Source organism: Natrix helvetica (assembly GCF_964273705.1).
Source record: "Natrix helvetica genome assembly, chromosome: 9".
Classification (NCBI taxonomy): Eukaryota; Metazoa; Chordata; class Lepidosauria; order Squamata; family Natricidae; genus Natrix; species Natrix helvetica.
The window spans coordinates 26,364,624-26,934,206 of NC_138560.1; the positions used below are offsets into that span (position 1 = coordinate 26,364,624).

General features: G+C 48.0%; 9 protein-coding genes across 34 annotated transcripts; 4 read left to right on the forward strand and 5 right to left on the reverse strand.

Annotated features, from left to right (window-relative positions):
• Positions 1-8,464: 8,464 nt before the first annotated feature.
• Positions 8,465-19,874, reverse strand: AK2 (adenylate kinase 2). Of its 2 annotated transcripts, none has more exons than XR_014176137.1 (7): positions 19,683-19,874; positions 17,636-17,761; positions 15,787-15,897; positions 15,440-15,534; positions 14,905-14,977; positions 11,577-12,266; positions 8,465-9,404 (listed from the first exon to the last, which is right to left on the reverse strand). XR_014176137.1 is itself a non-coding variant. In XM_081961844.1 (7 exons), exons 1-7 carry the CDS (start codon positions 19,785-19,787, stop codon positions 9,397-9,399), a joined length of 714 nt encoding a protein of 237 aa, XP_081817970.1. In that variant the 5' UTR covers positions 19,788-19,872; the 3' UTR covers positions 8,465-9,396. The 2 variants fall into 2 exon arrangements, 1 of the variants encoding a protein (XP_081817970.1); XM_081961844.1 differs by having other exon boundaries at positions 12,071-12,266; positions 19,683-19,872.
• Positions 19,875-20,506: 632 nt separating this feature from the next.
• Positions 20,507-37,987, forward strand: AZIN2 (antizyme inhibitor 2). 4 transcript variants are annotated; one of them, XM_081962755.1, is made up of 11 exons: positions 20,507-20,641; positions 23,228-23,344; positions 25,269-25,441; positions 25,878-26,051; positions 28,000-28,172; positions 31,200-31,334; positions 31,836-32,001; positions 33,411-33,573; positions 35,220-35,332; positions 36,377-36,591; positions 37,383-37,985. In XM_081962755.1, the coding sequence occupies exons 3-11, from the start codon at positions 25,343-25,345 to the stop codon at positions 37,525-37,527; spliced, it is 1,383 nt and encodes a 460-aa protein (XP_081818881.1). In that variant the 5' UTR covers positions 20,507-20,641; positions 23,228-23,344; positions 25,269-25,342; the 3' UTR covers positions 37,528-37,985. The 4 variants fall into 4 exon arrangements, with proteins under 4 accessions (XP_081818881.1, XP_081818880.1, XP_081818882.1 ...); XM_081962754.1 differs by lacking the exon at positions 20,507-20,641 and adding an exon at positions 22,966-23,099; XM_081962756.1 differs by lacking the exons at positions 20,507-20,641; positions 25,878-26,051 and adding an exon at positions 22,966-23,099 and having other exon boundaries at positions 37,383-37,984.
• Positions 37,988-42,931: 4,944 nt separating this feature from the next.
• NDUFS5 (NADH:ubiquinone oxidoreductase subunit S5) lies at positions 42,932-46,831 on the forward strand. The gene is made up of 3 exons (XM_081961616.1): positions 42,932-43,086; positions 45,632-45,849; positions 46,578-46,831. The coding sequence occupies exons 2-3, from the start codon at positions 45,634-45,636 to the stop codon at positions 46,665-46,667; spliced, it is 306 nt and encodes a 101-aa protein (XP_081817742.1). The 5' UTR covers positions 42,932-43,086; positions 45,632-45,633; the 3' UTR covers positions 46,668-46,831.
• Positions 46,832-63,587: 16,756 nt separating this feature from the next.
• MACF1 (microtubule actin crosslinking factor 1) lies at positions 63,588-389,073 on the forward strand. 15 transcript variants are annotated; one of them, XM_081962854.1, is made up of 100 exons: positions 63,588-63,822; positions 161,104-161,165; positions 162,713-162,802; positions 168,602-168,679; positions 179,373-179,465; positions 196,674-196,840; positions 197,578-197,690; positions 198,543-198,649; positions 199,299-199,418; positions 201,474-201,569; positions 202,275-202,402; positions 202,551-202,644; positions 203,628-203,782; positions 206,413-206,704; positions 207,833-207,961; positions 209,838-209,915; positions 214,242-214,403; positions 216,864-216,968; positions 217,365-217,460; positions 217,594-217,719; positions 219,580-219,735; positions 220,990-221,144; positions 222,387-222,513; positions 223,352-223,535; positions 224,256-224,425; positions 225,223-225,401; positions 234,737-234,875; positions 236,920-237,113; positions 239,272-239,434; positions 239,996-240,079; positions 240,738-240,845; positions 241,501-241,599; positions 242,257-242,412; positions 242,590-242,678; positions 243,494-243,629; positions 246,948-252,137; positions 252,880-253,029; positions 254,429-254,644; positions 256,257-256,406; positions 259,355-259,549; positions 261,821-261,979; positions 262,644-262,877; positions 263,190-263,411; positions 264,567-265,103; positions 273,469-273,645; positions 274,029-274,152; positions 274,462-274,670; positions 275,884-276,201; positions 277,171-277,340; positions 280,310-280,466; positions 281,144-281,261; positions 287,167-287,229; positions 288,004-288,245; positions 289,114-289,243; positions 291,190-291,389; positions 294,606-295,101; positions 295,756-297,227; positions 340,934-341,095; positions 342,428-342,598; positions 342,920-343,086; positions 350,441-350,600; positions 351,944-352,270; positions 353,401-353,485; positions 353,764-354,005; positions 354,188-354,394; positions 355,443-355,562; positions 356,638-356,745; positions 356,859-357,077; positions 357,841-358,044; positions 360,243-360,474; positions 360,600-360,826; positions 361,318-361,440; positions 361,748-361,849; positions 362,653-362,754; positions 362,848-363,021; positions 363,739-363,894; positions 364,493-364,690; positions 365,187-365,315; positions 366,120-366,293; positions 367,069-367,224; positions 367,455-367,661; positions 368,652-368,771; positions 369,514-369,683; positions 369,911-370,070; positions 370,550-370,744; positions 371,350-371,478; positions 371,569-371,712; positions 371,887-372,069; positions 372,296-372,413; positions 372,708-372,871; positions 373,771-373,933; positions 375,538-375,692; positions 376,708-376,782; positions 377,598-377,615; positions 379,569-379,686; positions 380,037-380,105; positions 384,410-384,621; positions 385,225-385,335; positions 387,208-387,331; positions 387,577-389,073. In XM_081962854.1, exons 1-100 carry the CDS (start codon positions 63,603-63,605, stop codon positions 387,825-387,827), a joined length of 22,410 nt encoding a protein of 7,469 aa, XP_081818980.1. In that variant the 5' UTR covers positions 63,588-63,602; the 3' UTR covers positions 387,828-389,073. The 15 variants fall into 15 exon arrangements, with proteins under 15 accessions (XP_081818980.1, XP_081818987.1, XP_081818991.1 ...); XM_081962861.1 differs by having other exon boundaries at positions 219,583-219,735; XM_081962866.1 differs by lacking the exon at positions 63,588-63,822 and adding an exon at positions 85,485-85,811.
• A 3,656-nt stretch (positions 389,074-392,729) lies between these two features.
• On the forward strand, positions 392,730-425,863 carry BMP8A (bone morphogenetic protein 8a). Of its 2 annotated transcripts, none has more exons than XM_081961588.1 (7): positions 392,730-393,398; positions 414,414-414,606; positions 415,740-415,888; positions 420,676-420,873; positions 421,851-421,930; positions 422,487-422,597; positions 424,215-425,863. In XM_081961588.1, exons 1-7 carry the CDS (start codon positions 393,038-393,040, stop codon positions 424,362-424,364), a joined length of 1,242 nt encoding a protein of 413 aa, XP_081817714.1. In that variant the 5' UTR covers positions 392,730-393,037; the 3' UTR covers positions 424,365-425,863. The 2 variants fall into 2 exon arrangements, with proteins under 2 accessions (XP_081817714.1, XP_081817715.1); XM_081961589.1 differs by having other exon boundaries at positions 424,301-425,863.
• A 39,286-nt stretch (positions 425,864-465,149) lies between these two features.
• On the reverse strand, positions 465,150-471,375 carry PPIE (peptidylprolyl isomerase E). The gene is made up of 10 exons (XM_081962729.1): positions 471,219-471,375; positions 471,025-471,123; positions 468,735-468,778; positions 468,204-468,230; positions 468,005-468,086; positions 467,773-467,873; positions 467,164-467,287; positions 465,835-466,020; positions 465,491-465,633; positions 465,150-465,408 (listed from the first exon to the last, which is right to left on the reverse strand). Exons 1-10 carry the CDS (start codon positions 471,349-471,351, stop codon positions 465,340-465,342), a joined length of 1,008 nt encoding a protein of 335 aa, XP_081818855.1. The 5' UTR covers positions 471,352-471,375; the 3' UTR covers positions 465,150-465,339.
• Positions 471,376-473,212: 1,837 nt separating this feature from the next.
• PABPC4 (poly(A) binding protein cytoplasmic 4) lies at positions 473,213-508,515 on the reverse strand. 4 transcript variants are annotated; one of them, XM_081962869.1, is made up of 15 exons: positions 508,090-508,509; positions 486,750-486,943; positions 486,127-486,242; positions 485,552-485,691; positions 482,187-482,281; positions 480,725-480,862; positions 479,892-479,987; positions 477,927-478,199; positions 476,669-476,756; positions 476,313-476,432; positions 475,624-475,730; positions 474,715-474,808; positions 474,258-474,388; positions 473,895-473,994; positions 473,213-473,476 (listed from the first exon to the last, which is right to left on the reverse strand). In XM_081962869.1, exons 1-14 carry the CDS (start codon positions 508,295-508,297, stop codon positions 473,908-473,910), a joined length of 1,887 nt encoding a protein of 628 aa, XP_081818995.1. In that variant the 5' UTR covers positions 508,298-508,509; the 3' UTR covers positions 473,213-473,476; positions 473,895-473,907. The 4 variants fall into 4 exon arrangements, 3 of the variants coding, with proteins under 3 accessions (XP_081818995.1, XP_081818996.1, XP_081818997.1); XM_081962870.1 differs by lacking the exon at positions 480,725-480,862 and having other exon boundaries at positions 508,090-508,510; XR_014176211.1 differs by lacking the exons at positions 473,213-473,476; positions 474,715-474,808 and having other exon boundaries at positions 508,090-508,512.
• Positions 508,516-520,120: 11,605 nt separating this feature from the next.
• Positions 520,121-530,124, reverse strand: NT5C1A (5'-nucleotidase, cytosolic IA). The gene is made up of 6 exons (XM_081962826.1): positions 529,829-530,124; positions 524,935-525,102; positions 524,481-524,610; positions 523,505-523,627; positions 522,297-522,481; positions 520,121-521,922 (listed from the first exon to the last, which is right to left on the reverse strand). Exons 1-6 carry the CDS (start codon positions 529,940-529,942, stop codon positions 521,557-521,559), a joined length of 1,086 nt encoding a protein of 361 aa, XP_081818952.1. The 5' UTR covers positions 529,943-530,124; the 3' UTR covers positions 520,121-521,556.
• A 4,032-nt stretch (positions 530,125-534,156) lies between these two features.
• HPCAL4 (hippocalcin like 4) lies at positions 534,157-550,851 on the reverse strand. 4 transcript variants are annotated; one of them, XM_081961787.1, is made up of 4 exons: positions 550,635-550,851; positions 538,765-538,934; positions 537,155-537,370; positions 534,157-536,737 (listed from the first exon to the last, which is right to left on the reverse strand). In XM_081961787.1, exons 2-4 carry the CDS (start codon positions 538,924-538,926, stop codon positions 536,540-536,542), a joined length of 576 nt encoding a protein of 191 aa, XP_081817913.1. In that variant the 5' UTR covers positions 538,927-538,934; positions 550,635-550,851; the 3' UTR covers positions 534,157-536,539. The 4 variants fall into 4 exon arrangements, with proteins under 4 accessions (XP_081817913.1, XP_081817910.1, XP_081817912.1 ...); XM_081961784.1 differs by lacking the exon at positions 550,635-550,851 and adding an exon at positions 550,394-550,545; XM_081961786.1 differs by lacking the exon at positions 550,635-550,851 and adding an exon at positions 550,188-550,209.
• Between the last annotated feature and the right edge of the window lie 18,732 nt (positions 550,852-569,583).

The following is a 569,583-nucleotide window of genomic DNA, read 5'->3' on the forward strand; positions in this document are numbered from 1 at the left end:
AGTGCGACTTCTTTAAACTTTACTCACCCACTTGCCAAGCCTGGATGCATTTGGCCTCATCGTTTGCTGGATCAAAAGTGGATAATTACTGTAACTGTCAAAGAGTCAGAAATCCTTCAGCTCTAAACATTTTAGGGAAGAGGTTCTATTTACTTATTTTTCTGATGATGATAGGAAACTGATGGCCTCCTTTGCTTTTTGTCTGATTAAAAGTGTAAGAGCAGCTTTGCAGGGGGAAATTAAATCTATGCAAGTCAGGATTTTGCTGGAGCTGAGAGGAGGCTCTGAGAGGCCTGCAGTGCTCCTGCTTGCTTCTCATAAGGCTGGACAGAGAGAAATGTATAACCAGTTCTAGGCTGGAATAAAGGACATTGCAGTGTATTATTAACCCTGCAGGTCAAAGGAGGATTGGGAATCTTCTTGTACCACTCACAAGGCACCTGCCACCCCTTTTCCTTTCTGGGTGGACTTCACAGGCATTTGCAGTGGGTCTCAACCTCAGAGTTAAATTTTACACAAGACAGCCTACAGTACAATAATGTACAAAACATAAAGGTCAGGAACAATGGTGAAATTCATTTTTTTTCCTACCGGTTCTATGGGTGTGGCTTGGTGGGCATGGCAGGGGAAGGATACTGCAAAATCCCCATTCCCTCCCCACTCTGGGGCCAGCCAGAGTTGGTATTTGCCAGTTCTCCAAACTACTCAAAATTTCTGCTACCGGTTCTCCAGAACTGCCCAGAACCTGCTGAATTTCACCACTGGTCAGGAACATGAAGGGGCTCACAAACCAAGGTTGTGGCTGTATGAACAAAAGTATTGTTTCCCAGCAGCCTTCCACTTTCCTCTCTGTTGATCAGGTAGCCTCAGAAGCATGGACACGAAACTTTAAGAGGAATTCTGACCTCCTAGAACAGGATGATGATCAAGGGCTCAAAACTACTGTAAATCGTACAAAGGGAGTTGAGAAGATATACTTCATTTTGAACAGTGTAAACTGAGGGAGGGCAAAAGCCATTTAATATTAAACAGAAGATCCAGACTTTTGTTGTCACAAAAGATCAGGATGCAGAATCATGGACTGAAGACTACAGGCAGAGAGGTTCTGGCTGAGCATTAAGAATCCCTGATGACTTGAGCATTTTGGCAAGGGGACTCGTGACCCTGAAAGGCAGGAGCTTTTCTTCACTGGGCAATGCACTCAAGAGAGGTTCAAAAAAGCCTTCTTGCATTGAACAGGGCATTGGTCATGAAAGTCTCTCTCTGGGCCCCTCCAGTTCTGAGCGTTTCTGGTTCAAACTAGTTAACACACAACTGCACTGTGTGCCTTTAGGCATCACAGCCAGGCCTGCAGAATTGGGGGAAAGTGAACGCTTAGCAAGATTGCCTGGAAATTCAGCAGGAACCGGCTACTCATTTGGAGCCAACACAAGCCAATGAATCTCTTGCATTCAAGGTCAGATTCTTGGATCTCAGCCCTCAATACAGAGACGAGATGGAGTGTGAGCAGAAAATGTCCCTGCGAGAGCATATGGGTTCACAACCACAGAGCCAGGACTCTTTGGAAAGGGGAAACGAGGCGAGCAGGGGAAGGCTACCACTCAAGTAGCTAGATGCAGCTGCAGGCAGGCACCTGGCATTGCTAAAAGCCTCCCTCCACCCCGGATTGGCTAAAACCAAGATTGGCTCGCCAGACTTAGGCTCTGAATTAAGGAAAATGAAGTGGTTTTGCAGGGTTTGGGGAAAATAATGCATTCTTCCAATGCTGTTTCTGATAGAAAAGAATTCTCTTTTGAAACATGATGATTGGCTTTGTTCAGAGAGGTCTCCAAGAGGCAATCAAAGTGACTTAGTGCTGCTGTTCTCCTCTAGCTGCTGAGCCATGACTCCCCCATCAGCAGAACCATCAAGAAAGAACCAAGCCCACCCCTGGAAAGCCGTCATTCCCACCCCAAGACCAAGGAAGCCCCTGGGAGCCAGACGGCCATTTATTCTGCATCTCATCTGTAGCTGAGCGGGGATTTGGGAAGGGCTAAACAATGCATGTTTTTGCAAAAGTATGGGGCCAGTACCTCTGGATTCTTCCCAAAGAGCCTGTCTATTCCACCCCATTTAAAAATGAATTAAAACAATATTAAAAAGAAAATGCTGCTTCAGACCTATTCACAAGAGCTTCTAGATTTAATTTGCCTTCTGAGCATCAAGTGTTTATGGCCTGCGGTGGCTGCCACTTTGTAAGTGAATCCTACCTGTGCTTTCTAAAGTCCAGATGTGTCCTTCTCAAAAAAAATACTGCCTATTCAATTTTCAACAAAGAGAAACAAACAAACAAAATCTCCCACGCTTTCTTGGCATGAGGGAGAAAGAAAAGTAGGAGATTTTGTAGCAAAGGGATCGAGAGGAACCTTTTCTTGACTATGTCATGATGGAATCTCTTTGTAGCCCTGATATTTCCCAAGTTCTTTGCTGAGAAAAGCATGAAGATTAATTTACCATGTCTGGTAGAGATTTTGTAAGTGTGTGTGTGTGTGTGTGTGTGTGTGTGTGTGTGTGTGTGTGTGTGTGTAAATAGTCAGTTCCCAGGGAAGTAAGGATTCAGGAAATGGTGATATGAGCAACACTGCTTTGTTATCAGCAAAAGAACCCACCGGTTTGCCCAATCACTGAAAGGTAGCTTAAAAGGCAAACGAAGAAGACTCTGCCATAATGTACTTTTGGAATATGTGGGTTGCAGATGGGAAATAGTTCAAGGTTGGAATTCTTGTGCTTCATCCCTTTTGTTTTAACAAGTCTTGCTAAACAGGCGGTCAGAGAATCATGCTTGGAAAACGAAATACTTTCTGATTGAGGCAAATACTGAGCGGACTGGCAGCACCTGTGGTAGGTGCCACCTACCTACTGCTGCCAAAACACCAACGCCTGAAGGTAGAGATGGAGCTCTTTTAGCCATGCTAATGGCACAGAATCCTAATCCGTGTTCATTGTAGAAACCCAAATTAAAATATTTCTGACGATCAGTGGACCAGTCTAGGTTTATTATCTATTCCACTGGCCCTCCTGTAGGACGCTCTTCAGCCATTCAAAAGCTTCTGCCTCCCTATGAATTATGACCATTACAGGTAATCCTCCTTTAACAACTGCCTTGTTTGGCAACCATTTGCAGGTATGACAGTGCTGAAAAAGTAACTTTACAACCAATCCTCACATTTCTGCAAAGCAAAGGAAAGCTGGTCAGATGATAAAGACTATTGTGATTTCATTTACCAACTACTTTGATTAACAATCAAGTTTCCAGTCCCAAGTGATAAACAGATAAACAAGGACTACCTGTATTTGGTGTCACACTCTACAGCAGATCTTGCCCTTCTGTCAGATTCTTTCAGGAGAGTTGGCTCTCGCATTCTCCCTCCGCCTTCTTATTTCTTTGAAAGGACTCAGATTCTGGAGCCTGATTTGTCCTGATGGATAAAAGTGATGTCTCACAATTTCAAAATTATACCGTACTTCTGTTGATGCAGCCTAAAAATGTGCTTGCAGCCACTTGATATAGTTGACTCATATTCTCTGGAAAGATTACACAGAAACTTTTTACAAACAAGACTACAGCAAGGTTTGTAGACAGAAAATATAATCAGAAACCAATTTGGCTTGGAAGCAAAGTATAATAAGCAATAAGCTACAAATAGGAAAGCAGCAGGCACAGGTGATTTCCTCCCCCCAAAATACCCACCAATGGTGAAAGTTGCACAAAAGCATCCGTTAGTGTGCAAACAATTTAGGGTCAACAAATATGGGACCCTGCTATACCGCCTAGAGACTGGAAGAAAAGGTTCTGCTTAATGCTGTAAAAAGCAGTTATAAAAGAATGTGTGACTTACAGAAATATTGAAGTAATTGGTTTGCACAAATAATTTTTGGTCAAGATCCTACAAAGAAGGGTTGAACACTATGTAGAGAGCAATGTGACAAATGAACAGATAGACTTCAGAAAAGACAGAAGGCTAGGACAGGCACAATGGATAATGGAGAGAGGAAAATGGAGAAAGTGTGGCAGGTTAGTTTGCATCATTAACTAGAGCAAGGCCATTGGATAAACAGTGCCAGAATGCAGAACACAGTGGATTGATAGGCGGGCAACACTTTGTTAGCCAAGAATTAGGACAACTTAGAAGAGTTTATTATAAAAGTAAAAATGGAAAATGAAAATCTAAATGTTAACCATTAAGAAATCAACCATTATGATTTATGAAGTATAACAGCAAGTTAATGAACGTGGTAGGTTGTTTTGTGCCTTGGGCTTAAGAATACATAAGAGGGACAGCTAGCTGAAGAAGAGGAAGAAGGCAATGGTAGACAAGAACACAAATAAGGACATTTCAATATCAAAGATCAGAAGAGATGAAGCAATGTTTTTCCAAAGGTAAAGTATAGTTGGAAAAACTAAGCAAGCAAAATATGTTTTTATGTATATGATCATTAATAATTACTAATAGCAACTGCAGATAGGCAGAATTGATCTGAAATAAAGACTGACCAAGTTCTTGAGGTAAAGATCAGAAAGCAGAAACTCACAAACTCTGGGCATGTGACGTGAAATGAATATGCTTGGCAAGATTGAGAAGTATAACTGCCAACGCAACAAGAACACAACTGATGTTGATGAATGGGATCAAAGACATTATTAGAATCACCTTGGAAGAGCTATCAATTACAACTGAGGTCAGGACTGTAAGCATTCCTTCATGCTCAACTCTGTGGCACTGGGTTTCTTTTTTCAGAAGTATTGCCGAGCTATGTATCTCCAATCTTGTATTTTGCATTTGTTTTTTGAATAAAGCACTTTAGTTTGCTTCCACTAAATTTCAATGTTATTTCAGTTACGTATTTTTTGGAGTATGAGACGCACCTTTTTCCCTCAAAAAAGAGGCTGAAAATCTGGGTGTGTCTTATACACCGAATACAGCATTTTTTGCCTCCCAAAGCCCCGCCCCCTTCACCAAAATGGCCTTGCAGCGCCTTATGGAGGCTTTCAGGGGGCTTGGGAAGGCAGAAATGAGCAAAAAATGGCCCGGGTTTTTTTTGCTCAATTTTACCCCACCCAGCCCCCACGAGCACTCTATAAGCTTCCTAAAGGCTATTTATGCCCTTTTTATAACGAAAAAATGGGCTGTTTTTTGCTTGTTGTCGCCCCCCACCCCCCAGAGCTCTCTGCAAGCTCCCTAAAGGCTATTTATGCCTTTTTGGGGGAGGGAAACGGGGCTGTTTTCGTGAAAAACGGGCCATTTTGGGGAGGTTTGCAGAGTGCAAAAACATCTTTTTTTATTTTCCTCTTCAAAACCTTGGTGCGTCTTATACTCCTGTGCGTCTTATACTTCAAAAAAGTATGGTATTTCTGTAACTTATCAAGATGATTTTGAATTTTGTTTCCTAGTGTATTACCTTGAACATTGGGCACTATTTAACAAAATGAAATTCAATGGTGAAAAAAGTTCTACATTTAGGCAAGGAAAATGAAATGCACAGCTACAGTATATGTGGTACCTTGCTCAACAGTAGTAACCGTGAAAGGGATCTTGGAGTCCTAGTGGACAACCATTTAAATAGGAGCCAGCCGTGTGCAGCAGCTGCCAAAAAGCCAACACAGTTCTAGGCTACATAAACAGAGGCAGAGAATCAAGATCACGTGAAGGGTTAATGTCACTTTATAAGGCCTTGGTAAGGCCACACTTGGAATAAGGGATCCAGTTTTGGCCTCCACGATGTAGAAAAGATGTGGAGACTCTAGAAAGAGTGCAGAGAAGAGCAACAAAAATGATTAGGGGACTGGAGACTAAAACATATGAAGAAAGATTGCAGGAACTGTAGTTTAGTTTGTTGCAGGAACTCTAGTTTAATGAAAAGAAGGACTAGGGAAAAACATGATAGCAGTCTTCCAATATCTCAGGGGATGCCCCAAAGAAGAGGGAGTCAAACTATTCTCCAAGGCACCTGAAGGCAGAACAAGAAGCAATGGGTGGAAACTAATCAAGGAGAGAAGCAACTTAGAATTGAGGAGGAATTTCCTGACAGTTAGAACAGTGGAACAGCTTGCCTCCAGAAGTTGTGAAAGCTCCAACACTGGAGGTCTTTAAGAAGAGGTTGGATAGCCATTTGTCTGAAACGGTATAGGGTTTCCTGCCTAGGCAGGGAAGGGAGTCCACCCTGCTACCAAGTTGGACAGTAGAGGATTTTCCTCACTGCTTAGTTACCTCCTTCTTGACAGCTCTTGCTTTCCACAAGAGCAATCCCTTCTCCCAGCCCCTCCTGCTGCCTCCTCAGCCAAGAAGTGCCCTCTCCTCCATCCATCACAATGCCTTCCAGCCCTACCACATTTGCCATTTCCCATGGAAACAGTTGCTATGGCAGCGCAAGTGGGGAATTCCATCTTTTAGTCCTTCTTACCTCAGCATCACCACCGCCTCTGGCAACTGCAGCTTGTGAGCTTCTGAAAGCCTTCATGAAAGGACTCACAATGGGTGGCCACGTTCTGCTCCTCTATTCTGCCAGACTGGAGTCCCGGCTACTGGAAGTAAGACTGGGGATCTATTAGCCAGAGGCATGTTAACAAATTCCCCCTCTGGGCTTGTAATTGTAGATGCCAGCAGGGAATATGCATGTGCTTACAGCTGCACGAATGCAGGTAATCCTTCACTTACCGCCAATTGTGGCCAGCCACTAAGTGATACAGTTGTTAAGCAAGCTGTGGCCAATTTCATTAACTTTTTTGTCATGACCATTAAGTGAATCTGGCTTCCCCCATTGAATGTATTTGTTGGAAGCCCCCAGGAAGGTGGCAAATAGCAATCATGACCCCTGGATGCTGCAATCATTATAAATATGTGCAGGTTGCAAACTGCCCAAATTTTGATCATGCCTCCACATAAGTGTGAGGTTGTTATAAGTTTCAATTCTTCACTGAGGTCATAATGTCAAATGGTTGTAAGTCAAGGAGTACTTGTAAAGGGAATACAGTGAGAAAAGTCGGGTGTCCCAGGAGGAAACAGGCTAGGAACGGCTTTCTTTGCCATCCAAACACCCAGTAAATGCGGCACATGTATGTTGAAGGGGATGGAGAAAGCCGGGAAGCTAAAGGCTGCTCCAAGCACTGAGCCCTTATCCCCCCTTGACCACAGCTGCACTGGAGGGAGGGGTGTTTGGGGGCAATGGGACCAAAAGGAGGCAGAAAAGCTCAAATAGGATTCTCCCAGTTTCTTGACTTTGTCACTCGCTTCCTGTGAGGACATGACGACTTTAGGATGGGCAAGACTGCCACGACCAAGTGCAAGCCAGGTATTCCAAGTGTTGTAATCCCACACCCCCACAGGGCAGTCGGCTGGGGAAGGCTGCTAGAGCCACAAGGAGAGACTGCACAGAATGTTCTCCTTCCCTTTCTTTCTAGCAGGCCCTCTGGGATGCGGTGTTTCTCTCGGTCAGCAAATGTATCACCAAGGCAAAGTTTGAAGCGGGTCTTTTGTTTCACCGCTTGGCTATGATGCCTCTACAGAATAATACGGACGGGGTGTGTGTGGATTTTTGATCAGCTTTCCCAGCATTTAGGAGCAGAAATTTCCAACTGTCAGATGATGCAACGTAGAAAGTATTCTGCTTTTGCTTAGAGGTGCTTCCAATGCATGTCATATGGCTGAACCCCAACCCTCAAAACCACTTCTGGAATTTAAGCAAAGCAAAAATTGTCATAAATTAAGGACAGCATGCTACTTAAGCAGCATGGTGGCCTGGAGGTGGAGCTCTCGCCTCACAATGAGGAGGCTGTGAGTTCAAACCTAGGTGGCAGCAGATGTTTCTCTCTCTGGGTGCAAAAAGAAAATATCTGCTGCAAACACCAGGAAGGAGTCAGGAAGGGCATCCAGCCAGTAAACGCTCAGCCCCATTCAGTTGCCCTGAGTCCACCCTGAGGAGGGTTACGGGGTTGTTAAAGAAAAGAACAGCAAACTCTACCAAAAGGGACAAACTTTTTCCAAAGCACCAAAAGGGAATAAATGAAACAATGGTTGGGAACTAACCAAGGAGATAAACAACCTGGAACTGAGAAATGTCCTTACAGAACAATTGAATCAGTGGAACGACTTGACCCCAGAGGTTGTGGATGCTTCATCGCTGGAGGCTTTTAAGAAGCCATTTATCTGGAATAGTATCGAGTCTTCTGCCTAAGCAGGGGGTTGGACTAGAAGATCTCCAAGGACCCTTCCAACTCCAAATATAGTCTGTTTTATGAATCACGAGCCAAGCAACTGAGAACTTTTCTGTTGGTCAGAATCATAATCAAAAAGCTTGGAATTAGTTTTTCATCCATAATTAAACTTCCTGCTTAAAAGATTATCCCTTTCCATCTGAGCTTATGAAGGTCTCTCTGCCAGCCCCCACCCTGGCACCACTCCTTTCTGCCCAAAATCAAGTCATCAAATTGCTTAGGTCCAATATTGACAGCTACTTTGTTGAGGCTGCAGAGCAGTCCAGGAGGGAGGAAAAGGAACAAGTGGAAATTGGCAGCCACTCTGGTTGAGAGGTGGGACAAGATATGTTGTTCTTGGCTTTGTGCCTTCAACTTTTGAGGGAGGAAGCGTCCATGAAATTCAAAAAATAAAATGTTAGCCACAGAAAGGCAAAGACTTCAAATGCCTGTGATTAAAAACTTGGGAGAAAGATTGCTCTCTTTGATCCCTGCCTACGAATAGCTTAAAACACGCCTTTTCTCACGGACTGCTGGAAAGCCATTTTAGCTCACCAAGCTGCCAGGATGAGATTCACTTGAGAGTCCAAGAAGAGTCCAAAGCCAGCTTCCTAGAAGAGCCACTACTGGAAGCCTCTGCAGAGGGCTGGCTGAGAGAGATCTTTCCACCAGGGTTCTTCACTCAAGAGAGAAGCCAGCGGGACAGGAGGCAAAGGGCGAAGCCAGAGTTAGAGGCCCCATTGCATGGCAGCCTCAAACGCATCTTGGGAACAGAACCCGAGAGGCCACCGATCCAAAATCCTGGAAATCATCAGGAGAAAAGGCACCACCAGCAGTCAAGCTTGGCAGATCCTGCTTTCCCAAAGGCTAAACATTCCCCTTTAAAAGACTGCAAATAATTGCTTTCATAATTAAAGCACTCTGCCCCTCAAGCCTGCAGCAACACTTTATTCTCGTCTTCCTGATTTTGTTTTTATTAAAAAACAGGATTTCCCCCCTAGTACAATTTTGGAGAGAACCCCAACTTCTGGCAATTTCCTTCCCTCTTTTGATGAGGCCTTCCACCCCACCCCCACCCCATCCGGTCCAAGAGCAAAGCTGGGGGTGGGGAGGCAGTTGTTGAACATGATGTGCTTGATGTAGTCGTGGCCGTCTGCCGCCTGAAATCACGCCACTGAAACAAAGACAAATATAAAGAAGAGAAACAATCCTTAAAAACTCAAACCATAGTTTATAACAGACAGGCAGCAGAGATGTGCAGCTTAGAAGCAAAGCAGGCGCTTGAACATCTCTGTTCTTTGTAAGCAAGTAGGCCCTGCCTTTTGTTGCATTTATCCCAGGGTGTCTTGTAATGCACCCAAAAGCAATTTGCAGCAAGGATGTCAGGGAATCACTAACCGGCCATCTGCTTGAACAGCCCCAGCTCCCTCTTTGCCATTATAACACAGCTTCTACTTGGCAAAAATGGCATTTATGTTCAACTGACATCTCAGAATTCTGGCCACCAGGGCAATAAGAGTCTTTTTCTCTAATCTCACATGGCCTGCCAGCATGCTGGGACTGCAATTCCCAGAATTCTCAGTGTTGCCAAGGTCACCAGGACCTGGAGTCTCAAAACTTCCAGAGGGACCCAAGTTGGGGCGAGTTCATTGCATCAGCCTCCTTGCAAGATGCATTGCCTGCACTCCCAGAGGAAGGCAAGGGTCATACTGGCCAATAGAAGACAGCACTTGCTCATTGCAGCACATGGGCTCCGTCCTCCCTGGGGCAGGAGAACCTCTCCCAAGACAGACATCCTGGTTTAAAGAGAACCCATCTTGCCAATAAATCTGCGGAAATGGGGACCAGATTGCTTTAAAAAGTTGAAGACTCTCTTCTTCAAAGGCCACTTACTCACCTGAAATGGAAATGTTCTTTTAAAACACTGAGACAAGGAAAAGTACAATTGGAGCAGAAATTCTGGGAAGTATTTGGATTATCTTAATCAGATGCTTTTGGTCCCCAAATCCTTGTCTTCAACCTTTGTGGGGAAGGGAATTGCTGCCAATTAACTATTCTGGGAGCTGGAGCCCTTAAGATCCACAAGATAGCTTTATATATTTATTATATTAATTTAGGTGGCCATACAAGTTACATTTGCATCTTTAAAGTTGGGAATGATCACCAATGTGCAAATATGTCACTCCACCAAGTAATTTCTAGTAAAAATTTTAATTCACTGCCTTCCTTTTTTTTAAGGGCGGCAAAACTCTCTGTGACCTATTATGTTTGTAGCGCTGCACTTCCTTGCCCAGCAAGCGATGGCTTTCGCTGCTGAGAATTCCTTAAAGGGAGAACTTTGCTCTTTGAGAAGAACAGAAACACAAATCACAGGAGGAAAAAAGAAAACAAGGAAAACAAAGGTCAGCCGAGAGAGAAATGCTTCTTCCACTTCTCAATCCTACTAAAGCCTGGCTGCCCTTCGGAGGCCCAAGGCAGCTACGTGGCCAACTGGCTCCTGACAATCCTCTCAGGCGTTCTGGGGCGCAGGGAAGTCAAGGGGCTTTGCACCAAAGCAGCCCAACAGCCTCCAGGAGGCAGGCAGAGGAGTTCAGGAGCTCCCTCCCTGCTAGTTGGCAAAGGCTGCCGGGTTGGCCATGAGGAACTACAGCATACTTCGAGGCCACTGAGAATAGAGCCCAGGCTAGCTCAAGGGCAGCCGGAGGCTCTTAGCCAAAAGTCCCAAAAGGCAAAAACAGAAAGGGAAAAGGGCCCGTTTGGCTCACCCAACAAAAGGGCCTTAGGCAGACGACCAGCAACCACTCCGCTCCAAACTGTAACACAGCAGGATGTTCAAGGCTGTCCAAAGGCCCAAGTAAGGAGAATGGGCAGTTCTGTGCCTTTGACCACAGCCACTCGGCCTCCATGCAGCTCAGAAATCATGAGCCAGCTCTCTTGCATTGCTTACGTGATGACATCATCACATAACCAATGTGGAATTCCCAGATTGATTATTGATCTCAGAAATTATTCTTCCTCACTGGAATTCCACATGAAGAAAATCTGAACTCTCCACCCTAAAGAACTAGTCCAGACCAGGCGGTTTTGTACCAACTTCCCCATTTTGCTTAAAATATCCACTCTTCAATCCCTTGGAAATGTTACCACCCACTTCCCATCTCCAAGTCACTTCTAAAGAACCAGAATCACATGAATTTTTATTTTTTTTAAATGGAGTAGATAAAGCAGCCTCTGAATTCTGTGCTTAGCTTATGATTGCATGGGACGAGTGCCGCCCTGGGGCATCTTATGCTGTGCCACTTAGTTCCACTTGACCCAGGCAGAAAAGGAGAAGAATAATTCAAACCTCTGTGAATCACACATCTGCTTCTGTAGCCTCCCTCTTAAGCTGAGGCGGCCTTCCATGCTGGTAGTTAGAGCCAGGACTTGTGGCCAGCCATTTTCCTTCCCGCTGCTATTCAGGTGGGATTTTCAGGACTGCTGTAAAGGTTGATCCGTAGGCGGAAAAGCAGAAACTGCAGCCATTTCCTGATTTAACCAATTCTGCAGATATGTCAAGTGCCTTTGCCTGTATAGTTTCCAGGGTCCAGGAGGTCTGGAGTGCAGTGCGCCCCCTGCTGACCAGATGCACAAACAGCCCCAGAGAGTTCCCATATATTAAAAAAAAGAAAAATACGTTACAAATGAAGAGCCACGCATCTGTTTAATGGACTGCTTGTACAGCCTTCTCCACAACCGCTTTGCTCCTATTCCCGCGGCATTCTTTCTTGCTGACCCCAGAGGACAGGAAAGGAGAGAAAGGAAGAGAAGAGCCTTATATGAACATAACCAGGTCTTTACTTGTTGCTTTTGAGAAAGCTGCCAGGATGCTGGCAAAAACCACATCTGGAGACTGGGAAGCATCAACAGCTGTATGGATCCCACGCCGGGAGTAGTAGTCCACCAGCGGTGTGGTCTGGGTGTGATAAGCCTTTAGGCGTGTTTTCAGCGCTGCTTCGTTGTCATCTGACCGGCGGATCAGAGATTCCCCGGTGACCTGGAAAGGGAGCAATTTGTCAGCGAGGGCACCAGCCAAGGACCCACCTGAACTGGAACTGCCTGGCACCCGACCCTTCGCGGCACGGATGTCAAGCCGCCCCAAGCAGCTGAAGGCATGAAGCTCCACGGAGCTGTTGCTGAGACGATTCCCAAGTGCTCCGTCCCTCTTTCCTGCTGGGGTCAGTGAACTCGGAAACCCTTGCAGGTACTCCTTGACACATTACCAGTCATTAGTGACCATCTGAAGTTATGACAGACCTCCAAAAAGCTACTTATGACCCAGTTTCAAAGTTCTGGTGTCGCCCAACACCCGTGGTCACATGGCTGCGTTCTGGGCAACTGACCCTCATTTACAGCCGTAGCGCCCACGTTCACATAAGTGCAGTTCCTGATGCTTTTGCCAGAAACCAGAACTTACTTCCCGGTTCCAATAAAACCAGCCCTTAACAACCATGGGCTCGCTTAACGACTGAGTCATTTTTCTGAATGACTGCACCCCCCCGCCAAAAGAAAACATGGTAAGATTGGGTCCAGTCATCTGACGACCCTCTTCATGACTATCATGACTTACAACTGTAATTGCCAGGCTCAAAGCTATAAAAAATAAAACAAAAACACACCTCCTTCACATTCTACACAATTCAATTGAAAACCCCTGATACTGCCTTAATCATACAGTAGAATTCAACATAGTTCCTACTCTGGGACAGAAGGTGCTTTTCAGCCTATTTGCCCTTGTTTTTATTGTCCTGTACCGTCTGCCAGATGGCAATAGTTCAATAGGTCACAACTTGTGGACTACCTGCATCCTGTTTGACCAATCAACTGGAACCATTCACCTCCAGCTGGCCACTCTCTACACTGAGGGTCCTCACAGCAGCACCCAGTGAGGTGGGTGTGCCAAGGCCTGCCTCTACAACCCCTGGGCCCTGCCTCCCAACCCCTGGCTTGGCAATAGCCATCTAGAAGCTGACCGGTGATGACAGCTCCTGGGCTGATCTTCCTCCTCTCTCTGGAATATTCATCTGCTTATAAATGAATTTTCTATAACCACTCATTTCAGTCAATGACTCTGGAGAGTTTGCAATTCAAAGATATGTTGAAATTAAAAACCTAAGAACCTCATAATACAATAAGAACATCCAAAATAAATATACACCAAAGCCGGGTTCCTTAGCCACTGAACAGCACAGCAAGGCAGCTGGGCCCATTCAGCCATCCTGGCTCAGGAACAATGCCAGGTTTTAGGGCCTTACAAAAGACTAACAGGGTTGGAGCCATTCGGGTCTCCAAGGGGAGGATGTACTGCGGAAAAAGACCCATCTTCTGGTTCCTGCCAGCCAACACTTTTCGGCTGAGGGGATCTGCAGCATTCCCAATCTGCTAGATCAGGTTGGACAGGTAGAGACTCTCAGGTGACCTTTGACACTGATCACTATCCCAGTTTGAAAAAGACAATTTGTGCCAATCAGTGCTACTGCGTAAGTCACACAATTTGTAGAATCTATTCAAAAGCTATCAGTGTGTGAGAATTGCCTCCTGGTTTCAAATGATTCATACACAGCAACCAAGATGGAAATCTTAAGCAAAGTAGCTAGAAACAAATACAGAATCCAATTCTAGAAGCCCACCAGCTCCCAAAGATACCCTAAGGCAGGGGTGTCAAACTCGATTTCATTGAGGGCCACATTACGGTTTTGTTTGACCTCAGGGAGGGACGGTCTGGGGGGAGCGTGGTCACTCACTGTCTCCAGCGGAGGAAAGTGAGACCAGGAGAGGGCCAAACGCTTATCCTCCAGGGGAGCTTTGCCATCCCTCTCAGGTCATGTGGACCCCCGGAGGGTGGCGCAGACTGTCCAGAGCCCGAGGAAGCAGAGGGCAAGCGCCCAGCCCAGCCCTTGAACTCCCAGGGCACCGGGACCTCACAGCCCAGCCCTGCTTTCCTGAGGGGGTACCTGGTTGTGCTTACCTCCTCCTCGAGGCGGCTGCTGCTGCTGTGCTGGCTCTCCTTGGCCAGGTAGCTCATGGTGTGTGCAGAAGGGCAAAGTGTGTGGGTCAGAGGGAGGCCCACTCCCTCTCCACGCAAGGAGGCCTGACTTTGTAACCAAAGCATCCTCAGTGATAGGGAGACCACCAGGAGAGGTCAGGAGGAGGAGACAAGGGGATGGCAAAAGGGCAGCAAAGCAAAGGCAGGGCTTCCCTCAGACCCTCCCTCTCATTATAATCTTCCTTCTCTTCTTTTTCCTTCCATTCTCCTTTCTTCCCTTCTTTTTCCTTCCTTGCTCTTCCCATCTTTCCTTTCTTCTTTCTCTTCCTCCTTTCCTGTCCCTTCTTGGATGCTCAAATGCAAAAGGGGAAACATTTCTGCTTTTCTTTTGTTTTTAGCAGCACACAGCCTCCCAGGGACCCATTTTTGGCCTCCTGCTGCCCTCTGCCAGCGGAAACGAAGCCCCGTTTTCTCTGGCAGAGGCAGCGCAGGCCAGTCCTTTGCTGTTTCCAGGCGGCCCTGTGGGCCAGATCTAAGCACCCTGTGGGCCGGCTCCTTCGCACGGGCCTTGAGTTTGACACCCCTGCCCTAAGGCTTTAAATCAACTAGAAGCATTTCAATACAAACCCCCAAAGGGAGAGACACGTACATCATCCTTCATATGGACCTTGGGTGGGTTGAATTCCTCATGGTAGGAACGGCCACTTCCTGGGTGGATTAGCCTGGAAGGAGAACACAGAAAAGCCTCACCTACCTTTCATCTGCAGCAACGATATGGGGCAAAGCTACTCTACAGACATTTAAAAACCTTGTGGGATTGCAAGGGTTAGGAAATATTTTTTTCATAAAGAAAAGGAAGCAGAAGGGCTTGAAGGGGGAAGAATATGTTGGGAACATCACTGCAGCACTGGTAACATCCAGGATGGGGAATTTTCTTTTAGCACACACTCAAGACAAAGACACACACAACTTGCATTTGCAGCATAACGAAAGGCTTCCCTGTGAAGGATTTGAGGCATTTCCGATTTAGTCACTGACCACATCGGGCTGATTTACTCCCCTTGTGCTAGAAAACATACTTCTAAGTTGTCAAATTTTCCTTGACAAGAAATCTCCGCGCCCTCTGCCCCCAGCTTTGTCAAAGCCGCCTAAGATAAACATCCCTCAAGGAAAATGACAGTTACCGTCCGGTGATTCTTCGGATGAGCAAGGAGTCAGCAATGCTGAATTCAATGACCGAATCTAGTTTCTCTCTCCTCTTCCCCATCAGCTCGTCCAGCTGTAAAATCGTGAAAAGGAGGGAAGCCTAGTGAGCTAATTCACACCGAAGCTCACAGACTCTCTTCTGGACCAAGACAGACACGTGCAGCCATCAAACGGATGTGTGTGGGGGTGTCTGTGTCAAAGGCAGAACAAGCTCCCTTCTTGGCACTTCTGGCAGGACTAAGGGCCCCTCCCAGAATGTGCCTCCTTGAAGTACTGGCAAGGCAGAGGATGTCCGCTTTGCTCAGGGCACAAGGAGAGCACTTACCATCTCTGCTTGTCGCACAGTGCGAGGGAACCCATCCAAGAGGAAGCCATTTTTGCAGAGGGGGGTCTCCAGGTTCTTCTCAATCAGCTCCACCACCATCTCATCACTCACCTGAAGAGGAAAGAGGAAAGGGGAACCCACTGGATGCAGCAGCTGCACCCACGCAAATCCACTAGAAAACTGTGCTTGTGAGGTGATCCCAGCCACCGCTGGTCTTTGTAGCCAGATTCTGTTCTCCACCCTTGGCCTTTGGCAAAGGCATCAAGTTTCAAGGTTCAAATCACTCAGATTTGATTAACCTCTACATGTGAGGACTACACAGGATGTTTCTGTCTGGGACTTCAACTCTGAATAATTCTTCCCCATGGCCTGAGCCAATGTAGATACAGGGAGCTTGTAATGGCTCTTTCTTATTGGAAGTGTCATTATATCATCATTAGAAAGTGTTGCTGGTGTGGGTGGGACTAGATCAAGTTTGGGAGGTGAAGCTCCATCCTCCTGGAGAACTTCTGAGGTGGGGCTGAACTGGGAGACATCTAAGAATTAGAGGGCCCGGAGCCCCTCCTCTAGTACGGGGGGCCTGTCTGCATTGGCTCAGTCCGTGGGGAAGAATTATTCAGTGCTGATGTCCAGGACAGAAACATCCTGCATAGTCCTCACATGCAGAGGTTAATCAGAAATCTGTGGGATTACAGGCTCCCTGCAAAACTGTGTAAGAAAGGTTGCATGGATACCTTCAATGAAAAAAAGCAAAATGCCAACTTTAAAAGCAAAAAATATTTATGACGGAGGTTATGTATGGAAGCAGATCTCTCTTCTACTGATTATTCCTTATAGCTCAATACCATCCTTCTTTACAGCTAGTCTTCATTTAGCGACCAATCACTCAGCGACCATTTGAAATCAAGAAGTACTAAACGGGAGACTGAGGATTGGTCCCCGTAAGTTGCAGGTGTTGCAGTGTCCTCATAATCACAGATTGTGACAGGGACGCTTGGCAACAGCTTGCAACTATGACGGCTGTAGCGTCCTCCCATTGGCAGCTTCCACGACTGGCTTCCCTCAGAGTCAATTCAGGTGGTAAATGGCATCCCATGATGACAGGCCTAAGGATGCCAACCACAACTGCCGCAGCTGCTGCCCTAAGTTGGCACAGCCACGTAACACTGGGCTTAGCCATGGGGTTGCCCGTCCCAAATGCTGTCATTAAACAAAAATAACCTGCACTGCAGACCTTTATAAATCTGAGCTCTAAATGTAGAAGGAAATGAAGAAAATATTATTACATTTTCAGCGCTAGGACGGCTAAAAATAAAATAAACCACCCTTCCCTAAAAATAGGAAAGCAGTATAATTAGGATTTTCAAGTTCTACTCCATTTTCTTAATTGAATTTTATGATTAGTGAACTGGATCCTCTCCAAGGAAAAGCCACGGCTGATTTACAATAACCTCCTTCAACCTGCCTGTTTTGGGGCTGATTTCCAATGTTTAAGCCTTCAATTCAAAGAGCAAAGGATACTAATGGAACAGAGCAAGCCAGCATCACACCCTCCTGCAGCCCTGGCTCTTTCCGGAGTCAGACCTGATGGGACTCTGGTCTATTCAGAGGCATCTGTAGAAGCTATAGTTCCCACGCATCATGTCACCATGCAACCAGATCATGATGCTCCTCCCTGCCCTGCCAGTCCCCATCAGCCTGTCATTTGGGGAACAATGTGACAGGACAGGAGGGGCTGGTTTAAGTCAACTGCTGGGAATCTTAACATTTAGCAAAGGATTCTTCTTCATGAACTTTTGGAAAGAGCAGCCCAAAAACTACTTCAGAGGGAGCCATTCTTCTCACTCACCAGCTTCCCAGCATCCATTGTTTCCTTCAACCTCTTCCCCAGCTCTGAGCCTGAAGCCACCATTGCCCTCAACATGTCTCCCGTGGCCAGGTGGCACACACAGTACCTTTCAGCAAGCCGAGGAGCCTGGACAAGAAAGTAGAGTCAGCAGTCCCCAGGACGGTTATATGCAGGTAATACAACTATAATTGAGCTTGCAATTTTAAGTCATGACAGTCATAAAACAGGTTACCACACAACTGTGCCCAATTTTAAAATCTTTATTATTAAACAAACACCATGGTTATTAAGCAAACTCATTGTTCACTGTGGGGCCGTTTTTACTGAAAACAAGAAGTGATGCCAATCTCAGAATAAAACAGAGCTGGAAGGGACCTTGAAGTCTAGTCCAACTCCCTGCTCAAGTAGGAGATCCCACACCATTTCCGACAAGTGACTGCCAAGTCTCTTCTTAAAAACCTCCAGTGCTGGAGTGTCCATGATTTCTGGAGGGAAGCTGTTCCACTGGTTAATTGTCCTCACTGTTAAGAATTTTCTCCTTAATTCCAGGTTGCTTCTCTCTTTGATTAGTTTCCATCGTTTCTTTTCCTGCCCTCTGGTGCTTTGGAAAATAAGTTGACCCCCCCCCCCTCTTCTTTGTGGCAGCCCCTTAGATATTGGAATACTCTTATCATGTCACCCGTAGTCCTTTTCTCTAGACTAGACAGACATACCTGATTCTTGAAAACATTCTTCATGTGTTTTAGCCTCCAGTCCTCTAATCATTTTTATTGTTCTACTCTGGACTTTTTCTATAGTCTCAACATCTTTTTTACAGCCTAGCAACTAAAACTGAATGCAATATTATAAGTATGGTCTTACCAAGACTGGTACTAATGCTTCATGGGATTGTGATTCTATCCTTCTGTTAATGCAGCCTAGGACTGTTGTCTTTTTTTGCCGGTGTCACACACTGTTGGCTCATATTTAAATGACAGAACTCCAATATCTCTCTGTTACTGCTATTGAGTCAGGTATCACCTATTCTATACCTGTACATTTGGTTTTTCCTGCCCAGGTGTAAAACTTTGCTTTTCTCCACACTAAATTTCATTTTGTTGGATGGTTTGTCAAGATCCATCTGGATCTTGAGCTTGTCTTCTGGGGTGCTGGCTATTCCTGCCAGCTTCGTGTCATCTGCAAAGTTGATGAGTTCTCCTTCTATTCCCTCATCTAAGTCATTTATGAAGATATTGAAGAGTCCTGGGCCTAAGATGGAGCCTTGGAGTACCCCACTGCTTTCTTTCCTCCGTGTCAATGTAGTTCCATAAAGGACTGCACATTGAGCGCGGTTTGTCAGCCAATTACACAATTTTTTTGTAAATCAGAGTTCTGTGACTACAGTTTCGCAAGACACCCTGCCTGCCCCACAGAGCAAAGGCCTCACTTGGGAGAGGCCTAAAAGGGCCCGGCTTCGTCAAGAGCAACTCTGCCCCAAAGACGGTTTGGCATGGCAGACTTGAGCTCAGGGCAAACGCTTATATAAGCCACTGAACTGGAAGAAGGAAATATTTTTATTCCGCTTCTTAAAATTAGGTGCCACTCTAGGCCAGGCCTTCTCAGCCTCGGGCACTTCAACTCCCAGAATTCCCCAGACAGCACCAGGAGGGCGCAAGTGCAGAACCCACCTGACCCCCCCACCCCGGAAGGACTTTCTCCAGCAACCGCCTGGTGCGAGGCGGCATTTCTCACCACACAGCTCCCCCCCTATTCCCGCAGAAACCAGCTGGGCGTCGCGCCGATCCCAAGGTCGGGCCCGGGACCCGCCGGCTGGGCCTGGAATAGAGAGAGCGCTGCGGGAGCTCCCGGCCAGCCCGAGCAGACGATCGGCTCCCCCGCAGGGCCCAGCGGACCCTCCTCCAAGCCGGCTGTGGGAGTCCGCCGAAGCGGCGGCTGCCGGCAAGTTTCTGCCAACGCGGGTCGAGGAAGGCCAGGGGCCGCCCGCCCGCTCCCTCTGGGGCTCAGCAGAGGCGCCGCGAGGCTTCCCCGACCGGCCTGGCCCGCTCACCTGAGTGCCCTTCCCTGCACCGGGCGGCCCCAGGAGCAGCGCCCGGACGCCCTTGCGGGCGCCGCGTCCCAGCGTGTCGCTCTCGCCTTCCGTGCTCGGAGCCATCGCGCCGCTCGCCCGGCAACTCCTGCGCCGCCGCTAGACCCAGCAGCCGCGCGCCTGGCCATTGGGCCGAAGGCCGTCCCTCACGTGGAGTAGGCGGCTCTCGCCCAATCACCTTACCACGACGGCGGGATCTTGTCTCTGATTGGGTGTCGTGTCCTCAAAAGCAGGCGCCTTTTGAACTGCGCCTGCGCATTTTACTCGCGATAGGGAGGGGCACTTTTATTCTTGGGCTGCGTGGCTGTTGATTGGAGCACGAAAATATATGCAAATATATCCCGGAAATGGTAGTAAAAGATCTTACACCCCCTCCCCCCGCCTCGTAACCGGAAGGTGGCGCTCCGGGTGGGATTAGCTGGCTCGGAAACGGATTCCGGCCGCGTTTGGGGAGAATTCTGGGAGTTGAAGTCCTCTCAAAGTCGCTAAGGTTGAGAAACGCGGTTGAATCCTTTGATCTGCACCCGTCGATCTCAACAGTCCAAATTGCATTTTAAAAGAAATACTAACCCGGAGGAATTGCTCTTTGGAATGGGAGGCGCCCCCCTCCACCCTCTTTTCTCCCCCCCCCCGAGTTTGCTCCTGGACAGCAGTTGGGATAAAGGAAGCCCCCTCCCTCCCTCCCTCCCTCAGGTAAAGAGGCGGTCGAGGTTCCAAGAAATACATAACCCCAACCACGAGAACTCTGAGGGGCAACGTGCAGAGAAACCTCCTTAGAGGAAAGCTACGGAAAAGAAAATGGCCACAGTTAGGCCAGCTTCGGGCTTCACAGCGGTTCTGGGTGAAATGCAGTAGAAGGGAAGAGGTGCATAAAATGCATGAGAGGAACCAAGGCTTTTATGACGACTGGCCTATTCAAGGTGCAGGTCTCTCAATTATTGTGCACAAACCTTTTGCTAGCCTAAGGGTTAAAGAGGGGACTAGTGTGATGGCTTCCTCTCCCTTTAAATTAATATTAAATGTTAACCGTAACATGCAAAGCAGTACAGTATAATTTAAACATTTACATCTACTTTTGTACTTGTGAATAGACTTTCCATGTGGTTTAACATTGGCTAGTTTCTGTTGGAAACTTCCTCCCCAACCCCACCCTCAAACTATTATTAGTCTTTCCTAGTCACCCACTTGCTGGATCCCACAGAGGATGAAATCTGCATAGGACTGAGTGAGGCCAAGTCTTGGATCCCGTCTCTTTAATAGCGAGTCCTGGGTTGCACAAAGGAATGAAATAACCCCCTTCTCTGAGCATAGACAGATTGTGGATCACCTGCAGACAAGTCAAACTTTTGCCACGAATAAACTTAACTTGCAACAGTTCAGATTTTGGACTGGAATGTTTTTTCTCCGTTTAGGAGCCTGCTAGGTTTATTTTATTTTTATCTCCCCATAGCAGGTGGCACTTGCCCTCTGTGCCAAAGCCTCCTCCCGATCCCCCAAACGCTCGGCTTCCAGGGGGCTGCTGGACCTTTCTCCCAGGGAGCTCCCTTGCCTAGAGACGCCCCCATTATTCCCTCCAGGGGCTGCTTTACTGGGGAGTGGGAGATGCCAGGAGGAAGCCTGCAATCCTCCAGGTGTTGCTGTCGACAGCATTCCAAGCAGGCCCCCTGGCCAGTGGGGAGAAGGCTGCGGGGTCCCCCAAATGTTGGGCTTCTGTGCACTTTAGGCCCTTTTGCCTCCAGGGCAAAACGGGCTGCCCTTCCCAGGGCCATCTCCTGGGGCTCCTGTTGGGCCCTCCAGCGGTGCAGGCTCTCGGGGTCCTTGGTTCTCCTTGGACAGCTGCAGCTGAGGAACTGCGCTCTGTTCGGGGGCAGTGGAGAAGAGCCGGGTTCCTGGACCATGCAAAGCACCCACTGCGGTGGAAGCGTCTCACTGGGTTAATCTGTGGCCCCATCTTCCCCCGGGGAAAGGGGTGGCACAAAGGGAGTCGTGGGTCCCTGTGTTCTCCATCTCGGCTGAGGGCTGGTTTGGCCTCCTTTCCAATGTACTGAAGGGTATACATTGCAGGGATGAGATCTCTATAGAGTATGTGGATACAGATTATAATTGCAGGTTATTTTTGTGATTAGCAACCAAAAATCGATAATACACACAGAAAACTGTTCCGGAAGCAACATTTTTGTTGTCTAGTGATATCGCACTCACTATGTATAAACTCAAAATGACAGACATGATCGGGGAGAAGCTTGGCGGTTTCCCCAGGTAGCAAAAGAGCCTAATGGGGAAATCTGCTTCTGAAGGGATCCCCAAAGTAGATCTTTGTGATCTGCGTGAGGAAGGCCAACCCCTCTGTCTCATTGCTCTTGCCAAGGTTGCTCCTGAGGATGGCCAGAGTGCCTGGGGAGAGGAAGGCCAGCTGCGGCGGACTCCTTAGTCACAGGGGCCTCTGCCCAGCAGAATCCAGTTGTGGAAATGGGGGAGGGTCTGCGTCTAGGTGAAGGGTTCTTTCATCTTGTGTTGACCACTGGTTTAGGAAGAGCAATTTGTAAAATTCCTCTTTTCTCCTGCACTGCTAGCCTGGGTGCTTCTGAAGCCAAAGCAAAGCCTTTAGGTTTCGTTGCTTTTTTCCTCTTTTAACAATGGCTTTTTCCTTTCGGAAACATGCTTGTGCAGATCCCGACATTACTGTAGGTCAGTGTTTCTCAACCTTGGGGAATTCTGGGAGTTGAAGTCCACAGGACAAAGTCCCCAAGGTTGAGAAACACCGCTGTAGGTGAAGGAGAAAAAGCAGTAAGAACCATATAAAATCCACGTAAAAATTCCATTTTAATATGCTCGTGCAGCGGAATGCAAATATGTATAAAAAGCCCTTAAACTCCTTGCCTGGGCATATCCTGTGCCACTGGAGGGTGTCCAGCTGACTGTAAATAAGTCCTCTTGCTGAGGGATCGATCTTGTTTGGCACCCTTCCTCAGGGAGACCCCTGATCTGCAACTGCTTCTCCTGGCAGAGGGCGACACATTTGGGGACCCACTTCCACCCTCAAGGAAAATTCTCCTCCCCATCAGCCGGAAGCCACTGGAGCCCCTCCTTTTCCAGCCCCCGGGCCATCAGTTCAGCATCTCTCCATCGCTCATGCTTGCTTTCTTCCCCCTCAGCCAATCGGATGGCTGGGCTTGGTCACCATGGCGACTCTTGTGAGCTGAGATGTGGGGGGGGGGGGCTATATAAGGGACCAGCATCTACCCAGAGCTGAAGATTAGCTGGTGCTGCTTTGCATGGTGTAGGCTTTGGAGGAGGAGGAGGAGGAGGAGCCACTGCCGAAGCCTATATTTACTCTTGGGAGACCCATGGGCAAAATCCGTTTAAATGCTTTTTAAGGTGGGTGGGAGGGAGGGAGGGAGGGAGGGGAGGGCTGGAGGAGGATGCCTGGGGAAGGACCTGGGCTGTGGATTAGGGAAGAGGGAGCTTGCAGGGCTCTGATCCTCCTGCCCATCTCCCGTCTGCAGAGACCTCGGATCCCCAGCAGCAACTGCGCCTCGGGGTGTTGCAGAAGCTCAGAGTTCACCGGAGGACCCCCCTGGCATCACACCTAGCCACCTGGGAAGGAGGAAGGCTTCGGGACGGTGAGGCGGCCCCCCCCCCCCCCCCCGGCAAGGACTGGTGGGGATTGAAGGGAGGGGAAGGGGAAGCATCCGACCCTCCCCCAGCACAGAAGGAGGGCAGGAGCAGGGGAGGTCTGCTCTTCCCTCTTCCCTGACCCATGAAGTGCTTCAATAGGGGTTAACGCCCCTCCCCTTCTCTGCCTGGCATGTGGGGATCGGAGGGAGGCAGAGTGAGAATCTCACAAAAGCTCACTTCTCCAAAAGAAAGGCCATCCGTATTGAAAGGAGAGTAGAGATGCACACAGACAAATATAAACACGCACTTTCTCAGATAACTTTTATCCAATTTGTTACCCCACTTAAATTGCTACTAATTTTTCTCCGTCCAGGCTTGGAAGGGGTGGGAGCCGGAGGCTGGAGGGCCTGGGCATTTCCAGGACTGGTCTGGGAGCAGGATGAACTGAGGCTGGATGAGACTCGGAGGGTCCTTCTTTCTCCTTGCGAATCCCTTCCTGGCCCTGCAATCCCAAATTCTCCCCTCAACTGCGTAGCTCCCCCGATGCTTCCCAAGGCAGGAAACAAGCAGGACGGGGATCTTTCTTTCCCCCTTTTTGCATCTGCTGGAGCAAAAACCAGGAAGTCCTTCTAGAAGATTTTCTAAACCCTCCCTTGGGTGACCATTGGTTTATATTTTTTATTTTATTTTATTTGTATCCCATCTTCTTTATTATTTTTTATGAATAAGTCAAGAGGGCAAACATCCAACACTCTTCCTCCTCCCACTTTCCCCACAACAACAACCCTGTGAGGTAGGTTGGGCTGAGAGTGAGAGACTGGCCAAAAGTCCTGTCCAATAGTTCATCAGTAAAAATAGGTGCACACCTACCACACACACACACACACGGACCACCGGCATCCTTACTCCAGAGTCACATTCTAAGTTACCCTCACACTTTATCACTTCACTGAGAGTTCTGCCTCAATCCAAGTTTCTCCATAACCCTTTATTTTACACACATTAAGCAGAAACAAGAGAAGGCGGCTTCTCAGCAGTTACTGTGCCCCAAAGTGAGTTTTGGTGGCAGTTGGGTGCCATGGGAAGACTTGTGCATTTGCCCAATGGCTACCAGACAGCGCAGGGCTAGAGAGGAAGCCCTTATGTCTGAGGACAAACCTGGGGTGTTGCTTTCTGCACAGACACTCCTTTGGTCTGCAATTGAAACTTTCCCCCAGCCCATGATCTTCTCCTAAGAAGCTTCTGAAGCAAAGCGGCTGACTTTAGTGGGCCAACGGGGCTCGTTGTCGGCCCTGCCATCCAACCTAAGAAAGCTCCGTTAAACAAAAGGGCAAGCAATGTGCAAAGCAATCGGCCACATTTATCCTCTTTATAGGTGTGGGAGAAAGCAGCATGCTGGCATTTTCCATTCAGCAAGCAAGACAAAGTTGTCACCATCTGGATCTGATCAGAGGACAAAAAAGCAGAGCAGAGGTTGCAAACGCACTGACCTAGTTTCAGGTCAGGCTCATCTGCTCCACCCGTAAAGTCAGAGTCTGCACCCAGGCATCACAGTAGTCACTGAAAGGTCCTTACCTGTACATGTAGATATGTTGATTGGGAGCCTGGTAGCACCTTTTCCAACTAAACTAATTTTATTAAAAGATATAAGCTTTCAAAAGGCCTCATCAAAGTAGTTGGCCAACAGATCTTCAGACTTTCTGGACACCTTTTCCAACCTGAAATATTTTGCCATCCTGTGCATCAGGTTGGAGAAAGAAATCCAAGAGCCTTCGGGATCTCCTGCCAGGTTCAGGAAGGAGAACCCTTTCTAATCTTCCTGCTTAAACCACCCGGCACCTGGCAGAGGAGCCACTGGTGTGAAGTAGCTGTTTGTCATCTCAGATGGTTGAGAAGGAGCTTCCTGATGATGTCTCTTTCCCTCCACAGTGTGTTGCATACTTAAAAACTATCCCCCCTACTGACGGAGGCTTTCGAAGAAAGATCCTCCTTTGGTGGTAACAATGACCAGGTACCTGGATGAATCGGATGTCATGATGGTGGAGGAGGGCTTCACCACTCGGGATCTCCTGGAGAGTCTCCTCCTCAAGGTTGCCCAGACGGTGAGGACCAGGGCAGTTGGCTTTCCATGCACCAAGGATGGAGGGAGTGTGGGGGCATGTAGATCATCCCAGGGTGCGGGCTTCCCATTGGCAAATGTGCCTGAGCCATTTGGGATAAAGGATAAGACTCCACAATGGGCACAGAATTCAGCTCTTCCATTGTAGAATTTGTGTAGCCAAAGTTAGTGAAACCCGCCCACTCCCAAAAGTGGAAGGAGAATCTTCTGCTCGGTTTTGCAGCTAGCTTGTGAGACTCCGGAGACCGGCCATGACGACCAAACTAACATCCATCTGGAGAGGGCCGGGGACCTGGGGATACAGTCTCTGAGGGGAAGCACTCTGACTCCAACCTTTACGGAGGTGGGGAGACCCCTGTAGAGCCGGGTACAAAACCGATCCGTTTGCACTTGTGCTGATTGTGCTTCTTCCTCTCCAGGGCAGCCGAGAAGCCTTTTTTGTGGCAAATCTGGAGGACGTGGTGAAGAAACACGTGCGCCTCCTCAAGGCCCTGCCGCGGGTCAAGCCCCTCTACCCCTTGAAGTGCAACAGCAGCAGGGGCGTGGTGCAGATGCTGGCAGGGCTGGGGGCTGGATTCAGCTGCACCAACAAGGTGGGGTGGGATGGTCCCTGGAGACACGGGGGGGGGGAGCTCCGGAGGGGGCAGGCAAAAAGGTCACACTGAACCACTCGAACCCAGGACTGAAGAAGCTCCCTGGTTGAGAAGCAAAATGTCTTCAAGGAAAAACAAAAGAAGCCCAGTTGCCTTTCCAAAAGAAGCCCCTGTGGGACGCCCTCCGGGTGCCCCACAGAAGGGGGGGGGGAGAGGGTGCCGGTTCCCTTTCCAGCCAGGTGGGGCGGGGAGTCCGGAGTTGTGGAGCTCTCCTGCAGCGGATCAACGCTTACGTCCAGGGAAAGGAAAGCCACCTTCGTCTCACCCTTCCAGGAATCTCAATGAGACAATCCGGCTGCTGCCAGTCCTCGGTTTATAACCTTTCATTTAGCAACTGTTCAAGATTACAACAGCACTGAAGAATGTGACGTATAGCCCAGTCCTCACACTTACAGTTCTCACAGCCTCCTCACGGTCACAAGATCAGGATTTGGGTGCTTGGCAGCCAGAGTGTATTTATGACGGTCGCAGTGCCCGGGATCACCCGATTACCATTTGCCACAAAGTAAACGGTGTGATTCACTTCAGGGCAGTGATTTGCTTATCTGCCTCAAAAAATCCGGCACGGCCTCCTTAAAACCACCGCCTCACTCAGCAACGGAAAGCCTGATCCCAGTTGCGGCCGTAAGTCGAGGCCTTCCAGTCAGGGTCACCTTGCAGGTAGAAACTGGTCCCTCTCTGCTTAGGATGAGCCTCTTCCCCAATCAGTCTTCCAAGCAGATCTGATAGTACTACAGCTGGAGAACCTCTGGCACTTGGAAACACCTGGATTTAGGCACTTCAGTAACCTGGGATAGGAGCGGTGTGGGGGAGGGGGGGCTTTAAGATGAATGCCTAGAAGGCACCTTGTGTGTTTTGAGGATGAATCAGTTCTGCCTCCTGGGATGTAATGACAGCAACTCCTAGCCACAAGAGTTCTCTCTAACCTTGCAAGGTGGCTGTGGACTGCAAATCCATCACCTCCCCAAAGGCTTTGCAAACTGTTCCTGAAATGTTTCCTGTAAGAAAAGGCTCCCTGTGCATCAGTGAGATTTATGTGGGTTTTTTTTTTTTAAGGGTTGAAAGATCAGTGTGCCAAGAAAGGCCACGGAAGGCAAACAAAACCAAAACAAACCCCTGATGGTAATTAAGATGGAAGTTGAATTGAATTGGCCAAGTGTGATTAGACACACGAGCAGTTTGTCTCTGGTGCAGAAGCTCTTAGTGTGCATGCAAAGCAGCAGAATCATCATCATCATCATGCCAGTAAGAGGAAGAATAGAGAAGCTAACAAGGATAAACAATAATATTTCAGCCGCATCAGTAAATGTGCCTAGATATTAGACAGGCTGCATTCCATCCATTCCATTAGTATCATCCCATCTGCTGATTGGGGAAGAGGCTCATCAGAAGCAGGGAGGGACCAGTTTCTACTGCAAAGTGACCCTGACTGGAAGGCATTATGGGTATTCCTCAACTTATGACTGCAACTGGGATCAGACTTTCCACTTCTGAGCAAGCTGGTGGTTTTAAGTGGGCCGTGCCGGATTTTTTGACCTTTTTGTCACGGCAGTTAAGTGAGTCACAGCTGCCCCATTTGGGTGGATAATAGAGCCGGGCAAGCCGAGGGACTTCCCACAGGGAAACACGTTCAGTGAGAACACCAGGAAAGGAAAGGAAAGCTCCATGGGCGTTTGGCTCTCAAGCCCACCATTGGCTTCCTGGATCCCGTTTGGCCCCTTGAGGTTAGCATTTCGGGGTGACTTGAACCCTTGACAATTGCCTCTCTCCAGTGGGGTTTCACAGGATGCAGGAGTTTGGGGGTCAGTGCCTGGTCTTGGCCCCATCACCCCCAGCCCCAAGTTCAGATGACCAAGTCCCTTTCCCTTCTCTGGTTGTCACTCCCCAGACAGAGATGGCCCTGGTGAAGAGCACTGGAGTTCCACCGGACAGGCTCATCTGCACCAGCGCCTGCAAGCAGGTCTCCCTGATCCGATATGCGGCCAGCCAAGGGGTGCAGCTGATGACCTTTGACAATGAAGTGGAGCTCGGGAAAGTCGCACGGAGGTTCCCGTCCGCCAGGTAGGCCAGCGGCACCTGGGCACATTATGCCGGAAGAGGTGGCTGCAAAGACGGGGGGAGAAATCTTGTCAGTCATAACTGGGTACCAAACATGAAGAGCTCAAGAGCTCCTGGCCTCCTAGAAAGAGTTTCTGGTAGGAGAGAAGAGGCTTTATTCCTCCTGGTTAGCTTAATAACCCAAGAAGCCTTCTACAAATAGTCTCTTCCAATAAGCCCCTTTTCTATTCAGTTCAAGGAAAAGATACCGTGAATTAGAGCATTGAAGCTCCCAGTGGAAAGATTTAGGGCATTCGGCCACCTTTGCCACTAAATGGTTCAGCATGTAGGTAACTGGATTAATTAATTAAACCAGGGTTTAGTTAGCCACGGGGAATGATGATGTATCAACACAACCAGGTATTTGATTAGATTAGAATAGAGCTGGAAGGGACCTTGGAGGTCTTCTAGTCCAGCCCCCTGCTCAAGCAAGAGAACCCATACCATATTTTGAAATTCTCACAGTACAAACTCATTTTCCTTCCTCTGCCTTTTGACATAGTGCGAACAATTACAAATAGGTAGCAATTCATTCTTCCCCTTACTTCTTTCTTCTCTGGAATCCCACTGTCTCCTGCTCAAGCTGGGACTGATGAGGATGTGCTGGGAAGATTCTGCATTGGCAAACGGGCTTTCCAGGGTAGCTCAGCCTGCATTCTGGGGGCAGCACCGTGCACCAAACCACCATAATCTGGGCTGAGTTCATACAACATTAAATGTGGTTGACCAATTGATGGATCAGCAGGTCACCTAAGCACAACTTGGAAAGGTGCACATTAATCACCAAATTAAATCAGTGAATACAATTCAGAATTAAATCAGAAGAGAGATTTTCTGGGTAGATTTGCACATGTGTAACTTCATTACTGAATTACCTATTTTCAAAGTTCACACATGCTTTCCATCAACAGTAAACTAAAACTGGATTTGCAAAACACGCTAAACCCGAAAAACACTAAGCAACATTAAAACTAATCAGATTTAGCATTATGATGTGAATGTGGCTTCAAGGCTTTAACCAGCTACGTATGTTAAGTGTGTCATGAGGATAACATGTCTGTGCCCATCTGGAGCTTCAGTTGACTGGATTCGTTTTTAGGTTAAGCAAGCGAGGTGATAAAGGATCTAGCAGGAGCGATTGGAGAAAAGAGGCGGGCTTAGACTAGAGAAAAAAAGGGGAAGCAGGCATCCCTTTGGAGATTCTCAGCCATCCGGTCGTGGTTGTCCCAAAGGGGCTTTTGAAAAAGGCAGCTGCACTTTCTGGGTTTTTTTTTTTTTTGAAGATGTTTCACTTGTCACCCAAGAAGCTTCTTCAGCTCTGACTGGATGGGGCGGAATGGAAGGATTTATAGTACTGTAGAAGCATAATGGAAGTGTAAATCCTTCCACTCCCCACCTTCCAGTCAGGGCTGAAGAATCTTCTGGGATGAGAAGCGAAACGTCCTCAAAGAAAAACCTAAAGTCCAGTTGCCTCTTGAAAAAAGCATCTTTGGAAATAGAGATGATATCTGCCTTCAAATTTTTGACGAGTTGTCACATGGAAAAATTTTATTTATTGTTTAAATTGATATGGCTGCCCATTGGGCCATGATAAAACAGAATTAAAACAATAAATAACATAATAAATAACATACATAGCAGCTGAAAAGGCAACCCACAACAGCAGTAATAATCTTCCCAATTAAGGTAACTGATAAACGGGCTTATCCACACCATTAGGGCCCCAGGCTTGATGGCAAAAGGTCTTTAAGATCTTGTCTTGGGGCAAATCTGATGGGTGTGTGTGTGTGTGTGTGTGTGTGTGTGTGTGTGTGTGTAATGAGATTCCGGGGGGGGGGGGTCCAGGAGAAAAAGCCCCCTTCCAGGTTCCTGTCAGATCTGCAGCAACTTCTCCTGCCTGATCTCTGAATTTTCAGAGTTGTTGGAGAAGAAACAATGTGTTAAATTACAAAGAAAGACATTTCAGTTGGACAATGGGGAAAATCCTCCCAAGTGGAACTGGCTGTCTTAGGAGTCTGTTCCTTCCTGACTACTTTATGTGGACGAAGCAACCTCACCACTTTTACTGCTCTTCAATAAACAAAAGACATCTTGATTGGTTCCACAGAAACTGTTTTCTTGCTCTTAAAATATTAATATTACCACCAGGACCTCCCTGGTTTTAGTGCGTTCTGCAAATCTATCCAAAATTCAGATTCTTTTGCAATAAGCAGCAGTTGGACAAAAGTGGGGTGTGTGTGATGGGCAGGGCAGGGGGAATGACCTTGTGGGGCAGGAGGAAGAGCCACAACTGAGACAAGAGTCAGATGAAAGACATCTGAGTCCAGGCCAGAATTGTGGCCTGAGAGGGCATCTCACAGAAGACCCTCCCTAGTTCTCACAAAGATAAGGGGGAGGGGGGGAATGGAAGACCGCATTTAGACTTGTAAGTTTCTGTGACTATAACCTGATAGTAAAGATAATATCAGCTTGCATGACTTTGGTTTCCCAAAGTGTTTGTTTGTTTCTTTGTTTGTATGGGGGGGGGGGGGGGAGAGAGAAATTTTCTCCCAGACCACCAGCTGAAGACTGAAAAGCCAGGTTTAGGCTTTTTTTTACAGTGCTGTATATACTTTTAAATAGATTTTATCTGCTTGATCTATAAAACATATTTTATAATATAAAAAGCACAACTTCCTGGGTACTTTTAAAAGTAAAATCTCCCTTGAACTTCAGGGTGATCCCCATGTAATTTTTTATGTCAACAGCATGCAAGAGGCTTGTTCTCTTCCTCCAATATTGTTTTTTAAAATTCGTAGCCAATTTTACAGTGCTGGGATCTCCCAGTAGTGTCTTGTCCAGAAGCAACTGATTTATTTTGAGCCAAAAGCCATGGGCAGATCTTTCCCCTGAAAGGAATATGGGAGAAGAAATTTAATTATCTCATGAAAATAGAAGGTAAAGCACAGTTGTTAGCTGTCACCAAACAGGCCTGATCTTCCCATTCCCCAGAATGATTCTGCAGCTGGCCACGGATGACTCCAGGAGCGCCAATCATCTGAGTGTGAAATTTGGTGCCACCCTTAAAACCTGCCGACATCTCCTCGAGATTGCCAAGCAGATGAACATCGAGGTGGTGGGCATCAGGTAGGGGCAGAGATCCTTTTCTCATGACAGCTGCCAACTCTCCCTGGTCCCTCCTCTCTGCACTCAGTTCTTTCTCCCAATGGCTCCTCTTCCTTCACCTTTTGCTGGAGGTCTCGGTGCCTTTGGTCGTTGGGCTAGCAATACCTGGTTAAAAGACTGAGCACAGGGCAGAACCCAGAAACACCTGATGGCACCTTCCGTGAAGCCTTCGTGTTGAAGGGGGCACATAGAGTGGAATGCTCAGGAGGAGACATGGGAGAACCGTGTTCCATGGGGCTTTTTTCTGACTGAAGAAAGAAAACCATGGACGTGTCTGAGGTGGGGACCCCTAATTGGGGTCAAGCAATACCTGGGAGCAAGCAATACCTGGGTGGTGACCCATAGAAGTGGCCACCCACAGGCAGAGGTCAATGTTAGCCGTGAGCCCCACAATTTCCCTGAGTAAAGTCTTCTAGATAGACTGTAAGTGTTCACAGGTAATTTATCTGCTTTCTTTTCTAGCTTTCACATTGGAAGCAGCTGCACTGACCCTCAGATCTTCACCCAATCCATAGCAGATGCTCGCCTGGTCGTGGAAATGGCTGCAGAGCTGGGCTACAAGATTCGTCTCCTGGACATTGGAGGAGGACTTCCCTGCCCGGAAGAGTCGAGGAGGCACTTCGAAGAGGTAGGAGGCCTCGTGCTGGAATCCTGCCTTGGGAGCACATTGAGGGAGTCCAAGGACCTCTCGGCCTGCCAGGAGTACCCGCGCCCTTGATGTGGGAGGCCACACTCTAAGTTCTGTTGAGTCAAGAATTGAATGGTGTGTGGAAAAAAATCAAAATATTTGCTGAAGAATCAAAAGGATGTGGCTCAAGTAGGTGGCACACTCAAGTATCCGTGTTTTGTGTCCTGCTTGTTGTTTCTCACTTCCTCTTTGCAGTCCAGAGGTTCGAGAACCTTCCAGCAATTCTAAAACCAGCATTCATAGCCAGCACTGACACAATTCTTCCCAAGAGGCCCAGATATGCTCTGCGTCAGTTTTCTGCCTTGGAGGTTGTTTCAGCCACTGAATGCAACCCATAAGTGGCGCGTATGTTGCTGCACAAGCATCTCCAATGACCCTCTGAGGCTAAACTTTCACGGGGTTTTCTGCTGTGCTGCTCAGCCACCAGCCTTGGGTCAAGTTATAAATAAATACAGATACCGATATAAATACAGATTAACAGAGTTGGAAGGGACCTTGTAGGTCATCTAGTCCAACCCCCTGCCCAAGCAGGAGACCCTACTCCATTTCTGACAGATGGCAGTCCAGTCTCTTCTTGAAAGCCTCCAGGGATGAAGCTCCCACAACTTCCGAAGGCAACTCCTGTCCCATGGGTTGATTGTTCTCACTGGAGAAAATTCCTCTTTAATTCCAGGTTGAATCTCTCTCCTTGGTCAGTTTCCTTGTCTGGACTCCAGGTGCTTTGGAGAATAGCTTAATCCCCTCCTCTCTGTGGCGGCCTCTCAAATATTGGAAGATGGCTATCTTGTCTCCCCTGGTCCTTCTCTTCCCTAGACTAGTCATGCCCAGTTCCTGCCATGCTAAGACTCTCAGCCATGACCAGGACCTTTCGAAATGGGATGAGACCCTTTGCAGAGTTACTGGGTGACTGTTTCTCTTTAAGAATCAATGGTGGCTGGGAGAGGGCAAGATTACATCAGAGATGGATGGATGGATGGATAATAGAATGGGTGGGTGGGTAAAAGAAGGAAGGAAGGAAGGAGGGAAGGGAATGGAAGGAAGGAAGGAAGGAAGGAAGGAAGGAAGGAAGGAAGGAAGGAAGGAAGGAAGGAAGGAAGGAGCCGTCACTAGGTCCTGGCAGTGCATGGAAGGGCTTCCATGCTTTGTGCCAGATGACATCCTGCTTAGGAGCTCCTCCCAGCTTACTTGCCAAACGCTGCTATGAAGACAAAGCAACCGAAAGGTGTTTGACTGCAGCCCAAGCTGCCTCTTTTCCCAACCGCTGCAAAGTCCAGGCAGGCCTTTGGGTGCCTGTGCGTGTAATGGCGAGGTTTCCTCTCTTCTCCCTCCCACCCACCGGACTCTTTCAGACAGCAGCTGTGATCAACTCTGCCTTGGACCTCTACTTCCCTGAAGGCTGTGGGGTTGAGATCCTTGCTGAGCTGGGGCGCTACTATGTCCAGTCGGCCTTTACCTTGGTGGTTAATGTCATTGCCAAGAAGGAAGTTCCCCTGGACCAGCTGGGCTCAGACGGTAGGTCCAGAGCGGACTGTCTCCCTCCCAGGGACCCTCCATCCTGCTTTGCAGCCAGCAGCTGGAGGCATAGAACACCCAAGGCTAGGATAAACAAGCCACACCCTGCATGGACATGGCGTGTGTGAATCCCTCCAAACATGCTGCCCAGACTGGGAGGCATTCGGCCAGTTCTGAGCGGTTCTGGAGAACTGGTAGCAGAAGGTTTGAGAGTGGGGAGGGGACGGGGATTTGGCAGGATCCTTCCCCTGCCACGCCCACAAAGCCACGCCCACAGAACCCGTAGTAGCAAATGCTGAATCCCACCACTGATGCTGCCCCCCCCACTTGACCCGAGGCCACGCCTTTCCTCGCTGCCCGCCTTTGCCCCTCTTGGAGCCTGGCTGGAAATGAGCAGCTGGGAATCAAGGAGCCAAACTTCCTCTCCGTCCATCCCATTCTGGACCCAAGGAAAACTCAGCCCTACCAGGAGCTTCTTTGCAAAGCTAGAGTTTATTTTATTTATTTACTCAATTTATAAAGTGGCCCAATTCAAAACAAGTCAAGTTTAAATATTATGAAACCATCAACCTCAGAACCGAAAGTAGCGTTTGAGTTCATGACCCCAAAACGCCTCTTCACTGTCGCTCAACGTCGGATTCACTGAGCACCCTGGCCCAGCGCCCACGGCCTTAGGGACAACAGGACGGTCCACACGTGGGGCGTAAGTTGCTTCACTGACCAGGCACCGTGGCAGAGCTGTCTCTCTCCGTGGCTCCTCTCGGACGGCCCTCCTGGACAGGAGGGAGTGGGAGTGGGTGGTGGGCTCAGGCCAAATCCATAGGAGCCGAAGGGGCTGCAGATAACCTGTGCATTTCACCTGCTTTAAGCATTTTTCTTGTGGACTTTGTTTTGGGGAAGGAGGGGCCAAATTGCCACCACCTATGCTTTGGCTCCCTAGCCCAGTGCCCACTTGACCTTAGGCTAAAGCCAGGGCCTGCGCCAGAGGTGGGATTTGGACTGGTTTGCCTGAACCAGTAGTGGAAATCGTGGGTGACCCCCCACCCCCGGCTCTATGGCATCCTATTTAGGGTCCTTTTTAGTGAAAAGCACATATGCGGAAGGCTTAGCGCATGTGTGGAGGTGGCATGTGCGAGCAAAGGGAGTGCACATATTCAAACCGGCAGGGAAGGGAAGTCAATACCAGTCCTGCCCTACGTGGGCACTTTTGCATGTCCTGTAACTACCAGCTCAGCTCCATTCTGGACCAGCTTCAGCTTCCAAGTCAGCTCCGGGTGGAGGCAGAAATGACCCTGGGTGCAATTGCATTGGCGCAAGGTCTTCCCCACCACGGCTGCGTTTGCCCAGCTCCTTAACCCCCAGATTGCCTTGCAAGGAGGGGCTGCTGCTTCTCTCCCCACGTCCAGCCAAAGGGAGGCCCAATTCTGGCTGGGGAGGGAAGTGCAATTCTGAATTTGCACTTTGCCAGTCCATCCTCCTCCCCACAGGGTGGGAGGCCGGGTGCCCAGGTTCCCACAAGTGGGAGGGCCTGAGACTCAAGAATGAAGCCCCCACCCACCCACCCACCCACCCACCTGTCTGGGATGGCTTCCCCTCCTCCGTCTCCCAAGGCCTCCCTGACTGTGGCTGCCCTTTGGTTTCCTCAGAGGAAGACGCCGAGGGCAAGAAGAGCTTCGTCTACCACATTAACGATGGCGTCTACGGCTCTCTTGGCTCGGTCATCTTCAGCAACATCTGCCCCGTCCCCATCCTGCCTAAGGTAAGGAGAGGCCGTGACTCAGCCAGGGACAGAAGTCTCTCCTTTCCTGCTCACGAAGGACCTGAAGTCTGGTTCCCTCCTGCTTGGGTGCTCCAGGGCCCCCTCCCTGCCTTCTGCCTCTGCCAGAGGTGGTGATGGTGGCGGCTTCCCCCTTCTGGGCCTTGAGTGACACCCTGTTTCCTTCTGACTGTGCGCCAGCAGGTCAGCGGCCTGGGCTTTCGGTCCAGTGCGGGTCACACATGGTGTTCTGGGGAGGATGTGGGGCTAGGATCCAAGAGGCGTCGGTTCAGTTCCCCTCCCCCCAACTTCAGTGGGTGACTTTGGGCCCTCTCTCTTTCTTCAGGTTGGGCTTGTGGGGATGAAAGGAGTGGGGTCCCCCCGGAATCTGAACTGTTTCTTGGAAGGCTCTGCCTTGATTGGCAGCTGTTTTCCGGCAGAGACACCGAAGCATCCATAGGGACAGTGGCTAACATTACAATGCTGGAAATTGCCTGCCACAGACATTCTGAATACCTAAGAATATATAAAATTTCTGCAAATAGGATTTAGGATTCTGAGAATTTATAAAACGTCTCGGAATACAATAGTCCTTGACTTACAGCCATTCATTTAGTAACCACTCAAAGTTACATTGGCACTGAAAAAAGTCACATGGCTCTTTTTCACACTTACAACCATTGCAGCACATGGTCAAAATTCAGACCTTTGGCAACTGACTCCTACCTATGACAGTCGCAGTGTCGCGTGATCCCCTTTTGCGACCTTCTGACAAGTCAACGGGAGAAGCCGGATTCGCTTAAGAAGAGGGCTACTAACTTAACGGCAGTGATTTGCTTCGTAACTGTGGCAAGAAAAATTGTGCAAAGTTTAATTAACAGCTATCTTCCTCAGCAGTGGAAGTTTTGGACTCCGTTGTGGTCGTAAATCGAGGACTATCCCTAGATGATGGCTGTCCCCTCTTGAGAAAGTCGGCTGAAAGTTCCGCTTGAACTGTGAGGATCCCAGGAGGTCCGGCCGCTTACCGTTCTTTTCTCCTCTTTGCAGAAACCCCCACCAGATGCCCCTTTGCACAACAGCAGCTTCTGGGGACCAACGGACGATGGGTTGGACCGAATTGCAGATGGCCTGGAACTGCCTGAGCTGCAGGTCGGGGACTGGCTGATCTTTGAGAACATGGGGGCCCACTCTGTGCTGGCCCCCTCCTCTTTCCAGGGATCTCCCCCAACCTCGATTCACTACGCTATGTCCAGAGTGGCCTGGTAAGATGGTTTTTGGAGTGGGAGGAAAGGGGGGGAGGAGGAGCACCTCCATTTCCACCCCACAAAGCCTCCAATGATGCAATAGAAGCCACCAGGGACTAGAAAACCCCTGCCTGGATCTTGCTCTGGCCCTGACATTGCCAGAACCACTTTTGCCCCAGGGGATCCCACAGAAGGCTGAAATGACGAGAGCATTCTAGCAATACTAGGATCCCTCCCCCCTTCTTTAAAAATGCAGGAGAATTGCAGGCTATTTGCAGGGAGCCCAAGAGGCGACTGGGAGACGCCAGATAGAGAAGCCGTGGACACAACAGGCGCAGACGCCTGCATGGAGTCCAGCAGCAGAAGAGGCTCAGGCGGGCTCCCCTCCACGCCAGCCCCATGAAGAGGGAGGAGAGGGAAGCAAAGGAGCAAAAGCCACCAAGGAAGGTTCTCCTCCCGTCCCAGTAAAATGGAGTTCTAGCTGTTTCTGATCTGGTCCACCTCTCAGGCTGCGGCAACCTTACATTTGAAACTCCTGTTGAGTCCCAGAGTGGGGAGGATCCCCTGGCCCCATTCCAGGTGTTGAACTGATGTCAGGTGCAAGCAACTAGAAAGGCTTTTGTGGACATTCTGGAGCAAAAGCTTTATTGTTAGCCACCTCTTTTACAAGAATCCCACCCGCCTGACTGCACCCCCTTGGGGAGGGCCATCCAAGGCTCCAAGGAGCGGTCAGTCTCTGCCGCTTTCCGCAGGGCAGGGTCTCCCTCCCAGCTAGAGATCTCACCCCAGCTGGCTCCTTTCTCCTTCAGGGAAGCCGTCCAGCTCCTCCAGGGGAAATCGCTGTACCCGGAAGAAGAGGATCGGGAGAGCACATGTGCCCCTCTCTCCTGTGGCTGGGAGATCACGGACACCCTATGTGTTGTCCCCGTCTTCACTCCAGCAAGCATCATGTAAGCTGTGCCAGTCCTTCGTCACGGGGTGGGGGGGAGACCCCTCCCAGCAGAGCCCTGCCTTGTCCTCTCCTGCCTCGCCTCTTCCTCTTTTGTGCCAATGGCCGGACTGCCTCTTGCAGATTCTGTCCTGAAGTCTGGTTTCTCCTCCTTCTTCTTCTTCCTTTCCAAGCAGTCTGGTTTTTAAGTATGCAACATAAATCCTGTTCCTCCTAGCCTGGTCTTGGTGTTCTTGGGGGCAAAGCCGGCAGAGGGATTTGAGGCCCCCTGCAGCCGTGCAAAGTGGGAAGGGTGGCCACAGCAGCCCATCCTTCTACTTGCTTCAGAGCCAGATATTTCAGTGGCTGCTCCGTCTGCATGTTGGCACTTCGTTCCACTGGATGGAGTCTGATCTTTGGGAAGAGTTACTTTTGATGTGCCAAGACAACCTCGGCATCTAAAAGAGCAAGGGGGGATCTAGGCAGGTTCAAGGAATTCTGAGCACTTTGGCCCAGCTCTCACCCAACAAAAGATAAGATCAAAGTGACACGTTTAATGTGTGGGAAGTCATGTGACTAGAGACCCGTCTTATCCACTATATTTAGCTAATATCATTTAAGTGAAATTGAATCTCAGCTCTTCAGAGTTCACAAGCTGTAGCAAAGAGGCGGGCTTGCTGCTCCCAAAAGATGTGCCATTTGTATGGCTTTCTCCCATTGTATACGCTGGGGACAAAGCGGCGCATCCTGTCTCAGAAGTAAGCCTTCCAAACTCTTCAGGTTTACTTTACTGCAGCAAAACCCCCTTTGGTTCAACGGATGCACTGCGCTTTCAGAGAATATGAAGGGGCAAAAAGATTGGAATGCAACCAAGAACACAGCTGTAGGTAGGTTTTGGGAAGAATCTAGGAAGTTAGGCAAAGGCAAAAGGTGCGCTGTCTCTTTTCCAGAGATGGGCTGCAGCTGGCTTTCTTCCAAGTTACAAAAACCATCAGTTGCTTCTTTGGGGCTCAGCATGTTGCTTTAGCCCCCCCCCCCCGGTTCTCCCCAGGTAAAGACTCAAGCAGACATCTCCTGCACTGCGCATCAGGGTGCGTCCTTCTGAGATGGTGCACAGGGATCCCATTTATATTTCTGCACATGTAACATTCTGGCTACGGAGCGCTCAAGCAGCAAAGCACAGAACAGGCAGACGGATCAGCCAATCAACACACAGAACGCGCACCTACACACAACACACAGTTGGGATGAGATGTGCATGTCAGCCGGTCTGCAACCTGCACTTACCCATCCTTATGCAACAACACCGATGTATAATCATGGTCAACACTATATTGGCCTTTATGCAGCAGGTGAAGGTCAAAACAGCTGAGCTGTGAAAGCGTTTCTATCCATGGCCACCAGAGGGCGCTGACAATGAGGCAGTTGGATCTTCCATCTTTATAGAGACAAGCCTTATAGAACATAACAAAGATTCCGAGGTCAGTATTTCTTCTGCAGACCAGCACTGTCCCCTCCCAAATGGGCAAAAAGAAATGAGTTTATTTGGGCTCGAACATTGCTGTTGAGGCTTCAGCAGTTTTCCTCGATGAATGTCTTTGAAGGATATGAAACCATATCTACCGGAGAATTAGAAAATTGCTGATGTGGTTGTAATCTTCAAAACATGGGGGGGGGGGGGAGATCCAGGAAACTACAGCCCAATTAGCTTGACATCAGTACCAGGGAAGATCCTGGAGAAATAAACAATGGATTTGCAAACTCCTAGGAACAAGCAAAGCTATTACTACCAGTAGAAACAACATGAGTTTGTCAAAAACACTCATGCTAAACAAATCTTACCGCGTTTTTTGACAAAGAGACTAAATTAGTGAACCAGTGAAATGCCGTGGACATAGTATACCTGGACATCAGTAAAGCATTTGACCAAATACATGACAAACTACTACTTGCTAAGATAGAAAAGCGTGGGATAGACTGCATAACCACCAAATGGATTTGTAAATTGGTTGACCAACCACACTCGATGTGTTATCCTCAATGGAACTACCGGTACATCTACATGAAGCTGTGGGGTTCTGTCTTAGACCCAGTACCCTTCAACATTTTCATAAACCATTTGGGTGAAGGGATAGAAGGGGAACTCTTTAAATTTGCAAATGACACCAAGCTAAATGGAAAACGTACACTTTAGAAGATAGGCTCAAGATCCAGAAGGATCTGGACAAACTTGAGCAGACTTGAACACTGGACCCTATCCAACAAAATGCAATTCAGTGATGTGAAAAGTTTTACACTTAGGCAAGAAAAATCAAATGTACAAGTACAGAATAGGTTCTACCTGGCAATTGTCAGGTGGGTCTTAGAGTCCTAGCAACCATTTAAATATAAGTTAACAGTGCGCTGCAGCTGCCAAAAAAGCCAACACAGTCCTAGGCTGCATTAACAGAGGGATAGAATCAAGATCACATGAAGTGTTAGTACTGCTTTTGGTAAGGCCACACTTGGAATACTGCATCTGGTTTTGGTCACCACCAGATGTAAAAAAGATGTTGAGACTCTAAAAAGAGTGCAGAGAAGAGCAACAAAGAGGATTAGGGGTCTGGAGGCTAAAACATACAAAGAACAGTTCCAGGAATTGGGTATGTCTAGTCTAATGAAAGGGATTACAGGTGGCCTTAATAACTTGCTAAAAATATGCAAATAACCATCTGTTTGCAAGGAGTATAAATCCTTCCATTCTCCATTCTCCAGTCAGAGCTGAAGAAGCTTATTGGATGAGAAGCGAAACGTCTTCAAAGAAAAAACAGAAAGTCCACTTGCCTCTGGCACCTTTGGGATTACGGATAACCTGATCAAATTAGAATAGAGGTGGAAGTGACCTTTGAGGTCTTCTAGTCCAACTCCCTGCTCAAGCAGGAGACCCTAGAGCAGCGATGGCAAACCTTTTTTGGCTCGCGTGCCACAAGTGGGGGGAGCGCAGGGGGGTCGTGTGCGGGCGTGCCGCACCCATAATGCAACGTGTGACCCCCCCAGTGCGCATGTGCGCACAATGCGTGACCCCCCATTTTTATATGCTTTTTTCGCCCTCCAGAGGCTTTATAGGAGCCTTGGGAGGGCGAAAAGAGTCCCCCCACCCCCCTGGGGGCCCTCCGGAGGCTTCAGGGACCATCCGGAGGCTTCCCTGATGCCTTCGGAGTGCTTAAAACCACCCTCCGAGCAAACCGGCTAGACCATTTCAGAGAAGTGACTGTCCAGTTTCTTCTTAAAAGTCTCCGGTGATGGACCACCCACAACTTCTGGAGGCAAAACTGTTCCATTGGTTAATTGTCCTCGCTGTTAGGAAGTTTCTCCTTAATTCTAGGTTGCTTCTCTGCTCGATTAGTTTCCATCCATTGTTGCTTGTTTTGAGCCAGGTGTCACCTAATCTGTACCTTTGATTTTTCCTGCCTAAATGTAAAACTTTGCTTTTTCCACATTAAAATTCATTTTGTTGGATAGGGCCCATTGTTCAAGTTTGTCAATATCTTTTTGGATCCTGAACTTGCCTTGGGTATTGGCTATTCCTGCCAGCTTAGTATTGTAGAAAGTCAGCACCTACCCCCAGAAGAATGAAATATTTTGGGAAATATTAAAGAGACAAAACATTATATTTCTCCAAAAGAGAAATGGAGAAACATGCTCTCAAAGACAGAAAGCAGACTCAGTCTTTCTTAATAGCCCATTTGCCTTTCTCCTGGCTTGGAACTGAACCAGATGGATTTTTCTTCCAGCAGTGTCATCTGTAAATTTGATGAGTTCCCCTTTTATTCCCCAATATAAATCATTTATGAAGCTATTGAACATATTGAAGAGTACGGCCCTCTTTTTAGAGACGCAGAAAGCTTTTGATAATGTAAATTGGCAATGTATGATATTGCAATTAAAATAAATGAAATTTGGTGAAAAAATTATTAATATGATCAAGGCAATATTTACTACAGACTGCAAAAGTGAGTGTAAATGGGGACATAACAGAAAATGTTAACATCCAAAAAGGCACTAGATAGGGATGTCCATTGTCTCCTTTGCTATTTATTTTGACATTTGAAGTGCTAAATAGAAATATTAGGCACAACACAGAAATAAAAGGGATGGAGATAAAAAAAGAAAAACACAAACTACAAGCATTTGCAGATGACCTGGTATTCATCATAGAGGAACCACAAGACGACTATGGGGATTAAAAGTAAATAAAGAGAAAAATAAAATTTTAGTCAAAAACTTCACAGATAAACAGAAAAAAGATTTAATGGAGAAGACAGATATTCAGATAGTGAAGAAAGTAAAATATTTGCGTATTGATTTAGCAGTGAGATGTGCAACTATAAAAGAAGATAATTACGTTAAATTGATACAGTAAATTAAATTTAACTTGGAAAAGTGGAAAAACTTGCAGCTATTACTATAGGAAGAATAGTAACATTAAAACTTTACAGAGATTAATATACCTGTTCCAAACAGTTCCAATAAAGCTGGAAAAGAAATAATTCGAGGAATTAAAAAGATAAGTATCAAATATTATCTGGCAAGGTAAAAAAGCAAGAATATGTATGAAACTGTTACAAGATTAATACAGAAAAGGCTTTGGGTTGCCAGATTGGGAGTTATACTATCAGGCATCTGCATTTATGTGGCTAAAAGAACGAATAACTTTATTAACTTTGGAGGGACAAAATTTGCAACTGGTGTAGCATAGCTTTCTACGGAAAAATAAAATACACACATATTTTCAAGGACACTATATTAGAAATGTTCTGTTTTCCATATGGGCAAAAATTAAGGAAACCACTATTTGAAAATACCAGTCTGGCTCTCAACAATGAAAACATTGATACATCCAAATGTGATTGATACAGAAAAAATCATACGATATAAAGATATTTTGAATGAGAAAGGGGAATTGAAAAACAAACAGGAACTGAACATTCAAGGGATAGATTTGGCATGATGGCGGCAGGTACAAATACAATCAAGATATGAAAAAATGCTAAAACATATGGTTTTTATTTTAAAAAAACCAACAATTGGATCAGCTTCTAACAAGAACTGACGAGAAACTAATTAAAAGAATTTATATCCATCCACTGAATATTAGAATGGAAGAAGCGCAAGTAAAGAAAACAAGGAAACAACGATAACTTTGGTTATTCTATAGAGTTGGATAAATGGCAAAAGCTGTGGGATAGAAATTATAAATTAACAATGTCTACTGCATATAAAGGAAACAAATATAAAATGTTTTACAGATGGAACTTCCCACCAGCAAGATTAGCTAAAAGGCGTCTGAAATGTCCGCAGGAGCCCTGACGGCACGTGGCGCAAGGCCCTGCAGTGGGAAAAGGGACGGTCCAATTTCCTCCCCGGAAGCTGCCTGTCAAAACGAAGGGTTGGGCGCCTCTACACTTTAGCCCCTCTACGATGCACACGCACTTCACGGCCCCGCCCTCTCCCGGCGCGAGGTTTGCGCGTCGGCCGCGGTGACGTAAAAGCCCCGCAAGGACGGCGGCCAGGGAGGAAGCGCCGGCGCCGCTGCCCGAGGACAGGTGCGGCGGAGGAGGGAGGGAGGGAGGGAGGGACGGGGGGGGGGCGGCTGCTTCGGTCTTGCACTGGAACTCCCATCGCTCCCAGGCGGGAGGGGCCGGGGGGGGGCCTGCGGAGCCTTTCACAGCACCCCCCCCCGGGCGTGTGTCCGTCCTCGCGCAGCCCCTGGGAAGGCGGGAGGCGGCCTGGAAAGGGGAGGAGGAGGAGGAGGGGAAGTGGAGGCAGAGAGAGGGTCATCCACTTTAGCAGTCCAACTGACTGGCACCTGTCACTCAACGCTTGGGTGGATAGTCCGTGCATGGGGCGATGCCTGCAGAGAGCAGAAGAGAAGAGAAAGAGCTGGGGGAAAATGGAAAATATGAAAGCGTGGAAGAAGATAGAAGCCCTACCGTCAGGTGCGCTGGGTGCAGCCCCCAAAACATCTGGAGCACCACTGGAACACCACCCGCATTGACAACATTGCATCAGCTGCAGAGCACAGTTTACATGGGGGCAGCCTTCAAGTATTCTCCTGAGAGAACATCACCAAAGGCCCAGATTCTTGGGAATACCAAATCCTGTCTAAACATCTGGCTGACTGTGCAACCCACAACAACAACAAAAACAATAACAATGATATAAAAATGGGGGGGGGGGGTTAGCTTATTCAGCTGGATCCTGGTGTGGCTCTTCTGCCCTTAGATCACTGGTGTCGTCTGTGTGTGCAAGTAAGGAAAGTGGAGGTGGTGGTTTCCCCCCATCTCCCATCTCCCCCACCCCCGATTTCACTATAAAAATGCACCTTCCAGAAAAAAACAAGGACTCTGTCCGTTATTGAAGCAGACTAAATTGCTTGAATAAACACAAGTTTTTCAAGGATTAATCCTCTCCCTTATTCAGTTTTTATGCCAAATATATATTGATCAGTGTTCACTTTATGGCAGCTATTCCATAATTGTGGAAGAGGATGAGCATGTTTTTAAAATCTGAGGAAGACACAAATCCTGTGCCCTATGCTGATACCATTACCCTGATAGTTGAAAATGCAAAGGTTTGGCAAGTTCTGGTAACAAACCTTAAGAAACAAAAAAATGGGGCTAAATTAAATATAAAGAGGACCAATCCCAGTAGAACCATCAGTAGAACAAGCTGCCTTAGAACTGGCAGGGAATATATGAAAGTGAGGAGCTGCTGCCTCGTAGGATCAGCCATCATAGTCAAGAAATACGCCATAGTCTAGGTTGGAGTAAAAATAGTGAAGAGACGCTCTGCTGTACCTAGCCCTATGAGGGTCAGAATTGTGCCCAGGGAGGCTCTCCCCGTAATCATCTATGAAAGCAGAAGTTGGGATAGAAAGAGTATGGGTAACTTTGAACTTTGGGTGTTGGACAATGTCATGAACAGCGAAGAAAACCAACCAGTCCACCATGGAACAAATGAACCCAGAGTTCTCACTCAAGGCTCGAATGGCCCCATTTCAGGCTCCGTTCTCTGGAGAAGCTCCAATGTTAGGAAAGGTGGAAGGAAAAAAGGAGAACAATCAGTAGCAATCCAGGGGGACTCCGTTGCAGTGGAGATGGAGGTACCATTGGAAGACCCGGAGGACCTACTTAGGGGCAGATCTATCTGATTACTAAGAGCTGATGGTGCATAATCAGTGTGGCATTTGATAAATTGGAGCAGTATAGACATGTACTTTTTTCAAGTGGTTAAACATCTCCCATGGTTTTACAAACTCTCATGAGCAGCTGTTAGAACTCATGAGTGGGGTTTTCAATGTTTGGAGTAGAGTAAATAAAATTGTGAGAAAGTAGATTTGTATTCCTCCAGTGCCTAAGAGGATTCATTGACCTAGCTACTTGCGGGATCGTATCCTGCCCATACATCCCTGCGACCCATTCGCTCGCACAGAGAGGGACTTCTCCAGGTGCCGTCCACCAGACAGTGTCGAGGGGCGGCGCCTAGGAGCAGAGCCTTCTCTGTGGCAGGCCCAGCCCTGTGGAATGACCTCCCTCCGGATATTAGGACTACCTCTGACCTCCGCTCCTTCCGTGTAAAGCTCAAGACCCACCTATTCCAAGTAGCTGGCCTGGCTCAACCATAATTTGATCATATCGCTCCTGACGGGTTTTTAATTTTATAATTTTATTTAGGGGATTTTAAATTGCAATTTTAACTGTTTCCATTCATCTGTCTACCTCCTCCACGTGCACGTATACGTCTATATTTTTGTGTATGTATTGTCCATATTTGTATTTTATGTGTTTTTTATTGTACGCCGCCCCGAGTCCTTCGGGAGAGGGTGTGGCTAACAAATAAAATATTATTATTATTATTATTATTATTATTATTATTATTATTATTATTATTATTATTATTATTATTATTATTATTATTATTATTATTATTATTACTGCATGCGAAAATGAGGTGTTTTGCCCTTGAGAACCTCCCGGCCTTGGACAGAGCCTTCCATGCCAGAAGCTCCTCCCAACTCCAGCCCATCCCCCATCCCTAGCCAGGGACTTAATTCCTTCTTGCCCCTGACCTGTCCCTTCTGCCTTTCAGCCATGCCATTTCTGGATCTCCAAAACCAGCTGGGCATTAACCTAGACCGATGGATGCTCCGCCTGAGTAGCAAGCAGCCCTTTCAGCAGCCCAGCGTCTGCCACACGTTTGAGAAGGAGTGGCTGGAGTGTTCGGAAGGCATTGGGCTGTCCCGGGCCAAGGAGGAGTGCCGGCTGGAGGCAGAGGATCTGCAGGAGTGCATGACCAAGAGCAAGATGGTGAGAGGAGCATTGCTGGGATGTGCAGCGCCTCTTGGGAGTTCTTGGGTCCTTCTCAGGGAACGCAGCATGCCAGTGGAAAATGGGGCAGTTCTTTCCCCAGACATGCATGTCACCGGGGTCTGCTTTTCACTTCGGTACCATCTGGTTCACCCATTGCACTAAGCCAAAAAGGGGGATCGATTGGAGTGCTTAGCAACAACAGTTACAAACATAATTTTTAAATATTTTGGCAGCAAATAAATTGCAGTTTATGTAAGACACAGTCTTCTAAAAAGTTTACCTCACCCAGGCGCTGTGTGTGACCCTGAACACCCAGCAGGGGGTGATGAGCAAGGCCAGAGATGGGAGATCCAAGAGCTGCCCCTGCCCCCACCCCCTCTTTTGCCACAACTGGAATGTGATGGGCAAATAGCTGGTTTCCAGTGTTGTTATTTTTTTCTCCTCTTTACTAGACATGTTAGAATTAGATTCTTTCTGATGACATCACTGGGCACTTCCCTTGCCAATAATTATTATTACCAATAATAGCAAAAAGTGTGTGTTTGGGGGGTGATATTAAATTGTAGTGCCAGCTGAGTTCTCTTGTGGAAACTGAAGACAAACCAGGTGTGTGTGTGTGTGTAATAAGTGATTTTTGTACATGTTACCCTTTCCGTTGTGGGATGGGCAGGCGAGGCCTATAATTTCATTCTGAGACTGTCTTTTCTGCTCCTTTCCTTTTGCAGATGCAGCGTGTCCGAGCCATCTTGAAGCAAAGGGACTTAATGATTAAGGAGGGGAAGTACACGCCACCCACTGACCAGAATAAAGACTGAGAGTTTGGCTGTGATCCCCAGGGAGGAAACCTCCTTTGCTCCCCAGGAGCCAAAGAGCTCCGCTCTTAAGAGGTTGTTAAAGAATGGTTTAGTTGGAACCTTTCATTTCTCTCTCTTGGTTTCTAGTCCTGCCCATGAATAAAGTTCTTCTTTGGAGCCTGGAATGTTACTGGTTCAGGTGCCATGCCTGTGTGATGTCAAAAGTATAAATCATCCCTTGCAAGGAGAAGTTAGACTACTTCTAGAAAATCTGGCTGCATAATGTAAATAGCAATAGCACTTAGCCTTGTATATCGCCTCCCAGTGCTCTAAGCGGTTTATAGAGTCAGCCTGTTGCCCCCAACAATCTGGCTCCTCATTTTACCCACCTCGAAGGATGGAAGGCTGAGTCAACCTTGAGCCTGTCAGGATCAAACCCCTGGCAGTCAGCAGAATTAGCCTGCAATACGGCATTCTAACCACGGCTCTATGAGGCCGCTGTGGTGGTGGGGTTTTCTTATGGTTTGGATAAGCGTACTTGTTTATTCATGACTTCAGGATCATGTACATACTCTCCCCCACCCCCACCCCCACATTTCCTGAATGTCTGTGACTCTGAGCCATACAGGACCGGAGGACGCAAAACAGGTTTTCCCCTCTTTCTATCCTGAGGCTTCAGTCGTTGGGCTGCACTTTTTATGCCTTTGCCTCCAGACTGATCTCTGAATCTTCTGCCCCTCCACACAGTGCCCTGCCTCTGTCTTCTTCCTCTTCACATTTGGCACAAGGGCTGGGTGTGACTTTTAGTTGCCAGTCAAACATTTCATGCTTGGGAATTTCTGTACAGCAATTAGGTGTCCTTCCTTCTGTTGGCTGGGGCCTCTTTTCCTAATGTGATCCTGCTTTCATGTTACCGTCTCTTGTACATCTTCCCCTCTTCCTCCCCTCCCCCAGACTTAGGTTGAGCTAATTCATATTTTGTTGGCTGAATATCACTGTCTTGATTCATCGTTCCTTCATTATTTGCAGGGCCCCCTTTTCACATTCTGCTTTCCGTTGTTGGCAGGACCAATACTTTTCAATCTCTCCTGGGATCATTGAGCTTCCAGAGACCAAGACCTGCAATGGGACAGAGGCACATCCTCCTTGGGCTGCATGCAGCCTCCCCAAACTGGGCAGCCTGAGCCTCTCCTCTCCCACAAGTGCTCAGTTTCTAGCATTTTCCCCTCTTGCTGATTCCCAATGTGAGGCCTGTAACTTCTGAAACTCCAATTGTGGATTCTAATCAACTGATCAGCAAGCCTCACACTGGTGATTGCAGATTGGGGCAATTTAAAAGGAGAAATTTTAACATTTTTAAAAAATGTATTTCAAAGTGTACACGCTCCTACTTCTTGCAACTCATTGTGGTTATGAAGAAGGATTTTAGAAATATGAAAGGGGTGGGGTCTCCTTACTTAGAGGCAGTTAGTGTGGGTGGATCTCAGCCCCTTGCTTGTCCTTGGCACTTTTCGTGATCCAGAAAATGATGCTTCCCCTCCTTGCATTGTCATTGCTTGGGAAAGCCGTTGCTGTTTGTAGGAATAGGGTGGTTGGTAAGGCAAAGCAGATTCTGGGAGGACTGTTTCTCCCGCAGAACCTGATGAATGGGGCAAACGGTTGCAGCACCTGGGCCCGAGGCTGCCCAGCTCATTACCGGCCCTTGGATTAACAAGTTCTGGAGTGTCCTCTTGCTGGGAACAAGGGTGTGTATTTGGACAGAAAAAACGGAGACATACTTTTGCCCCCAGATGGAAAGTGGGCTGGATCCAGTGAGGGTCACCCAGGGCAGCTTTGGGACTCTGAAGGGGGACGAGGCTTCTGGCCAGGTTCCTTGGCCAGAGTTCAGCCACTGGGGCTTCCTCTGGGAGAAGAGGGCTGCTCTCTTTAGGACAGGCAGAGCTCCTCCTGCACAGACTTCCAAAGAAAAATGGGGGGGCTGGGCATCTGGCCAACTGTGCCACACCATTTCCTGCCAGGGAACTCTTGGGGCTCTTAGGCACCAAGCCTGGCTCTGCAGCCTCTCCTGTAAATCAGGGTGAGGGCGGCAAACAGAAAGAAGGCAGAGCAAAAAGTCCAGGTGGTTTTTCTCATTAAGAATACGGCATGTGATGCGATCTTTTTTTTTAAAACCCGCATATCCCATTTCCAAGATCCTGGTGGGATATTAAACATCATAGAATAACTGGCATTCCAAATAAAGTGTCGGCATATTTTCATACTTGAGATATGCTCTGATACCCGAATCATTAGATAATTATGTCCCAAGGCTTTTCTGGATCCCGCATCTGCCAAGGTAATTTTCAAAGTGTGTTCTGTTGTCCTGGCACCTGGGCCAAGATGTTGAGCAGGAGGACTCGCCCTCTGAACCTGGCCAGTATACGCCACGCCTCTGGCAAGGGACAAGCAGTCCTCGCATGCGTGGTTCTCCAGCTGCCCAGGAGAGAAGCTTTCTTCCCACAGCTGCCTCCATGATACGGGGCCAGAGGCTGGGATCGCTGCTGGGAGGTAGGTGAAGGCATGCCGTTGGAGTAGCCCAGCCTCTTTGCCTTTGCTCTGTGCGACCTTCCCCCCCCCCCCCACCTCTAATAACTGACTGGACTTGCACAAAGAAAGGAGGATAATCACTTTAGGATGGTGCCACCCCAAAACCCAGTTCAGAAGGATACTGTGATCAATACCCTTAAGAACTATAATCGAGGACTACCAGGACAGACTTACAACCCATCCCAGCTCCATCAAAGGTCAACAACAAATGTACCTTGACAGCTCAGGATCTAATGCACAAGTCACTGAACCCACCATTGAGAGGATCTTGTCCACTGCATTGGAAATAACAGAATCAAACTCAACCCACATCATTAGACTCTGCTACAGGCAACTCCCATGGATATGCCCAACTCCAAGGGAATCTAAACAACGTATCTACCCCATTGCATGAACCCCCCATACCGCATCCAATAGATGCTACCAGGACTTGTTCCTCTCCAACAGGAAGTACCCTGCACAGGACCACTGGGCAGCTTTGGGTGGATGCAATAGAGGCAGAGAGAAAAATGACATTTTGCTGCTCGTCTTGCCATGAGATCATTCCAAAGATGGGCTCTTAGCTGTGTTCGGTCAAACTTGCCTGAAGAGCCGCTTTCAAGACCTCTTCTGGTCTTCTGGAACTCTTTGTAGACCAGGGTGTGCTCAATGATGGGTGCATTGGGAGAAGTCCCATGCCTCAGTCACCCACTTACTTCAGCCGAACTGCCCAGCAGATTCTCAGGGAGAGTCCCAGGTGCCATCTGGAACCACTTCAAGAGGCCCTTTCTATGAGCAGCTGCCATTTTTGTTTTCCAGAGGTGCCTGTGAGATCAAAGCACGCTTGGAAGTGCAGCCAGGACTGGAGAGTGATGCTTGGCTTTAAAGGAAGCTGCCTTCCTTTTCTTTGAATTACTTGGGACCTAAAGAAATGGCCCGCCCAATTTTTGGGCGGGGGTCCTTAGAGGAGTGGACTGTGAATGAAAAGCCAGGCTGAGCTGAGGGGGCGGGGTGTCTGCAGCTGTGGTGTCTGCTCTTTTGCAAAGGCCTGGGATGGAAATTTGGGGGTTGTTTTATTTCATTTACTACATTTATTTGCCACCCATCTAGTATTGAAATAATTTGGGGGCTTACAGCATTAAAACAATTCAAATCCTAAAAGATGAATATTTCCTGGTTATAGCAACCCTGCTTGCCTCAAGGGTACAGAAAGGTGGAAGTGGCCTGTCTGCTGTGCTTGGGCTCCCAGATGGCCGCAGAGGGAACAGCCTCTCCTGAATGGCCTCTTTTGCCTTCATGCTGTGAACTGATCCATGCTTTCTCTGGATCCGACCTGGTGCCTCTCCCTGCTTCTATATACAAATGCCTTGGAAGTGGCGATTTGTGTGCTTGCAATTAAAATGCTGCTGTGTAAGTCCCATCATGCTTGTTTCATTTCCCCATGACATTCCCCCCCAGAGTTCCTCTCTTTGGACAGGGACTTCCTGGGTGGATTCATGAATGTGGTACAGATGAGTCCTTGCTTCAAGATGCTGATCCAGGTGTGCCTCGTTCATTTGAGGGTGACACAAAGATCTCCTTTCCCCTGCTGGGACTGGTGAACTGGAGACCTCCCCCCCTCCAGCAGAAGAGGAAGGTCAGCTCCTGAGAGGCACATTTGCGAGCATCACGCAGGTGCCCAGCAGAGCGGTTATTAAATGTTGAACCACTTCCATCCAGTGATCCCAAGAGAATGTTTCAAACACTCAATGTGTTCAGGATGGCTTCTTTTGATATGGCTGTAGACTAGCACAATTGCTGCTCCTTCCGTTTCTCACCACAGGAAACCTTATTTGGTCACTGCTCAAATTCCAGCTTCCCCTGCTTCAAAGGTCATCTTTGCAAGAGTTACAAAGTTGTCAAACATGATCGAATTCTGAATTGTTTCATCGTTATCTGAGTCCTGCCTATAAATCAGAACTGTCACATTTTCTTCTCCCCACTTTTGGTCAGTGAGTGAGGGTAACTGCTTTGTCAGAAGTGGATTAAAAAGATGCACTGCATTTGGGGAGGGGAAAAGTGGCAATGAAGTCATCGGAGTCCTGCAGGGAAATAGAAGCAGGCAACCTGCTGATGGTTGGTGAAGTTGGTGCACGAAAGAAACAACCATTGGCCCACATCTGCCAGATGCCTCTCAAAAACTGTACAAGCCACGAGTTCCCAGTTCCTGTCACGAAGGAAGGATGGAGCCCCACAAGTAAAGAGGAGACCTGACAGGTAGAAGAGCAGAAGAGAAATGGGGAGGGTGCATTGGGGCACGGTGCATTCCCCTCACCACAGGGCAGCCACCATGAGTCTGAATGCAGCTTTGGTAGATAAATAACATTCAGTTCCAATTTCCAGGGTTAAGTGTTTTTTTGAGCAGAGAGGGCGGTGTCCCACTGGAAAATGGGGGCCTGGGCGTGTAATCTCTCTGCTGTATCATTTGCTAGGAAGATTTAGGAACCAGTGACTAAAATCTAATTGCAGGGAGAGCTTCAGAGGGGCTACTTCCCATGCCTGATTCTGTCGTGCATAATTGCTAGTTTGCAAGAACCGAAAGTGAGGAAACAGCTGCATTTTAAAGAGAAAATGAGAATAAGGCAAAACAAATCTTGAAGAAAGCCAAATCATCTTCTCTTGTGCTGGTATCATTTCTGGCCTGAGTCATCCAATCAAGCAGGATCACGTCGGAGGAAAAGGATTCTAAGTTGTCAGAGGAAACATTTAAATATCCTGAAAAGCTTTTGCTTCCCCAGAGACTCTTTACAAAGCCTGAAGTGGAAATGCTGAGCAGTCTTGATATATCAGTAAGTTCTGGGTCCAGCTGAAATCCTCAGCAAGAGACCTGTCCCATTCTGCGCCAGGTGGTGCCTTTGGGGGTTCTGGTGAGTCTTCACCTGTACCTATCACAGCCAATGCTCCCATTGCTAGTTGGGATGGGATCTGTTGTCCAGCGCACCTGGAGGCATCACAGTGGGGAATGTAGCAGTCAGGGTGGTGTTGCGGGGGGGGGGGATTTTTGGTTGATGAAACAAGAGAAGGGGATGGAATAGACTAGTAGTTCTTAACCTCAGAAACGTAAAGACTTCAACTTGCAGAATTCCCCAGCCAGCCAGGCTCTTGCTGAGGTTGAGAAAGACTGGAATAGCAGAGATATTCTCCTGGAAGGGAGAGCCTGTCAACACACCATTCCACCCCTCAAATTACGGGCTGTAAGAAAAATGCCAAAATCCAGAAGATTTTTATTAGGATAACTCAACATTTCCAAAACAAACAAAACACCTTAGGCATGAAAGCTGGATGACTTTGGGTCAGTCAGTCCAATCCCCCCCATAGGGTTGCTGTTGGGGGAAAATAGGAGGAAATAAGGAATATCAGTATGGTCACTGCCTTGAATTATTTATAAAAATTAGAAAGGTGGGATATAAATAAATTCATTCAGAGGTTGGTGAGTTATGTGTTAGGCTCCAGGTGATAATAATGGATCCAGAAATAGGTTTTGGGGGAAATTGCCTAACCAAAATAAATAACATTTATTCAGTTGAAGACAAATGAAAATTATGCAACATTCTAAATGAATCCATGGGGGGAAATGTTCTGCTAAGTGACTTGAATGGATAACAAAATACAGAAAAAAGTAATTGGGTAATTCAGAGACTGATTCCAGCTCTTTTCGCTTAGAAGCTCGTTTATTTAAAATACATGGTTTAAGCATAAGCACATTTATCTATGCAGAGGGCAAAAGAATGAATATACATGTTAATAATGATGGATTTCTTTATGATGAAAGATTGAGAGTGAAGAATCTCTCAGATGGTGAGACCATTTCTTGGTATGTCAAGAGTAGAGGTTGGGAGAATAGGATATTTTTAAAAAGCAGCATGAAAATAACGATTGCAGCAAGACAAATTATGAACCATTCGTAGGAGATGAACATGCTGAGCCTGAGGGAGGGGTCAAATGCGTCATAAGTCACGAATCTTATATCCTGCAAGAGATAGAAGTCATTTGAACTGCCTGAATCTCCGCATTTCTATGGTGCTTGACACCATATGTGTAAAAGTATTAATCTCCCAAGAGAATTAATAGAAAGTAGAGTAAATCTAGAAAGTACACAAAAGAGTAAAAATCAGGTTTTGCTGCACTTTCTTTTGTAAGCTGAACAAACTCACCTGGGTCAAGTAGAGCAGCCACGTGAATGTTTTAAATTGACAAAAAACAAGCATATATTCTATTGTGCTTTTAAGTTTATATACCCTTTGGAGAATTTGTAAGAAGTAGACTATTTTGTAAGTAAACAAGACATCATTTTATTTGAAGTGATTCAAAATAATGTACTAGGCACCAGAGAATAGCATATTCATTGCATAAACCATAGCAACAGAGGAAATAATGACAGGGCCTTATTAGCTCTTAACAGCACATATTCCCCCCCCCCTTTGAATCAAGGACAACTTGCAGTCTTTTATGAGAGCTGTGAATGAGGTCCTTTATTTTCTCATCTGGTAAGGATGTCCATTCTGGGCAAAAGGCACCAGGCCCTCTATATTCTTTGGTTGTTGAGCATGAGCTGCATCTTTGAGGTCTCCCCAAAGTGGCTCAGTGGCGTTGAGGATGGTGACAGCCACTCCAGAACTCCTGCTATAAGCCACTAAGGCCTTCTGTTTTGGAGAGGCCACTGTCGTGTTGAGAAGTCCAGGGGGCCCCCAAGTGCAGCTTCGGAGCTGATGAACGCAAATTGTCCTCCTGTATTTTCTGATGAGATGCTGTCTTCCTCTTGCCATCGATTTGGACTGCTGCCGAACCTCCCCACCCCAAAGCAGCGGAGACCCATCCCAGGCTTCCTGCGAGGGTTGGGTCTGCTTCTCCACAGGCCTTGTGGATTCCTCTGCAAGCGTTTGTGTCCATTTGCAGCTATAACGTTCAATTTTGGCCTCATCGTCCTAGACGATTTGGTTCCGGAGGTTTCAAGGCTCCTCCAGGTGCCGTCTGGCATATTGAGCTGCTTTGGGCGTTGGTGCAGCGACGGCAACCCTGCCCACGTCCCATGTTTGTTCCAGGAGCTCCTTGCGCCTCCTGAAGCAGCCTGTGTCCCCATGGAAGCCGCTTCTGGGGTTTTCCTTCCAGCCCAGCAGATCTTGCAGCAGTTTTGTCTGGCATCTTTCTTGGTCTACCCGGCTGGCTCAGTATTAGCAGAGCCCTTCATTCCCCACTTCTGGGTCAGAGTCTGAGCAGCACCGATTGGCATTTTCAAATCTTTGGATCTCTCTTTAGATCCTTTTCCTGACTATGAAGCGGAGTTTCCTTTCGCTTTCCCCCGGCTTCTCTAAGCCACAAAGTTGGCACAGTCCTGGATGAAAAACACACAAGACCAGGAGCAAAGAAATTCATTATCTAATTATTCACAGACAATAATTACATTGAAACGAGGTGTGGATACCTACCATTCCCATCCCAATCAGTGTGTTAACTTGAGTGTAAACTGTATGATCAGCCCCAACATTCGATTGTGCAGAAACAAGATTATTTATAAATTTCCCAAGAGGTATTTGAACTTTTGACCACAACAGTATAGATAGTTTTTGACTTACAACCACAATTGAAGCCAAAATTTCTGTTGTTAAGCAAGACACTAGTTAGGTTTTGTCTCATTTTATGACTTTTCTTGCCACAGTTGTTAAGCGAATCACTGTAGTTAAGTTAGTAACACGGTTGTTAAATGAATCTGGCTTCCCCATTGAGGTTGCTTGTCAGGAGGACCCAAACAGGGATCACGAGACCCCAAAGTCTCTGCAACCGTCGTCACTTTGAGTCAGTTGACAAGTGCCTGAATTTTGATCACATGACCATCGGGATGCCGTAACGATTGTAAGTGTGAAAGACGTTCACTTTTACCAGTATCATAACTTCAAACGGTCCCTAAATGAACTGTTGTAAGTCAAGGACTACCTATAAAACAAATATAGAAAATAGGTTGTAAATATAAAAAATGTAAGCCGAGAAAGTGCTCAGAGATGCACGTTGTCCTTAATGTTGCAACCATTTATAGAAGAATGTACTAGGATAAACCAATTCTTGGTTAATTACCATATATTAGATAGAGTCCAGTTCATATGTGAAAACAAACCCGGTTTATGAAAATAAAACAAGCATTCTCTTATTTGCATGACTCAAGAGAGCTCAAACGTCTGTAACCTGCAACAAATTACAGGAGGAATTGTGTCTCAATGTTACAAATTGCTTTGTGCAATAAAGCACAGTTTGCTTGTAAACTGTGTGCTTTCTAAAATAAAAGTTAAAAAGGCTTACTCTTCTAATCTAAAAAGGCACGTGAGGAAGAGAAACGAGAAGGGGAGGCCAACACAACATTCCTGATACCACAAAGTGCCCATGTCTGAACTGGTCTTGACTTGACTTGCAGATCTGCAGCTTCCTTTTTTCAAAGCAGTCTTCCAAAACTTCTTACTTTGGAGGGGGGGGGGGGTCATGGATAGACCGTGACCTTCCTTGACGAAACCCTATATCTGCCCAACCTGTGGAGACAACCTCCACAGTTGTCTGCTGGAAAGAGAAGAGCTGCTGAGACACATCAGGGGGGGGGGGGCAGTGGCTGGTGACTGAGAGTCTGCAGGGGCCAGAAGCAGGGAATTGGGGGGGGGGGGGGCTCACTTTAATTCAACTGGTCTTAGGAAAACAAACAAAACTACCCTGCTGGGTCAGCACCCTCAGGCAGAAAAGCCTTCATTCATTTTTGTGCACATTGTTTCCTCTGGCACGGATGTGGGAAGCAGCCAGATGGGGTTTCTCAGCCTTTTTATGGCTTTCTGAGCAGGAGAATATCATCTAGAGTTGGATGGCCAGTCCACGCTACTCAGCAGTGGTTGCAGAACAGGCCAAGCGATTGCCCACTGTCGGCCCCCTGCCCTCTCTGCATTGATCCAGCACTCGCAAGGGGAGACACAGAAGCAGGGTTGCTGAGCCTTCTTTGGCTTCTCCAAGGCATCCAGTCTCTTCCTAAACCTGTGCAATTCTATCTTGAAGGAAAGGCAGGCTAAAACATGGGATGGGGGCACCCCAGGGAGATTTTCCTCCCACTGAGAGCAGGAGCATCTTCAGCTGTGCTGAGTCAGCCTGTTCGCCCAGGCAGCCCCAGGCACCTGGCTTTTCCCAGCCTCGCCTGCTTCTGAATAGCAGACACAATGCCTCTCTCTTTGCTACAGAAACACACTCCTCTTACAGGCAGAAGCTACTGTAATGCTTCCTCCAGAACATCAGCCTGCCAGTTCCAGCTGACACCAAGGGAGTTTGGATGGCTTCTGCCCTGGGTTTCAGCAGGCAACAGCACTGGGCCGGTCTAATGTTTTGGAAGCTAAGCAAGGTCAGGCCTGGTTAAGTTTGGCTAGGAGGACACTGCAGGTGGCAGGACTTACGGAAATAAATAATAAATGCTGAAAAAGCAAGAAGACAGAAGGGATCTTGAAAAGAAGATGGTTGTTGGAGAAGGAGCAAGCAGCACCCGTGTATACGGTATACCTTCCTCTAGAAAAAGGAAACAAGGACAGCAGTTATTAGTTCCAGATTACAGCTAATGTTAGCTTGCTTTTGCAGTAGAAAAGCATTTTTCCATCTTTATTTCAAATTACGCTCTAGAGCTGTGATAGCGAACCTATGACACACATGCCACAGACGGCACGGGTGCCACAGATGGCACACGGAGCCATTTCTCAGGGCACGTGATGCATTGCCCCGTCAGTTCCAGCACGCTTGCTGGCCAGCTGATTTTCGGGCTTGATTTTCAGCTGTTTTTCGCCCTCCAGTGGCTTCCCTGAAACATCCGGAGGGAGAAAAACTGCACAACGGGCAACCCAGAAGTCCATCCCCAAACTTCTGGTTTGTGTGTTGGGCCGTTTTTTCGCCCTCCCCAGGCTTCAGGAGGCTTCCCTGAAGCCCGGGTGGGACAAAACATGGCCCAATGGGGCCCACTGGAAGTTTGGGAGCAAACTTCTGGGTTGCCCGTTGCGCTGTTTTTCTCCCTCCGGGGGTTTCAGGAAGCTTCCCTGAACCCTGCAGAGGGCAAAAAACACCTCCTAGAAGTCAGGAGGCTTCAGTGAGGCCTGCGAACATGCGCAGGTGTGTGTGTGTTGTGCACGCTTGTGTGGGGGGAGGGCATTGCATAATGGGTGTGGGTGTGCACATATGCACGATCCCCCCATGCTCCCCCTGCTTTTGGCAAGCCTTGACAAAAAGGTTAGGCCATCAGGCCATCACTGATCTACAGTATTGACGAGGACACAAAGCTAAGAGGAGTGATTAATACTTAGGAGAAGAAGGAAAAATGGAAAAAGATTTTGACAGGACAGAACAATGGGCAGAGACATTTAACAGGGAGAAAGATAAAATCATGCATCTGGGTAAGAGAAACAATAGAAATATGCATAGAATGGGAAAAATCTGGCACAGGAGGAGGATGCAGGAGAGGGACTTGAATCCACTAGACTAGATTAGCAGATCACAAGTTACATGTGTGTCTCCACAGGGGGATGTAGTTGTAAAGAAGGACCCCGACTTCTTGGTCAAGCAGAAGTATGAATACCCGAAGGGCAGTTACCCTGTGGAGGGTTTGGACTTAGAGGGCAAGACGAGAACTCACGGATGAAGCTTCAAGAATACAGAAACATACAGAAGAATTTCTGATAGAAAGAGCTCTCAAGCAATGGGCTTTCAAACATTTATCTGAGATGGAGTAGTGAATCTGGCAGTGTGAAGGGGTTGGACTTGGTGACCTCTCCAATCGCTTCCAACTCTATGATTCTATGATCCCAACTTGAAGTCAGGCTCAACTCCTGCAGTTTGCTTGGCAACAAGGAAGAAGTGATCTGATGTCACTTTCTCCTGGGAATCTTTCTTTTCTGGTTTGGCTGACAAACCTGGTATTTCCTGGTGGTCTCCCATCCAGGGACCAATCTGACCTGGCCTCTTTTAATTTAGAGCCCAGAGAAGGTCAACAAAGTTCTGCCTCCTGTGGAAACAATTCCCCAGGTCAATTGCTGAGGGGGGGGGGGGCTATCAGCTTCCAGACAGGTATCCAGGTGTCTCCTGAAGAACAGGAGATGTTGGTGGAGGTGGCCTCCTTTTCCTCCTCCTGGCTCAAGGGATGTGGGGCCCTTTAGACGGATACATTTGGGCTCCGGGGATAATTCCCAAGGTAGATCGTGGCTGGAAGGCCGGGTATTGCTGGGATGGGGGGGGGGGTTCTGGAATGAGAAAGGAGGGGGGCTTGCCAGAGACGGAACTACAGTTCCCAGCATCCCTCAAAGGTCCGAGCAGGCAGCGCAGGACTTGAGGCTCAGCACCATCCGGAGTTGCCTGCCTGTCCGGCTCGGGTGCGCATCGCCGGTCGGCCCCCCTCCCTCTCCCCCCTCTCTCCGGCAGCCGCTCCAGCCCCAGCATCCCGGGCGGGCGGAGGGGCTGCCTGGCGCATGCGCGGGGGAGGGGGCGCTTCTCTCGGCAGCGCTGCCAGGGCGTCCCGGGCGGGGGGGCGGTTCGGGCGGGGGGAGCGCGGGGTCGCGGCTGCCGTGCCTGGTGCGCCGGTTCCCTCGGGGGTCTCGCTGGGCTCGGCGGAGGCGTCGCGGGGCGGGCCCGAGGCAGCGGCGGGGGCGGCGCTTGTGCGGCAGCGGCCGGAGGAGGGAGGCGGCCGGCTGACTGGCTGGCGGGCTGGGCTGCCGGGTCTCGCTCGGCCGTCGGGAGAGCGCGGAGCGGCGTCCAGGGCAGCCTCGGTAAGCTGGGCGGCGGCCCCTCCACCCATCGCGGCAGCCGAGCCGAGCCGGGGCGGCGGGGGCTTGGCGCGCCCTGGGAGCGTGCGGCGCGGGCGAGGGGAGACTCCGCGGGAGTAGCCGGCCGGGTCTCCCTCCCGCGGCGGCGAGGAAGCCCGGCCCTTCGGCACCTGCCGCTCCCGCTGCAGCCCCGGATGGGACGGACTGGCGGGGCGGTCGGAGGTTTCCGGGGAGCCCCTGCGCGCCGCTTCTCCGCCCGGGAAGGCTCGGTGGCCGCGGTGGAGCGCCCGGGGTGCAGCCGCGAGCAGTGCCGCCTTCGGGGGGCTTCTGGAGTGGGTGTGTTCCCGGGGAATCGGGAGCTCTTTGGGAAAGACGGCGGGGGGGGGAGCCCTTGTGCTCCGAGCGCCTCCTCCGCTGCTGGTGGTCTTAGACGGGGCTGCGGGAGAATTAGACGCGAAAAGGGCTTCTCGGGTATCGGCCTCGCCCCCCCCCCTTTATTTGGGGGGGGGGTTGAAAGCTTGGAAATGCGCGAGGCTCTTTGTTCTCCCCCGTTCCCCGCATTAAAGGACTTGTTTCCTCACGCAGCGTCTCCCTCTTGTTCTTCATTCCTGCCTTTGAAAGGTGCCCATCCTCGGGCCGAGCTCCGTCCTCCGAAGGTCCAAGCGCTCCATCCCCTCGAGGCCCCTTCCGGAGGGAGCCGCTTTAGCGTTGTGGCTCTTCTGGTTCCCCCATCACATTTCCATGCTGTTTTGTTCCTGCTGGTCCTGCAGGATGAGATCCTGGGTGGGTTTCAATGTGATTCATCTGATTGCAGGGGATTGAGAACATCCACCATTCGTGATCTTTTGTATGTTTCCGAACAAATGGGTTATAGAAAGGAAGAGCCCCCCAATTTGGCTCCAGCGGTTGGGGGACGGGGCTGGGGGGGGGGGACACCGTTCAACACTTGGTTAATTAAGGGGGGAGGGGGATCAAAGAGGCAGATGTGTTTGCTTGAGGCCAAGCTGAACTGCTCTCCGGGAATAGAATCAAAGTGATTCTCCTGCCCAAAATGAGGGATGCGCCTCCCTCCCCCCTCCCTCCCCCCCTTTCCATCCTTTTCTCACTGAGCATCTTGGATAATAAAAAGCGTTCATAGTCAGGATCCCCCCCCCCCCCCGCCGCTCAGGCTGTGGGCAGAGGTGTAATAAATAAAGCCAAGCTGTCCTCGGCATAATGGTGGCACAGAAAGGAGCTCCATCTTCCTGCAAAGAAAAACCGCCTTGCGAGGGATTTAGGAGAGAATGGAAGGGTTGCATTGGAAGGAGGGGGCACCTGGGAGAAAAAAAAATGCTAAGTATCTTTAGCACCAATCTGGACAGGGCTGGCTTTGTTTTCCAAAACGGCTAAGCTGCCCAGATCTGTAAGAATCATACAGGGCTTAATTTGGGCTTTCTGGGTCTTTGTTCTGGGATTTGCTTCTGGGTCACACGTTTCTACTTGTGGAAGGCTGATGAGAAAACAACAGAGAATGTGCAGAGTACCCCTCTGCCCAGACTCTCTGGCACGAGGGATCCAGTCAAGAAATCCAGCAGCAGCTTCTTTGTGTGTGTATGTGTGCCGGGAGCCCATCGCACCTGATCTGTGAAACTCTGGGAGCTGTGAAACCCTTCCTGCATCTTAGTCTGTGGAGGCAGGTGTGTTGTTGGGGCTGGTGTATCGCCTTTAGTTGCACCCCCCCCCCCCCGAGGCAAGTGGGACAGAGAGGCATGCCTTGCCTTATTCTAAGGATGTGAGAATCCCTCCTCACCCAGCTCTCCTCCCCCGCCCCCTTGCCCCGATTTGCCTTAGAACAAAGCTGTACCCTTGCTGGAGACCGTCCAGAAAGGAGGCAGAGCTGACACTAATTTGGGAAGCCTCTAAAAGCCTATTTCAGAGCAAGAATTCTCCTCCTGATGATGTCATATTCCCTGCTCATTTTTTGTGAAGGGGGGGGGGGAAGTGAGTCCTAATGAATCGGTGCCACTGGGGCCATGCCTGATTTCTGGATCTCCTTCTAGAGGCTGCAGAAAGAAGGTAAAACCAAATCAGCAACTCTCTGTGGCTCATTTGCCCAACATATTCATTTATTTATCCAATTTATATGGCTGGCCATCCCAACAAGTGACTCTGAGCCTGGACTTGGTTCCTGAATTAATTATTTTTTGAATTGGGGGCTGGGTTCCCATACAGGCTAAATCAAAATAAATAGCAATGATTAAATATTCAGTCACATTTAGCACTTGGGGCAAAGCAGCCCCTGGATCTGCAACGACCCTTCAAGAGTGGCTCAGTGGGGGGGGTCCTTTTGGATGAGTGGTCTTCCTGCACACACTGCTACACCCCAATGTGAGTCTGGGATGCGGCTCCTAAAACGAAAGCTGTGGCTTCCTGGCCCACTCGGGGTTCCATGGGCAAAACGAGGTCTTGGATGGTCGGGAAGGAAAGTGAACGAAAGGACCTCATAGGGTGGAGAGATTCCAGTCACTGGCTTTGCAGGGCATCCCATACATCCTTTAGTGAGCTTGCAGGGTGAAAATCAGCCCGCTTTGCAGAAGACTATTTTTAATACAGCCTCTGACTCTTAAGGAAGAATCACTTTTCTGCCTTATTTAATGTATTTTACTACATCGTGAACATCACCTGTCTGGCATCTGTCTCAGACTCCAGAAAGCATTTCCACTCTGTAAGTTGCCCCTCCCTCCCGTAGGCTCACCGAATAACAGGTCATTTATCATCCCTCCCCCTTGTTCTTTGGATTCCATATCACGAGCGCATGGAAGATGCATTAAATCTATTAGTTGTATTGAGATTCTGGGCAAGTGGCAACTCTAAGCCATCCTCCTTGGAAATTAAGCAGGGTTGAAGAATCACCAGAAAACCTAGATAGACAATTGAAAAAAAAATAGGAGACATCTGTGGCAAACCATTTTCAATTGCTGCTGAAGAGAATCGGATGGCTGTGGCCACCAGGACTGGGCTTGATCCAACAGCATGGGTCTTTTCACCAGCACCATCTCTGAACCAGAGAGAGAGAGAGAGAGAGGGAGGGAGGGAGGGAGGGAGGGAGTGAGGGAGAGAATCCTGCATTTTCTGAATTAAACTGAACTCCATCATTCAGCAATCGCGAATTCAAGTTATACAAGAGAGGGGAAAATTTACCCTTGAATTGAGCCCCACTTCCTGCCTAGACAAGATTCCCTTTGAACCTTTTATAGTTGGAGTAACTTTGCTCCATTCCCCACCATCCCCGGATAATGGGTTGAGGCAGCCTGAGTGTGAAAGATGCTAAGTGCACAAGGTCATTAATTAGCTCAATGATTGGAGCTGTGTCTTTAAGAGCCTTAAGGCCTTTTGCTTTTGCACAGAGAGGCTATGTTCAAGCAACACACTTAGCTTGCTAGATTTGTGGGCTTTACACAAACTTGAAACAGCCAAATGGCCTGGGTCCAGAAGGCAGGTTAAACTACACGTATACACACCAAGCAAAATCAACACCAACTAAGAGCAATGAGAATCCTGATAGTAGCAGTTTAATTAACCTAATGAGGGCTGTGAAATGAATCCAGCCAGAATTCTGGAGGTCATCTTCATGGTTCACCTCTGCTGTGAAGGTCGATCCTTGGCATTCCCTCCTTTGCAAGGCGCTGTCTGGAAAAGAGGGCGGCTCTTCTGGAGTTAGAAGGTGACAGGCATTAGAGACAGGCATTTCCTTTGGGTCTTGGACTGCCTTGGGTGGGTCAAGTGAGGAGTGTGCCACAATAGCAAAAGTACATCACAACAATTTGCAGGCCAGTTCAGATGCAGACATCTGCCCCAATGGCCAAGGTGGGTTTGCTCTGGGTCCCTTCTATTCATCTGATGGGACCCAAGATAGGAGAAGAACCGGCAGAATTAAAAGATGGCTCAACCTGGAATCCGTACTGTTCACCAATAACCCAAATCCAGCCCCCCCCCCTTGAACTCTTACCTAGCACCAATTTAGTCCTGGCCGTTAGATGACCACATCCTTGTGTATTTTGCTTGAGCAATAAATTTTCTGAGCTGGAGCATGTGTGATCCTGATTCTCCCATGCCTGACATCCAGGAGTTGTGGTCTTTTCTGCCCAGCTCCTTGTCCAGTGGAAGACCTTTCCCATCCCTTCAGGAGGGCCCTTCATTTGGGCCAGAATACTAAGCAAGCCTTGTTGTCTATTGATTGGTTGGTTGGTTGATTGTTTTATCATAGAGTGTGAAGATGGCATGTTCTTGGACCTTGGCTCTTTGTGAATTTTATTTAGTTATTTATTTTACTAAATTGCATTGTGTTGTCTTGTGGTTCTTAATCTTCTGTCCATTGACTAGAGCCATTTTCGTGAGATTCGCACCTATATAAATCATGTAAACAGATACACAAATGGTTGCTTTAGATAGCCTCCCCCCCCCCCCCCGCAGCATTGCAAAGGATGTAGCAGTTGCTTGGGTGGCAAACAGTATTTGTCTTTCTCCTTTCAGCCTTCTGACTATTCTTTCTCTTCATAGGTTGGTGGTTTCCAAGGTTCAGTAGCATCTCTGGGTCTGCCGGGGTCTTCCTGAGGCCATGTCTTCCTCTGACGAAGAGACCCTCAGCGAGAGGTCCTACCGGAGTGAGCCTTCCTGCAAGAGCGAGCGGTCCTACCGCAGTGAGCGGTCTGGCAGTCTCTCTCCTTGCCCACCAGGGGATACTTTGCCCTGGAACTTGCCTCTTCATGAGCAGAAGAAGCGGAAGAGTCAAGACTCTGTTCTGGATCCAGCAGAGAGAGCTGTGGTCAGAGTAGCAGGTAAGAAAAATTGTTCTCTCCCCAAATGTAAGCAGGTGATTTCAGAAGATGAGAGATCTACAGGCAATAGGGTTCTTCTGGATGGTTCCTCCAGTCCTTCAAATTTGGCTGCATCACCCTTCCTGCAGTGAGTCCCACAAATCCTCAGAACAGAAGTTCAGAAACTGGGTGCCTTTTCTGGAAGGTTGTTTGAATGTCAGTGAAGTCTTAAGGATGTCCAAGAAGGGAAAGCATGAGCGGGGGGAGAAAACAACTTTCAACCAAGGGCCTGAGAGATACACAGATATGCCCTAGATGTCCTCCCCGGGGGTGGTGGATTGGTTTAATTACCTTTGGTGGTACTCACAATAAGATTGCTCTGCCTATCACAAAAAATGTCATTTTGCCACCCAATATGGTGGGCTTTGGATACTTAAAGAATCCTTCAAGTGAGGAACTGCATATGCGTCTCTCTCTCTCTCCATTGGCAATTTCTGGAAGCCGAGATGTCAGTTGGGTCATGACATTGTCCCAAGTGAGATAGAAACAATGTGTTAGACACATCATGTGATGCAAAAGATGTACAGTTTATGATTTGGGTCATTTGTATGATGTACTGATGTTCAATGATGTACTGGTTTTCTTTCTTCTTATAAGATGGATGCAACAACCTGCTTGTCTTATCTAAAAATAAGGGAAGGCATTTCTTGGTGTCAGAACTTTGGATTTTACATATGTGCAGATTTCCTTGATGGATCATTTCCTTCATTCCTTTACTGCTGCTCAGGAATTGTTTTCTTTCCAGTTTTGCAAGGTGGCTGCTGGGGCAGTGTGTGTGTGTGTGTGTGTGTGTGTGTGTGTGTGCGTGTGTGCGTGTGTGCATGCGAAAAAGCTCAGAGGGTGGCCATGACTGCACAAATGGAGCTCTGCCATTTCTTATAGTGCTTTGGAAGGGATGCAGGTACAAAGTGTAATCACAGCCATCGTTTTGGTTGGTTTAATACCCTTGCATATCCAGGCTCTGTAATCTTTTCTAGGACAAATCTATGCTGCCTCTACATCCAATGACCATTGTGAATATAAACTCCCTTGAGGAATTAATTGATTGAGTTTTGATTGATTGATAGACAGCAGCTTAATTCATGAATGAAATGTAGTTGCTATGACCTTGAGAAGGTTTCGTAAACTACCAGTTTTGTTGCATGAAGTTCCAACACCCAATCGTGAAAAGTAAAGTAGAAGTAAATGAAAAAGCCCAGCAAGCCAACTAAAATTAAGATAAGCCAAGATCAGGAGTCTGATTCCCCCCCCCCCCCCCATAAAAGGTAAGTTATGAAATGTTTTCTTTTTGAAGTCCAGCTCCACATTTTGGGCATAGACCAATCTTTGGTCCCCAGAGTTTGATTGATGAAGAGAAGATCTGTGTATTCAGATGCGAAGCATGGTTGGGCTTGGATAGTTTTTGAATGGTGCATCTTAAGAGAATCCCAGGACTGGACTGGAGGCTTGATAGGGAAGCTGAAAAAGTACTTTGAAAGCTTGCAACAAACTCACACATGTAGCTTTATTGATTCCTAACTGCTGTCAATAAAGCTACATGTGTGAGTTCATGAAGTCGATCAACTGTTGAAGCAATACTTTGTACCTTCTGTGCTTTATAGTGTTTGCATGAGGCATGTTTCATAGTAAATATGAAATAAACATGGTTCCTGGAGATGGCAGGTTAGTCCCATCCCACCTGCATCCCATCCTTCTATCTAACTCTAACATATTCTCAAATGCACCCTTGGAAAAATTCCACGAAGGTGCAACCTCAACGCTACGGCCATCCACAGAGAGGGGGGAAGTGATTGCTTTCTGGGGAGGCTGCCCTTGCTCTCGGCTGATTTTAGGGCTGAGTTCCAAAGAGGAGGAGGGTCTTTAGAGCAGGGCATCAGATTTGGAAAGCCCACCCTGTACCATGTGAATCTGACCAGTGTTTGTTGCCCAGAAGCTGCTCTGTGTGTCGGCCCCTCCCAAAAAAACTGGTCTCCAAGACCAGGAATGGAGGCTTCTCAGTGGCTGCTCCCTGAACCTGGACTCCTGTCAAAGGACGTTTCATTTTCTTCCCCATCCCTTCGAATCACCTGCTATAAAAAGAACGTTGGTCTTACCTGAACGTGTCTTTTCTGGGGAAGAGAGGGAGTGGTCACATGTGGGTATTCTCAAAGCCTGATTGGTCCAAAGACTGAGAGTAAACTTCTTAAATACTCCTGCCTTCCTTTCCTGCCCAGTTTCCTCGAAGGCGAACACCAGAACTGGAACAAAACAACAACAACACAAACCCCAGGAACCACCCGGCCTCCCCTTGGTCCCTATAACCCAGGGTGGGTCGTGACCACTCCCCCTCTTCCCCAGAAAAGACACGTTCAGGTAAGACCAACGTTCTTTTTCCAGTGGAAGAGAGGGAGTGGTCACGTGTGGGACATACCAAAGCTCAGTCCCAAGGGGGTGAAACAACACACAACCACAAGCTATGGCCCAAGGGGAGTATCTGCCACCACCCTCTGTAGGACCCTCCGACCAAAGGAAGCATCCGCCAAAGCGAACGAATCCAGACTATAATGTCGGATGAACGGGGTCGGAGACGCCCAAGTGGCGGCCCAGCAAATGTCTTCAAAAGGAGCCCTAGTGGCCCATGCCGCTGTGGTCGCGGCACTCCTAGTAGAGTGGGCTGTTATTCCCGACGGGACGGGACATCCCGCCGCCCCATAGGCCTCCCCGATGGCCTGCCATAGCCAACGGCCAATGGTAGCTGAGGACACCCTAGCCCCCAAGGTCCTAGGTTGGAAGGAGATAAACAAGGCCTCCGACCTACGGACCTCCGCAGTCCGTCGGAGATAGATGCGCAAAGCCCAACGAACATCCAAACGGTGCCAGAGCCTCTCCCTATCATTAGACGGCCCAGGACAAAAAGTGGGCAAGACGACCTCCTGCACCCTATGAAAGGGAGTGTTCACGTTTGGGAGAAAAGTAGGGTCGAGTCGAAGAACCACCCTATCCTGATGAAAATGGCAAAGATCCTCCTTGGATGACAGAGCGCCCAGCTCTGAGATACGCCGGGCTGAGGTAATTGCCACTAGAAAGACCACCTTAAGGGACAAGAATCTCAGATGAACTGACCGGAGAGGTTCGAACAGGGCCCCCGTCAAAGCCCTGAGGACCAGGAGCAGATCCCATGTAGGAAACCTATGGATAGGGGGAGGCCGGAGATTAGCTGCCCCCTTAAGAAAACACTTGATCAGGGAAACTTGAGAAAGGGAGGAAGAGCCTACGCCCCCCAGTACCAAAGACAGAGCCGCCAACTGACGACTCAAGGTGTTGTGTGAAATTCCATCGTCTAGTCCTTTCTGCAAAAAGTCCAAGACGTTGGGAATAGTAGCCCTAGCTGTGGAAACCTGACGGGGGGCACACCACCTCACAAACGCAGCCCAGGTCGAGTTGTAAACCCGGGTCGTCGACAGCCGCCTGGAAGCCTCGGTGGTATGGATGACTCCAGTGGACAGGTTGGCCGCCCTCAGTAGTCTCCGTTCAAGAGCCAGGCAGTGAGATGGAGCCACTGGGGCTCCGGGTGAACCAAGACCCCCTGGCGCAAGACCCTTCCTCCCACAGAATTCTCCATGGGGGGGTACTGACAGCTGAACAAGATCCGTGAACCAAGGCCTCCTGGGCCAAAAAGGGGCCACTATTATGACTAGTGCCTTCTCCACTACCACCTTCCTGAGTGTCCCCGGGATGAGGGGAATGGGAGGAAAGGCGTAGAGCAGGCCCGCCGGCCACTCGCTCCTGAGGGCATCTGTGTCCTCCGCCGTCTGTGACTGAAAGCATGTGAAGAATCGGGGCAGTTGTGCATTTGCCGGAGAAGCGAAAAGGTCTACCAGGGGGGTGCCAAACCTCTGACAGATCCTCCGGAAAATGATTGGATGCAGTTGCCATTCGCCATTGTCCAGGGTCGCCCGACTCAACCAGTCCGCCTGGTGGTTGGAGAGGCTGGAGATGTGTTCCGACACCAAGGACAACAGGTGCCTCTCCACCCAGGCGCCCAGCCTCAGAGCCTCTAGCCAGAGGGCTCAAGAGTGAGTCCCCCCCTGACGATTGATGTGGGCCTTAGTGGCCACATTGTCTGTCAGGAGAAACACATGCTGGTCCTCCACTGAGGTCCGGAAGTGCTGTAGAGTGAGGCAGGCAGCCTTCAGCTCCAGCCAATTTATATTGTGCCAGAGATCCGAAGTCATCCATCTGCCCTGCGCCAAGCGAGAGCCCACCAGGGGCCCCCAACCGAACAAGCTCACATCCGTGGTGACGGTCACCCTGGCCGGCTCCCAGAAGGAGCAGCCCTGCTGAATGGCCGGTGAGGTCCACCACTTGAGGGAAGTCCGGACCCCCGCCAGGAGGCGTAGGGTTCGGAGTGAGTTGCTCATCCGTCCCCTCTGGAACGGAATGAGCTCCCACTGAAGAGGCCGGAGGTAGAGCCTGGCCCACGGGACAATCCCTATGCAAGACACCATCTTCCCCAATAACTGTGACAACGTGAGGACAGAAATGAACCGATCTCTGTGGACTTTTCCTACCAGCTGTTGAAGGCTGGCCCGCTGGTCCCAGGACAGACGGACCACCCCTGCCACGGAGTCTATGACTGTCCCCAGGTGAAGAATGCGTGTGGTGGGAGAAAGCTGGCTCTTGGGTAAGTTTACTGAGAACCCCAGGGCCTGGAGACTCTGAATGGTAAGCTGAAGGTCCGTGACTGCCTGAGGAAGGGATCCTGCCTGAACTAACACATCGTCCAGGTAGCACTGGAGTCTCACTGGGATGGAGCGGAGATGGGCCGCCAGTGCTGCCAGCACTTTCGTGAACGCACGGGGGGCTGAAGCCAGCCTGAAGGGAAGAGCCCTGTACTGATAATGGCGGTCCCCGTACGAGAACCTCAGGTACCTGCGATGAGCCAGGAAAATTGGAATATGAAGATAGGCCTCTGTCAGGTCTACCAAAGCCAAGAAGTCCCCCTTCCGAATGCCTTGAAGGATGGATTTTAGGGATGACATGTTGAATTGCCTGTACACCAGGAAGTGGTTCAAGAGCTTGAGGTCCAGAATCGCTCTCCAGCCCCCTGAACTTTTCGGGACCACAAGCAGGTTGGAGTAGTGGCCCAGGCCCCGTTCCACCCGGGGAACTATCTCCACCGCCTGAATGTCGAGGAGGTGTTTGATCGCCTGATCCATCAGGCGGCAGCGCTCCATGCTCCGAAACAGAGGGAACGACCTGAAAATATTTGGGGGTATGGAGAGAAACTCTAACCTGAGACCCTGACGAACTGTGGACCTGACCCAAGTGTCTGACGTGATGTCGTCCCATTGATCTGCATAGAGGGATAGGCGGCCTCCTATGGGACGACTCGGGTTCGAGTCACTTCCCTCTGCGGTATGGCCGACCGCCACCCCCTCAAAAGGGCCACCGGAACTGATGATGGAACCTATTCCGGTCCTGATAGGCCGGCCGAGAAAACTGCCTGTCGGACCTGAAAGAAGAGAAATGTTGCTGGTTATCAGACTCAGGAGCTTTATAAGATTGCCTACGGTAAGGATGGGCCCGAGACTCGGGTTTCTTGGCGTTAGTAGGAAGCACCTTCTTTTTATCTTTATTCTCGACTAGAATGGGGTCAAGCACCTCCCCCAAAAGGTTGGGGCCCTTGAATGGAGCAGCCGCCAAGTTCCACTTGGCCTTGTTATCCATCTGCCAGTTACGCAGCCATAGGAGGAGGCGGGAAGTAACAGATGTGGCTAAGGCACTGGACGCAAACTTAACCGTGTCCAGAGTCGCATCAGCGGAAAATGGGGATGCAGCGATAATCTTAGTCAGGTCCTGGTGTAACCGGTCATCCTGGATTGGGATACGATCCTGGAGTTGGCGAAGCCACATGACCGTAGCTCGGTTGAAATATGATGCCGCAGCTGCGGACTTTATGGCTCAGGCAGTGGCATTGAATTTTTTCCGTAAAGTAAGCTCTGCGCGCTTATCCTCAGGTTTCAACTTATCTGCCGCGTCCCCAGATACCACCGGGGAAGAGAAGACCAGAGTAGCAACCGGGGTGTCAATAGAGGGCAATTGGATGTCCTGGGCAAAGGTCTGCTTAACATTGTAGAAACGACGGTTGTTACGCCCCAGGTTTGAAAAATTAGAGGGGCGGGCCCACTGGTTGGTCAAGACCTCCATGAATAGGGGAGGGGCTGGAATCTCCTCCTTGTTCGTGGCTGTGTTGGAAAACATGGCCGTGTCTGGGTCCCTAGGTGGAGGTACCGTGGGATCCTCTGTCCCCACCTTGGTGGTCTTCCTCGCCTTGTTCAGGAGAACTTTGAACATGGCCGGAGGAAAAAGGCCTGAGGAATAAGGTGGGTCTGGAGGGGGGGCGCTTCTTTGTCCTCCGAAAATCCCATATCCTGGAGATTCTCCTCCCCCATGGCCGAAGTTTCGCTAACCATGGACGGGGAGGACGTCCTATATTGGTAACGGCCCGTACCCCCTTGATACCTAGATGAATGGAAACTCCTGTCCTGCTGGCAATGCCCCGTGAAATGGCTGCAGAAATAAGCCTCTTGATACCTTCAGGTAGGTGATCCATGTCCTCCATGACCCTACAAGGCGAGCCAGGAACCTGAGGAGCCAACCTACATGAGGCATAGTACCCCCTGGATGTCCCCTCCAAGGGATCCGTCTGACTCCCCCTAGCCAGACCTGGAGAGACTGGGGGAGAGGGGGAGGGAGACCCCCTCCGTCTGGAGCAGCTGCGGGACCTGGACGGGGAAGCTGAAGGAGAAGAAGGGCTGAACCCCTGTGGTGAAGACTGCTCTGAAGGAGGTCTGATAAGGGACCTAGACCTGCTGGTAGAAACAGGCCCTCTAGCCCTGGCCTGCCTTTCGGCCCTGGTGAAGGTCCTTTCCAGGGCCTTATACCTCCTGGCCTCCTCCCTTGTGGAGGTTCTAGAAGGGTGCTGAGCAGCCACTGGTCTTGCTGGAGGGGTCCCTGGGGTGAACCCCCTGCCCCAGGCCCTCTTCTCCCCTCACCGGGCCCTCTGCTTGGCCCTGGGGAATTTCTGAACCCTCCTCCATAGCCCCACTCACGTGTCCTGGAGAACGAGGAGGAAGAGATTAGGCCTCTGTAGACCCCACCGAAGCCTGGGCCTCTGCAGCCTAGATGAGGACTAGGCCGATACTCCCAGCCTGGGCCTTGGGGGGCCGCGCTCACATAATAGGCCTCCCGCACGTGGCCGCCTTCCAAAATGGCCACCGGAGTCCTCAAAGCGGCCCAACACCAAAGGGGAAAGCCACATGGACTGTAAGGCCTCGCCCGACTCTCTGACGACGAGCGGTGACGCACTGGGGGCCCTGTGGCACACCGGCTCGCACTTCCCCCCAGGCTCTTTGTGGCACTGAGCTAGATAGGCTCAGCGTGCGACAGCCGCCCAAACACAACTCCGGAGCTTCTCCCACGCGGTGAGTGCTCTGCGGCGCTAAACTGCGTCCTCTGTTGTCACTGAGGACTTTAAAATCGGCCTTATCGCGGCTGCGATGGAGCCCGGCACCCCTGCAACCCCAGGGATAGGGCTAAGGCTCCGGCCCGCGGAGGAGAGATCTAGCGCCCCACAGCCCACCCCCACAACCACCCAAGGCAGTGAACTGTCCCTTGGGCCGCAGCTGTAATTTGGAATTTAGAGTAATTTTTAAAGTATCCAATTTAACCGAATTCAAACAGATTGAAATCAAGGGAAAAACTTTCCTACCTACTGACAAAACTCAAAGCAGTGCTTGGACCAAGAGACTGAGAGGAAACTGGGCAGGAATGGAATGCAGGAGTATTTAAGAAGTTTACTCTCAGTCTTTGGACCAACCAGGCTTTGAGAATACCAACACGTGACCACTCCCTCTCTTCCACTGGAAAACATGGTCCTTTTTCAGTAGCTCTCAGAGCATAAAATATTCCCTTTTAGAAGAGGTTTCCTTTGTTTTCATTGTCAATCTAAATGATTTTTTATAGTTCTGTATTAAAATCTTATTTCTCTGCTGTTTGGGAATTTTATCAAAACTTTATTGAATATATTGCTGCTATTAAATTGTTTTTATACGTTGAGATATGATTTTGAGGTGCTTTGTTGAGCAAGGACTATTTTGGCCTCCGCCAATCACAAAGGGTGCACAGGTGATGATGTCACTGGAGGGGAGCCCTGGGGTATTTTCATTTCTTTTTTCCTTCTCTTAAATATTTGAGGGTTGTTTTGTTTTACTGCTTGTTTGTTAAAAGGCTGCAAATCCACCATAATTTGGTTGGTTGCATTCAAATTTCAGAAGCTGCAAAAGGCTCTTGCGACTTCCGGAGTTGGGAGGGGGCAGTCCTGGCATAAAGAAGGTTGGAAATTGGATTAAAAAGTGAAATTGACTTAAAATAATTTGGGAAAATGAACAAACTGGGGAAAAGATCTCTTCATCTTATTTCTAGGATGAATCATACAAGGACTGACTTTATTAAGATTAGAGTTGTTGGTGCAACACGTTATTGTGGAAGGGAACTTTGAAGGGGGACAATCTGTGTGGAAGAGGAAGCTGTCTGAGCAAAAATGCTGCCTTCTTAGTCTCCAAATACCTATCACCTTAACCTACCTACCCATCTCATTCTCAGCCCTAACTAAGTTCCCCTGTTCCATATTATATATGACAGAAGAAAAAACACTTAATCTCTCCCCTGGCTTAGCTGATAAAGGGAGGAGAACTTGTGGCTTAGAGGTTAATACAACTGCCTAATATGTAAAAACAGACCAAATTTGAATCCCAGCAAGGGTATGGTGATGTCTAGCCTTTTTTGAATCGCGTGCCAAAAGCAGGGGGGAGTGCAGAGGTGTGTGCGAGGGCGTGCCCACACCCATAATGCTATGCGCGCAAACCCAGTGTGCATACATGCACCCCCCCATGTAACCCCCCCACTTTTGGCACACTTTTTTCACCCTCCCCAGGCACCAGAGGCTTTCTAGTAGCCTGGAGAGGGCCAAAAAAGCCCTCCCGCACCCCCGGAGGTTGAAAAATGGCCCTATGGGCAACCCGGAGGTTCGGAACAGAGACTTCTGGTTTGGCCATAGGGCCATTTTTCGCCCTTTGGAGCCTTCAGGGAAACCAACGGAAGGTTCCTGAAGCCTCCGGAGGGCGAAAAACAGACTCAAAAGTCAGCTGGCCAGTGTGCTGGAGCTGACAAGGCAACGCCTCCCGTGCCCTAAAAAATGGCTCCGCTTACCACCTGTGGCACGCATGCCATAGGTTCGCCATCATGAGTCTAGCTGATGAGGGCTAAATAGCTTGAAATAGATCTATACTAGTCTCCCTTCATTTATTTATCAGCAAAAATGTAACACAAAATGGTTTGTCTTGTAAGCGACTGCCTGGAAGGCTCCTGGAGTGGGGCTGAGAGGCGAAAGGGAGGCAGTATGCTCCCTCCCATATTTGGGAAGACCAGATGCTTTAACAGAAGAAAACACACACACACACACACACACACTCCATGGGAGTCTCAGGCAGCTCTGAAGCCCTGCTTGATTCTGCCATCTGGGAGGAGGAGGAGGAGGAGGAGGAGGAGGAGGAGGAGGGAAAAAAGCCGGACTAGTGTGGGGCCTGTGCCATCGTTGCCCTCTTGCCAAGCCCTTCTGTTTCCTTTCTGATTTGGTGGGTAGATTTGAGCCAGGGCAGGGTCACTGACAGATCAGAAAAGCAGTGACTGTGAAAGTTTTGGTGTCATCTTGCAGTGGTCTGAAAAGCTTAAAATATTGTATACACTTGTGTGTGTGTTTGTGTGTACTTTTTTTCATGTAAAAACCACTGAAATCTAAAAGGCAGGAAAGCCGGCTGGATGCTGAGGGATTGTTATGGGGGAAACCAGAGGGGGGAGGGGGACAGTATCACAGCTGCCTTGAGTTATTTATAACAATAATAAAGGTGGGATAATTTAAAAAAAACAATCTTGTTTATGCAAAGATGTTATATGAGCTATTTGGCTTCCTGTAGCCAATTATGATTCCTTTCACTTTGGAAGCCAGGAGATGCCACCAAGAGCATTGCAGGCCCCCAGTATCGGCAATGACACCCCCACCCATGGGCTCTATGGCTTGTACAGGACTGATCAGCTCCTCCTACTGAAAGGGCCGTGGGCTAAGACTCTCGCCAGCTTTCTGCCTAAAGAGATTTATTTCTCTGTTTGCTGTCCATTGTCTAAGTGGCCAGGAGTTGAATTCCACGGATGAGCCTATCCTGCCAGTGATTGCTTGGTATTCAGAACTCAACTTTCTCTGCTTTGGTCAAACCATTTACTCAACAGTTTATTGGATATATTTGGAGTTTTTAAAAAGTATATGAAACTTTCTTTCAGAGTCTTTTGTTACCAGACAGGCACATTTTTATTTACCTCTAAAGCATTATCTGGGGCAAAAGTTTTTAGCCTGCTGTAGCCTTGGGATGCTCCTACTTGGGACAGATTGTGTGAAGACTCAGCTCTCTAAGGAAGGCTGGGAAAAGTGGAAGGAGAGATAAGAAGTGATGACCAGCAGGAAGGCAGATGGACTCAATGAAAGTGGCAATGGGGACACCATTGGAAGGTCTGAAGGATCTGCTTGGGGACAGGTCATCCTGGAGAAAACCTACCTTCTACATGTATTTGGATGCTACAAGTCAGCAGTGATTTGATGGCACATAATCAATGAACATTTTGAGCATCAAATAACTAGCACAGTCCTCCAGCAAGGGAAGCATTTTTTAACAGATCCATCCGAACCGATGCGATAAGGATCAGGATGCTCTTTTGCCAGGCGCTTGTAACTCCCAGCATCTGGAGCGTCTGGTCTTCTTTGATGGCTTTTCTCTCACTCTCCAGGGTTTAGTCTGAGAAGAAGTTTTAGCTGTTAACATCCTCTTCCAAGAAGCATTTTTGGGTCCTTGGCCAAGTGTTTCTCTTTGGAAATTTGCTACATTTCATCTCACCCGAATTGACTTGTGCTGCGAGGGGAGTCCCCTCTAAACCGAATGGTTTAGTCACAGTCACCACTTTAAGAAAAGGGAACAATGAAGTTTGGGGAAGGCAGTTTAAAGTAAAATAGCACAGAGGCAAGAAAGAATCAAAGAGGATCAAAGGAGGAGAGCTACATTTTTCTAGTTGAGAGGGTGAGAAGAAGAATTTGAGATGAGAACAATCAGAGAGCAAGGAGCCCCTATAATTTTTCTCAATCTAAAAAGAAGAAGCCGTAAAAGAGATTGTACGAATTTGACCATCCTTTAATCAGAAGTGCCCACACCATCCAGATGTCTCCATCCGAGAGCAGCCACTAAGCAGAGCTTGCAGCCCACCTGGGTCCTTGTCGGGTGACCTGGATACAAACGGGCTTCCACACTTGGCTGGGACAGGAGATGCCAGCCCTGAGGTGGAGCAGAATCCATGCCCATTCAGATGCCATCCTATTCATGTCTCCTGGGCCAGCTTAAAAGTGCCTGTTGTAAAACATTCTGAGTCAAGGAAGGAAGCGCGGACCTGGGAGTCTGAAAAGTGGAGCCTCTTCCAAGCCGTAAATTTCCCCTCCAGCCCAGTGCCAGGGCCAGACAGGAGAAGCAAAGAACTGGCATGAACACGCCATTTGTCTCCTTCTTTCTCCTGAATCTTCCATTTTCCTGGTACGACCCTCCCCGCTTTCTTTCTCAGCTGGCTCCATCTCTGTCCCAGATTAGTGCCTCAACTTTTCTTCTTCTGATTTATTCCATGGTCTGAAATGGCTGGCATGCAATTCCCCCTCCCCTTGCAAGCAATCCTTGTGCTGCCTTGTGGCTCTAGCACTCTGCATCACCCAGCAGGGGAGGGCAGAGGGGCTTGGGCACAAAGACTCCATCAGTTGATCCTGGTCCATGGGCCCACGTTGTTGTTGTTGTTGTTGCGTCCTCGGCTGGGCCCTTGTTTGCTGCAGGAGAGCTCTTTTGCCAGGCTTTATCGGTGTCCTTCTTGGTGGGGTTTCAGTAAGGCAGGGACAGCTCTACTCATGGCATTAAGCTGTAATATATGGCCATGTTTAACAAGCAAAGGACCCTCCCTCCCTGAGTCTGGCTGAGCAATTTTCTTGCAGCTTTAAAGTAATAACGTGGCAATTTTGTTTTCCAAATCATCATTTGGAATTTCCAAGTTCAAACAGACTGACATCTGGAATGCAAAATGCAGACAACACAATAGTTGGAGAAAAGTTTAGAGAGTTTAAAGAAAGAGTTTAAATGTGGCAATACCAAATGACACAAGAACTGGAAAATATGGTAAAATGTCATATTGAAATACAGAGATTGTGGGCAAAAGGTTTTCCCATGGTATTTGGACAATAATTAGCCCTTGGGATAAGCATTGCTGAGTATTCCTCAGGAGAGGCTCTCTATAAATAGCCATAATAATTACGGTAGGCTTTTGAGATAATATGGCCAGAGGTGTATTTATGGACATTTCTGAAAGATGTTAAGTATTGGGTTAAGGCAGTGGTTCTCAACCTGTGGGTCGGGAACCCTTTGGGGGTCGAATGACCATTTTACAGGGGTCGCCTAAGACCATCGGAAAACACATATTTTCGATGGTCTTAGGAACCGAGACACCAATTTTATGGTTGGGGGTCACCACAACATGAGGAACTGTATTAAAGGGTCGCGGCATTGGGAAGGTTGAGAACCACTGGGTTAAGGGGTGAAATGGGAGTGTCTTATTTTATTTATTTATTAGGTTTTTATTCTGTTTTATTACTTTATAAGTAACTCAATGGGGCAAACATACCTAACAGACCTTTCTCCTCCTGTTTTCCTTACCACAACAACCCTGTGAGGTGGGTTGGGCTGAGAGAGAGGGACTGACCCAAAGTCACCCATTGGGCTTTCTTCAGGGCTAAGGCAGACTTAGAACTCACTGGTTTCCTGGTTTCCAGATCAGTCCCTTTATCAGTAGATTATGCAGCCTCTCTTGTCTTTTGTCTGTCTCACTCCTTCTTCCCATTATTCCCTCCCCAAGGGGGGAAAGGAGGCCACTCACACACACACACACACACCATCCCCACTGAAGAGGCTGTTGCATTCTGCCCCACAGGCCCCGGGTCAACTGTGCAGAGAGGCAGAGAAAGAGTCTGGGCACCATCAAGCAGCTTTTTAGCCCAATGTCCCAATGAATGAGAGCAACAGATCGGCCTCTTCTGCATTTCCTCGGACCGGATTCCTATGGATTCCCTCTCCACGGCAGCCTGTCAGTCAGTGGAGTGGGAGGCATAGCCATAATATAACAGCTGACTCCCCTCAGAGTCACAATCTTTGCTTTTCAACACTCCCCCGCATCCCTCCCCCAGGAGAGATTTCCATAAAAGAAAGTGTGGGTGGGGGCTGCCTCCAGGATGGATTATTCCTGAAGCATTTCTGCCGAGATCATGGCTCAAACTGCCATGTCTCTGAAAGGGATTGATTGATTGATTGATTATGTGTCATCAAATCACAGTCGATTCTTAATAAGCTGATTGATAGGTTTTTTTCATGCTTTGGAAGGGAAAAAGTATATAGATTTGGACTGCTCCAGTCACCCTTCTCAGGGTGGTGGGACTACAACTCCCATCAGCAGTACTGGAAGCCCATGGAAATGGTAACGGTCCGGGGAAGACTAGAGTAGATCCAGAAGGGTTAAAGGAGAGGACTGATCCTTGTAAAATGAGTGCGATCCCTTGTGCCAGATTGGAGAAAGACATTTTCCCACCAAGTAAAGAGCTTTAGAGCAAAGTGAAGTTGACATCTGTCCCTGGGAATTTAATCTTGTTCTTCTGATCCTTGAAAGGGGCGACGCCTTTTCCAGGCTTTCTATGTTTCCTGCGCCTGGCACAGTCCGTGCATTTCTTCATGGATCCATTAGCAAATCTGACCAGTGGAAGCTCTCAGGTTGTGCAGTTATGTAGGTTTGAAAGGGAGAACCTGATGGAAGGTTTCTCCGGGTGAAGCCCTGACACCAGGGAATGCACTCCCGCCTGGGTCCAAGAAGGAGACATCGCTACTTTAAACACTTTGCAGCCAGGAGCTTGGGCTTCCAGGAAACGCTGTCTCCCCTGCCCCAGAAAGACCCCCTCTCAAGGAGAATCAGGTCCCTGCCCCAGGAACTTTCAGTTGCTGGGCTAGTGGGAAGAGATCTGAAGGAAGGGCCTACCATTGGGGACTAGTCCTCAAATTACAGTCATGACTGAGCCCTGCAATTATGATCAGTCGTAAGTCATGACTGTCATAAAACAATCACCATGTCACTGGACCCAATTTTGTGACTTCTTTTACAGTGGCCATAAAGGGAACATTGCGATCCTTAAGCAAATGCCACTGTTGTTAAGAAACCCATTGTTCCTTATGAGATCTGGTTTGCTGGAATCTGGTTTTGGCAAAACCACCATAAATTACGATCAGCTGACTGAGGGGCATTGCAAGCATCTGCAAATGGGCTGGTTGCTGAGTGTCCAAAATAGATTCTCCCCGGGAACCTGAGCAAATTGCAGCCTGTTTGTGGGCCCAATGAGTGGGGGAAGCCGCAACCCGGCTCAGAGGATGGATGGAGGCTTCCTATAGCTCTCTTCCAGCAAAACCCACCTAATGAGGTGCAGAAATGAACGATTTCTCACACGGCCCAGATGGGCCAATTGTTTATTCAAGCAAAACAGACATAATAAAGGCCACCTCTGTACAAACTGGGTGGGCTTGTATAACATGCTAGTCAAAAATGTGATTGGTGGTTTGCTGTGGGAATGCAGCCAGGCTGTTCCCATGTCTCCAATGACCTCTCTACCTCCTTTCTGGTCACTTAATGCACCCCCATATGCTGTAGTATGTCAGGGATGATGTCACCGCAGCCAAATTCTGGGGTGGGGGAATTATCCATCTCCCACCCATTTCTGTTTGTTTAGAAAATAGCCACAAGGATGGGGTGCATAGAGAAGTCCCACTTTCACAACTGGGTGGAACGGCCATTGTCAGCAGTACCCATCCCACAGCAGAGAAGGGGAGAGCCACTTTATGTAACCCTGGGTCTGCTTAGAGCTAAATATGGCTCCTGTGAAATTAGTTGGCTGAATCAATTAATCTGTTTTTGGAATTCCAATGACAACCGATGAACACTCCCAAGTGAATTAAATAGGCAGTGGAAACTCTGCATCGTGCTGGTTAGTTTATGGTTCAATGTGTTGTTGTGGGAACTTGGCTTAGGTAAAATACAGTTAATTAACCATACAATCACCATCTCACTTCAAACAACGCATTCAACTGTGGTTTGCTTAATCATATTTTACTGAATTAACCACAGTTGGCTAGGCTTGTATGACGTTGAACAAATCATAATTAAGAAACCTCCCTACCTACGGTCAGCTGAATCCAAGCAAGTATCAGCCCTAGCATAGTCCTCAACTTGCATTCATTTAATGACCCAAGTTATAACGACACGGAAAAAAGTGACTTATGACCAGTTTTCACACTTACCACCGTTGCAGCATCTGCGGGGGTCACATGATCAAAATCCAGCTACTTGGCAATTGATTCATGTTTATGACGGTTGCAGTGTCCTGGGGTCATGGGATCCCCTTTTATGACCATCTGACAATCGAAGTCCGTGGGAAAGCCACTGTTCATTGTTCCCTGGACAACTAGGTTATTCAACAACTGCAGAGATTCATAGCACTGTTAAAACTGTGGCAAGAAAAGTTGTGGGCAAAACCCACTTAACAATTGTCTCACTTAGCAAGAGAAACTTTGGGCTCAATTGTGGTCATAGGTCAAGGACTGCCCGCTTAGAGTTTTAAGAATGGGAGAGGTTAATTTTATTCATTTTATCGGGTGTTGCTGGGCATTTCATTGGATTTCTTTTTTCCTGGGTTGAATTGGGGCCCTTGTGTTCTTGTGCCACGTTCCTTCTTTCTGACCCATTTCGCGTGAGCCCCTCGCCCGGCACGGCCACTTCAGCTGCAAGGTCAACATTGCCAACAACTTTCATCATCAACCTCATGGAGTCTTTGGGGTACACAGGATTGAGAGGGAAGTTTGCCTGTCAAAATGTGCCACAATGCTTAATGGTAACAATGGTCATGAATTGGTACTGAGGCCAAGTTAAGATGGAAATACCTGGAAACTGCAGCTCAATCGCTCTCGTTGGCTGTCCGAGGCTTAGCTTGGCTGATGGTGTGAGAGTGAAAGCATGGGGAACGCGGGCCTAGTTTTGAGTCGGCAGCTGGAATGTGTGGAACGGATTGTTCCAAAATAAAGGAAACCCTGTTGAGTTTTCTGGGAAGTGATAATCTGTGGTAAGAACTGCTTTTGAAAATAAAATGTGCTTCTTCAGTTTTGGAAACAGAAGTAATGAAAGCGGTGCTCTTTTGTATTCTGTGGGCCTGTTACTGCATCCACATTGTGTAAATGTAAGGTTTAATTGTGGTTTATTGAATAAACCACAATTGCTAGAGTCTCATAGTATGCTCAGCCATAAACGATAATTTATGAACACAGTGGGTATTCATGCAACATGCTGAATATTAAATCCAGCCAATTATATTTCAATGAACCACAGAAGTAAACCGTGAGTTTGATTGATTCCATGCTTTCAGGTTGATATCAACTCTATGGATGGCCTTCAGGATAAACCAGCCTCTCTCTGGCCTTTCAGTGGCAAAATTTATTTACATAGAATAAATTTATTATGTTATTATATAAGTTAGTATTCCCCCCCCCCCCCGCAACCATCTGGATTCAAAATTCTGGCATCCACCCAGTCATGTGACTGCATTGGGGTGTTCGGCAACTGACCCACATTTAAGGTTATATATAGAATTGTATTTATTTATTTATTATTTATTTGGCGTATGGCAAATGCATGGACTTATAGTAGTTCAAATGTTAATGTCCAGTCCACCCAGCCATTCAAGGACAGGGTGGCCTCTGTTGAAAAAATCAGATTTTGGGCCAGTGTAAGCTCTTGGTGGACATCCAGACAAAATGTGATGGCTATTTTGTCGAGGAGCACCACAGTCACACAAGAGACAAGACCCCAGAAACAATGAGTCCTGGCAGACACCATGCTTGCACATGGATCCTGTTCAGAGTTGACCAATGCTGGCGAGGAAGGACAAAACCTGGGACCTTCTGTGTAGGGTCACCTACGTAGCTACCTGCAGCTGTACAGCAGTGGAGGGTTTCAAAAATTTTCACTGCCAGTTCAGTGGGCGTGGCTAGATGGGCATGGCATGTGACTGAGTGGGTGTGGCCACCTTGACGTCACTCACGCCCAGTCAGTCACACGACCCCTCACCAAGCCATGCCCACAGGAAAAGGTGGGGAAAAAATTTGAAATTTCTACCTATCTACCCCGCTCTCCCTTTGCCAGTCATCTCCTTTTCCCCTTCTCTAGCATCCCCGCCCCATCCCGTCCCACCTGCCACCCCCAAATTGCACCCCACTGCGAGACACGCATCTTACCAGAGTCTGGCAGCTCCCTCGTGTCTCTCAGCTGTTGTGTGCACGGAAAAACCTTGCGCAGTAAAGAAAAACTTCTCATGGGTGTGAGGCAATTAACAACTTTTTGCACTCATGGGAAGTTTTTCTTTACTGTGCAAAGTTTTTCCCTGCACACAACAGCTGAGAGACGCTTGCAGTGGGCACAATTTGTGGGTGGCAGGTGAGGCATGTGTAAAGGTATTTGTAACGTTTTTATGGAACTTTAAAATGTGAACATAAATGTTTTCCAATAATTAGAAGATCTGGCAAAAAGGGGCAGCTATGAGGATGTATAGCTTATTGCTCATTTCAATAGTATTCTTCCCTCCTGCCTACCCCGCATGACTTGGAACATAGGAGGAAACTATGTCCTATTGGAGCTGCCTCTGATAGGCCATGGTGGATTTTTTGTTCTTGAAAAACATGGATCACATGTGATCTCTTCTGTTGCTTCAGTTAGGGCAGCAGAGAAAGTAGAGCTGGGCTTAGGGCACTAGTAGAACAGCGGTTTGTACTCCTTAAAGCAGCCGTGTCTTCACCCAGGATTACGCAACATGCCCTGAAGTGCCTTTTGGAAGCATAGGCAGATCCAGAGAGGCTGCACAGCCTTGTCAGAGAATGGTTTGAAGGGCATATTGACTGCCATGGGGAGGTGACCTTTGGAGGGAATCAGCTCATCCGGGAGCAACTGAATTGGCCAGTTCTGTTGAATATTATGTGACACTTTTGAGAACTGGTAGCGGAAAATTTGAGTTGTTCGGAGAACCGGTAAATACCACTTCTGAGTGGCCCCGCCCCCCTCTCTTCTCTGCCTCCCGAGTCCCAGCTGATCAGAAGGGAATGGGGATTTTGCAGTATCCTTCCCCTGCCACGCCCACCAAGCCACGCCTACAGAACCGTCAGTAAACAAATTTGGATCCCACCACTGCACTGCACTGCACCATACCAATGCAATCTGTGAAGAAGAGAGCCGCTATCTCATCTGTGGTGATATGTTTCTGACCATGAAAATGACAAAATGAGTCTTGGGAGCCTCGCCATATCGTCCTTCCGTTACGACCTCATTACGTAGAGTCATGTAAGGGGCTGAGTTTGGGCTTTGATGCCCCTGGCTGTGCGCCCAAGTAGATGCCTCTGGTTCTGCCACTTTTTAAAAGCCCCTTATTCTCCTAATGTGGGTTAATTATTGGAGAGACCCAGAGGGACAGGAAGACTTTGGTCTTTCCCTCCAGGAGCGCCAGTGGGTCTGGGGCTTCTTTTGGGCCAGGAGAATCAATCCTTACTCCTGCATGTGTGATGGGCTTGTGGAGGGCACCATAAAAAATGGAAGGAGCCAGCTTGACAAGAGAGAAATTGTGAGAAAAGAAGGTGCTTTGCAGGTTGCCAGGGTAACACGGATGGCTGAGTAATCATTCTGCTAGTTGCTGTGGTAACAGGCAGTGTGTGCATATATATGTGTTGGGGTGTGCGTGCGCATGTGCTCTCTCTCCATGCTGGCTGTCCCCCTCCCAAGCAGAATGTAGCAGACACTCAGAAAGGGGCCGATCCTCAAGCATTTCTCAGAATCTCAGCTGGGCAAAAGACTGAAATAACAATCTCATTGCTGAGCTGAGATCTTAATTGCAAGTCATTCTTACAAACCTGAGAAACGCCGACAGTGACTGGGAGGTGCAAACGGATCCTAGGAAACCGTGGAGCTGCCTTGAGGTGCTTTGGTGCTCAAGGCTGATGAGGCCAAGGTGCTCTCAGAATGTGTGGCCATTCTAAGGCCTGGAAAGAAATGCCAGACTTTGAAGGATCTGTGATGAAGGAAGGACCACCAGCAGCAGGAGTGACCTGGCCAGAGGGCCTCCCCTTTGTCTGGGTAGCCCATGGCACCAAAGGGCTGGGCTTCCTGAGAAGGGCTCATTGCTTACCCTTTCATTAGCTGTCCCACCAGAACTGTTGTGAGTAGATTCCCCCGCCCTCTTTTCCTGCCTTAGTTTCTGTGGATCTCTATGCTGTCTCTATGCCAGTCATCTTCACTCCACTGTAGCTTCATCACCTGTGTGTGGGTATTTATGCCTCCTTGGGGAAAGGGTGTGTGTGTGTCTGGTTGAGCTTTCCTCAAGAGCAGCCTATTTGGGGCTAAAGTGCCCCGAGTGTAGCAAATTAGATCGCCTTTATGGATTTAAGGAATTTCCACAATACAATTCCTCCATGAAAGAGTTAAACATAATTTTTTGACAAGGGCCAAAGCTTTGAACAAATTCTTAACTATTACTGTATAAGACCTTTTCAGGAGAGCGCATAAAAATTAAATCAAGCTTTTAAAAAATCTTAATCAGGGTTTCCTTAGTGTTGTGTGACAGTAGTTGCTAGGATTATGACTGGCTAAGCGTGCTTCAGGTCACAGCTGGAGAAAAAGGACAGATCCTTGAGGGTTCTTGATGCTCTCTTGAGTTTGGTTATTTTTTGCAGATGTTTCATTACTCAAACTAGGTAACATCAGTGCTAAATGTTATCTAGATTGGGCAATGAAAAATATGCAAGAAAACAACCAACCAGGACCCCTCATGTCGGCCTTGAGCTACAGATATTTTTCTTTATTGAGACAGATATTTTTCTTTTGTGGATGGAAATGCTGGGCTGAACAAGCTTCACTTCTTAAACTCTGTTTTAATTCCAGGCTGTTTTCATCTGAAACAGACCTCCCCCCCCCCCCCATTTCTTTGACCATAATTCTTTGCCTGTTTTGGCAATACACAACCATTTCTCAAACTTTAAGAGTGCTTTTCTTTTTTAAAAAAATCCTTCCACTGCTCAATTTTCTCCACCAGATGCCGCCCAAACTCCTTTCCATTTTTGCAAGTTGCAACCTCTTATAATTTTTTTTCTGCATCAAACCTATTCTTGCTAAGAAGGTCTGGGAAAACAATCCCGGAAAATGTAGGCACAAATTTCACACGTGGTGAAATGAAATGGCCCCATTTCTTTTAAAAAAAATACATTTTATTTTGTTTGTACAAACTTCACATCTTTCAACACATGACCCCATTTCTATGCATCACTTTTCTTTCCACTTTTACCACTTTCCACTTTTACAGCTATAGCAAAATGTGGATGTTTGGATTCTTGGAGTGCTGATTTTGACCCGAAGAGTCATTGGATGATGAATTCATGCCTATATATTTTACCTGACAATGGTGTGGTTGAATCGTGGTTTGGGAAAGCCGCCTTAGTTCATCAGTTACGTTTCCTAAGCAAAGAATCAAATGAGCCATGCTATTAATACTTGATGCCCGTAATCCTTTTGGTGGCCCAAACAGGCAGGCACTCTTGGCTGGCAACTCTGATCTTGCGCCTCCATTTGGCATATGGGCAGATGAAGTCCAGCCAAGATCCAAGGCATGGCCATGCCTGTTGCCCCCCATTGCCAGTAGGCTGAAAAGACAAGCCAACATCTGGGAGGCTCCCATGGGTGGATGGGTGAGCAGTTTGGCAACTGGAAAGGTGGTGCAGGAGGCGGGACAACAGCTTAGCCAATCGGGTGGTTCTTTGTCTACAGGGGGGGGGCTTCTAACCAGTGCAGGGGGGGGGACTGGCTGTATATGCGCTTTTTGGTCATGAAGCGCTTGATTTGATTCCCAGAGAGTCACGTGTGAACCCCGCCAACTGTACTTGTGAGCCAAAGGTTAGAGCGGAGGCCTCGGTCCCCAACCAGGATAATGCGGAAAGCTGCTTTGTGGCGTCCTAATGCAGAGGCTTCCCTTCCCTTTGCCGCTCGCCCGCCCATCGAGGCCTCGGGGGTCAGAGGGGGACGGGCGAACCAAGGGTCGGGCTTTGGCTTTGCATCCCAAACTGCGGCTGCAATCACGGCGTAGCATCCGCTGCCCCTCCCGCCACGCTCTCCCATCTCTACGCCTCTTCGGGCAGAATGAGGCCTCCCCGGTGCCGCCGCGCCGGCCTTCCTTCGCCTTCCGCCCGGGTTCTGCCTGCCGCGGAGCCGCCTTCCACTCCGCCGCCAGCGTCGCGGGGCTGGGCGCAGTCTGCCCCGCAGTTCCCCAGCCGGCCGCCGGGCGTCCCCGCCGCTTCGCGGGTCGAGGGGGGGGGCGGGCCGGGCGAGGCGAGCAGCCAAGCGGGGGCCGGCCGGGGCCTTCCTGACAGCGGCGGGTGGAGCCACACAGCCGGGAGGCCGAGACGAGCCGGTCGCGGAGCCGGCGGGGAGGCGCAGACGCCGCGTTGGGCTCCAGTGGCTGACCCGAGCGCCGGGCCGCTTCCGCCGCCTCTGCCCGTATTCCTGCCGCCTCTGTCCGCGGGCTCTGCACTGGGCATCGGCCGCCTGCCGGCCCGTCCGCCCGAGAAGCGCCATGGCCGGCTACGTGCCGGGCCAGCTGCCGCTCAACCGCAGCCAGGAGAAGGAGTTCGTGCAGGCCTACGAGGACGTGCTGGAGCGCTACAAAGGTGAGGCGGCGGCGGCGGCGGCGGGATCTCCCGCGTGGCCGGGTGGGCAGCGGCGGCGGCGGCAGCCTGGAAGCCAGCGGGGCGGCCCCGCCTTCTCGGCCCGGGCGGCCGGGCTGTCATGGCTGCGGGACCGGCGGGAGGAGCCCCGCCGCCGTTCCCCCCGGGCCGAAGCCTCGCTCCGACGGCCGGGGCGGTCCGCACTGCGTCCGCCGCCCCTCCGGCCGCTTCCTCCTGATCGCGGCCAGGCGCCTGGCGGGACGGTCCCGGCATCCTTGAGCTCCGTCTCTGGGCTGCCTCCGTCTGCCGGGTCGCCGGCTACTCCCTGCGGGGGCAGGCCGGACAGTCGCTCTGGGCGGAGGCGGCGGAGGCGTCCAGCCGGGGTTCGCGGAGGCGCTCCTTTGTTCCGAGGCCGGCGGGCGGAGGGAACTGCGGCTGCCCGTCTGACCCCGGCGAGGCGCGCTCCGCCGCCCGCCCAGCCGCCCTTTTCCGCGACGGGGCCGGCCGAGGGGAATGCCGCAGTTGCGCCAGGTGCGGCCCGGGGCTGGGAGTCGGCCGGCGATGCGTGTACAGTGTTGAGCGCCCGAGAAGCCCCGCGAGAGCCGGGCGAGGGAAGCCGCCTGGGGGACTCCCGGCTCGTTCTTGCCACGTTGCCCACCATCCCCACAGTCAGCCTGAGATCAGAGGCCCCGGGCCCAAGTGCCTCCTGCTCTGAGCGGCTCTATGGGTGTGTGTGTGGGGGGAGTGCCTTTGAAGCTAGAATCCAGTCCAAGGAGGGTGCTGTGAAATTGGGGGAGTTTTTTTGGGGGGGCTGCAGGGGTCGTAGAGAAGGTTATGGCTGGAATGCATTTCCTTGCCTGAATTACTTTGATCTGCAGAAGGGCTGGGAAGTTGCCAAGATCTCAGATCACACCATCTAGAATCTTAAATCAGAAATTAAAGACATTTCTCTGATAGGGAGAGGCATGTTGGGGAATGAAGCCCAAAGTACAACTGGCTTTCAGTCTTGAGGTTCTGGCTGTTTCGGGTGCTCGGCCGCTTCCTTCAAAGTCACTTTCAAGTGAAAACTCAAGTGCAAACTTCCCCACCCCCAGCTCCATAAACTGCCCAAACTGGAACTGGCTGCTGCTCCTCCATTGGATTAGAAAGAAAACCCGGGGAAACGAATTTCTTGCCTTTTGTTACAAAATGTTACTAACTTGGAACTTCATGTTCAGGGTGGCAAGCAAACTTCCTGGCTGCCTCTCTGTAGCTTCTGGTACTCTTGAGGCACATCTGGGATTGCTGCATCTGGGATGGTGTTTGCTGGGACCCCCTGGCCCCATCCGCACTTCTCAAACTGCAGGCCTGGAATTGAAGCACCTTAGACTGCTAAATCCCGCTGATGAGGATTTTCCTGCACTGTCCTCCCGAGGGGAGGCTTGTTTCTTTCTAAGATTTTGTCCAGGGACATCTATCCTTCCATTTTCCTCCTGACATGGAAAAACGTGTGATGTGGGATGGGCCAAGCCAGGCTGCATTTCTGGCACTGAGGGAGGAGTAGGAGCTGCATCTCCTACTCCACTCACGGGGTTTTCTCCTACAACTCTGCCACCCAATCCTAGTTTGTGTGGTCCTGGGAGCAAAAGTCTGGCTTCCTCTGCCATAAAGCACTGCTGGTTTTAAAGAATACTTACAAACATAGAGAGTTGCACTTTTCTTTTCTAACACCATAGTTTATATTTTTCTTTTCATTATCAACACATCTTTCTGGGTGCTAGGAGTAAAAACTTCTCTAACCTCTGGGGTCCTAGCTATGTTCGGCCACATCTTGCATCAATCTCGACACGGACTCTGGTCTTGGGGTCTGTAGTCTAACACATCTGGAGGATAGGTGCCTCTCCCTTTCCTCCCCCTCCCCATTCTAAGTTTAGTATGGCTATGCTTCTGAATACCAGGATCTGGGAACAGACCTCAAGAAGGCGGTTCATTCTATTTGTGTGTGGGTGCTAGTGGACGACTTGCACAGCTTGTGCCTATGGGACCAAGAAGCTGCATAATGGCTTTTAGAGAGACCACCAGCTCTTACCTTCAGGCCAAGGTGGGCAGAACAATTTTTCACATGCTTGTGTTTGACTGAGAATTGCCTGGGGCTTAGAGGTTAGGGAGGGAAGGGGATGGCAGACGTATTCTAGCCAGAACAAACTTCTACTTATTACTGGTAGTGTAGGAACATTTTATAAGCAAATCTGCTTTTGTGGTAATTTAACAACTTACTTACTCTTCACTTTGCAGGCTATTCTAGAGCCGTGATGGCAAAACCTTTTGGCACTGAGTGCCCAAACCGGAACGTTTTGTGTGCATGTATGTGGGAGAATAAAAACAATTGTAAGCTGCCTGGAGTAGCCCCATGGCAAGATAGGTGTCAAATTAATGTAACAAATAATAATAATAATAATAATAATAATAATAATAATAATAATAATAATAATAATAATAATAATAATAATAATAATAGTTTACAGCTTCAACCTTCACTTTGCTTTGCCTGGCAGGCCTTGTAAACAAGTTTATTCTCTGCTGGGCTGAGTCCCTTGTCAGCTTCGTTGCACCGATTGGTTTTCATTGACTATATAGCAGGTCATGAAAGCCAGACCAGCATCTCTTCAACAGGGCTCCACATCTGGGCCTCTGCTACTCTGTGTGCATTTCTTCCCTTCGCGGCTCTCATGAAAACAGACCAAAGATAAGGAACCTCCAAGTGCATCTGAGCCAGAGGCATTTTTTACAATGCTTAAAAGAGTTTTGTAAATTAGGAGACAAGCTTCAGCAGGTAAAGCAGCAAAGAGACATTTCTGTTTGGTTGGGTGGAGGGTTGGTCCTCTCCTTGGAATGCACCAAATGTTCCCGCAGAGGATTTTTTAATTACATAGGTCCTGTATCCTTGACCTGACCTGACCTCCAACCAATCCTAAGGAGCATTTCTATTGAAGGCTTTCCGGGCAGCCTTTACGAAGGCAGGGAAAGGAAAGGAAAGGAAAGGAAAGCAGGAAAGGAAAGAAGGAAAGGAAAGGCTTTGCTGATCCAAGCTGATGCTCTGATTTACACCTCAAGCACTTTGTGTGCTTTAGGCCTAACTCCCTTGGGGAAAACACTTGGCCCCGTAGGACACCAGAGAAGGTACTGGGAGAACCTTTTTCAAGAGGGCAGATCTTGCTGCTTCTGAGAAAGGTCTTTTGCTAGCTGTGACCTCTTGCAGCTCTTCTGCTGTGCCTCCCTAATGACCACCAGGAGGTCATAGACCACCATTTCCTGCACCCAATAGCAGAGACCCAAAGATCAAGCACCACCGGCGCCTGGACCAGGTGCAGCACCTCTCTGGAGCCTTGCCTATTCCAGGGCGTATGTTTGTTTGCATGCAGATGCTGCTATTGGGGTGGGGGAGGGAGCTAGTTGGGTAGAGTTTCTAGACAACTGTGAAGTTTTCTCCCAGTTTCTGCTGATAGAAGGAAAGTCTGTTGCCGCAGAATTCTCCCTTGCATCCTGCTCCCTAGTTGAGCCTGCCAGAAATCAGATGAAAGCCAATCAGAATGTTTTCATTAGTCCCCGTTTAACAGACAGATGAGCTGCCAAGGGGAAGGTTTTCAAGGTAAAGGACCAGATGTAACCACCCTCCCTGCTGAATCCCTTGACAGCCAGGCAGTGTAGTGTCCTTTTGTAGGGTTAGCCCAAGCCCCCTAAGCTGTTCATGTTAGTTCTTGCACAAAAGCCCCTCTTTTCCCCCCAGAAGGACTGATCCACTGACTCCAGGTGGAGATGGGTTGCAAAGGTCCCCATGCCTCATGTAGGATTCCTTAGAAGCTCTCTTGGCCAATCCAGTTCTGGTGACGGATGCAGTTGTCACAGGGCCTGCGGTAGTTGCCCTTTACAGCAGAAGGAATCTGACACAGCAGTGCAGAAAACAGTCTCCCAGCATTAGTCGAGGAGAGGGGGCCAAGCTCCAGGGGTGCTGGACAGCCGGGCCAGGTCCCAAGAAAAGTCTCCAGAATTTGCTCAGCTTCAGCTGCCAGTTGTTTCCTCCCAGCCTTTGTTCTCTGCATTTACCTGCAAAGGGAAGCACATATCTTGTAATGGCAGAACAAGGCAGGTATGCGCTTTGGCTAAAGATGTCATGTTCTCTTGCTGTTGTGGCAAGGCAGAGCCTCCTTGGCCTGTCCAGGGTGGTGTGGCTGCTGAAGCAGAAGCAGACGCTTCCTCCTTTCGCTGAGTCTCTTTTAGCTGACAAACCAGCTTATGGCTTGCAGGTTTTCAGTCATGCCTTGTCCTGGCCCAGTTTGGCAGGTGGTGTCTTGAGGAAGGGCAAGTAAGCAGCAAGGCAGTAAAAGCTCCGGGGCTGCAGCTGGGCTTCCTCAGCCAAAGAGATTCCGTGGTTCAGCAGGTTACCCTGCCTGGGTCTCCCTCCTGTATCCTGCTCAGTCTCTGAGAATTTCCTTCTGCCTGAGGTGGCATACAAGCTGCAGCCACAGTTGTTATGGGTGGCACAGCAGAAAACTAGACCTGGGTCATTCCTCCTGAACGCTCTCCACTAGTCTGTGGTTTCTTTTTACTTAGCTTGATGTGTGAACCTATTTTGATTTATCATTCCATAGGAACCAGACCAGTGTAATCCTTACAGCAAACCATGTTTTAGTGGAATGTGGGAATTCAGTCACTGGCAATCAGGAAAGAAAAAAGTGGGGAAATGTAAGAATGTTGGAATAAATGATAAAGTGAGAGTTTTTGGACTAATCAGAATAATTGGGCAAAATAGTTTTTATTGCATCCCCCCCCCCTCTCTGCAGGATCATCACACTGAACAGTTTTCCCACTATTTGCAGTGAGGATGTTACTTTAGCTCAACGATTGTGAGGAGGAGGAGGAGGACTGGTTGCCCAGAAACCTGTTGTTGGAAGCAGCCAGGTTCCTGTGACCCACTTTTATCTGAAAGAGGGATTGGGGGACATTGTTGAAAGGCATCTTTGACATCTGGTGGAGGAAACGGCCATTCCAGCCTCTCCTCCTTGCTGGGACCTGCTTTTCCTCGCTAGGTTCTAGTCTTTCCAGTTGAATGACCTTAATTTGGGAGAAAGGAATTCTGGCTTGGCTCTCAGGGAGGGATTATTAAGGATACTTGCACCCCCCCCTTCCCCCATTGGATTTGAGATTGCAAAAACCAAGCGCTGTGAAGCTTCCTGGGTGGCCATGGAGGTGGAGAGAAAATTGCCAGAGGAGTCCCTGCTGAAGAAAGCGAAGGAGAAGGGCTCCAAGGGGCCTCTTTGCTGCCTTTGAGGTCCTGGTAGAGGGCTAAATATTGTGAAGCCCCCTTTTCCACCTTGTGCCCTCAAGAGATGTTGGGATTGGCCTTTGAAGTCCAGGCTTCAAAGGTGCAGCAGCACTACGTAAGAATGGAGAGCAGAATTTGGAATCTTTCCTCCCTTTGTACGGACTGAGAGCTGGATCCTCCCCCTCAACTCTGCTTTCAGAGAGGCCTGTTGTGCCTCCTTAGAATCCTCTTAGAAGGCTCTTCCTTAGACTGGAAGGTATCTTAGAGTTCTTCTAGTCCATCCCATGCGGTAGGCAGGAATTCCAAGATCATCCCAGGTAAATGGCTCTCCAACCTTTGCTTGAACCCCCCCCCCCAAGGTGGAGCCTTCCCAGTGAGCCCAAAAGCCAAAGGAATGTTGCCAGGTGGACAAGACCCTGGGCCTCTTCTTCAAAGACACCCTTGTGCCTGCTGCGCCCCTCCTTGTAGAGTTGGGTCTGTTCCTTTCTATGGGACTGCCTGTATTTCTACTCAGACATTCTTGGAGTGGCTTGCTCTGGGAGGGAGGGAGGGAGGGAGGGAGGGTCTCCAGGGCTGCTGTTTAATGCGGTCTTTGATATCCTCTTCCCATTTAATGGAATATTTCATGGATTTAATGGATAGCCCAAAGCCCAAAGCAGTGAGGCTTAGTTGTCCCGTTAAAGCTAGTTGCTCCTGTAAGGGATTACAATTCTGGCAGTTGCATTGACTTTTAGCATGGCAGTTGGGAGGAAGAGGAGGAGGAGGAGGAGGGGGAGGGTCCCACTGGAAGGAAGAGTTGGGACCACGTAAATAACATTCTTTGGAAGAGAAACTAAACTTCGTTCCAGCTTTGCTTTTGGGGATTCTTTGGGTGCTTTTGCAGTTTTCAACCTTTGGCATAATTTATCTTCTGCTTGATATGGAATAGGGGAAGGGGCTTTAGGTGGCATCCTAAGGCTTTTGGGTCTCCAGCCTATCACTGTAGCCCTACTGGCTTAAAGCCTGTAAACTTAATCTTTTAAATGATACATGAGAAGCCTGGCTGCTTGCACAGACATTGGTTGTGGAGCAATGTGGAGCCATGAAGACACCTGAGCTTCAGTCAAGAAACCTGGGACCTTATTCTCAGGATGAGGGTGAAGAATACTGTCCCTTTCCATTCCTGTCCTTCCTTTCTAGGCAGCCCAAGCCTTCTAAGAGTCACACAGAATTGCTAGCAAATGTAGCTGTGCCAGTTGCTCAAGCTCTGGTCTCTTACTGATCATAGGTCACACACCACATTAAGTCACAATGCGGTTTCTTTGGTTTGAGGTTACTGTATTGTGGCAACCTGGATATTGATGCTGCTATTGCTTGTAAATCAAGGTTGAAGGCTTAACATGTTGCAAAACAGGTTGTAGCTTTGTAATACATTTGTTAATACAAACCACAACTTCACATGCTGTGTATATACAACCCCTGCGTTGTGGTTTCTGCGGGTGGGAGCTGGGTGGGTGGGTGGCCTTGCGGGGTAACCAGATGGTGCTCGACCCCTTTCAATGTATGAGTCTTAATCTCCTGCTTGGTTGCCAGGGGAATCGAAGCATTTTTTGTAAGCATAAAAAGTGCCCACTGAGTTCTCACCACACAGCCGCACCATCAATTCTAGCCCAAAGTCGTGTCTGACAACGAACAAGGGAAGGGACAGGAGATTAGGAGTAAGAGGCCCAGGGGGCAAAAAAGCTCCTTGCAATAAAGAGTTCTTGCTCATTTTTTGTGGGTGGGGGGTTGTATTTGATTGGGGCCGTGCCCAGGAATGCCATCTGTGTGATATTTTGTGCTGGATTTAAAGAGGAGCAAACCCTGGTCCCCTTTTCCTTTCTCAATCAGCTCAGAGCAGGTTTCTCAACCTTGCTGGCTGGGGATCGTGGGCACCAGTGCCGGCTGAGGGAGTCCTGCTTCGGCTGGGCTGCTTTGACGGAAGCCCACTTTCTTTTGAGAAGCTCCCTTTGAAGGTGGCTTCGGCCTCAGCACTTCCCAAGAGCGTTGCCATCCCTCTGCTAGACTTCTGTTTTGGCAAGCGGTGAGTCTGGTTTGTGTGGGTTATTACTTCTGCTTGGGCTGTTTTGTGCCTGTGAGCGGCCGGTGAGGCAATGCTGGGTCTCCCCACACCCAGTCCTTAAGCGCTCTTCTTCCCACAGGTCCCCACAGCCCCAGTCTTCCCAGGTACGAGGCCAAAGGCTTTGCACGGGTGTGGTGGTTTCGTGTCAAATTCCCACTGAAATTCTCTTTCCTGTTCCATGGCTGGCAGATAGAAACAGAACTGAAATCCTTATTATTCCTTAAAAATAATCAGGAAAACAAGATTATCCTGAAAATCCAGACATTTTAAATGCTGGCTGACGATGATAGCAAAGGAAAAGAGACGCATCACACAGCCGCTGATCTGGTTAGATAGTTTCAGACTTGCTTTTCCAGACGACCAACCTGCATCCTTGCCTCGCCTTTAAAAGAAAGGAAGAGAAGAAAAGGAGCTTTAGTGGATCCGGGGCTTTCATGGACTGAGAAGGGAAGTGAGCGATCCGGGTGCTAAATAATTTTACACCTGCAAGATGAATCCCAGCAAATTGATTTCAGGATTGTAGTCTTTCAGCTGAGCTTCTGGAGATATCTCATTTTTTAAAAAATCCACGGTTTTATCAGAGAGCGTTAGCGGCTGCTGTTGTTATTTTCCTGGGGCTCTGTGAAAACGAGGGTACCCGTAACTCCTGAGTAGACTCACAGTGGGGCCTGTAGCTGCCCTCACAGGGGAAGAAATTTTGCCGACAATCCCACAGATGTTATTGGAAATAATTGGGGGAGGGGAATGGGGGGGGCTTGTGAATGTACAGAATCCCTGTAGCAAACAGGTCCTGAGCACAGCTCCTGACTTTCAGGCAAGGAAGAGCGGGTTGCCAGGGGTCACAGCTGACAATCGTTTTGAAGAATCCGGGTGTGGGGCGTGGGGGCTGCAAATAGAATCAAAAAATTCAAAATGGCAGCCACGTCTGTTTGCTTCACAGCCTGCCCCCTTTTGTACGGATTGCAGTGGATGGAAAAAGGGTGGAACTCTGTGTGCTCAGACTCATTTGGGTGTGTCTGTCTGTCTGTCTGTCTGTCTGTCTACAGGTAGTCAATTTAGCAACCATTCATATAGTGACTGAAGTTACCTTACCACAGCACTGAGAAAAGTGTCCTCACACTTAAAACCATTGCAACGTCCACACAGTCATGTGATGAAAATTTGGGTGCCTGGCGACTGCATGTATTTATGACGGTTGCAGCATCCTCGGGTCCTGTGGCCATCGCCTGCCACCTTCCCAGCTGGTTCCCCACAAGCAAAATCAATGGGAGAAGCCAGATTTGCCTAATGAATCACTTGACTGCGATGATTCGCTTAACAACTATGGCAAAAAAGGTCATAAAATTGAGCACGACTCACTTAGCAAAGGAACCAAATTGTGGTTGTAAGTAGAGACTACTTGTATACACAGGCACACATATCCTCCACACTCCATCTGCTCAGGTTTAGCGCATTCCCAAGGGATCTGCTCCTGAAACGCATTGTGTCTCCTGCTGATCCTCCCAGGCCTTGTGGCTGGGTGCTCACACTTCAGGTGGTCGCAGAGCTTCAGGTAAAGAGACCTTTGCGTTTGTTGCTGCAGAAGTGCCCGGGTTTTGCAGTGTGACCATTGATGGAGCTGCTTGGCTTGTTCTTTGTATCCTGCACTCTGCATTAAGCCATGATTTCTTAAACATGATTCGTTGAATGGCTACCATTGATTGGAATGTGGTGTGCCTTAAACCTTGGGTTTTTACTACAACGGGTTGCACAACATGCCAACCCAAACCCAAGTAAGTGACACGGTGGCACAGCCGAGATGATGACGATGACGATGATGGGCACTTTATTGCAGTATGTGAGGTTCAGGACTCCACTTCCCCAAGGAGCTTCCTGGATGTCTTTGAACGGCCACTTTCTCTCTGTTCCACTCAGGGACCATAAACCGTCCCTTTATTTCAGAAAACTGCCCTTTGTTTTTTTTTTTACAAAACTCAATATTGTCCTTTGTTTTGGTCATTTTTACCATACAAATGGTATGCAGTGGCTCAGTGGCTAAGGCGCTGAGCTTGTCAATCAGAAAGTTTGGCAGTTCAGCAATTCGAATCCCTAGCACTGCATAACGGAGTGAGCTCCCGTTACCTGTCCCAGCTTCTGCCAACCTAGCACTTCAAAAGCATGTAAAAATGCAAGTAGAAAAATAGGAACCACCTTTGGTGGGAAGGTAACAGCACTCCGTGCACCTTCGGCATTTAGTCATGCCGGCCACATGACCACTGAGACGTCTTTGGACAGCGCTGGCTCTTCCGTTTTGGAGCGGAGATGAGCACCACCCCCTAGAGTCGGGAACGACTAGCACATACATGCAAGGGGAACCTTTACCTTTACTTTACCATACAAATAGTAACATTTAATGCATAGTCTTTCATATTTGTATGAAAATTATGCAAATTGATTTGTCTTTTAAAAATTAATTTACATATTGTTTTGCTTTAGATATTTTTTATAGAATATGGCTTTATGACAACCAAGTTTTTCTTGGTTTTGCTTTTGAATTTTCCTTGGCAAAACAAAGTTATAAAAAACAAACATTTTGTTTTATTCTTTTGACTCTCTTTCAGATTTGCTTGCTTTTCAGGTTTGTTCTTTATTTTTTCCAAGATAATGTGGTCACCATAAATTTGCCCCACAAATCTGCTGTTCAGATAAAATGAGAGGAGTCCCCCACATATCCTTTCTTGAGCCATTAGGGAAAGTTAGAAATGAAACAAAAAATAATTAGTTCCCATAGAAGAGGCATTTTGTCAATAGGCTGGTATTTCATCCATTTGGCTGCTTCATTTGGGAGTAAGAGAATGTCAGTTGGTTAACCTTAATGTTTTAGTAAGTTTTGTTGTTGTTAGTTGCGAAGTCATGTCCGACCCACTGCGACCCCATGGACAACACTCCCCCAGGTCTTCCTGTCCTCTACCATCCTCTGGAGTCAATTTAAGCTCATGCTGACTGCTTCAGTGACTCCATTCAGCCACCTCATTCTCTGTCATCCCCTTCTTCTTTTGCCCTCCATCTTTCCCAGCATGAGGCTCTTCTCCAGTGAGTCCTTCCTCCTTCTCATTAGGTGGCCAAAGTGTTTGAGTTTCCTCTTCAGGATCTGGCCTTCTAAAAAGCAGTCAGGGTTAATCTCCTCTAGGACTGACCGGTTGGATCGCCTTGCAGTCCAAGGGACTCAATGCAGGAGTCTTCTCCAGCACCAGAGTTCAAAGGCCTCCATTCTTTGGCGCTCAGCCTTTCTTATGGTCCAACCTTCGGAGCCATCCATTGCAACTGGGAAAACCGTAGCCTTGACCATACGCACTTTTGTTGGCAGAGTGATGTCTGTGTTTTTTAATATGCTGCCTAGAGTTGCCATAGCTTTCCTCCCCAGGAGCAAGCGTCTTTTAATTTTTTGGCTGCAGTCCCCATCTGCGGTGATCTTGGAGCCCAGGAAAATAAAATCTGTCGCTACCTCCATTTCTTCCCCATTTATTTGCCAGTAATTGAGAGGGCCATATGCCATGATCTTAATTTTCGTAATGTTGAGTTTGAAGCCAACTTTTGCACTCTCCTTCTTCACTCGCATCCAGAGGCTCTTTAGTTCCTCTTCACTTTCTGCCATTAGAGTGGCAGCATCTGCATACCTGAGGAGGTTGTTGATATTTCTCCCGGCAATCTTAATTCCAATATTTGATTCATCTAGCCCCGCCTTTCTCATGATGTGCTCTGCATATAAGTTAAATAGGCAGGGTGACAGTATACAGCCTTGCTGGACTCCTTTCCCAGTTTTGAACCAATCAGTGGTTCCGTGTCCGGTTCTCACTGTTGCTTCTTGACATATAGGTTTCTCAAGAGATAAATAAGATGGTCTGGTACTCCCATCTCTTTAAGAACTTGCCACAATTTGTTGTGATCCACACAATCAAAGGCTTTAGCACAGTCAATGAAGCAGATCTTTTTCTGGAACTCCCTAACTTTCTCCATGATCCAGTGTATGTTGGCAATTTGATCTTTAGTTCCTCTGCCTCTTCAAAGTCCTGCCTGTGCTTGTGGTAGTTCTCGATCCACATACTGCTGGAGCCTAGCTTGTAGGATTTTGAGCATAACTTTACTAGCATGTGAAATGAGTGCAATGATGCAGTAGTTTGAACATTCTTTGGCATTGCCCTTCTTTGGAATTGGAATGTAAACTGACCTTTTCCAATCCTGTGGCCACTGTTGAGTTTTCCAAAATTGCTGGCAAATTGAGTGTAGCACTTTTACTGCATCGTCTTTTAAGATTTTGAATAGCTCAGCTGGAATACTTTCACGTCCACTAGCTGTGTTGTTGCTCAGATTTTCTAAGGCCCATTTGACTTCACATTCTAGGATGCCTGGCTCGAGGTCAATGACCTCCTCATCGTGGTTATCGGGGACGTTAAGCTCGTTCTTGTATAGTTCTTCTCCCGTGTAATTTTGCCATCTCTTCTTAATCTCTTCTGCCTCTGTTAGGTCCCTGCCATTTTGGTCACCTGATGGTCATCTGAATTAAATTATCCATTCTTGTCCATTTTACTTAGCTGATTCCTAAGACATTGATATTCAGTCTTGTCACCTCTTGTTTGACCACGTCCAGCTTGCCTTGATTCGTGGATCTTACATTCCAGGTTCCTAAGGAATATAGATCTTTATAGCATCGGACTTTCCTTTCACCACCAGATGCATCCACAGCTGAGTGCCCTTTTGGCTTTGGCTTCACTCTTTCTGGAGTTACTAGTACTAGCCCTCTGCTCTTCCCCAGTAGTATATTGGACACCTCCCGACCTGAGGGGCTCATCTTCCAGCGTGGTATCTTTCTGCCTTTTGGTACTGTCCATGGGGTTTTCATGGCACGGATACTGGAGTGGGTTGCCATTTCCTTCTCCAGTGGATCACGTTTCGTCAGATTTTCTCTGTGCTATGGACCTGTTGGTCTTGGGTGGTCCTGCACGGCGTAGCTCATAGCTTCATTGAGCTACGCAAGCCCCTTCGCCATGACAAGGCAGTAATCCATGAAGGGGCTTAGTAAGTTACCTGATAGCTATATCTGTGATTCCATACTTACTTAAAGAACATAGCAAGACTCTTTTCACAATGCTCTAGAACATCTTTCTCTTTCTGCATGTGTTTGTTTGTGCATGTGTGTCTGTGGGAGACAGAGAAGAGGAAGTGGGGGAGAAATCCTGCATTGCCTGTTTGGTGTCTACTGGAGTGTGAAATGGGACCAGGGCTTCCAAAACTAAACACAATGCAAGATTCTTCTCTCCATGACTATTTTCTGGGCAGTTGGATGCAGAAAACTGTTTTCTTAGACTGATCGAAACTGGTTCCCTTTTCATCCCAAGTCATGTGGTTGTGCATACTTCTTAAATGATTTGGAAGAAGTTTTTTGGACTCTGAAAATGAGTACCTCTGCTTTTGATGAAAGTAGCTGCAATTTTTCAGGTTTATGCATAAACCTGAAAGAAGATGCAGTTGTTTTAAAAAGCTGAATTGTTAAAACACCATTTAAAACAGCTGCATGTCTTTTCAAGCTTGAGAGGTTGCCAGAGATAACAATGCAGTTGGTGTGAAAAGACTTCTATCCGCCTCCTGCAAGTGTTCCTTTCAAGACAGTTCGGGCTGAGAGCATCTCCATTTCTCTCTCTCTGACGCAAACATGCACATACACATTCGAGAGCTATGTCCAGTCAGTTGGTCCATTGCTTCTTCTTTGCCTCTGGACCACAGCCCTGAAGGAGGTGTTTATTCGGTCCCTCTGAATTAGGCAGTGAGAAAAAAATTGCTCTCTACTGAAGCATGTTTGGAACAAAACTTTGGTGGACCTGTAACTGGAGTTTTTATTTATGGAAATGGGCCAATTCAGAGGACCCAGGCAGGTGTTTGGGGCACACGAGGAAAGCGCTTTCCTCCTCCTCCTCCTTAGTTTTGAGCTTCTGACAGGTTGGTTTCTGTGAGATGTAGATTTGCTGCACAAAGAATATTGACTTTCTCCAACTCCATTTCCTCTTGTCCTGACTGGAAGTGATTCAAACAGTGCTGGGGCCCCTATGGAGGTGTCACCAGGCTGTGTTTCTTACCAATCAGATGATTCTGTAAATGATGCAAGCCACCCTGAGGACTCCTCCCAGTGATGGGGGCAAGAGTACAGTTGAGGGACTCAGGACATCTGCTGCAGAATTGACTGCTCCATTGTCACCCAAGTCGGGAGCTGTGCTCAGCCCAGCCGAATTTCCCCTCCCTCCCATGCAGCTTCTGCTTATTTGCTGGAGATCTGGACAGTCCTGTTCCAGGCTGCTGAGCTGTGACACTTTAGGGACATTATTTATTTACACTTTCTGCAAATGAAATGTGTTCTTCTAGTTTCTGTTTCCTGTTTTCCCACAGCACAGAGCTTGCATCCTGTTAAGAAACCTTTGGAGTCTGCCACTAAATTGCAAAGAAAGGCAGGGACTGAAGATTGCTCACAAGTAGAGTTTTCTTTCTGTCTTCCACCCACAATTTCTTCTTCTAGCACACAGCAATTCAGTTTGTGGGTCCCTGAGCCAAATGGCCTGGTGGGGGTGCCCAGATCATTCTTCAATGAGCAGATTTTGGAATAAAGGCTAGCAGGGGTCGGTGATGGACGTGGGAAAGGAAACTTTTCTTATCAGAGCAGGGAACTGGGGAGACCTTCGAAGGTAGGAGAGCTAATCTATGGATGCAGCATTTATTGATCATCCTAGCAAAATGGCTGAAAGAAATCAAAGTCCAGCATTACATGATTTAAAATAATATTGGCCACTAATAGAGCAGCATTGGCAAAGAGTCAAGATTATAAAAACACTAAAGCATATTTCATCATTGACAACACCAGAGCAGAATTTAGCCACTGTCATGCTAATAATTGAGGTGATTTGCTAATAATCATGCAATTACAAATGTATAATTTCACTAATTCTTTGTGGCTCCTCCTCTGTTTGGTTTAGAAAGCAAATAAGGGCAGTTGTCCTACAAAAGGGGCAGTGGTCTTCGCGTGGTCAGATCCATTCTGGGCTGGGTTATTTCCTTCCTAGACATAGGGAGGGCAGGGCCTTGGGTCAAGGTGGGAAGAAAGATGTTTGAAGCAGGCACAGACCATTATATAATGGCTAGTCATTTCCCAGGACAGCAGAGGAGGTCCAGTGAGGTCTTCCTGGTGGGCAGGGCCACCTGTTGACTTCATCTCTAGCCTGCCTGATTGCCTCCTTCATCCTTCAATCCAAATTATCCTGAATCCTGCAGCCTCGAAGCTATTTCTCAATCCCCCCCCAACCCCCCCCCAACCCAAATCCCCAAATACTGACTTCATGGAGTGGCACAAATAATCTGGAATTTCCCTCTCTCTTCTTTTCTTTCTAATTCCAGGATAAAAGTTCCACACATGCTTTAAAAACTGTTCATATCTGCAGTCGTCACATTCATTGCTTTTCTTGGATGGTAAATACTGTTTATCTGGGGGGGGGGGGATTTCTTTTGTTCCCTGGTTTTGGAAGATTCCAGACCCAATAGTTGAGGTCCCTCCAAATATAAGCATATTTGCCACCTCTTATTAGCCGTGCCTTTTTTCATTTGCCTGTTGATTCCCCCCTCTCCCCCGTCTATTAATAAGCCCCTTATATTTGTTTGTTTGTTCTGAACCTTTGTTCCAGCAATGCTTGGTTTCTTCATACTGAGCAAGTTTTGCAAAAGCAACTCCCGGTTTTGTTACAGTTCTAGTTAACGGACTGTGTGAATGCGTCCTCTGAGATTTAGGATTAGGTCAAAGATACCCAACATGGGCCTGCCTGGCATAATGAGAGCCTTTGTACCTTACAAAACAACTGTTGAGAAAAGAGTTTCAGCAGAAAACACTCTTTTTAATAGAAGGCAGATTTGGAGGGAGGGTTGATAACATTTCTATGGAACCCCAGTAGGTGCACTCCAAATTTTCTAAGTCATCCATGATAACGATGGACTTGTCCCATCCTGAAATGGTCCATCAAAGTGGTATAGTCCCTTCGCAGAAAGACCTTTGCAAGCCTCCAGGCCCAGCTCTTCCCCAGAGAAGTTTGGGGTATTTTATGTGGAATTATCTTTTCCTTGGTGGTCAAAGAATGTGTGGCCCTTCAAACACTCTGTTCACCGAACCCTCTGAGGTATTAAATGCCCCTTTGATTAAAGTTTTGGAAAGCTTTTTCTTTGAGGCACCATCTTGCTTAGAATGGGACAGTGTAGTAGTCAGACAGGAGCCAAATGACAAAAAAAACCAAAACCACCTTCTGCTTCCCCCCTCCCCTTTGCTGTGGGGGCTCTAGTAGCAGGGTGATGTTTGGGTGGAGTCTAAGCTTCGTGTTGTTGTCTGGGGTTCTCCCCACCCCCCACCCCAATAACTAGTAGCACAAGAAATGGCTCATCCAGGTCTCTGACACAGGGCAGATACCCGAGGTGGGCTGCCAAATTTTCTACCCCTGGTTTGGGTGGGCTTGCGCTTGCACGCAATGCTTGTGCACATGCGCAGAAGCACCCGGGCGGGTGGGCAGAGCCTCCCGCCACTGTTACTACCAATTCACCCGATCCAGGCCAAACCGGGAGCAACCCACCTCTGGCAGACACGCAGGACCAGCCAGCCTGGCACATCTGGCAGTTGAAGGGCTGCATTTTGGCACTTGAGCAATTTTTGGAAACGGAATCGGGCCCTCAACATGAGCTTTGTTATGTCAGAGCACCAGATCTGACTTTGTGTGGCATAGAAGTGAACCCAGGCTGCGTCTGCAGGTGTCCTGGTGGCTCAAGAAACAAGTGAGAGAAGGGAAGAGACAACTAAGCCCAAGTGACTAATTTAGGGTGACATATTCAGAGTTCCCCAGGGAGATTCCAAAATGAAATCAAGACAAGATGTGATATTGGAAGGCCTGTGGTTTCCCTCTGACAATTACTAAGAAGGCTTGAAGTAGATAAAAAGATTTTTGATTCGGATCACTCTGACTGAATTTGAAACCATTTAATGAGCAAATAATGAATGGCACGTTGTTGCTAAAGTTAAAATGCTTATTGAGATTTTCAGCAGAATGGGCTAAAAACTTTGGTTATAACATGCAAATAGGACAAATGGAGAATATATGGATGAAAGGACTGAATTATATTCTGTTACAATCTTAAAGGTAATTTTTATAAAATGATATATTGTTGGTATTTCTCACAGGAAAATTTGCCTAAAACACTTCAAATTTATGCTAGAAATATGAACAAGAGGGAACTTTTGAAATCATGTTTGGTGAACATGTAAAAAAAGCTTAAAAGAATTGGATCCAAATACATACAGTAATTCAGAAGATTTAAAAAACCAATGTGCAACTGAAGTCAGAGGAGCTTCTTTTGGGATTGATAAAAACTTGTCCCCCCCCCTCCTTTCCCCCTTTTCCCCCCCTCCCCCCCTTTCCTTTAAAAGCCTAACAGTAGATTTCAACACAAACCCTGGTTTGCTGATTGGCAAGCAGGTCTCGGGGTTCTAGGCAGGGCGATTCTCTGAACTGCCAAGGGTGAGAGTTCAGCCTTGAGTGCCCGCTCAGGCTAGGCTGCCGGACCTCTTCTGTGGTCCTCCGACTTTGTCAACCTGAAGGGCCTTCAAGAAGGGGGTGGAATTTGTTCGTTGTCATGAAGCTGGCTGCTCTTTGGGGTTCTGTCGTGCGCATGTTTGCTGGACAGCTGCTCTCTTCCGAGAACCCGGAAGAGCATTGTTTGCCGCATGCATGCGTGCGTGCTGGACCACACGTACCGGACCAGCTATCCAGCGCGCATGCAAACTCGGAAGAGCAGCTGGCAACGGTGCGTGTGCCCACAGAGAGGGCTCTACGTGTCACTTCTGGCACGCGTGCCCATCACAGCTATAAGCAGTTTGCTTCAACTTTATCTATTACTGAATTTAGAGAGTCACCCATGTTGTCAGCTGGCTTAGAACATTACAGACTACAGTTTGGTACATGAATTTCTACCACCTCCGACGTTTGGGTTTCTCTCTGCGCATGGTCTGTCTTTTAATTTTATAGGACTTCTGAATGACAGTAGACTTTTAATAGTGCAGACAGAATTTATTGTAATTCATAACTTCATATTATGATTTGTACCATGCTGGCCATGGTCCCTCATATTTATACGTCACTCAGAGCTACATGAGAATATGTCTGCCTGTTTGCCTGCCTGCCTGCCTGCCTGCCTGCCTTCTTTTTGTAATGTTTGAGTCCTCATTGAGTCCTGGGGACTGCCTGGACCAGTTCCTGCAGTTTTCTTGGCAACATTTCTAAAAGGGGTTTGTCCTTGCTTCCTCCTTCCTGGGGCTGAGGGACCGGCCCAAGGTCACCTGGCTGGTTTTTGTGCCTAAGGCAGGACTAGAATTCACAGTCTCCCTGGCTGCTAGCCTGGTGTCTCTAATCACAAGAGCAAATTGCTCTCGTGTGTCCTCTAAAAATCCATATGTGTGTCAGTATATAGAGATATGTGGCAGGAGGTGCTCTCCTCTCCCGGAGGGCTGTGAAGCAGTGGCACCGGCTGGTCACCGGAAGAGTCCCTGCAAGGAGGTTCAAGGCCTGGCCTGACTTTGTGGGCAGGTGGTTGGTGTTCGGCTGTCATTTTGTGTCACCGACTTTAAGAAATCTCTTTCTTTTTTGCTAAATGCTTTTGTTATGGGGATACATTTACCCCGAATGGCGACTCCTAGGGGATGTCTTTAAGGGGCTTCCTGGGTGGCCAGAGGGCCTGCGGTTTTTTCATCATCTACAGGAGGGTCTGCAGCCCTTTTGAGTTCCCAGCCACTGAAGATGCCTTGCGTAACTCTCTTCAAAAGGATTTTGCTTTGCCAAGTGATCAAAATCTTGTTTCTTTTATGCCTACAATTTCAGTTATGTCACTCTTATATCTGCAAAGCGGGCTAAATGTACTCTTGGTCTTAAATTTACTTTTGCTGACTTTGCTTTCCTTGCTCTTTTAAATTATGTTTGCTTTTAACAAGGTAACATATGGTTTGTGTTTTTCATTTTCTTTCTTCGTGTGCTTATCACTTGCAAATCTTCCCTGCCCCATTCACTAGGTAGGCTCTTCCTAATTTAATTGCCACCACACCCCTGTGCAGTTTCTTTAGAGGGAAACCAACAATGCAAAGCAGGCTTGGCAACACCCAATGTCAGCCAGCCCACAGCAATCTCCTCTCATAGAAAGTTCCCCAACAAGGAGTGGTGTTGGGAAATGTTAAACCGCCAGAATTCTGGGAAGTGGCAGCCCCGGCACGCCAGGAGGGCACCACATGGGAAACACTGTTCTCTCTAAACAACCGTGTGTGTGTAGATTTTCAGAGGTGGCCTGGGTTACTCTTACAGTAACTTGTTCAGTTCTTGTTAATTGGAGTAGAAGAGTCTGGAGCAAAGACCGTGATGAAGGAAAGGTTTGGTGTATTTTGGAGATCCTGCTGAGATAGTCTTCTCCAGCCTCCTTCCTTCCAGATGTGCTGGATTGTGGTTTCCATAACGTCCAGCTGGCTCTACCACTAGCCATGTGGAGTTGCCTTGCTTCCTTCCCCAGCATAAGACGTTTGCTGACCGAAAGGTGGCTCCCAATCCTTGGCAATTTCACAAAGGGCCAGTTGTGGTTTTTTTCATAGCCCTCCTGCAAGGTTGGTTCCAAAGCCAGAGCTCAGCCCTGGGCAGATGACTCTCTGAGCCTGCAGAGGGCCACCCCATAAGGGCATTCTGGACAGGTACCTTGTGTTTCCATCTTACGTAGCAAAAGTTGAGATTGTTTCCCCAAATGTGGGTCTGTTGTGCTTCACCTGAATGTGCATTTATCTATCATTTAGCCAGAGAAGCAGGTGGGGGTGGGGGGTGGGGGGGCTTTGAAGCTCAGAGCCTGATAGCAGTAACAATAGTTGCAGTGTTATCACCCCGTTTTTGTTATTTTAATCCAATCGCAATTGCTACTGATGCTGCTGTTGCACAAAAGCATCTCCCAGCCAGAGGAAATTAGACCCCTTTGACCCAAAGGCCCACCTCTTAAGGCAAACCTTGGTTAGATGTCACATGCAGAAAAAGAGGGCTGCTTTATCTGTGTTTACCTGCATTTCCAAACTGCTGTTTTGGGGAGGTCCTGCTATTATAGAGTGGGCAACATGCCTCCCAAGGAGAAAAAGGATGCTGTGGTTCTCATTGATTATACCTCCCACCAAACAGGCTCCGTTGAAGCCCACAAGTGGAACAGCAAAATCCCACGGAAGATGGTGCTTTGGTCGCTTTCATGCTCCTCCAGCTCTGGGAAGGACACGGCTTCTGCTTGCCCATCAGAACATTCTGCCTTTCTTACAACCTGCTGGAAATTCGAGTGCAGCAGGCAACCTCTGGTTTCTCCCAACAGCCCTGACCCCCTTTCTTCCTCCTGCAGACATTGTAAGCGAGGGAAGAGAGACAAAGGGAAAGTTTCAGGTTACTTTTTATCGGCCAGGGAGAGGAGTGCAGAGGCTTCAAATAATTGATGGTCCCCAAGTAAGATGAGCCAAGGGTGCTGCTGGACAGCTATGACGGGGGGGTCACTGAGTAAGCTGTGGTGCTTCAGTCAACCATCTGCTCTCCTCTTTCACAGGGGCTCTGGGCAAGGGGGATTCCTCCCAGCTTTCTTGCTCTGCGAGATCATGACGGTCTCAGCCTTGCTTTGAAGGGAGACAAAAGATTGCTTTGGATCTCTCCCCATGGTCCTCTCCGGAGAGGCATCTGCCCCTCCCTCCCTCCCTCCCTCCCTCCCTCCCTCCCTCCCGCGTACTGTTTCCATTGCACTTTCTAAGTGAGCAGAGTGTGTCTTATCCTTTGGCAGTGCTGCTCCCAGCTTACGGTGGGGAAGGTGAAACTCAGTCATCTGATGGCGAGATAGGCATCATATAAATGCTATAAAATAAGGGCAAAATATAAATTGTGCCTGTAGTTATAATTAAAAGTATTTGATGAAACATGGCTCTGCTGGGAAGAGCAGGTTGCATTAATTCCTCCTCTGCTCCTGAATTCTGGGTTGAGGGCCCTTGTGTCCAAGGCTCAGTTAAAGAAGACATTCTCCCAAGTTAATGAGTCATCTGATATCATCATCGCCAAAACCCAGCATCTCCTCAGCAGATGGCAAAAAGAAAATGGGGAAGGCTCTTTCTCTAATATATTTTGTGATATATTGGTTGCTGGTGAGAACAGGAAAATTATTGCAACCTCTTTCCTTTCTTAATAAAGCTTGCTAAAGAACTATGGCTGGACGCAGAATTACTTTTTATTTTAGGCAAATGAGAAGGAGTTGAAACAAAGGCATCCCTCTTCATCTTGGGCAAAGACCAAGCCTGCCCTTGAGAGCCAAACATCTCGTGAACTTCCTTTTCCCCAGGCTTCCCCATCAAGCATGGATGAAAGAGTCAGCCATTCCTCTGGTTGGGCCACTTGCATAGGAGGTCAGGCCAGTCCCCTTGGGTGCCAAAGAATTCACGCTGCAGAGGGACGCCTTAACCTCCCTAGTGGGTCCATTCCAATGGTTGGCTGTGGCAGGAAGGTCGGAGAAAGCCTTCAGATGTGCCAGACAGGAACACCGTCATTGGTGGGCAGGGTGGCCAGAGGCTACTCCCTGTCTCCACAACCCTGGTCATCTGCCGGACTCTACCCGTGTTCAAGTTCCTTCCATCGAGCTAAGTCCAAGGGGAGAGAATTGGAAGTTCTTGTATGATACCCAGTTGCCTGCCCTTTTCTATTATTCATTTACTCTATTTTTATCCCACTTTTCAGGCAATTCTCCTCTTTCCTACCAAGTATGAGTGTAAAAGGAGAGATGCAGGTCAAGCACACAGGCTTATGTTCAAGCTTTGCAAAGCAAGGGGTGGTGGGGAAAGAAGCCTGCCCCTCAAGCCATGATCATTCCGTCTTGCTGCCCCCTTGTTGATGCTCCTGCCGAAACAGTGGGGATGAAGGAGGCCAGGGGGTCCTGTGGTCTAGTAGCCCAGGGGGTTCTGCTTGGCGTGTCTGCCAACTGTTTCAGGACCTCCTTCTCGAGGCCCACTGCTGGGGCCAGATTGAGCTTTTCCTTCCTGTGCGGCTGCTTGGTGAGCATCCATTGGGCTACAGCGCCTTCACTCTTGCAAGCGCAGTCCTGGTAACAGGAAGCAGGCCCCGCTGTGAGACCGGCTTTTGTTCCCCACCTGCCTTTCAGCCCAGCAATCTTCAGGCACCAGAGAAGGACGGGGATGCTTGGATTCCTGGGCAAACAGCTGCTGTTCAGACACGAAGCAGCAACTGGCACCCAGGGCTGCTCTGGCAGTGAAGGCAGCTGATGGGGCGCTTGGAGGGTGCGCCTGGCTGCCTCTGTGGGGCCCTTGGAAAGACAAGAGCTTGGAAGGTGGTCTTGTTAATCTAGTCTGGTTGCCACTCCCGTCTCTTCCACGGGGAGGATTGTTTTCACGGGTGCACGTGCAACGCCTCCGTGCATTGTGTGTGCCGTTGTCCCATGGGTGCGAGTTGTTTCTCGCTCTTTGGGGAAGGACAGTCATGCTGTTTGCATAGCCTCACAGGCTCTTGTTTGGAATGATGACTAGGGCGTGATTGTATTTGTAATATCTTTTATCCTGCTTTGAAGTTCAAAAGAACACAATCCAAAGTGGCTAATGAAATATCAAAATATCATTCAGAGCTTGGCTTTCTACCAGAGCGTGTTTTCACAAGATGGAGAACTCAGATTTTGCACTTCAGAACTAAGTTGGATGCAAAAGAAGGCAGGTTCCCAACCTTCTCTGTGTTAAAGACAGAGAAGTTAGCATATGGCACGAAGAGGGGGGGGTGAGTGGGTCTCCTTCCCAGCTAGGAACATTCCCAGGTGAACTGGGCTTTGGGTAGGATTCTGGCTCAGGCGGAGAGAGTCTTGGTTGAGGCTTTGGTTTTTGTTTTCTCGAGGTCAGTGTTGGTTTGGACTTGGACCTGGGATTTAATGCCTGTTTTTAGGAGTGGGGGGCTTCTGATTGGAAATGCTGAAGGTAGGGGCTCTACAGCACACTCCTTCTTTGTTAGGGCCCTTCAGGGGAGGCTTGGAGTTGCAGTGCCAACATCTCTTCAGGGCCTTTGGTTAGGAAAGACTGATAGAAGTTGGTATTTCACCTCAGGGGAGGGTGTTGGCCCGTAGCTTTTCTTGCTTGATTCTGCTGTTAGTTGTTCTGGGACATGCATCTTTCTACAGCTGAGGTGTTTAAATTAAATTCAGTGGCTTGTTCACAAATCACAGCCATCCCTTGTTTAATGAAAGAACTGCACTTCATAGACTCCTAGGGCTGGAAGGGACCCTGGTCCAACCCTCTGCAGAAAGCAGAAGTCCTCCTATCATCCCAAGACAACCCTTCTCTTGAAGACCTCCAAGGATGGAGCACCCACAGCTCTGAGGGGGCAAACTCTCCCATGCTTAGCAGTTCTCACAGTCAAGAAATTCCTCCTTGTTTCCAGGCTGGATCCCCCTTTAATGAGATTCCACCCGTTGCTCCTTCTCCTGCGCTCTGGTGCTTGGGGGAACAAATCGACATCCTCTTCCCCAGGACAGCCCTTCAAGTACTGGAAGACGGCTGGCGTGTGAGCCTCAGGCAAACATACCTAGTTCCCTTAGCCTTTCATTGTACGTTTTAGCATCCAGACCCCTGATCGCCCGTGTTGCTCTTCTCCGCCCTCTTTCTGGAGCCTCAGCATCTTTTCTGTATCGGTGACCAGAACCAGATGCAGAATTCCAAGCGAGGCCTTGTTTATACAAGGCCAGCAGAGCAGTATTATTAGCAGGGTTCCCTTGATCTTGATAGTATCCCTCTGTGGATACAGCCCTGGACATAACTGGATTTACACCTGTTAAGTAAATAATAACAGTGGTTTGCAAACACTTGTGTAACAGGTTGAACCTTTATTCTTGAGCATGGAAGCCCATAGGAACCAGTGGGGCCTCAGGGCTTCCTCTCTGGTCTCCCGGCCTCCCTCCCTTCCTTGGTAACCCCTGAGTTTATTAGCTATCCCTGGGGCTAATTTTTGGACACTCCCTTTAACTTGCTTGCAAAATTCCCTGCCTCTTATTTGCCCAAAGTAGTTGAGGACCCTGCCGTAACTGAGAAACTGAACACACTGCATTATTAGCTGAGCACAAAGTGTAGGATAGCTACTTGGTTCATTAGAGTTAATGAAAGCCTTGTGTAATCACAGAGGGAAACAGAGAAGTTCACAAGAGGCTTTTCTACTCACCAATCATTCCCATTTCCATTTTGTAAACCCCCCCCCCCCAGTGTTTCCAGTTAGATTGGCAAGCATCATTTAAAACGGCAAATGCAGTTTTATGTCTGTACAGTAATAAAGCATGTCGCTAATCATATGGGGAACAACTTGCCTAGCACAGCTCAAAGACTTCATCCTGCTGTTTCTGTGCAAGAGCCTTTTCTATGTGCTCTCTAAATGTGCACGGTTGCTTCCCAGGCTTCTTGATGATGGCCACGCGAGCGAAGGGATTCTGGGAGCTGGTGTCCGTGGACCTCTGAAGGCACAGAGGTTGTCCAGAGAGAGACCCCACTCCACCACGTGTGATTCGTAGTACAGAGAGGCCGTGACGCCTCCTGTGAAGGGCAGTGAATGGGAGAAAGGGAGAGTGAGCGGAAGAGGAGGGGAGAAGTGGTGGTGGTGGGCATATTGTTCCCTCAAGGATCCAATGCCAAAGAGATGGCAAAACCTTGACTTTCCTCTAAACTATTTGAGGTTAAACATTGTAACATCAAATTATTTTAAAACAGAATTAACAGAGTTGGGAGGAATCTTGGAGGTCTTCTAGTCTAACCCCCTGCTCAAGGAGGAGACCCATTCTGGACAAATGGCGGTCCAGTCTTTAAGAGCCTCCAGTGGTGGAGCACCCACAACTTCTGGAGGGAAGCTGTTCCACTGGTTAATTTTTCTCACTGCCAGGAAATTTCTCCTTAGTTCTTGGTTGCTTCTCTCCCTAGTTAATTTTCCTCCATTGTTTCTTGCCTTGCCTTCAGGTGCTAGCTAAGGGGGTGGGTGGGTCCACGTAAGGATTCAGTGTTAGTTGGAAACTAGCTTTGGGCCCCCCCAGATCTCAGGTAAAAGCTGATCTATTTATGATTCAGCTGCAGTCTCCTGGAAGCAGTAGTTCCCCAATTGAACTGTGGCTTTCTGCAGCTTGTGGGTGATCTGTTGATGGACACCCCTGCCTCATCTGCTGCCCTTCCTCTGGCAGCTTCTTGGGCTTCTGGGCTTGCAAGTGGAAAGGGCTCTCTTTCAGCTCCCCTTTCTAGGAACTGTTGGGTTGTTAAATGACCAGGTAAGGGAAGGTAATATGAAAGGAGGCTGCAGGTGGGGTGAGGATGTTGGCAAATGGCTCTTCGTTTCCCCCCTTTTTTTTATTGTGGGGGGAGCGGTTTTCATTGCTGCAAGACCTGTGGCAGTTTGGACATTTTGCTCCTTTTGTTGGCATTTTGAAGTTGGCAGGATAAAGATGATCACAGATTGTTTTCCGATTGCTTTTGAGAACTTGAGTTGAGACAGCGCTTGTGCAAAAAGTCCCCAATTGCCAGCCTTTGACCCTGGATGTACATAAACTGCTGATGGAATATGGGGAACCTTCAGCCCAAATCTCCCAGGGCTGATGGGCTTTGCTTCCTTTTGGGAAGCAAATGGGAAGCTGCCATTGTAGTTTGCTCTGTATTGGGTGGACCGGTTGCTGTTTATAATACTGCACCAGATGGGTTGACTTGGGGGGGGAGACACCTTTCCAGACCCTCCCATTGGCCGGGATGCTGTGTCCCACTTCCTCATGGCCCGTGGGGATGAGCTCAGCAAGCAGGAGGGGAAGCTGCAGGCTGGGGTGTGAAAGGTGGCTCAGGCTGCAGAAGGTGGGAGGCCTTTCAGAAGGGACCCTCCCTGGGTTTCTGGAGAGGAAAAGGAAAGTGGGGGGGGGGGATATTTTCAGCCTTTGCAACATTCTATTAATGTAACCTTACAGTGAAGAGATACAATATGCTTCTTGTCTAGACTATCTCAAAGGGATAACCCACTTTGACTTATAATGGTGATATTCACAAATTGGCTAACACGTGATTTATTTTATCATGATTTGCTGAACAAGCCATGGTGGTTTGGATGAACATGTTTACAAGCCACAATATCTAGTTCATGCACCACATTAAGCCAACGTCACACAAACCAACAAGACTTAATACCATTCCTCAAACTGTTGTTTGTGGTGGTTCTGCCCGTTTAATGGCTTTAACCACAATTAATCTGTAGTTATTGATGTAGTTTTCCTGTCCGTGTTTTGCACATCATGGAAAGTGCCTGTTCCACTTCTTGGTTGGCCTCACGTCTCCCTGAGTGTCGAGGACACCTTAAGATTTGGATAAATGAAAACAGGTTTACTTTTAAGCATTACGTGCTTGGTGAATATTTCCTTTCAGGTGTCTGATAACTCTGCCTGATAACAGATGCCTTTCTTGGGAAAGGGATGCAGAAAAAATGCACCCCCTGCTCTGAGAGAGTAAATGTGCAAGGAGGTTTAGTAGAAACACCAAATGAGAGGAAGGATTTGGGGGGGGGGGGAGAAGTGGAAATGAGGAAAAGCCCCCCTCCCTCACATCCAGGGATCTGGGGAAAACATCTTCAGTTACCACTGCAAAGGCTGAGGATAATAAGAATTGTAGCCTCACACACAGAGAGGGCTTCCTGTTATGAATATCACACATGGTTAGTCTGTGACTTAACAGCTTCTCTTTCTCACCAAAGACCAGAGGGAGATGCTCCTTTTTTTCCTGGCCTGTCTGCACCCCGCTCCTTCCTGGTGCTTTTGAGGAATTCCTTGGGTGGAGCCTGGTTTAAAGCTTGGCTCCCCCCCCCCCCCATTGCCTTTCTCTCCAGCGGCATCCATTCCCCTGGACGCCCAAAGAAAGGCTGGGGAGCCTTTGGTGCACCTTTGTGTGTGACTTGGTTTGGGGGTGGGTGGGAGGGGAGGCATGGGGGAACCCGACACCTCCGGCTGGCTCACAGATGGGGCCACCCTAGGCTTCGCTGCTGCTTTACGTGGGGAAGAGGGAGGGGCGTGGGGGCAGGGTTGGCTGGGGACCAATGAGGCCTTTAAGCCCCATTTCATCAAATAAGGAAGCAGAGGGCCGGCCACGCCAGGAGGGAGGCTCTGCAGGGAGAGAGGGAGCAAAGGGCAGTCCGACCGGGTGCCTGGGATTCAGAGCTGGGCAGGCGGTGGCTTTGCCTCAGTCCTTTGGGCCATGGTGGCAGCTCCTTCCAGCTGAAAGAAAGAAATGAATACCGAGAAGTATCGGAAATTCCTGGACGGGCTCAACAACCTGAAAGGTAGGCCAGCCCTGCCTGGTGTGTGGAGAGCGGCAAGGGACGCAGCCAGCCAGCTCAGAATGGAACTGCCCCCCCCCACACACACACAGCAAGGAGGGTGGGTGCTCCTCCGTCCATTGGGAAGCTTGGCTGGTAGGCAGGTGTCCCCACCTTCCACTGAAGAGGCTTCAGACCTTTGGACCAGTGGCGAGAGTGGGAGGGAGGGCTCCCCTGCTGTTTCCTGGAAAGGCAGCTGGGCTGGGAGAGATGAGGGGTCCCAGCAGCCTCCGGTCCTCAGCTTTCCAGGCCAGGAGCAGAGGGCCCCCTGCCCTGTTCTGGCAACCCCAGTTTGGCATGAAAGAACTGGTCCTGCAAAAACCTTTCAGACTGTGTCCATCTTGTTTAGGCAGAGTTTGAACTCAGGGCCTGGGGACCCCTTGCCTCAGAAGAGGAAAAGGCTTCTTGGAAGAATTTCCTGCTTTCTGCCTGGAAAAGGGCTCTCAGAAGGGCTCCTCTTGGGTCAGCCCCGCAGAGAGCTGGGAGAAGCCTGGAGAACAAAAGAGGCCTGGTGCGCACAGCCCTTGTCCATTTTGGGAGGGGCTCGTGAAGCCCCCGGGGAGGGACGAAGCCGTCTAGATGGCAAGGAGCAGGTGCTTCGATTAAACCCGATCCGCCCGCATCCAAGTCATGACAGACTGAGATCCTGCCTTCTGCTCCAGAAACCATTCAGCCCCCGGCCCCATTTTTTCCTTCCCCGGAAGACCAGGAATGGGACGAAATATGCCAAGAGGCCTTGGATCAAGTTCTCCCTGGCCCCTTGCAGCTGGTGGGGAGTTCTGCCCCGCACAAACTGCCAATTTTGGTATGGGCAATGTGGTGCCCACTGGGGAATCGCTTGGCTGGCTCCTGGCCTTCCCCTGTCCCAAAGAGCTGATGAAGCTGGGCTCAAATTAAGCGCAATTGTGATTGGAGCCCCCGATTGAGCAGAGGAGATACTTGGTGAGTAGAAGTGCGGCTACCACCAGCCTCCTTCTTACAATCACTCATTGAGTTAGTAACCATTCAAATTAATCACAACGGCACTGAAAAATGTGATTTACACTTGCAACCGTTGCAACCTTCCCCACAGTCACATGGTCCAAATTCAGGTGGTTGGCAAGCGGCCCGCCTCTTTGCGCTGTGGTCGTTGTGAATACACGTGGCCCTCGTTTGTGACCTTCCCACGGGAGTTCCCTCAAGCAGACTCAGCGGGAAGCTGCACTCGCTTAATGACTTTGAGGTTCACTTCACAACTGCAGGGGCAGGAAAGGTCACAAAATCGAACCCTGCTCACTTAACTACCTTGCTTAGCAATGGGAACTCTGCTCCCAAATGGGGTCTTAAGTGGAGGACCCCCTGCCTTCCCTGAGGCCTCGTGGGCAGCGGGCTTCGTGTTTTCCGAACTGGGTCTGCTTCGCCCTCAGCTGCCACAGGGAAGGTTTTGGCTGGATGGTCTGGGACTCCTGGTCAGAGGCCGAGCGTCCATGTCCATGCAATAGTCCTGCCACCCATGCCAGCTTCATTGGAAGGAGCCTAAACTGGTGCGTGGAAGGTGCCACTTTGCACAGAACCTAAAAGGGTCTCTTTGCAGATTAAGCTCATGGGATGATTTGCCCTCCTCTCCCCCCCCCCCCGGATTTTGGGCTTATTGATAATCATTCTGATTTGTAAGCACCAGAGTTTGAAGCACATGAAGGATATTATTTATACTAAGTGTAATGCTATTTATTATGCTAAATTTTTTCACAAGCTTCAGAGCCCAAGACCTGAATGCCAGGTGTGCCAGGTGTTTTTGGTGTGTCCCGAGTGAACTCTTTCCTTCACATGGTTCTTAACATACTTCAGAACTGATCTGACCTGAATCAAATAGGATCCAGTTTAAATTAAACTCTGAAGGTCAAGATTTTTTTTAGTGTATATAAGCTGATTGCAAGGTCCTGGGTAGCAAAGGTGAACTTAAGTTAATTTAGCACCATGCCAAGAGCTGTCATTGACTTGCCCAACTTCCTCTTTCGTTTCTTCCTATCTGTTGTGCTGGGCTTGACTTAATTCCAGAAAAGAGGTCACGTGTCTTCATTTCTTACGATGGATTTCTATCTGCTGGTTCCTTAGACTCTCTCTCTCTCAAAGCGAAGTGCCCTAGTTAAGTGGAAGAGCTTGGCGAGAGGAAGAGAGGGATTGGGCCTCCGTCTGTCCCAGAGCTCTCTGTCTGCCTGTGCCGTCTGCAGCTGCTGCCCGGAGCCTCCGGTCTCAGCCCGCCTCGCCTGCAGCTGAGGGAGCCAAGCAACTGTGTGGAATTAAGGGCCCGAGGCTTGCGGGCATTCTTAGACCCCCCCCCTTGCAGCCATGGGTCAGGATTAGGACCAGGGACTGCCAGACAGCCGGATATTTTATTTCAGCATAAGAAGTGCCTTTAAGAAATGAAAAAATGCTAACTCTGTTGTCTTCTTCTGTCCTCCCTGAGACTCCTTCCTGAAGAGATCAAAGCTGTTGCTGAGGGTTGTGGTTTTTATTCTTAAGTGAGCCCCACGGGGGTTGCCTTCCATTTCTGTTCCTGCCCTCTGGAAATCCTCCTGGGGGCTTTCCAAGGCTGAAGGCCTGAGAGGCCCTTCTGGATTTCTAGTGGTGATGTCTTCAGAGGCGTTTGGGGTTCTGGAATCATAAACCTCAAATGAATTGTGGGGAGTTAAGGGATGTGAAGGGGCCTTTGTCAGAGTGAGTGCATTTCTAGGAGGAGGAAGCTGGATATTTCTGGGACGCTTGTTGATGTCTGTCTTTGTGGCTGTTTGGTGAGCCTTCCTCTCCCTCCGTTCCTTCTGTTGCCGTTGGGCCGCCTCCATCCTTGGCTGCCCTCTAAGGAAAGGCTCTTCTTGGAAGCTCTTGACCTGAAACGTCCAGCTCAAGGGAAGCAGTGAAGACCGCCTAAATTCAGCATTGGATTGGATGAGGCAGAATAAGATGACATTTAAACAGACAGAAAGGGCTGCACTTCAGTCTGTTTTGAATAACATTGCATTTTTTGCTGGAAAAGCAGGCGTGTCGGAATGACATGCTGTCTCCACTACAGTGTGGTCTACAAGAGGGAAAAGTGTCCCGAAGATCCGCCTCCCAAAGCAAAGGGCAGCATCTGGGTTGGTAGGTAGTGCAAGCTTGTTTGAAAGCAGGGTGGTGCAAGGCCTGGGGTCCCGTTCTGAATAATCCCACCTGGCTGTTGAGAGTTGCCAGAGAAGCCCCTCCTCCTAGGGACCAAGCCTGATTGGAGCAGAGCCCCCCCCCCCTCTGTTGCTTCCAGCCCACGGTGCCCCTTCCTGCCCTTCAGGAGGGGCAGGTCATTCTCAGCTTTCAATAGAATTAATCAATGGAGCTCTTTCACCAGCCGTTTTAATGTCAGATGATTTCCAGGGCCAAAGTTATTCTCAATTTTAAGGTTAGCTTTCCGTGTTCTTATATTGTTGGTTTTTTTTTTTACATTTTGTAATTTGTCGCACGTTCTTGCCAGAGAAAAAGGTGAGATATAAATCATGTAATAATGGACTCTGGAGGCTCATTTGCAAGGCCTTGCTGGGGGGAGCACAGACAGTTTTCCATATGAATTAGCGCGGGGAAGGAGTCAGCTTGGGCAGGACAGAACCTCCTGAGTTCAATCTGGAATCCTGCCTGAACAGCTCCCCCCCCCCCCTTAATCCAAGCTGCTTAAAGACTAGTGGTGGTTATTCAGTAGCAAGGAAATGGACCTTCAGCAAATGGTTCTGTGCTGGCCCTCGTAATGTTAGTCAAAGACCGTGATCTGATGTTTTAGATCCAGTTTTGGTCAAAGCCCATGCTAGTCAGACACCCCAACAACCCAAGTCGTGATTGCCTTGGATGCAGAATAGAATTCAGAATAACAGAGTTGGAAAGGGACCTGGGGGGTCTTCTAGTCCAACCTCCAGCCCAAGCAGGAGTCCAATATCATTCTGAATAAATGGCTGTCCAGTCTCTTCTTAAAAACTTCCAGTGGTGGGGCACCCACAACCTTTGAAGACAAACTGTCCCACCGGTTAATTGTTCTCACTGACAGGAAATTTCTTCTTACTTCTAGGTTGGATCTTTCTTTGATACGTTTTCCTTCCATTACTTTTTGCTGTGCTGCTCATACTTAAATGATTGTCCACTAGGACTCCTAGATTCCTCTCACAGTTACTGCTCTTGACTCACATACCACCTATTCTATGCATTTGGCCCTTTCTTGCCTAAATGTCAAGCCTTACTTTTTTGCTACTGAATTACTTTGCGTTGGATGGGGCCCAGTGTTCAAGGATGTGATTCCCTCAGCTTGCTCTCATCTGCAAATTTGATGAGTTCTCCTTCTGTCCCCTCATCTAAAAATCATTGATGAATATGTTGAAGAGTACTGGGCCGAAGACAGAATCTTGTGGTACTCCACTGCTTCCTTCCTTCCATACAGATGTAGTTCAGTGGTGGGTTTCAATTTATTTTACTACCGGTTTGCTCGTGCGCTTGCACAACACTTCTGTGCATGCGCAGAAGCATCCAGGCGAAGCCTCCCGCCGCCACCACTACAGGTACGCCCAATCCGAGGCGAACTGGCAGAAACGCACTTCTGATGTAGTTCCATTGAGAACTACACACTGGGTGTACGGTAGTTGGTCGGCCACTTTGAATCCATCTGTAGGTGATGCTGTCTATACCACATTCTTCTATCTTACCGAGGAGTATACTATGTCCACACCATTTTGCTAGTCCACTATTTTGGTCCATTAATTCAAAAGAATTAGCTTGGGAACCCCTGGGAGTTTTACATCACCACAAGCATGATCCAGAAGATACTGAAACACCTGAGAGAGACCAACTTGGGTCCCAGACAAGTTTTAGTTCCACTCAGCTGGACAGACACAGAAGTTGGGGAAGATTGTCTCCTGCACTGTTGTTACTTACAAAAACAGAGGGACCCATTTCCGAACGTTTTCTTTTTAGAAAGACAAAGCAACCACCATTCACACTCTCTAAAGTGGGGTGGGGTAAGTTTGGGTGGCTGCTTGGAATGGTTCTTAGTCCTCTGTCAAATTGGCTGACCTGTCTGGTCCAGAGGTACAAGGGCCAGTGAGTTGCTATGGGTAAAGGAATTTGGAGCTGGCCTTGGGGAAGAAGGAGACCATTAAGGCTTGATTACATGGTCCAGAGTTAGGGTACATTTTTGTTTAGCATAAGATGTAATAGAAACCTGGGTAGACTTTTAAGATTTTTTCTATAACAATAAAATATTACTTCTGCAGTGTCTGTTTCTTGACCTGTCCTGCACTGAAGAGTTGACACTGGTGGAATTTCAAAGTAGCCTGAGGAATAGGGAGATGGTGCTTTTGAGAAGGGCATATAGGTGTGTGTGTGTGTGGGGGGGTGATTTAGTCTCTTGCCTTAGGCTCTGGAGATTGATTGGAGAAACTTGTTGCTGGGGTAGGTCACCAAATTTCCATGAAAAATTTCCTGTTTCATCTTTCACAGCAACCATGATGGTGATTGATCTTGCATCTCTCCTAGGAGGAGTTTGATTGCTCCTTCATTGACAAGTGCAAGGGGATGAGCATTTGATTAAGAATTATTAATCCCTAATGTAGATTTTGTTTTCCTTGCTCTGTAGTCTAGATCTAGTAATTCCTTGACCAATAAAATACGTAAAGTTAAAACTTCTTGGAGATGGTTGTCATAAATACTAGACCATTTTCAGGATTCCAATCATTTACGAATGAGTCAAAACAGCATCTTGAATCATAACCCAATCTTCACCCTTTTGAATATTATTGTAACTTCTAGAAAAGGGGCAGAGTATGACATTTTTTGTCATCTCTCTCTCTCTCTCTCTCTCTCTCTCTCTCTCTCTCTCTCTCTCTCTCTCTCTCTCTCTCTCACACACACACACACACACACACACACACACACTCACACACACACTCACACACACACACTGAATGTGAATGTGCACAACAGGCTAAACAAGATGAAGTGGGATGGAATATTTTTTGGTTCAACGTGTGGTGAGATCAGCCTTCGCCTGTGTACTAGATTAGGACATTAAGCCATCATAGGGGATTATTGTTTGGGCTTGTTCTGTGGACATAGCAATTGTGGTTTGTTAATGTGTTTTAGATCTAGTATTTGTGAGCCATGTGTTGTGTGTCCAATACTGTGGAACCCGATGCTCTTGGTGGAGAGTCTGCCCTTCTCTCAGAAAACTTCTGACTGCTTTGTGTTTGCAGGCCTGCAGTTGCTTTGGTGTTCCCTTCACACAGACCTGGGCTTTTAGCAGGGTTGTTGCATTTGGCTTTCTGCTTCTAGGGCCATCCAAGTGGGCTTTTCAAGCTGGCAGGTGCTCTTTCCAATTTCTGGAGTTTGATCTTCTTCCATCCTGTGACGAAGCACAAAGCTCCCAGCTGGAGCCCCGGCTATCTTCTTGAGCTGAAACCTGCAGAGGAGAAAGCCATAAAATAATCTCAGCAGCGGGAAAGGCCTGAGCCCAGGCACCAGAGAGGTCCCTCCAATCTTATTCTTTTGGGGGTCATAATTCCACCCTTTGCCTCCCAGATCAAAAGGAGACCATCTGCCCCAGCTGTTTCCTGAAAGATGCTGGCAGGTGACACTGGAGGGCTGGCGGCAGGCAGGTGGATCACCCAAGCCAGATCCCTCGCTCCTTGGGGAGATCTCCCTGTTCTCCCGTTGGCAGCAGCTGCCGAAGCAGCAGAAACCGTGTCTGAGTGTAGGGATTCCTGACCCAAGATTCGCCTCCCTCTTTGGTCAGATCAATTAGCTCCCAGGATTATGTGCACAATTGCTGTTGCAGATACAGAGGCTCCCCCTCTCTGCATGATTTGAGGCGCTGGGGAATCTGCTTCCCAGGCCAGGCTCAGAAGTCGTCCTTGGTCAGGAATGAACCCAGGGAGTGCTGGAAAACTCAGAGGTCCAAGTGTCTGTGAGAAGAGCAGCAACAGGGCCATCAAGGGGGAGGAGGGGGTGGCTGGGTTGGGATAACAGGAAGCTGGATTCCCTAGATTCCAGGGGTTCCTAAGGCAACGGCAGCAGCTCCCCACTTTCTAGGTGCATTTTTTTCTTGACTGTTTTATGCTAAGCAAATCAGTGGCAGAAGTGCCGCCACCCCCCATTGGTGAAGAAGGTGCAGCAATTGTGCAATAGCACCTCCCCACCCCCACCCCTTTTGAGGTCCCAGATGCTGGAGTCCTGATTCCCAACTTCCAGACAAGTAAATTTCAACTCCCAGAATCCCCCAGCCAGTGTGGCCATGTTGCAGAATTCTGGGAATTGGTCCCCATGCCACAAGGTGCCAAGGTTGGGTGGCCCCCGAAAAGAGGCTCTGGCTGGATAGTTTCATTGAGTTAAGTTATGGCTTGTTGGTTGAACCAACATGGTTTACTTCACATACTGTGCTAACTCGTAAACTGTGGTTGACAAATGGCCGTGGCTGCTTCACGTCCCCCATGAAGCTGAATCCAAACACTCTGTGCTGTGACTCAGGCTAACGGGCGGCTATTCGTTATGCGCTCGCTTTTAAAAATGCCACGCATTCTCTAGCGAAGCAGGTCCTGCCTGTGGTGAAGGCCAGAAGCGTCTGGAAAGCGGCTTGGAGGCAGGTGGCAAAACTCTTCCGCTTTGCTCAAACCGCGTGAAGCCCCCAGTTGTCCCACCCACTTTGGACCTCGCTCTCCCCCATTTCCTCCGGAGGCGGGTCTTGCAGCAGACCCAGGTGGTGCTCGGGATAAAGGGCTGAAAAGGGAGCAGGGAGGCTGGGGGGAGGGGGGAATTGGCCCTTTGAATTTCTGCCCAGGAAAAATTTGGAACGTGCTTTTCCCCCGCCCCTCCCCCTCTCCCAAATGCATTCCAGTGTTTGTTTGGGGCACTTTGGCTTTTGGCTGCCCGTCATGTGATGATTTCCTTCAAGTGGATGCAGCTGAGCTGCCCAAGGTGTCTGCTCGCGATAAGCAGGCCTGGCGGGGAGATTTCTCGGAGCCCGCGAGGGGTGGAGGGATGGCCTCTTTCCTCCGGCCTCAGCTGCTTGGAAGCAGCTTCTGTTCTGCAGAGCTGCAGGAGCCATGTTGGCCCTACCTCGCAGGGTGGTTTTCCAAGGGATACGGAGACCATATAGCCACAAAGTCTGGGGAATTTTATCTGGATATTCCCTGCTCCTGTTTTGGTTCCGCAAACTGAGATCAGGCTCCATTTTGGCCACGGCACACAGCTGTCCCCGAGGCCACTCGGTGGGCCTTCCCACCCCTGTTGACTTGCAAAGTGCTGCTCAGTGGCCGTGGCTGGAGGGAGACGAGCACCAGGACCGCCTCCTGCGTGTTGTGGAAAAGGGCGACTCCTGCTGCAGGCCCTCCCTAAGGCCTTGGCCGGGAAATGCCAGGAGGCAGAGAGGAGAGCAGCTGGTCCAAGCCTCGGCTGTGTCGGTGCTGAGACCGGGAGGACAGGGGCCCCATGGCCTGAGCTCTCGGCCCAGAGCCACACTTTGCCTTCTGGCTGCCTGAGGCAAAAAGGGGACGCGCAGGAGGGGCTGATTGATGCTGCTTCCTCCCCCCCCCCCCAGCAAGCTGCTTCGGTTTTTTGCTTTCCTTCTGCTTGAAGTTTGTAATATGTAGCTGGGGTTTGATGTGATGTGTAGTAAGCATAATTTTAGATTGCTTTATTTTAGATTGCATATAGACTCTTATCGTCAATATTTTTATTGCAAAAGTCATTTTAATTTTGCTAAGTTATTATTTTTTTAAAAAGAAAGTTATTTCTGGAGCATTCCAGGACCCTGATTACACTCTTATGACGAGTCTTGCCTGGTTTAGTCTATGTCTCTCCCTTTTCCTTTTTTTCTCTCTTCTGGAATTTACTCCCTGCCTATTTTGGTTCACAGCTTGCTTGCCAGCTTCTGCCTCCTCAGAGCCTGATCCTTGTTGAGATCCTGTCTAAAGACTCTTGAAATGCAGTTAGAAGACCTGGCTTATTCAGATGGTATTTTCCTGTCCTGAGTGTCACATTCAGATGTAAGGGAGGACTGTCTCCAGCACTTCTTCATCCGAGATGCTTCCAGTTTCCCCAATTAAGGCTTTATACAACTGTCCACGTGAGAATTAGTTTGGTGCCAAAGTTTTAAAGTACAGGAAGCTGGGAGTTCTAGTTTTTCCTTAGGCGTGGAAATGGCTGGGTGACTTTGGGCCAGCCCCCCCAACACACATACACAGTCCAGCCCACTTTATAGGATTCTTGTAGATTGTGGTAAAATAAGAGGAGGAAACATTATGAACGTTGTCTTGTGTTGCACAAAACGAAGGCAAGACATAAGTCTAATAAATAAAAGTCTTATATATCTATTCTTTTCTACTAATTGCTTTTGAAGGAGAGTGAGAAAAGGGGGAAAGGTTTCAGAATAAAAACAGGGTCAAGTTCTGTATAATCTAGCGAGGTGATATTGTATATTAAACTTTGGATGCTCTGGAATCCAGGATCCCTCAAAGAGTTCGCTTATTCAGGTTAGGCATTTACTACAAGGTGTAGGGCAGGATGGGTTTCTACTGAAGACCCTGTTGGTTGTGTGATTGACAAGTGTTCGTTTGATCTGCTGGTCGACCCAAGCAGGTGCCTGGACTGCTCTGATGAGCAGGTGGGCAAAGGGCACTTCAGGGTTTAAAGGAAACCTCTCATTACCCTCCTCCTCCATGGAGCTGATTTTGTTAAAATGCTGCAACTTCATTCATTGCAGGACACCAGCTTTCAGAGAAGGCCAGTCACCTTGCTTTGTGCTGGCTGGTTGAGTTGAGGTAAACCACAGTTAGACGCAGTTTGGTGTAGTGGTTAAAGCACCAGGGTAGAAGCTGTGAGATCTAGTCCTGCCTTGCTCACAGAGACAGCTGGGTGGTCTTGGGCCAGTCACTCTCTCTCAGCCCTATGAAGAAGCAGGGGGCAATGGGAAGCCATTTCCAAAAGCCTTTGCCAAGAAAACTGTAGGGACACGTCCAGGCAATTGTCAAGAGTTAAAAACTGACTCAAAGAGACAAAAGCACCCCAAACAAAAACAGAACCTATCATAGGTTAACCATCATTGATTAAATAACTCAGATAATTTCACACAACATGTTAAAGGTTCAGTCATATTTTATAAGGCGCAGTGGCTGGGTTCAGGGATAGTGATGGGACATAGTGATATTTAGGAGGCTGTGTGTAGCCAGCCTCCAGGTTGCATCAGGCTGAATCTATGTCTCCTTGGGTTCCTCCATATTGTATATTGCAACACAGCTCTTTTTTTTTTGCTTCTTGAGGATTGTTGTTGAGGAAAGAGTTCCTTTACAGTCAAAATGGTATTTATATTTTATTTATTTATTTATTGATTGATTGATTGATTGATTTGATTTGATTTGTTAGCCGCTCCCTCTCCACAAGGGACTCGGGGCGGCATACAATAAATAAAAGCACATATATATATTACATTACACCGAGGAGGTAACAACCATTACAATACATAAAATAATAATAATGAGATTAGGAATTAAAATACCCCAGTTTAAAATTACTGATTTAAAAAGACTGTCAGGAGGAATAAGATGGAATTATGGTTGAGCCAGGCCAGATAATTGAAAAAGGTGGGTCTTGAGTTTTGAACGGAAGGAGCGGAGGTCGGTGGTAATCCTAATGTCGAGGGGGAGGTCATTCCAAAGGGCTGGGCCCATCACAGAGAAGGCCCTACTCCTGGGTGTCGCCCTCTGGCATTGTTTAGTGGACGGCACCCGGAGAAGTCCCTCTCTGTGAGAGCGGATTGGTCGTAGGGATGTATGGGGCAGGATGCGATCCCGCAGGTAGCTAGGTCCTGTGCCATGGAGCGCTTTGAAGATGGTAATCAAAACCTTGAAACGCACCCGATAGGCCACAGGAAGCCAGTGCAGCTCGCGCAGGAGAGGTGTTACATGGGAGTATCTAGTACTCCCCATAATCACCCGCGCGGCCGCATTCTGGACCAACTGTAGTCTTCGAGTGCATCTCAAGGGAAGCCCCATGTAGAGAGCATTGCAGTAGTCTAGGCGGGCCGTCACCAGCGCATGGGTGACTGTGCGTAAGGCATCCCGGTCCAATAGGGGGCGCAATTGGCGCACCAGGCGAACCTGGTGGAACGCCCCCCTTGCCACGGCTGTTACATGGTCATCCATGGACAGCCGGGCATCCAGGAGGACGCCCAAATTGCGCGCCCGCTCCATGGGGGCCAGTTGCTCGCCCCCAATGGCCAGAGATGGAAGCAACTGGTTGAACCGGGGGGCCGGAAGCCACAGCCACTCCGTCTTGGAGGGGTTGAGTTTGAGTCTGTTGTCACCCATCCAGACCCGTACGGCTTCCAAACACCGGGACATCATTTCGACGGCCTCGTTGGGGTGGTTCGGGGTGGAAATGTACAGCTGCGTATCATCAGCGTACAGATGATATCCCACTCCAAAACCACGAATGATCTCGCCCAGCGGCTTCATATATGTGTTGAACAGGAGAGGCGAGAAGACCGACCCCTGTGGCACCCCACAAGTGAGGGGGCTCAGGGTCGACCTCTGCTCCCCTGCCAACACACGTTGCGTCCGGCCGGAGAGGTAGGAGCCGAACCACCGTAGAACGGTGCCCCATTGCACCATTCTTTCCAACCCAACAGAATGTTACATCAAGAGGCTTTGGTTCCTTTCTTATCTGTCCAACTCCAAGAGAATGTCAAAACTGAACAACACGAGGGGACCAAATCCATGCACATCTTGCTTGCTTGGCATATGCCCAGGACATGTACTACTTCATCACCAACTCACTGTTGAGAAGGCTTAAGTTGTGTAGAAGATTTCCCATGCGGATGTTGTAGAGCCTTTGGAGGTTGGCAGGTAGCCTGGCACGCCTGCTATGGGGCTCCCCCTCCCCAAAATCTAGTCATTGGGCTTAGTACCTCTACGCCATTTTGGCTGTGTCTGTAAGGGAAACTGAACATTTGTATAACCCCTTCCCTCTCCCTTTTCCCTTCCCTTCCCCTCCCCTCCCCATCCCAGCTGGGAATAGGCCTACCAGGAGGTTGTTATTTCCATTAGTCAATCAGAATAGAGCTGGGAGGGACCTTGGAGCTCTTCTATTTTAACCCCTTGCACAACAGGGGACCCCGTATCAGGAGTGCCAAATTGGATTTCTTTGAGGGCTGAATCAGCATTGTAGTTCTCTGGAGACCGGAGTGGGGGGGGGTAGCAGGGGTGGTGGTGAAGACAGGACTGATGCCTCCTGCAGCACCTGCTGGCAAAAACGCCCCCCCCCCTGGCCTTGTTTTCGGCTTCCCCGGGCCACCAGCAGCACTGTGCCGGCCCAAAAAACACTGCGTAGAAGCCCCGCGAGGCCCATGCATGGCCCGTTTTCAGCCTCCCAGGCCTCCAGCAGCACTCTGCTGGTCCAAAATGGCCTGCTTGGGGGGGGGGCGCATGCAGCCCCCCCCCGACCCATTTGGCCAGCAGAGGCACTGTGGGCCAGTCCTTTGATATTTCCAGGCCAGCCCCACGGGCCAGATTTAAGCACCCGTGGGCCTTGAATTTGACACCCCTGCCCTATACCATTTCAGACAAGTGACTTTCCGGTCTCTTCTAAACCACCTCCAGTGCTGAAGCCCCCCCGGCTTCTGATAGCAAGCGCTTGCACTGGTTAATTGTCCTCCCTGTCAGGAAGTTTCTCCTGAATTCCTGGTTGCTTGGTTCTCTCCTTGATTCATGTCCCTCCATTGTTTCTCGTCCTGCCTTCTGGTGCTTTCGAAACCTCTTCATATAACTTCTTTCCAGCATTCTGTTGGGTTGGAAAGAATATAAATGCCATTCTGACTGAAACTCAGCACCCAACCGTGTTTTCCCGCTGTTGGGAAAAACCCAAGAGGAAGGGAGCTATCAGACCACAGACCTAAGTGGGTCAAATGTCCTTATTGTCCTCATTGCTACAAAGGTTTTTAATTAAAAAAGCAGCGCATTTGAAATGAAGGTTGAAATGCTGCAGAACAATGTCGCCTCATTCCATTTTTGCCAGGAATGCCTCCGAACTGCCCCATGGGCCCCTAAGCCAGGGGTAGGGAGGAACGGGGGCAGGTTTCCAGTCCTTCAGAGTCCCAGGGAGTGGGGGACTGTGGTACTGCTGGCTGTCCAGGCCAGCTCTCTCTGGGGGTGGGCATGCCTTCATCCCTCTCCGCAGCAGCAGAGCCCCCCCTTTCCACCTGGAGCCTGGCCTGGAGAGGCAGGGAGGGGAAAGGGCCAGGGGGCAGTGGCTCATGCCATGGCAAGGGGCCAAGCACCCCAGCCCATGGCTCCCCCCCCCTCAGCTTTATTGGTCCACCCATGGCCACAGTTGATCTGGCTCCAGAGTTGGGAATCCCTGGGCTGGGCTGAGGGGAACACCCACCTGTGCCCAGGCTGGGCGAGAGGGAGGTCAAGCAGGCATGCAAACCCCTTCCCAGCTTTCCCAGTTATGCTGACATAAGGCTTGCAGGGCAAATAGATGGGGATACTCACACACACACCGTCTCACACACACACACACCCCTACCTGCATATCCAGCTGCCAAAAGAAGAGTTCTTGAAAGAGTTGGAAGGGATTCCAGAAGCTGGGGTCACTCTGCCTTGTTTACGCTTGTTTACTCTCAGGTGGAGGGAGGGAGGGAGCCGGAAGAGCCTGGGAGAGTCTGCAGCCTTTTCTCCAAAGACCTGGGGAGGCGGGTTCAGTGGCAAGGGAGCTGCTAGCCAGGCCTCACCTGGCAGGCACTGGCTGAGCTGGGGCTGGGGTGCACTTCCAGGCCCAGAGCGTTTAGCTAAGACATCTGTGATGGCAACCCTGTGGGCTCTCCAGCCACTCTCCCCACACCTGCAGGCCTTCTCAGGTGCTGCTTTTGCACCATCCGAATGGGCTGTGGGTGCCCAACCAGGTTTGGGGTAGCAGTGGGTGGCCTGCCAGTCTGCATGAGGCCTATTCCCAAAATAGAGGCAGAAGGGACCAGGGTGCCAAAGAAGGCATTCCCACAAGAGGAGCCTCCTCCTCCTGTTGCCAAATAAGCGCTGGACTTGAGGTTAGAATAGCAGTCTAGAAGACAGAGCGGCTTTGGTCTGGCTGGCAAAAAAAAAGCCCTTTTCTCCCCACCATCCAATCTGCCTGCCCCTCCCAACTTTCTTTTCTCCCTCTGCCTCTGCCTCTGATCCACCGCCAGGGAGTGGGAGAAGGGAAGCCGCTCTGCATGCAGCTCCTGGGGGATTCCTTGGGGGCAGATGAAGGTTTGGACCTAGGGATCCCTCAGAAGAAGGGGGAGGGGGAAAGAAGCACCCACAGCAGCTGCCTGGGCAATTCGGACGTGGGAGCCAATCTCCCAGCTTCTTCCTTTCATTTCCTTTTAAAGGATAAATGAGTGACACAAACTAAGAAAAATACAAAAAGTAGAGGAAGGGAGATGCCAGTCTTCCAGACAATTTCAATAACTTAACACTTTCCTTGATATGTCAATAAAATAAAATAACTTTCCCCCCATATTTCACCCCTTATCAATAATCAGATTGTAAAAATCATCATTCAGTCCTAATTGGCAACAGTCTATTAAGAGTTATCAGAAGTAATTATGTATACTAACCTTAATCAAATAAATCCATTTTGTTTTCCAACAAAACACTTTCTCTAAGAAATAAAGCAAGAGAAATGTCTTCCCATGTATAAACATGCCGAATAATGTTCCTCCCAGCTCCTTCCTTGACTTCTCACCTACACCTGGGGAGGAGGAAGTGTCTGGATCCCCCAAGAGGTCATGGACAGACTGGCCGGCATGACAAGAAGTGACCAGCCATGAATGTCCCTTTCATAGAGAAAAGGAGGCTAAAAACAGATCAACGGGATTCTGAACCTGATTTTTTCAGTGCTTTTGTCACTTCGAAGGGTTCCTAAATGGACAGTTGTGGTCTGAAGACGACAATCCCGAGTCCCACCCCTGAGATACTAGTTGAGCCCCACCAAAAAACCCAACGCCCCAGATTCCCTATGTGTGACTGCAACCCCTCCTTGCTGAATCAGCCCTGCGTGCCCACTTTACCCCACCTTTGGCTTTCCAGGGATGCCTCCAGTGTGGGTTGGTGCTGGGGCAGTGCCTGGGGCCTGCTGCGCTCTGGCTGCCTGAGGCCCTCGTGGGCTCCTTCCTCTCCATGGGCCCTTCAAACCTTCTGGCTGTGACATGGGGACCCCTCACTTTCCCTTGGGGTGGATGGGGGTGCATCAGAAGCCCAGCTTGGATTTCACCCCTGGGTGGCTTAATTTTGCCGTAGGAAATGAGGTCTCAGGAAGCACCGGCTGAGTCAAGCGCAGAGGCCTGCCTGGGCAAGCCAAGCCCACCCTGATTTGCCTGGGGCCTTCTCCTGAGCAAACAGCAGCTTCCTTCTTGGTCGGAAACTCTCCAGATTGTTTTTTCTGGAGCCAAATATCTCCTCCCTGTCTGTCGGCTTCCTCCGTTCTCTCCTGCTTTCCAGAAGGGCTCTTTTTCTCAGCCTGGTACTACTTGCCAGACTCCACAGAATGTTTTTAAAACAATGGTTTTTGAAAATTATTTTTAATCCAACTCTTATCTGGGTATTAAGGCAGTAAAAACAATACCTAGGAATGAAACTTAAAGATGGCATTATAATTGACAAAAATCATATGCGTATAAAGAACAAGGCAAACGAATGGAGCAGGGATGGTCTCAGGTGCCAAATGGTTACAACTTTGGTGCCAGGTGAGTTTTAGGGGGGAGGAAATTCTTAGGGAGTTAGGATTGTCTTTCACAGGGTAACACTCACTTATTTCCTTGGAATTTTCCTTTCACAACCTGTCATGCAGATACATTTTGAGGCAGTATGCAGAGCTAAAAATAGCTTTAAAAACTGTTTTTTTCCCCAAATGTTTTTATTGGGTATAGCTAAGGACTTTACCAAAGGGGAAACAAAATTGGCCTTGTATATGGTCACAGCAGCTAGGTTGTTGATTGCGCAACATTGGAAAAAAGATTTTTTACCGACAATTGATCAATGGACTCAGAAGGTGGCGGGGTTCGCCGAAATGGCAAAAATTTCAGCTTTCTTAAAAGCTCAGAAACAGGAGGATTACACACAGGAATGGGCAAAATGGATTGATTATATACAGAATAAATACCAGACTAGGAAGTACTATGTAGCCTTTAGGTAAGAATGTTTCGACTGATAGATGATCAGAGTAAATAATACATGGGATGCTTGGAATTGTTAGAGTGGTGTATAGCGGAAGTCGGGGGGGGGGGGTTGAGTGGGAGGTGGGGGTGGGTTAGGGTGGAGGGGGGGTAACATATATGCATAAATAAACTAGAAGATGGGATTAATGAAATATTGTTATTTTAAGAGAAATTTATATTATGATTTATATATGTTAAATTAACTTAGAAGATGGGATTAATGGGCTATTGTTACTTTAAGAGAAACTTATATTGTGACTGTTGGGAGGAGAGAGGGTACAATATGTGAATGAGTAATTCACTTTAATATGGGGAGGGGAGGGGGTAAAGTATTTAGTATAATATTTGAATGAGAATTTTTTTGGGGGGGTTGGGGGGAGGGGAGGGGGCATAGTATCTGTATGTGATTTATACTGTATGGTGGGGGGGTTAAAAGGGGGAAAAATTGTTTGTATAAAACTTTTTCAATAAAAAAAAAGAAAAAAAACTTTTTTTTGCTATAGAATTCAGTAATAAATACGTAGCATTGTTGCGCCTTTTTAAATGCCAAGGGAATTAAGGATGTTTTAACAGGAGCCTAAATGATAGAAAGACTGGTACATGCTTTCGTTCGAGAGGATGGCACAGTCATATGCTGCAGTGGAAAATGCCTTTATGGTTTTACTGTAAAGATACAAAAGCCTATTTTTAAAAAACAAGGAGTCCTTCTCAACCTGCACAGACCTTGCTGGAGCCGGGAAGAGGGAAGCCCAATCTCATTTAGCATTTGGGTTCTGCGTGTTTTATGTGGGGTGGGCTGAGGGGCAGGTGCTCTAGGGGAGACCCAGTGTTTGGCCTGTGCAAAAGCCCTCTGTGAATCGGTGTCAGCTTGTAACATCTAAACTGTGGCTGTCATCAAACAAAGGAATCTGGAAATCAGTGACACAAATTGTGTAAAAAAACATTTGTTGCTTAGCCTGAAGCTACCGACTGAAGTCTTGGTGCTCTCTCAGCTTGGCTGTTTTCTTGCGGACGGTTCATTACCCAGCAAGGTAGCTTCATCTGTGCCAGACAAGACAACAACCAAGCTCAGAGAGCACCAAGGACCCCAGAATCTGAAGCTGCTGATGTCCTAAATGACCCTCAGGTTTTCCTGTTAAACGTTGGCTCTTGCGATGCGGATCCTATAGGCTTGTTCTGGATCTTGAGAGATCTGAGCCACGAGGAGCTTTGCTGCCAGAGGAGATGCTGAGGGATTCTGCGAAGAGAGTAGGTGTGCATGTGAGCACCCGTGGAGCAGAGATGAGGTTTCATGGCTGGCATGGTCCTGGAATGCAGCCTGAGCTGCCTGCCTTGGGCCTGCCTGGCAGAGGAAACCTAGGCAGCTTCCTGGCCTGGCAAAGGCAGAGCCCAAGGGCCTGCAGGGGTGGGGGAGGCCTGTGTTGTTGTGCCAGCTCTCCTTTCATCCTTGGGTTATGCTGTGTGGCTGGAGGGAGAGTTGCTGTCCCGGCCTGGGAATCTGACTTGGCCTCCCTCGTGGAATTTGGGTGGTGGAAATGCCCAGGGCGCCAAGCAAGATAAAGACTTCACAGACCGGTTGAGGTAAATGGGTGAATCAACAAACGTTGTGCTTCCATTGTGCAGAGTCCAAAGAAAACCAACAGTCCCAGTGAGAAAGGACCCACACCAGCTTCCTTTGCACTTTTTGGGGATGCTGGGCTCCCCCATAGCAATTCAGGATGTGGTGGGGATGGGAGTGATGGGAGGCAGAGAAGGCCAGAGCCTCCTGATGCTCCAGAAAAGCTGTTGTGATGGCCTTTTGGAATAATTTGTTTGGTTTTCAGGAAAGCACACTTGTCCCACCACATCAATCTCAGCCTGAAAACTTAAGGCCCGGTTTGAGTTGGGAGATGATTGCATGTATGCGTCTCCCGGAGCTGCGTTGGCTCTGATACTGCAGGGTGTTATTAAGGCTACGCTTTTTAGTTATTTTTTAAAATGTCACTGTTCAGTAAAAGTCCAGGAGGGTTTATAGAGCTTGTTAAAAGAGCATTTGAATGAAAAATGAGCCCAGGTGGAATCAGGTGCCTTAGGATTCAGACAGGTTGGGCTTTCAGCTACAGATTCCTGGCTCCTTTAAGGGACACACATTAAAACTGGGAAGGAGTCAAAATGCTCTTCTTAAAAAGAGTTGAGGAGCACTTGAGAGGCCTTGGGATCTGGCCTCATTCTACTGCTACCTCTGGCAAACAGGTTTTGCAAGTTGTGGTTTTAAAACCTAGTTGGTCAAAGTCAACAGCAGTGGCCTTGGTTCCCTCCTAGCCCCTTTCAGCGTGGAAGAGGGTGTCACACATTTCATACAGCTGTAAAGACAGTGTCTGTTGGTTTTGGCTTAGGCTATCATGGTTTGTAACTGTGACTTAGTGTTAAATGTAAATCCAGGTGATTAAGGCTTATTCAACCATGGTTTATTTATTTATTTATTTATTTATTATTCGTATTTATAGACCGCCCCCTCTCCCGAAAGGGACTCGGGGCGGTGTACAGTCACTAAAATGCGTTATAAAATACATACATAAAACAGTTAAATAATTAAATACGTAGGTGGAGGAGGTTGCAAGACTGTATATAGAATAATAAATATAGTACATTAAAAACTCTAATAACCCAGGAGTTAAAATATTACCCAAAATTACCCATTAAAATATATCCACCGGGAGGTAAAAACTAAGAATGTGCCAGGCCAGCTAATTGAAACAGGTGAGTCTTTAATTTTTGACGGAAGGAACGGAAGTCAGTGGTAGTTCTAATATCGGGGGGGAGGTCATTCCAGAGGGTTGGGCCCATCACAGAGAAGGTCCTACCCCTAGGCGTCGCCCGCTGGCACTGCCTAGTGGACGGCACCAGTAGTAGTCCCTCCCTGTGAGAGCGGATTGGTCGTAGGGATGTGTGCGGGAGGATACGATCCCGCAGGTAACTGGGTCCTGTGCCATGGAGCGCTTTAAAGATGGTAATCAATACCTTGAAACGCACCCGAAAAACCACAGGTAGCCAGTGCAGCTCGCGCAGGAGAGGTGTCACGTGGGAGTATCTTGAGCTCCCCATAATCACCCGCGCGGCTGCATTCTGGACTAGCTGTAGTCTTCGGATGCGTCCCAAGGGAAGCCCCATGTAGAGGGCATTGCAGTAGTCCAGGCGAGACGTCACCAGCGCATGAGTGACCATGCGTAGGGCATCCCGGTCCAGTAGGGGGCGCAATTGACGCACCAGGCGAACCTGGTGGAACGCCCCCCTTGCCACGGCTGCCACATGGTCATCCATAGACAGCCGGGCATCTAGGAGGATGCCCAAATTGCGCGCCCACTCCACAGGGGGGAGTTGTTCACCCCCTATGGCCAGCGATGGAGTTAGCTGGCTGAACCGGGGTGCCGGTAGCCACAGCCACTCAGTCTTGGAGGGGTTGAGTTTGAGTCTGTTGTCCCCCATCCAGACCCCGACGGCTTCCAAACACCGGGACATCACTTCAACAGCCTCGTTGGGGTGGTTTGGGGTTGAGATGTACAGCTGCGTATCATCAGCGTACAGATGGTATTCAACCCCAAAACCACGGATGATCTCCCCCAGCGGCTTCACATATGCGTTGAACAGAAGGGGCGAGAGGACCGACCCCTGCGGCACCCCACAAGAGAGTGGCCTCAGGGTCGACCTCTGCCCCCCTGTCAACACACATTGCGTCCGGTCAGAGAGGTAGGAGCCGAACCACCGTAGAACGGTGCCTCCGACTCCCATCCCCCCCAGCCGGCGCAATAGTATACCATGGTCGATGGTATCAAAAGCCGCTGAGAGGTCTAATAGGACCAGGATAGAGGAACAACCTCTATCTCTGGCCCTCCAGAGATCATCAACCAACGCGACCAAGGCTGTCTCCGTGCTGTGCCCGGGTCGGAAACCGGACTGGCGTGAGTCTAGATATTCGGATTCATCGAGGTGTCGCGGAAATTGCTGCGCCACCACATTCTCAACAACCTTCGCCAAAAAGGGAAGGTTGGAGATTGGACGGTAATTAGCTAGTTCCGTTGGGTCCAGTGAAGGCTTCTTGAGCAGGGGCCTCACCACCGCCTCTTTCAAGGCGGTTGGCAAGGATCCCTCACCCAACGAAGCGTTCACCAGGCCCAGAAGCCAGCCTCGTGTCGTCTCCCAGGATGCCAGTACCAGCCAGGAGGGACACAGGTCCATTGAACATGTGGTGGGTCGCAGCCGTCCACGTAACCTGTCCAAATCCTCTGGGGCAACAGAGTCAAACTCCTCCCAGAGTGGTCTCACAAGACTCGCTGTTGACGGCTCGTCCGGTCCACTCGTCCGGTTATTATCATAGGCTTGCTTTATAGTGGCCCATGAGGAACTTCAGGACGCACAGATGCTTTTTAATGAGACATTTTTCTTTGCTCTTTTTAAAAAGTGGAATTGGATTCTTTCCAGCATTGAAAGGGGGGAGGGGGGGGGAAAGGCTCAGAACTCAAATTAATGAAATCATACTGCATTCATGTTTGTCAGCTTCTGAATTTGGGTATGGATTCTCCCTCTCGGTGCCTCCTTTTCTACCTCTTCAGAATATTCTTCTAGAAGAATATTTGGGTCAAGGAAGAGATGAAGCAAGGTTGCCCCCGTGTTCCTCCTTGGGAGGGGGCTCAAAGAGCTTGCCAATGTTCATCCAGCTCAGCTAGTCTGGCCAGGTGTTGGCTGCGCCCAGTGTGATCTTGAAACTGGCTCTCCTTAAGACCATTCCAGAAAATGTGGCTCATCCTCTCCCACTTGGAGGGCACAGATACTAGGAGTCCACGGGATCCTGCTGTGGGTCTAATTCGGTGGAATTCATCATTGCACACTAGACTTTAAGATCGAGCTTGGCTGTAAATATCAGCTCTCCAGGCAGTTAACCTTCGTTTGAGCATCGGCTTCCTTGGCAGATATGGTTCCCAGTCATGGCTAGAGAAGATTAGTCTATTACAGGAAGAACGGCTCCATGTATACACCAGAGTTTTCCCCACTACAAGTCAAATTCTGTGCTGCTTTTTCTTTGGCCTTTCCAAATTGGATTTTCATTCTCTTGGGGGCTTTGGCAGCCCCTGGTCTATGCTAACATGGCAGCTCTCCCTAGCCTGGGAACTGCTGGTCCCTGCCTTGCCAGCTTCATTCTTCACAGTAGTATCCTTGAAAGGGACTCTCTTCTATCTTGCTTAAACTCTATTTTATCACTTTGTAATAAATATTTCCTCACGCTTCACTCATCGGATAGATGGGGATTTTCCCACGTAGAAGAAAAAAATGGGCCGCCAAGTGCATCTGGAGTCTTGCTCAAGGCAGGAATCCCTCCTATCCAGCTTCTGCTTGAACCCAGGCCACACGGGGAAGGCCACGTGACTCGTGAACGGCTCTTAGTTTATCTCCCTGCCATTCAGTCAGAATCACCTTCCTGTAACTTATTTGTTTGTTCTGCTTATATAACTGCCCATCTTACACTTGGGACATCCGCCCATGACTCTCTGTTCTTGTGCCCTGGAATTAGAGGCGGTTCTTGACCTCCAACCTTTCCTTTCGTGGCCAAAGTTATAACACCACTGAAAAAAAAATGACTTTCGACTCCAACAAGCTGAGTCACTGGAGGAAGCCAGATTCACTTGGCAATGGCGGGGATTCAGTCGTTGTGGCAAAAAAAGTCTGCAAAATTGGGTGCAACTCACTTAGCAGCCACCTTGCTTGCTAACATAAATCCTGATCCCAATTTTGATCGTATGTTGAGGACTGCCTTTGCAGGGAACCTTCTGTGGTCACCTCCCTTCAGAAACTTAAAAAATGCTGCCAGATTCCACGCTCCTCTCTGGGCTCAACAGGGGAGAAGCAGAACAGATTGCCTGGAGAAGGGAGGAGGCTTTTCTGCAGGGTCCTTCATTAGGAGGCAGGTTGTGTTGCCAAATATTTGGTGTGTGTGAGAGGGGGGGAGAGAGGGGGGAGGGAGGGCAGCCTGTGCTTCCCCATCCCTCCGTAATGAGCACGTCTGGTTCCTAGCAGCCACGGTGTTTTCTTCAGTGCCCTCCAATGATAATAATCCCAACGGTTGGTGCAAGGAGCGACTGCCTAATGAAGCTGGCTGGGTCTCGGGAGATTAAGAGGTTACTGCAGGGGCTTTTCCATTTGATCAGGCTGCCCTGAGCGTGAGAAAAAGGCCCGGGAAGAGATTTCCGACAAGTGCAGCCGCCCATCGTGGGGATGGACATTCCTGCTGCTTTTGGCCGTGCCACCGTTGCCTTGGAGATGGGAGGACTCCTGTGACTGGCCCCCTTTGTCTGCTGGGGAGTAGTGGCCAAGGGGTTAGCCCCCCCCCCCGGCCCTTTCTTTCTCTCCCCCACAGGCAGCGCCTTGTGCTGCTGGGGCTGCTGCCAAGGCCGGCCAGAGGGAAGGGAAAGGGCCCCGGTTGGGTTCTAGAGCCCACCCTCTTGAACAGGACGCCCCTTTATAGTCTCCCCTGCCCCTGACCCAGATTATGGCTGAGCTAGTGGGCATCCCAAGAGCTGAGTTCAGATCCAGCCTAAGCTAGAGGAAAGAAGTGAGCTAGAAGGAAAATGAGGATCCAAAGTGAAATCTACCCCTGCAAGAAAAGGGACGCGGTGGCTCAGTGGCGAAGACACTGAGCTTGTTGATCAGAAAGGTCAGCAGTTCGGCAGTTTGAATCCCTAGCGCCGCATAACAGAGTGAGCTCCCGTGACTTGTCCCAGCTTCTGCAACCTAGCAATTCAAAAGCACATAAAAATGCAAGAAGAAAAATAAGAACCACCTTTGGTGGGAAGGAAACAGCATTCTGTGCGAGGCGTTTAGTCATGCCGGCCACATGACCACGGAGACGTCTTCGGACAGCACTGGCTCTTCAGCTTTGAAACGGAGATGAGCACTGCCCCCTAGAGTCAGGAACAACTAACACATATGTGCTAGGGGAGCCTTTACCTTTACCTTATCCCTGCAAGGTTGGCTTTCACTGAGAGTGAGCCAGAGAGCAAGAATGAATCCATAAGGTAGCTGCCAAGTAGAGCTTGTTGGGTGACTCAGGCAAGTAAGCCAAGCCACATGATCATGAGGTGACTGTGGAAAACTCCTTTCTCTTGAACAGGCTTAGATAATTGCATTGCTTTAAGCTGAGTAATTGCTTGAAAATGTGTTTTAGTAATACAATAAGCTTGTAATAAAATAAAAAGAAATCTCATGTTTGCTTTATATCCTTTAGATTTGGGGAATGGTGATAAAGACAAGTTTAATAATAGAGCGTTTGATCTTGGCAGAAGAAGGCATTTTTGAGCTAACGTGCATACCAGGATGGAAAGAAGATCAGCGTTGCTCAAACATGCAGGACAGCCGCTCAGCTCTGCCCCATGCTCCTCAGCATAACTCAAAGCCACGCCTTGCCTTCCGTTTTATTAATGGATCTGTCTCTGTGTATCTCTTACTTCGCCTGCTCATTTTCTTTCAAGCTGTAGTGAACTGTAATTCATGGCGATGGTTGGCTTTCAGGCAGAATAACCTGGTTTTCAGTAGCACATAACTGTAGCTATTTCCCCCCAATGTACACCTGCTAATTTTGAAATATTGGGTTTTCAAACATATCGTTCTGGAACACTTTTTAAAAATGCAGAAGCTTCTTGCCTTATGCCATCACACAAGCCCCGTTACTCTTGGGAATGTCTTTGCCTCTGTTCTGGGAAGATTCCTCCAGTGAGAATGTCTCCCCCCCTCCCCCTATATAAGATCCACGTCCCTGATGGCTATTTGGCTCTTCTGACTAAACGGGAAGGGAGCGAGCTCCTCTTTTAAGGCTGGTGTTAGATAATTACTCTAACTACAATGGTTTCCACCAAGGTCCTCTGTTCCAGTGGGAACAGAGGTTTAATCTCATTGGTCGAAGAGTCTGACAGCTCCCTATAAAAGGGCTGCTTTCAAGACTCAATCTTCGCTGGATTGTTCTCACTTGTACTTAATAAACAGCTGTTGTTACCATTAAGCCTGTGTGTGCCTATCCATGACCCAATCTAACAGCTGGAGCCAGGATTAAGCTCTTGGTTTGAAGGGGTGGTTGAAAAGAGGCATTGGGATACAGTAGGTAAGTCAATCACCCTCCCCACTTCCTTAGGGTTGATATTTTATGTGTGTGAAAAAGAGCTGGAAGGAGGCAAATCTGTTCCAAGGATCATGGTAGCCCCTCTTTCTCCGTGTGTGTGTGTGTGTGTGTGTGTGTGTGTGTGTGTGTGTGCAAAGACAGAATCCCCCCTCCCAAACACAGACGTGCATCTGAAGACCGTTTTCCTGTTTCTACAGAGTTGGGAAAGGCAGCTTCCTGCCTGCCTGCTTCACCCATGGTTGGTAACCTGGAGGCTACTCACAGGAACCGCAAGGGAGATTCTTTGGGAGTTAAACATTTACCTTTGAGCCCTTCCCAGAGAAGAAAGGGGGCTTTCAGGCCTAATGGGCTAGCAAGGCCCCTGCAGTTCTTCAGCCCCATTCTCATGGAAATCCCTTTGTGTCAGGAGCTGCTGGGCTCTCAGAGGAGGTGCAGGAACAGCCTAGGAAAAAGCATCAGACCCAGGCAAACCCACAGTCTTCACAACTGAAGTTTCCCCCCATGTGCAGAAAGCTGAGGCAGCCTTGTGAGCAGGCGCGGGACTGTTTGCGTGCCCTGGTCAGTGCATTGTCACCATAAGCCAGGTTTTTCTAGGCCGTGGCTGAGGATCATGTCAGCAACTGTGTGAGGGTGTCTCCGCTCTCTCACGAACTCAGATATGAAAGATCAGGAGGCAAATGAAGGTTTTGTTGAATTTTACAGCTGCAAAGTTGGATCTGTCTGAGTTGGTGGAGATGGTCTCTGGGCTCTGGGGGGGGGGGGGAGACAGAGGCCTAATCAGCAAGGGAAGAGGAAGGTAGAAGGAGCCTGGGAACCTGGCCAGCCAAAAGAGGTGAACCAAAAGGAAGGGAAGGGAATCTGTCGAAAGGAACACTTCCAATCCCAACTTAAATTCAAAATGAGATGTTGGCTCCTTTTGTGGCGGCGTCTTCTCCGAGCAAAGTACTTACAACTGGCTCTGTTAATATGAAGTCTATTTGAACCGGTGGTGATTTTGGCACCTATTGCTGGTTTCAAGGTACTTGAGAGGAAATTGATACAGATACCTGCTAAGCCCCCTTCCTTGGCTTCCTTGCAGGGGTCTCTGCAGCCATGCAACTGACCACTGTGATGATTCCTTTCGGCCTTGCGTGGTCTTGGCTCTATTTGTCCTTCTTGGTGGCAATGTGTAGAAAGCATTTTGCCTGGCAAATGGAGATGTGTGCATTTCAGTTGCAATCAAAGGCATCTCACAGGGATAAGATGTGTGAACAGGCCTGGAAGAAAGAACCACTAACACTTGGGGGACACACCCGAGTTTTAGAAATCTAGAAGGGGCAAAGATTTGTATCTGACATTCAATTTCTTATGGTGCCTGTCTGGAAGCTGGAAGCAAGGCGGGCTGGCATGCTTTGCTGCCCTCCCTGGAGCTTGCCTGCGCTTGTTGGAAGGTGTAATGATAGGCTCTGCCAACTGCCCCATGACTGATTGCACACATGTGTAGAGCACCTTAGAAGCATGTCCAAGAAGTGGAAATCAGGGTGTGCCTGAAGACTGGCAGCTCATGAGGATAACCAACACCAGTGTCAGAGTCAGCTGGGGGCCGTTTGTGAAGAGGAGCTTGAGAAAAGCTGCAAAATAGTTTGTGGGTCTGTCCTTCTAATTGGAAGGCAGGGTTTATGGCGTTGGAAGTAAACTGCATCTTGGCAAAGAGAGTGCAACAGGCAGGTCTCTGCCTCCTGTGCACCACAGTCAATGATGAGAGTTTCTCAACTTGACTGGCCTTTGCTGTCTCTGGATCTCCTCATTGGGGCAGCCTTGCAATATTCTTTTGCTTGGCAGCACTGATGGTCCTGATGAGCTTGCACTCTGCTGGACTGGCATCCATCTATTGGATGTCTAACTGTCTTGTCTGTTGTGTAAAGACAATGGTATAGACGCCTTTGGAAGAGATGCAGTGTATGATCTGATGTTGTGAAAGAGAAGATACAACAAGGTGTGTGAATTCAAGGAAGAGGGATGTTGCCAGATACATACTCGTTGCCTCCAAGTTCTGATTGCACGGACTTCCTTTGTTAGAGGTGGAATAATCTTACAGTGGCCTGGTTCACCTTTCATGCCAAGCCAAAGTTTGGTTGATTTTCTGGGCTTATTCAAATAAATATTGTGGCTTAGCAGGTTGTGTGAACTGTGTTGTTCATTCAACAAATCATGGTTAAAGCAAGTAATGATTTGATGTGACATCTGAAGCAAGTGAGTGGTTGTCAAGGGTCACTTGGAAGAGAAGCAGTGTATGATCTGAGGTTGTGGAAGAGAAAATGCAACAAGGTGTGTGAATTCTAGGAAGAGGGATGTCGCCAGAGACAGGGCCATGGCTGGCTGGAGATGGACTTGGCCCGTGTAGGCCTGTTTTCCTCTGAGGTGTGCTGATGCTCCCCATTGTCTTGTTCATAGATACATGTATGTCCCACCTTTCACCCTGACTCTTTTCCTCTGTTCCCCGTGTGCTCTGAATAAAACTATTATTGTGAGGTCCACTCATGGAATAAGTGTTGCCATCTGGCCATGGGGTTACTCAAGTAGGCAGGGTCACCCTCAGAGCCAAGCCGGGCCCTGCGTGGGCAGAGGAGTTCTTCAGGATCAGCCCTACCTCATTGATCAATGGGGGCGATGAAAGCATGACAGACCTATGTTGCGTGTTCTGCTGTAGGCTAATCACTACCTCACTGGTAGTTGGTTGATTTAGCAATCCTGAAGTGGGCCTCTCTTTAAAAGGCTTTGTGAAAGATACGGTGAGGGAGTTCTTATTTTGCAAGATCAAAGCCGTTCAATAGTCAGCAAGAGAAGACACCCAGCCAGATTTCTCTGCTCTTGAAAAGTGCTGGGTGACTCTCTGATCCTTCTGCTGTGGAGGCAGCAGCCCCGGCCAGCCCTCGAGGGCATGGCCAGGGTGAAGACCAAAAGGCTGAGGAGAGGACGAGGGATGACTTCCTGCAGAAACAAAAATGAAGCCATGGTGCGTGGTTCTGAGGACTGGAAAATGTAAACAATGCCGTAACCGTAGAGTAAGAGCTTACCTTATATTTACACATGTAGTCCTCGACATATGACCACAGTTAAGCCCAAAATTTTGGTTGCTAAATGAAACATTTGTTAAGGGAACTTTGCCTCATTTTACAACTATCTGTGCCGCAATTGTTAAGTGAATCACTGCAGTTGTTAAGTTAGCAACATGGTTGTTGGGTGAACATGACTTCCCCATTGTTAGAAGGTCACAAAAGGGGATCGATCACATGACCCCAGGACCGGCAACCATTATCAATCAGAGTCTGAAGTTTTGATTATGTGGCTGTGGGGTTACTGCACCAGTTGTGTGAAAAATAGTCATGTCACTTTTTTCAGGGTTGTTGTAACTTTGAATAATCACTAAATGAACTATCGTACGTTGAGGACTACCTGTACTTATTTGTTTATACTTCCGTAAAATAAAACAGGAAATCACCTCTTTATAATTCCTTTTTCTTTTCCTCGATTTCTTCATTTTGTCTGCACTCTTTTTTGCATTTCCCTCTCTTTTTTCATTTGAAATATGGTTAGTTTTCATTCTGTATTTAATTTTTTATTAACAATTTATTTTAAAAAATGACCAGTAGATTAGTTCAGGGAAATCTGTGCAGAGCTCACACCGTTTCCTAAATCTCTTTCTGGTTGACTGCATTTTTTCTAAAAATAACATTGAATAGGAAGCTGTCTGTCTGTGACACGAAAAACCAGCCTCCAGACTCATCGTTGTTTGCTGGCATGCCTCGGAGTCCTTTGTAAGGCCCACAAATATTCATACGAAATAAAAATGCCCAGGTTTGTTGTGAATGGCTTCTCCTGTTTCTCTGGGGAAAACTTTGGCTCTGAAATGAGATGGATCCTGAAAGGCTTGAGAAACGTAAAAGGGCACACGAATTTCCCTTCTGGGAAAGGGCTGTGCTCTTAGCCATTTTGTGAGAGCGCCCATGATCAATCGTCTACGCTCAAAATAGGAATCCGTGGTCAATTGGGGGGGTGGGGGAGGTCCAGAGCCTGCAGAGGTCTTCCTGGGATTCGCCTCCATACTTAGGAAGCGGAGGGTCCTTTAGCTGGCCCTGGAGAGCATCATGCCCATTTTTCTTTGCCAAAAGCCCAATCCACCCAAGTCATCACCATGCTGTCCACGTAGGTTGGCCCTGCCTTGTCTTCCATGAGGCCTACCCCCACCTCCTCCAGCACATGTACGCCATGCCCAGGCTTAGCTGTGTTCAGATCTCTGGAGTGGGGAGGGGGGTGACAGTTCTTCAAGGGGCCAACACGGGGGACTCCCCAAAGCAAAGGGGCAGGGTAGCAATGGTGGGCAATGTGACTGCCTGGCCAGAGAGGGTGAACCCAGAGAGAGCCCCCTGGAGCGGAAGAGACAGTCTGAGTGAACATGACTATCCCTGCGTGACTCAGGGCCTGGTGTGTGGGATATTTATATATATTTCCTTGTTCTGCAGAATGAAGCCTCACTTCAGTCTTCATGCTCTGCTTCCTGTATTTGATAAAAGCCATTTCCTACTTTCCCACTCCTCGGGCTTCTGTCGGGCTGGGAAACCAACCGGGGGAGCTGGGCTGAGATTTCTTGGCTTTTGAAAAGGATCTTCAGATTTTTGATTGTATGTTGTAAGCCGGACTTGGAGTGGCAGCCATGGTGGCCAAGGGACACTGGGTGGGTGTGAGGGTTTGGGTGGGCATTGATGCCTAGTAAGTAACTGTGAGCAGAGAGTCCATTTCTGTGGTCTGTGCTCACTGTCAGTATTTCCCTGTTTTACATGCAGAAATGAGATGATGATGACAGTGGACACAGAACAGGCTTATGAAACTTCTTACAATTTTAAAGGGAAAAAACATTATTTCTTAACCTTGATCACTTTGAGATGTGTAGACTTCAGCTCCCAGAATTCCCTGGCCAGCCCTTGTGGTTGCTGGCTGGAGAATTCTGGGAGTTGGCCGCCATATCTTAAAAATTGCCAAAATTGAGAAACACTAGAATAAAGAGATGATAAGCATCTTATAAATCCGTACATGAATCTTGCATTTCTATTCTGCCAAGAACTGTATTCCTGCACTTCGTTTGCACCCCAACTAGTGGGGAGGGGCTGAAGCCAGTATTGGGTGGGTGGGCCAAGAGCAGAAATGGATGGGAGACTTCTACCGTGTTGTCCTCTGCCTCTCTTGCCAAGGTGGGGAGAGATCACTTACCAAAGGTCCTCACTGCGTGTATATCCAGCCGGATTTTGGAATTAGGCCAAGAGTGAGTGGCATCCACGGGGGAGAAAGTTTGGAAAATCTGGAAGGGAGTTTCAGTTGCATGGTACTGGCCACCATCTTGTCTTCTTCGCCAAGGGCAGCAATTGCCTAAGTGTCTGGGAGCTGCCTACTCAGGCCTGGCTCCTGCGCTCTGTGGCAGTAGGTGACTCTTTTCCAGGAAGGGAAGCACACCTGATTTCCCACGCCTATCCCACCTTTTGGCTCTCCCAGTACTTGGACTTCCTCCTCTCCAATGGAGGATGGAGCGTGGGGAGAGGCTCTGTTTCTCTGCAGGTGCAAAGCAGGAATCCTTTGACTGCCTAATCCCAGTGGAATCCCGCAAGCCAAAGGAAGTGGATTCTTTGGGAGCTGCTAGAAAGAAACGTGGCTCCATCAGTGGAAAGTTCCTGGAGCAAGCAGCCAAGAGAGCTCTCTTTCTCTCTGACTCCACTCAAACCCTCTCTTGGTTTCTGGTTCATCCTCCCAATGGGCTTGAGTGATGGATGCTTCTTGCCTCACATATCATCAGACACAAATACAGATGTTTTGTCTTTCTGCCCTTTTGTAGCTCTGTGTACCTTGGCACTCGTATCCTGAACCGCAGAAATGGGGCAAAGGGTATATTTTTACAAAGTGAAGGATTGGCTTTATTTTGCCAGCGCTCTGTTCCAGAATCTCTCCTTTGCCCGAGGATGAACACCAGAACCTTCCAAGACTTCCTATCTAGGGGAGATCTGTGGAGAGCTCAGGGCAAAGGCAGCCTGTTCTGCAACACAGAAGAAGAGCATCGAGAAGGAATTCTGCTCATGAGCACCCAGGTAACTTAAGTGTCCAGGTTGTGCCCATGGCCGGAGACCAAGTGCCGTTGGTCTGGTTCAGCAGGCTTTTCTTCTTCTCCTGGGGTGACTCTTCTCCTTTTGAAAAGGAAACCCCTGTCAGACTACATGCTTCCCCCAGTGCAACAAAGAGGAGGTGTTTTGCTTGAATGAAATGCGTCTTGTTGTCCAGAAGAGGTTGGAGGGTTGGTTGACCTCTCCTTTAGGTAGGATTCTCAATAGGTCACAATGACGTGCGACCTGAGCATCCCCAAGATGTGTGGACCAACTCCCAGAATTCTGAAGTCCACACATCTCAAGAGTTGGCAAGGTTGAGAAAGAGTGAGCTAAAGTGGACAGGTTGCCCTTTGTTTTACAGCAGGTGCTGCCTCTGGTTTGGTGCTTTGCATCTTTGGCCCCGTTGGTTGGGCACCTTGGAACTTCCAATGCACCTGGCCAGGGTCACCTTCCCCTCCAAGCTCTATGTGGGTGTTTTGAGCTCTTACAGGGCTTCCCTTCCCAGGTTCTGCGTCTGGGCAAGCCCACTGCCTGCATTGGGCCTCCTTCCCTTGGGCTGCTCTGCTTCCAGTCAGCCTGCAGACTTCTGAACCTGCCTGCACCACTGGCCCACTGGTCTCGCTCTCTTCCCTGTCCTGAAGCCTCGGCGGGAGGGTGGTTCCAACCTCGGGGAGCTTTCTGGTTGCCTTTTGGCGTTTCTCTGGTGCCATCTAGTGATCACTGGGAAGAATCCCCCCAAATACAGGGGAGATAGCAAGAAAAGCAGATCTGGCTTAAATTCAGAAATAAAAGGAAAAAAGCTGCATGAAATCATAGAACCGGAATCAATGTATGCATATTCTTTAATTTGGAATATTCTATCCTATATTTATTGTAGGGTCCTTTGTTATTCTGTTATATTGTCTGATGACTGGAAAAAGCAGAATATAGGCTGCAGAATAGCAGAGTTATAGACTGTGTAGGTCTCCTAGTCCTGCTAAAGCAGGAGATCCTATACCACTTCTGATAAGTGGCTGTCCATCTCTTCTTAAAAGCCTCCAGTGATGAATCACCCACAACCTCTGAAGGCAACTTCTGTTCCACCTGGTTCACTCTTCTCACTGTCAGAAAATAATTACTTAACGTCTAGGTCAAAGCTCTCCTTGATCAGTTTCCATCGATTGTTTCTTGTCTGGTTTTCGGGTGCTTTGGAAAATAGGTTGTGTCCCCTCACTCTCTAAGGCAGCCCTTCAAAGATTGGAAGGCTGCTGTCATGTCTCCCCCTGGTCCTTTTCATCACTGGGCTAGCCCTGCCCAGTTCTTGAAACCGTTCTTCATATGTTTTAGCCTCCAGGCCCCTAATCATCTTGGTTTCTGTTTTCTGCACTCTTTCTAGAGCAGGGATGTCATACAATTCATGCCCACCCCAGCTCCACAAAGGGGAAAAGACGCTGTGAGTTTGACACCCGTGTTCTAGAGTCTCAACATCTTTTTTATACTGTGGTGACGAAAACTGGATGCAGTATTCTAGGTGTGGTCTTACTAAGGTTTTATGGAGTGGTATTAGCACTTCACGTGCTCTTGATTTCATCCCTCTGTTAATGCAATGTAGGATTTCATTGGCCACAGACTGCTAGCTCATATTTAATTGATTGACCACTAGGACTCCATGGTCCCTCTCTTAGTTACTGCTTATTAAGCCAGATTTTGGCTTTGTTCTTTTCTCATGCTTTTCTTTTTTCTTTATTTTTTTCTATTATTTTAAATATTAGTTTCTACTAGATTTTATCTTTTTTGTTTAAAATTCTAATAAAGTTATATAAAAAAGAAAAATACAAGTTTGACAGGGCACTGAGTTCTGATTATCATTATTGGCACTGGATTTTGACTGGATTGCAAATAATAATATTTTAGCATAACTGTGCATTTGCACAATGGCTGGAAAAGTGAATTTGACAGAATTACCACTTTGTGAATGGTGGGGAAAGGTCCCTGCACAGGCCCTCTTCCCTGGTATCTTTCCTTCCATGTAGCATCATTGAGGACTACTGGCTGAGTGTGGTTTCTCAGAGAGTTACAAATCCATCTGGTGGTAACGTTGCCTGTTCCACATTTAACTACCAGGAAGTAGGTTGCATATGAATGTGATATGTATACATTGTTATATACATCTGAATATAACGATTTACATGACTTTATTATTAAATATTAACTTTTGTAAAATGTAATGTGTATACATTGTTGTCTATGAATGTAATATGAATAAGACACATTTGGGTTACAAGAGTATATTAACATTTTACAAGTTGCAGAGCCTAAAAATCCTTCCATGAAACCTTGGAAGAATAATCAGCGTAAGACCTGCTGGTGGAAAAAAAAGTTAGTTACTGAACCTAAGGAAGGGGTGGTGGTTAATGCCCAAAGGGTGTGTGGGTGGGGGCTTGGCAAAGGGCAGAGAAGGTCTCCTCTGCATTGCTGCCAAGGATGGGTAGATGGAGGGAAGGACAAGCCAGCACCCCAAAGGGCTGCATGGCTGGGAAGGGCAGGTATCCTAAGTGTTTGGGGTAAACGGTTCCCCCCGTCCCCCACATTTTGGGACTTTCAGCGAAACTGAGCCTGGCAGACATTCCCCTCCCCTTGCTCTGATCCTGCATAACTCTTATTCTTACTTTGCAATTTAAGCAAGAATGAGCAACACTGCCCTCCAGTGTTTATACCAGTCCTGGAGAGTTGGCAGTGCAGCTGCTGCTCCAGTTGAAACTGCTGCGACTGTGTCTGAGTTTGCCGAAAGCCACATTGTGACTTTGTGGCTGGAGAGAGACGTCAGATGGCATTGTTTGCCTGCTGCGGCTGAGTTGGGAAGGTGGAACAATGCAGACTAAGAGGCGAGAAGAAAGTGATATCCTTGCCTGGGGTGAGCTTCCTTCTTTCCAGCTTCTCTGTGCTTCTCTGATTCAGTCGTAGGAAATTGAGAAGCTGGCACTTTGCTCACTGCCCCAAATACCCAGGAAATAGGCCCACCCTCCTGAAACCCACACCCATTCTCTGGGCTGAGCCAGAGGGTGACTCGGCTTGAGAGGAGCCAAGCATCTGCATGGAGGGTGTGTGTGTGTGTGTGTGTGTGTGTGTGTGTGGTAGATGTGCTTTTAAAGGCAGGTTTACAGGAACCATCCCTTTCAAGAAACGGAAGAGGGTGTGTGTGTGAGAGAGAGAGACAGAGAGAGAGAGAAAATAGATGTGGCCACACCTGTTCATTTTTGTAAGCCAGGAAAATTTGGTTTGTCTCTTTTCCATTTGGGGAAGAGCTGTGTGATGTTCCTGCACTCACAATCTCCTGCTTATTTTGCTGCTTTGAACACAGCCCCTCTGGTTCGCACACCCAAGAAGGGTACATGGAGTGATGGTTTGAGACCCTTGTGTATGAAGGTTGCACCAGAGAATGAAGGAGCAACCCTTTCAGGGCAGAATCGAAGCCCTTGGCACATGGAATGACAAGGTTCATTTTATGCCAGGTACTTGCTGAAGCTCAACATGTGGAGCTTCAGCAAGCATGTTTCTCAACCTCAGCCACTTCAACTCCCAGATTCCCCAACCACGCTGAGAAAAGTTGCAGCAGACAGCGCTGCCCTCCCAGATATGAAGGTGCATAGATTGTTTCTGAGGTGTAGGCAAGGCAAACAGATGGAAACAGCCACTGAAATGAACAAAAGCCCCTAAGGAGATGACTTTTCCTTCGTTAACCAGCCAGCCCTGGCCACAGTGTGGCCAGTCCCCATCCTGGTGCTTCGATCTACAGTTCCCACGGCCCTCTAGCCAGCATGGCCCCACATAGCTCAGAAACTCTGCCCATTCAGAAGGAGCTCTGGGTGCATTGGCGCTGCTGCTGGGATTCAGAGAAGCCCCTTTTCCAGAGTCCCTGCTCGATTCCCAGGGAGCCCCTTCGGCCTTTTATTTTGGGGGAACCTATAACTGGTGGCTGCCGTATCCACCCATCTCCGCCCCCAGAGCCTTGAATGTTTGACTTTCTAGAAATCCACGGTTTTATGAAATTAAGGGGGGACGGACAGATTTCTCCCAATCCTCACTGGACAGCTCACTTCTTCCATGCAACAGCAATATGCCCTGAGGGGGCTCCCATCGGGGTTGGTACTCAGAATCCCCCCAAGCAGGAGTCGCTCATCAGCCTCACAGCAGGAGGATCTGTGGTGGCTACTCATCCCAGATCTGAGAAAGTTATTTTATTTTAGCAGCAGCAGCAGCAGCAGCAGAGACAGTTGCGGGTGAGGAAGCCAGAAGTTTGGTTGGCAACATTTCTGCAAAAGTAAAATATATATGTAGAAAAAAAAACCCACCCTTTTTCTGGCAAACCGTTTTGGAGTTCCCCAGAATTTTACCAAGATTGCTTTCGGACGCAGGCTATTTTTGGCATCCTCCCCCGCCTACGTTCAGCTATATTGATCCATGTTCTGGTGAACTGGGTCTGCAGAGGAAGTTGTGGATGTTGTAGGAAAGACTCTCCCGGGATTAGTGTAGAGAAGTTTACTTTAAGGCCAAGTTCTGCTTCGAGTAAGCTCAGTTTAGGGAAAGAGTGCAGAAATGCATAGAAACATTAAGTACTTCAGATGTCTTTGCACTCACCATGGCCATCTTGCTGCGGGACAATTCAATAATACAATGTAATTATTTTTTTAAAAAAGAAATAATTTAATTTTCGTCATTCACATTTTATTTTGTTCCTCCTTTGGCATCCTTTCTTTAATGATTCTATTCCACCATGTCTTCGATATTAGTGTAACTCTTATTTGCAGCAACTTGTCCCTTGGCAGAGTTGGCCATTGGGAGAGCTGCACTGGAGGAATGTCTTGTCTGAGCCTCATTCCTCTGATCATTGTGAATCTGGCAGATGAGATGTACTGCTGAGTGGGTAAGTCTAATTTGCAAAGCCATCATAACATACAGGACTGAACAAAAGCCACAGTTCAGGACCGTTCTCTGGAGCCCTGAGTGAAACCTCTGAGCAGGAGAACATGGGAATGTTATTTTCAGAGGGGAAAAGAGAGAGGGACTCTACTTCCCCACACCTTGAGTCTACATACATCTTGATTCTGTTCTACAGCCACTGATCTTTCGTGGGATTATGATGAGACATCAGCAATTGCAGATGCTCGAGCTACTCCGTGATCATTTGTGTGGGTTGGCAAACTCTGAGAAGTTTTGCTTCTGGTGCTCCTTTTTAACGGAAGGCAGGTTGGATTGGAGTTTCCATGGATTCTGCCCCGAGCTTGTCCTTCCCACATCCTCAGTCCATTGACATTTGTACTGAAGGAGGCAGGCGTGGTTCTCCAATGGGGGAGTGTGCAGTTGCTCACAGGGGGCAGAACGGGGAGTTGGCAGGTGTGGCCCCTCCAGGAGGGAGCTGTGCTGGAGCTGAGATGATCATGGCGCCATTTGGTAGCCTACGTATATCTCCACATTTAAAGATTGCAGACAGTGGAGATTCTCTATCTCCCCACCCCCCACCCCAACACTTCTGCACCCGAAGACAAAGACATGGCAAGGGCAGTGCTTGAATTAAAAGCAAAAGACCCCAGCAGTCTTTTCTTAAGGGCATTTCATTTTACCCATGAGGAGGAAACTGTGCCTAAGTAGTTCTTTTCCAAAGTATGGGAGACAAGGATTCTTGTTGCTATTTTAGTAATAATACTGTTATTTCAGGGGGATTTTCAGTTCCTCTTTATGGATCAGTGAAAAGGTCCCTTAAAGTATAAAAGTTTATCCCCGTGTCTGGTTGTATCTAAAGGAAGATGGCCAGGAAGAAGGGCTCATTGTCTTCCCTTGGGAAAGCATCTGCCATGATCCCAGGGATGGCCCAGCAAACGTAGCCCTCCGAACAAAAGGGGCTGCCTCCCCATCCTTGAGTGATCATTCATCGGCTGATGATCCCCTTTCTGCACTTAAGAAGCCGGAAAAAGTTAAGATGCTTCCAGGGAAATGAGGTTTCTTTCATTGATTAGGATCCTGCTTTTGATGAGGGTCGGCGAGTGAGTTATGGGAGGCCTCATGCGCCCCTGGAAGTGCCAAGGGAACGCCGTGCATCCTTTCCCTGTGCTTCATGGCAAAGGACACCCTCTGGCGCACCCACTCTCATCACTGCAGGAGCCCCCTTGGCCCAGTGCTGGAGACCCAGGATGGATAAAAATCAATGATTAAAAAAAAATCAAAAATTTGGATTTTTTACATTTAAATCTGATTTTTTAAAATCAAATTGATTTTAATAAAATGATTTTGAAGTAAAAATCTATCTAAAAGTAGTTTTTTATTTAAGATACGTTAATAATTTAGTTTATTCAGCATGAAATGAAGCTTAGTTATGTAGCATGAGGCTGTATATTCTGTGAACTCATTCAATGAATCCAAGCTCTGCAAGCTGAGATAACATGCCCTGCATTGATGCATTCAGACAATTTCGCAATAACCATGAGATAAAACATAAAACAAAGTTCAGGAATATTCCTTTATCCCCTTGTTTGCAAATCTAGGTACACTACAAAGTGTATGATTGTTTGAAGAGAAATGCACCTGTGCCACCAGGCTCACACCAAGTGTGAGGAGGAAGGGCAAGCAGTACAAACGAAAGTGAAACCTTCTAAGCAGCTTATAAATATAATATTAAAGAGCACCTGCCATTTCAGGTCCATCGTGGCAGCGCCTGTTAGTGGGCATCCCCTCACCCATTGCCAGCCACGTCCCTCAGCTTGTTGTGTCCCTGCCGCATCACCAGCCGTCCCATTAAAGTGAATGAGACTGTTGGTGAGTCAACAACAGGTTAGAGGAGCCACTGTGGGACAGAGATGACAGTGGCTCTTCAAAGATTATGATTTAAATCGAGTTGGTTTAAGCCAAGCCTGTGGAGACCCCCTTCAGGTTCCGGTTGGGCTGGCTGTGAACGGCACCTTCTTGATGGTGGCCTCACCAAACATTTATTCAGAAATAAATCTTGGAATCTTCATTCCAAACTGATCTTTTGGCTTTGCCTAAAAGGAGCTTCTCTATTCTCCCCCACTTTTCAAATTTGTTCCATGAATTTACTTCCAATGTCATTAATGAGGCTTATCTAGAGCCATTTTTATTGTTCTTGGTGACAGAACATTTGGTATTCTTTTTCCAATTTTTATTTTTTAATGTCTGAGCCAGGTTTCTCCATTGTGGTTCCACATTTTCTCTTGTGCTGAATGAGGTGATTCAGTTGGGAGTAACGACACAGTAAAACTCCCCAGTTCCTGCTTCTAAAACTCCCGGGGCTGTTGGGGGTGGTGGTGGTCAGTCCCTGCGCCTCTCCCCTTTTAAACATGGAGATTAGATTCCGTGAATTGGAAACCATGTTTTTCTCCCTCTGTGGGGCTGAGACTGCTATCTAGGCCCCCTTTGCTTGGAGTTTCAGTCCTCCCCTCTGCAACTATTCCAGGGAGGATACGTGGACGGTTGCTTCTCTTTCAAAGGAGTACGTGGACAGCAGGAATCCCAAAATCTTTAGGGGTGCAAACTTAGTTGCACAACATCCCTTCCCTTCCCTTGCAGGGTCCCTTGACAAAAGAGCCACTTTCTGGAGCAAGCCCTCTCAGAAGCAGCGCTGGCTCAGCTTCTTCCTGTCTGTAAACTCTGTGCTGCTGTGGCCGCCCGCCCTGTTCTTGTGATGCTGCCTCCAAGGGCTTGTGGCTCAAGAGAAAGGAATTTGAAACTCAGAGTATTAGCGGCAGAGCTGCCGGAGGGGTGGAAATGGGAAGGCAGATGTCCCTTTGGGATGGTGTTTTTCTGTCGCCGACTGTGTTTGTCCTGAGTCACCTCTTTGGGATAGCTGGGATCTTGTACTGGACCAGGAGCAGGAGAAGGAGCCAGAGCCAGGAAGGTACTGTTCTTTGGGCAGTGAAATGGGGGGGGGGGGGCGTGGGGGGGGGAAAGGGCTGGGGAGCGCAGTCCTTCCCCTGACCTTGTTTAAGGCAGTCCAGTTGGTTACTGGATCAGTGATGTAATGGAACAGCCTCTTTTCTTCTGCACAACCTCCCTTGGTGGTCAAGGATGTGCCCAGGGAACCCTGGGAAATGCTGTTTTTTCTGGCCTCTGATGCTGTAGTGGCAGCTGGGGAGCTCCTTCGACAACCCTGTCATCCGAGCTTGGTGTGCATTTCTATCCAGACCCGGCAAGAAAATTGTAGTACTACTAACATTATTGGTACTTAATACAGAAGTAGGGGAGGATCTGGAGTAGTCCGTTCTCTTTCAGTTTGCATAAATGGTAGCACATTTATTCAAAAAAGATACTCATCTTGATTGCAAACAGAATCCCAGGTTAGACAGCTTTAAATGAGGATTAGAAGGAAGGGAGGAGGAAGAGGGACATCTGTCAGTGGATATGAAGCTTAATCTTGTACTGGAGTAGAGTCCCCACATCCATGAGAAGTCTATTGCTAAGTGGTCTACCTGTACTTCCACCTCCTTTCCTGCTGTACTTCTGGTTTCCCCAGAGGCACCTGGATGGTCACTCTGGGATGTAGCAGCTCATGACACTCCATTGCATTGTCAGACAATGGGAATTAAGCTCCAAAACCTAGCAGTTGCTCCAGGAGGAGGAACCAAAGAGAAGCTTTCCTGCAGTAAAGATGGAAGGCAGTAAGATTTGTACACCTGCATGCACAGACCTGGGCCTAAAACCCGTCTTTTGCACAAGGTGAACCAGGCAGGCAGGGGCCATAAGGGGCAAATCTGCTCCACACAGCTAGTTCTGCAGACTGCGTGGCTCAGCTGTGCAAAGCGATTGGCAACTGATGATTTTAATAATTGGGTTTTGGTGGTTGAGTGGTTGCTATGTATTAAAAGTCCCAAATAATGGAAGAACTTCTATGGAAGGTCTCAGGGAATATTCAGGTGAGCGCAACACTTTCAAGTCCTTGCATAGTTAACCCATCTAATTTTCTTTTTCAGCCCCCCCCTCCCCCAAAGTCAGAAGATGTCATGAGAGAACAGGGTGACATCAGAAATGGGAAGCACCATTTGGGTCTTGTAAATTCATGGATGAGATCAAGAAGCTTCCCGTAAAGAAACTTTGCCTGAAAGCAACCTCTTACAGACTAGAAAGCTGTGCAGTTTGAAACTTTAAATCTGGATGGGAAATGATTTACTGCTTTTTTTGTTGCACACAAAATGTCCATTTCTAACAGTAAATCATTTGATAGACATGAATGGCAATTTGGTGATTGCAAAAGTGCAAAAGCTCCATTTCCAGTTTATAGGATCTTCATCTGGATTAACTCACTTTCCTCCTTTGTTGCCTTCTTGTAGATTTTGGAACTTTTTTGCTCAGCCAGCTAACATTTATTTGCTTTTTGCATCATAGTTGGAGGGCTGTTCTCCTTGAGTTTTCTTCATTCAGATGGGCAGGGGAGGCTGGGCTAGACAGGCAGAAATCAGCTTTGGGACCGTGATGTTTGTGCCTCTTCTCTCTCCTTTGTTGGAGGGGCTTATCTTCTCCTTTGGGTGGGAGAGGGGGAAGCAGTTCTTAGAGGCCAAGAGGAGCCTGGCAGTGCCCCGGAAATTCATTCTGATGGAGGCGTTTTCACTTGGGGATTAAGAAGGTGTGTGCACAAGCCACAAGATTTAGCTCCAGCCCTGATTTGGGAAAGAGCCAGCTTCGCCTCAGACAAACTGGAGACGGGCCAATTCTCCTCTAAGCCTGAATCACAATTCAAAAATAGCAACCTTCTTTTTACCAGCTTTTGACATCTCCAAGTGTGATGGAATGAATGAAAGTTTCAGGAATTGGGACCTCGTTGTGAGAGAATGATTTCCATCAGAGCTTAAACAACTGTACTGATAATTTTATGCAGAATACAGAATAATAATAAGGGAGGTCTTCTTGTCCGTCCGTCCCTGTTCAGGCAGGAGTTCCTATCATTCTGGACAAATGGCTGTCCAATCTCTTCTTTAAAACATGCAGTAATGGAGCATCTACAACTTCTGGAGGCAAGGCGTTCCACTGATGAATTGTTCCAACCATTAGGAAATTCTCTTAGTTCTCTTAGTTCCCCTTTGGGAGAACCATGTTGGCTCTTTTTCCAGGCCTTCGGTAGCTCCCTGGTGCTCCAGGGTCTTTGGAAAATGTCATTCAGTGTTTCCCAGATATCATCCTTCAGAACCTTGAGATGGGATCCATCCAGTCCTGATGATTTGGATTTATCTATAGTGAACAGGTGTTCCCTTACCAATTTGTTTGCCTGTTTGGGCTTGCGTTCTTCTGTGGTTCTGCTTTTGGGAGGTTGAACTGTCCCCACCCCCCATTTTGTGCGAAGATGAATGCAGAGAATTAGGCAGTTATACGCCTTCTCCTTGCTGCTCATGATTTCCTTGCTATCTTCTTCCATTGTTTCCTTGATTTTTTTCTTGGTGTTTTACATCTTGAAAGAAACATTGTTCTCTTACTTTTGGCATTTGTTGCAAGTTCATTCTGAGACTTAGCTTTCCTGACTTTATTTTTGCAGATTTAGGCTGTACGGTGGCATTCTGCTTTATTTTTTATACTTGTCTTCTTTGTCTTTCAGTTTATCTGAGTGTTCTTTATTGTTGAGAAATTGACATGTCAAATAGAAAGGATCCAAACAAATTTTTAGAACTATAGGTGTGATTTTCTCTGTGTGGTTCTTTGCCTGCATGTTTGCATGTAAGCAGTCTTAACACAAATTGAGTGGGTAATTTGCCTTCCTCCTATGGCCTTTTGGGGAGGGTTATTGCCATGAAAGTAGCATCCCCCCTTCATAAAAGGTTCTTTAATGAGAAACTTGCACAATTGTAGTAGAATGGATGCCGAATGCCAGAATTATGCTTTTAAGAATGCTATAATTAGGGTTGGTTTTTTTGGCTCAGTCTGTACAAGAAGCATAGAAAGAACGTTAGAGGAGAGAGGGAATATGGGCGTGGGATAGACAACAGGCAGAGTGGCCCAGCGTTTTCTGAGGAGGCCCTCTTCCCTCAGACTTGACCCCTCCAATGTTGTCATCTTCCTTGTCCCTAGGAGGGAGAACCTGCAAAGAACCTGATCTCCAGAACAGACTCTGGCCAATCATGGCTGCTCTGCTCCAGGGAAGGAAGAGCCTTGGTGCAAACTTCCAGTGGGATAACACATTGGAGTTCCAGTGAGAAAACGGGGTTCCTTCTACCTCTCCCCACCCAGGTTTCCTTATTCTGAAGAAGTGACCCATATTCACCTGCACCCTGTTATTACTCCCCCAAGGGTCATTTGCCACCCTTGGGGATAGTTCAGAGTAAGGTTTGTTTGGCTTCCAAGAAACTTTGATTTCTAGACTCGTCAGAATCAATTTGACTGACGCTTTGATCAGGCTGCTGCATGCTTAAAAAGATGAGCGTTTTTAATTGACAGTTCTGTCAGCACAGTTTCAGTGGGAACACGAGCAACTACAGAATTGTCAGGTATTGGGTGGCACCTTTGCCAATTAACAAATGTTATTAAAAGGCTTTCAAAGCCTATACCTGGTCATAAAATGCGTTACAGCAGTCACAAAAGATGCCATCGGATTCCCGAGTTTTGTTGCCATTGATGACCAAGCCTCTCTTCTTCCAATGTTTACAGAATTGCTTTTCACTCTGGGATTAGGCTGTGGCTCAGGGGTAGACTCTCTGCCTTGCCTTGGAACCTGTAGCGAAGGCCGGGAAGGCTTCTGCTTGCCAAAGTGGAAAGGCCTCTTGATCTGAACTGATCTGGAGGGAGGGAGGAGGCCTCCGTAGGCCTTACCTGCTTGCAGGATTCCTTGTTGGAGCTTGCTGGGAGCCTGGAGGGGTTGGAATGGGATGCTCTCCAGGCTTTGTCTCCTCCCCCCTCCCCGAGGTGATGATGTTGCTGAGCACTCTCTGGGCTGGGCTCTTGTTCTGACCTGTGTCCCAGCCATGGTGGCTCTGCTCTTCTGGTGGGGCTGGTCTCAGTCCGGATGGCTGTGCAACAGTTGGTTCCTGTTGGAGGGGCAATGTGGCCAGGGGACACCATGGCAGCTGCAAAGAGTTAAGGAGAGGACGGCCACAGGTTGCTCAGTCAGAAGGGCTGGCTCTGGACAAAGATTAACCGGCCGGAGATAAGCTGGCAGGGAGAAGGAGCCAGGGGCTTATTATTAGCTCATGGTGACACTGGGCGAGGGTGGGAGAAGGGAATCTTATCTGTGGAATCCAAGAACGGGCCAGGAAGAAGAAAAGTGGGGGTGGCCGATGCCTTGGGAGGGGAAGTAGATCCACCTTCCAAGGCTGGTTTTGGGGCCATTTGTGGAAAAATCCAGAGCTCCCCGCCTCCTGTGAACCCCACTGGACCTCTGAGCAAAGCAGCATGGCCTGGCTGAAAGAGGACCAGTGGCTGTTGTAAATAGCGGAAGAAGAAGAGGAAGAAAAGGAAAACAAGAAGGATAAACAGCCTCTCTTATCTCTGCCCTGGACATTCCAAACGGTCATTTTTCAAAACGGTGCTGCTCTCAGAACTCGTGAATCCCAGAGCCAGGCTCCGGGTCCTCAGCCTTCTCAACGGGATGCCTTTGTGACTGGCGACAAGGCTGCCGGACCAGCAGAGATGCATAAGGAAAGAACGGACTCTTGTTTTTCCCTCTGGGTCATATTGTGTCAGCACATTTGATGCTTTGCTATTGACAGCAAAGCTGGCCAGCGAATCTGGAGGGAGAGACAATGCACTGGCCTGTTCTGGGAAGCGGATTGAAGATGCCACCCATCCCAGGGAGTAAGTGGGTTCTTTAGAAGGCTGAGCTGGAACCCTGGAAGATGCCCTCCTGCTCGGGCGCCTGAGTAGCTGTGAGTGTGGCAGGGTGCCCTGTGTCCCATTGCTTACCCTCTGGGAAGCAGCATCTCTTTCCCTGCCACCCCTCGGCCAGAAAGTTCAGCCAGGGTTGAATGTTTTTACCCTAGATTTTTATTCTCACATGCCTCTGCTGGAAGGTGGAAGGGTGCTGGGAAGAGCAGGGGTCTCTCCTCCTAAGGCTCCTCTGGCTGAACGAACTTAACCTAATTGTGGAGGGAAGCAGGATGTTGGCCAATCTCCTGAACACGTCTGAATTGACCGTAGCTGGCATTTAACCTTCTGTTGGTGCCTTAATCTGCCTGGCTCAAAAGAGCTGAGGGCCTTGGTTGCCTCGCATTCTCCAGAAAACCCCAAGCTTTTTAAGGAAGGAGAACTTTTCTCCTGATCTCTAAGGGGGCAGCTCCGGAGGGGGCAGCCTGCTTTCTGGAAAGCCCAGCACAGGCCCTTCCTTCCATGGCCGATGGTGAAGTAGGAAGTAGGGGGAGGAGCTGTGGGGAGGAAGCGGGTGGCAAAGGGCTGGGAGATCACGCTGAAGAAGCCTTACAGCAGAAGCAGGAAGATGGAAGAGTTCAGTTACATCCGGAAGCCTTAATGCAGTTTGCGCTGGAACCACAAAGGAGCATGTGGCACATTCGCAGAACAGAAAGGGAGCTGAATGCCCACCTGGCGTGCCAGATGTGTTGCATTGGTTAGTATGCCTCTGCCCGCCTTGTGCCTTTCTTGGGGGTGGGGGGAGGGTGAGAAATGGAGCAACCTTGAATCCAAACCAAACCTGTTAATTCAAAGCTATGAGCTGTTGAGTTTGGTTCCTTTTGTTTGAATTAGTGTTGGTGCTGGTCTCATTTTATCTTTTGTGTTCTCGATGGCCTCAACCATCATTTTGCCCAATATGACTTCTCATCTTTGAATGATCTTGGGAGGACAGACTGGGTGCTTATGGAAGGTCTCTGAGACTGGAAGGAACCTTTTAAATTTACAATCGGCAGGTAACACCCTGGGAGGACAAACTAGTTGGGTTTTACTATCACAAGGTGAGCTGGCTGCCTTGAGCACTTTATCTTGAGTATCTGCAGAAGAAATTTGATGCAGAAGGTAGGCAGGGAATTCCGATTGGGAATTTGACTGCAATTGGGAAGCTTTTCCATCTCAGCCACGTTGACCAGGATGGAGGTCTCAGAGCTCCAGTTCAGCTCATGGGCCTGGCACAGGTGAGGCTCCATGGCAGTCAGTGGAAGAGCAGAGCTCTGTTGGGATGGCTCTTTCCAACCCCTGAAGTTGGGAGTCTCGGCTGCTGCTTCCTCCTTAAAAGGGCCATTCTTCCTGAGACACAATGGTTCTGCTACTTGTCTGCTTTATTTGCACCACATGGGTTGGGCAAGTACATCCTGAGGCAGCTGACAGCAGTGTCTTCTATTGCTTGTTCGTGATTTTTGCACCCTTAGTAGACATGATGTGGTAGACAGTTTTTTTTAAAGGCATCTTAAGAGGAGTTAGAAATGGGGACCTTCTGCTCCTCCACGCCCTCCAGCAACTCTCATCATTAGCCCTGCTGTTCTACAGCAACTGGCAAATCAGAGGTCCATGCTTCCTATTTCAAATAATACTTCAAATAACGCATTGTTTGTTTCTTCAAATATTTAGCTAAGAATGGAATAGATACACCAGTACTAAAGTAAAATAATTTTTAGCCTGTTTGTGTCTCACTCCCCCCCACCCCCAAGTGTGTTAGATGGCCACAGGCGTTACCCTCAGCTGGTGGGGCAATGATATCTGGTGCACCCGGAGAGCATTTGATTGGAGAGAAGTTGCTGTAGGGATAGACTTTGTTTTGTATATGGCAGGGATGTCAAACTCCTGTCCTCCAGGCATCGCCACATGACGCATTGGGACTTTTCCCCCCTTTGCTAAACTGGGCATGGCCAGCATGTGACACATCCGTCCCAGGGGCTGTGAGTTTGACAGCCCTGCTATATGGGTCACTCAAGAGTTAGAGCTAGTATATGACAAGCCAAGACAAAAGCTTCATGGAACAGGATTTGGGGGAGGAGATTGTTGTCAGAAATGGTAAATGTTTCACAAATTGTCCAATAACGGTGCCTTATGAACCCCCACACCTAGCTTGCCACCTGGCAAAATGTGGTCTTTTGAGCATGGAATCTCTGGCTCTGCTGAGAACATTCAGCTATTTAATCCTCGATGGGTGGGCTACCAAACTTCCTTCTCTGTTTCAGTCCCATGATGAGTGCCATTGGGAGTGGGCTGTCTTTTAACATTAGACAGAGCACCTCAAAATGGCCCCACCTTGAGAATAGTGGAGTGGCAGGGAGGGAGGCATAGTAATTAAGGTGATAGTAGAGGAGGTGCCTTGAGGCTTCTTTACATATGGTAGAAATATTTTCATCATGGGAAATAATTCTGAGAATTCTTTTAACAAGCTATCCATGGGAACATTCCTGGACATCAATTGCAAGTAACGTTTTGGGTGAAAGGTGTGGTGGAAGCTCTGTTGAATCTGTGAATGCTGGGAAATCGGTGCAAACGGGGCCCGAGAAAAGAAGCTTTGCCAAGGTTTCACAGAAGGAAAGTCTTAAAGCACAGAATGTACACAATTTTCACTTGATATTTGTCCCTGGAGGCTGAAGGCCAGGAGCCAGGCTGAGTGATTCCCCACCCCCACCCCCCGAGTCCCTTTCGGGAGAGGGGGCGGTCTATAAATATGAATAATAAATAAAAATAAATAAAAGTGGGGATGAAAAGAGATGTTTAAATTAATAAAGAACTCGAAAGGGACGTGTGTATGGTGGGACTTGGTGGAAAGGTGAATGGAAGCTGTAGATTTGGATTGCGATGGCTCCGCAGAAGACACGTGGGGCTCAGAGCGGGAGCCTTTTATGTAGTGCTGAATCTAAAGGATTCTCCTCAGAAGCAGAGCAGATTCTTCAAGCCAGATGTTTGCCCTTTCCTAGAACAGGGCCTTAGTGACCATGAAGCCTAGGAGAGCCTGCAGTCTAAATGTTGACAGAGGAATAAAAAGTTTGTGTCGGGACGTTCATAATAAGGAATTTATTGGTACTTCATTGCAAACCCTCCACATGGTTCACTTCCAGCAAGCAGGTTGACGTGGACCAATATGATTTTTATGTCTTGCTTCCATGTTGATGTTTTCTTATGCCCACCGTTTTCCTATCACTAGACTATAAGCGACGGGCTTCCACGATACTGTACTGGTCCAGAACTTTCCAAACATTCTCTGGTGTAGAGCGAGTGAGCTGAGCTTTGGATGTGGGCTTTTATCTCTTGTTTCATTAATGCTGGCTCTGTGATTAGCAGAAGTTGGGCAGGGTAAAGACAGACATATATATATATATATATATATATATATATATATATATATATATATATATATATATATATATATATATATATATATATATATATATATATATATATATATATATGCCTAATTGAATCTGAAGGTGTCATGTTTCATGGAATATGATTACTTAGAATAGCTAAAATATTTAGAATATTTAAAAATACTTAGAACTACGCTGCCTTTGCTCTGACCTGAGCATAGTACACAAAAGTATCTGCTACAATGTCCTACCTGTCAATGACCACTTCAGCTTAACCGCAACAATACACAAGCTCACAATTGATACAAACTCAAGGTAAACTGCTCCAAACTCGATTGCAGAAAATACGACTTCACCAACAGAGTGGTCAACGCCTGGAATGCTCTACCTGACTCTGTGGTCACTTCCCCAACCCCCAACCCCCAACTTTAACCTCAGACTGTCTACTGTTGACCTCACCAAGAGATCTGTGAGGGGGTGTGCATAAGCACACCAACATGCCTCCCGTCCCCACTTATTTGTATCCATTTCCTGTATTCATAATCATGTTTATATCTGTTACCTTATACATGCTTGATAAAATAAATAAAATGGGAAGAGGACATTCATGGAAACCTGTTGGAAGCCCTTCATGTGTGATGCTATCGGTTACCTTCTATGTGGTTCTGGGCCTCACGGAATGAGGAAACAGGGAGGCTGACAGGAATCTACCAAGGGAATTCCTCTGGAGGAAGCAGTGAAAATGACAAAGCAGCTGAAGGTTTTGGAAGATTGTTTACTAAACTATGACACCTGACAAAGGAGTAACCTCTTGAGTAGCTGCCAGCTGCAGTGGGCATGACCTAAAAGCTGCCAGGTGACTGCTTCCTCCTTGAGAAACAGACAGTGGGGGGGGGGATAAGGCAGCAAGCTTCCTGCTCACTAAAGGAAGGAAGAGGAAAAGGGAAGAGGAGCCCCTAACACATTTTCTTTACGAGGCAAGAGATTATTCATACATAGCAAACCTGAGAAGAGAAGGAAAAGAAAGAAACGTTATTTTCTACTGGTGGAGGGCTTCCCTTTTTTGATCTTGGGGTTTACATGATAGCTTTTATATAACTCCCACCTTGAAGTACACCGCAGTTTGGGGCATACAGGTTGCCTCCTTGATTTAAAGAAACATTAATGGATCAATTTGTTTATTTGCTACTTTTATATTTATAGAAATTTGTATCCTTGAGACAGGAACTCTTTGGAATATCTCTGATCTGGTTTGAACCCTTTTGAAAGTTGTGCTCGTTTATAATCCCGTAGACCTCAATGCTAGGAAATATTGAATTCCCCCTCTGCACCCAGGGAGCACATTCTATGACACGGGAAGCATCTTCTGGTACATATTACAGGACTCAACAGTCCCCTGACGCTGCAAGCGACTTTTTGAAAAATGAAGAAAGGCCGCAGGCCCTGCTGTCCTTTGATTCCGTCTTTCCCCAGAGGATGAAGCAGAGGAGGCAGACCCATCTAGTCAAAATAAATACATATTTTAACAAAAGATTAAAGTATCCCTGTGGAGAAAACCCTCTATTGGTTGCAAAGAAACCTGCAAACCTGCAGCGCTCTGGGAAGGGGGCTGGCGGCTGGAGGGGGGCCCTAAACTACAGGCCTAAAAGAGGCTTTGCTCGCAAACCTACAATAGGGAAGCTTGTGTCTGTGCTTATTTCCTCAGGTGATCAAAAAGCTAACTTGTTTGCATTTTCTTTCATTTTGCAGATGAACGGGACCGGGTCCAGAAAAAGACCTTCACAAAATGGGTGAATAAGCACCTGATGAAGGTAAGCCCCACATACCTTTGATTCTACTAGATCTGCTCTTCCTTTTCCCCTTCCTCCACCATTTCATTTTTAAACAGCAGAAATAAAATAGTCTCGGAAGCAAAACAGCGTTGGGTGAATGAAGATCGATCAACATGCTGAGTAATGGCCGGTCTTCAGCAATGTTCCCTCTAATTTTTTTTCAATGTGAGCAGAAAAGTATAGTGTTTGAGCGGCACATTTTTATGCCTGAGCAGCACCTGAATTTTTTTCACAGGTGTCACCTAAGACAACAACAAAATCAATATTATTTGAAACTCAAAGTTATGTTTATTCAAGGTACCCGCTTAATTAAAAGTGTTATATAGTATCACTTAACAACGCTCCTGCTTAGCAACCAAAATGTTGGGTCAGAAACTCTGGCATTTGAAGCACACAAGTCTTAAAGCTGTCAAGTTACAAGATCCTTGCATCCTTAACCCTTTAGGGAAAAAAAAAACCAAGGGGTCTTCAAACTTGACAGCTTTAAGACTTGTGGACTTCAACTCCCAGAATTCCTCCTCCAGTCATGTTGCGGCGACGTCATCTGTGTGGATCTGCTCCATCTTCGTTTTTTTTCACAGGGGGCAGGGCTGCTGCTGAAGATGCCGATGAGCCCTTGCCGCCACCAGAATAACAGCTGCCACCTCCTCCTCCTCCTCCTCCTCCAACAGCACCACCACATTTGGAGTGAAGCCGCCAAAGCTCCCGCTGGTGCCCCCGCCCATGGCAGCGGCGGCGGTGCGTCCCCCTCCACTCGGAGCACCTGAGCTGGGCACCGCGTTACCCCTGCTGCCTTCTCTTCCTCCGCCGTGCTTTTGAGAAGCCATGAGGCCTTTTCCCCCCTGCTCCCGCCCCCTCCGCCGCCTTCCTACTGGCTCCCGCGGCCTCATGGCTCCTCAAAAGCACAGCAGAGAAGGAGGGGGCAGGGGTAATGCGGGGCTCAGCTCAGGTAGCAGATATTCTGGTAGCGGCAGGGGCTTTGGGAGTTTATCTTATCTGCAGCGCCAGGCGCAAGCACCTAGGATTGGCTGCCCACAAAGGACCTCCCCGGGCTTGCTTTGCTGAACTCAGTCGCCCCGCGCTCACCAAAACAAGTCCGGGGAGGTCCTTTGCGGGCGGCAAGTTCTAGCCGTCTGCAAAGGACCTCCCCAGCCTCCGGCGCCTGTGACAGTAGAAATCACTGCGCGGCAGTTGGAAACTGCTGCGCGGTGTTTTCATGCCATGTGCGCAGCCGCGCAGCCGCGCACCTTAGAGGGAACAGTGGTCTTCAGTTCTTATAGCAGGTTTTCCTCTTTCCAGTGAGAATTTCTCCGCATGGGGGTTTCTCAACCTTGGCAGCTTTCAAAGGGGTGAACTTTGGCTCCCAGAATTTCTCAGCCAGCTTTGCAGGCTGGAGATTTCTGGGAATTGAAATCCACCCCTTTGAAAAGCTGCCATGGTTGAGAAAGTTTGTTGTACACATTTTCTTTCTCCTTGCAGTCCTCTCAGCATCCGCACAGCGTTGTCTCTCTGCTCTGTCCCCACAGGTGCGCAAGCACATCAATGACCTCTACGAGGATCTGCGAGATGGTCACAACCTCATCTCCCTGCTGGAGGTCCTTTCGGGCGTCAAGTTGGTGAGTTTCCAAGATGCCACAAAGGAAACGACTTTCCCAGGGCCAGGTTAAGGCCGAGATGTGGCCCCAACAGAAACAAATCCCTCACACCAGGAGATTGAAACAAGTGCAATTTCTGACAACTCCTTCCAACCCTCCTTCAAACTTTAGTGCCGAATAAAATGTTTTTAAATAATGTTGATTAAAATTGAAGATGGCAGATGAGAACAATTATTTAAAAAAAAAAAACCTAAAGTTGAGTGTAGTGGTGAAAGAATAATGTTTCCCAACCGTGGCCATTTCTAGGCATAGGGACCGCCAAAATTCTTGTCAATTGTATCTCAGCCTTTGGGCTAACTCAAGTGTAGTATCTTACGAATGGCCACGCTGGCAGTCGGATTCTGGGAGTTGAAGTCCACATACCTAGAAATGGCCAACACAGGGAAACACTGAATTAAAGACATGATAGGGGGAAAAATCTGGAGTGCCCCCCTTCCCTTGGTGTCCTAAGCGTGTCCTTCAGAACCTACCGTATTTTTAGTGACTCCCAATCAAAGTTCTTTCCTTTTTTATTTCTTTCCCTTGGACATGAAGCACGTTCTCTGCCATCCAAAAGGTTTGGTCCTAAACTGTTTCCACAGCAGCAGCAGGAGCAGCAGCTGGCCTGAGCCCTGTAATCTTTGGATCTCACCAAACTTTTTTCCCTATCAGATGGCTCACTTCTGGGAGCTGTGAGTGCTTGGCGAATGTGGGCTGTGGAAGATCTGGAGGAGCTATGCGTTTGAGAATTCATTTTTAGTCAGGCAAAGAACGTGTTTGTGCACTGCTCTTCCTGTGCATTTGTTGTGTGTGGCGTTTTTCTTTTCTTTGGTGTGTGTCCCATGTACTTCCATTTAGTGCTGTATTGTCCATCCTATTTATTAGCCCAAGGAAACCTCAGGACAGAAAACTGTTTGCTTGGTGAAAGTCCCACCCTGGAGTCGCTTGGGCAGCGAAGAGTGTGAGGAGGAGGAGGAGGATACAGTAGGTCAATGACCACCATGGAGGAACAATAGCAACTGGTACTGGACACATTCCGATAATCCAGAAATACCTCAGATTTCAGGCAGGACTTCCAGCATCTCCTAAGAAATGGAAATGACCAAATTACAGATGGCAGATTAGCCTGTGAGCCGGTGTCTTCCCCAGGGCCTTCGGCTTAAATTTGTGGTTTTCTTTCCATAATTCTACTCTGGAGCTGCCTCTGGCGCTCTGGGTGTGAGTAGCTCACCTGCCCACGAAAGAGCCAGATGGAGCTGGAGGTCTCCAAATGCTGCAGGCCAAAGGAAGGGAAGGATCCAGCAGAAGTGGTGGGGGAGGGGGACCACCCTCATTTCATACCCCCAGAACCCCACTCGGTTGCCCACATGTTGTGTTATCCTGGAGGCTCCAGGGGCCCATTGCTCTGAGGCATCCAACAAAGCAAGGGAGGTGGGCTTCTCCTCTTTGCTTCCGTTTTACAAGGTCTCCCATTGCCCTAAAACCTTGGCAGCTGAATCCATGTGGATGCTGCCAAGGGAAGAGTGGGCATGCTGCTTTCCTTTCAAAGGGAGTGCAAACTTCCTTTCCCCCTGCCAGAGGCTGGAATAGGATTTCATTTAGGACTTGAAGGCTGTGAGGAATCCACTGGATTATCTGGATGTGTTTCTGGTGTCAGTAGCTGGGGATGTGTGAAGAATACTAACTCACCGAGTGTGAGCACACAATGGTTTGCCTTTTTTCCAGGTCTTGCACACTTCCGCAACCACCTTTTGTTCCCAGATTTGTAACCTCAGGGCAGCCTTCCTCAGACTTCCAGATGTGTTGGGAATGGGGTTCCCAGATTGCTAGTTGTGTGTTTGGGAAGTGAACGCCACTAGGAAGCCATCTATCACACTGTACAGGGGAAACTGGCAGAAGGTTTTCCTCTGTGAGGAGAAACAGACCAGGGTCCTTCCCAGAAGAGTCTTGTGTGGCAGAAGCAGCATTTGGTTCTGCAGGCTGCCCACTCGCCCGCCTCTGACACCAGAGGACTCCCTCGATGTGCTTGCAAGGAAAGCAGCCTTGCTACAGCAGCTGGATCTCTGCTTGGCCATGGAGGAGCGTTGTGCAGGCCGGGGCCCCTTAAGGAGGAGACTTAGGCCCTTCCTGCGTGGGGATGAGAGAGCGATTGGGGCAAAGGGCTCTCCAGGAGTCATCTCCTCCTTCCCAGATGAGCCTTTTTAATGTTTTTTTTTTTTTTGGAACATTATTTGCACAGGCTCTCATGATGGCATAGATTGTGGTCCCTCCCATTTCCCCCAGGTTGGGCTGAGGGAGGCATCTAACCCTGGCCTTGGGAACAGGAGGGGAGGAATCCTTCAAGGGGACTCTGTGGCTCCTGAGAAAGAGAGAAGCTGGAGAAACTCAGGAGAAGCCTAAGGCTGGGCAGAAAGGAACTTCACGGGATTTCAACGTCCTGCTATTCCACTTAGGACTTTACTGTAAAGGGCACTTCATGGCTGTTTCTTCATTTTGCACCCCCCCAAAAAACCAGGGTGGGGTTATTTTGACAGATTAACAGAGTTGGAAGGGACCTTATAGGTCATCTAGTCCAACCCCCGGCTCAAGCAGGAGACCCTACACCATTTCTGACAAATGGCAGTTTCTTTCTGATGCTTCTCTTTTCTCAGGAAATCGGGGTGCAGGAAGCACCTTTTCTGACATGAAACATTTGCATGGCTTTCCTCCCCTGGAAGGCTCCTCCCTCCTTTCCTCAAGGCCAGTTCCTCATCCCTTCTTAGGTTGAGGCCGGATTGAACACAAGTGTGTCTGCTCCGGTTCCAGCATCTTCACTACCCTCCCCCACTGCCAGGTTTTCACCCTGAGACCCCCAGAGGCCTTGTTAAAGTCAACCATTGATGGTTGCCTGCCTTTGCTGCTGCATCTCACTTGTGCTTGAGAGCCATCAGGTTGCTTCTGTGCTGGGAGCATCTCTTTGGGTGGCTCGACACTCTTTTTCCCGGGGGGGGGGGGAAGTAGGGGTGGCTGCCCCTTCATTGGCTGCTGCAGGACAGTTGCACAGGGCAGCTCGGGTGGTGGGCAGCCCCTCAGGCAGGGCAGACCAAGGGGAGAAGGGGACATGCTCTTGGCTGTAGGGTGTAACAGAATTGTCACTTACTGCAGCATGCTTTTCGTGTTATTGCTGGAGCACTCTGTGACTTTGCAGGGCCTGAGTCTGCGAGGGCAGGGTCTTCACTCTGGTCAAAGGGGCCGTGCAACTGGCCCCTCTCCTCCTCCTCCTCCTCCTCGGTTCGTGCCACCCAGGGGAATATTCCATGCAGCCTCCCTCATTTCTCACCACCCGTTTTGCTTTTTTTGCTCCCCTGGACTTCTTCCGAAAGCCCCCACCCCCACCCCCAATTCTCTGGTCCTCTAGATGTTCTGGCTTTTGGCCCTGCAGTTCAAAGTACATGGTTGCAGTTGGGAAAAGCGCTCTTAAAGCATCCCGGCTGTGCCTTTACCTCTCCCCTTCAATTGTTGCTTGATTACAGCCACAGTAACTCCATATGGGTTTCCTTGTAGCGGGGGCCATATGGCACCCCAAGCCAAAATCCTTGTATGAGGCCACACACACACACACACACACACACACACACACACACGTGATCCAAAATGACATTTTGTGTGAGAGCCCCTAGCATTGCCTGAAGTTGGCAGCTGACTCCCCCAGATTTTCATCAGGCAACCCGTAAACAAGAAAACAGGGTAAGAAACCTGAGCATTCCTCTTGTTCAGCCCCCCCCCCCCGGCCCAATAGAGAGCGGTTGACCTGAGCACAGACCCAAAGGTCAGCAATGCGAGAAGGAATCTCAGCTGCTCATCCATTGAGTGGATGCCTATGGAGACTCTCAGTCCTCCAGGTCAGGGTTGTCCCAAAGGTGCTTTTTGGAGAGGCAACTGGACTTTTTGGTTTTTCTTCAAAGACGTTTCGCTTCTCATCCAAGAAGCTTCTTCAGCTCTTCTTCTTCAGACCTGAAGAAGCTTCTTGAATGAAAAGCGAAAGGTATTCAAAGAAAAACCAGAAAGTCCATTTGCCTCTCAAAAAAGCACTTTTGGGACATTCAGTGGATGGGTGAACTTCCCTGGCCTCCGAGGCGGGGTGTGGGAGGAGTCACTGATGGGTATTAACACGGCCCATTTGCCCGGAGACTGAGGTAAATCTGAGGACACTCCCTCTGCTCCTCCTTCTGACTCTCCAGATTAAACTCAGTCTTCGGTCTAGAAGGAGATAATTTTCCTGGCTCTCCATTGATACGAGACTTTTCTCAGTGTTTGATTTTTCTTGAACTCCTCTCACCTCCCTTAGCGGCGCCCATCTTACCGGCATTAGCACAAGCTTGCTTGCTGCATGGCTGAGGGCTTAAACCGCTGGGGGGGGGGGAAATCTCCAAGCCGCACGCCCCGGGCATTGCTACACACGGTCCACAGATCAGCGGACGTGATCGCGTGATCGGAAAGGAGGCGGCTCAGTCGGAGCCGGAACATCAGGGATCGGCACTCTGATACCAGAGGCCAGTACCCAGGAGGGTAACTTTTGGCCTGTACTCTGCCGGTAATCCGGGGAGGGCCCCAGTCACCTCGGAGACTGTCAGTTGATCTTACCTGAACTGCATGTCTCGAGGGTGGCGTGGGAGCAGTCACTTCCTGCCCATCAGGCACGCCCTGCGCCAGGGTCTGAGGTGGGTTACTTACAGGTCAGTCGGGGACTTTGGAGGGAGTTGGGTGGTCTCTGTCCCTTCCTTCCCAGGTTCTACTTCAACTGGACCATCGGTTAATCTGGAGAGTCAGAAGGAGAAGCAGAGGGCGTGACCTCAGATTTACCTCAGTCTCCGTTCAAATGGGCCGTGTTAATACCCATCAGTGACTGCTCCCACGCCACCCTCGAGACATGCAGTTCAGGTAAGACCAAGTGACATTCCTCATCTTGATAAATGACATGCCCCTCACCCCTTTTTTCATTTTCCCTTGGCTTTGTGCCATCTGAAAGGCAAGGCACAGGGCCTTCTCAGCTCCCTCAGCATTCCTTTATGTCATGTTGCTCTCTCTGCTTAGAGGTGCCACCAACTGCTGGGAGCAAGGCAAGAATTTGGCCTACCAGTTCCTGCAGGTGAATCCCACCAGCCGTTGATCTGTGGATAAACATGCTTAGATTAGTTTCCCTTCCCCCAGGCTTGTCAGATAGGTTGGATTACCCCATAATTTCCCATTGGCCCATTTGGGGAGCTTCAGATTGGAGAAGGCTGTTGGCGCTCCAAGTTGTCCTCTTTGGTTGGTCTGTAACAGTTTGTAAACAGGGTGACAAAAACGGGTGGGCTTATTTAGCAATTTCCTTTCGTCTTCCTCCCTTGGGCTGATGCATTGCTAGCAGATAAGCCGATTCAGGCCCAGACCTTCCGGAAGGGGCCCTCGCATTTACAGAACTGTCAGTCACTGAGCTTTTAAGAAGTGGGGACTTCAGTTCCCAGAATCCCCAGCCAGCATGCTGGCAAATACCGGCTGGGGAAGTCTGAGACTTGAAGTCTACAAATGCTGGCTGGGGAGTTCTGGGAGCTGAAGTCCTCACACCTTCAGGTTGCTGCGATGGAAGAATTTTGATTGACTGGATCAGAACCTTGCTTGGCTTCTGTAGCTGTTGCTCCAAGCCTTCGGGTCACGTGACATGGCCCAGCTGAGCCCTGCAGGGACGGATCCCCCCGGGGGGGGGGGTCCAGGCTTCTCTTGAGAGGGCAGGAGGGCTGAGCTCCCTTGTCTTTCTTCCAGCCTCGAGAAAAGGGGAGGATGCGCTTCCATCGCCTGCAGAATGTGCAGATCGCGCTTGACTTCCTCAAACAGCGACAGGTAAGTGCATCTCCCTGTGGCCCCTCCTGGAGGAGGGGAAATGTGGTGCCTCCACCCGTCCTTCCCTCTTTTCTCTGTTGGGGTTTCCCTTTGCTTATTGCACTTCAGTCGAGGGGGGGGGGAGAAGTTAACCCCGTTTGCCTTTTGTCATGGAGCAACTTACATGTTTAGTTGAGCTTGGAATTTAGAGTCCCACTTTTTGTCCCCCCAAGAGTGCTGTGAGGGGGGCCAGGCTGAGAGAGGGGGGCCATCTGAAGCTCCAGAGCGATAGGAAGGGATTCAGACCAGTTTCACTTCTAATTTGTCCACCACCACACCGGCTGCCCACTGCATCCACACCTCCTTGACCTAGGGGCCCGGAGAAGATAGTGACCCTTCTGGATATTGTCAGTCTTCAAAGCAGAACCAGAGGGGCCTGTTAGGCAGGGAAGGATGTGTCAGTTGAGGAAATGAACATATAAATGCACCCAGAAGCAGAAATGTTGATTGCAGAAATGGAGTAATTTGGAAAACCACACAGGAATGTGGACCATTTCAGAATCCAGTTTCAGTCATTGAAAAAAAAAAGTTATCAGGAAGTGCATGAACAAATCAAGGGAAACGGAGAGGAGGCTTCTGCTAAGATTTCCCTGCCTTTGCCCCAGAGGCATTCGGACCAGAGCTCTTTGCAGAAGCCGTGGCAGTGAGGGAGAAGCCCAGGACCCAGCAGGCGGCCAGCCGGTTCATGTAGAGGGCTGGAGAGCCCTGCTTGCGATGTGTTTGCTGGGGAAAATCCCAATTCGAGTCTGGAGTAGTGACACCTTTTTCCTCCTTGTCCTGTCCTGACAGGCTCACTTGGGAATGGAGGTGTCGACAGGGTGAGCTTCGTTCCCCACGGCCTGTGGGGGCCGCTGGCTCACAAGAGTGCCAACAGCTTAATGGTGTCCCTCGCCCTGTGTTTAAAAATACACCTGATGCTTGCGGGAGGCACAGGGTTCATCCTTCCACTCCTCTGCCACGTGATTGCAAAGAGCAGGAGAAATGCTCGCCTGTCAGGACGGATTGTAGGCAGGGTTGTCATTAATGCCCTTCTTAATTCCAGGGCGGGGGCGAGAGCGCCTGGAGCACCTTTCAGAAATCACACCGTGATTAAGTCTTAGCACACTCAGGATCTGTCTTGTGTTCCCCAAGCTGGAACCCCCAGGCCTGCTGGATCTGGCGCCCCCCAAATTCCCAGTTCTTGCAGCCCCAGATGGGGAATCGGCCTGGGAAATGCTCCAATCAGCCAGCTGGATCTGTGGTTTGGTTCAGGCGAATCTCCTCTGGTTACCTTCCCAACCTCCCCATCTGGAGGGTCGCAAACTAAATAAATAATCCCTGGGGTCTCTGGGGGCTGCAAGGAGGCGTTTCCAGTGACACGACAAGGTTGGCGAGACTGGAGATGTTTGCCCTGCTTTGAGAAGTGGGTGTTTGCAGGGCCTTTGTTTGTCCATCCAGCCGCCCATCTCACACCAGTGACCCTGGGCAGTCAACAATCGTACGAGTTTATACTTTGAAGAGAATGAATGCATGTGTTTTTGTACAAGTCTTAACGCACACATTTCCCTCATTTTTGCCCAAAATAACAAAACAATCAAGTAGCAGCAGTGTTTTGAGACACAAAGGGGGAGTGGGGTTCCAGTATTTGAGAGGCTGCCACAAAGAGGAGTGGGGCAAATTATTCTCCAAAGCACCTGAAGGCAGGACAAGAAACAATGGATGGAAACAAATCAAAGAGAGAAGCAACCTGGAATTAAGAAGAAACTTCCTAACAGTGACGACAATTAACCAATGGAACAGCTCGTCTTCAGAAATCGTGGTTGCTCCGTCACTGGACGTTTTTAAGACGAGACTAGGCCAGGGGTGTCAAACGTAAGGCCCGGGGACCAGATGCGGCCCATGGAGTACTTAGATCCAGCCCATGGGGCTGCCCTGGAGACAGTGGAGGACAGGCCTCTGGTGCCTCTGCCAGCATGCAGCCTCCCAAGCTCCAGTTTTTGGCTGTGATGGCCTCCTGCAGCCTCTGCCAGGGAAAATGGAGCTCAGGGAGGCCATGTGCAAACTAAAAGAAAAGCAAAATAAAAAGAAGAAATGTTTGCCCTTTTGCATTTGAGCATCCAAGAAGGGACCAGAAAGGAGAAAGGGAAAGAGGGAAAGAAAAAGAAGGAAAGTCAGGAAGAGAGCAAGGAAGGAAAAAGAAAAGAAGGGAAGGAAGGAAGGAAGGAAAGAAGGGAAGGAAGGAGACAATGGATCTCCCAGCCCCACCCGGGCCACCATAGTTGTCCCCGACACGAGAGACATTGAGTTGGCCACACCCACCTGGCCCCACAAGGTCAAACACAACCCGGATGCAGCCCTGAATGAAATGGAGTTTGATACCCCTGGACTAGACAGTTACTTCTCTGAAATTGTATACTGGCAGGTTCTCCTGCTTGAGCAGGGGGCTGGACTAAAATTCCTCCCAGATCCCTTCCGGCTCTATTCTATTTATAACGAAATCAAAGTTGAAGTTCTCTTCCCTCTCTCTCCCAGCTGCTTAATTTCAAGGAGCCAGAAAGCGTCTCTTTCACTCAAGCAGGATGGTCTCTTTCTGCCTCTTGGGTGATGAGAGACAAGCCATCGTGTGAGAAATGGCTCTCACAAGGCTCTTCTAAGCCACTAAAGATTGGGATCCTGAGGAGGAGCAGGGAGCCCTCCTTAAGCCAGCCGCCGTTGCCCGAGAAAGCTCTCAGCATAGCGAGTCTACACTAAAGGCAGCCCTGACCAAGAGAGTCTGAGGAGACATCAACTTTGGCAGGCAGAGGGTATCCGGGCCAGGTTCAGAAAGGGCCACGCATGTCCATCTGCTTGCATGTCGTCTTTTGACCTACAGCTGTACTGGAGCCTGCCCATTGTATGTCACGTGTCACAATGGTTGTAAAATGGATTGATCCACAATTTTTGTGGTGGTCTTTTAGTAAATGCAGGGGTTTTACAGTTCATAAAGAGAACGCTGTAGTCATCAAGTGAACCAATGGTTGGCTATGGGCGATTCTGTTTTGCCAAAAAACCAAAGTGCCAGTTTTTGGTGGACACTAAAACAGCCCTAACTATCATCGCCTGAGGCTTGGTCATATTATTACTGAAGGGACCCAACTAACGGAACTTCAATTCCATGTCATAAGTCGGGGTCTCTCTGTACAGTCAAAAGCTCCTCATCCCTCAAGTGAGAGATCTTCAGACCTTCTGGCCACAGCGTTGTCCACTCTCCACAGAGACCCCTCGGCCGAGGGATGTGCTTGGAAGGCCTCTCAATGGGCAGCAGAGGTTGAGCGAGGGATGCTCCAGGCTCCCTTCCAATCCCTTTGCATAAGCCCAAGCCCATCCCCTCCCTGCTTGCCCCTCGGCAGCCTGATCCAGGTGGGAGGTTCTTAGGATCACAAGACAGCCGGGATGCCTCATAAGCTTCTGGTTCAGATTTGCCTTGGCAAATCTTGTTGGCTGTGCGAATCGCTCGGTCTAAAAAGTATTTTACTTATGAGCGGGTGTCCTTCCCCCCAATTCCATTAAAATGAGGTAGGCATTGCGTTCTTTCCAGGGGTTGGTTGAGTGGGGTGTGAATTCAGCACATGCAGGTTATCATTCTGTGAGGTCTGCGGGTTAATTCTTGGAAAGATAATCCTTGGGCTGGAGATGATATAACAAATCTTGGTGACCTCATTCACATGCCGAGAGATACAGTAGAGCAGGGTTTCTCAACCTTGGCAACTTGAAGATGTCCGGACTTCAACTCCCAGAATTCCCCAGCTGCAGTAGAGATTAGCTCTTGGGAAAATTAATATTTAAAAGCTGTAGGGCAGGAATTGTCAGGGCAGAAGCTTTATAGGAATGTGACCATTTGGGGCAAAAGTATTCGCTCACAACTGATTCTGATTATGTGGATGGGTGAGCGAATACCTTTGGCAATATAGTGTATGTTGTGAAACTAAAACTCGGATACATAATAAACACTGAATATTTTTCAGTATTTTGCAGTGTGATTTACAAATCAGGGATGCAAATGTTAACCCACAGATGCATGCATAAAACAGGTTCATTCATTTATTCATTTGATATTATTAACCGCCCAACTCCAGTGGACTCTTGGCGGCATAAAATACTGTTCATAAATTCATAAAAACAAATAAAACATCAAACCAAGTAAGCAGCCCAGATCAAAGCAGTCTTATGAACAGCAATATCAAAGAAAATAGGGTCCTAGGCAAACTTCAATACATCACTCCCAGGCGTGGGGCCATAACCAGGTCTTAAGGGTTTTCCAGACCCAGAAGATCCCCCCCCCCATCCCTGCAGATGTTCTGGTACAGTTTGTGGGCAGTGACAGAGAAGGCGCCCTTCCTGGATCCTGTCAGATGATCATGTTTAGTGGAGGGGACCTGGATGGCACCGGCCAGTACCAGGTAGGCAGAAGCTGTTGGAGAAGGGCTTTCTCTCAGATATCCAGGCTCTTTGCTTTTATAGGTTTTATTACATTCTTAGAATAGAATGAGCTGGAAGGGACCTTGGAGGTCTTCTAGTCCGTCCCCCTGCTCAAGCAGCAGAACCTATACCATTTCAGATAAGTGACTGTCTAGACTTTTCTTTAAAAACTCCAGTAATGGAGTGCTCACGATTTCTGGGTCCAAGTTGTTCCATTGGTTAATTGTCCTCACTGTGAGGAAGTTTCTCCTTAATTCCAGGTTGCTTCCCTCTTTGATTTGATTTCCAACCATTGTTTCTAGTCCTGCCTTTCGGTGCTTTGGAGAATAATTTGACACACACACCTTCTATGTGGCAGCTCCTCAAATACTGGAATATTACTATCATGACACCCCTAATTCTTGTTTCCTTTAGACTAGCCAAACCCAAATCCTGCAGCCGTTCTTCATATGGTTTAGTCTGCAGGCCTTTGATGGTCTTAGTTGCTCTTCTCTGAACTTTTTCCAAAGCCTCAACATCTTTTCTGTAGTGTGGTGACCAAGATTGATTGCAGTATTTCTTAGATACTTGCTCTAACTACAGTGCTTTCCACCAAGGTCCTCTGTTCCGGCGGGAACAGAGGTTTAATCCTATTGGTCGAAGGGTCTGACAGCTCCCTATAAAAGGGCTGCTGTCAGACTCCACCTTCGCTGGATTGTTTTCACTTGTACTTAATAAAGAGCTGTTGTTACCGTTAAGCCTGTGTGTGCCTATCCATTATCCAATCTAACACTGGCGACGTGGGTGGGATTGGAAGGCAACTAGGCGAACCAAGAGAGCGTAGCATCCAGCAAGTACATCCAGCCTGGAGCTCAGTGCGGCTTCGAGCAGCCATTTTTGAGCGGCAAACACAAAACACCATCTGAACACAAAATGGCCATGCACGCCCCACTGACTCCGTATGACCCAGTCACTGAGTACTGGGACTCATACATGCTACCATTTGGCTGCTTCCTCGAGGCAAACAACCTCATGGGCCTTTCTGAAGGATGCAAGAAGAACATGTTCCTCGGATACTGTGGCTGGGAAGTGTTCGAGATGGCGAAAGACCTCTCTGAGCTGACACCACTACAATCAGTTGCCTGGTCCATGCTTCAGCAGACGCTGAGGACCCACTATGCGCTCAAGCCATCCAAGCACGTTCGCCGGCATGAGTTTAACATCAGACACCAGAAAGAGGGCAAGTCAATTAACGAGTACGTTGTGGCGCTCCACAAGGCCGCAGCATACTGTGAATTCTGAGACTTGGACGAACTGATTCCGGACCGCATAATTTGCGGCGTATGGGACATTAACCCACAGAGGAGGTTACTCGCTAAATCTAACCTCACTCTGCAGATCACCTTGGACGAAGCCAGGGCGTCCGAATCAGCCGTCAAATCTACTGAGACTCTGCAGCACCAAAGCACTCCACAAGATGCGCGAAAGAGTACACGCGTACATCATGAGGCTGCAGAGCCCGAGAGTTCAGAAGGTGAAGAAGATGACAGCTGCCGTATGTGCAGTAGCCGTGCCCAGCCGGCACGCAAATTCAAACCGCGTCTCCCGCCTTGCGCTAGCTGCAGAGGAGACCATGCCGGATCGGTTTGCCGTTTCCGCGATGCAACCTGCCAGTGCTGCAAGCGAAAGGGGCACATTGCCAAGGTGTGCTGGAGCGAATTCCCTGTCACTACCTGGCAGCCTAGAAGCGCACCAAACCACCAACAGAGGCCCAACCAAGGGGCCTGGCAGAAGCCACCAAGGCGCTTAGAGGGCCACAATACAGTGACCTACCACATGTCAATCGGCCAAGTCCGCACCAGAAGGCCAAAAATCTGAAGGTCACTGTCCACATCGAGGACTCTCCATGTGAGATGGAGATCAACACCGGGTCATCACTGACCATCATGCCGTGGTCTATCCTAAAGCAGGCTATCCCTAACCTAAAGAAGCAGCATCTTCGCAACCCTGACATCCGCCTATGCGATTACCAGGGAAACTGGGTTCCCATCGTGGGCCAAGGCACCTTCCAGGTGAAGTTCAAGTAGTTCAGCAGGAAACTTCCAGTGACAGTGGTCAGCGGCAACCTGCAGAGGCTCTTAGGGCTAGATTGGTTCCAAACCCTCGGCTTAGAAGTGACGGCACTGAAGCCATCTTTAAGGATTTCAAGGACGTCTTTGGCACTGGTCTGGGTATGTGGGTTTGGACCCCAACATAGCCCCAATAAGGCTAAAACCCAGGAGAGTACCTTTTGCTCTCCACCCCAAAATTGACAGGGAAATTGACAAGCTCGTAGGCCAGGGAATCCTAGAGCCAGTTGATCATGCGCACTGGGAGACCCCTATAGTGACACATGTCAAATCTGACGGGTCTGTCTGCATCTGCGTGGGCTACAAGTGCACAATAAATAAAGTGCTACAACAAAGCACCTACCCTGTACCCATTGTACAGCACCTCCTTCATTCATTAGGCCCTGGAAAATTTTTCGCAAAATTGGACATGGTGCAGGCATACCAACAATTGCTTGCAGATGGCGCTACGGCGGAGGCCCAAACCATTGTGACGCACAGGGTGCATTCAAATGTCACTGCCTGCATTCAAATGTCACCGCCTGCAATTCGGTGTTAGTATCGGCCCTTGACTGCTCCAAAGCATCATGGAATTGCTTTTGCAGGGGATTCCAGGAGTCGTCCCCTATTTCAACAACATCATGGTATCAGCTGCAAATGAAGTGCAACTTTTAAAACATGTACAAACAGTTTTGGTTCGAATTAGAGACAAAGGTCTCCGCCTCAAAAAAGAGAAATGGCAAATTAACGTGCCAAGGGTTGAATTCTTAGGGTACTTAATCGAGGGCTCTGGGATTCACCCGACCACACAAAAAATCAAAGCGATTCATGACGCCCCCACACCTCGCAATCAAATCGAGCTGCAGGCATTCCTCGGATTCCTTAATTTCTACAGTGTCTTTCTTAAACAGAAAGCCACTGTTGCTGAGCCCTTACACCGTCTCCTGGCTAAGAACTTTAAGTAGTCCTGGGGCAGAGCCAAGGCTGCCGCATTTGCCGTGGTAAAACGACTCCTGTCGGCGGACTCCTTCCTGGTACAATACAGCCACACCCTGCCATTGGTGCTGACCTGCAACGATTCCCCGTTCGGCATCGGCACTGTCCTCAGCCACCGCATGCCCAACAGAACCGAAGCCCCTATTGCATTTTACTCCAGGACCTTGTTTGCCGCAGAGCAGAACTACAGCCAGCTGGACTGTGAGGCTTTGGCTTCAGTGGCTGGAGTAAAGAGGTTCCATGTGTATCTATACGGCCGGGACTTCAAACTGGTTACGGACCACAAGCCGTTGTTGGGCTTACTGGCTGGGGACTGACCTACCCCAGTGTCATTATCACCCCGCATGACCAGATGGACCATCTTCCTAGCTGCCTACTCCTACCGTCTCATCCACTGACCAGGCTCCACTTTGGGGCACGCTGACCCTCTCAGCTGCTGCCCGCTGCCTGAACTTCTCGCTGACCCTACCCCAGAGATGCCAGTCCTCCTCATTGACTGCCTTGAGACTGGGCCTGTCTTGTCCAGTGACGTTGCCCGTCACTCTGCAAAGGACTCCACCATCAAACAAATTTTGAACTGGGTGTGGAGGGGATGGCTCAAGAGGCCTGTTGGGGCTGATTTCAAAATGTATTTTGCCAAACGCAATTAGTTATCGGTTGTAAATGGCTGTTTACTGGGGGGGGGGTTGTTGTTCCACCCAAACTGCGCATTGCAGTATTAGAGGCTTTACACGTAGGGCATCCTGGAATTGTCAGGATGAAGTCTTTGGCTAGGAGTTACATGTAGTGGCCCAACATGGACAGGGAGATCGAAGAATGGGTGGCCACCTGCACACCGTGCCAGGAGTCCAGACCAACTCCCCCAGAGGCACCCACTAAGGAGTGGGAGCGACCTCAAGCACCATGGTCTAGGGTGCACATTGATTTTGCTGGCCCAGTTCATGGCCAGACATTCCTTGTAGTTGTGGACGCCTACTCAAAATGATTAGAGGTAGTCCTGATGACCTCCACTATGGCAGAAGCGGTCATCAAGATGCTACAGAGACTTTTCTCCATGCACGGCCTGCCCGACGTCTTGGTCTCTGACAACGGGCCCCAATTCATGGCCATGCAATTTGAGACCTTCCTAGCAGTTCAGGGAATCAGGCATGCCCTGGTCGCACCATTCCATCCAGCCTACAATGGCCAGACAGAGAGAATGGTGAGATCTGCAAAAGAGGCCCTCTCTAGGATGGGCCCGGGAGATTGGCAAACATGGGTTGACCACTATTTGCTAATTCAGCACATCACACCCAGTGCCACTACAGGAGAAGCCCCTCTGAGCTTCTCATGGGTCGCCAGCTAAGATCCCACTTAGACCAGCTACACCCCAATTATTCTGCCTCATCGCCCCCAGACTCCACAAGCAAGATTTGAACAGTTAGCGTAGGGGATTTGGTACGCCAGGGGGACTCTGTGGATTCCTGCCACAGTGATAGGCATCACCGGCCCTTGCTCTTACCTCTTAGAGATCGAAGACGGTAGGAATTGGAGGAGGCATATTGACCAACTCTGTGGCCGCCTCTCCAACTCCACTCTTAGACAACCAGAGGTAACTCCTGCACGAGTTAGCCAAAGCCCTATCCAAATGGAGCAAACACTCACTCCTTCCACAGGCGGCTCAAGCCTGAGGGTACCGGGAAACTTATCTGGTTATGTTGCAGGCCCGCAGCAAGCTCCGAGTGAACCGGCTCTAGGAGCTCCAGCCGTGGCCTGTGAAGGGTTCCAGGAGCTTCCACCAAGCAGAGCTGCGGAGCAAACAGGTCCGTCCGACCTGTCCAAGGAAACACCTCCTACTGAACTGCGCAGGTCAGGCAGAGCTATCCAAAAGCCCGCCTACCTGCGTGATTACGTAACAAGTAGGATTGTTCCATCCAAGAGGGGAGGGGTGTTAGATACTTGTCCTAAATACAGTGGTTTCCACCAAGGTCCTCTGTTCCGGCGGGAACAGAGGTTTAATCCTATTTGTCGAAGGGTCTGACAGCTCCCTATAAAAGGGGCTGCTGTCAGACTCAACCTTCGCTGGATTGTTCTCACTTGTTGTACTTAATAAAGAGCTGTTGTTACCGTTAAGCCTGTGTGTGACTATCCATTACCCAATCTAACAGTATTCCAGGTGTGGTCTTACTAGGGTTTTATAAAACAGCACTAATATTTTATGTGATTTTGATTCTATGCCTCTGTTTATACAACCAAGATTGTATTAGCTTTTTGGGCTGCTGCCGCATACTGCTGGCTCCTGTTTAAGGGATCACCCACTAGGACTCCAAGGTCCCTCTCACAGTGACTGTTTTATCTGTACTTACACCTTTGATTTTTTCCACCTAAACGTAAAGTTTTGCTTTTCTCCACATTAAAATTCATTTTTTTGGATAGGGGGCATTGTTCAAGTTGTCAAGATCTTTTTGGATCCTGAGCTTGTCTTTTGGGGTGTGGACTATTCCTCGCCACTTACTATCATCTGCAAATTTGATGAGTTCCCCTTTTATTCCCACATCTAAGTCATTTATGAGGTGACGTCCAACAGCTTGAATCACATTCCGAAGCCAACTACATAGCAGTGGTGGCCCAGAGGCACGATGAAGGGGTCCCTTCGCTGCTTCCGCTGCTGCATTTGGGGCCATCTGTAGCTTCTGGCTGGTCTTCAAGGGCAGCCCTGTGTGGGGACCTGACAATTATTTTGAGATATTTTGAAGACAAACGATGGAGCAGATTTTAAAACAGTCTGACAACAAGCAGCTGTATTTGCTGACAAGGTGAATATGAGTGAAAAAACAACACACTTCCAAACGCTACCAATGTTGTAAGCAGATTCAGGAAAGATCAATCATTTTTCAGGAGAAAAAAAGCTCAGAATTCAGAAGGACCTACAATAAACATCCTGGCTGATTTGGGTTGATGAAATGGTGTTTATTAATGATGAAACTTAAGCTGGCCTCCTTCTTGATTTCTCACTCTGATTTAAGAGTTCCAGAACAAGCCACGGATCCAGCTTCAATGAGGCTCTTCCGTTTTGTTTAGAATCTTTCTTTAGATGAGTACGATTGAGGCTCCCTTTGGCTCTGCCTCATCTTCCTCTTTGATCCCATTTCCAGGTGAAACTGGTGAACATTCGTAATGATGACATCACCGATGGGAACCCGAAACTCACCCTGGGTCTGATCTGGACGATTATCCTTCATTTTCAGGTAAGGGCCTTACTTTGCTCTGGAGGGGGAGGGGAGGCCACGTGAGGTGGATTGTCTGGCCAATTAATCGCCTTTCAGGTCAGGGAAAATAAGCAGCTTTCCATTGGTGGTTTTTGTGATTCACTCATTGCATCTGCTTCTGTTTGGAGCTCCCGGATCATCCCTGAGGTTGTCAGGAAAGAGCCTTTAGGAGAAGTTGCCTGGCTGTGTCTGGTGGGTGAACAATGGGCATGCTGTGTTTTGGGGAAGGGGTGGCTGCCGTCCCACATTGGAGAGCAATTACCCTCTTAGTACCCTTAAAGTCCTGGGACGTTGTATGGCATCTTATTACTTATGCATGTATATAGTTCATGTGTTAGAATTTCCCAAAACCACTGGATTAAAAAAGCTCACAACAGAATATACCTAAGAGAGATCACATCATCCCAAGCCCTTGTCTAACCATGGGGACTGGGAGAACAGTTTTCCCCCGCAAGGCCTTCAGGGCCACATGGATCTCCACAGGGGACATGGACAGCATTCTAATACTGTGGTTGCCTTTAGGTCCATTCTTAACCTTTTGTGTTTTGGCTTCCTTTGATTTTCTGAGATACGGAGATAGTTTTGTTGTAAGAGGACATAAGGCCTATAATGCTTCCATTGGGCAAAAAAGCCACGGAACTGAGGAAGAGTATTCTTGTTCCCATTTCACAGCTGGTACTTTGGACTTAAGCCATGAGAAGATGTCATTTGTCAAGGCCATTGCCAAATTATTGCAGCAAAGAATGGACTATTGGATTAGTTATTAAATAATTGATGTGCCACCCATCTTGTCCCCAGAACAGAATAGAAAATAGAGAATGGAGTGGAATGCTTTATTTGTCTCCAGTGCAGTAGCTCTGAATGTACATGGAAAGCAACGGGGTAATAATAAACATAATAACGATACCAATAACAGGTGATTCTGTATGCCTTCCTGACTATATGCCTTGCTAGTCATAGAGTCACTTGGTTGAGTTGGGTGGCTGTAGAAATTGAATAAATAAATGAACCACTGCTTTCCTCAGTTCACCCAAATTATATCTTGTACACTGACAGGTGGATATTTTTTCAGTATTTGGTTCCAAGAATGGCTTTATTTTGCAGAGTCATCTTGTATAGGGATAGTGGGGGGTAGGGCAGTTGGGTTGCTGTCTTGAGAGGCATGTCAAAAGTTCTTGAGTAATCTTCCATGTAATAGAGCTGCAGGAGGGAACATTCATTGCTGGAATACAAGGCATCTGACCTGTGTTGAGGGAGGGGGGAGGTCAGCAATCAACAGTCCCCCCCCCCCCAAGAGTAGACTTGGCAGCTCTGTGTTTTTCTGAGGAATGAAGAATGGAAGTCTGCCTTTCCCCGCATCTGCCCTGACAGTTGAAGTTGGAGTGATAGCCTTGATGCAGGAAATTCTGTTCTGGAAACAGCTCCGTTGTGCTGCACCTTCGGGCAACAGTGTCTGCACTGGGTAATGCATCTGTGAGCCTCTCCTTCCACTCTCCTGGCCCATCTCTACCCACCACGGACACTTGAATCAGTCATGTGTGGCAGGAAAGGGGCGGGGGGTAACTGACACAATGGAATAAGCCAAAGGATGTCATTTTCACTGAAATAATATGCACCCTCAAATTCTAGAAGGCTCAGAGGGGGACCTTTGAGTCCATGTTGACTCCTGGCAACTTCCTGGACTAGCAGCTTTCTTGGTAAAGTTTTTCAGAAGTTGGTTTGCCATTGCCTCCTTCCTAGGGCTGAGAGAAAGTGACTGGCCCAAGGTCACCTTTCTGACTTTGTGTCTGCTTAAGACAGGATTAGAATTCTGGGTCTCCCAGTTTCTAGCTTCATGTCTTAATCACGACACCAAACTGGCTTTTTAACAATAAGAAGCATGCTGAATATCAAGGCAGAAATTAGTACTTATGATTGCTATTAAACACAGAAAGATGCCTGAAAATCTGAGATTCCACAAATAATTGGAATAGTAATAATTGTTGCTCAGATTGTATTATTATAGCTTTATTGATTGATTGTAAGTTTGCAGGCACTCCGAACTCCCTTGTTAGCTAGAGCTGCGTAGGAGATTTAACAAAATAACAGAATAGATGACACCAGTCCCCATGGTTTGTGAATTTCTTGGTGAGTTTCAGCCTCATACGCTGGGGATCTCCGTGAAGGGAACTCAACGGAAGAATAAAAGGTCCGGCTCGCTTTTCTCCTCACCAGGTGTTGATTGCAAGATCTTTCTGTCCTGTCAAAGTTTTCCCTGGATCTCCTTCTCTGCTACAGAGGGGACAAGGGATGGGGAGATGGGTAGCTGGCCAGGAGCTTGGCAAGCAGGTGGACATGCTTGGTGCTCTCTGAGCTGAGTTCTTTGCTTGAAAAACTTTTATTACCCAAGTAGGTAACATCATCAGTGCATCTGCAGGAAAACAACCCAGCTCAGACAGCCCCAATACTCCACAGAACAAGCCTGAACTGGAGTGATCTCTTCTCTTGGGACAGTCTTCTCAGGGGCAGGGAAGGGAAGGGAGGCTTCTTAAAGTCACATGGTTGAGATGCCAATTCTTTTCCAGTAAGGGGGGGGGGAAGACTCTGCTGAGGACTAGGAGGGGCTGGTGTGTGTGTGTGTGTGTGTTGAGTGTAATAGAGTTCAAATGTTCCCTTTCATTGGGTAAAGTGAGATTTTTAAAAAAAAACAAGTGTCAGTCTATGAGTCTTAATTGTTATTTTCTTTACAACACCTGCCCCAATTGCACTGCTGAATCCCAACCCTTCTTCTCCAGTCGTCTTGCATGGAGAACCCAGCTTTGGGCTTAAGAGGGCTGAATCCTGAAACACCATCAGGGCCAGCACAGCAGGACCTCTGTGGCCCAAGGAGCCCAGGGCTTTCTCCCAGCTCTGAGCCCTGAAAGGTGGAGTCTAAACATGTCCTGGAACATGGGCATCCCGGGAGTCTTGCTAGGCAGATACCCCATCCTGCACGGCCAGGGGGCCTGGCTTCCACCCCTTGGCTGTAGGTCTTGCCCCCACCTAATGGATGGGGCTGGGGGGGAGGGAGGGGAGGTTGTTTGGGTAGAAATGCAGAAGGCCCTGCATCAATTGAGCTGAAAGGCATCCATTACTTATTGCCTGCCAGATAATAATTCTGTTTTAAAAACCACATTCTTTTATTGCATTCGGAGATTTATTCCTCTGCCGACATTTCTTGAAGCGGCTAAAGAATAGGGTGGGCTCTGCAGAAGCCGAGGCAGACCCAGCCTTCATGGCCTCCTGTCAGGCCGCCTTACATCTGCTGGCCCCCACAGGTGGTCAAGAGGGAGAGCAGGTCTGACTTGAGCCAACACCCACGTGGGCTTCAACCCTCCCAACCCCTCCCCCATTTCTGCCCAGGCAGGCACTAGGTGGCACTGCTGCCTCAAGAACAAGGGGAGGGGAAATGGGGAGGGGTCTCATTGCGGAGGAGCCCCTGGGAAGGGGCTCATGCCCAGAAGCTGCCTGCTGCTGCTGCTGCTGCTTGGGCCGGGAGGAGAAGAATAACTTAGGCTGGAACGCAAGATACCTGGGGTGGGGGGTGGGGGGTGGAGGGGGCTCCTCCCAGCCTCTCCCTCCTTATGGAACATCCCCACCCAAGTGAGATTAGTTCCATCCCTACTGATGTTCAGGGGGTCCCTCTAGACCTGGCTGTGCCACCAGGCCTGGGGCTGCCAGGGCACGGGGGAAAGGTTGCAATGGCCGATATCCCTGTGGCTCTCTCCTCCTGTGCTGCATGCTTTTTTTTTTTTTAAGAATAATGTCTGTGTTCAATTTTAACAACGACTGTTCTTTTTATATTTATTGTTTTTAATCTTGTATTCTTGCCCAAGATATCTGTTTGTGAGATGGACAGTTATATAAATTTGGTAGGAAGGAAAACTAATGGGAGCCAACAGCAAGGATCAAACATGCTTTAGGTGGGGGCCTCTCAGTCGGTGCTGGAGGGGAAGGGAGTCCTGACCTCCATGGGAATGGCAGAAGACAGGAGGAGGAGGATGACACCTGGATCCATGACATCTAGGCGGAAAGGAAAAGCAGCTTTTCTTTCTTAAAAGCTAGATACTTGATTTAATTTTATTTATTTAAAAGATTTGCATGGCTGCTCATCTTAAGCAACTCTGGGCAGCTCCCAACAACAATGGCAGGGTGTAAAGGCCTTCTTTTGTGTGGATCAGCTGATGCCTTGCAGTGTGAAACGTATGTGTTCAAAAGCATGAATTAATGAATTAATTAAGGGTGATGATAGTTGCCTAGGATGAAAAAGAGGGAAGTGACTGTCTTGTGGCTGATTGGTGGCGTGCAGCCTGCTCTGCCCCCAAGTGTGCAGCCCACGCAAATCAAGTGTTGCCAGTTTAGCTAAAGGGGGATAATTTCTGGTTAATTTGGTGGGTAGGGGAAAAAAACTACCCTCCTTTCTTGCTCAAAAAACCTGGAACTGGTTCTCTTCCAGGAAAGCCTCCGGTGAAGGCAGCTTCTTGGGAACTTGGCTTTGGCCTGCTTTCTTTTCCAAGCCACAAGGAAACCCTCCATGTTCCTCCTTATCTGGAATCTGTGGGGAATCTGTGTCTGTGGGTCAGAATTCCCCACGGGTAGCGTTGGATTCTTTGCTCTTTGGCCTTTCACAGTGATGTTTCCTAGTCCAGGGTTTCTCAAACTCAGCAACCATCAGATACGTGGACTTCAACGCCAGAATTCCCCAGCCAGCAGAGGGAACTCTGGAATACGAAGTCCATCTACACATCTTAAAGTTGTTGAGGCTGAAAAACATGGACCTCGTCTGTTTAACCTGCTGGCTGAATGGGAGGAAGAAGGAAGGGGGAGGGGCCCATGTTGCTTCCCTCAACTTCAGCTTCTTGCCATTAAGAGAGTCTCTTTTCTTTGGACCCAGAAGGCAAATTTGAAAAAAGGATGTGCAGCTTCTAGTGACCTTTGTGCCCCCCCCCTCTTTTTTTTTTTTTGAAGTGGCTTATCAGATATGGCGGCTACTAAGCTTTTGGCTCCTCTGTCTAACATTTAGCATACAGCTAGAATGGCAGTTGTCTACAAAACTGGGGAATGGCAACACCCCTGTTTTACTCCACTAGGTTCCTCCCGCGTTGTAGATGTGGCTGTCCTGGGTGAGGAAGGAGAGGTCCTGTTAAAGACGCCAGGGCAGCCCTGCTGCATCAGAGGAAGATCCATCTTGGCCTTGGAGGGTTGTTTTGCAGTGGCTGCCTCATGTCCCTGCTTGCTCACCAGCAGAAGGCGGAGGCCTCGGAGTAACAATGATAAAACCCACCTTCCATTAGGTCATGATCTTTATCACATCTTGTGGCAATGAATCCCACTGGGTCCTTTTGTGCTTTGGGAGAAATCCCTCTGAATGGGCCCCCAAAGTCCTGTCTGGCTTTTCTAGCTATGCATTTTTAAAAACAATATTGAAAGCGTTATACTTCTGCAATAGTACAATGCCATTAGCCACCTTGGTTGGCTTTGGTGGGAATTGAGAACATCTGGTGGGCACCAGAATACCTGTTTCTGATACCTTTTGAAAAACAATTTAAGAAATACCTGGTTGCATGGGGGAGGGGGGAGAGACAATGCAATTCCTTTGCAAGATGATGCCGACTCTTCTGAGCTTGAGGTTCTCCATTGGCACTAGAAGGTGCCCAGTTTTCTCATCAGCACCCAGGCTCCCAAGGAGGGGCGGCCGGGGTTCCACACTGGTCTCCGGCTGCAGGTCAGGGAAGTCTCTTGTTTCCTCAGCCCTGAGGGGACATGGATGCAGCTGATGGAGGCCTGAGGGTCGGATGGTTTGGCTGACTGAGCTTCGCTGAATGGGCGTTGAGGCCCCCAGGGTGCTCTGTGACTGAGGAGCATTGCCAAATATATATTTTTCCCGATGCTCTTCAGAGCCAAGAGTGGCTTTGCGTTCCGGTATGCCTGCCTTGGACCTTAGATGCAGCTGGAAGGAGGGAGGCTTTCTTTGCTGAGGTTAATCTTCTCCAGCGTAAATCCCTGGATGGAGTTTATCTGGTGCATCAGCCGCCGCCTCTGCCTCTCTGGGCTTCTCGGTGGCTTTGCACAATGCCCCGGTTCCTTTCTCTCCCAGCGTCTCCCGTTCGTCCCCACGCCACCTCCCTCTCCTTGTTTTTCTCGGGCTTTTTTTTTTAACTTTGTCTCCCGATTTCCATCTCTCTGCCTTGGTGCCACACCCCTCAGCAGCCTCTCCCTCCCTCCCTCCCACCCTCCCTCCTGCCGCTGCTGCCGCCGCTGCCGCCTCTGTCTGGCTGTGGCTTTCTCTTTGCGAGGGGAGCCCTCCCATTACCTCATATTTGGAGAGAAGCTGCTGCAACCAATCCCGGCTCTGGCTGCTTTTGGGTCAAGTGATTTCTGAACTGCAGTGAGGTGCTTTGAATGTCTCTCCCTCCAGCTCCCAGCCTCGTAAGATGGCTGTCTGAAAACGGCAGCAGCTCGGCAGGAGGAGCATCTTGATGTGCGGCTGTGTGTTCGTATTCAAGTGCGAGCGTGCTTGCGGTGGTGTGCATTTTTCAAATGGGCACCTAATCTGATGAAGCAGCTGCTGGGATTTCTCCAGGAGGCCGGTGGCAGCATCGCTGCATTGCCACTGGAGCCCTGCGCACCACGGAGATGGGAAATATTCTGGGCTGTGTTAAAGAGCTGAAAGAGCCAGCCAGGGAGGTGGGGAATGCTCCCCTCTCTCCCCAGAGGAAATCTCGCTTCAGGCGGAAGAGGAAGGGGAAGAAGCCGATGGCCCCGGAGATGCCTGATCCGAGAGCAGAGAGACCCTCCTCGAGGACTGAGACGGCTGAGGAGGAGGAGGAGGAGAACGAGGCATTGAAGAAGTTCAGGGGGTCTCCTCTGAAGGAGGAGGGAAGAGCTGAGGGCTTCCACCTGCACGCTGCTTCCTACGGGGAGGCTTGGCCACCTTTGAAGAGGGAGAGTCTGGAGCAAGGACACATCGTGCAGGTGAGAGAGAAGTTTCAGGGGACTCTGGAGCGAGCTCACCTGGTGACCGAAAAGACCTTCTCCCTATCTGGAAGCCCAGGAGACTTCCTCGAAGAAGGAGCCACGGTCGTTGCTCACCTGCTAGACAACCCGGCAGAGCAGAACCGTGAGAAGGTGGCAAGGCAACTGGTGGCTTTTCAGAGGCCGGTGGGTTTGGGCAAGAGCCGAGCAGTTCTGGTGCCGTTGCCCAGGGAGGCCATGCCTGGAGTGCCAGGAGAGAATCGTTTGGGAGAACTGGCAGTGGTGGGCTCTTGGGCTCAGCCAAAGTTGGAGGTCCTGCAACAACAAGAAAGAGTGACAACGATGGTGGAAGAGTCCTACAAGAACTGGAGTAGCGAAGAAGGAAATGAGAGTCTATCGAGTACTATTTGGGGAGCTTCTTATGCAGCAGATAAGGGCACTATCTCGGAGCTGTCCACGCCGTCACCTATGATAGATCAGGTGGAGCTCAAAGGGTTGGAGAATCCTCTGCAACCTCCATCTGTGCAAGAAGCAACTGTTGGCAAGAGAGAAAGTGGCGTCCCAACCTCCCAAAGCAGGGTCTCTTTCAGTGGGTCAGCCTCCAGCCCCTTCCAGTCCTCCTCAGGATATGGCAGTGACTCGGTGCATCAGCTGGTAAAGGCAACTGGGGCTTCATTCTGCAGAGAGAGACACCTTGCCTCTGGGGGGACGGATGGACCTAACGGGAGAAGAGCCACCAAGGAGAGCAGCAGGCCAGCCAACGGAGGGGTCAGTGCACTTTCTCTTTTCCAACTCTTGGAGAATAGGGCAAGAGAGAACAAACCTTCTGAGGTGTTGGAAGTCATAGACTGGGATTCGGGCTGGGGGGGGGGGGATTCAGGTTGTTTTCCTGGAGTGAGTTTTAACAACTTGCAATATGGATAAATTGGGAAGGATAATGAGGGGGACCAATTTGCAAAATTCAAGCTGTCTGGAATAATAGTAGGAAGTCAGTGTGGAAGTAAAAGCAATTCACACAGGTTTATTTAAGAGATTGGTCTCTTATTTCGGGGCTCAGACCTGGTTCATGAACTCCGAAGAGACCAAATGTGAAGTAAGCCCCCACCCTCTCTAAAGATAGGTGGGGTCATTTCACTGACCATCTCGCAGGGGTGGCAGTTTCAGACTTCTCTGTCCATTTAGGAGAAAGATGTTTAGTCTCTTCAACTTAGATCTGTTGGGGGGGGGGTATCTTGTGATGGGACATATTTCAACTTGAGGGAAGCATGGATATGCTCGGCTGAGCCCTGGTGCTTAGAACAAGTTCTGAAAGCAATGTGGATGCTGAAAGATGGTGGGGCTGTTTGTGAATATCTCCCTCCAGAATAATCTAATATGGAATTAACTATGCAGGAAAGGAGATTACCTTGCTTGGTCTGACTCTACAACGAAGATATTTAGCCTTGTGTCCTTCAGGTGTTCTGGGATTTGCCTTCCATCTGCCCTCACCTGCACAGCCAGGAGCAAGAGATTGCAAGAGAGGTCTGGAGACTCACAGCCAGCTCTGAGGAGCAGAGCTGAGGCCATTCCAAGCTCTCATTGTGTCTCTGTGGCCAAACTGGCTGCTTCTGTTGACTTTCTGTCATGTGCAAGCATGCTTGAACCTCTCCTTCAGGTCTTAAAGCAGGTGTCTTCATTCCCAAAGGGTGATAGTTGCACATTTCTAGTGGGGGGAAAAGTAGGGGATGATGGGGCAGCGTGGATAAGGACTCCTCAGAGCCAATCTTGGAGCTCAGCAGCCACATAGATCACCCAGCTGATATGTGCTTTTCATGAATAATGCCATTTAAAGAAGAATAACATGACATATTTCTTGTTAGATGGAATTTAAACTTGAAAATGTTCTTAAGGGGCGGAGGTTATAGAAAGGAGACATATGGGGCTGGAAGTTTTCTTGTAGACCAGAATTCAGTTAACGTCCAACAGTTCTTTACCTAAATCAAAAGAAGACCCAGATACCACGCCTGTCTCCTTTGATCCTAGCCCCCCCCCATGACCCTTTGTCCAGTGTGGAGGATTGGAGACGTCACTTGCTCGGCCCAGGAGGACGCAGATTCCTGTCCCACACAATCATGGAAGCTAACTTGGTTTCTTCTCTGTCTCATTTACTAGACATGTTTGTTTGATTTTTAAGCTCCCCTGTTGCTTGTGAGAAAGCGAGGTTGCTTAGAGTCTGGTCTGTTTCACCAGTTTGATGAGATAACCTACTTGGATGGCTGGTAAGAGTCTTTCCTTCCTCACTGATATTTTTCCATTTAAGCATCCAAGACTGACAAGCAGGTAAAGTAGATCAGAGAAAGGAGAAATGCGATCGAATTTTAGGTCTGTTCCTCTTCCCCAGCGACTACTTGGTAGCATCCAAAACAGCTTTCCAGTTTTTCTTCTTCTTCTTCCTCCTCTTAGCCTTCTGCCCCTTGGCCCGCACAGGTTTGCTACTGGGTGTTTCTGAAGAGATCATAAACATCATCCAGCTGTCCCCATGCCAGTATTCTGGGGATGCCAAGGCCTCCTGGGATTTCTTTCGTGAAGGCAGAGGCCTGTCAGAAAAACTTTCTTGGAGACCCACAATTGGTGACTTCAGTTCTCCTACAGCAGAGCACTGGGGCATCCCAGAAGGCAATAGGGAGGCCCCTTAGAGAAAGATAGTGTGCTGGATTTAAAGGTCCTAGTTTGCACGTCCTCTTTATTGGTGAATTTGGCAAGTCCTCAGCCAGATGTTCAATGGTTTGTTTTGCTTGGACCTGAAAATGCCACCATTCTGGCCTTCATCCTTCGTGGAGATGTAGTCACTGCAAATAGAAAAGACGGTGCCAACTCAGTTCAGAAATTCTTACAGGGTTCTTCTTTAGTTAAATGTTCAGATCTGATAAGGGCATCCCACTTCTGAGCAAATTCCATGTTCGCATCTGGATTGGTTGACAACATAGACCAGTTTGGGTATTTCGGAACTTGGGAAGATTTCTTGGAATTTTTATGTATCAAAACAGAATGAATGCATTAAGATAGAAAAAGTTTTTTCTGTTTCTAAGGTGACTTTTTGGAACTTTTAAATGCCAAGTGGATAGAGAACAGTAATTTCTTAGGCTTTGAGAATAGTGGCTACAGGAGAAATTGGGTCCCTGGCTGAACTGGATTTTGTACTTGAAATCAGGTAAACGTTTCTTTTGTTATTAGGTTCACGTGCTGGAATGTGGCATTTTCACAATTCTTCTTTAGCAAGGTGGTATATGTGATGTGACAGTATTTGTTTGTCATTGTGCATTCCTTTGTCTAGCCAACTACAGCTTCCCAGACATCTCACACATCAGTTCAGTCACAAGAGGCATTTACCTTGAGACCGGGAAGGATGTCAGCCAGGGAGGCTGCAGTGGGACAGTGAGATGGGGACAGACGGTCCTTTGCAGCCCCCCTAGCTTCCCACCCTTTCCATCCCAAGGGGAAACCTCAGAAGAGAGAGCTTGTGTGGTTTTCACTAAAACAGGGGTTTCCAAACAGGGGCAACTTTAAGACTTGTGGACTTCAACTCCCAGAGTTCCCTAGCCAGCTGAAGAATCTCAGAAGGCTACTTGGTTCCAGTTTTAGAAATCAGTCCATCCGAATCAGAGTCCCGATTATGAAATGTTACCGCTTGTACTTCCATCTTTCTTTGCAACCATAACAGCAAGAAATTTGAGGGTTCTGCTTTTCACCATCTTTTTTAAAAGTCTCTACCAAGCACCAGCAGATGTGACTAATATTTCTAAGAGGGAAGGAAAGGTTTTTTTTTCATTTTAGAATTCTTATGCTATCCAAACAAGCATGCATTCTGACTGGCTTTCATCATGGAATTAACTTTCCAATTTATAACAAAATATAACTTTATAATGGAACTGAATAATTGCATTCACACAAGCTAAACTTGGCTAAAATATCCTTAGGTAGTTTGTGATTGCACTTGTGGTGGGAAAGCAGCTATTTTCTTTGCATGTAGCCTGAATCAGGCTCCCACATTAAATTATTCTTTTGTCTATTGGGGGGGGGGGGATCATGTGAAATTACTTTTCTCTAACTAGTTTAGGCTTTCCTGTATTGTATGTAAACAACCATTGAATTTTATGAATGGTCATAACAAGGCTATATCATTTTTTGAAGAGCAGCAATTAAACATAAAAATTTCCCACTTTGCTCCTCTGAAAAGCTTTTTTCTCTAGCAGAGAAGGGAGCCATTTATAGATCTGATCTATTTCATTCCCATCCTTAGGGCTTCCTTGCCCTGCTCTGACTGTCTGGAGCAGGAGAATTTTGCTTTTGTTCTTAAGACATTGGGGCCTTTTGGGCCTGAAATGGGCATCTGGGCTAGAAAACAAGGAAGTAGCACCTCTTTCTCACCAAGGGTTCCGTGAGCTTTGTGCGCCAGGTGTTCAAGATAACTCTCACATGATGCTCCCTGCCTGATGTGGAGCCAGGAGCTTCCTTTTCCTTACAGTTCAGTTCATCATATTCCTCCAATAAAAATAATGCCAAGGGCAGACCAGCCCTCTCTGGGGATGTCTTGGAAGCTTCTTGGAGAGGTAGAGAGCAGCCATTTAATTCTCTTCTGCCTCTTGGCTGGAGGTGGGGAAGAGATGTCAGGCTGCCAAGGGCAGAATCCGTGTCCCTCAGTTCAGGCTGGCTGAGCTACAGCTGCCCCTCTTCTACCCAGAGCCACGGGGCAAGCTGGCTGGGGAGGAAGGTTTATGCCTGAAAAGATCCTTCCTTGGGCATCCAAATAGACTGCTGAATAAAGTATGATTTCCTTCTGTGGGTCCCAAATTCTCCTGTACTTTGTTTCAAAATTGGGAGGGGAAGAGGCTTTTCCCCACCTGTGGTTTTGTAAACCTTCCACGGGTCCCTTCCCTCTTGGTCCCTGTGTGTGAGGTGGCCCTTCTGATCAGTCTTGGCTCCTGGTGATGCATGGAGAGACCAGTGCAATTTGCTTGGCAGGATTTGGGGAATTGGTTTGCCCATCTCTTGTTCCTTTGGCTGACTGCCCACCCCTATCTCCAGCTGGCATCCATGCCTAAGAGAGCTCTAGGGCCTGGGTCTCCTTGCTCCCGGTTGAACGTCTTCACTGCATCCCTCTGCCTGGTTGGGGAGAGGGTTCTGGCTCACAACCATCCAGTGGGTTTCCATGGCTAGGCTAGAGCATGGGATTCCCCAGATTTTTCTCTTCGTCCTTTAACTGCTCCCTTGTCCCTTGCTAAAGAGCCCCCTTGCGTGGCCTTCCTTCTGTGGGAGCTGGTAGCAGTTTGGATTACAGTATAATGTTTAAGATGGGGGGAAGCAGAGATTGACACCATCCAGCACATGCCTCTTGCCACTGATTTGTAGAAGGACTTTATTATTCCAGCCTATGGTCTTCCAAGCCCTCCCATGGATGCCAACTCCACTGCCCCTTTCTTGATCAACCATTTCATCCCTTCCAGTCGTGCATGCAGGGAATTTAGATTTTTATGACATGGAAAATCACTCTTGGAAGGCCAGTTTGTAATGTGGGGATGTTTTCCTTTCTCCAGGGCCCATTCTTTGCCTTCGCCTTCCCATCTGGGGCAAGGTGGGACTTGGTCCAAAATGCAGTGGAATAGATTTAGTAGCATAATATTAATACTTGGCTCACTCTCTTGGTTCCCACTAGGCTCCTGAGTCCAGTTGAAAGAGTTGTCAATGACCTATAAAGCCTTGGTGCCTTGGCCCCATTGTATCACAGACCCTCTTGGATGTTCAGAGCATCTGGGGGGATAGGGAGCTGGGGGGGGGGGTGTCTGCATTCTGAGAAGTGGAGGTGTTATTTCTTAGTAGTGGCTTCAAACTGTGGAACCCCCTCAACTTCACCCTCCCTTATTGCCACCACCACCACCACCACTGTCCTTCCTGAAGGGAGTTAAGTTCATCTTTTCCTGCTGATTATTTGGTCCTGATGACAGACAGGGACAGCCTTTGCAACGTGTGCTGAGACTGTTTATCTTTGAGTTATCATTGTTAACAGAACCATTCAAAGTCTATACATTGGGCAGATTGGAGGGTTTTGTATAAATAAATATAATGCAAATTTCCTGTTGGTGTATTCCACTGAAGAGGGCCAAAATCTGTTCCCTCTCATGAAGAATGGAGAATTCATGTGGCAGGAAGGCAGGGTTAGAAGATTCCTGGCAACTCAAGGGTGCAGTCAGTCATCAATGTGTCGGTGGGTTCCCCTTCACCAGTTGCATTAGGCCAGAGGTTGAACCACCTTGGTCAGGGGTGGATTGAAAAACAAGCTGGGCTCGATCAACCTCATGGACCGCTCCTTGCTCCAGGATCCCTCCTTCTCTCTAGTTTCTGGCAAGGTCCCTCAAGGGACCAAGACCCAGGGCCCCTTCCCTGCGGTCTGAGTGGAAGCAAAGGAAGAGATGATGTTGTGATGGCAGGTAGACCCACAACGAATGTTCTGTTAGCCATCTTGTCAACAAATTAGAGCAAGCACATTCACCCTCCAGGAAGTTTCTCCAAAATTATCTGCTCCTTTAAAATACATTTTGAAGTCAAATTCTTGTTCATCCAGTTGACAGTAGAACTGGTAGGAAAGAAAGGAAGAAGTAAGTAAATTATCTGACTTGAGGAGGCTCAGAGAACACTCCCTGACTGAAATATCTCCAGGGATGAGGTTGGGCAAGAGATACCCACTTCTGACTGCCGGCCGAGGCAGAGTTTGAGCCAATTATTGCTTAACAAGGCCAGACAAAACTTGTGATGCCCTGGAGCAGAAGAATTTGCTGCCAAATTGTTATGTGTCCTGAACTGGCAATTTGGCTCCCCAGGTTACATCCTGTCCTGAAGTGAAAGTCACCAGGTGAGGAAAAGCAGAACCCCAGAGAGCCTCTAAGGCAGCCTTTCCCCAAATCTGGCCTCCTGGAGAAGTGAGGGAGAGCTGTCCTGGTCTGTCCCACCGGCATCCACCTTCCTGGGAGAAGCTGCTCTGAACTGGCCAACCTCTGCAGTGGTTTTTCTGAAATGAAAAGACGAATGGGCTTTTCCTTCCAGCGCAATCATGTTGTCGCCTGTTCACGCATAGCCTTTTCTCCACATATTTAATTAGTGAAAATCTAACAAGCGGCTGAGTGTGTCGGCACTCCTCTGCAACTTCTCAAAAGCAGCTGGCAGCCTCCTCCTTCCCTCCCTCCCTCTCTTGTTGGGAATTGGGTCACTGGGGCACCGCTTTTCCTCGGCCTGCTCTGGACGGTTTGTGCAAAAAGGATGCAGGCAGGTAGAGAGCGGATTTGGCGTTGGCGACAGGGGAGCCCGACGGTTGTCTCCCAGCACCTCAAGAACCTCAGCCTTTACCTAGGCCATCCGTTCTGAATCCTGGAGCCATTCCCCTCCCTCGCAGCCTCCCTGGCGCACCAGGCAGCGCCTTCCGTGCTAGAAGTTCAGGCCTGAGGAGGGCTCCATTGCATGGACCAAGGCCGGAGCGAGATGGGGGAGGGGATTCCAGGCCCTGATGTTGTTCTCTGCTTTACCCGGTTCCCGCGTTCTCTTCTTCGGAAGCTTTAGCTGTCTGGAACATGAACAGGTTGACCTTTTGGGCAGCAGAGGATACTGTCAAGGTGGGGTACTATTGGCAGTAAAATTGTCAGGCCCGAAGAACCAAGAAAAAACATAGATAAAGTTACTTCCAAATAGTTTCCTTTAGTATTTCTCCCCGTCTATAGAAATCTACTTGGGCATGTTGTATTATTGGGATATATTGTGAGAATTTCTAGGGAGGAGCCGTCTTCGCCCTCTTCCTCCCAACCCATCTCAACTTTGCTGTCTCTTGGTCCCCCGGAATGCAGCCCCTCCCTGCTGGGAATCCAGACTCCATTCTACCACAAAAGTCCAGGATTTGCTCCCCTAGACATTTAACTCAGGCTTGTTGAACAAATTATGATTAAGGAAAGTTTTGTTCTGCAAAATGTATGCAGTCACTTCTAATGATAGCAGGGTTTGGATTCATCCTTGTGTACTTTGTAGTGAGAGTAATAAATTAGCCCCCTTTTACAGTTGTTTATTCAATGAAGATGAAACACTTAACTGTTATGGGAAAAGATTGCTGTTCATAAACGGTTCAAACCATGATTTCTGAGTCTATAAACAATCATTAATTGTATCTGATTTTTAAATTAGTACTGAACCTGGTTAAAAGCCTAATGAGGAATCTTTATCTTGGAAGTATCTTATGACAGAGGACCATATAGTATTGTCCTAGTTATAATTCTACTGTGTGTGCTAATGCTTAATGTAGTAATTATTTTTGCTTGAATAAGTTTTCCTTTAATATATGCTCATTTGGAAAATCAATTTGTACGGTAGACTATAAATAACTTAATTGATTCAGCAACAGGATCGTGTTGCCAAATGTTTATACACTGTATTGTCTAAGTCTGGATCTCTGACAGACAACACTTGGTCATGTAGTTCTGTTCCTCCTCTGTTGACACCATTCTCCCTCAGTTCTGTGAATGCCGAAGGTTAAGCTCCAGTGGAATCCGAGTTGGAAAAGTAAAGCAGAAAGCATCCTGGGGAGATCCGAGTCCTCATTGGTTTATCTGCATATGCCAGGGGGCAGCTGAGGGGGGGGGGGTCAGAACTATTGGAGGACCACCCCCGGCTGCAACTGGAAGGATTTGGTAGGGCCCTAGTCAGCTGCATTTCTGGTGGGAGAAAGGGACACCCAGGTCGACCCACTCACTCACCAAGGAGAGGGGAAGAGTGACTTTAGCTGTCCCCAGGCTGCTTTGCTTGGTCCACACAACCAGTAGGGGCCAAAGTAGTGTTGCTGGACAGTGTTGCTTAGACCTTAGGTAGCAATTGTGTCAGCAACACAATCTCAAGGCTGGGAAAAGAACAGCCCCAAGGCTGCTGACTCAAAAAAGCAGGAGGAAGAGCCTTAAGATTTAAACCTCTGGATTTAAATGATCTTAAGCTGTAGGGCTTGGTTTCTGCGTTGTGTATTGGGCAGATTGTTTGCACCAAATCAACAGATGTAGCAATATCCACTTCTTGAAGTCTCTGCTGCTTTATAGCTAGGGGTTATGAAATCTGATACAGCTAACCATATAGCTGCTTTTAAAAAGACATTATTTGCTAGGAGGTTCTTTGAAATCCAGGACCACTGGACACCTCCTATCCTGGCCATACATTTTGTAAAGCGTATTCCCCATGAAACATCCATCCTTCCAACTGAAGGGCTCTGTGCGCTTCCTTGCATCCAGAAAGGATGTTTTATGTTCTGTTCATTCCTCTGCCTGCTGATGACGTTCTGGAGGAAGTCAGAAGGGGTTGGTATGGCTTGCCCTGGCCATTTGGACAAGACTAGAAAACAGCTCGGTAACTTTTTAACTTCTGCTCTTTGATTTGTGATTTATGTTCTGGGTGAAGGAGATGCCATCCTCTCTTTAGATTCTGTTGAAATGGGCAGCTCTGGGACATTTGAGTCTCAGCAGAAGAGGGCCTGGGTTTCCTGCAGCCAGACCTCGCTTCTTTCTCACTCGGTGTCTGTGGTTCTTCAGGGGGAGAGGAGGCACCTGCTTTTGAGCTGCAACCTAGCCTTTTATTCAAGAATAAAAGCTAGAATTGTACAGAGGGAGAAAAGGATGGAAGCAGGAAATTAGCAGTCGAGAAACACTTGATGGCTTATCTCATCATTGGCAGCTTAGTTCAGAGAGGAGGAAACCTGGGAAGGACTGTTTCAAAGCATTCGATGAACTCCACCTTAAATAAATGAGGGCAGGGGCAGAAACCTTTTGTGGTTTCCAAGACCTTGCCTTTACCCCAATCTAACACTAAAGAGACCTTTCTAAAATCTGAATAACTCTTGCTTCTTTGAGCTTGATCAGTTGGGTGGGCTTGGTAGGGTTTGTATATTGTAATGCATCACATTTTCTCCTCTTCCAGCTGACAATTCTCTCTTGTTTTGTTGCATTTTGTGAAGAAAATTGCCCCAAAGAGTCACATCACATGGATCCATCTCATTTTCCCCCTTGGAAAAAACCTCACCCAACACAAACCAGCTGCCTCACAACCTCAGGAGTCATCAGTGCATGGTGCACTGCTACTGGAACATGGCTGTTCAGGTAGGTATCCATCTGAAGGCCTCACGGACCTGTTTTTGTCTTTCAGATCTCTGACATCTACATCAGCGGAGAGTCTGGGGACATGTCTGCTAAAGAAAAGCTCCTTTTGTGGTCACAGAAAGTAACGGCTTGTTACGTGGGACTCAAGTGCACCAACTTCTCTTCCTGTTGGAGTGACGGGAAGATGTTCAATGCTGTCATCCATAGATATCGGTAGGTAGAAGCCCTCTCCTCCATCTCAGCCATGTCAGGAAAATTTCTCCAAAATAGACAACTTTTCTAATGCTGGAATGAGTCTTATTTGTATTTTGCACCTGGATATTGAAACTGCCCAGGCTGTCACTGATGTCCCAAACAAAATCCAATGTTCTTCTTTGCCACTTTTTCGGAATAACCAGTTTTATTGAATTCAACCTTTTGTTGAATTTTATTTTTGTCAACCTTTATTGAAATATTTTTTGTGTGTAACCAGAAACAGTCTGGAAGCACATTTTGCAGACTAACACATTAAAAGGCTGCCAGCTCACACAGTTTTTTGTTGTTGTTGCTGCTGCCATAGACTTAACCTGGTTCTGCATAGAGGCCATAAAGAATTTGGGATCAAAATCCTACAGCTAGACCCCAGGGTGCTACTGAAGGGCCGTTGAGGGGCTTTCTTCTGTAGTGACCCCAAAACTTTGGGTGCTTCCCCACCTCTTCACCCCACCAATTCACAAAGCTTTTCTTGTAAAAAGACCTTCCTTGTTAGTGAAGGATGCCATCAGCACACTGGCCTTCTCAGTACGCTCTCCTCAGAAGTTAACCATTGATAGGCATCCCTTCGCAAATCATCTACATTCACAGAGGTGTCCCCAGGTGGGACAAGGCTGTTCATTTTCTGCTTTAGCAGATGTGTACCACTTGCTTGCAAATGCTGAGTCGTCATAGTTTGGCTTCTCTGTTTCCTACAGACCAGATCTTGTGGACATGGAGAGAGTTTATATTCAAAGCAACCGAGACAACCTGGAGCAGGCCTTTGAGATTGCTGAACGGCTTGGTGTCACCAGGTTGCTGGATGCAGAAGGTGATTGAGGGAACATTGGCGGGAGATTGCATTTGGTGGAGATAAGTTGAAAAAGTTGGGCCCTGGAAGACAAGAGAGTTTAGATGTTGAAGTGACCAAACCAACTAGGTTTACAATACTGGCAGCATGTTTCCAAGTCAGGTAGATTCCTCCTTCACTTCTCAGCATTCTGAGGTTGCTTGAGAAGTTTAACCAGAGGGCACAGGGCTTTCCAGGGTCTCCCCCACAGCCTGAGATGCCCCCGTGTGGCTGCTTAACTGCAGTGGGGGAAGAAGCTGGGATTGTAATTGTTGAGTGAGATGATCACACGGGTCCCTTGCATAACAAAACAATGACTTATGACCCAAATTGTTGGCTTAATTGTGATAATATGTTAACGACTGGCTATATTATTATTATCTAGCATTACTGATTTCCAAAGCACTTTTAAGAATTTGCTTCCATTAAAAAAGTCAACATTGCCCCAAGATGCATGTAGGCCTCCAGGGTTTCTGGAGGCACTTAATGTATTAAGATAGATCTGCACTGATTCCTGTAGAATCTGAGCCTTACATTTAGTTCCGGTCTGAACAATGCACCATACAGCTTCTGATGAACTATGCAACTTGAGATTGTAGATGGTAAGACCTCTGTTCTTAATTACTTTGCTGAAGAAGGTTATTCATTGTATGTAAAAAACCACCACTTTAGGGCAGAAGAGTTCAAGAGAAAATAATATCTTTCTGGTTCATAAGAGACTTTATATCCCATGGTGGATCACATCACAATCTTGATTCCCCTACATGAAATGTGAAGTAATGCTGTTGTGAAAAAGCTTTAGACGCAAGTCATTTTTCTTTTCTTTTCTTTCAGATGTTGATGTCCCTTCACCAGATGAAAAATCTGTAATCACTTACGTGTCTTCAATTTATGATGCCTTCCCCAAAGTCCCCGAGGGAGGAGAAGGAATTAGTGCCACCGTAAGTTTAGCTACCTTTGTTCAGCCTGGAGGGTTCACTCAACATTTTGCTTTTCTGCAACTTCTTACCCCTGTTGTTTCCAAGTGAATGATGTCACTGTGTACCTGTAAGGAGAAAGGCAATCTACTGATATGAGAGCCAAGGCATTTGGTCAACTGAAATACAAATAGTGGACTTCTACAGTAAAAGAAAGGATAGTTTGTGTTTCTATTTTTTTTTTAATTAAATGAATTGAAGATTATTGGAAAAGTTGCTGTCCTGCTTCAACTTTTCTCACATTTACATAATGTGTGAGATGTGTTGGCAGGGAATGGGCAGTTGTGACCTGGCTGTTCTGGCCGATGTCAGCCGTGCTTCTACGTGTTCCTCTTCCTTGCTGCCTCTTGGTGGAAACTCAGCTTTTAGGAAAGGAGGGTGGTTCTTTCTTTGGCTTCCTTTGGTGCTGAGGCCACGTCCTACCCAACCATCCCTTGGGGGCCTTGGAGCCTTGGCACTGGCCGTGAGCCCCTTTGCAAAGGCAAAGAGAAAGGTCTCTGCTTTTTTCTTTTGCCCCATTTTGATGGCTCTTCTCTGGCTGGATGATTTTGCCTGGTGTTTCCTCTCCATCCAGGACCACTTGATTGTCCTCGATTTCCCCTTTTTCTTGTAGGAAGTGGACACAAAGTGGTTAGAATATCAAACCTGTGTGGAAACACTCATCAGCTGGATCAAGCAGCATACGATACAGATGTGTGACAAATCTTTTCCCCAAAACCCTGTAAAGCTGAAGGTAAGTTCTGGCCAGTTTCCCTCTTATCAGATCTGAATTGGCTCCTGATTTCAGTTGCTGCACAGTCATTCGTGGAAGCTCCTTCTCTCCAAAATACAAATGTGGTTGATTCTGTGGCCCTGGTTGAGCTTAGCTGTGGCTGCATCCCAACTCAAGAGAGTCAGTTATCCGGTGATGAGGACACCAGATTAGAAACCAGGAGACTGCATAGACTGATAGCAACAATAGTGATATAACAAAATAATTCTAACCATATTTATAATTATATTCGCTCATTTATGTTCCTGTTAAATATATTAGCATACATGTAATTATAAACAATGTTCATATTTTACTTAAACATAACAACACTCTTTCTTCATCTAATGTCTACCTCTTATCTCTAACCATTGATGAAGCCTATTCCACATTAAATAATATCCTGTCTCTCCTGTTACCTTTTTTTCTTTTGTAAAATGGTATGCCCGGACAATACACTGTACTCAAAATGCTTATATATAAATGAAAAAAAACTTGGCTGGAAAGGAAGAAAGAAAAGAGGAGACCAGGAGTTCCAGTCCCTCCTCAGGCATGGAGCCAACTGGGAGATTGGGTCAATCACTCTTTTTCAGCCTAGCCCACCTCACAGGATTGTTGTTGAGGGCAAAGTAGGAAAGTATGTTTGTTAAAAAGCATGTAAAATAATAAAGGCATGACCATTTCTTTTTAAAAAAACCTCAAGGTCCAATTACAGCAGCCCCCGAAGTAACACGATCCTTTTTGTTTTGGAGGGATCTTAGAAATAGTTTCTTTTTATCTCTGTTTTCTGATGCGCAGTCTCTATTCAGGCTACAGCACTACAGGCAGCTGGTCTCTGTAGTAGCGAAAAGTAGTTGGCCGCGAGGGAGAAGACTTCTGGTTGTTTGCTACTATTGGAATTTGGGGGTGTGGGGGTGTGCAGGGCAATTGGTCTTCCTCTAGGAATGACAGCCTCACCAGGAAGGCTGTGGTTGTGGAGGGGAAGAACTCCCCACTTCTCCTTTCCTTTGGGGCCTCCGTCTGGGTCACTAGAGGCAGAGAGATGAAACTGGGGGAGCGGGAGCAGAATTAGTGGTGTATTTGGACGCGAGGAAAGGGGATCTGTGTGTCTTTCTGCTCCTCTTGGCAACTGAAGTGGAATGAAAGATTTTGAAAAGCGTTTGGCTGTATGGCTCTTCCTGCCATAGCTAAGTGCTAGGAAGGGTTGGCTCTGGTGATTTATTTGATAGGCCACTGCAGTCCCCAGACTTTAGGGGGTGCCCAATGTCTCATCTAAAGCCTACCTTAAAACATCAAAATGGATAAAACAGGGAGTTGCCCATAATTCCACATTGCCGTGAAAGGCCCCAGAAGGTTTTCAGCACCTCTGAAATGTGAGAAGGGGAGGCAGCATATGAATCCACCATAGAATCCATTGCAGAAAATGCCTTAGCTATCTAGACTGGGCAGGCAGCCTCAGACATAATAAGGCAGATCCTGATGTCTCCTGGCCATGTGTGGCTGTATAGTCCCTCCTTTGACTGAATGGATTCCAATGGGCATCGCTCTGTGGGAGCAGATTTCCCCAGCTGACAGCCCGGCTGTAGGTTCTGCACCAACAGCAGCTTCTACGTTGTCTGCATTAAGGGCAGCCCCATTTAAAGAGCATTGCAGCTGCCTCTCACATGATGATCTGGATGTGAGTTCTTGTGGGTTTAGAGTCAGGAACAAGAATGGTCCAGAGGAAGGCAACAAGGAATAGCAGGATTGCAGGAAGGAAACTAAAAGTTGGGAAAGGATTGAGCTGAAAATCCTGAGAAGAATGAGGCCCCCGTCTGGCTTTCTGTGAGAGATTGGGAGGAGGCCAGGAAGTCAACACAGGCCCAAATAATCAAAAGGCAGCACCAGCTTTGGTAGCAAGAAGCTCCCCTTTATGATCTCACTTCTTACTTCTAAGAACTTCCGCAGCTCAAAATTCGATGCATTTCCCTCCTTTTTTTAATCTTTCTTGCCTTCTTTAAGAAAGAGGATTTATGGATAAACCCTCTGATTTTGCAGGCACTTTATAACCAGTATATCCACTTTAAAGAAACAGAAATCCCAACAAAACAGTTAGAAAAAAGAAGCATTGAAGAGTTATACAAATTGCTGGAGGTAAGAGACCTGCATAGATGTATTGGGGTGCCTTAAAACAAGGATTGCAAATGACCACCTTGGCTTGACTTTTAATGGATGGCGCAGAATTTCAGTTCTGCATTCCCTTAAATCTGGCACATGAGTGTCAGTTACAAGTAGGCCCTGACTTCAGCTTTCCCCCCAGTGAAGTTTTATAGCATGAACCAAGTCTCTCTTCTAACTCTTTGTGCTGCTAAATGTGGGGGGCCTGCAGTTTTTCCTGGGAAGACCATTGGGGGCAGGGGGGGGGTGGAAGATTATGGAAGGTGGTGGATCAGGCCCCTTTCCTGCCCCAAGTGGGCTTCTGCCAAATCCTGTGGTCACAATCACACCTCTCTCTATAGGCCCGATCTCTGGCGGCTGCTCCTTCGTTGTTTCCCATGGAAATGACTGAAATTTAGTTCAAACTCAGCTCGGTGAATTTACACCGTGTCTACTGTGCCTTAAGTTATTTAAGACTTTCTAAATTTTGTCCAAACAGTATTTGTTGGGCAAGGTACGGTTGTTGCAGAGGAGAATCTCCTGGAAGGCAATTCTCATTTGCTGCACCTCAACCTGGACAAAAGAATGAATCGTTTGGGTCTCAAAGCCCAGGAGAGGACTTCTTTGTACAGGGTGTGTCCTGTGGTCAGGCTCAGGAGAAACGGCTCCTCCTCCTCCTCCTCCTCTGTTGTCTGAATCTAGGTCTGGATTGAATTTGGACGCCTGAAGCTGCCGCAGGGCTACCATCCCAACGACGTAGAGGAAGAGTGGGGAAAGCTGATCATAGAGATGCTGGAGCGTGAGAAGCTTCTACGACCAGCTGTGGAAAGGTGAGCCCCGTGCTGGGCAGTGTGAGGGTTGGGAAAGTTTCTCCTCTGTGTTGCCTCTGTGAGACCCTATAAATATCCCTCCTTTTACTTAGAAAAAGAAATGACTCATCCATTCTCTTTGAAATAGTGACTGAGGCTTATTTTGCAGACTGGAGCTGCTGCTGCAGAGAGCAAACAAGATTCAGAATGGGACCCTCAGCTGTGAGGAAAAACTCACCTTGGCAAGGAACACGCTGCAGGCCGTAAGTCTCTGCTCTTTGGCCTCCCTCCCTCCCTCCCAACCGCTGTGAGTGGTCTCACCTTTGGTCTCCGGGGGCCACAAGCCTTGGTTACCAGCCTTTGAATCAGTCCCCCCATGCTCTCTTGGCCTGTCAGGCATTTCACACTTTGTAGCTTGAAGTTGCTTTGTCTGCCTGCAGTTGTTTCCTGCTGGTAGGACCTTGGTAGAGTTTCTCTTGCTCCATGGTTGGCCTCTGTGCTTTCCCTTAGGCTTCCCTCATGGGTATGTTGCTTCTTGCTCTTTTCCCTTCCGTCTTCTGGTTCTCTCCTCCCACTTCCTCCTTCTGTTTCACTGTCTCCCCTGTTCCGCTTGGACTCTCCTCCCTTGGCCTTTGTCAAGCACAATGGTTAGAATGAAGTACTGCAAGCTAACTCAGGGCTCACTCCAGGAGGTTCTAACTGACTCAAGGTGGACTCAGCCTCCCATCCTTCTGAGGTGGGTAAAATGAGGACCCAGATTGTTGGGGGCCATAGGGCTGACTCTGTAGACCGCTTAGAGAGGGCTGTCAAGCATGGTGAAGCGGTATATAAGTCTAAGTGCTATTGTTACTGCAGCCTTTCTTGCTACGTGTGCCGAAATGCTCTGGTCTTTGACATTGTTACATACTGACAGACAGTATGGTAGTTTCCACCAAGGTCCTCTGATCCGATGGGAAAATGCTCAAAGATGATTGGTCGAGAGAAGGGCTGCTGCCAGGCAGAGACTTTGCTGGATTGAACATAGTGTTCCTTAATAAAGAGCTGTTGTTACTGTTAGCCTGAGTCTGCCTCATCCATTCACCCGATCTAACAGGCATCCTTCAGGAAAGCAATCCTGTGCCACACTGGACTCTCGGCTGACACTTTTTTTAGGATCATTTCCCTCTGCCAGAGGTTTTGGGCATCTTCCTCAAAGTCCATCACAGAAAGAGAATCTCCTTAAGAGCCTTAAATGATTTCTTGCCAGGAGGAAGCCCACTTGGAGTCGGGCCAGCCAGTGCAGTATGAATCCGATGTCATCATGTACCTCCAGGAGTGCGAGGGACTCCTCCGACAGCTGCAGACGGATGTTCAGATACTCCGGGATGAGAACTATTACCAGGTGGAGGAGCTGGTCTTCAAGTGAGTGATGTTTGTGGGCATTTAGAAAGGAGCATTTAAGAGCCCTAAGGCAGTTGGGAAATAAAGTTTCATTTCAAGCCTGGGGAAAGGATGGCTCCTCCGTCTTCCCAAGGACGGCTGGTCTTGGTCCAGTTGGAGGACCGTGAAATGGTTGGATATGCCCCGTGACTTTATACTGCACTGCACTCGCACAAGTACAAATGTTATAATATCTGCACCCCAATAAAACCCCAAAATAATAAGCACACAAACTAAGACATGTCTGGTCACGTGATGCCTCAATTTACAATCGTGACTTATGACCATAATTCTGGGCTTGATTATGGTCACAAGTCAAGGACTTTTTCATGTTTTTAATCTGTTATATTTTAATAATTAATATGTTTATGTATAGTTGTTTTATTGATTGTTGTACGCTACCCAGAGAGAGTGTTTATGAGATGGATGGTCATATAAATGGGATAAATAAGGGTCAGGAAGCTTCCAGCACTGTGTTTGCAGTTATGTATGCGTGTGATTCTCTGCCAACCTTGCCCTTCAATCGGTCAATCAGAATAGAGCTGGATAGAGTCCAACCCTCAAGCAGGAGACCTTAGGCTATTTCAGAGAAGTTGCTGTCTAGTTTAAGGTAACCAGACGTCCCGCTTTTGGTGGGACAGTCCCGAATTTTAATAATTTGTCCCGCGTCCCTCAGCTTTTTTTAAAAGTCCCGATTTTTGGTAAGGTGCGCAGCCGCGCACGTGGCAAGAAAACACTGCGCAGCAACAGTTTGCAACTGCCGCGCAGTGATTACTACTGTCACAGGCTCCGGAAGCTGGGGAGGTCCTTTGCAGGCGGCTAGAACTGGCCGCCCGCAAAGGACCTCCCCGGACTTGTTTTGATGAGCGCGAGGCGACTGACGATAGTTTGCGCCGGCCGCGCCCGCTCAAACTATTGTCAGTCACCCCGTGTTCAGCAAAGCAAGCCTGGGGAGGTCCTTTGTGGGCAGCCAGTCCTAGCCGCTTGTGCCTGGCGCTGCGGCTGAAGTGACCCCTCAAAGCCCCCGCCGCCATTAGAATAACTGCTGCTGCCTCCTCCTCCTCCTCCTCCTCCAACAGCACCACCACATTTGCTGCCTGGCACTGCGGCTGAGGTGAAGCCGCCAAAGCTCCCGCTGCACGGGCAGGGGCGCCTCCCCCTCCGCTCGGAGCACCTGAGCTGGGCCCCACGTTACCTCTGCCCCCTCCTCCTCCGCCGTGCTTTTGAGGAGCTATGAGGCCGCGGGAGCCAGTAGGAAGGTGGTGGAGGGGGCGGGAGCAGGAAAAAAACACCTCATGGCTTCTCAAAAGCACGGCGGCGGAGGAGAAGGAGGCAGGGGTAATGCCGGGGCCCAGCTCAGGTGCTCCGAGCAGAGGAGGTGGCGCCACCGCCGCTGCCACGGGCGAAGGCGCCTGTGGGAGCTTTGGCAGCTTCACCTCAGCCGCAGCAGCGGGCAGCAAATGTGGTGGTGCTGTTGGAGGAGGAGGAGGAGGAGGCGGCAGCAGTTATTCTGGTGGCGGTGGGGGCTCATCAGCATCTTCAGCGGTAGCCCTGCCCCCGGTGAAAAAACCCGAAGATGGAGCAGATCCACCCAGATGATGTCGCCGCAACATGACTGGAGGAGGAATTCTGGGAGTTGAAGTCCACAAGTCTTCAAGCTGTCAGGGTTGAAGACCCCTGGGGTTTTTTTCCCTAAAGGGTTAGGGGTGCAAGGATATAGATCAAATTTGTAATCAAGAGCAACCCCCCCCCCCCCCCCGGTCAATGGTGTCCCGCTTTACCAATGTTAAAATCTGGTCACCTTAGTCTAGTTTCTTCTTAAAAACCTCCAGTGTTGGAGCACACATGATTTCTGGAGGCCAGCTGTTCCACTGGTTAATTTTCCTCACCTTAGGAAGTGTCTCCTTAATTTCAGGTTGCTTCTCTCTTTGATTTGTTCAATATGTTTTTGTCTCCAGTCCTTTAATCATCTTAGTTGCTCTTCTCTCCACTTTTTCCAAAGTCTCAACATCTTTTTTGTAATGTAGTAAATAAAACTGGATTCATTATTCCAAGTGTGGCCTTACTAAGACTTTATAAAGCGGTGCTAATGCTTCACATGATTTGATTCTATGCCTCTGTTTATATAACCAAGGATTGCATTAGCTTGTTTGGTGGCTGCCAGAGGTTGCTGACTCATGTTTAAGTGATTGTCTACTAGGACTCCAAGGTCCTTCTCACAGTGACTTGGTTTTTGAGCCAGGTTTTGCCTAATCTGTTTTTGTACCTTTGGTTTTTCCTGCCGTTGCTTTTCTCCACGGTTAAATTGCATTTTGTTGGATAGGGCCCATTGTTCAAATCTCTGAAGATCTTTTTGGATCCTGAGCTTGTCTTATGGGCTATTCCTGCCAGCTTAGTATCATCCACCAATTTGACGAGTTCTTCTTCTGTTCCCTCATCTAAGTCATTTATGAAGATATTGAAGAGTATTGGGTCTAAGATGGGGGTACCCCACTGCTTACTTCCCTCCCTGTAGATGTAGCACCATTAAGGACTACTAGTTGAGTACAGTTTGTCAGCCATACAAATCCATCTGGTGGTGATGTTGTCTATCTTGCCTGACTCTCTCCCAGGATTGTGCGGCTTCAAGATGAATTGGTAACTTTGAGGCTGGAATGTACCAATCTTTACCGGAAAGGTCACTTCTCCTCCCCTTCCTCTTTGGACTTGGCACAGCCTTCGTCCTTGAGCACTAGACACTTGAAGACGGAACCTTTGCTGAAAGGAACAATTGCCCCTCCTGCCTCTACCTCCTGGATTCGGAAGCCAATGTCTCGTGTGGAGTTGGTAGCCATTTCATCCTCTGAAGACGAGGGCAATCTCCGCTTTGTGTACGAGCTGCTCTCTTGGGTGGAAGAGATACAGGTGCGTTGCATGGTGGGAAGGAAAGAAGGACATCAGGTGATGGGTCTGGTGGTGTTCAGACAAAGTGCTGAAGTAGGTCAGTTACTGCCCTTGTGCAACATGCTGCATAAGTTGGGTAGTGTTGAGCTTGGTTAGATTTTTTTTGTGGCTTAGTTTGTTGTATGAACCCAGTTCATGTCTATATGGTGTCATTACAAACTTTAAAAAATGGGTTACTTCAGTCACCAGAATAGCTATGTTGTATGAACCCAATCTTGTGGGTGTACTTTTTGAGAAAAAAAAGATTCCATGAATAGTTTGTTAAATGGTTTGGTTATTTGTTTTGTTTATACACTCTAGATTATGGAAGTATAATAAAAGCCATGTTGTTTTATTAACAAAAACCCCATACAAAGTAAAGAGAAAATGTTCTGGAGAGCAGAATCTATATATTACTAAAGCTCTCCTGTTTGTCTGTGTGTAATCTTTATCTGGGTGAAATGTTGCATTGTAGGGTAATAATTTCCGAACCCAGGTACCTCAAATGGGCTAACTCTCAGAATGCATCCAAAATCCGGAACCCATGACCCCCCCCCCCCCGAACTGAAATTAGCAAATTTTATAAAACTTGCTATGACATAATACAAGATGTCATATTTCCTGTGGTCAAGTCTTGATATTTGACTGTGCTATGCAGTACTACAACATGGGCTACTTTCAAGGCAGATGCATCTCTGAACCTTTAAGAGCCTTTCCAGGACATTGAAAGCTCCGCTGTTGTTGTAAGCATTGGAGATTCTGGTAAAAACTCTCTCTGAAATGATCACCCAAAGGGTCCCAGGTTGTCCTATTGCTCTTAAAAGTAATCCGACTTGGTACACAACACAGGTAGGCCAGTTTGCCTTGAAAAACATTATTTGGCCTATTTATTGTAAACGTTAGGCAAATTTGGAAAGGATTTCCACTGATTTTCTCTTGCCAAATGTTGTAAATGTAAATAGTTATGACTTATTTTAGTTTTAAAAATCAATTGGAAAAAGACAGTAGAGTAGAAAGAAGTGTTATTGATCAGCAGAACCCTCTGGGGAAGACCTGGGGATCCTCCTTTTTCCCTGCCTTGACTGGTGGCTCCTTTTGGTGGCCTTTCAGATGAAGCTGGAGCGATCCGAATGGGGGAATGACTTGCCCAGTGTGGGAGCCCAGCTGGAGGTTCAGCGCCAGGTCCACAGTAGTGTCGAAGGGATGGGCTCCAGCGTGAAGGAGGCCAGGATGTACGAGGTGAGCAGACCCACCGAGGCTCATTTGACCCACTTCAAGATGGCTTTGAGGACACCGGGAGGCAAAGTGGGATCAGGTTTACCTTGTTTTCAGAGCTGGGTTGATTGTCTCCAGAACATGTTAACTTTTTTCTTGGTCTATTCACCTCCCCTTATTCCTCCGGGTAGCACTGATAGCCAATGCAACAACTTCAAAACGTATTTATCACTAAGCCTTCCACTAGGAGGCTCCCAAAAGGTTTTTCTAGCCCCCCCTCTCCATCTTACAGCAGGTTCTCTGAGTAGGCGAGCCTAGTGGTAGGACCACCATTATATCACTTTTGTGTCCCTCTGTTGTCAGGCAAATGTCCAAAGTATCTTGCCTTTTCCCATGTCTGTTTAATGTTCTTTTTTGATGGCATCCTTCATCGAACTAATTTCTGATCTGATCTCTGAGTTCTCTGTTTTAAGCATTTGGTTTTCTATTGCTTGCTGCATAACTTGGAGTTTTTCTGCTTCTGAATTCTATTCTACACTTTAGTCTGAATTTACCTTATTTTTCAGATTATAAAATGAACTACCCCTCCCCCCCCCAAAAAAAAAGTGGGTGGAAATGTCTGTGTGTCTTATAGAGCAAACATGAGCCTGTTTAGGCCTCCCAAACCTCCCACAGGTCTAGTTTTTGCCTCCCCGGCATCCAGAAGCACTCTGCAGGCTAGAAATGGTCCTGTTTTTGGCCTCCAGAGGCCTCCACAGGTCTTGTTTTTGCCCTCCCCATCATTGGGGAGACTGAAAACAGGACGCAAGGTGAGTTTGAGACGCCAAAAGTGGGTGAGCTTTTGGCCTGCAGAGTGCTTCTGGATGCCGGGGAGGACAAAAATAATTTTTTGTCTTGTTTTCCTTCTCTAAACCAAGGTGCATCTTATAGTCTGGTGTGTTTTTTAATATGGTACTTATATAAATAATGCAGGTCTATTTACAGGAATATATGAGGTTTTTTTGCTTAGCCTTTGACCTCTGTGTGGCCAAAAGCTACCCGCCCCAAAGATTGGGGGCAGTGGGGAGCTAAAGTCATTCATTTGTGTTTAAATGTATTTGAAACTGCTGAGTTACTGACTGGGTTTGTCCAATAATCTAGTCTCAAATGAGGTGGTTTCTGGTTCCACATGTGGTGGGAACTCAGCCACTCTCTCTGCATGTGGAAAGGAAGAATGAGAAGGAGCAGGAAGGCTTTCTAGTCGATTCTGCCGCCTTTGAGCTGGAGAAAGAGGCCATGCATCAACAGGCAAGTCCTCTGGGTCCTTCTCTCAGCGACAGAGAAGACCCAAAGCAGCTGGGACTTTTCCTGGAAGAAAGAAAGAAGCAAGAAAAGGAAATAGTTGGCTTTGGTCTCTGGAGCAGGGAAGGATCATTCTTTTCCTTTTTCTGAACCTCATGAGGGTCACAGAATCATCGTAGGGTGACCTCCAGTTTGAATAGCACCACAACACTGGGCTGATTAAAAGCAATTTATGAGTTTGCTTATTTCTTTGCGAACTCTGAAAGGTGGGTGCCTAATGCTCACCTCAATGCTCAAGTACAGCTTGAGTATTTAAGAAGGCAAAAATAAAAAGCAACCCATATTGCTGAAAATGACTGGTTTTGTTGGCTGATCCTGAAGGGAATTTGGAGTTCTGCAAAAATTGGTCTAGGGGCTGCACATGGGCTGCCGGTCGCCTACCTCTGCCCTAACTGGACTTGGGCTGCACTGCCTATTAAATTGCGTTGAGTCCATAGTGTGTAATTTGAAAAGAAGAGGGAAGGAAGAATTTCAAAGAAGCCATCATGTCTAGCATGAGCATTTCCAACTATTGTAGTATTATTTTTAATCAGCCCTTTTTGTCCTCTTTTCCATTTAGGGTAAAATGTCTTCAAATTTCCGTGCTAGCTACACGGAAACCCTGGGGAAACTGGAGACGCAGTACTGCAAACTGATGGTGAGTATCTTTGGCAGATTTCTTTCCAGGGCCAAAAGGATGTCTGAAGATGTTTTGCAAATTCCTGAACTTTTTGAAGCCCTAACAGAAGTGCCAGTGCCCATAGAGGAGAATCTCTTGTAGCTCGAGGTTGAGCTATGGGGATTCTGGTTGATGTTGCATGGCTGGAAAACAGCGGAGCTCCACTGGGCTCCATAAAATGCAGCCAGCAACTGCTTGCTGGGAGACCCTACGAGGTTAATCCTCCCTGGAGGGGAGGGGAGGAAAGGAGGGGGGCTTCTTCAAGGAAACCACAATTTCCTCATTGATCCAAAGAAAGCTCTCCTGACAGCAGCGGGGACGGCGGCCCTTTTTGGTCAGTCACAAGCTTTGACAACTGGGACATTAAGCTCTTGTACTGGAGCAGTGTGTGGATAGAGCAGTGAAACTGGGTAAGAAAATTTCCAACTGTTACCTTAGAGAGTTAACCTAAGTTAAAAGTCCCAAAAAATGATCTCCAAATGTTAAAAAAACGGCAATTGGATTTATGGAGAAAGATTAAAGACTAAAAATAAAGAGGAAGATTAAAGGTTTAAGGTTTAAGGTTTATTAAATTTATAGACCGCCCCCTCTCCCCATAGAGACTCGGGGCGGTGTACAGACCGTTCGTGTATAAAACAACAAAACATAACATAAAACACCAGACAAAACAACGCAACCATACCATCTGTATATACAACCCAAACTAATTAAATAATTAAAAACAATTCTAAAACCAATTTAAAACCCCAAAATTTAAAATTTAAAAAGCCATCCAGGAAGGTCAGTAGTGGGTGTTACCTGTAGGTACAATTACAATTACAATTAGGCCAGGCCGGCTAGTCGAAACAGGTGGGACTTGAGTTTCTTGCGGAAGGAGCGGAGGTCCAAGGTAGTTCTAATATCGGGGGGGAGGTCGTTCCAGAGGGTTGGGCCCATCACAGAGAAGGCCCTATTCCTAGGCACCGCCCGCCCGCACTGCTTAGCGGAAGGTACCCGGAGGAGTCCCTCTCTGTGAGAGCGGATTGGTCGCAGGGATGTGTGGGGTAGAATGCGATCCTGCAGGTAACTAGGTCCCGAGCCATGGAGCGCTTTAAAGATGACAATCAGCACCTTGAAACGCACCCGAAAAGCCACAGGCAGCCAGTGCAGCTCGCGCAGGAAAGGTGTTACATGGGAGTACCTAGTACTCCCCATAATAACCCGCGCGGCTGCATTCTGGACCAGCTGGAGCCTTCGGGTGCATCTCAAGGGGAGCCCCATGTAGAGAGCGTTGCAGTAATCAAGACGGGAAGTCACCAGGGCATGAGTGACTGTGCGAAGGGCGTCCCGCTCTAGTAGGGGGCGCAATTGACGCACCAGGCGAACCTGGTGGAATGCTCCCCTAGCCACGGCTGTCACATGATCATCTAGCGACAGCCGGGAATCTAGGAGGACGCCCAAATTGCGTGCCCTATCCACCGGGGGCAGTTGTTCCCCCCCGATGGCCAGAGATGGAACACACTGGCTAAAGCGGGGCGCTGGTAGCCACAGCCACTCCGTCTTGGAAGGGTTGAGCTTGAGTCTGTTGTCATCCATCCAGACCCGCACGGCTTCCAGACACCGGGACATCACCTCGACGGCTTCGTTGGGGTGGTTCGGGGTAGAGATATATAGCTGAATGTCATCTGCATACAGATGGCACTCAACCCCGAATCCTCGAATGATCTCGCCCAGCGGTTTCATATATGTGTTGAACAGGAGAGGTGAGAGGACCGACCCCTGTGGCACTCCGCACGTGAGCGGCCTCAGGGTCGACCTCTGCTCCCCCGCCAACACACATTGTGTCCGACCGGAGAGGAAGGAGGAGAACCACCGCAAAACGGTGCCCCTCACCCCCATCCCCTCCAGCCGACACAGTAGGATACCATGGTCGATGGTATCGAAAGCCGCTGAGAGATCTAACAGGACTAGGATGGAAGAACAACCCCCATCCTTCGCCCTCCAGAGATCATCAAAGATTCAGAAGTAAAAGAAAAAACCTAAAGGGTGATTTAAAACATAGAAAGCCTGGAAAAGTGAAAAGTGTCTATTGGGAGAAATTGTTTTTTTTTAAACTCTTATTTCTACCTCCCCTGACTGGGTGACAATCAGCTGTTTCTAATTTTTGCATTCTGTGGAACCCTGGAATTGGGAGCAGGGGAGCCATCTACTGGAAGAAGAAGATTACTGCAATGTGTAAAATTCAAAAGAAAGTGGTGAGAGAATTAAACAACATCTGGAAAGCTACTTGACCCCGACTTTTATTATGATCAACAAGATGTAAAAAAATATATTGGAAAATATAGTTTTCAAGGACTATAAATTCCGGGGATTTAGAGATATAATCTTGGGACTGATTAAATCTTATTAGCAACTGGTTTTATTGGTATTTATAGAAAGTTGAGATATTGAAAATGTGGAACACTGAATGATAGATTGGGAAATTAGCATAATATTGACTGATACATAAAATAGTATATTATAATTATATTGAGCACATTAAGGTTAGAAGTTGGTAGATAAAAATTCTACATATGTAATTGTATTATTACTGTGAACACTGTATGAAAAATATGTCAACCTAGTCATTACACTGTTCACAAAAAATGTCGGTTGTTAAAGAAAAAGTGTAAATAAAACATATACAAATAAAGGTAGAGCTATTTGATGCTCTCCAAGCTTGGTTGTTTTCCTTCAGACATTTCATTACACAAATAGGCAACATTGAACTTGAAACAATTCAAGACGATGAGTTCTAGTCCCACTTTAGGTATGAAAGCTGATCGGGTGACTTTGGACCAATAACTCTCTCTCACTCCAACCTACCTCACAAAGTTGTTGTGGGAATAAGCGTTTGAGGAATGAGTATTAGGAATATTTGCTGCTTTGACTAATTATAAAGTAATAAGGTGGGATAAAAATCAAATAAATATATAAACATATTATAAATAAATAAACAGTAGACCAAGCAACTCCAAAACCGCTGGGGAATTTCTGGAAGCCTGGTGCTCTGCCAAATTGGTCATCAATAGACACAAAGACATAAACAATATCTGCATTCCGTGCAAAAGAAACAATCAACAAGCCAAAAAGAGAACACAAACACCTCCCCATCAGCAATCAACACCCAGATGAGCATAGATTTACCCCAGGATTAACATCAGACCAGCAATCAAGAAGCAAGCAGTATCCCAATCAAGGAACTTCCAAACAAGTGAAGAGGAAACAGCCCAACCAAAGAACCACCAAGATCCCTTCTAGCAATCCTGACAGGGCAAGCCACTAGAATATAAAGGGAGAGCAAACCCCACTCCCTACTAGCACTGATGATGTTACCTAGTTGGGTAATGAAACATCTGCAAGAAAACAAGCAAGCTCAGAGAACAGCAAGGACCCCTCCTCTCTACCCTGAGCCAGTCGCGGCCTCCGTTAGTCAGCACCAGACGCCCGGAGTTCCGTCGGCCATTTTGGGCGCCACATGTGGAAGCCACTAAGGGCCGCGTGGGCAATAGAGGCCGGGAAGGCCGGATTCTTTCACAGCCCGCAAAGCTGCCGAAGGTCCTGGCTCCGGCGGGGCCTACAGAGGCCTCATCAAATAAGTGAGTGGGGTGATGGAGGCGAGACCAGGAGTTCCCCAAGGCTCCGCAGAGGCCCCTCTGGCAACTGGGGAGGACCAAGAATACAAATATTCTCCTTTATCGATAAACATCTTCAAGTGCTATCGCTCCTTCTGGTGCTTCTTATAGCCCTAAAAATGTTATCTAGTCCGTTAATGAGCCACCTGCAGGAAAACGGCCAAGCTCAGAGAGTGCCAAGAATGCCACAGAAATGCCAGTTCCTTCTTCCTTCCAAGGCCATTTGTCTTGCCACAAGACCAGATTCCTTGCTGGGGCTCCTTAGCTGCCCTCCTCTCCTCCTCTCTAGAGGGAATGGACTCAGGGGCTCACTTGCTGCTTTGATCAGGTTCTCATTTCAAGGCATTTCCCCATCAGGTTGGGCAGAGGAATTCCACCCAAACACCAGGTGCCTTTTTTGCATCCATTTGTATTTACTTTCCCCCAAATGTGGCATTTCTGAACATCCTTTTGTTAATGGTCTTTGTGTGCATATATTTTTTCACATCACATCATTTTCAAAAATTTTACAGTGAGGTTGAAGAAGTTGGTGGTGTCTTTTTGTTTTCTTGGTTTAAGGAGGATAGTATGCAAATTGAACACTTTGTTGGATCTTATGTATTTTTTGTGCTGAATATTGTGAAATGTGACAAAATGTGTCATCTTTATGCAGGAGACATCCAGTTTTCGCCTACGCCATCTCCAAAGTTTGTATGAGTTTGTATCACAAGCAACAACTGAGCTAATTTGGCTAAATGAAAAGGAGGAGGAAGAGCTTGCCTACGACTGGAGTGACAACAACCCTCACCTGGCGACAAAGAAGAGTTACTTCTCAGTGAGTAGAAAGATCTTGTAGCGACCAAAGGAGGCGGGGTGACTTACGTCTATTAGGTCTCCTGAGAGAGTCAAGGGAGGAGGCCCACGAGGGAGGTTTTGCAATCACAATTTCCTATTTTTCAGTGTAGATATTGTAAGGAGGGAGAGTGTTGGTCTGTGACAGCCAAACATTGGAAAGAGTCTACTACTCTGGCTTTATTATCAGTCAGAGGCTTTGATGACCGTAACATTTCTTAGTTTTAAAGATGCTACCAGACCCTTCATTTAAATTTTTTTTAAATTTTTTTCCAATATAAACATACATATTTTAGGGACAATGCATTGATTGGGTCAGATCTTTTTTATACAATGTTAACAATAACAGTACAAATAATATGTGAAATTCTAAACATCCAACTTCAAACAATACTAGTCTCATTTCATATTCCTTTTACATTTTCCCTTTGATTCATTGAAGCATAAATAACATTCTTCGCACCTTGTGTTTATTATCCCTTAGTAAATGTTGTCATTCAACATTTTAAATCATTCATTAGTCCACCATAACATCAATATTTCAAATGTATAGGATTACTCATAACACCAATCATTAATAATATTCAGTCCATCACAGAAGTATAACTCAAGGTCCCCACCATTTATAATTCTTAGTATTTTAAATTCACAATATCTTTTAACACCCTGTTAATATTAACACTTCAGTTAAATTGTCTAGTCCTAAATTAGCATCTACTAACCTAAACTTATTGGGGTTATGGTATTTTCCCATTTTATTAATATATTTTTTCATTATCCACCATCTATTTGTCTTTCTAAAATTTCATTGTTTATTAATTTTGGGGGTCTGTCTTTTATTTCTCTCTCTTGTAATCTTGTATCTCTTTAGGTTTTTTGTGTCTACTAAACTTTCCCTTCTAGTACCTTTTGCCTCTTTCTGCTGCATTTTTTGAAACCCATCCACAAAACTTCCTTTTGTTTTTGGTTTTTAAATGGGTTTTTCTCTCTTCTCTCTGTACCATTATAAATTGTGATGTTAGCCTATTAGTCTCTTCTCCTCTTTGTTCCTAGCTTCCTGTTTCTCATTTTTATTCTCCCCTTCCCCTGCTTTTTCTGATTTCTCATCTATTTCTTGAATATCGTGTTTCCCCCCAGCTGTTGAATAACTTCTACATTCATTTCTGTATCTTTAAACAATTCCTTTGTCTCTTTGTCATTTCTTAAGGATTCATTCAGACTTTTTAACATGCACAATATTTCTTCATACATCTCTAGATCCATTTTATAGTAATTTGATACAGCTTATAAAAAGTATATTTCTATTATTCCAATATCTCAATATTTTAAAAGTTTCTATTTAATCAATCCCATAGTTATATCTCCAAAACCCCACATTTTATTTCATAATAATTTACAGCCTTATAGTTCCCCAATTTATATATCTCCCAATTGTCCAAATTATGAAGTCTTATTTCCTTCTTCTCTTTTTTCTTCTGACCTTTTCTTCTTTTGCTTCTTAGAATATTCTATTAATTAACATTAATAGTCCTAGTCCAAATTAGCCCAGGGTACTCCACCAAGTTCTTCCAGTGTTTCCAATCCGTAATCCAATAATCAATTTTAGTAAGATTTAGTTATTTGCAAATTAGTTCCTTTTGTAACTTTTCAAAAGGAAAAAAAAACCCCACTATTGAATATTCTCAAATTTATGAATGACTCTAGTAGTTTTCAGCCTGCATAGTATTTCTTTTTAAAATACTATGCAGTATTTAAGAGAGTGTCCACCATTTTTTTAAAAAAATGTTCAAAATATTGTTTGAGTTTTCTTCAAAAAGGAGATGAAAAAATTATCCTATTATTGAATGTTGATGTAGATCAGTGATGGCAAACCTTTTAGACACCGAGTGCCCAAACTGTGCACGCACACCTGCCCAAAGTGAAAGGTGCACCCGGGCGAACGCAGCCATGCGTGTGGACATGTGCGCATGCGCAGCAGAGACCCAGAGGCCAGCTGGGAGGTGGGACATCCCAACACCGAGAGCGCAGAGAGATCTTTTTCTTTCGTGAGCTTCTGTTCCGTCGTTTGCAAGAAAACAGAAGCTCACGAAAGAAACACCACGGAGATCTGACCTGGGGCAACAGGGCGTGTGCCAGCAGAGAGGGCTCTGCATGCCACCTCTGGCACGCATGGCATCACAGATGTAGGCCATGTTGAAAATTGTCCTTGCCTGCCTCATCCTTTCATCTTATAGCTTCCCCCCTTTTGGAACACAGCCCCAGCACACCCCAGAAAGACAAGTATGATCCTCAGCATTACGGCCCAGACCCTCCCGCTCAGTTCCCCAATGGTGGCTTGCCATCTTTCTAAATCTCTTGCCCGACTTGTCTTTGGCCAAGAGGCTCCCTCCCTCTGCTTCGGCAATAGGATCCCCTCCTAAGCCCTTGATGTGTCCCCACCCAGGAGCTGACAGAGGAGCTGGAGGAGAAGCAGGACGTGTTCCGTGCTCTGCAAGATTCTGCTGAGCTGCTCTCATTGGAGAATCACCCCGCCAAGCAAACGGTGGAGGTAGGACATGGCTGGGAGGGACTCTCATTGGCTCCTGCTTGGGGGTGCCCTGGGGGCGGGGGGGGGGGGCTAGGCCAGGGCTTAGGATGGCTGGGGAGTGTGAGTGTCCTCTTTGGGGGGCCTTTCCCACCTTTCATTCCCACGTGAATACATGTTTGGTCCACGGATGAGTTAGTGCCTATGTGATAAAGCAATATATTGGAGGCCCCGTGCATCATGCAACATATTAACAATTTAAACAGAAATATGAAGCAATTGTCTTGTGTCCTGGAAAAGTTTCCTTTCTGGAACTGGGCATCTAGTTGTGGGAAGTCTTTGCTTGAAGCAACTGTTTTTCCCCAGCTTCTGCTGGGCTTCCTTGTCCTCCAGCAGATGAGCTATGCTTGTCTCTTCTAGGCCTACAGTGCTGCAGTTCAGACGCAGTGGCACTGGATCAAGCAGCTATGCCTGTGTGTGGATCAGCACTTGAGGGAGAACACCGCCTACTTCCAGGTAGGGCAGCTCGGGGGGGGGGGGCTGGGAATCCCCAGTGCCAGGATTCCCTACACTGGCCTGCCTTTGCCATGGATATGTACACATGTTTTGTGGGGTTGGGCAAATGAAAGGCTTCTTTACACCCTTCCAGTTCTTTGGTGATGCCCGGGAATCTGAGATGTTTTTGAAGAGCCTCCAGGACAACATCAAAAGGAAGTATTCTTGTGACCGCAATACCAGCCTGACCCGCCTGGAGGACCTGCTCCAGGATTCCATGGTGGGTGCTTTTTGGACAAGTCGCATGGTATCCTGTAGACCCAGAGATCTTCCGAACGTCTACAATTTCCCCAGCCTTTGCTAACTGTGCTCCTTGCGTCAATTCTGCTGCTGGTGGTCTTCTCCAACAGTTGCCTTCTTTGATGCTCTGGGAATCGATTAATTTGATTAGAGTGGGTCCTAGCACTGCTAATAGCTCTGTGCTTTCAAAGCAAATAAGGAATGTCTCTGCATGCCAAAACTCTCTGTTTTCTCATTGGTCATTTCCAGACCTGCTTTACTGAAGTCCCCTCGTGTTTGATTGGCATCCCCCTCACATGTATCTGTGAAGTGGTCCCGAGCATGCTCTTCATTTTCAGGGCACTGAAGTGGGTGGCTGCTGTGGGGAGCGCAGGCTGCCATGACATTCTGAGTCAGAGATCGATTTCATTGATCCGTTTGGCCAAAGCTTGTCTCCCTTGATGGGGGGAGCAGCCCTTTGGGTTCTTCCTGAAGTGCTTCCAATGGGCTGATGCTGCACAGTGTGGACCCCGTCCCTAAGCCGGCTTCTCCCCCCTCCTGACTGGCTGCCTGGCAGACGCACCTTGTCCCCTGAGGCCTGATCTCTGAGCAGCTGTGGGCCTCCTGGCTTTGAACCAGAAGCAGCATCTAGCAGTTGTCTCCTGCATTGCTTGGACTACAGTACCAGTGATTCCCACCTGTGTTCCATAGAAATTAGGAGAGGGGCAGGAAAGGAAGTTGAACTGCTAACGAGAAATGGGAGGGAGGGTGTGGTGAGGCTTGTATGAAAATGTTTGGCTAAGAAAAGGAGGCTTCCAATCTGGCTGAGGGAGGCTGCAGGGCAGACAAGGGTGGGATGGAGGAGACTTTCTAAGCGTAACCAGGAGAAGGAGGGGGGGCTGGAAGCCTCCTCCGGAGTGGGAGCTTTGTGCTTGCGGCCGGCCAGCCTCCATCTGGGTTGGCCTGCACCGATGCTCTTGGCCTGGCCAGCATTCTGGAAGAGAGAGGATGAAGAGAGGGCGCTTTGAGGCAGTCGGGTGAGGCAGCCTCCAGCCATTTGGAGGGGGAAGCTGAAGGACCCCAAGAGGAGAAACTGTGTAGGGAAGTGGAGGGGACGCTGCAAAACAACCCAACGAAACTTTTGTTGCTGTTTGAGGGCTACAAGGAAGGCACCTGCCTGAGGCCAAAGTAGATGCCTAATGATCATAATGAATGAGTTACAGTTGTATTTCTTCCAACCATGCTCCCCTGGGACAGGCACAGGTAGCTCATTTTTAAGCTCTATCTATCTATCTATCTATCTATCTATCTATCTATCTATCTATCTATCTATCTATCTATCTATCTATCTATCTATCACCTCTTTCAACTCTCTTCCTACCTACCAGCATTGTCTCAGCCAGGTTTGAAACTGCTTTCAGTCCATGCATCGATCTTTCTGAACAACCTTTCTGCACAGTTGTGCCACACCTTCCATTTTTTTATTTTGCAAAACTCCGGCATTTTTCTCTTCCAAAAAGGCAGTGGGTCTGGGTCTTGTTGCTCTGTTCGCTCTTCCTTGGGTAAATTCGTCTTTGGGTTCTGGGCGGGCGGAGGGGCCCTGGAGGATGAGCAGCCAGCATCGCCTCTTGCCGGAAGGGAATGAAAGAGGGGCTGGCTGGGGGCTTCCTGCCCGTCTCTGCTCACGGGAGGAGGCGCCCCCTCTCATTCCTGCCCCTGGCAAAATGCTCACCCCCGATGGGGGGGGGGGCACAGGGCTTATGTAGGAGCTTGGTGTCTTTTTTTGGGGGGGGGGTTCCCTTGCTGTGACTGCCTCTCTCTCCCACCCTTCTCATAGCTCTCGTCTGGCTTTTGTTTTGAGCAGGACGAAAAGGAGCAGCTCATCCAGTCCAAGAGCTCCGTGGGCAGCTTGGTGGGGAGGTCCAAAAGCATCGTCCAGCTGAAGCCCCGAAACCCCGAGTGCCCTTTGAAGAACACCATCTCCGTGAAGGCGGCTTGCGATTACCGCCAAATTGAGGTCAGCCAGAGCAGCTGAAGGAAAACCTGGGAGGGCTTGTGAATTTCCTGAATAAGACAGGTGGGGGGGTTGGGATTCCCTGTTTTCAGACTTTCAAAATCTCAGCCAGTTCAGGTGGTTTGAATCCCTAACCCTCCTTGCGCTTAGTCAGAACCTTTGGCTGCATTCTTAATTGTGACTGAAAAGAAGGATCAGGCTCTGCATAGAGGTAGTCCTTGACTTGTGGCCACAATTGGAACCGGAACTTCTATCGCTCAGAGAGGCAGCAGTTCAGTGAATCACGCCCAATTTTACAATCTTTTTTTGCCAGTGTTCTTAAGTGGGTCACATGGTTATTAAGCAAACCCAGCTTTCCCCATCGACTTTGCTCGTCAGAAGACAGCTGGGAAGGTCACAAATAGTCACATGACCCGGGTTGCTGCAACCGTCTCATAAATAGATGGTAATTGCCACATGCCCCCATTTTAATCATGTGACCGTGGGGACGCTGCGGCAGTTATTAAGGATGAGGATCGGTCGTACGTCCGGTGCCATTATAACTTCGAAAAGCCATCAAATGAACAGTTGTACGTTGAGGGCCACCTGCGTGTCTTCTGTTGCTCTGAAAGGGAGAAAAGGTTGATGTTTCAGGAGCTGCTTCTGATGAGCCTCTTTTGGGCTTCTCCAAATGCTCTAAGCAAACCCTTTGCAAAGCAAAACCTTGGGGAAGGACCAGCATCGGCCTAGAGCTTCCCAGAGCTTTGGCTTCTTCCTAAGCCGCAAGGAGAGCCGTTGTTTGGCCTTCCCTCCATTAATCCACACCGGGGCTTTTGTGCAGCCTTCTAACGGGCCAACTCAGGGCCAGGATATCGTTCTGAGGGGCAAATCAGTACAGAAGGTGTCTGAGGGCAAAATGTTTGGTAAATTTGGGGCCGGCATTATTAGGGGTGGCTGAGAGAGAGGAAAATAACCAAAGCACACATTTCCTGAATGAGAGACATTCCTGAGGTTGGGCTCCAGCACGGAGTTCGAGAGCTCAGAAGAGTAAACCTCTTTTCCCGGTGACAGAGCCAGATTCGATCTTGCAGAAAAACAACCCAGTGTGGCCAAAGCTTTGCTGGTATTCCATCACAGAGATAAGCCGCTAGGAAACGTTGCAGTTGCTTTTCCTAGAGAAGTGCTGGGGAAAGTTTTGGCCCCCCAAATCAGAGGGTCTTTAATGGGGCAAAAAGAAATGTCTGCTGGACTACAGAAACACCTGGTTGACCTCCACAGATCACGATCTGCCGCAACGATGAGTGTGTGCTGAAAGACAACGCTCAGCGAACCAAATGGAGAGTGATCAGCCCCGCTGGGAATGAGGCCACGGTGCCCTCTGTTTGCTTCTTGGTTCCCCCTCCCAACAGAGAGGCCATCGAGATGGCCAGCAGGTAAAGTGACTGGGCTCAGGGCCCTGGATTGAGCCCGATAGCGGCTTTGCAGAGATCTCCACAGCCTGTGGTGGGCGAGAGGCGCCTCAAGGGAACTCCGGGTGCAGCGTTTCGTGCAAGGACATCAGAATTGATTCTCCTTCTTTTGCCAAAGAAGGATTGGCTTCCCAAAACATGAAGTCTGAACTTTCCTGTTTTGTTTCTTTGTTTAGGTTTTGCAGTATTTTGCTCAACTATTTTCTTTTTTGCTTTGCTTTGTTTTAGTTTGAATTTTTAGATGCTTTTACTACTTTGAAGTTGGGTATGAAGAACATTAGAACAAAGTTCTCTTCCCCGACTGTGGTGAGAAGCAACCTCCGAGGAGGGATGGGTAGATCTGTCTCTTTTCAGGCCGTCTTGGTCCCCAGAGATCCTCATTTATAAACTCCCTATCAAACTGCGAATAAACATTTGAAATACCCACAAAAAAGTCACATTTGTTTTTCATAGATTTTCAGAAATTATGCATTTTGTATGCAATTCATCCTTGTACAAACACCTTTTTCAATTTTTTGCATTTTAACTTGAAATGCACATTTTTAAACAGATATGTCCCTTCGGGGAGAGGGGGCGGTCTATAAATTTAATAAAATAAATAAAATAATAAATATGTATATTTGAGCTGAGAAAGATGCTATAAAACAGATGGAAGCTAAGCAAGAGTGGGAGAGTTGGAACAATAGAACAGAATAACAGAGTTGGAAGGGACCTTGGAGGTCTTCTAGTCCAGCCCCTTGCACAAGCAGGAGACCCCAGACCATTCCAGACAAATGGCTGTCTAATCTTAAAAATCTCCAGTTTTGGAGCCCCCACAACTTCTGGAAGCAGCTCATTTCACTGATTAATGGAAATGACAGACAGTTGGCCAGACTGGGAATCTGAGAAATGTCCCAGATAAAAGTAGGAGCAAACTAATTAAGTAACAGTGCCATAACAATGGCAAAGACTTGTTCACGAAGAGCCAGGAGGGAACATGGACAGTCAAAGGAGAAACGGAAAGTGCCTGGAGTTTTGAGTACAGTAATGGCAAGGAGATCAGCTCCTGCAAAGATTCAAAGTGCTTGAAATCCCTGATCATCCTTTGTTGAGCTCCTTGTCAACATGAGCCAGGGCTTCATTGCATGGGGGTGGGGTGTTGCTGCTGCTCGGTCCTGGAGTTCGCTTGAGGAGAAGCTTAGGGAAATCTTTGCCTTCTTCTTATAGAGTGGAGCAGCTCTACCAGAAGGTGATGTCTTTATGGCACCAGCTGCATGTCAACATGAAAAGCCTGGTCTCCTGGAATTATCTGAGGAAGGATATCGCTTTGGTGCAGAGTTGGAACCTGGAGAAGGTAACAGTGCAGATCTCTAGGAAGTTGGTTGCTGGCATTTTTGGTAGGAAAAGAAGCATGAGCAGCTGAAAATAGTGGATGAGATTTAGTGGTGGACCTTGGACAGGACCTTAGGTGGTATCTGTTCCAAAATGAAAAGAAAAGGGTTGGCAAAACGGGGAACTCAAAAGTCATCTTGTAACCACAGATATCTCACAGTAAAATTTAGCTGATTAACTGAGCCTGGAATTATGATCTTAAATTGTGGTGGTTAAATGGTCCACCATGTGATTGTTCCTGATTTTACCATCTTTTTTGCGGTGATCATTAAGGGAACTATGTGCATGTACTGCAGTCATTAAACAAACCCATTGTAGCAAATGGGCATTTTTGGCTGGGAAATGCCGGTTTCCATCAGAGAAGGCAGAAAATCAGGATCGCATTACTATGGGATGCTGCAAATGGCCGAAAATATGGACTGGTTGCCAAGCACCCCAAATGCAATCACGTGACGGAGGGGCAGGCAGTGAAACTGGGTTGTAAGTACCTCTGGGGAGCGGTCATAAATCAAGGGCTCCCTGTATTGATAGGACGTTATCAATATATTGGCTTTTCGTAGGATAAGCAAAGAACGCAATTCCTTGCACCAAAAAAGCTGAAATAAAATTTTTCATTAGCTTAGATATTTATGAAATGCCACTGTCTTCTTTATAAGTTAATGTTCTTTCCACGAGCTGCTTAAACCCCTGTGAAGATTCCAGGTGCCTGGCAGGTAGAGCGGCCCCTTGGGACCCTACTGCCCAGCCTGGTGCCATGAGCCTCCTGTAGCAGTGTCCCTTGTCTTCCTTGTGACTCACAGCTGCGGGCTCTGGCCCCAGGAGAGTGCCACCGCACCATGAAGAACCTGCAGGTGCACCTTGAAGACTTCTTGGAGGACAGCCGAGACTCAGAGATCTTCTCCCTGGCGGATCGGCTGAACCTTGAGGGAGAAGTTGATTCCTGCAAAGAGCAATTTCAGCAGCTTTTGCAGTCCATGGAAAACGGTGAGCCTAGTTCAGAGCAGTCCCCAGAGCTGGGCGTGTAATACATCTGTGTGGCATTTAAGGTTGTCTGGTAGTTTCGTGCTTTAGCTGTTTGTGTGGATTTGTATGGTTTTGAATGCTACCTGAGGTTCATTGGAATTGGAGAGTTTAATTGTGAGATTGTATTTGAGATCGTTTGCATGATCTCCAGTCTCTTCTGAGGAAAAGAGTGTTGTAGAAAGCAAGAAAGAATACATTTGGAAGAAAGTTCAAAGAAATAAGGAACTCACTGTTCAAATATTATGCGAGACTTCCCAGTCACCTGTCCAGGTCCATTCTGCTCTCACCCAGCGACTCTTCGGGACAGCCCAGAGCAGGCAGTACGGTTTGGGGGGCTCCTGTGTCCCCAGCAGAGAATCGTCATTGTGGGCTTGGCTGATGCTTTAAGGGGTTTGCCTCTGCCTCTCTTGGGGAAAAAAGGGATGGTCCCCTGACCATCGGAAGCAATTTGCTTGGCAATCCAGGTTGCCCTCCTGGGGCTCTGGGTTCCGTCCGGCTCAGCTCAACTTCCTGCCATCGACAGTGAGGCTCCCAGCTTGGCTTTCTGTGGCTCTTTTAGCCAGAGATGGTGGGGTGTAAATATAAATCTGGAAGCTGGGGCTTGAAAACAGGCATGCTGCCATAAATCTATAAAATATTTGAGTTCATCATTTAAAGTTCACTTCTTTTATATGTGAGCAGAGGACAAAGATGAGACTGCTTCTCGGACTTACCTCTCTGAGCTCAAGAACATCCGGCTTCACCTCGAGGAATGTGAGCAGCGGCTGGTGGGCACCATTCGGACACCAAGCAGCACCAGAACTGACGGGGATGCTCTGCAGGAAAACACTTTCCGAGTGGCCGAGCAGGAGGTTGGCATCTCCAGATTGGGGGGGGGGGCAGGGGGAGGCGGTGTGCTTTAACAATTTCTCAGGCTGCCTTCTCTTTAGGCAAGAGGACCGAGAAGTCCAGAGGCCATGGATTGTGCTGCAGTAGTGTGGAATTTAAGAGGAAACCTTGTATTTATTCCTCACAAAATGAATCCCTCTTTTGTTTCCTAACTTCCTGCAAATCACAGCAGCAACTTCTGAGGGAGAGCCAGAACCATGATGTCCTTTAGTTCCTTGCTTTGCTTCTTCTTCATCTTGCCGATTGGAAGAAGCAAATTCACTCAGAATTTTTCTCTGAGTTGCAGCTTTCCAGTACAAACTCACCAGAAAGAGTTTGCGTTGCTTTGATGCATAATTTTGCTTACATGGGTTCTGTACAACTCAGGGTAGCTTGAAATGCTCAGCAGCCCTTTCTAAATCTCTGGGTGAGGCTGCTTTTGTTATTATGCTTATTTTCTATCCCAAATGTTAGTAAATAGCATCGCCCTAACATATATTGAACATTATATTCACATGTTTAAAGAAAATGTCAAATTGCCAGCATAACCTAGACTGGGGAAAAAATCTGTTGGCATAGGAGACGGTTCTGTACGGATTGAGACCAGATATGCAGGGTCTCTTCCCAAAAGATCCTTCCTTAAATACTTGCTCACCAGACACCTGGCTGTGGGGGAGCTTGGATGTGGCCATGATGGTCCCAGGCCTCTTGGTCCTGCTTCTGGTCACTGAGGAGCCTTTGGGATCCTGCTTGTGCTCACGGTTTGGGATTCTCTCTGCAGCGCCTGAAGGGGGATTTGCACCACTTGAGAGTCGACCTGGATCAACTGGCTGAGAGATGCCACATTTTTCTGCACAAGTCTCCCACTGGGTCAAGCACTCCACAGCTTCATTCTGAGCTGAACCTGCTGGTGGAAAAGATGGATCAGGTCTACGGGCTCTCTGCAGTCTACCTGGACAAGTGAGTTGCTGGCCTTTCCCCCATTAATCCCAAAAGGGGAACAATGGCTTTGCCATATAAGAGAAACCTGGTAAGTGGCAGAAGGCTAGACTCTAGACACTCCTCTAGCTTAGGGTGTTTTGTACTATTAAAAAGAAAGTTTGGGGAAAGAGAGAATTCCTAGAAGATTTGCGCTGCCTACAAATAAAATGTAAGTTGTAACTCATTTTCAGGATGCCCTAGAGTTATTCCAGGAACCCTGGATGCACTGCAAAAGATAGGCAGCATTTGCACAAACAGCCCAACTTTAAGAGTCATGTTAACTGTTAACAAAAAACATAGAGGAGGTGTATCTTTCTGTCTCTTACACAAAATAATTATCCTGCAATGCACACAAAGGTATATAGGAGAGGTCTGAATGCTAGCTAGATTCCCCTTATGCTCAGCATTCATTGGGCATCAGTCTCAGATTCATTCTGACTAAGATCCATGCAGCTGCAGAGAGCCATAAATTGCACAGGCAATTTGCTGTGGCCAATTTTTCTGTTTCTCCCCTACCCGTATAGTGCCAGCACCCAGACTGCTTTTTACAAAATAAGGAGTGACCTAATTGTTTTCTATAGTGTTTGTGAAATGTCTATTAACCTCATCACTGGACCCGCCTTCTCTGTCTGTAAATGGCAGAGCTTTGCTGTGGTCCGTAGGTTGGTGGGGCAAAGGGATTCAGTTCTGCCTTTGAAGGAGAAAGGTGGGAGGCATACAAAGAGAGGCCTTTGGAAAAGAAGAAAGGGATGAACAACCCAGCCCTGAACTGTGTTGTCCTTTTTGGTTTTTGTTTTAAATTTTATTGGATTTTTATTTTTAAATATACATCAATATCAATACAAGAACAGTGTGGCCTCTGGGTATAATTCATTTTGATACAAACAGCAATAATGATTGTTGTTGTTCTTACATTAATCAAACCTACATACTCAACATCAACATCAGACGAGGAATCTTCCAGGGGGACTCACATTCACCACTATTGTTCAACATCGCATTAATTCCACTGACAATAATCCTATGAAACACAAAATTGGGATGCCAAATCTCAAGCCAACATGGAAGATAAACCATCTAGTATACATGGATGACTTAAAAATGTATGCAAAAAGCCCCACTGAAATCAATGCTCAACACAGTTCAACTGTTCAACAGTGACATCAAAATGAACTTTGGACTTGTAAAATGTGCTATATTAAGGAAAAATGGAAAAAAAACAGAAGGAATAGAACTGGGAAATGGAAACATAGTGAAAGCAATAGCAAAGGATGATGGTTACAAGTACCTAGGCGTATTGAAAGCAGATAACATCTTGAATGGAAAAGTCGAAGAATCAACGCAAAAGGAATACATCAGGAGGGTCCGCAAAATATTAAAATCAAAGCTGAATGCTGGAAACATAATTAAAGCCATTAATACACGGGCAGTTCCAGTGACTCAGCTACTCAGCTGGAATCATCAACTGAACTTTGGCTGAATTAGAAAACTTGGACCGGAAATTAGTGTAAACTTTTGAATATGTACCACACTTTACATCCACGAAGTGACATCAACAGGTTGCACCTGCCAAAACAAATAGGTGGCAGAGCGCTATTGCAAATCCATCAAACTGTAGAAGAAGAAAACATTATAAAAACAACAGAAACAAAGGCAGAATATAAGGAAAAACAGCTGGATGACAGATTAAATAGATGGAAACCCAAAGCTTTGCATGGACAACACTTGAAAAACACTGAAGGAAAATGTGATGACAACTTTTCATGGGAATGGCTTAAGCTGGGAAACATCAAGAAAGAAACGGAAGGTTTAACACTCACTGCTCAAGAACAAGCACTGCTAATTAATGCCATAAATGAAAAGATACAAAAATCCACTCACAATCCAAACTGCCAACTTTGCAATAACAAAGTCGAAACTGTTTCACATTTAATATGTGAATGCAGCAAAATTGCACAGACTGATTATAAAGCTAGACATGACCGAGTTGCTAAATTAATCCACTGTAAAAAATATCTGTATCCAGAAAGCCATGGGGACATAATGTGGAAAAAGTTATCGAAAATAAGGTGAAGATCTTATGTGACTTTCAAATACAGACGGATTGTCATTTGGAACACAACACACCAGGTATCATAGTTGTTGAAACCTGAAATGTACAATTTGTTGACATCGCTGTACCAGAAGATGCCAGAGTCGAAGAAACAACTGGGGAAAAGAAAATCACGAAATACTGTGACCTGGCCATCGAAACTATGAGATTATGGATGAAACATACAACAGTGGTACCCATTGTCATCGGGGCACTTGGTACCATGTTCAAGTATTTTATAAGATACATCAACAAATTGCAGCTTCCTGCAATAACACCAGCAGAACTGCAAAAAACGGCCCTACTCGGAACATCGTATATTTTAAGAAGATACTTGGTTGATACCTAGGACCCTGGCAGCAACCCACATCAACCAGTCAATGATGTTTATGATGCATTTTTGAATGTTCAATTAACTGAGTTTCATATTTAATGAATAAAGTAAATAATAATAACAGCAATAACAACAACAACAAAAACCACCACCACCACCCTACTTGGAACAGCTTATATCCTCCGACACAGTGGTGGGTTTCAAATTTTTTTAGAACCTATTCTGTAGGTGTGGCCTGTTTTGTGGGAGTGGCTTGGCGGTTGTGTGACTGGGTGGGCGTGGCCAACTTGGAAAATGTGGTGAAACTCACTTAACAACGATCTTGCTTAGTAACTAAAATTTTGGGCTCCATTGTGACCACCAATAAGTTTTCTTTCTTTCTTTCCTTCGTTTGTTCCTTCCTTCTTTTTGTCTCTCTCTCTCCCTTTTCCTTTCTTTCTTTCTTTCATCTCTCTCTCTCCCACTTTCTTTTTTTATTTTTTCTTTCTTCCTTCCTTTCTTTCTCTTTCCTTCTTTCTCTTTCTCTTTCTCTCTTTTTCTTTCTGTCTTTGTCGCTCTCTTTTTTCTCTCCCTCTCCCTCCTTTCCTTCCTTCCTTCCTTCCTTCCTTCCTTCCTTCCTTCCTTCCTTTCTTTCTCTCTTTCTCTGTCTCCCCACTCTCTCACACAAATACATCCCTTCCAATTATATTTGTAAATATATTCTATGAACTAAAACCAGTGCCCGATAGATGCTATGATCATGGCATTCTGTGTCCTACAAGCCAATTCACAGAGCTCCCAATTCAGCCTTTTACTGCTCTGGGAGTTAACCGAATATGGTTACTCCGTGGCAGCGGAGAAATAGAGGCTTCTTTTTTGCCAGCTTCCCAGCTGATCCAGTCCCCCTAACACATGTGACACAGAGAGAGAGAGAGAGAGAGAGAGACCTGGTTTCCAATGGGGGGGGAGAAATCCATGCAGGAGGAAAAATGCATGGGTTTCTCCCCCCCCCATTGGAAACCAGGCAGCTGTGAAAGAGAAGGGATCTCCCACCACGTGGGCTATCCCCCAACAGCCGAATCCTCCCCTCCTGTTCCTTCTTCGATTGTTGGGGGATAGCCCACCTGGTGCGCACTGCCCCCTTCTCTTTGACTGCTGCCTGGTTTCCAATGGGGGGGGGGTAGAAAAATCCATGCGTTTTTCCTCTCTCTCTAACGCATGGATTTCTCTCCCCCTCCCCCCCAGTGGAAACAAAGCGGCTGTCAAACCAACGGAGCGCACCCCGCATGGCTTGTTCAAACAGAAGAATTAACTGGAGGGGAGTTTGGCTATTTAAAAAGCCCCACGTGGAACTCCTTTCCTGTTCCTTCTTTTGCTGCTTGAACAGCCAAGTGGGGCGCGCTGCCTTGCCTCATCACAGAAAACCATGTAGGCAGAAACCCATATTTTTATTTTTAATGTTGCCTTTTTATATTTGTGTTGTATTTGTGCTGATAAATAATAAATACACACACACACACACACACACACACACACACACATATTCTAGAGAATATTCTAGAGAATGAAAAAGTCAAGATCTTGTGGGATTTCAGAATTCAGATTGACAGGTGCTTGGCCCACAATACACCTGATCAGTTGTGGGTTCCGGATCCCAGTGCAACCGGTACGGTGCAACAGGGCCGGGCGTCCACCACATGCATGCATGCAGCACGCGCACAGCATGTGCATGTGTACTTACCGCCCACGACGCTCTGCGACGCTCTCTGCATGGCGGAGCATCGCACAGGCACCATACACTCCGTGCGCGTGAGCCCCGATCGGCTCAAATACGGGTGTGGTTGGGTCCTCCAGAGCACTGTACTGGAAAGGTACCTGGTACTCCCAGCAGGCACCAGTATGCCCGTATCAGGGTGTACTGGTCATATCCCACCACTGCACTTGATATAACAATAGTTGAAAAGAAAAAAGTTTGGTTCATTGACATTGCAATACCTGGTGATGCGCGAATTGAAGATAAGCAGCAATAAAAAATCACAAAGTATCAGGACTTGCAAATTGAAGTTGAGCAACTGTGGAAAAAGAAATTGTGTGTTGTCCCGATTGCAGTTGGAGCCCTTGGAGCAACACCTAAAGGGCCACCTCGCTATTTGGAAATTCTAAATTTATCGGACTTGAACATTCTGATTCTACAAAAAACCACCCTACTTGGAACAGCTTATATCCTCTGACGTTACCTTAACAGTTTCTAGGTTCTTGCCCTAAAGACTGTGACTCTCACCAAAGATTAACCATATAATAATAATAATAATATAGTTGTTACGTTGATCAAACTTATATAATCCTAGTATTGATATACATTTGTTTTAGAGTACCGTATTTTTCAGAGTATAAGACGCACCGGAGTATAAGAGTATAAGGTTTTGAAGAGGCAATTTTAAAAAAAAACATTGGTAGGTAGATAGAGGGATAGAGAGGGAGAGAGAGAGAGAAATACAGTAGGGAAGGAGGGAGAGAGAGAGTAGGTAGGCAGATAGGTAGGTAGATAGAGGGATAGAGAGAGAGAAATACAGTAGGTAGGTAGGGAGAGAGAGGGTAGGTAGGTGGATAGGTAGATAGAGGGATAGATAGATAGATAGTTAGATAGATAGTTAGATAGATAGAAATAAGTAAGGTAGGGAGAGAGAGAGAGAGAGAGTAGATAGGTAGGTTGATGTTTCCAGGTGTATTTATCCATGTGCTGGAGAAGGAAATCGCTGCCAACCTGCAGCACCTGATTTGTTTCTGCTGGCACAGCACTTGATCAATGTAATTCTCATCAATCACTCTAACTAAAGAGCTTTCCCAAAGGAAAAAAAAAGTTTTTGCACTCTGCAAACCTCCCCAAAATGGCTTGTTTTTCACAAAAACGGGCCTGTTTTTTATCAAAAAAAATTGCATGCATAGCCTTTTTTTTTTCCAGAAAATTTTATTGGTTTTTTAAAAACATTTATAAGGAAAAGGGTAGGTGGAATGGTATACAAATTTTGGCAGTTGCAAGTGTGGCAGACGCCCCCTCCCTCCAAACTCATAAGATACATCTATGTATAAAACATTAATACAAAATCATATAAAATCAGCATATTAATTCTAAGAAGAAATTTCAATCAGCTTATATATTATGATATATAATCTAGATATAATTTCATTATTACTTTCGGTTTGTTTATAACAGTGTGATTTTCTTATTCATTTTTGTGATCTGAGCTTTCTTGGTGTTGCCCCTTCTCCCCCCGCTGGCAGAGCTCCAGCCCCTCCCGTGTCCTGTGTGACCGTTGAAGAGTCTTCTGTTTTTTCTAGGTTCGCTTTATTTTTTTCCATAAAGGCCTGAGCCTCTATGGGTGTATTGATTCTGATTCTTGTCTCCTCCCAGAATATCAGCATACCTTCAGGCATCAACCATCTAAACCACACCCCTTTCTGGTATAATTTATTCGCCAATTGCGAATAATTTTTTCTTTTCTCCCTAATTTTTTTTGGGATCTGCTTCAAGATGGTTATCTCCCTGTCGTGATATGTCAATGCTTGCCCCCTTTGTACTCCCAGAATTATGTCTCTTGTGCTTTTCCTAAGAAATTTGATATGGACCTCCCTGGGTACATTGTGTGTTCTGGCATATGCTGAATTCACTCTATAGACCAGGTCTATCTCCCATTCCATCTGTTGTTTATCTTTGTGTATATAATCAGCTAAGATATTAGTCATAATGTCCCTTATGTTTTCCCCATCTGCTTCTATAACATTTTGAAATCTAAGATAAAAGGACATTCTCTCAAATTCTGTTTTCATTTGTTGAATATCAAGTTCTTTGTTACCCTTCTGCAGAGCTTCTACCCCCCCCCCTCGCCTCCGCCACCCCACCCTCCACAAGGTCCAGTCTCTGTGAGTTCTTATAAATTTGGGCTTGATTCTCTTTAATTTCTTCCTTCATTTCCTTTAATTGTTTCTTAATTTCTTCCTGGCCCTGTATGAGTTGCTGAAGCATTTGTTGCAAATCCATCTCTATGCTCTTAGGTTGCATCAGTTCTGTAATCTTTGACTGTGTAGCAGGACTGGATGTTGCAGATGTTGGTGCAGAGGTAGCAAAGCCAGGTTTTCCAGGTGGTGGTCTTTTTGGAGACATAGTTTAAAGACAGAGAAATCAGTCAGTGTAGAGACTGGACAGCTGGAGAAGTAGAGCAGGCAGATGAGTCCAGGAGGCAGAAGATCCAAACAGATGGGAGTTTCTTTAGTCAGTCTAACAATAGAGAAAAATTTTCTCTCCAGAAAGTTCAAAAAATAGCAATCCACAAGAGATTCTTCTGGGTGACACGGAGACAAAGACCGGAAGCCTGAATTTTAAAGGAAAAAAAATTGCATGCATAGCCTTATGGAGCTTATAGAGTGCTGCTGGGGGCTGGGGGGGGGGCAAAAAACAGCCTGTTTTTTGCTCATTTCTGCCCTCCCCAGCCCCCAGGACCTCTTTGAAAGCCTCCATAATGCACAGCCATTTTGGTGAAGTGCAGCCTCCATAATGCACAGCCATTTTGGTGAAGGGACAAAGCTTCGGGAGGCAAAAAATGCTGTATTCGATGTATAAGCCGCACCCAGATTTTCAGCCTCTTTTTTGAGGAAAAAAGGTGCGTCTTATACTCCGAAAAATACGGTAGTTATTCAATATTTCAATGTTCCATTTTAATGCCAATTAAAATTATTATTAAGTGTACACAGTAATACCATCTTTCCACCTCTAATCTTTCCATCTAATTATTACTTATATTCTATTATATATAAATTATATCTGGTAATATTCCCCCTATTTCTTATTTCTACCTCTATTCTAGGTTCTAGTCAGGCCACCATTACTAATCATACTGTTAATACACATGTTTATATTAAAACATAGTCCTTCATTATTTGGTTGTTCAAAGTCACAATACGCCATTCAAGTGCCAATCATCTTATTGTTTAAACATACCTAATAATACTATCTTTCAAACTCCAATCTTTCCATCTAACTATTGTTTTATATAAAGGTGTGTATTCTTATTTCTACCTCTTTTAGTTTTTAATCAGGCCATCATTATATTAGAAAAAAAGAAAAAAAATCCTTTCTATCCATCATCTCTTGCCCATTTTAATACTTCAATTCTTATTCGTGTTTTTTTTAGCTTGCCTCCCATACTCCTCACTTGGATCTTTGTCTCTATCAGCATCTGTGTCTTCGCCATTCAGTCTGAATATTTCTCCCTTCTATATCCTCCTAAGCTGCCAGGTCTCCGGCGTGTCCACCCAAACCCCCATCTCCCTTTCAAAAGTATCTTCCAAGTTATCTGATTTCATTTTTAGATCTCTTGAAGTATTTTTCCCTTGGTTTATTTCATCAGTCATTATTATCTTTATCATCTTCTCTTTCTCTATTTTCTTGTTTGTTCTATCTTTTCTTCCATTCTTTCTGCTGGTTCCTTTCTTTCTTGGACTCTTCGATCTTCATTCATTACCAGTTGTGGAATATTTTCTATTTTCCCATTTATGTCTTACAATAGGTTCTTTATCTCTCTATGTCATAGTATCCCTAATGCTTTGAAACATCAACACCATTTCTTTTGAAATCTCACTCATTTCTCCCTGATGGAGCATCTTGTCTTATTTTATTAAGTTCTGCTCTTACTCAATAGTCCAAAAACAATGTATTCAAGTCCAATGTTACTCCTCAGAAGAATCAATAATCATAGTTCTTTACATCTCAGGATTATCAATCAGTTCCATTTAAGTAGTCCAGGCAGCTTCCACAAATCAAAAGTCACTTTACTTTACTTAAGAGTGTTCCTTCTTCTCACAATAAAGTCTCCAGTAATCATAAAGTAGATAGTTATAGAACAGTAAGTATCATCACAGTACTCCAGATGAATGTTGTTTATTTCTCTTATCAGGAATTTTCCTAGGCTTGTAGAGGTATGGTATATTTTCCATCCACCAGTAGATAATGCCTTCAACTTAGATTTCAGCATTGCTTCAAGTCCAATAAATTGATTAATTCCATTTTAGTTCAATTTATGAAAGCAAAGTCAGCTATTCAAGTAAATAGTTACAGCATTTTTTTCTGATTCCCTTTTATTTTTATTTTTTTAGCAGATTTTTTTCCCCTTCTACAACACATTACAGTCATTATATCACCATTGTTATATCATCATATCTGTACATGTATATAACATTTCGCTCCTATATTCACACACCTTTATACACAGTTCTATATATGAGTCTCTTTTCCTGGATTTTCCTCTTTTTTCTTTTTTTTAAAAGTTAGGGTCTAAATAAAAAAGGAATCTTCTCACCCAGCTTCAGTCACTGTTCATCTACACTGCTCCTGCACATTTCTTTGTTGCCTCAGCTATCCCAACTTCATGGCAGACATCCTTATGGATGAGAGAGCCCTGGGTCAAGCAGGAGAATTGCTGCTCTCCACGACCTGCAGGGCACACCGCTTTTCTTCACCACCCCTACAGAGTGGTTTTAACTCCTTTCAGAGCCCTCCAATGGGGGCAACTTGGCGTAGGAGTGCGGAGACCCGTTCCTCACGCCCGATCTTGCCGTAAAGTCAGCCTGAAGTCTCATGACTGTGTTGTCCTTAAAAAGGAGCAGAGAAGCTTTCAAAATTCTGGTAATGGATTCTACAACGATAAAGCCCACCTGAAAGGGCTTTCAGTAGTTCCCATGTGGCAATGGGCGAGAAGGGAATGGAGGGAAGGGAAAGACTCTGAATGTCTACTCTGAATGTACTTTTACTGTTCAACAATGCAATCCTGGCCTGGATGGTCTCTGGTTGACAAAAGGGGAACAGCTGTTCATGTTTCAGGAAGTTATATTTCCCTTTTTCTCTCTTTCTGGTAGGCTAAAGATGGTTGATGTTATCATTCAGAATACGCAAGGAGCTGAATCCTTGGTCAAAGGCTATGAGGTGAAATTGAGTCAAGAGGAAGGTGTGCCTGCAGACGTCATTTCCATTCAGTCCCACCGGACCTCCTTGCAGGTTGGTAGCCCTGAGATGCTCTTACACAAGGCCACAAGTCAATGCCAGTTGCCCCCTTCTGTCTGCTGGAGAGAAGCCGGCTTTTCTATGCTCTTGCAGAATGGTTCTCTAGGCCATCTTTGTCGTACTGAGACTGATGGGACAATCGGGCTGGCCTGCTCTGGGGGACAAGCAGGTCTGGCTAGTTGGTCCCAAGGCTTCCTTCGTCTTGTTCTCCTTCGTCCCCAGTATTGAAGGCAAACCCAATTGCACATAACCATGTGGCTTGCGTGGCCATGTTGGCTTCTGGCTCAAAGGAGGAGCTGTGGCAAGGCTCATATCTTGGGAATATAAGTTTGGGAGAAAGAAGCTGACTTGGATACAGGTAGTCCTTGACTTACAATCGTATTGGAGCTTGCTGATGATTTTCCTAAGTAATGACAATCACAAAACAATCCCATGACCAACCCAATTTTATACTTTCTGGTGGTTGTTAAATAAATCACATGACTCCACGGTGGTTCGCCATGGGGTATTTTTCTCAAAAACTGAAAGTAAATGACAGTTTCAACAAAAATGTCATACATTGTGGTCATGCGACCATGGGAGGCTGCAAATGGCCATACATCCAGGATGGCTGCTGACCACCCGAAAGGTGGTCACATGAGGGGGGGGAGGGAGCAGATTCAGAATTTTGGAACCAGGTTGTAACTATCTTTTGGAGGGGATCTGTCATAACGTCTGAACTGGATGTCAGTCAAGGACTACCTGCATAAGAGTTTTCACTAAATAGAAAAATCTATTCCTTTCATCATGGAGAACAGGAAAAATAGTGAGCTTAAATGAGGTACGTACCTAAGAGAAAGTCCGCTAGAGAAGGAACCTGGCAATCGCCCAAAGAGAGAGGAGCGTGTTGCAGGGGGCATCTCCTGCCTTTGCCCGTGTGCATGACATCATCACCCCAAGATCTTTGGCTTTGCATGCAGCCCTCTTCCAAGAGAAAGACCAAGAGCTGCTAGGAGATGATCTACCCGAATCCCAGGGCTTTGGGCTGGGAAGCTGAAAGGAAACATCCTGCCACAAGGCCTGGGGAAAGCGGAGGGGTCAGGTGAGGCCCAGAAGCTGCTAAGGGTTCCTTTCAGTCAACTGGCTCCACTTGAATCCTCACCCAGACTCAAGCCCTTTTGCTTACCCCTCAGTTCATGCTGCTTTGGAGGATAGTCACACTCAGGCCTCCCTCCAAGCAGGCCTGAAGAGTCCATGCCAATGCCAGAGAGTGAGATTTGGTTTCTGGGAGGGTTGACAAAATTGCTGTGCTGGAACCTCTTTTCCCCCCAAATATCTTTCTCCAAATTCCTTTTGTAAAAACAAGGAAGAGGACAAATCTGTCTTCCTTTCTGCTGGAGCAATTAACTCTGCTCACTAGGCCTTCTTGCTCATTATCATCAGTCGACAAAGGAGGCGCCTCTGATTCTAAAGACCAGACCACTGCTTTTATGGGGTCTCCTATTCAGCCAGCCGATGAATTTAATCCTGAATCTGCCACTGCCAGAACTATCTAGCAGAGAGAGATAATCACCATCCCTTCAGCACTCAAAAAACAACAGAAGAAAAGTTTCTTTGGATGCGCTTGCACAGTGTGTATAGATAATGTTTGTGCCAGGAAACCTGCTCACCTGCAGAAGGTTCGGCAACTGAGCATGTTGTTGCCTTGGTCACTCTGTGAAGGAACAAGCTGCCCTTGGGGGTGGAACATCCCCTTCTGAACATTCAGCTCATGGCAAGTAGGCTGCAAGTGGGCATTCTTATGAAGAAGTCATTGAAGTCAGGTCCTCTGGAGTATTGTAGCAACGCATGAATTGATTGTTGGGGCAGAAAAGCAGAGCAAGATTTGGAACAGGGCTGCAGAAATCCCACCTGTGAAAAATGAGCAGGAATAGGCTGAGAAAGAAACCACCAGAAAATGGCCTGTTTCCCTATCCAGGATTCCCTACCCGGCTTGTCTGTTTTTTGGTCAATGATAACATTTGCTCCTTGTCCTTGTTGTGTATCATTAATATTCCAGTACTGGATCAGCGAAGTGAACACCAAGAAGGCTGTCTTTGCAACCTTGGAGGATGACTTGGCAAGAGCCAAGGGGGTAGCGGACCAGCTGTACCGCTTGAAGCAGGAGCGCAGCCTGGACCTGGAGCACTACCAGGAGAAGGGGGCTCAGCTGTGGGATCGCTGGCAAAGAGTCATCCTGCAGATGGAGACGCGGTAAGGAAGGGGCAGAGTGGAGCTTCTGGAGGTTCTCAGAATCAGCTTATCAGGATCTTTAGTATCTCCGGTTCGGCAACATAGTTCAAAAGGAATGGCAAAAACCAGCCAAAGTGCTTATAGCCTTGACCAAATGTTGTTTCTGATTAACTGTACAGTTGTCCCTGGAGAATTTGACACATGTGACGCTGGGATCTCTCTAAACACAAGGTTTTAATATATTCTCTTTTGATTAGTTGAATAAGGATATTCTTAGGTTAGACAAAAGACTTTGTTAATATTTTTATTCTGTCATGATTCTTATTAAATCAGTTCTGTTTTTAATTATTGAATACCAATTTCAGTTTAACAATGTTCTGAAGTCTTACGTTGATACAAGATACTTTAATATGTTGCACTAATTTAATGTTGCCCCAGTATTTTTGTTTAAGCTTAATTTCTTGTAAATCTCTTTTACTTGTTGGTGTGAAAAGACAAAATACAAGCTGTCTTTTTGTTCCTATTCTCTCTTGGCAGCTCCCATTTCCTTCTGAGCTTTGGCTCGTAAATGTTTCATGCATGATCATGAACTTGCCCAGAAGAACGGCTGACCACTAAATAAATGTTATTGCCATTATTACTTTCTATCTACACTTTGATTTTCTGCAAAATCTATCCATTGTCCATGGAATATGCATAAGAGTATCTTTGCTCTACCATTTCTCACTTCATATCTGCCCTGCACCAAGCGGTGTTATTAGTAAGATTTATGCTCCCCAAACAGCCACTTTTGGGTAAAGATCAGGGGGAAGGAAGAACCACTTTGTGTTCTTTTGAAGGTAGCAGGCAGACAATCTAAGGGAGCAGTCGCACTGTGGACAATCAGCCCATCCCATCCAAGGATCAGGTAGCCTGACTGAAAGGAGCTGTGAGTCCCTAGAATGACTCCAGCGAAGAGCTAAGGATGCTGTGGAGCCTCGGCCTGCAGTCTCTTGTAATCAGAATGAGTGGAAGCATTGGAGACTGTTTGCAAAACTTTGGGGTTTCTTGCAGAAGGACATGGCCATTGCTGTTGCTGCTGACCTGGGCCAGTTGGCTGACCAAAATAGATACATTCTTGATGTCTAGTCTGTAGTAAACCTGTATAGATTGCAAGTCACTTCAGACAAAGGGTGTTTGAAGAATGTGGTAAAAAAAATTAGGATAGACATACTGTAGGTATTATTATGGTCATCATCTAGAAATGAGTAAAGTAATAACCCATGGAACAGAAGTTGCCTTTAGAAGTTGTGGGAGCTTCATCACTTGAGACTTTCAAGAAGAGATCGGACTTCCATTTGTCAGAAATAGTGCAGGGTCTCCTGGTGGACTAGATGACCTATAACAGCGATGGCGAACCTTTTTTGGCTCGCGTGCCACAAGTGGGGGGAGCACAGGGAGGTCGTGTGCGGGCGTGCCGCACCCATAATGCAATGCACGACCCCCAGTGCGCATGCGTGCACAACAGGCGTGACCCCCCATTTTTACATGCTTTTTTCGCCCTCCCCAGGCTCCAGAGGCTTTATAGGAGCCTGGGGAGGGTGAAAGGAGCCTCCCCCGCCCCCCCAGAGGCCCTCCGGAGGGTTCAGGGATCGTCCGGAGGCTTCCCTGAAACCGTCAGAACGCTTAAAACAACCCTCCGAGCAAACCGGAAGTCACTTCCGGTTTGCTCGGAGGGTCGTTTTAAGTGTTTTGAAGGCTTCAGGGACTGTCCGGAGTGACTTCCGGTTTGCTCGGAGGGTCGGGGAGGGCGGGGGGGGGGCTCTTTTCGCCCTCCACAGGCTCCTATAAAGCCTCTGGAGCCTGGGGAGGGCGAAAAATGGCTTTTAAAAACGGTGAACTCAGCTGGCCAGCGTGCACATGCGCGCTGGCCAGCTGACAGGGCAGCGCCTCGCGTGCCCTGACAAATGGCTCTGTGTGCCACCTGTGGCACGCGTGCCATAGGTTCGCCATCACTGACCTATAAAGTTCCTTCCAACTCTGTTAATCTGTTAAATCTGTTAATCTGTTGACTTTTTAAAAATCATACTCTGTGGATGTTCCCTCTACTGTTCTACTATAAGTTTACTACATTTGAAACGTCTTTTATCAGTTGCCGTTTTCTCCTTTCCTCTGCTTCATTTCCTCCATTTCTTGGTAGAAAATCTGAGCTGGAGAATATTGAGGATGTTCTCAGGGATTATCGGAACTTTCACGGGGCACTTGTCCGGTGGATTGAGCAGACCACGGTCCAGCAGGAGCTGATGAAGCCTGGACAAGCAGAGGACAGCCGGGTGCTCTCAGAGCAGCTCAGTCAACAGATGGTAAGGAAGATGGAGAGAGGCGAGAACCTTCTTTCTCTGGAACTACAGTTTCCCTCATTCTCACCCAGGTTAAATCACCATGTGAATGTCTTGGCGCTTGGAAAAATAATGTCTCTAGCATTTCTGAACATAAAGATTCTGCACTTTATCTTGTCTAGATCTGTCATAGTCTAAATATCCTAGCAGCAGATGCCTCATTGTTTCATAATGACAATTGCCGTTGCTGTGAATTTTTTAACCTACTGAGAAGAGAAAATCTGTTTGATTTCAGTATCAACTCCATGCTAGACTTAATGGCCTTTTGATCCAACATAGCTGGCCATCCCTTATATCCTTTGGAATAAGAACTATGAATTGAAAAGGAAAGGTTGCATTTTCCCCAAGAGAGACTGAAAACACAAGGGAAAGACAAGACATGGCTTAATGATAGAGTCAGGTTATTGGAGAGGCCATGTGGATACATCCCTCTGCTCAAAAATGTGGATTGTGTTTAAAAAAAAGGGAGAAAAGCATCCTGCTTGTAATTGTGATTTTGACGTTTGCTTTTGTTTTGAATTTAAGGCACTGTTTGCTGAAATAGAAGCAAATCAAGCCAACCTGGACCAGTGTCAGAAGCTGTCTCAGCAATATTCAACTGCTGTCAAGGTAACATATTTCCTCTAATTGTACAAAGGCAAAGAATGCAGAACTAGCTGGGACAGAGTTTGGCAAAACTGAGGCTGGTTCTGAAATAGTCCCGGACATTTGGGAAGGTGATTTTAGATAATAGGCAGAATGCCTCAGTGCACTGCTGGACTATGGTGCATAGCAGAAAAGAAATTGCTAATATTTCATTGTGATTAAAGCATCACAAAGCAATATTTTGTAATATTTATTAATTATAAATGTATAATTATTATTATTATTAATATTAAATATGTTGTTACGTGCATCCAAAGTACATATGTTTCATGTAATTTTCTGTGCTGCCTTGTACCTTTTGAAAGAAATTGGATCAGGCAGTTCCCCTGGCAGCAATCTGATATGTTACCATAGTTGATAATTAATAAAGTTCTTTGCTTGCTTCAAAGATGGGGATTTTTTTTTGGGGGGGGGGTGTTATGTCCAGTAACTGCTCCAGAGTGGGTACAGAAGTCACGTGACTCAGTAAATTGATTGGGGCCCAGTTTGCTTCGGGATGGTGATGATTGTTTACTCTGAGAAAGGGTGTCAGGGTGTCTTAATTAGTCAGCCGTGGGAATACGGAAGGTAGGAAAGATCGTCCTGCATCACCAGAATCCCTTTGGTCATTTTGCCCTCTCAGGAGTATGAGTTGCAGCTCATGACTTACCGGGCATTTGTGGAATCTCAGCAAAAATCCCCCGTGAAGCGCCGTCGTGTCCTTTCCTCCTCCGATGCCATCACACAAGAGGTAAGGTGTGGCCCCTGCTGGCCTTGGGTTTTTCTCTGCAGGGATTGGTGGGCCAGAGAACGTTTAATTCTTAGCGTTGCTCCTACAAACGACTTTCTTTTCAGATCATATTAACTTTTGCCTTTAGAGAATAAACCCCTGATGAAAATTACCCAAGAAAGCCAGTCGAGTAGTTGGCCTCCCAAGCCATGCACTTGGACACAAGCTCTTGGTTCCTGTGCTTAGTCCAAACGATGGGAGCTTTTGTTAACCGGAGCTCACCACCCTGCTAATAGGGAGAGCGAAAGGATTGCTCTCTGCCACCTCTGGAGGTTCCGATCCAGGGATTTCCCCCTTTCATCTCGAGGGTCAAAAGAGACAGGCAAAAGGAATCTCTTGCCTTTCACATCATACAGGCTACAATTCTTCTGGCCGCTAACTTAAGAAATGCTCGCCTCATCCCCGAAATTGATTGTGAATCATCCCCTCCTCTTCGCCTTCCTTTTTCTTTCTTGTTGTGGGGAGGAGAGGAGGAGGAAGAGTTTCTTCCTTCTGAGGTTTCTCCTTTGTTTTTTGCGGTGAGGGAGAACTTTCTATAAATGAGAACCATTTTACTTTATGCTTCATTGTTGTTGGCTATAACGGTTGTGTTCCTTGTGCTTCTCGTACCTTGTAGTTCATGGATTTACGGACACACTACACAGCCCTGGTCACATTGACTACACAACATGTGAAGTACATCAGTGATGCTCTCCGGCGCCTGGAAGAGGAAGAAGTAAGGACCGAATTTATGTCATCTGGTATTTGCCTTGTGAATCCAGTTTGACCCCTTGGAGTCTTGCACCAGGTTTTATCTCATAAAATCATGAGAGGTTGCGTGCCCTTTTTAGGGGGGCATCAGGATTTCATCAACAGAAGCATATTAGTGCAGAGCAGAGGGTCTTGAAGAAATTCTTGACGCAGCTCATCAAATGGAGGTCTGAGTTCCTCCTCTGGAAGCAGGTCCAACAAGGGGAGGACCCTCCTCTATATTCTCCAGGCTGGTCGGCTTAGCAGCCAAGACAACGGACCTTAGCAGAACTGTGCACCTTGGCATTCAAAGACTTTTAGCTTCACGTCATCTTTGTGCATTGTTTTACCTTTCCCGACACACTGGAGAGGACCTGGGCCTAGTCATTCTCTTCAGTCCCCTGAGTTCATTTCAGTTTCAGCATTGTTCTGTGCCCCTCAGCCCTTCTTCGTACGCCCTGGGAAGCTCCCAGGCAGGTGTATATTCACTCACCTTAGAAGAGGACATCAACTATCTTCCGGTTCTAGCACACTGGTCCCATGTAATTTTACATTGTTATGTAAGAAGCATTGTGGGCATCGGTGGCATTGGTGTATGTCGTATGTATCAACATTCCATGTTGTTTGATTTCATTTTTTGCAGAAAGTTGTAGAGGAAGAGAAACAGGAACACATGGACAAGGTGAAAGGACTCCTGGGCTGGGTTACAAGCTTCAAACAGAGTCCACCATTCAGAAGCATCTCACCCACAAAGAGGAAAATGCTGGGAGATATTGAGAAGTCCATTTTGGAGCAGCAGGTGCCTGCATGGGTTGAGGGCCTACCTTTCCTTTTATGTTTCTTTCTCTTTATAGACCACTGCCCGTGTCACATCAGTCCTAATTGATGTTTCCACCTCAATCTGAGCTTCTTCTTGTGCTCATTTTTTGGGGGGAAATTTATCATTTGAACTTTCCTTTCTCTTTCTTCCTGTCAGGGCTTGAATGAAGAATTGGCTGCAAAGAAGGAGGAAATCTCAGAAGCTATAAAAACTACTCAAATATTTCTTGCAAAGCATAACAACAAGTAAGTTGAGAAAATAACATGAATTTGGGAAGTTGGATTAGTGCAAGCCTGCAAAGCAGACTCCAAAATAATTTTTAATGAAACTTTGGGAGATCACCAAATTGTACAAGTTATTTGCATTTTTACTGGAAATCTCGTGATCTTGACCTTTTTCTGGGAAAGGAATTATGTAAAGAGTACCCTGACTATATATCTCAGCAGAATAACAATAACTCTGCAGAAACATAATGGAATAAGATGACGTTTCTGGTCAGGAAAAGGAAGCTCCTGGTGCAGGAGAGGCACTGGGACCTTTAGGCCACTCCATTCCTAAGGCCTCTCTGGGATATCTGCATGAGTGGCAAAACAAGTCATGACGGCGTTTGCACTGATGCAGTCAACACTCATAAAGAGCCGTGTGGACCTTTGATCTTGAAGGCTTCTTTTTATCATACCGTTTCTAATGGATTTCTATTCCATTTGGAGGTCTCCAGAAGATCTTGAGGATGGTGGTAATGGACCCCTTAAAGGAAAAGGCTGGGCAGCTCTGCCTTAGTCAGTTATTCCATCCTCCTATATCCCAGTCACGTCTTTGTGTGACTATCAATGTTGAAATATCAGATAGGCACATATTGTCAATTATTCCTGCTAATAGAGTACAGTAGTTCTACTAGCCACCCACCATTCACATCTGAGGCCTCAGGAAAGTGTGGTTCACTGATGTTCAAGGGGTTTGGCCAGGATGACCGTTTGCATGGGCAACTTCGTGTGTGGGAATGCAGAATCTCCCTCAGGTGCTGCTTCCATTCCCGGCTGTCTTTCTTCCCCTGCTGCAGGCTTTCTGACCAGGAGAAGGTGCAGATTTCAGTCCAGCTGGATGCGCTCAAAGAAACCTATGACCAGCTCTGCTGTGATTCCACAGAAGAGCTTCAGCAGCTGCAGAGACACATGGCTCAGGAGATGGCACATAAGGTATTTCTTTTCCCATTCCCTTTATTTTCCACATTTGTGGCATTCTTTCCCCAGCGGTAGAAGAGAAGGTCCATGCTTAGAAACATCCTGAAAAACTCTGAAAGTTCATACAGACAACCACCCATTTTTGTTCCACTCCATTATCGCACGAGGAAGAAATTCTTGATTTGAATGGATTACTGGAACCAAGTTGAGAGGGTTTCATATGGCAGCTATGACGGTTAGAAGATGGTAGATGAGGCCTGTCCCCTTCTTTCTTCCTTCCTTCCTTCCTTTCTTTCTTTCTCAGAGAGGATATGTAGTTTTGTGCTTCCTCCAGTAGTATTTCTCTCAAGACAGTTGTGAAAGGCTTATCAAGGTTGGCCTCTCACCTTATCACCATCCATCCTTTGAAAATAAGGACGGCTTATATAAAAAAACATGGGGTAGGAAATATCCCAGTCTCCTTCCATCTTGCTATCAGCCCCTCTCCCGCATTTGGCTGCTTCTGCAAGAAAAGAAGCTCACAGACACCTGAGTGAGGGACCAACTTATGGGAACTACCCAAGGAGCCCGTAGCAGATCCTGTGTAGAAGAGACAGGGAAGGTGGAGGGGAGGCTTGTTCAGGAAATGGAGAACAAAAGGTGAAAGTCACAGAAATAAGCCAGATGACCTACAAAGCAGGGTTAAGAACGTGGCTAAAATAGGATTTATGCTTGTAATCCCAAAAGAGCAAGGGGATAGAATTTTTCTCTTCCCTCTCGGTTGGCCCATGGAAAGATTCTATACATGGCCAATTCACAGCCTACGATGCTCTCCAATCATAAATGTGTCAGTGGCCGAAAATGATCAAAACGTTTCTTCTTTCAGTCCTCTTCTTCTGCAGCCTTCTGCTACTTGGTGCCCTCTTTTCTTATACCCTTGGCCATTTGTCTGAGCATCCTTCCTATCTTTGTTACTGCTTTGTTCATAAGTCCTATCTGGATATATCTGTATATCGTTGTATATAAATGTGATATTCATGTGTCCAATGCAACCTGTATATCTGTGTGGAATTGTGTTTTTAATGCTTGCAGGATCCCTCTACTCTGAAGCATTTCAAACCAAATCAGCCAGACGGATAGATGTCAGTTTTTTATGTGGGCATATCCCCTGCAGAAAAAGGGGTGCTGTTTTAAATCAGCATCACAGCAGATGCCATCAGAAAATCATCAAAGGGCTCTTCTCCCAAGTGCTATAACCACTGAATTTGAGGTTCCTTTGCCAAATTCTCTTTTGCCCCAGCCTAGAAAAACCTACTTATTTCTTCCTGTCCACTGTGATCCCTCTTAGGAACATTTATAATTCTGGATGCCTGGTGTGGAACACGTTGTCATTGGTTCTGGGGAAATGGAGGGAGGGAGAGGAATCCAAAAGGTATTTTTCAATTTCACGTGAGAATAAGAATGAAGTTCTGAAGTTTGGTTTGGGTGCTTCACGGTTGCAAGGAGCCTCTTAAACATCTCTGCTGGGGGACAGAAAGATTGTTCCAGTCTTAAGGCAATGGGTGGAGCAGACAGAGCTGCACATCCAAAACACCAAAACTAGGAGAAGCCTCTGCATTGAGCATGATGATGTGTCCCTGTTGTTTTCTGTTTTGTGTTTATTTACTATTCAGAATAACTATCATCCTTGTTTACAATTTTCTGTTGTTGTTTTTGAAAAACTAACCTTCCTGGAGTTTGCACCAAAACTCTCACTCTAGAAATGTGGGGCAGTTGTGTGGGTTGGGCCCTGTGTGGGTGTTCTTTCTACTTTTGTGCAAAACAAACAGTCGCATGCCGGACGCTAACCCCCAGCTTTCACACTGTGTGTGCCATACGGCTGAGCTGCTACCTAAAGGCTCTGTCTTTAACTGCTCACGGCAAAGCCCCCGACTCTGGTAAGTAAGAAGCCTTTTGACGCCTCTCCTTCTCTTTCCCTCTTGTTTTAATATCTGACTGAGCATGCCTGGAGTCGTGGCTGTGGTGGTAGCAGGCTTGGAAGGCCTTTGCAGTTGAACTGCCATCCTGCCTCGCTTGGCCCAGGGAGCAGGAGAAGGCCTACAGGGTGCAGTTCTGGGTTTAATGGAAGACTCTCTTGGCGGAAGAATGCTCCACAACTTTCTCACCCGTGGACCTGTAGCCTTGATGGCCCAAAACGCCCAAGATGTAAAGATTCACAGATGCTCTTCCTCTCTTCAGTTAAGGCTGACCTGCTAGACTGAGAAAACACAGCATTTCCATGACAGACATCGATTGTGGGAGGGAGGCTTAAACTGCAGCTCTGTCATTTGGATCACTTTGTAAAATTGTATTTGCTGTGGTCTTAGGCCCAATTCCCATGTGATTGAAAAGCATTTGTTCACAGTTGTGATAATGGTAAGCAGGTAATTTGGTCCGTCAAGGGCAAATCACATGTGTTTATTTACTATATTGAATATGCAGCTTCATTGTCCCTTGAAATTGGGTGGCTCATGAATTCAAATAAAATATTTCATACGACTCAAGAGACAGTACCCAATGCTCCCTCTTCCCCATGACTGAAAGCTCCCAGGTGGGTTGGGCTGAGCATGAGGGATAGTGCCAAAAGAAGATCTTACGATCTCTTGGTTTCTAGCCTAGTTCTTTCCACTGCTTCAAAATAACGTCTTCCAAACATCAGGCGATTTAGATTGTTCCATGTTAACTTTAGAAGAACTGCAGTGTCTTGAAATTAAGAAAGTCATGCTTGGATAGTAGAAAGCATTTGGTTGCATCCCTTCCTCTAGGCTGCCATTCCCAGACCAGTCAAAGGGATGCTGTGACACTGCAAAGCAAGAAGGGGACCTGTTGCCTCTTTGGGGAGCTGCATGCTTTCTCCTGCTCCCTTTCCTTGGGTCCACATTGGTGAGCTGTGTTGTGGTCCTTCTGTGCTTCCTGTCTCCTCCTTTGAATAAAGGGGACTATGAGGAGTGCATGGCTGTGGTTCTTAGTATGCTTCTCTCTCCTTTTCTCTGTCTTTTTCCCCTGGGGAAAGTGGCTGCAAGGATGCTCCTGCTGCTTTGCTGCTCTTGCTGGGTACCCAAAATGTCTCAGTAGTGCCTCACCTGCCTGGCTAAATTGAGCTCCAAACTGAAAACGATTTGCAAGATCAAAATTGTTCCCACGTTATGTCATACAATGTATAAATTACCAACCTAATTAATATCTGCTCTCCAGTTCGGTATTCACCATGTTTTAGATGACTGAGACATCTTGGACTGGGATGCATTTATAAGTCCACTGTTACTGTGATTCTGATTTTTTTCTCTCTTTCCTCTCCCTGCTCCTCTGCCCCAGGGAAATGAGGCTATTGCTGGAGTTCTAGATCTTGGCACAATGGAAGTATTCTCTATTTTTGACGCCATGCAAAAAGGTCTCATAGACCAAGAAACAGGCCGCCTCCTCTTGGAAGCCCAGGTGATCACAACTGGTCTGATGATTCCCAATGCCAGGGAAAAGCTCTCGCTGGCAGAAGGCCTAACAACAGACATAATGAATGGCAAGATCTACCAACATTTAGAGGAAATGCAGGATGCTGTCCAGCTGGTCAAGAACATGCAACTCAAAGGTAGCCCATTTCATCCTGTTGTTGCAGCCATTGAAAACGGAATCATCAGTGAAAATACTGGGCTAAAAATAGCACAAATACAGCTTCTCACTGGAAGTTTTACAGATCCTTCTAGCCATGAGCAAATTGGTTTAGAAGATGCTCTTCAAAAAGGCATCATTACCAATCATTTTCATCAGAAGTTGGTATCTAGTCTGAAATATTGTGAGGAGGCTTTGACTGACCCAAATTCAGCTGAGAAAATTAGCTTCAATGACCTGATGCAGCAGTGTGTCCCTCACCAGGAAACAGGACTGAAATTGCTCCCAATAAAGCAGGTGTCAGGTGGGATGGTGAGCGTCCAGTCGGGCCAAGAAGCAAGCAGCTTCTGTGCAGTTCATGAAGGACGAGTAGTAAAGGAAATGACAATGGAATCGCCAGAAGCCCATCTCTTTGCTGGTGACCTTGAGGACCCCAAAAGCGATCGCCAATTAACTGTGGAGGAAGCTGTAAGACGTAACTTAGTAAAACAAAAACTGGCTTGCGATCTTCTGGTCAGACAACTGCATACCGGGGGCATCATAGATACCCTTACTGGAGAGAGATGTTCACTGCAGAAAGCGATAGAGGGAGGCCTGGTGACATCAAGGCTTGCAGTGATGATCCTGGAATCCCTTCATTCATTTATAGGACTTGTGAGGCCTGAGTCAGGAGAGATCGTGCCTGTTATGGATTCTCTGGAGCAAGGTATCCTAACTTCTGAGCTGGCTGATAAAATTTTAAGAGGCAGGCAAAACATCAAAGCACTTTTTAAAGCTGAGACTAATGAAATCTTTCCATGGAAGAAAGCTGTTGATTGTGGAATCCTGAATAAAGATGTTGCCAAAACATTAAAATCAACTTGCCTCCCTGACTTCATTCCAGGGATGCCCCTTTCTGGCCTTTTGAGCAGCTTCCAAAGGAGAAGTTCTTCCTATGCTCAACCAGCAGATCATGGAGAACAAAACAAGGGTCCCTTAAGAAGCTGTGAAGAAAAGATGTTGCTCTATTTGATGACTCACAGCTATGTAAACATCCACAATGGTGAAAAATTGCTTCTGGTAGATGGAGAGTTAAATAACCTGTCCAAAATTCTGGTGCCAGCAAAAGAAAACGGCTCTAGCACTGACCTCTTAGAAGGTAGCAAAATGCAACCCCAAGAATGGCGTGAGGCTGTTGGCAGGAATGCCACAACTGAAGAAACGGGATCCCACAATGAAATAATTTTAGAGAAACTCTGGCTTAATTCATCTGCATCAGAAAACAAGCAGGAACAAAATCTGCAACCCCACATTTCTCTACCTAGCAAAAGAATTGAATTGGAAATTGGAGATATAAATGAATTTGTGAATGTGAAGGAACAAGAAATGGTAGCTGATCTCGCAGGAGACTTCAAAAGTGAGATGGATGACCACAGGAGAGAGCAAGGTTTGATGATGATACAGAACAAAAGTCGTATGGAGCTGCAAGAATGCAAGTCCAATTTTGAAACGGAAACTAGGAATACAGAGGTTAAGTGGGAAGATGCCAAACTTGAAAAACAACTATCAGAAGAGGAAAAGATGACGTTGAAAGAGCAAGAAAGAGAAATGGGAAAAAATGATGCCAGACAAAGAGATCTGAGTGCTGACAGTTTGGAAAAGATGGAAGAATCTCACATTTTAGAAAAGGAAGTAATAGCAGTAGATAGTCCAGAGGCTGCCAACTGGTCAAGCCTGGGAAAAGTGCAACATGGATCAAGAGATTGCCTTTTTATTCAAGCCGAAGGGAAACCTGTAGATGGACATATTAAAGGGGAGCAGTTGGCCACAGACAAAAGAGTTGCTCCTATCTATCAAAGTGCTAGTTCTGTATTGCCAAAACTATCTGCAGAAGACAGCACCCTGAATGTATTGTTAATGCAGCTGCAAGAAGGTGGCATAATTCATGAACAGACAGGGAAGAAAATGCTCCTGAATGAGGCCATTGCCTGCGGAGCTGTGCCCAGCCATACGGCCATTAAAGTGATGGGCGAGATGAAAATGTTTAGCGGCTTCTTTGATGCACAGACCTCTGAGTCATTAACCACGGAAGAAGTAATCAGTGCAGGATTGATGGATGAGAACCTTCTCCAGAAAGTATTAGCTTCAGATCAAGTCATAAGTGGTATTATTGACCCATGGAACAAAAGCATTTACTCCATCAAGGAGGCATCTGAGTTTGGGCTATTGGATAAAGAATCTGCTACCAGAATTCTGGAGGCACAAATAGTTTCTGGAGGAATTGTTGATTTCAAGCGTGGCAAAAAAATGTCTGTCACTTTGGCTTCCAACCTTGGCCTGATACACAAATCCAGCCAAGAAAATCTTAAGAAGCTGGAGAAAGCATATAAGGGCAAATATTCTGAAGTCACAGTGAAAGAAAAACTCATTGCTCTGCAAACTGAAATAGGAGGCATCTTGGATCCTAAAACTAATGAACCACTGACCATTATTCAGGCTGTAAAAAAGGGACATCTGAGTGAGGAAATGGCCTTTAGACTCCTAGCTAAGCAGATCGCCAACGGAGGCATCCTTCATCACAAGACGGGCATGAGACTTTGTGTAGAGGATGCTCTGGAACATGAATTGATTGATGAGAACCTCTACCAAGATCTCAAAAAGGCAGAAGACCTGTGCCTGCACCATTCCATTTATCATGAAATGAACACAATTGTGTCCTTACCTCAAGACATATCCCTTGGATTAATCAGTTCGGATTTTCAAAGAAAAGTTCAAGAAATACAAGCCTCAACTGGAAGCATATTTGATCCTGGTTTTGGCCAGAAGACTACATTGACTGAAGCTGTTAAGAAAGGATTAATATCCAAAACAGTTATGGAACAAGCAGTAACCACCTCTGAAATGAAGGAAGCTATTCTTTATCCAGGTAGCTGTAGATTGGTCCCACATTCAGAATTGGTCAGAAGGAGCAAAATTGACATTGAGTCAGGGCATAGATACTTAGAAGTTATTCCCTTTCAAGACATAAAAGATGAGGTGACTGGGAATGTACTGTTGTGTTCTCAGGCGGTTAAACTTGGCAAAGTAGACCCCATGCTTGCTTTGAGGTTGCTGCAGGCTCAGGCAGACACAAGTGGCATCCTGGAACCTTCTACTGGCCAAAGACTGTCCTTGGCATCTGCTCTGGAAAAAGAAGTTCTGGATGAAGATACAGCTAAAATCATTGCTATTAATCAGATTTTGACTGGAGGGATTGTTAGTGTTGAGAGTGGAAAGCGGGTAACCTTGAAAGAGGCCACTGAAAAAGGCTTAATCACCCCCAAATTAGCCAGTGCAATTCAAGAAGCTGATCCAGTCACCAATAAATGTGGACATGGCTTAGAAGAACATGAAGGCCCTGAGCCCCAAAGGTTGCTGCAAAATAATGCCTCAAAGCCTGAAACGTTGGCCATTCATAAATATCCTAGTAGTGAAGAACAAATTATGCCATCTGAAGCAACGTACTCCCATACTTCTGCCAAAACCGGCATTGCTTCATTGAAAGCAAGTGGGAAGATGGAGGGAGATGAGTCTATTGCCCCTTCCCCTTCTACTGTCTCAACTGTGGACAGCTCATTCAGTCCGTTTTTAGAGGGGAGCAAACTGGCACCTGAGCTTGCCTTCATGTTGCACCCAGTTGAAGACCTGAGAGAAAGGACCCAGAAAAAAAATAGTAAAAAGAAAAATAAGTTGAGGAAGAAAGAACTTTTTAAAGGAAAGCTAGAAAGGCAAACAAGAAGTAATCAAGAGGCTGAAAAGATACTGGAAGGAACTTTCCCTGTGGACAGGAGCACAATTAACGGAGGCCAGGAACAGAAGGAAAAAGTGGTTCAGCCAGAAGAAAGGGCTTGGGCATCCTTTGGCCTTGAAATAGCTAATAGAACCCCGTACATAGAATCTGTAGAGGGGCAGATATCCAAAGAACTCAGCTCTGTAATTCAACAACAGAAAGAAGACAATGAGACACATTTCCAAGGCTCTACCAAGATTGGGTCCAACAAGCAGGCTGATAACAAATTGCTTAAGGATGCCAAAACGGAGCTACCAAATCAAGGTTCAGAATTAAAAACTCACGACCTCAGCACTTTGGAAAGTGTTGACTTAAAAACCATTAAGAAGAAGAAAGCAAAAAAGATTAAGAAACAAACTGCTCCCTCATCAAATTCCAGGGACACCACCATGAGAAGAAGTATCAAGGGGGAGTTAATCCCTAGCACTGCAGAATCCTTGCAGGAAAATCCATCCGGTGGGGTGACAAGCCCACTTAAACAAAGTGGAGTTAAAAGCCAGGACCCTCAGGCAGGCAGGAAAGAGAAGCAACACGTTGGAGTTGAAGAGAGCATTGTCCAAAAGAGGGATGTACCAGAAGAGGTTTGTGTACAAAAGGCAAGACTTTACACAGATTCTTCGACAGATACCATAGAAGGACCAATATTGCTTAAAAAAAAGGAAAAGTCTTTTAGTTCAGAAGAGCAAGTACCCAAGTATACAGAATCCTTGGGGTCTTCTGAGTCAAAATCAGAAGATTTTCATAACAGAAAAAATGTAGAGGGCAAGTTAAGTTCTTACTCCTCTGTGACATCATTCATACAAAAAGAAGCTGGAGTCAAAGAAGCGCTTGGAAAAGATGAAAACATTGATCATAAAGAGGTGTCCATGTCTTCAGAAGCAGAAGTGTTGAGACAAGAAAGTGACATTATTGAACCAGAGGGACAAATGCTACAAGACAAGGAGTTTCCAGAAAGCAAAAAGAATTATTCTGAAAAGCTATGCATGCAGCAGGAATCAGAAGAAATCAGAGAAGTCAGGAATGTTGATGATTCTTCCTGTGTGGTTGAAAATGCAGAAGAGAAATGTCAAGATGCTTCCACATCTACCAAGGTAGGTAGCTTAAATCTTATGGCTGTTCATGCATGTCTCGGGACTTAACTAGACAACTAGTGTATTTATGGAGACAAAATAGATACCTAGTGACAGTTGTCTGAAAACCACCTTATGCAGTGGTGAAGGGACCTGACTCGAAACTGGGGAAGTCCGAGTTCGAGACCAGCCTTAGGCACAAATGGGTGACCTTGGGCCAGTCCCTCCCTCTCAGCCCTAGGAAGCAGGCAATGGAAAACCATTTCTGAAATCTTGCCAAAAAGACTGCAGAAACAAATCCCACCATCTTCTCCTTGAACTGTCAAGCTGAGAACTATGCAGCTTTATCGTTGCTTTATTTTATTGCTTATTTAATTATATTTACTTGCTGCCTCCTTGCAGCTAACAAAGTAAATTATCTAGCATAAATGGTAACATCTGCCTTAAAATATTTAAATTGAACAATATGGCAGCTAAAAGCCTAGCCAGAACTTCATATGGACGAATACAAAACTAGTTTAATACAATGCTGGAATATTCTCAATTTAATTGGAAAACATTTTTGAAAAAGGATCCAAGAAGGTGAGGACATTCCAGAGAAATTTTTGCTAGAGTTTTGAAAAATGATCTTTAACTGAAAAAAAAATGTGATTGGAAGAAAAGAAACGGGGGTATTTTTAGAAAGAGGTACTAGTGTATAAATGTAACAAAGTCCAAAGGGAAAAGAGATGCTTCTCCGTCCGTATATCTCCTGCTCTTCCAGGCTCCATTGAGCAAGTGGCTTTGCCTGAGCTGTGATGAAAGGCTGGTTGCGCTGCTCTCCAGAGTGCGGAGCATTGAGATGCGCATGCAGAGGGTTCCGCTGGCGGAGCTGAACCTCCAAGCGCTGCAGGAGCTTCTTCGCCAGGCTAAGGTAAGAGGAGCAAGCCCTGACCTCAGAGAAAAGGCGTGCCCGTGTCTCTTGCTCGGCTTGAGGACGTGGCTGTGTCAGCCCTATGAGATTGTCCAGATCAGGAAACTGATTCCACAGGGTGGCTAGAACGATAGGCTCCGGTCACAGAATTTGGCAATTCTGCCTGCGTTTTCCCTCCCCTCCCTCTTATACCCCAGGGGATTATGGAGGAGCCAGCCCAAGCCTCTTCCTGCCGCTTTCTTCTTTCCCGAGGCTTAAGGAATGCCCTTGCCCTTTTTGGTTTAGGAATGGCTCTCGAACGTTGGCCCCAAGGCCATCTTCATGGCTCTCTGCAGGCAGGACCTCCAGAGGAGGGCTAGGTAGTCAGCTGAGGCTGGGACTAGGAGCCATGTTGGTTTGGGCCTGTAGCTTCACCTGTGAGCACAAAACCGGGTTAGTTAAAGCAGGATGCCCTGCTTCCCTTTTCATTCTTCCTTTACTTCCTGGGCGACTGGCAACAGGGGACCTAAGGAAAGCCAAGGGCTTTGACCTGAGAATTTATAAGTCAGAGAAGAGACTCTGTTGTTCCAGGGATTGAATGATCCCTTGGCTCCAATTAGCAGCTTCCAAGCCCTGGAAATTTCCCCTCTGGATCCCAGGGCCTTTCCAACTCCTCCTTGCAGCCCACTCCCTTCTGCCAGTTGGGTGGAGTCGCCAGTCTTTGGGATATACCGGTATGTCTAGGACTAGAAAAATATGGCTCTGTCAAAAGCAAGTCAACTGGGCAGGTTAGAGATGTATCCTTGCCTCGGTTTCCAAATGGTTAGCAGCTCTCCATGTCTATCTATCCTCCTCCCCTCTCTTCCTTCCCAAGTTGCCTTCATGCACTTGAGTCCACTGGGCCAAGAATGGGAAATGGGTGGACTCTATAGCCAACCAGAAAGATGATGGATTTGGAGTTGCTGGTGGCTGAGTCCTGCTCTTGATGAATAAGGCTGGGAGAATGGAGCTGCTTCCTGCCTTGTATGTCCATTTGGGCTCTGGACACTCTTGGAGCACATTTATAAAGTGCTGTATTTGTAACTGTCTTTTTTCTCTCCCTTCTCCAAAAATAAAAGTTGTGGAGGGAAAGCTATAAAAGCCACATTGTGCCTTCTGATTCTTACAGACCTCAGTTAAGAAGCACTCTTTTAAGCCCAGTCTCCTCTAATTGCCTCCATTTAATGACACTTTAGCCTTGGAAAGAGGAGCAAAACCTGAGGGGTTGGTCTTCAGTGGTTTGGCTCGGACAGTGGAGCCAGGGCCGTAGCTGTGGCTCCTCTGCTCTGGCAGGCTAGGATGACCTAGAATGGGCAGGCAGAGGTTTATTCCAGACTTGGAAAAGACTTTGCTTAGACTAACAGCATTCTCTTCGTCTTAGGCCTTGGATGGGGAACTGAAAGATCTGTCAGCGCCTATGAATCAGGAGCTGGAAGCTGTGGAAGGGCTCGTGGCCAGCTCTCCTCAGGAGGTCCCTGAGCAATTGCTGAGGGCTTTGGAGAAGGACGCCAAGAATCTTTTGAAGTCTTTTGGCTCCGTCCGTGACGTCCTGACTTCTTGGCTGCTAAACCTTTGCACGGCAGCAGAAGCAGAAAAGGTATTGCCCTCTTCAAGGGCCAAACACATTCCTGGTGGGAACAATTGATCAAATGTAGGACAATGTTGGCACTCAAACTCTCTAGAGAAAGTGAAAGACGATGGTTATTCCGTGTGCTTTTTTTTCTTCCCATGTGACACAGAGCAGTTGATCTGGGAACCTTTTCCCATAAACTGAAAGTGGGCATTTGGAGGCCAACCTCATAAAGTCAGGTGGAATTTGGAGGCCCTGTTGCAATCAAATGTGCTGCAGTTTAGTTCATAAAGTAAGAAATGGCTGTTAAAGTACACTTCCTGCAGTAGAACACGGCTTCCGTTTTTCATACATAGCATGTTGGTAGAAGGAAATGGCACAGATATATATGCTGGATGTGAGGTGGGCAGTATTTATCTGACATTGTTTTATATTATATAAAATGTATATATTACCCGCACGTACATGCATTCTCACACTAACCTGATACTGCAGCATTAAGGAGCTCATTTGGTTAGAAGGGAGGAGCTTTATTTTGAGATGGAAAAAAGATGGCTGACTGGAACCAATTCACTCATGGCTCCTGGGCTTCTCTGTTATTTGTTACTGCTGTGTTAAATGAAAGGTTCCCTTCTTTGCTGCCAAGTGTTTTACCTCCATCCCAAAAGGGAGGCCTCTAGGCCTTTCCCCTCTCAGGGACCACAGCCTTTTCCTCTGTATCCGCATGGTGTGTAGCCCCCACGCCCAGCCCAAATCACCCTTGGCTGCCCAGCATCAAAGTGGCACCTTCCTCCTTGAAGTGCCTTCAAGCCATTCTGCCACCTGTGGTGGGGACGTCAGGAGACCCCAAAGAGAGATGGGGGAGGGATCAGCCATGGGGCCAACGAAAGGCTTGCCCGGATGGTTTTCTGCTGACTGGAGCTGGGTGAGGAACATGGCAGCTGAATGGCGGGAAGGTCTAATTCTGTGAGGCAGTTGGAGCCTCTTCTTCCAACAGAATGTCCTTGTCTGAATTTATGACCAGCTTAAGGAGCTGCCTTTATTTGTGGGGATCCATCCCCCACAAACACTGATTTCTTCTGTCCATTCATTCATTCATTCATTCATTCATTCATTCATATGTATCCCACTTTTATTATTTTCATAAATTACTCAAGGGCCAAGCAAGTTTATAAATCGAATAAATGAATGAATGAATATCCAACACGTCTTCTTCCTCTTATTTTTCCCACAACAACATCCCTGCGAGGTGGATTGGGCTGAGAGGAAGGGACTGGCCCAAAGTCACTCATTTGGCTTTCATGGCCAAGGCGGGATTTGAACTCATGGTCTCCCACTTTCTGGTACCTTTCTGCCCCTGTGGCAAGAAGTCTTTGAAAAAGGGACTCCTTTTTTTCTTCAGTTGTTTTTCTGCACTTTCTTAGAATGTGTAGGTATCTTTGTGGCAGTTCTTTTGTGGGCCTGCTTACAAGAAGACCTCCGATGGAAAGCCTCCCTTTATGGCATTGATTTCGTTTCAGAATTATCCCATCTCTTGAAAGGGTGACTGTTTCTGCTAGATTTGATGTCTTTTGCTAACTTTGTTTTGCTTTTGTGTTTAAATAGTGGTTTTAATTCTCTTTTCTCTTTTTATTCTGAGGCTAAAATCCAAAGTCAGCAGGGCGAACTCCATGGCAAATCGCAAGGGCTGCTGAAGTGGGTGGCAGACTCCACCCAGCAACTCGATGTCCTTGAATCCAATGCCGGGATGAAGGGCGGCAGCTGGACCCCCTACCTTCAGCGATGCAAGGTAGCCATAGCAACAGCCATGTTAAGGGTCTCTGCAAGAGAGCAATGCAGTTTTGGGGACGGGGTGGGTGGGCGGGGAATAGGTGGAGGTGACATTTCATTAACCAGGCTCTCTTCATCTCTTGAGACCTCACCACCATCATTCATTCTCCCGTTAGCTGTTTGAACTTGCAAAATATCACCAGGTGCTGAAGGCAGCTTTTGGAACTAAGCTGCATGGCTCTTCTAGCATTGTGCATGACGGGCATTGACCTTCCGGATGCCCCTGGAGGGTCTGATGGGAGATACTTCCCAGGGGAAGGTCACAGGCCTTTGGCTGCTGGCATCCAGTGGCCAGAATTGCCTTTCTGATACTTGAAGTTACCGTCTGTCTTTCCAGGCAAAACATCATGGGTTTTTGTGCCAGTTTCCTTGTTCTTCTCCACAAAACCTGGACACATCCAGGTCTGTCTTCCCCCTTGGGTGAACCTCTCCCCCCTTCTGGCAACTGGAGCTTTTGGCCTGTCAGTGGGATGGGATGAGGGATGGACGAATGATGGCTAGAAACCTATCATCCATGTGTTTACATTTATACATTTTGCTTTGGGCCAGGACCCGTTCTAACCTGCAGTGACTTGTTTGGGTTGTAACCATCTGTGGTGATGAATTCTGCAGGCTCTTGACATGGAGATTGAGAAAAAGTTTCCTTTCAAGAGTTTGATCACGGATGCTGGATTTCTTCCCCTTCCTCCCGAGACAGAGACATTTGGGGTGCCACTTTCATGAAAAGAGGGAGTCCCCTGTTTCAGTCAAATGCTGTTAGACACGGCTTACTTCCCTGAACTGCAAAAAGGGCTCCAGACCAATGCAGCAAGTTAGGGCTTACTTTCCTTTGGGTAAAAGAGAGCAGCCCTGGATCCCATTTTATTAAGGGCTGCTGGTTCTTTTTCTTTCTCCTGGTGGCAAAGAAAGAACTGAAAGCTGTAAGAAGTTAGCTTTTTTTATTATTATTATTGAAAAAGTTTTATACAGACAAATTTTCCCCCTTTTAACCCCCCCCCATACAGTATAAATCACATACAAATACTATGCCCCCTCCCCTCCCCCAACCCCCCCCCCGCAGAAATTCTCATTCAAATATTATACCAAATACTTTGCCCCCTCCCCTCCCCCCGTCTTAAAGTAAATTACTCGTTCACATATTGTACCCCCTCTCCTCCCAACAATCACAATATAAATTTCTCTTAAAGTAACAATAGCACATTAATCCCATCTTCTAAGCTAATTTAACATATATAACTCATAATATAAATTTCTCCTAGCATAACAATGTTTCGTTAATCCCATCTTCTAATTTATTCATACATATATATTGCCCCGCCCTCCACCCTAACCCTCCCCCACCTCCCACACAAACCCACCCCCCTAACTTCCGCTGTATACCACTCTAACAATTCCAAACATCCCATATACTATTTACTCTGATCATCTGTCAGTCTAAACATTCTTACCTAAAGGCTACATAATAACTCCTAGTCTGGTATTTATTCTGTATATAATCAATCCATTTTGCCCATTCCTGTGTGTAATCCTCCTGTTTCTGATTTTTTAAGAAAGCTGAAATTTTTGCCATTTCGGCGAACCCCGCCACCTTCTGAATCCATTGATCAATTGTCGGTAAAAAATCTTTTTTCCAATGTTGCGCAATCAACAACCTAGCTGCTGTGACCATATACAAGGCCAATTTTGTTTCCCCTTTGGTAAAGTCCTTAGCTATACCCAATAAAAACATTTGTGGAGTGAATTGTATTCTTTTCTTAAATACATTCTGCATAACCCACCATATTTTTATCCAAAAAGCTTTAACCTTGTTACAAGTCCACCATACATGAAAAAAGGTAGCATCTAGACACCCGCATCTCCAACATTTTGGTTGAACATTTGGGTACATGCATGATAATTTTTTAGGATCTAAATACCATCTGTAAAACATTTTATAAAAATTCTCCCTTAAATTCTGTGACTGTGTAAATTTAACATTCTGAACCCATATTTTTCCCCACGTTTCCAACATAACCACTTCACCAAAATTCTGAGCCCATTTAATCATACAATCCTTAACCAATTCACTTTCTGAATCTCTTTCTAACAGTACATTATATATTCTTTTAACTTGTTTTGGGCCAGTCTCTTTTATCTGCTTGATCAGTTCCACTTCTTTATCCATAAAGCCGACCCTACGATCTTCTTCCCATCTCTTCTGTAGCTGTATATAATGTAACCAATTTAAAGTAATTCCTTCTTCCAACAGCTGTTCCAAAGTTTTTAACTTCCATTCGCCCCCATCAGCAATAAGCACATCTTTATATAAACAACCCCCGAGTGACTTAATATTCATAATCCCCATGGTGTCTGCAAGATCCAACCAAAGCGGTATTTTATAATCCCAATTGGGCCGGTGCTTCTTCCATATTCTCATCAAGGCACTTTGGAGAACATGATTGTTAAACACTTTATCCACCCTATCTTCATAAAAAAGATATGCATGCCATCCCAGAACAAGATCATGAAAGAAGTTAGCTTTTAATTACCGTAGCTACAACTGAAAGATGGTTTGAATACAGGACTGTGCCATTAAAATGTTTAATCTTAGGGCAGGAAAAACATCTCCAGGGCACTTGCAGATATGGTGGTGTTCTAAAAGAGGCATGGCTAATTCATGATATGTGTATCCTAATTGGTGTAATTGAGCTCTGGATGATGTCACGGAAAGACCCTGCCCAGTGTATGCACTACCTTGATGATTTCCAAGGAAACAAACTTTTGGAGTTTCAGAGCAAAAAGAAATCCAATGAACCGAACCTCGGATGATGCTGTAATGTGGTTTCTTCCAGTTGAGTAATTTCTGCCCAGCCTGAGAATAATTTGCTCTGCTAACAGTTTCTCTTTCTGTTCTCTTGATATGGCCAGGAACTGGCAAAGCCCATCACAGAGACTAAAACTCAACTTGACGAGATGGCCTTGAATATCCAGTTCTTCATTTCTGAGCACGTGCAAGACTTGAGCACTGAGCAAAGCGGGCAGTTGCTGAGGCTGCTGAATGACTTGCAGAGGTCCTTTCGGGAGTTGTCCGAGAGAGTGACCGCCCACACTGAGGTCCTCCAGGTCTGTCTCCAGCTAAGGGAGGAGATGATGGGGTGGACTGCCCTCTTCGGGGCTGCCTTGTCCTTGATAAGGAACAGTGTGGCTGTGGTTGTGTGTGCATGTGTGGCTTTTACTCTTGATGAAGCAGTGGTGCTCCTGCTGAACTTTGCAAAACCTTTAGGCTAGTCTCATCGAATGAGTTCAGGGCAAAAAGGACTCCTTCTTTTGGCACTGCTGATCAGGAAGATGGATAGAACTGTCTTGGGCCAGAATGTCTAGAGCAGGGGATCAAACTTGTGTTGTCACAGTGACGTCACATGACGTATCAGGACTTTTCCCCCCTTTGCTAAATCAGGAATGGGCATGGCCAGCGCGTGATGCATCCGGCCCATCAGGTGGGAGTTTGACATCCCCGGTCTAGAGGGCTGGGAGGAGAGACAGGCAGAGAAGGGAGGTCACAGCAGATAGAGCGTGACACCGAGATTAGTCTTTGCAAAATGCCAATGCAATCATAGGCAACATCAACAGAGCAATAACATCAAGATCACGAGAAGTTTCGGTACCCCTTTATGCTGTCTTGGTGAGACCTGGCATACTGTCTACAGTTCACCACAATACAAAACCAATGTGGAGACCCTAGAAAGAAGGCAGAGACGAACAGCAAAGGTGATCAAGAGACTGGAGGTTAAAACCTATGAAGAACGGTTGCAGGAATTGGGTACGTGTAGTCTAATGAAAAGAAGGAGATGATAGTAGCAGTGTTCTAATACTTGAGGGGCTGCCACAAAGAAGAGACGGCTGACCTTTTCTCCAAAGCACCAGAAGGCAGGACAAGAAGCAACAGATGGAAACTTATGAAGGAGAGATCCAACCTAGAATTAAGGAGAAATGTCTCAACAGTGAGAACGATTAACCAGTAGAAAAAAATATAGCAGCACAAAATCTTAAGCCAACGTCCCTGTTTTGGGGGGGGGGGGGGCAGAGGTGACTGGGTTCCTCTCCTTGCTAGAGAGAAGCAGGGCAGGGATGGTTAGGTTTTTAAATTAACTGGTGTGTGTGTGTGTGTGTGTGTGTGTGTGTGTGTGTACGCACGTGCCTGTGTATATGCATGCAGGGAGTGGGGGGTGGGGGGTGGGGAGAATTTCATTCCCAATCTGAGCGAGAAGGTAACTTTTGCAAAGGCTGCAGTTGGAGAGGGAAGAGGGATTCTTTCCCTGCTCAGATGATCAAAACCTCTTTTCAGCTCTAATTTTGACCCCAAAGGAGCTTCTGGGTTTCAGCCCAGCCTCCTCGGACCTTAACGCCTTCTCTTTGGGCTGCCCACCTTCCTCCACGCTTCTGGGCACAATCCTGTTTCTGCTGCTCACCCACCCTCTGCCCACCTCCCCCGTTCAGGGAAAGGGGGTTTTGTTCAGCAGTGGCCTCCGTCCCACTGAGCTCTTCTGCCTCTTGTCTCTGTGTGTATTAACCAATGTGCTTTGCCTTTTCAGATTGAATGTGTCTCATCCCTAATGCAGAAGATCTCCTTACACTGCCGAAGAGCACTTTTGAGGAGAGCTTCTCTTACTCCCTTTCTCAAACTGCTTCTGTTGTTTGGCTTAAGACTGCCAGAGAAAGCAGGACAACTCATTTGGCCCAAGGACCAGAAGGGACCAAGCATTGACAGAAGGATGGTCCAGGGTCACACATCATGCTCAATCACCTTAATGTTACTCTGTGCCCAGAGCAGCCTCCCCCAACCCAGCACCCTCCAAGTGTGCTAGACCTCAACTCCCACAATCTCCAGCCTGCCTGGATGGTCTGAGTTGAGGTCCAACACCACTGGAAACAGCTGGCTGGGGAAGGCTGGCCAAAAGGCATCTGTTGGTGTGGAATCTCTCTCTGTCTTGCTCTCCTTCACACACCCAAACACACACGGGCTGTCTCAGGAATGGCCTCTTGTGGGTCACTGCAGTCGTGCAAAGTCATTGTACGTGGCCTTTTCCCCCATCAAGACTGCAAACAAAAATTGACTTAGGTATTTTCTTAGGCTGGGGACAAACATCTGATTCCCTTCATCCGTTTCTTCCCTCCCACGGTATGAGTTGAGTCATACTTGTAAAATTGACATGGAAGAGGAAAGGTGCAGGTGAGCAAGAGGGAGCAAGAGACAGACAATGCATCTTGTCCTCCATGCACTTCTGTTTCTCTGTTTTACATTTTCTCTGACCTTATTTGTTTTTTTATTTGTTTAACTGATAAGCCGTAACAAATCCCTTCCTTCATTTTTAAAAACTCCCTCTTGCCATATAGACACTGCAAGAACAACAAGCCATACGAGACCACAAGCTGCAGGAGATGTGCACCTGGATGGACCAGGCAGAGGCCCAGCTGCAGGGTTCCCAAGCAGCCACAGCAGGGGCATCGGGGGAAGACCTCTCCGTCCTGGAACACAGCCAGAAAGACGTGGCCGTAAGCATGAGGCTTCCAGAAGACCCTGGGGTGAAAGGCAGACCTTTTCTTGGTGCCTGGCAGGTGTGCTGGGAGAGCCTTTGCGCCACACTCTGGCTTCCCTCTCCCATCATGCTCTCCACGTGGGGACCATCGAGACTTTAAGCGGTCTTTGTCAGCCTTGGCAACTTTTAGATGTGTGACCTTCATCTCCCACAACTCCCCAGCCAGCAGTTGAAGTCCACACAGGTTGAAGTTGCCAAAGTTGAGACACCCTGTTAGAGGGCAAGGAAGACGACCTCAGTGGAGACATGCAGGGACCGTTCCTTAGGCAAAGGGGGCTGGAGGATTTCTCAAGCCCAGAACTACAAGATAATATGGGGAAGGGGCTTAGGCAGGGGCCTCCCTGATTCACAGGGGGATAAGAAGAGGAAGCAGATACAGCTCAGTCAGACCTGCAGGGTTTGGTTATTGCAGCCAATCTCAACAAAAGTAGATTTCGCTTTCCTGGGAAGTTGATTTTCTGGTCTAGTCTGCTTGGTGGGGTGGATAAATAAATAAAATCGAAATGTAACGGGTGGCTTGAGGGATCTTTTTGACTGAGTCTGTTGGAAAAGATGATGGGAAGAAAGTTAGGAAGTCAATTCCTAGAAATCTGCAGAAGGCTTCCCTTGTGGTTCTCCAGGACCTGCGTCGGAGCCTGCACAGCCGGACGGCTTCCTTCACAAGTGTCTTGAAGGCAACAGAGGACTTTCTGGAGGAGAACAGAATCAAACTTCCCCTTGGAGAGCTGGAATCCCTGCAAGAAAAGCTCCACCAGGCTCAGGGGCGGTACCTGTCTCTGCAGGAGAGGGTGGAGGCCGCCCAGAAGGAGCTTGAAAGTGCTGTGAACTCTGTGATGCAACAGCAGACAGAAAAGGTAGGACAGAACTACCGGCTGGGTCATTTCCCCTGTTAGAGAAACCATGGTGAGTTCTGGACTGAGTAGGAGGTGGGACTGGATGGCCTCTCCTCCACCTCTACTAACGGTTTAGTCACCAGGTTTTAAGAGGGGATGCAATTATGTAAATGCACGTCAGTTGATTGTTGCAGAGTCTGTCAAAACTACGATGGCAGGTGCTCAAGGAAGTGATGATCCTTGCTGCTGCCCAGCCTGTTCCAAGCAGCAACACTTTATTCATATCCATGGAATTTTTCTACTTTGTTTCTTCTCTCCAAAATTTGTTTCCAGGTTAGAGTGATTAAAGACTTCGAAGAAAATCGGAGTAAGATTGAATCCCTTCTACACTGGGTGGCATCAGTGGAGAAGTCTGGAGGGGTCCCAGAAGATAAATTGTGGCCGATGGGAAAAGATGGTGGAAGACATGGAGATGGAAGAGTCCAAGATGCTACTGATGGCCATTTGTTGGAAATGGTTGAAGAGAATCTTGATTTACACTACACGAGTTTGAAGGTTGGTGCATCTATTCGCTGAGTAACATCCTGGCTTGGCTAGGAATCCATTTCTGTCACTTCATTTTTAGTCAGTGTCTCCCAGTTGCCCACTCTGTGAAGATCAGGGGTGTCAAACTCAATTTCATTGAGGGCCACATCAGGGTTGTGTTTGACCTCGAGGGGGGCTGGGAGGGGGCGTGGCCAGGGTGGGCATGGCCAGCTCAACATCATTCGTGTCAGGGGCATCCGCTGTGGCTCAAGCAAGCACTCTGTCAGCAAAAACAGGCTCCTAAGCTCCATTTTCGGCTGCGATGGCCTCCTGCAACCCTCTGCCAGTGAAAATGAAGCTCGGGAGGCCGCGTGCAGCCGTCCCGAGCTCCGTTTTCACTGGCAGAAGCACCGTGGGCCAGTCCTTTGCTGTTTCCAGGGCCAGATCTAAGTACCCCTGGGCCTTGAACTTGACACCCCTGGTGTAGATGTTTGATGCCTTGGCTCTAATCCTAACCTGGAATGCATCCTAGCCCTTTTCTGGAAACCAAATGCAAATCTTTGGGTTGTGTGGGACTCCCAGAATCGAACATTCTGTCCCAGAGCATTCTCAAAGCCCCCTTCTCCATCCCTGTTAACTGAGCTGGGCGTTTCTCTGAGAATAATGACTCAATTGCGGCATCACCATTACTTACGCTCAAGGCTGGGAGGCAGGGTTCCATCTCGCCCATTTCATAGTGGCCATCCTTGGCTTTCAGTTCATTCTTTAACACAGATCAAAGTGCTGCCGTTGTCTGGATTAGTAGATAGTTTTGGGCCTGCTCCAACTCCAGATCATCTATTTACTGAGGTGATTGTGAAATTTGCCTGAAAGTGGGGCAACTGATCGGGGTCCCCTTTCCGTCAGTGAGATTGATTGGCATCCACTGTTTGTTTGTATCACGCTCCACTAGGATGCATTCCGTGTTGTTTGGAAGCAGCCCTGGACGCATGGGTATATGTATATAACAAGTATAGAACTAGAACCGTCTTGGGCTTCCTCTGTTGGGAAGAAATGAGCCAAACCTGGGAGAACTATAAGAGCCAGAGATTTCTCTTCCTGGCCTGCAGGGTCTGGCTTTGAATTTTCTATTGGAAGCTTGGTTTTGATATACTTTTGATGTAGTTTTTTATGTTTTCTTTCCAGGTCCATCACCAAGAGCTTCTTTCTCACCAGCAAGAGGTCATTCTAGCCACCCAGTCAGCCCAGAGTTTCCTGGACAAACAAAACAGCAATCTTACACTGGAAGAAAAGCAGAATTTGCAAAGAAGGCTGGATGAGCTGAAGGACCAGTATGCTGCTTCCCTGTCTCAGACAGAAAGGCAGCTCAAACAAGCGCAGATGCTCTGTGATGAGCTGCAGAAGTTTTTGCGGGACCACCAAGAGTTTGCAGCCTGGCTGGAACAGGCTGAGCAAGACTTGGAGAAGATGTGTGCAGGGGACGGCAGCCTCGAGTCCCTTCACCCTCTGCTCCTGCAGCAGAGCAGCTTCTCTGAAGATGTGATTTCCCACAAAGGGGACTTACGTTTTGTCACGATGTCAGGGCAGAAAGTGTTGGATGCTGAGGAGGCTGTGGCTGCTGCAAGTGGAGGGGAGCCACACCCTGAGATATTAGCCACCAGCACATTAGTGAAGAGCAAACTGGAAGACGCCAACAGGAGATATGGCACCCTCCACTCTAAGGTAGGAGAAACCTTTGAAAGGAAAGGGTGATTTTCTCTGAGCAACCCATCATATCTGCTCCCCAGTTTCTTTTCATTTCTTCTGTGGCAGGGGTGTCAAACACGCAGAGTGCAGGTCGGATGCATCATGCACTGGCCACGCCTACCCCCAGTTTAGCAAATGGGAGAAAAGTCGTGATATGTCACATGATGACAATGTGATGCTGCGAGTTTGACACCCGTGTTCTGTGACATCCTCAAAGCTGCTAGTGGTTGGAATAATTGGGATTGTGGGAAAGTATTTGCCTCCTGGCAGATTGTCTGAATGTTTGCATATGCCAGTGAGGGAATACAACTGTCCTCCTGTTCAATCTGATTGAAAGGATAACTGGGGCCAGTTGTTCCATTAAATAGTCATGCTACTTTGCGTCAAACTCATAAAACAAACTTCACCAACAGTGAAGTTCTCACTACACAGATCCGAGGGGCCTGGCATGCTTGGTTATATATGTGTGTCAGGAAACCTAAAAAAAATAAATACTGAACAGCATTCAGGGATCCGTGGGCCTCTCTTTGACGAAAACCAGTCTTCATCATTCTGCCATCAGAAATTTACTGGATAAGAATGGGCTTCATGGGATCATATCAAGCTGAAAACCGTTGCACCCTAAGAAGAACACCAGTGCTCCATATTACACCGAAGAAGTCAGGCCATGGCTCCCAACATCAAAAACATCTGGCGGGCTACCCCATCTTCTTTTTACCAGGACAATCGGAAGCTGTATAGAAAAATACCATCTGAAATGGAATCCCTGATCCTCACTTTCCGGATATATACAGTGCAGCCAAGATATTGCAGTGGAGTTTGGGCTGGACAAATCTGCCACCCTTACCATCAACAGGTAAAATAGTAAAAAATAGTAAAAATTGAAGGAATCAAAGTACCCCATGGAAATAGCATCAAAAGCCTGAATGGAGACAGTTTGCTACAAATACCTGTGCATCCTTCAAGCTGATAACACCAAGCCCACTGAATTCAAGAAGAAGGTTAGAAGTGAATATATTAGGAGAGTGAAGAAGGTCTTAAAGCTCAAACTCATTGCAAGAAATACCATCAGGGCAATTAACACCTGGACAACTCTGGTCATTAGATGCACAGCTGGAATAGTGGACAGGACTTAAGCAAAACTAAAAGTCCTGGATAGGAAGATGAGAAAAACCATCCACTCACCAACATTGACTAAGGAAAAAGCCTGATGGGCATGGAAGGTTGCAGGTACCCCAGACAGTTGAAGAAGAAAAAAGAATATCTGAAGGAGGAGAGTGAAGGAAATGCATTGAAGCCAGTACCTCATTGAAGGCTTACTGAGTACTTGGGAGACCAAACGGCCCTACAGGAAAGACCAAATGAAGAATAGAAAGGAAACATGGCAAGGCAATATATTACATGGCCAGTATAGACGTACACAATAACAACAGCAACAATTAGCAGGCAAAGCAGATAAGAACAAAATCTAGTAATGGCTAAAAGCAGAAAGTTGAAGAAAAAGACAGAGGGATTAATTAGCTTCACAAGACCAAGCTGTGAGCGTAAATGTTTCAAATCCAGAATTGAGAAGACAGCAACAGACAGCAAGTGCCATCTCTGCAAAGAAGCTGAAGAAACAGTGATTAGCTGCTGCAAGTAGATCACACAGACTGGTTTCAAACAACAGCAAAGTAGCAACATTGGTGCACAGGAATATTTGCAAGAAATACCATTGAGACTGCAAGAGACTCAACATGGAGCAAATTCAAATGTTTTGGAATGGCCAAGCCAGAATCCAAAGTTCATACAAATATGGTGGTAGATCTGAAAGGAGAGTTGATGTTTAAAAACCCTCATATATTGGCTGTCTGCAGAGGACTGGGCCAAATTCCTATTCAGTGATAGGAGTGACAATTGATTATGGCATGAAATAGCACTAGGAATAGCACTTATGTACCACTTCACAGTGCCTTACAGCCTTCTCTGAGCGATTTTACAGAGTCAGCATATTGTCCCCCAACAATCTGGGTCCTCATTTAACCGGAAGGATGAAAGGCTGCATCTACCTGGATGGAACTCCTGGCAGTGGGCAGAATTAGCCTGCAGTACTGTATTCTAACCACTGCACCACCGAGCAATTATTGCAGCTAAAACAGGTATAACCAATTTGAAACTAAAACATGCCAGATAGCTTTCTTTATGAAATAAATGAAACTAGCACCACACTTTGGTTTGGTATGGTCCCTCAATATTTTACATATTACAACAGGAACCACAGGAAACTCTGATAATATACAGCTGCAAACTTCAGAAAATCAGAAAAGACCAAATACTTTTTCACTCTTAGGGTTAAGGATGACTTTCCTAGAACCAGTTCATCTCTCTGGTTAACTGATGTTTGGGGAATATTCTGTATGCTGGTAACCTCTGCCTTCCTCTGTGAGGAAAGCTTGCTTTATTAATTCTAGTTTTTTTTTAAAGAATTTTATTGGTTTTTGAACATTTATAGGGAAAGGTAAGGAAGGTACATAGAAAATTTTGGCAGCTCCCGTGCCGATGGTATAAATCCCCCCCAATTTCACAATTTTTACAATGTTAAAAATAACGTATAAAAGATAAGCATAGACAGAATCTTGTTTTACATTATATCAACCATATGTTCAATCATCTCTTTCTTTGTCATTTTCTAGTATATCAACAATTACATGTATTTCAAATACCTTTATTTTTGTGACCTGAGCCTTTTCGATATTGCTCCCTCCTCCCTGTCCCCAGATGGAGCCACAGCCCCCCCCCCCTTCATATCTTGCACATTACTACCTTTTTCACCACCTCCCCTATTTTCATCTTCTAGGAAAGAACTATGTTTTTTTAATGATGGCTTCTGCCTCCTCTACTGTGTTAATTCTAATTCTGTTTCCCTCCCAAAAAATCAACATTCCCTCTGGCAATAACCATCTAAACCAAACTCCTTTATTGTATAATTTCTTTGATAAGGAGGAATACTTCCTCCTTTTTTCCCTTATTTTTTTCAGAATTTGCTTAAGAATGGTAATTTATCTTTATATTTTAATGGTCCCGCCCTTTGGGCCCCTAGCACCTCATCCCTCATGGTCCTCCTAAGAAACTTGACATGTACCTCCCTTCGAACATTGTGTGTTCTAGCATATGCTGAATTAATCCTGTAAACCAGATCCATATCCCACCACAACTGTTCTTTATCTCTCTTAATATATTCTGCTAAAGTTGTACTCATAATATCCTTAAGATCTTCATTTTCTGTTTCTGGTAGGTTCTGGAATCTGAGAAAAAAAGACATTCTTTCAAGTTCTATTTTTGCCATAAAGTTTTCCAGTTCTAAATTTCCCTTCCGGATTGCCTTAATCCAGCTTCCCCCATCCAGCTTCCCCCTCCTCCAACATCCTGATCCTTTGTTTGTTTTCTGTTATATGATGTTATACAGCTCTGAGTTCATCTTTGAGATCTGTCACCTCTTTTTGCAACTCATTTTGACCCCTCATAATTTCCTGAAACATTTGGTTAACAGACAGTTCTTTTGAGCTTTCTCTAGTCCCTTCTTGTTGTAACAATGAAGTAATTTTTGTCTGCTGCATACTTGGACTGGAGGTGGCAGAAGCTGGAGCGGAGAATGACTTGCCCGTGGGTGGTTTTTGGGGCCCCATTTATCTGCGTTCAGGGGTGATAAGTCTTTTGCAAAAAAAATGGTGTCAGAGGAGCGTGCAGCTGTGCCGGTCCAAGACGGCAGGCAAATCCAAAAGTAGAAAGTCAGTTCTCCTTCACAGTTCCAAGGGACAAAGGTACGCCAGAAAGAGGAAAAGTTAAATAGTCAAAATTAATCAGGAAGTCCACGTAACAGGAGAGATCCAGAGCTCCTTCAGAGAAGGTATTAAAACAATTGCTAGATGTTTTTTTTTTTTCAAAGGTAGTTTCAAAAGGCAGGCTTCATTTATAAATACAAAGACGAAGACGGAGGGGTGCCATCTTGGCTCCTCCTTTCGCAGGGAGAAGAACAAGGAGTTCCATAAAGCTTTTTCCTTTTAAGAAAACAGCTCAGGAATCACCTCTTGCAGCTGTGATATCAATCTTTCTCACATGGCTAGTACAAGTGGCAAGTCAGCCTTTATTCTCTCTCCATTCCGATATAGAGAGAGATTGTTCAAATGCCGCTTTGTCCGAGGGGGGGGGGTAAAGAGAAAGAAATACCCCCCTCTAATCTTCCGGTTTCAAATGGATTGAACAAAAACTTACAATAGTCTGCTGCTTATCTGTTAATGATGATCAAGGAGGTTAGGGCGGATCTCTCCCCACTGGCACTCCAGCCGCTCTTTTTTCGCTTAACTCTTTCCTCCCGGAGCCCATTTGACGAAAGGGCAGACAGCCGGCAGCTGTTTCATGCCCCCCCTCCGCTCCCCGGTTCCTGGGGCGAGACTGGAAACACCCCCGCCGGCTGCCGCCGAGTCTGGGGGATTCCAGCAAGCCGCCCTACGGCAGAAGACCTCTCCAGGGCCCGCTGTGCTCCTAAAAGGAGCCCACCGAGGAGACGAGCAGCGGACAACACGTCCGTCACCTACAGGAACCGGAAGTGATCTCAATTCTTGTTTTTTATTAATAGAGACCTGCACACTCCTCATTTTATCCCAGTTTTCTGGGATAAATAGCAAACAGATGTTCCTTTTTATATCTTTCTCTCAATAGAAAACAACGTTAGTTTTGAGCTAATGGCTGTCATGTTCTTATTTCATTGGAGTTTATGAATGTTTAAATACCTTTTTAAAAGAGCCAGTTTGGTTTATTGGTGAAGGCTACAATCAGGGAGACTGTGAGTTCCAGTCCTGCCTTGGGTGTGAAGCTAGCTGGCTGACCTTGGGCCAGTCACTCTCTCTCAGCACTAAGAAGAAGGCAGGAAGGATGAGCTGCTTCTGAAAAACCCTGGCAAAGAAAATGCAGGGACTTCTGGCGGTCTCCAAGAATCCAACACAATTGAACAGAAGGAAAAAGAAACCATTTGGTGCTTTTTTTCTGTAACAACTGTTTGAGTTTTTTTTTTATACTTTTATTTTGGAGGTACTTCAGTTTGTTCCTTGTGCAGTTTCAGGTTTATTTAGGACTTGGCTATATTTAGTTTCTCTTGTTTCTTTTATATAATCTAGCAACAGTTTTCTACCTTATTATCTCTGTTGATAAAAGGGCTGCATTCTCCAAGAGGCTATGATTGCACCACACGGTTGTTGTAAAAGAAAAGAGGAGCTCTGGATCTGTGGCAAAGCACCTCATAAATTGGGAAGGGTAACCGGGAAACCTTGGCCTCTCCTGTGCACTTCTCTGCTTTCAGATTTTTCCCACAAGCCATCAGCCATCAGAGCTCCTTCTCTGCAGGGAGAAAAAAGAGGATCTTGCACCAGGAGTTCCCACCCACATGGAGCCCTGTCCCCACCCAGGACGTTGCTCTAGCAGAGCCCTTCTCAGAAGGAAAGCAGTCTTGCCAGGACGCAAGGACGCCTTTTCCAAACCAGGTTGCCATGGAGAGCTTAATTCCCCAAGTTAGTCACGACCGGCTCTCCGTTGGGTTTCAGCCACCGCAACGTAGGAGAGAAACTGCCCTTAGCTTCCCACTTGGGTGCCATCATGATAGTTGCTCCAGATGATCCACGATGCTCACTTTGGGGTCCTCTGGGGAATGAATGTAGAATGGGGAATCTGCTGTCCCACCACTGCTAAAGATTTGCAGCAGCAACACCCTTAGAAGAGTGATTGGAAATCCTGGAAGAGCAGCTGGTCTCCCTCTTTCCCTATTTTCTTACCTAAAACAAGGAACTAAGATAGGGTAGCTGAGGACCAGTAACTTACTTTTGTGCCATCATCTTCTGTCCCCCCCCCCCTTTTCTTTTTACCAGATTACATGTGTATTTTAGAGTTACAAAGAGAAAATGCATGCTAAGACTTCAGAAGCAACTGAGCAAACTTTCTTGTGTAAAAACGTCTGCTGTGCCAGCCCAGGATCTTCATGGATCCTATATTTTGCAAAGCTCCATTGAGAGACTTTCAAAGGAAGAAATGGCAGACCAAAGACAGCTCCATGAAAAGCTGAGCCAATAATGGAGGTGTGGCAGAACAAAGAGCTGGCAATAGAGCAGCTCTTTCTAGGTGTTCTCCGGACAAGGAGAGAATTTGAGATTACCCGTATGTGCTCCAGACCACTATTCCTTGTGAGAGGACTGCAAGTGGGGGGTCTCGGGTCTCGGGGTTAGAACTCTGGGAGATGAGAGAATAATCATCTTACACTGTCGGTGGCTTTGAAAGAACCGGCTTACTTTTCTTTCTTTTCAAAAAATTTGTGTTCGCTGCTTTTCAGCTATTAGACACCTTTATTTATTTGTTTGTTTTTTGGTATAAAGTTATTTATTTTTCATTTTCATAACATATAACCACGTGTATACTATTACATGACCAACATCGTATTATATTATTAAATGTTTACATCAATTCGTCTTACCATCAACTCCCCAAAACAATTATTGGCTCTTTTGCTCTCCATATACCATATTTGTACCTTATCCGTCACTTTCTTCTCCCTCTCTCCTCCTCCTCCTCCCTACCTCCTTTCTTCCCTCTGTCATCCTTCTCTTCTCTACTTCCCCTTCCTCTCTCCTTCTCCTCTCCCCCCCTTTCCACTCTTCATGTCTCTCCTCCTCTTCCCCCCCCCCGCCCTCTCTCCTCCTACCCCTCTCTTCTTCCCTTCCCTCTCTCCTCTCCTCTGCACTCTTCATCTCATTTACTTGGTGTATTTCAGCCTCTGAGCGAGCTCCATTTTATGTTGATGGTATTTATAATTCAATATACATATTTAATTTTAACATATATCCTCCTCCTCCTTTTTTTAAAAGAAAAAAGTATACATATATAGTAATTGTATTTTTGAAACACCCCCCTCCCCCAGCCTATTTTTGGCCGAGATGTGGGCCTGGTTACAATTCCCAGCTATTCTCATCATTATATTTATATAATTATGCATTCTTACACGCCCCAAATTTATGGTTCTGTCTTTATAATCTCAATAATTTCCCATTGTAAGTATATTTCATGTTCCCTCTCCATTTATTCACCTTTATTTGACAGGTTTGACACCACAGGGTGAGTTTCCTTCGGCCCTTAGGAAAAAAAAGCATTTTAATTACAAGTTTAAGGACATTAAAACATTTTTAAATAAACTGCAAAAAGGCAATTAAAACTTATTTTGGAAAATTACAAATGGATTAAGGCTTCAGATAAATTGGATATAAGATTTTGGAATTTATAAAGACTTCTGTGGAAAAATGTTTTTTCCACAAATGATTTTAAAAATTGGATGCTAGAGGGAACTGAAAATTACAATTAAAGGGGAACAACACATAAAATTGGCTTACACTTGCAGAATGAAGCAAAACATTATAATATTGGATACATTGAAGGAGACTTTTGAGAAATGAATTCAAAAGTTAATTTTTAGTGTCAAGAGAGACATCTGCCTTTATGTGGAGACTGCCTAAAAGAGGTTATGGAAAGGGGACCTATTCCACCAGATAATGAGACTGAGGTAAAAGTGGGTGTACAAATGATAGGCTACAAGAATGACACAGAAATGATCATACAAAAATTTGCAGATATATTAATAATTAAAAGGGATATACAAACAATAAACCAAAAGAGTGATAATTCTATAATTTTCCTATATCGGATTTACAAAAGAGGTTTGTTAAAGTTTTGAAAAGTCTCCTGAGAAGGGACAAAGCAAAAATGAAAACAAATTAAAATGAAAACAAGATCAAGATACTTACAATAAAAAGAGAGACTGCAACATTGATTTATTTCAACAAGATTAACATAGATCTGTTGTAATCTCTGGTATCCCTCAATGGACTTTGCTGACACCTGGACCGAACTGACAAAATTTTCTAGGTTTGTTTATAGATAAGAGATGGAATCTGGGAAGAAAAGGTGTTGTCTTTTAAGAGGTGATAAATTACTAAATAGGAAATCATTTCTTTATATATTTCATTTCTTTTTCTTTATTCTACTTTTCTTTCTCTCTGCACCTTTTTATTTTTATTCTTTTTTCAGTTAGAATTAATTTTTACTGTTATAATTGTAATCTTTAATAAAATTGTTTTAAAAAGTTCCCATTGTAAGGCTGCAGCCTAATGATTTTGATGCTGTGGTCTGTCTGAGGCCACTGCAGCTGGGAAGGAAGAGCACCTGAGTTCATGGCAGGGCTTGTCCCTGAAAGCAGAAAAAGGGGTTATTGAGGGGGTGGGTTGGATGTTTTTTAAAAAGTCCACCAAGCCTTTTCTCCTGTTTGCAGTGCTCTGCCCTTGGCCTCCACCTGAACCTCCTGATGGATCACTCTCAGCAGTTCCAGGATGTAGCAGAATCTCTCCGGTCGTGGCTGCAAGACAGCGAAGAGGCTGTGACCCGCCTCCTGCTGGAGCCCATTTCCTCTGACCCAGCCATTTTGCAAAGGCAGCTGGCTAACACCAAAGTAAGTGAGCAAGTACACTTACTCCGTGGCTTTAACCTTTTGCAGACTTTTCACCGGTAGCTTCAGCTGGAAAAGCCTGCACTTGTGTGTGGGGAGGGGACGGGGGGGGGGGGAGTTAGGGGAAACCTTCTTTCAGGGGGAGCCTCAGTGGAACGAGGCCATCGGTTGGGAAGGGGCATCTCCCATTCCTGCCTTGTATAGTGGAGGGCTCCAGCATGCTTCCCGGGCAAAGGAAAAGCGGACATGACCCTGTCAGACCAAACACTTCTGATGGGGGTTCTACCTTGCTCTTGAGCCCCAGAACCTCTTTCTAAAGACATGGACCTAGTCCTAGTATTTCTTCGTGCTTTGATTCCTTTCTTCTTTTCCGTTGCTTCTGACAGCACCTGCAGGAGGACCTTGCAGAGCATCAGGTGCCTGTAGAAAAGCTCAAAAAAGCTGCTTGGTCCCTCCTGGAAATACGGGAAGCCCCAGTTCCCGACCACAGAGGCATCCAGCAGACTACAGGTAAACCTGGGGGGGAGGGGGGGGAGGTCTAAGGAAGACATTCCAACCTGGCGCTGCAATTCAGTCTGCAATTCAGCATGACCGATGGTGGAGGAGGGGGGGCATTAAAGTGAGGAAGGAAGCCTTTGGAGTATTTGTTCTCTAGGCCTTTTTCAAAGACTGCGTTGACATTTATGGCCTTAAGCCCCTTCTGAGCCCTCCTGGGCAGTTTCCTGTCATGTTGGAGAGTCTTGAGTCCTCTGATCCCAGACCATTGGGTTTCTTTGGCCATTTTAATTTCCCCCCGTCATTCATTCGATTCTTGCACAGATTCCATCATGAGCCGATCCCAGAGCCTTTCGTGTCGGATGGCTGAGCGCTCGGATCTTTTGCAGAAGTCCATTGCTCAATCTCAGAGTGTCCAAGAGGCCTTGGAGAGCCTCCTTCGGTCCATGGCTGAGATTGAGGAAACTCTCAAACAGGAGGATGTGTCTGCATTCTCCTCCGTTTCCGTCCAGGAGGCCCTCGCTACAAACACAGTAAGATTTCTGACTGGAGTCTTGCTCCAGAATTTTAAAAAGATGGGGATTTTTTGAACACCAAAAATGTCTCTGAACAATCTGGAGTTTCCTTGTTTTTATAATTATTAATTTTACCCAAATTCAATTTTGAAAATGATTGAACCTTAAATGTTGCTTTCAGTACAAAGGTTTTCTGTATGACACCTGATGCATGATAAAAGCTACACCTTGAGTATGTGCAGAGGGTTATTTCAGTGGGTGAACAGCCATCATTAACAGCCTGAGCATCTGAGATCAAATTGGAGATCCTTTTGAATGTAGAATATTGAACATGTTGCTACTTAGGACTAAATTGGGACACTTCTCACACTAACTCTCCAGAAAGGAGGGATGAATAAAATAATAGCTTCCAAAGTTTATTAGACATTAAGCAGAGTTCTTTCCTGCAGGGAGAGCTGGAATCTGGAATGATTCCAATCTTCTGGGTTGTTTCTATCCAGCCTTCAATCTCAGAGAACCTGAATCTTTTCCAACTGCAAGGAGCAGACAGACAGGTCCTTAGCATCGAGCTGAGCCCTGAAGGAGTTAATGGGGAAAAGCTACAGAAACTTTTCAAAAGGCCTCAGTCCAAGCAAAAGCAGGTTGCCCGATGCTGCTCGGCTGCAACTGCACTGCAGTAACAAAAAGGGGATAAAAAAACATACACATCACACCCTGGATTTCCTTTGATTTGTAAGACAGCCTCAGTTCTAGCATCTGAAAGGAAAGGTTAGCTTAGAATCCAGCTCTGATGTAAGCTTTGCCCAGTGGGGGAGCCCATCCCTCCCAGATCACCAGCAGACCAGACTTCTTGTGACTACCTCTAGTTAGTCGTGCTTCTGTGCTTTGTGGCCCTTGAGTCTCAGTGGAGCTGAATGAAACTCCGTAGTGGAGTGGGCTTTGGCTAATGGGAGGGTCTGCAGTGTTTCCACTGGTGCACAGTGTTTCCCTCTTGATTGAGCTGGGCTGGGCTGGGCTGGGCTGGGCTGGGCTGGGAGGTTGGGTCTGTCTCATGGAGCTCCTGGGCTTTATGGAATCTCTGAACCTGAAGCAGCAGCAACTCTGGCAGAGACTTCCAAACATGGAGAAGGGCTTCTTTCTTGTGAGAAGCTTAGTCCCTGGGCTCATGTGGCAGCAAACAGCTCTTCTGTTTCTGGGTAGATGCACAATATATATATCCTTCCTGTTGCAGAAGCTCAAGCAAGACATTGCCAGGCAAAAGAGCAGCTTGGAAGCCACTCGTGAAATGGTGACCCGGTTTATGGAAACCGCTGACAGCATGGCTGCCACCGCCCTCCAGAGCAAGCTGGCAGAGGTGACCCAGCGCTTCAGCCACCTGTGGCAGCAACAGCAGGAGAAGGAGGACACCTGGAAGAAGGTCCTCCCCCAGGTGGAACAGTACGAGCAGCTCTCGGAGAAGCTGAAGCAATTCATGGAGAGCCGAGGCCGGATGCTGGCCTTGGGAAACCAGCCTGAGCGGGACATTACTCACTTCGCCCAGCAGATCCAGGTGAGAAGCTGCTGAGCAAGGGTTGGGCAAGGCTCAGGATTGGAGAACGCCTGCTTTCTGGTCCCTGGGCTTGGTTCTGGCATCTCCAGAGAGAGGCCTTTGCCCAGGGCAGCCCCACATCAACTCTGCTGATAGGTTAGTGCTGGGGTTCTGATAGAGCTGGCAAACTCAAACCAGGGAGAAAAGGGGAAGAAAATAGCAAAAATCCCTCTAACGAGCTATGCAAACTGAATACATGAATAAATGTATAAATATATAAATAAACCCTCCCTTTGGGAATGGGCTCGGACCGCTTCTCCTCACCCTAGAAGTTCCTGCGAAGGGAGGGGGTCTCCCTTCTGGGGTACCTGCAAGTCCCTGGGAGCACTTTGGCTGCAGGGCTTTGTTTCCTGGCTCTTGTCCATCTTCTGGTCGTTCTGCTTGTGGAGATGAGATTAAGCAAGTGCAGGAGATTTCCAGTGAAGCCGAGGAGATGAGAGGGGCCGAATAGAATTCTTGCAAGTCAGAAGACCAGAGCTCTGGGATTATCCATTTTCATATTCTTCTTCAGGACAGGCTTTGCCCACAGAAATCCGGGGGTCATCTATCCATAATTGTAATGTTAAAGTTCAAATTCATATAAAAGGATGATCAAGAATGACCTTGTCAGTGACCCCATGGAACAGGGCAGCAGCCTAAGGGTGTTTCAGGGAGATGCTCTGCAACCTCTTTGGGGACTGAATCCAAGGTGTTTCGCAGCCCTAACCTACTTGCCTTTGGAGACCTGTCAGGTCTGTTCTAACTACCCTGACATGACTTGTATGCAGAGATTACTATTGCTATCCATCAGGACTTCCAGGGATCAGGGGGATCTCGCAGGCTGCTCCTTACGGCGAAATCATTTATGCTTTGGACCAAGTCATAAATGCTCTTCGCTTCAACCATATCTGTCCTGTGTCTCCCCCCACCCCTCTTTCCTGACGCTTCCAGGAACTGAATTCAGAGATAAAGCAGCGCCATGAGGATCTGGACAAACTGGAACAATTAACCACAGAGTTAAGCTCCGGTGGGTTGGTGTGGACTGGCTTCTCCTCACACCAAGAGAAGGTGCGCAGTTTGCGGAAAGAGTTCATTCAGCTGCAGAAAGCCACAAAGGAAAGGTGAGGAGGTTCTCCCAGCCAGAGGAGACAGGCTGGGAGAAATGGCAGAGGAAATTTGTGGGGGGTTAAATTCTTTGACTGCGTACAGATCGCTTTGGGCTGGGAAGAGGTTGGAGGCAGAGAAATGAAGGCTATGAGGAATCTCTGCTGCTATAGTTTGCAATCTTTTTCAATTTTTCTCACTGGTATAATGTTTTGCAGGGTTTTGAATTGTCAGAAGACTAAAAGAGCTTTTTGACCAAAGGAGACAGTTGAATAAAATGCATGCTTCTACAAAAGTAAAGCATTTCCCAAAGTATTCCACACCTCTTACAGAAAGATTTCCTTTCTCCAGACTGTACTGTACTGTACTGTACTAGAACAGAACAGAACAGAACAGAATAGAATAGAATAGAATAGAATAGAATAGAATAAAAGGGACCTTGGAGGTCTTCTAGTAGTCTAACCGCTGCTCAGGCAGGAAACCCTATACCCGTGATGGTGAACCTATGGCACGCATTCCCTCTCTGCAGGCACATACACATAGTTGCCAACTGCTCTTCTGGTTTCCGGTGCCCTGGTCTTCATGAATGCCAGAGTGCCAAAAAGTGGTGTGAAAAACGCCCCCAAAATGCCCCCCAAACAGGCATGTGCACTCTGGCCAGCTGGTCTTTGGGTTTCCGGTGCTCTGCGAAGTTGAGCTGGCCGGTGCACATGTGCATGCTGGAAACCTAAGGACCAGTTGGCGGCACGCACATGCACATTGTCTTCTTGTTTCTGGTGCTCCGGTGCATGTACATGCATGCACACACCTTCCGGTTTGGGCACTGGGTGCCGAAAAGGTTCGCCATCACTGCCCTATACCATTTCCTCCTCTCCAGAATATTACTTTTGAAGTTAGGGCCAGGAAGATGCCTGCCCATATTGTGGGCAACTACCACAAGGAGAAAAACTGTGGGTTAACTATGGAATAAGCATAGAAGTGGTGCCTGGGAGGCTATTTAAGTTCAGCAAAGAGAACTAAAGCCCTTTCTTTAGCTATCTGAAGGTCCAGGGATCTTCATCTTAGGATAAAGGTCTGAACAAAGCCTTAAAACAAGTCAACGCTATCTTATACCCAGACAATCGGGTTGCTTAATGACTGCAGTGTTCACTTTACAGCTGCTACGTCTGCTTAAGAACTGCCACAAAAAGGTCATAAAATTGTGTCAGTCACATGGATGCCTTGATTCTGGGCTCCCCCACAGTCATAAGTCCTGAATCCAAGAAAAAACAGCCTTATCTTCAGTCTCTCCCCATCCCCTCTTGAATTGTCTTCTGAAGTTTGAAAAAGGCAGAGCAAACAGAACCTGCTACTGGCACAACAGGGAGGAAACACTTTTTCTCCCACATTTCGTTTTATGTTGCATTCACATGTTTCTTGCCTGCACGGGGGAACAGGGGGGAAATCTGCAACTTTCTGCTTCTGGGGCGAGTGAACTGTGGAGTGGGTTCAAAGCTTAACATTTGGCTCCATCCTCACGATCTCCCCCTTCCCCCCTCTAAGGTGCGTGTGCTGTCCTTCTCTAAAAGTCCTCCATTTCCTCTCAGCCATTCAGATGGCCACTTGGTTCCTGCAGACAGAGGATGGTTATCTTTAAAAACCTTGCCCAGCTTGTTCTGCTAGGAGAAGGCAACAAATATTAGCTGCCTACAGTCACTTTGCAGAATGAGAGGAGGGCGTGAAAATTTTAGAAATAAATATTCTCTTCTTTACTGGCCCATTTATTACATGCACGTGTAATAGATCTGCTGGTAGACAGAATGCCATACATCAATTGGCAATTTTCACCCTTCAGCCTGTCAATTTTTTTAAAAAAAGATCCTATAATGCTTAAACCCTCCTCCGAGTTATAGCTTTTATTTTTCTGGAAGGAAATGTATTTTATCATTTATAGTTTTACATGGAATTATAACAATGTACTTTAACTGCTTTTTGTATTTAGCTTGAGTTATTTATTTGTCACAACTACTGCTTTCAATAATAATGTTGATTCAGGTCGGATTATCCAGAATGTGTTGTGTTCACAGTTCTAGTTGCCTAGGAATCTTGAAACAATAGAGCTTTTCTAGGTGCTTTGGATTCAGTTCCAAAAAAGGTGATCTGAAGTGGAACTATACCATCTTTAAAGAAGCCACATATTTTCCTCAGATTATTTGGCACTGTGAAATCCTGGGAAAAGTCACAACTACTTTAAAGAGTTACTTATACTGCATTGCCATTTCCTGGTACACCGAAATACATTTCTGGAATCAGATCTGAAACATTGCACAGCCAGATTAGAATTGGTGTAGGTATCATTTCTTGCAGGACGCTTCTTTCCTCTATTTGCTGCTACAATTTACTAAGAAGACTGAATGAGACAGATGAATCAATCTTTTATTATTGAGGTTGTTGAAAATATTAATGTAATTAATTGTGGCATTTATAGTTGACCCAGGAAAGTAAAACAAATTGTCAAAGGAATAAAACAAAAATGAATTGGAGGTCCATGATCCTTCATTCTGCACCCAGTTTGTCTAAAGGCTTAAACTGCATTGGAGAGAAAAACAAATGTGAAATGGCTCTTACTCTTATGAGGAAGTGATAATTGTGAGATTCTCCAAGCAGTTTCCAGGCATTTTTGGGCCAGGCTATATGAGAGTCTCGTGTTCCTGGTTCATAGCTGCTTCTCAAAATGCTTCTCCACATATAGAACTAATAACCAGCCCAAATAGTTAGAATGCCAGTTTGCCAATTTTGCATGGCTCATAGCAACTGGGTAGACCAATGGGCTGGTCCAGTAGATCCTAGTGGTAGACAGAGAGAACGCTTAGGTGCAGGTTGTCCCCTTTGGTCAACAGCTTATAAGAGGTGGCTTCCTCTTCCTCTTTCTCCACTGGCTGTGATTGTGCTTGCCAGATAGTATGTAAGTACTTCACAGCCCCCCCACCTTTTAATCCATTCCCAGGAAAAAAGGAGCTTCGTCTTGTCAAGAACAGTTAGATGTATTCCGAAAACTGGTTGGATCACTCAGGCAGTGGCTGGAAGAAACAAAGAGGAATATCCCAGCTACTGAGACTTCTTTGGGCACACATGAGTTGGAGAAGCGGAGACAGCAAACAGAGGTGGGCAGAGAAAGTTCAGAAGCCATTATATAAGCAAACTCATGAGAAAACGGGGGGGGGGGGGGGGCATGGCTTCATCACAGTTTGGTCGATATCCTGACAAGGAACTGCTACTTAGTGCAAAAAGCTCTTTGAAAGGTGAAAGCCTAAAGTAATGTGGCGAAGTCCACCTTGTGTGTGGTTCAACTTCTTGGTAGGCAGCCACCTGCCCCTTATCCTACCCTCTTTGCTGATCACCTCCATCCACACAGTTTTGCCGTCATGTTGGAAGTGAGTTGACACTTTCATTGTCGTGGTGGTCACTGCAGCCACAGGCCTCTTGCCCACCGTGCCTCGTGTGACAAAAGGCTATAGAGGGGAGCTGCCGAGATGCCCTGCTTTGAAGAGGTGTCTAGAGCTCATTCAGAGGGAGGGAACCGGCTGGCTGCTGCCAAAAAACTGGCTTGCTAAGAAGCTGGGGAAAAGGGGGGCCTCGATGGGGGGAGCCAGGACCACAAGCAGCTCTCAAAGCTTTCAGGGTAGCCCAGAATTTCCCCAAACATGGTGGTCATTTTTAATGTGACAGAAGACAAAATAATTATGGGAAGGAATGTTGACTATACAAATTGCCATGAAGTCTTGTGACTTTTCATCCGCCAGTGGTCACGTCCTTTATACTTGCTCTGTTCTGTTTTCAGGTCTTTGTGGAAGAATGGCTAGCAAAGGGGGCTCTTGTGGAGGAGATGAACCAACGGGGCACAGCCGTAGAGAATTTAATCATTGAGATTACAGCTCCAGATGCACAATCCAAGACAGGTAGGAGATGCAGAGATGCACTCTTCCTACTCTTACCTGCCTCTCTTTAAACTTCCATTCTGAATTTAGTTGCTGGTTAGATAACAATTATGGTAGGCTTGGAAGAGGAAGAATGTAAAGATGCACAATTGTTCTGTTCCAACTTTTCTCCAGTTCTTCGCAGAAATGGAACATGGGAAGCTGTTTATATTCCTATATTGTGTTCCCGTAGACTGCCAGAGACCTTAGGGAGGAATAGGCTCTCTGATGGAATTGCTTTGCTTTGAGAAAGATTGCTAACTAAATCAATTAATTAAGATGTTAGGTAGCAAAACTAGGATGAAATTGTGGGATGGCCATCCTAGCTTCTCAAAGTAGGCCAGAAGTAGGCCATTGACTAGTGTGGAAAGATGAATCAGGTTGCAGCTTCCACAGTTCCTTGTCATTGGCTATACCCACCGGAGGGGAGAACAGTTGTAATCAAAACGTTTGGAGAAGACCCTCGTGATTAACTGTAGATATGTAGAAATTCCATATCTTTGTCATCACCATGGTTTTTTTAAAAAAAATTAAAGACAAATAATACAAACAGTACGTATACATCTGAATACAAAAAAAGAAAGAAAAAGAAAAAAAAAACACATATTACAGTGCACCCCCCAACCACGCCGAGATCTTTTTTACCTTTATATTTCTTTGTCTATAACAACTAAAAGATATACAACATATTCCAATTATGCCCTTATCCCTTCCAAAACAACATATATTCTTGAGTAAGTTTATTCCCTTTACCTTCCACCAACACTGATTTTATAAAATCCCCCCATATTTCATTATAATTATTTGCTTTGATCACCCCCTTTTTAAATTTAATTTCTGTTGTTAATTTATCATTTGTTGCCATACTCCAAATTTCATTATACCACTCATTTCTTTAAATATCCCAATTTCGTCCCCAATATTTAGCCATCACTAATCTAGCTGCCATTATCAAGTTTACAATCAATTCATTCATCTCACATTCTTTTATAATCATTTCAAATTTTGTTAAGTGTCTTTCTCTTCAAATCTTTCTTCCACTTTTATCCATTTCTCTTATTGCATTAAATTCAACCTATTTAATTTAATATCTGCTAAAATGTTCTTTAGTTGTGTTATATTCTTTATCTTGTTCTTCCAATCTTCCCATTTACACATTTGATTTTCTTTTAGTTTACTAACCCATTCTTTCGATTCAATCTTAGGGAATTTCTCCATTTTCAACACCGGTGTTAAAGGAGAAGTGCCTGGCATTAGCCAATATCTCCCTTTATTCCATAATTCTCTCAAATTTTTTAAAAAGGGATTTTGAATCCTCTCTTTTCATATCCTTTTAAAACCAGTACGTTTCTATACCTATTTCACCTATTTCCCTTAATTCTTTCAACTCTATATCCCTCCATATTAAATCTCTTGGTACTACTAATCCCTAACCCTAACCATGTAGTGCCTTCAACTCTTTATTGGCTAGATCGATTTTTGTTCTTCGCCTAATATGTTTTAAACTTTCAATGTTTGTCTTGTGGAGAAAAAAAGAAAACTGTGGGTCCTAACCACTTTGATCTCCCGTGGTGCAATAGGTTTGACCCTTTGGGTCTCTGTCAGCCACATTCCTGCATTCCTTGGCAGCAGAGCATCCCCTATAAAGTTGCTTCAGATTGTTTGCCTTGCGCTATGCAGAAGTGAAAGATGCAACAGCCCTTCTCCCCAGGCCAGAGGGCTCCTTCCCATTATTATTATTATTATTATTATTATTATTATTATTATTATTATTATTATTATTATTATTTATTAGATTTGTTAGCCACTCCCATCTCCACGAAGGGACTCGGGGCGGCGTACAATAAATAAAAAGCACATATTATACAATTAAACATTACACATTTCACGGAGGAGGTATAAAAATCACACAACAATCATTACAATACATAGAAATAGTAATAATAAGATTAAAAATAAAATACCCCAATATAAAATTACAAGTTTAAAAGATTGCCAGGAGGATTAGAATGGAACTATGGTTGAGCCAGGCCGGCTAGCTGAAAAAGGTGGGTCTTGAGTTTTGAACGGAAGGAGCGGAGGTCGGTAGTAATCCTAATGTCGGGGGGGGGAGGCCATTCCAGAGGGCTGGGCCCATCACAGAGAAGGCCCTGCTCCTGGGCACCGCCCTCTGGCACTGCTTAGTGGACGGCACCCGGAGAAGTCCCTCTCTGTGAGAGCGAATTGGTCGTAGGGATGTATGGGGCAGGATGTGATCCCGCAGGTAACTAGGTCCTGTGCCATGGAGCGCTTTGAAGATGGTGATCAACACCTTGAAACGCACCCAATAGACCACAGGGAACCAGTGCAGCTCGCGCAGGAGAGGTGTTATATGGGAGTATCTCGTACTCCCCATGATCACCCGCGCGGCCGCATTCTGGACCAGCTGTAGTCTTCGGGTGCATCTCAAGGGAAGCCCCATGTAGAGAGCATTGCAGTAGTCTAGGCGGGACGTCACCAGCGCGTGAGTGACTGTGCGAAGGGCATCCCGGTCCAATAGGGGGCGCATTTGGCGCACCAGGCGAACCTGGTGGAATGCCCCCCTCGCCACGGCTGCTACATGGTCATCCATGGACAGCCGGGCATCCAGGAGGACGCCCAAATTGCGCGCCCGTTCCATGGGGGCCAGTTGCTCACCCCCAATGGCCAGCGATGGAATCAGCTGGTTGAACCGGGGGGCCAGAAGCCACAGCCACTCCGTCTTGGAGGGGTTGAGCTTGAGTCTGTTGTCACCCATCCAGACCCGTACGGCTTCCAAACACCGGGACATCATTTCGACGGCCTCGTTGGGGTGGTTCGGGGTGGAGATGTACAGCTGCGTATCATCAGCGTACAGATGATATCCCACCCCCAAACCACGAATGATCTCACCCAGCGGCTTCATATATGTGTTGAACAGGAGAGGCGAGAGGACCGACCCCTGTGGCACCCCACAAGTAAGGGGGCTTAGGGTCGACCTCTGCTCCCCTGCCAACACACGTTGCGTCCGGCCGGAGAGGTAGGAGCCGAACCACCGCAAAACGGTGCCCCTTACCCCCAGCCCCTCCAGCCGGTGCAGTAGGATACCATGGTCGAAGGTATCAAAAGCCGCTGAGAGATCTAATAGGACCAGGATAGAGGAACAACCCCTATCCCTGGCCCTCCAGAGATCATCTACCAACGCGACCAAGGCCGTCTCTGTGCTGTGCCCAGGTCGGAAGCCGGACTGGCGCGGGTCTAGATAATCATTTTCCTCCAGGTGACGTGGGAACTGTTGGGCCACCACACTCTCTACAACCTTCGCTTAAAAGGGAAGGTTGGAGACAGGACGATAATTGGCTAGCTCCGTTGGGTCCAGGGAAGCCTTCTTGAGTAAGGGTCTCACAACCGCCTCTTTCAAGGCGGCTGGTAAGGACCCCTCGCCCAACGAAGCGTTCACTAGTCCCAAGAGCCAGTCTCGTGTAACCTCCCAGGATGCCAGTACAAGCCAGGAGGGACACGGGTCCAATGAACATGTGGTAGCTCGTAGTCGCCCGCGCAACCTGTCCAAATCTTCGATGGCAACCGAGTCAAACTCCTCCCAGAATGGTCTCTCAAGACTCGCCTCGGGCATCCCTCCTAGCCCACTGAGGGGGACCCATTCCCTCCGGATTTGAGCGATTTTATCCTGCAGATATTTCCCAAATTCCTCTGCCCTGCCCTGTAAAGGGGCTTCCCACGGCCTCTGCGACAGAAGGGAGCGGGTCACCCGAAACAGGGCGGCAGGGCGGTTATCTGCGGACGCAATAAGAGCGGCACAATGACGACATTTGGCCGCTCTTAATGCCACAAGGCATGTCCTTAAATAGGATCGTACCTGTGTTCGGTCAAGTTCGGAACGGGAGGATCTCCATCGGCTCTCTAGGTGTCTCTTGTGGCGTTTCATCACCCTTAGCTCCTCGGTAAACCAAGGGGCCAGGGTGGTTCGTTGCCGCAGGAGAGGCCGCAAAGGCGCCACCCGGTCTAAGGCCCCGGCGGCCGCACTATTCCATGCGGCTACCAGGTCCTCCATCAGGGGGCGGGTCAGGTCTACAGGAGGTGGCCCAAGCTCCGTCTGGAACCTATCCGGTTCCATCAGGCGCCTGGGGCGGAACCACCTAGGATAATCCGGTTCCGCCTCCCCGCGGCGGGGGGTAGCACCAGGGAAGTCAAGTCGGAGAAGTGAGTGGTCTGACCATGACAGGGGAGTAATAGCTAAGTCCCCTATTCCCAGATCACTCGTCCACTGGCCAGAGACAAAAACAAGATCCAGTGTGTGGCCTCCTTCGTGTGTGGGACCCTGAATTAATTGAGTCAGGTCCATGGCTGTCATGGAAGCCATGAACTCCCGAACCGCCTCGGATGCTTCTCCCATCGATGGCAGGTTGAAGTCCCACATAACTAAAAGTTTGGGGGTCTCAACCGCCATCGCTGCGATCAGCTCAAGGAGTTCAGGCAGGGCCGCTGATGCATAGCGAGGAGCCAGGTATACTATCAGCAGGCCCAACTGCCTCCCAGGGCCCCATCTCACGACAAGAGACTCACACCCGGATATCTGTGGCACAGTGAACTCTCTCGGCTCCAGGTCTTCCCGGATAATCGCCGCTACCCCACCGCCCCTACCCTGGGCCCGTGGCTGGTGGAATGCACGATAGCCTGGTGGGCACATTTCCACGAGGGGTAAACCTCCCTCGTGGCCCAACCAGGTCTCCGTTATTCCTGCGAGGTCCGGCTCCCCCTCCAAAATCAGATCATTAATGAGGGGGGGGGGGGTGATGATGACACAAAGGCAACAGTGTGCAAGGGCTCTATAGTGTCTGTGCCGTTGCCGGGGAACACAGATCAGGCCTCAAAACAACAGCAATGTTAGTGAAGCCATCATGCGCTGGGCATACTGAAAGGCGAGCCACAGCATCCTTCCAAATGCAGCATTCACTGTGACACCTTACTTGTTCCCTTTAGGAGCTCCCCAGAAGGGGCATTCTTTGGACAGGTCACATTGCAGTGAGAAAAATAAAATGCAAAAGGAAGAAATATCAATAGTGAGAGCAATATAATCATTTGCCTTTATTTTTGCAGGTAGTGCTCTAATGCTTAATCACATGCATACAGTGAAACATGTCAGAATAACCTTAGGCTGCTCACAGCACTGCAGGGACTTCCATGCCAGCCATCTCATCACGGAAAGCAGCAGGCATTTTGAATGGGGTGCTGGATTAATAGGCAGGCCCAAAAATGAACAGCCAAGCAAACAGGTCTCTCCGAGAATTTCATTTTACTAAGAGAAAAGCCTTAAGTGGCAGCACAAAAATCCCAACCACTATCTTTGTCTTCAAATGGGAGCCTTCTCCTGTATATATGTCATTCAAAGGGTTTAATTCTCTTTCTCCTGTGCATTTGGTGAAAGAAAGATGCAACCTCTTGAATCCAGGACCGTGAACCTGCTTATGTATTTGCACACTAATTGAATGTGAATTCACTCTCATGCCTGGACCTTTGTTAATGGCATTTTACGTTGATAGTTTAAAAAGGGCATGCCTTAGCAGTTGTTTTTTTCAGTGTGATTAAAAATAATTCATAAGTGGTTCTCCTACCCTAAAGGGTCTAATGACAATCTAGCTCAATGTTTCTCAACGTTGGCCATTTTAAATATGGCTAGCTGGGGAATTCTGAAGAGTTGAAGTCCATACATCTTAAAGTTGGCAAAGTTGAAGAACACTGATCCAGCTAGATTATAGCAGCATGAATGGGTGTTAGTTGTGCTCCAGCTGCGAAGGGCACAATCTGTGTGTCTTTTCCAAAATATTACACTACCATGCCATTATGTCTGCCTTCTTGTGATTTTGCTCAGGTCCTCTGCTCCCTGCTGGTGGTAATTCAACAGGCAGTGTAAATGGATATCACACCTGCAAAGGTGAGGCAATTCCGTTAATTGTGCATACTTCTGGAAATGTGTGTCTTTACGTTACTGCAGTGAAGCCTATCAATAACAATATTGTTTGCATTCTCATTGTTCAGACAAAGAGAGTAAGTTGCTTTTTTTATGAGTCAGGGTCCATGTGGATGGAGTAAAACTGGAAGGTTCTTTCCCACTCATTCCCACTCATTCCCATTCCTTGTCACTCATCTCAGGTTATTTCAAACTTTTTTTAACTAAGCGCAAATTATAGATGTATCCAGTATTTAAAGCTTTTTATGGCTCTCTAAGCAAAACTGGCAGGGAGGAAGCGCCTGCCGATTCTTAGGAAGAGAATAGTTTAAAAGCTGCACCACCCCTGTCCTAGAGGGTCAGATTCTGGAAATTCCGAAGTCTCTTCTTCCATCATCACTTTTCTTAAGAGTGCAGAAGGTCTTTCACCTGGAGCGTCCTTTGACGTTGTTCGTGCATGTTGTTTATTACACTGAACCAGAGGTGGGTTGCTCCCGGTTTGGCCCGGACTGGGCAAACCGGCAGAGGCGGAAGTGACAGGAGGCTCTGCGCATCCGCCCAAAGCGCTTCTGTGCATATGCCGAAGTGTTGCGTGTGTTGCATGAGCAAACCGGTAGTTTAAAAAAATGGAAACCCACCACTGCACTGAACATATGTAGACTCTTATATCTACATCTATTACATTGAGCCCTTATATCTATAACCTTAAACAAATTAAAGAATTCCTCTAATTCCAGTTGGGTTCTTTTTCTGCCTTAGATCTGACAGAGATCCAGTGTGATATGTCAGATGTGAACCAGCAGTACGAAGGGCTGGGTGCTGCTTTACGGGGGCATCTTGAGCAGCTCTCGGACATGCTGGACAAGATGAGGGAGGCCCAGGAGGAGGTGAACTCTGTGCTGACGTGGTTGGAGGAGAAGGAGCAGGCTTTGAAAGCCCTGGAAGCTTCCTCGTCACCTACAAAATCGGACACAATGAGAGCTCAGGCAGAGCATAACAAGGTCTTGTTTTCATGCATCAATACAATCCTGTTCCTTGCTTTTTTGAAACCATCTGTAATAATATTGTTAAGCAAAGCATGTGGCAAGTGTCTTCTCCTTTTGTAGCCAAGAGAATGATTCTCTGTTTGAGGCTGATCTGAAGCATCAAATTGAGCTTATTAACCCCCTTTTCATGCCTCCCACAAAAATATAATGTTGTTATTCAAATAGGTGAAATTCCATTTTAAATAAATTTTGTTGTTGTACTTGTGGGTGCTCTGTAATATATTCTGGCATTACAATTGCAAGTGCTGCTCTTCCTTCAAAAAGCAGCCTAAATCCTTTTCAAATGCTGACCATTCAGGAGTTCCGGTCAGTATTTAGGTTTAGGTCAATCATTCCCTCCCTCCAGATGCAGAGGCTTCAGGTCACAGGCTTTCAGTCCAGTGAGGGGACAGAGTCAAAATGTGTAGAACATGGATGCCTTCCAAGCCTCTGTGCACTAGCGCCCTTGTTGGGGTTTCATAGGCCTCCTGGACTTTGGGACACCCATTTTTTCAGCCCAGGTGAGGAGCAAAATGAATGCCTTGAGATTTGCATTTTACCCACTGAAACCTCCAATTTCTCATCTAAGTATGGCAGGTGATACTTCTGATTTGGAGAAAGCTTAAGGCTACCTTTTCATAAAGCCTAAAATTGGCTGAAAACATTGGTCCTGGCCTTTGGTGACCTTTGGTCATCACTGATCATAGCCATCACTCTTCTAGCAGCAGCCTCTGCAATCCTCAGAGGGAAGAAGAAATCAAGAGGATGGAAGCTTGTCTGGAAAACATTTCCTGCCTTTCAATCCCCTCCACAGTCTGATGCTTTCCTCCTCCTTTCTGAATAGGCATTTCTGGGTGATTTGGAGCAGAATGCCGTGAAGGTCCAGGCAGCCAAGGAATCGCTCTCTGGACTCTTGGAGAAATACCCGGACTCTCCAGAAGCAGGAAACTGGAAGAGGATGTTGGAAGATTTAAGTACGTAGCCTGGGAATCCCAGAGAAAGTCTGCAGGGACTAATTAAGAACTCAGAGCGTTTCTGCTGGCCACCCCGAGTTTCTTCTTGCTGCCTCTCATTGTGTAAACCGAGGGGAGAGTGACAGCCTCAGGAGCCGTGAAGAAATGACTGACTGTTGTGGAGGATGCATAGCATGTTATTGATATCTGTTTCTTTATATACTGTATTTTTCGGAGTATAAGACGCACCTTTTTTCCTCAAAAAAGAGGCTGAAAATTTGGGTGAGTCTTATACATCAAATACAGCATTTTTTGTTTCTCGAAGCCCCGCCCCCTTCACCAAAATGGCAGTGCAGAGCCTTTAGGAGGCTTTCAGGGAGCTCCTGGGGGCTGGGGAGGGCAGAAATGAGCAGAAAACCGGATGTTCTATGCCCCCAGACCCCAGCAGCACTCTATAAGCCTCCATAAGGCTATGCACGCAATTGTTTTGACAAAAACGGGCCGTTTTTTGCTTGTTTTGGGGGGCCACCCCACCAGGAGCACTCTGCAAACCCCCTAAAGGCTATTCAAGGCCTTTTTTCGGGAGAAAACAGGCCAGTTTTCATGAAAAACAGGCCGTTTTTGGGAGATTTGCAGAATGCAAAAACTTTTTTTCCCCCATTTGGAAAGCTCTTTAACTGATTGATGAGAATTACATTGATCAAGTGCTGTGCCAGCAGAAACACCTATTTATCTACTGTATTCCTCTCTCTCTCTCTATTTCTCTCTCTCTATCCCTCTACCTACACACATTCTCTCTCTCCCTACCTACCTACTGTATTTCTCTATCTATCTCTATTTCTCTATCTATCTATCCCTTTATCTACCTATCTACCTACCTAACTACTTAACTACCTAACTACTCTCTCTCTCTCTCCCTACCTATCTACTGTATTTCTCTCTCTCTATCTTTCTATTTCTCTCTCTATTTCTCTCTATCCCTCTACCTACCAACCTACCTACTCTCTCTCTCTCTCTCCCTACCTATCTACTGTATTTCTCTCTCTTTTGCTCTCTGTCTATCCCTCTATCTACCTACCTACTTTTTAAAAAAAATTGCCTCTTCAAAACCTTGGTGCGTCTTATACTCCGGTGCGTCCTATACTCTGAAAATGCGGTAGCTTCAAAACTTCAGTTTTGAACATGGCATAAGAGCTCCATAACAATTTTGGCAGCAGCATATTCACCTTCATTCGAGGTGTGCAGCATATAAGTTTATTATATAAATAAATAATAAATATCCCAACATTAAACCAAGCATAATAGTAATTACAATAGTAATAATAATGTGGTAGGTTTTTAAAATAAATCTTTCAAATTCCCCCAATCTTCTTGTCCCAGGAGATCTTGGGGATGAGCTGGCTGAAATAACCACAAGATTTGGTGCAGGAGAAAATCCCTTTGCAATGACATGAAGTCCCAGAAAGAAGCTCAGTGACAACCTGGGAAATAATTGCAGGGCCAATGTTCCACTTCTCAGGCACATTGCCTGCATGGTAGCACTTGTTGCTAGTGAGCATGTCCTTCCCCATCCAGACAATTAGAGGAGTCGAATCTTCTGGAAGGCAGCAAAGGACATGATGCTGCAGAGCAGGCTGGGTCTTGCAGAATGGATGTCTTCTCTGTACGCAAGCAGGAAAGAGTCCTCAATATGGAGAGGGAAGGGCTCTTGGGCAGCAAATGCTGGTGTGAGAAAGGGAAACAGTAAACATGGATGGGTATAGAGGTGTGCCCTTTTCATCTGAGAAATGTTGGTGTAAGATGAGTCTATGTAAGGGCAAAAGGCCTTGGTGTAAATATTGGTTTAGGCAGGATCCATCCTCATTTTCAATGGCTTGGCTCCTCTTTAGCCATTGGCTGTTGCAAGATACATTTTACTCTTGCGTTATGTTGCCGATATCCCCAACCAAGGTGGTTTCGATGTTCAGATTCCAGGTGGGCACATGCCAAGCAGATGACAGAGGAGCGCCAGCAGAAGCTAGAAAAATCAGCCAATGAACTGGCAAGTTTCCAGGAAGCAGAAGGCCAGCTGAGGCCTTGGCTGATGGAGAAGGAGCTGATGATGAGTGTGCTGGGACCACTCTCCATTGATCCTAATATGCTGAATGCCCAAAAACAGCAGGTTCAGGTGAGTGGAGCAAAAGTCTTGGTTTCTGCCTTTTTGTGCGTTTGGACTGAGTGCAGAGTGTGGATGGAGTTGGGAGCTGAGGAGGATGCCTGGCCAATCAAAGCACTTCCAATTTCACTGATCGAGGAAAGGCTCATTTACAGATGCTTGCTTTATTTAACATCTTGCTCATATTTAATTTGTCTCCATCCTTTTTGGGAAGAAATCATATTGCTAAAAAGTCCGTAGCCAGTCAACCAAGAGGGGGTGCGGAAAGTCTTCTTGATAATAATAATAATAATTTTATTTGATTAGCCGCAACCCTCTCCCGAAGGACTCGGGGCGGCGTACAATCAAAACGGATAAAAATACACATAAGACAAACATATATACAAAAGAACAGAGACATATACATATGTGCATGGAGGAGAGTTGACTTATAAGTGAAAGACAATTAAAAACACAATTTAAAATCCCCTTAAATAAAATTACTAAATTAAAAAACCCATCAGGAGCGTTACGAAGTTATGGTTGAGCCAGGCCAGCTATTTGGAAAAGGTGGGTCTTGAGCTTGACACGGAAGGAGCGGAGGTCAGTAGTGGTCCTAATATCCGGGGGGAGGTCATTCCACAGGGCTGGGCCCACCACAGAGAAGGCTCTGCTCCTAGGCGCCGCCCCATGGCACTGTCTGGTGGACGGCACCTGGAGAAGTCCCTCTCTGTGCGAGCGGATGGGTCGTAGGGATGTATGGGGCAGAATACGATCCCGCAGGTAACTAGGTCCTGAGCCATGGAGCGCTTTAAAGATCGTAATCAAGACCTTGAAACGCACTCGATAGACCACAGGAAGCCAGTGCAGCTCGCGCAGGAGAGGTGTCACATGGGAGCACTTAGTACTCCCCATAATCACCCGCGCGGCCACATTCTGGACCAACTGCAGTCTCCGAGTGCATTTCAAGGGAAGCCCCATGTAGAGAGCGTTACAGTAGTCCAGGCGAGACGTCACCAGCGCATGGGTGACTGTGCGTAAGGCGTCCCGGTCCAATAGGGGGCGCAATTGGCGCACCAGGCGAACCTGGTGGAACGCCCCCCTGGCCACGGCTGTCACATGTTCATCCATGGACAGCCTGGTATCCAGGAGGACGCCCAAATTGCGCGCCCGCTCCACGGGGGCGAGTTGAATGCCCCCAATGGCCAGAGATGGAATTATCTGGTTGAACCGGGGAGCCGGAACCCACAGCCACTCCGTCTTGGAAGGGTTGAGCCTGAGTCGGTTGTCATCTATCCAGACCCGTACGGCTTCCACACACCGGGACATCACTTCGACGGCCTCGTTGGGGTGGTTCGGGGTGGAGATGTACAGCTGAGTATCATCAGCGTACAGATGATATCCCACCCCGAAACCACGGATGATCTCACCCAGCGGCTTCATGTATGTGTTGAACAGGAGTGGCGAGAGGACCGACCCCTGTGGCACCCCACAAGTAAGGGGGCTTAGGGTCGACCTCTGCTCCCCTGCCAACACACGTTGCGTCCGGCCGGAGAGATAGGAGCCGAACCACCGCAAAACGGTGCCCCGGGCCCCCAACCCCTCCAGTCGGTGCAACAGGATACCATGGTCGATGGTATCAAAAGCCGCCGAGAGGTCTAATAGGACCAGGATAGAGGAACAACCCCTATCTCTGGCCCTCCAGAGATCATCTACCAACGCGACCAAGGCTGTCTCTGTGCTGTGCCCAGGGCGAAAGCCGGACTGGCGCGGGTCTAGATAATCATTCTCCTCCAGATGTCGTGGAAACTGAGAAGCCACCACACTCTCTACAACCTTCGCCAAAAAGGGAAGGTTGGAGACAGGACGATAATTGGCCAGCTCCGTAGGGTCCAGGGAAGGCTTCTTGAGCAAGGGTCTCACCACCGCCTCTTTCAAGGTGGCCGGGAGAGACCCCTCACCCAACGAAGCGTTCACTAGGCCCAGGAGCCAGTCGCGCGTAACCTCCCAGGAAGCCAGTACAAGCCAGGAGGGATACACTTCCTGCCACTTGTTTATATGTTCTGGAGTAGCAGCAGGACAAATGAGGCAGAGTACTGGAATGCCATCGTCCTCCCCAGCATTTTTGAAAATCTGAACTGTATTAAAAGCTCAACTCCTGCAGTTTCTGTGCAAAGCTTCCAGAAACTCTTATGTTCAGCTGCTTTAGAGTTGCCAAATGTGCTTTTAGCTCTGTCGTCGGCCAGTTTAAACTCCTACTTTTTATGACGAACTTGTTCGGCTCTTAATTGATTTGTTAGTTAGTGTTATATTTGTTTTACACCTCATTAAATATTCCTTCTGATTGAAGATGGAGATGCTTTAGTTAATTAAAGATATAAATATTGCCACTTGTTGCTTCAGTCCTGAAGGTTCTTGGAAGGAGATGTTCCTTGGACCTGTTACGTATTTGGCTCTCAACTATGGTCTTCCTCAACGGGTTGTTTCCCATTCCACCAAGTCCTGGTTCATGTGGCTGGAATTGCTTCTTTGGGCATGGTAGTTGGAAAATAGGAGGCTGCAATCCAACACATTGTGGAAGACATATTGAGTGATTCCTAGGGCATCCTCCTAACTGTCCGTACCCTAACAGCAGTACACAATCAAGGAACCAATATTCACACGGAATGTCAATAATGAGGATGAATAATGGGGAAAATGGGATTCATTTATGGAATCCTAGAAGTTAGAGAAATAGACCCAGTCGTCACTTATTACAGATTACACTAAAATGAAATCACTGTGAATTATGGGACTTCTTTTTCACAGATTCCCTAATGGTGGGACTGATGTGACATTAGAGAGATAAGGCAGAAGTCCCTGTTTCCTCCTCATGTGCAGTCTTTTGAACACCTCCCCTGCCCAGGCTCCAAGAATTTCCTTACCCACCTTTCAGAAAGCAAGAGCTCTTCCTAGAATGCTTTTCAGAATCCTTTGCAATGCGTGGGAGTTCATTTTCATGTTAATCCCTATAAAGATGAGCAGAATGCTTGAAAACCACCAATTTATTTTACAGAAAAGGCGTCTTAATTATTTTAGTGGAATTTGGGAAGACAGTGTGTTTGTGGCTGTCTTCGTGGGTTTCTGAGATCTTAAAATGGTGACTCCCACTATAGTGAGGCTAATAGCACCCATCCCTTCCTCCTCCCTTCATCTTTAACTTTTGTCATTGAATCCCCCTAGACTGTCACGTACATATTTGTGTTGCAGTTCATGCTGAAGGAATTTGAAGCTCGGAAGCACCAGTATGACCAGCTGAACGATGCAGCCCAGGGAATCCCCACCAGCCCGGGGGAGAAGTCTCCATCCCACAGCCATGTCCAGGAGGAGCTCCAGGCTATCAACAGAAAGTGGACCAGCCTCATGGAACGTCTCAACTCTCGTTCCAGTCAAATCGACCAGGCTGTGGTCAAGAGCACCCAGTTCCAAGAGCTGCTCCAGGGATTGTCTGAGAAAGTGAAAGCTGCTGGCCAGCGCCTGAGCACCCAGCCTGCCATCAGCACCCAACCAGAGGCTGTGAAGCAGCAGCTGGAGGAAACCAGTGAAATCCGATCTGAGCTGGAGCAGCTGGAAGAGGAGATCACAGAGGCTCAAGCCCTGTGCGAGCAGCTCTCGGGTCTCATTGGAGAGCAATACCTTAAAGATGAACTGAGGAAGCGCCTGGAAACTGTCGCCTTGCCTCTCAAAGGGCTGGAGGATTTAGCAGGTATAACGTTCACACATTTTGAATGTTACCATTTAATTGAGATGTAGACTCAAAGCGTAAGAAGTTGTAGGAAGGTGGTAGTGTGCAGTTGGGCCCAGGAGCTTCTAATGTACACATTTAGGTGGCATTAAAATCAGCAGGGCAATTAGCCCATGTCAAGCCATTGTGAATGTTCTCCTGGGAAGAAACCTGTAGGTCGTGTCAATGCTGTAAATCTAGTGCCCAAACACTCTGATGGTGATCCAGGAGACAATGCTGGTTCTTTTTTTCTTGTAGTCTCACAAAGAAAGAAAACGACACAAGTCAAAACCAAACCCCATTATGGTTCGATATGCTTTATAGAGAGGGAAAGAGAGAAAATTCTCACTTCTCCAGGATTGATCACCCACACAATGTGTAATGTTACACCTCCCCAAAGGTAGCCTAAAGGGCTGGTGCAGCGTGTCCTAGAATTCCCATAGCTGAATCCCATAGCTGACTACCAGGAAAAAATGGAGTGGCAGCCCAGCCCATCCTGTGTCAAATGCTTCTGTTTCCTAGAGTAGCTTGCTTCAAATGTGTACAATATTTTCCCCCTGGGACAAGTTTAAAGACTGGTGTTTGAGTTTGCCTTGTGAAGTATACTTTCAGCCATGCATCCCTTCCCATTTCTAGGTGACCGACTGAATCACTTGCAGGCGGCACTCGCCAACTCCCAGCAATTCCAGCAGATGTTTGATGAGCTCCACACTTGGCTGGAGGAGAGGCTGAAGCAGCAGGCACAGAGTGGGCCAATCTCAGCCAAGCTGGAGAGGCTGCAGTTTCAGATTCAGGAGCAGGAAGAGTCCCAAAAGAGCCTGAACCAACATAGTGGCTCCTATGAAATGATCGTGGCAGAGGAGGAATCTTTGCTCCTCTCTGCTCAACCTGGGGAAGAGAAGGCAACCTTGCAAAGCCAACTGGTTAGCTTGAAAGCAAACTGGGAGGAGCTGAGCAAACAAATTGGCAGCCGGCACTCCAAACTTAAGGACTGCTTACAGAAGGCCCAGAAATACCAGCGCCATGTGGAAGACCTTTTCCCTTGGGTGGAGGATTGTAGGTCAAAGATGTTAGAGTTAGAAGTCACTCTGGATCTCGTGCAACTGGAAGCCGCTCTTCTAAGATCAAAGGCCATGTTGAGTGATGTAGCAAAAAGGCGCTCCCTTCTAGAGTTGCTGAATAGTGCTGCTGACATCCTTATTGATGCATCAGAAATGGATGAAGATGATATTAGAGATGAGAAAGCAGAGATCAACCAGAAGATGGATGCTATAACAGAGGAGCTCCAAACCAAGACCGAGTCCCTTGAAGAGATGTCTCAAAGGCTCAAGGAGTTCCAAGAAAGTTTTAGGAACATTGAAAAGAAACTAGAAGGGACAAAGCATCAGCTGGAGATCTATGAAGCTCTTGGCCCTCAGGCCTGCAGCAATAAAAATTTGGAAAAACTGAGAGCTCAACAGGAGGCTCTTCAGACCCTGGAAGCCCAAGTGGATTACCTCAGGAATTTCACTCAGGGTCTCGTGGAAGATACTCCAGATGGATCAGACTCTTCCCATCTCTTACACCAAGCTGAAATTGTCCAGCAAGATTTCAGGGGGGTGAAGCAAAAAGTCAATGAATGTTGTAAAATCATGGAAAGCAAGCTTGAAGGAATAGGACTATTTAATAATCATGTTCGGGAAATGTTTTCTCAACTGACTGACCTAGATGATGAGTTGGATAGCATGGGCCCTGTTGGAAGGGACATGGACAGCCTCCAGTCCCAAGCAGATGATGCCCATGAATTTCTGGGCAAACTTCAACGTTTAAGATTAGATATCCAAGCTTCTGAAGAGAAATGTAGACAGATGCTGGATGATGAAGGGAGTCCTGATCTCGTAGGGCTGAAACGTGAACTGGAGACCTTAAATAAGCAACGCATCAAATTGACTGAAAGGGGGAAAAGCCGCCTGGAGCAGGTGGACACCACGCTGGCTCGCGTCAAAGACTTTTACAACAAGCTGAAGGAGCTGAACTACATGACCACTGCGGCAGAAGAGGGTGAAGCACTGCAGTGGGTAGTTGGGACTGAGGTGGATGTAATCAACCAGCAGCTGGCAGATTTCAAGGTAAGAGCCTTTCCATCCTAAAGGTCTCTCTTCTTCATACTGTATCCAGTCCCGGTTGTGTCTGTGACTTTTCTTCCTGGAGATTACCAGGATACGTCAGTGACTGGGTGGTGAAATATGGCAGAAGAAAATTGGCTTGTGGCTTGTCATTGAGGTGAATTTGCCTTTCATATCCGTATTTACTTGGGTAGTTTTAGGAACATTGTCCCCTCAGGGTGCATTTCTTTAGAATAGTTGTGTTTGCCTACTTCTAAATATTAAGTTTGATGTTTGACACATTCCTTGTAATGAAAGGAAAATAGTTTAGATGTTTTCGTGAAAGAATAGTTACACCAATGCATGTTTTGAAGGGAGGCAAAGCAGCATCATTTGCAGATGCTGTAATTTGTAATCCTGCTGAGTGGAGGATTGGGCTGGATGGCATCAATCATTCCTTCCGACTCTTGGACTCTGTGATTTGAGTCAGATTCTGGTCCAGATTTTGGAGGCCTTTCTAGCTGCCTATAAGGAGCCTTGGGACACAGGGATGCTAGGGGTTTCCTCGGGTTTTTCTAAGCGTTTGGACCTTTGTGTAGGCAAACCTTTCAGCCTATTTCTTTTTTTTTTAATTCAAGGTTTCTTATTTTTTAATACAAATTATACATATTGTAGGAACAAAGCATTGTCTGGGCCTTTTCTTTTGCATCCTCTCATTTACATAGTCCATTTTACATCATAGTTTTGTTTTCACTTTCAGCCAAATTATTCTCTTCTCTTATTATTTTTTATCTTTATAGTTATTTTTTCTTAATTAACAATATCTTTTTCAATTACCCCTTCAAAATTACACCAAATTTTCATTTCTTATTTTCTCCATTGGTATATTTTGCTATAAACAACATGTATCCTCTAATTCAATTTAAGCATACAGAGTGTTTCAATTTTTTCTACAATTAACAATATATTATAGTTTCTTTATTCTTAATTAGTTACATAACAATACCAATCTTACTATATTCTCTTTGGTGACTTTCCCTTTCTTCCTCTTTTAACCATTTTCTCTTGGGCTCTCAAAATTCCACTTTTAATTCTTTTTCTTCTTCTCCCCTAACTTCTTCTTTTTCTTTTTCCTATTTGTGTGGTCATTGTATCTTTTCTTCAGAATATTTACTTTTATTATTCCAATAACTTTCTCCAGGGTTTTCCCTGTTCTCCTGCTTTCCTTACTATTTTGTGATTTTTTTTGGGGGGGGGGGTCTCCCCCTTTGTCTGTTTTTTCTTTGTGACTGTAAATCCCAGGGGAATCTTCTATCTGCATTTTATTTTCAATTCTTCTTTCTTCCAAATTATCTTCCTGTACCTCATTTGTGCCCTCTTTTACCCCCCTCTTCTCCCATTTCTTGTTCTGTATGTTCCCTTTGATTTTTTAGCTTTTTTTTTACCAATTAACGTTTCACACAGGCCTTTCAGCATCCCAAATAATTCATCATACATTCAAATCTCCATTATACAAGTTTAACTATTTTAATAGATTTTTAAATGTTTGGGTTATATCACATTTAATTGCAAATTTAGGATCTTCCAAGTTCTATTGCTCAATTTTAGAATTAATCCACTCTAGTCCAAGTTGAAGTTTTCTTTCTTTTCCACAGCTATAGATATTTGCAGTCAAACAATCTTACAAAAACAGATCCTCCTTAAGGTTCTCACTGTTTCAAGGTATCTCTTTGTGTGTAGCCAAGGTTCACAGCTGCACTCTCGCTTCTTTGCCTTTTTTCTCTCTGTTAGCTGCTGTAGTACTTTCTGCTCACCACTAGGTGGCTCTTTCCAAACCGCAATACAGTCCAACAGCTGACTGTCAATAGCTGTCAAAAGCACTTCAAGCCTACAAAAAATAAAATAAAATAAGGAGAAAAAGGACTTTCCCCCAGGGCTCTTTCTTTGGTTAGTTAATTTCTTCACTTCCAAACTGCTGAAGACAAAATCCTTTGAGGCTTTGGTGCTTTCACCTCCGCTGCCTCTTTTTTCTTCGATAAAATTCCCTGAGAGCCAGTTAGCCGCTAATTCTGCTCCGAGACCCTTTTAAAGATCAAAATCAGATTTTCTTCTTCTCTGTAAGTTGGTCAATCACTCACCTGATTTTCACACTCTCTTCCGACACCCCTCCTGCACCAACAGCTTGGTCCGGTTGCCCCAACATCAAAGCGGTCATTTAAATATGGCCACTGCCCCCACGGTCAGTTTTGGAGAGCTACTGCCGGTTCCCCTTGGTCACCTGAGGTGCCTCCTCCTCCTTCTTCCCGGTCCCTCCAAGACGGTTCCAATCCGAAGATCCCCTGACAGCGGTTTGCCTGGCTGGCTTTTCGCAGAGCTCCGCTATTTCCCAAAAGGTCTTGTTGCGATGCTCCTGCCTTTTTCCCCCCTCAGCCGATTTCATTCTGAGGAAAGACAAGGTGTTTTTTTAACTGGGCCTCTTTTGATAACAGCAACCTTGGATTCTCCGTGCTCCATACAAGTACGGAAGTCTCCTCAAATGCTGAGCATGATTACATACCCACCCCAAATAAATGCATTTTAAAAAATACACCTTAACTAATGCAACAGCGTCATTTCAGGAAATCTACTCCCCAAAATTTGGTGTGAAAATGATAGAATGTTGAATGAAAACCCAGGACTCTGGGTGGATTTTGAAGTTCCTCCCTGTATCCAAATAACTAAGTGGGAACACTGAGTTCATGAAATTTGGGGCACTGGGAAGAATTTTGAATGTGGAAGTTCTTCATTTGTCATTGGGGAATATTCTGAGCCCTGTCTCAGAACGGCAGAGTCTAAGGAAATGTTGTCTTCCACCGAAATAAAGCAGAACCACATTTGAAAAAATGAAATTTCACTTTCAGGATGCACGTTTTCAAAGAATAAAGTTTGTGGGATTTTGATGGATAACAAGTAAAAGTCAGTGCTCAGGTAAGAAAGAAGACAGAAAGAAGCAGCCCAGTGGGGAAGGAAGCAGTGAGGCAGGAGCTTCCATCGGCCCCTGGGTGGAGGGACTTCAGCGGAAGCTTGTAGGTTGAGACAACAGGAGCAACAAATAAGGGTGGATGATTTTGCACCTGAGAGGGTCTCGTGATTGGACATCCTGAGCAGGACGGAGCATTTTCATGATTTGGGTTGGGAGGAGGAACTCAGTGGGGCAATGGGGGCATGGCTTGTGAAACTTAGGCTGTTGTGCTGGTGTTCAATCCAAATTCCTCTGTTGCTCTTTTAAAGGGAAGCTTGTGTAGATTCGAACAAGCCTGGATGAAGGCACATTGGCTGCTGCTTTCACTGACCCTGTTTTGCAGGAGCTGCAGGGAAAAGTGCATATCGTAGAAGGGGGTGTTAAGAGGTGGGGGGAGGGGGGGAGGCCGTCTTGGAGGCAAGTTGCAGTTTTTTTCAGAGCTCTCAAAATAGTGACATTCCCTCTGCCCTTGGCAATGGAGCAGGTGCTTGGTGGGCGGGCTGAGTAATGCCCAGGCTCCCAGGATCTTCCCCCAGGCCCTCGGCTGCTCCTTTTCTCCAGCCCTGCAGAGGATCCCTGTGCTTATTCCACTTGTGGCCAACCCAGGGCAGGCAACTGGGTTTCTATCCCTTGGAGGAGGGAGGCAAACCCCACTTTTCTCAGGGGATGCGGCTTTGAATGGGCTCCAGCTTTAAACTTCCAGGCGGAGCTTTTCAGAAATGTTCTCCACATGCAGTTTTTGGGACACGTGGCTCCCCTCTCTTCCAGCCAGCGGAGTGCTCTGGTCTGGGGAAAGGGGAGAGGCAGAGCTTGGGTGGAGGAGCAAAGAGAGCGGGGGGGGGGGAGTGTATGGGAAGCAGCAGCTGGAACAACTTGCACTTGGGGAGGAAGAGGGGAAATGGCTTCAAAAGTTGGCTGGAGAAAAGCTCCTGCTTTGTCATCTACGGGCTACTGCAGCTGACATGAGTGCATTGCCTTCTGCTGAGGGTGTGATCAGGGTTTTGCCTTGTGTAGTGTGTGAACTCAGCTGTTGTGGTCAGTAGCCCTTAGTTGATAGCTCAGTCTTATGGTTAGGACAAAATGACAGAAACATACAAAGATATGAAGCTTTTCCTTCAATGTTTCCCTGTTTGGGAAGGATTCGTTGGTCTTAATAACTATTTGGGGGATAATATGACATTTTCATTGTGCTTCTAGACTCAACATGCCAGGGAATAGTAGGGTGTTAGTGTGCTTGGGCTGCACAGGAAGCTCCAGGCTACCATGCGGCATTAGCGATGGAGGCCATGGACACCCATCTCTCCTCTTCCTGTGCTAGCAGCCCCCTTGGGGAGGGAAGCAGCCCCACCTCTTGCACTCGCCCCCCCTACTTGAAGAGTCAGAGCCCCGTTCTCCTCTCTGATGGTGTGGGGCTTCCACACCATCCCCACAGATTGCAACCCCACCAGGGAGGACCAATGCCAGCTAGAAATGCTCAGTGGAGGAAGCGGCAATTGTTTCCTGTTTGAGAGCTTGTCTTTGTTGCAAAAGAAAGAAGGAAGGTCCTGTTTGAAAGCCATTGGCAACTACGCCGGCCCCAGCCCCAGCCCCAGCCCCCTCCTCCTCCTCCTCCTCCTCAGGGCTCTTCAGCTGCCATCTTTTGCCATCTTTGTCTAAAAGTCGAAGAAACAAAGGCCAGGGGCTCGAAGGGGGATGAAAGGGAAGGCAGATTTTCCAGGTGGCTTCATTTAGCCAGAAAGCTGACAAACACCTGCCTGCTCTTGGCAGAACGGGAGCTGGGCAAACAATGGAGTCACTGAGTGGAGGCGGACATGAGGCAGGAGGAAGAAAGGGTTGATTCAGAGCTTCCTCCACTCACCCGCCCATCACCTAGGCAGGCTCTGTGGTGGGCAGGGCAGATTTTATGAATAAATTACAATACGATAGCAGAGTTGGAGGTCTTCTAGTCCAACCCCTTGCCTAGGCAGGAAACCCTATACCGTTTCAGACAAATGGCTATCCAACATCTTCTTAAAGATTACCAGTGTTGGTGCATTCACAACTTCTGGAGGCATTTTCTGTTCCACTGATTAATTGTTCTAACTGTCAGGAAATTTCTCCTCAGTTCTAAGTTGCTTCTCTCCTTGATTAGTTTCCACCCATCGCTTCTTGTTCTACCCTCAGGTCCCTTGGAGAATAGTTTGACTCCCTCTTCTTTGTGGCAACCCCTGAGATATTGTAACACTGCTATCATGTCTCCCGTAGTCCTTCTTTTCCTTAAACTAGACATACCCAGTTCCTGCAACCATTCTTCCTATGTTTTAGTCTCCAGTCCCCTAATCATCTTTGTTGCTCTTCTCTGCATTCTTTCTAGAGTCTCCACATCTTTTCTACATCGTGGCGACCAAAACTGCATGCAGCATTCCAAGTGTGGCCTTACCAAGGCCTTATAAAGTGGTATTAACACTTCACGTGATCTTGATTCTATCCCTCTGTTTATGTAGCCTAGAACTGTGTTGGCTTTTTTGGCAGCTGCTGCACACGGCTGGCTCATATTTAAATGGTTGTCCACTAGGACTCCAAGATCCCTCCCACAGTTACTACTATTGAGCAAGGTACCACTTATACTGTACCTGTGCATTCCGTTTTTGTTGCCTAAATGTAGAACCTTACTCTTTTCACCATTGAATTTCATTTTATTAGATAGTGCCCAATGTTCAAGTTTGTCAAGATCCTTCTGTATCTTAAGCCTATCTTCTGGAGTGTTGGCTATTCCTGCCAGCTTGGTATCATCTGCAAATTTGATGAGTTCCCCATTTATTCCCTCATCCAAATCATTGATGAAGATGTTGAAGAGTACTGGGCCTAAAACAGAGCCTTGGGGTACTCCACTGCATACTTCCCTCCATGTAGATGCAGCTCCATTGAGGACTACACGTTGAGTGCGGTTGGTCAGCCAGTTACGAATCCATCTGGTGGTGATGCTGTCCAACCCACATTCTTCTACTTTATCTAGTAGTAGGTTATGGTCTACCTTATCCAATGCCTTACTGAAGTCCAAGTAAACTATATCGACGGCATTCTTCTGGTCCACTAATTTTGTCACTTTGTCAAAGAATGCAATAAGATTAGTCTGTCATGATCTGTTTTTGGCAAACCTATGTTGGCTTTTGGCTATTATTTTGTTTGCTAATTCGTTGCTTGATTATCCTTTCCAGAATCTTTCCTGGTATTGAGGTCAGGCTGATAGATCTATAGTTTCCTGGATCTACTTTTTTCCTTTTTTGAAGATGGGAACCACATCAGCTATTTTCCAGTCCTCTGGTAGTTCCCCGGTGCTCCAGGATCTCTGAAAGATTATAGTTCAGTGGTTCTGAGATCTCGTCTGCCAGTTCCTTCAGAACCCTGGGGTGTAATCCATCCGGTCCTGGTGATTTGAACTCGTCTAGGGTAGACAGGTGCTCACTTACCATTTTCTTCCCTATTTCAATTTGTGTTCCTAATCTGATTTTTGTGGTGCTGTTTTTGATAGGTTGGACTGTTTTATCCCTTTGTGTAAAGACATGAATGAATTTCTGAATGGTTCCTGCACTCTTCCCATTTCTGTATCAAATAAGGCTGCCTAGGCATTATGCAAAGGCTGTTGAAAGAGTGGACCAAGTGGGACCTTTGCTAATGCTGGCTCATTTACACACAACTTCTCCTTCTGCTTCTCCTTCTCCTTTTCCCTTCCCCCCTCCCATTTTGGTTAAATATCCCCAGTACTGTTTTTTTTTAAAAAAAAAAAAAGGATAAATTTCCACAAGACCCCTAAGAGACAACCCGAGATATCAGCTAGAAATTAAAGCAATGAGGAGTCATGACTGTAACCCACAGAAGCTTCTGCAATAATTTTTAGATGCCACCAGGTTCTGCCATTTTCCCTATCAAAGGTTCCCTTGACAACTCCCTCTGGAAATGAGCAGAAGCCCACATTGTATCTCCCACCGTCCCTTTCCATATGTTTCCCCAGAGGTGGAATTGCACAGTTGTGTTTGCCATCTGCATTCTTGGATCTGCCATACGACTCCTGAGCAACCTATGGAACTCTTCTGTGCCTGGCTTTCAGATAATGGTGTTCCCTATAAGGATCTCCCTGTTTTTTTTTCATTCATCTGCTTTGATTTCATTATTTGTAAAGCTTTTGTAAAGTGTTTGAATACTTAAATGGCCAGGTTTAAATCCTTCCACCTGCCGTTTTAGCCTCCTCTCAGCCTGTTTCAGAATCTTGGAAATAATTGCTAGAACCTAGATATGCTTTGTCCAGCTGGACGTAATCTTGTGAATATGGGCATGGTGGACTTTCTCACATTCCTTTCCCCCATCTTAGCCCTTTCCTATGCTAACTTCCATATTGCTACTATTACCTCTGGGAAAAGTATTCCACTGGTTTCTGGGCTCGGCCCTTCCAGTCTCTAAAAGGAAATCCTGAAGCCTTTTGGCAGTTGCAGCCTTTCTGTCTGCTCCAAGAAAGTGACTCAACAAGTTTGTCTCAAACAGGCCTTTTGAATAACAATTCCTTCTGTTGATGCAGTGCCTTTTGAGAAAGGATTGATTCCACCCCTCCAGTGAGCATGATGCGGTGGAAGTCACCTTCAGGAATGAGGAGTTGACTTTATGCACTGAGGCCGTGAAATGCAGTCCTGCCTTATCTGCTGCGATCCTTGTCTTGGTGGGAGGGCACAGATTGGATTCATTCCAGATGTTGGATCCCTTTCCAGTCCATGCACAGGAGAGTTCTTGGGACCCTCCTGGCTCTCAGCCCCCGGTTCACTCTGTGATCTCTCTTTGGAAGCCTATTAATGTGCTACCCAAAGAGACTAAACTCTTGGGAAATAGAGGAGGAATGGGCTTCTTGGGGAGGCTCTGATTGGCTGCTTCAGCAGTTGGACCCTTCCTGGGTGGTACCCATAATTTTAGGCCATTCCTCTTCATTATTGCCAGGGATCCAGGCCATTTTTTTCCTTTCGCTTTTCCTAAATCCTTGAGAGAAGGGAGTGACAAACTCACTTTTGAAGTGGGGATTTCAGAAAAGATCCCGTGCTTTTTTCTATCTGTTACAATAATAGAATAGCAAAATTGCCTAGTAAATCTCAGACAGGAGAAATATTATTCTCTGGATAATATTTAATGAATGTGGGATTTGCCCCAAGAAATGGTGGGGAGAGCTTTGTAAGAAAGGAAAACAAGCCATGTTTGGCCACGGGGCACCCAGGATAGGCAGGGCCATTGCTTTTGTGAGCAGTTACAGACTTCTCAAAGAGGGGTCTCCTCTTTCTACCATGGAACACAGGCCGGCCGGCCAGATTGCTCTGTTGTTGGTTTCTTTTCTCTTTCCCGGGAAACATTAATTGGGGGTGGAATGTGGGGGTGTTTCATTAGGCAGGATATCCAGCAGGTTTCACTGCAGGACAAAGATTTAAATCTAAGCTCCCCAAAGCTTGTTGATTTGCAACCCTCCCCTCTTCTTCTGAGGTAGCGCTCAGGACAGTTGGAGGAGGGAAGGGCCCCTGCCAGTCTTCTGGCTCCTCTGTTGTTCGGTCATTCCGGAGAGCAGGAGGCTCCAAGAGAAAGCTTCTTCTTTGCATCTTTCGTGATCTGCCTCCTTGCCTGATCAGGGGACCCATCTGAACATATTTTTAACTCTTCCGTAATGTCCCCTGGCTCCTTCCAGTCCAGTGTGGAACAGCTGGGGGTGGCTAACTATTTTGTTTTCCTCGTTGGATGTTTTCCAAGCCCACTTGAAAAGTTGCTGCTTCTGCTGCCAGCTTGGTATTTTGAGTATCAGCATCCCCCAACAAAATGCTTATCATTGCACAGCTGTTTACTCATCCTTCTGGCATGGCATCCAAGAGTTACAGGGTGCAAGAGAGATCTGGAGCCGAAGGCAGCCCTGACCAGTAGCAAGGCTGGGACTGGGAGACGGGCATCCAGCCCAGGTTGGCCAAGGGCTCCTGGGGCTTATTTCAACTCCTGTCCGTTTCTTCACATTGGAGAGCCAGTTGGGTCTAGTAATAAAGACACCAGGCTGGATACCAGGAGACTAAAAGTTCCAGTCACACCGAAGCGTGAAGGCCAGCTGAGTGATTTTGGGCCAGTCACCAGGGGACTCGGAGTTCTAGTTCCATTTTAGGCACAAAAGCCGACTGACTGTGTCCCCGTGCTTGGGATGCTGAATGTGTTAAGGGCCCCTTTTGCTGGCTCTGTTGCTAACTGACCAAGTATATTTCTCCTATATCTGTTTGACTTGGACGTTTTTAATGCTTTTGCTTGTTTGCTGCTGCTGCTGATCTCTCTTTCTTGTGAAATAATACAGAATGTGTATATTTTCGCTTATTCCTCCGTTCTGAATTGCTGGTCAGTTGTTCTTTTAACACTGCATAGTACAGTCCTGGATGTTTCTAAATCCTGCAGAGATCACAATTCTCATCCCACCCCCTCTTTTTTCTCTGATGACGGGAGTGAAAAGACTGACAAACATGTGCACATATATATATATGCATATGTACATCTGGATTAAACTTGATATTTTATATCCAGTGAACCTGAGAAGAGGCAGCATATTATAGTTCCTTAGATGCTGGGCAGAAACGGGGCACTGGTGCACTTGGAAATTAGCTCTCCATCTGCCAAATGGGAAGGAGAGGACAAGGAGGATGTGCTATGCATATAAATTGCTCTTCATAATAATAGGAGACCAAGATGAATTAGACCTTCATGGTGTACTTCACTCCTGAGTTTAGGCTGCAAGGAAACTGGTCTCTCCTCTCGAGATGGGCATTAAGGGAGGGAGGAGCAGTTTGAAATGTGGGCCCCAGGGGGGCTGCCACATTTCACTTTGGAAGGAGCAGTGGGGGGGGGCACCACTGGTCCTCTACCCAGGTCCTCAGAAAGCTTCTGCCAACCTGTTCCCCCCCCCCCCCGTTCTTTCCCAGCAGAAGGGCACAGAGACAACGTTTTCTTAAAAACTTGTAAGAAAATAAACCTGACAAAATTACCTTGGTGTCACACACATACACAGGAGCCCTATTTTGCTCATTTCTCCTTCTTTGGTCCCTTCCTTAATCTGTGTACACAAAGCGCAATGTGTGTCTAACCCACAAAAAGAGAAGCATTGAGGTGGCAGAGTGTTTCTTCATGTCATGTTTCCTCTGAATGTGTGAATGTGTGAAGCCTCTAAATAGATTGCTGTCCTCAGATGTTTGCCAGCTTCAGCAAGAAGCCCTTGTGCGTTGTGTCAGGCAACACCATTCTTCTTCCAGAGGAATACAGGAGGAGGAGAAGCTGACAAGAGCCGAGGGCCAACTGGCAGCACAGAAGCTGCATCAGCAGGACAATGTCGCCCCTGTTTGTCTTGTGACACAACTTGGCCCTTGGGCAGGCTGCCGGGGGGAGGGGGGGGGGCTCCACTGAGGCCACAAGGGAGATGCAGGAGAGCAGGCGGGAGGAGGGCCCTTGCAGGTCGCTGCCTCTTGGCCGACTTTTACGGGGCGCTCAGGGGAAGGCCAGGCAGTGCGGCTGCCCCTGTGACAGCATTCCTGTGTGAGATTTGGCTCCATCTCCCCTCCTGGGTCCAAACAAATGCAAACCTATCCAGAGTTGGACTACCCACCTCTTAGTTAATCAGAATAGAGCTGGAAGGAACCTTGGAGGAACCTTATAGTTCAACCCCCAGCTCAAATATGAGATCCTACCTACACCATTTCAGATAGCTGGCTGTCCAGTCTTTTCTTTAAAACCTCCAAGGATGGAGCACCCAGACCTTCTGGAGGCAACTTCTGTTCCCCTGGTTAATTGTCCTCACTTAGGAAGTTTCTCCTTAATTCCAGGTTGCTTCTCTCCTTGATTAGCCTCCATGACCCTGACTTCTAGGGTGTTGGCTATTCCTGCCAGCTTAGTATCATCTGCAAATTTGATGAATCCTCCTTTTATTCCCTCATCCCTAAATCATTTATGAAGTTATTGAAGAGTACTGGGCCTAAGACGGAACCTTGTGGTACCCCTCTGCTTGCTTCCCTCCATGTAGATGTAAGTAAGGACTGTATTAAGGACATTAAGGACTACTCATTGAGTACAGATTGTCATCCAGTTACAAATTCATCTGATGGTTATCTATCCTACTTTTTCTAGGGTATGAATAGCCTTTAGGAGGCTTGTAGAGTTCTCCTGGGGGCTGCCCCCCAAAAAACGAGCAAAATGTTTTGCTCATTTCTGCCCTCTCCAGCCCCCAGGAAAGCACTATAAGCCTCCTAAAAGCTCTGCACGGCCATTTTTGTGAAGGGGGCGAGGTTTCAGGAGGCCAAAAATGCTGTATTCAGTGTATAAGATGCACCCAGATTGTCACCCTCCTTTTTGAGGGAAAAGGGTGCGTCTTATACTCCGAAAAACATGGTATATTATGTCCACAGCATTTTGCTAGTCTACTAATTTAGTCATTTTGTCAAAGAATGAAATAAGATTGGTTTGGCATGATCTGTTTTTAAGACACCTGTCCTGGCTACCAGTTATAACTATATTTAGTTTCTTAGATGTTCACAGATCTATTTTTTGATGAGTTTTTCCAGTATCTTCCCAGGTATTGATATTAGGCTGATTGGTCTGTAATTTCCTGGGTGTGGTTTTTTTCCCCTCCCCTTTTTGAAGATGGGGACCACATCAGCTCCTTTCCAATCCTCTGGAAACATGAATCCTGTTGTTCCAGGATTTTTGAAAGATATGGTACAATGGTTCTGAGATAACATCTGCCGGCTCCTTCAGAACTCTGGGATGTAATCCATCAGGTCCCGGTGATTTGTATTCATCAAGATCAGACAGGAGTTCTCTTACCATTTTTTTGCTTATTTTAATTTTTATTTCTACTCTGTCAACTAGACAAGATCTGTTATGTTTTTGGTACATTGGGCTACACTTTCTTTTTGCATAAAGACTGGTCTCTATTGCCTGTTACTTCCTTGCCATCTTCTCTCTTTAGTGGACTGACCTATTCCTTGACTTTTTTCTTGTTATTTATATGTTGAAAGAAATTTTATTATCTTTAACTTTTGTTGCAGGTCTTTGTTCATTCTGAGCCTTTGCTTTCCTGACTTCATCTTTGCAGATTCAGGCTATCTGCTGATATTATTCTGCCTTAGTTATGTGTCCCTATTTCCTTTTTTTGTACTTATTCTTTTTGTCTTTCAGTTCATCATAGAGATCTTTGTGCAACCATGCTGGTTTCTTCTTGGATTTCTTTTTTTTTCTTTTTCAGTGGTATTGTGTTAGACTGGGCTTCTATGAAATTTTTCAGTGTTTCCCACACTTCTTGAGTTGTTTTCTCCTTTAGGATTTTTATCTATGAAATTTTGCTTAGGCTCTCCCTGATTTTGTTAAAATCATCTCTTTTAAAGTCTAAGACTCTGGTAAGGATTATGTTCTATTGCTTGTGTTGCATTATATTTTGAATTCCAGTATGACGTCGTCATTCTCGCTCAAGGTTCTGTCAACTTCAACTCCCTCTATCACTTCTTCTCTGTTAGTAAGAATTAGGTCCAGTATAGCTTTTCCTCTAGTTCCCTTTTGGATGACAAAGTTGTCAGTAAAGTTGATTAGGAATCTGTTCGATCTCCCACTTGATATTGGGGTAGTTAAAGTCTCCCATTACTACTGTGGTATGGTTCCTACATACATTTGTTACTTGATTCACCGTGATAAACCAAGATCAACAAATCAGGCATCAGGCTGCAAGTCAAGCCTCCTTCTTTTTCTCTTCTTCCTCTTCTGGAAAGCACCAGGTTGGGCCAGCAGTTAGCAAAGAGGTGAGAAGGAAGTGCCTCTGGGCCTCTCCTCCGCTGCTAAGCATCTGGAAGGAGGACAAAGAGGAGTTGAGGACCTACCTATGTCTTCAACTGTTCAAAAGACAAGATCTGTTCCCAGGTTGACTGCAGCTGCTGCTTGTACCGAGTGTTCCATGCATAGAAAATGGGCAGCTCTGGCACCTTCCTCAGCCTGCAGCTCTTCAAATGTGCAGGCATTGCAGCTCAGTATTCCCTGCCACTGTGGCACCACAAGACATGCTTGTTTTAGTATGATTTATTTTTTAAAAATAAGGGAAGTTAAAAACTAATATAAAGTTAAGAAAAAGAAACAAAGAGAAAATTAAAAGTACAAGAAAGAACAAAAAAATAAAAGAAAAAAGATATGAAGAAGGAACTTCTGATCTTTTTAACAGTAATTATAAGTGCAATTATAAATGTATCTCTTTATCTTTTATTACAACACAACTCTCTTCTTTCTATAATCTGTCTGGTCTGGTTATCACAATCATAAATCATATGTTCATTTTTTCTGCTTTATGGAAAACTCATACAGGGTTTCCAATCAGCAATAAACATAGATACTGTCTTTTTTCTGAAAAAATAAGTCAATTCAGCCATCCCAAGAAGTTTCAGCATCTTCATCCTTTGTTCCTCCATTGTGGGTAATGCCGAATCTTTCCACCTTTGCACATACAATAATCTTGCTACAGTTATCAGGTCCAAAACAAATTTCCATAACCTTTTTCCAATTGTTTGCCCATCAATCCCTGAAGAAAAATCTCTAGTCTCAATTGCATATCAATCTTTAAAATCTTTTCTATCAATGTGTGCATTTGAATTCAACATTTTCTAGCTTTTTTACACTTAAACATGATAAAACGTTGCAAGATGGAATCTGGGTACAGGATGAGAGATTTACTCCTTTGAGATTTTGGACTCATGTTGGAGCCCATCTTCAAGTTTCAAGTTTATTTGATTTATAGACCGCCCCCTCTCCCCGAAGGGACTCGGGGCGGTGTACAGGAACCATATTAAAAAACCATATACATCTTCAGGGAACTTAGAAACCTTTACCCATCTGAATGCTCAGAAGACTCAAATCTCTGGTCCCAGAGACACACCCAGGTTTGATTTTGCAGCATTATCCTGGGACACATACATTTGCCTTCACTCATGATAAAATGTCTCTACTTGTTCATGCTTCCCACATAAATTTGAAGTGCCTTTATATATTCTAGACGATTTGTCTGATGATATACTGTATATCAACAGAACATATAAAAATTCTCCTTATGACATAAGATAAATTTCAAACCTTTCAACTGTATAATTCGCATTGTTCTATTCAATTTCAAATCGGGTAACTCAGTCCTTTCCTTTCCTTTGCATCTTGTAAGACCTTATATTTAAATTGTGGTTTATTTCCCTGCCACAAAAATTTAGATATATCCTTCTGCCTCTGTATAAAATGGTGCATCAGTTATTAAAACAGGTATTGTCTGAAACAAAAGCAATTTTTCCTCTTGTATCCTTAATTCTTTCATATCAAATGGCAGCCTGAAGTTACTGTCACCATCATGGTCCAGCTCATATTACCTTTATCTCTTGTATCAAAACAGTTACCCATTGTCTGTACTCTTTAATTAAACAAAAACATTGCCATCAAAGTTCCAATTCTTTTATCTATTTTAATTGCAATTCGTTCAAAAGCAATTTAGTAATCTTTCAAATTAACTATCCCCCTTATTCATTTTAAACTTTCTTACATCCGCTCCTTGTTAAACTTTTGTGAAAATTTTTAACATTTTAAAAACCTTTTCTTACTTTGTAATCCAGAAAGAATGTTGAATCACCAAGTGGAATTTCCCTAACCTGCCTCTCAGAAAATGTCTCTTTAGCTGTAAGCTTTTTACATCCAACCGTGTTTAAGAAATTCGGCTTATGGTATCGCATATATGCTGCATTATGGCTGTGACCTTGGTTTAAACCCCTTGACTCCTAGCCACTCAACTCGCAAGCCAGTCTCTCACAAGGAGCAATTGTCTGGAATGCAAGTGGGTGATCTCACAGTCTCTCCTTTATCCAGAGGGACTGCACCTGAATTCACTGTCTGGTCACTGATCTCTGCCACAAATGCCATCCCCGTGTCTTTGGGGATATGTAGTTCACCATGAATCTTCACCAGAAGCCCAACCACCTGAAGACATGAGATGGGGATGGCTGGCGTAACTTGAGGAGGTGAGGAAAACATTCTTGATGCCTATCTATGGGTTTGTGGTAGCAAGGATTAGAGTCCTTTAAAGACTTGACTCCTGGTTACTTCATGTCAAATCCTTGTAGAATATATTGTAGAAGGAATTTTCCTCTTGTTTTCCTGACTGCCCATTCTAGTCCCAGACTTGGGATTTCCTTGTTGACTAACCCTATTCATGAACAGATGCCACTTGAGGCTTTCACGTCTATATGATCACAAATGTTGCTCTGTTAACCCTACCAATTTCTAAAGTAGACTAGTATTCCCAAATTGCAGGCAGAACCTAAACAAAAAGTAAGAGGGACAGGCAAGCTGAGATTGAAGCCAAGTGTGCTGTCTTGATCAGCCCCTAGAGCCTGTTGCAGGTACAGTTTGTTTGGGAACTAGCTTAAAAGGATGCTTTGCCCAAGTTCCTTGGTTGCCAGCCCTCCTGTTGCAGAAATCCTTCAGCAGTTCAGCTGGCCCGAGGGCAGGGCGTGTCCCAAGGCAGCTGCAAGCAGTGGGTTCCTCTGGCAAGGCAGGCGGAACATCTGTTTACTCACCAGCTCCCTGGAGCTGCCACTCTGTCTGCCTGGCCTTCGTCACATTCTAAGTTGCAAACTGTTCACTGATTTGTGGTCTTTTGGGAAGAAGGAAACAAGAGCTGATGGACTGAAGGCAGAAGTAAAGATGGTTTATCTTCATTTAACTTTTTATTGCATTTCCTCTGAGTGTTTTTTTCTGAAAGTGCAAGATATAGGTTGTCCTCAACTTACGACCACAATTGAGCCCAAAATTTCTCTTGCTAACCAAGATAGTTAAGTGAATTTTGCCCCATGTTGCCCCCACTCTGCTACCGTCATAAATATGAGTCAGTTGCCAAGTGTCTGCATTTTGATCACATGACCACGGGGATGCTGCAATGGACGTAAATGTGAGAAACGGTGATAAGTAACTTCACTGGCTTTGTAACTTTGAACGGTCCCTGAACAAACGTTGTAAGTCGAGGACTACATGCAGCTTGTGTGCAAAGGGGAACTTTCCCCAAGAGGAGACTGCCTTCAGGGCTCTGTATTCCCAGGAGCAGCCCTGACTCACTCACAGCCCCTTTGTCTCAACCCCGGCAAGGGAGACCCAGCCCACCGGCCATGGAGAGGGGTCTAATAGGGCTTCCCAAAACATCCCCTCACCTGCCAATTGCCTTCAGCTGTGGATCATGGCAAAGGCCGCAGGTGTCCTTAGTCCACGTTTGGCTGCTTCTAGGGAAAGGCTGCAGCAGACTGGCCACAGCTTTGTGGGGAGCGGGGTGTCCACCCCCTGCCCAAGAGGGAAGCAACTTCTGGTCAAAGACTAAGGCCCCAACTAGAAGGAGATCTCAGGCCAGCTGTGAGCCAAGCAATGACCGGGAATTGCCTGGCCCATCCACCGAATTGGGTGGGATTTTCCCAGTTGCCTCTGTCTGAGGATCCTGAAGGTGAAGCATTAGCCATGTGTTGAGGCTGCTAACAGACCCAAGAAATGTGGTTTTCCCCTAGAAGCGTGGTGGGGGTAGGGGGGGGAGAAGCGTTTTTGGATCTAGACTGGAAGATGCTGAATGGAAGGAGGAAAATAAAATAAATCCTTGTTTTCTGAAAACTGGCAGAGGGCGAGAAAAAGAGGGTTTAGAGTAAATGGTACAGATTCTTCCTCTTCTATTGAAGCAGCAGGTGTCTGAAGGTGCAGCATGAAGTATTTTATTAGCATAATTGCAGCTCAATAGCAGGCTCATTTCAATGCCAGAGATTGCTACCAGAAGCGGGACAGCAGAAGGGGCTTCATGGAAATGCCTGATCCTGGGCCTGTCACCCCTTCATTACCATCAGGCCCTTAGCAAAAAGGCAGAACGCAATAGGTCCCAGCATCTGGACGGGCAGGGATGCCTTGCTGCAGATTCAGGATTTGTTGAGAGCCCCTTCACCTGACTCCTGGGCAAAGGGAGCAGATGCGCTCTGCGCCTTCCTTCTCTCCTGGTTGGCTCCCTGCTTGTTCTCGTGGAAGAGGAAGCCGAACTAAAGAGGGCCTCAGGCAGATTCCCTTCTGATCCCCCTCCCAATTCTACGTCTTATTCCAGGGGCTCTTCAGCAATGGGACATTCTCATCAGAAGGGGGGTCAAGGTGTACCTGTGCCAGGCCTGTGCAAATCTGGAGCTTTTGCTGAACCTGAGCTTTGTAGCAGGAATTCCTGGAGGGGTCTCAGTCTTGAGACATGGGGATGAATGAGACCCTGGGAATGGGAATGCCTCTCGGGAGACCTCCTTCAACAGAGTTGCCTTTTACACACACACACACACACACACACACACACACACACACACGAGAGAGAGAGAGAGAGAGAGAGAGAGAGAGAGAGAGAGAGAGAGAGAGAGAGAGAGAGAAGCTAGAGAATGGCTTCCATGCAGGCTGTTTACCTACAGTCTTTATCTCTGAAGCAGGGAAACAATCCCATATTTATAGGATGGATGTTAGAGACTATTTCCAGAAAGAAGGCTTGGGGCTAAAGTGAAGCAACCTTTTCCTTACCTTTACTCCGCTATTCCTGCCCTCAGTCAATCTTGTTCCCTCCTTTTTTCCCTTTTGTCAGGGCATCAGCCCCTCCCCATCTCCGTCCTTCTTCTTTTGGCTGGAGGGAGACTGGTTGCCGATCAGGGATTAGTTGGTTTTTTAAAAAGAGTGCCTGATTTTAGTGGCATTCAGTTACTAAACCCATTAATTTTTTCTCTTCCCCACGTCGGTTTTGGGAGCAAGGCTCCAAATCTACATACTGGGTATGTTTAGCTTAAGAGAAAGAAGGACTAGGGGAGACATGATAGCAGTGTTCCGATATCTCAGGGGCTCCAACAAAGAAGAGGGAGTCAAACTATTCTCCAAGGCCCCTGAGGGTGGAACAAGAAGCAATGGGTGGAAACTAATCAAGGAGAGAAGCAGCTTAGAACTGAGGAGAAACTTCCTGACAGTTAGAACAATGAATCAGTGGAACAGAAGTTGCCTCCGGAAGTTGTGAATGCCCCAACACTGGAAGTCTTTAAGAAGATGTTGGATAGCCATCTGTCTGGAACGGTATAGGGTTTCCTGCCTAGGCAGGGGGTTGGACTAGAAGACCTCCAAGGTCCCTTCCAACCCTGCTATTGTATTGTATTGTATATTGCATTGCTCCATCTGCGTCTTACCTATGCCCATGGCAGTGTTTTTCAACCTTAGCAACTTGTGTGGTGCAACTCTGCGCGCTTCCCACGTATGTTGGGGAATTTTAAGTTGGCAAAGGGGGGACCCAGGGCATTGCATATGGCCTGTGTTTATATGTAGTGATTATTTGGGGTGGGGTCATCTTAATTTCAGAGCCATCTTTCTTTTGATACATGTGTTGATGTCTGGAGTTCTACCATTTTAAACATCAAGTCTTGGGGAAAGTGGCTGGCGCTACTTACTTCCAGCTGCCAAACTGCATTAAGAGGAACCTAAAAATACCACCCGGATTCCTCCTCTTGATGCAGCATGTGAGCTGTTGCCTAGAGGAGCTGTCTGTTGCATAGCTATTTAGTTGGGGGGGGGGGGGCTGTGGGGTTGCAGCAAGGTATAGCAACAGTGGAACAGTCGAGGCATTTGGCAAGAAGGCCCACTCAGCCAAACATGAACTGGGCCTTAGTCTTTTCCACACCTAATAAAGAGATTGGGCCTCTGACTTGGGTCAAAACCTGAGAGCAACACGTGCAGCCCCCACCTTCCCATATGGATTCTCCCGTTCTCCTCTTTTGAGAAGCACCAAGTGCAGGTGGCAATTATGGCTTCAGGTGGTTTAATCAGTAAATCGGTCAGGTCAAACCTCTTTGGATGTTTGAGAAACAAATGTTATTGAATGGAGCTCTTGGAGTTAAAAAAACCCTCTGGCTTCCATGGGGACCTTATTTTGATTCTGGGTTTGCTTCTCTGCAGCAGGGGGGGGGGAGAGGAAAATGGGAGGAAGGCCTTTTCATCTAATAACATGCTTTCTTTTTTAAAGGAATTTTACGTCAACAACTCAAACAATATTGAAGTTTTAGCACTAAATAATATGCAGTTGACTGCCTGCCTCTTCAGGATTGGTGTGAATATTTTAATCAATTAGGGGCCTACTTAATTTCAAGTTGTACAATTTGTGCAAGAACTCACCAGAGTACAGTCTCTACACCTTATAGTGTATGTGATTTAGTGACTAGTGGTTTAGTCCTGGAATGACACTGTACTTCTGAGTATATAGAAAGCATTTTCCCAACACAAAGAAGCCACTTTTGCACTTGAACAACCGTTTATCAGCATTTCAGGCCCCATTTTGAGAAATACGTTTTGAAAAGGCTCCTTTCGGCACTGAATGAGAACAGAAGGCCTCCTTTGCAGGTGCACTTGGTTCATGTTGAATTATCCCTGGGGTTCTTTGCTTAGCCTAGATCATTATATTATGATAATAGCCTAGAGATTATCGATAAACTGTGAATGGAACAAGAGGGCCACTGACTTGTTCCCTTTTTCACGCATACCCTTTTTTTCTTAATTTGTCGCTAGGAGATACAGAGTTTGGCATGTTGATTTGCAAGTAAATATAGTTCAGCATCCCATCTGGCTGCTTAACAGCTCTCTCCGCATATCACAGACCGAAATACAGAACAAACCAAGGCTGACATGCTTGCCAGGGAGGATTCAGAAGGCTCCCAGCCACAGTTGGGAAAAGCCTGGTCCTCACTAGGGTCTTGGCGTGTCCTTGAAATGGTCCCAAAGGATTGATCTCTGTTTCTTTGCAAGGATGCTCATAACATCCTTCCATTCAGTTGGGGGAAAAGCCACAGGAGCTGAGACTGCAAAGCCAGGAGTGGTTCATCACGATCTGTGTCTTTTTCATCAGATTCACTTGGCCAGAGAATGTGCTTTTTGCTAAAAAGAACCCCAGAAAGTCATATTCTGTCTCTGATGCAGGAAGAGAACTTTCTGCTTTGCTGTTTCCACCATCTTCAACTGAAGATGTGCTTCTGCTCTGGACTGTCCAAAGTGAGGCTTTGCAAAATCATGGTGGAAATGAGAGTGGAAGGGATAAATCCCAGATTCCCTCCCATTTCACCTGCCATCTCCACCATCTGGATAGAAACTAGATCTCATCCTGCCTCCCAGATAAAAGCATATTTAAATAAAATCCCATGCCCTCCCATCCCCTTTGTCAGGAGACTTTCTTCATCAAGGAAACCTGATCCTGGGTTCAAATAAGCTGTACGGAGCTTATCGTACTTTGGGGCATTTTGTTGGTTTGCGTTGTGCTTCTTTTTCACTATTCTCTCTTCTGGCACCCTAGGGAACATCATGCATTGGCATTCATAACCACTTGGCAGGTTTCCCATGAAAGCCAATCACTTCAGCTCTTTCCTTACCCATTTTCTGTGGCTGCCTGGTTGAAGGTGGGAGAAGAATCTATGGAGGCATAAGACACTCTCTGGGAGTTGAGAAGAAAGCCAAGTTGTTTGGGCTTCTTCTTCAGCTTCTTTCCTCTGCCTGCTAGACTAGGCTGAAATAGCAAGAAAAGGTATCAAATGCAACTCCTCCCATGTTGAAGACCCCAATTCTATACAACAAGTTCAAATCTTGCAGGAGGAAATGGCAGGATGGAGTCCTTTTCTTTTGAAGGATACTTTGAGTAATGATATTGAAAGCTGCAAAGACTTTGAGAAGAACTTCCAGGGCTACTCTTCTCTCCATCTAGTTTTTGGCATAGGTCATTCATCAAGATAGCCAGATCATTGGCAATCCTGGCTGGAGGCCTAGTTGAAATGGGACCATGAGTTCATTTTCATTCTGGTTGGAAATCTACTGTAGGTAGAAGAACTGTTCTCCTGGCAGACTTAGGGGAATGTAATTGCTCTGAACCCTGTCAGTTCATTTTTAATTGGTTTAATACTAAGATATAAAACTTTGCAGACATTTTGGGAGTTCTCCTATTGATGTGCATCAGAATGTACGCTGTTAAGTAGGGGAAGTCAAACGATGTAGAGTTATTTTTTACCTCCTCTGGGAAGAAGCAGGTGGCTCTGGTGAAGGCTTGAAGGTTGTTTGTAATTATTCTGGAACATGGTCATTTTTTACTTGGAATTATTGAAATATGAACTCTGTTTCAAAAGGACAGTTGTATGAATCCTTTCTCCCCACCCCCCCACGTTAGGTATTTTAATAAGGGTTCTATGGCTTTAAACTAACTCTGTCCAGACAGTTAAGGATAATTTATGGAATTGGCATAGCCCACCAAGGAATTGTGGCACATTCCCTGTGGGTTGCTGCCCGGTTGGAGGGGATAGGAGTCGGAGGTACCGTTTTGCGGTGGTTTGGCTCCTACCTCTCCGACCGGAGGCAATGTGTGTTGACAGGGGGACAGAGGTCGACCCCGAGGCCACTCACTTGTGGAGTGCCACAGGGGTCGGTCCTCTCGCCTCTCCTGTTCAACACATATGTGAAGCCGCTGGGTGAGATCATCCGTGGTTTTGGGGTTGAGTATCACCTCTACACTGATGATACTCAGCTGTATATTTCAACTCCAAACCACCCCAACGAGGCTGTCGAAGTGATGTCCCGGTGTTTGGAAGCCGTCGGGGTCTGGATGGGGGACAACAGACTTAAACTCAACCCCTCCAAGACTGAGTGGCTGTGGCTACCGGCACCTCGGTTCAGCCAGCTGATCCCATCGCTGGCCATAGGGGGCGAACAATTGCCCCCTGTGGAACGGGCGCGCAATTTGGGCGTCCTCCTTGATGCCCGGCTGTCAATGGATGACCATGTGGCAGCCGTGGCAAGGGGGGTGTTCCACCAGGTTCGCCTGGTGCGCCAATTGCGCCCCCTACTGGACCGGGATGCCCTACACACGGTCACTCATGCGCTGGTGACGTCCCGCCTGGATTACTGCAACGCTCTCTTCATGGGGCTGCCCTTGGGACGCGCCCGGAGACTGCAGTTAGTTCAGAACGCAGCCGCGCGGGCTGTGATGGGGAGTACGAGGTACTCCCACGTAACACCTCTCCTGCGCGAGCTGCACTGGCTGCCTGTGGTTTTCCGGGTGCGTTTCAAGGTGCTGATTACCATCTTTAAAGCGCTCCATGGCACGGGACCTAGTTACTTGCGGGATCGCATCCTCCCACATACATCCCTGCGGCCAATACGCTCACACAGGGAGGGACTTCTCCTGGTGCCGTCCACTAGGCAATGCCAGCGGGCGACACCGAGGAGTAGGGCCTTCTCTGTGATGGGCCCAACCCTCTGGAATGACCTCCCCCCCGACATTAGAACCACTTCTGACCTCCGCTCCTTCCGGCAAAAACTGAAGACCCACCTGTTCCGATTAGCAGGCCTGGCATAATTCAACTGTCCCTCCTGGCAAATGTATTATATCTGGTTATTTTAGGGGCTTTTTAATTTACTGTATTTGTTTTTAGGGGTTTGAATTTATTTTATATCTGCTTTGTACAGTTCTTTTAACTACATTTTAACCTCCTCCATGTCAATTGTCAACTGTACATATTTAATTTAATTTTATTGTATCCTGTTATATTTTGTATGAACTGTACACCGCCCCGAGTCCCTTGCGGGAGAGGGGGCGGTCTAGAAGCATTAAATATTATTATTATTATTTCTGCTGAACATCTCCAGATGTTCAAGGCAATCGACACCTCTCCCTTCATCTTACACACACACACACACCCGCAAGAGAATGACAAACCCAGAGTGAGTTTCTGTGGCTGATTTTAAACCAGGCTGTCAGGCCCAAAACCAGAAGTGACCACATGGCCACATGTCGAGGGACCCACCTCCTTTGTTATGGTCTTAAGCCAGCATCTCATGCTCTATATCACCTGAGATTGTCAGAGTAATAGCATGACTTTGTGTGCACATATTCCCTACGAATTGTAGAATAGAGCTGCTGACAGTTGGCATGGGCAGAGCATCTTCCCCAGTTAGAACTTCAGGACCATCCAGGAATCAGGACATGCTAGGATTCCGTATTTCAGGGAAGGGAGATCTTCTCAGTTTCTCAAGGATACTTTCCACCAAGAGTTACTTTTCTTAAGACAGATGAGGGCTTGAGTAGAAATTTGTTTAACCCCCTAATTAACAGGCTCCATAGGATTTACCCCTACATCTTCTCTGGATTAGTTCCTAGGATAATGGCCAACCTCTCCAGCCTGGCTTAGAGTTAAGGTGGCTCTCTCTCAAACAGCATATCTCACAGGGTGGTCGTTGTAGGGAAAATCTGGACAATTCTTATTTCCAGATTCCTTCTGGAGGAAAAGGGGGGATATAAATCTAGCCAGTAATTGCAGTGTAACAACAAAGTGAAATTGTTCTTCCCAGAAGCTGTGTAAGTTGTACTTTTGGCCAGTGCCACGGGACTAAGGAGATGAGAATTGCTCCCTTGGACTAGGAGAACTGCTCTCTTTGCCTCCTTTATGAATTGGGATTTGCTGTCAGATATCCTGACATAGACTTTTGATTGTGTCCCATCAGGTTGCAAGCAGGAGTTGTTTCACTGGCTCTTGTAGCTATCTCTGCGCAGGCTTCCTGTTGTCATAGGGAGTGGGGAGGCCAGGGGCTTTGGGGCCCCTTGTCCTGCTACCGCTACAACTCATGGAAAACGCACCAAGCCTTGCTCTTCAGCCAGCTGGTGAGAGCTCAGTCCTGCAATGAAAGTGTCTTGGAATGAAACTTTCCTACCATACCTTAAAGGGTGTGGTATTAAAAAATATCCCAAACTCCTAGCTGCCAGACTTAAAATATTAGGCATCCCTTCAAGGGAAGGGGGTGGAATGGGAAACCTTTGACCGTCTTTTTGGATAGCAGCATATTGTGTCACTTAGAGGCGCTTGGAATTTTTCCAAAGCCAGTGAAGAAAAATGACTTTGAATACTGGCCAAATCCAAGCAAATGTTTCAGATTTTGGGAGGTGAAGGTACCTGACAAACCAATTGGTCCCAATCCTGTTAAATTCATATTGTTTTGGTTTCAGAGCAAACTGAAAAATTGAGGGGGGTTTTTTCCCTGAAGGAAAGAATGTGCTGGCACTCCTTTTGCTGGCATGTGACCTGGTGAAGAAATAGCAAAAGAATTCATGGCTGCAAACAACATATTGGTCTTTATTTGTGGGGGGAGGGGCACACATGGAATTCCTCAAATGTTTTCCTATAGGAAAACAGAGGGATGTTCAAACAGGTCCATGCAATTTGAACAGCCTGCATGGTGGCTGCTTCTGAAACCTTTGGGAGAGACTCTCACTGCAGCTGCACCCAACTTGCACAACTGCCGGTTGCTGGCCTGGGAGTCAAGCTTTGGGGGGGGGGGAGGTTGGAAAGTGTGCGCGAGGCAAAGGCAGGAGGGCTAGAGAGTGGGTGAAGATGGGAGCACCAGCTGTCCCCGGGAAAACCTTGGCCCTGCAGATGGCGGGCTTGGAGGTGCTAGGGTCTTTTACACCCAGGCTGCTCCCACCGGATAGTCTGGATGACCTCCAGTTGGCCAAATGACCCTTCATTCTGAATTGTCTCATTCTCCTGTTGCCAAGCTGCCTGCCTTGTAACAGAAATTGTCCCCTTGATACCACTGGAGTAACTCTGGCTGCAGTGCTCTCTGGGTTACATGGAGCCCCCTGTGATGTGGCAAGCTTGGGTCGCATGGAGGAGGGATCTGCAGGGGGGGTGGGGGCACTGCTATATGCTGGCTGCATTCAGACCTCAGCAGAATCTGCCACGGGGGCAGCAGCAGCTCATTGGGAACAAGACTGGGATGCTGGGAGAGGAGAGGAGCTGCTTCAGCTTTCCTGGAGAGGAATCTCTCACGCTCTGCCAAGTCTCCTCCTCCTGAAAGGCAGTTGGCAGATTATGCACCGGGTCACTGTTGACTCTTAGACGGATGGTTTTTCTCCAAGAGGGTCCCAACCTGGTTCTTCCTATGGGACACCCCCTGCCACTATAATTGAGTCCAGCTACCTTGTTGCCGGTTGTTCTCTTTCCTTCCATTTCCCCAGCACTGGCGCCTTCTCCAGAGTGCTGGGAGGATTTGAGACTGGGCATTGGTGCCTTGAGTGAGAAACCTGGGCTGATATTGCTTGATGAGCCCCTGGTTTTTTGCTTGGCTGTCCTCAGCATTATCGGGCATCTTCTCCAGCACATTGTTCAAAAGCCCCAGTGCTCTTTCTGTGCTCTTTCTTGGGGCTGGAAAGGCAGCTTATTAGCTGCTGATCTTCATCATTCGCAGGTGACCATTGACTGGGGAAGCTGGCAAGGCACAGATAAGTGTTCGTGCATGCAAGCAGTGCTTCTCATTGCTTTAGCCGTCAGTGGATGGGCTCTGGAAAGTGAGGCTCCAGGCAAGTGTCTGTGTCTGGCAGCTGTGGTACTACCAGCTTTGGGCACTGCATTTCATGCCGGCACATCCCAAATGTGGACTCTGCAGCATTTCCTCTCCACGGCCCTCCCCAAATTCACCTGTTTGTGGTCCTCTTTCACACCACTTTTCTTTCATCACTTTCTGCCTCCTGCTTTTCTAAACAAGACAGAGGGAAAGCTTGGGGCAGTTTCAATCTGACTGGGGGGGGGGGGCTATTGTGGTAGCCCAGATCCAGATCCAGATCCAGAGAAAGGCCCTTTGTGGGCTAAGGACTGAACTCTCCTTGTTGCCAGCCTGGCTGCCAAGTGGTTCTTCTGAGCCTCCTGCCAGAGGCGCCTTGCAAGGGAAGCCCTGAGCAAGAGGCACTCCAGACCCCCATGGAAACTTTTCCCTGGGTGGAACGCCTGCACAAGCACAAAAGCCCAGCACAGTTTTAAAAATAGGAGGTGGGGTGTGTGTGTGTGTGTGTGTGTGTAAAATGAGTCTTTGAGCTTCAGAAAACACAAAGGTAGATGTTTGTTTCTGTGTTCATTCATCAGGTGTATCGATGACTGGCCCCTCGGGGAGAAAGGCCATCCTTGGTGTGGAAACCTGCACTCTGCACAGGCTCTAAATCGCGGCTTTCCTTTTCTATTGGGCGGTTATAACGTCCATTTCAGCTGCCCCAGCTAAAGTCGAGCGTCGGGCGATTTCGGTGGATGCCCAAAGGGATGGCGGCCCCCTCCCGTCCCCCGCTCGGCTAAAGGCCGGAGAGCAGCGGGGAGTCGGCCCTGGGGACGGGCGGTGGGCGCGGCGGGGCTCGGTCTGGTTCCGGGGTTCCGCCGGCCGCTCCGGCCGCCCCTCGGCGCGTCTGCCGCCTTCCTCCCCTCGCCCACCGGCCTCCGCCTCCTCGCCCTTCCCGTCGGGGTTGGCGGCAGCGGGCGCCGCCTCGGCCGAGCTCCGCTGCTCTCGCCTCGCCGGCCTGGCATCCGCCCGCGAACTGAGCTTGCGAGGGCGGACCGACCGCTGCTCGGAGTCGCCCGGCAAGCCCGCCCCTGCGAGGGCGAGGAGGAGGAGGAGGCGGCGGCGGAGGCGGAGCGGTTGCCAGCCAGCCAGCCAGCCGCCGCCGCCGCCCCCTCCGCATCCATCCATCCGAACCGGCCTTGCCGCGCAGCCTTTTGTTCCCCCGGCCAGAAGTTTGGGCGCAGGGCGGGCCGCGACAGCTGCAGCCCCGCGGGGAAGGGCAGGCGGGCAGGGCGGGAGCCGCTTGACATGCCGCCCCCGGCCGAGCTCGGCACGGACCGCTGCCCGGGCACTGCGAGGCCGGCCCCGCCGCCAGCGCGCCGCACAAAAGGCTCCAACTAACTTCCTGGCGGGCGGAGAGCGGCGCGGCTTCCTTGCGCGGCCGGCCATGGCGGGGCTCGCGCGCATCCCGCCCGGCCCCCGGGCCCCGCGCCAGCCTCCCGCGCCCTCCCCTCGGCCTCTGCCAGCCCGTAGCGCCGGAGCCGGAGCCGGAGCCTGCCCGTGAAGAGGCGCGACCCTCCGGCGGCTGCGCAGCCGAGAAGCGCCCACCGCCCGCCCGTTTGCTCCGGCATGAAGAACTTGCCGCGACTGGACCGCCAGGCAGCTCCACCCCCGTCCAGCCCAGCGAGCCGAGCCGCGGCGGCGGGCCAGGCGCAGCACCGGCCGCTGCTTTGCCGTCGCCCGTGCGGAGCGGAGCCCTGCGGGCCGGGGCAGCGAAGCGCGGGAGAGGCCGGCCTTTGTTCCGCCAGGAGGCAGCGCTCGGCGGGCGCCGTCGGGGACGCGTCGGGCCCTCCTTGCCGGCGGGCGCTAACGGCCGGGGCCTCCGCGGGGGGCGGCGCTGGGGAGGAGGCCCGCCTGCCCAGGACCGTTGGCCCGCTCCGACCCCGCCTTGGCCAAGGCCCAGCTCGCCTCTCTCGCCCGGCTCGGAACCGCCGGCATCCCTGCAGAAGCGGCGGAATGCGTCTCCCTCGGCCTCGCTTCGGCGTTTCCCCGGGGAAGGGCCGCCTCTTTCGAACGCGGAATATGAATCGTGGCCTTCCCGTTCTCCGGGGATCTTAAGGACTCCAACTCTCCAAGGCCGCCCGTGGACTTCTCAAAGCAGAGCGGACGGCGGGGGTTGCAGCGTTCCTTTGTGCCGCTTCTGCTCCCGTCTCTGCTGAGATTTTGCCCTTTTAAAGTATGGGCAAGCCATTAAGCAGACCTGACTGTTTAAGGCAGAGCCCTGCGTGTTTGGGGAAAGGAGAGGAGGAAGACGGCTACATAGAGGACTGCTACGTTCCCCAGAGGTCCATCTACGACACCATGAGAATAAACGAGCAGATCGACCAGGGCTCCAAGCTGACTCAGCCTTCCAAGAGCAGCCTAGAGAAAGGAGACAGCAGCACCATTTCTAGCAACGGGACTTTAGGGGCTCCAGGTGCTCTGGAATCAAAAGTACCAGAGAGCAAAAAGTTAGACGAAAGGGTTATTTTTGATGCTTTGAAACTCAGCAGCGATGTCTCCAAGTCAGCCCCAGCACCTCCAAGGCGACGGCCCAACTTGGAGAAAAAGGAGAATATCAATAGACGCTCCTGGAAATCGTTTATGCCACCCAATTTCCCCGAGTTTGCTGAGAGAATTGAAGCCTCCTTGAGCGAAGTCTCCGAAACGGCTGCTTCCGACCCCTCCTTGCAAGAGAAGCCTGGGTCTCTCCCTGCGGCCGAAACCTGCAGCCCCCCAGACCCCAGGGAATCCCTGTCGGAGCCCTTGACCCTGGAGCATGTGCCCAGGCCCTCTGGGCTGCCAGACCTTCAGGAGGCGAGGCCACCAAGGGAAGCCTTGTGTGAGTTTTCTCAGGAAGAGTGCCAGCCCCTTCTGGAACCAGAAGACATGGTGGTCGATTTAACGGGGGGCAGGCGGAAGGGCCGTCGTCTTGTGAGTGCAACGTGGCCCAGGCTAGTGAAAAACCCTCTCAAGGCCCCAGGCCTCCGGGGGAACCAGGACACCTTGGAGGCAGATGATTCCGAGTGTGTGATAGAGACTGTGCCCCTGTCTCCCTGCCTGAGCGAAGAGCTCCTGGATCCAGGGATGGGTGTCCTTCTGAGCCCTGGTCTCCGTGAGAAGACAGAATCTGAGTTGAGATTTGAAGAAGATGAGCGATTGATCATGATGGAAGCTGAGGAGTGGGAGGAAGGCTCCCTGTCAGAAAAGGGGAGGGCGGCTGAGGAAACAAAGGGCTGTTTGACAGGTATCTCTGAAGAAAGGGGACAATTATGCCTTCCGTTCGTGACAGTCGAGGAGGAAGCCGTAGAGAAGGTTGCTGGAGTCCAAGGAACCTATAGCCACCCATTGCACCAGCAAGAACCCTCGGATGACTCAGAGCCTCAGGCTGCCGGCTCTGCTCTGGTTCCCCAGGAAACACGTCAAGACTTCAGCACTCTTCTTGGAGAGGGCGGTGGGGTTTGCGGTGCTGAAGCTGTAACAATCCGAGGGGAAGGGGCAGGATTTGCCTCTGGCTTGGAACTCTGCCTCGGTCCTCCTGCCCCAGAGCAGTTTTCCGACACGGACTCTGTGCAGATGTTCCTTGAACTAGAAGAGCTTTGCATGAACGAGGAGGAGAAAGACGGGGCAGCTCCAACTGAATTTGAGGTTCAGAATGGGACGTTTTCTTCGGGAGGGCTGGACCTACTGGAGAATTGGGACTTGCCCTCGGAGGCTGGGGCAGAACCTTCCAAACACTTGGCTCACCATGAAATCAGTGTGGCGGACTCAGCCATGGTGTCTGATCTAGAGGACTTTGATGCCACTTTTGGTTCTCAAGTAGCAAGTGCCACAGAGCCGACCCTGTCAGACTCTTTTTCTGAACAGGAGACTTCCGGGGACTCAGAGAAAGGGATGCTCCCCAATCCTGCAGTTGCAAAAGACCTTGAATCGCAATATTGTTGCAGTCATCCATCTCCTGTTACTCTGGGGGAAGAGGATAGAGCAGAAGTGGCAAAAGGTCACAAGGCCAAAGGCCAGTTGGGCTCGGGATGGGGAGAGTCTGTGGTTCCAGTTCATGTGCCTTGCTGCAGCGCACAAGCCCCCTGCATTCATGTCGCTGAGGAGGAAATGCCTCCTCTGCTCAGTGGGACAGAGAGGACCTCCCTGAGCCAGGATGAAGTTGCTACCCTTGCTGAGGACCTGAATTCTCAGCAAGAATTTGATCCGGTTGAAGGGGTGGAGAGCCCTGAGGAACAGGAGCTGTTTGCTTCTTACCAGCTGAATCCTTCAGAAAAGATGGCGGACTTTTCAAATTGGGACGTCCCTGAACTGGGCTCTGAGGATGAAGTTGTAGAGCTAGACAAAGAGAACATTCTGTTTGCCACCCACCCAGAGGAAACGGAAGGGATGGGGGATTTTTGGCCACCTTTACCAAGTGATTCTGAAATGATACAGGGCTCCGAGGAGTCCATAAGACACACAGGATCCTTAGACCACCGGAAGTCTATTGACACTAGCAATAGGTTCCAGCTTGAGCTTTTGGCCTGGCCAGTAAGCGCCACAGAAGAGGTAGTGAGCACTACTTTTCTTCAAGAGGAAGAGCCAAAAATAGCTGAGCAGGCAACAGTTGGTCCAGCTGTGGAGAGAGACTTTATGGATCCTGGGATCCTGGAGTTGCTTTTTGGGCAGAGTGGGAGTAGTGAGGTAACAGGGGAAGGGGAAAGGGATGCCAAGTTTGTAGATGCACACTCCTGCCTGTCAGCTCCTGTGGATTGCTCATGGGAGGCCCAAGGTAGTGTTGGAGATTTTGCAGGCAGGCTTGAAGAGGAAGCTACTTCTTTCAGTCCTTTGCCTAGGGATGAGGATAGCGATGTTCTTCCAGATACCGTAGAGGGCCTTGCCAGCACCATCATGGGTCCCTGCGCTATGAATGCAACATACTTCACATTGTCGTCCTTGTCAGGTTCACTGACTTCAATCTTAGCTCTGGATCTACCTGTTGAACATGCTACACGTTTAATTGGTGATGGAGATGACTCTGAAACAGCCAGGTGGGTGTGCAACAGCCAGGAGATGATACCAGCATTACAAACTGCACAAGAGATCTCCTCTCTCCCCATGCCACTCTGCCCCATTCACTGCCCCGTTTCAGACAAAGAGGAGCTGCCTATTCAGGAAGAGTGGACCATGATACCCAGTTCCTCAGAGGAATCTATGCAGGTGATCCAAGGGATGGATGAGAGTATTTTGCCGTTTAATGTAAGTCTGGAAGAGCATCCTTCGCAGTGGGAAAGTAGCCTTCTGATCCTGGCAGCATTTGAAGCCTCAAGGGATGTACCATCTAGCCCAGCTCAGTTGCCTGCCTCTGAAGCTGAAGAGAAGGAGACCCATGCTATGTCAGGCATGGAGGCCTTGTGTTCCTTCTCCACTGCTCCTGGAATCAGTGAATTGGTCCCAGATAATGAGGTATTTGTTTCCTAGTTACTCACTGTTCTATCTAATATGAAATTGTGTTATTTGGAGTTGAGGAGGAGTTAATCCGTAGTTAACTGACTGACTGATATCATTTATGAAGGACAAAAGAATGTCTATTTAAACTCCTCTATCCTATTACAGTATAGCTGAAGATCTCTTTCCTGTTGAATGGCAGTTGGGTTCTCTATTGAATGGCCTTGGCAGTTGAGTAGCTTGAGGCTTTCATAAAATACTTCTTTAAGGAAGGAATCCTGCATTTTCTGCAGAACACTTATGACTGAGCATGCATAACTGTAGGGGTAGTAACTGAAAAGAATGGGTTGCTAAGAGCAAAATGATGTAAGGCAAATTAAGCTTTGGCACAGAAGTCTACTTTAAATAACAAAGGCAGCTCCCTGTTCATGGAAGAGAAGAGAAGTAACTGGAAATGTTTCCTTAAATCTTTTAAAATCTCCCTCTCTCTATTATAACAATTAGGGATAGGAATGGTTTCTGTGTAAATTTGCATCAATATTTCTCCCATAAAATGGCTTTTTTTCCTCTGGATCCTGACTTTGACGGTTACCAACTAAGCTAAGCTAGTTTTGTAACCGTTGTGTGGTTTTTGTTTTTCCTTCTTTCTCACTTCAAACGGTTGTGCATTTCCAAAAACAAAAAAAGTAAAACCAGCCAGAAGTTTGAAATCTAAATGTGGATAACTGTCTCTCCGACTCTGGGCTGAGATGGACTGAGTTTGTGTCCGTTACAGCTTCTTGCAGCCAAAATGTTCAAATCAGCCTGCAATTAGGAAACAGGAGGAGCTTCAGGCCAGGCCAGGGTTGAATGTGAATTATTAGTCAGTTTCTCTTCCCTTCCCTCCTTCCAAAGGAGAAGGAGGAGATGGTGATTGGGCACAAAAGAAGCTTCGTCTCCCAGTGTCCCAAATTGAGAGATATCTTTGCACAAGAGGCAGACAGTTTGGAAGTTGGTGAAAAATGTTCTGTGTTGACGTGGCTGATCTGGTGTTTCTGCCAAGAGAGACAAGAAGCCCCCAGTCAGAGGAGGAAGCTATATGGAGAGGAACAGGTTTAATTCAAGGTGTCATTCTGGTTTCATTGTTCCCCTCCCCTTGTATTTCCAGACTTCCAAGGCACACAGAGCTTTCTTGTGGTTGCCACAGTCATCTCAATTATACTTAGAGAATAATTTGCCGGCTTCCAACTCACCTGAATAAGATTTGAATTTGGGTCCTGCACGTGAAAATGAAGCAAAGTGATCAGATTCTGCATTGCTTCAACATTGCCTGTGAAGTTTGGGGTCTGTGGGGACGCAAAGCCTCCTGTGAAAAGGAATGAGACCATGACCCCTCCACCACCTCCCCCAAACGGCTTAGTTCCCAGCCTCTGCCTTCTTCCATTTGTCTGTATCAAAGACAAGATTGGAAGTCCATTTCAAGCTGAAGGTGGTGACCCAACACTCTGGAATTTTCTGTGCATTCTCTATTTGAAGCACCAAGCTGGGATTCCAAGTATTTTCTGTTGAGGCGGTTGTTAAATTTGATTTGCATGTTTAAACTTCCCCGCTGAACCTGCCTGCTTTGGGGGTGTTGCCATCCATACCCTGCAGCTGTTCCTGGTTTCAACTGTGTGTGTGTGTGTGTGTGTGTGCTGCTTGCCCCAAGTGAAAAGTTTGCATTTCAGATTATCCCGGAGGGTGTAGGAAGAAGGACTCACAGTGTTTGGTTTACCAGTCTGGGGCTCTTGCAGGCAACCTGCCCATGTATACCAGACAGTCTTACGGCAGGAGTAGTAAGCTGTTTCCACAGAAGAGGCAGGGGAGCTGTGGGCTCTTGCATTGTCATCAACTCTACTTGCTGCAGAATAACTCCATGGCTCTGGACAGCATCTTCATTTAATATCTTGGCATGTTCCCATTTCTGGAGACAAATTGCTGAATGTGATAAGTCAAGGCTAATTCTTTTTTTTCCCCACGGAGAGCCCTGGAAGCTTCCAGTTGCTCCCTAAGTATGCAGCAAAACTTGGTCCTTTACCACTGACATCATATGTTTTCAAAGTAGCTGCTAAGTGTTTAGTTGACTGAAAGGCTTAAAGCTGCCCTCACTCTGATTCCTTATTTGCTTAGGGCTGTTTGGGAGCAGAGAAATCTCAGTTCTGCCTTTTGATCAGAAGCAGGACTGCAACTCAGCCACAGGCTGAGTCCTGGCTTCAGCCCCCAGCAGAGTCTAAAATTGTCCCAGAATCCCAGGGGAGTCCTCCAGCCTTGTTGACCTTGAAGGACTAGAGAAACCACTGGCCTTGTGGGGTTTCACACACTTCCTCCAGGGCAGTACTTCTCAATAAAGCAACTTCATGGTATGTGGTGAACTTCAACTCCTGGAATCCCCCAGCCAGCCATTTTGGCTGGAGAATTCTGGGACTTAGTCAATCAATCAGAACAGAGCTGGAAGGGACCTTGGGGGTTTTCTAGTCAAACCCCCTGCTCAAATAGGAGACCCCATACCATTTCCAGTGATGAAGCTCCCGCAACTTCAGATGGCAAGCTGTTTCACTGGCCTCACTGTTAGCAAGTTTCTCCTTAATTCCAGCTTGCTTCTCTCCTTGATTACTTTCCATCCACGGTTTCTGGTGCTTTGGAAAATAAAGTGACTTCCTCCTTTTGTGGCAGCCTCTCAAATGCTGGAACACGGCCATCAAGTCCCTCCCCCCCCATCGGATGCGCCTACAATTTTTAAATGCAACCCATTCCACTGATTAGTTGTTTTCTTTGTTAGGAAAGTTCTTCTTAGTTTTAGGTTGGATCTCCCTTTGATAAATTTCCATCCATTGTTTCTTGTTTTTCCCTCAGGTGCTTTGGAAAATAAGTTGACCCTCTCCTCTCTGTGACAGCCCCTCAAATAATTGGGAGACTGCTATCATGTCACCCCTAGACCTTCTTTTCATAAGACTAGACACACCCAATTCCTGCAAGCCTCTTCATATGTTTTAACCGCCAGTCCTTTAATTGTCTCTGTTGTTCTTTTCTGCACTCTTTTCCAGAGCCTCAGCATCTTTTTTTCAGTGACCAAAATTGGACACACTGTTCCGATGTGTGGTCTTATTAAGGCAGTATACAGCAGTACCAATCCTTCATCTTAGTACTTTTCCTCTATTGATGCAGCCTAGGACTGCATTGCCTTTTTTGGCAGCTGCAGCACACTGCTGGCTCATATTTAAGTTGTCCACTTGTGGTTGTCCCTGGATTCCTCTCATTGTTACTGTTCTTGAGCCAGGTGCCACCTATTCTATACCTGCACATTTATTTTTTCTTACCCAAGTGTAAGACCTTGCTTTTCTCGACACTAAACAACATTTTGTTGGATAGGGCTCAGTATTCAAGTTCATCTAGATCAGCGATGGCGAACCTTTTTTGGCTCGCGTGCCACAAGTGGGGGGAGCGCGGGGGGGGTCGTGTGCGGGCGTGCCGCACCCATAATGCAACGCGCCCCCAGTGCGCATGTGCACACAATGCGCCCATTTTTGCATGATTTTTTCGCCTTCCCCAGGCTCCAGAGGCTTTATAGGAGCCTGGGGAGGGCGAAAAGAGCCCCCCCGCCCCCCCGGAGGCTTCAGGGAACGTCCGGAGGCTTCCCTGAAGCCTTCGGAACACTTAAAACCTCCCCGCCACCCCCGGAGGCTTCAGGGAACGTCCGGAGGCTTCCCTGAAGCCTTCGGAACACTTAAAACCTCCCCGCCACCCCCGGAGGCTTCAGGGAACGTCCGGAGGCTTCCCTGAAGCCTTCGGAACACTTAAAACCTCCCCGCCACCCCCGGAGGCTTCAGGGAACGTCCCGAGGCTTCCCTGAAGCCTTCGGAACACTTAAAACCTCCCCGCCACCCCCGGAGGCTTCAGGGAACGTCCCGAGGCTTCCCTGAAGCCTTCGGAACACTTAAAACCTCCCCGCCACCCCCGGAGGCTTCAGGGAACGTCCCGAGGCTTCCCTGAAGCCTTCGGAACACTTAAAACCAACCTCCGAGCAACCCGGACTTCCGGGTTGCTCGGATGGTCGTTTTAAGCACTCTGAAGGCTTCAGGGAAGCCTCGGGACGGTCCCTGAACAGGCACGAGACGTGCGTCTCCATCGCCCGGGCCCGGATCGCCTCCACCGCGCGGCGCCTCAGGCTCGGCGTCCTTGCGCCCGGCCTTCACATCGCTGCCGCCACCGCCGCCACCGCTGCTAGGACGGGCCCGGCCAAAGGGAAGTCCGTCAGGCTTCAGCCGCGCCACCCTCCTCCTCCTCCTCTAGCCGCGCCATCGCAAGGATTAAGGCGAAAGGGGGCGGGGGCGGGGAAAGCGAAGGGGGCTTTGCATGATTTTTTCGCCTTCCCCAGGCTCCAGAGGGCGAAAAGAGCCTCCCCCGCCCCCCGGAGGCTTCACGGAACGCTCGAACGCGGCGCCGGGGCCCGGCAGGCAGCAAACGAGTCGGAGCCTGCCGACTGGAGGAAGAGGGTGAGAGGCGGGTCCTGTGAACAGCGGCAGCAGCGGCGACAATAGTCGCAACTCGGCTGCCTGCCGCCTTTCCCCTCCTTTGTCTCCCAGCCGGGGCGGCCCGCCGGCAAGTTACGACTATTGTCGCCGCTGCTGCCCCCGTTCACAGGACCCGCCTCTCACCCTCTTCCTCCAGTCGGCAGGCTCCGACTCGTTCGCTGCCTGCCGGGCCCCGGCGCCGCGTTCGAGCCGGTGGGGGAAAGGAGGAGGAGAAGGAGGACAACAAAGCCCCCTTCGCTTTCCCCGCCCCCGCCCCCTTTCGCCTTAATCCTTGCGATGGCGCGGCTAGAGGAGGAGGAGGAGGGGGCGAGGGCGGCGCTTTTCGCCCTCCCCAGGCTCCTATAAAGCCTCTGGAGCCTGGGGAAGGCGAAAAAATCATGCAAAGCCCCCTTCGCTTTCCCCGCCCCCGCCCCCTTTCGCCTTAATCCTTGCGATGGCGCGGCTAGAGGAGGAGGAGGAGGCGAGGGCGGCGCGGCTGAAGCCTGACGGACTTTCCTTCGGCCGAGCCCGTCCTAGCGGCGGTGGCGGCGGCGGCGGCAGCGATGTGAAGGCCGGGCGCAAGGACGCCGAGCCTGAGGCGCCGCGTAGTGGAGGCGATCCGGGCCCGGGCGATGGAGACGCACGTCTCGTGCCTGTTCAGGGACCGTCCCGAGGCTTCCCTGAAGCCTTCAGAGCGCTTAAAACGACCATCCGAGCAACCCGGAAGTCACTTCCGGGTTGCTCGGAGGTTGGTTTTAAGTGTTCCGAAGGCTTCAGGGAAGCCTCGGGACGGTCCCTGAAGCCTCCCGGGGGGGCGGGGAGCCTCTTTTCGCCCTCCCCAGGCTCCTATAAAGCCTCTGGAGCCTGGGGAAGGCGAAAAATAGCTTTTAAAAAGGTGAACTCAGCTGGCCAGCGCGCGCACGCGCGCTGGCCAGCTGACAGGGCAGCGCCTCGCGTGCCCTGACAAATGGCTCCGCGTGCCATTTGTGGCACGCGTGCCATAGGTTCGCCATCACGGATCTAGATCCTTCTGGATCTCGAGCCTGTCTTCTAAAATGTTTGCTATTCCTATTAGCTTGATGCTATCTACAATTTGATGACTTCCCCTATTTCTTTGTCTACATTGTTTATGAAGATGTTGAAGAGTATTGAGCCTCAAGTCAGAACCTTGGGGTACCCCACTGCATGCATACTGTGGAGTACCCCACAACTTGATGTAGTTCCATTGAGGACTGCACATTGAATGTGGCTGGTTAACCCAGTTACAAATCCATCTGATGGGGATGCTGTTGGTCACACATTTTTCTATCTTACCAACAAGTAGGTTGTGGTTAAATGCCTTACTGAAGTCATCCACAGCATTTTGCTAGTCCACTAATTTAGTTCCTTTGTCAAAAAATGCAATCAGATTAGCATGATCTGTTTTTGACAAAGCCATGTTGGCTTCTAGTAATAATCTATGAAAACTGTCAGTCATCCAGGTCATGGTTGCCCCAAAGGAGCTTTTCAAAAGGCAACTGGACTTTCTTCATTTTTTTCCCCTGAAGACGTTTCTCTTCTCAAAGAGAAAAGCTTATTGGACAAGAAGAGAAACGTCTTCAAGGAAATAACGAAGAAATCCAGCTGCCTTTTGAAAACCACCTTTGGGGCTTCTAGTAGTAGCTTTGCTTGTTTCTAGGAATTTGCAGTTCCAACTGTTTGATTATCTTTTCCAGGATTTTCCTGGTCCATTTTTCTTTTCTTTTCTTTTCTTTTGAAGATGGAAATCACATTCAGGGTCTATGGAGATTCTCAATCATTCAGGTCATTGTTGTTCCTAAGCTGCTTTTTCCAAAAGGCAACTGGACTTTCTTAGTTTTTTTCTTTGAAAAAAAACACTTCTTAACTTCTTCTCAAGCTGAAGAAGTTTCTGGGATGATACCCGAAATGGAACTGAAAAAGCTTCTTGGATAAGAAGTAACTTGTTTTTGAAGGGAAAAAACGGAGAAAGCCCAGTTACCTTTGGGACATGCGGTTCAGTGGTTCTGAGAACATGTCTGCCACTTCCTCCAGAACCTTGGGATGTAATCCATCTGATTTGAACTCGTCTAGAAAGGGCAGGTATTATCTTATCATTTTCTCACCTATTTTGACTTGTATTCTAGTAGAAGAAATGTCCTTCTGGGTTCAGTTCCAAGTGGGGAGAAAGACTGGAAACATGGAGGCTGTTTGGAAAGATGGTTTAATGGTGGACAGGACCACATGGTTTGAGCACATGGGTGAGAGAGAGAGAGAGGAGGGGATTTATACCCTCTCTTGGGCTTTGAACTTGCTTCCTGTTCCTGTGGCGAGGGCATGTATTCTGATTGGTTGTCAGGCTCCCATGGGGCCATGCAGAGATAACTTTGTAGGCTGTCTTGAGTCCCAGGCTTGGTTGAACCTCGCTGGGTGATGCAATCTTTCCAGGTGCCATGTGATGAAATGGGCTAATCCTATCCTGAGGGTGAAGGTCTTTTGTGTTGTAGATAAACTGGCCCAGCTTTTTATCCTGTAGAGGGGATGGGCTACCTATCTGGGGCTATTAAGAAAGGTGGGGGCTGCTTTCCAAGAGCATGTATCTCCTTTTCTCACCCAGAGAAATAGAATATTCTGCCTTTTTAATATTTCCTAGAGTATTTAATTCTTCTAGGAGATGGGTGGGTGCTAACTTCCTACGATTCCCAGTCTGTCTTTTACAGTTCTGCTTTTGGTAGTTTGGGATATTCTTTTCCTTTTCCATGAACCAGATACCAAGAATGGGTTCTTTCTGCTTCCACCTTCCTTCCTTACCATCATCTTCCTTCCATTGGGGGACCCGTTGTTTCCTCTTGACTTCCCTCTTGACTTCTACATGTTGAAAGAACCTTTTTTCATTATTTTTGATATTTTTGGCCTTTTTACATCTTAAAGTTCATCTAAAGAGAAACCCTGTTCGGGAGGGTCGTGAGCTCCTGCGAGGGCTGTGAGGCTTGCCCTGCCTCCCCATTTGCCCCCCACCCCACGACTTCTTCATCACAGCCTTGCAAGAGAGGAGGCTGCTGAAAGTGGGGGAGGGGGGTGTCGTTTGCTGAGCAGGATTGTCTCTCAGGAGCAAAGTGCCATCCTGTGACCAGCTTTTTATTGGTTCATTTTGCTAAATTTAGAGACTGCTCAGACCACTCTGTGCAGTTTACACTTTAAAAGGAAAAATATCATGCAAAACAGTGTTTGAAAATATAAATTGTAAAACCACATTTAAAAAATCATTTTCACTGAGGACAGCCCAGACTTTAATACGGCTGTGCTTATCATAGTGGCATGTGTTTTCGTAATCATCTTGAAAGGCCACATGGTTTTGTAGTGCGAAATGTACTAACCTGTTTTATTAAAAAAAAAAACAACAACAACCAGGCGCTTTCATGAATGGCATCTCCATTCACCCAGGCCATGGCTCCACAGACGCAGGATCTAAATTGGGCAGGGGAGATGTTTGTTGGGGGGGGGGCGGGAACCCAGAAGTCAAGATGGTGATGCAAATGCAGGTTGCACAGCACAAGCACCTTATCAGTAACAATTGTGACGTGTTAAAAACCTTTTGTGTTCATCTTCAGAGATAGTCCAGAATCTCTTGATGTGAGAAGTTCAGATATTCCACCCCCAATGATGCTGTTAAGATCTTGTTTTTCCAAAATGATTACTCTGCCACAAAGCATCACAGAATCCTCGACATCACTCTCTCCTTGTTTTGAGATGTCACTGTAAGACCTGTAGGTGGATAAAGTCCTGAAAATGCCGGCTGACAATGGACTATTTGTGGTGTCGTTTGCAGTGCAGATCACAGGGCTGCCTTATTACTGGGATCAAAGAAGCCCAGAGGCAGGTTTGCCAGCTGATGCTTCTCCTAATAGTGCCCCACGCAAGAGAAGGGCGAAAGCTTCCTGTTCCTCCAGAAATAAGATTTCAAAGGATGAATTTTGGAGTGGATCTGTGACTCCACCTGCATTTTCAGAGTACAAAGGAGACGGCAAGGCCAGGTGGGGGGGGGGCAGGGAAGGCAGCTCTGTGTAGGCATTTATTTCAGGTGCTTTTAGGCCACTTCAGTCAAAACCTCCAAACAGCAAAGAAAACATGGAATGCAGAAAGAGTGCTGGCTTTGGAGGGATGGCCATCGACTTGTGGGGACCTAGAGGAGAAAGGGTCATCCAAAGACCAAAGCAGCAAAGTCCCAAAGGTGCAGCCAAAATGACCCTTCAGGCGAGCTCCTGGACGTGCATCTCAACCTTATATCATTTCTGCTGCTGTTCTTTTTTTTAAATATTAGTATCACAAAATCAGTGTTAAGGTCAATGGCCGGTTTTTGCACTGGATGCAAGAGTGAGGTGGAAGTGATTGGAGGAGGGACGTAACCGGGTGGCAGCCGAATACATTGTGTTGCTACTGAAGGATCTGGCCAGGAAAGGAAATGGCAGGGTTTCGCCTCCATTGTGTAACATCCGAGGGCAAACAAAGGCTTATCAGCAACGCCATTTGATGATTCAGGGAGCCCTTTGCATGGGGGTGGGGGGATGGCTCTGGGCAGAGGTTTATCCTCTGGGCAGCCTTTGTCACTCCTGTCAGCCCCTCCCTGGCTTCCAGGCAGGGAGTCCCAGCAGGCGGTTGAGTCCCAGCATCCACTTGGCCCCTCTGCTGCTTGGGGCTGAGGGAGGGGAAGGTGTTCCTGGAATGGAGAAGGCAAGTGGCCTGGGTGCTTTTGAGGAAATATTATGATCAATATGTTGTACACTACCCAGAGTCCTTTGGGGTTTGGGCCATTATAAAGAAAGAAAGAAAGAATCTTCTGATGGAGAACTCCAGGTCTCCTTGCCACTTTTTTTTTTAGCAAACTGCTTCTGGTTCCCCTACCAGCTGGGTAAGATCTGAAGATGAGCAGCTCCTCTGAGTCTCTCTTGGAGAAGGCGCTTGCCTGGCCAGAAGGTCCTCCCTGACGACCGCTGGCTGATTTCCTGGCTTTGGGGAGAAGCCCTTCACCCTCCCTGCCCTCACAAGGTTCCTCCTCCCTTTCACCATTAGGGGCCCAGGTTGCTTTTCTACTGCATGAGTACAATACAATACAATACAATAGCAGAGTTGGAAGGGACCTTGGAGGCCTTCTAGTCCAACCCCCTGCCTAGGCAGGAAACCCTACACCGTTTCAGACAAATGGCTATCCAACATCTTCTTAAAGACTTAAAGAGTGTTTCCTTCAATTGTTGGTTTAATCTTAGAGGTTTCAGACTTTAAATTAAGAGCTGACTGGCTCACTAAAATGCCACCCGTTAAGCATAAATGTTTAAGAAATTATTTAACTTCTTTCTCAGCCACAAAAAGCCATGAGAATGAAAGGTGGGGAGGCCCTCAGGTAGCACCCAGGGCTTCCTCCAAAGCTTCTGATACCGTCAGCCCTTCAGGCTAGACCAGACTGGGAAGCCAAAGGACGGCAGGCTAATCCTCCTTGGAGATTATAATAACAGAATCTTGCGAGTCTAAACGTTGCCCCCCCCCCCCCCGCTCTCTCACACACACACACCCTTGATGAGAACTAGGGGGTGCTGAGACACTAACTCGGGTTACAGTTCAGCCACAGCAATGCCTTCCTTTGTCTCTGCAGTCTCTCTGGGATAATCAACTGCCTGTCTGAGTGGGCCCATGTGTGCTTGGGGCTGTGTTTTCCAGGAGTGCTTTGGGGCAGCCATTGCAAAACGGGCTTCTGCCGAAGATTATAGTACCTATAATGCCTCAAATCCTCAACGCATTCGCCCTCCTCAGTTGGAAAGGCTTCTTCGGAGTGGGGCTGGCTCCCTTGAGGGAACTGTCCAGGTGGGGGGTACTCCGTGTCTTGTGGAACAGCCTTCCCCCTCCTGGGGGTTCAACTCCCACCTGCTAGCTATGATATTGGGATAGAATATATGTCGGATTTCTTGCTGATTCCTCCCGGGCATTGCCTTTTGGGCAGAAATTGGATAACATTCACAATGCCCTCAGTTCAAAGGGTTTGGTTTCATTTCCCCCTGGTTAGCCTCACCTTGCCTCTTGGGGAAAGAGTTGCTCTTGCCAAGGGGAAAAAAAGGAACTCGGGAAACTATGGACTAATCAGCCTGACACCAGTACCTGTGAAAATCCTGGAAAAGATAATCAAGCAGCAAATTTTTGGACACCTAGAAATGAATAAGGCGATAACCTAGAAGCCGGCATTGTTAGAAATAAATCATGCCAGACAAATTGTATTGCCTTCTTTGAGAAAGTGACTAAATTAGTGGATCAGTAGACGTTATATACTTGGACTTGAAATACCCCTACTTCTTGGTAAGATAGAATAACGTGGGGTAGACAGCATCATCCCAGATGGATTTGCAGTTGGCTGACCAGCCACACTCAGTGTATAGTCCTCAATGGAGCTACTTCTACATAGAGGGAAGCATGCAGTGGGGTACCCCAAGGTTATGTCTTGGGCTCATGCTCTTCAGCACATCTTTACAAATAATTTAGACAAGGGACGGGAACTCATCAAATTCTTCAAACACCAAACCAGAGGGAATGGCCAACACTTTAGAAGATAGACTTCATATTCAGAAGGATCTTGACAGACTTGAACATTGGGCTCTATCCAACAAGATGTAGTTCACTGTTGAGAAAAGTAAGGTCCTGCACGTAGCCAGGAAAAAACAATTGCACAGCTATAGAAAAGGCCATCCCTGGCCCAACAGTAGTAACTATGAGAGAGATACAGATGTCCTCTTGGATGACCACTTAAGTCTGAGCCAGATGCCAAAATGCCAATATAGTTCTAGGATGCATCAGCAGAGGGACAGTATCAACATCATGTGAAGGGGTAGCTTTGCTTCACATTACACTTGTGAGACCATACTTGGAATAATGGGGCTAGTTCTGGTCATAATGACACAAAAAAGATGCTGGGATTCTAGAAAGAGGGAGAAGAGCAGTAAAGATGATGTGGAGGTTAAATTGTACAATGAACAGCTGAAGGAATTAAGTATGCCTAGTCTAACAAAGAAAAGGATTAGGAATGATATAGTAGCCTTCCAATATTTGACAGACTGCCACAAAGAGGGGGGGGGTGTCAATTTATTTTCCAAAGCACCTGAAGGCAGGACAAGAAGCAACGGAGGGAAGCTTATCAAGGAGAGAACCAGCCTGGAATCAAATGTCTTAACAGTGAGAACAATTAACCAGTGGAATGGCTTGCCTTCAGAAGTTGTGGTACTCCATCACTGCAGGTTTTTAAGAAGACACTGGACATCCCCTTGTCTGGAATGGACTCCTGCTTGAGCAGGAGGTTGTACTAGATGACCTCCAAAATCTCTTCCAACCCTGTTATTCTTTGTTCCATATCCTCACACAAGTGAGCCATTGCTCTGTTTTGTCATCCCACGTGCGATCTGTCAAGTGTTTGTGAAGAGAAGGTGGTTGTGGCTTCTAGGAGATCCAGAATTGTGGAGCTGAAACTTTGAGAGCCTTCTCCATTTCCTTTCTTCCCAAATTGTTTGGCTTTTTCACATGCGTTAAGAATTTTGGAGAACTCAATAATGCACTTTTAGCTTTTGACCAAGTGATACGTTTATAACATCTGGAAGAGTGGAAAGCAGGATGTGTGGAACTATGGTAAAGTGGGTGGGTATATCTGGATCTCTAGAGAGGTGGAGGGGTAGTAATTGTGTAGAGTAATAAAGTGGTGTAGAACAGAGAATTGACCTGTGCTTGGGGGGAAGGGGAATGCTTGTGCAGGAAGTACAGTTTGTGTCCTGGACTTTCCAGTGTGCTTTTGGCATTGAGACTAAATGGATAGAACCGGATTCCTGTTGATGTTACGTCACCGAGCTCCTTTCGGGTTTTACTACATTGAGTCTTTTCTCCATATGTGAAATCTGCCCCACAAGCCCCTTTAATTTCCAACATCAAATCTATTGGGTCAATTTCCAAAGTTTCCCTCATTAGTCCGTTGGGCCCTTTGATGCAGGATCTGTTGGTGTTTGTTTGCAGATTGCAGCTTTCTGGAGGGAGAAGATGTTGGCCAGCAGCTCCCACAGATGCTTATAGGTTGCATAGTTTGATGGCAGAATGTTGGCTTTAGACTCAGGAGATCTGGATTCAAACTCTTCTAGAGCTATGAAGTTCACTTGAGACAGAATCTCCCCCCTATTCTTTAAAAAAACCTCACAGACTGTTTAGGGATAAAATGAGCAGCCAGGGAAAGTGCATCTTACTCAGGTAAAGATTTTGCGAATATTTATAATGGGATTCATTTGCCTTTTTCCCTCTTCCCACCTTCTCAGCAATTCCAGAAGGAGCAAGTTGACCCCCTTCAGTTAAAGCTGCAGCAGGTCAATGGGCTTGGGCAAGGGCTTGTCCAGAGCGCAGGGAAGAACTGTGATGTCCAGGGCTTGGAGCATGACATGGAGGAGATCAACACCCGATGGAATACCCTCAACAAAAAGGTAAGCGCTGCGTGGGCACTTCCTGGCAAGCGTTCCCCAAAGGGAACAGAAGGGGATCCCAAGGTCTGGACTGACCTCCAAGTGCTGCTGAGTTCCCTGGTGGAAAGGGGCCGGGTTCGGTTGGGGAATAGCCTATGTCAGCGATGGCGAACCTTTTTTGGCTCGCGTGCCACAAGTGGGGGGAGCGCAGGGAGGTCGTGTGCGGGTGTGCCGCACCCATAATGCAATGCACGACCCCCCCCAGTGCGCATGCGCGCACAACGCGAGAACCCCCCCATTTTTACATGCTTTTTTCGCCCTCCCCAGGCTCCAGAGGCTTTATAGGAGCCTGGGGAGGGCGAAAAGAGCCTCCCCCGCCCCCCGGAGGCCCTCCAGAGGCTTCAGGGACCGTCCGGAGGTTTCCCTGAAGCCTTCGGAGCGCTTAAAACCACTTAAAGTGACTTCCGGGTTGCTCAGAGGGTCATTTTAAGCGTTCCGAAGGCTTCAGGGACCGTCCGGAGGCTTCCCTGACGCCTTCGGAGCGCTTAAAACCACCTCGTGTGCCCTGACAAATGGCTCCGCGTGCCACAAGTGGCACGCGTGCCATAGGTTCGCCATCACTGGCCTATGTCGATAGTCCACTGGGCTGTATGCAGAGCAGTACCTGACAAGAGTCCTTGTCTGTAAAAAGCTCTGGCCCCCTCTGTGCTACGAACTCCGTGTTTGAGGTGCCCATTTGCCAATAGAAGAGGTCCTCTGGGTTGGGAGCCCCTGGCTGTAAATGCTGATCAATCCAGAGCAAAAGCTGAGAACTGAGCCTACATTTCTCCGTTGAGAAACCCACCACCAATTGTAGTTTTTTTCTCTTGTTCCGTTTTTGCTTCATTTTTAATGTGCTTGTTCGCAATTCTAGTCAGTGACCATAATAAAAGTATCCATTCATCTCTCTGCTTGGCAGCATCCCTGTTCTAGCCACCGGCCATACTAGAAAACGGGGACCGGCACATGTGCCTACCCCCTCCCTCTCCTTCCAGCAGACCTCTGGGTGCAGTTCTCAGCTCTGTCTGGAGGAGGATGTAAAAAACAAGGTCTTCCTATCCCAAGGAGCCTTCAGTGTATCCATTGAATACATTGGGGAGGGGGTTGCCAAGCAAGAAAGAGAAAGGGGGAGAGGGGCACTTTAAAAAGGAAGACGTAAGCCACCGAAATCCCATTTAATTGGATGCCTTGCTTCCTGTTGGCAAAAGGAAGGATTTTCCTCTCCTACCTCACAGCTGCTTTGGGCTGAAAGAGGCCCTGGCTAGCAAGGGCAGCCACTCTAGTGACAGGGGGCCATGTTTTGTCAAAATGCAGGTGGCCCAGAGGGTTGCCCAACTGCAGGAAGCCCTGCTCCATTGTGGGAAGTTCCAGGACGCCTTGGAGCCTTTGCTCAGCTGGTTGACTGACACGGAGGAGCTCATCTCCAACCAGAAGCCGCCATCCGCGGAATACAGAGTGGTGAAGGCTCAAATCCAGGAGCAGAAGGTGAGCAGATCTAAAGCAGTGTAACTGTAGTCGCAGGAGGGGAAGGGGAGTTTAGCCATTGGCACTCGCATTTCCTGCAGCTGGGAGACTGACAAAAGGGGAATTCCTGAGAAAAATGGGGATAGGAGTGTAATGTTTATTCGGTCAATAATGAGCAGAATTTTAAAATATACAACATGTAAATCGGTAAAGTGGGTGAGATAAAATACCAACATGGCAAGGACTCTCTATAATAAAAGTATTACTGCTGTGATGGTAAGTTCATTAGTTGTGCAAGTGGAAGAAATTGGCAAATGCTCCTTCTCTTGACCTTATGCAAAGTTGCTGCAACGTCTCCTGGACGATCGGAAAGCTACTGTTGAGATGATCCAAGCGGAGGGTGGCAGAATCGCCCGCTCGGCTGAACCAGCAGACAGGGAGAAGATCGTCGGCCAGTTGAATAGCCTGGGAAGCCACTGGGCAAGCCTTCTCAGCAAAGCTTCAGCCAGGTAAGATTGGAAATGCGGGAGGCCATCAAGCGCTTCTCGTTCTGCCGTCATCCTGTGCAACATACATGGATTTTATTTTTCTCATGCTGTTTGGTTCCCGAAAGACCTTGGGGAATTTGCAAGGATGCTGTGAAAGGCATTCTTTTCATCCTAATGTTCTGCAGAATCTCCTTGGATTTTTTGGCCGCTCTTCTTCTTCTTCCCACACTGTGAAATGTTGCAGCTGCGTGTATCAAGTGAGACGGAAACCTGCTCTTTTATAACCGTTGTTCTGGTTTACTTCAGTGAGGCCGTGAGAAGAGCCCTGGGTGGATTTTGACCTGCGGGGGCATCTTTCATGCTACTCAGATTTTGCCATCTTGCTTTGCTTCTGTTTTGTTTGGCATTGAGGGCAGAAGTTTCCCCCCGAATAGGATGTTACCTCAAACATAAAGAAACTTTGCTTGTTATGTGAAACCAGGGCACAGGCCTAGGAAGCACGCTAGACAGAAGGAAGCCCATTCCGTTTAGAGAACTCCCACCGTTCTATTCTCCCTTCCTAGCAAGGGAGATGGAAAGCTCCCAGTGCAGCTCTGGTGTGTAAAAGACCTGTAAGATGCCGAGGATTTATCAAGGACTTCAGAGAGCCACTCTGGGCAATCGCTGCAGAAAGGGCCCTTCAGCTGAGTCGGCCAACTGTGTCCCCTCCTTGCATTTCCTAGCATGGTCTAAGCCGTGTGCAGTATAAAGCGTTAGGTGCGCCTGTCTGTTTAGTTGACTCAACAGGCTTGGCTTGACTTTTGCATAATATACCTGTGATTCTGTCACAAGCAGACAGCACGACACCAGGCACGTTGGTTACTAAAACAAGAGACGGGTGTAAATTGTTGCCTCCAGCCGAAAAGGACAATCTCTTTGCTTTACGTTGTGTGGAGGTGCAAGAAGCAGCACCTTCATTTTGCTACGTCTCGGTCACGCATTTCTCTGTAGTCACTGACTTCTTCTTTAGCTTTTCTACAATAATCCAGTTCATTCTTGGAAATATATACTTGCATTTTATTGCCTACCCACCCAGCCAAGAGGCCTGATAGTCCTGACCTATCAAGGAATCGTATGGGCTGGTGGAGACATAAAGGACAAAACCTTCCAGGAATTTGAAATTGTGATTCCTGAGAATCCTGCCCTGTGTCAGGTGCTGTGATGTGGCCATGAAGAAGCATAAGAGCAGGAAGTCTGAGCAACTCCGGAGCAGTTTAAGAATGGAAACAGTTGAGCTCATCCTAATAAGAATTACACTGTGGTGAGCAGGCAGGTGCTGGCCTAGAAATGGGGGTGTCTGTCTGTCTGTCAGAGGTGGTATTCAGCCAGTTCTGAGAGGTTCTGGAGAACCGGTAGTGGACATTTTGAGTAGTTTGGAGAATTGGCAAATAGGCTGGCCCACTTCCTCCCAGCCTCCCAGGTGATCTTCTTTTCAGGAGAACGGAGCTGGAAAGCAGGTTAGTGGGGTGGGGAGGGAATGGGGATTTTGCAGTAACCTTCCCCTGCCACGCCCACAAAGCCACACCCACAAAGCCATGCCACGCCCACAGAACCGGTAGTCAAACATTTTGAGTTCCACCACTGGTGGGTGTATCTAGTCCTGCCTTAGGCATGAAAGCCAACTGTGTGACTTTGGGACACTTGCGCTCTCTCAACCCTCCCCTATTCACAGTAAGGTCCTTACTGTGGGGAACCCAGGAGGAGGAAGGAGTGTTAGGAATGTTTGCCTTTAACTTTACTCTACTTTAATTGGATTTGTTAACCGCTCCCTCTCCCCTAGGGGACTCGGGGCGGTGTACAGACAGAATAAAAACATTATAAAAAACATTATATACAGCAAATTACAAAACCCCATAAAAACAAATTAAACATAAGTCTGTACAATAATGCCTAGATTAATTAATGATTAAAACCAAATTAAAATACCCCAATTTAAAATAACCAGTCAGGAAGATCAAGGGATTAGATCATGATTGCGATTGGGCCAGGCCAGCTAATTGGAACAGGTGGGTCTTGAGTTCCTTACGGAAGGAGTGGAGGTCAGTAATGATTCTAATGTCAGGGGGGAGGTCGTTCCAGAGGGTCGGGCCCGTCACAGAGAAGGCCCTACTCCTGGGCGTCGCCCGCTGGCATTGTTTGGCGGACGGCACCTGGAGGAGTCCCTCCCTGTGAGAGCGAATTGGTCGCAGGGATGTATGGGGTAGGATGCGATCCAGCAAATAACTAGGTCACCGTCTTGAGTTATTTATCCGTTTGTGCATTCGTAAGTGAAGTAACTTAGATTCCTGCTGATGTGAAGCTGTCTTGGGTAGCATTGTGGTTGGATATCCAGCAGACTGTTTAGTAACTTCTGCATGGATAATTTCATTGGTTGTTTCTTGAGGAAACGAATGGGCTTCTTCTGTCTGTTTGCCATAAGAGACTCTGCCTAAGGGATTTCAGAGGCCACGATGCCTCTGTGGAGTAGGCAGAGTCCAGAGGTTCTTCTTCCCTTGAACTGGCCAGGTTTAACTGCTGCCAATTGGGGGCCAGTCTGTTCCTTTCTCCAGGTGCTGAAGTCAAGGGTGCTGTAGCTTCAGGAACTCTTGGAGGAGGCAGGAGATCCAGAGTTGCTCCAGACTCTGACTTAGACCTGGCTGTAGGACTGAGTTGGTCTTAGATCACTCAGGTGGGGACCTGGGCACGGGGAGCAGAGAAATGAAATCCTGTTAATGCTCCCAGGTCTCTCCGCAGTTGGTGATTTCCTCCGAAACTCTTGGAGGAACTGGAAGTTGGTTTCAGTCCACCTTTTCCCTGGGTGGCCCCAGACTTTGTCTTGGATACTTGGTGATAATAATAATAATAATAATAATAATAATAATAATAATAATAATAATAATAATAATAATAATAATAATAATAATAATAATAATAAATAATAATAATATTTATTTCTTAGCCGCACCCTCTCCCGAAGGACTCGGGGCGGCGTACAACAAAACATAGGAAATAAATATATTGACATACATATAACAAAACATATACCAAGACATATATACGACATATACAAGGAGGAGGTGAACTGATAGATAAAAACAAGTAAAAACACAATGTTTAAAAACCCCTAAATAAATTGAATGCAATTAAAATACCCCAAATAAAAAACCCATCAGGAGCGATATAGTTGGATCAAAGTTGAGCCAGGCCAGCAACTTGAAAAAGGTGGGTCTTGAGCTTTACATGATGTATCTTGGGGTCCCACAACATTCCCCCCTTCCCCATTTACCATGCTGGGAAGGGGCACACATGGGTTTGGAAGCAATGGTTAGCAATGCACTGCTGATGATATGCAGCTGTCATTCTCTTTGCCTTCAAGCTCCTCGGAGAGGCTGCCCGTCTTTTGGCCACAAAGGATCAGACGGGCGAAGTGAGTGAAGCAACTGAGTCGGACCAGATAACGGTTCTGATCAGGTGGGGGCTTGGGACATGTGCCTGATCCAGAGAGGGAGGCATTCCCCTGGAGTCCTGGCTCATGCTTGGGTGGTCTCATGGCTCTGACAGTGAGGCTGGGCAGCGGTGATGGGGGCAGGTGGGCTTTTGCTGAAAGGCAAGGGAGGACAGAGCTTGATGGGGGTGGTCTCAAAACCTAAAGAAGCCCGGAGTGTGGCAGCAAGTGCCGTGTGATGCTTCCAGAGATGGGGCTCAAGTATTGCACCGGTCGTTGGCAGTTTCTGGCTCAGAGGCATTTGCCCCAGGAAGCCTCTGGGGGCTTCAGCTAAGCCCACCTCATCATCTTCACCTCCTTCACGTTTCCTTTCTGCCAACCTGCTTCGGAGCCATTTCTGCCTTTCCCAGAATGGGGCCTAGGCATCCTCCAGAATAACTGGCTGCTCGGTCTGAAGCTGCCCCTTTGCTCCTTTTTGCCAGGGATTTTAGAGATTTACAGCAAGCTCCACACTCAGCCATGTGTCCTCGAGCAAATTCAGCCTCCAAGTTCAGAAATCCAGGCGAGGGCTGCAAGGGAGGGGGGGCTGCCCATGCTTTGCTGGCAGAAACCCCTTAAGGAGAGCCGGGCAGGGCATCCCCAGCTGAGGGGGGCAGGGGAGTTTCCAGCAGGTCCAACAGTAACTGCTCTTTCTTTGCCGATCCTGAACCCACAGCTGATCAACTTCACTGGTTGGAGAGAAAGTCTGTCACGCCATGAATTCTTTCACTCCGCCCCCTTCCTCCTCCACAGGGCCCTTCATGTGCAATGGACTTTAAAAGGTTGCCCAGTTATCCTGCCCCTGGAAGTTGGGGGTTTGAATCCAGCCCTTCCGGAGGGTAGTAGATTGGGGACAGGGCTGCAGCCTCCCCCAGAGGGACAGATTCCCAGTCGCCTTGTTGCCCTGTGTGCCCTTCATGGTCGGTTTTCCAACTCTGCAGCACCAGTTTCTGGAAAGGCCAAGCAAACAGAGGTGGCATTTCATGCCACACAGCTACGTAAAGGTTACAACAATAGCAGCTTTAGTTTCACCAAGGTAGAGTTTGCTTCTCTCATAGCTCCCTGCAAACTCCAGTTTGCACTTACCCAACACAGAGCTAAGATTGCCAAGCTGGGGGCTTCTTGCTAATTTGGGTCCCAACTGTCTGCTGTATGTGGTTAAGATCTGCACCCCTGGGGGGGGGGGGGGGGGGGCTTAATTTGAACGGCTTCTGTTAACCCAGATATCTAGTTTGGAGCGGGGATTTCTTTGCAAATCTTTGGAGTTTTCGCATCCTAAATAATTTTGCTGTCCTCCTCCAACTCTGCGTTTTTACAGCTAACCAGATAATTCCTCACAGTGATCTACCCTCTTTCTGAGACGGGTTCAGCTTGCTTCCCTCTAATAGCAGTTCCCACGCTCCATTTCCTGCTCTGTAGCCATTTCCTGCCATTTATCCTACAATTTTATTTGTCCTTTGCATATTCATGTCTGTTCTCTTGGCTAGGTTGCATCACTGAAAGGACTCCCCCCTGTAGGTTCCTTCTGTTCTCTAAACTAACCAAACCCAGATCCTGCAACCGTTGTTCTTCATATGTTTTTGTCTCCAGGCCTTTAATCATCTTGCTCTTCTTTGCACTTTTTCCAAAGTCTCAACATCTTTTTTGTAATGTGGTGACCAAAACTGGATGCAGCATTCCAGGTGTGGCCTTACTAAGGCTTTATAAAGCAGTACAAATACTTCACGATTTTGATTCTACGCCTCTGTTTATACTATCAAGGATTGCATGAGCTTTTTTAGCTGCTGCCACACACTGCTGGCTCCTGTTTAAGGGATTGCCCACTAGGACTCCAAGACCCCTCTCACAGTGACTGCTTTTGAGCCAGGTTTCGCCTAATTTGTACTTACACCTTTGATTTTTTTTCTGCCTAAATGTAAAGTTTTGCTTTTCTCCACATTAAAATTCATTTTGTTGGAAAGAGCCCATTGGTCAAGTCTGTGAAGGTCATTTTGGATCCTGAGTTGGTCTTCTGGGGTGTTGGCTATTCCTGCCAGCTTCGTGTCATCTGCAAATTTGATGAGTTCCCCCTTTATTCCCTCATCTCAGTCATTTATGAAGATATTGAAGAGTCCTGGGCCTAAGATGGAGCCTTGTAAAAGGGCAGGCCTGGATTGGAAGGCCATTCACCTGCCCAGCAAACAGACAGTGGAGGCAGTGAGGAGGAACCTCTGCTCAGTGAGGGTTTTGTGACTCGATATGCAAAACCACAGTGCAGAATTATGTAAATAGGGAGGGCATCCACCCTCCCCGCCATCTTGTTAGAGCGATCCTAGGGCCTGTTGTTATGCTCATCAACTCCAAAAGTAGGATATCCCTGGCTTAATAGATCTATCTTTAATTATGCTTTCCAGATCCAGCCCTTCAAAGTAGGCCAGGTGGGGGATGAGACATCAAAGAACTGCTAGGCTCTTCATCATTATCACAGGATACAATAATAGAACCTTAAAAGGCTGTCAGGAGATCTTCCCATCCCTTCTTATACTGAACAGAATCAAGGCGGGGTTATCTTGAGTTTCCTTCTTACCCTTCTTTCCAGGAACTGAATTATTAACAGTTCAGGATTATCTCCATGGAGAGATGTTAGTCTAGTTGGCCTGTCATTTTCTAGCTCCTGCTAGCTTGGTTTTTCTTTTCCTATCACCTAATAAGGACACTGACTAGAATGATTTCAGCAATGTCACATTTGTATTATTTACAGCTTCCCAGTTGAATGCCATGAACATCTGGCAGGTGATGGTTTTTTTAATTGTTTCATCCATATGCAATTCCTAGTTCATCCTTTCTTTGAACAGTCGATAACCATGTTGATGTTTTTGGTCATCGGCATTTCCTTACTGAAGACCAGTGAAAAGTTTCATTCTATTTCTCTCTTCCTTAAGAATTTCTTTGTGTTCTTACCCTTCAACTTCTTCCATGGCTAATTTCTAAGGAAATGTCTGATTGTGCCTGATGCCTCTAATTAAAAGGGAATCACTGCTCAAACTGAAGTCAAGCTACATGTTATACAGGACAACTGGGACAGGCCAAGAATGGGAAAGGAAGAGACCCTGTAATCTACATTGGTACAGCTGGTTTTTCTAGGACTTTGGGGATTTTGCAGTTTCCATCTGCTTCAATGTTGCAAGAAATTGTGCCACCCATTTGCAGTATTCATGACCACATGATTCACAAGGACCACAAATGATGATTGAAGGACTTCATGCCCCTTCCGCTTTTGGGGACTGGAATTGGGAGGAGCCTGTAGTCTCTGCATTAATTTCTTGAACAAATTTGCTTCTCTAATGTTGATACTAGTTGCAACCTGCCTTTCCTTTTAAGATGGCCTTGTACGTTACTGTGGGTTTTGGAATGTGGAAATCCACACCTGTGGCTCAGATTGTGCACTTTCTCTGAGCAACCCAACAGTCACACCAAAAGTCAAGTAGAGGTTTAGGCTGCTCCTCCTTCCTCCAAAAAATTCAGAAGCCCCAACAACTTTGCTAGAGGAAAATTGCACCACTCCTTCCAGCTGTTTAGTGTCAGTGTATTTAAAATCATTTATTGTTATTTTCAATGAGGTTCACTGGTCTCCAATCTCTTTTAAAAATAATTCAACCTTTGGCCATGGTGAGAGGGAAAAACTGAGCACAATTTAATCTGTTCAAGTGTTGTGCTACACCAGAATACATCATGGCTTACTGTGCTTTCCTGGCCAGATTAGGGAGCTGTAATGGGGCATAAGAGAATCCGTGGAACAGCTGTAATTGTTCACGGCTCTCAATTAGCCTCACCGGGAATCTTCCGTTGTCTCACAGACGTTGATTTCTGCACGGTTTTGTTTCCTTTCCACAGGCAGAGTCAGCTGGAGGAGATCCTGGTTTTGGCCAGGCAGTTCCACGAGACATCAGAGCCCACCTCTGAGTGGTTGTCGGTGACTGAAAAGAAACTGGCCAATTCCGAGCCCATTGGGACTCAGACGGCCAAAATCCAGCAGCAGATTGCACGACACAAGGTGGGCGAGTGGTTGCCAAGGAGTTCAGAAAGGGGCAGGAGGGCACCAGGCACCCATTATCTTGCTGTGAAGAGAGATTTTGGAGTGAGACTCCTGGGGGGTTGTGAGAATAAAGGATGCAGGGGTCAAAGGCAAAATGCCACGGTGGCCCTTCGGTGTTTGGAGGCTCCCTCTGAAGTGTGAATCTGGGTGGCTCATCCCCTCATGGGGCCCAGTGGAGAGTCTCGTGGGCTAACAATGTCCAGGCGAGGTGGATTCTGGATGTCTGCTTAGAAGCATCAGAGGTTCCAGGGCAGCTTTTCTTCAAGCGTCTCCTGCAGAATCCGGCTGTTCCGTGGGCATTGGTAGAAATAACACAGTCACATTCTCTTCTCTCCTGCCATCATGTAATCTGAGCAAGATTTCACTGGAGTGCTTTGATATGTCTCTCTCAATGGTGGCTGGGGCTTCCCAGAGAAGTCACAGCGTCTTCCTTTGATCCATGCCATCGAGCAGTGGCCGTGGCTCCATTCGGTCAACGGATGCATGGTCAGGGAGGGGGCACCGAAGAGGGCAATCAAAGCCCTCGGGAGAACCATGGGGGATCAACGCAGTCATTCCCCTGGGTGGCGATTTCATTTTCCTGGCATGTGTGGCCCATTCACCAGACCCATCAGCCCTACTGTAACCCAGGCCCTGCCTTTCCCTCAGGCCCAACTGGGCTGGCACCTCTGTATCCAAGGGGCAGGGTCTGTGCTTGGGTCGGCACTTTGCCTTGGCTGCCCCCTTGACAGAGCTAGTGGAGCGCTGGGGCTGCTGCTCCGGGTGGTGCTTTTCCTCCTCTTGGCTTTGAAGGAAAGCCCTCAGGGGCCTCCCAGTCTCCCCTCTCAAGCCAGGTGTGGTGTCCTCTGGCCAGAGCCTCCGGAGCTCCACTTCTTTGCTTCTTTCCTAAGAAGGATCCCATAGATCCTATGCCTATTATTTCTTAGCATTAAAGACACACTGAGTTGTGATAACAAACCCTGGCTTAAAATGCTGAATTACTACCATTTGCAAAACAGGTTAGTAATCATCATGTTCGAGCACTTAAAACAAGTTGTAGTATATCTTAACATTGTCCCAATACTTATATGGATAAAGAAAATCCATCTTTTTTTTTAAATTTTTGTTGTTATAGTTCTTTATTTGAAAACTGTTATTTTAGTAAATGATAGTTTTGCATTTACACAATTTTCAGTCACATTCACCATTTTAGTTGTGTTTTAATTTTCCCACTTTGTGTTTTCCATTTTCAACCATGCATTTCTGTTTGCTTGTTTTTTGTTTCCTCTTTTGTTCCTTCCCTTAAACTCCTGGATTTCCAGGCGCTAGAGGAGGAGATAGGCAATCAGGCCACGGCGGTGACTCAGGTGGTCAGCATCGGCCATTCCCTGGCCTTGCTGAGCTGCCGTGCTGAGCAGGCCTCCCTGGCTGAGAAGCTCGACCTGCTTGAGTCCCGGTACGCTGAGGTTTCTGACCGATGCGGCCGGAAGGCTGTCCTCCTCGATCAGGCTTTGTCCAACGCCCGGCTCTTTGGGGAGGATGAAGTGGAGGTTCTCAACTGGTTGGCTGAGGTTGAGGACAAGCTCGGCTTGGTGTCCGTCAAGGATTACAGACGAGAGGTCCTGCAGCAGCAACATTCTGGCCAGCTGGTATTAATCCGTTTTCCCCCATCTTTCCTGATTGTGTTTATTTTGCTTCCCTGTTCCTGTTGATTTGAACCATTTCATTTTGATCTTCACCAAATCAAAGCTAGGGATGGAGCCTCCCTCCATGAAGACCAAAATGAAATGAGTCCCTGAGGGCACAGCTTCCAGGGTGTGGTGGCCATGTGCTCCCGCGGGCACAGTCTTCTTGCAAAGGAGGGCTACAGTTCAGTGCATCATCAAGTGTGTTTCATGGACGGTTTGGTTCGGGCATCTCCCTTTAAAGAAGAACAACGCAGCAGTATTATTTTTCTCCCTCTGGAGAACCTCTAACCTGACCCTTCTGAAGCTCCTTCCCCTCACAGTCCGGCCTCTTGGCTGAAGGACAGTTTGGGACCTGGTGCAGCCCTCCTCCTTTGCAGCCTGCAGTTTCTGCAGAGAAGTAAAAGGGAGGTCTGCAATGGGGGAGGGGGTGACATCTGACCCCAGTGACCGTTGCCTTGAGGGAGGACCAGGAAAGAAGCTGGAAGGTATGACAATCCACAGGGAACAACCTTCTGTGCATTACAAGTGGACAAGGTGTGCTGTGAGAATAGTGCCCTCGGGGGAATCCGGGTGGATTTGTTAGCTGGAACAGCAGGAAGCCAAGGACTGTGTTAGCAGGGTGGATAGAGGAAGAATTCAACGGGCTTGCTTTCTCAAGCTCTGGCCTTCGTTTCAGATTGACCAGGTGGTTGTAGCTTCACGGAGAGGTCCAAGAGTTCCCTTCCGCCCGAGGCAAGCCTTCAGTCTTGGGCTGCTCTCGGAAGACTCCCATGTTTGGCCTAGGAGGCGAGCAGCTTTCCTTGTTGCCTGTTCAAGGCATCTCTCTAACCCTGGCTGCACCTGCTGCTCAGAGCCCTCACACACCGACCCACATTTAGGCACTAGCCTCTTGGGCAGACTTCATCTACCACAATGTGTGCTGATTCAATTTGCTTGCTCCGATGGGAGTTGTTTTACTTTGTTTATGTACTAAAGAAACAAAAGATAACAGAACAGGGAAAAGCAGCATTTAAAAACCCCCAAATCACACAAAAGCCCAAGATCTTTTCTAGGGACCTTTCTGAGTGTGGCTTTTCCCCTCCCCCACCTAGGCTTTGAATGATGAGATTGTGAACCGCAAGAAGCACGTTGACCAGGCCATCAAGAACGGGCAGGCCCTCCTGAAACAAACCACAGGTAGGAGAGGAAAGGATGCCAGGCAATGGCTGCCCCTGCCTGCGCCAGTCCATACCTGCACCCACACGCTCTTTCAGCCAGAGATTCCACAACTGGGACTGTGTGGGACGCATGTGCCCGTGGAGAACTCTGCCAAAACAGAAACCAAGTCCAAAATTCTGCATGGGTGGGATGGTCAATGAGTCAGACCTTGTATGGGCAGCTTGAGGACACCCAACTATGCCCTGGATCCCCATTCGATGACGTTTTCAAGCCAAACCCTTGGTGATCCTCTGCAGGGGAAGAGGTGCTGCTCATCCAAGAGAAACTGGATGGCATCAAGACCCGCTACTCGGATATCACCGCTGCCAGCTCAAAGGCTCTCCGCACACTGGAGCAGGCACGGCAGCTGGCCACCAAGTTCCAGTCAACACATGAAGAGCTGACGGGCTGGATGGGTCAGGTGGAAGAGGAGCTGATCTCTGGCGGAGGACATTCCCCCACCGGCGAGCAGATCCCTCAGTTCCAGCAGAGGCAGAAGGTAAGGGGTTTCCAGGGAAGCCAGGGTCCAGGCCTGATCAGAGAAGGCCCTCTTCTCCCGGCCTTTGCTTCTCAATGAGAAGCTTCCCTCCTTCTCAGCAGGAAGAGTGGTCACAGCTCTCTCCATGCGTTTCGTCACTTGACAAAGCCACAATCCCAGAAAGTGGCCTTCTCTCCCCCTAGGAACTAAAGAAGGAGGTGATGGAACATCAGATTATCCTGGACACAGTGAACGAAGTCAGCCATGCCCTCCTTGAACTGGTCCCTTGGCGAGCCCGTGAAGGACTAGATAAGCTGGTCTCAGACACCAACGAGCGGTATAAAGCCACCAGTGACACCATCAACCAGCGGGTGGCAGAGATAGATGCTGCCATCCAAAGGTCTCAGCAGGTAGGCTGGCAGTTCCTTGTAAACCATTGCCAGTGCAGACACAGCTCTCGGGGAGGTTTGTCTAAGCATGAGACATGTGCAGGTTGTTTTGCCCCACCTCCTAAGCCAGTCCTTAGAAATCCTGCATGAATGCAGAATCCTAGCACCAGGGACTAAAAGACGTTTCCCCCATGTTTCCTGGGTACAAATGCAGAGCTTTTGAACTCCATCCTGGCTTCTGGTTTCTTGCGCCTGACAGGGGACCTCTTAGGGTAGGGGCATTCTTTGAGGGCCATGCAGTGTGTTGAGGACCTTGTTCCACACCTGAGCAGGATTTGTCCTTTGAGGGAGGTTTTTGTGGTTTGATAAATAAAATGCATGGAGCAAAACATTTGGGTCTCACTCAATCTGGGAACAGCAGAACAACTGCTGGGGAGAGGCAAGCAGCTTCCAGTCTCTCCCACGACGAAAGTTGAGTTTCTTATGGACAGATCATTCTGCAATTATGGACTGCCCCCTCCCCCCCTCCTGCTTTTTCTGCCGTCATAAAATTTGCCCCAGCTCCTTTCCTTGCATGCAGCACCAGGCTGGAATTCCCTTGCTCTTCTGCAGCACTGCCTTTGCTAGTCCCTGTGCTCCAGATGTCTGGCCCAGAATATTTAAGAGGTCCCAGGTGGGGAAGGTGTATGCAGAGAGAGGTAAACCCCCTCTACCCATCAGTGGTTCCTTAACAACTCCATGCCCTTTCCTGAGCTTGCAAGAAGCCAGGCACTTCCTCGAAATGCATGTTGGCATTCAGGAGGTGGTGAAGGGCCAGTCACCATTGCTGCCACCTGAACTCAAAGAGGTATTTTCCTGAGGCTTCTAGGGAGGCCTCCAGAGAGATGCCACTCTTTTAAGGAAAGGCTGGCAGGTAAAAGGAGGGTGCAGCACTCAACCTGAAGCACCTTTGCTTTCCCCAGTCCAGATCCTGTGTAATTTGTGTATGCAGCTTTGTTGATGCTGCACCATCTTCGCTTTTGCCAGCTAGTTTCCCCAGCTAACTTGGCTGTGCTCTCTTCTCTGACAGTACGAGCAGGCAGCCGACGCAGAACTCGCCTGGGTTGCTGAGACCAGACGGAAGCTGTTGGCGCTTGGTCCGGTTAGGCTGGAGCAGGACCAGACCACTGCCCAGCTGCAGGTGCAGAAGGTACGCAACGGGGCAAAGGTGGCAGAGACTTTGGAGCAGCCAGATTGGAAGATGGAGGAGAATTAGGCTGGCTGGATGGGGAAAGGGAGCTAGAGCCCATGTTAAGTTCAGGGGATGATTGGAGGAGATGGTCTGGATGGAGGAAAGGGGATGGCAGAGCTGGATGTTTCCCAGGCAGCGAAGAAGAATTGTTGGGATTTACCATCCTTGAGAGATGCATTGGGCCCCGTTGTGTGGAAAACCATGAAACCAACAATTAAATCAGTGAGGACTTGGACTGAGGAGGCAAAGCTAAAGCTACAGGCTTGCCTTGACTGCACTGACGGGAATGTTTTCGAAGATACCTCTGCAGACTTGGGTGAACTCACCGATACTGTAACATCATATGACAGTTTTTGTGAAACCAGAAAAGTGAGAATATGCAGTAACAATAAACCTTGGTTCACAGCTAAACCTAAGCAGCTACGTCATGCCAAAGAGGAAGCCTACAGAAAAGGCGATAGAATGAGGTACAATCAGGCCAGAAACGTATTAACAAGGGAGATCAGAGCAGCAAAGAGAAGCTACTCTGAAAAGCGAAGGAATCCATTCTGAACAAATGAACCAGCAACCGTGTGGAAAACTCTTAAAAACATCACTGGTTACGGGAAACCTTCTTCTTCCCAAGGCATAGGAAATCAACAACTGGCAGATCACCTGCATGTGTTTTACTACAGATTTGAGAGAAAACTATTGCCACCCATCTCCACAATGCCCATTCCAGACACACCAATTGGTAGCTTATTAGTAACCGTGACTATCATTAAGTGTTGTAACTTTTTATTCTTGATGAATGTATTTTTATTCTCTTTATGTCCACTGAGAGCAGCTGCACCAAAGACAAATTCCTTGTTTGTCCAATCACACTTGGCCTAGGAAGAATTCTGTTCTATTCTATGATGGACAGGGTCTCTTTAGCTAGTCAGGAGCACCCGGGAAGCAGTGCAGACGGAACGAGTGTGCAGGGTGGAGGGAGACCCAGGCGTGGCTTGTGTTTCATAGTTCAGCTCTGTTACCATCGTTTCCTTTCCTGTAGGCCTTCTCCATCGACATTATTCGTCACAAAGATTCTGTGGATGAACTGCTCAGCCAACGAACAGAGATTTTGGGAACTTGTGGAGAGGAGCAGAAAGTCGTACTGCAGGTAGACCTCGGGGCCTAGGAAACGGTGAGGGAGGTCCCCAGGGTACTTTGGAAATCCACGCTTTGGAGGATGGAGGCCAATTGGCCGCCCCAAACTCTGCCCTTCTTCCACAGGAGAAGACGGAGTCTCTTCGGAAGCAGTACGATGCGACCAGCCACCTCCATTCGGAGCGCTACGCTCGCCTGGAACGGGCCCAGGTCCTGGTCAACCAATTCTGGGAGACCTATGAAGAGCTGAGTCCTTGGCTTGAGGAGACCCAAGCACTGATTGGGCAGCTTCCCCCTCCAGCAATTGACCACCAGCACCTCAAGCAGCAGCAGGAAGATATGAGGGCAAGTGGGCATAGGGGGCCTCCGTGCGTCTGCATGCTGAGTTGACGCTGCAGGGCTTAGAAAGGGATCCCTAAGTTGCATTCGTTGGAGTGGGACTGTGAGCAGGGAAAGCAGCTGCCGCTCCTGGCCTTGGAGCGGTTCTGCTGGGTTTGAAGTGATACCAGGACTTGCTGGAAAAAGGGCGGCTGGCAAATCAGCCTGTGGGGGGATTGAAAGCAGTCACCTGGAGGAACAGGAGGTTCCCTGGCCAAATGGTGCCAGCTGCGGGGGAGAGAGGGGAGGAGGGCTCCCTCGGCTGATCTCAGCCTTGCTAAGAAGACAGATTTGTTCCTCATTGGGCTCACTGGCTGGGCCTGCTGTAGGGTAGCTGCCTGGGGCCTCGGATCAGCTGGGCAAACGTTGGTCTGCACCGACTGAGCCAAACCCTGGCAGATTCAGCCAACTGAGACGAAAACAAAGAATGACTAGCGCAGGGCACAAAGATGGATGTTGTGCTTAGAGAGAGAGAGAGAGAGAGAGAAGGTGGAGGTCCAATTTCTTTGCTTGGTGTTCACAATAAACCCGCTTGATGGGTTTTCCACTCTCAACTGAGGTTGCTAAAGTTTTTGAAACTCAAAGGAAATAATTGACTATGTCTAGCAAGGCTTTATTTTCCAGAGCCAGTCGATGTTTTGGGCTTTAAATGCCACCACTTCCTTTGATCTCGTGCTCTTGGGGTCATTGCTTGGTTTTTCTATACTTGACTTTTTTTCCCCCTTTATAGCAACTGAGGGAATCCATTGCTGAACACAAGCCCCACATTGACAAGCTGCTGAAAATTGGCCCTCAACTGACGGAACTGAACCCCGAGGAAGGGGCCATGGTGCAGGGGAGGTACTCTGCCGCAGAAGCCACCTACTCCCGCATCAAGGAAGAGGTCCGCCAGCGGGCTCAGGCCCTTGACGAGGCCATCTCCCAGTCAACGCAGGTTTGGGAAGACATCACTGGCTTTGCAGAGGGGCAAGATAGGATGGGAAGAGGGGAGCTCAGAAGAGGAGAGGTGGAATCAGGGGGGCCTCTTTGGGGGAGCCGCACCCTTTGCAATAGGGCTACACTTGTTGAAGATGCTGCTTGCTGTCAGATGAAGCGGCGGGGGGGGGGGGGCTGGGTCTTGGCCTTCGGTCGATGGGCCAGGGGGCAGCCCTTCCCCCACCTTCTGCTGCCAGAGTAGGTGCCCAGGGCTGGGGGCACCATTTTGTCCCCCTGTGCCGGGCAGCTCCTGCAGCCAAACCGCCCACCGTGCCAAGAAAACCAATCAGTGGTTTGGAAGGCCAATGGGCAGAGAAGGGAGCCGGACCAGAAGGAGGCCAGGGAAGCTGCAGGCCATCTGGTTCCAGCAGGAATCTCCTGCCCCAGAAGCACATCAGGGCTTGGTAAGGGAGTCCTGGCTTCCTCCTTGAGAGTAGGAGCAGCTGGGTATGGAAGCGCCTTCTTAGGGGACTACAGAAACTCTCTCCGCAGAAGGTGGGATTGGAGGGCTGGAAGGGACCTTCACGGAGGTTTTGGTGGAGACAAATGGAAGTTTGACAAAGAAATTCTATTCTGAAGAGAAACAGAGATGGGGTTGGTGTAGATTTTTAAAAATCAGGTTCACTTAATTTCCTTTTTGGCACCACAGCGTTTTGGATATATGCAAAGAATCACATTTGTTGTCCCTTCATGTCAACTTGTTTTGTTGGTTGATAATGCTGTTATGTTGGATTTTGTTCTGTGTCACATCTTTGAAAGTCGTTCTAGGATATGTATTTTCATATTATTTTAGTCATTTCTGCTCCCTTTAGTTTACCCCCACATTAATGCTGAGTTTTTCCTCCTCCACCCCGTCTCATCACCCTCCCACTGTGGAATGTCTCCCCTGTTGTCTGTTTCGGTGCCCATTTACCGCCTTCCCTGCGTGCTCGCCACCATTCATTGTTGTGTTGACTCCACCATGACAGATTGCAGAGGTAAGGATCCCCCTCATCACATGACCAACTTCCTGCCCTCTGAATTAGCTAAGCCAATGTTCATTAGAAGACCTCGTCCTCCTCCTCCAGAATTCCACCCCGCCCGCTTGAGGGCAGCAGAAGTCCTGTCGCCTCCAGGAATAGTCAACCTTCCAGGGCGAATGCTGAGCTAGACTGTGGGAAACTCCCCAGTTGCCTAATTAGCAGCGTCTTCTTCCTCTTCTGCTGCTGCTGCTGCACCTAGTTTGGGGAGAACAGAATCACCTTACTTGTCAGCCCCTCCTCAAAGAGACCATGCGTGTGAGTCCTGGAGAAAGCAACGGTGGCAGGGGACAAGTGCTGGCCTATCTCACTTTCTCTGCCTTGAACCCTCCCCCCACTCCCTAGAGAAGCCAGAGGGTGTCCCCCCTCCTGTCCCCCCCCCCATTGCCAGGATTCTGCCCAGCAACAGATTTGGCTTAAGGGGGGTTACTGTGCGCAGTTCCTGGAGGGAAAGGAAAGTCCAAGTATTTGGTTCCCCTCAGATATGGTACCTCACTGGTTGGCTTCCACAACTCCATAGCTGCTCCTTGATGCAGGGTGGGGAGCCTTGCCATTCAGGCAGGTGGCAGGAACCATTTGTAATGTGGCTGCAGAAGGGCAGATGCCCCTTCGGCCATGAGCTTGGATGCCAGTTGATGCTCCTCACAGAAAGGAAATGGATTTTATTAGGAAAAGACCCGAACAGAGCACACACTTCACATCCAAAGCTTAAGGATTTGGAAGTTGGTGATATAGTCTGTCTTGGCTGGGCCTTAGTTCTCATTTTGATTCCCTAACTCGAATCCACAATACATTTAGGCCTTCAAGAGGAGCACAGCGGGTTTACCTTTCCCTTCACAAATTCCTAGCAGATCATAAAGTGTGAGTTTGTGTGTAACAGAAAGAGTGGACAATAGACTACTCTTGGCATAACTAATGCCACGAAATATTTGACTTCAGGATTTGCTCTTAGTCACACAACCAGTTTTGCAAAAAGTTGGTGTCTTGGAATTAATCAAAAATCTGACATTCCAAAAGAATTTGCAAAGGTTGCACATAGAGAAGAGCATGTTGACTAAGAAGAATCAGTCAAAGCAGCAAAGATGTAAATGTGCCATTTGCACACTGGAACCTCACTATGGCCATTCCTTCCCTTCAGTTCCATGACAAGATAGAGCCGATGCTGGAGACGCTAGAGACGCTCTCCTCCCGCCTGCGCATGCCTCCCTTGATCCCAGCCGAAGTGGAGAAGATCCGCGAGTGCATTGGTGACAATAAAAATGCCACGCTGGAGCTGGAGAAGCTGCAGCCGTCCTTTGAAGGACTGAAGCGCCGGGGAGAGGAGCTGATCGGACGATCGCAGGGGGCAGACAGGGACCTGGCAGCCAAAAGTAAGGCATTAGAACCGCTGGAAACCCAGGACAGGCACACGGCTTCCTTGGTGTGGCCTGAGATGCAGAGAGCCACTGGCTTCCTAGCACAGAACGTGGGTTTAATCCTCCTTGTTCTGTTTCAGACATCCAGGATAAATTAGATCAGATGGTCTTTTTCTGGGAAGACATCAAAGCTCGGGCTGAGGAACGCGAGATCAAGTTTCTTGATGTCCTGGAGCTGGCGGAAAAGTTCTGGTATGACATGGCTGCCCTCCTAACCACCATCCGGGATACCCAAGACATTGTCCATGACCTGGAAAGTCCTGGGATTGATCCATCCATCATCAAACAGCAGATTGAAGCAGCTGAGGTAGGAAGACAGAAACATTTCGTCCTTTCCCACAAATTGGACATAACGTGAGTCCTTCAAGCTAGCTGTGATGGCCAGGAAGGGAAATGGAGCCTTGGCAGAAGGTTTAGCAGGGGAGGCCTCTTCGTTCTAGTTTCTTATTCAGAGCAATCCCTGGAACCGCAATTGGTGGGTTCTGTTGGAAAGAAAGACCTCTTTTCTAAGAATACACTTTAGAATGTTTCTTCAATAGAATAGCTTTAAAATAACGATCCACAGAGTGAAAATGACGGCGAAAAACCTGAAAATATCCCATTCTTTTGATGTACTTACACATTTGTGTGCTACCTTGTATTTTTTTTTCTATAACAAAGGTATATATTACTCTACAAGTATCACCCTCCAGAATAAACTCTGATTGCAGACACAATTTCAGAAACACAGTTGCTGTTATGTGTGAGTTGTTCCGATAGGCAAATTGTGGTCATCTGTTTCTTGATCCTCTCCTGTAGACTATCAAGGAAGAGACAGACGGTTTGCATGAAGAACTGGAATTCATTCGAATCCTGGGGGCCGATCTGATTTTCGCCTGTGGGGAGACAGAGAAACCAGAAGTTAAGAAAAGCATTGATGAGGTAGGTAATAGTCATCTCAGATTTGGACCGAAGGGCGTTGATGGGACGTTGGGAGGAGGGACAGGGAGGCCAAACAGACACCTGCGTATGACTCCTCCTAATCTCCTTGGCAAGAAATCTATGCCACTGGCAGCCTAGCCAGGTGGAAGGGCCTGGCAGACAGCGGGCCAGAGATGCTTGGTCTGGGCTGCTCCCTCTCCACTGACCTGGGCACCTCTGCCAAATGCCCCCCTGCCACAGTGCCCTGTCACCAGCTCCAACCCTGGCAAATTGTGCCAGAGCTGTGCATTTCTTCCTGTCCTTGCAGATGAACAGTGCCTGGGAGCATCTGAACAGAACTTGGAAGGAGAGGCTGGAGAAGCTGGAGGAGGCCATGCAGAATGCAGTGCAGTATCAGGATAATCTGCAGGTGAGGCCAGAGGGCCTGAAAGGAGCAGGGGGAGGGCATCTTTCTGTGCAGGAGGGCTTCCCAGAAAGCTCCCCCATTGGAACTCTTGGCCTTAGGAGGTTTCCTGGCAATGTCACTGGAGGGGGGGGGGGAGGATTTGGAGGGCTAAGGTAGGAAACAGATGCAGAGACCTGGATTACTGAAGGCTACACCTCCTAGGTCATTCTCACACCAAGAACCAGACCAGTGAAATGGAGTGATGGCTGCTGGAGTGGAGTGGAGCACTTTATGCGCATTTTCTGGGCTTAGAGGGGCTAAAGGGTGTTACGAAGGTCCTTAGCATACCCATTTTAGTTTCGTGCGTCAGGACGAGCCCAACAATTCTGCAGTTGAAATCCAGCCATTTTGCTGCTGAGTTTCAGGCGCATGAAATTTGACTGCTTTTGAGGTGGTGGAGGATGAGTAAATTTCATGGACTGAAGATTGCCCACCCCTTTCCACCTAATGGGAAGCCAAAGGATGGGAGGGTTGGGGGCAGAGGTGAATTTCCTCTCTGGGATTGAGTGCAGCCTGTAATGGTCTTGTGCTGCGCTGAAGCACTGGTGTCCTGGCCAATGCAAGGAGTAGTATCATTAGACTGGAAGGAGACAGAGTCTTAAGAAGATGGGAACGCTGGGAGCCAATTAAGCCTTGGGGCCTCTGTGCAGAGACCCAGGAGGAGTGTGTCTCAGAACAGCCAGAGTTGGGAAAGAGCAGAGTACACCGTTTGGTAGGATGGAAGTTAACTAGGTTCTCCTTTATTTGTGTCCATGTTCTACTTTCAGGCTATGTTTGACTGGCTAGATAACACAGTGATTAAACTGTGCAACATGTCCCCAGTGGGCACAGACCTCAACACTGTCAAAGAGCAACTGAATGAGATGAAGGTGTGTGCCAAGCAAGACATTTCTCCAAATCTTGAGGTCTCTTTGGTGATAGCAGTAGCATAGAACATCATCCTCATTTTGTACTCTCTGCAGGAGTTCAAAACAGAAGTATACCAGCAGCAAATAGAGATGGAGAAGCTGAATCACCAGGGAGAACTTTTGCTCAAAAAAGCCACAGATGAAACAGACCGAGACATCATCAGAGAGCCACTAACAGAACTGAAACATCTTTGGGAGAATCTGAGCGAAAAAATAGCCCATCGACAGGTATGGCAAAGCCCCAGGCACAGCATTGGTTGCTTGGTTGGTTGGATGATGGTTGGATGGTTGGTTGGTTGGATGGTTGGATGGTTGGATGATGGTTGGATGGTTGGATGGTTGGATGGATGGATGGATGGATGGATGGATGGATGGATGGATGCTTTCTGAGTTAAGATGATAGCTCCCACCTTTTCTTTAAGAAAGAGCTCCTCCCAGGTGGATCCTAATCCTCACCTGACTGCATCTGAAGAGGCTTTGGCTGGTTTGCACCTGATGGAAATTACCAGGAAGACTTTCTGTCTGGAGCAAACTTTTTCAACCTTGGCCACTTTCAGATATGTGGACTTCAATTCCCAGAATACCCCAGCCAGCAGAATTCAGAGAGCTGAAATCCACACATCTTAATGACACTAAAGTTGAGAGGCACTGGTCTGGAGACTGCATGAAATATTTTTAAAATATTTTAAAATGTTTATAATTTTCTTTTTCTCAGCAGTAACATTGTTTTTTATAGTCAATTAGCCAGTCTTTGGTTTTCCTTCTATTTGATTTTTCAGTCTGAGTTTTGCATTTTTGTATGCGCTATTCTTAACTTTACAAGTTTGTTAGTTTTGTGGTTGTATTGTTAAAAAATCATAGTGAATCTTCTTGAGTAACACTTGGAGTGGAAAGGCGTGATAAAATGCCCTTTTAAAAAAAGCCCTTTTTCTTTTCCTTAAACAGCACAAGCTGGAAGGGTCCTTGTTGGCCCTCGGCCAGTTCCAGCATGCCCTGGCTGAGCTAATGGCCTGGCTGACACACACCGAAGAGCTGCTGGATTCCCAGAGGCCCATCAACGGGGACCCCAAAGTCATTGAAGTGGAGTTGGCCAAGCACCATGTGAGTGCAAGGGGTGTGTGTGTGCATGGAGTCCTCTGGCAAGTGATGCTATCCCAGAAAAGAATCCTGCTTTGATTTACATTATTTTTCAGGGTCTGGAGGGTCAGATCCCTGCACTAGCTTGATGACAGAAGCCATTCCGCTCCTTTTCCCCCTAGAGTCTCTGTGGTCTTTATTTTAACATCTTATCAACCTGCTGCTGTAAAGTGGTCAGGAAAATAGTGAGGCTACAGATTTAGTGGTCAGGATCCTTTAGCCATGAGTGATTAAATAGCCTGCAACCCTCAAACTGCACCCTCTCCACAGGAAACCCCACTTTCCGAGGCCATTGCAGATCAGTGGAGCTGCCTTTTGAGACGGGGAACGGGGGCTGGTAGTCCACAGGGGTCAGAGCAGAGCACAAAAGGGCGTAGGAGAACTAATCGCTCCCCTCCAGGTAGCATATTCTCCTCTGCTTCTGGAGGCAAATTAAGGGGCAAGAAGGGGCCGCCTCGAAAGTGCTCCTTGCTGTTTTCAGTTTGAGTTGCCTTCTACAAAGGCAAAGCTTTAAGCTGAGCTCTTTTTAATAAGAACCCATATTTTCCCAACTCCATCCTAGGTACTGAAAAACGATGTGTTGGCCCACCAAGCCACAGTGGAGACCGTGAACAAGGCTGGCAATGAACTCCTGGAATCCAGTGCAACGGATGATGCCAGCAGTCTCCGGAACCGGCTGGAGACCATGAACTCCTGCTGGGAGTCAGTCCTGCAGAAGACGGAAGTGCGGGAGCAGCAGCTGCAGGCAACACTTCAGCAGGTAGGCGGGGGGGGGGGGTGTCTGCCAGTCTAGTGAGCTGTCAAGGTGGAGACGATGCAAGGGAAGAGCATTTGCCTCCTCTGACCCTCTTGTGAACAGCCCAACCAAGGAATCTCTAAGACCGCCCCTGCCCAGAGTATAAAATGACAGCAAACAGCATTCCTTAATAGCACTGGTGATGTTACCTAGTTAGGTGATGAAATGTCTGCAAGAAAACAAGCAAGCTCAAGAGAGCGCCAGGGGCCCCTCTGAGTCTCTTGCCCTACCCTGGTTCTGTGTCAGAGAGCGGCGTTCCTCTTGCGTTGTTGACTGGGTCAAGCTGCCCAGGGGTTTAATGGTGTGATTTTCAGGGCTTTTAAGAATATATTATTGCAAACCTTACATTGTATACTTACAAAATATCATTTTGTAAGTTGGGATTTACTGGGAAATACGGCACCTGCTGATCTTGCACTTCAACCCATCAATGCCCCACCTTGTTCTCTGTGTGTCTCAGGCCCAGGGCTTCCATGGTGAAATTGAAGACTTCCTTTTGTGGCTCACCAGGATGGAAAATCAGCTGTCAGCCTCCAAACCAACAGGGGGGCTGCCAGAAACTGCTCGGGAACAACTGAACACCCACATGGTGAGTCATGGCAGCTGCAGGCTGACTCCTTCAGTGATTGGGGGGGGGGGGGGGCTTTGCAATAGTATAAGTAAGTGCCCCAAAGGCAAATAGAAACCTTCCAAGAACAATTGGGGGGGGGGGCTTGATTAGCTTCATTCTACCTTTCGTAATCTAGTCACAAAGTCCTGATGAAAGGTTTGTGGTTTAGCCAAGGACCCCCAAGTCTGGCGCACACAATCAGGTGTGAAAATAGTATGCATCCACTTGAGGACATCTAAACACAACAGGAAGCTAAAGACATCAGGAGACTGGATGCTAAACCATCCGATGAACGATTGAGGGAACTTGGTATGTGTAGTCTAGCAAAGAGAAAAACGAGAGGTGACATGATAGCAGTCTTCCAGTATTTGAGAGGCTGCCACAAAGAAGAGGGAGTCAATCTATTCTCCAGAGCACCTGAAGGCAGGACAAGAAACGATGGATGGAAACTAATCAAGGAGAGAAGCAATCTGGAATTAAGGAGAAACTTCCTAACAGTGAGGACACTCAACCACTAGAACCGCTTGTCTCCCAGAATTGTGGGTGCTCCATCACTGAAGGTTTTTAAGAAAACATTAGACAGCCATTTTTCTGGAATAATATAGCCACTCCTGTTTGAGCAGGAGGTTGGAGTAGATGACCTCTAAGGTCCCTTCCAACTCCGTTGCTTTGTGTTCTGTCATAATCCAAACGTTCCCTGAGCCAAAAAGTGGTGGCAAAGCGGTGTATCTTGAGGAGAAACCCTGCAAAATGTCTCTTCTCAAATGCTTCTTTGTGTTCTAGGAACTCTATGCCCAGCTGAAGGCAAATGAGGAAATCTACAGCCAGCTCCTGGCGAAGGGGAGGCTGATGCTTCTGAGCCATGAAGACTCTGGATCTGGATCGAAGATGGAGCAAAGTGTGGCTCTCTTGGAACAGAAGTGGGTCCTGGTCAGCACAAGGATGGAAGAGCGGAAGGTAAGGAGCGGGGCTGATGGGGGACTTGGTTACACCACACGCCTGCTTTCCCCACTCAGGTGGTCCTGAGGCAGACACACACTGGGAGAAGAGGTCGGCCCTTCTCTGGCAGCAGATCAGCTCTTTGATTGACAGCCCCTGTTTCCAGCTTTATCTAAGTAAACAGGATTCTCTGCATGACGGAGTCGTAGAGTCCACAGAGGAACTGTTGAACTTGAGTGGAACAGAAAAAGCCAGGAAATGGGGCCGGGAGGGAGAAGCAGGAATCTGAGATGGCGGAAGGAGACATCATCAATATAAGTTCTGCCTTGGGAAGCAGTGAGACTTTTCCTGGGACTCAGAAAGTTGGCGAGGTTGAGAATCCTTTGGAAAGTGCAGCCTTGCAGTTCCCTTGTCCCTGCACAGAGGCCTGGCTGCCCCTGGGCCAGAGATCGAGCGGTGGGGACTGAAGACAGGCAGCAGGATTGAGTCTGGTCCAGCGGGGTATAAAGGTGGAATGCAGTGACTTCTCCAAGCTCCTAAATGGCCTCTCATCTTTCAGGAAGCTGCAAAGAGCTGCAGTGGTTTTCTGCCATAGAAAAGTTCCTGTTAGCTATTTTGATTCTCTCGGGCATTCTTCACTGGGGGCCACTGAGAACATGAATGAAATTCTGGTTTTTCTCTTGGAGCAGGTGCAGGCAAAATCCATGCTCTTGGCCTGGAAGGTCAGCCCCTGTGAGATTTGTCAGGTACCCCTTTTCTTCTGCCTCACTCCTCTACCTTGTCCCATGTTTAGTCCAAGCTGGAAGAGGCCCTCAACTTGGCAACCGAATTCCAGAATTCCCTGCAGGACTTCATCAACTGGCTGACCCTTGGGGAGCAGAGTCTGAACGTTGCTTCTCCTCCCAGCCTCATCCTTAACACTGTGCTCTCCCAAGTAGAAGAGCACAAGGTAAGGGCATCCCCAAACCCCTCCCTGTAACAATGGCCCCCTCCCACACCTTCATCTTGGCAAAAGGCTGGCAGGTGCCCGGAGGGTCTCAGGGTGGGATTTCAGCCTTGCCTGCAGTTCAGCCAAAGGAAGGAGGTTTGACCGCTCCCTGTAATGCCAGGATTCCAAAGAGATGTTCATGCGGGGGGTTCTCTTCTGCTTCCTCCCACCCACCCACCCACCCCTGGCAGGGTTTTGCTAATGAAGTCAACGCTCACCGGCATCAGATCATTACTCTGGACCAAAGTGGAAACCAGCTGAAGTTTCTGAGCCAGAAGCAGGATGTGGTCCTGATCAAGAACCTCCTCGTCAGCGTGCAGTCTCGCTGGGAGAAAGTTGTCCAGCGGTCAGTTGAAAGGGGGCGGGCTCTAGATGATGCCAGGAAGCGGGCAAAACAGGTGAGTGTCCTGGAGGGCGGGGCGCTTTGGGAGCTGCTCATTGGGAGCCAACTGTGGGCTTACAAAAAAAGCTTAGATACTTGCAAAGCAGCAGCATTGTCTCAGATGCTGCGTTTGCTGCCGTAACCCAGAAGGACCACTGTTCAAATGCATTAAGATCTGTGGGCTGAGTGGTGAGGGAGGGCGAAGGGAGGGGATTCTGCTGGCCATGGGGGGTGGGGGCAACAATGGGAGGAGAGAGAGGAGGGCTTGGCTTGTTTGCTCATAAGGAGAGGGAGGTTGTGGCAAGATGGCACAAGAGAAGCCTAGGGAAGGTGTGAGCGTGCGCAGGGCAATGGGAGGACCCAACATGAACATGGAAAACAAGCTTGGTAAGGAAGATGGAGAGGAGCCAAGTGGAGAGTTAGAAGGTTGGTAGCCACATAGAAAGGGCTGGAAGAGTGGGGAAGCCAGGAGTTGGCAGGGGAGCCAAGCAGAGGCCTCTAGAGATGAGCGGTGGGGGCAAGGGCCTCTCCAGGAGATGCAATGGGCTGGGGGAAGAACCTTGGGAGACAGGAGGAAGAGCCACAGCCCGGACGGCACTCTAATAAGACGCATGGGAGTCCAAAAGAGGGAGGGGTGAGAAAGTATCTCAGAAGGGACCCTCTCTAGTTCTCTGGAATGTAAAGATGGGGGAGGAGAAAAGGCTTTCAGAGTTGCAAGGTTTCTGTTGCTGTAACCTCACAATGGAAGTGGGCTTCATGCTTTCGGTTTGGGTCTCCTGACCTGAAGGCATCTTGGGAAAGAGAGCTCCAATTGCACGCAGTGGGACTCTTCCTATGAAACTCCCGATTCAGAGTCGGTGCCTGGAAACTTTGCCAGAGATTTCCCTGATGGTCCACCAGAGGGAAATGATGTCCTGAAAGTTGACTCAGGTTTTGCAGGGAAAAACAAGGGACCGGATATATATATAACACTCACTCTTGGTGGTATTTGGTTTTTCCACTCTAGTTCCATGAAGCTTGGAAAAAGTTGGTGGATTGGTTGGACGATGCTGAAAATCATCTCAATTCTGAGCTGGAAATTTCCAACGATCCAGACAAAATCAAATTGCAGCTTTCCAAGCACAAGGTTGGAGTCCAGTTACAGTCTATTTATATATTCAACTTTGAAACTGCTCATCTCGCTCGGTGTACCATCACCGACATAAAAAACCCACATAAATATTGCAACCCACTAGGAGGGAGAATAATTAAAATTAAGGGGGAGAAGCCTTAAGGTCACAGGCTCTTTGGGAGCCCCAAGCAAGTAGGGCTTCGGACCCTTCCGAAGGGCCAGGGGGGTGAGGGAACCTCTTGGGGGAGGATATTGCAAAGGGCAGAGGAGGCTCTTTCTCTGGATCCCGCCAGTTGGAATTCTTTGGCTGATGGGATCCTGCCTGCCTGGAATGGGAATGAGCTTCCACAGGCAGCCTGGCCCATGCAGGGGGCTTCAAAGGTCACCCCCAGCACCTTGAATTAGACCCAGAAGCCAGTCGGCATCCAATGCAGCTCCCCAGGAAAGGCCTTACCCCTGTCTCCTTGGGGCATCCAAAATGGCTTGCACAGCCACATTTTCTAACAGCTGAAGCTTCCGGCTACTTTTCCTCACAGAGGAGGATTGCAGTAGTCCGGATGGGAGATCACCAGGGTGCGAGTGATGGAGAGAAGGGCCTCCCAATCCAACAAGGGTCAACATCGGCACACAACACCAAGTGCCAAGGAGGCTCAAGGACCGGGAAGGCCCAGCTCAACCAACAGCCTGGCTGGCTGAGAATGCAGTGATTTGCGTCACCTTCCCTAATTTTTTAAAACAATTTCTGTCAAAAACTCAGGAGTTCCAGAAAACCCTGGGGGGCAAACAGCCGGTTTATGACACCACCATCCGCACCGGAAGAGCCCTGAAAGAGAAAGCCCACTTCCCCGATGACACCCAAAACCTGGATCACCTCCTGGGGGAAGTCCGGGATAAATGGGACACCGTCTGTGGCAAATCTGTGGAGCGGTGAGTGAGAGCGGGGTTAGGGCAGCAAGCGCCCCCGGAGGTGACTTCAGCCTGTTTGGCTGCTGGGGGCAGCAGGGAGGTTTGGGATGGGGGGGGGGGGCAATTGCAAGCCTAGGCAGAGATGTGCCTGGGTGGGGGGACTCCTGCTCAGCAGGTGCATTTGGCAAGAGTCTCCATCTGGGCTCCCAGGAGAACGCCTGCCACCCTCCCCCTGCGTCTCTTTGCAGGCAGCACAAACTGGAAGAGGCGCTTCTCTTCTCTGGGCAGTTCATGGATGCCCTGCAGGCCTTGGTGGACTGGCTCTACAAAGTGGAGCCCCAGTTGGCCGAAGACCAGCCTGTCCACGGGGATCTGGACCTGGTGATGAATTTAATGGACGCTCACAAGGTAACTGCTGAGGTGCAGCACGAGGGATGTGGAAGAGAAGCAGGCAGCCATCTAGTTCTGTCCCCTGTCTCCCTTGCAGTCTGGCAGGCTTCCTCCCTCTAAAAAGACCCCTTGCAAAACGAGCCTCCAGCTTCCTTTCTAGAACAGCTGGGTCCAACCTGCAGCCCCCCCTCCCCCCCAGGCTGCCTGTGGCCCTGGACAGTTAATGATGCAGCCTCACAACTTGATATTCTTACATGCTGGGTCATGAAAAATCTGCAAGGAAACAAGCAAGCTCAGAGAGCACCAAGGACCCCTCATTTATATGCATTGACTACATTATATATATTTTATATGCATCACTCAGTGCAGCCCAAGCAATCCCGAGGTTTGAAGCTTATTAAGGAAAAAATAAACCACTTCTGACCTTGACAAGAAAACTATATTTAGTCACCCCGAGTGAAACTTGGCTCAAGGGTGTTTTTTCATTTCCTCCTTAGGTTTTCCAGAAAGAGCTTGGCAAACGGACGGGTACCGTCCAGGTTCTCAAGCGTTCAGGTCGTGAACTGATTGAGAACAGCCGAGACGACACCACCTGGGTGAAAGTGCAGCTCCAAGAGCTGAGCAACCGTTGGGACACCGTCTGCAAGATGTCCGTCCTGAAGCAGACGCGGCTGGAGCAGGCCTTAAAGCAGGTGGGGGCAGATGAGGAAGGCCCTCCTGGCACCCACTCTTCTTCTTCCCTCCCCTTGCTGGTCTTGGACACATGCATGTCACATCTGGGCGGAGGGAGGGCTTTCAACAGCCGTGTGTAGAAGAGTCGTCAGAATGCAGCCCAAAGTTCAGAGCACCAAGTGTGGTTTGTTGCAAATCCAAGGTCAGAGTTTTATGCACAAGATTCACAGACGCAACATACCAAAGATGGTTGTTTTCAGCAGAAGGATAGGAGGCAGGGCTACCTTTTCAACCAGTCTTTCATCAGGAGGGTTACTTCCCTGCTTGGCAAGGAGCCTGGCTGAGTGTCCCTCTCCTGCCCGAGTCTGAAGGGCTTGGAGGCCACGTCCTCATCTGGCTGCTTCAGTTGCGTTGAGGAGGCCTGTGCTGGGTCCAATGACTCCTGGCCTGGGGTCTCCTGAGGCTGACATTCCAGGGGATCGGCTGGAGAAACCCCTTCAGCGTCATGAGTCCTGGGCGTGACTCTTCACGGCATGGCTGGCTGAGTGCAGCTGGCTCCTTTGGCCCATCCCGAGGGGCCAGTTGCAGAGGTGGAGGGCTGACGTGGGGGGCTTCTGCTTTCCAGGCCGAGGAGTTCCGGGCAGCCATCCACCAGCTGCTGGAGTGGCTCTCGGAGGCCGAGCAGACCCTCCGCTTCCGAGGAGCTTTGCCCGACGACGCGGAAGCTCTGCAGTCACTCATCGATGTACATAAGGTGGGCCGTCACCCCAGGGCTGCAGGAGGGGCCAGGGCAGGGCAGGGGGGCCGTGGCTAACCGTGCCCGTGGGTTGCCCTCCTTGTGCAGGAGTTCATGAAGAAGGTGGAGGAGAAAAGGCTGGACGTGAACTCAGCGGTGGGGATGGGGGAGGCCATCCTGTCCGTGTGCCACCCAGACTGTGTCACCACCATCAAACACTGGATCACCATCATCCGGGCTCGGTTCGAAGAGGTGAGTTGCGGTGGGGACTTTGGCTTCTTGCCCACTGAGTTGGGCCTGTGGTGGCAGACGAAGGGGCCTCTTGGGTTCATTGTGGGGTGTTCTGCACCCATGGAATAATCGGCTCCAGGCGCCTCTCAGCCCTCCCTGCCTCCCAGCCTTTGCTCTTGGCCTCTTTCTCTGCAGGTTCTCACCTGGGCAAAGCAGCACCAGCAGCGGCTTGACGTGGCACTCCTGGAACTCGTGGCCAATGCGGAGCTCCTGGAAGAACTGCTGGCGTGGATCCAGTGGGCGGAGGCCATGCTGATCCAGCGGGACCAGGAGCCCCAGAATATCGAGCAGGTCAAGGCCCTCATTGCAGAGCACCAGGTAACAGCCGTCCCTGTGTCCCCCTGGCCCCTCCCTCGAGGAGAGCAGCGTCCGTCCTTCCGAGCGGATGCATTGGTCACCGCGAGTGGCGCAAATGCTCAGACCTTGCCAGCAGTGGGGCTGCAACCGCTGCCTCTCGAGGTTTTCAGCCTTCATGTTCCAAAAGGGAGGCTGGGAAAAGAGGTAGCTGGACTTTGGCGAACTGTTGCATCTTCTCTCCTGCCAGTCCTTCATGGAAGAGATGACCCGGAAGCAGCCAGATGTAGACCGTGTCACCAAAACCTACAAGAGGAAAGCGACTGAGCCAACCCACGGCCCTTTCATGGAAAAATCCCGCAGCAACAGTAAGTTCTTATAGCCAGGGGTGAGGTGGACGCCTGCCGAGAGCCCTGCTGGGGCTCCTTCCCTGGCACTGGCAGTTGCTGAGCAATCCAGTGTATTCCTTGCAGGCTCAACCTCTGACTATCTACAGGTTGGTCCTACCTGTCAGAACCCAGATCTCAACAAAGTCATCTCACCCATCCTCTGTTGGGGGGGGGGGGAGGGGAAATGTTTCCCTTTTTCTTCTCTGCTCCTTTCCTTCCCCCTTTTCCTTGCTCTGGCTTGGCTTTTTTCAGCTCCTCTGCTTTTTATTCCAGGAAAGCCCTTGAACCAGGCAGCCCCTCCGCCCCTGCCCATCCTCTCGCAGTCCGAAGCCAAGAACCCGCGCATCAACCAGCTCTCCGCACGCTGGCAGCAGGTGTGGCTCCTGGCCCTGGAGCGGCAGCGCAAGCTCAACGATGCCCTGGACAGGCTAGAAGAGGTGACCACCCTCTTCCGCACATGGGCAGGGCAGCCTCGGACAAGTGGGGGTGGGTGGTGGGTGCAGGATTTGAAGGCTGGGGCTGATCTTGGCTTCCAGTTCAATAGGGCAAGGCTGGTGCCCGTCCCTCTCCTCCCCTGTCAGCTGCCACCTTGTCCTTCTGCCTTCCCAGCCCGTTCTCCCTCCGCTTCCTCATCTAGGCTGGAAGCCATTTAAACGCTGACACCTCCTAGATCTCTTGGCCATTCCGTGGGGTTTATGCTTAAGCCCCCTTGGGGGTCTCTAACTGTAGGAATGTGCCAGGAAATAAGTGTCAACCTCTGTCACACACAAGAGTTCCTGGTCAGTTCCAGCAATAAGAGCAGGCCAATCAATACATTTCTTCTGTTGTCACCTCACAAAGAGAAAGATGCAACTCCCACCATTGGGACTGGGTGCAGATGAAGTTCCCACCCTACCCTCTCACACATAGACACAACTCCAAAGAGCCTTCCTCACCCTACGTATGCCCAGTTATGGGAATTTGGAGACCTTTCTTCAAGCACTGGTGCTTATGTCCCTGGGCAGGTGCAGGGAAGGATAGGTCTGCTCTGGATCTTGGAAGAAAAGGTTGAGAGCTGCTCCCCAAAGCTTTTCAAGGTGGCCCATTTGGGGCTGTTTTGTGACTGAGTTTACAGAATATGTTTAAGTGGATACGAAAATCAACTCTATTAGCTGCAAAAGGTATCCTGAACACAGCCTGGGTTGACTCAACAGAGTAAGCTTCAGAAGACCCCTATCCAAGGTTCAATCTAGCAAAATAAGTCCAAGTTGGGCCAAGGGAGCTGATGTGTCTTTAACTGACCAACTAAGTATCTTGTGTGAACAGAGCACTTAATTTTTCCCCTTCTATTTCCAAGTTGAAAGAATTTGCAAACTTTGACTTTGATGTGTGGCGGAAGAAATATATGCGCTGGATGAACCACAAGAAATCCCGTGTGATGGACTTCTTCCGGCGGATCGACAAAGACCAGGACGGGAAGATCACCCGGCAGGAGTTCATTGATGGGATCCTGGCCTCTAGTGAGTGCCTACTTGTTCCACGTCTTCCTTCGATCCCTGTGACTGACAGGGGCAGCTGAGTAGCAAGAAGGGTGGCTCCCTGGCTCAGAAGTCTCTCTCTCTCTCTCTCTCTCTGCCCACCCCAAGGCCCTGGGCTTGATTGGCACAGAGGCAGAGAGCCATCCTCACATGGCAGCCAGGCCGAGCTGCAGGCTCAAGCGCTGGGAAGCTGGCAGGTGGAATAGCCACAGCCTCACAGAGCTTCACAGTCCTCTCTAAGTGGTTTGCAGAGTCAGCCTATTGCTCCCAATAATCTGGGTCCTCACTTTATCGACCTCGGAAGGATGAAGGGCTGAGTCAACCTTGAGCCAGTCAGGATCGAACTGCTGGCAGTCGGTAGAATTAGCCCTCAATTGTAACCACTGTGCCAGCATGGAAAGTAGAATGGCTGGGTCTTCCTGTCTGATGCAGCTGTTTGTGCAGGGATTTCTGGATATCCCACAGTGGTTCCCCCGATCACTTAAAGTGACACTATTGGGCTATGAACTGTGTAACTTAACGGGTCAGGCTGCAGCTTCACGGCAGGGTGGGAGGGGGGGTGAGGATAGAGAGAAAGAAGCATGCGGGAGGGACCCCAGCCCCTCTCCTTGCTTCCCCCTCCCTCTATCCCCGGAAACTTTACTGCAAGAGGAAGTCTTCCGTTCTCCTTCCTTCCATTTACTTCCTTCTGACCTACTTGGTTCTCTTTACATTTGCGGGGCTGATCCTCCCAAGATCCCGTAGGGGATCCCGAATGGTGCGCATGGCCAAGGAGCCATTTTGCACAGCTGTCGGAGGTGGGGTGGGGTTGGTGGGAATCTGGATCGTTTGGCCCCCTTTTGCAAGGGCTGCATGCAGAGACCTTCCCTGCCCAGTGAAAGGCAGCTTGGGACTGTCTGAATTCTCCAGGCATTTCGATAAGCCTTTCTGCAGTGACTCCCTGAGGCTTGTTGGGATGGTCAGCTCATCAGGGCTCTTCCACTTTCCCAGGCTTTGAGCTTGGCTGACCTTACTTGCTCGCTTCACTTTTTGTGCAGGGTTACAACCTTCTGCCACAGATCAGAAGGCTGTTTTGAGGTGGAAGACGGGCAGCCGTTCCGTCTGCTCATCCATTTAAGTGAGGCTGCTCTGCAGCAAACTCAGTCAGCCAAGGCTGGGGCTTTGGCCATCACTTCCTTATTTCTGCTTCTATCAGTCTTAGGAAAAAATCCAAAACCACATTTCTGCCCACTTTGCACAACACACCACGTGCCCAAGGAAGGGTGTGAAAAACGAGAGGAAATCCCTTGGAGCGAGCTGGGTCTGGCAGGGCTACTTACGCCCCCATCTCTGGGTCTCTCAAGCAAAATCCCCCTGGCTCGGACCTGACAGTAGCTGGAACCCGACAGTAAAGTTTCCCCTTTGCCTCATGTTGCTCCATCTCTTGCCCTGGAGTCTGCTTGTCTTATTTCCCAGAAACAAAGGCTGTGCCCACGTGTGCCCTTTTGGGGAAGGGAGGAGGCTGTGCCAGGGGCTGGCAAGGGCCCCTCATTGGACAGCTTCTCTGAAGGGACTCGGTGTCCATCTCTTCTCTTTCTCTTCCCCAGAATTCCCCACGACAAAGTTAGAAATGACAGCTGTCGCTGATATCTTTGACCGGGATGGGGATGGCTATATTGACTACTATGAGTTTGTAGCTGCTCTACACCCTAACAAAGATGCTTACCGACCCACAACAGATGCGGACAAAATCGAGGATGAGGTATGGGCTTGGTTGGGGAGTCGGGAGGAGAAGAGACAGTAAACGGGGCTCTGCAGGCAACGAGGAGCTCACTGTCGCCACTGATCGAGATGGCGTGTCGTCACTTATCTCCCCAACTTCTTCTCCTGCTAAACGCCTGAGAGGTTTCATGAGAAAGAAGTAGCGTTCCTCCCACTTACTGCTCCTTATGGCCCCCTTTTCCCTTTGCATCTCAGAGTCTGGGATCCCTTCTCTTGTGGGAGGCTTGTGCAGGGGGATTAGTCAAAATCATTGGAATAGATTAGACTGGATTCACCAGGGAGACATCCCTTCTTCCTCTGCCCCCCTCGCTTGGCAGCCTTCCAGCTTTCCCACTCCTCCCAGGTATTTCTCCTGGCCTTCATTTCCCCCTCCGTTTTGCTATGGCTACTGGAATGTTTAACCATAGAACATAAGGGACCTTAGAGGTCATCTAGTCCACCTGCCAGGACAGTCCAATCAAGGCACATTCTTTTACTGGCCGTTCATCTTAATCAATAGGCACTAATTATGTGTAGAGATTTATTTTGAGTCTGCATCCTGCTGTTTTGGGGGCATGCAAATGCCGCTAGAGTGGGTCCCCTGCCCACCGTAACCGGGACTGGTTTCCTGCATCCGGTGCCCCAGCTTTACCAGGAGAAGCCAGGACTTCCATGCCCACTCTTCATCACTCCTTTTGGGGGGGCTTCTGACATTCGGGATCACCCTCCTTTGGGGCAAACATAGACTTGGCCTCTACCGTCCATTACAGATGACGGGACTTGAGCAGCCTTGCCCAGCCAGCGCTGGTCAGTGGGTGGTGGCCCAGCAGTCCAGGATCTCGGGTCCAGATCATCACATAGCAGCCAAGGCTGCCCCAGTGGGGAGCCATCCCCTCTCAGCCTGCTTGGAGCTTGAGCAGAAGGGGCGCCAGAAGCCCAGGGGGTTTTTTTGTCAGCTTTCAGCACCGACCCTGCAGAAGATGCACCTTTTCCTCCTGCTTCCTCTTCCTTCACAGGTGACAAGGCAGGTGGCTCAGTGCAAATGTGCCAAGCGATTCCAGGTGGAGCAGATTGGAGAGAACAAGTACCGGGTAAGGAGAGGGAGCCAGGATGGGGCCTGTCTGTGATCTGGGGCCCTCAGCAGGCTGACCTTGGCCCTTGTTGTGTGAAGGAGACACACCCCACCTGTCAGGAAGCAGGCCTGTCCCCCTGGTGCAGCTCCAGAGGCGGGGGCGGGGCAGGGGGCATGGAGAAAGCTGCCCCCGTGAGCCGCCCCTCTCGTCTGTGCCTGGGAAGCCCCTGTGTTGGGGGAGGGGGTCTGCCTCAGAGTATAATCCTTTCTCAGGCTTGAAGAGTTTCCTTCTGGATGCTCCCATGAAAATGGGTTCAGAAATGGAGCTTCACCCTCTTTTTGATTTTTGCTTGAAGCTTCTGGAATTTGCCCTCCGTCTGAGCTTCTCCGTGTCCTTTAACCTGACTGGATTTTAGCCAAGGAGGCAGAAAAGCATCTCTGGAGGCTCTCAGCCATCCATCTCAGGGCTTCCTCCAAGAGGCAACTGGGCTTCATTTGTCCTTCAGCAGCTTCTTCCTTTGAGGAAAGACCCTTTGGGCCCAGGCACAGAGCACTTGTGGGACTGCTCTGGTTGCCACTCTTACAGGGAGGGCTGGGGGGAGGTGGGTGGAAGCTGTGGCCCCCCGCCACTTGGGACACCCCCCACCGCCCTTTCTGCTGGCCTTCCTTCCCTTCTTTTAGTACGTAAAGGGAGGGGCAGCAGTTTAGCCGTCCAGGAAGCACAGAAAAGAGTGTCAGCATTGTTGCCCTGTGTGATGTAACCCTGTGTGATGTGTTCTCTCTTCTCCCTTTCTCTTCCCGTTTGCACCTCCTCCTCCTCCTCCTCCTCTCTAGTTCTTCCTCGGCAACCAGGTACAGTGAGCCTTGCAGTGCTGCCTCTGCGTTTTCCTGTAGCTAATTCTCCTTCCAATATGTGCATGTATAATTTGCGTGTCTGTTTCCACACCGGCCTTTTCCTAACTACGGCTGCAGTGCTGGTGGATGTATTAACTTGACAGGGTTGCTGGTATATTCAGAAATACAGTGACCACCAATTGTAAACACAAACACAGAATCACACACGGGCCCATCTGCACCCAGCGTAGACTTCAGACCTTTGGGAGAACTGAAAACCTGCTTTAAGGGAACATCTGAAACAGCCGTTGGGCTGTCCTGGCAATGAGCCGGGCCAAAATTCTCAGTCTCAGAAATTCCAGGCAGAGTTGAAAGGATGGAAGAGAGCAGCAGCTGGGCAGAGCTCCCTCCGCATCCATCTGGGGCTGTCCTGGGTACACAAAAGGGACTGATGGTAGGAAGCAGAGTTCAGGGCTTGGGCCATGGACTGTTGGCCAACCACCAGCCGTTGAGGAGACCTTCGGCTGAACTTCCCAACATATCTTGGGAAGCCCAGGGACCTCCACATCTGCCCTGACCAAGGAGCCCTCCGGCAGCTTCCGTCCTGCCTGGGGAGAGCTGGGGGTGGCTCAGCCGGGGACTTCGGCCCAGAGTTTTGTGGTCACTGCACAGAACTGCTAGTTTGACCAAGGGTTCTGTATATCGGCCTCTTTCCATGGGTTCCTGTTCATTTCCCATCGCTTTGGCAATGCAAGTCCCCAATTCCTCTGGAAAACTCCCTCCCACAAGTAGCCCTTTCAACAAGGGAGGCCTCTGTGCGGCCTCTGGCGTTCTGGCTGAGAGAAATTACAGCTGCTGCAGAGAAATTCCTGCTCTCATTTCTGCCTCTCCACTGATTTCAGGGTCGCATCCTGTTGCCTCTTTGGGGAGCAGGTGGCAGTGAATGTCGGCAGCCGGCCTTTTCCGACACAGCAAATGGAATTTCGATTTCCTAGATCAGCTGAAGGGTGGAAAAGTTAATAGCTTCCTTGTTCAGCCACCAGAATTGTGGAGAGATGGAAATGATGGTTCCATCCATATGTCCATGGCCCCCGAGATGTGACCGCCCTGTTTTCCATCTGAAATATTTGGGGGAAAGAGGGGGCAGTCTATGGGTCTAAAAAGCGCCCCCCCCCCGGGTGAAGGCTGATGGGAACTCCAGGTGCTGCTGTAGGTGAAGCAGGTGGCTGGGGGTCTGGGACGTCCTTGATCAATCAGCAAAAGGCCATCTCTGCCTCTGATCCTGGCAGTTAAGCAGTTCATCAATACTCGGAGGTTGCTGCTCCTGCTGCCAATCACGCTTTTGCTGGGGGTGGGGGGAGAGGATGCCAGGCTGGAAAGCTTTTCGGTGGAGGGTTTTGCTCTCCTTCCAGATGAGAGGCAACCCCAGGGGGTCTCTTGGGAGGGGGCTCGGTCAGCAGCTTCCAAAAGACACAAATCTCTTGAGGAGAAGGGCTGAATTCGGGTTTCCAGGCAGCCCAAATTGGCCCAAAGGGAAGCGGCCCATTTGGGGTGCAGCAGGCGAGAGGCCTGGCCAGGAGCCCTGGAGCTGACCCCCAGCATCCTGCCCCACCTCCCCCAGCATCTTTGGCATCCTTCTCCTGCAGCCTTTTGGGGCTGGCTGGGATTCCTTGGTGACCGAGGAGTCCAGCAAAATGGGCTTCTTGCCACCCAGGGAACATTGGACCATTCTACTTTTTTAATCCTTAAAAAAATTAAGAAATTAATGATTAAGAAATATGGTGATTAATTGATTTAATAAGAATAATACACTTAATCAAACGTGTGATCCTTTCATAAAGTAATTGCCTCTGTCACTTTCAACGGGATATGGGGGTTGGGGGGTGACCCAGAGACAGACCTCTCCTGCTTGGGGAAGAACATGCGTGACGTGGCAATGAAACCGGCGCTCTCTTTGCATCTTTGCAACAGTTTGGGGACTCCCAGCAGCTGCGGCTGGTCCGTATCCTGCGCAGTACCGTCATGGTTCGTGTCGGCGGAGGATGGATGGCCCTGGACGAGTTCTTAGTGAAAAACGATCCTTGTCGAGGTAGGAGCTGCGCTGCTTCTTCAGGAAGGGTTTTCTCAGAGAAAGCTCCAATACAGGCGACCGCCGACTGGGGAGTAGCAAGGGCAGCTGCTCTGGAGGGTCCCCGGGAGCCCCGGAAGATCAGCCCAGGGAGCATTGCTCAACATCGGGCCCCTGAGAAAAAAGGTTCTCGGCCTTGAGCACCCAGGGGCCACAGCCAGACAGGTCCCGGAGCCCTTTGCCCCGGGAGTCAGTCTCTCTCTCCTCCCTCGGCCACTGACCACGGCCCCCCTGCATGCCGCACAAAGGAGCTCCCTTCCTTCCCTGCTGCTCCCTCCTGTTGCCGCACCTGTTTCTTTTCTCTGTTCTAGTTCATCACCCTGGGAGTAAAATCAAACGCTCTGACTCCAGCTCTTCGATTGCCAGTCAGTCTCCGATAGGTTGGAGGTTTTTCTTCCCTTTCTCTGAGTGCCCCGTTGGGAATGGCTTTGCTACTCTAACCTGCCTCTGTTGGTCCCGAATGCTGGAGGCTGCGCTGTGCTTGGCCAAGGAAGGAAGGGGGTGCCGAGCTCTTATTGGCCAACTGGCTGGAGCCCTCCCCCCCCCCAGAGGTCCCCTCCTTCTCCCCACCGGGTCCTTGGGCTCAGCTTTACTCTCCTGGGTGGCCCTGAGTGGGGAGGGGGAGTGAGACCCTGTGTAGATGCCATGCCCTTACTTGCACGCTTCCTTCTCTGCTTTTCTTCTCCGGGAAGCACTTGATTGGACGGACAGAACAAAACACAAATAAAATGGAATTCAAGAAGTTAGAAAAACAGATGGAAAGTAACAATAGCTGTAACAAAACAACAGAGTCACATTTGCTGATTTTCTAAATGCAGGGAAGCCGCCTCAGACGGTGCTTCATGCGGCTTCTGACTTTAAACAGATTCCTCTCGGGAGTCCTGCCCTTAGGAGGCCTGGCCGAAGCGGTTTGGGTGGCCAGGGTTGAGGGCACTCTTAACCACTGTTCCCTCTAAGGTGCGCGGCTGCATGGCCACGCACGTGGCAAGAAAACACCGCGCAGCAGTTTCCAACTGCCGCACAGTGATTTCTACTGTCACAGGCGCCGGAGGTCCTTTGCAGACGGCTAGAACTGGCCGCCCGCAAAGGACCTCCCCGGACTTGTTTTGATGAGGGGGGGGGGGACTGAGTTCAGCAAAGCAAGCCCGGGGAGGTCCTTTGTTGGCGGCCAATCCTAGCTGCTTGAGCCCGGCGCTGCAGCTAAAGTAAACCTCCAAAGCCCCTGCCCCTACCGGAATATCTGCTGCCTCCTCCTCTAACAGCACCACCACATTTGCTGCCCGACGCTGCAGCCGAGGTGAAAGCCGCCAAAGCTCCCGCCAGCACCCCCGCCCGTGGCAGCGGCGCCTCCCCCTCCGTTTGGAGCACCTGAGCTGGCCCCCGCGTTACCCCTGCCCCCTCCTCCTCTGCTGTGCTTTTGAGGAGCCATGAGGCCGCGGGAGCCAGTAGGAAGGCAGCGGAGGGGGGCGGGAGCAGGGGGGAAAAGGCCTCATGGCTTCTCAAAAGCACGGTGGAGGAGGAGAAGGCAGCAGGGGTAACGCAGGGCCCAGCTCAGGTGCTCCGAGTGGAGGGGGGACGCGCCGCTGCCACGGGCGGTGGGCGCCAGCGGGAGCTTTGCAGGCTTCACCTCAGCCACAGCGCCGGGCAGCAAATGTGGTGGTGCTGTTGGAGGAGGAGGAGGAGGTGGCAGTTGTTATTCTGGTGGCGGCGGGGGCTCGTCGGCATCTTCAGCTGCAGCCCTGCCCCCTGTGAAAAAACCCGAAGATGGAGCAGATCCACGCAGATGACGTCGCCGCAACATGACTGGAGGAGGAATTCTGGGAGTTGAAGTCCACAAGTCTTCAAGCTGTCAGGTTTGAAGACCCCTTGGGGTTTTTTTCCCTAAAGGGTTAGGGATGCAAGGATCTTGTAACTTGACAGCTTTAAGACTTACGTGTCTAGATGCTACCTTTTTTCATGTATGGTGGACTTGTAACAAGGTGAAAGCTTTTTGGATAAAAATATGGTGGGTTATGCAGAATGTATTTAAGAAAAGAATACAATTCACTCCGCAAATGTTTTTATTGGGTATAGCTAAGGATTTTACCAAAGGGGAAACAAAATTGGCCTTGTATATGGTCACAGCAGCTAGGTTGTTGATTGCGCAACATTGGAAAAAAGATTTTTTGCCGACAATTGATCAATGGATTCAGAAGGTGGCGGGGTTCGCCGAAATGGCAAAAATTTCAGCTTTCTTAAAAGCTCAGAAACAGGAGGATTACACACAGGAATGGGCAAAATGGATTGATTATATACAGAATAAATACCAGACTAGGAGTTATTATCTAGCCTTTAGGTAAGAATGTTTAGACCGATAGATGATCAGAGTAAATAGTATATGGGATGTTTGGAATTGTTAGAGTGGTATACAGCGGAAGTCAGGGGGGTGGGTTTGTGTGGGAGGTGGGGGAGGGTTAGGGTGGAGGGTGGGGCAATATATATGTATGAATAAATTAGAAGATGGGACTAATGAAACATTGTTAGGCTAGGAGAAATTTATATTAAGAGTTATAGATGTTAAATTAGCTTAGAAAATGATCAATGTGTTATTATTAATTTAAGAGTAATTTATATAGTGTTTGTTGGGAGGAGAGGGGTTACGAGTAATCTATTTTAAGATGGGGGGAGGGGAGGGGGTAAAGTGTTTGGTATAATATTTGAATGTGAATTTTTGCGGGGGGGGTGGGGGGGTACAGCATTTGTATGAGATTTATATTGTGTGGAGGGGGGGGTGAAAAGGGGGGAAATTTGTTTGTACAAAACTCTTTTAATTAAAAAGTACTATCTGATTCGCAAATGGAAAAAAAAAAAAAAGACTTACGTGCTTCAATGCCAGAGTTTCTGACCCAACATTTTGGTTGCTAAGCAGGAGCGTTGTTAAGTGATACTAGATAACACTTTGAATTAAGCGGGTACCTTGAAGAAACATAACTTTGAGTTTCAAATAATATTGATTTTGTTGTTGTCTTAGGTGACACCTGTGAAAAAAATTCAGGTGCTGCTCAGGCATGAAAATGTGCCGCTCAAACTCTATACTTTTCTGCTCACACTGAAAATAAATTAGAGGGAACATTGCTCTTAACGGTGCCCCATAAGCCCTGAGCCAGCAGTGCACTTTCCAGGGTCTCTACCTTGCACCAAGTAGTAACCTAGGGTGTATTGTAACCCTGGTCCCAATTCCTGGATACTTGCCAAACTTTGACCGGCCTCCCGGCAGCCCCAGGCAGCAGAGGTACTCCGAAGACTTTTGAAGTCCACCCACTCCCGCCCCGTTCCCTTCCTCTGGGGGTGCAGAGGAGAGATGCTTTCATCCTTTAGTGTCACTTCCTCTCTTGGGGTCGGAATTGCAGCAGGCGCTGATTGGGGTGCCTGTAACCCCCCAAGTAGCCTGTCAGCAGCCATTAAACATCCTTTCCTCGGTCTTTGGAGTTGTGATGTTTCTGGCAGGTTCCTACTTGCCTTTCCTCCCACCGTTTCTGGCTGGATGCTCCCGGTTGGAAAACCTCCACCTTTTCCTCTCACCTGGCGCCTCCAGGTATTTGGCTGAGAGTCCTGGATGTTGAAGGCAAACTTACGGGAAAACCAAGGGAAGGCCTTGGATGGGAGGGCCCTGGGCTTCCAAACCCTTCTGGCTTTGGGACTACCACACTCCTGTTGCTGTGCTGTGACCAGTTGTTGCTTAGCTCCCCGTAATTCCAGAAGAAGAGCCAGCTGCTCTGGTGTGTGCCTTGGGTAGGCTGCACTGATCCTACACGGCTTTTGCACGGTGTGGCTTACTTAACCAAACTACCAATATGTGTGCTTCCGTTGGCCGGGTTTATTTTCCACAGAGGGCAGATTCTATCAACCCGTTTGCTCGTAAGCTGGGGGTGGGGGGGTGTTCCAATTTCTTGATCCCACCAGTTAATTTTATTCCAGGCTTTGGGGAGCCAGAAGAACTTTCCAAGTGGGAGTATTGCTCAGGGATTGTCCCGACAAGCTCCCTTTTTTTGGATCTTGGTGTTCCAGAAGATCCATAAGTCCTTTTACAGCCAATGTGAGCAATCTAATCCCAGTGAAGAGCAGATTCTGAGAGGCCAAGCATTGTAGCCTCTGCATCTCACCCACGCACCCCACCACCCCGCCCATTTCGACCCTTCCTTTTTGTGACTGATGCTGCTCCCCTTGGCCTTGTTGGGGGCACCGGGCCTGCCTCCCCCTCTCCAACAGCCCCGTAGCCTCCACTGGCTCACTCCAGTTTTAACTTCAGGGCTTCTTCGCTGGGCTGACCCTGGGAGAAGAATCTTTGGAGGGGAGCCCCCTTCGGCATGTGGGACAGAGGAGGGGCTTTCAGAAGGATGCCTGCTCTCAGCTTCAAGGCCACGCATCTTCTCCTAGCCCTGATGTGGAGGGGGGGGGACAAGGGTCAGCTGAGTGGTTGGGGCTTTGCATGATGTGTGGCTTGCATTGGGGGGGGGGCTTTTCCTGCCGCATTCAGTACTGCAAATGTAAATGGCTGAAGAGGCCCTTTTGTCCGGCTGGAAGAAAGGGAGAGAAAGAGGCCGTGCTTCCAGCAGACTCCAAACCTGGACCATCAGTTGGCTCTTCCATTGAGGTACCTTCACCTTCGTCATCCGTATTTTGTGTTCTTCTTCTTTTCTTACAGCTCGAGGCAGGACTAACCTTGAACTTCGAGAAAAATTCATTCTACCAGAGGGCGCATCTCAGGGAATGGCACCATTCCGGTCTCGTGGCCGGAGGTCCAAGCCTTCCTCTCGGGCCGCCTCGCCCACACGGTCCAGTTCGAGCGCCAGCCAGAGCAATCACAGCTGCCCCTCAGTGCCATCCTCCCCTGCCACACCTGCCAGTGGGACCAAGGTGAGAAGCCGGCTCTTTCTTCGCCTTGGCCACGGGGCCTTTTCCCTCGGCCTTGAAACCACGAAGGGCTTCTGGAAGTCTCCCTTGAGTCGTGGATCAGGTGGCTGGGGAAGCCCCCTCCCCTCCCCAAGTCTGCCCCAGAAGCACCACAGGTGGGGCCTGTGATCATCTCCTTGGGCAGAGGCTGCTTCCAGGGAGCCTTTCCACGGCCTCTCTCTCCCTCAGAGCCTCCCGCTTGTGCCTCCCCACACTCAGGAAGGCAGCTTCTTTGTTCTTCCCCACAACGTGGAATATGGTTTTTCTTCCCCTTTTTACCAATAAAAGGTGTGCCCTTTGTCAGCCGAGGTTTGTGCTCATCAGCAGCTTCATTCTTATGATATAATTTATTCATTAAACATGCAACTCAGTCAACTGAACATTCAAAAATGCATCACAAGCGCCATCATCATTATTATTATTATTATTTATTTATTTATTTTAGGATTTATATTCTTTTCTGTTTTGTTTTCTTCTGACCTGGCCACTCCCCCCCCTCCCCCCCTCATTTGTTTGCTCCCCCCACCCTCCCCCCTTCAAACTCTCTTTGGATTTTCCATTTCACAGACTCCGCATCACTTCACCCGTTGTTATGACAAACCCTGGTTGGTAAACAGCAAGGCAGGTTCCCCCCTGAGGGGCTGCGATAATGCCGACCTCCACCTGTCTGCTTCTGAGGTAGAGTATGGCTCCGGTGGGCTGAAGTCAGCCTCCTCTCTCTCCTGCTTGCTCCCCTTGGCCAAAGCGCCCGCGCTCCCCAGGCTCTCTGAGCAGAGGCTGGCTTGTGTCGTTATTTGGCCCGTGGCATGTCGGATGTGGACTAGCAATATAAATTAACATTTCAACTAGATCAGTAGAGCCCAATAAAATATAAATGTTAGAAGGATCAATGCTCATATACCAATCTCTAGGCCAGCGATGGCGAACCTTTTTTGGCTCACGTGCCATAAGTGGGGGGAGCGCAGGGGGGGGTCGTGTGCGGGCGTGCCGCACCCATAATGCAATGCGCGACCCCCAGTGTGCATGAGTGCACTACAGGCGCTTTCCCGCCCCCATTTTTACATGCTTTTTTCGCCCTCCCCAGGCTCCAGAGTGACTTCCGGTTTGCTCGGAGGGCCATTTTAAGCGCTCCGAAGGCTTCAGGGAAGCCTCCGGACGGTTCCTGAAGCCTTCGGAGTGCTCAAAACGACCCTCCGAGCAAACATCATTGTTTATATTGAAAAAAACCAGACACTGGACTGGTAGATGCCCTCCGCTTACAATTTGAGCTGTTACCCCGCAGTCCCGCCAAGAGGAGGGTGTTAGGCCCCATTGATACAGAGGGTCCCGGCAGGCGCCATGGGAGGTGCGGGTCCTATTCAGGATTGCCCATTGCCGAGTTCAAGTCCCGCACCATTTTTTGTGGTGTCATTTATATGTCTCCCTGTGCCTGGGCATTCTGGTCCAGTTTGAGGCTGATCATCTTGAATTAAGAACATCTTCCAAGAACTAAGAGGAAAAAGCTGTCCGAGCTTAATAAAAAAATATAATAAATACCGGGGCCTTTTTCAGAAATAAAGGTTGGGAGAACAAAAGTTCATGCTTGAATAATTGGTCTCTCTTAATTTGTTTAATTATTAATTTCTTCTAAGTGTTTTTTAACTTCCCAGCAACTTGAAGGGTGAGCTTCAACTCCCAAATTCTCCAGCCTGTCGGATCTAAAAGTCTGGGATCTATAGCCTGTGTGGGCCCTTCTTTGTTTTCATTCCCATAACAGTTTCTGCCTCCCTGAAAGAGCCCAGAAATCAATCAATCAATCAATCAACTTTTATTTATAACCCGCAGCCTTTCCTAAGCAGGACTCAGGGCGGTGAGAAAGAGGGCCCAGCCATTTGTGGCACCTTGGCAGTTGAGTGCCACCCTCCTGCAGATCCTCAACATCCTCTTGTGGCTTATAAGTTATAATAAATAGAATCTGAAGATTCCATAATACTTCAGAGGTGGTACATGTTCAGACTACAGTCCAAGCACTGGACTTTATTTCAGATTTATTGTATGTGGAAGACTTCTTCTGGACCCTGAAACATGCTCCCTTCCAAGGAAGGCTGTTAGGAGCCTGGCCTTGTACTTCCACGGGGTGGGTGGGTGGGTGTGCTCCTCATAGGGATGCACAGGCAGTGCTTCTTCCTTGTTCTAAGCAGGCGTTTGGAAGCCGTCTAAATCTCCAAACGGCCGTTCCCCAAGTCCAGGGCCAGTTCATGGCTCCTCTTCCTTTTCCCCAGTTAGGACAGCAGTTTGATGAAGCACCTCATGTTTTCTGGTCTCCTTCCCGCTTTCCTCCCTGGCCTCTGGAAAATCACGACAGTGATGACGCTGGGAGGATGGCCTTCAGTTTGCGCATGGCGTATAATCATCTGCTTGGCTTGAATTCACACAACACGCTTGGCCAAGCCTCCCCAAGGCCATGTGTGAAGCCTGCCTCCTCTTTGCCTTTAAGGGGTTGGCAGCTGCTGCTGCTTCAGCAGAGGGCTCTTCCTGGGGCTCTGTAACAGAACCCACTTGCCTCCTTAGATTGCTCCGTCCTCGGGCAGCAAGTTGAAACGGCCCACTTTCCACTCCAGCCGGACGTCTCTCGCTGGGGACACCAGTAACAGTTCCTCACCAGCTTCTTCCGGTGCCAAAACCAGTCGAGCCGGTAAGTTCCGAGCTAGATTTGGAAGCATCAGAGGCGGATGCTTTGGGTTGGGGAGCCCAGCATGGCCTCCCAACCTGTGGGTAGACCACGCGTGGCCCTCTGTGGCTGCCCAGGAGGAGCCAAGCAGAATTCTTTTTATGCGGGGGGGGGGGGAGCTTATTTCTTTGGAGGGAGGGTCGAACGCAAGTCCTGTTAAATTCCTTCAAGGTTTCCTTGGGATATAAACATTTGTCTTTGACTTTCAGATCCTAAGAAAACGGCCAGCCGCCCCACTAGCCGTGCAGGCAGCCACGCAGGGAGCCGAACCAGCAGCCGGCGAGGCAGCGACGCCTCTGACTTTGATCTGCTGGAGACGCAGTCGGCCTGTTCAGACACTTCGGAGAGCAGCGCAACAGGGGGACAGGGGGGCTCCCGGCGGGGCCTGGCCAAGCCCTCCAAGATCCCCACCATGTCCAAGAAAACAAGCACTGCCAAATCTCCTGGCCCCAAGAGATAATAGGGCATCCACACGATGCCCAGCTTTGCACAGACAACGGAAACCTGTGTCCAGTTTTTAACCCTGCTTCACACATTGGATGTATATTTATTCTACATGGGAGAAATTATATTGTTAAAAGTGTAAAAGAAAATTGTGTTATGAAGCTGCCTTATTTGGTTCTCTCTTTTTTTTTTATAGGTTCCTTTTCCATGTGAATATTTATGTAGATAAAACTTGCCTTCTTTGCAATGGGGGCCCAGGGGGAAATCTGACACACGGGAGAGAAGCAAAGGGTCAAGATGTGAAAATGTAAAAACAAACAAATGATATAAATAGGATTTCTGTGCAATGCAGGAGATGTTCCTGCATTATCTTTTAGGATTGTTTCCTAAACGCATCTTTATAAAAATTTAACGTGCTGTTTCAGCAAGAAAAATTATATTTAAGAGCAACATCTGAAGATCCAACATAAGAAAGGAACTTTCTTTTCTCTCTCTCTCCTTGTCAATCACAGATACCTCAATAAGAGAGAAATGCACGGTGAGGGGGCTTGTTTCCAATTTTAAAATAAATTCCTATGGTTTTACCTGAAGATAGCTTGAAAACGGACCTTTGCACATGCTTCATTTGAATAAAGAACTTCACTACAATGCTGTACTTTGCAAAATGAAAACCCCGTTAAGCTTTCAAAGAATAATATTTTGGGGGGAATTGTAGGGAGGTAAAATCGTGTCGTTTTAGCAGTGAGGGGTTGGGAGGATCTTAAATTTGCTTCTGTTTAGCCACAGGATAACACATTTCCAAAAGGCGAACCACGAGTGAAAGAGCCGACTTTAGGTTTTAGTTCACTGACTGCAATTCAATGGCTTTCTTAGGCTGGTCTGGGCCTGTCTGGCTAGCAGGAGCCCGGAGAGCCTCTGCTCTGGAGCGGCCAGCTGCCTTCGAGACCGCCACCGTCACCGTCACCACCACATGCTCTTGGGGAGGTGGAGAAGCATCACCAGCAGACCCCCTGGCTCTGGACGCCCCCACTCTCCTTTGTGGAGGAAGAGAGAGACCCCCGTGCAAAAGGGGTTGGGGGCCCCCTGGTCTTCCTGTATTTCTTCACTTGTACTCTTCTTCTCCCTCCTCAGACTGACCACTTTGCTGTGTGATTCTCTCAGTTGGTTTCATTGAGCCAGAACCGGAAGCTCTACCAATGAATTGTTTAAAAACAAACACATGTTTTGTATTAAAATTGCTTGCAGTAATAAAAGTGAAACAAGGTGTCTCTTATTTTATGCTGCCCAGAAAGTCGGAGTCCTCCTTGCCCTAAGGCTGATGCCTGCAGCACCCACTGAAGTGGGGCGATGGGGTTGCCCAGGCTGACGCCAAGACCAAGCTTTGACCCGCCCCTCGGATTCATCTGCTGGCACCTGATCAGCACCTTCGAAGAGCTGAAGGCAGCAGACCCACAAGTATCCCTGCTCCCCTAGACGTAAGGTGGTCAGCTTGGGATCCAGCCAATTCCGGTGAAGGCCAATAGCAGGGGCAGCTTGTAGCCACGCAGGGCATTTCGGGGGAGGCTCTCCCCAAAATCCATGAGCATCATCCTCCATTACCATGGTCTGTGTGTGCTGCAAGTATCTGCAGGCACCAAGACCAAGAAGGCAATTTCCAAAAGGGGTGCGGACTGGCACCATAAGCCAAAGAGGCCTGGAAGCTGCAGTGGCTCAGCCTGGAGCTGATGCGGATTCCCTCTTCACTCCGGTAGGAAACGAAGGTTTCAGAATTGGACGCCTTCCCTTAAGATGCGGATGTGACATTATGTCATGCCTTCTGCGAGGTTTTATCTGCCCGTGGTTTTTTCCCCCTTTCAGGTAGTCCTTGATGTATGACTACAATTTAGCCTGAAAATTCTGTTGCTAAGAGAGACATTTGTTAAAAGTCAGTTTTGTCGCGTTTTGCAAACTTGCTTGCTGTGATTGTTGCTTGGTTGTGGTTGAATCACTGCAGTTAGTACAGATATCACATGAATCTGAGTTCCCCGCTTATCAGAACGTCACAAAACATGATCTCATAACCCCAGGATACTGCAACGGTCATAAATGAGGCGGTCGCCAAACGTCTGAATTTTGATCACGTGACCATGCATCATGTGAGGATGCTACAACAGCCATAAGTGTGGAAAATGGTCATAAGTCACGTTTGAACTGTTGTAAATCAAAGACTAACTGAATATCCTGCATGGTGTTTTCAGTTAACAATGGCCACCAGGTGTCGCCACACAAAAATGGGGGGAGTCATTACACACAGGAATGGGTAAAATGGATTGATTACATACAGAATAAATATCAGACTAGGAAGTACTATGTAGCCTTTAGTTAAGAATGTTTAGATTGATAGATGATCAGAGTAAATAATACATGGGATGCTTGGAATTGTTAGAGTGGTGTATAGCGGAAGTCAGGGGGGTGGGTTTGATTGGGAGATGGGGGAGGGTTAGGGTGGAGGGTGGGGCAATATATATGCATAACTAATCTAGAAGATGGGATTAATGAAATATTGCTACTTTAAGAGAAACCTATATTAGGATTTATATATGTTTAGGTACAATATTTGAATGAGAAATTTATTTTAAGATGGGGGGAGGGGAGGGGTACAGTATTTGTGATTTACATTATATGGTGGGGGGGTAAAAAGGGGGAAAATTTGTTTGTGTAAAACTTTTTCAATAAAAAAAATGGGGGGAGTCGCGTCTGTAGTGTGCGCATGCACACTGGGGGGGTCGTGCATTGCATTATGGGTGCGGCACGCCTGCACACGACCCCCCTGCGCTCCCCCCATTTATGGCACGCGAGCCTAAAAAGGTTCGCCATAGCTGAGCTAAGCCCACTTCCTTTCTTGCCTGGCTTAAGGTTTAACAATGTGGAAAGTCCCAAGTAGGACAGGAATTGCTTGTGTGGTGTTTCCTAGCTCTTCCTCTTTCTCCCTCCCGTCTGCCTCCTCTGCTTCCTGACTAAAATAAAGCAACCCACTACCACCAAATCCCCCATCTGCTCCGAGCATGCATGCACCTGATGGCCCTCTCCCTTCTGTCTGGGCTCTTCCGATGGGAGGACCCCACTCTGAGCCCCTGGTTTGGTCTCGGACTCCAGGATTTTTTCCCTGGTGCTGACTTGGGGCCAAGGCCAATCCGTTACTCCTTCTCCTGCACTCTGCAAATTAGTTTCCAGGTTCCTTTCAGGGATGGGGAAAGTGCTGCTATACAACTGCAGCCATCTTTCCTCGTGGTTAAAGCAGCTAAAATTCCTTTCTGGCTGCTCGGCTCAGAAAAGCTTGGTCTTCGTCAGCTCTTCCAAACACGGAGGACCAAACCTGCTCTGGAATGCAGCCGAAGGCTCCCGGTGGAGTTGGCCAGCTTATTACCAGGCAATGTCTCCACCAGTTTCCCTTGAACAGATGCCCCACTTGTGGCCATTCAAAAATGGTCTTTATTTATCGCCTCCATCTGCCACCTTCCTACTCAGTGGGCAGCCGAGAAATGCTAACTAACCCCGGATGGTTTCCATTAGCCAACTCCTTTCCACATCGGGAATTAATACTGTTAGTTGCAGCAATGACTCCCCTGCGTTTGGAAGCTAACAGAGCATCTTGTCTAAGTGGGTGGTCAGTGAGGTGTCTTCCAGGCTCTCCTGCCTCCCCAGCATTTCGTTGGGGGCTCGGTGGGAGCAGCCTCAGCCAGTCCAGGCACCTCCCCATCAACCTGGGTACTGGAGCCAGTTACTTCTTTCAGTGCTCCAAGCAGAATATGCAAGCAGATCGGCACAAATGTCAGCCTGGTTCATAGAAGCAGCTCAGCCAATGCTTACTGTAGATTCCCACAACAGCTAGATGACCTTCCCTGGTTCCTCCTCCTCCTCCTCCTCCTCCTCCTCCTCCTCCTCCTCCTCCTCCTCCTCCTCCTCCTCCTCCTCCTCCTCCTCCTCCTCCTCACTGAGAGCTCCAGGGCACTTCTAGGGAAGCAGGATCCATTCAGGTGGGCTTCTGTCAAGTCAGGGTCGGATGATAGGAAGCCCAGAGATAAAGATTTTCTCCAGGCGGTTCCCTTCCCCACCTTGCTCCTCTAACGGTGCTCTCATTGCCACCTCTGCTGCTGGCCTTTCCTTCCACTTTCCCAGCATTGGAGCCTTCCTTCTGCAGACAGCGGACGTAATTGAGCCAAAGTAGAATCATTTAAAGCTGCTCATTGGTACCTCCAGGGAGAACTCTGGACTGATTTGTTTGACTTGCTCTGTTTTCTTGGCTGTCCACAGAAAGGAATAGAAATGTACTTCAATCATTGACCAATATAAATGTATTCAGTAAAACAAAGGAAAATTATCCTCTGACATCAATGAGCTGGGCAACCATTTATGGGCAAACCTTGTACATAATGTAGCAGAATTTTGCTACTTTTCAGGGAAAGTTATTCTGATTCCCTAATAAGTAATGCAAATAAAAATTGACACCTATCTTCCTAGCCTGCTCTTTCAAAATCCAAAGGGGGTCAGGCTCAGGCAGGAGGAGGAGAAGGAGCATCAGCACAATCAGATTTGAAACATTCGGTTATTGCAGCCAAGCTCAATAAAAGTAGATTTTAGTTTTCTGGGAAGTTGATTTTCGGCTCTGGGCGGCCCACGGAGGATAAGACCTACAAGCGCTGCTCAGAGTCCTGAACCTCCGCAGGGGATTTGGCCTCTTGCTCCTCGACCCCCTCGCTCAAACGGCTCCTTTGGATTGGGAGACGCCGGAACGACTTCGAGTACCAGGAAGCCGGGAACGTGTCCGGTCACTCGGCGGACGGAGCCTCGATGGGCCAGAGGCGGAAGGCGGGATCGGAGGGCGAGCCTCAACCGGCATCCCGACTCCGGCAGAGGGCAGCTCCGGGGCTGGGCTCCAGCAGGCAGAGGAGTCCCGGCTGCCTCTTGGGGACGGGAACTCCCCGCCCTTCGCCGGGGCCGTCGGAGGTGCAGCGGCGGCCGGAGCTGGAGGACGAGGTTGGACGGCGGAGGCCGAGCGGGTAGGGGCCGCGACGTGGCAGTGACAACCACCGGCCAGGCTGCCCCGCCGCCTGCCTTTCCTTGCCCGTGGGCCCCCAGCGTATCCGCCGAGGCGAAGCGCGTGCCTCCCCGCTCCGCTCTCGCCTGCCGCTTAAAGGGACGCCCGACGGCCGCGGCACTCGGAGCCCCCTGCGCTGCGCGGGCGCCATGCGGCTCTCGTCGGGCCCGGTGGCGGCCGCGCTGCTCCTCATCGCCGCGCTTCTGCCGGCGTCCCACCCCCGCGAGGCCCTCGCCCGCCGCCCGCTGCCCGCCGCCCCGCGACGGCTGAGCGGCCGCGAGCTGCAGCGCGAGGTGCTGGCGCTCCTGGGCCTCCCCGGCGGACCCCGCCGCCCGCCGCCCGCGCCCCGCAAGACGCGCCCGCGCCGGCCCGGCCCGCCGCCCGCCGCCGCGCCGCTCTTCATGCTGGGCCTGTACCGCGCCTTGGCCCGCCAGGACGACGCCGAGGACAGCCCCGCGCTCAGCGCAGCCGCCGACGGCGCGGACACCGTCATGAGCTTCGTCAATCTGGGTGAGTCCCGTCGGGCCGGGCGGGCGGCGGGTTGGGGGGCGACGCGGGACGGCCGCTGCCCTCGGAGGGATGGCCGACTCCGGAGCGCTTTGGACGGGAGCGCGAAGCCTCCGCGCGGCTTGCTTTCCCGGAGCCTCGGCCTGAGCAGGCAAGGGGGCCGAGGGAAGCGCTGTGAGGCTCGGCCTGCCCCCCCACCCCCGGCCCAGGAGGCGTCCCGACAGGTGCGGCCTCCGGAGCGTCCCTGGGGGTCGCCGATCCCCGCCTCGCAGCCTCCCGGGAGGAGGGCCGGGCCGGGCGGCTCCTGGGACTCCGGGCTCAGCCCCCCCCCCCTGGCTATGCGGAGGCCTTGGTCGCGCGTGGCTCGTGGGGCGAGCAGCCCCCCCCCGGGTTCCCCATTGGGCGGAAGCGGCCCCCACGCGGCGATGCTCCGCTCTTCTGCGGGGTCTCCGAGCCGTCTGGAGCCAGCTGGAGGGGGGGGCAGAAAAGCCGGAGGCTCTCAAGGGGGCCCCGCCTGCCTGGGGGGCGCAGAGGCGGCGGAGCCTTCGGGGGTCCCTCCTGGAAGGGCTCCGGCTGAGCCGACTTGGGCCACGTGCAAAGGCGCCTCTTTCCCGCGTCGCCCGAGCGGCTGCAGCGGCCACTGGGAGCAAGGTGGGGAGGGCGAGGATCGGGCGCGGAGGGGCTCCGCTTGCGCCTTCGGAGGACCTGGGGAAGCGGCTCAGCCCGTCGGCCGGCTCCGCGCGCTGCCCCCGTCCGGCCCCTCCCCCGGGCGCCTCTGCCTGCAGCTGGCGGCGGCTTCCCCGAAGGCAGGAGGCGGGGCGCTCGCTATGCCCCGCGGGGCCTCCAGCGCTCAGCCGGGGCGGCACGAGGGGTCGTCAGATGAGAGCAGCAGGTGCCCCCCAGCCTCCGCAGGGGGAGGCAGCCGCCTTGGGTGACTCTGGCCAACCGCGGAGGAGGCTGCAAGGGAAGAGGGAGCGGCGCCTGGTCGAGCCTGTTCCTGCCCTGCCGAAGTGCTGACTTACTGAAACTCCGCGGGGCAATCCGGGAAGAGCAGCTGCTCCCCTGCCAGCCTCCCTTCTTGCGCTGGGTTGATCCTCTCCCTGCCCCTCCTCCCTGGAACCGGGTTCAGCCGGATGGGGAGGTCAGAGGCTGGGATGCGGAGGGTAGGGGGCTGCTGATGGGGGGGAGCAGAGCCGGTCTCTTGCAGGGCCCTGCTGAGAAGGAGCCTCTGCAGGAGGTGTGGGGTGTGTGTGTGCTGTGGGGGGTGACTCTCAGTTGCCCTGGCAATGGGAACTGCTGTCTCCAGAAGCAGGACTGGGGAGGGGGCCGCAATGGGTTCTTGCCTGAGTGGGGCTCCTGCCTGGCCCTGCGGAAGGGGGAGCAGCCCCCTGACCTGTCCCAACAGCTGACCTGACTTCTTCAGCTTAGGCAGCTCCAGGCTCAGAAGTCCTGGGGTGACTGCACTTTGGGGGGTGGGGGAGTTGTGCATTTGCTGGGTTTGGGGAAGGGGAGTCTGGGAGCAAGCAAGCCTCTTGCCGAGCCCTGGGGCTTCGGGGCTGCTTGGCCCCCAGCCCAAGGAGTGGGTCACAAAGCCACCACCCGGCAAGGGGGCCTTTGCCCATCCCTGGGGAGGAAGGACTCACTCGACAGGCGATGAAGACAAAGGCCTGATCCTTCATTGGCTCACAACTAGACCATGCTGGATAAAAATGGTTGAAACATCACTGACTCAGTAAAAGTATTTCTGGGAGGGGGAGGTTCTGAGCAAACCAAATTTCTCCTAAGGCCAGTTTCCTCCCCGACTTGGCATCTGATCTTTAAAAAGCGAACCACCTTCATCCTTGCATCCAGTCTGTGATGTAAAAAAGACATGTCCCATTCGTTTACAGTTAATTAACAATTGATTACTTTGTGATTAAACAATCAGTAGAATGGGCTGCCTTCAGAAGTTGTGGTACTCCGTCACTGGAGATATTTAAGGAGAGACTGGACTTTGTCTGGAATGATCTTGGGTCCCTTACTTGTGCAAGGAGCTGGACTAGAAGATCCCCAACCACGGAGGCACTGGCCACTGCTGGGGCGTGGCCCTCTTGGAACTGAGCTGCACAAGCAGCGGAGAGGATTCTGCATGCATGACTCCTCTTCATATCTGCCTCTCCCTTTGAACTGCTAAGACAGAAAGGTTCCCCCAACTGGCCAGCCGTCTCCAGGGGCCCTTCTCAGAATTGCTGTGTGGCTCTTAAACAAAAATATTTATCGGGGCGGGGGCGGGGGGGCAAAATAAAGCAACCCTTCCAACAATAGCAAGAAAAGAGATTGCTTCCAGATTCACTGCCAACACAAACTGATCTTCTGAATTAAACTTTTTGCTAAAGTCCCCCCTGCATCCCTGCATTGTCCTGGGCTCCGGTGTATCGATTTATTTCTTTTAGAATTATTTGTGACTATTACTTATTTCATTCATTTATATGCTGCCACCTCCTAGTTAGTAAGGCTGTCCCTTTTAATGATGTAGAAGTTATAATTCATCATTGGCTTCAATGGAGTATTAGGGAAGATGTATGCTTTAGTATTTCATGAAATTATGAAAGTGACATTTGCAAAAATAAAAATCTTACTAATTTTGCATTAATTAAAAAAATAAGACTCCCCTCCATTTACGATTTTGTTCTTTTTGGAGCAAACCCAAAAAGTGAAACCAACCAACTAACTCCCACCCCAAGTAGATTCTGGTGTATTTCTCCATCTGCAGCTCAGTGGGCACATCAAAGCAACCACAGAGCAGGCTTGTCTGTGGTGACATCCCAAGAGGGAAACATTGTTCTTGCGTCAGAAAAACAGCCAACAGCATCTTAAACTTAGGATGCCCGTCAGCGGCCTGGATTCTTAACGGAAATGGCGGCCGTATGGTGCTGCCCATCTCAGCCACAAGAACTGCAGAAACCTAATGCCAAGAGGAAACCGAGGTTGTCTTTTGGGAGCAGCTTTCTGTCCACCGAAGATATTTTTGGGAAATGAGGAATGTTGGGGAGCCACCCAGTTTAATAGTTTGCTTATGTCCACGGAATGCTGAGCTGGGCCTTCCAGGAACAAGCTGGCTTGACCTGTGGCCACCTCACTGTCTTCAATGGAAGGTCCTCTGGAGAAGGTGTTCCGGTGCTCAACAGAGGCAGTTGCAAAACACACACACACACACACTTTGCAAAATCATCAGATCTCTGCCAGGGGCCTCCTGCCTGGCTCAGCTGGGCTGCCCAGTTCCCAATGATTAGTGCTCTTGCTAGAGATACAAAGGTTTTCCTGCCCCCAGGAAGCTGCAATAGAGCTCCTACCTGAGAGCCAGTAACCAACTCCCGTCCCCTCCCATCCTCCACAGCATATCTCCTTCACACAGCCCCCCCCCTAGAGCCCACTGGAGATTCATCTGTTCTGACTGCCACATTAAACCATGTGGGAAGGGAAGGTTCATTCAGATCCTCCAGTGATTTGCCCCCAATATCCAGTTTGAAGAGGGCTGCATTTAGATTAGACCTTGGGCAGGGGCTGGACTAGAAGACCCCCAAACTCCCTTCTAGCCCTATGATTTCCTCCTCGTTTTTCTTTTAGCTTTTGGGGGTGCTCTCTTTCTCCCTCTGCTATTAGAGCCCCTTCCCTCGAAATGAGGGAGGTCTCTGAAAGTGTCCCTCCCCCCTCCTCCTCCTCTGCTCTTGCTGCAAGGCCCCCTTCCTGGGGCAGGCCTTCAGATCACACGTTCCTTCCCTCCAGCACTTCACAGGGCTGCTTGGAAGGCATCTGGCAGCGGAGCAGATTCAATCAGAACAGAGCCGAAAGGGACCTTGGAGGTCTTCTAGCCCAACCTCCGGCTCAAGCGGGAGACCTGTAACCATTTCAGACAAATGGCTCTCTAGTTCCTTCTTAAAAATCTCCAGTGATGGAACACCTACAACTTCTGGTGGAGGGAAGCATCCCACATTGCCCTCCCTGTCAGGAGGTTTCCCCTTATAGTTTCAGGCTGCTGGTTGCCTTGGAGTAGTTTCCATCTGTTGCTTCTTGTCCTGCCTTCTTATGCTTTGTAGAATAGGATGAGCCCCTCTTCTTCGTGGCAACCCCTCAAATACTGGAAGACTGCTGGCATGTCCCCCCCCCTAGGGTCTTCGTTTTTCTGGACTAGCCAAACCCAAACCCTGCAGCCGTTCTTCATATATTTTAGCCTCCGGGCCTTTAATCATCTTAGTTTCCTTTTCTTTGCACTTTTTCCAGAGTCTCAATATCTTTTTTGTAATGTAACCAAAACTGGATGCAGTATTTCAGGTGTGGCTTTACTAAAGCTTTATAAAACTGTACTAATACTTCACATGATTTTCATGCTATGCCTCTGTTTATATTACCAAGGATTGTATTGGCTTTTTTGGCTGCTGCCACCCACAGCTGGCTTAAAGGATCATCTACAAGGACTCCAAAGTCTCTCTCACAGTTACTGTTTTTGAGCCAGGTTTCACTAATATCTCTACTTGTACTTTTGGTTTTTTCTGTCCAGGAGTAAAACCTTGCTTTTCTCCACATTAAATTACATTTTGTTGGATAGGGTCCATTTTTCAAGTCTGCGATGATTTTTTGGAGAGTCGAGCTGAAGTTCTCCAGCTGAACAGACATGGGGGATGTGAGGGTTTTTTTGGGGGGATCCTGAGCTTGTCTTTTGGGGTGTTGGCTATTCCTGCCAGCTTAGAGTCACCTGCAAATTTCATGAGTTCCCCTTCTATTCATTTTGAAGAGTCCTGGGCCTAAGATGGAACCTTGTGGTACCCCAATGCTTCCTTTCCTCCATCTGGATGTAGTACCATTGAGGATGACTCATTGAGTACAGTTTGTCTGCCAGTTACAAATCCATCTGGTGGTGATGGTGTCTATCCCACATTATTCTAGCTTACCAAGAAGTAGGTTGTGGTCTATTTTATCAAATGCTTTGCTGAAGTCTAAATATTCTATGTCCATAGCATTTGTTGCTTTACCAGTTTAATCACTTTGTCAAAGAATGAAGTGAGTTTGGTTTGGCATGATCTGGCTGCTAATTATAACTTTATTTGAATTAAATCTGTTCACAGATTTATTTTTTGATTATTTTTCCAGTATCTTCCCAGGTATTGATGTGAGACTGATTGGTCTGTAGTTTCCTGTGTCTGGTTCCCCCCCCCCTTTTTTTTTTAAGATGGGGAACCACATCAGTTCTTTTCCAATCCTCTGTAGTTCACTGTTGTTCGAGGATTTTTGGAAGATATGGTACTGTTGGAAGAAATGTCCTTCTGGGTTCGGCTCCAAGTGGGGAAAAAGACACTGGAGACATGGAGGCTGCTTGGAAAGATGGTTTTAATGGTGGACAGGACCACATGGCTTGAGCCCTGAACAGAAAAGTGATCACATGCTTCAATGTTGGTGGAGAAGAAGCGAAGGGAAGAGAAGGACTGAAGAAGGGCTTGCAGGGCTTTTTATAATCTGTTCGGCCCCACCTATCTGTTTCCTGTTCCTGTGTAAGAAATGTATTCTGATTGGTTGCCAGACTCACATGGGCCCGTGCAGGGGCAACCCTCTAGGCTGTTTTGAATCCAGGTTTGATTGAGTTTAGATGCCATGTGGTCAGTTGAGTAAAAGGCAATATTATCCTGCCTTCATTGCCATCCCCCCTGGAGCTGAAGAGGAGAACTCTTTATTATGTAAAGTGGACTAGCTTGGCCTTCTTAATGGCCCATTGACAAAGTGGGGATGGGCAGGAAGCTGTAGGAATTTACTTTGTTTAAAATGTGTTTCTCCCTTTTTCACATCCAGGAAAATATAATATTCTGCCTTATCAATATTTCCTAGGTTATTTCATTTTTCTGGGAGAGGGCTAGGTGATAACTTCCTACAATCCCTCCTTTTTTTTTCAAAACATGTGAGTGGAACGCACATGTTTTTGACAAAAGATAAAATTGGTCAGATCAGGGAAACTTAATTTTTCTGATGGAAAGGCATTGAAAGAGACAGCAGAAGGATCCCTTCAGTTGGCTCCCAGAGAGCTTTCAACCATGAAGGTCTTAACAACCAGGGCACAATTTCTGGAAGGAAATTTACAATATCCAATTTACCATGCCAATTATTTTCAGATGGTTGATATCACTTTCTGTGAGCTTCCAGACAGGGTACAAGCAACCACAAATCCCAAAAATCCTTCACAGCCATGGTTCTGCCTTTTAAAGAAGTACAGGCTACCCATTTTCAGGGGATGGTTCTTTAATCTGCCCTAGCTCCTATTTTAGTGAGGCCAAATTGAGTTTAGCTAGTGTGCAATACAAGCTATTTAGTATTTTTTTAAAAAAATTAAAATTAAAAATTACACACAATGAGCCCAGGGACTCCTATCAGAGACCACCAGTGCAACATGTCCTGCTTTACTGGGCAGTGTGGTTTTTTTCTTGTGAGAGCTTGGTGTTTTTTTTTAGATCCTCTCTGCTAGCTCTTCAAGTGGGGGGATTGCCTGAGGGGAACTTCCCTTCCCCCATGGGATTAAAAGGGAGATATCACTGTTTAGGCTTTTGTGCAAAGGCAAAAATCAACGTAGGAAAAGCTTTGTGGAGTTGGGTCAAGGAGATAGTTTCAATCTAATTCTGAATGGGGCCTCTCTCTCTCCCTCTCTCTCTCTTTTGTGTGTGTGTGTGTGTGTGTGTGTGTGTGTGTGTGTGCTTCAAAATACAGAAAATACAGATATTTTGGATAAATTTCCCTCCCACCAGCCAGAAATCTAAGGTGTTCAGATCTTGCTGTGCCAGCCACTCTCAAATACAATTCTTACATGAGTACATTAAACTGATTACAATATAAATGAGGCAAGGAAGAAAGCATAATAAATTTCTGTGAATGAAACAGAGAAAGAAAACTTTATCAAATTCCACCCTCCCCATAATCTTTTCAGCTGTCTTCTGGGAATTGAAAAGAGTCTTTTGGTCTTTACTTCTTCATCTCCTTCAGGGTTCTTTCATGTCTGCTAGGGTGGCATGCTTGGTTTGGTGGTAAGGCTGGTAAGAGTGGTCAGTCAGTCTTGGCAGTCTGTCCCAGGCTTGGCTAAGTTTTTTTTTCCTCATGTCAGGTTTTATCAGGAGGCAATCACAAGCAGCAAATTGGAGAGTTATGGTTTGAGCTAGCAGTCCTTTGTTTCTGAGGTTAAAAAAAAAGAGGAGAGGCCAAGAATACAGTTCTTTACAGACATATCTTTAGTCTCATGTTGTGGAATCTCACCCATTCTGTCCAAGTGTGGAAATCCAAACATTATTTCAGGAGGCAGACGATGTAAATTTCATGGAACATGACATTCCCACTGCCTGTATGATTGAAACACTTTTGCAGTAAGATGAGTAAATTTCCAAGAGGGACAACAACTTGTGTTGCAAACAAACAAACAAACAAATAAAATATCATAGGGTAGAGCACCTTGACTCATAAACATTTAAAAATGCACAGGTGTAAAAGAGGGAGGGAAGAAGAACAGCTTTTAAAAATTGCAATTTAAAAAAAAAAAGGTACTTTGAGTCAACACTCCAAAATATCAAATTCCATTCAGATGGAAGCAAATTCTCATTAAGTATGTTAAAACATTTACAAATGTAAGCAAAATATCTCAAAATCATTCCTTTTTATAGGTTTAATTAAGCATTTTAAACCTCAAAAATTTCAAGAAAAAAAATCAAAATTGTATTCAGAGCAAAGAAATGTAACTGCATAATTTTTATATGCAGATAAAAGATCACAATAGTGAAAGGTAAGCGGGAGCAGATCACCCATTTACTCCAAATTTCTCAGAAGAGAGGGGGAAAAAAAGTGGTTAAAGTGAGGAGAAAAATTTCAGCCTTTAATGACCCAAAAGGAAGGAGGGAAAGAAGGAGGGGGGGGAATGCCCAGAGGCATTCACAGGTATCACTGGGGCGTTTCATACACACACTCATGGTAAAAATGAGCAGACACTCATTCTCCCCGCTTTTTCCTGCTTCCCTCCAAAGAATGACCCAGAAGGAAGAGTGGGGGGGGGGGGGAATTCACACAGGCAATCACGTGGATCTCTGGATCCATTCACTTATCACTCCCTGGGGCATGGGGGACATATACTCACATTCATACTGCAATCAGACCTTCATGCTTGCTCATGCCAAACAATCATAGGTATTTCAGGAAGCTTTTTGTTCCCCACAAGCCACCAAGCTTCATTTTCTTAGAGGATTTTATTAGAGGATCTCACCCTCCCTTCAGGTTTGGAAATGATAACACACATGCATACACACACATACCATTAAACAACCTTGTAACTGACTGCTTCTTTATATGAAAGGGAATCAAACTACATTCAAACTACATTCATACCAACTTTTACCATCAACATGCTCACATTTGCACTCCAATCATTAATTACACATACAAAAATCCCATTTCATTCTTTCTTCATGCAAGGCAGTTATTACAATTATTTCAGGGAGCTGTACATAAGCCAATGAGCTCCATTTTCTATTATTAAAGGATCTCAACTTCCCTCCAGGTCTGGAAATGATCACACACACACACAGAATTTCTTAACAGACATTACATCAAATTAATCAAGTCCAATTACCTAGGTCTTCCATTCAGACAGGCTTTACCTTATTACCTGCTAAATTTCTTAGTTTTGCTTGAAGTGACCCCGTTGTCCTATCTCCTTAAGCACTAGATTGTTAATACCTGTCTCTGCCCTGGGGTGTTCGTTTCTCATTTGGACCTGCCAGCGGATGCTGGCTAATTTTTAAAGATCCAAATTCTATCTTGATATCCCAGCACGCGCTGGCATTTTTAAATATCAAGATGTATAGAAACAATGTACAGAGATGTTTGTCCACACATTGTTTGCATTCAGCCAGGGTTCTAGGTTGGCGCTCCCAGCACATGCTGGCATATTTTTAAAGATCCAAGATGTATGGAGACTTTCATTAACACATCATTTGCATCTGGGTGGGGCCCTTGATTCATCTGATGGTGGCCAGAAAATCAGCAAATTTGTTGACAAAATCTAAATCAAAACTGCCTTCTGGAGGCCAGGTTTTTACTTTAGGACTAATAGAGTAGGTTGGTCAGAAAAATGTGCAGAGGGTTTTTACTCAGGTTGAAGGCAAACCTTTAGTAGGAATTTCCTTCATTTCATACATGCACACACAAGGCAACACTCTCCTCCTCCCCCCAAAGGGGAAAAAAAATCTATACTCACCTGAAGAGTACAATCTTCTAGGGCTGAAAGACATGAGAACAAGGTTCCCTCCCCCACAGAAAAGGCATTGTTGGAGGATTAGAGGTAAGGGAGGGGCGTGGGGGGGGTAGATAGCTTGCAGGCAGAGTTTGAAAAAATAAAACCATTAGTTACTAAGCAGATAAACAGATAAACATTATGGGGATATCACAGATGAGAAATGGAGTCTGGATTCACATGCTTCAGGAAAGAAATGGACAGGTAAAATCATTTAGACACACAATAACTGCATGGATGAAACTTTTCTTGCAAACATTTCCTGGGTTGTTACTTTAAGGTATAGGCAAGGAAGGAAGGAAAAAAAATATCTTTACTCTGTCTCTGCTGGCCAAAACAGATGCAAAGCAAAGATTCCCTCCACCTTCACTCAGTTTTGTGGGCCCAACAAACTGAGCGAAGGCAATTTCTGCCAGCTTACTCTTTTCTTTCTTTGAACACTTTAAAATTCTTGTCTTTTGGATTGGAGACATCTTAGTTACAATTACCTTGAGGGTGCACAAAGACTTAGACATACACACAGAGAGACAAAGGGGGCATAACAAAACTCATGAATTTCACAAACAAAATCATTCCCACCCTGAATCTCAGTTAAATTGGGGAAGGCACAAATCTCAACAAACAAAAACCACGTGGTTGCATAGAAGACAGAGAAAGAGACAGACAAGAGAAAAAAAGAAACATTTCAACATTTCCCTTTTCTTTTAAGTACCTTTATGTAGCCAAATTAGTTTTCCTGTGTCATCTTTCAGCAAAGCCCATTTCTCACACAATTTCCTTGCTCTCAGCCAAAATCTTGGCATCTAAGGAAATCTCCGAGGGCACTTCTGGCCACCCACGAGCTAACGCTTCCCATGACCCTTTACATGCAGGGCTCACTTTGGCCTAGCCGGGTGCCACCCACCGTAAGTTTTCAGAAAAAAAAAGATTCTGGGAAGGACTTTGATTCCCCACGAAGTATTCGGCCCCTTCTCTCAGGGAATCACCTGGGTTTTGAGGATCAAAAAAGTAATCCTTGAGGACCTCTGCCCCTCTCTCTGCAGTTAGTACCAGGCACCTCTACTCTTTTACACCATGGGCCTTTGCTTTTTTTCTTTTTTTTTTGCTTTCACAGGACAAAAGCAACAACAACAAAAAATATTCATTCACTTTTCCATCCATTTTCACACACACTCTCCTTTCCCTAACAGAAGGTCCTGCTCTGGCCTGACCCTAATACTTTCCAGGCTCTCTTGGTAAAACACACAGAGGAACCAGGATCCAGCTGTGATTGGGAGAAAGATTTCATCACTCACACACATGCAGGCATACACACATTTCCACGCTTTGCCATGCTTTAACATTAAATTTTAGAGAATTAAAATTTAGAGGTACTCACCTTCTTTCCAGGCAGCCTTTGAGCTCAAACTCAAAACCCCTTTAAAACCTAGATCCAAATGGCTAAGGCCAAGATAAAGTCCACCCACAGACTCAATGGGGTCTGTGCCGGCATGGGAGGCTTACCTGGGCCATATCCATTTGTTAGGCTAGCTTGGAGTCCCATCTGGGGGGTGCCAATTGTTGGAAGAAATGTCCTTCTGGGTTCGGCTCCAAGTGGGGAAAAAGACACTGGAGACATGGAGGCTGCTTGGAAAGATGGTTTTAATGGTGGACAGGACCACATGGCTTGAGCCCTGAACAGAAAAGTGATCACATGCTTCAATGTTGGTGGAGAAGAGAAGAGAAGGGAAGAGAAGGGCAGAGCGAGAAAAAGGGCTTGCAGGGCTTTTTATAATCTGTTCGGCCCCACCTATCTGTTTCCTGTTCCTGTGTAAGAAATGTATTCTGATTGGTTGCCAGACTCACATGGGCCCATGCAGGGGCAACCCTCTAGGCTGCTGAGTTTTGAATCCAGGTTTGATTGAGTTTAGATGCCATGTGGTCAGTTGAGTAAAAGGCAATATTATCCTGCCTTCATTGCCATCCCCCCTGGAGCTGAAGAGGAGAACTCTTTATTATGTAAAGTGGACTAGCTTGGCCTTCTTAATGGCCCATTGACAAAGTGGGGATGGGCAGGAAGCTGTAGGAATTTACTTTGTTTAAAATGTGTTTCTCCCTTTTTCACATCCAGGAAAATATAATATTCTGCCTTATCAATATTTCCTAGGATATTTCATTTTTCTGGGAGAGGGCTAGGTGATAACTTCCTACAGTACAATGGTTCTGAGATAACATCTGCCGGCTCCTTCAGAACTCTGGGATGTAATCCATCAGGTCCCAGTGATTTGTATTCATCCAGCTCAGACAGGAGTTCTCTTACCATTTTCTTACTCATTTTAATTTTTATTTCTAGTCTGTCTCTTACGGTTATGTTTTTGGTAGGTTGGGCTATAGTTTCTTTTTCCATGAAGCCTGATGCAAAGAATGAATTGCCGTCTTCTCTCTTTAGTGGACCGACTGTTTCCTTGACTTTTGCTCTTGTTATTTATATGTTGAAAGAAACTTTTTTTTATTATCTTTGACTTTTGTTGCGAGTCTTTGTCTGAAGCCATTTCAGACGTGCAGATCTTCTCCCCACCACACACACAATCGCCTTGCCCTCATTCATTGGGAGGTGGGCAGCAATCCAAAATTGTCTGCTGCTGGATGAGATTGCCGCGGGGCAGGGGGGGGCACCACCTTTATATCCTTAAGATTTACTTCTAGGATGGAGAAGTAGTGAAAGTAATGGAAGGGGGGAGATTTTGCAGACTGAAGGCCTCCCTGACCCTCCTCTCCCTTCCAGGCCAAAGTTGTGTTAGAATCCGTCTTGGTTTTGTTTCTGCGAGATAGAATTCCTTCCGCACCTCATTCCAATTATTTTAAGGCTCCAAATTCTTTATGTGGTTCAGCTTACCAGCACTTCCTTTTAATTTAGCATCTCAAAAAGGCACGTGGGGCTCTCCAGGGCAGCTGGGACTAGTCTAATTGCAGTAGAGGTGTAATTTACAGAATAAAATAACACACACACAGAGACACACGTCGAGCACATGGCTAAAAATACAATGAAACTGACAGAGACATAAAATGCATCTTGTGTGGATCTGCAGAGATTTTTTTCCAGTAAGCACTTTAGAAAGCTTGTAGAGAAGTAGAACAAGCAAAAATAAAGCTCTACGCTGTTAACTACACAATGATGTGTAAGATCATAAGATTCCTGGATCCACGAGTTTGGTTTCTTTTAAAATCTATTTGCCATTTCTGGGGCAACCCACTGACCTGGGACTCTGGATGGTGTGCAAGGATTAAAAGAAAAACCGATACATTTAAAGCCCCAATGAAAGAGCGTACACGGAGTAAATTTGCTGGCAAACTGCCAGCGAAGGGAAGCATGATTTCTTGGTGATAAGTAAGCAAAATAAAAGGGGTTGTGCAATCCACAGGACAGACTTAATACAGCTAAATCAAAAGCCTCCTCGATCCTCCAACATCTGCAATCACTGTCAGCCCTGAAGTTGAGAAAGGTCTCTGAGCAGCTGCCTCCTTTGCTACCTTTCCCTCCGCTCATGTTTCGCTTTTTCTATCGGATTTGGAGTTGTCCAGTTGGAATATTGAATTGCTCAAGCAAAGTCTGGGCTGCTTGAGAAAGCAGCGTCTCCTCCTCCCCCCCCTGCCGGGGGATGACTCCATATGACCTCCTTTCTGCCTTCCAGGCAAGAGAGGCTTTGCCCAAGTGAGCCCAGTCTAAGCCCTTGACCTTAACAGAGGAGCTGCTGAGCATCTTTGCAGTAATATCTTTGCCATCAGTTTAGCCTTCTCACTTTTTATTTATTTATTTCATTTATTCATTCAATTCCTGTAGCTGCTGGACTCAACCCAGTGACTCTGGGCGGCTTACAATTCTAAAAGCTTTTTATATTTTTAAATTAAACCTTGGCAAGGGCCAATTTCCACAAGATGTGCCAGAATTGGGCTTCCTACTTTGAGGTTTGGGCACGAAATTGGGCAGAAGGTGAATGTGTTTGACCTGCGGAGGAGCAAAGAGGGACTCTGGCCACATGCTGGATCAAAGTGGCCTCTTTTAAGATTAGGGAAGTGCACAAGAACTAAACAAAGGGCCAATACATTAGAAGCCCCAGTGAAAGAGGGCCCTTCCAGGAGAAAAACACAAAGTAAATTTGCTGGGGTTCAAGTATCACCAAATTTTACAGAAGGTGGAATGGATGGTGCTGTTGTTCTCTAGGAGCATCGTGGCTCTAATTAGACTTAGGTGTACTTTAATCTGAACATTTAATTGGTTTGTAATTGTATCAGTTATTATAGAATACGTGGAAACTCACTAGAGGAAGAGAGCTCCAGCCCATTTGTTCTCTCGCTTTCTCCTCCCTGTTCCAAAATGTGCGAAGAGGGCATGAATGAAAAGCCTGTCTCAGGAACAGCCCCATGTTTTCCAGAGGGAAAGCATTAATTCCAAGAGTTTAGATTTAAATTTCATCTGAAAAACAAACATTGACCCTTTCATCCTCGTCCAGGAAGGGACCCTTGAGCCAGCCTTTGCTTTCTAATTAGATTTCTCTTTTTAAGGCTTCAGAAACACTTTGTGCATCATGAAGGCATTTAACAAATGTTTATTTTTTCAGAACACCATAGAAAATGCCGCCTGGAGAAGAAGGTGGAAGTTATGGTGCCAAAAGGGATCATATCTCTTAAATATCAACTATGAAAGATTCCTTTCTTGGACGCTCCTGGCTCCGAGGGTGCCCTGCTCTGTACAGAACCAAAGATGTGGGCTCTCAAGTAGAAGGAGGTGGTGCCCACTGCCACCCTTGCCCCAGTGCAGCGGCTCTACTGATCTTCCTCAGGGAAGAATTGGGGTCCCAGCAGATCCCACTTCCTCCAAGGCGACCTAGAAAGGTTTCCTGGGGATTCGTCCAGCCAACGCATTTCCATTCCCCTTCCAAATAACTTTGGTGCCCCAAAGCAGCACCTCCCGTGCCCGCCTCTGCTCGGCATGGAAGGCTCCAAAGTGAGGCAGCAAAAGCAAAGGAGTCTCTCTGTCTGTGTGTGTCGGTTCTTTAGGGTCCAGAGAAAAGGATGACCACCAACACCACCCCCTTGCTGAGGGTGAAACTCTTCAGGCCCACCACATCTTTCCTTTCTGGAAGGAAGGAATCCAGCCTTGTGAGGCCTTCTCAGCAGGAGACCCCAGCCCTGTCCCCAGTTGCAGCTCCATCATGTTCTCACCATCCTCCTTGTCCTCCTCAGCAACACAATGTGGTCCTTAAATTGTCATTTTGTGAACTGCAATAAAATAGTTGTTTCCCCCTTAAGGAAACCACCTGTATAAAATCTGTCCTGGTGTCAGACCTGCCCCAATCCCTTAGAAAAGAAAAGCCTCCGATTCCATTTGGTTGAAGCAAAGTGTTATTTTACTAAGAGTGCTGGTAGCAGTAAAGTCACACCAGCTCCGAAATCACATTTGCTGGATGCAAAATAAAGTGCAGGTTTGCCCCACCCCACCCCACCCTCCCTCCCTCCTCCACCCTCCCGTGACCTCTCAGTTTCCAGCCAACTGGAGGGGAAGTCAAGTGATCTGTTCGGGGTGTTTGGGGAGGACTGGGCATTGCCCTCCTCTAATCCCAGCTCTCTTCTGATGTCTTCCATCAGCACGTCCTGTCTTTCTTACTTACTTTAGATTAGACTAAATAACAGAGTTGGAGGGGAACCTATAGGTCATCTAGTCCAAACAGGGGACCCTACACCATTTCTGACAAATGGCAGTCCAATCTCTTCTTGAAAGCCTCCAATGATGAAGCATTTATTTATTTATTTATTTACTTATTTACTTCTTTATATACATACATATATACATACACACACACACACACACACACCGCCCATTGCACTATCCAAAGCAACTCTGGGTGGGGGCTGCCTTCTCTCATGATCTGTTCTGGGAAGCAGTTTCTCCAGGTGTTTCCCACCAAGGGGGAGGGAGGCATACTCCACCACCTTCCATCATGGCGTTGAGGGATCTTCACTCCTCTTTGCTGGGGAAAAGAATGAGGGATGTCCCATTCCCTGTGTGTGTGTGTGGGGGGGTTCCTTGGTTCTTTCCTTGGTCTCAACCTGTTCAGGTGAATAAAAGAGTGATGGGGGCTTGGGTCCTAAAGCTTGTCACCTTGCAGAAAGATCCAACAGCCAGAAAACCCTGAGTCCTAAGCAAGCATGGTCCTCTCCAGGAGGAAGGGGAGCCAAGCAAGGGGATCGTTCTGGAGGTCCTTCCCACTCAGGGAGGATATTCTCATCTTGTCCTGGAGAATCGTGTAGGGAGACAGATGGGGATCTCTCTGTGATCAATTAGGGTGAGCCATTTCATAGAAAAGTGCATCCTGCTCCTTTCACTACCGAATGCCTCAAAGTGATCCTGCAAGCAGGTTGAGGAAGAAGAGGTGCAGGTGGGCTGATCTGGGAGTTCCTCCCTTTCTGGGTGCTGTAAATGAGCTTCCTGGACACACCCACCCACTCCCCCAGTGGAGAAAATGCTGCTCCTCCTCGGTCCCCCCACTGCTTCTGTCCTACGGTCAGTCTGTGCCGAGGCAGCTCATTTGGAGTGATGAGTGCAGTGGAGCAACTTTGAAGTACCTGCCCTGAAACAATGGGTGGAGTCAGATGGCGAGAAACCAGCCACCCGTCTCTTTCCCCGAACATGGGTTGGGGCTGTGGAGGAAGCAAGTTCTGACTTGTGCGAAACCAACACAAGCTTTGCGTTCTTCGGAAGAGAGTCTGGGATGTGGTGCGTTAAAGCCCTGAAAAACTGACCACAAGCTCCCTATCCACACAACATCAGCCCTCCTACTTTGCTTGTGGATCAACCAAGCAACCACTGGACATCTGCACTTGTGTTGCAGAAAGTTCTCCCCTGATTTTTCTACCCATTCTTAATTCAAATTGGTTGAAAATACTTTGGTTTTGACGTTTTATCCAAAGGAAAAGAGAATTTAGATAAGTGTTCCTGAATGGAGCGAGGTCTGTCTCTCACAGTGCAATCGCTCTAACTATAACATCGTCTGGGGTGTTGGCTGCTCTTGCCAGCTTTATGTCATCTGCAAGTTTGATGAGTTCCATTTTCCATTTTTCTAAATTACTAAGAAGAAATTGTGGTCTACTTTCTCAAATGCCTTACTGGGGTCCTTAGGAAAGAAAAACCCTTGTCTCCATTGATGAAATGAAAGGTTCACTTTTACTAAGTTCAAGCACTTACAGCATAAGCAAAGCTGGGTCTGAATATTCCCACACAAGCTTGTGATTTTCCCATCTCTCTGGTCCTCCCCACTTGGTCAGTCCATTAGTGTCCAACAGTGTTCATTTTTGATGTTTTGAGAATCGGTGCCTCTTTGGTGGAGTTTCACATTCTGTTCTCATGGCTCCTTCCTTGAGCAGCTGGTTCTTTCTGCATTGACACCTATGGTTCCTGTCACCCTGTCATTCTCCTTCCTTCCCATGCCCGTTCCCTACTTCCCCATTCCCTCTGCTGCGTTTTATGGCAAAATGAGCTATGCTGAAGATGGCAGATCTGTCATTGTGTCTACAGCATTTTGCTAGTTCACTAATTTAGTCATTTTATCAGCGAATGAAATAAGATTTTTTTGGTATGATCTGTTTTTGACAGACCGATGTTGGCTTCTGGTTATAACTTTGATTGCTTCTAGGTGTTCACAGATCTTTACTTGATTATCTTTTACAAGATCTTCCCAGGTATTGATGATGATACCTGGCTGGACATGCTGGTTGGGGAATTCTGGGAAAACTTGAAGTCCACACATCTTAAAGTAGCCAAGGTTGAGAAACACTGTTGTAAATCCTCCTTTCCAGGTAAAGCCTTTTCTTCCAGGTGTCAGCCAGAAGACTTTGCTTGGGAGGGGGCATCACATTTTGGATGCAATCCCTGAATTGAGGTTAGATCTCCCTCTACCCCAGGGGTGGGGTGGGGGGGATGCACTGGTGGTTTCCATGAAAAGCCATTGTCTCCCTCCTTCCCTCAAAGACACCTTGACATGCTGGAATAAGAATACAGTTGAATCTGGAATATGGAGGTGGGAATTTTCTTGCAGGATTTCATTTGAATGAAAATAAATAGGTGGAAATCTATTTACTTGTTTTTTATATATATATATATATATATATATACGTGGTTACGTTTGCGGCTGACCACTAGGAGGCATTATACAGCTTGCTTTGTCCTTGGATGGGGCTCATCACCCCACCTCTCCCCCTTACACAGCATTTGGGTTGGATCCTTTAGCAGGATTTGAAGCTTCTTGCCCTTGAGGACTGTGTTGCACTGCATTTAATCTTACTGTCAGTAGATAGATAGAGGGGTCTACAGATGTTCTGGAGGTACACCTTCCATTGTGTTGCTGCTGCTAAATTACACTCATAGATAAAGGAGGTTATTGTTGGTTATTTTTTATTTATAAACTTTGGTTCCTCTAAAGCAGGACTCTCCCATGGACTGGTACCAGTCTGTGGCCTGTTGGGAAATGGTCCTTCCAAGTAGCGGGCAAAGTTTCATTTGTGCAAGTGGCAGATGTGTGCTCCCACTGCCACCACCGAACTCATTCTTGACCGCATAATAGGCAGTGTGCGGGACATTAACTTTCAGAGGAGGTTACTTGCCAAATCTGACCTCACTCTGCAAATTGCCTTGGACGAAGCCAGGGCATCAGAATCGGCCGTTAAGTCTGTAGAAACCCTAGAAATTGTGCCAGGGCAGTTCGCAGGATGTGTGGAAGAGCGCACGCTCACATCGCAAGGCTGCAGAAGCCGAGAGCTCAGAAGGCGAAGAAGATGACAGCTGTTGCATGCACAGTAGCCGCACCAAGCCGGCACGCAAATTCAAACCGTGTCTCCCGCCTTGCGCTAGCTGCGGAGGAGACCATGCCAGATCATTTTGCTGTTTCCGCGACACTATCTGCCAGCGCTGCGAGCTAAAGGGGCACATCGCCAAGATGTGCAGAAGCGAGCACCCCACGACAACCTGGCAGCCAAGAAGCTGAGCAAATTGCCAGCAGAGGCCGAACCAAGGGGCATGGCAGAGCCACCACGGCGCTCAGAGGGTGACACCAGAGTCACCTGCCACACCTCAATCGCCAAGTCTGCACTAGGCGGTCAAAGAAGCTGACTCACAGTCCGCATCGAGGGCTCTCCATGCAAGATGGAGATCGACACAGGGTCATCATTAACCATCATTCCGTGGTCTACGGCAGGCTATCCCTAGCCTGAAGAAACAACATTTACGCAACCCTGACATCCACCTTCGCGATTACCAGGAGAACCGAGTCCCCATCATGGGCCAGGGCACCTTCCGGGTGAAATTCAACAACTTCAGCGGCCAGCTCCTGGTGACAGTGGTCAGTGGAAACATGCAGAGCCTCCTGGGACTTGACTGGTTCGAAGCCCTGAGGATAGAAGTGAACGGTATCAACGAGAGTGCCGATGAACTACTCGCAAACCCCACCACCGAGACGCCAGTCTTTCACATTGACTGTTTAGAGACTGGTTCCATCTCGTTTAGTGACATTGCCCACCTCTCTGCCAGAGACTCCATGATCAATCAGGTTTTGAACTGGGTGTGGAGGGGGTGGCCCAAGGGGCCTTTTGGGTCTGATTTCAAAATGTACTTTTGCAAGCGTGATGAATTATCTGTTGTAAATGGCTGTTTGCTGTAGGGGGACAGGGTCATTGTTCCATCCAAATTGTGCATTGCAGTATTAGAGGCTTTACATGTAGGGCATCCTGGAATTGTCAGGATGAAGTCTTTGGCCAGGAGTTATGTGTGGTGGTCCAACATGGACAGGGAGATCGAAGAATGGGTGGCCACCTGCACACCGTGTGAGGAGTCCAGACCAGCTCCCCCAGAGGCGCCCACTAAAGAGTGGGAGCGACCTCAAGCACCGTAGTCTAGGGTGCACATTGATTTTGCTGGCCCAGTTCATGGCCAGACATTCCTCGTAATTGTGGACGCCTACTCGAAATGGCTAGAGGTAGTCTTGATGACCTCCACTACGGCAGAAGCGGTCATCAAGGTACTACGGAGACTTTTCTCCACGCACAGCCTGCACGACGTCTTGGTCTCTAAAAAACGGGCCCCAATTCAGGGCCATGCAATTTGAGACCTTCCTAGCAGCTCAGGGAATCAGGCATGCCCTGGTCGCACCATTCCATCCGGCCTCCAATGGCCAGACAGAGAGAATGGTGAGATCTGCAAAAGAGGTCCTCTCTAGGATGGGCCCGGGAGATTGGCAAACACGGGTCAACCACTATTTGCTAATTTAGCACATCACACCCAGTGCCACTACAGGGAGAAGCCCGAGCTTCTTATGGGTCGCCGGCTAAGGTCCCACTTAGACTGGCTACACCCAAACTATTCTGCCTCATCGCCCCCTGACTCCACAAGCAAGATTTGGAATTTTAGCGTAGGGGACTCGGTATACGCCTATAACTACATCGGAGGAATTCTGGCTTTCTGCCACAGCGATAGGCATCACCGGGCCTCACTCTTATCTTGTAGAGCTGGAGGACGGTCAGAATTGGAGAAAGCACGTTGACCAACTCCGTGGCCACCTCTCCAACTCCACTCTTAGATAACCAGAGGTAACTCCTGCACGAGTTAGCCAAAGCCCTACCCAAACAGAGCAAACACTCACTCCTTCCACAGGCGGCTCAAGCCCGAGGAAACTTATCTGGTTATGTTGCAGGCCCGCAGTGAGCTCCGAGCGAACCGGCTCTAGAAGCTCCAGCCGCGGCCTATGAAGTGTTCCAGGAGCTTCCACCAAGCGGAGCTGCCGAGCAAACAGGTCCGTCTGACCTGCTCAAAGAACACCCTCCGACTGAACTGCGCAGGTCAGGCAGAGCTACCCAAAAACCCGCCTACCTGCGTGACTACGTGAGCAGTAGGATTGTTCCATCTAAGAAGGGAGGGGTGTTACATACTAGCTTCAACTACAGTGGTTTCCACCAAGGTCCTCTGTTCCAGCAGGAACAGAGGTTTAATCTCATTGGTCAAAGGGTCTGACAGCTCCCTATAAAAGGGCTGCTGTCAGACTCAACCTTCACGGGATTGTACATAGTTGCTACTGAGTTAATAAAAAGCTGTTGTTACCGTTAGCCTGTGTGTGCCTTTCCATTACCCAATCTAACAGCTATTGGTTTCAAGAAGAATTTAATTGTCCACACAGCCTGACATTGTGGGTTGAGAGAGAAGGACTGGCTTTCACCTTTCATCCTGCTGTTGCAGGATTAGGATTCACAGTGCCCTGGTTTCTAGTCTGGTGACTTCACCATTTTTTCCACCCAAGTTGTAATATGTACTAGCATCCTAATTTTGGAAACTTTAAATTCAGTGGATTATAATTGTATTTGCCTTTTGTGCAACTACATCACATGGAACTCATATTTGCAATCAACTGCTCTTGCAAAATCATTTTTACAAGTATAGTTACCAAGATAGATATCATTATTTTAGTTTGTTTGTGACACCTGTTGATTAAACATCATTTGTCCGATTCACTGTACTTTGTTTAGCCATCCAAATGTATTTTAGACTGCTGCATTGCTTTTAATTAACCATTATTATTAATTGAATTTGGATTTTACTTCTAAAGTAATTTGTAAGTCTGTACTTTGAGACCTTATTTGAAGCAGAGAATGTAAGTAACGGAAGCCTAAATAAATGCCTTTGCTTTTTTGATGTGTGCAACTCTGTTCAGTTGAGCTGGACAGAGGTATTTTCCAGAAGCAGCCTTACTGGAAAGAATTCAGGTTCGACTTAACTCAGATCCCAACGGGGGAGACTGTTATGGCGGCCGAATTCCGAATTTACAAGATGAAAAGTTACACCTGCCATGTTAATCAGACCCTTCACATCAGCGTTTACGAGGTCATCCAGGAGCACCCAAGCAGGTACAAAGAGACCCAAACGTTTGATTCCAGGCCTTAGCTGACTGGTTGGTGGCTCCAGCCCCCGTTTCTCTGATTAAACATGTCAGTTGCATGGGAACGAAAAAGCTACCAGGAAGAATTCTTCTTCTTGCCAGCAAATGACGAGGAGATGCTCTGCTTTGTTAATTTTGCTTCTCCTCTCTCACTAAAGGGGCTGTAGCAAAACACCCCTTGACTCCAAAGGGATAATCATTTGAAAACTGCAGACAAGACTGATGTTTGTACATCTGTTAATAAATATCAGACAATGTAAAAATAAAAGCAGCAGAGGTCAAAGATTTGCAATTAAAGCATGGAGGAATCCTCTTATCTTTAGACATGCATTTAAGACCATGCTTGGGACTAGAATTTAATGTTAAGTGAGTTGTTCCCAATTTAACAAACTTTTTGCCACAGTTGTTAAGTGATTCTAACTTCTCCCATTGCTGGTCAAAAACTGGCTGGAATGGTTGCAAATGGTGATTACCTAACCCTGGGATGCCGCAATCGTCATAAATGCATGCCAGTTGCCAGGCACTCAAATTTAGAACATGTGACTATGTGGATGCTGCAACAGTTGTAAACTTGAGAACTCGTCATAACTCACCTTTTTTCTGGTGATGCTGTAACTTTGAATGAGTGTTAAAGGAGTGAGGGTAAATTGGGGACCAGTCTTGGTGTTCCCAACTTTTCCTGTTCAACCAGGGGTGAGCACTGTGTGTGTCCGAAGAGCCATCGCCCGGATCACCCGCTGGTTTATTTGGGCCCCTGAAGATTGATGTGCTATGTACCAGTCCTGTAGCTGTACCAATCCTGCCCGGAGTCTTCCCGTGTCAAGCAAGCCTTCTTGGCCTGCTTTCCTTTCTCAGAATTTAGGAATGTGGGAAGATGAGGAGGGCGATTCTTGCCACTGGAAAGCCAAGAGCAGATATCTCAGTCTGGAAGGCTCTGCTCAAGAGCCAGGGATGGGTGGGTGGGTGGGTGGGATTTACTTAGTAATTCCTTTTTTAAACCACTCAAGAGTTAAAGCTCTCTGATAGTTTGTGATAACATCTGGCACATTCACTGCTTTCATTTTAACCTGAAAGGCTCCGATATATTTTCTGCTCCTCCAGGGAATCCGAGCTCATGTTCTTAGTTCTTCAGGAATGTCTGGCTGGCATGGATGGATGGCTGACCTTCGATGTCACAGCTGCTAGTAACCACTGGTTGTTGAACCGTAAATACAATTTGGGGCTGAGACTTTATGTGGAGACAGAGGATGGTAAGGCTAATGTGTTGTTTTGTCCATTCCTGTTTGAAGGGAGGAGATACTCACAGGTAATAGGGAGAAGATACCAGTCTCCCATGGACTGTTAGCAGTCTGTGGCCTGTTGGGAAATGGTCCTTCCAAGTAGCGGGCAAAGATTCATTTGTGCAAGTGGCAGATGTGTGCTCCACTTGCCACCACCGCTGCTGCCCATCCATGGAGCTGGAAAGGTTGGGGACCATTGAGCTAAAGGAATGGACAATTATGTTGCTATGTGAAGATATCAAAAGCTGCTGCTTCCCTAATGCGCCTTAATTTTGCTGAGGTTTTCTGCAATCAGCTAGGAATTGAATTAAACAGACGTTCTCCAAGGCAGTTAAAACAGTCCTATTTCATCCACATGTCTGCCCCCATTTCCTTCTACAATGTTTATTCAGAAATAACTGTTATCCTTGCAATTTACCCTTGCAACATTAATTAGAAGTTTCTGTCTCCTGCTCTTTGTCAATCATGTTTTCAGGGAACACAACGTATTCCTGCTGAAGTTCTATCCAATTAGTTTAAACAGACAGATTAAACAGATTAACAGAGGTGGAAGGGACTTTGTAGGTCATCTAGTCCAACCCCCTGCCCAAACAGGACACCCTACACCAGTGATGGCGAACCTATGGCACGCATGCCACAGGTGGCACATGGAGCCATTTGTCAGGGCACGTGAGGCGCTGCCCTGTCAGCTGGCCAGCACGCATGTGTGCGCTGGCCATCTGAGTTCACCGTTTTTAAAAGCCATTTTTTTCACCCTCCCCAGGCTCCAGAGGCTTTATAGGAGCCTGGGGAGGGTGAAAAAAGCCTCCCCCAGAGACCCTCCGGAGGCTTCAGGGACTGTCCGGAGGCTTCCCTGAAGCCTTCGGAGTGCTTAAAACAACCCTCCGAGCAAACCAGAAATGACTTCCGGTTTGCTCAGAGGGTTGTTTTGAGCACTCCGAAGGCGTCAGAGAAGCCTCCGGACAGTCCCTGAAGCCTTCGGAACGCTTAAAATGACCCTCCGAGCAAATCAGAAGTGACTTCCGGTTTGCTCGGAGGGTCGTTTTAAACGCTCCGAAGGCGTCAGGGAAGCCTCCGGACCGTCCCTGAAGCCTTCGGAACACTTAAAACGACCCTCCGAGCAAACCGGAAGTGACTTCTGGTTTGCTCGGAGGGTCATTTTAAGCGTTCCGAAGGCTTCAGGGAAGCCTCCAGATGGTCCCTGAAGCCTCCGGAGGGTTCCAGGGGGGCGGGGGAGGCTCTTTTCGCCCTCCCCAGGCTCCTATAAAGCCTCTGGAGGGTGAAAAAAGCATGTAAAAATGGGGGGGTCGCGCCTGTTGTGCGCGCATGCACACTGGGGGGGTCGCGCATTGCATTATGGGTACGGCACGCCTGCACACAACCCCCCTGTGCTCCCCCCACTTGTGGCACACGAGCCAAAAAAGGTTCGCCATCGCTGCCCTACACCATTTCTGACAGATGGCAGTCCCAACTCTTCTTGAAAGCCTCCAGTGATGAAGCTCCCACAACTTCCAAAGGGTTGATTGCTCTCACTCTCAGAAAAGTTCTCCTTATTTCTAGGGAGTATTTTATATCAAGTTTTTTATTTTATATTTTTTATACAGATCACTGGGTGAGTGGTGTGATACCTGAGTATCATACATTTCAATACAAACAAACATACCACATTTCATTTTCATTATTTCTTATTATTTATCCATATCTTTTATTATCACCCTTCAGTTCTAAGCCTTCCTCTTCCTCTTTCATATAATATATTGATATACATATACAATATTTCCCCTTTTTAACTCCCCCTCCTATCACTATTGTTTTCAAAGACATGGTAATAACATTTCTTTTTTGTTTCTCATCTCCCATCTGTTTTGTTATTCATATTTCCATTATTTAGCTCTTCACATCTATCTATAGTGAAGTCCCGTCCTTTCCTTCTTTCATTATTCAATATCTCAATATACACTTCTGGTACCAATAACAATCATTTAAAGCATTTAAAATATATTTATTTCATTTTTTTCCTAATATCATCATTCCAACTTTAATTTTCAATTAAAACTTAATTCTCATTCATACATGTTCTGTCCAATCCTTTACTCCATATAATTCTATTAATACACATGTTTACATTAAAATATATTCATTCATCTAATCACCTTTTGTTTAATTCTTTTCATTACTAATCATATTCTTATATAACTAATATTATTACACATTATTAAAATACTTTTATAAACTATTTTTTACTTTACTTTCCCTTTCTTTTTCCTTTATCCAACGTCTTTTACCCCCATCCAAATTTTTCACCTTCTTCTTTTTTGGGAGGGGTTGCCTCCAGGGGTGGGATTCAAATAATTTGGCAACCGGTTCTCGGCCCTCATGATTTCTTCCAACAACCAGTTCACCCAACGGCTCAGGAAGTTCACAACCGGTTCTCCCAAAGTGGTGCAAATGGGCTGAATCCCATCACTGGTTGCCTCCCCAGCTCTTCTTTGGGGTTTTTTAAGCCTTTTCTTTCACCTGCCTTTAAATCTGTATTTTGACTATACATTCTAGGTTTCTCTTCCCCCTCTACCTTTGCCCACTGCCTATAACTCTATTTGTTCTAACCCCTGTCTCTTTTCCCCAGCTATCTTGCTGTTTCTCCCATTCCCTTTTCAAAACTTTTAAAATGTTTTTCTCTTGTTTTAATTCCCTATTCACTGTTAATTTTAATAATATCTCCTCGTTGTCTTCTTCTTGTTGATTTCTCGGTTCAGCTATCTTCTCCGCTTCATCTAGTAGCTCCATTCATTCTGCATTATCTTGATCTTTATTCTTTGTTCCTTGTATTATATTTTCCAATTTTTGGTCTATACGATCAAATATATGCATCATCTCCTTGTGTTGTTCCTTTATAAAATCCTTAATGCTTTGATACATCAGCTCCATTCCATTGTCTCCACTTAACTCCGCCTTGTATTAAGGTCTTTGTTTAACAAATCTCCTTTTGAGTCAATTGTCCAGAAATTAATAGAATCACAATTTTAAATGTCCAATCAACAAACAGTCAATCCAATTTAAAAAGAATACCAAGATCCAATCACTTTTATTTGTTCAATAATATTCCGGGGTCACCTGGCTAAAGTTCTTATTTGATGTATAAATATCCAGTGTTTTTAAAATTACTTATGATCCAGCAATATAAATGATTATTCCAAGAGTTGCACAGTTCTCCTTTAAGCAGCAGATGGAGCTCTATAGACTTGGTACAGTCTCTCTGTATTATTATTGTTGACAATTCCAATTTTAGTTATTTTAAATTATAAATCCAATAAATCCGTTAAGTGGGCAGAATTAATATATATAAAAAAGAAAAGCTCAGGATCTAATTCCAGCATTAACAATGCCTTTTCAATACCACGTCTTTAACTTTAAGAGTTCAATTTTCTTTTTCTTGTTATTTTTTTAAAAATCTTAATTCCTCTGGTATTTTTTTAACATGCTTATACGCCGCTGGCAAATAGTTCTAACTATGCTTCCCCCTTGGATTCCTTGGGGTCATTTTTCAATATAAAGTATTCTCTCACCCAGTTCACACACTACTCACTTTCTCTGCTCCAGCACACTTAGGTGATCAGGTTGTCCCTGGCTTCATGGCAGCCATGTTTGCTGCCTGCTCCTTGTCTTTGGATGAGGGGGATTTCCTAGTCAGGGAGGAGAGGTGCGGCTCTCCTCAACCTGCCAGGCAGTCTTCCTTTACTTCACCACCCCTCCAGAGAGGCTATGGATCAATTTGACCCCTCCGACGTGGAGAGAGCGGATTGAGGTCACAGAGCTTGCGATCCTCGCTTCCAAAGGCACTGGAAGTCCTCCGTATTTCTAGGTTGAATCCAGGGGTGGGCTTCTACCGGTTCAGACTGGTTCGTGTGAACCGGTAACTCCAACGATCAGCTGGGAGCAAACCAGTTTGCTCCGATGATGAGCTGGTCCTGCCCACCCATCATTTTTCAGCAAAGCTCACTAAACTGGTTGTTAAACCGGCAGCATCCCACCACTGGTAGAATCTCTCCTTGGTCAGTTTCCATCCATTATTCTTTGTTTGGCCTTCAGGTACTTTGGAAAATAGTTTGACACCTCCCCTCCCCTTCCTCTCTGTGTCAGCCCCTCAAATATTGGAACACTGCTACCATGTCTCCCCTGGTCCTTCTCTTCACTAGACTAGCCATGCCCAGTTCCTGTAACCATTTGTCATATATATTTAGTCTCCAGTCCCCTCGTCATCCTGGTTGCTCTTCTCTGCACTTTTTCTAGAGTTTCAACATCTTTATTTATAGTTTGGTGACCAAAACTGGATGCAGGATTCTAGGTGTGGTCTTATACTTTATAGAGTGGTATTAGTACCTCACTTGATCTTGATTGTATCCCTCTTTTAATGCAATTTAGGATTGCATTGGCTTTTTTGGCTGCTGCTGCACACTGCTGGCTCCTATTAGCCGGCTGTCCACCAGCAGAAACTCTGTTTTCCCCCTTCTTCTTTTGTGCTAGAGACAGATGCTTTGAGGGAAAGACCCTTCCCCTCCATGACCCTGCAGCCCTCCGCCTTGTGCTTCAGAGGGGCATCTCTGAAGCCTCTACCTGCAAATGGGTGCTTGTCCCCCCCCCACTCCCGTTTCTGTGTGGGAGTCCCCCTGGGACGAGTGCGAGTCTCATCACAATAAGGAGCTCCCTTGTTATTCCAGCTGACAGCCTTATCAGGGTTTGTTCTTTGGCTTTTGAAGGAGAGAGTGTGGACCCAGGACTGGCCGGCCTCCTGGGTCGCCATGGACCACGTTCCAAGCAGCCCTTCGTGGTGACCTTTTTCCAGGAGAGTGAAAACCAGGTCAGACTCCCCCGAGCGGCCAAGCAGGCAAAACGACGACTGCAGCACAGGAAGAGCTACAGCTTCCCGCACTCCAACAGGCTCCCAGGGGTTTTTGGTAAGAAGCAGAAAGACCAAGCTACCCAGGGGTAATCACAGGGTCTGGCCCAAAAAGTCAAAATGGCAATTCCACAGTCAAAGCTCCAGCTCTTTTTGTGCACAGCACCTTTAGAAACAGGTTGGGCCTCAATCACACCACTGTGCTGCCCTCTTGATGTTTCCGCCCTCACTCTGGATGCGCTGGAGCTGCGTCTGCCCACCAAGGGGCAGCTGAGGGTTTGAGAAGCAGCTGGAAGCCTCACAGTCTCCTTCATGCTGATCAAGTCTGAATGGAGATACAGAATGAGCCTCTCCAGCCTGCAGCTTCGTAGCCCTCCTTGGCTGTGCTGCCTAATGGAAATTCAGCCGCACACCTGCCAGGCTTCAGCAGAATTTGCTTGGCTCTCAAATATACCCCAAACACCTGGAAGAGACGCGTTTTGCACCTGTCAACTTCCCCAACCTTGAAGAAAGTCGAGAGCAGCCGTTTTCTGGCATGCAGTTGGGCCAGGCTACGGCTGCTAGCAGTTTTCACCTGACTGCCTGTAGCCGGCAGAGGCTCTTTGGCTGGTGGGCAGAGGGAAGGAGGGCTGGGCTGGGCTCAAAGTCCCAGAATTGCCAGCCCAGCCCCCACCCAGCCCTCTTGGCCCACCTGGGAGTCTGAAAGGTTAACAAAATCCACTTGCAGAACCGATCCCTGCATCCAGAGGCGTCTTTGAATCTGCTCCTTCTCTGGACAGACCTGGAGGCCAGAGGGCCTCAGCCTGGGAGACCTGGCTGACAGTGGGGAGGGATGGAGCCACACTTGGCACCAAGCCTTTGCCTGCCTTTACCTCCCAGAGTTGCGGCTAAGAACTGGCAGGGAAAGGCTGTGGGCGCCTCCCCTGTGAGGCAGGACAGCTGGAAGCTGCCTTCCCCCTCCCAGTATCAAAAGGCTGGAGATCCCACCATGGAGCTCCATAATAGAAACACCCATCTCTTTTTTTCCTTCCTTAGAGGATGTCTATGTTTCTGAACACAGCCAGGTCTGCAGAAGGCATGAACTGAACGTCAAGTTTCAAGATTTTGATTGGCTGGTAACCATTTTTAACTCTCTTCTTCATGACTCCCCAGAAAAAAAGGGACTGTGGGTTCAGGTACCTCTGCCCATCCTCCCCCCCCCTCTTTTGCCCCTGTAGCCCAGGGGGCTCTGGTCTGGCTCATGCCAAGCAAGGGTGCTGAGGCCATAAAGGGCTTCAGAGAAAGAAATCCAGGCTCCTGTTCCGCAGTCAAGGAGGAAAGTCCCTCTTGCAACTCTGCTTGATCTGCTCAGCTTGGCCTTTTGAAGTGAAAGCCATGTATTAACTTCACCCCCCTCCCCCCAAGTGTAGAACATAGAGCATAGAATAAAGTTGGAAGGGACCTTGGAGGTCTTCTAGTCCAGCCCTTGCTCGAGGAGGAGACCCTGTACTGTTCCAGACAAATAGCTGTCCAATCTCTTCTTGAAAACCACCCACAACTTCTAGCTGTGGTATTTGTGGTATCAGATGATTCAGGAAATTGCCAAACTACCCTGGCCTGGCCCACCCACCAGTTTCCCGTGAGCTGCCAGTGGGAGTGGAGGGACTTACCTTTGTCCTTGTCCTCCCCCAGGACTGGGTGATTGCCCCCCAGAGTTACCCCGCATTCTACTGTGATGGAGAGTGTGTGTTTCCCCTGAATTCCTCCATGAACGCCACCAACCATGCCATCGTCCAGTCGCTGGTCAGTATCTCTTGCGGGAGACAGCAGGAGGGTAGATGGGCAGCAATTTATTGTACTGTTTTATTTTTTTTGTTGGATTTATCTCTCCTCTAGGAGCTCTAAGGGGCACACAAGGCCCTCCCTTCCCCCGTTTCCCCCTCTCTTCTGGAGTACACTGAGCTGGGAAGGAGTGCCTGGCCCCAAATACCCCTGGGGAGCTCCAGCACCTTCTCCCCTCGACTGCGCTGGCTCTTCCCCAGGGAACGGCAGGGCTGAAGGAGGGAGGGCCAGATTCCTGGTGTCCCCCCCCCCCAAGCCCTTATTGGTGGAAGAGCAGCAGCAACCCTCCTCTCCTTCACTAAGGTCACCTGGCAACTGAGGCTTGCTGGAAAAAGTTCAGTTGCTCTTCTTTGGGATCAGGTTAGGGTTAGGGTTAGGGTTAGGGCCCCTCCCTGTGGAGAAGGAGGGGTTTTTGCCCCTTCCTGGGTCTCCCCAAGACAGAAAGGGGGCTCTCCAATAGTCTAGGTGAATAACTTTTCCCCCAGACCCCAAGGAAAAAAGCTCCCTGGCCAAGGTTGGTCTCGACTGCGCTGGCATGAAGTTGGGAGAGCCTCGCCTGCTAAGAACAAAGTGGCCTTTCTCCAGCAGAGCTCAGCAAAGGAGCAAGTCACGTGTCAGAGCTGATCTCCTTCTGCACTTGAGCTCAGTAAGAAAAGGCTAGAAGCAATCCTCCTCTTCCTCTCCTCCTCCCCTCCTCCTCCTCCCCTCCTCCTCCTCTCCTCCTCCTCTCCTCAACTTCCTCTCCTCCACCTCTCCTCCTCCTCTCCTCCTCCTCTCCACCTCCACCTCTCCTCCTCCTCCTCCTCCTCTCCTCCACCTCCTCTCCTCCTCCTCCTCTCCTCCACCTCCGCCTCCCACCCCCAAAGCCCCCAGCAGTTGGACTGTCATATGCAGGATGAGGAAGAAGGGACAGTAACTGCAGCTCCACACCCTGCACGTAGGTTATTATTTTAGGTGGAACCCCTTGGTTTACTCTGAGTCTCTCCTGGGGCCCACTGGCTCTTAGCTGCTGATCCTGGGGGAAGGGGGTGTTGGTCGAGAAGGCTGCCACAGCTGAATCATCCCCACTTTTTAAGAGGATTGTGGACACAACATATGGCAACATCTTCTGATTGCCTCCATCTCAATGAGGGCTGGCAAGGGGGAAGTTGCAGATGGTAACCTGGTTGCTTTCTTGTCTGGGTGCATGCACACAGCCTACCCAGTTTTAGCAAGAGCTGTGCTCCTGTGCCCTCAGGTGGTCCACCCAGTGCCATTGGCCACGTGGGGAGGTCCTCCTCCTCCTCCTGCCATGGATGAGATCAGGAAGCAGCAGCTGTACCTTCTAACATAAATTGCAGCCTCAATGTTTGGGGAATAAATATTTTTGCTAGTGCTGACAAACGGCCTACTCATGGAAACCACTGCATTTCCTCCTGGGAACCAGTGTTTCTTTAAAGCATTTCCACTTCCTTGTGGAGAGTGGCCAGGGGGAGTGGATGCCCGGCGGGTTTGTCTTGGCGAGGGCTGCAGGCCAGATGCTCAGCCCTGCAGAAGGAGGCTTTGCCTGCTCTGGTAACCGTCTTCCTTCCCTTGTAGGTCCACCTGATGAAGCCTGAAGCTGTCCCCAGGGCCTGCTGTGCCCCCACGAAGCTCAGTGCCATTTTTGTTCTCTTTTATGACAGCAACAACAACGTTATCCTCAGGAAAAAGCGGAATATGGTGGTGAAGTCCTGTGGCTGCCACTAATGCTGTGCCTGATCCTTTCTGGGGAAGCAGGCCCTTGACACGGATGGGGGCGCACGGTTACTACCTGCTTCTAAGCGGAAGACCCTTTGATGGACAGGGAAAGAGCATCCGCCTGCCCCATGGACTGGGACGAAGGAGGGCCAGCCTCAGACCTGAGGACAACAGGGCCCTGCCATGGACTCCCACTGCCAGGAGAGGTTCTGCTTCTTAACCACACAAACAGAGAAACAGCTTTTCCAAGGAAATGGAAAGACAGATGAACAGACTGCAAACATCGCTTTAGCTTGCATTTTGGAGTGACCTCTTCCACCCCCTCCCTGATCCTGCGCCACAAATTACATTACACCAAACGCATCAAATAGATTTATTTTGTGCAAATGCAGGCTGCAGTTTATCAAATAGCCCTAAATCTGCAACAAGCAAGAGGAGTGGTTGCTTGCAGGAATCCCCCGATGTGGGCAGCTCTCTGCAGCTGGCAAGCCTTTCTGGTCTCAAAAGCATCATTTCCAGGGCCCGAGCAGAACTGTAGCCAGGCGCTTCCTTGGCAACCCCTTCCCAACTTTGCTCTGTTCTCACATGGCTGCGATCCAGAGACAGCCCTGCCACAGGTGCCCAGAGACTTTAGCATAAACCAAGATTGGCATATTGTGGCATTCCTCCTGAAGTAACTGCTTCCAGAGGCTCCATTGTCAATTCTGTCAAGTGGAGAGACCCCTGGGGCAAGTTGTTCAGAAGCCGCCCCCCCCCCCCCGCCTTCCAGTTCAGCCTTGATCAACTGGGGAGGAGAGAGCAGCTGAGAGACTGGGGCCAGGGGGAAAAACAGTTTAACCTGATTATAAATGCAAAGTTACCTAATTTCTCATTTTGCAATCATACCCAAACGGAAGCACATTGATCATTAGAAATTTATACCTCTCCGAATTTTGCCTTGTAATGGTAAAAGGACATCTCTATAATAAATGCATAGAAGTTGGGTATGTAATGTATTAGCTAAGAAGAATTGCTTATAGATGGGGCTTCCAGTTAGACATCACGGTGAAGTCAGCATAGGGAAGTGTTACTCTGTATCCTCCATGCCAAATTCTCTTTGTCCCCCACTCCCAGGGGAATAAAGTCACTGTAGGAGTGACATGCAAAGGAGATACTCCCTGTAGACTGCAGAAAGTGACGGCTCTCTTGCTTGACATAGGGTTTCCTCTTTACCGAAGACGAGGCAGCCAAAATGGCTACATGAAGCTGGAGCAACCGAAGAAACAAAGATTGTGCAGGAGCCGGGAGAATGGACAGTGAGTGGAACTGGGTGGGGTGATTTTTAAACTTTTAACGATGTTTTGACCCTAAAATAAAATTAATCCGGAAGAAGGGACTCTCTGGAATGTTTGAAAGCGGCGACCAAAGAGTGTTAGAGTAAAATTATATCCGAATAGGAAGAATTACAAAATACAGGAAGATTGGATATATATATTTTATTAGCATGACATTAAATAGGCATTTTAAAATGCTGGATATTTGACTGTTTATTGAACAACTGGAATTTTTTTTTGAATTAATCTGGAAATAATTAACTGGAAGAAGAGACTTAAAGTTGCATTTTAAATGGATGGCGCCATCTACTGGTGAATACTTACTCCTACAAAAACAATATAACCCTGAAAAATTCTGATAAGAATGTACATTTGGAGGTATTATTTATTGCTATATATTTTTCTAATGTATGGCATTAGAGGATTAACCTTGGAAACCTGGAGGATATCTAAGGGAATTACTTTTGAATATTGGAATTAAGTGTTAATTTAAAGAGTGGACTTAAGGAATTACTTAGAAACCCACCGTGGTTTTCCCAAGTATTGTATAATAGAACCAACTGATTAATTGTGGGATTAATTGTGGGATTAATTGTGGGATATGTGTGTGTGTGTGTGTGTGTTTGTGTTTTCGTAGATTTTCACGGGTGTAAGTATGCTGGTCTTGTTGTGTTCGGGTCTTTTGTCTTTGGGGTTTGGGACAAATCCAAACAACTAGCCCTCTGGAGAGCTGAAACAGAAACCTCCTACAAGACAGGCAAACACAACAACAAACTCCACAGACTAGAAAAACAACAGAAGCCCAACCTCCCTCCACAGCAACTCGTGAAACAAACAGTACACAACATATCAGACAGAACACTCACCACAGCTGAAACCAATGTTCTTTCCAGAGGATTCAACTTTGCAGTCGCCCCTAAACGCATCACCACTGAAGACATCATATGCAAAGTTGAAGCTACACTCACCAAAATCAACCCAGATGAAGCCAATAAAATCAGACTTGCAGTCACCAACATCCTTTGCTCCAGTAATCTACCCAGAAGCAACTTACAACAACAAGAAGAAAAAGCACTCACCAACCTGAGGAAAGACAACAAAATAATCATTCTCCCAGCAGACAAAGGTAACGCCATAGTGGTGATGAACACGGCTGACTACCAAGCCAAACTATCCAACCTACTCCAAGACCCCACTTACAAACCTCTAAACACAGGCCCCACCACCTACCTGGAAAAAACCACCAAATCCAAAATAAAAGCCTCTGCCATCAGTGAAGAGATCCAGCAAAGAATCATCCCCAGAGAGAAATCTTCCAGATGCCCCAAACTCTATGGCCTCCCCAAGATACACAAAGAAGGAACACCACTCAGACCCATAGTCAGCTCCATAGGCTCACCTCTACAGAATCTTGCCAAATTCCTCACCAAACAACTCCAACCCTATGCAGAATCTATCACCTCACACATACAAAACTCATTCCACTTCATAGAAACAATAAAGAAACAAAACCTACAACCCAGCGACCCATCTCCCCATGATGTCATCCCGTTTGGTTGATGCCACACTCTCCTCTATGTTATACTGCGACAGAACTTTATTCCCTCCACGAACTCCCCCCTTCCCGGGGATGGCCTTCTGGCCTATCAAGACGCTTCCTTAATGACAGTTCTAGGGATCCCGAGAGGTGGCATGCGAAGAAGAGATTTCTTAGGTTTTTTTTACAGGGGCTTTTAAACCAAATTTTAAGGGGGGGAGGGAGGGTTGATTCGGATGGCTCAGACAGGCTTGGGTGGGGGAGTCTGCGAGGTTACAGGCCAGAGCTAACTAATGGGCACAGGTTGGGAGGGCTGGGAAAGGTTGGGATTCCGGGGGAGACATTAAGCCATTCCATTGGAGGGTTCACCATCTCTACTGTTTGTGGGAGAGGCAGATATGGTGGGGGCCAAGGGCCAAATGATGTTCGGAGGACGCGGGTTTGCTGTTTAAGAGTGATCGCGCATTCCAACCCTTATCGCCCTTCTCGCACCCGCAGGTGCTCGGGATTACAGGACCCTGGTCTCCGGCTGGTGTTGCTTAATGCCAGATCCGTAACACATAAGGCTCCCCTCATTTACGACCTCATACAAGAGGGTAGAGCGGACCTGGCGTGCATTACGGAGACCTGGTTGGGCCATGAGAGGGGTGTTCCCCTTAGCGAACTATGCCCAGCCGCCCTGTTTAGGGTGACCCGCTCCTTACTTAACCAAGGAACTGGGGAAGGCCCCTTGCAGGGTAGGGCTGAAGAATTTGTTCAGTATCTGCAGGATAAAATCGCTCAGATCCGGACAGGCTTGGACTCTGACTGGGTAGATTCGGGCGAGCCGACGGGGATGAATCTTGTGGTGACAATCTGGGATGAGTTTGACCCTGTGACCCCCGAAGGCATGGATAGGATTATGGGGAGACTCAGTGCTGCCACTTGTGTGCTGGACCCGTGTCGCTCTTGGTTAGTTTCGGCTTCCCGCAAGGTGACACGAGGCTGGCTCCAGGCAATTACCAACGCTTCATTGAGAGAGGGGTTCTTTCCCACTGCTTTGAAGGAGGCGGTGGTGAGGCCCCTCCTTAAGAAGCCTTCCCTGGACCCAGCTTCTTTAGCCAACTATCATCCAGTCTCCAACCTTCGCTTTGTAACAAAGGTTGTCGAGAGTGTGGTAACACGTCAGCTTCCCCAGTACCTGGATGAAGCTGTCTACCTGGATCCATTTCAGTCAGTTTCAGGCCCGGATACAGCACAGAGATGGCATTGGTCGCATTGGTCGATGATCTCTGGCAAGCCCGGGACAGGGGCTGCTCCTCTGTCCTGGTCCTATTAGACCTCTCAGCGGCTTTCGATATCATCGACCATGGTATCCTACTGCGACGACTCGGGGGGTTGGGAGTGGGGGGCACCGTTTTACGGTGGTTCTCCTCCTACCTGTCGGATCGGTCACAGTTCGTGTTGACTGGAGGGCAGGGATTGACCCCCAGGCGCATCACTTGTGGGGTGCCCCAGGGATCAGTTCTCTCACCCCTCCTGTTCAACATATATATGAAACCACTGGGCAAGATCATCCATGGTTTTGGGGTACGGTATCATCAATATGCTGATGATACCCAACTTTCATCTCTACCCCAAACCACCCAAACGATGCCCTCGACGTGATATCCTGATGCCTGGAGGCTGTGCGGATCTGGATGGGGAGGAACAGTCTCAAGTTCAATCCCTCCAAGACTGAGTGGCTGTGGTTTCCGTCATCCCGATTTGTGCATCTTTGATAATAATAATAATAATAATAATAATAATAATAATAATAATAATAATAATAATAATAATAATAAATATTTATTTCTTAGCCGCACCCTCTCCCGAAGGACTCGGGGCAGCGTACAACAAAACATAGGAAATAAATATATCGACATACATATAACAAAACATATACCAAGACATATATACGACATATACAAGGAGGAGGTGAAATGATAGATAAAAACAAGTAAAAACACAATGTTTAAAAACCCCTAAATAAATTGAATGCAATTAAAATACCCCAAATAAAAAACCCGTCAGGAGCGATATAGTTGGATCAACGTTGAGCCAGGCCAGCAACTTGAAAAAGGTGGGTCTTGAGCTTTACACGAAAGGAGCGGAGGTCAGAGGTATTCCTAATATCCGGGGGGGAGGTCATTCCACAGGGCTGGGCCCGCCACAGAGAAGGCTCTACTCCTAGGCGCCGCCCCTCGACACTGTCTGGTGGACGGCACCTGGAGGAGGCCCTCTCTGTGCGAGCGGATTGGTCGCAGGGATGTATGGGGCAGAATACGATCCCGCAAGTAACTAGGTCCTAAGCCATGGAGCGCTTTAAAGATTGTTATCAAAACCTTGAAACGCACCCGATAGACCACAGGAAGCCAGTGCAGCTCGCGCAGGAATGGTGTCACATGGGAGTACCTAGTACTCCCCATAATTACCCGCGCGGCTGCGTTCTGGACCAACTGTAGCCTCCGGGTGCATTTCAAGGGAAGCCCCATGTAGAGAGCGTTACAGTAGTCCAAGCGAGATGTCACCAGCGCATGAGTGACTGTGCGTAAGGCGTCCCGGTCCAGTAGGGGGCGCAATTGGCGCACCAGGCGAACCTGGTGGAACGCCCCCCTTGCCACGGCTGTCACATGGTCATCCATGGACAGCCGGGCATCCAGGAGGACGCCCAAATTGCGCGCCCGCTCCACGGGGGCAAGTTGAATGCCCCCGATGGCCAATGATGGAATTAATTGGCTGAACCGGGGAGCCGGTACCCACAGCCACTCCGTCTTGGAGGGGTTGAGTTTGAGTCGGTTGTCATCCATCCAGATCCGTACGGCTTCCACACACCGGGACATCACTTCGATGGCCTCGTTGGGGTGGTTCGGGGTGGAAAAGTACAGCTGAGTATCATCAGCGTACAGATGGTATCCCACCCCGAAACCACGGATGATCTCACCCAGCGGCTTCATATATGTGTTGAACAGGAGTGGCGATAGGGGGAGAAATTTTAGCCCCCTCAGAGAAGGCCCGGAATCTGGGAGTCCTCCTGGATACACGGCTTAGTTTAGAAGAACACCTGACGGCCGTGACCAGGGGGGGCTTTTACCAGGTTCGCCTGGTACGTCTGTTGCACCCCTTCCTGGATCGGGATGCTCTGTGCACAGTCACTCATGCCCTCGTCCTTTCTCACCTGGACTACTGCAACGCTCTCTACATGGGTCTGCCCTTGAAGAGCACCCGGAGGCTTCAGCTGGTCCAGAATGCAGCCGCATGAGTTATCTGGGGGTACCTAGGTACTCCCATGTTACACCCCTTTTAGGCGGCCTGCACTGGTTGCCGGTTGTTTTCCGGGTGCGATTCAAGGTATTAATTATGACCTTTAAAGCGCTCCATGGCTTAGGCCCAGGGTACCTGCGAGACCACCTACTGCCACCAGTAGCCTCCCACTGTCCAGTACGATCCCACAGAGTTGGCCTCCTCAGGGTGCCGTCGGCCAGCCAGTGTCGGGGGAGAGGGGGAGAGCCTTATCTGTGGGAACCATTTCCCTCTAGAATGAGCTGCCCCCGGAGCTTCACATAATCCCTAACCTCCGGTCCTTCCGACATGCCCTAAAAAGTTGGCTTTTCCAGCAAGCCGGCCTGGCCTGTTAATTTTATCTCATTTTTAAAATGTTATTGTCCTATTAATTGGGTTTGTTTTTTGGATATGTATCTAATTTCTTTGTAACTTTCGTGATATGTGTTTTTTAATGTTGTACGCTGCTCTGAGTCCTTTGGGAGAAGGGCGGCATATAAATCCAATCAAACAAACAAACAAACTACTCATGAGCTTCGATGTCATATCCCTCTTCCCCCAAGTGCCTATAAAAGAAGCCTTGACAGCTATCCAGAACAAACACAATCCCCCTAAACACATCCTGGACCTGACCAACCACTGTCTAACCAACACATACTTCATCCATAATGGACAAAGATACAAACAGATAGAATGAGCACCCATGGGATCACCCCTCTCACCCATCATCAAAAACTTATACATGGAACATTTTGAAACTAACACCTTAGATAAATCTGAACACAAACCCAAACTGTGGCTTAGATATGTTGATGACACTTTCGTGATTTGGCCACATGGGAAAGAAAAACTGGACAACTTCCTCACACATCTCAACAGCCTACACCCCACAATACAATTCACTATGGAAATAGAAGCAAACAGCCAACTTCCTTTTCTGGACGTCCTAATCTACAGGACATGAAATTAATTTTGAAGGAACCAGGTTAATCTCCAAAACTGAACACTTCAACAAGAGAATAATTATGGAAGCTATCGAAATAGAGAAACACCCCCACAACATGAATAAATGTGACGATACCTCCCACCTACCAGACATCTGGAAACCAGCCCTAGTCAACAAACAAACAAGCCCCACCCACCACCCAGGTTGTTACAACACGAAACAACAATGGACACACAGCCAGCATCAATCAGCCAATCTACCAATCATGATACAACCACACAGCCAATCATTCCACTTACTGAAACAAAGCCAGCACTCCACACACACACACACACACCAAGATTTATAGAAAGAGGGGAGCTCTGACCATGCTTTAAGCCCAAAATTCAGCCTGAAGATGGCGAGTGAGACTTCACCGAAACGTTGCCAAGACAATCTCAATCTTACATGGGAAAAGACCCAAATACAAGAAAACCAGCATATATATATATTGTATTTGTACTGATAAATAAATAAAGGGAGACTAGTATAGATCTATTTCGAGCTAATTAGCTCTCATCAGCTAGCCATACCCTTACTGGGATTCGAACCTGGGCTGTATATATCTTAGGCAGGAGTCTTATATGTGTGTGTGTGTGTGTGTGTGTGTGTGTGTATGTATGTATGTATGTATGTATGTATGTATGTATGTATGTATATCTGGCCTGCCAGGCTGCCCTGGAAACAGTGAAGGACCATTTTTGCTAGCACAGGGTTGTGAGGCCATTGCAGGCAAAAACAGAGCCCATTTCCACTGGCATAGCTCTCAGGCCACTACAGGCACCCCCAACACAAGTGTCATTGAGCTGGCTGTGCCCATCCTGGCCAAACCCACCCCAGGCCCCCACCCCCGAGATCAAACACAACCCTGATGTGGCCCTCAATGAAATTGAGTTTAAGACTTCCAGTTTTCACCAAAGCTGAAAATCTGTGGATATCTGAAGAGATCCATGGTAATCAGCTGTTTTCTGCCACCCATGAGGCTTGCTGAAGCCAAATGTCACCTCGAAGGGGTGACTAAGCTGGAAAGGCGCCCATTGATTGCAAGGGATGGCGGTCCGCTTAGCTAGATCTGGAGATACTTTCTGGACAGGCAGGGAAGAAGCCAGCCATTAATGGCTGAACCGAAGCTCCAGCAATCAGAAAAACGTGTTGAATTAGCGGAAAAGTGACAGTGTACTAGATCAGGGTAAGGACGATACAATTTCTACCCAGATGTAAATGAAACATACTAAATTACCTTTGCTGAAAGTGGGAGGCTCCGGAAAGAGAGAGAGAGGCAATAACTTTCTATCTCCCTCCAGAGGTCAGTTGAAAGTGTTTTACAGCCAGAGAAAGCTAACTCATCACAAAAGGAGGTATTAACATTATTACAGGCATTACAAGAATCTATGATCCAAAGTCATAATGAGATAAGGAAAGATATAGGAGAAGTGAGAAACGATACAGGAGAGTTGAAAGAAAAAATAGAGAATATGAATGAAAAACTTGAGAATTTCCAACAAAGGATATTAGAAAATGAACAAAATATTCATAAAATGGAAGAGAAAACAAAATATATGGGAAAGAAAGTAAATGATTTAAATCAGCAACTGACTCAGGCAAATAAAGAATTTGTTAGAGACAGAAAATAAAATTATTTAAGGTTTCAAAACATAGAAGGAGAAGGGAGAAGACTTACCAGAAATAAAGAAAGAACTGTTAGCAAAGGCATTAGGCATAGACAAACAGAAAATGGATATGGAGGTGGATCAAACATACAGGATCTATACAAACTATGCAAAAATGTGCAATCTTCCTAGGGAGATACATGTGAGACTAGTGAAAAGATTGTTAAGGGATGAGATACTTTATAAACCGAGAGATGAACCATTAGAAAATAAAGGTAAACAGTTGGTGGTTTTGAAACAAATCCTGAGGAGAATGAGGGATTTAAGGAAACTATCACAATGTAAGTTTCAGGTGGCTGATTCCTGAAGGAATTTTAGTCAACTGGCAGGAGAATGGGTACTGATTAGACTCATTGGATAAGGTGACAGATTTTTATGAAAATTACTTTACTGTAGATAAGGGAACAAGAAACAAGAGAGCTAGCATATAAAAGCCAAGAAGTACTAATAACAGGAGGAAGATACTCAAAAGAAGCACAGGCTGAAAAGGAGGGGGAAAAAACATCTAGAATGAAAAGGAATAATAGCGAAAGAACCCAGAGAAGTAAGAGCAACTAGGACTATAAAGCCTAGATATAAATAATTTAATGCAAGAAGAAATAAAGGTGTTATCAGTCAGTCAATAGTAATGGGCTGAATTCACCAATAAAAAGGAAGAAGACTTTTTCTAAACTATTGAAACTAAAATGGGACATAATAGCACTCCAAGACATGCACATTAAGAGACAACAATATAAATTATTGGAATTTTCTAAATAGGAAAAACTATTCTACTCATTACCACAGCAAAAAAAAAAGGGGGGGGTGGCACTTTATGTGAAAGAAACAATAAATGCCAAACAAGTTTTTAATACGAAGAAGGGAGAATTTTGATGTTGGAGGTGACTTTGAATCATAAATGGACTTATATCATGGTTAGTTACACACCAAATGAGAAGTTTTATAAGAAACTTCATAAAAAGATTCTAGAAATAAAACATGAAAATATCTGTATCTTGGGAGACTTCAACATAATTGTCAATAATGAACTGGACTACAGTAGTAGTAAAATTAATAAGAAAACTAGATGGTCTCTACCAGGAACCCTTATTAAAATGATAGAAGAATTATCTATTCTGGATACATGGGGAGAAATGAATCCTGAAAAAAAATACATTTTTAATTTTTTTTTTATTTTCAAAACAAACACAACACATAAGATCTTCCTTTTTTATATACTGTAGAAAGTGTATCAGTTGATTACAAAAGGCTTTCGTGCATCTCTTCCACAGTCATCAAGCATAATTCATATTAACTCAAGTATTTTAACTCAGATATTTATATATGTTACCATCATCATACCTCCATTTGCATTTGACTATAATTGTTTAAACGTCCTTCATCATAAAATATACCAAGATTTAATACATAACCACATACTAGCATTTCATTTACTATTTCTAAAATCCTCCAATAACACTAAATCTTTATGTCCTAGCTAAACATCCATAATATTCAATAACAAAATTTTCTAATCCTTCTTTCCAAATCATTATTTGCAATTTACATCCAGTTTCCTTATGTTGTACCCATGTCTATATATACCTTATTATCATTATCCCTCCTTTATTTAACTATGTCCTGTATCATAACATTTCCCCCCTAATATTCAAAACTTAACTATATCTGACTTAGTTCTTTTATTTTTTTATTAATCTTTGTATATAATCCAAGAGGGTTTCTAATCTTCCTTTCATGGGTACCATTCAATATTCATATCCCATTATTGCTTATCATGACACTACACATAGTATACATTATTATCATTAACAATTATTTGTTTAACTCTATCTATTATCACTAAATTTCACTAGGTTTAGCTAGTTTTAAGTTATACTCTTCCATCTATCAACCTGTATCTTTCCAGTAACAAAACAGTCTCATATCTTCTGCTGTTTGTGGTATCAGTCCTCTTATCTTCTCTTTAATCAACTTTGTATGGACTCCTCTTAGCAACTCTTTGCTTATAGAATCTCTCGTGTAATTTTGATGCCCTTCTTCTATTTCCTTAATCCACTTATCTTTAATTGTTGGTGGTGTTATCAAAACTATTGTTAATAAAATTTCTCTCTTTAGATCCATAAATTCTTTTATTTTTTCTTCTTCTGTATCTTGCCATTTGGGGTAAGTTTCCCCTCCATTTAATTCCTCTTTCAATGTTCCACTCTTTCCATTTTCAAAGACAAACCAATCACCATAAATATCAGCAGTTTTATTTCTTTATATTCATTTTCCTCTTTGGTTTTTTGAATTTTAACTGTGACTTTATCCATTTGATGAACATCTTCAACTTCTCCATCATATTTTGCTGTTAAATGCACTAAATCATCCAACTTCTTCTCAATCCTCTCACGTGTATTTGATAATTTTTGCATTTCTGAGAATATCTTTTGCAGACTTAAAGCCTCTTTCTCCTGCTGGAATTGTGCCATTGTTTCCAACTAATAAACACTGCTATTCTAGCTTAGAGGTTTTTAACAAAGATTAGACTTCAATTCACAATAAACATTTCATCTTCACCTCTCTCTGGTTAGAAATACCTCAAAGGAACATCTGTGTGCTTTTCTTCTTATCACTCTCTGTAAACCAGCAGTAAGACCTTGAAGTGCCAAGCCAAGATAGTCAGTGAGAGAAAGTAAAGTGTTTTGTTTCCAATACACAAAGCTCTAGCTTCTGAAGTAGCAGTGTTTTCTAATGTTACAATTTTTAGTGTCTTTTTTGTGTTTCAAGTTGGAAAGAAAGTCCAATTCTTAAATGAGTTAGAAAAACACCCCACAGTAATGAAAGCGGAGAATTTTAGACCATAGGTTATGGAGAATAATGAAAAAAAAAAAGAAAAGAAAAATAGAAGGCTTAATCCGTTCATTTTAAAGGTCTTACATAAATTCCGTCCGTGAAGATAGCATTCAAAAACAAAGATAACCCCCTGTCAAAAACCATTCCAAGTTTAATTCCGCTGCTTATTTCTTCTGTTCTCCAATTTAAATTTATTCTAAGTTTTTTATAGGCAGTCACTTTTAAAACGATAAAATTTCCTCACCAGCTGGAAACACTTTCTCTTTCCATATCCTTCTGTTTTGGAGCCGCCCCGACTTCATCAGCCAAATGGCTGGATTTTTTGTCACCAGCTTGAAGACTTTCTCTTGGATTGATCAGGGACTTTGCAATGTCTTCCTGTTCACCGTCTCTGCAGGACGGTTTAGGTTTATTTGGACCACCCAGTGGCAAAAGTGTCGACTGCGATCTCAGAGCATTGAGATCGCACATCGTATCGTCGCATCTTCGGCTCCTCCCCTCAAAAAATACATTCTAATATGCATAAATCCTGGTCCAGAATAGATATGATTTGAATGAATTTGGAATTAAGTGGCAATGTACAAGAGATTGAAATTGAACCAAATTTATGGACAGACCACAACCCAATAAAAATTAGTTGGAAGGGACAAAGGACTTTAAACCAATCAATAATAAAAGATGATGGAAAAAGAAATTTGATTTTTTTCAAAGAAAGTAGAAAGGATGAAACCATATTACAGATCATGTGGGATACTGCCAAAGCAGTCATAAGAAGATTAGTTATTTTATATGGCACAGAAAAATAAGAAAAGAAAAAGAAACAAAATCAGAAGGCCCTGGAAGAAGAATATAAAGAACTTGAAATAAAATCACAAAAAGAACCACAAAGAATAGACTTAAGAAATAGAATGGAGCTGATTGAACACAAATTAAATCTTACAGGAAAGGCTGAATTGGCACAACAAATAAAAAACAAAGCAAAATTTATTTGAAAATGCTAATAAATTGGGAAGGTGGCTAGCTTATAGATTGAAGAAAGATATATATAGAGATATATAGTTCATGATTTTCATGAGAGATTATACGAATCTGACAAAATTAAAGAGGAAAGATTAATACAGTATTTGGAGAAAGCCAATTTATTGTTTGTTTGTTTGTTTGTTTATTTGGATTTATATGCGGCCCTTCTCCAAAAGGACTCAGGGCGGCGTACAACATTATAAAAAACACACATCCCAAAAGTTAAAAAAAATTAAATACGTATCCAAAAAAACAAACCGAATTTAAAAGACAATATATTTAAAATAAGTTAAAATTAACAGGCCAGGCCGGCTTGCTGGAAAAGCCAACATTTTAGGGCGCGTCGGAAGGACCGGAGGTCAGGGATTATGCGAAGCTCCGGGGGTAGCTCATTCCAGAGGGAAGGCGCTCTCACAGAGAAGGCTCTCCCCCTGGGCGTCACCAGCCGACACTGTCTGGCTGACGGCACCCTGAGGAGGCCAACTCTGTGGGATCGTACTGGACCGTGGGAGGCTACTGGTGGCAGTAGGTGGTCTCGCAGGTACCCTGGGCCTAAGCCATGGAGCGCTTTAAAGGTCAGAGAGCATTGCAGTAGTCCAGGTGAGAAAGGACGAGGGCATGAGTGACTGTGCACAGAGCATCCCGATCCAGGAAGGGGCGCAACTGACGTACCAGGCTAACCTGGTAAAAGGCCCCCCTGGTCACGGCCGTCAAGTGTTCTTCTAAACTAAGCCGCGTATCCAGGAGGACTCCCAGATTGCGAGCCTTCTCTGAGGGGGCTAAAATTTCTCCCCCTATCGTCAAAGATGGGACAAGATGTACAAATCAGGATGACGGAAACCACAGCCACTCAGTCTTGGAGGGATTGATCTTAAGCCTGTTCCTCCCCATCCAGATCCGCACAGCCTCCAGGCATCGGGACATCACGTTGAGGGCATCGTTTGGGTGGTTTGGGGTAGAGATGAAAAGTTGGGTATCATCAGCATATTGATGATAACGTACCCCAAAACCATGGATGATCTTACCCAGTGGTTTCATATATATGTTGAACAGGAGGGGTGAGAGAACCGATCCATGGGGCACCCCACAAGTGACATGCCTGGGGGTCAATCCCTGCCCTCCAGTCAACATGAACTGCGACCGATCCGACAGGTAGGAGGAGAACCACCGTAAAACGGTGTCCCCCCACTCCCAACCCCCCGAGTCATCGCAGTAGGATACCATGGTCGATGGTATCGAAAGCCGCTGAGAGGTCTAATAGGACCAGGACAGAGGAGCAGCCCCTGTCCCGGGCTTGCCAGAGATCATCGACCAATGCGACCAATGCCATCTCCGTGCTGTACCCGGGCCTGAAACTGACTGAAATGGATCCAGGTAGACAGCTTCATCCAGGTACTGGGGAAGCTGATGTGCTACCACACTCTTGACAACCTTTGCTACAAAGCGAAGGTTGGAGACTGGACGATAGTTGGCTAAAGAAGCTGGGTCCAGGAAAGGCTTCTTAAGGAGGGGCCTCACCACCGCCTCCTTCAAGGTGGTGGGAAAGAACCCCTCTCTCAATGAAGCGTTGGTAATTGCCTGGAGCCAGCCTCGTGTCACCTTGCGGGAAGCCGAAACTAACCAAGAGCGACACGGGTCCAGCACACAAGTGGCAGCACTGAATCTCCCCATAATCCTGTCCATGCCTTCGGGGGTCACAGGGTCAAACTCATCCCAGATTGTCTCCACAAGATTCATCCCCGTCGGCTCGCCCGAATCTACCCAGTCAGAGTCCAAGCCTGTCTGGATCTGAGCAATTTTATCCTGCAGATACTGAACAAATTCTTCAGCCCTACCCTGCAAGGGGTCTTCCCCAGTTCCTTGGTTAAGTAAGGAGCAGGTCACCCTAAACAGGGCGGCTGGGCAGTTATCTGCGGAAGCGATAAGAGCGGAAAAATATTGCCGTTTTGCCGCTTCTATCGCCACTAAGTAGGATTTAATATGAATTCTTACTAGTGTTCGATCAGATTCGGACCAGCTAGCCCTCCAGCCACTCTCTAGGCATCTTTTCCGGCGTTTCATCTCCCGGAGCTCCTCGGTAAACCAGGAACCATCTGGGATCGACACCGGGTCAGAGGCCGCAAAGGCACAATGCGATCCAAGGCCCCAGCGTCAGTCCTATCCCAGGCTTCCACTAGGGCTTCGGTCGAGTTGTGAACAAGGGATTCAGGAAAAGTCCCAAGCTCCATCAGGAACCTTTCGGGGTCCATCAGGTGCCTGGGGTGGAACCATCTAGTCGGTTCCGCTTCCCTGCGGTGAGGGGTAGCGGTATGGAAGTCAAGCCTGATGAGGAAATGATCAGACCATGACAAGGGTTGAATAGAAATATCCCCTAAATCTAGATCATTCATCCACTGCCCAGAGACAAAAATCAGGTCGAGCGTGTGTCCCCCATTATGGGTGGGGTCTTGAATTAACTGAGTTAGGTCCATAGTTGTAATGGAAGCCATGAACTCTCGAGCTGACTCGGATGTCTCACCAATGGAAGGCAGATTGAAATCCCCCAGCCATGAGCCTGGGGAAATCAACTGCCAATCCAGCTAATATATCCAGCAGCTCCAGCAGTGCTGATGAAATGTAGCAGGGAGACAGGTACGTAACAAAAAGGCCCACCTGAGCTCCAAGACCCCACTTCACAAAGAGGGACTCACAGCCACCTATCTGAGGCACAGTGACCTCCTGAGGTCTGAGACTTTCCCTAATAACCATCGCCACCACCCCCGCCCCTGCCCTGGGCTCTTGGCTGGTGAAACGCCCAGAAGTCTGGTGGGCATAGTTTGCTAAGGGGCACACACCCCTCATGGTCCAACCAGGTCTCCGTAATGCACGCCAGGTCCGCTCTACCCTCTTGTATGAGGTCGTAAATGAGGGGAGCCTTATGTACCACGGACCTGGCGTTAAGCGATACCAGCCAATCAGGGTCCTGTAATCCCGAGCACCCGGGGGTGCAAGAAGGGCGATGAGGGTCGGAACGCGCGATCGCTCTTAAACAGCAAACCCGCATCCTCCGAACATCATTTGGCCCTCGGCCCCCACCATATCTGCCTCTCCCACAAACAGTAGAGATGGTGAACCTCCCAATGGAATGGCTTAGCCCAGAAATGGTAAAGGATAGGCTGGAGGAAAGAATAACAATTTATTTATTTATTTATTTCTTAGATTTTTAAACCAGAGCTAATGAACGGAATTAAAAAGCAAACAAACAAACAAACAAAAAACAATAAACCTCCTGGACCAGATGGTCTACCAGTAGAAATATATAAAAAATTAGAAGACACCTAGAGTGTGTCAGTGCTAGAAGTATACAATGAAGTGTATGCAGCTGAACACATGGAAAGAGGCCTATATTACTCTGATCCCAAAAGAAGATTTGGACATAACCCAAATAAAAAATTCTAGACCAATTTCGTTACTAAATACAGACTATAAAATTTTTCCATCAATAATTGCTGAAAGATTAAAAAGCTTTTTAAATGAATTCATCCATCCAGATCAAAACGGGTTTTTACCTAAGAGACAAATTAGAAATAATGTCAGAATGATTATGGGCGTACTAGAATACTATGAAATATATAATGAAAAACAACTAGTGTTAATATTCCTGGACATGCAGAAACTATTCAATAATATAAATTGGCAATTTATGTGGCAACAATTACATTTTATCGAATTTGGTGGGAAATTTAGGAATATGATTAAAGCAATTTATACTCAACAGAATGCAAAAGTATTGGTTAATTGAGATGTGACAGAAAGCTTTAGTATATAAAAAGGAACAAGGCAAGGTTGTCCCCTCTCCTTGTTACTATTTATTTTAACATTAGAAGTATTAACCAGGAATATAAGACAAGACACAGAGATAAAATAATGGAAATTAGAAATGAAAAGTATAAGCTCCAAGCTTTCACTGATGATTTAATATTTATACTAGCCTTAAATTGATAAAAGAATATAGGAATATAGAGAAGTAGCAGGGATGAAAATAAATAAAGATAAAACCAAGGTATTAGTCAAAAATCTCACCAACAAACAGAAAAAGGAATTGACAGAGAAAATTGATCTACAGATAGAAAAAAAAGGTTAAATACTGTTCTGTCCCGTGATTCTAATTAATATGCAGACACAGGCTTGGTTGTCTGCCACGACTAATTACAGAGATAAAACCACCCCTTGGCTAGGAGCCTAGAATGCTATCTTCAAGAAACCAAGATTAGACTTATGGAATGCTTTCTCAATGGCTAGTAAAATGGACTGTTGTTTCCTGCAAAGATTCCCCTCCTGTTGCTCCACCTATAAACTCTTTGGGAGGGGCCACAACCTTAGCCAGCTGTCCCTACTTCCTTCTATGACGTCTTCTCCACAGCTGCTCCCTTTTCCTCTCAGCTCTACGCACATGCACATCAGGGACAGCCTCCCTATGTTCCTCCTCACTGCTCCCTGACTCAGATGCCACCTGGTGGCCAACAGGCCTCTCTAGTTCCTGCTCTGACTCCAAACACCCTCCAGAGTCTTCCTCATCCTCCAGAGCAGTCCCATAACGGTCTGAGCTGTCAGAGTCCACCAACACCTCAGCCGGCCACTGCTGTGCCACAACACTATCCCTCACCGCAGGGCCCTTCCCCCGGGTCTGACGCTCAGGGTGTGGTTAGCTGGGAATTGTTCATGGAAGGCCTGCACCAAAGCAGGTGCATGCACAGAGGTTGTATCCTCCCAGGTAACATCCTCTGGCTCTCGTCCTTTCCATTCCACCAGGTATTGGAACCGTCCTTTCAGCCATCGGAAATCCTGAATCCTGGCAACTTCGTACTCAGGCGGTGCCTCATCGGCGGAGGAGGAGCTTCCGGCGATGGCGGTCGCCTCCTGAGCTCCAGAGAACGCCATGGAGCTCCCGACGGGGTAAGGGATTGCTGCCGGCCCTCATGTCATCGGAGGGCCGAGAGTTTGACAGCTCGACCACCCTGGCTTGTTTTGGGCTCGTTTTGGCCCGCCAGGGTGGTCGGGGGAGATCGGAGGGGAAGGAGGAAAGGAAGGCTGTAAGCGGCCGGGGAGAAAGCTGGGAAGCAATGGCGGCGGCGCGCAGCACGGCACAGCATGAGGATTGCGCTGGCGGCGAAAAGACACCGGTGAGAAGAATGAGGCACCGGGGGAGGAGAACAAGGCTGGGAGGCAGTCGGGAGAGGCAGATGGAGACGGCTGCGGCGGCGGGATGAGTGGAAAGAGTGACGCCGCTGCCAGGGACTCCTCTGTGGTTTTCTGCCGTATCCTGGCTGCTCCCATGCCCTCGGGCCCTGCCGGCGCCAGCAGAGGACGCCGAATGTTTATTATGAACTTTGGAGAATTTTGGAGAACTTTATCCTAAACCTTGGAGAACTTTGGAGCGCCGGGTGGGGGCCAAGGTGGAGTGTGCCCACCGGGTGTTCTGGATGGGAGCCAGGAGTGAGGGCGAAGGTACAAGACAACGGTTGGGGGTGGCCTGGAACATCGGAGGCCCTGTTTCAGGGCCATGGATAGGCCTGAACGGTTACCTAGGCCAAGAACAACTGGGCCAAGAACGCCCCCCCCACCCATTAAGGAACCCACACTCATCTGGAACCACCTTGGACCGTCTCCCACCTTTTGGTCATTTCTGCCATTTTTCACCACTTGGGATATTTGATCATTCCCCCCCCCCCCATCCAAGTACTAACTGGACATTAAAGCCTCCTACTTCCTATTGAGCCTCTAACCCACCGTCGACTAACTTTCCATCACCAGCACCCTAACCCCACTGGGTTTTTAACAATCTACTCGAGGTCAGACCTGCTCCGCCTGTGGGAGGCCCCTCTCTTGCAGGCATGGCCCTTGGCTCTCTCAAGGGCCTGCCTTGATGACGGGTTTGTGAACCCCGAGAGGTGGAAGAAATGGAAGCTGAGGGGATTTTTATCTAAATGTTTTGTATTGTTGTTAGGGGGTTCCAGGGAGGGGGGGGGTGGGTCAACCAGGCCGGGAGGGGAGCCAGTGCCAGACGAACAGGTGAGTCCAGGAGGGAAGTGAGCGGGGTGGGGGGGAGAGGGAACAAGTTATTCCAACAGAGGGTTGTTTTATTACAACGGTCGCGGGGAGGGGGGGATGCGAGGACAAGAGAAGATCACAAGGTCGGTTGGGAGACCGTGGCTGCTGGCTACGCCCGGTCATTTGTACCAACCCCAGCAGTCTAGGTGGCCAGGAACTACAGAGCCAGGGCCTGCGGCTGATGCTTTGCAATGCAAGGTCCGTCACCAATAAGGCCCCCCTCATTAATGAGTTGATCTCTGAGGGGGAGCTGGACCTTGCAGGGATAACGGAGACCTGGTTGGGCCACGAGGGTGGTTTACCCCTCGTGGAAATGTGCCCACCGGGTTTCCGCGCATTCCATCAGCCTCGGGCCCTGGGTAAGGGTGGTGGGGTGGCGGTAGTTATACGGGATTGTCTAGAGCCGAGGGAGTTCACTGTCCCTCAGATACCCGGGTGTTTGTCCCTAGGTGTGAAATGGGGCCCAGGGAGGCAGTGGGGTCTGCTGATTGTATACTTGGCTCCTCGCTATACATCAGCGGCCCTGCCCGAGCTCCTCGAGCTGATCTCAGAGACGGCGGTTGAGATCCCCAAGCTTTTGGTCATGGGGGATTTCAACCTGCCGTCGACGGGAGCAGCATCTGAGGTGGCTCGGGAGTTCATGGCTTCCATGACAGCCATGGACCTGACCCAATTAATTCAGGGCCCCACACACGAAGGCGGCCACACACTGGACCTTGTTTTTGTATCTGAGCAGTGGACGAGTGATCTGGGAATAGGGGATTTAGTTGTTACTCCCCTGTCATGGTCAGATCACTCATGTCTCCGGCTGGACTTCCCTGGCGCTACCCCCCACCGCGAGGAGGCAGAGCCAGACTGTCCAAGCTGGTACCGCCCCAAGCACCTGATGGAACCGGATAGGTTCCAGACGGAGCTTGGGCCACTACCTGTAGCCCTGACCCGCGCTCGGTCGGAGGACCTAGTGGCCACCTGGAATAGGGCAGCGGCTGGGGCCTTGGACCAGGTCGCGCCTTTGCGACCTCTCCTACGGCAGCGACCCACCCGAGCTCCTTGGTATACCGAGGAGTTGAGGGTGATGAAGCGCCATAGGAGACGTCTAGAGAGCAGGTGGAGGTCCTCACGCTCCGAATCTGATCGAACACAGGTAAGAGCCTATTTACGGACCTACCTTGTGGCATTGAGAGCGGCCAAACGTAGACACTGTGCCGCTTTTATTGCGTCCGCTGATAACCGCCCTGCCGCCCTGTTTAGGGTGACCCGCTCCCTCTTATCGCAGAGGACGCGGGGGGCACCCTTGCAGGGGAGAGCAGAGGAGTTTGGGGAATATCTGCAGGACAAAGTCGCTCAGATCCGGAGCGGATGGGCCCCCTCCAGTGGACCGGACGAGCCGTCAACAGTGAGTCTTGTGAGACCATTCTGGGAGGAGTTTGACTCTGTTGCCCCTGAGGATTTGGACAGGTTGCATGGACGGCTGCGACCCACCACATGTTCAATGGACCCGTGTCCCTCCTGGCTGGTACTGGCAACCTGGGAGGTGACACGAGGCTGGCTTCTGGGCCTGGTGAATGCCTCATTGGGCGAGGGATCCTTACCAACTGCCTTGAAAGAGGCGGTGGTGAGGCCCTTACTCAAGAGGCCTTCACTGGACCCAATGGAGCTGGCTAATTATCGTCCAGTCTCCAACCTTCCCTTTTTAGCGAAGGTTGTTGAGAATGTGGTGGCACAGCAATTTCCGCGTCACCTTGACGAATCCGAATATCTAGACCCACGCCAGTCCGGCTTCCGACCCGGGCACAGCACGGAGACAGCCTTGGTCACGTTGGTTGATGATCTCTGGAGGGCCAGAGATAGAGGTTGTTCCTCTATCCTGGTCCTATTAGACCTCTCAGCGGCTTTTGATACCATCGACCATGGTATCCTATTGCGCCGGCTGGAGGGGATGGGAGTCGGAGGCACCGTTTTGTGGTGGTTCGGCTCCTACCTCTCCGACCGGACGCAATGTGTGTTGACAGGGGGGCAGAGGTCGACCCTGAGGCCACTCACTTGTGGGGTGCCACAGGGGTCGGTCCTCTCGCCTCTCCTGTTCAACGCATATGTGAAGCCACTGGGGGAGATCATCCGTGGTTTTGGGGTTGAGTATCATCTGTACGCTGATGATACCCAGCTGTACATTTCAACCCCAAGCCACCCCAACGAGGCTGTCGAAGTGATGTCCCGATGTTTGGAAGCCGTCAGGGTCTGGATGGGGGACAACAGACTCAAACTCAACCCCTCCAAGACTGAGTGGCTGTGGCTACCGGCACCTCGGTTCATCCAGCTGACTCCATCGCTGGCCATAGGGGGCGAACAATTGCCCCCTGTGGAACGGGCGCGCAATTTGGGCATCCTCCTAGATGCCCGGCTGTCAATGGACGACCATGTGGCAGCCGTGGCAAGGGGGGCGTTCCACCAGGTTCGCCTGGTGTGCCAATTGCGCCCCCTACTGGACCGGGGTGCCCTACGCACGGTCACTCATGCACTGGTGACGTCTCGCCTGGACTACTGCAATGCTCTCTACATGGGGCTTCCCTTGGGACGCGCCCGAAGACTGCAGCTAGTCCAGAACGCAGCCCCGCGGGCTATCATGGGGAGTACTAGGTACTCCCACGTAACACCTCTCCTGCGCGAGCTGCACTGGCTGCCTGTGGTTTTTCGGGTGCGTTTCAAGGTTTTGATTACCATCTTTAAAGCGCTCCATGGCACAGGACCTAGTTACTTGCGGGATCGCATCCTCCCACACACATCCCTGCGGCCAATTCGCTCTCACAGGGAGGGCCTTCTCCTGGTGCCGTCCACTAGGCAATGCCAACGGGTGGCGCCAAGGAGTAGGGCCTTCTCTGTGATGGGCCTAACCCTCTGGAATGACCTCCCCCCCGACATTAGAACCACCACCGACTTCCGCTCCTTCCGACAAAAATTGAAGACTCACCTGTTCCGATTAGCTGGCCTGGCACAATCATAACTGTTACCTCCTGGCAGACATATTTTTTAACTGGTATTTTAGGGGAATTGCTTTTAAATTTAATTTATGGGTTATTTTTTAGGGGTTTTTAAAACTATATTTATATACTTTACTCAGCTGTACAGTTCTTTTTAACCTTCTTTTAACCTCCTCCATATCTATCTACCTATTTAATAATTTTAACTGTTCAACTATTTAATTATTTATATGATGTATTTCTTGTATGGACTGTACACCGCCCCGAGTCCCTTTTGGGAGAGGGGGCGGTTTATAAGCGCAAATAAAAGTAAAAGTAAAGTAAAGTTCTGGCTGGGGATGATCGGGTTGGTGAAGAAGACAAGCCAGCCATTCAGGAACAAGAAGAGATCGATGAAAGACCGGATTAACTTGCATCGAACGTGGTAAAGTCAGGCGGTAGGCGACCGGATTGATGACTGCTTCAACAGGAAACGGGTCACGGATAGACATGGCATGGATGAATGGGGAAATTGGGGCAGAAGTACATAAAATTGAAATACTACCAAACACTTGGGCAGACCATAATCCCATTAAAATAATCTGGAAAGGGGGGGGGGGGGGAAACTAGACTAAGATGGACATTAAATCTGCAAATATTAAAAGAAAAAGAATTTATCCAAAAATGTAAGAATGAGTTGGAACTATTTCTTAAAGAAAATACAAAAGAACAGACATCAATACAAAACTTATGGGATACTATGAAAGCCTTATACACGGGGAATCATTATAGCTTATTCAGCAAAAAGAAATAAAGAAAAATGGGCACAACAGAAGGTATTAGAGAAGGAAATAGAGAACCTAGAAAGAGAACTGCAAAACAAACCACAAAGTGACAAAATTAGAAAGGATTGGATGCTAGCGAAACACAAATTAAACATACTAGTCCAGGAAGAAATAGTAAAAGACTTAAAATTAACGAAGCAAAAAATTTTTGAGCAAGCAAATAAACCAAGGAGTTGGCTATCTTATAAACTGAGAAAAGAAAGAAAAAAGATTAATATATCAACTCCAAGAGGAAACGGGTGAATTACAACACACAATGGAAAGAAAGAAAAAGATCGTACACAAATATTTTGAGAAGCTATATAAGGGGGAACAAATAGACGACAAACAAATACAAGAATATTTAAACGGAGAAGAAACCCCAGTAATACCGGAAGAGATGAAAGAAATGTTAACAAAACAAATAACAAAAATTGAACTGAAACAGGCAATTCAGAAACAGAAAAATAATAAAACACCAGGCCCAAATGGATTCCCAGCAGAATGGTACAAAATAATAGACGACCTGAATGAATCAATAGAACCCCTGATGCTGGAGATGTATAATGAGACATTGATGAAAGCAAAAATACCGAACTCATGGAGGGAAGCATACATCACGTTAATATCTAAAGAAGGTACAGATCAAAACCAAATTCAAAACTAGAGGCCAATCTCGTTGTTGAATGCTGACTATAAAATATTTGCAACAATAATAGCAGAGAGACTAAAAAGACTCCTAAATGACTACATACATCCAGATCAAAATGGGTTTCTCCCAACAAGACAAATTAGAAATAATACCAGAATAATAGCTAATATCTTGGAGTATTATGAGGTGCATCCAGAGAAACAAGTGGCACTTGTATTCCTGGATGCACAGAAGGCATTCGATAATCTAAATTGGCAATATATGAAACAACAAATTAAGAATATGAATTTAGGAAACAAATTTGAAAGATTAATAGAAACAATATACTCCACCCAAAAGGCAAACATACTATTAAATGGGGAAAATACAGAGTTCTTTGAAAGGAGTGAGACAGGGCTGCCCACTATCACCTCTGCTTTTTATTCTGACGCTAGAAAGCCTTCTGATACAAATTAGACAAAACTAGGAAATAAGAGGAACCAAAATTAAAAACGAAGAATATAAAATACAGGCCTTTGCAGATGACTTGGTATTTATTATAGAAGATCCATTAGAAACAGGGAACAGGTTAATGCAAGAACTAGGAAAATATGAAGATGTGGCAGGATTAAAAATTAATAGAGAAAAGACCAAAATAATAACCAAAAATCTGAAGGAAGAACAGAATAAAGAATTAGAAAAAACAATAGGACTCCAGGTAGTAAAGAAAGTCAAATATCTGGGAATATAGCTAACTGCAAAGTGCTCAACCATAAAAGAAAATAATTACACAAAATTAGTGCAACAAATAAAAAAAGATTTAGAACTATGGGGGAAATTACAACTATCTTTATTAGGGAAAATAGCAACTATAAAAATGAATATACTACCAAGAGTCCCATATCTATTTCAAACTATCCCCATAAAATTAGAGAAAAAATTCTTTACCGAACTGAATAAAATCATATTAAAATTTATCTGGCAAGGGAAAAAAGCTAGGATAAAACTGAAAGCATTACAGGACGATAGAAGCAGAGGCAGTATGGGGCTACCTGACTGGGAACTCTATTATAATGCAGCAGCACTAATTTGGATCAAAGACTGGAAAATTTAAAAAACAGAAGAATATTAGCAATAGAAGGCCATGACCTGCAAACAGGATGGCACTTTTTCTTATGGGAAGAGAGTAAAAAGAAACAAAAATGCTTCCATTCACATTATATCAGAGAAGCATTAATACAGGTCTGGAACAAAATTAAAGCAAAACACTACATGAAAATACCGAGATGGCTCTCCACAATGGAAGCTATGACATATCCCAATACGCTAAATCTATCAAAAATGGTTAGGTACAGTGAAATTTTAGATAACCAGGGGAATCTGAAAACAAATCAAGAACTAAAAGAGAATAATATAAATATAGATTGATGGCCATATCTCCAATTACAATCAAGATAGAAAAAAGATGTAAAAGAATATGGAATACATACAGAACTGCAACAAATAGATAAAATCCTAATAGGCCCAGAAAACAAATTTATAATGAAAATGTATAAATATTTGCTAGAAATAAACTTAGAAGAAGAAATAGTTAAAGGTTGTATGATAGCATTATAATTTTGGTTATAATATAGATCTAGCCGATTGGGAAAGAATTTGGAATATAAATTATAAATTAACAAGATCAGCAACATTGAAAGAAAATATATACAAAATGTTTTATTGTTGGCACCTACCACCAACAAGATTGGCAAAAATGTATCCAACCCTGAAACCGACCTGTTGGAAATGTAAAAAAGAACAAAGGACCTTCTATCATATGTGGTGGACCTGCCCGGAATCACAAAAATATTGGGGAAAAAAATGGAAGTGGGCGCAAGAAATCATGGGGGAACAAATAAAATATAAACCCGAAACCTTCTTACTGGGAATAATCAAAAGGAATTACACAAAAAAAATTAAATATCTACTAACACATATACTAACCACAGCTAGAATAGCTTTTGCCCAATGCTGGAAGCAAAATAATACACCGCCGGATGAATTAGTGATAAAAAAACCCTTGGATTGTGCAGAGATGGACAAATTAACTCTAAAATTAAAGGACAAAGAAGAATCGGAATACTACAAAATTTGGAATAATTGGTATGAATGGTTGGAAAATAAGGAAAATAAGTAAGCCGAAAACAATATACATAAATAAACATAGAACTGTATATAAAAGTAGGTAAATATGTAAAATATCATAAAAATGTATAGATAAGATGACATAATGACTGTAATATATGGTAAAGAGAGAAAAACATCTATAGATAAGATGATGTAACAATGTGCAAACTGTTGATATAACGGTTGTAATATATGGTGAAAAGAGAAAAACAATAGAAATTATTTTTTTTTAAAAAGAAGACAAGCCAGCCATTCAGGAACAAGAAGAGATTGATGAAAGACCGGATGAATTTCCATCGAACGTGGTAAAGTCAGGCGATAGGGAACCAGATTGATGACTGCTTCAACAGGAAACGGGCCAAGGTAACAGTGGTCTAACTTCTTGACCGGCTAGTTTGACGGAAGGTGTCTAGTGGACAGCCACACTCAATTGCCTACAATCAATGCCGGCGTCGCACGCTGAGAGCTGTCTGCAACTCTTTTATAGTCCTCCTTGGCTTTATCCAGATATTGCCGCACCACTTGATGGACCACCTGTAGTTCTGACAGGAAGTCCTTAACTGCGATGACCAGTGAGTCGATGGGTGTGAGGGGAAAGAACCGAGGATGATACCCCACATTGGCCAAGAAGGGTGTCGTCTGCGTGGATGTGTGCTGTGAGTTATTGAATGCAAACTCTGCTATTGCCAGGTAGTCCGCCCAATCATTTTGCTGCTGGTTCATAAAACAGCACAGATACTGCTCCAATATCCTGATCACTTTCTCTGTCCCTCCGTCGGTTTCGGGATGGTGCGGTGAGGAGAAGCAGATCTTGACATCCAAGGCCGTCATCAGCCCTTTCCAAAACTGGGCTGTCCGATATGAGCCTGTCAGGTAGGCCGTGCAGTCTGAAAACATGTTGGATAAACATGCGGGCGGTGACACGAGCAGTTGGTAATCTCCGACACGGGATAAAATGCGCCATCTTCATCAGCATGTCTACCACCACAAACACCGTGGTAAATCCAGAAAATGGAGGCAAGTCTGTCAGGAAGTCCATAGAAATGGCCGTTGTAGGACCAGGCGTAGGTGCTGCTGATGGCTCTCCTGGGAGGACGAGCAAATCAAGATGTCATCGAGATAAATGACGACAAACTGGTCCAAAAGGTCCCAGAAGATGTTGTTCATAAAATGTTGGAAGACGGCAGGGGCATTGGTCAGCCCAAAAGACATGACTGTGTACTCAAAATGCCCATACCTGGTCCATTCATCCCCGGGTTGGATCCGGACAAGATTGTAGGCTCCACGGAGATCCAATTTGGTGAACACCTTAGCTTCTCTGAGCCGCTCCAACAGTTCAGAAATAAGGGGCAGAGGATATTGATTGCGCACTGTGATAGCATTGAGCCTACGATAGTCACAACAGAGTCTCAAATTTCCGGTCTTCTTTTTGACGAACAAGACCAGGGCAGACAATGGTGAGCTAGGTTTTTGTCCAAAAAGTCCTGCAATGCGGCCAACTCTGGGTCTGACATCGAATACAAACGACCCACAGGGAGCGGTGCATCCGGAATCAAATCAATGGGACAATCATATGGCCGGTGCAGTGGCGGTTGGTCTGCTTCTTGTTCACTGAACACGTCTGCAAAATCTGCTATTTTGGAAGGCAATGACACCCTGGGTGGACTCAGCAGCTGGCCTGCACAGACACGACGGATATGGTCCATACATTGCAAGGCTGGAAAAGTGACAAGGTTCTGGGACCAGTAGATGTGTGGGTCGTGCGCCTGAAGCCAAGCCAAGCCCAAGACCATGGGGAAATGCAGGCCAGAGGTAAAGTAGAACTGGATGACTTCCTCACGAGCCCCAATGACCAGGCGTAAGGGTTGCGTGGTGGCCTTGATAGGCCCAGACAGAAGCACCTGGCCATCAATGGTCACCACAAGCATAGGAGGATCTACTGGACACAGAGGGACCGCAGACTTGGTCGCAAACGCCTTATCCATGAAGTTCGTGGTAGCCCCGGAGTCGATGAGAGCATGCACCAGAATCCCCTGCAGCCTACTGGACAGGACTATTTGGGATGCCAGGATCAGGTGTCGGGGAGGCGCGCAAATCACTGTCTCTGAACATGGCTCTGAAATGATGCGCGCCCGAGTCAAGGTCTCCCTTAGATCTTTCCTGACAAATTGTTCTGGGTCTGGGGTATAGGTCCCATAACTGATGCCCCTTGTCTCTTCTTGGGGCAAAAGGCTGCCATGTGCCCAGGGAGATGGGGCCCAGGGAGTCAGTTGGGCCTGCTGATTGCATACTTGGCTCCTCGCTATGCATCAGCGGCCTTGCCAGAGCTCCTCGAGGTGATTGCGGAGGTGGCGGTTGAGACCCCCAGACTATTAGTTATGGGGGACTTCAACCTGCCATCGACGGGTGAATCATCCGAGGTAGCTCGGGAGTTCATGGCTTCCATGACAGCCTTGGACCTGACCCAAATAATTCAGGGCCCCACACACGAGGGAGGCCACATGCTGGACCTTGTTTTTATCTCTGGTCGATGGAAGAGTGATCTGGGAATAGGGGATCTGGTTATTACTCCCCTGTCATGGTCAGATCACTCGTTTGTCATGGTCAGATCAGTTGCTCCTCCGACTCGACTTCCCTGACGCTACCCCCCATCGCTACCCCCCCCATCGCGGGGAGGCGGAACCAAAAGATCTTAGATGGTTCCGCCCCAGGCGACTGATGGAACCTGACAGGTTCCAGACGGAGCTTGGGCCACTTCCTGTAGCCCTGACCCACTCCCGGATGGAGGACCTGGTGGCCGCATGGAATAGTGCAGCGGCCGGGGCCTTGGACCGGGTGGCGCCCTTGCAGCCTCTCCAGTGGCAGCGAACCACCCTGGCCCCTTGGTTCACCGAGGAGCTGAGGGTGATGAAGCGCCACAAGAGACGCCTAGAGAGCAGATGGAGATCCTCTTGCGCCGAATCTGACCGAACACAGGTAAGAGCCCATTTACGGACCTACCTTGTGGCACTAAGGGTGGCTAAACGCCGATATTACACCACCCTTATTGCGTCCGCAGAAAACCGCCCTGCCGCCCTGTTTCGGGTGACCCGCTCCCTCCTTTCACAGAGGCCGCGGGAAGCCCCTTTGCAGGGTAGGGCAGAGGAATTTGGGGAATATCTGCAGGACAAAATCGCTCAGATCCGGAGTGAATGGGTCCCCTTCAGTGATCCTGGGGAGACACCGGAGGCGAGTCTTGAGGTACCACTCTGGGAGGAGTTTGACTCTGTTGCCGCCGAGGATATGGACAGGCTACGCGGGCAACTGCGGGCCACCACATGTTTATTGGACCCGTGTCCCTCCTGGCTTGTACTGGCAGCCTGGGAGGTCACACAAGACTGGCTCCTGGGACTGGTGAACGCCTCGCTGAGGGAGGGGTTCCTTCCAGCCACCTTGAAAGAGGCGGTGGTGAGGCCCCTACTTAAGAGGCCTTCTCTGGACCCAGTAGAGTTAGCCAATTATCGTCCTGTCTCCAACCTTCCTTCTTAGCGAAGGTTGTTGAGAGTGTGGTGGCGCAACAGTTCCCTCGACACCTGGAGGAAATTGTTTATCTAGACCCGCGCCAGTCCGGTTTTCGGCCCGGCCACAGCACTGAGATGGCTTTGGTGTCCCGGTGTCTGGAAGCTGTCCGGGTCTGGATGGGTGACAACAGACTCAAGCTCAACCCTTCCAAGATGGAATGGCTGTGGCTACCGGCGCCCTGCTTTAGCCAGTGTGTTCCATCTCTGGCCATCGGGGGGGAACAACTGCCCCCGGTGGATAGGGCACGCAATTTGGGCTTCCTCCTAGATTCCCGGCTGGCGCTAGATGATCATGTGACAGCCGTGGCTAGGGGGGCGTTCCACCAGGTTCGCCTGGTGCGCCAATTGCGCCCCCTACTAGAGCGGGACGCCCTTTGCACAGTCACTCAGGCCCTGGTGACTTCCCGTCTTGATTACTGCAATGCTCTCTACATGGGGCTCCCCTTGAGATGCACCTGAAGGGTCCAGCTGGTTCAGAATGCAGCCGCGCGAGCTATTATGGGGAGTACTAGGTACTCCCATGTAACACCGTTCCTGCGCGAGCTGCACTGGCTGCCTGTGGCTTTTCGGGTGTGTTTCAAGGTGCTGACTGTCATCTTTAAAGCACTCCATGGCTCGGGACCTAGTTACCTGCGGGATCGCATTCTACCCCACACATCCCTGCGACCAATCCGCTCTCACAGAGAGGGACTCCTCCGGGTACCTTCCGCTAAGCAGTTTGGGCGGGCGGTGCCTAGGAGTAGGGCCTTCTCTGTGATGGGCCCAACCCTCTGGAACGACCTCCCCCCCGATATTAGAACTACCTTGGACCTCCGCTCCTTCCGTAAGAAACTCAAGACCCACCTGTTTCGACTAGCCGTCCTGGCCCAATTGTAATTACAAGTAACACTCACTACTGACCTTCCTGGATGGCTTTTTAAATTTTAAATTTTGGGGTTTTAAATTGGTTTTAGAATTGTTTTAATTATTTAATTAGTTTGTGTTAAATATACAGACTGTATGTTTGTGTTGTTCTGTCTGGTGTTTTATGTCATGTTTTGTTGTTTTTATATATGAACGGTCTGTACACCACCCTGAGTCCCTGCGGGGAGAGGGGGCGGTCTATAAATTTAATAAAACCTAAAACCTAAACCTAAACCCCACAATGAAAATAAAAAACCCCTAAGCGCCGTCTGTCTTTCTCCGTTATTGACTAGTGGGGTTTGGCTGCATCTAATTCCATGGGCTCCTCCCGTGGAGTTGGAGTCTCCTGCATGGCCGGAACCACCCTGTTCTCCTGGGACATGCGGTGAATTCCCCGCCTCTGCAACCGAGCATCAATCCGGAGTCACAGATGGACCAGTGTGTTGAAATTCGGTGGCCTATCCACACGCACTAGCTCATCCTGCAATTCTTCCAACAACCCATCCTCAAATGTGTGCATGAGGGCTGCCTCATTCCAAGCCAAATCCTGGCTTAGTAGCCTAAATTCACTGATGTAGTCCTGCAAGGAACGCCGGCCCTGCTTCAGAGTCTTCAGATGTCGGGTAGCCGTCTCTGTCTTAATGGGGTCCTCATACATTAACCGGAGGTGGTCACAGAACCCCCTGAAGTCATCCAGCAAAGGGCTAGCCTGGACCAGCAATGGCGTCACCCAACGAGCTGCGGAGCCGGAGAATAAACTAATCATAAACCCCACTTTATCTTGGTCAGTGGGAAAATCCTCTGCTCTCAAGCTGATAAATAGCTGGCATTGTCCCAAGAAAGCTGGAAACATGTCTTGGTTGCCATCGAATTTATCAGTCACTGCAACCGGACATTTCCTCCGAGGTGGGGGTGGAGCAGGGTGAGCTTGGAGCTATGCCACCTGGGCAGCCAACATAGCCTCCTGTTGCGAAAGTTGTGCATTCTCGGCACGTAGCTGCTCCATGGTGATGATTTTTACAGCTTTTGTTTTAAGGCAGGAAACAAACTGTTCTGTCCCATGACTCTAATGAATATGCAGACACAGGCTTGGTTGTCTGCCATGACTAATTACAGAGATAAAACCCCTTGGCTAGGAGCCTAGAACGCTATCTTCAAGAAACCAAGATTAGACTTATGGAATGCTTTCTCAACGGCTAGTAAAATGGACTGTTGTTTCCTCCACAGCTGCTCCCTTCTCCTCTCAGCTCTATGCACATGCACATCAGGGACAACCTCCCACTGTTCCTCTCTAGTTCCTGCTCTGACTCCAAACACCCTCCAGAGTCTTCCTCATCCTCCAGAGCAGACCCATAATGGTATGAGCTGTCAGAGTCCACCAACAACTCAACCGGCCGCTGCTGGGCCACAACAAATACCTTTCAACCGCAAGGCGTGGGATAATCAAGGCTCTTTTTCTTTTCTTTTTCTTTGGTTGTATTACTGTTATAGTTATTAGCTTGTATGTTAAGATTTATTGTTTATGTATTTGTAATTATTATCCTGACATGGCACTGTCTTTTCAATAAAAATAAATTAAAAATGAAATTGAGCTTGACATCCCTGCATTAGTGGACGGGTCACAGTCCAGCTCATCAGAGGAGGCCAGATTGGGACAGGTTGGTTCACATGAAACCTCCAAGAAGTCCTCTGGAGTTCAGTCTCCGAGTCTGCTAATGACTTTGACTTATGACTTCATTAATGACTTAATGAAGTTTGAATTCCTACAGTCCACATGGTGTCCTGCCACCAGTGCAAGATGAGCTGTGAGTCAAGAAGCAATTTTAGTCCAAACTCCGGAAGGAAAGGAGCAATTTTAGTCCAAACTCCGGAAAGGAACTGGAGCTCCATCATCAAGTTTTGATCCTGGAATTTTTGACAACGACTGATAGCAACTGAAGTGTCCAGCCTGCCCGAGTTTGCTCTCAGGAAAGGAAGACTTGTGACTCCATTCAGTCAAAGGAAAGGACTTGTTCCTGTGCAAAATGCAAAGCTATTCTTTCCAATTCTCAATCCCTCCCCTCATGACCAATCCCACCCCCCGGCCAGCCAATCAGATGCCAGTATGCCATACCGAGGTGTCAAACTGGTAACATTCCATTCTCAGGGCAAACGGCCTTGAAAATCCTGGTACTAGCTGGTTTGGTGATCCAATCTTCTATCTTCCATTGTCACTTCCCCTCCCCCATTTCCCATCATTAGATACACAGGTGTGGATTGCCCCAAATGCCTCCCCCCTCCCCTCCCTTTGATGGCAGGAACCCAGCAAGGAGTCAGGCTGACGATGGAAATTTATTTATTTATTTATTAATTTGACTTCTTAGTCGCCCCCTCTCCCCCAAGGGACTCGGGGCGACGTACACTAGCAACGGTCACAACAATACAATATGGAGGAGGTGGAACAATAAATAAATAAATTTCAATACTTTAAAACAATTAAAACCCCAATGATAGTTAAAATTTAAAAATTAAAATTAACAATTAAAAATGCCCAAGAGGTGGAGAAGCTCTAAATTAAGCCAGGCCGGCTAGTCGGAACAGGTAGGTCTTAAGTTTCATACGGAAGGAGCGGGAGTCAGTTGTTGTCCTAATGTCTGGGGGGAGGTCATTCCAAAGGGTAGGGCCCATCACAGAGAAGGCCCTACTCCTGGGCGCTGCCCTCTGACACTCTCTGGAGGATGGCACCCGGAGAAGTCCCTCTCTGTGAGAGCGAATAGGTCGCAGGGATGTGTGGGGCAGAACGCGATCCCGCAGGTAACTAGGCCCTGTGCCATGGAGCGCTTTAAAGATGGTGACTAACACCTTGAAGCGCACCCGGTAGGCCACAGGAAGCCAGTGCAGCTCGCGCAGGAGAGGTGTTGTATGGGAGAACCTCGTTCTCCCCATAATTGCCCACGCGGCTGCATTCTGGACCAACTGCAATCTCCGGGCGCACCTCAAGGGGAGCCCCATGTAGAGAGCATTGCAGTAGTCCAGGCGGGACGTCACCAGTGCGTGAGTGACTGTGCGCAGGGCATCCCAGTCCAAAAGGGGTCGCAATTGGCGCACCAGGCGAACCTGGTGGAACGCCCCCCTCGCCACGGCTGCCACATGGTCATCCATAGCCAGCCGGGCATCTAGGAGGACGCCCAAATTGCGCGCCTGTTCCACCGGGGCTAATTGCTCGTCCCCGATGGCCAGAGATGGGATGTACTGGTTGAACCGGGAAGCCGGAAGCCACAGCCACTCTGTCTTGGAGGGGTTGAGCTTGAGCCTGTTGTCCCCCATCCAGACCCGCACGGCTTCCAGACACCAGGACATCACTTCGACGGCCTCGTTGGGGTGGTTTGGGGTGGAAATGTACAGCTGCGTGTCGTCAGCGTACAGGTGGTATCCACCCCAAAACCACGGATGATCTCGCCCAGCGGCTTCATATATGTGTTGAATAGGAGAGGCGAGAGGACCGACCCCTGCGGGACCCCACAAGTAAGGGGCCTCGGGGTCGACCTCTGCTCCCCTGCCAACATGCATTGCGTCCGGCCAGAGAGGTAGGAGCGGAACCACCGCAACACGGTGCCTCCTACCCCCAACCCCTCCAGACGGGGCAATAGGATACCATGGTCGATGGTATCGAAAGCCGCCGAGAGGTCTAATAGGACAAGGACAAAGGAGCAACCCCTATCCTTTGCCCTCCAGAGATCATCCACCAACGCGACCAAGGCCGTCTCCGTGCTGTGTCCGGGTCGGAAGCCGGACTGGCGCGGGTCTAGATAATCAGATTCCTCCAGGTGACGCGGGAACTGCTGAGCCACCACACTCTCAACAACCTTCGCTAAGAAAGGAAGGTTGGAGACAGGACGATAATTTGCTAGCTCCATTGGGTCCAGAGAAGGCTTCTTGAGCAGGGGCCTCACCACCGCCTCTTTCAAGGTGGCTGGTAGAAGGCCCTCACTCAATGAAGCGTTCACCAGTCCCAGTAGCCAGTCTCGTGAGCCCTCCCAGGATGCCAGTACAAGCCAGGAGGGACACGGGTCCAGTAAACATGTGGTGGCTCGCAGTCGCCCGCGCAAAATATGCCGCGAAATTCTGGCATAAAGCCCCAAAAGATCTTGAGAATAAAAGATTGCCTTAGTATGTTGTGTGGACCCAATCATTTTGATTCTTAAAGCTGGGATTTTAATCCATGCAGTTTCATCAGAGAAGTGCAGATCCACTGCTGCTTTTGGGAACTCCCTCGGCCACTGAGAGCAGAGCAATGCAAAATGTTCGGAAGGCAGAGGGCGAGGCAGGGAGTGGAGTTCCCCATGAAACTTAATAATTCTCCTTCAGTGGCAATGACTCAATCCTGCCAGCATTGCTAGATCCCCCCAGTGGATCACTGCTTCCCTCCAGATGGGCACCTAAGAGCAGAGCTCTGGAGGATCAGGCTGAACACGGCCCAATATGTTTCATTTCCCATAATTACATGTTCTGTCAAGAAAAAAAAAATCCTTCCACTCATTTGTCTGAGACGTTTTGCCACCAAACTTCTCCAGATGTTATTATTGCGTCCTTCCATCAAGATCGCTTTCCAAAATGATGACTGCAGCTGTTCTGCTTATGCCAATGCCAACCTTGCAAGACTTTGTCAGCGAAAGGGAGGGAAACCATCTTGTGACCATTTGTCTGGGAGTTTGTTCTATATCACAGAGATCCCAACCACGCTAGGAACTTTACGTCTCGTAATTAAAAGGTGCTCCAGGTCACACCTAATGCAAAGCTGTAAGCAGATTGGTGGCTTTGGGTGTGACATGAAATAGGCAAAGAGCCTCTGTTATTTAAGCCTTCGTGCACCCAGGATCCTAAAGTCTGTTGAAGCAGAGCCTCATTTCGGAAATATAATCTTTAGTGAGGAAACACACAGCTCCTGTTCTTTTTTTTAATATCCCAAAGTTTTTTTTAAACAAACATAGACAAACAAAACATGTAGCATAAAACCATCTTCCATTACATACAGTGTGTCAATTGGTTACAAGGTTTTTCTGCATTCTTTCCATAGTCATCACTTACACTTTGTATAAAGTCACATATTATCAATCGAATATGTTTATATACATTATTATTATTGTACCTCAATTGTTTGACTATCACTGTTATTTCTTCATTTTAAATGAGATATGTAAATATGGGTTCATTTATATTATGACAATTCATTACATCATCTTAGGTGTTTCCAATAATAAAGTATTTTTATTTTTATTCTGTATCATTCTATTATTCTAGTATTGATAGCATTCTCTAATAATTTTCATTTCCATGTTTTTTTTCTCTAATCACTGATAAAATAAATCCCATATCCTATAAAATTGTATATCTTCTTGTTCTCTAATTTCAAATGTCAATTTACTCATTTCAGCACATTCCATTATTTTGTGAATAACTTCCTCCTGCGTTGGTATTTTCTCATTTTTCCAATTTTTTGCAAATACAATTCTAGCTGCTGTTAACACATTTACAATCAAATATTTCAGTTCTCTATTATATGCTTCCGGTATAATTCCCAATAAAAAGATCTCTGGTTTAAAGTCTACATGTTTTTGTATCATTTTTTTCCAAACAAGTGTGGATTTCAGTCCAATATCTCTTAGCTTCTATGCAAGTTCACCACATATGGTAACATGAACCCGGTATCTGATGACATTTCCAACACTTTTCCGATTTGTTCTTGAACATTCTTGCTATTCTTGTCGGGGATAGATGCCACCTATAAAACATCTTATACAAGTTTTCTTTATATGCTGTTGACATTGTCATTTTATAATTTTGAGACTACAATTTCTACCAATTCTCTAATTCAATCCCATGTCCAAAATTTCCCCCCCAAGCAATCATAGATTCTTTAACTTGTTCTTCCTCTAGCTTAACCTCTAATAAATATCCATATAGTTTTTTAATTACCATTTCATCAGTACCTGTCAAAATTTTATCTAACTCAGTCATTTTATCATGGAAACCTTCCATTTTAAGATCTTTATCATATCTAGAATGTATTTGCACATATGAAAACCAGTTCATCTTTATACCTTGCTGTTCTAATTCTTGCATAGATTTAAGTTCACCCTTTGCATTCAATATTTCACCATATCTAACTGTTTGTTCCTGTTTGTATGTTATTGGATATGAAAATGCTTCAATAGTTGATAACCAGACTGGAATTTTTAAATAAGGTTGCCTTTTAGTCTTCTCCCAATTTAATAGCAAAGCCTCACATATATAATGTCTTCTAAAATACCACTGCGTTTTAGTTCCCTTGTACCATAAGAAAGCATGCCATCCCAACAACAAATCATGTCCTTCTACAGTCAGTAATCTAGAATTTCTTTTTTAAAAAAAGAATTTTATTGGTTTTAAACATTTATGGGAAAGGGTAAAGGGGTACATAGAAAATTTTGGCAGCTCCCACGCTAGTGGTAGAAATCCCTCCAAATCTCACAATTTTTACAATATTAAAAACAACATATAAAGGATAAGCAAAAAACAGAATCTTATTCTATGTTGTATCAACCATGTGTTCAATCATTTTTCCTTTGTCACTTTCTAGTATATCAACAATTACAAATATTTCAAATACTTTTATTTTTGTGACCTGAGCCTTTTTGATATTGCTCCTTCCTCCCTGTCCCCAGGTGGAGCCACAGCCCCCCCCTCCTTCATGTCTTGTACCTTGATACCCTTTTCACTACCTTCCCTGTGTTCGTCCTCTAGAAGAGAGAAATGTTTTTTAATGAAGGCTTCAGCCTCCTGCACTGTATTAATTCTAATTCTATTTCCCTCCCAAAAGATCAACATTCCCTCTGGTAGTAACCATCTAAACCAAACTCCTTTATTATATAATTTCTTTGATAAGGAGGAATACTTCCTCCTTCTTTCTCGTATCTTTTTCGGAATTTGCTTAAGAATGGTGATTTCTTCATCTTTATATTTTAGTGGTCCCGCCCTTTGGGCCCCAAGCACCTCATCCCTTGTGGTCCTCCTGAGGAATTTAACATGTACCTCCCTTGGAACATTATGGCTTCTAGCATATGCTGAATTAATCCTGTAAACCAGATCCATATCCCACCACAGCTGTTCTTTGTCTCTCTTAATGTATTCTGCTAAAATTGTACTCATAATATCCTTAAGGTCTTCATTTTCTGTCTCTGGTAGATTCTGGAATCTGAGAAAAAAGGACATTCTTTCAAATTCTATTTTTGCCATAAAGTTTTCCAGGTCTACATTTCCCTTCCAGATTGCCTTAACCTCCTCCCCCAGCCCAGCCGCTCCCTCCTCCAACACCACAATTCTCTGTTTGTTTTCTGAAATATGATGTTTAACATCTCTGAGTTCATCTTTGAGATCTGTCACCTCTTTTTTCAACTCATTTTGACCACTCATAATTTCTTGAAACATTTGGGAAACAGACCCTTCTTGTTGTAACAATGAAGTAATTTTCGTTTGCTGCATGCTTGGACTGGAGGTGGCAGACGCAGGAGCCAAAAATGACTTGCCTCTTGGTGGTTTCTTAGGCCCCATTTGTCTAAGTTCAGAGATGTGTATAAGTCTTTTACAAAGAAAATGGCGTCAGCGGATTGCGCAGCTGTGCCGGTCCAGGAAGGCAAGCAAATCCGAAAGCGAAGAGTTAATTCTCCTTCACAGTTCCAAGGCACCGAGGCATACCAGAAAGGGGAAGGTCAGATAATCAAAGTCCTGGAAGACCACATAACAGGAGAGGTCCCGGTCTCCCTCAGAGGGGGTAATAAAACAATACCAGAGGGGTTTTTTTTCGATGGTAGTTTCAAAAGGCAGACTTCATTTGTAAGTGCAAAAACAAAGATGGAAGGGAGCTATCTTGGCTCCTCCTTTCACAGGGAGAAGGACGGAGATCTCCATAGAGTTTTTTTAAGAAAAAGACAGCTCAGCAATCATCTCTTGCAATTGTGATAGCGATCTTTCTCACATAGTTAGTTCAAGTGACGAGTCAGCCTTTGTTCTCTCTCCATTCCAATAGAGAGACAGTTCAAATGCCGCTTAATCCGAGGGGGGGGGTGTAAAAAGAAACACCCCCCTCTAATCTTCAGTTTCAAATAAGTTGAACACGAACTTACAGTAGTCTGCTGCTTATCCTTTAATGAAGTTTAAGGAGATCAGGATGGCTCCCCCACCACCAGCATTCAGCCGCTTCTCTTTGGATAAACTCCTTCCTCCCGGAGCCCATTTGGTGAAAAGGTGGACAGCCCGAAGCTGTCCCAAGCCCCCCCTCCGCTCCCCGGCTCCTAGGCGAGGCTGAAAACACCCCCGCCGGCTGCCGCCAATTGCAGGGGGTTTCAGCGAGCCGCCCTTTGGCAGAAGACCCCTCCAAGGCCCCCTGTGCTCCTTACGGAGCCAACCTCTAGTAATCTAGAATTTCTTAATGTTATCCACTCCTTAACCCACATCAAGCTTGTTGCCTGATAATATAACTCCCAGTTCAGTAGCTCAAATCCTCCTCTTATTCTAGCATTTTGTAACAATTTTAATTTTATTCTTGCTTTCTTTCCTTGCCAAATATAATTCAGCACTATTTTATTCAAATCATCAAAATCATCTTTCCCTAATCTAACTGGAATTGTCTGGAACAAATATAAAATCCTGGGTAATATATTCATCTTGATTGTAGATATTCCCCCTATTAGTGATAATTGTAGATTTTCCCATTTTGCCAAATCTGTCGCGATCTGCTGTTTAAGTTTATGGTAATTGTTCTCTTTAAGTGTACAACATCTTGCTGTCAAATATATCCCCAAGTACTTGACCTTATCCGTGACTTGGATCTTCAAAGTTTCTGCCAATTCTTTCTTTTGTCTTAATAGCATATTCTTTGTCAGGATCTTCGTTTTGTCTTTATTTTCAAACCTGCTACTTTTCCATATTCCTCTATTTTTTTCTATCAATTTAGGTGCAGTTTCTAGTGGATCCTCTAAAATGAAGCCCGTCATCTGCAAATGCTTACAATTTATATTCTTCCTTTTTAATTTTCATTCCTTTTATGTCTTTTCCTTCTCTAATGTTTCTATTTAAAACTTCTAGTGTTAAGCTCCTGTTTTGACCACTTAATTCAGTTCAACCAGCACGATGTCACTCATCGAGGTCCTGTTTTCTGCCCAACAGCCTCCTGCAGTCCTCTGCCAGAGAAAACGAAGCCCGGGAAGGCTGCGTGCAGCCTGCCAGGGCTCTTTTCAGCTGCGACAGCCTCCTCAGGCTCCATTTTCACTGGCAGAGGTCTGCAGAGGGCCACACGCGGCCCTCCCAAGCGCCATTTTCACTGGCAGAGGTCTGCAGAGGGCCACACGCGGCCCTCCCAAGCGCCATTTTCACTGGCAGAGGTCTGCAGAGGGCCACACGCGGCCCTCCCAAGCGCCGTTTTCACTGGCAGAAAGCAGCATGGGTCACTCCTTCACTGTTTCCAGGGAGGCCCCATGGGCCAGATCTAAACACCCCACAGGCCTTGAGTTTGACACCTCTGTGTTAGAGGAACCCCAACAAGAAGTTGAAATGCCTTTCCCAAGGGGAAGATATATAAGCCCAAACTTGGGCTGCAGAAACCTGGATGAGCAGCAGATGGCAGCAGAAGCGTTTCAGTTGCTGCTATCCTGCAGCTGTTCAGCATTTACTGCAACAGGCCCAGCCTTGGACGAGGTTGAACCATCTCCACCCAGCAAGCCCGCCTATGAAACGAGTCAAGATGGCTCTCATCACTGTGTGATCCAGGTTCTGCCTCCAATGTGCCATATTTGCAACACTTATAAAAGGGGAGGGGCCCACCTGGACATTGGGACTATTTTGATGGGCACCCCCACCCAGCTCCCTATCCTTGGAACTCATCAAACCCATCAGTGATCCCTGGCTGCCTGCCTAGTCCTCCCAGAAATAAATTGACTAGCCGCAGGGGCTAAAGGGGCCCCTGGCCCTTTTGGCTCTCTTTATCAATCCCTGCAGCCAGCAGCAGCTCCAAAGGGAGGGAAGACCAGGAGCCCAACACCAAGCACCTCCGTCCATCCAAAAGAACACACCCAAAGGCCGCTTTTCTGCTGTGCCTTCTTTGGGGCTGGGCTGCTTCTATGCCAGGCTTTGGATATCCGTGTGTGCGTGCTTGTCTGCTCCACCTTGAGCCCAGCTGTATGTCGCAGCTGCTGGGTCGCTTCAAGTATCTTGCCAGTTTCCCTTCTGCCATGGAATGACCTATTTCCCCACTAGAAAATGTGGCCCACCTAGGGGTGGGGTGGGGTAGAGTGGGAGTCTTTTCAGGGTACCTTCTGCTGCTCTTCTGCTGCCTGCAGCCACCAAGCTTATTGGGCCTGGGGGAGGGGAGGGTTGGAGAGGCAGCTGAAGAAGCGGAGGCCTTGCCAAAGGGTGGGTCTTCTTGTCCAGCCATTTGGTACTTCTGACCCTTAACTGCACTGCTGCTGAAATTGCTGTTAATTTCATTGTCAATGGTACAATTTCAGTAGAAGACATTATTGGAATCTTCCTGCCATGGATATTATTTAATTCATCTACATTTAAGTAACACCAAAAACTGGAAGAAGCTTCAGACCGAGGGCTTTCCTCCTCCCCCCCCCTCAAGAGCAGCTACCCGAAATTGGGCCCTTTTTGTTCTAATGTCACTTTCTTGTTGTGCCAACCAGCTGCTGTGGTTCCAGTTGATGCCAGAAGACAAATGGCACCATGAGCCTCAGCTGCAGCTGCATCTTTCGTGATGAAAAGAAAAAAAAGAAAGCTGGTTTTCCTGAAACAGGAAGTGCAGCCCATGGTTTCTTGCCAGGTGCAAACACACCCATCTCACCTGGAAAATATGGATGCGTCGACCTTCGTCATGGAAGGAAATGGAAAACTCAGATTGAAAAAGGTTGTACCTCATTGCTAAAGGAATAAGAAATTCAAAGTAAACCTTTAACAGGTAATTATGGGAAATTAAAAGGCGGATCTGTTGTAAAAAATGCATGAATTTTATAGAAAGAAAAATTCTGTACAAGAGTTTTACAGATCTGGACATATAATAGACTCGGACTGAATGGTTAGAAAAGTATCCTGGTTTTCATCCAGAGCAAAGCGATGCTGGGCTTGGGCTCCTCCTGTTATCCGGTATTCTCACCCGGCGTCTGCTTGCGGCCACATTCAGATGAATTCACCACAATCAGAGATGATGACTTTCTGCTTTGGTTTCCCATCTTTGCTGCCTTGAGCCTTCGGAGGAAGAGAGACATGAGATGTGGAAAGGAGAGAGGCAAAGCCAGGTGCCATTCACCCACCAAAGGCTCACCCTCACCTCAATCTGCCGCATCACATCCATTCCTTCGGTAACCTCTCCGAAGACCACATGTTTCCCGTCCAGCCAGTCGGTCTTGTCGCAAGTGATAAAAAACTGGGAGCCATTGGTGTTGGGACCAGAGTTGGCCATGGAGAGCAAACCTAGAGAGACACATGGACATTGTGTCCCCGACCACTTTGCAACGCCTCCCGGAGGCAGGGCTGCTGAGCACTTGAGCCATGCAGAAGTGAAGGATGAAAGGAAGAGGACTTGGTGTCCTTGGCACGCTGGGATAACAGACTTGGACTGGGGTGCCAAGCACCTGGATGACCCACTTTTTCAGCTGCCCTGCCATACTCTACCTGGCGCTGTGTGCTTCAGGATGAAGTTTTCATCATCAAACTTCTTCCCGTAGATAGACTTCCCACCGGTACCGTTGTGGTTGGTGAAATCTCCAGCCTGGCACATGAACTGGGGGATAATTCGGTGAAAGCTGCTTCCCTTAAATCCGAAGCCTTTCTCGTGCGTGCAAAGACAGCGGAAATTCTCTGCAAATTAGAGGCAAAGTTGGTCAATGAAGCAACAGACACGGCAAAGGGGAAGAGTGGTGCTTTGACAGATGTGCTTGTTAGAATATCATCCCACTTAAAAATGGGGTCAGGGCAACAGTTAAAAATCAGTTACAATTGGTTTCACTCTCCGTTATTACTGTTACTCTCTTGAATTCCAATTGTTTCAACTGCTGCCATGGGATCCAGAGTGGAGCACCACATCTCAACTCTAGCCTTCGCCTGCTTCAATGCAATGTATCTTTCTGCCTCAGTCTTTAGCTCTATCTTCTAAGGGCTTGGTCCAGTAAAAGAGTTGTGAACATTCAGGTGATAAATTACAATTTGTGGCATTTAATGAAATAATTCTAATTGAAAATCATACATTTTTGCAGCAGTAATTCTACAAAATGACTATACACTATACACTTAAAGCTCAAAGCTACTGCACTCGTAAGTATTTAAAAAACCCTCAAGCATCCAGCATGTACAGAAATGGAGAAAAGTGTGCTGAACAATCACTTCAACACAAATCCTGTAAATTTAGAAAAGAAGCAAGGAAAGCCACATCCTTTGGTCTTTATCAAGGTGCAAAAAATATTGCTACAAGTCTGGGACAGATCAGAACTCTTAGAATAGAAACAATTTTGAGGTTTTCACCGCAAGACTAGACTTAGGAAATGTTGTGATGAAAAACAAAACCCTTAAAAGTGAAAACTGTGCTTGTAAGTGGGCTCACTTGTGGCACAGAAACAGAGGAACTGGCATGCATTTGATGACTCAATCCTATTTCTTGATTTGCTGTCTTTGCCCTCTCCAGGAATGATGTGGCTTCCATTACACCATTATGACCAACACATCTGCCCAGCACAAAGAACAATATTCTCCAACCTGGCATCACCCAGACTACAACTCTTGAGCCAAGAGAACCTCCAGGTACTTTGGTCATACCAAAGCCAGTCCTGGAGAGGTCTGGGGTGAGGAAGGCTGTCACTGGAGAAAAGAGGTCTGAATTTTTCTGTCTCTTAACAATAGGACAGCCCGCCAAATTCTGGATAGTGACTTAGCACTGCAAGTTCCAATAACACAAGAGCAACTTGAAAAAGGTTCCCATCGAGCACAATGGATCCCTTCGCTGCTTACCAGTGGTCATAGGGACAATATCTGACCGCAAGAGAATATGCAATCGACCTGCAGGTTTATTTCCAATCTTGATGTCCATGTAAACCTGGGGGTTGGTCCTGGATTTTTTCACTGGAGGTTCCCCCTAAAAGAAGAGAAACAGAACATCTTCCATGATTCTAGAAGATGGCTATCTATGAGCCGTCCTCCTCTTTCATCTGCTTGAAAGAAGGCATCTGAGAAGGGGATGAGATGAGAACCAGTGATGCAATGGCTACACAGCTAAATAACGGATTGGAAAGATCCAAATTCAATTCCAGTTGTTAAATCAGTGGGCGACTCTGGAGAGGTCACTCTCCTTGGCTCCCCCCTCGCTCCAGAGTCACTGGCTGGAAAATATATGCCATCTTTGCATCTGGAGAAAATGCAGAATAACGATAAATGCTGCAACCACATGCTCATGTACAACCATGGAGGCTTTGCAGACGAAATTTGTGCCCAGCTCACAGAAGCCCACATTTATGCAAACTTATAATGAGTAGCTCCCGAAAAGGTCTTGGGAGGAGATGAGCATCTTGGGAGACCGACACTACTCAGGCCCACGTGGCCTCTGGCCTCTGGCCTCTGTACCTCCTGAACCTCTGACCGGGCTGCCACTGCTCCCGCTTCTTCCAAATTCTCCTCAAGTGTCTTTCCCGAAAATTTCTTCAGCCAATCATCATCTGACCAGACTGTCATGGAAAAACAGAAAAGGTTCAGGGAGTTTCAGATCTGAGCACCAAATCCACTTATAAGCTGGAGGACTTCCCTCAAAAGGTCTAAGGGCCGGAGATTCTTTATGACCTTGAATTCTGCTGCTCACCTGGACGGGAGGAGCCTTCTTTGATCCTCATTGGCTTGGCTAGGTTGACACGGATAGTCCTCCCAAAGAGCTCAGATTCATTCTAAATGGAGAAGGGAAGCAGGAGGGACGCCATTACTTTCCTCTAATGAGCTTAACCATTTGGGAAGAAAGAAAGAAAATGCTGAAAAATGAAATAAAGATTTAAAGATAATCCTACCATGTTGTCAATAGCAGCTGCAGCATCCTAAAAAAAAAGAAGCGGAATCATTTAAGGCAGAATGTTCCCTTACATCACTCTTCCTCCTTTGGTGTGGTCATGACAACAAGTACTGCACTGAGAGAAATAATCTGGCCAAGAGATGGAGGAAGCCTGCAAATGGTCCTAGAAAACTTGCTAGGTCTACGGAAACCTTTTACCAAGCAAGCTTTCAATCCTCGCTGGTGCACTGCTTGAAATTTTGGTAGCAAAGAAACACGCTCAAGTTTGAAGAAGGCCAAAGGTGGAAGTGGTTGGAAACATTAATTTCCAGGTTGGAAGCACCTTCTCAAACTAGATCCTATTGGGAAAACTGGGCAAAATTGGCTTTCAGACGTATCCATGCTCTGATAATTGAACAATGCCATTTCCAGAGATGTCACCTGCCCAAAAAGATTACATGCAATCCCTCCAAGAGTTCATCCTCCCCACCTGACCCCAAACAGGAGGAGAAAGGATGGAGAAACTTTGAAAATGCCCTTCCTGTCTCACCTCAGCCAGCTCAAATTCAATGAAAGCGAAGCCTCGATGTTTTTCTGCAGACACAAGAGAAACATCAAATGTCAGCATTTGAGGAAACAGGCCTCAACATTCATCTCGATATGGAGGTCAACTGAAACTTTTTGGACTTTTCACAAAGAAAGATGGGTGTCTGAAGTGGGAAAAGTTGAGACAGCAGCTGTGCCATTTTGACATTCCCACCTAGCTGTCCCCATCTCCTTGTCACCCCACCTGTTACAAGGGCACAAAAGCAGTGCTGTGCTCCAACTAGTTTCTATCCTGGAGCAAACACAGAGCCCAACCTGACTTTTACTCAGCCCAATCCAAGTTTCTACAATCTCTTTTCCAACCTCAATCAGCTGGAAGGGACCTTTGGGGACTTCTAGTCCAAACCCCTGCTCAAACAGGACTCACTCAAGTGACTATCTAATCTCTACTTAAAATCCTCCAGTAATGAAGCACCCAGAGTTTCTGAAGGCAAACTGTTCTACTGGTTAATTGTCCTCACTGTTAGGAAGTTTCTCCTTAATTCCAGGTTGCTTCTCTCCTTAGTTAGTCCCCTCAAATCCTGGCATACTGCTATCATGTCCCCCCCCCTAGTCCTTCTTTTCTCTAGCTAGCCAAACCCAAATCCTGCAACCATTGTTCTTCATGTTTTTGTCTCCAAATCTATAATCATCTTAGTTGCTCTTCTTTGTACTTTTTCCAGAAGTCTCAACATTTGTTTTTGTAATGTGGTGACCAAAACAGTTGTGTCCTTACTAAGGCTTTATAAAGCAGTTCTAATACTTCACGTGATTTTCTAAGACACTGCTTATACAGCCAAGGATTGCATTAGCTTTTTTGGCTATTGCCATACACTGTTGGCTCCTGTTTAAGTGATTGTCCACTAGGACTCCAAGGCCCCCCTCACAGTGACTGTTTTTGAGTCAGTTTTCGCCTAATCCAGGGGTCAGCAAACTGCGGCTCTGGAGCCGCATTGTGGCTCTTTCCTCCCTCTGGTGCGGCTCCATCATCAGTTGGCGCCACAATTTTGAGAGGAGCTTCCGGGGGGGAGGGGGAGAAGCACAGTGCGCCAGGAGAAGACTCTATGGCAAGGGGAGGGTTTTCCAGTTGTCTCCACAATTGATAGGGCTTTCTGTTATGACAGGTAGGGGGGAAAAGTACGCCGCGCTAGGAGGAGACTCTATGGTGGGGGAACTGAACTTCCGGTCAGCTCCAGAATTGAACAGGGGGCTTCCGGTTAGGACCTTTGGGGCTCCCGGTGTTTTCTTTTCTGTGGGAAACGGGTCTAAATGGCTCTTTGAGTGTTTAAATTTGCCGACCCCTGGCCTATCCTGTACTTGTACTTTTGGTTTTTCCTGCCTAAGTGTAAAACCTGGGCCTAGACCAATTTTTATTATGATGGTTTAAATAGAAGCCTCCCAACACAATTGAAAGAGCAGCTCCAAGAAAATTTGCAAGTTTTTAAAGGACAACCCTAACCCTAACCCTTATGGATATTAACAAGGTTGAGGCATGCTTGAGAAAAAGAGAAGCTTATAACTACTAGACAAACATTCCAGAGAAGAAAAATATTTTATTCCATGAAGACAAGCTGGAAGGAGTGACATAACCTTCAGTCAATTGGAATTAAGATGGATTTTCATCAGTTTCATATTTGTAATTGAAAGTTTTAATCTAAAATTTGAAAATGTATTTTTTCCTTTATATACAATGCTTAAGTAATGCCTAAAGTTTGTAAAATATTAATGAAAATGTATTTCAACATATCTATGTTAACAGGAAGTTAAAGAAAAACATGTATCAGCTTAAAAGGAAAAAGGAGGACCAGGGAGACATGATAGCAGTCTTCTAATATCTCAGGGGTTGCCACAAAGAAGAGGGAGTCAAGCTATTCTCCGAGGCACCTGAGGGTAGAACAAGAAGCAATGGGTGGAAACTAATCAAGGAGAGAAGCAACTTAGAACTGAGGAGAAATTTCCTGACAGTGAGGACAACCAACCAGTGGAACAGCTTGCCACCACATGTTGTGCGTGCTCCATCATTGGAAATTTTTAAGAAGAAGAGCCTGGACAGCCACCTGTGTGAGACGGCGAAGGCTGCGGGGGGTTGGACTAGAAGACCTCCAAGGTCCCCTCCAAACTTCTTCTTCTGTATTCTTCCCAGCGGGGCAACGCCGAGGTCAGCCGGCTCTTAGCCCGGGGCGAGGCCTTTCTTTCTTCTGCCGTAGGGTGGAGGTTGGGGATGTCAGCGATCGAGCCCGCCCCCCGCCCCTCACCGGTCTCGTAGTCCAGCGGGATCTGGATGTCGGTGAGGTCTCCGAAGGGGATGAAGGCCGCGTGCAGCATCCGCTCGTCCACCTCCTCGGCCAGCCCACCTGCAAGAAGCCCCGCCAAGCCGGTCAGGCCGCGCGCCCCACCCCGCCCCACCCCCGGCAGCCCCCCCACCCCGCCCGCCGCCGCCGCCGCTCACCTACGTACAGCACCCGCTTGCTGGAAGCCATCGCCGCAGCGCATCCCTCCCCAGGCGCCACTTCCGGGCGGCCGGGCCGCAACAGCGCCCCCAGAGGCGGGAGGAACCGGCGCCGGAGCAGCAGCCCACACATCTCCCCCCCCTCCCCCCAGGCCCTCTGAGGCGGTGAGATCCGCCGAGCCAGCCAAGCCGCCGCTTTGCGCCCTTCGGCCTCCTGGCTTCTGGGAGAGCTCCAGAGCGCAGGGTCGCCGCCCGTGGATCCCCCAGGCGGAGGCCGAAAGCGATTCCGGTCACCGTCTTCGGGCGGGGGAATTCTGGGAGTTGGAGTCCATGAAGTCTTAAAAGTCGCCCCTTCGGAGCCCGCTCAGGTGGCCTTCGTCCGGCCCCAGGGCAGCTCCATCGCCTCCTCAGGCGGTGCAGACGTGCCCCTCCTCCGCCTTGTGGGCACCAGTCCCCAGCTCTGCCCCGGGGATCCGTTTGAATAGCGGCTGCAGATGAAGCTGTGTAGTTTGCCTGGGTAGATGTGGGAGCGGCCCTTTCAGAGGCGGCGCCCCGCGTGGCTCAGCCGTTCTTCGGGCTCTTGAATGCGATTCCACGGCCTTCTGGAGGAGTGGAAAGCCCAAAGAATGTAAACACCGAATCACAAGCCCCAGGGTGCTTTCCCATCTCAGTGAGGCGAGAGGGAAATAAATGGCTCAGAATCCACCAATCCCTCTCTTTAACAGGCTTCATTTTTATCTGAACAGGAAAGCACCATTTGGCTGCCTCTGTCTGTGACAGGATGGGCGCTATTACTAGGCCCAAATTTGTCTTTCTTGCTTAGAATTGCAGTTTGGGAACCATATACGATAGGTTGCATGCACGCCCAATGAATGTTACATCATTTTCTGCAGATTTCACAAGTGACACAGAGCATTTTAACCCAGATCATGAGGAGAAGCGTCCAGAGGTGGCACACAGCACCCACTCTGTAGGCACGCGAGTCATTGCCTCAGTTCAGCTCTGTCCCATGTGGGCGCTTGCCTCTGCCGGCCAGCTGGTCTTTGGGTCTCCGCCATGCATGCGCGTGAGGTGGGGCCCGTGGGGGGGCATGTGCCAAGGGACCATGTGCGCGTTGCATTTGGGGGGTTCAGGCATGCGTGTGCACATTCACACACTGCTTTGAGCACTCAGTCTGGAAAAGGTTAGCCATCACTGGCCTTGAACCTTCCTTTCTCATTTAGAAGCCAACAAAAAAAGGGGGAAATTAGGAGTAAAAGTATCCCATACAGTTCAAATTTGAATTGGCATTTGCTGCCACCGGATGTGACCCCTATCAAAGCAGCTGTGGAGGATTAGGTGCTCCCAGAGAGAGAGAGGAGAGGCCTCTCAGCCTTTGCCGCTGCTAGTCAGCCACGGGAGGAAAGAGCTACGCTTTCCAGCAGCAACAGCTTGAACCCCAACAGCAAATAAGATGCAAGAGGATTTAGGCCTTTCATCTGACCTAACATACATTTTTTTCTTTACTTAATTTAAATCTTCAATAAAGAGATTTACAAATCTTTTTTGTCAGATGACTGCACAGCAAGTGAGAAAAAAAGTTGAGAAATTACTAAATCAAAACATTATTATATATATTTGTCACTCAGTTGTTATTTTCTTCAGATTTTGTTTGTACCCAAGATCTTGGATATAGTCAAAGGATTTGTATGCCAATTAGTATTTTCCTGAAGTGTAGGGCAAATAACACTGGAGTATTTTTACACTTTTCTCACAAACTTGTTAAGGTGGCTTGAGGTGATCAGAAAGCTTTTGGTAGAAAATAACTATTTGATTCTCAAGAGAGTTGTGCAGATTACAGAGATTACAACTCCCATATAAAGCTACTTGACATTGTAACTGGACCTCTTAGTTCAGTTCCAATGTCCCAACAAGAAGAGCCCTTGAAAAGTTTCAATTCAGTTCAATGGAGCTACATCAGAATCCCTCAAGGACTGCACATAGACAGGCAGCAATTTCATAAAATACTTCTATTTATTGACTTTGCAAATTGGGATTGTCTGATTAAAACTAAGTCCAAAAATGTCATCATCCCACATGGAAAAATAAGATGTCCATCCCTTGGCCAGGAGAATAAATCATTGCATATGAAATTTGAATTTTAAAAATATTTTTAAATAAGGCATATTAAGAGCTTTACACACTGAAAATTGTTGAGATATGTTGCATTATGTTGAAATATGAAGAATGAAATGATTTCTTCAGAGACCGTACAAGACCTAGGAAGAGAAAGAACACTTTAGATGCTGGAGCAACTACCTTGGAACTCCCCAGTTGCTTGCTGGAGACAGAGGGCATTCTGCTTTCTAGAGTTCCAGGAAGAATCAGTGAGTTTTGGGATGACTATTCAATTCTATGTATCTATCCTGGGTAATGAATTTGAATAGAGGAAAATTCTAAATTTTGAATAATTTATTTAAGTCATTGGAGATTCATTGTGTCATTTTCTTAAATGGCAGATTAATCTGGCTGATGAATAATGTATTTGGAGGAACATTTTCATGAGCAGAAAGTGTAGGAAAGTATTCAGAAATCAAACCGTATTTGCTATCTTGCGGCTTTTTCCACACAAAAGAGATCACTGACAGGTCAAGAAAGCAATACGGCTGCTCAGCAAAGTCATGGATCAGGACTTACCAGCATCCTTGGTTTATGAGGTAGCAGTGACGATGCCCACCTTTTGAGCAGCTTCCTTCTTTGCTTGGTGAGCCTGTAATACTGCCACAGCCTCCTCCACCTGTGACGGGGAAATTGCATTTATGGAATCCAGCTACCTTACCCCTTGTATGTGTACCCAGTATGCAAATGTGGCTGAATAATTCAACAAAGTAGGAACAGTGCTTCAGATCTGGTGCGCGTATACTACTGTTCCTGTCAGTGGCTCCCTGAAGAAGCTACACGTGGGATCTGAAGGGCTCTGTGGCCCTCCCTCCAACAAGCCAGCAGAAATGGAAAGCAGCCAATGTTTTTGGCCCAGGATTTGTGACCACTAGTGCTCACCTTGGAACGGAGGGATTCTGGAGACTCCAGCATGTGTAGCAGCTCCGAGTTGTCAATCTCCAGCAGCATCCCAGTGATCTTCCCAGCCAGGCTGAGGTGCATTGCCTGGATCAATGGAAAGAGACGTTCTCCTGAAGAAGCAAAAATAAGAAAAAGTTGATGATTATTTTATTTAGCACATGGCATCCCGAGGTCTTCTCATAGTGGTGTGTTCTAAGCCAGGAGATCACAAGAATTGTCTGCTGCCACTGGGGAAGAATTAGCCAGCTCTTTGTCGTTACCCAGAGGATGCCCGAGGTTAGGATTCCTACACTTTTCAGGGAGACTTCTTCCTTGCCCACCCAACCATAACCATTTTGCACATATTGCTAGAGCGGAAGAGCCATGAAAACCCCCTCGATGCATGGCACAGGTATTGAAAATCCCCAAGGGAGGGACGACAGGGGGACTGGCTCACCCAGCATTTGCTTTTGCTCCTGAGGAGGTGCAGCAGCCAGCATGGATGCCGTCAAAGGCTCTTGTCCCTGCACGTGAACAGCAGGTTGTGGGGCCTGTGAGGAAACCAGGGGTTTTGCCATTAGCACAGCCCACAAAGAGGTCCTGGAAGCAGTTCTAGCAAATTTAGAAGACACATGAAAAATAAAGTGCTCAAGAGGAGGACATCATTTCCTTCCTCACCAAAGTAAAAAAAAGCCTTCTCTTTTAGCTGAGAAAATAGCTCATTAAAAGTGAAAGAGCAACTTCAAGGATTAAAACATACTAAATGATTTGAGATTTCCCCCCAAAATGTAATCTGAAAGGGCAACATCTCCTACCAATCAGTTTATTTGAAAACCCCCAGGGATGACTTACAGCTGTGTTTCTCAACTTCAGCGCCTTCAAGACGGTGGACTTCAACTCCCAGGATTCCCCAGCCAGCAATGCTTGAAGTCCACCTGTCTTAAAGGCGCTGAGATTGAGAAACCCTGACCCAGAGGCAAAACTGCTCCTCTCCTGGGCATGTTATGCCAGAGGTAACACAACACCAACAAGCATGAAATAATTCTTTGGATTACTAGGTGCAAGGCTGAGCAGTTTACATCTATCAGGAGAGGCCGATGTGCATAGCAGCACAAGAGTCACAAGTCTTTGCAAGAAATAGAACGACGGCTTTGTACATCAGAAAGTAATTTGCTGCTCAAATGTAGCAAACCTGCTTAGTTAAAGCCACATTTTCCCAGTGGAGGAAAGAACCTGCTTTCTTTGCCAGCATGTGGAACGTCTCAACTGGGAAGAAAGAAACATCAAACCCAAAGACTCAGCCAGGGCTGCTGGGAGTCGGAATCAAGCACCAGGCCTGCCAGGTCCCTCCAGGGCTCTGCCTTACCTGTAAAGGCTGGACTGCCGGGTGGGGGCTGTGGATGCCTGCAGTGTATCTGTATGGTGGAACAGCCCTGGGAGCCTGTGTGGCCACAGGTGGCCGAGGAGCAACCCCTGTTTACGCAGAGAGATGATGGAGGATCAGAAGCATCCATCTTCTTTCAGGCAAATGTTTTATTTTACATAAGCATCTGTTAAACCGATACTAGCAACAGTCTCTAGGCAGTTTATTTGAATTCCAATCTAGTATTTCCTTTACTGATATATTGATTGAATCAAAAAGCTTCTGCTACAATATGACAACCTTCTTTAATACCTTCCCTAAATACTTCATTAAATACCCCCCACCCCCACCCCATACATACACAACTCCAGCTCCCAACCACCATATTAGCCGAGTTGGCTGGAAACTCTGGAAGTTGCAATTCCAGCCCCTCCAGAGATTCTGGCTTAGTCAACTGTATTTTCATTCATTCATTTAAAAGATTTGTAGCAAATGCTATATTTACTACCAGAAGGATCTGCCCCACAGCAACTGGATTACTATATCAGACCCAGCAGTTGGTCAATGTTAACTGATGCTTCTGCAGCAGCAGGGACGGCAAGCCTGTCTAAACCTAGCAAATCATAAATTTAGATTTGTTTCATAAATAAATGAAAAGATCCCATAGGAACATCTCTGGCCCAAGTGCTTACCAATCCTCTGGGGAGCACCAGGCAAACCACGCGATGCTTGAGCAGCATTTGTGGGAGCCAAATGCCGTAGTGTTGGCCGCGGCCCAGACTGGCGCATACTGTTGGGCATACCTTGGAAGCCTAGTTTGGTTTTCAAGAAATGGGGTGGGAGGAGAGAAGGGAACGGCAAGTTACTGGCCCGTTATATTAGAGAGTTAAAACTGGAGGGAGGGTCATCCCTGGAGCCAGGCCTGTGTGAGACCCCACTTCCCTAGAAAACACCCTTAGTTGCCCTTTAGGGTAACATGGCCCTCTTCCACGGCTCTTGAGAGAGAGGAGTCAGGGCTTCCAAGGGCAAACTGCTCTTCCACACATACCTTGAGGCCTCCCACCTGGCTGCCAGCGTGGACTGGGTCTCATCTGAGTCATCTGGTTAGGTGCATAGTATGTGGGTCTGTTTTGAGCCTGGAAAGAAAAAGGGGCTGCAACAGAATCAGTCCTCCAACATGTTTTCATTGCCCTCTTACAACACTACTGTCTTAATGCCAGGGGGAAAAAAGAGAAAAGTGCTAGATTGTATATCATCTCAAACCCTAGCTTCAGTTTTTTAAATATGCTAAACTACCAAGACTGCTATTTCAAATATTGTTTAAAATATGTTCACAACAAACCTAAGCTTTTGCACGCTAGACTGGAAGCAACACATTGTGGAAGAAGGCAAAGCCCTTTTCCAGAGCACAAGTCCATGAAGCCCCAGGAACTGAATCCAATTCGAAGGAGGCGAATTCAGCTTATTAAGTTATTCAATGGTGGCATATTTTGACTTTCAAGCAGGTCTTTAAAATCATTCTGGAAGTGGGTTTGGGCACAGAATGGTTGTTTCAATTTCAAGTTATCATTTCAAGGACATCCCTACTCATAAATACACCAAATCTTTATTTCCTACAAGCTAAATTTTAGCTTTCTTCTTTTACCATTTTCTCCTTTAGGATTTTCTGACAGGCAATAAGGAATTTAAATAGTTAAGATAATACCCCAAAGTACCAGCACTATACTTTTTTGGAGGGGTGACGACCGGGAGACATATTAAGATATTTAAAATTTAATAGCTGGAGCAATGAAAATTCCAACAATGAGTAAGGACACCCAGCTGTGGCTAACAGGTTAGAGAGAGCTGGCCACTGCATGATGGAATCTGAGCTGTGATTGGCTGCTGTGAGTGTAAAGAGGGGGGGGGGTGTTCCTTCTTTCCCGACTTTTTTCTCTGCGATTTACCTGACTTGTGTTCCTGCCATGTTGATTTACCTGATGCTGCTTATTTACTATAAATATATTTATTTATATAAAACGATGGTTCTTGACAGTGTCTCTAACTCCATTTGGACACTGGATGTGTCATTCCCTGACAGAACAATATCATTTAAACCTCTCTACAACTGACATTGTAAGAATCCACTCCCTGGTCCAATGAAAGGGATTCAAATGGATTCCAGCAGCAGATCTATCTTGCGAAAAAGAAAAGAAAGCTGTAAGAGCCCATGAATCTTAACTCTTGTGGGAAACAGAAACCACCTGCTTTGGTAGGGGCACCTCTGAGACACCCCCCCTCCAAGGACAATTGCGTGGAGGACTCACCTGGGGCACAGCCGGCATGAAATAGCCTCCGGAAGTCGGCTGGAACTGGCTAACAATGGTGTTCGCCGGCAGAGCTCTCATGCCAGCAATGCGCTGCAGGTATTGGTTGGTGAGGTGGGCCTTGCGCTCCTCCTTCCTCTGGGCCAAGGCCACATACAGTGGCTTAGATCCCACAATGCGGCCATTCATCTCAGTTACGGCTTTGGTGGCTTCTTCTGGAGAGGAGAAGCAGACGAAGCCGAAGCCTTTGCTTCGACCATCTTCCAGCATCACCTAATGAAAGGCAGGGACTGAGAAAAGGGCTGGCAGCTCTCAGTCCTTGATGCTGATGTTGCTTGCCTCCCCCGGGGAAATACTGCAGGAAGAGAAACACCCCAATATGGACTTCCCGGAGATGGCCCTTCTTGCACAATGTCCAAGAGCAGCTTTTGCATTCCTCAGACCCACCGCTCTTCCTTGGCTAGACACGGGAACGGCATTGGCCCTGATCAGCCCCAGCCTCTTTAGCACAGGGTGGGCCCTGGGAGACCGGGTGGCTTCCCCTTTCCCAAGCGCCTAGTTCACTGCCCAGGAGGCTCCCTGCAATGCTGATTCTTAATTGGCAAGACTTCCCCCCAATACATTTTAGAAATTTTGCATTGAAGATCTTTCAACAATTAGGAATGAATACATTTCCCATGTTCTCTTTTAAAAATTGGCACTATTTTGGTCACAGTGATATATATATTTAATTTAAAAACCAGAAATTTAAGAGTTATTTTAAAGATACAGGTTGTCTTCTTTTTATGACCAGTTGCTCAGTGACCGTTTGAAGTTACAACGGACCTACCTGAGGCCTACTTACGACCCTGCTGGGAAATTATGATGGTCAGCAACTGGGCTGCCCGGACAGCTTTGCTGAAAACTAGCATTTACGATACTTTTGATTTTTGGCAAAACAGTGAATGTTAGTTCATATGGGCAAAAACACTGGTTCACTATCGGGGTTTGGTTAGTGACGCCTGCAAAAAGGCCATAAAGTTGGATTAGTCACATGACCAGTGGTGGGTTCCTGCTGGATCGCACCGGATCGCGCGCGCTCCCTTTCAGCGCTCCACCTGGCTCTCGCGCTCCCTTCCGCGCTGAAACCGGAAGTACAGTCTTGCCCCACCCCTGGCGAAGCAACGACGCCTGTCTGCGCTCCACCAGCTCGGCTGGGAACGGAGATGTTTCCTCAGCGGAGCGGAGGCGCTCCGCTCCGCTGAGGAAACATCTCCGTTCCCAGCCGAGCTGGTGGAGCGCAGACAGGCGTTGTTGCTTCGCCAGGGCCGGGCAAAACTGTACTTCCGGTTTCAGCGCCGGAAGGGAGCGCGAGAGCCAGGTGGAGCGCTGAAAGGGAGCGCGCAAGCCAGGTGGAGCGCTGAAAGGGAGCGCGCAAGCCAGGTGGAGCGCTGAAAGGGAGCGCGCAAGCCAGGTGGAGCGCTGAAAGGGAGCGCGCAAGCCAGGTGGAGCGCTGAAAGGGAGCGCGCGCGATCCGGTGCGATCCGGGAGGAACCCACCACTGCACATGACCCAACCAAACTCATTTTAGAACCATCACAATTTACAACCATCATGAGAAGGCTCCATTACAGGAATAAGTTGAGGACTACCTTTTGCTGAACCAGCATATCTGTTCAAATTCTTAATTTCTTGTCTCTGGGGCCCAGCTGTTTTATTCACTACAGTGGCAGAACTAAATTCCCTCATATGTTTTTTAACATCTAATTTCTGTGTACATGCTTTATTTCTACAAAAGATTCCAATTTTCCACTTAGATTCATCCATTCATTGTCACAATAGTTCTAAAGCCTTATTCGGGCAAATTGCTTAAAAGTGAGTCCCACACAGTCTTAAGAGCAATTCAGGCAATACTTGGTTCAACTGGCGGGAGTCCTAGCTGTGAGACCCTCACTCACTATCTGCTTAATTCCTTGCTTAATTTACCTTAGCACTTGTGATGGACCCAAATGGAGAGAACTCCTTTCTCAGCTTCTCATCATCGATTGTGTCATCCAGGTTCTTGATATAGAGATTAACTCCCTGAAAAGGGGACAGAGATATTAGCATAAGATGGCATCAGTGCAAAATTTGATGTTTCAATTGATTATGAACAAAGCAGGATTTTCTTTTCTATCAACAAGCACCTCCACACATGCCATTAATTGCAGTCATTTGGAGTTGGTCAGCCTAGACATCTGATAAATAAAAAATTGCAGGATCCAATCTGGGTCAGTCACTGGGACCGCAGGTTAAGTCTTCCAAGCTTTCGGTCTCATGCTGTAGCCCATCCTCAGGGAACTTTTCTCTAGCAGAATGTGGATTCTCTCCCAGATCAGATCTGCGACATTACCCTGGGACGCATATATTTGTCTTCATTCGTAATAAAAAAAAATAGGAACATCATGTCCTTTGTAGAAAGAAACTCTAAATGTTGCAAAGCTGTAGAGACAAGTTTCTTTATAAGAGAATTTGCCTGGATTTGCTGTGCATTTCTGTAGCACCATTTGTCCCCAGGCCTGCACTGCAGAGTCAGGATCAGGAAAGATTCAGGTGCCTCTCTCACTAGGCCATTCTTTGGCCCTGCTTCTACTCCCCCCTCCCCCATTGAGGGAGTTCAGGGAGTCCTAACGAAACTCAAAATTCACAGGACTGCTAATCCAGCAGCTTCAAGCTTCAGCAGAGCGAATTCATGACCTAGCTTGTCCCAACAACGGTCCTTCAAATGCACACACTCTTTGTAACTTGGGAGTCCTTTCCTTCCTCCAGAGGCAAAATACCTGGTAGCGACTGATCCTCTCTTGCTTCAGCTGCTCAAACCTGCGTTTCAGCTCTGCCTGCCGTTCCACCTTCTTCTGTGCACGACCCACAAACATAATTTTCCCATTGAAATCTTTTCCATTCATTTCTTCTACTGCCTGTAAAAGAATTCAAAGCAGCAAATCCCTTGCAGACATGGAGTCTTCCTCAGACACATGATAATAATAATAATAATAATAATAATAATAATAATAATAATAATAATAATAATAATAATAATAATAATAATAATAATAATAATAATAATAATAATAATATTGTATCACAGCGGCCAGTTGTTTTGCCGGATTTGGCATTGATTACTAGTTGGGCCCTACCCAGGGGCCTAGGACGTCGTAACATATTTTTGTAATATACGTGCAGTTCCAAGCAGTGCAGCTTTTTGCATTTGACTGATGGTGATTTTGTCAAGTTTTAACTGTTTTAAATGTAATGGCACAAACCAGCAGTGGTAATTCCAGTGGTAATCGGCACACTGGGTGCTATTCCAAAAGCACTGGAATTACCACTGCTGGTTTGTGCCATTATTATTATTATTATTATTATTATTATTATTATTATTATTATTATTATTATTATTATTATTATTATGTTAATCTTTGGTGAGATTCGCAGCCTTTGGGGCTGGTTGGTAGCTCAACAGCTCGAGTCCTAACCAAGGACCTAGGAACTGTTAAGGTGACGTTAAGGTGACTGTTAAGGTGACGTCGGAGGATATAAGCTGTTCCAAGTAGGGTGGTTTTTTTGTAGTCAGAATGTTCAAGTCAGGTAAATTTAGAATTTTCAAATAGCAAGGTAGCTCTTTAGGTATTTCTCCAAGGGCTTGGTTCCTGTACCGGGAGTCGAACCCGGGCTGCCTGGGTGAAAACCAGGAATATTATTATTATTATTATTATTATTATTATTATTATTATTATTATTATTATTATTATTATTATTATTATTATTATTATTATTATTATTATTATTATTATTATTATTATTTTCCAATGTTAATTTGGGATTAATAACCTCTGCAATCAGAGGTGAAAAACTGAAGCAAGTTCAAAGTGTTGACACAACCTTGGATAAATCTGGGACTTTCAGTTCTTCTCTGAATCCCAGGATCTTCTAGTGCTTTTAACTGAACAGCATTCACCGTTCTCCCATTGAAAGGCAAGGCTAAGGCCTTTCCCAGACTGTCAGCTGGAATACTCAGAGACTCCTGGTTTGTTCAGCAGCTGCCTTTTGATAATAAAATGGGGAATATCACGGCCCACAGACTTGCCCTTTGCTTTATGGCAACAGCCACCTGACAGAAAACCCAAAATAAAGGGATTTGCTTTCATGTTATTTCTGCAAAATTCACCAGAGCTCCATTTCTCAGTTCAAAAACCAATCATGCCACACTGACTACCTACACAAGAGCCTCATCGTTTATACCTTGCTGGCCTCTTCATGCTTTTCAAAATTCACGAAGCCAAAACCTTTGGATTTCCCAGCCGGATCAGTCATCACTTTAACACTGAGGGTCTTACCTGTTGTTGAAAGAATAAGGTTAGCAAATATTACCTGGAGCAAAATTAAAGGAGAGCTTTTCAGAAGAAAACTATAACTGAATAGATTATTATATTACTGAACTAGCCCACCTGCCCGTTGTCTGGAATACTAGATGCACTGCACTGACTCTTTTTCCCTTAGTTACTTCCAAGCTGAACAGAATGAAATACTCTCTTAATGTTGCCAAATTCTGTTTAAAAGCTGGCAGAATTCATTAAAATCTTGCCAGAAAGTTTGACATAATTTTCTCTTTATTTGCCTTTAATCTATTTTATTTTGTTAATCGTATTTTAGTAGTGTTCTTCTGCTCTTGTCCCAAAGACGCTTTTTCAGGAGACAACTGGATTTCCTTATTTTTTTTCTTTTGAAGACATTTGGCACCAAGTGAGAAATTGAATAGGTTCCTGACCAATCTAGCTGACAACTTTGTTGTCCAAAAGGTACTGGACTTAATTCTTACAAACAGCAAAGAAGTGATAAGAGGGGATTGAAACCGCAGGAACCTTGGGTGAAAGTGACCATGCCATACTAGAATTCAACATAGAACACAATGATACTGGAATCCTAGGTTTGAAAAGAGCTGATTTTTAACAAACTCAGAGAGAACTTGGAAAAGATTCCTTGGATGAAAATCCTAAAGAGGAAAACAACTCAAGAAGCTTGGTAAACTCTGAAAAATATGACCATAAAAGCCCAGTCCAGCACAATACCACTGAAAAAGAAAAACAAGAAATCCAAGAAGAAACCAGCATGGGTGTACAAAGATCTCTCTGACAAATTGAAAATACAAAAAGTAGAAAGAAGTACACATACTGTAACTATGGCAGAATATCAGCAAATAGCCAGAATCTGCAAAAATGAAGTCAGGAAAGCAAAGGCTTAGAATGAACAAAGAATTGCAACAAAAGTGAAAGATAATAAAAAAAAGTTTCTTCCAACATATAAATAACAAGAAAAAAATCAAGGAAACAGTTGGTCCACTAAAGAGAGAAGATGGCAAAGAGGTAGCAGGCAGCAGAGAGAAAACAGAGCTGCTTAACTCATTCTTTGCATCGGTCTTCACACGAAAAGCCTCAATGATTCTCTAAAACAGTGGTTCCAAACCTTCCCAATGCCACGACCCCTTAATAGAGTTCCTCATGTTGTGGTGACCCCCAACCATTAAAATTATTTTCATTGCTACTTCATAACTGTAATTTTGCGATTGTTATGAATTGTTAAGCCTGATTCACTTAACAACTGGGTTACTAACTTAACTTGCAGTGATTCACTTGACAGATGTGACAAGAAAAATGGTAAAACGGGGCAAAACCCTCAACAAACTTCTCACTTAGCAACATAAATGTTGGGCTCAAGTGTGGGCTGGTAAGTCGAGGACTACCTGTATGTTAGGCTTGAACAAAAACAGGCCAAGAGGCGAAGGGCCTCTATTTGTCCCTATTACAGCAGGGCAATGTTTGCTTCTTAAGGATGTCAGAGAGATTCCCGCTGGATCTCTCACCAGCGGGGCAGCTCAATCGGGTCTGCTGACTGTCACACTTTCAAGGGCGCCAGAGGGCAGCGCCCAACGCCAGACTTCCTTCGCTGCTCCCAGGAAGCTGTGGGCTGGGCCATAAGGGCAAGGCCTCCGCGGGGTCATCGGAGAGCAGAGCCGGCTGTCACTCAATGCGCTGCCTGGCTCATTTGCCCGCCTGGCTTTCCCACCTCCTTACCAGGCCCAGGAAAGTGGTGCAAAGAGCAACTGAAATGCACTTCAGTGCTCGCCGGGAAGCCACCACCGCCGGCTTTCCCGCGCCAAGGCTGCCACCTGCCCAGCTTCTTCGCCTGTTGCCATCGCCCACCTTTACGACCTGCTGAAGGGCAAGCGGCGCCGAGCTTCCAGGCGGTGACTCTCCGGTGGCCGCATCCTCCCCAGCGGCATCCCCAAGTGCTCCCGCTTCTTCTCGCACTCCCTCTTCTTCCAACCGGGCAAAGCGGACCTGCTTCTTTGCGCCCCCCACTGCCATATGTCTACTACAACCGAGGGCCGCCGCTACAGAGCCGGGCAGGCGGCATGTGACCGACTAATCCCAGAGCCGCCAGCATCTTGGCAAACGAAAGGAGCGCCTTAAGACCACACTTCCCAGAAAGCACAGGAAACCAACTGTTTACGGTGTGGATGCTGTTGCTGCAAAACGCCTCCCTTTCCACACCGAGGTTGGCAAATGCTTCCATTGGCTAACATCAGGTGAATTAATTCCCCTCTCGAGTTATTGACTCTAGGCCTTTAGGCGACCCCTGTGAAAAGGTCGTTTGACCCCCAAAGGGGTCGCCACCCACAGGTTGAGAACCGTTGCTCTAAAAGAATGCAAATGACCAGCTGCCTGCAAGGAATATAAATCCTTCCATTCCGCACCATCCAGTCAGAGCTGAAGAAGCTTCTTGGATGAAAAGTGAAATGTCTTCAAAGAAAAAACAAGAAAGTCCAAAAAGCATGACCTGGATTGATGAGAATCTCCATAGACTGTTATTCTGCTCTGTTACCCCAGTCTGATCAATGGTGAAATAAAATATGGATGTCCTCAGTTAACGGCCCTAATTGGAACTGGCAACTTCACTGCTAAGCAAAGTCGTCACTAACTGGGAGATCTTATGACTGTGACTGTGCTTTTCAGCTGGAAAGAGACAAGACGACTCAGTTTTATACCTTCCGTTTTAGTTTGCCTCCTAACCTCTCCCCCCCTCCCCCCCTTTGGAACGCTCAGCTTCCTGCCTATTATCATGCACACATTGAAAGCAATGTGATGGCTCTGGCAGCAGCAGATGATCAAGCAAAGAAATTGCCTACAGAAACTGCTTGCTATTTTTCTTTGCTCTCCCTCCTCCCTCTCTCCCTCCCTCCCTCCCTCCCAGAGCTACGATTGGAAAGAAAAAAATATCACCGTACCTCTTGAATAAGACACTCATGGCTCCCAGCCTTGGGCAGCCCAGCACAACTGCATTGTTTTTAATGCATGCAAAAGGAAAAAGGTTACTCTCTTGCAATAATCCCTTTCTCTCCAATCTTTCTACTTTGCGGGGATAGGGAGGAGGGGGGGAAAATCAAAGATTTTCTTGACCCAGGCTCAAGCCCTTCTTATGACCTTGCTTCTTCCTCCTGTCCTTCAAGGTGATTCCTTATGTTCAAATCTTAAAATATCAAATCAGCCATCATTTACAAAGTCTTCAGTTAAACGTGAACATAAAAGATCACTTTCTGGAAAACCCACCGTAGTTGCTGAAGAGATCCTTCAGCCTCTCGTCATCCATCTCATCCCCAAAGTTTTTAATATAGACGTTGGTAAACTCTTTGGCTTTGGCTCCCAACTCTGCCTCACGTTCTTTATGGGATTTAAATCGGCCAACAAACCTGGGTAGCAAAACAATGACAAGCCCTGGTAAATGCTCTGCTCCTGCCCCTGGGAGAAAGGCAAGGCAAGGCTTCAGGGAAGAAAGGCAAAAGCAAGCAGCCGGGGTGCGGGGGACAGGGAGGGATTGCAAAGAAGGACAAGCTGAAGAAACAACCCCCCCGCCCCACGTCCTGAAGCAGAGAGGCAGCAGGCCAAGGGCAGCCACTCACTGCTAGGCAGGATAAAGTCTCAGGGAGTCAACCCAGCCCACAGCAGGGAGGCATCAAGTGAAGCCAGACCCCCATGGCAGGGGGTGTTGGCTGTGGCTCGGGCAGGGAAACTCACCAGCCCTGGAGGAGACAGGCAGCAGGCCAAAGCTTGGGCCAGGAGAACCAGCAGCCTGGTGGGGTTATACTGAGATGCATCATGTCTCAGCTTCTGGCTGAGACACTCACACTTTGCGGTCGTTCAGCAGCATGCCGTTCATCTTCTCGATGGCGCGGTCCGCAGCATCTTGTGTCTCAAAGTGCACAAAAGCATAGCCCTTGGAGCCATTCTCATCACACACCACCTGTAAACGACTGGGGTTGATTAGCCAGCATTGACAGATTAGTTTACTTCCTGTTAAGTGTTCCCCAAGGACAAATGGAAGATGCAAAGTTCGCATCGCGCTGGCCATATCCACCACTCCAGCCCCCAACTACTTTGCAGATTTCCACGTTTTAGAAGTGCCCAGGGTGTCACTGAAACATTTTGCAAAGCAGGGATTAGCTCCAAGAAACTCTACAAAGGCGGCAGTTTAATTCTGATTTAAAGCAAAGATTAATGAGATGATTTAACAAGTTGCCTTCCCCCCGCCCCTCACAAGTGCAAAACCCACCAAGCGTTTATATGAAATGTTGGATAGAATCTCAAAAAAAATATATGAGAGAAAATCCATTTTGCTTGTCTCTCTTACACAAACACCTCTTTGTGCTTGATGCCACAATCCCGATCTTATTTGACATACATGGAGATTAAGACCCAGCCAATTCTGAAGGCCAGTTCCATGCAGAAACGGAACTGGCCTAGGACTCACCTTGCAAGAAAGAATATTCCCAAAAGCAGAGAACGTGTCATAAAGTGCTTTGTTGTCTATGGATTTATCCAGGTTCTTAATGAAGACATTCCCTACGCCCGATTTCCTCAAAGAGGGGTCCCGCTGAGACCACATGATGCGGATGGGCTTGCCTTTGATTACATCAAAGTTCATGGTGTCCAGGGCTCGCTCAGCTGCAGCACAAAGAGCAAGAAAGAAAGAGAAGGGGAATTTTATCTTGAGAAAAGCAAATGAGACTCCCATTGGGAGTTCCCCTCTCAACACTTACTCCTTATTCACCTTGCAGATTTAGGGAGCATTTCCTCAGGACAACCTTGAGCCTGAGAGTTATATGACATATGTATATGTAGGCACATGCATATACAGACATGCACAATGATTATCAGTGCGTTATGAACTTATAGCCCTGGGGAACTGATGCTAACAAGTTGCCTTACAACATCTAATAGATGCATGAAAAAGAAATAACCTATTCCAGAGAAGATTCTGCCCTTTCTGGATGAGGCAGGCAAGCACTAGAGCAGTGATGGCAAACCTATGGCACGCGTGCCACAGGTGGCACACAGAGCCATTTGTCAGGCCACACGAGGCGCTGCCCTATCAGCTGGCCAGCACGCATACGCGCACTGGCCAGCTGAGTTCACCCTTTTTTAAAGCCATTTTTCGCCCTCCCCAGACTCCAGAGGCTTTATAGGAGCCTGGGGAGGGTGAAAAGAGCCCCTCCCCCCTGCCCTCCCGGAGGCCCTCCGGAGGCTTCATGAGATTCCCTGAAGCCTCCAGAGCGCAAAAAAACAGCCCTACGGGCAAACTGGATGTTCGGGAACGCACGGATGGTCATTTTAAGCGCTCCGAAGGCTTTAGGGAAGCCTCTTGAAGGTCCCTGAAGCTTTCGAAGCGCTTAAAATGACCCTCTGACCAAACCGGAAGTGCTTCCCGGGGGGGTGGGGGAGGCTGTTTTCACCCTCCCCATGTCCTATAAAGCCTCTGGAGCGTGGGGAGGGCGAAAAAAGCATGCAAAAATGGGGGGGTGGGTCACGCATTGCATTATGGGTGCGGCACGCCAGCACACAACCCCCCTGCGCTCCCCCCACTTATGACACGCGAGCCAAAAAAGGTTCGCCATCGCTGCACTAGAGAAACTGCATCTTGGCCTTGGCTCCACGGGATTTGGATCATTTTTATCATATCTCCAACCTTCCCTTCTTGGTTACTGAGAAGATTACATCTTACAGCTCCAAAGGGTCCTGGAAAAAGTGGATTATCTGGACCCCTTCTGGTCAGGTTGAAACCAGGATACAGAAAGCTTTGGTCGTGCTTGTTGACATCCTGTGCGGCAGGCGTATTGCACCCATCCTGGCAGTTCTTGATTCTCAGTCACCTTCTCTACCACTGACAATGGCATCCTTCTGGATCACTTTGGGGGTTGGGAATGAGGGGTGGTGCTCCCCTTCCCCCAGGGCCAATTCCAGTTGGTAACAGAGGGTGAGGAATCTAGTGTTACGTCGCTGGCTCAAGTCTGGGAGTTGGGGAAGAAGATATTTTGGCTAAACCATACCAAGACTGAGTAGCTGTAGGTTTGGGGCTCCAACAGTGTGTGAGAGATTTTAGCTTTGACTTGTATGGGGTTATTCACTATTCCATTCAGATAAAGTGTATAAATTGGGGGTCCTCCTGGACTCAAAGCTCCTGCTTAAAAGATGACAGCTGTGATCAGGCGGGCCTTCACCCAACTTTCTTTTGTGCGCCAATTGTCTCTCTTCCTGGATCAGAGGGAAGGAATGTTGGTTCTTACCTGAACATTAATTTTCAGTGTGATGCGGGAGGGGCTACACATGGGATATCAACACAGTGTTAGGCCTGCAGTCGGTTCCTTTTAGGATCTTTGGACTCTCTATTCTCTATTATTTTACTATGCTTTTTCATTAGTGGGGAATTGGGAGGGGGAATAGTAAGGAGTAGAATGTTGGAATGCTGACAGACAGCCTGATTGGTCCAGAGACTGAGGGAAATTCTTCGCCACACCTTCTCCTTCCCTTGGCTCCCCAGTTTCCTTAAGGTCGTGGAAAGCAGTCCACCTGAAAGGCGTAAGAAAACCAGGCCACCCCCAGCCCTCCACCTGACTAACTACGTCTGACCAGGGAGGGATGTAGCCCTCCCACATCACACTGAAAATTAAAGTTCAGGCAAGAACCAATCTTCCTTTTCCAGTGTGTAATGCAGGAGGGGCTACGCGTGGGACGTACCCAAGCTAGCGTCTCTAGGGAGGGAAAATATCTAAGACATGGAAGCTGGGGTGGCCACCACTTGTTGAAGAACCCTGCGACCAAAGGACGCCTCAGTCAATGTAAAGGCATCTAGACGGTAGTTGCGAATGAAGGGCGACGGAGTAGACCATCTAGCCACCCTGCAAATATCTTCAAACGGAGCCCTGGTCAACCATGCTGCCATGGTTGCTGAACTCTGCGTGGAGTGAACTGTAATCTCCAGGGGAGAAATGAGACAAACAATGCCTCAGATCTGCAGGACGGGGCCGTGCACCGGATATAAATACGGAGGGCCCGCCATACATCCAACCTATGTCAAAAGTGCTCCCTATTGACTTCCGGGTTGTTCCTTGGCGCCGACGGCAGGCTTTTTTTTGAGCTTGTCAGATCAATAGGCAGTAGAGGTGTTTTTTTACGATCTTTAACACCTTGGACACTCTTAAATTCTTGGAATTTATGAGGGAGAGATTCAGCTGTCGGGTTGAGCCTCTCGTGTAACCCTCCAGAAGGATTTATAGCCTCTGGAGTGCGACGAGGTGTGCCCCCCCTTGCAGTTGTTGCATTCTCCTGTCTTTTTGATAACCTCTGCTAACGAGCAGAGCCAGTCGCCGGGAACAGCCTTAACTTCTAACAACATCTCAACATCTCAACATCTCAAGAAGGAAGGAAGGAAGGAAGGAAGACTTTTGCAAGTATTTTAAGTCTTAACTGGGGGGAAAAAAATCCTTTTAAAAAAGAACGCTATTGCTGAGTTCGAGAGGCGTGGGCTTAGAACAAAGGATTCAAAATGGCATTGATTTATAGCTGAAAACCTACAGAAAACGAAAGCTAATTACTTGCTGATAGCCGGGGCAGTAAAGGCGGAACGGCTGAAACAACCCTAACTATTAACAATCTCTAAGCCAGTTTACATAACCTGACTTACTTAAATGTCAACGTTTTAACTCCGAGCAACTTAGAAAGAAACATTTGCAAGTATTAATTTATAGCCGAATACCTAAGGAAAACGAAAGTTAACTGAATGGTGACAGCTAGAGGCGGCTGAAAGAATTATTAACAACTTTAAAGTTAGTTTATACAATTTGATCTATTTGGAGGAGTATTTTGTGAGAAAGTGGTGGTTTTTTTTGTTAAACATGGCAACGGAACATAAGCTGGCTTCCCTAGGAGCTACAATAAATTACCAGGATTTGAAGGACTTTATAAGAGAAGAAAATCTTTTTTAGGCAAAGAAATTAAGGAGGTTAAAGAAATGGTTCAGGATACCATTAAAAAACATGATCAGCTTGATAAAAACCTACACACTATAGCCGCAGGTTTGTCAGAAATTGTTCTTAAGGTGGACAGTAAAGTTGAACATCTGGCTTTGGATTTGGAAACTAAAACGAAGGAAACGGATTTGAAATTTGTTGAAATGGAGGGGAATATGCAAAGGATGGATAAGGAGATTATTATGATGCAATTCAGATCTATGGAGTATGCTGTCAGACTGAGGGGTATCAGAGAAAACCCTAGAGAGGATTTAAGAAAAGCTTGTGCTGATGCTTTGGCCACGTTATTAAAAATCGAGGATTCTTCTGAGATTGCTGCTAGGATTGATAAAATTTACAGAGTAAATTCACGTATAGTATCACAAAGGCAACTACCAAGGGATGTTGTGATGGTTTTCTTGGATGCAGAGAAGGCCTTCGATCGAGTGAATTGGAACTTTCTAACCAAGACTTTGGAAAAGATGGATATGGGACCACAATTTCGGCAGGCGATTGGAGCAATTTATCAGCAACAAAATGCACAACTTATTATTAATGGAAATTTGTCAACAACTTTCGAGATACAAAAAGGCGCAAGACAAGGTTGCCCATTATCCCCATTGTTATTTATTTTAACTTTGGAAGTCTTGTTGAACGCAATTCGGGACTCAAAATCCTTAGATGGCATAGCTATCAGGCAAAAGGAATACAGAACTAGAGCATTCGCCGATGATCTGGTTGTTACCCTTTCACATCCTTTGAAATCAATAATCCAGATGAAAAATATCATAGTAGAATTTGGCATGGTGTCTGGGTTTAGACTAAATCAAAACAAAACGAAAATGATGGTTAAAAACATGACAGAGACTCAAAGAAAGAGACTTGTAAGTTTAGCAGGTTTTGAAATAGTTTCTAAAGTCAAATATTTAGGAATACAAATTTCAGAATCAAATACAAAACTTTTCTTAAATAACTATGAAGTGTTGTGGCAAAAGATACAGAAAGATCTTGAAGCGTGGAAAAAGTTACAATTGTCTTTGCTTGGAAGGATCTCAGCAATTAAAATGAACATTCTACCTAGATTTATCTTTCTATTTCAGATGATTCCGGTGCTTAAATCAGATAAAACCTTGTTAAATTGGCAAACAACATTAAATAAATTTGTTTGGAAGGAGAAAAAACCGAGAGTAAAGATGAAGATTATGCAAGATACTCGTGAAAGAGGTGGCCTCAGACTCCCAAACCTTCGATTGTATTATGAAGCTGCGGTACTAACGCATATAGCAGATTGGTTTGGGAAAACAAAAATGGAATTGCTGAATATAGAAGGCCATGATCTTGTTCTGGGATGGCATGCATATCTTTTTTATGAAGATAGGGTGGATAAAGTGTTTAACAACCATGTTCTCCGAAGTGCCTTGATGAGAATATGGAAGAAGCACGGGCCCAATTGGGATTATAAAATACCGCTTTGGTTGGATCTTGCAGACACCATGGGGATTATGAATATTAAGTCACTCGGGGGTTGTTTATATAAAGATGTGCTTATTGCTGATGGGGACGAATGGAAGTTAAAAACTTTGGAACAGCTGTTGGAAGAAGGAATTACTTTAAATTGGTTACATTACATACAGCTACAGAAGAGATGGGAAGAAGATCGCAGGGTCGGTTTTATGGATAAAGAAGTGGAACTGATTAAGCAGATAAAAGAGACTGGCCCAAAACAAGTTAAAAGAATATATAATGTACTGTTAGAAAGAGACTCAGAAAGTGAATTGGTTAAGGATTGTATGATTAAATGGGCTCAGAATTTTGGTGAAGTGGTTATGTTGGAAACGTGGGGAAAAACATGGGTTCAGAATGTTAAATTTACACAGTCACAGAATTTAAGGGAGAACTTTTATAAAATGTTTTACAGATGGTATTTAGATCCTAAAAAATTATCATGCATGTACCCAAATGTTCAACCAAAATGTTGGAGATGCGGGTGTCTAGATGCTACCTTTTTTCATGTATGGTGGACTTGTAACAAGGTTAAAGCTTTTTGGATAAAAATATGGTGGGTTATGCAGAATGTATTTAAGAAAAGAATACAATTCACTCCGCAAATGTTTTTATTGGGTATAGCTAAGGATTTCACCAAAGGGGAAACAAAATTGGCCTTGCATATGGTCACAGCAGCTAGGTTGTTGATTGTGCAACATTGGAAAAAAGATTTTTTACCAACAATTGATCAATGGATTCAAAAAGTGGCGGGGTTCGCCGAAATGGCAAAAATTTGGAGGAGGAGCTTCCGAGGCAGATGGCGGCTGCCGTGTGAGCTCCGCAAATTTGCGGAGGGGTTTTTTATCTGGGAGAGGTGCTGCCGGCCCCTAATGCCACTCTGAGGGTCGTGCTTTGTCGACAACCACCACCCCGACCACCCCCCTGACTCTGCCCTGGCCAGGAGGGGTCGGGCAGGGCGTTTGGGGCGGTTGGGGCGGTCAGCTGGCTAGCGGGAAGCTGGAAACACCGAGCTGGAAACACCGAGGACGCTGAATGCGGAGAATGGAGCAGAGAAGGAGCTGTGGAATGTCTGTCTGGTTGTGGCTTCCCATCTGGCTAGTGAGAGCGCCAGATGTGGAGCGTGAAGCGTGGAGCTGAGCTGACCGTGGAGCTCGGGCGCTGAGTAGAGAATCGAGGCTAGGAGAGGCGACAAGAGAAGAACGGAGGCATGAAATGGGTGCTCGTTTGTCTGTGGGTGCCCGTCTGGCTGGTGAGAGCGTCAGACGTGGAGCGAGCCCGTCTGGCTGGTGAGAGCGCCAGACGTGGAGCGTGGAGCGGATCATCAAGCACTGAACAGAGAAATGAGTGTGAGAGGCGTGAGAGGCGAGAGGCGAGAGGCACGGAGAGGTTGGAGAGACAGAAAGATGACAAGAAAGATTGCAAGTATGTTGGTTTGTTGGCGTGTTGGCGTGCTGGTGTGCTAGCCGGGGCGTTGGTCAGAAACCTGGAGGACTGCCTCGTTGTGTGAGAAGTGAGAAGTGGGAAGATCTGAACGAAGCAGCTAGAGGAGGGGTGAGCAGGGGTGAGCCGGGCAAAGCATCTCAGAGCAGAGATAATTGAATGGCAAACCTGGAAACTTGGTTTGAACTTTTGATGCTACCATCGCGTCTTTTGACTTTGACTTTGTCATTTGCTTTTAAACATCTTTTGAACATCTGCTTTGCCGGCTCCTACACCATTTTGAAACCCTCCTGAGTGAAACCCGGTTAGGTGACTAGCCCACTAACTCACCCTTTCATCTTGGGTAAGGAAAACTTCCTCGACAAACAATGATTTTATGATACATCTACATCTCCAGCACCTGTTACCAATTAATTTTACCCCCATGATTCCATTTTTATGTACACGAAGCCGGAATTACTGCGGCTGCGGGAATCCCCTTTCTCGCAGGTTTGGCCTCCAGCCCTCTCAAGGGCCCACCTTGAGGACGGGTTTATTAACCCTGAGAGGTGGAGGAAGCGTAAATTAAGGGGTTTTTTAGTAAAATATTTTTTAAGAATTTGTAGGGATTCTGGGGTTGGGGGGTGGGAGGAGGTCAGGAGCGATGACAGAGCCAGGTCACTAGGTGTGGTCGCGAGCGGAAGGAGTGGAAGGGAGGAGGAGGGGGAGGATATCGTTCCTATACAGGGCTCTTTGATTCCAACGGTCGTAGGGAGGGGCAGATGCGAGGACAGAAGAACTCGTAGTCGGTTGGGAGACCGTGGGTGCTGGTTACACCCGGTCGCTTGTACCAACCCCCGCGTTCTAGGTGGTCAGGAGTTGCAGACCCAGGGCCTGAGGCTGTTGTTATGCAATGCGAGGTCCGTTGTTAATAAGGCCCCCCTCATTCATGACCTAATTGCGGAGGGGGAGCCGGACCTAATTGCGGAGGGGGAGACCTGGTTGGGCCACGAGGGAGGTTTACCCCTCGTGGAAATGTGCCCACCAGGCTACCGAGCATTTCACCAGCCTAGGGCCCAGGGAAGGGGCGGTGTGGTGGCAGCAATTATTCGGGAGGATTTAGAGCCGAGGGAGTCTACTGTGCCACAGACGTCCGGATGTGAATCCCTTGTTGTGAAATGGGGCCCTGGGAGACAGCTGGGCCTGTTGATAGTATACCTGGCTCCTCGCTATACATCAGCGGCCCTGCCTGAACTCCTCGAGCTGATCGCGGCGGTTGAGACCCCCAAACTTTTAGTGATGGGGGATTTTAACCTACCATCGATGGGAGAAGCATCAGAGGGGGTTCGGGAGTTCATGGCTTCCATGACAGCCATGGACCTGACCCAATTGATTCAGGGCCCGACACACGAGGGAGGTCACACCCTGGACCTTGTTTTTGTCTCTGGCCAGTGGTTGAGTGATCTGGGAGGAGGGGAGTTAACCATCACTCCCCTGTCATGGTCAGATCACTCACTCCTTCGTCTTGACTTCCCTGGTGCTACCTCCCGCTGCGGGGAGGCGGAACTGGAAAGCATTAGATGGTTCCGCCCCAGGCGCCTGATGGAACCGGATAGGTTCCAGACGGAGCTTGGGCCACCACCTGTAACCCTGACCCGCCCCCGGGTAGAGGACCTGGTGGTCGCGTGGAATAATGCGACTACCGGGGCCTTGAACCGGGTGGCGCCTTTGCGGCCTCTCCGGCGGCAACGATCCACCCTGGCCCCTTGGTTTACCGAGGAGATAAGGGTGATGAAATGCCGCAAGAGACGCCTAGAGAGTCGTTGGAGATCCTCCCGTTCCGAATTTGATCGAACACAGGCACGAGCCCATTTAAGGACGTACCTTGTGGCATTGAGAGTGGCCAAACGCCAATATTGTGCCACTCTCATTGCATCCGCAGAGAACCGCCCTGCCGCCCTGTTTCAGGTGTCCCACTCCCTCTTGTTTCAGAGGCCGCGGGAGGCCCCTTTACAGGGCAGAGCAGAGGAATTTGGGAAATATCTGCAGGATAAAATCGCTCAAATCCGGAAGGATTGGGTCCCTGTCAGTGGTTCAATGGAGACATCCGTGGCGAGTCTTGAGGAATCGACCTGGGAGGAGTTTGACTTGGTTGCCATCGAGGATTTGGACAGAATGCGTGGACAACTGCGACCCACCACATGTTTATTGGACCCGTGCCCCTCCTGGCTTGTACTGGCATCCTGGGAGGTTACACGAGACTGGCTCCTGGGCCTAGTGAACGCTTCGTTGACCGAGGGGTCTCTCCCGGTCGCCTTGAAAGAGGCGGTGGTGAGACCCTTGCTCAAGAAGCCTTCCCTGGACCCTCTGGAGCTGGCCAATTATCGTCCTGTCTCCAACCTTCCCTTTTTGGCGAAGGTTGTAGAGAGTGTGGTGGCTTACCAGTTTCCACGACATCTGGAGGAAAATGATTATCTAGACCCGCACCAGTCCGGCTTCCGCCCCGGTCACAGCACGGAGACGGCCTTGGTCGCATTGGTGGATGATCTCTGGAGGGCCAGAGATAGAGGTTGCTCCTCTATTCTGGTCCTATTAGACCTCTCGGCGGCTTTTGATACCATCGACCATGGTATCCTGCTGCGCCGGCTGGAAGGGTTGGGGGTCCGGGGCACCGTTTTGCGGTGGTTCGGCTCCTACCTTTCTGGCCGGACGCAGCGTGTGTTGGCAGGGGAGGAGAGGTCGACCCTACGCCCTCTTACTTGTGGGGTGCCACAGGGGTCGGTCCTCTCACCACTCCTGTTCAACACATATATGAAGCCGCTGGGTGAGATCATCCGTGGTTTCGGGGTGGGATATCATCTGTACGCTGATGATACTCAGCTGTACTTTTCCACCCCGAACCACCCCAACGAGGCCGTAGAAGTGATGTCCCGGTGTGTGGAAGCCGTACGGGTCTGGGTGGATGGCAACCGACTCAAACTCAACCCCTCCAAGACGGAGTGGCTGTGGGTACCAGCTCCCCGGTTCAGCCAATTAATTCCATCATTGGCCATCGGGGGCATCCAACTCGCCCCTGTGGAGCGGGCGCGCAATTTGGGCGTCCTCCTGGATGCCCAGCTGTCCATGGATGACCATGTGACAGCCGTGGCAAGGGGGGCGTTCCACCAGGTTCGCTTGGTGCGCCAATTGCGCCCCCTACTGGACCGGGACGCCTTACGCACGGTCACTCATGCGCTGGTGACGTCTCGCTTGGATTACTGTAACGCTCTCTACATGGGGCTTCCCTTGAAATGCATCCGGAGGCTACAGTTGGTCCAGAATGCAGCCGCGCGGGTAATTATGGGGAGTACTAGGTACTCCCATGTGACACCGTTCCTGCGCGAGCTGTACTGGCTTCCTGTGGTCTATCGGGTGCGTTTCAAGGTTTTGATAATGATCTTCAAAGCACTCCATGGCTCAGGACCTAGTTACTTGCGGGATCGTATTCTGCCCCATACATCCCTGCGACCAATCCGCTCGCACAGAGAGGGTCTCCTCCAGGTGCCGTCCACCAGGCAGTGCCAGGGGGCGGCGCCTAGGAGTAGAGCCTTCTCTGTGGCGGGCCCAGCCCTGTGGAATGACCTCCCCCCGGATATTAGGAATACCTCTGACCTCCGCTCCTTTCGTGTAAAGCTCAAGACCCACCTATTTCAAGTAGCTGGCCTGGCTCAACTTTGATCCAACTATATCGCTCCTGACAGGTTTTTTATTTGGGGTATTTTAATTGTATTAAATTATTTAGGGGTTTTTAAACATTGTGTTTTTTATTGTTTTTTATTCATCAGCTCACCTCCTCCTTGTATATGTATATGTCTTGGTATACGTTTTTGTTATATGTATGTTTGTTTATATATTTATTTCCTATGTTTTATTGTACGCCGCCCCGAATCCTTCGGGAGAGGGTGCGGCTAAGAAATAAATATTTATTATTTATTTATTTATTTCTTAAAAGCTCAGAAACAGGAGGATTATACACAGGAATGGGCAAAATGGATTGATTATATACAGAATAAATACCAGACTAGGAGTTATTATGTAGCCTTTAGGTAAGAATGTTTAGATTGATAGATGATCAGAGTAAATAATATATGGGATGTTTGGAATTGTTAGAGTGGTATACAGCGGAAATCAGGGGGGTGGGTTTGTGTGGGAGGTGGGGGAGGGTTAGGGTGGAGGGCGGGGTAATATATATGTATGAATAAATTAGAAGATGGGATTAACGAAACATTGTTATTTTAGGAGAAATTTATATTAAGCGTTATAGATGTTAAATTAGCTTAGAAAATGGGATCAATGTGCTATTATTATACAATACGAGTAATTTACTTTAAGACGGGGGGAGGGGAGGGGGCAAAGTATTTGGTATAATATTTGAATGTGAATTTTTGCGGGGAGTTGGGGGGGTATAGCATTTGTATGAGATTTACATTGTATGGCGGGGGGGTGAAAAGGGGGAAAATCTGTTTTTACAAAACTCTTTTAATAAAAAAAAAAGTGCTCCCTATTATTGGAGGGCACCGGACCAAAGTTCGGGAGAACAATCTCCTGCGTCCTATGGAAAGGTGTGTTCACCTTTGGTATAAAGGCCGGGACCGATCTGAGGACCACCCTGTCCTGATGGAAAACACAGAGATCCCCTCAGGTAGATAGCGCCCCCAGCTCCGAGATACGCCTGGCCAATGTTATTGCTATCAGGAACGCAAACTTTAAGGTTAGGAGCCAGGGGTGAACTATTCTCAAGGGCTCGAAGGGCAAACGTGTCAGGGCTCTGAGTACCAACGGGAGATCCTAAGTGGGGAACCTGTGGATCATGGGGGGTCGGAGGTTCACCCCCCCGAAGAAACCGTTTGACAGTTGGAAGCTGAGAAAGAGGGATGCGGCCTTCTCCGGCGAGCACCGTGGACAGTGCTGCCGCCTGGCGACGGAGAGTGCTATGGGACAACCCCTTGTCCAACCCATCCTGCAAGAAATCCAGGACCTGAGGGGTGGAAACCGAGGCAGATGCAACATTAGAGGAGGAACACCATTTAATGAACGCCACCCACGTGGAATCATAGATTCTAGTGGTCGCCGGACGTCTCAACACCTCGATAGTCGCAATGACTTTCAAAGAAAGGTTGGCGGTCCTCAGGAGGCTCCGCTCAAGTGCCAGGCGGTAAACTGGAGCCACTGGGAGTCCAGATGGACCAGAACCCCCTGGCACAAAGAGATCTCCCCCGAGGAATCCTCCATGGGGGTGAGACTGACATTTGGACCAAGTCCGCGAACCATGGCCATCTGGGCCAGTGCGGAGTCAGAAGAATAATTTCCGCCCTCTCTGCCTCTACTTTCCTCAGGGTCCCTGGAATCAGAGGGAGGGGAGGAAATGCATAAAGTAGTCCACTCGGCCAACTGCTCCGCAGGGCGTCCATCCCTCCACGCTCCTTGTTGGAAACCTTGAGAAGAAGCGTGGGAACTGTGCGTTTGCCAGTGTTGCAAAGAGGTCCACCAGGGGGGTGCCGAATCACTGACAAATCCTTTGGAACAGATCAGAGTGGAGCTGCCACTCCCTGTGGTCCACGGTTGCACAGCTGATCCAGTCGGCCTGGTGGTTGGTCATGCCCGAGATGTGTTCTGCCACTATCGATGACAAGTGTCTCTCTGCCCATGACCCGAGCTTCAGGGCTTCGAGCCATAGGCTCCTCGAGTGCGTGCCCCCTGACAGTTCACGTGAGCCTTTGTGGCAACATTGTCCATCAAAAGGAGAACATGCTGGTTGGTCAGAAGGTCCCAGAAATGTAGGAGCGTCAGACGAGCTGTCTTCAGTTCCAGCCAGTTTATATTGTGAAGCAAGTCGGACACCATCCACTGACTTTGCACCAGCTGGGAAGCCATCAGCGCCCCCCAGCCGAATAGGCTCGCATCCATAGTGACCGTGATGTGGGCATGTTCCCGGAACTTGGATCCCCGATGCAGCACTGGGGAAAGCCACCACCTGAGTGAGAACCTTACATCTGCTGGCAGATTGATGAGAACCGAGGAGTTGCTGAGAAGTCACCTTTGATATGGAATGAACTCCCACTGAAGGGGCCTGGCGTGCATATGCGCCCACAGCACGATCCCGATGCAAGATAGCATCTTGCCCAGGAGATGGGACAGGTCAAAGATGGAAATGGACTGACTTGCGCATACTTGTCGAATCAAGGTTCGTAGGCTGGATTGGTGGTCTGGGGAGAGCAACACCAGTCCTGCCGCCAAATTTATGATTGCTCCGAGATGAAGAATCTGTCGAGGGAGAGAGATGACTCTTTGAGAAGTTCACTGAGAATCCCAACATCTGGAGCATCCGGATTGTGAGGCGTAGATCGTGCAGCGCCTGAGAGGGGTACTGGGCCTGAACTAATATCTCATTGAGGTAGCATTAGAGTCTCACCAGGATAGACTGCAGGTGAGCCGCCAATGCCCCCAAGATTTTCGTGAAAGTCCACGGAGCAGAAGCCAGCCAAAATGGAAGGGCCCTGTACCGATAATGGGACCCCGACTGTGAGAACCTGAGATACCTGCAGTGTCATGGAAGGATTTGGATGTGTAAGTAGGCCTCTGTGAGATCCACCAACGCCAAGTGTTCCCTTTTCCTGATCCCTTGCAAGATTGACTTTGGGGAGGCCATCTTGAAGCGCCTGTAAACCAGGTAGGCATTCAGACACTTGAGGTCAAAAATCGCCCTCCACAAGTTCCGGTTCCGGCGGCAGCGGCGACGGGCAGCTCTTTGCCCGCTCCGGCTCTCCGGTGGGCTTCCCCACTCCTTGGGGGGCACAGGACACCCCTCAGAGGGGTCCTGCCGGAGGGGCGGAATCGCGGGGAGCTCCTGCAGCGGCGGCGGCCGGCGGGAGGTCTCTCGCGCGCCCAAGGCACCGGGGAGCTAGATCGGAGGGCGCCTCGCGTTTCTGCGCCTCGCGCCTCGCTAAAGCCGTCTGGAGAATGAAGCAATTGAAGGAAGCAGCTGCGGTGCGGTGAGGTTGCTTCTCTCTTCATGCCCTATCTTGCACGAAGAATTAGTCAGCTTTCCTTAAAATAACTTTCGGAGTATTCTGGAGGCGCGGCTGGAGGGAGGGGGGTTTCCCCCCCCTTGGACAAGCGGCGAGGAATAATTTTGCTCTCAGCCCCCGGGGAAGGAGGAGGGGGGAGAGCCAACGAATGAAGCCTCACCCAGGTTGAGATGATTTTCTTTTTAACTTAATTTCACTTTCTACTGTGATTTGAGGACTTTTGGAACTTTTAAAAACTTTGTTATGCCTCTGTGCCCAAAACTGGCAGGGCAAGATGGCACACTTCCGTTGTCTTTATGAATTGTGAAACCTGACTCCACCTTTAAAATTCAGGCTTCTGGTCTTTGTCTCCGTGTCTCCCAGAGGAATCTCTTGTGGATTGGTATTTTTTGAACTTTCTAGGGGAAACCTTTCATCCATTGCCAGACTTATTAGAGAGATTCTCTTCTGCCTGGTTCTTCTGCTCCCGGACCTCACCTGGCTACCCTTCTTTTCTAACTGTTTATCTTATATATGGACTGAACTTCTAATGTTATAAAGGATGGCATCCAAAAGACCACCTCCTGGGAAACCTGGCTTTGCCACGTCTGCTCCAACATCTGTAACATCCAGTCCAGCCACACAGTCAAAGATAACAGAACTGATGCAACCTAAGACTATAGAGATGGACTTTCAACAAATGCTTCAACAAATTTTACAGGGCCAGGAGGAAATCAAGAAGCAGCTAAGGGAAATGAAAGATGAAATTAAAGAAAATCAAGCCCAAATTTATAAGAACTCACAGAGACTGGATCTTGTGGAAGGGGGGGTGGAGGAGGTGAGGGGGGGGGTGGAAGCTGTGCAGAAAGGGAACAAAGATCTTGACATCCAACAGATGAAATTAGAATTTGAGAGAATGTCCTATTATCTTAGATTTCAAAATGTTATAGAAGAAGATGGGGAAAATATAAGGGACATCATGACAAACATTTTGGCTGACTACACACACAAAGAAAAACAACAGATGGGGTGGGATATAGACCTGGTTTATAGAGTGAACTCAGCTTATGCTAGAACACACAATGTCCCCAGGGAGGTTCACATTAAATTCCTTAGAAAAAGCACAAGAGATGAAATTCTGGGTGTACAAAGGGGGCAAGCATTGACATATCATGATATGGAGATAACCATTCTGAAGCAGATCCCTAAGAAGATTAGAGAAAAAAGAAAAAATTATTCGCAATTAGCGAATACATTATACCAGAAAGGGGTGTGGTTTAGATGGTTGATGCCTGAAGGTATGTTGATATTCTGGGAGGAGACAAGAATCAGAATTAATTCACCCATAGAGGCGCAGGCCTTTATGGAAAAAAATAAAACGCTCCTAGAGAAAACACCAGACATTACAACGGACACGCAGGACACGGGAGGGGCCAGAGCTCTGCCAGTGGAGGGAGATGGGGCAATAGCAAGAAGACTCAGATCACAAAAATAAACAAGAAAATCACATTATTATAAATTGACCGAAAGTGAAAATGGAATTATATTTGGATTTTATACTGTAATGTTTAATTTGATTGAATTTAATAATAGAACTAATATGCTGATTGTAATCAATTATATACTAATGCATTATATATAAATGTATACTATGGGTATGGAGGGAGGGGGGCCTCACACATTTTGCAACTGCCAAAATTTGTATACCTGTCCATTTACCCTTTTCCCTATAAATCTTGAAAAACCAATAAAATTTTATTACAAAAAAAATCGCCCTCCACCCCACCAAACATTTTGGAACAACAAAGAGGTTGGAGTAGAACCCCAACCCCCGTTCCGTCAATGGAACCGGTTCTAACGCCTGGATCTCCAAGTGGTGACAAATAGCCAGATCCATCAGGCAGCGCCGTTCCAGGTTCCTCGATGGAGGAAACGTCCTGAAAAAGTTTGGGGGAGAGGAAAGGAACTCCAGCCTCAGACCATCTGTCACTGTGGGAAACACCCAGGCATCCATGGTGATCTGGGCCCATTGACCCACTAAGAGCACCAGGCGGCCGCCTATGGGAAGACTCAGATTCGAGACACTTTCCTCTGCGGAAAGGGGCCACTTGGTCTGACTCTGAAACCTGTTCCTGTCCTGATAATAAGGGCGAGGGTTCTGCCTGTCTGACCTAGATGAAAAATACCTCTGGCCCTGGTAGTCTGGCTCGGGTGCCCTATAAGAGGGTCGGCGGGAGTATGGATCCGGGCCCGTCTCCATCCGTTTGGTATTGGTCGGGAAGACCTTCTTCTTGCCCTTATTTTCAATCAAAATCGGGTCCAGGGCTTCCCCGAACAAGGAGTCGCCCGAGTAAGGGGCGGTTCCACTTGGACTTATTGTCCACCTGCCAATTGTACAGCCAAAGGTGGCATCTGATCTACAGGTGGACAGAGCCTGGGACGCATACTTGATAGAGTCGAGCGTGGAGTCCGTGGAAAACTGAGTGGCGGATATCATTTTGGTAATATCCTGCAATAGCCGTTCCTCAGAAGCCGGGATATGGCCCTGCAGCTGGTGTAACCATAAGACCGTGGTGCTGTTAAAGTAAGAGGCCACAGCCACTGACTTAATGGCCCAGGCATAAGCTTTGAAGTTCTTACGTAACGTTTTGAAATGCAATGGAATAAACAGCCCCGGAAAAGCCGGGGCGGGGGGGTCGGGAGGAAGAGCTTCCTCATCCTCAGAAAACTCTGCCTCACATCGCGTCTCCTCCCCTATGATGGAACCTTCACTGATCAAGGGGAACGTGGCCTGGAAGCCTCCTGGGAAGAAGCCCAATCACTAGGCAGCTTGGCCTGAGACCTCTCACAAGATTGCCTGTGGCCCTCAGAATAAGTCCCCTTGCTGGCTCAAGCCTGTGGCGATGACCTTAGAGATGGCAGAGGCAATAAGCCTTCTGATGCTATCTGGAAGAAAATCCAGATCCTCCAAATCCAGATCCTCTTCAGTGGGCCTCTGTGGCTCAGCACCATTAGGGGCCGAAACAGGGGGAGGGAGATAGTCCCGAGAGGTGCCCTCCAGAGGATCCCCCATAACATCCCTAACTGCCCTGGAAGATGGAGGAGGGGATGCCTAGAGTGCCTGGAAGGCCTGGCAGGGGACCCCTGAGAAGGGCTGAAGCCTCTGACTGGTGACCTGGATCTGTGCAATGGGCTAGGCTTGCTGGCCCAAGCCTCCTGTCGCCTGTCTGTGGGCTCTCTAACCGCAGCCCTAGAAGGGCACTGGGTGGCCAGGAACCTGGAAGTGGCTGTCCTGGTCTGGGGCCTGGGATCGCTCTCCTCCGCCCCCGAGTCCTGGTCTCCCCTGGGGAGCCTGGCCCCTCCTCAGCCCTGGCGGCTGCCATCTACTCACGATCTAGAGGCGCTGCAAATGCCGCTGAAAAGCCCTCAGGTGTTGCGGCTGCAGGAGATTCCTCAGCTGCTTCCGGCTCCAGCAAGTTGCCCCGGCCTCGATAAGAAGCTGCGATGCTGGGGAAGTAGTCGGCAATTGGTGCCACTCCGAAGATGGCCACAGCCTCGTGGCATGCTTCGTGGCCACCCAAGATGGCCACCGCTGCCCGGATCACCACTACGCGATCATAATGTGCCTCCTCGTTGCATGGAGTACCAAACAGCCAGAGCAGACCTCCCGAAGAGCTGTGAATTGCCGCCTGCCACCCCCGAATTCACAGGGACCGGGCAGCGCTCTGCCTGGCAATCGGGTGGGAGAAACAATGCCGATCTGGTTCTCCACCCTCTCCCGATGACAAGGGGAAAACGGCCCCTTTTTAAGGCAGCGCTCAGCGATTTAGAATTTAGACTAGTCCAATTGTTCAAATTGTAACACCATTAAATTTAAGTTTAAGTTTAATTTCCTCAAGCAGGAGCCAAAACACAGTCTGCTTGGACCAAAGACTGAAGGAAACTGGAGCCAAGAGAAGGAGGAGGTGTGGCAAAGAATTTCCCTCAGTCTCTGGACCAATCAGGGTGATTTGATATCCCACGCGTAGCCCCTCCCGCATCACACACTGGAAAACTGTCTTTAGCCACTCACACCTTACCCAACTCTCAAGTGGGTTACTGCAATGCACTCTATCCTCCCATCTCAGTGAGTGGGTCTGGCCTGCTCCAAAAGAGAGGATACATTCTGAATCTCCTTTCTGAGATCCTGCCAGGAAGCCTGCCTTTGGGGTACCAGCCCCTGCCCTTTGGAACTATCTTTCCCCCGAAAGCCCAATAAAGATTGGGTCTGCAGGCCTCTCAAAGGGCCATTGAGCCCTGTGTACTTGGATCAGGATGAGTACTAGCAGTTGGTTATATAGCCTATTTTAGTCCTGAGCAATTTTTAATTTATGTTATCTCAGTGGTATATGTTGGGTTTCTTTTATTTAGGTAAATGATTTTATACAGAATCATAGCATTTGACTTGGGCAATGACAAATATGTTATAAATACATGTTCAAGGCTCATCATTTTCTTTGCAAGCAGACTATGCTAAGTAACTTCCTAGCAAGTCAACTTCAGGCAAGTGTGTCACTTTCTAGACCTTCTGCAACTGAGACACTCAGATATGCCACATCCTTCAGGATTCTATTTTTATACTGAGCAGCACATACGGTGACATATGCATACCAGACCCTGCGCATAGAACTCCGAGCCTTAGGAGTCACGCCAAGAAGTACCTTTAATTGTGAAAGAAGGGGATTCAGAGGGTGAGGAGGGAATGCCTGCTGCCAACACAGGACTTCCATTCATTGCTCAGGTCAGCCTGGACAGTTCAGAAAAACTAACAAGGGTGGTGGCAGTCTGGTTAAGGCACCAAAGTAGAAATCCAGAGACCATGAGTTTGAGTCCCTCCTTAGTCATGAAAGCCAATTGGGTGACCTTGGGCCAGTCTCTCTCTCTCTCTCTCTCTCTCTCAGCCCAGCCCACAGGGTTGTTGTCGTGGAGAAAATAAGAGGATGGTGCACTAGATATGTTCACTGCCTTATTTGTAAAAATAACAGGATACAATTAAATTAAATTAATTACATTAGTGACAATGAAAGACAGCTTGAGTAATAAGTTGCAGATGAGGAGACAAAATACAGGCCTGGGTGGGATTTCTAAAGATTAGGATGCCACTGATGCCAAAAAAGCCAATGCAATCCTAGGCTACATCAACAGAGGGATATAATCAAGATAATGTGAAGTACCACTTTATAATGCCTTGGTAAGATCACATTTGGAGCACTGCATCCAGTTCTGGTTGCCACAATATAAAAAAGATGTTGAGATGCTGGATAGAATGCAGAGAAGAGCAACAAGGATGATTACAGGGCTGGAGGCTAAAATATATGAAGAATGGTTGCAAGAATTGGGTATGTCTATAGTGAAAAGGAGAACCAACAGGATACCAGTGTTCCAATATTTCAGGGGCTGCCACGAAGAGGGTGTCAATCTATTCTCCAAAACACCTGAAGACAGAACTAGAAGCAAGGAACGTAAATTAATCAAGGTGAGAACCAATTGAGAACTAAGAAGAAACATCCTTAACAATAAGAACAATTAACTAGTGGAATGGCTTCAGAGGCTGTTGGTGCTCGGTCACTGGAGGCCTTTAAAGAGACTGGATAGCCATTTGTCCAGAGGGCTGTGATGGTGAGCCTATGGCATGTGTGTCGGACGTGGCACACAGAGCCATCTCTCCGGGCACGCCAGCCGTCGCCCGTTGTTCTTCCGGGTTCAGTCCAGCTGGTCTCCACGTGGGCAGGAGTGCTGGAAACCAGAAGGACAGCTCTGCACAGGGAAGCTGAGCTTTCAGTTTCTGGCACACACGTGCATGCCGGCCAGCTGGTTTTTGCATGCACATGCGTGACAGAAACCGGAAGCTCAGCTTCTCCATGCGTGCATGCGTGCTGGGAACTGCTTTCTGGTTTCCGGCGCTCCCCCGCACACACACACTCCTGTATAGGGTCTCCTGTTTAAGCTGGGGCTGGATAGAACAGGGCTGTCAAACTCCCGGCCTCAGGGCTGGATGTGTCATGCGCTGCCCATGCCCACACCCGGTTTAGCAAAGGGGGGAAAAGTCCCGATAGGTCATGTGATGCCACTGTGACGACGTGAGTTTGACAGCCCTGGACTAGAAGACCTCCAAGGCTCAGTTGTCTTTCTTTATCCAAAGTAGCCTCCATTTAAATGGTTAAATTGGGCAACATTTATTTATAGTAGGAAGGAGTGTTCCAGAGTTGCCGGTAACTCCAGCATTATCTCTTTGCAACTGAAAGGAAAAGGCAATTTGAAACAGAAGCAAGTAATACAGAAAAACTTGAGAATTGGGGGGATCTTTACCTGCAGACATTTCTCCAACACCCATAGCTACCTGCTAATAATAAACTACTAAAATAAAGATGGTTTTGGTTTTGAGCATTGGCACAGTTACGGTAGAGGTTATTCAGCACTGCGTAATGTTCTACCTTTCTGAAACACCATCGGAAATCAGGTTTGCTGATAACGGATGCATTTATAAAATTTCTATCCCATCTTCTGAAACTCAAGAAAGTTTCCTCACAGGTATATTATAATATCAGTCTTGACTCCCTACCTCGACGACATCTATGATGGTTTCCAAGTAATTTACTGCCACCTTTCAGCAGTCTACAGTTTCCTCAAGTCATATTACTATGGTGGAACAAGAAATAATATATTGATCCATTCATGTCACTGATGGGTCACATGGCTAATGAAAGACCATTTCAAGGCTGAATAGAATTACCCAGGACAAAATCTTTTGAATTTCCACAGAACACAACTTATGTTTCTGATTATACGGGAAAGACCAAAATGGAACGTAAGCTATAAACCACACTGGCAGAGTTCACACAAAATGCTAGGCTGGAAGGAAAAAACCTCCCACATTGCGATGTGTGACCTAATTCCTGATAGCGGATGGAGTCCAACCCTGAATCTCAGCTTGTTTGGAGGTTGAGCTTGGAAATGTTCCAAAATAACATTATCCATTTGCGTTCAGCCTAGAGACATCCTTTTCATGATACTGTGTGAGCACCCTTTTTAGAATCGGGATCAATCTTTAATCTAAAACTCACAATTGGGCACAAACTTCAAATTTATATACCCACCCAAAAACATTTCTCTAGAAAGCAGCCGTTAGCTACATGTTCCTTCTCCAGTGCTCAAAGCAATCAGAGGAGGCTCTTCATTAAGAAGCTGAATAGAGACTCCTCTGCCTGCCTCAAGGAGTGAGCAGCTCACAAGAGGAAACCCTCCACATTCCAATAAATCATTGGACTCTCTTGGGGGGTTCCTACTGCAGCGTCAATGAAAGGCCTTTTCTAAACCTGCCCTTTAGATCACACCCTAAAAACTACTAAAATAAAGATGCTTTTGGTTTGAGAGAGCACAGAACAGCCCCCTGTTCAGTACAGGGTCCCTGGGTGACCACCCTCCAGGCCTCTTGAGGGACAGGAGCATGAATGGGCCATGACCAGAAGCAGAACTTGGAGAGACCAGCAGGAATCTCGGTGCGGCCAACGGACTGGCTAGGAAGACCCCAGAAGGTGGCACTGGGAAGCCGCATCCCCTTTGCTGCCAAGGAGCCCACCTGGAGGCCCTGCCGGGCCAGCAGACCAGACAGGTGTAAAAAGCCTGTCCCAGAACGGAGGGAGGGAGGAAAGAAGGGTTGCTAAATCTGGGCCTGGAGCTCCTTCAGTGCTTTCACTCCCACCTCATGAGGAAAGGATTTAGGGGTGGGAGGGGGGCTCCCCTCAGAAGGGAGGCCTCGGGGGCGGGGGGGGGTTGGGGGTCCGCTGCCCCTCACCGTCTCCGGGCTGCTGGAAGTTGACGTAGGCGTAGCCGAGCGAGCGCCGGGTGATCATGTCCCTGCAGACGCGGATGGAGAGGACGGGCCCGGCGGGGCTGAACTTCTCGTAGAGCAGCGCCTCCGTCACCTCGGGGTGCAGGTCCCCCACGTACAGCGACGCCATCGGGTAGCTGCTCCCGGCGGCGGCGGCGGCGGCGTTGTTCATCTGGGCGGGCGGCTGTTGCGGGGCGGCGGACAGGCGGGGCAGGGCCTCGGGGAGCCTCTCCGCACGCCGCCAAGGCCTCCGGGCGAGGATCCGGGCCTCTTCCGCCCAGGGGCTCCTCCCCTCCCTCCCTCCTCCCCCCACCCGCCAAGCTGCGGCCGAGAGCGCCCCGCGGAGCCCTTCACGGGCCGCGCCGAGGCCTCCCAGCCGCCGCCGCCGGGCCTGCACGGGCCCCCGCAGCAGCAGCAGCCGCAGCAGGAGGGGGCGGGGCGGGGAGGGGCGGCGGGGCAGCGCCCCTGCCGGCGGAGGCCGGGAGGTGCCGCGCGGGGCGCAAGGTTTGGGGTCCCGGTCCCGCCTTCAGGTCTCGCTTTGGTTTCGGGCTTATATTGCAAGCTATGTTGTATAAAGCTGATGCAGGCAGTCCTCGACTTATGACCACAATTGAGCCCAGATGTTCTGTTGCTAAGTGAAATTTCTTTCTGAGTTTTGCCCCATTTTTCCACCTTTCTTGCCACTTCTTCCTTCTTGTTCTGCCTTCAGGTGCCTTGGAGAATAGTTTGACTCCCTCTTCTTTGTGGCAACCCCTGAGATACTGGAAGGCTGCTATCATGTCTCCCCTAGTCCTTCTTTCTCTTAAGCTAAACATGCCCAGTTCCTGCAACCTTTCTTCATATGTTTTAGTCTCCAGTCCCCTAATCCTCTTTGTTGCTCTTCTCTGCACTCTTTCTAGAGTCTCCACATATTTTTTTACATTGTGGAGGCCAAAACTGGATCCCGTATTCCAAGTGTGGCCTTACCAAGGCATTATAAAGTGACATTAACCCTTCACGTGATCTTGATTCTCTGCCTCTGTTGATGCAGCCTAGAACTGTGTTGGCTTTTTGGCAGCTGCTGCCCACGGCTGGCTCCTATTTAAATGGTTGTCCACTAGGACTCCAAGATCCCTCTCACAGTTACTACTGTTGAAAAAGGTACCACCTATACTGTAGCTGTGCATTTCGTTTTTCTTGCCTAAATGTAGAACTTTTTTCACCATTGAATTTCATTTTGTTAGATAGTGCCCAATGTTCAAGTCTGTCAAGATCCTTCTGTATCTTTAGCCTGTCTTCTGGAGTGTTGGCTACACCTGTCAGCTTGATGTCATCTGCAAATTTGATGAGTTCCCCATTTATCCCCTCGTCCAATAGATGTGGTACCATTCCAAGCAAGGCGGTGAACAATTTCTGAGACTTCTACTCACGTGCATGCACTGGTTCCTGATACAAAGTTTACTATGCTGGGAGTTTTGAGTATCTCATCTTTCCTAAAGAATTGCTAGCTACCCAGTACAACTTTGACACTTGGCCAATTGTGGAGAAAAAAATGAAAGCAGAAGCAGAAAAATAGAAAAAAGCAGTTCTATTCTTGACAGTCAGCAATAGGACACTGGGAGGCCGTCATTCAGTTACCATCAGTTGACAAATTGTGTAGAGAAAATTTATCCCCGGCTTCCTATGCAGGGATAAGTCAACCGCAATTGCCATGGCCCACTGCTAACTCTGTCACATTTGATTCAACGCTGCTCATAGAAATCTCTGTATAACTTGCTGTGCCTCACCATCGGAGTGATCTCTCTTCCCATCAATAGCTAGAGGGAGAGTGGTGTAACCAGAATGAGATGAGGGTGACGGGCGCAAGTCTCCAGTTGCTTTGTGACCCAAGAAGAGGCCTTAACTTTGGGTGTGTGGAAGTAGAGCCTCTCCCTTTCTAATCCCAAGAACTCAAAAGCCCTGGATGGACCCAAGTGGCATTGGAGGCTTCTGTAGAGGCTTCTGTAGGCTTGAGGGGAAAGGGGGCCTACTTCCAGGAGTGACTCACCCTCCCCCAGAGTAGCCTAGGGCAGGATTACAAAAACAATGGGAAGTTGTTTGTTTGTTTGTTTGTTGTATTTATGTTGCTGCCTATTCGCCCATGGTGATTCAAGGCAGTTTACATAATTTAAAACCACATTAAAAAACAATAAAACTAATGAAAGAATCAAATAAATTAATATAATAAAATCACCTGCTGCCCCCCCCCCCGAGACAGCAGATCACATGAGCCATTTAATGGGCTCCATCCTGCTCTGGGTTCCCCAGGCCCCTGGCAGAACCAGGTCTTCAACGCCTTCTGGAAGAGAATTAGAGAGGGGGGCGTTCTAATCTCTGGAGGGCTGATGTTTCACAGAGAGAAGGAGCCATCCTGGAGAAGACCCTCCTTCTGGGTCCCACCAGGTGTATCTCCCTCAGGGATGGGACCCACGACATTCCCTGCCTCCCCACTGGGATGGGTCGGGTAGATGTGACCGGCAAGAGACGGTCCCTCCGATCACCTGGTCCCTCGTCCCATGAAGGGCTGACAGCCAGCACCTTGAATTGCACCCGGAAGCAAACAGGCAACCAATGCAGCTCCCGCAGGAGATGCGATACATGCGCACACCAGAGTCTGCACAAAGCCATGCGGCCGCTGAGTTTTGCACCAACTGGAGCTTCCGGATGCTCTTCAAGGGCATGTAGAGCACGTTGCAATAGTCAAGACGGGAAGTGACTAGGGCATGAGTGACTGAGCAGGGGCTGTTGGTCCAGGAAAGGCCGTAATTGGCGCACAACCTGCAGTTGCACAAAGGCCCTCCTGGCCAAGACTGCAACCTGCTCTTTGAGCAGGAGTCGTGAGTCCAGGAGAACCCCCAGATTACGCACAGGGACTGTTTAGGCTAGTGCCACTCCATCCAAGATCAAAGGTGGCAATTGTCCATGGGCCAAAGAACCCCAAACCCAGAGCCACTCAGTCTTCAAGGGTTTCGTTTCAACCCGTTGCCTCTAACAATCCAGCCCCTAAGAGCCTCCAGGCACTGCGAGAGGAAGGACACGGCATCGCTTAGCTCACCACAGTTGAGATATACAGCTGAGTTGTATAGCATATTGGAGAAACCTCTGTCCATGTGACGGATGATCTCACCTAACGGCTTCATACACATGTTGAATAGGAGCGAAGAGAGTACTGAGCCCTGCAGGACCCCACAAAGCATTGGGCACAGGCTGGATCTCTCTCCTCCTATCAACGCTAACTGAGAGCGGCCACAGAGGAAGGAAGTGAACCAGGATAGCACAAGGCCTCCACTCCCATCCCCTGAAGCCGCCCCAGGATAATACCATGGTTGTGTGCGGCCCTCCCGAGCTGTTTTCACTGGCAGAGTGTTGCAGGATGCCGTGGCAGCTGACAATGGAGCTAGGGAGCCTGTCTTCGCTGGCAGAAGCACCACAGGCCAGTCCTCTGCTGTTTCCAGGGCGGCCCTGGATGACCCAGGGCGGATCTAAGTACCCTGCGAGCCGAATCTGGGCCCTGGGTCTTGAGTTTGACACCCCTGTCCTATACCATTTCAGACAAGTGACTGTCCAGTCTCTTCTTAAAAACTTCCAGTGCTGAAGCACCCACAACATTTTTTTTTAAACCAAGTTTTATTGGTTTTCAAATATATAGGGAAGGGTAAATAGGTATACAAAATTTTTTGGCAGCTTTCATACTGCTGGTGGAGATCCCAGCACGGTGCTCATTTATATAACATTGTACAACAAATTTATAGAAGAAAACAGTAAACCAAACCTTACTCTGTATTGTTAGTCTTGTGTTCCTACATGTTTCTCTGTCGTTTTCTAATATATCACTAACTGCTATTGTTCCAAATAATTTTATTTTTGAGATCTGAGCCTTTTCGATATTGCTTCTTCCCCCCTGTCGCCAGAGAGAGCCTCAGTGCCCCCCTCCTTCCCGTCTTGGATCTTACTGTCTTGTGTTTTACTGTCTCCTTCACTACTCCCACTCTGTTCCTCCTCTGAGAGTGGAACATTCTTTTTAATGAAGGCCTCCACCTCCTGAACTGTATTGATTCTGATCCTGTTTCCCTCCCAGAAGATTAACATCCCCTCCGGAATCAGCCATTTAAACCAGATCCCTTTTTCATATAAATTTTTTGCTAGAGAGGAAAATTTCCTCCTTCTATCGCTTATTTTTTTCGGGATCTGTTTGAGAATGGTGATCTCTTCACCCTTATATTTCAATGGTCCCTCCCTTTGGGTCGCAAGTACCTCGTCCCTTGTGGATCTCCTGACAAACTTAACATGTATCTCCCTCGGAACATTGTGTCTTCTAGCATATGCTGAATTTATCCTATAAGCTAAATCCATATCCCACCATATTTGTTTTTTATCTCTCTTGAGATAATCTGCTAAAATTGTACTCATAATATCTTTAAGGTTTTCATTCTCTGTTTCTGGTAAGTTCTGGAATCTAAGAAAAAAGGACATTCTTTCAAATTCTACTTTTGTCTGAAAGTTTTCCATATCTATGTTTCCCTTATGCATTGCTTTCACTTCTTCCCCCAGCCCCGCCATTCCGTCCTCTAACACCAAAATTCGTTGTGTATTTCCAGCTATATGTTCTTTAACCACTCTGAGTTCTTCTTTGATCTCAGCCCTCAATTCTGTCCCTTCATAAGTTCTTTAAACATTTCCGTAACAGATAATTCCTTAGGATCCTCCCCAGCCACTGCTTTCTGCAACATTGACGATATCTTAGACTGTTGCATCGTGGGACTTGGGGCAGCCGATGAGGGGGCTGAGTGCGCTTTGCCGGTAGGGGGTTTCCTTGCCGCCGTTTGTTTAAGTTCAGAGATGCCAAGGGAAGTGGTGTCAGAGGGTTTCACAGCTACGCTGGTCTCCAAAGGAAAACAATCACAACGGCACCCAATTTGCAGTTCCAAGAGTAAAATACACCAAGATGAATGGAGAGAAAAGTCAGCCAAAGATCAGAAGATCCTACACAGGAGGAGGTCCCAGTTTCCCTTTGGGAGAGTAAACAAACAATCCACTTTTCTTTGTTCTCTCTTTGGGAGTAACTTCAGAGGACAGACTTCATTTGCATAAAGACAAAGAAAGAGGGGCGAGCGCCATCTTGGCCCTCCCCTTCGCAGGGAAAGAAGTCGCCAAAGGTTTTTTGTTTTAAAACAACAGTTCAGAGTCGTTTCCAGCAATTGTGAAAGTCATTTTCAATTAAAAGTCAAATAAATCAGTCTTTTAACCCTCTCTCTTCCCGAGGGTCCATTTTCAAAGCCGCTTAGTCCGAGGGGGGGGGAATGGTAAACCCCCCTCTCTAATCTCTCTTCAAGGACAGAAACACAAAAGACTCACAAAGTGATTGTTGCTTTTCTCCTAAATCCTCCAAGAGCATCGGTCAGGATCCCCACCTTCAGTCTCCAGCTGCACTTCTCCAACTTTTCTTTTAGCCTCCGGAGCCATCCGACGAGAGGGCGGGCAGCGCGAAGCTGTCTCTCGCCCCCCCTCCGCTCCCCAGCTCCTAGGCGAAGCTGAAAAGCACCCCAGCTGGCTGCCGCCACATGCGGGGTGCCTCGGCCAGCTGCCCTTCGGCAGGACCCCCCTACAAGGGCTCCTGTGTCCCCTAAGGGACCCACCGGGGAGACGAGCGGCGGACAAACGTGTCCGTCATTGTCCGATCCCGGAAGTCGGTCAGCACCCACAACATTTGATGGCAAGCTCTTGCACTGGTTAATTGTCCTCACTGTTAGGAAGTTTCTCCTTAATTCCAGATTGCTTCTCTCTTGATTAGTTTCCATCCATAGTTTCTTTTTCTGGCCTCTGGTGCTTTGGAAAATAAGTTGACCCCCTCCTCTTCACAGCAGCTCCTCAAATACTGGAATACTGTTATCATGTACTGCTAATACTTCTTTTCTCTAGATTAGCCAAACCCAAATCCTGCAACCGTTCTTCATATGTTTTTGTCCCCAGGCCTTTAATCATCTTAGTTGCTCTTCTTTGCAACTTTTTCCAAATGTCAACATTTTTTTTGTAATGTAATAAACAAAACTGGATGCAGTATTTCAGGTGTGGTCTTACCAAGGCTTTATAAAGTGGTACTAATACTTCATGTGATTTTGGTTCTATGCCTCTGTTTATACAACCTAGTTTGATATTAGTTTTGGCTGCTGCCACCACTACTGGCTCATGCTTAAGCGATCATCCACTAGGACTTCAGGGTCCCTCTCATAGTTACTGTTTTTGAACCAGGTTTCACCTAATCCAGTGTTAGCTAACCTTTTTGTCTTCATGCGCCAAAAGCCTCCACGCACACACAACAGCGGGCGTGCCTGCGGCCACACCCATAATACAATGCATGCGCAACACACACACACAATGTGCACCCCTCCCCTTGTGCATGCACGACCGACCCCCCTGCATCCCGTTTTGGGCCTAGCAGACCTCCCAGAAGTCACCTGGAACCAAAAACAGGGGGCATTGCCCTCCCGCGCTCCCCCCACCCCATGCATGCCTACGCTGTTAAGGTGTTAGGTCTGCCTTGTATGCAGCTTTACTGCTCTCTAGCATTCATCTCCATTGTTCAGTGATGCATTTCCTGCCTCTCTAGGATTTACCTCTACCTGCTCCTGTGAGGCAGGTCTTGTTCCTGTTGGATGTATATAGTTATATTCTCAATGGCTTGTATAGTCTTTTAACTTCATTTTGATTATACAGCACGTGCTGCAGAGACCTGGAAATGCAGAGCTGCCAGCAGGAGGTGCACATGCATGCGCGGTGGAGCTCAGCTGGGTCAACGGCTCGCATGCCAGCAGAGAGGCCTCCATGTGCCACCTGTGCCATGCGTGCCATAGGTTCACTGTCACGGACCTAATTTGTACTTGTACCTTTGTTTTTCCTGCCTAGGTGTCAAAGCTTGCTTCTCTGCACATTAAATTTCATTTTTTTTGGCTAGGGCCCATGGTTCAAGTCTGTCAAGATCTCTCTGGATTCTGAGCTTGTCTTCTGGGGTGTTGGCTATTCCTGCCAGCTTAGTGTCATCTGCAATTCTATTCCCTCATCTAAGTCATTTATGAAGATATGGAAGAGTCCTGGGCCTGAAACAAAACCTTGTGGTACCCCACTGCCTACTTCCCTCCATGTGGATGTTAATACCATTAAGGACTACTTGCTGAATACAGTCTGTCAGTCAGTTACAAATCCATCTGATTTTGATGTTCTCTATCCCCCTTTTTTCTAACTTACCAAGAAGTAGGTTGTGGTCTGCTTTGTCGAATGTCTTGCTGAAGTCTAAGTATACTTTGTCCACAGCATTTTGGTGGTCTACTAATTTAGTCACTTTGTCAAATAATGAAATAAGATTGGTTTGGCATCATTTGTTTTTAACAAACACTTGCTAGCTTTTACATAGTTATAACTCCATTTGTTTCTAGGCATTCACAGATCTGTTTTTTATTATTTTTGCCAGTATCTTCACAGGTATTGATGTCAGGTTCTTGGTCTGTAGTTTCCTGGGTCTGTTGTTTTTCCTTTTTTGAAAATGGGAATCACATCAGTTCTTTTCCAAACCTCAGTAGTTCCCTGGTGCTTCAGGATTTTTGAAAGATATGGTACAGTGGTTCTGAGACAAAATTTGCCAGTTCCTTCAGAATTCTAGGATTTAATCCGTCAGGTCCCGGTGATTGATATTCATCAGGATCAGATAGATATTCTCTAACCATTGTCTTGCTTATTAATTTCTATTTCTATTCTGTCTTTTATGGTTATATTTCTGGTCGATTAGGCTATAGGTTTTTTTTGCATGAAGACCGATAGAAAGTATGTGTTAAGCAGTTCTGCTTTCTCTCTGTTGCCTGTTACTTCCTTGCCATCTTCTCTTTTAAGTGAACCTATTGTTTCCTTGACTTTTTTTCTTGTTATTTACATGTTGAAATAAACTTTTTAAATTATCTATTATTTTTGTTGCAAGTCTTTATTAATTCTGAGTTTTGTTTTCCTGTCTTCATCTTTACAAATTTGGGCTATCTGCTGATATTATTCTACCTTAGTTATGTGTCCTCTTTCCATTTTTTGTACTTTTGTACTTTTTGTCTTTCAGTTTATCATAGAGATCTTTGTGCAACCATGCTGGTTTCTTCTTGGATTTCTTTTTTTTTTTCTTTTTCAGTGGTATTGTGTTAGACTGGGCTTCTATGATCATATTTTTCAGTGTTTCCCACACTTCTTGAGTTGTTTTCCCCTTTAGGATTTTTATCTATGAAATTTTGCTTAGGCTCTCCCTGATTTTGTTAAAATCATCTCTTTTAAAGTCTAAGACTCTGGTAAGGATTATGTTCTATTGCTTGTGTTGCATTATATTTTGAATTCCAGTATGACATCGTCATTCTCGCTCAAGGTTCTGTCAACTTCAACTCCCTCTATCACTTCTTCTCTATTAGAAAGAATTAGGTCCAGTATAGCTTTTCCTCTAGTTCCCTTTTGGATGACAAAGTTGTCAGCTAATTTGATTAGGAATCTGTTCGATCTCCCACTTGATATTGGGGTAGTTAAAGTCTCCCATTACTACTGTGGTATGGTTCCTACATACATTGGTTAATTGTTTAGCAAAAAGTTCATCTATTTCTTCTGCTTGGTGGGTGGGCCTACGCTTATAACAGGGATGTCAAACTGGTGGCCCATGGGCCAGATACGTCCCGCGCAGGCCACATCCACCCCAGCTCTGCGAAGGGGAAAACGTCATGAAACGTCTCGTGATGGCAACATGGCGCTGCGAGTTTGACACCTGTGGCCTATAGCAACTTCATTCTTTTTTCCTTTTATATTGGCCCCTATGGATTCTAGGTTTTCATCCTTGGTTTTGTGGGTTTCAGTACAGATGTCATGATCTTTTATGTATAATGGAACTCCACCTCCCCTTTCCTTAGGTCTGTTTCTTTTGAATAGTTTGCATCCTTCCATCCATACATTCAGTCATGGCTTTCCTCCCATTGTGTTTCAATAATGGCAGCTATGATGCCATGTCTGCCTTCATGTACTCGTACTTCAAGTTCCCCCCGTTTCTTTCCTAAACTTTGAGCGTTTGTGTCTAGGCATTTGAGTCCTTTGTGTTTCTTTTATCTCCTATTTTGTAACTGGGTTTTCCATCCTTCCCATCACCCTTCATTGTGTTTTTCTGTTTTGCTTCTTTCTCTTTGCTCCCTACCTCCTTATAGGATTGGCTGCCTAGTGGTTTTTGCTTGGAATAAGGTCCTAAAGGTCTTGAAAACTGCCCTCCCCTCCCCGCTCTCAATGTAAGTTTAAAGCCCTCCTGATAGGATGAGCCAGTTGTTTTCCGAATATATTCTTTCCAGTTCTTGTGAGGTGCATTCCAACCCTTGCCAGGAGCCCTTCATATCATCGTGAGGGTGAAGCTATGCCACAGATCCCTCTCTGTGGGCACCATCACCGGCCAGCTGGTTTTCAGGTCTCTGCTGCACAAGCGTGGGGGGAGGGGTGCATGCGGGAGACACATGTGCACATGCGCAGGGGGCAGGGCACATGTGAGGGAGCACACATGCATGTGTGGGAAGGGCGGGGGAGCACAGGGGTCATGGCACATTGCATTATTTCTGTTGCAAAGCAAGACAGTTGTTAAGTGAGTTTTGACCCATTTTACAACCCTTCTTGTCACATGTTGTTAAGTGAATTGCTACAGTTGTTAAACTAGTCACACGGTTGTTAAGTGAGCAAAGTCAGTGGGTTTCCCCACTGACGTTGCAGGTCAGAAGGTCACAAAAGGAGACCATATGACCCCGGGACACTGCGACCGTCATTAATATGAGGCAGTTGTCAAGCGTCCCAATTTTGATCGCATGACCGTAAGTCGTTTTCTTCAGTGTTGTTGTAATGACACTGAAGAACGGCCACTAAACAGATGCTTCTAAGTAGGGGAGAACCTGTGTTTTTTCTGTTACGCATGTCCAGAGCCCCGGAACAGAATTGAGGAAGAAATGACATTTCTTTTTGCGGCTTTGCAAAAACAGCTCCCGGCCTGTTAACTGCCCCTTCCTGTTTCCTCCCCGCCCCTTTTGCACCCCTCCCCCTCAATTGGGCCCTCTATAAATAGAGGCCTCCTCCGGGAAGGCATGACAAGCAGGCAAGCTGTGGCTGGAGCCAAGCCTATTCTTAGCGCTTTGGCAGAGAGAGCTCCGTAGCCACCCTCTCCTCCCCTTCCCTTTGCCTCTTCTCCTTTGGGGCGCTGGGACAGCCCCCTAATCCAGCCCAAAGGCCCCCTTGAGAAGATTTCCATGGACACAGAAGACTGAAAGCCAGCAGCGGGGAGTCCTGGGCATCTGGAGCATTGGCCGCCCATGAAAGAGCTGTGCGTTTGGGTGCCCTTTCCAAGGCACCTGGCTCTCCCCCAGGGATGGGGAAGCCCAGCCCCGCTGTCTCCTGCTGCTCGGTCGGGCTGCCTCCCTGGCAGAGATCATCCTGCAAACCTGCTGCAGGCGAGCCAGGATCAGGACGCTAGCAAAGCAGGGCCCGGGGGGGGGGGGGGGGGGCTGAGCCCCAGGACGGCTAAACCCAGCGGGGCAAAGAACGAGCGGCTGGGAGGTGTTCAGAGGAAGCTATTGAGGCACTGCTGAGGAGCCCAAGGGTGTGGGGGTCCCTCAGTTTCAGCCAGAGGGAGAACCCAGGCTGGAGAAGAGGAGGACGGGGCCCTGGGCACCCCGCTGGCCCCGGAATCAAAGCCAAATGTTGCCTGCAGACGGCACTCAAAGGGACGGGGCCCTGGTGACCCCTTTACAGCGATCGTTTTGATCCTCCTCTGGAGCTCCAGCTATAGGCAGTCCTTGACCTGCAACCGTCCATTCTGTAACCCTTCAAAGTTACAATGGCGGTGCACAGATGGTGGTTATGACTCGTCCTCAGAGTTCTGGCCATCCCAGCAGTCCTGCTTTCTTGTTATCAGGGTGCTTGGTAACTAGTACACATTTACGACCATCTGCAGCCCCTTGCAATGGGGAAGCTAGCAGGGAAGGTAACCCCAGCCCCTCTGCACTCACACCACACCAGGCACATGGTCACTCCCATGCATCCTGCCCCACACGCTGTGCCTCTTCCCTGACCTACACTCACCTCTTGCTCTCCCCCTGATCCCCCCCACCCTGGCCACACCTCTCGCACATTCCCCATGCACCCTCCACGACCCTTGCTGTGCCTCTCCTCGGCAGCCCCTCCCTCCCTTCCCCACCTGGCAGCAACCATTTACCTGGCTTGGTTTTTGCAAGTATCTGCCAGTTTCCCCACTGACTTTGGTTGTGGAAAGCTGGCAGGAAGTGGCCTAATCTAGTGACCATGGGATCCAGTTAACGACAGCAATCTGGACTGCAAGGTTGCTTTCCGACTGCATAACTTAGCCACGGAAATGCCACTTCCAATTGCTGCCATAAATGAAAGACCGCCTATTGGCTCAGGTAAAAGCTGCAGCAAAATCCCCCTCCTTACACCATGCAATAGGCCTTCATAGGGTGTTTGGCTTGCTGCAGCTGGGGTCCCTATGATACACAGAATCACATTTCAGCTAACTGGCCTGGGTCTGCGGCACACCCAAAGACATAAGCAAAGGACCGGGGGCCGGGGGCTGCGTGGATGCAGACAGAGGACCTACACCAACCCGTTTTGAGGAAAGATTGGTGGTTGAGGTCTTGGTGCAAGATTGCGGAAGGACAGCCCGTTCCCAAGATGCCCTGAGAAGTGGAGAATCACCATGAGGGGCTCATTGGCTGCCTTGAACGGAGCGGACCCCCGGCCGGAGCTTGGCCTTTGACCACAATAGTTGTACCTGGGAGAGACGTTTCTTGGCAGAATAGCTCAGGTTTTATCTGCTGGGGAGGCAATATCCGCCCGCCCGTTCTACATGCTCCTAGACCTTATGTTTTAAAGATGCATTGGCAGGTGACCCAGGATAGTGAATAAGATACAAGGGAAGGTGTGGTAACAGAAGGTTTACTACGGACCCTTCCATCGAGTCAGGCAGATGTGACGGTGTTTCACTTACAATCATGAAGATGAAGAAGCAGAACACTGGCAGAAAAATTCTTTCTGCAAAAAGAAAGAATGCAGTCCTGGGGCAGTGAGTTCCATGGGGAAATTGTTTCTTGGATCTTTTCCCAAGAGTAATGTGCAGTCATACTGAAAGTGGAAGAAACTTCACTGAGGACACCTGCTTTGGGCAAGGGGGGGGGGGGGTTTGGACTAGAAGACGTCCCAGGTCTCTTCTAACCCTAGGATCCTTTGATTCCATTCTGGTCTGATGTTGTGGATGAAAAGCTCCCGGAAGCCCTCGGGGGGAGGCGATGGCTTCCACTGTTTAAATTTAATATATTTAGAGTGAGCCAGACTACCTTCTGAGTTTCCACATTGAGCCGGGATTTGAGCCGTGGCCGTCTGCTTCTGGCCTCAGCTGCAGCCTCAAAGCTTGTAAAGGAAAAGGACAAAAGGCTTTGTGTGCTTCTCTCCTTCCCCCAAAGGGTGCTCAGCGTTGTAAAGGGAGCCCTCTCCCCCTTCTTGCTTGTGGAACGCTGTGTGACTCTCGCATGGAGCCGGACATTTACACAAGGCCCATTTTTGCATTCAAGCTCAGAGCCAAAGCCCACTTTCCCCCCTTTCGCTCCTGCCTGGCTCACAGGAAAGACTGCATCCCCAATGACACGTGAAGTCCCTCCCTGTGCTTGGCACAACAAGGCAGCTTCTGTGGCTGTGAATATGCTTAGGGGCACCTCAGAACTCCTTTCCTGGCAGTGGCACTTTGGAGGGGAGGACAATGAACGGCCCCCTCTCCCTGTGGCCAGAAGAGACGGGAGGCAGAAGGATTTCTCTCAACTGATGACCCTCTGCTGGCTCATCACAGGGACTTCCCTCTTCCCAAGCAGCCCCCCCCCCCCCCCCGTCTGAAAGCTTCAAGCTGGTCTCTGCCATGTAGCCAGCAACAAATGGCCTTTTTGCAAACAAGAGAAGGTTGCAAGCAGGTCTTTTGACAAGGCTCCCATGGGCCTCGTCAGCAATTCCTGCAAGCTGCACTTGTGAGAGTGTGATGGATGTAAGTTCACCTAGCATGGGTCACAAGAAAATGTCCCCAGATGCAAAACGCCCCCATTTTGGAGGAAGAGAAGGCCTGTTCTATCTTGAAGCACTCTTGATTGCAGGAGGGACACCAAAAAGGCCCTGCAAATGCTCCAAGGGCCCTGCGGGAGTTGTGGGGCACAGCTATTGTGCTGGTGGGGAAGAGCGTAAAGTGCAACATGCACAGGCAGCAGCAGATCCTTCATGGACCATCCCAACACCTTTGGTTCTAGTCATCCTACAGGTTGGCACTCACCAACCGAGACTTCCTTCTCGACCAAGCGCTGAGCCAGGCCAGGCCATCCCTGGGCACTACTTGCCGTCCTGAGCTGCCTTTCTTTGTCCTGAGAGCTTGTACTTCTGGGCAACCCCATAAGGAACATGGGCGGCGACAGTGCCCATTTCCTTTGCTCCCTCCACATGAAACATCTGGTCATCGAAGAAGATATGTGGTCGGATCTTCTCCAGCAAGGGGCCTTTGGGTGCGCCGGCCAAGAAGAGGGCCTCGTCCGTTTCTAGTCCCCAGCTCCGGAGAGTCTTTAGGGCTCGGGCCCCGGAACTGGCAGCACTTCGAGCCGTGACCAGGTAGGTGCGGATGGGGCATTCCAGGCGGAGGCCTTTGGTGTAGAACTTCTTCTGAAGCTTCCCCAGCACTTCCAGGAAGCTCTTCAGTGGCCCCTGGACAGAGGAACACACAGCATCAGCCCCGGCATGTGGCCCACTCCCCAGGTAGTCAGGAAATGGGGACCAGCTCAGGCACAGCACCCTCCGGGAGGCCCCGGGGCCAGAAGCTTCCCTGCCCTCACCCCAGCCATGCCCAGATGCCCTCCTGTTCTTTGAATTTGCCAATCCTTCTTTGGGTCTAATAGAAGCTGTTACACTGAAATGGTGTTGCTGTCTTGCTTTGTTTGCATTTAGAATGTTTTTTCTCCCTTTGTTCTATCTAATGTGTTTATTAGCAGGGCAGACATAAAAATAATCCTCTCGCTCTTGGCAAAAACAATAATGAAAAAGTTGATTTGGTCACAATGCCACCAGTCCCCGAGTCGCACCTGAGCGAGAGGCTTGTTCTCGTAAGTCTTCTCGTGCTCAAAGAACTTGTCTAGGCCGTGAGCCTTCACGATCTGCTCCGACTCATCTGAAAACAGCACAGCATCTCCATCAAAGGCAACACGGAGCTGCTTCTCTGAGACTTGCATATCTTTCTTGGGGGTGAAAATAGTGGCAGCTGCAATCCCTGGGAAGGGAGGGAGGAAAACAGCCTTCAATTCCTGTTGCCCGATGCTCTCCAGTTGGAGCAAAAAGTTCACAGACTTCAGTGAGGTCTATTTAAGGCTTACCTGGGGATAACTATAGAGTTTGGGAAACAGTAAAAGGACCTTCCAAATCTCATTTATAATGGCAAAATCTCTGAATGATGTGTGAGATCAGCTGTCTCACTTTCTGTATCTTCTCCTTCCATCCCTCTGCCATCCTCCCCACCACTTCTCACATCTGGCAGGAGGATTCCCTAAAAGTCTCTTTCCTGTTCAAAGTGTCCCCTAGATGTGTAAGCTTCAGACTCTTTGGGACTCAGCAGCTGGCCAATGCCTTTGATCAGTCTTGTGCCACTGAGCCAACAAGATCCTCACATTCTGCCGACTGGCAGAAATCTCAACCTGGAAGGATTTTTCTAAGCAACCTGATTCTGATAAAGCAACCAAACCTCAGTTAAAGGTTACTTTGCCCCATGAAGGCCTCTCTTACATGCTAAGAGATTGCAACAGATGCTTCACTGCTGTTTCTGCCAGGACATGGAAAGCTAACAAGCACATGATGTCTTGGGGGGCTGGGGGGGGACACACACCAGTAAATCTTTTTCTAACGTTCTGGTTCTTGGAGACTGCCTAGACAAGTCCCTGCAGTTTTCATGGCAATTCAGAAATTGGTTTGCCATTGCAAACCACTCGGCTGGCTTTGTGCCTAAAGCAGGACTAGAACTCACAGTCTCTTGCTTTCTGGCCTGATGCTCTAAGTGCCAAAATGACTCTTTATAAACCTAAACAAACGCAACTAAATGGCTCACAAGACTGTATGAGTAAAATTGCAACGGTCATGATTCCTGGAGCAACAAGTGGTAAAGTTGGCTTTGCTTTGGATTTTAGAAAACGTGTGTCCCCACAGGTACCTACAGACTCAAATGTGTCTTATCTCCCCCACTCCTTCAGTCCAAAAGGCCCCACAAACTTCTGCTATGCTTTCGCCCAAAAGCATCACTCACCCTCTTCTATGGCCTCACTCACTTTCTCACAGTCCGAGGATAAGTAGAGGTTGGTGTGGTAGGCCTTCAAGTAGCAAATAGGGCTAGTCCCACCAGTCATACAAAACCTCTCAATGAAGAGATCTGGGAGGAAAAGAAGAAATGCTTCATCGGTAAACAGGATCCAGCCATCCCCAGGCTTCTTTGTGGATCAGAATCCCTGGCCACCATGTCTGGAGGACCCCATGGTAGGAAGGGGGAAGGATCCTGGAAGTGCCTGAAGAGTTGCCAAAACTGGCCGTGTTTAATGTAACAGCATAAGCACTGAAGGAGACATGGAGAGTTAAACTGGGCAGAAATTTGGCAGTGCAGTTCCAAAAGAAGAATGCCATCCAGTGGTACCTTGGTACTCGGCTGCTTTGAAACTCATCAAATTTGGTTCTTGGTGCATTTTGATGTGAAATTTGTGTCCCAATACTCATCATTTGTTTGGTACTCAACACAAAAGCTAGAACCTGTCAGTGTTGGCTGCCTTGTGACTCATCACATTTTTCCTTGTGGGGAAAATTTGTTTGGTACTCAACATTTTTGGTATTCATCATGCCTCCCGGAATTAATTATCAGTGAGTACCATGGTATCACTGTATATTAAAAAACCCCGAGAGGCTGTGTGCTAAAAGCCAGGCTCCTAAGTAGTTGCTCCTGAAAAGAGCTGCTCCTTGGTGTCCAAGACACTGTTTCCTGTTGAGCCAGCAGAGTTGTGACACATAATGTGGAATGAATATAAGGCAGCCCATTTCCAGGTAATAAAGCTCCCTAAGGGAGTGAAGAGGTAGAGCTTCCTCCTGGCTCGGTGGATGAGCTGATGAGGGATTCAGGGCTGTACAAGTGGACAAGCCTTCCAAGCACTGAGCCCACTGCCCATTGGGTGGACGTCGGTGAAGGGATTAGCGGCTGGGCGGATGTTGGCGAGGGGTCTTGCCTTCCGGTCACTTACTGTAATGGTTAATGCTGTTGATCAAGCGAACGCCCACTTGCGCATGGTTGTTGGTCACAAGGACAATGTCAAAAAGCTCCTCACTGTCTGGGAACAGTTCCCGCAGATGGATGTTGACCGATTCCAGAGCCTGGGAATCCAGGGAGAGAAAATGGTTGGACCAGGGAGGTAACATGTTCACTTAAGGGATCGTCAGATAAGAAGGGCTCAAACTGTCCATGGCTTACTGACGTGGGCCCAACTAACAATCATCTCCAGCAAGGATGGGAGTCCTGCTCTCCAAGGCCCAGAGAAGGCCTGCAGATGGGCGGAAGAGAGAGGGGGGGGGGAAAGCCCCAGACCTTGCCTCTGAGGAAATAGCCAGGAGTGCTGACTTCTCCCCCACCCCCCACCTCCACTGTGGACCAGCATTTGCAATGTTGGCATGTGTGAACGTGAGCCAAAGAGACCACACCTTGACAAAAGCGAAAGCCGCTCCAGGCAGGAAGGGCTCCTCCTCGTGCTCCAGCTGATACTTCACGTAGGCCTCCACGCCCTGCTCGGTGTAAATCTTCTGCTCTTCTTCCATGCGGAAGAGGGCTCGGGAGGACACAGCAATGGTGATGGCATGTTGCGGCTTTGGCTGCAAGAGAAGAGTGGTGGTTGCATCCCCCATAAGAGAGGGCAACTGTCTTTGGTGACTGGGCCAAAGGGACCGAGGGGTTCCTCCTCGCCCTTGAAGGCCAGGGGGTCAGCCAGGCCAGCTTCTCTCAATGACTCATTTTCACAATTAGCTACATTTCCGTTTGTGCCGCTTCCATATTAGTTTGATTGCTTTGTAAGGTTCTGGTGACCCCTGGAACCTTACACCACTGGCTAGAGGGAGAGAGCCATCCTTGCCAACTTCACATAACTTCAAACATTCTCTTGCTGTGAAAGGCCCCAGACTTCCTTCCCCCCCCCCCCCCCCCCCGAGAGCCGTGCAACACCCAGTCAAGGTCAGCCTTGCAGCCTCCTGAGCATAGAAGGGCCATGAAGTCACGGTGCTTCGTTTTGATAGAAATCTTGGGGTTGTGTTGTTTGTGGGGAACGTCTGCATGGAATCTGGCATCGGGTACAGCTGAGAAACTGGCTGCCTGCAGGGTCTCTCTGCTGTCGTTATTAAGGAGTTCCCGGCAGCTTGTAAGAGATTTGGATATTATCTTGCTTGGTGTGTATGCTTTGATGTTATGCATTTCTATCTATTTTGGGGGCTAATAATAAAGCTTCAAATCCCTTTAGTTACTGGAGTGATCATGGTTTCTGGATCCAAAAGAACCAATTGCCTGGGCACCTAATTACTGCCCTGAAACTTGCCAAAACTCTGTGTGTGTGTGTGTGTGTGTGTGTGTGTGTGTGTGTGTGTGTGTGTGTGCAAGCTTCTGCTTGTGAAGCCACGTAATCCACAGTGGACTCATTGCACATAACTATCAGGATGGGGCCTTTGTCTGGCAGACCACAAAATCAAATCAGACTTTCTTGCAAGACTACACAACTCTGGAGGAGACACACAATGCCCATTTCCTAGATGTGAACTGCCAGGGCAGTTTAAAAGTCCCAAGCAGTCCTAACATATTCTCCCAGTTCCCCAAAATCAAACTTTGAAACATTATTCTGCCATTAAACATTCCAGTTGGATAGTTATTAAGTGCAGCTGCTCACAGATGCCCAGTTCGTTTGACAACTGAAATGACAACTTGGGAGTTACAAAGTGCTAAGTAGCAAAACAAATGTTTTTGTGGTTCTTATGAGGATGCTGGGTGATTAATTTATGAGCATTAAGCAAGGCTTTCTATTTGCCCCTGGCAGAATTGGCTGGATGAGGAGTCCCAGGGCCAGCTGCTCAGGCAGGCCACCCCCTGCTCAGCGTCACTTGCTCCTTGGCTTAAAACCTTTGCTCTCAAGAGACCCCGTGAGCTTGGCATTTGTTTCTTATGTAGGTATCTTGAGTTCATTGCACCTATCTGTTTTATTAATGTTTTTAAGCTGCCTTTGGGCTCTTGCATTTTCAAAAGGAATAATTTCTTCAGAAATAGATTTGCTTACCCTTATAGTTTATTAATTAATAATAATGAAAAATAAGTGTGTGTGTGTGTGTGTGTGTGTGTGCTGGTGTTAACATCTACATCCCTTCCTTCATTGCTGAGACAGTCAGGCCCGCCTGGCATGGAGGCCTCGGTTCATCCCCTTCCCCTTGCAGCAGCTTCTCACTCCCAACAAGGCCAGAAGAACTGGAGGGAAGCGAAGGCCATTGTTCCTGCCAACCTTCAGCAATTTCACACCAGGGAGCTGCCAGGTGGAAATGCCACACATGGCTGCCACTTGGGGACTCCATGAACTGCGTGTCCAGCCTGCCTACGGTGAGTTGGGCAAGCAGAGAATGCCGCTGATTAATGCCAAGAAGTGTTGCCCTTCAAAGGAAGAGCTTGTTGTGGACAAGGCTGCCTATGGCATCTCTCCCATCTGAAGAGCCAAAGTCCCTCTAAGACCGGCAAAGGCGACCGCCTGGAGGAAGAGATTCCCAGCCCAAAACTCTCAGAAAGGTGCACAATTGAGAGTCAAAGGCCGAGACCTCGTTTATACCATGCATTTTGTGGCCTTTTATTTTGGCTTTACTGAACAGTCGTCTTACTCAGCTGCCATAGGTTGGTAAAGAATAATTTCTAGTTTAGTGCACTGCATGAATCCAGCCATGACTTAAACAAACCTAGGCTTAGTGGAGTGTGTGAAACCAACCAATGGCTTCACTCATGCATTGTACAAAATCTTCAGGTTGGATTTGACCTATTGGCCGTGAGCCAGAAAATATCCTCCTTTGGGTCAAAGACAGGGTTTGCATGCCATGCAAACAACACAACCTAGCTAATGTAGGGCTGGTGACTTTTAACCATAACAATGCCAGGATTGTTTGGGATTAAATGGTTCTCTTGGACAAGCAATGTTGTGCGAACATTAATATTCAATAGATGATGAGGCAATTTCCGAACTCTACTCACTGCTTGCTCCAGAAAAATAAAGCAGGATCCAAGTGGGTGTGAACATCCCAGCTTCTTTGCTCTGACACCAGCTGCTGCCAAGGCAGCTCCTTCCAAATGCTGGCTGACTGCGGCACTTACGGATTGCCTCCTGGACAGACTGGCAAAGCTTCTTGCCCAGGACGCAATCCGCAAGTGCCACAGGGGCAGAAGGGGGAACCTCACCAAGACCCTGGCTTGAAGGCATGGTGCATGAGAACGCTTGTTGGGCAGGTATGGGGTAGGGATGTGGGGGGATGTCAGTCCTAGGTTTAATGGCAGAAATTGGCAGATAATGGTTCCTGCCAGACAGAGACAAGCCACCCCACCCCCCAGCCTGCAGCGTTTAAAGGGCTGCAGAAAAAAGAGGGCAACTCAGTTCTCAGGTATGACTTGCAGGCCATATTCCAGGCCTGCCTCCACTTTGGCTGAGTGATTCATTCAGTCGCGATTTGTTGACTGTGTCTGCATTCACATGGCATGTTAAGTCATACGTTCCGCTTTATGGCTGGTCTCATGTTACAGTACATGCTAAACCACAGCAAGCATCCTCCATTTCTAGTGTGGGTGGTGTCTGAACCTGGCAGTCCGTATCGATCTGCTTTGTCTTTTTCTCCTGGCCAGGACTGCAGTTCCGAGGTTTCTGCTGCTCCGTTTCTGGCCAGAAGGTGCCCAACACCCTTCTAAAGAAGCTTTGGAGAACTCCCCGCTGTCCACCAGCATTGCTGGGGAAGCTTCCTGGGCCCCTCCAGTAGCTCATTCCCAAATGACAGTGGCTGGGTTTGGGCGGGTGAGGAAGCCTCTGAAAGGGTTCCCACTAGCAAGACTCCGCTTCCACCGTCGCTATCACACACTGGACGTTATTGTATGCTTAGACTGACCTGGTGCTTGGTGTGAATAAAACTATCGTGGTTAGCAAAACATGTTTTAGGGTTTAGTAGGTTGTGGAAACCCAGTTAAACATGGTTCATTCAGTCTACTGAGTGACTAGGATGGGAAAGCTGGCTTCACCTCTTGGAGCCAAGGTAACCTCCTGGTTTTTCAGCTGACTTGCTGACTAAGGACTCCCATCATTCAGGCAGACCCTCTTCTGCAAAGAGTACCTTGCTGCCTTCAAGGTCACCTAAAATGCCCCCTTGCTGCTTGGACATCCCAAACCACTTTCTCCCCATAGAGATCGGATGTTCTCCCTAAGGCTGACGTGGCGAAGGCTGAGGTTGAGCATAGAAGCCGAATGAGCCTGTTCACAGTGCTACGGTTCAGCCATGGGGAGATTCGTGCATGGTCTGGGGCCGGGCTCTCCACCCTTGGCAACTTTAGGATTTGTCAACTTCAACTCCCAGAATTTTGTTTTGCTGGCTGGGGAATTTTGGGAGTTGAAGTCCACAAATCCTAAAATTGCCAAGTTTGGAGACCCCTGGTGTGGGGGAAGCAAGTCATGGATATCCCAGATTCCCGAGAAGTTCCAGATCAAGGGGCTACCCAGAAGAGGCTCCCTTGCAGAATGGGGATGGACAGCCCTTCAACCAAAGCCAGTTTGTTGGACATTGCAAACATCTGTGAGAGGGAAGGGCTGGGCAGTGAGAGGGAAGGGCTCCTCAGCAAGCATTGCCTATTGGAAAAGAGGTCGCCCGGGTTGCTTGATCGAGTGGGGCAAATAAGGAGGGACGCAGGGCTGACTCCGGGCAGACCCTCACAGCAAAATACAGCATGAAATCCCGGCCAAATCGTCATACAAGAGAACCTTTTACCGTGGCCGAAGGGACTCTGGGGCGCAGTCTTTCTTTCTGGCTAGGGAGGGTCCTTTCCACATGTTGCTGGGAATATTGAATGTGGAAGGTGCTGCTCAGGAAGAGCAATATTAATATTGTCATTAAAGAATAAAGCCAGAATTTTCACTAACGTTTCCTGCAAGGGAAGCCTCTAAATTCCATTTGAGGAGGGTGAGGGTGGCCTGCAGCCCCCTCCTTCTCAAACGGGGCCCTACCCTTGCCAGGGAACACAAAACGATAGCCACAGAAATGAGCAGCCCACAAGGAAGGCTCCTCCTCCTTTCTATCTGGGGCTCCTGCGGGAGGAGCAATCTTGCAAGCAGACCAGGGCCATCTATTCGGGAAGCGTCTCTGAGCCTCAAAAGCGGCCACCTCTCTTCACAGGGCTAAATGCCCCCTTTAGAGCCAAGCCGCCAGGCAGCAGAGTCTTCCACTTGCCCCGGCATTTCACGCTGCCTCTCGCCAGACCAGCATCCCAAGGGCCCTGCATGCAAACAATGAAGCCTTCCCCCACCCACCCCAGCAGGAGAAACATCTTTCTTACCGATTTGGGCTTCTTTTGGGGGGAGAGGTTTTCATAAAAGGCCTCGGCATCCTCCAAACCGCCTTGTTGTGGCTGCCCTCTGCTTTCCGGGCATCCGGGTCCAGTGGGCTCCATGGCGCATTCCCTCTCCCCGTCCAGGAGCAGATTGCTTTCCTTCTGCCCAAGACCCCAGCTCAGCTGCAAAAAGAGCCAGCCGCCGCCTCTGCCGGCTGCAAAGGCAGGTTGAATCCGGCGGGAGCGGCAGTGGCAGCGGTCGGTGTGCTGGAGACGAGGCAGACGAGCCTCTGAGTGAGTGAGTGTGTGTGTGTCTGAGTATCGCTCAGAGCACGCTCTTTTTAAGGGATCCCGTGAACCTCCTGGGCACTCTTGCTCAGCTGCCCAAGTCCTCCCCCCCTTCCTGGCTTCCTTTCCTCAGACCCACACAATCTGTGGGCAGCCCCACAGGATGGGGACGGAGAGGCGGGACCCCCAGAGCGTGCTGCCCCAGAAGGAGGGGGTCCTCCGTCTTGGCCAAAAAGAGCCTGGACTTAAACAGCCTGGGAGAGGAGACCTATCTGGGCAGAATGCCCACACTCCAGGACTACATAAAATGGCACGCCGTGTGCTGAAAGGAGACCCTCTCGGATCCAGCAGGGGCTCCCAGGGATCGGTGGCCACCCATAGGGGCCAAGATTTGCACCCATTCCTGGAAGGTCTTGCATTACCTCCTGATTTTAGAGATCCTTTATTGTTGTCAAAAACGAATGTTCTTTTGGGGCGGAGTGGGGGAGGGGACAGAGATGTGGTTAACACAAACAGTGGAGCAAATGGGCTTATTGCGTAACTAAAAAGAGGTTTTTAAAGGTTCACGTTTTCAAATTATCTGCATTCTTCTGCTGTTACTCTCCCCCCCCCATTATTCCTGAGAGGAGAGGCATTCACACACACACACACACACACACACACACACACACACCCTCTTCTCTTGCTGGAATCTTCCTGGGACAGAGTGCTCATCCCTGCCATCCCTTGATTGACTGATGCCCACTTGCCACAGGCTAGCCAAGAGTCCTGACTTCAAGGGCGTTCGGGAGGAAGGATGCTCAGCTCCATGTGCTCCACCTCTTCCTTTTCCAAAAGCATGTGGTCAATCACGCATTAAAAAGTGAACCTGATGGGGTTTTGGTCTAATCCAGTTGAAAGATCTGAGCCTAAATGTGACCACGGTTGCTTAATAAGCCATTAAGAGAAATTAATTGTATGTGCTGAAAAACGGACCCAAGGGGCAATTGCCTGGAGAAAAGCAGCACTTCAGTTACAGCAGTCCAAAACCCAGCTGCTTAGGAGGATAAGGATTCTCCTTTTCATCCGAGGGAGGCTTCCCCAAGCGTCCATTTAACTCTCTGGCTCAGTGGCTCCTGCCATGACTTCGGCTGGCTCCCTTTGTCCCACACCCTTGCCTTGCCCAGGGGGCCAGGATGGTGGAGCACTCAGTGCTTTCCTCTCGCTCATTCTGCATTTATATCCCACTTTATCCAAGGTGACGCTGACTGGGGTCCACAAGCAACAGCTACATCTGGTGCAATCCTGCACACAGCTTCCTCCCTGGGGAATTCTAGGTGACATCATCTGGGGAGGGCACCCTTTGCTGCCCTTTGGTAGTTTTAGCTGGAGCCCTGTGGGCAGCTCCGTGGCTTCCCTTCTGGGCATCCCCCCACAGTTGCCTGCAAGGCAGACTCAGCCGAGGGTCTCCCAGGCAGAAATGGCCAAGCTTCTCCTGAAGATGGGAAGAAAGGTCTCACAGCAAGGATTCAGGGGAAAGCAGGACCTCAAGCTGTTTTGTCCCTTCCCCCTGATGTGTGTGGTACTACCACCAATCCACAGCATGCATGTGTACACACACACACACACACACACAGAGCTGCTTCTTTCCTTTGACAGAAAGCTTTAGAGAGAGGTCGATGGTTCTCTACAGATCCCAGGCACCTTCTCCATGGAAATCATGTGGACATTACATGCACAAGACATAAATTTCAATGGATCTTCAGAGAAAAACCCGAGTCTATCTGCACTGCAGCCAATACGTGGAATATTCTACATATTATGCAAACCCAGAAAGAGTCTGTTCTGTTATTTGTGTTTTGTGAACCTACCTACTTCTGAAGTGTCTGTCAATAGCATGAATTAATTCTTTCTTATTGTGTCCCAGCAAACCATATCTGAGCCTCAATCTGTCCTTGCATGTATCTGTGGCATCCATAGATTTGCAATGTTGAGTTTGCCCCACAATCCACCCCAACTGGTTTCCTTCAATCTGCTGCTAAGCCAAACACAAAGCTTGTGCAGTATGTGGATCTTCTACTCTACTTTGGGTATTTGCACCTTGTGTCTATTAAGACAATTTTGGGGGCAGGAGGCAATAAAACCAAAAAGAGCTGGTGTTTTGGGTAAAGATCCAGAATGCTTGAGCCTCTGCAAGCTGTTTGCACCATCCTACACATGAAAGGTGAATGCAGAAGCAGAATTTAACTCTGAAAACAAACACCTCCCTCCAAGCAGACCTGGAAAAAAAGCCCCCTTCCCAGTCTACAGTGGAGGCATCTGCTCTTCTCTCATCATGTTTTCAGCTCAGTGGTTCCCAGGGCCCTCTAGAGGCTTCAGTGAGCCTGTACAGCAGTCCCTGGCCAAAGGGCCACTCAGGAGCAGCAAGGCTACTCTGACTCAGGTGGAGGGCAGTTTGTGTGTTAGTTTGAAATTGCTGCTTCTGTCCATTTTCATCCACTCATTCCCAAAACTAGCTTTGCCATTTGGCTGCAGCATCAAGTCACCCGCAGACACGAGGCTTCTGCTCCCTTAACAGGAGGGATGCAGTGAGCAGGCCTTTCTCTTACTTTAACAGCTTTTTAATACTTGTCAAAGAAAGTGACTGCACAAAAGACATGACTTTAGTTCAACCTGAGGAGGGGGATCATTTTTGTGAACCTCAAGAATTTAAGGTGTCCTCGTCTCAGAATTTTAACCAATCGGATGATGGTTCCCAGACTTTATTTAGTTCCTGAGTTGATCCATTTCTTGGCTTCGTGTTATGCCTTGAAACAAAAGCCTGAAAGCCCTTGGTTTACAGAGGCCCAGCGTGGATGCTGAAGAGGCCTGGCAGATGAAGCTCTTGGCCCCAGGACTGCCCTCCCTCTCTTGGGACTGGAAGGACCAGAAGGGAAAAAGCCACAAGTGCCCATCCATTCACCTCTCTCCCTGCCCAACAGTTGCCCAGGAGCTCTCTCCCTGGACTTGGGACTGCAATTGACCCCACCATTTCTGTTGCTAAGTGAAACATTTGTTAAATGAATTTTCCCGCATTTTATGACCTTCCTTGCCACACTTGTTAAGTGAATCACCAAAATTGTTAAGTTGGTAACAGGGTTGTGAAGGGAATCTGGCTTCCACGTTGACTTTGCTTGTCCCAAAAGGAAACCACGTAACCTTGGACACTGCAACCGTCAACAAGGAGTCACTTGCCAAGCGGCCACCCGGTGGCTGGCTGCACCCGGAGTTCCATCATGGGACCCTGGGACTCTGGCAAGCGTTGTCAATGGGAAAAACAGTCAGAAGTCACTTTTGCTGTTGCAGTTTTGAACGGTCACTAAGTGAATGGTTATAAATCGAGGATTACCTACAGATAAGACCATTGGAGAGGTGCTAAGGCTGGAATAGGCCCTCGGTCCATCTTGTTGGCATCCAGCAGTCAAGCCTGCTCCGCAGCCGCCCCGTGAAGCTGCCTGCCTGGGAGACGGGGGGGAGGAGAGACAAGGGGCAGGCTCTGAGGCCCAGACCCTCCGGAAACCCCTCTTGCCTTTTTGGAAAATCACCCAAATTGGTTGCCAACATCAGAGGCTCAATGGACTGTGATTTTTAATAGGGCAGAAAAGTATAAATATGCCAACTGCTTTTAATTGATTTGCATTATTCTGACGTAGATAAAACTTTGCTTTTGCTCGGGCTCCAAATCCTTGCTGGAGCTCAGCCTGTGTGTGTGTGTGTGTGTGTGTGTGTGTGTGAGTGATGTGGCTCTCAGCCCAAAGGAGCTGCGCCACTGTAGTGGGAACGCCTGGGGTGCCTCAGGTGGGCAGGCCTGGGGCAGGTCCTCCGTGCTTTCTCCGTGAAAACACAGGGCGCCTCCTTCCAAGCTCCCAGATGCTGAGGGCTTTCACCTGCAATCCCCCTTTCCTGGAGTTTCTTCATCTGTTTCCTCACTGCAAACCATTTGGGAAAGCCGCAAAGGCAGGCAAGCCACACATGAGGTGAGACCCTCAAGGGTTCCCCTCCCTTCCCGGTATGCAGAGACAGAGCAGGCCCATTGATCATCCTTTTATTCAGAGACCAAATTGAAAACTCCCATCGGGAGAAGGATACCTTTGAACACTTAAATAAAAATAGATTTACGTGTGTGCACACATACACACTCTCCTACCTACCTCACAGTTCCTAAACAAGTACAATACTCACAACCACAATAAGCAATAGGACAACCTCCAAAAGCAATGTTCAGTGCAGGATGGGGCATGGAAGGGCGGGGCACGGCAGCCGAAGGGATTGCCTTGGCACAGACGGTGGCTGCCTTGTGGTGGCATGAAACCTTCCTGGGATTCTAAGCCAAGCCCAGCTCATTTCTTCTGCCCCACTCAAAGGGCTGCCAAGAAGAGACCGAAGACGTCCATTTCAAATTCATCCCTACCACAGAAAGTGCAATTAACTGGAATTCTGCTTGGACAAAGTCCATTTCATTCAACCTGGCTTGTTTCCTCCCACGCACGAACTCCGGGCCTTTGATTCACAAAGCAAGCCACAGCTAACTTCCCATCCCACAAAACCTGCCGGGGAGCAAATGACCCACAGCTGCCTGTAACAGCTGCCTCTGTCTGGGTTTTTGTTTTTTGCCCAGTCCGTCCACTGCTTTGCGAGGGAGGGACCATTCTTCCCTCCTAAGAGTGCCTGAAATTCTCATCAGGCTTCTTCTTGGGGCTTCTGCCCTTTTTCCTCTTAGCCATCCTAAGCAGACACTTCAGTGCAGGGGGGTTACTATCATCTTAGCCTTCTGGAGTCGCCAATTCACCCTTTGCCCTAAATTTCACAGGGCTTCAATCAGCGGGCACTTCTGCTCAGCTGCAAACCTTAAATGCTATGGGGGGAGGGGAGAGAGAAGGGATGGAGAGTTGAAGGGCATCAGAGTTGCCAGAATCACTGGAGAGCTACGGCAGGTGCTCCTTGCCGCATGGGGAATACATGTGCACGCATGCAGCTGTGCAAGCACAAACCTCCCTTTCCTCTTCACCTTAGGAGCACAGCTAGTTCCCAGGTGGCAAGTTGGAAGGAACAAAAAGCAGCTTATTTATGTCTGTCCCACAACGGAGCATTTCTCCACAGAATTCCCAGCCTCTGGCAAGGCTCATCGAGAGTCCTCTCTGGTGCCCTTTACTTGCCCCACCATTTCACTTTCAACACACTGCCCAGCCAAGAACAATCTTTCTGGGGACCTCAGATTGAGGACCCTGCAATGTCCACCAACTGGGGGTTAAGGGCACCGTTTCGGCTCTTTGGAAGGGCCAGCGCCTCTTCCTCCCCCCTCTATTAGAGCCCATGAATTATTACAAGGAACTATTAGCAGAAGCAAAAACGAAAACAACCTGTACTTTTCCATATGGTAAGATTAGTGCAGAAATATACTTTTTAACAAGAGCTGTAACGGTAAACTGAGGAGGGGGGTGGCATCCCTCTGCTTCCAAAGATGGAGAGCCCTCGGCCAACCCTCCCCAAACAAACTCTACAGAGAGATGGGAATGCAGCTCCCCCATCCCCAGTCAGGACCTTTTGGCTGGCTGGAGGTGGGAATTATTAGAGATCCAGAGGGTAGATTTGTGCTGGGAACAAAGGTCTAAAGCTGGAGCTTTCCGAACTCTGTGGACTTCAACTCCCAGAAATCCCCAGCCAGCCAAAGCCTCAGCCAACTCTTCAATTCTGAGAGTCAAAGTCCACCAGTTTTAAAGTTGCAGAGTTTGGAGACCCTTGATCTAAAGTGGGGGGGAAAAAGAATTATAGCTTTTTTTAAATTTCCAAAAAGAAAGCACAGGCTCCCCCCGGTCAAAAACGGTTGCATCTGCTATTGGCTCTTCAGGGTAGTGAAGAAGTGATTTTGGGGGGGAGGAATAGAGGAAAGAAACATCTCCTCTTTTTGGACTGGGGGGATCCTCAGAACACTGAGTGGAAAACGCAGCCCTAGACCTGCCATCAAACAGGGTAAAGATTTGTGGTTATGGGGGACACAATGGGGGGAGGGGTAATTTTTTTTCTACCCTAAGAGCTAGTAATTTAAGAGAATGGACCTCGTAGCTGTAGCCATCTGGGTCTTGGATTTAGGCAGCCCATCAGAAGTTAAATTTGCTGCCAGAGTGTTGGGAAAACTTCCTGTCCAGGGAGAAAAGCAGAGGCCAGAGACTCCAGCCAGAGCGGAGCCACTGGACAGAGGGGACGTCTTCTGGCTGAAAGAGGGCCATCGCCTGGACCTCCGTGCTGGCTGTGCCAAGAAGGGCAGGTGGCGCAAGTGCTGGGAAAGGCACTTGCAGACTCATGTGGGCAAAGGCAGCAGGCCTCCCTCCCTCCTCAAGGGGGGGCATGCAGCCCTGAAGAGAAAAGAAAGACAGCACACAGCTGGGCAGGCTGACCGGAGCCCCAAGCCTTCTACTTCTGCATGTCACACTGCAGCAGGAGGACAATGGAGGGATCGCTCTTGGCTGCCTCCTTGAACTCTTCCAGGCTGATCTGGTCATCTTTATCCTTGTCCATCTTGGTGAATATCTTGTCAACCCGCTGCTGGGGTGTCAGCCCATCTTGATCCATCCGCATCATAATGACAGTACCCACCATCTTGTAGATAGCCTGAAAGACAGATGGGGAAAATGAGGCTCTTCCAGTGATGATCACAAGGCCTCATACCTATATTGCCGCCCCCTCCCCCACCTGCCATGAGCAGCCGTAGGATAGACTTCTGGATGCCTGAAGGTAGCACCACCAGCATGGGATCAGCCCAAGGGAGATACGGAACCACTGCATTGATCTGATCTTCACTTTGGGGGGATTGGGAATCCCAAGGATTCCCTGATTTTCTTAATTTGGTCGGCCTGTTTTAGGGGATTCCCAAGGGGGGGAACTTTATAAAGCTGTAGCAAATTGTGTCTCCTTTGAGTGATGATCTGCTGTGACTTCAGCAACATGATTTCAGCTTGGCCACCCCTGCGCTGGCCCAATTCTGAACACCAAGCAAGCCTGAACTCCACCCGAGGGAATGTCTGCTACCTCGATGATCTCTAGCATCTCTAAGCGTGTGATCTTCCCGTCGCCATCCAAGTCATACATCTCAAAGGCCCAATTCAGCTTTTGCTCAAAGCTGCCCCTGGAAGTGACGGACAGAGCGCAAATGAACTCCCGGAAGTCAATGGTCCCATCTCCGTTCTTGTCAAATGTGCGGAAAGCATGTTGAGCGAACTTGGATGCGTCACCATAGGGGAAAAACTGCAAGAGGAAAAATGGGAGAGGCATCGTCACAAGGGCTTCTGTCAGCAACAGGACACCCTCAGGTGGTGAATCACCTATAGGTCCCTCAGCAGCAGCAGTCTCCCATCCCTCCAGAACCTCACCCAATCAATGCTGCACAGAAACACCACTTCTACTCTGTTGCTTTTCTTAAGGTTCATTCCAAAAAATCACCAATGGTTTGAAGAGGGCATCCCATCCCTTGCAAAGCCAGTTGAGTGACATGGCTAATCTGTTGGATTAGGAGGGATGAAACTCAGATTTATTTATTCATGGTCTATTAAGTCTTGGGCTCAAGTTCTCTTGTAAACCAGATGCCACCCCTGTAGTTATGTTCTTTTTAGGATCTTTGGCCTGCCACACTTTCTTATAATTTTCTATGCTGTTTCATTAGTGTAGTAGTTGGGAGGGGGGAATAGAAAGGAGTAGGATTGTGGAATGTTTTGCTGTCATTCTTTTATAGAAGCCAAGGTCATCTTTTGTCTCCGCACCTCGACACCTGACCGGAAGCAGAGGGGTGTAGATGCCAGCGTGGAAGATGATGATTGGAACATGTGATGGATTTGTGGGTGTGGGGATAGATCATGAACTTTCAACTGGGTGGAATTCCAGGATGCAAATCAGAGTTGGAATTCCATAGAGGTGCTAACTTGCCTGTAGAATAAATTGGACCTTTAAGGATGTTTTTGCCTTGGACAATGATTTAATTCTGCATGGTATTTGGAACCCTAACACCAGAAGCTTGCTAGGTAACCCTGAGCCAGTTGCTCTTTCCTGCCTCACAGGACTGGTGTTACTGCACATAATACAGGACGTAAGAGCTGTGGTGGAGCAGTGGTTAGAATGCAGAACTGCAGGGCCAGGAGTTCGATTCTAAATGGTTCAAGGTTGACTCAGCCTCCCATCCTTCCGAGGTTGGTAAAATGAGAACCCAGATTGTTCTGGCTCTGTAAACCACTTAAGAGTGGGCTGTAAAGTGCTGTAAAGCAGCATATAAGTCTACGTGCTATGGCTATAATGATCACCTTGAGCTCCAGATGGGAGGCTTCACTAATAAGCCAACATTATCCAAGTGAGCTTCATCGGATCTATAGTACTCGGAAAGTAGAACAGACTAGAACATTCTATATTGGCCAAGTGTGCTTGGACACACAAGAAATTTGTCTCCAGTGGGTAAGCGCTCAGTATACACACGAGCAACAAAGTGATCAACCATACATTATAAGATACAACCAACATGCTTTTTAAAATGGGCAGCCAAGCTTCCCAGCCTTTATGGCCCCTCTGAGAGCTCTGATGATCAAGAGCGCGCCTGGTTGAAACAAGCTGCTGCCCCAACTCAGCTGCCCTCCCTCCCCCCTGCACACCATTACCTTGATGTAGAGTTGCCGGAATTCCTCCAAGTTGAGGATGCCTGTGGGGCAATCTTTCAGGAAGCCCTTGTACCACTGTTTCAGCTCCTGCTCATTAAATTCGGTGCTCCTCACCAGGTCATCCAACATCTCTGGAGCCAACTTGCTGTTGTGCTTCCCCATTGTGACTTCTGGAAAGAGAAATGGGTTAGCCATGCCACTGCCCTGGCACAGTTTTCAGGTGCCTCTGTCTCCCTCACTCTGCCACGTGCCCACTCTGGGACATAAAGCTGCATGGGGTGGAATGTCCCCACTTTTCTTCTGATGGTGCTGCATATTTCATAACAAAAAGGGAGCCAAACGGTGATTCACTAACACCAGGAGAAAAACACGAAGAAGGGCTGCCTACACCAAGCAAGCGGTCCACATTGTTCTAGGATGAAGCAGTATTAACTTTGACATCTGAACAATGACACACAGAAAAGCAACGCTGATCTTCAGCATTTGGGCAGCAAATAGTTGTTTGAGGTTGAACTGCAGCATTGCCAACTTCAAGGTAGCAGCTCACATGACAACCAATCAAACTATGAGGCAAAGGAAGGGGGACTCGGATATAAAAGATGACTCAGAGGAAGCAAATGCAGGCTCAGTCATAAAAGGCTCAGGTGCCTCTATACCACGGGTATCAAACTGGCGCCCTGTTCTGACCTAGACTTCCTGATAGAGTAAAAAGCACACGCTTGGTCCCTAAAACCCTCTTTTTATTTTAAAGGCTGTGAATTGGGTTCATTCACAGCCTGTAATGAGTCCCAAAAAGCCTACAGTAGGCTGCCAAAGTCTTTTGGGATAAGGCTGATAAGCACCCACCTTTATCTTCTTTGAAAACGCCGCCAAAGACTTAATTGGCAATTAGCTTGGCAAGGCCACACGGAGCAGAGTCCGAACGGAGCTTCAGAAGGTAAACTGACCAGCATGAACCAAGTTGCTTCCTGCAAAGGCTCACGTGCCTTTGCTCCTCTTTTACGTCCTATGGGAGGGAGGGGCCAATCACCTACAAGCCTTACTCCCGAGTCGTCCCTTCTATCTTACTGTTCTTGCCTTCTGACAGTTCTGTCCATGTGCGCACCGGGAACAGGCCCCCTCTGTTCCTTTGCCCCACTGCTGTCCGACTCTAGAGGCTCTGCAGGCAGCACATAACTCCCAGATGGCCCCGGCCCCCTCTCTGCCTCCGACACAGAGCCCTCGTCCGAGCTTTCCCCAGACTCCAGGACTGGCCCATCTTCCTCCCCAACCTCCTCACTCTCCGACTCTGCTGCCAGCTTCACAGGCCGCTGGCAGACCACAACGCAGCCCGCGGGCGAGATGCGTCTCACACAGGCCACGCCCATCCCAACTTCGCGAAGGGAAAAAACATCATGGAATGTCCCGTGACGGCAATGTGATCGCGTGAGTTTGACACCCGTGCTCTAGACGAAGGCTCCAAGTATGAGGAACTAACAGGGAGAACTTGAGGGCAATACAATATTGTTGGCATTACTTGGCAGACTGGTGGGATGAAAGTTGACTGGAGTGAATGTACTCTAGTCTAGAAGGATATAAACTGTTCAAAACAAGCAGACCTGACAAAAGAGGAGGTGAAGTTGCATTATACGTAAGAAATCACGACACTTTTACACAATACCAACTGTGAAGGCCTTCTTGAATGCATTTGGATTAATACACAAGGAAAAAGGAATGACGTGGCCATGGGTGTGTACTACAGGCCACCCAACCGAGCAGAGCAAATAAATGAACATTTTCTTACTCATTTACAAAGTAACAGAGCTTGCAGCTCTTCAGGTCCAACCCACTGCACAAGCAGCAGAACCTCCATCCGTGACGGTGAACCATTTCAGCACCAAGTGCCCAAAAGAGAATGCATGCGCGTGTATGCGTGCGCCCCAGAGTGCTAGAAACCCGAAGACCAGGTGGCCGGTGTGCATGCACACACCAGAAACCACAATAGCAGCTGGAGACGGTGCATGCCCAAGGGAGGGAGGGCTCTGCATGCCATCTCTGCCACGTGTGCCATAGGTTCACCATCACGTCCGTATACAATTTCAGACCGCTGGCTGCCCAGTCTCTGCTTAAAAGCCTGCAGTGATGGTGCACCCACTGCTTCTGAAGGCAAGCTGTTCCACTGATTGTCCTCGCTGTTGGGAAGTTTCTCCTTAGTCCCAGGTTCCTTCTCTCCTTGATTAGTTTCCATCCGTTGTTTCTTGTTTTGCTATCTGGTAATAGGTTGACCCCTCTTATGTGTGGCAGCCCCTCAAAATATTGGAATGCTCCTATTACCCCACTCCTTCTTCTCGAGACTAGACCAGGGGTGTCAAACTCAATTTCATTGAGGGCCGCATCAGGGTTGTGTTTAACCTCGGGGGCCGGGGAGGACTTGACGTCACTCGTGTCGGAGGCACCTTTGGTGGCCTGAACGGTCTGCCAGCAGAGAGGAAATAGATGGAACTCTTTGCTAATCAGGTAGCTGAGATGTGCAGGAAACACACGGCTGTAGAAATGGGGGGGGGGGCAGAGGGTGCTGCATGGACACTGAACTGCACACCACAAGAATTTTCTTCCCTTCAGCTAGGAAGGGCTCCCCCTGCCTTTCTTCCAAACGCTGGCTCATCTCTGGCCCTGCCAGTTAAGACGGGAGACATGGAGCCTTCCTGTGTTTTGGCTTGTGAGGCACACGGTTGTTGTGAGAAACGGCACAGGAAAGAGAAGCTAGAGTTTACACACCACCAGACACTCTTGCACAGCCCGGGGGCAGGAACTTTCTAGGCAAGCGTGGTGGAGAAAAGGCTTTGAGGATGCCACCCTCTGCCGGGCTCTCTCGCCCACCGATTTCTCACTTCTGGAAACTGCAGGAACCCTGAATGACCTGCTTCCTTTCTCTGGGAAAGCAGATCCATGGGCCCTTCGGGGGCTGCCCCTTGGGAAAAGAGGGAGCCTCTGAAGCCCCGAACGCTGGGCCAGTGGAAAGTCTGCTGCCTCCCTGCTCTGGGTCCCATCTTAGGCAGAATTGAGCAGACCTTGCTCTGGAGGAGGAGAGAGACTTTTCAGCTTGCAGCAATGCAGAGGCAGGACTTTTGAGAACATTCTCAGTGCATTGACTCATCCAATGCAAACTCTCCCAGAAAGTGCAAACTCTGGATGCATTTGAACTCCCAGGGAAATAAGTTTCTAAGAAAGCAAATACAAAGTTCGGGACCTGGGCTCCCAACCTGGCCAGCAGTTGGCAACAGTGAGGGCCCAGAGGTGCTCCTGCCTTCCCCTGCAAGAACCTTTCAAAGCTGAATGAAGGGATCACCCTGCCACATTTTCTGTGCCCCCCACCTCTCACATTTCAAAGCCGCCCTGCCAGCCCCATAAGCTTCCTCAGGCAAGAAGGTGGTTGTCACTTTGAGGCTGTGCCTTCTGTTCAGTGGGGCTCATTCACTGATGATTGGCATGAATGAGGGGAAAGGAGGCCCGAAGACTCTGCCAAACCAGCCCTCAGCCGAGGTGGAGAACACAGGGACCAGTGGTGGGTTTCAAATTTTTTTGGAACCTACTCTGTGGGTGTGGCCTCCTTTGTGGGAGTGGCTTGCCGGCCATGTGACCTGGTGGGAGTAGCTTGGCAGTCATGTGACCGGGTGGGAGTAGCTTGGCAGTCATGTGACCAGGTGGGCATGGCTAACTTGGAAAATGTGGTGAAACTCACTTAACGCCGCTCTTGCTTAGCAACCAAAATTTTGGGCTCAGTTGTGGTCATAAGTTCTCTTTCTTTTTCTTTCTTTCTTTCATCTCTCTCTCCCACTTTCTTTCTTTTTTTCTTTTTCTTTCTTTCTCTCTCTCTCTCTCTCTGGCTCTTTGTCTCTCTCTCCCTCCCTCCCTGTCTCCCTCTGTCATTTTCTCTGGGTGTCTCTCTCTCTGTCTCTCTCTCTGTATCTCTGTCTCTCTCTCCTCCCTCCCCCATCTGTCACTCTGTGTGTGTGTGTGTGTGTCTGTCTCTGTCTCTCTCTCTGTCTCTCTCCCCTCCCTTCCTTTCTCTCTGTCATTCTGTGTATGTGGGTGTGTCTGTCTCTCACTCATTCACTTAATCACTCACTGTGTGTGTGTGTGTCTCTCTCTTTCTCTCCCTCCCTCCCTCTGTGTGTGTGTGTGTGTGTGTGTGTGTGTCTGTCTCTCTCTCTGTCTCTCTCCCCTCCCTTCCTTTCTCTCTGCCACTCTGTGTATGTGGGTGTGTCTGTCTCTCACTCATTCACTTAATCACTCACTGTGTGTGTGTGTCTCTCTCTCTTTCTCTCCCTCCCTCCCTCTGTGTGTGTGTGTGTGTGTCTGTCAGTCTCTCTCTGATTCCCTCCCTCACTCCCTCTCTCTGTTCCTCTCTCTGTCTGTCTGTCTGTCTCACTCACTCACACACACACACACACACACACAGTGGTCACCTTGTTGAGTGTTCCAATCTGTCTCACTCACACACACACACACACACACACACACACACACACACACACACACTGTGGTCACCTTGTTGAGTGTTCCAATCTGTCTGTCTCTCACTCATTCACTTAATCACTCACTGTGTGTGTGTGTCTCTCTCTCTTTCTCTCCCTCCCTCCCTCTGTGTGTGTGTGTGTGTGTGTCTGTCAGTCTCTCTCTGATTCCCTCCCTCACTCCCTCTCTCTGTTCCTCTCTCTGTCTGTCTGTCTGTCTCACTCACACACACACACACACACACACACTGTGGTCACCTTGTTGAGTGTTCCAATCACATTTGAAACACTCAACAACTGGCCTGCATTTATGGTATTTTGCAGCATTCTGCAGTCATAGGACCAAAATATATGGTTAAAAGTACCTGGCAGCGGCGTTTTTCCTTGGGGGGCTCCTCAGAACATCCCAAGACTTCGAAGGGAAGCTTACAGCCCGGAGCAGGAGCAAAGCCCCTTTTCCAACTGGCCTTTCCTCGCTTGGAGGGCTTCGGAGGGAAGCTTCTGCAGAAGCCCGGGCGAGTGACAACAAGTTCCCGCCGTTACGAAGTCTCGGAGGCTGTAATTTTCTGAGCTGTGCCCGGGCGCCTGTTTTCCAAGGCGTGGAGCAGCAGCGAGGCTCTGCGCGGCCAGCGATGATTCCGGAGGCCATCAACGGTCCCCCCTCGCGTTCCTCGTCTTCCCGGATGGCCTCCGGAGTCATTGCCGGCCACACAGAACCTCGCCGCTGCTCCACGCCGTGGAAAACAGGCGCGCATGCATAGCTCAGAAAATTACAGCCTCCGAGACTTCGTAACGGCGGGAACTTGTTGTCACTCGCCCGGGCTTCTGCAGAAGCTTCCCTCCGAAGCCCTCCAAGTGAGGAAAGGCCAGTTGGAAAAGGGGCTTTGCTCCTGCTCCGGGCTGTAATTGTGCCTATGTTTTCCACGGAGTGGGGCCGCGGCCAGAAGACAAGGAACATAAGGTAGCGCAGCAGTGGCGACGGGGAGTCAGCCCCGATGCAAAAAATGCCAAGGGGGCGGGGCAGGAAATTACTTCCGGGTTCATTGACCAACCGGATCACGCGATCCGGCAGAAACCCACCACTGACAGGGACCCACGACTCCCTTTGTGCCACCCCTTTCTCTGGAGGAAGATGGGGCCACAGATTAACCCAGTGAGACGCCTCCACTGCAGCGGGTGCTTTGCATGGTCCAGGAACCCGGCTCTTCTCCACTGCCCCCGAACAGAGCGCAGTTCCTCAGCTGCAGCTGTCCAAGGAGAACCAAGGACCCTGAGAGCCTGCACCGCTGGAGGGCCCAACAGGAGCCCCAGGAGATGGCCCTGGGAAGGGCAGCCCGTTTTGCCCTGGAGGCAAAAGGGCCTAAAGTGCACAGAAGCCCAACATTTGGGGGACCCCGCAGCCTTCTCCCCACTGGCCAGGGGGCCTGCTTGGAATGCTGTCGACAGCAACACCTGGAGGATTGCAGGCTTCCTCCTGGCATCTCCCACTCCCCAGTAAAGCAGCCCCTGGAGGGAATAATGGGGGCGTCTCTAGGCAAGGGAGCTCCCTGGGAGAAAGGTCCAGCAGCCCCCTGCAAGCCGAGCGTTTGGGGGATCGAGAGGAGGCTTTGGCACAGAGGGCAAGTGCCACCTGCTATGGGAAGGGCTCTGCCCTGTCCCCTTTGCAAAAGCGGCTGCTAGACTGCTGTTTCCACTTCCCAGTTCAGTTTCTCTTCCACGCTCTCCTTTCAGTGCCTAGGAACTGACAACACAACACTTACTTTGTTTGCCCTTCTCTCTTGGGAGGCAGAGATTTTTCTGACCTTCAGGGAAGTTAAGGGCCAGGAGAGGAGATCTTGTTTTTCTTGTCAGGTCTTTGTTCCTGAAAGTGCCCGGGAGCTGCTGTGCCAAGTGGCACTGAGAATCACAATTCCTTCTTCGCCAGCCACCATGGATGATAATAGCTCATTTTATGCACATTTCCCCAACCCAGCCACCGGCAAGCGATGCAGATGGGCGTAGAGAGGAATTTCGTCTGCAGACCAAAGACTGACCCAAGAAACGCCATTTCTTGGCACCGGCAGCAAAATATGATGCAAACAGCTTTCTCCTTGCGGTGGTTCTGCAGCAAGTGAGGGCAGAAGATATACTGCCCCTGAACTTGGATGTTTCATCACCATGCCTAATAGCAATTGTGACTTTACTAAGGCGACCACCCTGGTTTTGTGAGGACAAATTTTGTGATTTGCTGTCTGACATTCTGGGCAACACAGGTAATTTTACAGACTAAGCTACAACCGTTCACTTTTTCCAGACCTGCAGTCACACCTTGAACAGGCCAGTCTCCATAAAACTCTTGGCTGCTGCTATGCATTTCATGCGCCTCTTCCTTCTACTGCACTTTACCCAGAACCTCTTCATCTGAGGGGGGGGCTTCGTTTATCCCACCTTTTCCCCCAGGTGATAGACACCACCCTCTCTTCTCCAATTATTCCCAGTCAGCAACTCTGCAAAGAGGCAGTGATGAAGAGGCACCAAGTGGCTAAAATCAGGGGGGGGCATTTAGAGCTCCCTTTCCCCACTCCTTAGCCAGCACATCAGAGGGCTCTCTTGGACCAATTGCGTTGGAACCATTGTCTGCTATGGCAAAGTCTAAGGAGATGGAAACAGGAGCTGCTCCCTGAGGCTCAGCTACAGGATGGCTGCTTTGCACCCTTAGCTGCCTCCTCCTCCTCCTCCTCCTCTCTCCCAGGCTGGATACCTGGTGGATGATCTTTGGAGGGCAGAAAAGAAAGAGCAGCCATTTCACAGTCCCCTTCCTCCGTTGCGCATGGCAACAGATGCGGTGGCTGTCATGGCAACTGCTGCATTGTCGTGAGATTGACAGCAGCAGCAAGCATCTTCCCTGCCTGAAGCAACTGCCCGACTGGCCCTTTCTTCTGTGCACCTCTTCTTTGTTGTCCCTGCTACTTGTTTATGACCAAGCCAAAACCACCACAGAGACCCCCTTCTGATGGTCACTGCAGCTCCAGGCAAGAGATTGCTGACATTTTGAAAGCCTTCCTGATCCTAACTTGCAAGGCCCGTTTTCAGCGGAGCCGAAGATGGTGCAGCCAATTTTTCGGGCAAGGGGCGGCTCTCCTTCACTGGGTGCAGTTAAGCAGAAGCTGCACCAGCATCTGTCAGGTCTGCTTCAACAGGGACTTCCTCACTGAACAGCAAGTTAGTCTTGATGGCCACAATGACTCTTCTCATTGCCATTATGTCTGTACCCAACACTCTTCAGGCCAATTATAGCAAGCATTGACTTGATCGGTAACATAAAGCAACACATGGTGAACTCACAGGAGCTTAAGCTTCACTTGCAAATCACCTGAGATTGTGCTCGACATCTGAAACAGAGGAGGCGATCTCCCAAAAACCTTACAGGTGGCCTTGTGGGACTTCCCAGAAAAGGTCTGCCAGTTAAACAGCTGACTAACTGAATGTGGAGGTTCTCAACTGGGCCACGGAAGGAAGCAAAGAGGAAGGAGGCCTAAGTCCTGAGCAGAAGACAAGCAGAGCTTCTTTCAGAATGGGAGGCTGACCTGAGTTGCAACAGAGCTTCCTGCTGAATGACTTGAATGAGAAATGTTTCGTTGTCAAGAAGACATCTGTGTGTACATGGGGAGGGGGGGGGTTGCCCTTTTCCAAGGAACTCCCACAGCTTCTACCCCCCAGGCAAACAGATATGCAGCATAGACCAGTCGGCTGTCCCAACCACCACGCCAAGCAGGCTCTCCTTTCTGTCTGACTGGGCCACGGCTTCAGATGCCAATCCTGTCCTCGCTCTCTCCATACCGTCAGCAGCAAAGGTACCTGGGAGTCAACGGCTCCACCTGATGGACCATCATGCCCACATCTCTGGGCTGCCTTCCGGCTCCCTATCAGCATCTGAGATCCCTCTGCTATTTAACATGCTTCTGTTACCTAACGGCTGCCGGGCTCCACGCCATTCTGCCCATTGTGCTTCTTGGCACAGGTGTACCTGTCCACCCTCGGAAGGCAAGCACAGCCACCGCTGGAGTGCAGCTATGCCAATCGCTCCCCTTTCTACTTTGACCCGGGCCCTATGCTGGTCCAGACAGCAGGCTGGACCGATTCTCTTGCTTTTTGCTTCAGGAACTGTAACAGGTTGCAAAGGAGTGACCATTTGCATAATTCCGCATAAGAGATAGAAAAATGGTCTGCTAAGGATGGAGTTTTGTCTTCCCTTCAAACTCCTGGGTCTCTCTGACTTACAGCTAGACATGGTGCTTTTAAAACCAAAACGCAAAGACCACTTTGCTTGAGGTGTCATTTTGCCACAAGTGGTCAGCTTCTTCCCGGTGGCAGTTTATACAGACCCCTAGAAGAGGCCTGGGAAGAGGCAGCAGCTGCCTTCAGGGCACCCCCCATCCTAATGCTGAGCCCTCCCCTTTAGCCACAGACTGCCTTTCTTGGACCTCTCTGCATATTGGCTGTTTTCTCCATCATCATGCTGGACAAATACTGAGCAAAAATAGGCAAGAAGGGTTAAAAAAAATAACTCTTCCGGGAACAGAATCTCCAGCAGACACAGGGATGTCTCGTCTGGGGCTGACCCTCTTGCCTTGGGTGAGAGAGACCCTAATCCAAAGAGAAAGGAAGCCAGTGCCTCTCAGAGCAAGAGGCAAGTTCTCCAAATGACAAGGTCAGCCTCTTCCAATTCACTATCCTGGGTGCCAACACACCCAACCCTCATCCAGCATGTCCAAAGACTGGCAAGGACAGGAGCCACTGTGGTGGCCCAAGAACAGGAGGGTCTGGGCACAAGGAGGTGCAGCTGAAACCTTTTTTAAATAGTCAGCTAGTGGGAAAAGCTGCTGATCTGCTTCTTCTTAGCTTCCCTCTGAGTTTTCGTGTTGGATGCGTGATCTCAGAATCAAACTGAGAAGGGCCCTTTGAGGTCAGGCCAGCGCCCCTGACCGATGGCCGTCCAGCCTCTCGTTGGACCCAATCCAGGAAGGTCTCCTTGGGAAACTGGCTCAGCTCTCAACCTGTCCTCCCAGTTGGGAATCTTTTCCATTCGGTTGGCACCTGCCTTCCTGTGGCCTGGTACAGCGTGTTGTTCCGAGTCCAGCGCTGTGGCGCTCCAGACGTGGGCCACGCCCATCCTCTTGGGGTGCTCTTTTGAGAAGCTGGATGCTTTTTAGTAGGAAAGAGCTGGGCCTCAACACCCCTAGGACAGCCATGCATTCACAGCAGGAGCCAAGAAACACTCCGCCCCCTTCGCTTTGCCACAGGAGGAAACGCTGATCTCATCCGGCTTACAAGATGTTCTGAACATGAGAAAGTGCTCCAAAAGGACCCCCTATTCTGGCTGCTGCTTGGCATTTTCTGGGCAACAGAGATCCCTGTTCAGACCTCCAGGAATTCATCCTCTAAACTCCAGGAGGGAGAGTTTCAGCGGGTGGACCTCTCTCCCCTTTCCCTCTGACTTGCCCTCACTCAGAGGTCTGCAGACTTTTTTCTTGCTCTGTTTTCCAGCCTGGCGCCCAGAGGCATCAAGAGTGACTGCAAAAGGGCTTGTGATGCTTGTGATCCAAATGATTGGATGACCAATAAAGACTTTAATTTAAGATACATTAGTGTTCTTATGCTGGTGATTCTCTGGGTTCACATAAACCATTCAATCAGAAGCTAAATCCATTGGTGTGGGCTCACTTACTGAGCCCCCTCCGAAACAATACCAAGGTAGCTCTCTTGTGTTAATGCAGCTGGCTGGGGTTTGTAACTGATCCATCTAAATGTGCTTATAAAGACCATCTTGTCCAGACATTCTGCCCATTCTCAGCCCACACCAAGGGCCTCTGCTGAACCTTTGGCTTCTTCCCTAGCAGACGACCCTGCCCACTTTTACCCCCTCGCCCTCAGATCACCATCCTGCTGGATAACATGGATAACTGGCTCTTAAAGACAGCCCAGAGGAGAGCAGGCCCACAACTGCTGCCCTTCCAGGGAAGGGTCTGACTGGCTCTTCCAGTTCCTGACCCAAAGACAGCCGGGAGGGGAGGGGGGGGAGCAATTACACCCAGACCGGCTCACGGTTGGCCAATCAGGTCACTGAAGAGGACCCAGAGTGGCAGTCAGTCAGCTTCCCTTTCATAAAGATGTTCACGCCACGGGTATTTCTCCTACATCAGCAAAGGAGGAACCTGTTCTGTCCCCTCTTTGGACTCAGAGGCACAGTTGGACCTCCAGAAGACGCTTTGCAGGTGCTGTCCTTGAAAATGCTGGCATGAGGGTTTCAGACCAAAGACCCCCTCGCCTGCTTCCCCCAGGAGCCTCCTGCTGCAAGGGGCACAGACATGTGTGTGAGACACAACAACGGTTTGCTCACCAACCCCAGCTGCAGGCTTTTTGGGACACAGCAAGTCTTTTCATTAATCCCTCTGCCCAGCCAATGGTTGCGCAGACCCTGATAGATAAGGGAAGCCCTTGGAGGGACGACCCCTATGTGCCCTTTTGGGTGCAGAGAAGCAGGTTACAGTCAAAGGTCAGCACTTCCTTCTGTAGGCCATTGTAAAAACGCCTGAAAAGCTGGAAAATAGGGAAATGCCTCTCCCCCCCCCCCCCCAAATTCAGAGAAGAGGCTCATCATTTCCCTCCCTGGCTTGCTGAGAAGAGGCAACATCGCAGCTCCTTTGCCTCCCCTCCTCCCGGTTTGCAAAGGCAAGAGCCTCACCCTGCAGCCCCCACCCGCGCCCGGCGGAGAGTCCCTTGCGGCAGAGGGGGAGGGGGCGGAGGGGGCGGGGGAGGGGGCCGCTCCGCCTCTGCCCCTTCCCTCCCTCGGGCCGGAGGGCAGCGCCCGCTTCGCCTCCCAGCGCTCGGCTCCAGAGCGGCCGAGGAAGCCTGAAGGCGCGAGGCGCGCTTCTGCCCGGCACCCACCTGCGCGCCCCTTGGCCGGAGGAGTCCTGCGAAGCCCTCGGGCAGGAACCCACCGCAGCCCCGCCAGGCAGAGGCTCCGCGGCCGCCCTGCCAGGGAGGGGGCCCCCTGCCGCCCCTCATCCCGGGGGCGGCGGAATTGCGCCAAGCGGCCCCTCCCGAAGCGCCGGCGCCCTCCCCGCCCTTCTCTCGGCGCCGCCGCAGCTCACCTGGCGGGCGCGGGCCGGCCGGCTTCCTTGCTCGCCTGCCTCTCTCGCAGGCGCGCCCGGTGTGGAACGGGAGCCGCGAGCGCTCCACCGGGAAGTAGAGGAGGAGCTCCGCCGCGCTCAGCCCCACCTGCGCCGCCGCCGCCGCCTTCGGTACCTTCCTTCCCCGCCTCCCCTGGAGCAGAACGTGGCTCGCCCGCCGCCTTCGCGCGGAGCCTCATTGGCTGCGCCGAGTGGTACTCACGCCTCTTTCGCTCCCGGAGGGGCCCGGAGCCCCCGGGGAGGAAGCGGCCGTGCGCACAGCCCGGGCAGGAGCGGCCCGACCTTCGGGGCGCTTGGGAGTTGGCGGGGCCGGCGGCAGCGGCTACTCGCTGCGGAAGCGCCGCTCCTGCCGGGGCCGCCGAGGGCCGTCGAGCCTGCTTGGAGAAGCGGCTCGGTGCCCTCGGGGGGCTGCGGGCGCTGCGGCGGGAAGGGCTGCCTGTCCACAAGATGGCTGCCGGGGGGGGGTGGAGTAGGGAAGGCGGCCCAGAGTCCCCTGAAGGCCCCCCCTGCCCTCCCCCTCCCCCCTTCTGCCCCTTTTCTGAAAATGTGGGGGGCCATTGGCAGTAAAGAGGCTGCAGGGGCTCGCTCGCCGTTTCCCTCGGGGCTTCGAATGCTTGAAACCGTTTCCCAATAGGAAGAGAAGAGAAGCGAAGCCTTTATCGGCCAAGAGGGCTTGGAGCCACGAGGCATAAAAAGCCCAGAGACCTTCGCCAAGGATCCTAAGGAGCAGCGCTGGATGAGAGTCCCAGGGCGCAAATAAGCAATCCGGAAACAATATAAATCCTAAGGGTCCAAGCAACAAAGTTACAGTCCTGCAGTCAGAAGTGGGAGGAGATGGGTGAAAGGAACGATGAGAAGACTAATAGTAACAGTAATGCAGCCTTGTGAATGGTTTGACAGTGGTGAGAGAATTATTTGTTTAGCAGAGTGATGGCATTCGGGGGAAAAACTGTCCTTGTGTCTAGTTGCTCTGGGGTGCAGTGCTCCATAGCGTCGTTTTGAGGGTAGGAGTTGAAACAATTTATGTCCAGGATGTGAGGGGTCTGTAGATATTTTCCCAGCCCTCTTTTTGACTCGTACAGTATACAGGTCATCAATGGAGGGCAGGTTAGTAGCCATTGCTTTTTCTGTGCCCTCTGAAGTCTCCGTCTGTCTTGTTGGGTTGCAGAGCCAAAACAGACAGTCATGGAGGTGCAGATGAGAGACTCAATGATTCCTCTGTAGAACAGAATCAGCAGCTCCTTGGGCAGTTTGAGCTTCCCGAGTTGGCACAGAAACAACATTCTTTGTTATGCTTTTTTGATGACGCTTTTGATGTTAGGTGTCCATTTTAGGTCTTTTTTTTTCAATCAAATTTTTATTTTTTATATTCTTTATACATATCACTGCATGAATAGTGTGATAACTGGGTAACATACATTTCAGTACAAATAAACATAGTCTTAAATATTATATTTTATTTCCATTGTTTCATATTATACATGTCTTTTATTATCATCGTTCCTTCCTGAACTGTCTTTCTATCCTTTTGTATATCTTAATATCTTAATATATAATTATTATTTTTCCCAACTATTTTCTAGCCCTATTTCAACTCCCCCCCCTTTCATATCGCTATAATATTCAAAGATGTATTTTCCACCTATTTTGTTCATATTTCCTTAGTTAAATCAAAGTTCCATCCTTCATTCTCCCATTTTTTAATATCTCCTTATACAGGTTTTAGTATCAATCACAATCATTTATACATTTAGGGTATTTCTATTCATATTCTTTCCAGTTATTCAATACATATACTTCTACTATTAATACACATGTTTTAGGTCTTGAGATATGATAGAACCTAGAAATTTGAAGGTCTCTACTGTTGATCTTGGGTTGTCTAGTATTGTAAGAGGTGCTAGTATGGGAGGGTTTCTCCTAAAGTCTACCACCATTTCTACGGCTTTAGGCGTGTTCAGTTTCCAGATTGTTCCAGTTGCACCACGAGGCTAGTTGTTCAACAGCTAGTATATAAATAGTAGCTGTCTCTAGTAACCTTTAGGTGGAGGAGCCCAGCAGGGGCAGAGATGGATTGCAGGTGCATTGGCCCCCCAGCTGTAAAGCCTGTCTTATCAATCACATTGCCAAGAACACCCCCCTTGCTCTATCATGCCTTTGGTTTGCCTTGGGATATGTGTATCCTCCTATCTCTGTCCTCTTTGGGGAGACTGCCCCCCCCCCCCCGCTCAAAGCAAGGAGCTCAGCCCTTCATGGCCTTCTCTCCATGAATCCTGTCCTTCCTGTTGACAGGCAGGGCCATCCTGCTGCTCTTTCTAGGATAAGTGGTTGCACCTTGTAAGTTCATTGGAGCAGAAACTGCTACCTACAGAGATCAGTAGTGATTGTGTTGCCATCAAGCCAGGGTCCACAACCGTATCAATAGATTTTTTCCCCAGAGTGATCTGTTCCTAACCTGATCCTTCCCTGCTGTGTGCTTTGCAGCTGGTCACCTCTGGCAAAGTGGTCTTTGCATGATGAGTGGGTTGATTTTGTTTTCCTGCCTGTCTGTGGCATTCTCAGTAGTCCTCTCCAACATCAACGTTCAGAAGCACCGGTGCTTACCTATCTTGCTGCTTCCTCAAAGTCCAGTTTTATATTTTATGGTCTGGTGCTGGATATAAATAGCAGCCAAATGGGACCAGAGGGGTGACTGATCTTTCTCCATGAATTATGGAGGTTGCTTTGTGCTTTCGTAGCATAAGCCCGCTCCAGACAGAAGCCCAGTTCTTCCTCCAGGTCTGGGGCCTCACTGCTCAGTGCCTGCCTGGGTTGGATCATCCTCTACCCATCACTTTCCAGAATGGAAGATGCAGCTCCTGTTAGCGAATTTTGCAAAGAGAAAGTGTTTCTATGACAACCAGGCAAGATCTCTGTCCTGACATCCTCTGCACCCTTTGTGGCAGCAATCTAGATTGGTGGCAGTTTGGGATTTTCGGGTCTCCTTTTGGATAACAGTGGAGGGGGGCGCGGGGTGGCTTTTGTGCTGCTGCTGCCCCCGTTCCCTGGGTGATCCTCTTCCAGATCCCATCTGTGTCTTGGGCCCAGGTGTCCTTGCAAGGTTGAGGCTGGTGTCTGAGCAGGGTCCTCGCCCCCCACGGACACTCTCCGCTGCTGCCGTTCCCAGCTCAAAGGAGGAGGGAAGGGGAACAGCCCTTCTCCAGGACAGAGGCCTTCCGCCCTCTGAGGACCAGCAACCTGATACAGCAACATTTAAGCCCAGCGGGAGCAGCTCGGCTCAATAGCACCTTGCAGAAAAGCCACCAAGTGGGTAAGTCCTAGGGCATGTGTGACCCACTGGCATCCCAAGATCACATCGCTCAATTTTTGGGAGATTATGGACATGAACAGTAATAGTATCTTCCTAGAGGCCTCCTCCTCCCATCCTGAAACTGCCTCTATAATGAACCCCCAAATGAATCTGTGTCATTAGATGGCCTGAAGAGATTCAGCTGCAGCCCTGCCTTGTTCAGATGTTGCCTATAAGGCCTGCCTGGACCTCTGCCCATTGGTCAGAAAAGGTACACTTGTCGGAGTCATCCTACTTGAATGGGGGGAAAGTTACCTGCTAAGTGCGCCTGTTTTTTGTCCTGGTTCCCGAGGCTGTTCCTTCAGGCTTATTTCTAGAGTCCCTGGTCAACTCGCTAAACTTCTTAAGGCTCGTGATTGAACAGGAAGTGCTCTAGGAATTTAGAGATAATGATAAACTAAGAAAACGAGAGGCGCATTGAGAGAATTGTTGGTTCTGAGGGATTCTGTATGGGGTGAAAAAATAATGTCCTAAGCAGTTGCTGAATGCTTTGGTCACCAGTGGTTGCCTGCTGTGGATGATTGAATGATGGCTTCCTATTGAGCAAGCAGAGGCTGGTGCGGCAGGGCAGCCAGCTTTCAGAGTTAAGCTGAAACCCAGAAAAGAAAAACGGAGAAATAAATCTTTCTATTGGTGGAAGCAGATAAGAAGACCAATACAGACAACTTTGCAGTTGTAACCTGCAGTGCTTGTGGCATGTCTGTGTTCCAGCCTGAAAACAAGCATGCGTTTGCAGCAAACGCACGAAGGAAACGAGGAGCAGCAACTTGCCATCTTTCAGTTCATGATGAGAAATGAAGATTTATTAGCTCAAGCAAAGCTGGCACTATAACAAGTGCAGACAGAGGAAAGAAATCTCCAGAAGGAATGGTGCTAAACAAAAGAATAAGGGCAGTGGATGAAAATGACAAGCAGATATTCACTAGTTTCCACAGGAACGGCTGTGAGGTGAACGAAGGAAGTTTTGAGCTTGAAGGGAGAAAAAAAAAACAGAGACCTCTAATCAAAGAGAGAAGAATGGATGCCTGAAGAGTGGGATGATCTCACAGTGTCTGGCAAGAAGACTAAAATGTCCCTGGGAGCTTTGATTAATTGCCATGAGGTTCAGAAAGAAATGGATGCTAGGGATTGGGTTCGTGGAAGATGCTTCTGTGATGCCCAGCCATGCCTTTCAACTGCTCTGAATAGCCAACTCTTTTGCTTGGAAACCTGACAGGATGGGATTTGGAGGTAAAGGTTTCCCCTGTCCAGCCGTGACTGACTCTGGGGGTGGGGGTGGGGGTGGGGAGGCTGGTGCTCTCCTCCATTTCTTAGCTGAGGGAGCCAGGATTGTCTGAAGACATTGCTGTGGTCATATGGCCAGCATGGCTATACTTGGAGGTGCACAGAAGAAGTGATCTCTGTTAGATACCAGAAACAATGATAATGGTTTTCACCAAGGTCCTCTGTTCCAGGAGGAACAGAGATTCAATCTGATTGGTCAAAGGGTCTGACAGCTCCCTATAAAAGGGCAGCTGTCAGACTGAACCTTCGCTGGATTGTACATAGTTGACTTGTACTAATAAAGAGCTGTTTGTTACTCTGAAGCCTGAGTGTGCCTTCAATCACCCAATCTAACGCAACGAGGATGGGATTGGAAGGCAATTAGGCAGACAGAAAGAGCACGACAATCTAGCAAGTAAATCCAGCCCGGCATCGAGCAGCCATCTTTGAGTGGCAAATTCAAACGCGCTCAGGAATACAAGATGATAATACACGCCCCACCGACTCCGTACAACCCAGCCACCGAACACCGGGAATCCTACATGATGAGGTTCAATTGCTTCCTCGAAGCCAACGACCTCATGGGCCTTTCTGAAGGCCGGAAAACGAATATGTTCCTGAGCTACTGCGGACCTGAGGTGTTCGAGACGTCGAAGGATTTGTCCAAGCCAACGCCACTCCAATCGGTCACTTGGTTGGTTCTGCAACAGACACTGAGGGCACACTACGCTCCCAGACTGTCTAAATATGTCCGGAGGCACGAATTCAATGTCCGTAACCAAAAAGAAGGGGAATCCATCAACGAAAAAGTTGCGGTGCTCAGAAAGGCCACAGCATACTGTGAATTTAGAGACCTTGATTAACTATTACTTGACCGCATCATATACGGTGTTAGGGACATTGGCCTGCAGAGGAGGTTATTAGCAAAGTCTGATCTCACGCTCCAAATCGCCCAAGACGAAGCCAGGGCTACGGATTCTTCAATTAAATCTACAGAAACCCTGCAGCGCCAAAATAGTCCAAAGAGCACGTGGAAGAGCGCAGGCAGGCATCACGAGGCCACAGAGCCTGAAGGCTTGGAGAACGAAGATGACAGCTACCGCATGCGCAGTGACCGCACCAAGCCAGCGCAAAATTTTGAACCGTGTTTCCCGCCTTGCACCGGCTGCAGATGAAACCACCTCAGAACACATTGCTGTTTCCACGATGCCATCTGTCAATGCTGCGAACGCAAGGGGCACATCGCCAATGTCTACAGAAACGATTGCCCCGCTACAACCTGGAAGCCCAGAAGCATACCTAACCACCAGCAGGTGGCCCAACCAAGGGGCATGGCAGCCGCCACCACGGTGAACAGAAGATGACACCAGAGTCACCTACCACACCTCCATAGGCCAAGTCCGCACGAAGCGGCCAAAAAAGCTGAAAGTCACAGTCCTCATTGAGGACTCTCCATGCAATATGAAGATTGACATGGGGTCATCTTTGACCATAATGTCTTGGGCAGCACTCAAACAGGCTATCCCTAGCCTTAAAAAGCATCAACTGCGGGTTCCAGACATCCGCCTTCGCAACTACCAAGGGAACCGAGTCCCCATCGTAGGTCAGGGGACTTTCCAGGTGAGGTTCAAGACCTTCTGTGGCCAGCTACCAGTGACAGTAGTCAACGAAGACCTACAGAGCCTCCTGGGGCTTGACTGGTTCGAAGCCCTGGGCCTAGAAGTGACCGCAATCAACGCCATACGAGACAAAAGCACTGAGGAATTCCTTAAGGCATTCGAGGACATCTTTGGCACCAGTCTAGGTAAGTATGAGGGGACTCCAATATCTTTTAACTTGGACCCCAATGCGGACAGACCCATCAGGCTAAAACCCAGAAGAGTATCATTCGCTCTCCGCCCTAAAATTGATTTGGAACTAGACAAATTGATTGGCCAGGGAATCCTAGAGCTGGTATATCACGCACCCTGGGAGACCCCTATAGTGACCCCTGTCAAGCCTGACGGGTCTGTCCGCATCTGTGCGGATTACAAGTGCACAATAAACAAAGTTTTGCAGCAAAGCGCTTATCCTGTACCCATTGTACAGCATTTACTACACTCATTAGGCCCCGGAAAAGTTTTCGCAAAATTAAATATGGCGCAGGCATACCAGCAGTTGCCTGTAGATGGCACCACGGTGGAGGCCCAAACCATTGTGATGCACAGGGGTGCATTCAAATGCACGCGCCTTCAATTCGGAGTTAGTATCGCCCCTGGTCTGTTCCAAAGTGTCATGAAAGAGCTTTTGCAGAGGATTCCAGGAGTCGTCCCCTATTTTGACGACATACTGGTATCGGCTGCAAATAAGGCGCAATTATTTAAAAGATTGGGAACTGTTCTGGCCAGAATCAGAGACAAAGGCCTCCGCCTCAAAAAAGAAAAATGCCAAATTAACGTGCCAAGGGTTGAATTCCTAGGGTACCTCATCGACGGCTCTGGGATTCACCCGACCAACAAAAAAAAATAAGGCAATCCAGGATGCCCCTACACCTCGCAATCAGACCGAACTGCAGGCATTCCTCGGGCTCTGTCACGATGTTAAAAAGTTTGCTAGGCATGAACTGACATTCAAGAGTTAAACTAAGAAAGAGTTATTGCGCAGGTCATAAAAGTTCTTATCTGAAAGTGATTTATTGCGCATGCGTCACACATTCCAGAATTCCTTTCTTCTTTGTTCGGCTGCCAACTTGGCAACCGAAGCTTTCATTATCAAAATGTAACAATTAGTTATTTTCTGTTTCATTTACTTTTTTTATTTTATTATTAAAGTTTGTTTATTAATTAGAATACTTCTTAAAGACTTTTATTTTTCTTAATATCTCAAAAGATATGCGGAAGGGAATCAGCCCGATCCATTGATCTCAGATCTAAGGCGTTTTTTTTTCCCCTGACAGGCTCCTTAACTTCTACAGTGTTTTTCTAAAGCAGAAAGCCACAGTTGTAGAACCTTTGCATCGGCTTCTGAACAAACATGCCAAGTGGTCCTGGGGCAGAGCTGAAGCAGCCGCATTTGCCACGGTGAAGAAACTACTGTCAGCGGACACGTTTTTGGTCCAATATAACCAGACCCTGCCACTTATCCTAACATACAACGCTTCCCCGTTTGGCATTGGAGCCGTCCTCAGCCACCGCATGCCAAATGGAACTGAGGTGCCCATTGCCTTACTACTCATGAACATTGTCTGCTGCCAAGCGGAACTACAGCCAACTGGACCGTGAGGCTCTGGCTGCAGTCAGGGTTAAACGGTTTCACAAGTACATCTATGGCCGTGACTTTGAACTTATCACGAATCGCAAACAATTGCTGTGGACCGGCCTACCCCTGCTTCTTTGTTGCCGTGAATGACCAGATGGACAATCTTTCTCGTGGCCTACAGTTATCGCCTTGTCCATCGACCAGGCTCTTCCTTGGGGCATGCCGACACCTTGAGTTGATGCCCACTGCCTGAACTGCTTGCAGACCCTACCCCCGAGATGCCAGTCCTCCTCATTGACTGTCTTGAGGCTGGTCCTGTCTCGTCTTGTGACGTTGCCTGCTACTCAGCAAAAGACTCTACATTCCGACAGGTTTTGAACTGGGTGTGGGGCCAAGGGGCCTGTGGTGTCTGAATTTAAAATGTTTTACTGCAAACGTGATGAACTGTTAGTAATAAAAGATTGTCTACTGTGGGGGACCGGGTCATTGTTCCACTCAAACTGCATTGGAGTATTAGAGGCGTTGCACGTAAGGCATCCTGAAATTGTCAGGATGAAATCTTTGGCCAGGAGTTATGTGTGGTGGCCTAACATGGACAGGGAGATAGAGGAATGGGTGGCTACCTGCACACTGTGCCAGGAGTCCAGATCGGCTTCTCCAGAGGCGCCTGTGGGAGTGACCTCAAGCACCATGGTCTAGGGCCGTGATGCCGAACCTATGGCACGCGGCGCCATTTGTCAGGGCACGCGAGGCGCTGCCCTGTCAGCTGGCCAGCGAGCATGCGCGCGCTGGCCAGCTGAGTTCACCTTTTTAAAAGCTATTTTTCGCCTTCCCCAGGCTCCAAAGGCTTTATAGGAGCCTGGGGAGGGCGAAAAGAGCCTCCCCCCCCCGGAGGCTTCAGGGACCGTCCCTGAAGCCTTCGGAACACTTAAAACCACCCTCCGAGCAAACCGGAAGTGACTTCCGGGTTGCTCGGAGGGTCGTTTTAAGCGTTCTGAAGGCTTCAGGGAAGCCTCTGGACAGTCCCTGAAAGCTCCGGAGGGCCTCCGGGGGGTCGGGGGAGGCTCTTTTCGCCCTCCCCAGGCTCCTATAAAGCCCCTGGAGCCTGGGGAGGGCAAAAAAACATGTAAAAATGGGGGGGTCGTGCGTTGTGCGCGCATACGCACTGGGGGGGGGTCGCACATTGCATTATGGGTGCGGCACGCCTGCACTCGACCCCCCTGCGCTCCCCCCACTTGTGGCACACGAGCCAAAAAAGGTTCGCCATCACTGGTCTAGGGTGCATAGATTTTGCTGACCCTGTTCATGGCCAGACCTTTATGGTAGTTGTGGACGCCTACTCGAAATGGCTAGAAGTAGTCTTCATGACCTCTACCACAGCAGAAGCGGTCATCAAGGCACTATGGAGACTTCTCTTCACTCACGGCCTGCCTGATGTCTTGGTCTCTGACAACGGGCCCCAATTTATGGCCATGCAATTCGAGACCTATTTAGCAGCACAGGGAATCAGACATGCCCTGGTCGCTCCATTCTATCCAGCTTCCAATGGTCAGGCGGAGAGAATGGTGAGATCTGCAAAACAAGCCCTATCCAGGATGGGCCCGGGAGATTGGCAAACACAGGTTGATCAATTCCTCTTCATACAGCACATCACACCAAGTGCTACCACTGGTAGAAGCCCTTCCGAGCTTCTAATGGGTCGCCGGCTAAGGTCCCACTTCGACCGGTTATGCCCACATTACTCTGCCACGTCGCCCCCAGATTCAACCGGCAAAATAAGAAACTTTAGCGTAGGGGATCAAGTTTACGTCCACAACTACACTGGGGGAACTCTGTGGATTCCTGCCTCTGTAATAGGCATCATTAGACCTCGCTCTTACTTATTAGAGCTCGAGGACGGTTGAAATTGGAGATGGCACATTGACCAACTCCGTGGCCTCATCTCCAACTCCAGTGTTAGGAAACCAGAGGTAACTCCTGCACAGCCAAATCCCTACACAAAAGGAGCCCGAATTCACTCCTTCCAGAGATAACTCAACCCCGAAGGTACTGGGGCACTTGTCTGAAATTGTTGCAGGCCCGCAGCAAGTTCCGAGCGAGCCAGCTCCAGAAACTCCAGGTGCGGCTTGTGCAAAGTTCCAGGAACTTCCACCAGGCAAAGCCGCGGAGACAACAGGTCCATCCTACCTGACTGAAGAACATCCACCAACTCAATTGTGCAGGTCTGGGTGAGCCTCCAGAAAGCCTACCTGCGTGACGTCACAAGTCGGTTGAACCCATCTAAGAGTGGAGGGGTGTTAGATACCAGAAACAATGATAATGGTTTTCACCAATGTCCTCTGTTCCAGCGGGAACAGAGGTTCAATCTGATTGGTCGAAGAGTCTGACAGCTCCCTATAAAAGGGCTGCTGTCAGACTGAACCTTCTCTGGATTGTACATAGTTGACTTGTACTAATAAAGAGCTGTTTGTTACTCTGAAGCCTGAGTGTGCCTTCAATCACCTGATCTAACAATATCTATTTACCTACTCGCCTTTGCATGCTTTTGAACTGCTAGGTTGGCAAGAGCTGACCCGTCACACAGTGCTTGGATCTCAAACCTCCAAACTTCTGGTTGACAAGCCCAGCATCTTAACTGCTAGGCCACTGCGTCCCCTACGGGTGGGATTTAGGCACTGTGTAAAGTTGACAGAATTTTGGTGTTCACCTGTTGTTGACCAGGAGAAATGAGTTTAATTCAGAATTAGCTCAGTGGTCATTTTGAGCTAATGATACTCCAGCATGGATGAGATTTGGGAGTTTCCTGATCACAATTTATGTTGTCCCCAGAATTCAGCGACAGGGACCTTGGAGAGATCACTTCTAGCTGCTCAGCTTTTGAATTTGGGATCTTTTCCATCTTGCTTTATGCACTGACAATAAAAATACGTTTACTGAGAGTTATGGTTTTCTCAGTTGTTCCATGGGTGTGGACCATCTAGAGAAAAATCAGTACCTTTGAATTGTGCTGAAAATGCTGAAATAGTTTGGACATAATTGGCAAAGACTCTGACACTTTGTTAAATAGAAGGCGCTTGATAAGGAGGCAAAGAGAAGACATGGAGACTAGCTGCCATCCAATATCACAAACAGATGCTTGCAAGCACTTTAAAGCAGCTGCTCCTGGCAGACAGTCTGGTGAAATAATTTCTGCTCGTTAGGACAGTTAGAAGGACCTTTTCCCCTCAATAATGGCAGTGTTTGTTTAAGAAACCTAAAAGAAGTCAAAGGCAAGTATGATTTATGGAGGTGTGTTGTGTTAGCCCAGATTACTTTATGAGGGTTGTTATGCAAATGCAGAAAATTACTGTTTTGCTGTTGAAGACTTTCATTTGAGAAAATTACGGTATGCTCGTGTGCATTTGAGACTCACTCAATAAACAGCAATAGCACTTAAACTTCACAGAGCTTTACAGCCCTCTCCAAGTGGAGCTTTACAGCCTCAGCCTCACTCATTTTACCAACCTTGGAAGAATGGAAGTTTGAGTCAACCCTGAGTTGGTCAGGATCAAACTCAAGGCTGTGGGAAGAGTTTAGCTTGCAATGCTGCTGTCAGACCTGCCCCAAAACAATCATTTAGGAAAACAGACTCTCAACTCCCAATTAATTGAAGTGGAAAGAACTTTTACTAAAGATATCAGTTGCAGGAAGGTTAGGTGGAATCTGAAGTTCCCACTCAACAATACAAAGAGCCAAACCCATCATTCTCCATACCTCCCCCCAACATCTGGTCCATTGCCACCCAATCCAGGATTGCCGCGAAGTTGTGGGAACTTTAGGCTGCTGGAATTTCACATCCAGGGCAAACGGTCTTGAAGATACCTGGTGTAACCAGTACACACGGCTCTAGTCTTCTTCATATGTCAGCGCCCCCTCCCCATTTCCCACCATTAGATATACAGGTGTGGATTGCCCCAAATGCCATACCCCCCTCCCTTCCCCTTTGATGGCAAGGCGCTAGGCTAATGATGGAGTATCTGACAACCGCATTCTAACCACTGCGCCACCACAGCTCCTATAAATAAGAACGTTTGCAAATGGATCTGATTGGTGTGCTAGCTAAGTGTAGAGGGAATACACACACCCCTGCCTGCTATTTACTCCTTGGATTCTCCAAAGGCATGAAGGATTTATGACTTGGCTACTTCCCCAGTGCAAGACAGAAGTGTTCCTGCTTAAGATGCTGTTTGATTAGGCAGTTGTTGGTCTGGCTGGCCGTTAACTTGGTTATTTTTACAGCATGTGATGCAGACAGCATGAAATAATTTATTAGAAGGAATTAGGATTAGGAGAATAGGAAGGAAGCTGCACGCAGGGTCAGAGGTGGGTGAGTGGTTGAATAGATGAAGGGAAAAAATGGGAAAGGAGTTTGATCAGTAGGACCTGAATTTGGTCCTGGATAAAGAAAGCAACTGGACAGGGAGAAAGAGAGTGTCATCATCTTCCATCAGGCAGTTGCAGAGGTGTGAGGCATAGAAGAATTGGCTGGAACGGAGAGGAAGTGACCAATGTCCATGGGGCCATCAAGGCTTGGAAATTCACAGCTGTATAAATAAAAGGTTTTTTGGGACCAAGATTGTGATTTATGCTTTATTGGGAAGCCTAGGTCAGAACAGGAGAATTCTGGGAGTTGAAGTCCACAAGGCTTAAAGTTGCCAAGTTTGGAGACCCTTGTACTAGCTCAAGGAAATGTGAAGATCAGCAGCATTGAAAGTACTGAATTTATCCTACAAGGACAAGGAACACATTCCATTTTGGTGCTAAACCCAACCCAAGGTAGGTGGGAAGGCAATCTGTCCTCCACACTCTGAAACCCTAAGGTACCAATTTCTTTGATCTGGTACTGCTTGACACATTAAACCAGGGCATTTTTTCCAGTCTGAGTCAAATTGGAATAAAGTCTTGAATTTAGTCTGCTTTATACCAGGGTCCTCGACTCCCAGTCTGCAGCAAGCTGGGCCATGCAAACAAGTGAAGCCCCATCCATGGGAAATCACACCTCCTCCAGTCTGGAAAAACTTCTCTCCATGGAAACAGTCCCTGGTGCCCAAAAGGTTTGGGGGCCACTGCTTTATACAGATAACTTAGCAACAGAGCTAAGGTGATCCCAGCTCCAAGGACATCCCTGTGACCATGACGTGGTTTAATCTTGAAGGTGTAAGTTATTCATCTCCATAGTTCTGTTTTTTATGTTATCATCATTCATTGTTCCTTGTTATTTACTCTAAATATTTATACATAAAGCTTCAAGATGTTTGAAGGAGGATCCTAGGGCAATTTATAAAAGCAATGAAAACATCTTGAAAACTACTCTATGCAGTAATTTCCAAAATTGCCCTTTGCCAGTTTAATTGTGTTTAATTTGTTAAACTTTCTTTAAGGGATTGTGGCAATGAGCTAGACTTAATATATCTTGATCTCCACAAAGCATTTTACAGGTTTGGTGGCCAGCAAGGTCTGGTGAAAAAAAAAATGTCCAGATGGTGTGATTGAAGTGTGACTCATTTTTTAATGTCAGTTACATTAAACAAAAGTCAGAGGTTGAATCCTATTGTTGGCAGCTGCCATCTTGACTTTTTTGCCTGTACCCTGCAGGACAAATGAAAAGGCATTGGGGTTAGCAAGCTGGTCAAGTGGGGGCTCCAGAATCACAGAATGCTCATCGATGATCCCACATCCAACTGGAGTCAAGGATCCAAGGATTGGGGTTGGATCCATCCTTTACAATTGTTTTAATGGCCTGAACAGGATGGCTGCAGAATCCAGGGGGGTTGCCCCAAAAGACCACAGTAGCGTCATGCTGCATGCTGCACATTCTGCCCCGTTTGTGGGTATCTGCAATGTCAACACAAACATACAAGAGGGGAGAGAGTGTGTCATGACTTCACAACTCTCATTTCATCCTCTGCCCTCCCTGACCCCAGGGGAGGGGGCTCTGCAGGACAAAAGCTCAGGTGGCAACCATATCCATGAGAGCAAACCAGCCCCACTGTGCTCAAACAACAGGCAGAGCTCTGACTGCCCCCCCTCCCCCCAGGACCATTCTGCCCAGGCTTTGCAGACACCCTGCTTAGCACAACCATGCGGTCCAGAAGATAGCAGGCAAACCTCTCTGGCTGAAGCAAATTGTGCCCAGCCCCTCTGGGCAAGAGGGCAGCCTTGGCCCTTGCTGCTGGAGGAGCAGGAGGCAATGCCTGACCTGCCTCCTGCAGCACTACAAGTCCCATCCCCCTGGCTGCAATTGCTGGGGCTCAGGGCTTAGAGTCCAGCACTGTTGAGGGTGCAGGCAAGAACGTGAGTGTGGGTGCTGGGGCTCCTGGCCTGAGAGAACTGCCCCCCATCCCTGGGGCCTTGTTGAGCATGCCAGTGGGACCCTGCTGCCTCCCCCCCCCAAGGAAAGGCCCTTGGCTCAACTCATCTGTGCTGGGGGTTTTTCACCAAGAGTCTCTGCCAGGCAGTCTGCAAAGCCACAGTACCCAGAGATTGGTTGCTGTCCACATTGAGGTTTCCAAGATCTGACTAAAACCACAGCACCAAAAGCAATGAGCCCCCCCCCCAAAAAAAGCTGGATTGCGTGGACAGGCGCTGCCTGTCCCCCCCCCCCATGCCATTTATCCTTCCTGCAAAAGAGACAGAAGCAGCAGCAGCAGCCCTTCTATGGGGAAGCGGAGGGGTTTTTTTCCCCACTGTGGCTGCTCCTGCCCCTCAGGGGCTTCTGGGCACTGGAGGGCAGAAGAAGGAAAGATTCATGGGGGAAGGAAACCTGGGGCCGTCCAACCTCAGCTCCCATCAGCCAGCCCCCTTGCAAGTGCCCTCGGGTTATGGGAATGGCAGGCCGACCTGCCAGGGACTCCAGCCTGCCTCCTTCGCCTCTCCTTTTGCCCCCAGGCAGCACATCTCTCATCCAGGGGATTCAGACCTCTGCTCTGGAAGAGGATAAACGGCCTCTTCTCACAGATCCTATTCCACATAGAGCATTATATATAGCAATTGTATTCAGGCAGTCCTCCACTTACAACCTTTTGTTTAGTGACAGTTCAAAGTTACAACAGTGCTGAAAAAAGCGACATGACTGTTTTTCACACTTTCAACCATTGCAGGATCCCCATGGCCACTGTATCACTTTACCTGGTGGCTGATTCATACTTACAACAGTGGCAATGTCCCGGGGTCACACAATCCCCTTTTGCGACGCTCCGAGAAGCAAACTCCGTGGGGAAAGCCAGAGTCACTTAATAGGGGTGTCACTAAATTAAGAGTTGCTGTTGAATACCGAGGAGCCTGGCCAGCAGAGGGCGTTTGAAGGAAGCCCTCTGATTGGCCAAGGCGCGCGCTCCAGCCGGCGGGAGAATTCAAGGGTTCTTATTGGTTTACCGGCTGACAGCTGTAAGTATAAATAGCTGTCAGCCGGCTCGCGTTTTGTTCGTGCCTGTCAGCCTGTTCGGTTAATAAACCTGTTGAACTGACAGCTGCCTCAGTCTCCTCACTACCGATTTAACACTGGCGACGAGGACGGGCGACACGAACCCCTTCGTAGTGCCGCCAATGGCTACTAACGCCGCATTTTCGCCGTTCAGGCCAGAGGCTGAGGCTTGGGAAGCGTTTCTCGAAAGATTCGATTGCTTCCTCGTAGCCCATGACCTCGTCAGTCTCTCTCAGGAGAGAAAACGCGGCATCTTTCTCAATTATTGTGGCGCAGAGATGTTCGCCACTGCTCGGGCTCTTGCTGCCCCAGAACCTGCAAATTCGCTCCCGTGGGACGACCTGATGACTCGCCTCAAACACCACTACGAGCCCGCGCCATCCCGTTTTGCCCGGCGACAGTACTTCCGTCGGTGCATACAGAAAGAGGGCCAAACCATTGCCCAATACGTTGCTGCGCTCCGTGCTGAGGCGAGCCTTTGCGAATTCAGCGACCTGGAAGAGGCGCTGCTGGAGCAATTCATTTACGGGCTTCGTGACGTCAAATTACATCGGCGCATCCTCGCTCGACCAGAACTGACTTTAAAAATCGCGGTCGATGACGCCAGAGCCTACGAAATGGCTGACCAATCCACCCCGGATTTCAGCCACCTCAGCCAGCACACTCATGCTGCCTATGTGCCGCCTTCTCCCTACGCGGCTTCCACCGCTTCATACGCGCATTCTACAGCCTCTTCATTCCGTACTGAAGTCGATCAGGCCGTCGACCGCCTCCAGTCACTCTCCACTGGAGACGGCCGTCAATGCCTGAGTTGTGGCGGCCGCCACCAACGCTCTCAATGCCGTTTCCGTCAAGCCCTCTGCCACAATTGCGGCAGAAAGGGCCACCTGGCCGCTGTGTGCCGTTCCGCGCCTCCTGACAGACGACCAGCACAGCAACCTCCTCACCATTCCCGTACTCCAACCCATTTACCTGGCCGTCACCAAAATTCCCTCACCGTTGGCAATCTGGCCGCTGCTTTCCCTGAGTGGCTGGTGGACTCGGCCTCTTCCTCTGCGGAGGGCCGAGGTAAGCTGCATCTCCCAATATGTATAGAGGGAGTGCCAACCTCCATGGAGGTGGACACGGGATCGGCAAGATCCATCATGTCATGGGACACCTTCCACTCCTTGCTGCCAAAGGTCCGGCGTACTGCCCTAGCTTCCCCAGACTGTCGCCTCCGGGACTATCAGGGGAACCCCATTGACTTGCTAGGATGTGGCACTTTTACCATCACCTATGGTTCCCGCCATGCTAGGCTACCTCTCCTCATTGTAAAAAAACCCTCTATCTTCTTTGCTAGGACTAGATTGGTTCAGGGCACTAGGGCTCTCAATAGCCGGGGTGCACTCCCTACTTCCCTCTCCTCTTCCCTCCTCTACTTCTCTCTCTTCCCTCCTCACTGAGTTTGCTGACGTTTTCAGCCCCTCCCTGGGCTGCTATACTGGTTCCCCCATTTCTCTAAACCTCGACCCATCCGTAGCCCCCATACGTTTAAAGGCTCGCCGCCTGCCGCTGGCTCTTAAGGCCAAGGTAGACGCGGAGCTAGATAAGCTCCTCAGCCAGGGCATACTTGAACCCGTGGATTTCTCCCCATGGGAAACGCCAATAGTTGTGCCCCTTAAGTCCGACGGATCCGTGAGGATCTGCGCGGACTTTAAATCGACTTTAAATAAAGCCCTGCAAGCGCACCCCTACCCTGTGCCCGTAGTGCAGCATGTTCTGCACTCCCTTGGCAATGGGCGCATTTTCGCCAAACTAGACCTCGCGCAGGCGTATCAGCAGCTGCCCGTGGACGAGCCCACCGCGCTTGCGCAGACGATAGTTACCCACCGCGGGGCATTCAAATGCCGCCGACTTCAATTCGGCGTCAGTGTGGCCCCGGGAATTTTTCAAGGATTGATGGAGCACCTGCTCCATGCCATTCCCGGGGTCACACCATACTTCGACGACGTCCTGATCGCAGCCCCCGACGCGGCAGGGCTCGTTCGGACGTTGCGAGTTGTCCTACAGCGCTTCCGCGCTGCTGGACTCCACTTGAAGGCCGAAAAATGCCAACTGGGTGTTTCTGCAGTAACCTTCCTCGGTTACCGCATTGATGCCGCGGGCATCCACCCAGACCCAGCTAAACTGGACGCCATTCTAGCTGCCCCCCCACCCCAATCTAAAGCGGAGCTGCAAGCCTTCCTGGGGCTTCTTAATTTTTATGCCTCATTCATTCCCCATAAAGCCTCCCTGGCCGAACCCCTTCACCGTCTCCTGGACTCCAAGGCCCCATGGAGCTGGACCAGCCGCGAGGCGCAGGCGCTCGCGGCTGTCAAACAATCCCTCACCGCTCCTCCAGTCCTCGCCCAGTACGACGAGTCCTTGCCGCTAACCTTAGTTTGTGACGCCTCTCCTTTTGGGGTGGGCGCCGTCCTGAGCCATTCTTTCCCAGATGGCTCTGAACGTCCTATAGCGTTTTACTCCCGCACCTTATCAAGCCCTGAGCCAGCTTGATAAGGAGGCGCTGGCCACCGTTGCGGGGGTTAAACACTTCCACCATTACCTCTACGGCCGTCCCTTCTCTCTCGTTACGGACCATAAGCCGCTCCTCGGCATCATTGCCGGGGATCGCCCCACCCCTCCCATCCTGTCCCCTCGTATGCTACGATGGGTTGAATTTCTTTCTGCCTATTCCTACACCCTCGCTTATCGACCAGGCGGCCACATAGCCCACGCTGACGCTTTAAGCCGGTGTCCCTTACCAGCCCCTATTGCTGACCCGGCCCCTACTCATAAGGTCTTCCTCATAGATGACCTTTCCCTACCTATGTCCGTCTCGGACATAGCGAGGGCATCTGGCGCCGATCCTGTGGTCCTCCGCGCTATGGCCGCCGTAACTCGTGGATGGACCGCTTACTCTAAGGATCCCCTCCTCCTGCCTTTCTTCCGCCGCCGTTGTGAGCTCTCAGTCATGCAGGATTGCCTCCTTTGGGGCTCCCGCGTCGTTATTCCCTCTTCCCTACGCGACGCTGTGCTGTAGCGCCTCCATGACGGCCACCCAGGCATCGTCCGAATGAAGGCCCTTGGCCGCGGCTATGTCTGGTGGCCGTCTATGGATGCGGACATTACCTCCTATGTTCAAGGGTGTTCCGCCTGCCAGCGGGTGCAGGCTGCCCCCCCCACCGCTCCACCCCGCGATTGGGAGCAACCTATGGCCCCTTGGAGTCGGTTGCATATTGATTTCATGGGCCCCCTCGATGGCCACTCCTTCCTAGTCGTGGTAGATGCGTGGTCAAAATGGGTTGAGCTCTTCCCCATGACCACCACCACCTCCGCGGCCACAATCCGCGTTCTCAACTCCCTTTTCACAACACATGGGCTGCCCGATGTTATCGTTTCCGATAACGGGCCCCAATTCACCTCGTCAGAATTCCTTTCTTTCCTGACATCCCTGGGCATCCGCCATGCACCCATTTCGCCCTACCACCCGGCCAGCAATGGCCTGGCGGAACGCGCCGTACGATCTGCAAAGGATGCCTTTGCCCATATGGCAGCCCTTCCCTGGCCCGAACGCATCCACACCTACCTCCGTACCCAACACACCACCCCTTGTTCCTCCACGGGCAAAGCTCCCTCTGAGCTGTTGATGGGTCGCCGCCTCAGGTCTACTTTGGACCGCCTGCATCCCCTCTTTTCTCCCCCTCCCTTTCATCCCTCCACCGCCGCGAGGACCTTTCTAGTGGGGGAGGAAGTTTTTGCCCGGAATTTCGCAGGGGAGCCAAAATGGGTACCCGGAAAGATCTCAGATGTAACAGG

What these genes read in the sequence shown, in the direction of transcription:
- AK2 (XM_081961844.1), bottom strand. Translation starts at nt 19,787, where the DNA reads ATGGCTCCGAGCACGGAAGGCGAGAGCGACACGCTGGGACGCGGCGCC. An exon ending in CAATGGATGCTGGGAAGCTG is followed by an intron (nt 15,898 to 17,635) that starts GTGAGTGAGAAG and finishes TTTCCTCTTCAG; the next exon opens with GTGAGTGATGAGATGGTGGT. An exon ending in ATCCGAAGAATCACCGGACG is followed by an intron (nt 14,978 to 15,439) that starts GTAACTGTCATT and finishes TTCTCCTTCCAG; the next exon opens with GCTAATCCACCCAGGAAGTG.
- AZIN2 (XM_081962755.1), top strand. Translation starts at nt 25,343, where the DNA reads ATGACCAGGTACCTGGATGAATCGGATGTCATGATGGTGGAGGAGGGC. An exon ending in CCGTCCCCATCCTGCCTAAG is followed by an intron (nt 35,333 to 36,376) that starts GTAAGGAGAGGC and finishes TCCTCTTTGCAG; the next exon opens with AAACCCCCACCAGATGCCCC. An exon ending in GCTATGTCCAGAGTGGCCTG is followed by an intron (nt 36,592 to 37,382) that starts GTAAGATGGTTT and finishes TTTCTCCTTCAG; the next exon opens with GGAAGCCGTCCAGCTCCTCC.
- NDUFS5 (XM_081961616.1), top strand. Translation starts at nt 45,634, where the DNA reads ATGCCATTTCTGGATCTCCAAAACCAGCTGGGCATTAACCTAGACCGA. An exon ending in GCATGACCAAGAGCAAGATG is followed by an intron (nt 45,850 to 46,577) that starts GTGAGAGGAGCA and finishes TTCCTTTTGCAG; the next exon opens with ATGCAGCGTGTCCGAGCCAT.
- MACF1 (XM_081962854.1), top strand. Translation starts at nt 63,603, where the DNA reads ATGTCTTCCTCTGACGAAGAGACCCTCAGCGAGAGGTCCTACCGGAGT. An exon ending in CTTGGGTGGAAGAGATACAG is followed by an intron (nt 206,705 to 207,832) that starts GTGCGTTGCATG and finishes GTGGCCTTTCAG; the next exon opens with ATGAAGCTGGAGCGATCCGA. An exon ending in AACAACTGAACACCCACATG is followed by an intron (nt 365,316 to 366,119) that starts GTGAGTCATGGC and finishes TTTGTGTTCTAG; the next exon opens with GAACTCTATGCCCAGCTGAA.
- BMP8A (XM_081961588.1), top strand. Translation starts at nt 393,038, where the DNA reads ATGCGGCTCTCGTCGGGCCCGGTGGCGGCCGCGCTGCTCCTCATCGCC. An exon ending in ATCCAGGAGCACCCAAGCAG is followed by an intron (nt 414,607 to 415,739) that starts GTACAAAGAGAC and finishes CTGCTCCTCCAG; the next exon opens with GGAATCCGAGCTCATGTTCT. An exon ending in CAGGCTCCCAGGGGTTTTTG is followed by an intron (nt 420,874 to 421,850) that starts GTAAGAAGCAGA and finishes TTCCTTCCTTAG; the next exon opens with AGGATGTCTATGTTTCTGAA.
- PPIE (XM_081962729.1), bottom strand. Translation starts at nt 471,351, where the DNA reads ATGTGTGGGCTGCTGCTCCGGCGCCGGTTCCTCCCGCCTCTGGGGGCG. An exon ending in TATTGTCCCTATGACCACTG is followed by an intron (nt 466,021 to 467,163) that starts GTAAGCAGCGAA and finishes TCTAATTTGCAG; the next exon opens with AGAATTTCCGCTGTCTTTGC. An exon ending in ATGTGATGCGGCAGATTGAG is followed by an intron (nt 465,409 to 465,490) that starts GTGAGGGTGAGC and finishes CTTCCTCCGAAG; the next exon opens with GCTCAAGGCAGCAAAGATGG.
- PABPC4 (XM_081962869.1), bottom strand. Translation starts at nt 508,297, where the DNA reads ATGAACAACGCCGCCGCCGCCGCCGCCGGGAGCAGCTACCCGATGGCG. An exon ending in AGCATGAAGAGGCCAGCAAG is followed by an intron (nt 480,863 to 482,186) that starts GTATAAACGATG and finishes ATTCTTTTACAG; the next exon opens with GCAGTAGAAGAAATGAATGG. An exon ending in TCATGCCGGCTGTGCCCCAG is followed by an intron (nt 476,757 to 477,926) that starts GTGAGTCCTCCA and finishes TTTTCTTTCCAG; the next exon opens with GCTCAAAACAGACCCACATA.
- NT5C1A (XM_081962826.1), bottom strand. Translation starts at nt 529,942, where the DNA reads ATGGAGCCCACTGGACCCGGATGCCCGGAAAGCAGAGGGCAGCCACAA. An exon ending in CGGCTTTCGCTTTTGTCAAG is followed by an intron (nt 524,611 to 524,934) that starts GTGTGGTCTCTT and finishes CTGGATTCCCAG; the next exon opens with GCTCTGGAATCGGTCAACAT. An exon ending in AGAACAAGCCTCTCGCTCAG is followed by an intron (nt 521,923 to 522,296) that starts GTGCGACTCGGG and finishes TCCTCTGTCCAG; the next exon opens with GGGCCACTGAAGAGCTTCCT.
- HPCAL4 (XM_081961787.1), bottom strand. Translation starts at nt 538,926, where the DNA reads ATGGGGAAGCACAACAGCAAGTTGGCTCCAGAGATGTTGGATGACCTG. An exon ending in TCCGGCAACTCTACATCAAG is followed by an intron (nt 537,371 to 538,764) that starts GTAATGGTGTGC and finishes TTCCTCTTGCAG; the next exon opens with TTTTTCCCCTATGGTGACGC. An exon ending in AGATGCTAGAGATCATCGAG is followed by an intron (nt 536,738 to 537,154) that starts GTAGCAGACATT and finishes TCTGTCTTTCAG; the next exon opens with GCTATCTACAAGATGGTGGG.